This window comes from Phyllobates terribilis, unplaced genomic scaffold (genome assembly GCF_046119375.1).
Source record: "Phyllobates terribilis strain yellow unplaced genomic scaffold, ASM4611937v1 Scaffold_4__5_contigs__length_816908805, whole genome shotgun sequence".
NCBI lineage: Eukaryota > Metazoa > Chordata > Amphibia > Anura > Dendrobatidae > Phyllobates > Phyllobates terribilis.
Genome location: NW_027362764.1, coordinates 306,367,854 through 306,944,569, shown reverse-complemented (window position 1 = coordinate 306,944,569; position 576,716 = coordinate 306,367,854). Strand labels below are relative to the sequence as shown.

At 40.7% G+C, this 576,716-nt stretch overlaps 1 protein-coding gene across 1 annotated transcript in view; it reads left to right on the top strand.

Moving 5' to 3' along the window:
- Positions 1–559,190: 559,190 nt before the first annotated feature.
- LOC141264330 (maternal DNA replication licensing factor mcm6) overlaps positions 559,191–576,716 on the top strand; it is a 467,762-nt gene continuing 450,236 nt past the window's right edge. The window contains exon 1 of the mRNA XM_073676620.1: positions 559,191–559,297. Within this exon, the coding sequence (XP_073532721.1) occupies positions 559,191–559,297 (107 nt within the window). The remainder of the gene's footprint in view (positions 559,298–576,716) is intronic.

Here is a 576,716-nt window from a genome sequence, read left to right as displayed (position 1 = left end):
GTGTCTCCTGATTGTTCAGACACAAATATATCTGTTGAAAATAGTCTGGTGTAAGTCCGAGAAATACAATTGTGGTTTTGCAGTTCCACGGGTCAAATCTCTGTATTTTCCTGCTTTTCGCTATTTTTGGCCATAAAAAATAAGTAATAGTGTCTCCTGATTGTTCAGACACAAATATAACTGTTGAAAATAGTCTGGTGTAGGCCTGAGAAATACAAGTGTGGTTTTGCAGTTCCACGGGTCAAATCTCTGTATTATCCTGCTTTTCGCAATTTTTGGCCGTAAAAAATAAATAATAGTGTTTCCTGATTGTTCAGACACAAATATATCTGTTGAAAATAGTCTGGTATACACCATTACATTTTAACTGTGGTTTTGCTGTTCCACGGTAAAAAATCTCTATTATCCTGCTTTTGGCATTTTTTCCCGTAAAAAATAAATAATAGTGTCTCCTGATTGTTCAGACACAAATATATCTTTTGAAAATAGTCTGGTATACACCAGTAAATTATAACTGTGGTTTTGCTGTTCCACGGTAAAAAATCTCTATTATCCCGCTTTTGGCATTTTTTGCCGCAAAAAATAAATAATAGTGTCTCCTGATTGTTCAGGCACAAATATATCTGTTGAAAATAGTCTGGAATTCGCCAGTAAATTATAACTTTGGTTTTGCTGTTCCACGGTAAAAAAATCTCTATTATCCTGCTTTTGGCATTTTTTGACATAAAAAATAAATAATAGTATCTCCTGATTGTTCAGACACATATATATCTGTTGAAAATAGTCTGGTGTAGGCTCGAGAAATACATGTGTGGTTTTGCAGTTCCACGGGTCAAATCTCTGTATTATCCTGCTTTTTGCAATTTTTGGCAGTAAAAAATAAATAATAGTGTCTCCTGATTGTTCAGACACAAATATATCTTTTGAAAATAGTCTGGTATATACCAGTAAATTATGACTGTGGTTTTGCTGTTCCACGGTAAAAAATCTCTATTATCCTGCTTTTGGCATTTTTTGCCATAAAAAATAAATAATAGTGTCTCCTGATTGTTCAGACACAAATATATCTGTTGAAAATAGTCTGGTGTAAACCAGTAAATTATAACTGTGGTTTTGCTGTTCCACGGTAAAAAATCTATATTATCCTGCTTTTGGCATTTTTTGCCGTAAAAAAATAAATAATAGGGTCTCCTGATTGTGCAGACACAAATATATCTGTTGAAAATAGTCTGGTGTAGGCCTGAGAAATACAAGTGTGGTTTTGCAATTTCACGGGTCAAATCTCTGTATTATCCTGCTTTTCGCAATTTTTGGCCGTAAAAAATAAATAATATTGTCTCCTGATTGTTCAGACACAAATATAACTGTTGAAAATATTCTGGTATACACCAGTAAATTATAACTGTGGTTTTGCTGTTCCACGGTAAAAATACTCTGTTATCCTGCTTTTGGCATTTTTTGCTGTAAAAAAATAATAATAGTGTCTCCTGAATGTTCAGACACAAATATATCTGTTGAAAATAGTCTCGTGTAGGCCCGAGAAATACTAGTGTGGTTTTGGTGTTCCACGGGTCAAATCTCTGTATTATCTTGCTTTTCGCAATTTTTGACCGTAAAAAATAAATAATTATGTCTCCTGATTGTTCAGACACAAATATATCTGTTGAAAATAGTCTGGTATACACCAGTAAATTATAACTGGTTTTGCAGTTCCACGGTAAAAAATTATATTATCCTGCTTTGGCATTTTTTGCCGTAAAAAATAAATAATAGTGTGTCCTGATTGTTAAGGCACAAATATATCTGTTGAAAATAGTCTGGTGTAAGTCAGAGAAATACAAGTGTGGTTTTGCAGTTCCACTAATCAAATCTCTGTATTATCCTGCTTTTTGCAATTTTTGGCCATAAAAAATAAATGATAGTGTCTCCTGATTGTTCAGACACAAATATATCTGTTGAAAATAGTCTGGTGTAGGCCTGAGAAATACAAGTGTGGTTTTGCAGTTCCACGGGTCAAATCTCTGTATTATCCTGCTTTTTGCAATTTTTGGCCGTAAAAAACTAAATAATAGTGTCTCCTGATTGTTCAGACACCAATATATCTGTTGAAAATAGTCTGGCATACAACAGTAAATTTTAACTGTGGTTTTGCTGTTCCACGATAAAAAATCTCTTTTATCCTGCTTTTGGCATTTTTTGCCGTAAAAAATAAATAATAGTGTCTACTGATTTTTAAGACACAAATATATCTGTTGAAAATAGTCTGGTATACACCAGTAAATTATAACTGTGGTTTTGCAGTTCCACGGCAAAAATTATCTATTTTCCTGCTTTTGGCATTTTTTGCCATAGAAAAATTAGTAATAGTGTCTCCTTATTGTTCAGACACAAATATATCTTTTGAAAATAGTCTGGTGTAGGCCCGAGAAATACAAGAGTGGTTTTGCAGTTCCACTGGTCAAATCTCTGTATTATCCTGCTTTTCGCTATTTTTGGCCATAAAACATAAATAATAGTGTCTCCTGATTGTTCAGACACAAATATATCTGTTGAAAATAGTCTGGTGTAGGCCCGAGAAATACAAGTGTGGTTTCGCAGTTCCACTGGTCAAACCCTCAGTATTATCCTGCTTTTCGCAATTTTTGGCCGTAAAAAATAAATAATAGTGTCTCCTGATTGTTCACACACAAATATATCTGTTGAAAATAGTCTGGTATACACCAGCAAATTATAACTGTGGTTTTGCTGTTCCACGGTAAAAAATTCTATTATCCTGCTTTTGGCCTTTTTTGCCATAAAAAAACAAATAATAGTGTCTCCTGATTGTTCAGACACAAATATATCTGTTGAAAATAGTCTGGTGTAAGCCCGAGAAAAACAAGTGTGGTTTTGTAGTTCCACGGGTCAAATCTCTGTATTATCCTGATTTTCGCTATATTTTGCCATAAAAAATAAATAATAGTGTCTCCTGATTGTTCAGACACAAATATATCTGTTGAAAATAGTCTGGTATACACCAGTAAATTATAACTGTGGTTTTGCAGTTCCACGGCAAAAATTATCTATTAGCCTGCTTTTGGCTTTTTTTGCCATAAAAAAAGAAATAATAGTGTCTCCTGATTGTTCAGACACAAATATATCTGTTGAAAATTGTCTGGTGTAGGCCTGAGAAATACAAGAGTGGTTTCGCAGTTCCACGGGTCAAATCTCTGTATTAGCCTGCTTTTTGCTATTTTTGGCCTTAAAAAATAAATAATAGTGTCTCCTGATTGGTCAGACACAAATATATCTGTTGAAAATTGTCTGGTGTAGGCCCGAGAAATACAAGTTTGGTTTTGCAGTTCCACGGGTCAAATCTCTGTATTATCCTGCTTTTCGCAATTTTTGGCCGTAAAAAATAAATAATAGTGTCTCCTGATTGTTCAGACACAAATATATCTGTTGAAAATAGTCTGGTGTAGGTCCGAGAAATACAATTGTGGTTTTGCTGTTCCACGGGTCAAATCTCTGTATTATCCTGCTTTTCGCTATTTTTGGCCATAAAAAATAAATAATAGTGTCTCCTGATTATTCAGACACAAATATATCTATTGAAAATAGCCTGGTATACACGAGTAAATTATAACAATGATTTGGCTGTTCCACAGTAAAAAAATCTCTATTTTCCTGCTTTTGGCATTTTTTGCCATAAAAAAATAAGTAATAGTGTCTCCTTATTGTTCAGACACAAATAAATCTTTCGAAAATAGTCTGGTGTAGGCCCGAGAAATACAAGAGTGGTTTTGCAGTTCCACTGGTCAAATCTCTGTATTATCCTGCTTTTCTCTATTTTTGGACATAAAACATAAATAATAGTGTCTTCTGATTGTTCAGACACAAATATATCTGTTGAAAATAGTCTGGTGTAGGCCCGTGAAATACAAGTGTGGTTTTGCAGTTCCTCTGGTCAAACCCTCTGTATTATACTGCTTTTCGCAATTTTTGGCCGTAAAAAATAAATAATAGTGTCTCCTGATTGTTCAGACACAAATATATCTGTTGAAAATAGTCTGGTATACACCAGTAAATTATAACTGTGGTTTTGCTGTTCCACGGAAAAAATTCTATTACCCTGCTTTTGGCATTTTTTGCCGTAAAAAATAAATAATAGTGTCTGCTGATTGTTAAGACACAAATATATCTGTTGAAAATAGTCTGGTGTAAGTCTGAGAAATACAAGTGTGGTCTTGCAGTTCCATGGGTTAAATCTCTGTATTATCCTGCTTTTTGCTATTTTTGGCCATAAAAAATAAATAATTGTGTCTCCTGATTGTTCAGACCCAAATATGTCTTTTGAAAATAGTCTGGTGTAAGCCCGAGAAAAACAAGTGTGGTTTTATAGTTCCATGGGTCAAATCTCTGTATTATCCTGATTTTCGCTATATTTTGCCATAAAAAATAAATAATAGTGTCTCCTGATTGTTCAGACACAAATATATCTGTTGAAAATAGTCTGGTGTAGGCCCGAGAAATAGAAGTGTGGTTTTGCAGTTCCACGGGTCAAATCTGTGTATTATCCTGCTTTTCCCAATTTTTGGCAGTAAAAAATAAATAATAGTGTCTAATGATTGTTCAGACACAAATATATCTGTTGAAAATAGTCTTGTATACACCAGTAAATTTTAACTGTGGTTTTTCTGTTCCACGGTAAAAATACTCTGTTATCCTGCTTTTGGCATTTTTTGCTGTAAAAAAATAATAATAGTGTCTCCTGAATGTTCAGACACAAATATATCTGTTGAAAATAGTCTCGTGTAGGCCCGAGAAATACTAGTGTGGTTTTGGTGTTCCACGGGTCAAATCTCTGTATTATCTTGCTTTTCGCAATTTTTGACCGTAAAAAATAAATAATTATGTCTCCTGATTGTTCAGACACAAATATATCTGTTGAAAATAGTCTGGTATACACCAGTAAATTATAACTGGTTTTGCAGTTCCACGGTAAAAAATTATATTATCCTGCTTTGGCATTTTTTGCCGTAAAAAATAAATAATAGTGTGTCCTGATTGTTAAGGCACAAATATATCTGTTGAAAATAGTCTGGTGTAAGTCAGAGAAATACAAGTGTGGTTTTGCAGTTCCACTAATCAAATCTCTGTATTATCCTGCTTTTTGCAATTTTTGGCCATAAAAAATAAATGATAGTGTCTCCTGATTGTTCAGACACAAATATATCTGTTGAAAATAGTCTGGTGTAGGCCTGAGAAATACAAGTGTGGTTTTGCAGTTCCACGGGTCAAATCTCTGTATTATCCTGCTTTTTGCAATTTTTGGCCGTAAAAAACTAAATAATAGTGTCTCCTGATTGTTCAGACACCAATATATCTGTTGAAAATAGTCTGGCATACAACAGTAAATTTTAACTGTGGTTTTGCTGTTCCACGATAAAAAATCTCTTTTATCCTGCTTTTGGCATTTTTTGCCGTAAAAAATAAATAATAGTGTCTACTGATTGTTAAGACACAAATATATCTGTTGAAAATAGTCTGGTGTATGTCCGAGAAATACAAGTGTGGTCTTGCAGTTCCATGGGTCAAATCTCTGTATTATCCTGCTTTTCGCTATTTTTGGCCATAAAAAATAAATAATTGCGTCTCCTGATTGTTCAGACACAAATTTATCTGTTAAAAATAGTCTGGTGTAGGCCTGAGAAATACAAGTGTGGTTTTGCAGTTCCACGGGTCAAATCTCTGTATTATCCTGCTTTTCGCAATTTTGGGCCGAAAAAAAAATATTAGTGACTCCTGATTGTTCAGACACAAATATATCTAATGAAAATAGTCTGGAATACACCATTAAATTATAACTTTGGTTTTGCTGTTCCACTGTAAAAAAATCTCTATTATCCTGCTTTTGGCATTTTTTGACATAAAAAATAAATAATCGTGTCTCCTGATTGTTCAGACACAAATATATCTGTTAAAAATAGTCTGGTGCAGGCCCGAGAAATACAAGTGTGGTATTGCAATTCCACGTGTCAAATCTCTGTATTATCTTGCTTTTTGCAATTTTTGGCCGTAAAAAATAAATAATAGTGTATCCGGATTGTTCAGACACAAACATATCTGTTGAAAATAGTCAGGTATACACCAGTAAATTTTAACTGTGGTTTTGCTGTTCCACGATAAAAAATTCTATTATCCTGCTTTTGGCATTTTTTGCCGTAAAAAATAAATAATAGTGTCTACTGATTGTTAAGACACAAATATATCTGTTGAAAATAGTCTGGTGTAAGTCCGAGAAATGCAAGTGTGGTCTTGCAGTTCCATGTGTCAAATCTCTGTATTATCCTGCTTTTCGCTATTTTTGGCCATAAAAAAAAAATAATTGCGTCTCCTGATTGTTCAGACACAAATTTATCTGATGAAAATAGTCTGGTATACACCAGTAAATTTTAACTGTGGTTTTGCTGTTCCACGATAAAAAAATCTCTATTATCCTGCTTTTGGCATTTTTTGCCAGAAAAAATAAATAATAGTGTCTCCTAATTGTTAAGACACAAAAATATCTGTTGAAAATAGTATGGTGTATGTGCGAGAAATGCAAGTATGGTTTTGCAGTTCCAAGGGTCAAATCTCTGTATTATCCTGCTTTTCGCTATTTTTGGCCATAAAAAATAAATAATAGTGTCTCCTGATTGTTCAGACACAAATATATCCGTTGAATATAGTCTGGTGTAGGCCTGAGAAATACAAGTGTGGTTTTGCAGTTCCACGGGTCAAATCTCTGTATTATCCTGCTTTTCGCAAATTTTGGCCGTAAAAAATAAATAATAGTGTCTCCTGATTGTTCAAACACAAATATATCTGTTGAAAATAGTCTGGTATACACCAGTAAATTTTAACTGTGATTTTGCTGTTCCACAGTAAAAAAATCTCCATTATCCTGCTTTTGGCATTTTTTGCCATAAAAAAATTAGCAATAGTGTTTCCTGATTAATCAGACACAAATATATCCGTTGAAAATAGTCTGTTGTAGGCCCGAGAAATACAAGTGTGGTTTTGCAGTTCCACGGGTCAAATCTCTGTATTATCCTGTTTTTCGCAATTTTTGGCCGTAAAAAATAAATAATAGTTTCTCCTGATTGTTCAGACACAAATATATCTGTTGAAAATAGTCTGGTATACACCAGTAAATTTTAACTGTGGTTTTTCTGTTCCACTGTAAAAAATCTCTATTATACTGCTTTTAGCATTTTTTGGCGTAAAAGATAAATAATAGTGTCTCCTATTTGTTCAGACACAAATATATCTGTTGAAAATAGTCTGGTGTAGGCCCGAGAAATACAAGAGTGGTTTCACAGTTCCACGGGTCAAATCTCTGTATTATCCTGCTTTTCGCAATTTTGGGCCGAAAAAAAAAATATTAGTGTCTCCTGATTGTTCAGACACAAATATATCTGTTGAAAATAGTCTGGAATACACCAGTAAATTATAACTTTGGTTTCGCTGTTCTACGCTAAAAAAAATCTCTATTATCCTGCTTTTGGCATTTTTTGACATAAGAAATAAATAATAGTGTCTACTGATTGTTCAGACACAAATATATCTGTTGAAAATAGTCTGGTGTAAACCGGTAAATAAGTGTGGTTTTGCTGTTCCACGGTAAAAAATCTATAATATCCTGCTTTTGCCATTTTTTGCTGTAAAAAATAAATAATAGTATCTCCTGATTGTACAGACACAAATATATCTGTTAAAAATAGTTTGGTGTAGGCCTGAGAAATACAAGTGTGGTTTTGCAATTCCACGGGTCAAATCTCTGTATTATCCTGCTTTTCGCAAATTTTGGCCGTAAAAAAAAAATAATAGTGTCTCCTGATTGTTCAGACACAAATATATCTGTTGAAAATAGTCTGGTATACACCACAAAATTTTAACTGTGATTTTGCTGTTCCACAGTAAAAAAATCTCTATTATCCTGCTTTTGGCATTTTTTCCCGTAAAAAATAAATAATAGTGTCTCCTGATTGTTCAGACACAAATATATCTTTTGAAAATAGTCTGGTATACACCAGTAAATTATAACTGTGGTTTTGCTGTTCCACGGTAAAAAATCTCTATTATCCTGCTTTTGGCATTTTTTACTGTAAAAAATAAATAATAGTGTCTCCTGATTGTTCAGACACAAATATATCTGTTGAAAATAGTCTGGAATACACCAGTAAATTATAACTTTGGTTTTGCTGTTCCACGCTAAAAAAAATCTCTATTATCCTGCTTTTGGCATTTTTTGACATAAAAAATAAATAATAGTGTCTCCTGATTGCTCAGACACAAATATATCTGTTGAAAATAATCCGGTATACACCAGTAAATTTTAACTGTGGTTTGGCTGTTCCACGGTAAAAAATCTCTATTATCCTGCTTTTGGCATTTTTTGCCACAAAAAATAAATAAAATTGTCTCCTGATTGTTCAGACACAAATATATCTGTTGAAAATAGTCTGGTGTAAACCAGTAAATTATAAGTGTGGTTTTGCTGTTCCACGGTAAAAAATCAATATTATATTGCTTTTGCCATTTTTTGCAGTAAAAAATAAATAATAGTTTCTCCTGATTGTTCAGACACAAATATATCTGTTAAAAATAGTCCGGTGTAGGTCTGAGAAAAACAAGTGTGGTTTTGCAATTCCACGGGTCAAATCTCTGTATTATCCTGCTTTTCGCAAATTTTGGCCGTAAAAAATAAATAATAGTGTCTCCTGATTGTTCAGACACAAATATATCTGTTGAAAATAGTCTGGTATACACCAGTAAATTTTAACTGTGGTTTTGCTGTTCCACGGTAAAAAATCTCTATTATCCTGCTTTTGGCATTTTTTGCTGTAAAAAATAAATAATAGTGTCTCCTGATTGTTCAGACACAAATACATCTGTTGAAAATAGTGTGGTATACACCAGTAAATTTTAACTGTGATTTTGCTGTTCCACAGTAAAAAAAATCTCTATTATCCTGCTTTTGGCATTTTTTGCCTTAAAAAAATAAGCAATATTGTCTCCTTATTGTTCAGACACAAATATATCTGTTGAAAATAGTCTGGTGTAGGCCCGAAAAATACAAGGTTGGTTTTACAGTTCCACGGGTCAAATCTCTGTATTATCCTGCTTTTCGCAATTTTTGGCCGTAAAAAATAAATAATAGTGTCTCCTGATTGTTCAGACACAACTATATCTGTTGAAAATAGTCTGGTATACACCAGTAAATTTTAACTGTGGTTTTGCTGTTCCACGGTAAAAAATCTCTATTATCCTGCTTTTGGCATTTTTTGACGTAAAAAATAAATAATAGTGTCTCCTGATTGTTCAGAAACAAATATATCTGTTGAAAATAGTCTGGTGTAAGCCCGAGAAATACAAGAGTGGTTTCGCAGTTCCACGGGTCAAATCTCTGTATTATCCTGCTTTTCGCTATTTTTGGCCATAAAAAATAAATAATAGTGTCTCCTGATTGTTCAAACACAAATATATCTGTTGAAAATAGTCTGGTATACACCAGTAAATTTTAACTGTGATTTTGCTGTTCCACAGTAAAAAAAATCTCTATTATCCTGCTTTTGGCATTTTTTGCAATAAAAAAATAAGTAATAGTGTCTCCTTATTGTTCAAACACAAATATATCTGTTGAAAATAGTCTGGTGTAGGCCCGAGAAATACAAGAGTGGTTTTGCAGTTGCACGGGTCAAATCTCTGTATAATCCTGCTTTTCGCAATTTTTGGCCGTAAAAAATAAATAATAGTGTCTCCTGATTGTTCAGACACAAATATGTCTGTTGAAAATAGTCTGGTGTAAACCGGTAAATTATAAGTGTGGTTTTGCTGTTCCACGGTAAAAAATCTATATTATCCTGCTTTTGCCATTTTTTGCGGTAAAAAATAAATAATAGTGTCTTCTAGATTGTTCAGACACAAATATATATGTTAAAAATAGTCTGGTGTAGGCCTGAGAAATTCAAGTGTGGTTTTGCAATTCCACGGGTCAAATCTCTGTATCATCCTGTTTTTCGCAAATTTTGGCCGTAAAAAATAAATAATAGTGTCTCCTGATTGTTCAGACACAAATATATCTGTTGAAAATAGTCTGGTATACACCAGTAAATTTTAACTGTGATTTTGCTGTTCCACAGTAAAAAAATCTCTATTATCCTGCTTTTGGCATTTTTTGCAATAAAAAAATAAGTAATAGTGTCTCCTTATTGTTCAGACACAAATATATCTGTTGAAAATAGTCTGGTGTAGGCCCGAGAAATACAAGAGTGGTTTTGCAGTTCCACGGGTCAAATCTCTGTATTATCCTGCTTTTCGCAATTTTTGGCCATAAAACATAAATAATATTGTCTCCTGATTGTTCAGACACTAATATATCTGTTGAAAATAGTCTGGTGTAGGCCCGAGAAATACAAGTGTGATTTCACAGTTCCACGGGTCAAATCTCTGTATTATCCTGCTTTTCGCCATTTTTGGCCGTAAAAAATAAATAATAGTGTCTCCAGATTGTTCAGACACAAATATATCTGTTGAAAATTGTCTGGGGTAGGCCTGAGAAATACAAGTGTGGTTTTGCAATTCCACGGATCAAATCTCTGTATTATCCTACTTTTCGCAAATTTTGGCCGTAAAAAATAAATAATAGTGTCTCCTGATTGTTCAGACACAAATATATCTGTTGAAAATAGTCTGGGGCAGGCCTGAGAAATACAAGTGTGGTTTTGCAATTCCACGGATCAAATCTCTGTATTATCATACTTTTCGCAAATTTGGCCGTAAAAATTAAATAATAGTGTCTCCTGATTGTTCAGACACAAATATATCTGTTAAAAATAGTCTGGTAAACACCAGTAAATTATAACTGTGGTTTTGCTGTTCCACGGTAAAAAATCTCTATTATCCTGCTTTTGGCATTTTTTGCCATAAAAAATAAGCAATAGTGTCTCCTTATTGTTCAGACACAAATATATCTGTTGAAAACAGTCTGGTGTAGGCACGAGAAATACAAGGTTGGTTTTGCAGTTCCACGGGTCAAATCTCTGTATTATCCTGCTTTTCGCAATTTTTGGCCGTAAAAAATAAATAATAGTGTCTCCTGATTGTTCAGACACAAATATATCTGTTGAAAATAGTCTGGTGTAAACCGGTAAATTATAAGTGTGGTTTTGCTGTTCCACGGTAAAAAATCTATATTATCCTGCTTTTGCCATTTTTTGCTGTAAAAAATAAATAATAGTGTCTCCTAGATTGTTCAGACACAAATATATATGTTAAAAATAGTCTGGTGTAGGCCTGAGAAATTCAAGTGTGGTTTTGCAATTCCATGACACAAATCTCTGTATCATCCTGTTTTTCGCAAATTTTGGCCGTAAAAAATAAATAATAGTGTCTCTTGATTGTTCAGACACAAATATATCTGTTGAAAATAGTCTGGTGTAGGCCCGAGAAATACAAGAGTGGTTTTGCAGTTCCACTGGTCAAATCTCTGTATTATCCTGCTTTTCGCAATTTTTGGCCATAAAACATAAATAATATTGTCTCCTGATTGTTCAGACACAAATATATCTGTTGAAAATAGTCTGGTGTAGGCCCGAGAAATACAAGTGTGATTTCACAGTTCCACGGGTCAAATCTCTGTATTATCCTGCTTTTCGCCATTTTTGGCCGTAAAAAATAAATAATAGTGTCTCCAGATTGTTCAGACACAATTACATCTGTTGAAAATTGTCTGGGGTAGGCCTGAGAAATACAAGTGTGGTTTTGCAATTCCACGGATCAAATCTCTGTATTATCCTACTTTTCGCAAATTTTGGCCGTAAAAAATAAATAATAGTGTATCCTGATTGTTCAGACACAAATATATCTGTTGAAAATAGTCTGGGGTAGGCCTGAGAAATACAAGTGTGGTTTTGCAATTCCACGGATCAAATCTCTGTATTATCATACTTTTCGCAAATTTGGCTGTAAAAATTAAATAATAGTGTCTCCTGATTGTTCAGACACAAATATATCTGTTAAAAATAGTCTGGTAAACACCAGTAAATTATAGCTGTGGTTTTGCTGTTCCACGGTAAAAAATCTCTATTATCCTGCTTTTGGCATTTTTTGCCATAAAAAATAAGCAATAGTGTCTCCTTATTGTTCAGACACAAATATATCTGTTGAAAACAGTCTGGTGTAGGCCCGAGAAATACAAGGTTGGTTTTGCAGTTCCACGGGTCAAATCTCTGTATTATCCTGCTTTTCGCAATTTTTGGCCGCAAAAAATAAATAATAGTGTCTCCTGATTGTTAAGACACAACTATATCTGTTGAAAATAGTCTGGTATACACCAGTAAATTTTAACTGTGGTTTTGCTGTTCCACGGTAAAAAATCTCTATTATCCTGCTTTTGGCATTTTTTGGCATAAAAAATAAATAATAGTGTCTCCTGATTGTTCAGAAACAAATATATCTGTTGAAAATAGTCTGGTGTAGGCCCGAGAAACACAAGAGTGGTTTCGCAGTTCCACGGGTCAAATCTCTGTATTATCCTGCTTTTCGCTATTTTTGGCCCAAAAAAATAAATAATAGTGTCTCCTGATTGTTTAGACACAAATATATCTGTTGAAAGTAGTCTGGTATACACCAGTAAATTTTAACTGTGATTTTGCTGTTCCACAGTAAAAAAATCTCTATTATCCTGCTTTTGGCATTTTTTGCAATAAAAAAATAAGTAATAGTGTCTCCTGATTGTTCAGACACAAATATATCTGTTGAAAATAGTCTGGTGTAGGCCCGAGAAATACAAGAGTGGTTTTGCAGTTCCACGGGTCAAATCTCTGTATTATCCTGCTTTTCGCAATTTTTGGCCGTAAAAAATAAATAATAGTGTCTCCTGATTGTTCAGACACAAATATATCTGTTGAAAATAGGCTGGTGTAAACCGGTAAATTATAAGTGTGGTTTTGCTTTTCCACGGTAAAAAATCTATATTATCCTGCTTTTGCCATTTTTTGCTGTAAAAAATAAATAATAGTGTCTCCTGATTGTTCAGACACAAATATATCTGTTAAAAATAGTCTGGTGTAGGCCTGAGAAATTCAAGTGTGGTTTTGCAATTCCACGGGTCAAATCTCTGTATCATCCTGCTTTTCGCAAATTTTGGCCGTAAAAAATAAATAATAGTGTCTCCTGATTGTTCAGACACAAATATATCTGTTGAAAATAGTCTGGTATACACCAGTAAATTTTAACTGTGATTTTGCTGTTCCACAGTAAAAAAATCTCTATTATCCTGCTTTTGGCATTTTTTGCCGTAAAAAATAAATAATAGTGTCTCCTGATTGTTCAGACACAAATATATCTTTTGAAAAATAGTCTGGTATACACCAGTAATTTATAACTGTGGTTTTGCTGTTCCACGCTAAAAAAAATCTCTATTATCCTGCTTTTGGCATTTTTTACTGTAAAAAATAAATAATAGTGTCTCCTGATTGTTCAGACACAAATATATCTGTTGAAAATAGTCTGGAATACACCAGTAAATTATAACTTTGGTTTTGCTGTTCCACGCTAAAAAAAATCTCTATTATCCTGCTTTTGGCATTTTTTGATATAAAAAATAAATAATAGTGTTTCCTGATTGCTCAGACACAAATATATCTGTTGAAAATAGTCTGGTATACACCAGTAAATTTTAACTGTGGTTTGGCTGTTCCACGGTAAAAAATCTCTATTATCCTGCTTTTGGCATTTTTTGGCATAAAAAATAAATAATAGTGTCTCCTGATTGTTCAGAAACAAATATATCTGTTGAAAAAAGTCCGGTGTAGGCCCGAGAAATACAAGAGTGGTTTCGCAGTTCCACGGGTCAAATCTCTGTATTATCCTGCTTTTCGCTATTTTTGGCCAAAAAAAAATAAATAATAGTGTCTCCTGATTGTTTACACAAAAATATATCTGTTGAAAATAGTCTGGTATACACCAGTAAGTTTTAACTGTGATTTTGCTGTTCCACAGTAAAAAAATCTCTATTATCCTGCTTTTGGCATTTTTTGCAATAAAAAAATAAGTAATAGTGTCTCCTGATTGTTCAGACACAAATATATCTGTTGAAAATAGTCTGGTGTAGGCCCGAGAAATACAAGAGTGGTTTTGCAGTTCCACGGGTCAAATCTCTGTATTATCCTGCTTTTCGCAATTTTTTGGCCGTAAAAAATAAATAATAGTGTCTCCTGATTGTTCAGACACAAATATATCTGTTGAAAATAGTCTGGGGTAGGCCTGAGAAATACAAGTGTGGTTTTGCAATTCCACGGGTCAAATCTCTGTATTATCCTACTTTTCGCAAATTTTGGCCAAAAAAAATAAATAATAGTGTCTCCTGATCGTTCAGACACAAATATATCTGTTGAAAATAGTCTGGTAAACACCAGTAAATTATAACTGTGGTTTTGCTGTTCCACGGTAAAAAATCTCTATTATCCTGCTTTTGGCATTTTTTGCCATAAAAAATAAATAATAGTGTCTCCTGATTGTTCAGACACAAATATATCTGTTGAAAATAGTCTGGTGTAGGCCCGAGAAACACAAGAGTGGTTTCGCAGTTCCACGGGTCAAATCTCTGTATTATCCTGCTTTTCGCTATTTTTGGCCAAAAAAAATAAATAATAGTGTCTCCTGATTGTTTAGACACAAATATATCTGTTGAAAATAGTCTGGTATACACCAGTAAATTGTAACTGTGATTTTGCTGTTCCACAGTAAAAAAATCTCTATTATCCTGCTTTTGGCATTTTTTGCAATAAAAAAATAAGTAATAGTGTCTCCTGATTGTTCAGACACAAATATATCTGTTGAAAATAGTCTGGTGTAGGCCCGAGAAATGCAAGAGTGGTTTTGCAGTTCCACGGGTCAAATCTCTGTATTATCCTGCTTTTCGCAATTTTTGGCCGTAAAAAATAAATAATAGTGTCTCCTGATTGTTCAGACACAAATATATCTGTTGAAAATAGTCTGGTGTAAACCGGTAAATTATAAGTGTGGTTTTGCTGTTCCCCGGTAAAAAATCTATATTATCCTGCTTTTGCCATTTTTTGCTGTAAAAAATAAATAATAGTGTCTCCTGATTGTTCAGACACAAATATATCTGTTAAAAATAGTCTGGTGTAGGCCTGAGAAATTCAAGTGTGGTTTTGCAATTCCACGGGTCAAATCTCTGTATCATCCTGCTTTTCGCAAATTTTGGCATAAAAAATAAATAATAGTGTCTCCTGATTGTTCAGACACAAATATATCTGTTGAAAATAGTCTGGTATACACCAGTAAATTTTAACTGTGATTTTGCTGTTCCACAGTAAAAAAATCTCTAATATCCTGCTTTTGGCATTTTTTGCAATAAAAAAATAAGTAATAGTGTCTCCTTATTGTTCAGACACAAATATATCTGTTGAAAATAGTCGGGTGTAGGCCCCAGAAATACAAGAGTGGTTTTGCAGTTCCACGGGTCAAATCTCTGTATTATCCTGCTTTTCGCAATTTTTGGCCATAAAACATAAATAATATTGTCTCCTGATTATTCAGACACAAATATATCTGTTGAAAATAGTCTGGTGTAGGCCCGAGAAATACAAGTGTGATTTCACAGTTCCACGGGTCAAATCTCTGTATTATCCTGCTTTTCGCCATTTTTGGCCGTAAAAAATAAGCAATAGTGTCTCCAGATTGTTCAGACACAAATATATCTGTTGAAAATAGTCTGGGGTAGGCCTGAGAAATACAAGTGTGGTTTTGCAATTCCACGGATCAAATCTCTGTATTATCCTACTTTCCGCAAATTTTGGCCGTAAAAAATAAATAATAGTGTCTCCTGATTGTTCAGACACAAATATATCTGTTGAAAATAGTCTGGTATACACCAGTAAATTTTAAATGTGATTTTGCTGTTCCACAGTAAAAAAATCTCTATTATCCTGCTTTTGGCATTTTTTGCCATAAAAAAATAAGCAATAGTGTCTCCTTATTGTTCAGGCACAAATATATCTGTTGAAAATAGTCTGCTGTAGGCCCGATAAATACAAGTGTGGTTTTGCAGTTCCACGGGTCAATTCTCTGTATTATCCTGCTTTTCGCAATTTTTGGCCGTAAAAAATAAATAATAGTGTCTCCTGATTGTTCAGACACAAATATATCTGTTGAAAATAGTCTGGAATACACCAGTAAATTTTAACTGTGGTTTTTCTGTTCCACGGTAAAAAATCTCTATTATCCTGCTTTTGGCATTATTTCCCGTAAAAAATAAATAATAGTGTCTCCTGATTGTTCAGACACAAAGATATCTTTTGAAAATAGTCTGGTATACACCAGTAAATTATAACTGTGGTTTTGCTGTTCCACGCTAAAAAAAATCTCTATTATCCTGCTTTTGGCATTTTTTACTGTAAAAAATAAATAATAGTGTCTCCTGATTGTTCAGACACAAATATATCTGTTGAAAATAGTCTGGAATACACCAGTAAATTATAACTTTGGTTTTGCTGTTCCACGCTAAAAGAAATCTCTATTATCCTGCTTTTGGCATTTTTTGATATAAAAAATAAATAATAGTGTTTCCTGATTGCTCAGACACAAATATATCTGTTGAAAATAGTCTGGTATACACCTGTAAATTTTAACTGTGGTTTGGCTGTTCCACGGTAAAAAATCTCTATTATCCTGCTTTTGGCATCTTTTGGCATAAAAAATAAATAATAGTGTCTCCTGATTGTTCAGAAACAAATATATCTGTTGAAAATAGTCCGGTGTAGGCCCGAGAAATACAAGAGTGGTTTCGCAGTTCCACGGGTCAAATCTCTGTATTATCCTGCTTTTCGCTATTTTTGGCCAAAAAAAAATAAATTATAGTGTCTCCTGATTGTTTAGACAAAAATATATCTGTTGAAAATAGTCTGGTATACACCAGTAAATTTTAACTGTGATTTTGCTGTTCCACAGTAAAAAAATCTCTATTATCCTGCTTTTGGCATTTTTTGCAATAAAAAAATAAGTAATAGTGTCTCCTGATTGTTCAGACACAAATATATCTGTTGAAAATAGTCTGGTGTAGGCCCGAGAAATACAAGAGTGGTTTTGCAGTTCCACGGGTCAAATCTCTGTATTATCCTGCTTTTCGCAATTTTTGGCCGTAAAAAATAAATAATAGTGTCTCCTGATTGTTCAGACACAAATATATCTGTTGAAAATAGTCTGGGGTAGGCCTGAGAAATACAAGTGTGGTTTTGCAATTCCACGGGTCAAATCTCTGTATTATCCTACTTTTCGCAAATTTTGGCCGTAAAAAATAAATAATAGTGTCTCCTGATTGTTCAGACACAAATATATCTGTTGAAAATAGTCTGGTAAACACCAGTAAATTATAACTGTGGTTTTGCTGTTACACGGTAAAAAATCTCTATTATCCTGCTTTTGGCATTTTTTGCCATAAAAAATAAATAATAGTGTCTCCTGATTGTTCAGACACAAATATATCTGTTGAAAATAGTCTGGTGTAGGCCCGAGAAACACAAGAGTGGTTTCGCAGTTCCACGGGTCAAATCTCTGTATTATCCTGCTTTTCGCTATTTTTGGCCAAAAAAAATAAATAATAGTGTCTCCTGATTGTTTAGACACAAATATATCTGTTGAAAATAGTCTGGTATACACCAGTAAATTTTAACTGTGATTTTGCTGTTCCACAGTAAAAAAATCTCTATTATCCTGCTTTTGGCATTTTTTGCAATAAAAAAATAAGTAATAGTGTCTCCTGATTGTTCAGACACAAATATATCTGTTGAAAATAGTCTGGTGTAGGCCCGAGAAATGCAAGAGTGGTTTTGCAGTTCCACGGGTCAAATCTCTGTATTATCCTGCTTTTCGCAATTTTTGGCCGTAAAAAATAAATAATAGTGTCTCCTGATTGTTCAGACACAAATATATCTGTTGAAAATAGTCTGGTGTAAACCGGTAAATTATAAGTGTGGTTTTGCTGTTCCCCGGTAAAAAATCTATATTATCCTGCTTTTGCCATTTTTTGCTGTAAAAAATAAATAATAGTGTCTCCTGATTGTTCAGACACAAATATATCTGTTAAAAATAGTCTGGTGTAGGCCTGAGAAATTCAAGTGTGGTTTTGCAATTCCACGGGTCAAATCTCTGTATCATCCTGCTTTTCGCAAATTTTGGCATAAAAAATAAATAATAGTGTCTCCTGATTGTTCAGACACAAATATATCTGTTGAAAATAGTCTGGTATACACCAGTAAATTTTAACTGTGATTTTGCTGTTCCACAGTAAAAAAATCTCTAATATCCTGCTTTTGGCATTTTTTGCAATAAAAAAATAAGTAATAGTGTCTCCTTATTGTTCAGACACAAATATATCTGTTGAAAATAGTCGGGTGTAGGCCCCAGAAATACAAGAGTGGTTTTGCAGTTCCACGGGTCAAATCTCTGTATTATCCTGCTTTTCGCAATTTTTGGCCATAAAACATAAATAATATTGTCTCCTGATTATTCAGACACAAATATATCTGTTGAAAATAGTCTGGTGTAGGCCCGAGAAATACAAGTGTGATTTCACAGTTCCACGGGTCAAATCTCTGTATTATCCTGCTTTTCGCCATTTGTGGCCGTAAAAAATAAGCAATAGTGTCTCCAGATTGTTCAGACACAAATATATCTGTTGAAAATAGTCTGGGGTAGGCCTGAGAAATACAAGTGTGGTTTTGCAATTCCACGGATCAAATCTCTGTATTATCCTACTTTCCGCAAATTTTGGCCGTAAAAAATAAATAATAGTGTCTCCTGATTGTTCAGACACAAATATATCTGTTGAAAATAGTCTGGTATACACCAGTAAATTTTAAATGTGATTTTGCTGTTCCACAGTAAAAAAATCTCTATTATCCTGCTTTTGGCATTTTTTGCCATAAAAAAATAAGCAATAGTGTCTCCTTATTGTTCAGGCACAAATATATCTGTTGAAAATAGTCTGCTGTAGGCCCGATAAATACAAGTGTGGTTTTGCAGTTCCACGGGTCAATTCTCTGTATTATCCTGCTTTTCGCAATTTTTGGCCGTAAAAAATAAATAATAGTGTCTCCTGATTGTTCAGACACAAATATATCTGTTGAAAATAGTCTGGAATACACCAGTAAATTTTAACTGTGGTTTTTCTGTTCCACGGTAAAAAATCTCTATTATCCTGCTTTTGGCATTATTTCCCGTAAAAAATAAATAATAGTGTCTCCTGATTGTTCAGACACAAAGATATCTTTTGAAAATAGTCTGGTATACACCAGTAAATTATAACTGTGGTTTTGCTGTTCCACGCTAAAAAAAATCTCTATTATCCTGCTTTTGGCATTTTTTACTGTAAAAAATAAATAATAGTGTCTCCTGATTGTTCAGACACAAATATATCTGTTGAAAATAGTCTGGAATACACCAGTAAATTATAACTTTGGTTTTGCTGTTCCACGCTAAAAGAAATCTCTATTATCCTGCTTTTGGCATTTTTTGATATAAAAAATAAATAATAGTGTTTCCTGATTGCTCAGACACAAATATATCTGTTGAAAATAGTCTGGTATACACCTGTAAATTTTAACTGTGGTTTGGCTGTTCCACGGTAAAAAATCTCTATTATCCTGCTTTTGGCATCTTTTGGCATAAAAAATAAATAATAGTGTCTCCTGATTGTTCAGAAACAAATATATCTGTTGAAAATAGTCCGGTGTAGGCCCGAGAAATACAAGAGTGGTTTCGCAGTTCCACGGGTCAAATCTCTGTATTATCCTGCTTTTCGCTATTTTTGGCCAAAAAAAAATAAATTATAGTGTCTCCTGATTGTTTAGACAAAAATATATCTGTTGAAAATAGTCTGGTATACACCAGTAAATTTTAACTGTGATTTTGCTGTTCCACAGTAAAAAAATCTCTATTATCCTGCTTTTGGCATTTTTTGCAATAAAAAAATAAGTAATAGTGTCTCCTGATTGTTCAGACACAAATATATCTGTTGAAAATAGTCTGGTGTAGGCCCGAGAAATACAAGAGTGGTTTTGCAGTTCCACGGGTCAAATCTCTGTATTATCCTGCTTTTCGCAATTTTTGGCCGTAAAAAATAAATAATAGTGTCTCCTGATTGTTCAGACACAAATATATCTGTTGAAAATAGTCTGGGGTAGGCCTGAGAAATACAAGTGTGGTTTTGCAATTCCACGGGTCAAATCTCTGTATTATCCTACTTTTCGCAAATTTTGGCCGTAAAAAATAAATAATAGTGTCTCCTGATTGTTCAGACACAAATATATCTGTTGAAAATAGTCTGGTAAACACCAGTAAATTATAACTGTGGTTTTGCTGTTACACGGTAAAAAATCTCTATTATCCTGCTTTTGGCATTTTTTGCCATAAAATTAAATAACAGTGTCTCCTGATTGTTCAGACACAAATATATCTGTTGAAAATAGTCGGGTGTAAACCGGTAAATTATAAGTGTGGTTTTGCTGTTCCACGGTAAAAAATCTATATTATCCTGCTTTTGCCATTTTTTGCTGTAAAAAATAAATAATAGTGTCTCCTGATTGTTCAGACACAAATATATCTGTTAAAAATAGTCTGGTGTAGACCTTAGAAATTCAAGTGTGGTTTTGCAATTCCACGGGTCAAATCTCTGTATCATCCTGCTTTTCGCAAATTTTGGCCGTAAAAAATAAATAATACTGTCTCCTGATTGTTCAGACACAAATATATCTGTTGAAAATAGTCTGGTATACACCAGTAAATTTTAACTGTGATTTTGCTGTTCCACAGTAAAAAAATCTCTATTATCCTGCTTTTGGCATTTTTTGTAATAAAAAAAATAAGTAATAGTGTCTCCTTATTGTTCAGACACAAATATATCTGTTGAAAATAGTCTGGTGTAGGCCCGAGAAATACAAGAGTGGTTTTGCAGTTCCACGGGTCAAATCTCTGTATTATCCTGCTTTTCGCAATTTTTGGCCATAAAACATAAATAATATTGTCTCCTGATTGTTCAGACACAAATATATCTGTTAAAAATAGTCTGGTGTAGGCCCGAGAAATACAAGTGTGATTTTACAGTTCCACGGTCAAATCTCTGTATTATCCTGCTTTTTGCAATTTTTGGCCGTAAAAAATAAATAATAGTGTCTCCAGATTGTTCAGACACAAATATATCTGTTGAAAATATTCTGGGGTAGGCCTGAGAAATACAAGTGTGGTTTTGCAATTCCACGGATCAAATCTCTGTATTATCCTACTTTTCGCAAATTTTGGCCGTAAAAAATAAATAATAGTGTCTCCTGATATTTCAGACACAAATATATCTGTTGAAAATAGTCTGGTATACACCAGTAAATTTTAACTGTGATTTTGCTGTTCCACAGTAAAAAAATCTCTATTATCCTGCTTTTGGCATTTTTTGCCATAAAAAATAAGCAATAGTGTTTCCTTATTGTTCAGGCACAAATATATGTGTTGAAAATAGTCTGCTGTAGGCCCGATAAATATAAGTGTGGTTTTGCAGTTCAACATGTCAAATCTCTGTATTATCCTGCTTTTCGCAATTTTTGGCCTTAAAAAATAAATAATAGTGTCTCCTGATTGTTCAGACACAAATATATCTGTTGAAAATAGTCTGGTATACACAAGTAAATTTTAACTGTGGTTTTGCTGTTCCACGGTAAAAAATCTCTATTATCCTGCTTTTGGCATTTTTTCCCGTAAAAAATAAATAATACTGTCTCCTGATTGTTCAGACACAAATATATCTTTTGAAAATAATCTGGTATACACCAGTAAATTATAACTGTGGTTTTTGCTGTTCCACGGTAAAAAATCTCTATTAGCCTGCTTTTGGCATTTTTTACTGTAAAAAATAAATAATAGTGTCTCCTGATCGTTCAGACATAAATATATCTGTTGAAAATAGTCTGGAATACACCAGTAAATTATAACTTTGGTTTTGCTGTTCCACGCTAAAAAAAATCTGTATTATCCTGCTTTTGGCATTTTTTGACATAAAAAATAAATAATAGTGTTTCCTGATTGCTCAGACACAAATATATCTGTTGAAAATAGTCTGGTATACACCAGTAAATTTTAACCGTGGTTTGGCTGTTCCACGGTAAAAAATCTATATTATCCTGCTTTTGCCATTTTTTGCTGTAAAAAATAAATAACAGTGTCTCCTGATTGTTCAGACACAAATATATCTGTTAAAAATAGTCTGGTGTAGGTCTGAGAAATACAAGTGTGGTTTTGCAATTCCACGGTTCAAATCTCTGTATTATCCTGCTTTTCGCAAATTTTGGCCGTAAAAAATAAATAATAGTGTCTCCTGATTGTTCAGACACAAATATATCTGTTGAAAATAGTCTGGTATACACCAGTAAATTTTAACTGTGATTTTGCTGTTCCACAGTAAAAAAATCTCTATTATCCTGCTTTTGGCATTTTGTGCAATAAAAAAATAACTAATAGTGTCTCCTTATTGTTCAGACACAAATATATCTGTTGAAAATAGTCTGGTGTAGGCCCGAGAAATACAAGAGTGGTTTTGCAGTTCCACGGGTCAAATCTCTGTATTATCCTGCTTTTCGCAATTTTTGGCCATAAAACATAAATAATATTGTCTCCTGATTGTTCAGACACAAATATATCTGTTGAAAATAGTCTGGTGTAGGCTCGAGAAATACAAGTGTGATTTTACAGTTCCACGGGTCAAATCTCTGTATTATCCTGCTTTTCGCAATTTTTGGCTGTAAAAAATAAATAATAGTGTCTCCTGATTGTTCAGACACAAATATATCTGTTGAAAATAGTCTGGGGTAGGCCTGAGAAATACAAGTGTGGTTTTGCAATTCCACGGATCAAACCTCTGTATTATCCTACTTTTCGCAAATTTTGGCCTTAAAAAATAAATAATAGTGTCTCCTGATTGCTCAGACACAAATATATCTGTTGAAAATAGTCTGGTATACACAAGTAAATTTTAACTGTGGTTTTGCTGTTCCACGGTAAAAAATCTCTATTATCCTGCTTTTGGCATTTTTTCCCGTAAAAAATAAATAATACTGTCTCCTGATTGTTCAGACACAAATATATCTTTTGAAAATAATCTGGTATACACCAGTAAATTATAACTGTGGTTTTTGCTGTTCCACGGTAAAAAATCTCTATTAGCCTGCTTTTGGCATTTTTTACTGTAAAAAATAAATAATAGTGTCTCCTGATTGTTCAGACACAAATATATCTGTTGAAAATAGTCTGGAATACACCAGTAAATTATAACTTTGGTTTTGCTGTTCCACGCTAAAAAAAATCTGTATTATCCTGCTTTTGGCATTTTTTGACATAAAAAATAAATAATAGTGTTTCCTGATTGCTCAGACACAAATATATCTGTTGAAAATAGTCTGGTATACACCAGTAAATTTTAACCGTGGTTTGGCTGTTCCACGGTAAAAAATCTATATTATCCTGCTTTTGCCATTTTTTGCTGTAAAAAATAAATAACAGTGTCTCCTGATTGTTCAGACACAAATATATCTGTTAAAAATAGTCTGGTGTAGGTCTGAGAAATACAAGTGTGATTTTGCAATTCCACGGTTCAAATCTCTGTATTATCCTGCTTTTCGCAAATTTTGGCCGTAAAAAATAAATAATAGTGTCTCCTGATTGTTCAGACACAAATATATCTGTTGAAAATAGTCTGGTATACACCAGTAAATTTTAACTGTGATTTTGCTGTTCCACAGTAAAAAAATCTCTATTATCCTGCTTTTGGCATTTTGTGCAATAAAAAAATAACTAATAGTGTCTCCTTATTGTTCAGACACAAATATATCTGTTGAAAATAGTCTGGTGTAGGCCCGAGAAATACAAGAGTGGTTTTGCAGTTCCACGGGTCAAATCTCTGTATTATCCTGCTTTTCGCAATTTTTGGCCATAAAACATAAATAATATTGTCTCCTGATTGTTCAGACACAAATATATCTGTTGAAAATAGTCTGGTGTAGGCTCGAGAAATACAAGTGTGATTTTACAGTTCCACGGGTCAAATCTCTGTATTATCCTGCTTTTCGCAATTTTTGGCTGTAAAAAATAAATAATAGTGTCTCCTGATTGTTCAGACACAAATATATCTGTTGAAAATAGTCTGGTATACACCAGTAAATTTTAACTATGGTTTTTCTGTTCCACGGTAAAAAATCTCTATTATCCTGCTTTTGGCATTTTTTCCCGTAAAAAATAAATAATAGTGTCTCCTGATTGTTCAGACACAAATATATATTTTGAAAATAGTCTGGTATACACCAGTAAATTATAACTGTGGTTTTGCTGTTCCACGCTAAAAAGAATCTCTATTATCCTGCTTTTGGCATTTTTTAATGTAAAAAATAAATAATAGTGTCTCCTGATTGTTCAGACACAAATATATCTGTTGAAAATAGTCTGGAATACACCAGTAAATTATAACTTTGGTTTTGCTGTTCCACGCTAAAAAAAATCTCTATTATCCTGCTTTTGGCATTTTTTGATATAAAAAATAAATAATAGTGTTTCCTGATTGCTCAGACACAAATATGTCTGTTGAAAATAGTCTGGTATACACCAGTAAATTTTAACTGTGGTTTGGCTGTTCCACGGTAAAAAATCTATATTATCCTGCTTTTGCCATTTTTTGCTGTAAAAAATAAATAACAGTGTCTCCTTATTGTTCAGACACAAATATATCTGTTGAAAATAGTCTGGTGTAGGCCCGAGAAATACAAGAGTGGTTTTGCAGTTCCACGGGTCAAATCTCTGTATTATCCTGCTTCTCGCAATTTTTGGCCGTAAAAAATAAATAATAGTGTCTCCTGATTGTTCAGACACAAATATATCTGTTGAAAATAGTCTGGGGTAGGCCTGAGAAATACAAGTGTGGTTTTGCAATTCCACGGGTCAAATCTCTGTATTATCCTACTTTTCGCAAATTTTGGCCGTAAAAAATAAATAATAGTGTCTCCTGATTGTTCAGACACAAATATATCTGTTGAAAATAGTCTGGTAAACACCAGTCAATTATAACTGTGGTTTTGCTGTTACACGGTAAAAAATCTCTATGATCCTGCTTTTGGCATTTTTTGCCATAAAATTAAATAACAGTGTCTCCTGATTGTTCAGACACAAATATATCTGTTGAAAATAGTCGGGTGTAAACCGGTAAATTATAAGTGTGGTTTTGCTGTTCCACGGTAAAAAATCTATATTATCCTGCTTTTGCCATTTTTTGCTGTAAAAAATAAATAATAGTGTCTCCTGATTGTTCAGACACAAATATATCTGTTAAAAATAGTCTGGTGTAGACCTTAGAAATTCAAGTGTGGTTTTGCAATTCCACGGGTCAAATCTCTGTATCATCCTGCTTTTCGCAAATTTTGGCCGTAAAAAATAAATAATAGTGTCTCCTGATTGTTCAGACACAAATATATCTGTTGAAAATAGTCTGGTATACACCAGTAAATTTTAACTGTGATTTTGCTGTTCCACAGTAAAAAAATCTCTATTATCCTGCTTTTGGCATTTTTTGTAATAAAAAAAATAAGTAATAGTGTCTCCTTATTGTTCAGACACAAATATATCTGTTGAAAATAGTCTGGTGTAGGCCCGAGAAATACAAGAGTGGTTTTGCAGTTCCACGGGTCAAATCTCTATATTATCCTGCTTTTCGCAATTTTTGGCCATAAAACATAAATAATATTGTCTCCTGATTGTTCAGACACAAATATATCTGTTAAAAATAGTCTGGTGTAGGCCCGAGAAATACAAGTGTGATTTTACAGTTCCACGGGTCAAATCTCTGTATTATCCTGCTTTTCGCAATTTTTGGCCGTAAAAAATAAATAATAGTGTCTCCAGATTGTTCAGACACAAATATATCTGTTGAAAATAGTCTGGGGTAGGCCTGAGAAATACAAGTGTGGTTTTGCAATTCCACGGATCAAATCTCTGTATTATCCTACTTTTCGCAAATTTTGGCCGTAAAAAATAAATAATAGTGTCTCCTGATCTTTCAGACACAAATATATCTGTTGAAAATAGTCTGGTATACACCAGTAAATTTTAACTGTGATTTTGCTGTTCCACAGTAAAAAAATCTCTATTATCCTGCTTTTGGCATTTTTTGCCATAAAAAATAAGCAATAGTGTCTCCTTATTGTTCAGGCACAAATATATGTGTTGAAAATAGTCTGCTGTAGGCCCGATAAATATAAGTGTGGTTTTGCAGTTCAACAGGTCAAATCTCTGTATTATCCTGCTTTTCGCAATTTTTGGCCTTAAAAAATAAATAATAGTGTCTCCTGATTGTTCAGACACAAATATATCTGTTGAAAATAGTCTGGTATACACAAGTAAATTTTAACTGTGGTTTTGCTGTTCCACGGTAAAAATTTTCTATTATCCTGCTTTTGGCATTTTTTCCCGTAAAAAATAAATAATAGTGTCTCCTGATTGTTCAGACACAAATATATCTTTTGAAAATAATCTGGTATACACCAGTAAATTATAACTGTGGTTTTTGCTGTTCCACGGTAAAAAATCTCTATTAGCCTGCTTTTGGCATTTTTTACTGTAAAAAATAAATAATAGTGTCTCCTGATTGTTCAGATACAAATATATCTGTTGAAAATAGTCTGGAATACACCAGTAAATTATACCTTTGGTTTTGCTGTTCCAAGCTAAAAAAAATCTGTATTATCCTGCTTTTGGCATTTTTTGACATAAAAAATAAATAATAGTGTTTCCTGATTGCTCAGACACAAATATATCTGTTGAAAATAGTCTGGTATACACCAGTAAATTTAAACCGTGGTTTGGCTGTTCCACGGTAAAAAATCTATATTATCCTGCTTTTGCCATTTTTTGCTGTAAAAAATAAATAACAGTGTCTCCTGATTGTTCAGACACAAATATATCTGTTAAAAATAGTCTGGTGTAGGTCTGAGAAATACAAGTGTGGTTTTGCAATTCCACGGTTCAAATCTCTGTATTATCCTGCTTTTCGCAAATTTTGGCCGTAAAAAATAAATAATAGTGTCTCCTGATTGTTCAGACACAAATATATCTGTTGACAATAGTCTGGTATACACCAGTAAATTTTAACTGTGATTTTGCTGTTCCACAGTAAAAAAATCTCTATTATCCTGCTTTTGGCATTTTTTGCAATAAAAAAATAACTAATAGTGTCTCCTTATTGTTCAGACACAAATATATCTGTTGAAAATAGTCTGGTGTAGGCCCGAGAAATACAAGAGTGGTTTTGCAGTTCCACGGGTCAAATCTCTGTATTATCCTGCTTTTCGCAATTTTTGGCCATAAAACATAAATAATATTGTCTCCTGATTGTTCAGACACAAATATATCTGTTGAAAATAGTCTGGTGTAGGCCCGAGAAATACAAGTGTGATTTTACAGTTCCACGGGTCAAATCTCTGTATTATCCTGCTTTTCGCAATTTTTGGCTGTAAAAAATAAATAATAGTGTCTCCAGATTGTTCAGACACAAATATATCTGTTGAAAATAGTCTGGGGTAGGCCTGAGAAATACAAGTGTGGTTTTGCAATTCCACGGATCAAATCTCTGTATTATCCTACTTTTCGCAAATTTTGGTCGTAAAAGATAAATAATAGTGTCTCCTGATTGTTCAGACACAAATATATCTGTTGAAAATAGTCTGGTATACACCATTAAATTTTAACTGTGATTTTGCTGTTCCACAGTAAAAAAAATCTCTTTTATCCTGCTTTTGGCATCTTTTGCCATAAAAAAATAAGCAGTAATGTCTCCTTATTGTTCAGGCACAAATATATCTGTTGAAAATAGTCTGGGGTAGGCCTGCGAAATACAAGTGTGGTTTTACAGTTCCACTTGTCAAATCTCTGTATTATCCTGCTTTTCACAATTTTTTGCCGTAAAAAATAAATAATAGTGTCTCCTGATTGTTCAGACACAAATTTATCTGTTGAAAATAGTCTGGTATACACCATTAAATTTTAACTGTGATTTTGCTGTTCCACAGTAAAAAAATCTCTATTATCCTGCTTTTGGCATTTTTTGCCATAAAAAAATAAGCAATAGTGTCTCCTTATTGTTCAGGCACAAATATATCTGTTGAAAATAGTCTGCTGTAGGCCCGATAAATACAAGTGTGGTTTTGCAGTTCCACGGGTCAAATCTCTGTATTATCCTGCTTTTCGCAATTTTTGGCCATAAAAAATAAATAATAGTGTCTCCTGATTGTTCAGACACAAATATATCTGTTGAAAATAGTCTGCTATACACCAGTAAATTTTAACTGTGGTTTTTCTGTTCCACGGTAAAAAATCTCTATTATCCTGCTTTTTGCATTTTTTCCCGTAAAAAATAAATAATAGTGTCTCCTGATTGTTCAGACACAAATATATCTTTTGAAAATAGTCTGGTATACACCAGTAAATTATAACTGTGGTTTTGCTGTTCCACGCTAAAAAAAATCTCTATTATCCTGCTTTTGGCATTTTTTAATGTAAAAAATAAATAATAGTGTCTCCTGATTGTTCAGACACAAATATATCTGTTGAAAATAGTCTGGAATACACCAGTAAATTATAACCTTGGTTTTGCTGTTCCACGCTAAAAAAAATCTCTATTATCCTGCTTTTGGCATTTTTTGCCATAAAAAAATAAGCAATAGTGTCTCCTTATTGTTCAGACACAAATATATCTGTTGAAAATAGTCTGGTGTAGGCCCGAGAAATACAAGGTTGGTTTTGCAGTTCCACGGGTCAAATCTCTGTATTATCTTGCTTTTCGCAATTTTTGGCCGTAAAAAATAAATAATAGTGTCTCCTGATTGTTCAGACACAAATATATCTGTTTAAAATAGTCTGGTATACACCAGTAACTTTTAACTGTGGTTTTGCTGTTCCGCGGTAAAAAATCTCTATTATCCTGCTTTTGGCATTTTTTGGCGTAAAAAATAAATAATAGTGTCTCCTGATTGTTCAGACTCAAATATATCTGTTGAAAATAGTCTGGTGTAGGCCCGAGAAATACAAGAGTGGTTTCGCAGTTCCACGGGTCAAATCTCTGTATTCTCCTGCTTTTTGCTATTTTTGGCCATAAAAAATAAATAATAGTGTCTCCTGATTGTTCAGACACAAATATATCTGTTGAAAATAGTCTGGTATACACCCGTAAATTTTAACTGTAATTTTGCTGTTCCACAGTAAAAAAATCTCTATTATCCTGCTTTTGGCATTTTTTGCAATAAAAAAATAAGTAATAGTGTCTCCTTATTGTTCAGACACAAATATATCTGTTGAAAATAATCTGGTGTAGGCCCGAGAAATACAAGTGTGGTTTTACAGTTCCACGGGTCAAATCTCTGTATTATCGTGCTTTTCGCAATTTTTGGCCGTAAAAAATAAATAATAGTTCTCCTGATTGTTCAGACACAAATATATCTGTTGAAAATAGTCTGGGGTAGGCCTGCAAAATACAAGTGTGGTTTTACAGTTCCACTTGTCAAATCTCTGTATTATCCTGCTTTTCACAATTTTTGGCCGGAAAAAATAAATAATAGTGTCTCCTGATTGTTCAGACACAAATATATCTGTTGAAAATAGTCTGGTATACACCAGTAAATTTTAACTGTGGTTTTGCTGTTCCACGGTAAAAAATCTCTAGTATCCTGCTTTTGGCATTTTTTCCCGTAAAAAATAAATAGTAGTGTCTCCTGATTGTTGAGACACAAATATATCTTTTGAAAATAGTCTGGTATACACCAGTAAATTATAACTGTGGTTTTGCTGTTCCACGGTAAAAAATCTCTATTATCCTGCTTTTGGCATTTTTTGGCGTAAAAAATAAATAATAGTGTCTCCTGATTGTTCAGACTCAAATATATCTGTTGAAAATAGTCTGCTGTAGGCCCGAGAAATACAAGAGTGGTTTCGCAGTTCCACGGGTCAAATCTCTGTATTATCCTGCTTTTCGCTATTTTTGGCCATAAAAAATAAATAATAGTGTCTCCTGATTGTTCAGACACAAATATATCTGTTGAAAATAGTCTGGTGTAGGCCCGAGAAATACAAGGTTGGTTTTGCAGTTCAACGGGTCAAATCTCTGTATTATCCTGCTTTTCGCAATTTTTGGCCGTAAAAAATAAATAATAGTGTCTCCTGATTGTTCAGACACAAATATATCTGTTGAAAATAGTCTGGTATACACCAGTAAATTTTAACTGTGGTTTTGCTGTTCCACAGTAAAAAATCTCTATTATCCTGCTTTTGGCATTTTTTGCAATAAAAAAATAAGTAATAATGTCTCCTTATTGTTCAGACACAAATATAACTGTTGAAAATAGTCTGGTGCAGGCCCGAGAAATACAAGAGTGGTTTTGCAGTTCCACGGGTCAAATCTCTGTATTATCCTGCTTTTCGCAATTTTTGGCCATAAAACATAAATTATAGTGTCTCCTGATTGTTCAGACACAAATATATCTGTTGAAAACAGTCTGGTGTAGGCCCGAGAAAGAGAAGAGTGGTTTTACAGTTCCACTTGTCAAATCTCTGTATTATCCTGCTTTTCGCAACTTTTGGCCGTAAAAAATAAATAATAGTGTCTCCTGATTGTTCAGACACAAATATATCTTTTGAAAATAGTCTGGTATACATCAGTAAATTATAACTGTGGTTTTGCTGTTCCACGGTAAAAAATCTCTATTATCCTGCTTTTGGCATTTTTTGCTGTAAAAAATGAATAATAGTGTCTCCTGATTGTTCAGACACAAATATATCTGTTCAAAATAGTCTTTTGTAAACCAGTAAATTATAAGTGTGGTTTTGCTGTTCCACGGTAAAAATTCTATATTATCCTGCTTTTGCCATTTTTTGCTGTAAAAAATAAATAATAGCGTCTCCTGATTGTTCAGACACAAATATATCTGTTAAAAATAGTCTGGTGTAAGTCTGAGAAATACAAGTGTGGTTTTGCAATTCCACGGGTCAAATCTCTGTATTATCCTGCTTTTCGCTATTTTTGGCCATAAAAAATAAATAATAGTGTCTCCTGATTGTTCAGACACAAATATATCTGTTGAAAATAGTCTGGTATACACCAGTAAATTTTAACTGTGATTTTTCTGTTCCACAGTAAAAAAATCTCTATTATCCTGCTTTTGGCATTTTTTGCAATAAAAAAATAAGTAATAGTGTCTCCTTATTGTTCAGACACAAATATATCTGTTGAAAATAGTCTGGTGTAGGCCCGAGAAATACAAGTGTGGTTTTACAGTTCCATGGGTCAAATCTCTGTATTATCGTGCTTTTCGCAATTTTTGGCCGAAAAAATAAATAATAGTGTCTCCTGATTATTCAGACACAAATATATCTGTTGAAAATAGTCTGGGGTAGGCCTGCGAAATACAAGTGTGGTTTTACAGTTCCACTTGTCAAATCTCTGTATTATCCTGCTTTTCGCAATTTTTGGCCGGAAAAAATAAATATTAGTGTCTCCTGATTGTTCAGACACAAATATATCTGTTGAAAATAGTCTGGTATACACCAGTAAATTTTAACTGTGGTTTTGCTGTTCCACGGTAAAAAATCTCTAGTATCCTGCTTTTGGCATTTTTTGCCATAAAAAAATAAGCAATAGTGTTTCCTTACTGTTCAGACACAAATATATCTGTTGAAAATAGTCTGCTGTAGGCCCGAGAAATACAAGTGTGGTTTTGCAGTTTCACGGGTCAAATCTCTGTATTATCCTGCTTTTCGCAATTTTTGGCCGTAAAAAATAAATAATAGTGTCTCCTGATTGTTCAGACACAAATATATCTGTTGAAAATAGTCTGGTATACACCAGTAAATTTTAACTGTGGTTTTGCTGTTCCACGGTAAAAAATCTCTATTATCCTGCTTTTGGCATCTTTTGGTGTAAAAAATAAATAATAGTGTCTCCTGATTGTTCAGACACAAACATATCTGTTGAAAATAGTCTGGTATACACCCGTAAATTTTAACTGTAATTTTGCTGTTCCACAGTAAAAAAATCTCTATTATCCTGCTTTTGGCATTTTTTGCAATAAAAAAATAAGTAATAGTGTCTCCTTATTGTTCAGACACAAATATATCTGTTGAAAATAATCTGGTGTAGGCCCGAGAAATACAAGTGTGGTTTTACAGTTCCACGGGTCAAATCTCTGTATTATCGTGCTTTTCGCAATTTTTGGCCGTAAAAAATCAATAATAGTTCTCCTGATTGTTCAGACACAAATATATCTGTTGAAAATAGTCTGGGGTAGGCCTGCAAAATACAAGTGTGGTTTTACAGTTCCACTTGTCAAATCTCTGTATTATCCTGCTTTTCACAATTTTTGGCCGGAAAAAATAAATAATAGTGTCTCCTGATTGTTCAGACACAAATATATCTGTTGAAAATAGTCTGGTATACACCAGTAAATTTTAACTGTGGTTTTGCTGTTACACGGTAAAAAATCTCTAGTATCCTGCTTTTGGCATTTTTTCCCGTAAAAAATAAATAGTAGTGTCTCCTGATTGTTCAGACACAAATATATCTTTTGAAAATAGTCTGGTATAGACCAGTAAATTATAATTGTGGTTTTGCAGTTCCACGGTAAAAAATCTCTATTATCCTGCTTTTGGCATTTTTTGGCGTAAAAAATAAATAATAGTGTCTCCTGATTGTTCAGACTCAAATATATCTGTTGAAAATAGTCTGCTGTAGGCCCGAGAAATACAAGAGTGGTTTCGCAGTTCCACGGGTCAAATCTCTGTATTATCCTGCTTTTCGCTATTTTTGGCCATAAAAAATAAACAAATAGTGTCTACTGATTGTTCAGACACAAATATATCTGTTGAAAATAGTCTGGTATACACCAGTAAATTTTAACTGTGATTTTTCTGTTCCACAGTAAAAAAATCTCTATTATCCTGCTTTTGGCATTTTTTGCAATAAAAAAATAAGTAATAGTGTCTCCTTATTGTTCAGACACAAATACATCTGTTGAAAATAGTCTGGTGTAGGCCCGAGAAATACAAGTGTGGTTTTACAGTTCCATGGGTCAAATCTCTGTATTATCGTGCTTTTCGCAATTTTTGGCCGAAAAAAAAAATAATAGTGTCTCCTGATTGTTCAGACACAAATATATCTGTTGAAAATAGTCTGGGGTAGGCCTGCAAAATACAAGTGTGGTTTTACAGTTCCACTTGTCAAATCTCTGTATTATCCTGCTTTTCACAATTTTTGGCCGGAAAAAATAAATAATAGTGTCTCCTGATTGTTCAGACACAAATATATCTGTTGAAAATAGTCTGGTATACACCAGTAAATTTTAACTGTGGTTTTGCTGTTCCACGGTAAAAAATCTCTAGTATCCTGCTTTTGGCATTTTTTCCCGTAAAAAATAAATAGTAGTGTCTCCTGATTGTTCAGACACAAATATATCTTTTGAAAATAGTCTGGTATACACCAGTAAATTATAACTGTGGTTTTGCAGTTCCACGGTAAAAAATCTCTATTATCCTGCTTTTGGCATTTTTTGGCGTAAAAAATAAATAATAGTGTCTCCTGATTGTTCAGACTCAAATATATCTGTTGAAAATAGTCTGCTGTAGGCCCGAGAAATACAAGAGTGGTTTCGCAGTTCCACGGGTCAAATCTCTGTATTATCCTGCTTTTTGCTATTTTTGGCCATAAAAAATAAATAATAGTGTCTCCTGATTGTTCAGACACAAATATATCTGTTGAAAATAGTCTGGTATACACCAGTAAATTTTAACTGTGATTTTTCTGTTCCACAGTAAAAAAATCTCTATTATCCTGCTTTTGGCATTTTTTGCAATAAAAAAATAAGTAATAGTGTCTCCTTATTGTTCAGACACAAATATATCTGTTGAAAATAGTCTGGTGTAGGCCCGAGAAATACAAGTGTGGTTTTACAGTTCCATGGGTCAAATCTCTGTATTATCGTGCTTTTCGCAATTTTTGGCCGAAAAAATAAATAATAGTGTCTCCTGATTGTTCAGACACAAATATATCTGTTGAAAATAGTCTGGGGTAGGCCTGCGAAATACAAGTGTGGTTTTACAGTTCCACTTGTCAAATCTCTGTATTATCCTGCTTTTCGCAATTTTTGGCCGGAAAAAATAAATATTAGTGTCTCCTGATTGTTCAGACACAAATATATCTGTTGAAAATAGTCTGGTATACACCAGTAAATTTTAACTGTGGTTTTGCTGTTCCACGGTAAAAAATCTCTAGTATCCTGCTTTTGGCATTTTTTGCCATAAAAAAATAAGCAATAGTGTTTCCTTACTGTTCAGACACAAATATATCTGTTGAAAATAGTCTGCTCTAGGCCCGAGAAATACAAGTGTGGTTTTGCAGTTTCACGGGTCAAATCTCTGTATTATCCTGCTTTTCGCAATTTTTGGCCGTAAAAAATAAATAATAGTGTCTCCTGATTGTTCAGACACAAATATATCTGTTGAAAATAGTCTGGTATACACCAGTAAATTTTAACTGTGGTTTTGCTGTTCCACGGTAAAAAATCTCTATTATCCTGCTTTTGGCATCTTTTGGCGTAAAAAATAAATAGTGTCTCCTGATTGTTCAGACACAAATATATCTGTTGAAAATAGTCTGCTGTAGGCCCAAGAAATACAAGAGTGGTTTCGCAGTTCCACGGGTCAAATCTCTGTATTGTCCTGCTTTTTGCTATTTTTGGCCATAAAAAATAAATAATAGTGTCTCCTGATTGTTCAGACACAAATATATCTGTTGAAAATAGTCTGGTATACACCAGTAAATTTTAACTGTGATTTTTCTGTTCCACAGTAAAAAAATCTCTATTATCCTGCTTTTGGCATTTTTTGCAATAAAAAAATAAGTAATAGTGTCTCCTTATTGTTCAGACACAAATATATCTGTTGAAAATAGTCTGGTGTAGGCCCGAGAAATACAAGTGTGGTTTTACAGTTCCATGGGTCAAATCTCTGTATTATCGTGCTTTTCGCAATTTTTGGCCGAAAAAATAAATAATAGTGTCTCCTGATTGTTCAGACACAAATATATCTGTTGAAAATAGTCTGGGGTAGGCCTGCGAAATACAAGTGTGGTTTTACAGTTCCACTTGTCAAATCTCTGTATTATCCTGCTTTTCGCAATTTTTGGCCGGAAAAAATAAATATTAGTGTCTCCTGATTGTTCAGACACAAATATATCTGTTGAAAATAGTCTGGTATACACCAGTAAATTTTAACTGTGGTTTTGCTGTTCCACGGTAAAAAATCTCTAGTATCCTGCTTTTGGCATTTTTTGCCATAAAAAAATAAGCAATAGTGTTTCCTTACTGTTCAGACACAAATATATCTGTTGAAAATAGTCTGCTCTAGGCCCGAGAAATACAAGTGTGGTTTTGCAGTTTCACGGGTCAAATCTCTGTATTATCCTGCTTTTCGCAATTTTTGGCCGTAAAAAATAAATAATAGTGTCTCCTGATTGTTCAGACACAAATATATCTGTTGAAAATAGTCTGGTATACACCAGTAAATTTTAACTGTGGTTTTGCTGTTCCACGGTAAAAAATCTCTATTATCCTGCTTTTGGCATCTTTTGGCGTAAAAAATAAATAGTGTCTCCTGATTGTTCAGACACAAATATATCTGTTGAAAATAGTCTGCTGTAGGCCCAAGAAATACAAGAGTGGTTTCGCAGTTCCACGGGTCAAATCTCTGTATTGTCCTGCTTTTTGCTATTTTTGGCCATAAAAAATAAATAATAGTGTCTCCTGATTGTTCAGACACAAATATATCTGTTGAAAATAGTCTGGTATACACCAGTAAATTTTAACTGTGATTTTGCTGTTCCACAGTAAAAAAATCTCTATTATCCTGCTTTTGGCATTTTTTGCAATAAAAAAATAAGTAATAGTGTCTCCTTATTGTTCAGACACAAATATATCTGTTGAAAATAGTCTGGTGTAGGCCCGAGAAATACAAGAGTGGTTTTGCAGTTCCACGGGTCAAATCTCTGTATTATCCTGCTTTTCGCAATTTTTGGCCATAAAACATAAATAATAGTGTCTCCTGATTGTTCAGACACAAATATATCTGTTGAAAATAGTTTGGTGTAGGCCCGAGAAATACAATAGTGGTTTTGCTGTTCCACGGGTCAAATCTCTATATTATCCTGCTTTTCGCAATTTTTGGCCATAAAACATAAATAATAGTGTCTCCTGATTGTTCAGACACAAATATATCTGTTGAAAATAGTCTGGTGTAGGCCCGAGAAATACAATTGGGTTTTACAGTTCCACGGGTCAAATCTCTGTATTATCCTGCTTTTTGCAATTTTTGGCCGTAAAAAATAAATAATAGTGTCTCCTGATTGTTCAGACACAAATATATCTGTTGAAAATAGTCTGGAATACACCAGTAAATTATAACTTTGGTTTTGCTGTTCCACACTAAAAAAAAATCTCTATTATCCTGCTTTTGGCATTTTTTGACATAAAAAGTAAATAATAGTGTCTCCTTATTGCTCAGACTCAAATTTAGCTGTTGAAAATAGTCTGGTGAAGGCCCGAGAAATACAAGTGTGGTTTTCCAGTTCCACGGGTCAAATCTCTGTATTATCCTGCTTTTCACAATTTTTGGCCATAAAAAATAAATAATAGTGTCTCCTGATTGTTCAAACACAAATATATCTTTTAAAAATAGTCTGGTATACACCAGTAAAGTTTAACTGTGGTTTGGCTGTTCCACGGTAAAAAATCTCTATTATCCTGCTTTTGCCATATTTTCCTGTAAAAAATAAATAATAGTGTCTCCTGATTGTTCAGATACAAATATATCTGTTAAAAATAGTCTGGTGTAAGTCTGAGAAATACAAGTGTGGTTTTGCAATTCCTCGGGTCAAATCTCTGTATTATCCTGCTTTTCGTAAATTTTGGCCGTAAAAAATAAATAATAGTGTCTCCTGATTGTTCAGACACAAATATATCTGTTGAAAATAGTCTGGTATACACCAGTAAATTTTAACTGTGATTTTGCTGTTCCACAGTAAAAAAATCTTTATTATCTTGCTTTTTGCATTTTTTGCAATAAAAAAATAAGTAATAGTGTCTCCTTATTGTTCAGACACAAATATATCTGTTGAAAATAATCTGGTGTAGGCCCGAGAAATACAAGAGTGGTTTTGCAGTTCCACGGGTCAAATCTCTGTATTATCCTGCTTTTCGCAATTTTTGGCCATAAAAGATAAATAATAGTGTCTCCTGATTGTTCAGACACAAATATATCTGTTGAAAACAGTCTGGTGTAGGCCCGAGAAATACAAGAGTGGTTTTACAGTTCCACTTGTCAAATCTCTGTATTATCCTGCTTTTCGCAACTTTTGGCTGTAAAAAATAAATAATAGTGTCTCCTGATTGTTCAGACACAAATATATCTTTTGAAAATAGTCTGGTATACATCAGTAAATTATAACTGTGGTTTTGCTGTTCCACGGTAAAAAATATCTATCATCCTGCTTTTGGCATTTTTTGCTGTAAAAAATGAATAATAGTGTCTCCTGATTGTTCAGACACAAATATATCTGTTGAAAATAGTCTGGTATACACCAGTAAATTATAACTGTGATTTTGCTGTTCCACTGTAAAAAAATCTCTATTATCCTGCTTTTGGCATTTTTTGCCATAAAAAAATAAGCAATAGTGTCTCCTTATTGTTCAGACACAAATATATCTGTTGAAAATAGTCTGGTGTAGGCCCGAGAAATACAAGGTTGGTTTTGCAGTTCAACGGGTCAAATCTCTGTATTATCCTGCTTTTCGCAATTTTTGGCCGTAAAAAATAAATAATAGTGTCTCCTGATTGTTCAGACACAAATATATCTGTTGAAAATAGTCTGGTATACACCAGTCAATTTTAACTGTGGTTTTGCTGTTCCACAGTAAAAAATCTCTATTATCCTGCTTTTGGCATTTTTTGGCGTAAAAAATAAATAATAGTGTCTCCTGATTGTTCAGACACAAATATATCTGTTGAAAATAGTGTGGTGTAGGCCCAAGAAATACAAGAGTGGTTTCGCAGTTCCACGGGTCAAATCTCTGTATTATCCTGCTTTTCGCTATTTTTGGCCATAAAAAATAAATAATAGTGTCTCCTGATTGTTCAGACACAAATATATCTGTTGAAAATAGTCTGGTATACACCAGTAAATTTTAACTGTGATTTTGCTGTTCCACAGTAAAAAAATCTCTATTATCCTGCTTTTGGCATTTTTTGCAATAAAAAAATAAGTAATAGTGTCTCCTTATTGTTCAGACACAAATATAACTGTTGAAAATAGTCTGGTGCAGGCCCGAGAAATACAAGAGTGGTTTTGCAGTTCCACGGGTCAAATCTCTGTATTATCCTGCTTTTCGCAATTTTTGGCCATAAAACATAAATTATAGTGTCTCCTGATTGTTCAGACACAAATATATCTGTTGAAAACAGTCTGTTGTAGGCCCGAGAAATAGAAGAGTGGTTTTACAGTTCCACTTGTCAAATCTCTGTATTATCCTGCTTTTCGCAACTTTTGGCCGTAAAAAATAAATATTAGTGTCTCCTGATTGTTCAGACACAAATATATCTTTTGAAAATAGTCTGGTATACATCAGTAAATTATAACTGTGGTTTTGCTGTTCCACGGTAAAAAATCTCTATTATCCTGCTTTTGGCATTTTTTGCTGTAAAAAATGAATAATAGTGTCTCCTGATTGTTCAGACACAAATATATCTGTTGAAAATAGTCTTTTGTAAACCAGTAAATTATAAGTGTGGTTTTGCTGTTCCACGGTAAAAATTCTATATTATCCTGCTTTTGCCATTTTTTGCTGTAAAAAATAAATAATAGCGTCTCCTGATTGTTCAGACACAAATATATCTGTTAAAAATAGTCTGGTGTAAGTCTGAGAAATACAAGTGTGGTTTTGCAATTCCACGGGTCAAATCTCTGTATTATCCTGCTTTTCGCAAATTTTGGCCATAAAAAATAAATAATAGTGTCTCCTGATTGTTCAGACACAAATATATCTGTTGAAAATAGTCTGGTATACACCAGTAAATTTTAACTGTGATTTTGCTGTTCCACAGTTAAAAAATCTCTATTATCCTGCTTTTGGCATTTTTTGCAATAAAAAAATAAGTAATAGTGTCTCCTTATTGTTCAGACACAAATATATCTGTTGAAAATAATCTGGTGTAGGCCCGAGAAATACAAGAGTGGTTTTGCAGTTCCACGGGTCAAATCTCTGTATTATCCTGCTTTTCGCAATTTTTGGCCATAAAACATAAATAATAGCGTCTCCTGATTGTTCAGACACAAATATATCTGTTGAAAACAGTCTGGTGTAGGCCCGAGAAATACAAGAGTGGTTTTACCGTTCCACTTGTCAAATCTCTGTATTATCCTGCTTTTCGCAACTTTTGGCCGTAAAAAATAAATAATAGTGTCTCCTGATTGTTCAGACACAAATATACCTGTTGAAAATAGTGTGGTATACACCACTAAATTTTAACTGTGGTTTTGCTGTTCCACGGCAAAAAATCTCTATTATCCTGCTTTTGGCATTTTTTCCTGTAAAAAAAAAATAGTAGTGTCTCCTGACTGTTCAGACACAAACATATCTTTTGAAAATAGTCTGGTATACACCAGTAAATTATAACTGTGGTTTTGCTGTTCCACGGTAAAAAATCTCTATTATCCTGCTTTTGGCATTTTTTGCTGTAAAAAATAAATAATAGTGTCTCCTGATTGTTCAGACACAAATATATCTGTTGAAAATAGTCTGGTATACACCAGTAAATTATAACTGTGATTTTGGTGTTCCACTGTAAAAAAATCTCTGTTATCCTGCTTTTGGCATTTTTTGCCATAAAAAAATAAGCAATAGTGTCTCCTTATTGTTCAGACTCAAATATATCTGTTGAAAATAGTCTGCTGTAGGCCCGAGAAATACAAGGTTGGTTTTGCAGTTCCACGGGTCAAATCTCTGTATTATCCTGCTTTTCGCAATTTTTGGACGTAAAAAATAAATAATAGTGTCTCCTGATTGTTCAGACACAAATATATCTGTTGAAAATAGTCTGGTATACACCAGTAAATTTTAACTGTGGTTTTGCTGTTCCACAGTAAAAAATCTCTATTATCCTGCTTTTGGCATTTTTTGGCGTAAAAAATAAATAATAGTGTCTCCTGATTGTTCAGACACAAATATATCTGTTGAAAATAGTCTGGTGTAGGCCCGAGAAATACAAGAGTTTGATCGCAGTTCCACGGGTCAAATCTCTGTATTATCCTGCTTTTTGCTATTTTTGGCCATAAAAAATAAATAATAGTGTCTCCTGATTGTTCAGACACAAATATATCTGTTGAAAATAGTCTGGTATACACCAGTAAATTTTAACTGTGATTTTGCTGTTCCACAGTAAAAAAATCTCTATTATCCTGCTTTTGGCATTTTTTGCAATAAAAAAATAAGTAATAGTGTCTCCTTATTGTTCAGACACAAATATAACTGTTGAAAATAGTCTGGTGCAGGCCCGAGAAATACAAGAGTGGTTTTGCAGTTCCACGGGTCAAATCTCTGTATTATCCTGCTTTTCGCAATTTTTGGCCATAAAACATAAATAATAGTGTCTCCTGATTGTTCAGACACAAATATATCTGTTGAAAATAGTCTGGTGTAGGCCCGAGAAATACAAGTGTGGTTTTACAGTTCCACGGGTCAAATCTCTGTTCTATCCTGTTTTTCGCAATTTTTGGCCGTAAAAAATAAATAATAGTGTCTCCAGATTGTTCAGACACAAATATATCTGTTGAAAATAGTCTGGTGTAGGCCTGAGAAATACAAGTGTGGTTTTGCAATTCCACATGTCAAATCTCTGTATTTTCCTGCTTTTCGCAAATTTTGGCTGTAAAAAATAAATAATAGTGTCTCCTGATTGTTCAGACACAAATATATCTGTTAAAAATAGTCTGGTGTACGTCTGAGAAATACAAGTGTGGTTTTGCAATTCCACGGGTCAAATCTCTGTATTATCCTGCTTTTCGCAAATTTTAGATGTAAAAAATAAATAATAGTGTCTCCTGATTGTTCAGACACAAATATATCTGTTGAAAATAGTCTGGTATACACCAGTAAATTTTAATTGTGATTTTGCTCTTCCACAGTAAAAAAATCAATATTATCCTGCTTTTGGCATTTTTTGCAATAAAAAAATAAGTAATAGTGTCTCCTGATTGTTCAGACTCAAATATATCTGTTGAAAATAGTCTGGTGTAAACCAGTAAAATATAAGTGTGGTTTTGCTGATCCACGGTAAAAAATCTCTATTATCCTGCTTTTGGCATTTTTTGCTGTAAAAAATAAATAATAGTGTCTCCTGATTGTTCAGACACAAATATATCTGTTGAAAATAGTCTGGTATATACCAGTAAATTTTAACTGTGATTTTGCTGTTCCACAGTAAAAAAATCTCTATTATCCTGCTTTTGGCATTTTTTGCCATAAAAAAGTAAGCAATAGTGTCTCCTTATTGTTCAGACACAAATTTATCTGTTGAAAATAGTCTGGTGTAGGCCCGAGAAATACAAGGTTGGTTTTGCAGTTCCACGGGTCAAATCTCTGTATTATCCTGCTTTTCGCAATTTTTGGCCGTAAAAAATAAATAATAGTGTCTCCTCATTGTTCAGACACAAATATATCTGTTGAAAATAGTCTGGTATACACAAGTGAATTTTAACAGTTATTTTGCTGTTCCACAGTAAAAAAATCTCTATTATCCTGCTTTTGGCATTTTTTGCCATAAAAAAATAAGCAATAGTGTCTCCTTATTGTTCAGACACAAATATATCTGTTGAAAATAGTCTGGTGTAGTCCCAAGAAATACAAGGTTGGTTTTGCAGTTCCACGGGTCAAATCTCTGAATTATCCTGCTTTTCGCAATTTTTGGCCGTAAAAACTAAATAATAGTGTCTCCTGATTGTTCAGACACAAATATATCTGTTGAAAATAGTCTGGTATACACCAGTAAATTTTAACAGTTGTTTTGCTGTTCCACGGTAAAAAATCTCTATTATCCTGCTTTTGGCATTTTTTGGCGTAAAAAATAAATAATAGTGTCTCCTGATTGTTCAGACACAAATATATCTGTTGAAAATAGTCTGGTGTAGGCCCGAGAAATACAAGAGTGGTTTCGCAGTTCCACTGGTCAAATCTCTGTATTATCCTGATTTTCGCTATTTTTGGCCATAAAAAATAAATAATAGTGTCTCCTGATTGTTCAGACACAAATATATCTGTTGAAAATTGTCTGGTGTAGGCCCGAGAAATGCAAGTGTGGTTTTGCAGTTCCAAGGGTCAAATCTCTGTGTTATCCTGCTTTTCGCAATTTTTGGCCGTAAAAAATAAATAATAGTGTCTCCTGATTGTTCAGACAAAAATATATCTGTTGAAAATAGTCTGGAATACACCAGTAAATTTTAACTGTGATTTTGCTGTTCCACAGTAAAAAAAATCTCTATTATCCTGCTTTTGGCATTTTTTGCAATAAAAAAATAAATAATAGTGTCTCCTTATTGTTCAGACACAAATATAACTGTTGAAAATAGTCTGGTGCAGGCCCGAGAAATACAAGAGTGGTTTTGCAGTTCCACGGGTCAAATCTCTGTATTATCCTGCTTTTCGCAATTTTTGGCCATAAAACATAAATAATAGTGTCTCCTGATTGTTCAGACACAAATATATCTGTTGAAAATAGTCTGGTGTATGCCCGAGAAATACAACTGTGGTTTTACAGTTCCACGGGTCAAATCTCTGTTCTATCCTGTTTTTCGCAATTTTTGGCCGTAAAAAATAAATAATAGTGTCTCCAGATTGTTCAGACACAAATATATCTGTTGAAAATAGTCTGGTGTAGGCCTGAGAAATACAAGTGTTGGTTTGCAATTCCACATGTCAAATCTCTGTATTATCCTGCTTTTCGCAAATTTTGGCCGTAAAAAATAAATAATAGTGTCTCCTGATTGTTCAGACACAAATATATCTGTTGAAAATAGTCTGGTATACACCAGTAAATTTTAACTGTGATTTTGCTGTTTCACAGAAAAAAAAATCTCTATTATCCTGCTTTTGCCATTTTTTGCAATAAAAAAATAAGTAATAGTGTCTCCTTATTGTTCAGACACAAATATATCTGTTGAAAATTGTCTGGTGCAGGCCCGAGAAATACAAGAGTGGTTTTGCAGTTCCACGGGTCAAATCTCTGTATTATCCTGCTTTTTGCAATTTTTGGCCGTAAAAAATAAATAATAGTGTCTCCAGATTGTTCAGACACAAATATATCTGTTGAAAATAGTCTGGTGTAGGCCTGAGAAATACAAGTGTGGTTTTGCAATTCCACAGGTCAAATCTCTGTATTATCCTGCTTTTCGCAAATATTGGCTGTAAAAAATAAATAATAGTGTCTCCTGATTGTTCAGACACAAATATATCTGTTGAAAATAGTCTGGTATACACAAGTAAATTTTAACTGTGGTTTTGCTGTTCCACGGTAAAAAATCTCTATTATCCTGCTTTTGGCATTTTTTGCAATAAAAAATAAATAATAGTGTCTCCTGATTGTTCAGACACAAATATATCTGTTGAAAATAGTCTGGAATACACCAAAAAATTATAACTTTGGTTTTGCTGTTCCACGGTAAAAAAAATCTCTATTATCCTGCTTTTGGCATTTTTGGCTGTAAAAAATGAATAATAGTGTCTCCTGATTGTTCAGACACAAATATATCTGTTGAAAATAGTCTGGTATACACACGTACATTTTAACTGTGATTTTGCTGTTCCACAGTAAAAAAAACCTCTATTATCCTGCTTTTGGCATTTTTTGCTGTAAAAAATGAATAATAGTGTCTCCTGATTGTTCAGACCCAAACATATCTTTTGAAAATAGTCTGGTATACACCAGTAAATTATAACTGTGGTTTTGCTGTTCCACGGTAAAAAATCTCTATTATCCTGCTTTTGGCATTTTTTGCTGTAAAAAATGAATAATAGTGTCTCCTGATTGTTCAGACACAAATATATCTGTTGAAAATAGTCTGGTATACACCAGTAAATTATAACTGTGATTTTGGTGTTCCACTGTAAAAAAATCTCTATTATCCTGCTTTTGGCATTTTTTGCCATAAAAAAATAAGCAATAGTGTCTCCTTATTGTTCAGACACAAATATATCTGTTGAAAATAGTCTGGTGTAGGCCCGAGAAATACAAGGTTGGTTTTGCAGTTCCACGGGTCAAATAGCTGTATTATCCTGCTTTTCGCAATTTTTGGCCGTAAAAAATAAATAATAGTGTCTCCTGATTGTTCAGACACAAATATATCTGTTGAAAATAGTCTGGTATACACCAGTAAATTTTAACTGTGGTTTTGCTGTTCCACAGTAAAAAAATCTCTATTATCCTGCTTTTGGCATTTTTTGGCGTAAAAAATAAATAATAGTGTCTCCTAATTGTTCAGACACAAATATATCTGTTGAAAATAGTCTGGTGTAGGCCCGAGAAATACAAGAGTTTGTTCGCAGTTCCACGGGTCAAATCTCTGTATTATCCTGCTTTTTGCTATTTTTGGCCATAAAAAATAAATAATAGTGTCTCCTGATTGTTCAGACACAAATATATCTGTTGAAAATAGTCTGGTATACGCCAGTAAATTTTAACTGTGATTTTGCTGTTCCACAGTAAAAAAATCTCTATTATCCTGCTTTTGGCATTTTTTGCAATAAACAAATAAATAATAGTGTCTCCTTATTGTTCAGACACAAATATAACTGTTGAAAATAGTCTGGTGCAGGCCCGATAAATACAAGAGTGGTTTTGCAGTTCCACGGGTCAAATCTCTGTATTATCCTGCTTTTCGCAATTTTTGGCCATAAAACATAAATAATAGTGTCTCCTGATTGTTCAGACACAAATATATCTGTTGAAAACAGTCTGGTGTAGGCCCGAGAAATACAAGTGTGGATTTAGAGTTCCACTTGTCAAAACTCTGTATTATCCTGCTTTTCGCAATTTTTGGACGTAAAAAATAAATAATAGTGTCTACTTATGGTTCAGACACAAATATATCTGTTGAAAATAGTCTGGTATATACCAGTAAATTTTAACTGTGATTTTGCTGTTCCACAGTAAAAAAATCTCTATTATCCTGCTTTTGGCATTTTTTGCCATAAAAAAGTAAGCAAAATTGTCTCCTTATTGTTCAGGCACAAATATATCTGTTGAAAATAGTCTGGTGTAGGCCCGAGAAATACAAGGTTGGTTTTGCAGTTCCACGGGTCAAATCTCTGTATTATCCTGCTTTTTGCAATTTTTGGCCGTAAAAAATAAATAATAGTGTCTCCTGATTGTTCAGACACAAATATTTCTGTTGAAAATAGTCTGGTATACACCAGTAAATTTTAACTGTGGTTTTGCTGTTCCACGGTAAAAAATCTCTATTATCCTGCTTTTGGCATTTTTTGGCGTTAAAAATAAATAATAGTGTCTCCTTATTGTTCAGACACAGATATATCTGTTGAAAATAATCTGGTGTAGGCCCGAGAAATACAAGAGTGGTTTTGCAGTTCCACGGGTCAAATCTCTGTATTATCCTGCTTTTCGCAATTTTTGGCCATAAAACATAAATAATAGCGTCTCCTGATTGTTCAGACACAAATATATCTGTTGAAAACAGTCTGGTGTAGGCCCGAGAAATACAGGAGTGGTTTTACCGTTCCACTTGTCAAATCTCTGTATTATCCTGCTTTTCGCAACTTTTGGCCGTAAAAAATAAATAATAGTGTCTCCTGATTGTTCAGACACAAATATATCTGTTGAAAATAGTGTGGTATACACCACTAAATTTTAACTGTGGTTTTGCTGTTCCACGGTAAAAAATCTCTATTATCCTGCTTTTGGCATTTTTTCCTGTAAAAAAAAAATAGTAGTGTCTCCTGATTGTTCAGACACAAACATATCTTTTGAAAATAGTCTGGTATACACCAGTAAATTATAACTGTGGTTTTGCTGTTCCACGGTAAAAAATCTCTATTATCCTGCTTTTGGCATTTTTTGCTGTAAAAAATGAATAATAGTGTCTCCTGATTGTTCAGACACAAATATATCTGTTGAAAATAGTCTGGTATACACCAGTAAATTATAACTGTGATTTTGGTGTTCCACTGTAAAAAAATCTCTATTATCCTGCTTTTGGCATTTTTTGCCATAAAAAAATAAGCAATAGTGTCTCCTTATTGTTCAGACACAAATATATCTGTTGAAAATAGTCTGGTGTAGGCCCGAGAAATACAAGGTTGGTTTTGCAGTTCCACGGGTCAAATAGCTGTATTATCCTGCTTTTCGCAATTTTTGGCCGTAAAAAATAAATAATAGTGTCTCCTGATTGTTCAGACACAAATATATCTGTTGAAAATAGTCTGGTATACACCAGTAAATTTTAACTGTGGTTTTGCTGTTCCACAGTAAAAAATCTCTATTATCCTGCTTTTGGCATTTTTTGGCGTAAAAAATAAATAATAGTGTCTCCTGATTGTTCAGACTCAAATATATCTGTTGAAAATAGTCTGGTATACACCAGTAAATTTTAACTGTGATTTTGCTGTTCCACAGTAAAAAAATCTCTATTATCCTGTTTTCGGCATTTTTTGCAATAAAAAAATATGTAATAGTGTCTCCTTATTGTTCAGACACAAATATATCTGTTGAAAATAGTCTGGTGTAGGCCCGAGAAATACAAGAGTGGTTTTGCAGTTCCACGGGTCAAATCTCTGTATTATCCTGCTTTTTGCAATTTTTGGCCATAAAACATAAATAATAGTGTCTCCTGATTGTTCAGACACAAATATATCTGTTGAAAACAGTCTGGTGTAGGCCCGAGAAATACAAGTGTGGATTTACAGTTCCACTTGTAAAATCTCTGTATTATCCTGCTTTTCGCAATTTTTGGACGTAAAAAATAAATAATAGTGTCTCCTGATTGTTCAGACACAAATATATCTGTTGAAAATAGTCTGGTATACATCAGGAAATTTTAACTGTGGTTTTGCTGTTCCACAGTAAAAAATCTCTATTATCCTGCTTTTGGCATTTTTTGGCGTAAAAAATAAATAATAGTGTCTCCTGATTGTTCAGACACAAATATATCTGTTGAAAATAGTCTGGTGTAGGCCCGAGAAATACCAGAGTTTGTTCGCAGTTCCACGGGTCAAATCTCTGTATTATCCTGCTTTTTGCTATTTTTGGCCATAAAAAATAAATATTAGTGTCTCCTGATTGTTCAGACACAAATATATCTGTTGAAAATAGTCTGGTATACACCAGTAAATTTTAACTGTGATTTTGCTGTTCCACAGTAAAAAAATCTCTATTATCCTGCTTTTGGCATTTTTTGCAATAAAAAAATAAATAGTAGTGTCTCCTTATTGTTCAGACACAAATATAACTGTTGAAAATAGTCTGGTGCAGGCCCGAGAAATACAAGAGTGGTTTTGCAGTTCCACGGGTCAAATCTCTGTATTATCCTGCTTTTCGCAATTTTTGGCCATAAAACATAAATAATAGTGTCTCCTGATTGTTCAGACACAAATATATCTGTTGAAAATAGTCTGGTGTATGCCCGAGAAATACAACTGTGGTTTTACAGTTCCATGGGTCAAATCTCTGTTCTATCCTGTTTTTCGCAATTTTTGGCCGTAAAAAATAAATAATAGTGTCTCCAGATTGTTCAGACACAAATATATCTGTTGAAAATAGTCTGGTGTAGGCCTGAGAAATACAAGTGTTGGTTTGCAATTCCACATGTCAAATCTCTGTATTATCCTGCTTTTCGCAAATTTTGGCCGTAAAAAATAAATAATAGTGTCTCCTGATTGTTCAGACACAAATATATCTGTTGAAAATAGTCTGGTATACACCAGTAAATTTTAACTGTGATTTTGCTGTTCCACAGTAAAAAAATCTCTATTATCCTGCTTTTGGCATTTTTTGCCATAAAAAAATAAGCAATAGTGTCTCCTTATTGTTCAGACACAAATTTATCTGTTGAAAATTGTCTAGTGTATTCCCAAGAAATACAAGGTTGGTTTTGCAGTTCCAAGGGTCAAATCTCTGTATTATCCTGCTTTTCGCAATTTTTGGCTGTAAAAAATAAATAATAGTGTCTCCTGATTGATCAGTCACAAATATATCTGTTGAAAATAGTCTGGTGTAAACCAGTAAATTATAAGTGTGGTTTTGCTGTTCCACAGTAAAAAATCTATATTATCCTGCTTTTGCCATTTTTTGCTGTAAAAAATAAATAATAGTGTCTCCTGATTGTTCAGACACAAATATATCTGTTAAAAATAGTCTGGTGTACGTCTGAGAAATACAAGTGTGGTTTTGCAATTCCACGGGTCAAATCTCTGTATTATCCTGCTTTTCGCAAATTTTGGATGTAAAAAATAAATAATAGTGTCTCCTGATTGTTCAGACACAAATATATCTGTTGAAAATAGTCTGGTATACACCAGTAAATTTTAATTGTGATTTTGCTGTTCCACAGTAAAAAAATCTCTATTATCCTGCTTTTGGCATTTTTTGCAATAAAAAAATAAGTAATAGTGTCTCCTGATTGTCCAGACTCAAATATATCTGTTGAAAATAGTCTGGTGTAAACCAGTAAAATATAAGTGTGGTTTTGCTGATCCACGGTAAAAAATCTCTATTATCCTGCTTTTGGCATTTTTTGGTGTAAAAAATAAATAATAGTGTCTCCTGATTGTTCAGACACAAATATAACTGTTGAAAATAGTCTGGTATATACCAGTAAATTTTAACTGTGATTTTGCTGTTCCACAGTAAAAAAATCTCTATTATCCTGCTTTTGGCATTTTTTGCCATAAAAAAGTAAGCAATAGTGTCTCCTTATTGTTCAGACACAAATTTATCTGTTGAAAATAGTCTGGTGTAGGCCTGAGAAATACAAGGTTGGTTTTGCAGTTCCACGGGTCAAATCTCTGTATTATCCTGCTTTTCGCTATTTTTGGCCATAAAAAATAAATAATAGTGTCTCCTGATTGTTCAGACACAAATATATCTGTTGAAAATAGTCTGGTATACACCAGTAAATTTTAACTGTGATTTTGCTGTTCCATTGAAAAAAAAATCTCTATTATCCTGGTTTTGGCATTTTTTGCAATAAAAAAATAAGTAATAGTGTCTCCTTATTGTTCAGACACAAATATATCTGTTGAAAATAGTCTGGTGTAGGCCCGAGAAATACAAGAGTGGTTTCGCAGTTCCACTGGTCAAATCTCTGTATTATCCTGCTTTTCGCTCTTTTTGGCCATAAAACATAAATAATAGTGTCTCCTGATTCTTCAGACACAAATATATCTGTTGAAAATAGTCTGGTGTAAACCAGTAAATTATAAGTGTGGTTTTGCTGTTCCACGGTAAAAAATCTATATTATCCTGGTTTTGCCATTTTTTTGCTGTAAAAAATAAATAATAGTGTCTCCTGATTGTTCAGACACAAATATATCTGTTAAAAATAGTCTGGTGTAGGTCTGAGAAATACAAGTGTGGTTTTGCAATTCCACGGGTCAAATCTCTGTATTATCCTGCTTTTCGCAAATTTTGGCCGTAAAAAATAAATAATAGTGTCTCCTGATTGTTCAGACTCAAATATATCTGTTGAAAATAGTCTGGTATACACCAGTAAATTTTAACTGTGATTTTGCTGTTCCACAGTAAAAAAATCTCTATTATCCTGCTTTTGGCATTTTTTGCAATAAAAAAATATGTAATAGTGTCTCCTTATTGTTCAGACACAAATATATCTGTTGAAAATAGTCTGGTGTAGGCCCGAGAAATACAAGAGTGGTTTTGCAGTTCCACGGGTCAAATCTCTGTATTATCCTGCTTTTTGCAATTTTTGGCCATAAAACATAAATAATAGTGTCTCCTGATTGTTCAGACACAAATATATCTGTTGAAAACAGTCTGGTGTAGGCCCGAGAAATACAAGTGTGGATTTACAGTTCCACTTGTAAAATCTCTGTATTATCCTGCTTTTCGCAAATATTGGCCGTAAAAAATAAATAATAGTGTCTCCTGATTGTTCAGACACAAATATATCTTTTGAAAATAGTCTGGTATACACAGTAAATTATAACTGTGGTTTTGCTGTTCCACGGTAAAAAATCTCTATTATCCTGCTTTTGGCATTTTTTGCTGTAAAAAATAAATAATAGTGTCTCCTGATTGTTTAAACACAAATATATCTGTTGAAAATAGTCTGGTGTAGGCCCGAGAAATACAAGAGTGGTTTCGCAGTTCCACGGGTCAAATCTCTGTATTATCCTGCTTTTCGCTATTTTTGGCCATAAAAAATAAATAATAGTGTCTCCTGATTGTTCAGACACAAATATATCTGTTGAAAATAGTCTGGTATACACCAGTAAATTTTAACTGTGATTTTGCTGTTTCACAGAAAAAAAAATCTCTATTATCCTGCTTTTGCCATTTTTTGCAATAAAAAAATAAGTAATAGTGTCTCCTTATTGTTCAGACACAAATATATCTGTTGAAAATTGTCTGGTGCAGGCCCGAGAAATACAAGAGTGGTTTTGCAGTTCCACGGGTCAAATCTCTGTATTATCCTGCTTTTTGCAATTTTTGGCCGTAAAAAATAAATAATAGTGTCTCCAGATTGTTCAGACACAAATATATCTGTTGAAAATAGTCTGGTGTAGGCCTGAGAAATACAAGTGTGGTTTTGCAATTCCACAGGTCAAATCTCTGTATTATCCTGCTTTTCGCAAATATTGGCCGTAAAAAATAAATAATAGTGTCTCCTGATTGTTCAGACACAAATATATCTGTTGAAAATAGTCTGGTATACACAAGTAAATTTTAACTGTGGTTTTGCTGTTCCACGGTAAAAAATCTCTATTATCCTGCTTTTGGCATTTTTTGCAATAAAAAATAAATAATAGTGTCTCCTGATTATTCAGACACAAATATATCTGTTGAAAATAGTCTGGAATACACCAAAAAATTATAACTTTGGTTTTGCTGTTCCACGGTAAAAAAAATCTCTATTATCCTGCTTTTGGCATTTTTGGCTGTAAAAAATGAATAATAGTGTCTCCTGATTGTTCAGACACAAATATATCTGTTGAAAATAGTCTGGTATACACAAGTACATTTTAACTGTGATTTTGCTGTTCCACAGTAAAAAAAACCTCTATTATCCTGCTTTTGGCATTTTTTGCTGTAAAAAATGAATAATAGTGTCTCCTGATTGTTCAGACACAAATATATCTGTTGAAAATAGTCTGGTATACACCAGTAAATTATAACTGTGATTTTGGTGTTCCACTGTAAAAAAATCTCTATTATCCTGCTTTTGGCATTTTTTGCCATAAAAAAATAAGCAATAGTGTCTCCTTATTGTTCAGACACAAATATATCTGTTGAAAATAGTCTGGTGTAGGCCCGAGAAATACAAGGTTGGTTTTGCAGTTCCACGGGTCAAATAGCTGTATTATCCTGCTTTTCGCAATTTTTCACCGTAAAAAATAAATAATAGTGTCTCCTGATTGTTTAGACACAAATATATCTGTTGAAAATAGTCTGGTATACACCAGTAAATTTTAACTGTGGTTTTGCTGTTCCACAGTAAAAAATCTCTATTATCCTGCTTTTGGCATTTTTTGGCGTAAAAAATAAATAATAGTGTCTCCTGATTGTTCAGACACAAATATATCTGTTGAAAATAGTCTGGTGTAGGCCCGAGAAATACAAGAGTTTGTTCGCAGTTCCACGGGTCAAATCTCTGTATTATCCTGCTTTTTGCTATTTTTGGCCATAAAAAATAAATAATAGTGTCTCCTGATTGTTCAGACACAAATATATCTGTTGAAAATAGTCTGGTATACACCAGTAAATTTTAACTGTGATTTTGCTGTTCCACAGTAAAAAAATCTCTATTATCCTGCTTTTGGCATTTTTTGCAATAAAAAAATAAATAATAGTGTCTCCTTATTGTTCAGACACAAATATAACTGTTGAAAATAGTCTGGTGCAGGCCCGAGAAATACAAGAGTGGTTTTGCAGTTCCACGGGTCAAATCTCTGTATTATCCTGCTTTTCGCAATTTTTGGCCATAAAACATAAATAATAGTGTCTCCTGATTGTTCAGACACAAATATATCTGTTGAAAATAGTCTGGTGTATGCCCAAGAAATTCAAGTGTGGTTTTACAGTTCCACGGGTCAAATCTCTGTTCTATCCTGTTTTTCGCAATTTTTGGCCATAAAAAATAAATAATAGTGTCTCCAGATTGTTCAGACACAAATATATCTGTTGAAAATAGTCTGGTGTAGGCCTGAGAAATACAAGTGTTGGTTTGCAATTCCACATGTCAAATCTCTGTATTATCCTGCTTTTCGCAAATTTTGGCCGTAAAAAATAAATAATAGTGTCTCCTGATTGTTCAGACACAAATATATCTGTTGAAAATAGTCTGGTATACACCAGTAAATTTTAACTGTGATTTTGCTGTTCCACAGTAAAAAAATCTCTATTATCCTGCTTTTGGCATTTTTTGCCATAAAAAAATAAGCAATAGTGTCTCCTTATTGTTCAGACACAAATTTATCTGTTGAAAATTGTCTAGTGTATTCCCAAGAAATACAAGGTTGGTTTTGCAGTTCCAAGGGTCAAATCTCTGTATTATCCTGCTTTTCGCAATTTTTGGCTGTAAAAAATAAATAATAGTGTCTCCTGATTGTTCAGTCACAAATATATCTGTTGAAAATAGTCGGGTGTAAACCAGTAAATTATAAGTGTGGTTTTGCTGTTCCACGGTAAAAAATCTATATTATCCTGCTTTTGCCATTTTTTGCTGTAAAAAATAAATAATAGTGTCTCCTGATTGTTCAGACACAAATATATCTGTTAAAAATAGTCTGGTGTACGTCTGAGAAATACAAGTGTGGTTTTGCAATTCCACGGGTCAAATCTCTGTATTATCCTGCTTTTCGCAAATTTTGGATGTAAAAAATAAATAATAGTGTCTCCTGATTGTTCAGACACAAATATATCTGTTGAAAATAGTCTGGTATACACCAGTAAATTTTAATTGTGATTTTGCTGTTCCACAGTAAAAAAATCTCTATTATCCTGCTTTTGGCATTTTTTTCCATAAAAAAATAATGAATAGTGTCTCCTTATTGTTCAGACACAAATATATCTGTTGAAAATAGTCTGGTGTAGGCCCGAGATATACAAGGGTGGTTTTGCAGTTCCACTGGTCAAATCTCTGTATTATCCTGCTTTTCGCAATTTTTGGCCATAAAAATTAAATAATAGTGTCTCCTGATTGTTCAGACACAAATATATCTGTTGAAAATAGTATGGTATACACCAGTAAATTTTAACTGTGGTTTTGCTGTTCCACAGTAAAAAATCTCTATTATCCTGCTTTTTGCATTTTTTGGCATAAAAAATAAATAATAGTGTCTCCTGATTTTTCAGACACAAATATATCTGTTGAAAATAGTCTGGTGTAGGCCCGAGAAATACAAGAGTGGTTTCGCAGTTCCACGGGTCAAATCTCTGTATTATCCTGCTTTTCGCTATTTTTGGCCATAAAAAATAAATAATAGCGTCTCCTAATTGTTCAGACACAAATATATCTGTTGAAAATAGTCTGGTATACACCAGTACATTTTAACTGTGATTTTGCTGTTTCACAGTAAAAAAATCTCTATTATCCTGCTTTTGGCATTTTTTGCAATAAAAAAATAAGTAATAGTGTCTCTTTATTTTTCAGACACAAATATATCTGTTGAAAATAGTCTGGTGTAGGCCCGAGAAATACAAGAGTCGTTTCGCAGTTCCACGGGTCAAATCTCTGTATTATCCTGCTTTTCGCTATTTTTGGCCATAAAAAATAAATAATAGTGTCTCCTGATTGTTCAGACCCAAATATATCTGTTGAAAATAGTCTGGTGTAGACCCGAGAAATACAAGAGTGGTTTCGCAGTTCCACGGGTCAAATCTCTGTATTATCCTGCTTTTCGCTATTTTTGGCCATAAAAAGTAAATAATAGTGTCTCCTGATTGTTCAGACAGAAATATATCTGTTGAAAATAGTCTGGTTTACACCAGTAAATTTTAACTGTGATTTTGCTGTTTCACAGTAAAAAAATCTCTATTATCCTGCTTTTGGCATTTTTTGCAATAAAAAAATAAGTAATAGTGTCTCCTTATTGTTCAGACACAAATATATCTGTTGAAAATAGTCTGGTGTAGGCCCGTGAAATACAAGAGTGGTTTCGCAGTTCCACGGGTCAAATCTTTGTATTATCCTGCTTTTCGCTATTTTTGGCCATAAAAAATAAATAATAGTGTCTCCTGATTGTTCAGATACAAATATATCTGTTGAAAATAGTCTGGTATACACCAGTAAATTTTAACTGTGATTTTGCTGTTCCACAATAAAAAAATCTCTATTATCCTGCTTTTGGCATTTTTTGCCATAAAAAAATAAGCAATAGTGTCTCTTTATTGTTCAGACACAAATATATCTGTTGAAAATAGTCTGGTGTAGGCCCGAGAAATACAAGAGTGGTTTTGCAGTTCCACGGGTCAAATCTCTGTATTATCCTGCTTTTCGCAATTTTTGGCCATAAAACATAAATAATAGTGTCTCCTGATTGTTCAGACACAAATATATCTGTTGAAAACAGTCTGGTGTAGGCCCGAGAAATACAAGTGTGGTTTTACAGTTCCACTTGTCAAATCTCTGTATTATCCTGCTTTTCGAAATTTTTGGACGTAAAAAATAAATAATAGTGTCTCCTGATTGTTCAGACACAAATATATCTGTTGAAAATAGTCTAGTATACACCAGTAAATTTTAACTGTGATTTTGCTGTTCCACAGAAAAAAAAATCTCTATTATCCTGCTTTTGGCATTTTTTGCAATAAAAAAATAAGTAAAAGTGTCTCCTTATTGTTCAGACACAAATATGTCTGTTGAAAATAGTCTGGTGCAGGTCCGAGAAATACAAGAGTGGTTTTGCAGTTCCACGGGTCAAATCTCTGTATTATCCTGCTTTTCGCAATTTTCGGCCATAAAATATAATTAATAGTGTCTCCTGATTGTTCAGACACAAATATATCTGTTGAAAATAGTATGGTGTAGGCCCAAGAAATACAAGTGTGGTTTTACAGCTCCACGGGTCAAATCTCTGTATTATCCTGCTTTTCGCAATTTTTGGCCGTAAAACATAAATAATAGTGTCTCCTGATTGTTCAGACACAAATATATCTGTTGAAAATAGTCTGGTGTATGCTCGAGAAATACAAGTGTGGTTTTACAGTTCCACGGGTCAAATCTCTGTTCTATCCTGTTTTTCGCAATTTTTGGCCATAAAAAATAAATAATAGTGTCTCCAGATTGTTCAGACACAAATATATCTGTTGAAAATAGTCTGGTGTAGGCCTGAGAAATACAAGTGTTGGTTTGCAATTCCACATGTCAAATCTCTGTATTATCCTGCTTTTCGCAAATTTTGGCCGTAAAAAATAAATAATAGTGTCTCCTGATTGTTCAGACACAAATATATCTGTTGAAAATAGTCTGGTATACACCAGTAAATTTTAACTGTGATTTTGCTGTTCCACAGTAAAAAAATCTCTATTATCCTGCTTTTGGCATTTTTTGCCATAAAAAAATAAGCAATAGTGTCGCCTTATTGTTCAGACCCAAATTTATCTGTTGAAAATTGTCTAGTGTATTCCCAAGAAATACAAGGTTGGTTTTGCAGTTCCAAGGGTCAAATCTCTGTATTATCCTGCTTTTCGCAATTTTTGGCTGTAAAAAATAAATAATAGTGTCTCCTGATTGTTCAGTCACAAATATATCTGTTGAAAATAGTCTGGTGTAAACCAGTAAATTATAAGTGTGGTTTTGCTGTTCCACGGTAAAAAATCTATATTATCCTGCTTTTGCCATTTTTTGCTGTAAAAAATAAATAATAGTGTCTCCTGATTGTTCAGACACAAATATATCTGTTAAAAATAGTCTGGTGTACGTCTGAGAAATACAAGTGTGGTTTTGCAATTCCACGGGTCAAATCTCTGTATTATCCTGCTTTTCGCAAATTTTGGATGTAAAAAATAAATAATAGTGTCTCCTGATTGTTCAGACACAAATATATCTGTTGAAAATAGTCTGGTATACACCAGTAAATTTTAATTGTGATTTTGCTGTTCCACAGTAAAAAAATCTCTATTATCCTGCTTTTGGCATTTTTTGCAATAAAAAAATAAGTAATAGTGTCTCCTGATTGTCCAGACTCAAATATATCTGTTGAAAATAGTCTGGTGTAAACCAGTAAAATATAAGTGTGGTTTTGCTGATCCACGGTAAAAAATCTCTATTATCCTGCTTTTGGCATTTTTTGGTGTAAAAAATAAATAATAGTGTCTCCTGATTGTTCAGACACAAATATATCTGTTGAAAATAGTCTGGTATATACCAGTAAATTTTAACTGTGATTTTGCTGTTCCACAGTAAAAAAATCTCTATTATCCTGCTTTTGGCATTTTTTGCAATAAAAAAGTAAGCAATAGTGTCTCCTTATTATTCAGACACAAATTTATCTGTTGAAAATAGTCTGGTGTAGGCCTGAGAAATACAAGGTTGGTTTTGCAGTTCCACGGGTCAAATCTCTGTATTATCCTGCTTTTCGCTATTTTTGGCCATAAAAAATAAATAATAGTGTCTCCTGATTGTTCAGACACAAATATATCTGTTGAAAATAGTCTGGTATACACCAGTAAATTTTAACTGTGATTTTGCTGTTCCATTGAAAAAAAAATCTCTATTATCCTGGTTTTGGCATTTTTTGCAATAAAAAAATAAGTAATAGTGTCTCCTTATTGTTCAGACACAAATATATCTGTTGAAAATAGTCTGGTGTAGGCCCGAGAAATACAAGAGTGGTTTCACAGTTCCACTGGTCAAATCTCTGTATTAACCTGCTTTTCGCTCTTTTTGGCCATAAAAAATAAATAATAGTGTCTCCTGCTTGCTCAGACACAAATATATCTGTTGAAAATTGTCTGGTGTAGGCCCGAGAAATGCAAGTGTGGTTTTGCAGTTCCAAGGGTCAAATTTCTGTATTATCCTGCTTTTCGCAATTTTTGGCTGTAAAAAATAAATAATAGTGCCTCCTGATTGTTCAGACACAAATATATCTGTTGAAAATAGTCTGGTATACACCAGTAAATTTTAACTGTGGTTTTGCTGTTCCACGGTAAAAAATCTCTATTATCCTGCTTTTGGCATTTTTTGCCATAAAAAATAAATAATAGTGTCTCCTGATTGTTCAGACACAAATATATCTGTTGAAAATAGTCTGGAATACACCAGAAAATTATAACTTTGGTTTTGCTGTTCTACGGTAAAAAAAATCTCTATTATCCTGCTTTTGGCATTTTTTGACATAAAAAATAAACAATAGTGTCTCCTGATTTTTCAGACACAAATTTATCTGTTGAAAATAGTCTGGTATACACCAGTAAATTTTAACGGTGGTTTTGCTGTTCCACGGTAAAAAAATCTCTATTATCCTGCTTTTGGCATTTTTTGCCAGAAAAAATAAATAATAGTGTCTCCTTATTGTTCAGATACAAATATAACTGTTGAAAATAGTCTGGTGCTGGCCCGAGAAATACAAGAGTGATTTTGCAATTCCACGGTTCAAATCTCTGTATTATCCTGCTTTTTGCAATTTTTGGCCATAAAACATAAATAATAGTGTCTCCTGATTGTTCAGACACAAATATATCTGTTGAAAATAGTCTGGTGTAAACCAGTAAATTATAAGTGTGGTTTTGCTGTTCCACGGTAAAAAATCTATATTATCCTGCTTTTGCCATTTTTTTGCTGTAAAAAATAAATAATAGTGTCTCCTGATTGTTCAGACACAAATATATCTGTTAAAAATAGTCTGGTGTAGGTCTGAGAAATACAAGTGTGGTTTTGCAATTCCACGGGTCAAATCTCTGTATTATCCTGCTTTTCGCAAATTTTGGCCGTAAAAAATAAATAATAGTGTCTCCTGATTGTTCAGACTCAAATATATCTGTTGAAAATAGTCTGGTATACACCAGTAAATTTTAACTGTGATTTTGCTGTTCCACAGTAAAAAAATCTCTATTATCCTGCTTTTGGCATTTTTTGCAATAAAAAAATATGTAATAGTGTCTCCTTATTGTTCAGACACAAATATATCTGTTGAAAATAGTCTGGTGTAGGCCCGAGAAATACAAGAGTGGTTTTGCAGTTCCACGGGTCAAATCTCTGTATTATCCTGCTTTTTGAAATTTTTGGCCATAAAACATTAATAATAGTGTCTCCTGATTGTTCAGACACAAATATATCTGTTGAAAACAGTCTGGTGTAGGCCCGAGAAATACAAGTGTGGATTTACAGTTCCACTTGTAAAATCTCTGTATTATCCTGCTTTTCGCAATTTTTGGATGTAAAAAATAAATAATAGTGTCTCCTGATTGTTCAGACACAAATATTTCTGTTGAAAATAGTCTGGTATACACCAGTAAATTTTAACTGTGGTTTTGCTGTTCCACGGTAAAAAATCTCTATTATCCTGCTTTTGGCATTTTTTCCCATAAAAAATAAATAATAGTGTCTCCTGATTGTTCAGACACAAATATATCTTTTGAAAATAGTCTGGTATACACAGTAAATTATAACTGCGGTTTTGCTGTTCCATGGTAAAAAATCTCTATTATCCTGCTTTTGGCATTTTTTGCTGTAAAAAATAAATAATAGTGTCTCCTGATTGTTTAAACACAAATATATCTGTTGAAAATAGTCTGGTGTAGGCCCGAGAAATACAAGAGTGGTTTCGCAGTTCCACGGGTCAAATCTCTGTATTATCCTGCTTTTCGCTATTTTTGGCCATAAAAAATAAATAATAGTGTCTCCTGATTGTTCAGACACAAATATATCTGTTGAAAATAGTCTGGTATACACCAGTAAATTTTAACTGTGATTTTGCTGTTTCACAGAAAAAAAAATCTCTATTATCCTGCTTTTGGCATTTTTTGCAATAAAAAAATAAGTAATAGTGTCTCCTTATTGTTCAGACACAAATATATCTGTTGAAAATTGTCTGGTGCAGGCCCGAGAAATAAAAGAGTGGTTTTGCAGTTCCACGGGTCAAATCTCTGTATTATCCTGCTTTTTGCAATTTTTGGCCGTAAAAAATAAATAATAGTGTCTCCAGATTGTTCAGCCACAAATATATCTGTTGAAAATAGTCTGGTGTAGGCCTGAGAAATACAAGTGTGGTTTTGCAATTCCACAGGTCAAATCTCTGTATTATCCTGCTTTTCGCAAATATTGGCCGTAAAAAATAAATAATAGTGTCTCCTGATTGTTCAGACACAAATATATCTGTTGAAAATAGTCTGGTATACACAAGTAAATTTTAACTGTGGTTTTGCTGTTCCACGGTAAAAAATCTCTATTATCCTGCTTTTGGCATTTTTTGCAATAAAAAATAAATAATAGTGTCTCCTGATTGTTCAGACACAAATATATCTGTTGAAAATAGTCTGGAATACACCAAAAAATTATAACTTTGGTTTTGCTGTTCCACGGTAAAAAAAATCTCTATTATCCTGCTTTTTGCATTTTTGGCTGTAAAAAATAAATAATAGTGTATCCTGATTCTTCAGACACAAATATATCTGTTGAAAATAGTCTGGTATACACAAGTACATTTTAACTGTGATTTTGCTGTTCCACAGTAAAAAAAACCTCTATTATCCTGCTTTTGGCATTTTTTGCCATAAAAAAATAAGCAATAGTGTCTCCTTATTGTTCAGACACAAATATATCTGTTGAAAATAGTCTGGTGTATTCCCAAGAAATACAAGGTTGGTTTTGCAGTTCCACGGGTCAAATCTCTGTATTATCCTGCTTTTCGCAATTTTTTACCGTAAAAACTAAATAATAGTGTCTCCCGATTGTTGAGACACAAATATATCTGTTGAAAATAGTCTGGTATACACCAGTAAATTTTAACTGTTGTTTTGCTGTTCCACGGTAAAAAATCTCTATTATCCTGCTTTTGGCATTTTTTGGCGTAAAAAATAAATAATAGTGTCTCCTGATTGTTCAGACACAAATATATCTGTTGAAAATAGTCTGGAGTAGACCTGAGAAATACAAGAGTGGTTTCGCAGTTCCACTGGTCAAATCTCTGTATTATCCTGCTTTTCGCTATTTTTGGCCATAAAAAATAAATAATAGTGTCTCCTGATTGTTCAGACACAAATATATCTGTTGAAAATTGTCTGGTGTAGGCCCGAGAAATGCAAGTGTGGTTTTGCAGTTCCAAGGGTCAAATCTCTGCATTATCCTGTTTTTCACAATTTTTGGCCGTAAAAAATAAATAATAGTGTCTCCATATTGTTCAGACAAAAATATATCTGTTGAAAATAGTCTGGTATACCCCATTAAATTTTAACTGTGGTTTTGCTGTTCCACGGTAAAAAATCTCTATTATCCTGCTTTTGGCATTTTTTGCCATAAAAAATAAATAATAGTGTCTCCTGATTGTTCAGACACAAATATATCTGTTGAAAATAGTCTGGAATACACCAGAAAATTATAACTTTGGTTTTGCTGTTCCACGGTAAAAAAAATCCTTATTATCCTGCTTTTGGCATTTTTTGACATAAAAAATAAATAATAGTGTCTACTGATTTTTTAGACACAAATTTATCTGTTGAAAATAGTCTGGTATACACCAGTAAATTTTAACGGTGGTTTTGCTGTTCCACGGTAAAAAAATCTCTATTATCCTGCTTTTGGCATTTTTTGCCAGAAAAAATAAATAATAGTGTCTCCAGATTGTTCAGACACAAATATATCTGTTGAAAATAGTCTGGTGTAGGCCTGAGAAATACAAGTGTGGTTTTGCAATTCCACAGGTCAAATCTCTGTATTATCCTGCTTTTCGCAAATTTTGGCCGTAAAACATTAATAATAGTGTCTCCTGATTGTTCAGACACAAATATATCTGTTGAAAACAGTCTGGTGTAGGCCCGAGAAATACAAGTGTGGATTTACAGTTCCACTTGTAAAATCTCTGTATTATCCTGCTTTTCGCAATTTTTGGATGTAAAAAATAAATAATAGTGTCTCCTGATTGTTCAGACACAAATATTTCTGTTGAAAATAGTCTGGTATACACCAGTAAATTTTAACTGTGGTTTTGCTGTTCCACGGTAAAAAATCTCTATTATCCTGCTTTTGGCATTTTTTCCCATAAAAAATAAATAATAGTGTCTCCTGATTGTTCAGACACAAATATATCTTTTGAAAATAGTCTGGTATACACAGTAAATTATAACTGCGGTTTTGCTGTTCCATGGTAAAAAATCTCTATTATCCTGCTTTTGGCATTTTTTGCTGTAAAAAATAAATAATAGTGTCTCCTGATTGTTTAAACACAAATATATCTGTTGAAAATAGTCTGGTGTAGGCCCGAGAAATACAAGAGTGGTTTCGCAGTTCCACGGGTCAAATCTCTGTATTATCCTGCTTTTCGCTATTTTTGGCCATAAAAAATAAATAATAGTGTCTCCTGATTGTTCAGACACAAATATATCTGTTGAAAATAGTCTGGTATACACCAGTAAATTTTAACTGTGATTTTGCTGTTTCACAGAAAAAAAAATCTCTATTATCCTGCTTTTGGCATTTTTTGCAATAAAAAAATAAGTAATAGTGTCTCCTTATTGTTCAGACACAAATATATCTGTTGAAAATTGTCTGGTGCAGGCCCGAGAAATACAAGAGTGGTTTTGCAGTTCCCGGGTCAAATCTCTGTATTATCCTGCTTTTTGCAATTTTTGGCCGTAAAAAATAAATAATAGTGTCTCCAGATTGTTCAGCCACAAATATATCTGTTGAAAATAGTCTGGTGTAGGCCTGAGAAATACAAGTGTGGTTTTGCAATTCCACAGGTCAAATCTCTGTATTATCCTGCTTTTCGCAAATATTGGCCGTAAAAAATAAATAATAGTGTCTCCTGATTGTTCAGACACAAATATATCTGTTGAAAATAGTCTGGTATACACAAGTAAATTTTAACTGTGGTTTTGCTGTTCCACGGTAAAAAATCTCTATTATCCTGCTTTTTGCATTTTTTGCAATAAAAAATAAATAATAGTGTCTCCTGATTGTTCAGACACAAATATATCTGTTGAAAATAGTCTGGAATACACCAAAAAATTATAACTTTGGTTTTGCTGTTCCACGGTAAAAAAAATCTCTATTATCCTGCTTTTTGCATTTTTGGCTGTAAAAAATAAATAATAGTGTATCCTGATTCTTCAGACACAAATATATCTGTTGAAAATAGTCTGGTATACACAAGTACATTTTAACTGTGATTTTGCTGTTCCACAGTAAAAAAAACCTCTATTATCCTGCTTTTGGCATTTTTTGCCATAAAAAAATAAGCAATAGTGTCTCCTTATTGTTCAGACACAAATATATCTGTTGAAAATAGTCTGGTGTATTCCCAAGAAATACAAGGTTGGTTTTGCAGTTCCACGGGTCAAATCTCTGTATTATCCTGCTTTTCGCAATTTTTTACCGTAAAAACTAAATAATAGTGTCTCCCGATTGTTGAGACACAAATATATCTGTTGAAAATAGTCTGGTATACACCAGTAAATTTTAACTGTTGTTTTGCTGTTCCACGGTAAAAAATCTCTATTATCCTGCTTTTGGCATTTTTTGGCGTAAAAAATAAATAATAGTGTCTCCTGATTGTTCAGACACAAATATATCTGTTGAAAATAGTCTGGTGTAGACCTGAGAAATACAAGAGTGGTTTCGCAGTTCCACTGGTCAAATCTCTGTATTATCCTGCTTTTCGCTATTTTTGGCCATAAAAAATAAATAATAGTGTCTCCTGATTGTTCAGACACAAATATATCTGTTGAAAATTGTCTGGTGTAGGCCCGAGAAATGCAAGTGTGGTTTTGCAGTTCCAAGGGTCAAATCTCTGCATTATCCTGTTTTTCACAATTTTTGGCCGTAAAAAATAAATAATAGTGTCTCCATATTGTTCAGACAAAAATATATCTGTTGAAAATAGTCTGGTATACCCCATTAAATTTTAACTGTGGTTTTGCTGTTCCACGGTAAAAAATCTCTATTATCCTGCTTTTGGCATTTTTTGCCATAAAAAATAAATAATAGTGTCTCCTGATTGTTCAGACACAAATATATCTGTTGAAAATAGTCTGGAATACACAAGAAAATTATAACTTTGGTTTTGCTGTTCCACGGTAAAAAAAATCCTTATTATCCTGCTTTTGGCATTTTTTGACATAAAAAATAAATAATAGTGTCTACTGATTTTTTAGACACAAATTTATCTGTTGAAAATAGTCTGGTATACACCAGTAAATTTTAACGGTGGTTTTGCTGTTCCACGGTAAAAAAATCTCTATTATCCTGCTTTTGGCATTTTTTGCCAGAAAAAATAAATAATAGTGTCTCCAGATTGTTCAGACACAAATATATCTGTTGAAAATAGTCTGGTGTAGGCCTGAGAAATACAAGTGTGGTTTTGCAATTCCACAGGTCAAATCTCTGTATTATCCTGCTTTTCGCAAATTTTGGCCGTAAAACATTAATAATAGTGTCTCCTGATTGTTCAGACACAAATATATCTGTTGAAAACAGTCTGGTGTAGGCCCGAGAAATACAAGTGTGGATTTACAGTTCCACTTGTAAAATCTCTGTATTATCCTGCTTTTCGCAATTTTTGGACGTAAAAAATAAATAATAGTGTCTCCTGATTGTTCAGACACAAATATTTCTGTTGAAAATAGTCTGGTATACACCAGTAAATTTTAACTGTGGTTTTGCTGTTCCACGGTAAAAAATCTCTATTATCCTGATTTTGGCATTTTTTCCCATAAAAAATAAATAATAGTGTCTCCTGATTGTTCAGACACAAATATATCTTTTGAAAATAGTCTGGTATACACAGTAAATTATAACTGCGGTTTTGCTGTTCCATGGTAAAAAATCTCTATTATCCTGCTTTTGGCATTTTTTGCTGTAAAAAATAAATAATAGTGTCTCCTGATTGTTTAAACACAAATATATCTGTTGAAAATAGTCTGGTGTAGGCCCGAGAAATACAAGAGTGGTTTCGCAGTTCCACGGGTCAAATCTCTGTATTATCCTGCTTTTCGCTATTTTTGGCCATAAAAAATAAATAATAGTGTCTCCTGATTGTTCAGACACAAATATATCTCTTGAAAATAGTCTGGTATACACCAGTAAATTTTAACTGTGATTTTGCTGTTTCACAGAAAAAAAAATCTCTATTATCCTGCTTTTGGCATTTTTTGCAATAAAAAAATAAGTAATAGTGTCTCCTTATTGTTCAGACACAAATATATCTGTTGAAAATTGTCTGGTGCAGGCCCGAGAAATACAAGAGTGGTTTTGCAGTTCCACGGGTCAAATCTCTGTATTATCCTGCTTTTTGCAATTTTTGGCCGTAAAAAATAAATAATAGTGTCTCCAGATTGTTCAGCCACAAATATATCTGTTGAAAATAGTCTGGTGTAGGCCTGAGAAATACAAGTGTGGTTTTGCAATTCCACAGGTCAAATCTCTGTATTATCCTGCTTTTCGCAAATATTGGCCGTAAAAAATAAATAATAGTGTCTCCTGATTGTTCAGACACAAATATATCTGTTGAAAATAGTCTGGTATACACAAGTAAATTTTAACTGTGGTTTTGCTGTTCCACGGTAAAAAATCTCTATTATCCTGCTTTTGGCATTTTTTGCAATACAAAATAAATAATAGTGTCTCCTGATTGTTCAGACACAAATATATCTGTTGAAAATAGTCTGGAATACACCAAAAAATTATAACTTTGGTTCTGCTGTTCCACGGTAAAAAAAATCTCTATTATCCTGCTTTTTGCATTTTTGGCTGTAAAAAATAAATAATAGTGTATCCTGATTCTTCAGACACAAATATATCTGTTGAAAATAGTCTGGTATACACAAGTATATTTTAATTGTGATTTTGCTGTTCCACAGTAAAAAATAACCTCTATTATCCTGCTTTTGGCATTTTTTGCCATAAAAAAATAAGCAATAGTGTCTCCTTATTGTTCAGACACAAATATATCTGTTGAAAATAGTCTGGTGTATTCCCAAGAAATACAAGGTTGGTTTTGCAGTTCCACGGGTCAAATCTCTGTATTATCCTGCTTTTCGCAATTTTTTACCGTAAAAACTAAATAATAGTGTCTCCCGATTGTTGAGACACAAATATATCTGTTGAAAATAGTCTGGTATACACAAGTAAATTTTAACTGTTGTTTTGCTGTTCCACGGTAAAAAATCTCTATTATCCTGCTTTTGGCATTTTTTGGCGTAAAAAATAAATAATAGTGTCTCCTGATTGTTCAGACACAAATATATCTGTTGAAAATAGTCTGGTGTAGACCTGAGAAATACAAGAGTGGTTTCGCAGTTCCACTGGTCAAATCTCTGTATTATCCTGCTTTTCGCTATTTTTGGCCATAAAAAATAAATAATAGTGTCTCCTGATTGTTCAGACACAAATATATCTGTTGAAAATTGTCTGGTGTAGGCCCGAGAAATGCAAGTGTGGTTTTGCAGTTCCAAGGGTCAAATCTCAGCATTATCCTGTTTTTCGCAATTTTTGGCCGTAAAAAATAAATAATAGTGTCTCCATATTGTTCAGACAAAAATATATCTGTTGAAAATAGTCTGGTATACCCCATTAAATTTTAACTGTGGTTTTGCTGTTCCACGGTAAAAAATCTCTATTATCCTGCTTTTGGCATTTTTTGCCATAAAAAATAAATAATAGTGTCTCCTGATTGTTCAGACACAAATATATCTGTTGAAAATAGTCTGGAATACACCAGAAAATTATAACTTTGGTTTTGCTGTTCCACGGTAAAAAAAATCCTTATTATCCTGCTTTTGGCATTTTTTGACATAAAAAATAAATAATAGTGTCTACTGATTTTTTAGACACAAATTTATCTGTTGAAAATAGTCTGGTATACACCAGTAAATTTTAACGGTGGTTTTGCTGTTCCACGGTAAAAAAATCTCTATTATCCTGCTTTTGGCATTTTTTGCCAGAAAAAATAAATAATAGTGTCTCCAGATTGTTCAGACACAAATATATCTGTTGAAAATAGTCTGGTGTAGGCCTGAGAAATACAAGTGTGGTTTTGCAATTCCACAGGTCAAATCTCTGTATTATCCTGCTTTTCGCAAATTTTGGCCGTAAAAAATAAATAATAGTGTCCCCTGATTGTTCAGACACAAATATATCTGTTGAAAATAGTCTGGTATACACAAGTAAATTTTATCTGTGATTTTGCTGTTCCACAGTAAAAAAATCTCTATTATCCTGCTTTTGGCATTTTTTTCCATAAAAAAATAATGAATAGTGTCTCCTTATTGTTCAGACACAAATATATCTGTTGAAAATAGTCTGGTGTAGGCCCGAGATATACAAGGGTGGTTTTGCAGTTCCACTGGTCAAATCTCTGTATTATCCTGCTTTTCGCAATTTTTGGCCATAAAAATTAAATAATAGTGTCTCCTGATTTTTCAGACACAAATATATCTGTTGAAAATAGTATGGTATACACCAGTAAATTTTAACTGTGGTTTTGCTGTTCCACAGTAAAAAATCTCTATTATCCTGCTTTTTGCATTTTTTGGCATAAAAAATAAATAATAGTGTCTCCTGATTTTTCAGACACAAATATATCTGTTGAAAATAGTCTGGTGTAGGCCCGAGAAATACAAGAGTGGTTTCGCAGTTCCACGGGTCAAATCTCTGTATTATCCTGCTTTTCGCTATTTTTGGCCATAAAAAATAAATAATAGCGTCTCCTAATTGTTCAGACACAAATATATCTGTTGAAAATAGTCTGGTATACACCAGTACATTTTAACTGTGATTTTGCTGTTTCACAGTAAAAAAATCTCTATTATCCTGCTTTTGGCATTTTTTGCAATAAAAAAATAAGTAATAGTGTCTCTTTATTTTTCAGACACAAATATATCTGTTGAAAATAGTCTGGTGTAGGCCCGAGAAATACAAGAGTCGTTTCGCAGTTCCACGGGTCAAATCTCTGTATTATCCTGCTTTTCGCTATTTTTGGCCATAAAAAATAAATAATAGTGTCTCCTGATTGTTCAGACCCAAATATATCTGTTGAAAATAGTCTGGTGTAGACCCGAGAAATACAAGAGTGGTTTCGCAGTTCCACGGGTCAAATCTCTGTATTATCCTGCTTTTCGCTATTTTTGGCCATAAAAAGTAAATAATAGTGTCTCCTGATTGTTCAGACAGAAATATATCTGTTGAAAATAGTCTGGTTTACACCAGTAAATTTTAACTGTGATTTTGCTGTTTCACAGTAAAAAAATCTCTATTATCCTGCTTTTGGCATTTTTTGCAATAAAAAAATAAGTAATAGTGTCTCCTTATTGTTCAGACACAAATATATCTGTTGAAAATAGTCTGGTGTAGGCCCGTGAAATACAAGAGTGGTTTCGCAGTTCCACGGGTCAAATCTTTGTATTATCCTGCTTTTCGCTATTTTTGGCCATAAAAAATAAATAATAGTGTCTCCTGATTGTTCAGATACAAATATATCTGTTGAAAATAGTCTGGTATACACCAGTAAATTTTAACTGTGATTTTGCTGTTCCACAATAAAAAAATCTCTATTATCCTGCTTTTGGCATTTTTTGCCATAAAAAAATAAGCAATAGTGTCTCTTTATTGTTCAGACACAAATATATCTGTTGAAAATAGTCTGGTGTAGGCCCGAGAAATACAAGAGTGGTTTTGCAGTTCCATGGGTCAAATCTCTGTATTATCCTGCTTTTCGCAATTTTTGGCCATAAAACATAAATAATAGTGTCTCCTGATTGTTCAGACACAAATATATCTGTTGAAAACAGTCTGGTGTAGGCCCGAGAAATACAAGTGTGGTTTTACAGTTCCACTTGTCAAATCTCTGTATTATCCTGCTTTTCGAAATTTTTGGACGTAAAAAATAAATAATAGTCTCTCCTGATTGTTCAGACACAAATATATCTTTTGAAAATAGTCTGGTATACACCAGTAAATTTTAACTGTGGTTTTGGTGTTCCACGGTAAAAAATCTCTATTATCCTGCTTTTGGCATTTTTTGCTGTAAAAAATAAATAATAGTGTCTCCTGATTGTTCAGACACAAATATATCTGTTGAGAATAGTCTGGTGTAGGCCCGAGAAATACAAGAGTGGTTTCGCAGTTCCACGGGACAAATCTCTGTATTATCCTGCTTTTCGCTATTTTTGGCCATAAAAAATAAATAATAGTGTCTCCTGATTGTTCAGACACAAATATATCTGTTGAAAATAGTCTAGTATACACCAGTAAATTTTAACTGTGATTTTGCTGTTCCACAGAAAAAAAAATCTCTATTATCCTGCTTTTGGCATTTTTTGCAATAAAAAAATAAGTAAAAGTGTCTCCTTATTGTTCAGACACAAATATATCTGTTGAAAATAGTCTGGTGCAGGTCCGAGAAATACAAGAGTGGTTTTGCAGTTCCACGGGTCAAATCTCTGTATTATCCTGCTTTTCGCAATTTTCGGCCATAAAATATAATTAATAGTGTCTCCTGATTGTTCAGACACAAATATATCTGTTGAAAATAGTATGGTGTAGGCCCAAGAAATACAAGTGTGGTTTTACAGCTCCACGGGTCAAATCTCTGTATTATCCTGTTTTTCGCAATTTTTGGCCGTAAAAAATAAATAATAGTGTCTCCAGATTGTTCAGACACAAATATATCTGTTGAAAATAGTCTGGTGTAGGCCTGAGAAATACAAGTGTGGTTTTGCAATTCCACAGGTCAAATCTCTGTATTATCCTGCTTTTCGCAAATTTTGGCCGTAAAAAATAAATAATAGTGTCTCCTGATTGTTCAGACACAAATATATCTGTTGAAAATTGTCTGGTATACACAAGTAAATTTTAACTGTGATTTTGCTGTTCCACAGTAAAAAAATCTCTATTATCCTGCTTATGGCATTTTTTTCCAGAAAAAAATAAATAATAGTGTCTCCTTATTGTTCAGATACAAATATAACTGTTGAAAATAGTCTGGTGTAGGCCCGAGAAATACAAGTGTGGAATTGAAGTTCCACAGGTCAAATCTCTGTATTATCCTGCTTTTCGCAAATTTTGGCTGTAAAAAATAAATAATAGTGTCTCCTAATGGTTCAGACACAAATATATCTGTTGAAAATATTCTGGTACACACCAGTAAATTTTAACTGTGATTTTGCTGTTCCACAGTAAAAAAAAAATCTCTATTATCCTGCTTTTGGCATTTTTTGCCATAAAAAAATAGTCAATAGTGTCTCCGTATTGTTCAGACACAAATATATCTGGTGAAAATAGTCTGTTGTAGTCCCAAGAAATACAAGGTTGGTTTTGCAGTTCCACGGGTCAAATCTCTGTATTATCCTGCTTTTCGCTATTTTTGGCCATAAAAAATAAATAATAGTGTCTCCTGATTGTTCAGACACAAATATATCTGTTGAAAATTGTCTGGTGTAGGCCCAAGAAATGCAAGTGTGGTTTTGCAGTTCCACGGGTCAAATCTCTGTATTATCCTGCTTTTCGTAATTTTTGGACGTAAAAAATAAATAATAGTGTCTCCTGATTGTTCAGACACAAATATTTCTGTTGAAAATAGTCTGGAATACACCAGTAAATTTTAACTGTGGTTTTGCTGTTCCACGGTAAAAAATCTCTATTATCCTGCTTTTGGCATTTTTTCCCATAAAAAATAAATAATAGTGTCTCCTGATTGTTCAGACACAAATATATCTTTTGAAAATAGTCTGGTATACACCAGTAAATTATAACTGCGGTTTTGCTATTCCACGGTAAAAAATCTCTATTATCCTGCTTTTGGCATTTTTTGCTGTAAAAAATAAATAATAGTGTCTCCTGATTGTGCAGACACAAATATATCTGTTGAAAATAGTCTGGTGTAGGCCCGAGAAATACAAGAGTGGTTTCGCAGTTCCACGGGTCAAATCTCTGTATTATCCTGCTTTTCGCTATTTTTGGCCATAAAAAATAAATAATAGTGTCTCCTGATTGTTCAGACACAAATATATCTGTTGAAAATAGTCTGGTATACACCAGTAAATTTTAACTGTGATTTTGCTGTTTCACAGAAAAAAAAATCTCTATTATCCTGCTTTCGGCATTTTTTGCAATAAAAAAATAAGTAATAGTGTCTCCTTATTGTTCAGACACAAATATATCTGTTGAAAATAGTCTGGTATACACCAGTAAATTTTAACTGTGGTTTTGGTGTTCCACGGTAAAAAATCTCTATTATCCTGCTTTTGGAATTTTTTGCTGTAAAAAATAAATAATAGTGTCTCCTGATTGTTCAGACACAAATATATCTGTTGAGAATAGTCTGGTGTAGGCCCGAGAAATACAAGAGTGGTTTCGCAGTTCCACGGGAAAAATCTCTGTATTATCCTGCTTTTTGCTATTTTTGGCCATAAAAAATAAATAATAGTGTCTCCTGATTGTTCAGACACAAATATATCTGTTGAAAATAGTCTGGTATACACCAGTAAATTTTAACTGTGGTTTTGGTGTTCCACGGTAAAAAATCTCTATTATCCTGCTTTTGGCATTTTTTGCTGTAAAAAATAAATAATAGTGTCTACTGATTGTTCAGACACAAATATATCTGTTGAGAATAGTCTGGTGTAGGCCCGAGAAATACAAGAGTGGTTTCGCAGTTCCACGGGAGAAATCTCTGTATTATCCTGCTTTTTGCTATTTTTGGCCATAAAAAATAAATAATAGTGTCTCCTGATTGTTCAGACACAAATATATCTGTTGAAAATAGTCTAGTATACACCAGTAAATTTTAACTGTGATTTTGCTGTTCCACAGAAAAAAAAATCTCTATTATCCTGCTTTTGGCATTTTTTGCAATAAAAAAATAAGTAAAAGTGTCTCCTTATTGTTCAGACACAAATATATCTGTTGAAAATAGTCTGGTATACACCAGTAAATTTTAACTGTGGTTTTGGTGTTCCACGGTAAAAAATCTCTATTATCCTGCTTTTGGCATTTTTTGCTGTAGAAAATAAATAATAGTGTCTCCTGATTGTTCAGACACAAATATATCTGTTGAGAATAGTCTGGTGTAGGCCCGAGAAATACAAGAGTGGTTTCGCAGTTCCACGGGAGAAATCTCTGTATTATCCTGCTTTTTGCTATTTTTGGCCATAAAAAATAAATAATAGTGTCTCCTGATTGTTCAGACACAAATATATCTGTTGAAAATAGTCTAGTATACACCAGTAAATTTTAACTGTGATTTTGCTGTTCCACAGAAAAAAAAATCTCTATTATCCTGCTTTTGGCATTTTTTGCAATAAAAAAATAAGTAAAAGTGTCTCCTTATTGTTCAGACACAAATATATCTGTTGAAAATAGTCTGGTGCAGGTCCGGGAAATACAAGAGTGGTTTTGCAGTTCCACGGGTCAAATCTCTGTATTATCCTGCTTTTCGCAATTTTCGGCCATAAAATATAATTAATAGTGTCTCCTGATTGTTCAGACACAAATATATCTGTTGAAATTAGTATGGTGTAGGCCCAAGAAATACAAGTGTGGTTTTACAGCTCCACGGGTCAAATCTCTGTATTATCCTGTTTTTCGCAATTTTTGGCCGTAAAAAATAAATAATAGTGTCTCCAGATTGTTCAGACACAAATATATCTGTTGAAAATAGTCTGGTGTAGGCCTGAGAAATACAAGTGTGGTTTTGCAATTCCACAGGTCAAATCTGTGTATTATCCTGCTTTTCGCAAATTTTGGCCGTAAAAAATAAATAATAGTGTCTCCTGATTGTTCAGACACAAATATATCTGTTGAAAATTGTCTGGTATACACAAGTAAATTTTAACTGTGATTTTGCTGTTCCACAGTAAAAAAATCTCTATTATCCTGCTTATGGCATTTTTTTCCAGAAAAAAATAAATAATAGTGTCTCCTTATTGTTCAGATACAAATATAACTGTTGAAAATAGTCTGGTGTAGGCCCGAGAAATACAAGTGTGGAATTGAAGTTCCACAGGTCAAATCTCTGTATTATCCTGCTTTTCGCAAATTTTGGCTGTAAAAAATAAATAATAGTGTCTCCTGATTGTTCAGACACAAATATATCTGTTGAAAATATTCTGGTACACACCAGTAAATTTTAACTGTGATTTTGCTGTTCCACCTTAAAAAAAAATCTCTATTATCCTGCTTTTGGCATTTTTTGCCATAAAAAAATAGTCAATAGTGTCTCCGTATTGTTCAGACACAAATATATCTGTTGAAAATAGTCTGTTGTAGTCCCAAGAAATACAAGGTTGGTTTTGCAGTTCCACGGGTCAAATCTCTGTATTATCCTGCTTTTCGCTATTTTTGGCCATAAAAAATAAATAATAGTGTCTCCTGATTGTTCAGACACAAATATATCTGTTGAAAATTGTCTGGTGTAGGCCCAAGAAATGCAAGTGTGGTTTTGCAGTTCCACGGGTCAAATCTCTGTATTATCCTGCTTTTCGCAATTTTTGGACGTAAAAAATAAATAATAGAGTCTCTTGATTGTTCAGACACAAATATTTCTGTTGAAAATAGTCTGGTATACACCAGTAAATTTTAACTGTGGTTTTGCTGTTCCACGGTAAAAAATCTCTATTATCCTGCTTTTGGCATTTTTTCCCATAAAAAATAAATAATAGTGTCTCCTGATTGTTCAGACACAAATATATCTTTTGAAAATAGTCTGGTATACACCAGTAAATTATAACTGCGGTTTTGCTGTTCCACGGTAAAAAATCTCTATTATCCTGCTTTTGGCATTTTTTGCTGTAAAAAATAAATAATAGTGTCTCCTGATTGTGCAGACACAAATATATCTGTTGAAAATAGTCTGGTGTAGGCCCGAGAAATACAAGAGTGGTTTCGCAGTTCCACGGGTCAAATCTCTGTATTATCCTGCTTTTCGCTATTTTTGGCCATAAAAAATAAATAATAGTGTCTCCTGATTGTTCAGACACAAATATATCTGTTGAAAATAGTCTGGTATACACCAGTAAATTTTAACTGTGATTTTGCTGTTTCACAGAAAAAAAAATCTCTATTATCCTGCTTTTGGCATTTTTTGCAATAAAAAAATAAGTAATAGTGTCTCCTTATTGTTCAGACACAAATATATCTGTTGAAAATAGTCTGGTATACACCAGTAAATTTTAACTGTGGTTTTGGTGTTCCACGGTAAAAAATCTCTATTATCCTGCTTTTGGCATTTTTTGCTGTAAAAAATAAATAATAGTGTCTCCTGATTGTTCAGACACAAATATATCTGTTGAGAATAGTCTGGTGTAGGCCCGAGAAATACAAGAGTGGTTTCGCAGTTCCACGGGACAAATCTCTGTATTATCCTGCTTTTTGCTATTTTTGGCCATAAAAAATAAATAATAGTGTCTCCTGATTGTTCAGACACAAATATATCTGTTGAAAATAGTCTGGTATACACCAGTAAATTTTAACTGTGATTTTGCTGTTCCACAGAAAAAAAAATCTCTATTATCCTGCTTTTGGCATTTTTTGCAATAAAAAAATAAGTAAAAGTGTCTCCTTATTGTTCAGACACAAATATATCTGTTGAAAATAGTCTGGTGCAGGTCCGAGAAATAGAAGAGTGGTTTTGCAGTTCCACGGGTCAAATCTCTGTATTATCCTGCTTTTCGCAATTTTTGGCCATAAAATATAATTAATAGTGTCTCCTGATTGTTCAGACACAAATATATCTGTTGAAAATAGTATGGTGTAGGCCCAAGAAATACAAGTGTGGTTTTACAGCTCCACGGGTCAAATCTCTGTATTATCCTGTTTTTCGCAATTTTTGGCCGTAAAAAATAAATAATAGTGTCTCCAGATTGTTCAGACACAAATATATCTGTTGAAAATAGTCTGGTGTAGGCCTGAGAAATACAAGTGTGGTTTTGCAATTCCACAGGTCAAATCTCTGTATTATCCTGCTTTTCGCAAATTTTGGCTGTAAAAAATAAATAATAGTGTCTCCTGATTGTTCAGACACAAATATATCTGTTGAAAATTGTCTGGTATACACAAGTAAATTTTAACTGTGATTTTGCTGTTCCACAGTAAAAAAATCTCTATTATCCTGCTTATGGCATTTTTTTCCAGAAAAAAATAAATAATAGTGTCTCCTTATTGTTCAGATACAAATATAACTGTTGAAAATAGTCTGGTGTAGGCCCGAGAAATACAAGTGTGGAATTGAAGTTCCACAGGTCAAATCTCTGTATTATCCTGCTTTTCGCAAATTTTGGCTGTAAAAAATAAATAATAGTGTCTCCTGATTGTTCAGACACAAATATATCTGTTGAAAATATTCTGGTACACACCAGTAAATTTTAACTGTGATTTTGCTGTTCCACAGTAAAAAAAATCTCTATTATCCTGCTTTTGGAATTTTTTGCCATAAAAAAATAGTCAATAGTGTCTCCGTATTGTTCAGACACAAATATATCTGTTGAAAATAGTCTGTTGTAGTCCCAAGAAATACAAGGTTGGTTTTGCAGTTCCACGGGTCAAATCTCTGTATTATCCTGCTTTTCGCTATTTTTGGCCATAAAAAATAAATAATAGTGTCTCCTGATTGTTCAGACACAAATATATCTGTTGAGAATAGTCTGGTGTAGGCCCGAGAAATACAAGAGTGGTTTCGCAGTTCCACGGGACAAATCTCTGTATTATCCTGCTTTTTGCTATTTTTGGCCATAAAAAATAAATAATATTGTCTCCTGATTGTTCAGACACAAATATTTCTGTTGAAAATAGTCTGGTATACACCAGTAAATTTTAACTGTGATTTTGCTGTTTCACAGAAAAAAAAATCTCTATTATCCTGCTTTTGGCATTTTTTGCAATAAAAAAATAAGTAATAGTGTCTCCTTATTGTTCAGACACAAATATATCTGTTGAAAATAGTCTGGTGCAGGCCCGAGAAATAGAAGAGTGGTTTTGCAGTTCCACGGGTCAAATCTCTGTATTATCCTGCTTTTTGCAATTTTTGGCCGTAAAAAATAAATAATAGTGTCTCCAGATTGTTCAGACACAAATATATCTGTGGAAAATAGTCTGGTGTAGGCCTGAGAAATACAAGTGTGGTTTTGCAATTCCACAGGTCAAATCTCTGTATTATCCTGCTTTTCGCAAATATTGGCCGTAAAAAATAAATAATAGTGTCTCCTGATTGTTCAGACACAAATATATCTGTTGAAAATAGTCTGGTATACACAAGTAATTTTTAACTGTGGTTTTGCTGTTCCACGGTAAAAAATCTCTATTATCCTGCTTTTGGCATTTTTTGCAATAAAAAATAAATAATAGTGTCTCCTGATTGTTCAGACACAAATATATCTTTTGAAAATAGTCTGGAATACACCAGAAAATTATAACTTTGGTTTTGCTGTTCCACGGTAAAAAAAATCTCTATTATCCTGCTTTTGGCATTTTTGGCTGTAAAAAATAAATAATAGTGTCTCCTGATTCTTCAGACACAAATATATCTGTTGAAAATAGTCTGGTATACACAAGTAAATTTTAACTGTGATTTTGCTGTTCCATAGTAAAAAAAACCTCTATTATCCTGCTTTTGGCATTTTTTGCCATAAAAAAATAAGCAATAGTGTCTCCTTATTGTTCAGACACAAATATATCTGTTGAAAATAGTCTGGTGTAGTCCCAAGAAATACAAGGTTGGTTTTGCAGTTCCACGGGTCAAATCTCTGTATTATCCTGCTTTTCGCAATTTTTTGCCGTAAAAACTAAATAATAGTGTCTCACGATTGTTGAGACACAGATATATCTGTTGAAAATAGTCTGGTATACACCAGTAAATTTTAACTGTTGTTTTGCTGTTCCACGGTAAAAAATCTCTATTATCCTGCTTTTGGCATTTTTTGGCGTAAAAAATAAATAATAGTGTCTCCTGATTGTTCAGACACAAATATATCTGTTGAAAATAGTCTGGTGTAGACCCGAGTAATACAAGAGTGGTTTCGCAGTTCCACTGGTCAAATCTCTGTATTATCCTGCTTTTCGCTATTTTTGGCCATAAAAAATAAATAATAGTGTCTCCTGATTGTTCAGACACAAATATATCTGTTGAAAATTGTCTGGTGTAGGCCCGAGAAATGCAAGTGTGGTTTTGCAGTTCCAAGGGTCAAATCTCTGCATTATCCTGTTTTTCGCAATTTTTGGCCGTAAAAAATAAATAATAGTGTCTCCAGATTGTTCAGACAAAAATATATCTGTTGAAAATAGTCTGGTATACACCATTAAATTTTAACTGTGGTTTTGCTGTTCCACGGTAAAAAATCTCTATTATCCTGCTTTTGGCATTTTTTGCCAGAAAAAATAAATAATAGTGTCTCCTGATTGTTCAGACACAAATATATCTGTTGAAAATAGTCTGGTGTAGGCCCGAGAAATACAAGAGTCGTTTCGCAGTTCCACGGGTCAAATCTCTGTATAATCCTGCTTTTCGCTATTTTTGGCCATAAAAAATAAATAATAGTGTCTCCTGATTGTTCAGACACAAATATATCTGTTGAAAATAGTCTGGTATACACCAGTAAATTTTAACTGTGATTTTGCTGTTCCACAGTAAAAAAATCTCTATTATCCTGCTTTTGGCATTTTTTGCCATAAAAAAATAAGCAATAGTGTCTCTTTATTGTTCAGACACAAATATATCTGTTGAAAATAGTCTGGTGTAGGCCCGAGAAATACAAGAGTGGTTTTGCAGTTCCACGGGTCAAATCTCTGTATTATCCTGCTTTTCGCAATTTTTGGCCATAAAACATAAATAATAGTGTCTCCTGATTGTTCAGACACAAATATATCTGTTGAAAACAGTCTGGTGTAGGCCCGAGAAATACAAGTGTGGTTTTACAGTTCCACTTGTCAAATCTCTGTATTATCCTGCTTTTCAAAATTTTTGGACGTAAAAAATAAATAATAGTGTCTCCTGATTGTTCAGACACAAATATATCTGTTGAAAATAGTCTGGTATACACCAGTAAATTTTAACTGTGGTTTTGGTGTTCCACGGTAAAAAATCTCTATTATCCTGCTTTTGGCATTTTTTGCTGTAAAAAATAAATAATAGTGTCTCCTGATTGTTCAGACAGAAATATATCTGTTGAGAATAGTCTGGTGTAGGCCCGAGAAATACAAGAGTGGTTTTACAGTTCCACGGGACAAATCTCTGTATTATCCTGCTTTTCGCTCTTTTTGGCCATAAAAAATAAATAATAGTGTCTCCTGATTGTTCAGACACAAATATATCTGTTGAAAATAGTCTGGTGTAGGCCTGAGAAATACAAGTGTGGTTTTGCAATTCCACAGGTCAAATCTCTGTATTATCCTGCTTTTTGCAAATTTTGGCCGTAAAAAATAAATAATAGTGTCTCCTGATTGTTCAGACACAAATATATCTGTTGAAAATAGTCTGGTGTAGGCCCGAGAAATACAAGAGTCGTTTCGCAGTTCCACGGGTCAAATCTCTGTATTATCCTGCTTTTCGCTATTTTTGGCCATAAAAAGTAAATAATAGTGTGTCCTGATTGTTCAGACAGAAATATATCTGTTGAAAATAGTCTGGTTTACACCAGTAAATTTTAACTGTGATTTTGCTGTTTCACAGTAAAAAAATCTCTATTATCCTGCTTTTGGCATTTTTTGCAATAAAAAAATAAGTAATAGTGTCTCCTTATTGTTCAGACACAAATATATCTGTTGAAAATAGTCTGGTGTAGGCCCGTGAAATACAAGAGTGGTTTCGCAGTTCCACGGGTCAAATCTCTGTATTATCCTGCTTTTCGCTATTTTTGGCCATAAAAAATAAATAATAGTGTCTCCTGATTGTTCAGACACAAATATGTCTGTTGAAAATAGTCTGGTATACACCAGTAAATTTTAACTGTGATTTTGCTGTTCCACAGAAAAAAAATCTCTATTATCCTGCTTTTGGCATTTTTTGCAATAAAAAAAATAAGTAAAAGTGTCTCCTTATTGTTCAGACACAAATATATCTGTTGAAAATAGTCTGGTGCAGGTCCGAGAAATACAAGAGTGGTTTTGCAGTTCCACGGGTCAAATCTCTGTATTATCCTGCTTTTTGCAATTTTTGGCCATAAAATATAATTAATAGTGTCTCCTGATTGTTCAGACACAAATATATCTGTTGAAAATAGTATGGTGAAGACCCAAGAATTACAAGTGTGGTTTTACAGCTCCACGGGTCAAATCTCTGTATTATCCTGTTTTTCGCAATTTTTGGCCGTAAAAAATAAATAATAGTGTCTCCAGATTGTTCAGACACAAATATATCTGTTGAAAATAGTCTGGTGTAGGCCTGAGAAATACAAGTGTGGTGTTGCAATTCCACAGGTCAAATCTCTGTATTATCCTGCTTTTCGCAAATTTTGGCCGTAAAAAATAAATAATAGTGTCTCCTGATTGTTCAGACACAAATATATCTGTTGAAAATTGTCGGGTATACACAAGTAAATTTTAACTGTGATTTTGCTGTTCCACAGTAAAAAAATCTCTATTATTCTGCTTATGGCATTTTTTTCCAGAAAAAAATAAATAATAGTGTCTCCTTATTGTTCAGATACAAATATAACTGTTGAAAATAGTCTGGTGTAGGCCCGAGAAATACAAGTGTGGAATTGAAGTTCCACAGGTCAAATCTCTGTATTATCCTGCTTTTCGCAAATTTTGGCTGTAAAAAATAAATAATAGTGTCTCCTGATTGTTCAGACACAAATATATCTGGTGAAAATATTCTGGTACACACCAGTAAATTTTAACTGTGATTTTGCTGTTCCACAGTAAAAAAAATCTCTATTATCCTGCTTTTGGCATTTTTTGCCATAAAAAAATAGTCAATAGTGTCTCCGTATTGTTCAGACACAAATATATCTGTTGAAAATAGTCTGTTGTAGTCCCAAGAAATACAAGGTTGGTTTTGCAGTTCCACGGGTCAAATCTCTGTATTACCCTGCTTTTCGCTATTTTTGGCCATAAAAAATAAATAATAGTGTCTCCTGATTGTTCAGACACAAATATATCTGTTGAAAATTGTCTGGTGTAGGCCCAAGAAATGCAACTGTGGTTTTGCAGTTCCACGGGTCAAATCTCTGTATTTTCCTGCTTTTTGCAATTTTTGACTGTAAAAAATAAATAATAGTGTCTCCTGAGTGTTCAGACACAAATATATCTGTTGAAAATAGTCTGGTATACACCAGTAAATTTTAACTGTGGTTTTGCTCTTCCACAGTAAAAAATCTCTATTATCCTGCTTTTGGCATTTTTTGCCAGAAAAAATAAATAATAGTGTCTCCTGATTGTTCAGACACAAATATATCTGTTGAAAATAGTCTGGAATACACCAGAAAATTATAACTTTGGTTTTGCTGTTCCACGGTAAAAAAAATCCTTATTATCCTGCTTTTGGCATTTTTTGACATAAAAAATAAATAATAGTGTCTACTGATTTTTTAGACACAAATTTATCTGTTGAAAATAGTCTGGTATACACCAGTAAATTTTAACGGTGGTTTTGCTGTTCCACGGTAAAAAAATCTCTATTATCCTGCTTTTGGCATTTTTTGCCAGAAAAAATAAAGAATAGTGTCTCCAGATTGTTCAGACACAAATAAATCTGTTGAAAATAGTCTGGTGTAGGCCCGAGAAATACAAGAGTCGTTTCGCAGTTCCACGGGTCAAATCTCTGTATTATCCTGCTTTTCGCTATTTTTGGCCATAAAAAATAAATAATAGTGTCTCCTGATTGTTCAGACACAAATATATCTGTTGAAAATAGTCTGGTATACACCAGTAAATTTTAACTGTGATTTTGCTGTTCCACAGTAAAAAAATCTCTATTATCCTGCTTTTGGCATTTTTTGCCATAAAAAAATAAGCAATAGTGTCTCTTTATTGTTCAGACACAAATATATCTGTTGAAAATAGTCTGGTGTAGGCCCGAGAAATACAAGAGTGGTTTTGCAGTTCCACAGGTCAAATCTCTGTATTATCCTGCTTTTCGCAATTTTTGGCCATAAAACATAAATAATAGTGTCTCCTGATTGTTCAGACACAAATATATCTGTTGAAAACAGTCTGGTGTAGGCCCGAGAAATACAAGTGTGGTTTTACAGTTCCACTTGTCAAATCTCTGTATTATCCTGCTTTTCGAAATTTTTGGACGTAAAAAATAAATAATAGTGTCTCCTGATTGTTCAGACACAAATATATCTGTTGAAAATAGTCTGGTATACACCAGTAAATTTTAACTGTGGTTTTGGTGTTCCACGGTAAAAAATCTCTATTATCCTGCTTTTGGCATTTTTTGCTGTAAAAAATAAATAATAGTGTCTCCTGATTGTTCAGACAGAAATATATCTGTTGAGAATAGTCTGGTGTAGGCCCGAGAAATACAAGAGTGGTTTCACAGTTCCACGGGACAAATCTCTGTATTATCCTGCTTTTCGCTCTTTTTGGCCATAAAAAATAAATAATAGTGTCTCCTGATTGTTCAGACACAAATATATCTGTTGAAAATAGTCTGGTGTAGGCCTGAGAAATACAAGTGTGGTTTAGCAATTCCACAGGTCAAATCTCTGTATTATCCTGCTTTTTGCAAATTTTGGCCGTAAAAAATAAATAATAGTGTCTCCTGATTGTTCAGACACAAATATATCTGTTGAAAATAGTCTGGTGTAGGCCCGAGAAATACAAGAGTCGTTTCGCAGTTCCACGGGTCAAATCTCTGTATTATCCTGCTTTTCGCTATTTTTGGCCATAAAAAATAAATAATAGTGTCTCCTGATTGCTCAGACCCAAATATATCTGTTGAAAATAGTCTGGTGTAGACCCGAGAAATACAAGAGTGGTTTCGCAGTTCCACGGGTCAAATCTCTGTATTATCCTGCTTTTCGCTATTTTTGGCCATAAAAAGTAAATAATAGTGTGTCCTGATTGTTCAGACAGAAATATATCTGTTGAAAATAGTCTGGTTTACACCAGTAAATTTTAACTGTGATTTTGCTGTTTCACAGTAAAAAAATCTCTATTATCCTGCTTTTGGCATTTTTTGCAATAAAAAAATAAGTAATAGTGTCTCCTTATTGTTCAGACACAAATATATCTGTTGAAAATAGTCTGGTGTAGGCCCGTGAAATACAAGAGTGGTTTCGCAGTTCCACGGGTCAAATCTCTGTATTATCCTGCTTTTCGCTATTTTTGGCCATAAAAAATAAATAATAGTGTCTCCTGATTGTTCAGACACAAATATATCTGTTGAAAATAGTCTGGTATACACCAGTAAATTTTAACTGTGATTTTGCTGTTCCACAGAAAAAAAATCTCTATTATCCTGCTTTTGGCATTTTTTGCAATAAAAAAAATAAGTAAAAGTGTCTCCTTATTGTTCAGACACAAATATATCTGTTGAAAATAGTCTGGTGCAGGTCCGAGAAATACAAGAGTGGTTTTGAAGTTCCACAGGTCAAATCTCTGTATTATCCTGCTTTTTGCAATTTTTGGCCATAAAATATAATTAATAGTGTCTCCTGATTGTTCAGACACAAATATATCTGTTGAAAATAGTATGGTGAAGACCCAAGAATTACAAGTGTGGTTTTACAGCTCCACGGGTCAAATCTCTGTATTATCCTGTTTTTCGCAATTTTTGGCCGTAAAAAATAAATAATAGTGTCTCCAGATTGTTCAGACACAAATATATCTGTTGAAAATAGTCTGGTGTAGGCCTGAGAAATACAAGTGTGGTGTTGCAATTCCACAGGTCAAATCTCTGTATTATCCTGCTTTTCGCAAATTTTGGCCGTAAAAAATAAATAATAGTGTCTCCTGATTGTTCAGACACAAATATATCTGTTGAAAATTGTCGGGTATACACAAGTAAATTTTAACTGTGATTTTGCTGTTCCACAGTAAAAAAATCTCTATTATTCTGCTTATGGCATTTTTTTCCAGAAAAAAATAAATAATAGTGTCTCCTTATTGTTCAGATACAAATATAACTGTTGAAAATAGTCTGGTGTAGGCCCGAGAAATACAAGTGTGGAATTGAAGTTCCACAGGTCAAATCTCTGTATTATCCTGCTTTTCGCAAATTTTGGCTGTAAAAAATAAATAATAGTGTCTCCTGATTGTTCAGACACAAATATATCTGGTGAAAATATTCTGGTACACACCAGTAAATTTTAACTGTGATTTTGCTGTTCCACAGTAAAAAAAATCTCTATTATCCTGCTTTTGGCATTTTTTGCCATAAAAAAATAGTCAATAGTGTCTCCGTATTGTTCAGACACAAATATATCTGTTGAAAATAGTCTGTTGTAGTCCCAAGAAATACAAGGTTGGTTTTGCAGTTCCACGGGTCAAATCTCTGTATTATCCTGCTTTTCGCTATTTTTGGCCATAAAAAATAAATAATAGTGTCTCCTGATTGTTCAGACACAAATATATCTGTTGAAAATTGTCTGGTGTAGGCCCAAGAAATGCAACTGTGGTTTTGCAGTTCCACGGGTCAAATCTCTGTATTATCCTGCTTTTTGCAATTTTTGACTGTAAAAAATAAATAATAGTGTCTCCTGAGTGTTCAGACACAAATTTATCTGTTGAAAATAGTCTGGTATACACCAGTAAATTTTAACTGTGGTTTTGCTCTTCCACGGTAAAAAATCTCTATTATCCTGCTTTTTGCATTTTTTACAATAAAAAATAAATAATAGTGTCTCCTGATTGTTCAGACACAAATATATCTGTTGAAAATAGTCTGGAATACACCAGAAAATTATAACTTTGGTTTTGCTGTTCCACGGTAAAAAAAATCTCAATTATCCTGCTTTTGACATTTTTTGACATAAAAAATAAATAATAGTGTCTCCTGATTTTTCAGACACAAATATATCTGTTGAAATTAGTCTGGAATACACCAGAAAATTATAACTTTGGTTTTGCTGTTCCACGGTAAAAAAATCTCTATTATCCTGTTTTTGGCATTTTTTGCCAGAAAAAAAAAATAATAGTGTCTCCTTATTGTTCAGATACAAATATAACTGTTGAAAATAGTCTGGTGTAGGCCCGAGAAATACAAGTGTGGTTTTGCAGTTCCACGGGTCAAATCTCTGTATTATCCTGCTTTTCGCAATTTTTGGCCGTAAAAAATAAATAATAGTGTCTCCTGATTGTTCAGACACAAATATATCTGTTGAAAATAGACTGGTATACACCAGTAAATTTTAACTGTGGTTTTGCTGTTCCACGGTAAAAAATCTCTATTATCCTGCTTTTGGCATTTTTTGCCATAAAAAATAAATAATAGTGTCTCCTGATTGTTCAGACACAAATATATCTGTTGAAAATAGTCTGGAATACACCAGAAAATTATAACTTTGGTTTTGCTGTTCCACGGTAAAAAAAATCTCAATTATCCTGCTTTTGACATTTTTTGACATAAAAAATAAATAATAGTGTCTCCTGATTTTTCAGACACAAATATATCTGTTGAAATTAGTCTGGAATACACCAGAAAATTATAACTTTGGTTTTGCTGTTCCACGGTAAAAAAATCTCTATTATCCTGCTTTTGGCATTTTTTGCCAGAAAGAATAAATAATAGTGTCTCCTTATTGTTCAGATACAAATGTAACTGTTGAAAATAGTCTGGTGTAGGCACGAGAAATACAAGTGTGGTTTTGCAGTTCCACGGGTCAAATCTCTGTATTATCCTGCTTTTCGCAATTTTTGGCCGTAAAAAATAAATAATAGTGTCTCCTGATTGTTCAGACACAAATATATCTGTTGAAAATAGACTGGTATACACCAGTAAATTTTAACTGTGGTTTTGCTGTTCCACTTAAAAAATCTCTATTATCCTGGTTTTGGCATTTTTTGTCGTAAAACATAAATAATAGTCTGTCCAGATTGTTCAGACACAAATATATCGGTTGAAAATAGTCTGGTGTAGGCCCGAGAAATACAAGTGTGGTTTTGCAGTTCCACGGGTTAAAACTGTGTATTATCCTGCTTTTCGCAATTTTTGGCCGTAAAAAATAAATAATAGTGTCTCCTGATTGTTCAGACACAAATATATCTGTTGAAAATTGTCTGGTGTAGGCCCGAGAAATACAAGTGTGGTTTTGCAGTTCCACGGGTCAAATCTCTGAATTATCCTGTTTTTCGCAAATTTTGGCTGTAAAAAATAAATAATAGTGTCTCCTGATTGTTCAGACACAAATATATCTGTTGAAAATTATCTGGAATACACCAGTTAATTATAACTTTGGTTTTGCTGTTCCACGGTAAAAAAAATCTCTAATATCCTGCTTCTGGCATTTTTTGACATAAAAAATAAATAATAGTGTCTCCTGATTGTTCAGACACAAATATATCTGTTGAAAATATTCTGGTGTAGGCCCGAGAAATTCAAGTGTGGTTATGCAGTTCCACGGGTCAAATCTCTGTATTATCCTGCTTTTCGCAATTTTTGGCCATAAAAAATAAATAATAGTGTCTCCTGATTGTTCAGACACAAATATATCTGTTGAAAATAGTCTGGCATACACCAGTAAATTATAACTGTGGTTCTGCTGTTCCACGGTAAAAAATCTCTATTATCCTGCTTTTGGCATTTTTTGCCATAAAAAATAAATAATAGTGTCTCCTGATTGTTCAGACACAAATATATCTGTTGAAAACAGTATGGAATACAGCAGAAAATTATAACTTTGGTTTTGCTGTTCCACGGTAAAAAAATTCTCTATTATCCTGCTTTTGGCATTTTTTGACATAAAAAATAAATAATAGTGTCTCCTGATTGTTCAGACACAAATTTATCTGTTGAAAATAGTCTGGTATACACCAGTAAATTTTAACGGTGGATTTGCTGTTCCACGGTAAAAAAATCTCTAATATACTGCTTTTGGCATTTTTTGCCAGAAAAAATAAGCAATAGTGTCTCCTTATTGTTCAGACACAAATATATCTGTTGAAAATAGTCTGGTGTAGGCCCGAGAAATACAAGGTTGGTTTTGCAGTTCCACGGGTCAGATCTCTGTATTATCCTGCTTTTTGCAATTTTTGGCAGTAAAAAATAAATAACAGTGTCTCCTGATTGTTCAGACACAAATATATCTGTTGAAAATAGTCTGGTGTAGGCCCGAGAAATACAAGAGTGGTTTCGCAGTTCCACGGGTCAAATCTCTGTATTATCCTGCTTTTCGCTATTTTTGGCCATAAAAAATAAATAATAGTGTCTCCTGATTGTTCAGACACAAATTTATCTGTTGAAAATAGTCTGGTATACACCAGTAAATTTTAACGGTGGATTTGCTGTTCCACGGTAAAAAAATCTCTATTATCCTGCTTTTGGCATTTTTTGCCAGAAAAAATAAGCAATAGTGTCTCCTTATTGTTCAGACACAAATATATCTGTTGAAAATAGTCTGGTGTAGGCCCGAGAAATACAAGGTTGGTTTTGCAGTTCCACGGGTCAGATCTCTGTATTATCCTGCTTTTTGCAATTTTTGGCCGTAAAAAATAAATAACAGTGTCTCCTGATTGTTCAGACACAAATATATCTGTTGAAAATAGTCTGGTGTAGGCCCGAGAAATACAAGAGTGGTTTCGCAGTTCCACGGGTCAAATCTCTTTTTTATCCTGCTTTTCGCTATTTTTGGCCATAAAAAATAAATAATAGTGTCTCCTAATTGTTCAGACACAAATATATCTGTTGAAAATAGTCTGGTATACACCAGTAAATTTTAACTGTGATTTTGCTGTTTCACAGTAAAAAAATCTCTATTATCCTGCTTTTGGCATTTTTTGCGAAAAAAAAATAAGTAATAGTGTCTCCTTATTGTTGAGACACAAATATATCTGTTGAAAATAGTCTGGTGTAGGCTTGAGAAATACAAGAGTGGTTTCGCAGTTCCACGGGTCAAATCTCTGTATTATCCTGCTTATTGCTATTTTTGGCCATAAAAATTAAATAATAGTGTCTCCTGATTGTTCAGACACAAATATATCTGTTGAAAATAGTATGGTATACACCAGTAAATTTTAACTGTGATTTTGCTGTTCCACAGTAAAAAAATCTCTATTATCCTGCTTTTGGCATTTTTTGCCATAAAAAAATAAGCAATAGTGTCTCTTTATTGTTCAGACACAAATATATTTGTTGAAAATAATCTGGTATACACCAGTAAATTTTAACTGTTGTTTTGCTGTTCCACGGTAAAAAATCTCTATTATCCTGCTTTTGGCATTTTTGGCGTAAAAAATAAATAAGAGTGTCTCCTGATTGTTCAGACACAAATATATCTCTTGAAAATAGTCTGGTGTAGGCCCGAGAAATACAAGAGTGGTTTCGCAGTTCCACGGGTCAAATCTCTGTATTATCCTGTTTTTCGCAAATTTTGTCCGTAAAAAATAAATAATAGTGTCTCCTGATTGTTCAGACACAAATAAATCTGTTGAATATAGTCTGGTATACACCAGTAAATTTTAACTGTGATTTTGCTGTTCCACAGTAAAAAAATCTATATTATCCTGCTTTTGGCATTTTTTGCGATAAAAAAATAAGCAATAGTGTCTCCTTATTGTTCAGACACAAATATATCTGTAGAAAATAGTCTGGTGTAGGCCCGAGAAATACAAGTGTGGTTTTGCAGTTCCACGGGTCAAAACTGTGTATTATCCTGCTTTTCGCAATTTTTGGCCATAAAAAATAAATAATAGTGTCTCCTGATTGTTCAGACACAAATATATCTGTTGAAAATTGTCTGGTGTAGGCCCGAGAAATACAAGTGTGGTTTTGCAGTTCCACGGGTCAAATCTCTGAATTATCCTGCTTTTCGCAATTTTTGGCCGTAAAAAATAATTAATACTGTCTCCTGATTGTTCAGACACAAATATATCTGTTGAAAATACTCTGGTATACACCAGTAAATTTTAACTGTGGTTTTGCTGTTCCACTGTAAAAAATCTCTATTATCCTGCTTTTGGCATTTTTTGGCGTAAAAAATAAATAATAGTGTCTCCTGATTGTTCAGACACAAATATATCTGTTGAAAATAGTCTGGTGTAGGCCCGAGAAATACAAGAGTGGTTTCGCAGTTCCACTGGTCAAATCTCTGTATTATCCTGCTTTTCGCTATTTTTGGCCATAAAAAATATATAATAGTGTCTCCTGATTGTTCAGACACAAATATATTTGTTGAAAATTGTCTGGTGTAGGACCGAGAAATGCAAGTGTGGTTTTGCAGTTCGAAGGGTCAAATCTCTGTATTATCCTGGTTTTTGCAATTTTTGGCTGTAAAAAATAAATAATAGTGTCTCCTGATTGTTCAGACACAAATATGTCTGTTGAAAATAGTCTGGTGTAGGCCCGAGAAATACAAGTGTGGTTTTGCAGTTCCACGGGTCAAATCTCTGAATTATCCTGCTTTTCGCAAATTTTGGCTGTAAAAAATAAATAATAGTGTCCCTGATTGTTCAGACACAAATATATCTGTTGAAAATTATCTGGAATACACCAGTTAATTATAACTTTGGTTTTGCTGTTCCACGGTAAAAAAAATCTCTAATATCCTGCTTCTGGCATTTTTTGACATAAAAAATAAATAATAGTGTCTCCTGATTGTTCAGACACAAATATATCTGTTGAAAATAGTCTGGTGTAGGCCCGAGAAATACAAATGTGGTTTTGCAGTTCCACGGGTCAAATCTCTGTATTATCCTGCTTTTCGCAATTTTTGGCCGTAAAAAATAAATAATAGTGTCTCCTGTTTGTTCAGACACAAATATATCTGTTGAAAATTGTCTGGTGTAGGCCCGAGAAATACAAGTGTGGTTTTGCAGTTCCACGGGTCAAATCTCTGAATTATCCTGCTTTTCGCAAATTTTGGCTGTAAAAAATAAATAATAGTGTCCCTGATTGTTCAGACACAAATATATCTGTTGAAAATTATCTGGAATACACCAGTTAATTATAACTTTGGTTTTGCTGTTCCACGGTAAAAAAAATCTCTAATATCCTGCTTCTGGCATTTTTTGACATAAAAAATAAATAATAGTGTCTCCTGATTGTTCAGACACAAATATATCTGTTGAAAATAGTCTGGTGTAGGCCCGAGAAATACAAATGTGGTTTTGCAGTTCCACGGGTCAAATCTCTGTATTATCCTGCTTTTCGCAATTTTTGGCCGTAAAAAATAAATAATAGTGTCTCCTGATTGTTCATACACAAATATATCTGTTGAAAATAGTCTGGCATACACCAGTAAATTATAACTGTGGTTTTGCTGTTCCACGGTAAAAAATCTCTATTATCCTGCTTTTGGCATTTTTTGCCATAAAAAATAAATAATAGTGTCTCCTGATTGTTCAGACACAAATATATCTGTTGAAAACAGTATGGAATGCACCAGAAAATTATAACTTTGGTTTTGCTGTTCCACGGTAAAAAAATTCTCTATTATCCTGCTTTTGGCATTTTTTGACATAAAAAATAAATAATAGTGTCTCCTGATTGTTCAGACACAAATTTATCTGTTGAAAATAGTCTGGTATACACCAGTAAATTTTAACGGTGGATTTGCTGTTCCACAGTAAAAAAAATCTCTATTATCCTGCTTTTGGCATTTTTTGCCATAAAAAAATAAGCAATAGTGTCTCTTTATTGTTCAGACACAAATATATTTGTTGAAAATAATCTGGTATACACCAGTAAATTTTAACTGTTGTTTTGCTGTTCCACGGTAAAAAATCTCTATTATCCTGCTTTTGGCATTTTTGGCGTAAAAAATAAATAAGAGTGTCTCCTGATTGTTCAGACACAAATATATCTCTTGAAAATAGTCTGGTGTAGGCCCGAGAAATACAAGAGTGGTTTCGCAGTTCCACGGGTCAAATCTCTGTATTATCCTGTTTTTCGCAAATTTTGTCCGTAAAAAATAAATAATAGTGTCTCCTGATTGTTCAGACACAAATATATCTCTTGAAAATATTCTATTGTAGGCCTGAGAAATACAAGTGTGGTTTTGCAATTCCACGGGTCAAATCTCTGTATTATCCTTTTTTTCGCAAATTTTGGCCGCAAAAAATAAATAATAGTGTCTCCTGATTGTTCAGACACAAATAAATCTGTTGAATATAGTCTGGTATACACCAGTAAATTTTAACTGTGATTTTGCTGTTCCACAGTAAAAAAATCTATATTATCCTGCTTTTGGCATTTTTTGCGATAAAAAAATAAGCAATAGTGTCTCCTTATTGTTCAGACACAAATATATCTGTAGAAAATAGTCTGGTGTAGGCCCGAGAAATACAAGTGTGGTTTTGCAGTTCCACGGGTCAAAACTGTGTATTATCCTGCTTTTCGCAATTTTTGGCCATAAAAAATAAATAATAGTGTCTCCTGATTGTTCAGACACAAATATATCTGTTGAAAATTGTCTGGTGTAGGCCCGAGAAATACAAGTGTGGTTTTGCAGTTCCACGGGTCAAATCTCTGAATTATCCTGCTTTTCGCAATTTTTGGCCGTAAAAAATAATTAATACTGTCTCCTGATTGTTCAGACACAAATATATCTGTTGAAAATACTCTGGTATGCACCAGTAAATTTTAACTGTGGTTTTGCTGTTCCACTGTAAAAAATCTCTATTATCCTGCTTTTGGCATTTTTTGGCGTAAAAAATAAATAATAGTGTCTCCTGATTGTTCAGACACAAATATATCTGTTGAAAATAGTCTGGTGTAGGCCCGAGAAATACAAGAGTGGTTTCGCAGTTCCACTGGTCAAATCTCTGTATTATCCTGCTTTTCGCTATTTTTGGCCATAAAAAATATATAATAGTGTCTCCTGATTGTTCAGACACAAATATATTTGTTGAAAATTGTCTGGTGTAGGACCGAGAAATGCAAGTGTGGTTTTGCAGTTCGAAGGGTCAAATCTCTGTATTATCCTGGTTTTCGCAATTTTTGGCTGTAAAAAATAAATAATAGTGTCTCCTGATTGTTCAGACACAAATATGTCTGTTGAAAATAGTCTGGTGTAGGCCCGAGAAATACAAGTGTGGTTTTGCAGTTCCACGGGTCAAATCTCTGAATTATCCTGCTTTTCGCAAATTTTGGCTGTAAAAAATAAATAATAGTGTCCCTGATTGTTCAGACACAAATATATCTGTTGAAAATTATCTGGAATACACCAGTTAATTATAACTTTGGTTTTGCTGTTCCACGGTAAAAAAAATCTCTAATATCCTGCTTCTGGCATTTTTTGACATAAAAAATAAATAATAGTGTCTCCTGATTGTTCAGACACAAATATATCTGTTGAAAATAGTCTGGTGTAGGCCCGAGAAATACAAATGTGGTTTTGCAGTTCCACGGGTCAAATCTCTGTATTATCCTGCTTTTCGCAATTTTTGGCCGTAAAAAATAAATAATAGTGTCTCCTGTTTGTTCAGACACAAATATATCTGTTGAAAATTGTCTGGTGTAGGCCCGAGAAATACAAGTGTGGTTTTGCAGTTCCACGGGTCAAATCTCTGAATTATCCTGCTTTTCGCAAATTTTGGCTGTAAAAAATAAATAATAGTGTCCCTGATTGTTCAGACACAAATATATCTGTTGAAAATTATCTGGAATACACCAGTTAATTATAACTTTGGTTTTGCTGTTCCACGGTAAAAAAAATCTCTAATATCCTGCTTCTGGCATTTTTTGACATAAAAAATAAATAATAGTGTCTCCTGATTGTTCAGACACAAATATATCTGTTGAAAATAGTCTGGTGTAGGCCCGAGAAATACAAATGTGGTTTTGCAGTTCCACGGGTCAAATCTCTGTATTATCCTGCTTTTCGCAATTTTTGGCCGTAAAAAATAAATAATAGTGTCTCCTGATTGTTCATACACAAATATATCTGTTGAAAATAGTCTGGCATACACCAGTAAATTATAACTGTGGTTTTGCTGTTCCACGGTAAAAAATCTCTATTATCCTGCTTTTGGCATTTTTTGCCATAAAAAATAAATAATAGTGTCTCCTGATTGTTCAGACACAAATATATCTGTTGAAAACAGTATGGAATGCACCAGAAAATTATAACTTTGGTTTTGCTGTTCCACGGTAAAAAAATTCTCTATTATCCTGCTTTTGGCATTTTTTGACATAAAAAATAAATAATAGTGTCTCCTGATTGTTCAGACACAAATTTATCTGTTGAAAATAGTCTGGTATACACCAGTAAATTTTAACGGTGGATTTGCTGTTCCACAGTAAAAAAAATCTCTATTATCCTGCTTTTGGCATTTTTTGCCAGAAAAAATAAATAACAGTGTCTCCTGATTGTTCAGACACAAATATATCTGTTGAAAATAGTCTGGTGTAGGCCCGAGAAATACAAGAGTGGTTTCGCAGTTCCACAGGTCAAATCTCTGTATTATCCTGCTTTTCGCTATTTTTGGCCATAAAAAATAAATAATAGTGTCTCCTGATTGTTCAGACACAAATATATCTGTTGAAAATAGTCTGGTGTAGGCCCGAGAAATACAAGAGTGGTTTCGCAGTTCCACGGGTCAAATCTCTGTATTATCCTGCTTTTCGCTATTTTTGGCCATAAAAAATAAATAATATTGTCTCCTGATTGTTCAGACACAAATATATCTGTTGAAAATAGTCTGGTATACACCAGTAAATTTTAACTGTGATTTTGCTGTTTCACAGTAAAAAAATCTCTATTATCCTGCTTTTGGCATTTTTTGCAATAAAAAAATAAGTAATAGTGTCTTCTTATTGTTCAGACACAAATATATCTGTTGAAAATAGTCTGGTGTAGGCCCGAGAAATGCAAGAGTGTTTTCGCAGTTCCACGGGTCAAATCTCTGTATTATCGTGCTTTTCGCTATTTTTGGCCATAAAAAGTAAATAATAGTGTCTCCTGATTGTTCAGACACAAATATATCTGTTGAAAATATTTTGGTATACACCAGTAAATTTTAACTGTGATTTTGCTGTTTCACAGTAAAAAAAATCTCTGTTATCCTGCTTTTGGCATTTTTTGCAATAAAAAAATAAGGAATAGTGTCTCCTTATTGTTCAGACACAAATATATCTGTTGAAAATTGTCTGGTGTAGGCCCGAGAAATACAAGAGTGGTTTCGCAGTTCCACGGGTCAAATCTCTGTATTATCCTGCTTTTCGCTATTTTTGGCCATAAAAAATAAATAATAGTGTCTCCTGATGGTTCAGACATAAATATATCTGTTGAAAGTTGTCTGATGTAGGCCCGAGAAATGCAAGTGTGGTTTTGCAGTTCCACGGTTCAAATCTCTGTATTATCCTGCTTTTCGCAATTTTTGGCTGTAAAAAATAAATAATAGTGTCTCCTGATTGTTCAGACCCAAATATATCTGTTGAAAATAGTCTTGTGTAGACCCGAGAAATACAAGAGTGGTTTCGCAGTTCCACGGGTCAAATCTCTGTATTATCCTGCTTTTCGCTATTTTTGGCCATAAAAAGTAAATAATAGTGTCTCCTGATTGTTCAGACACAAATATATCTGTTGAAAATAGTCTGGTATACACCAGTAAATTTTAACTGTTGTTTTGCTGTTCCACGGTAAAAAATCTCTATTATCCTGCTTTTGGCATTTTTTGGCGTAAAAAAAAAATAATAGTGTCTCCAGATTGTTCAGACACAAATATATTTGTTAAAAATAGTCTGGTGTAGGCCCGAGAAATACAAGAGTGGTTTCGCAGTTCCACTGGTCAAATCTCTGTATTATCCTGCTTTTCGCAATTTTTGGCCATAAAAAATAAATAATAGTGTCTCCTGATTGTTCATACACAAATATATCTGTTGAAAATAGTCTGGCATACACGAGTAAATTATAACTGTGGTTTTGCTGTTCCACGGTAAAAAATCTCTATTATCCTGCTTTTGGCATTTTTTGCCATAAAAAATAAATAATAGTGTCTCCTGATTGTTCAGACACAAATATATCTGTTGAAAACAGTATGGAATACACCAGAAAATTATAACTTTGGTTTTGCTGTTCCACGGTAAAAAAATTCTCTATTATCCTGCTTTTGGCATTTTTTGACATAAAAAATAAATAATAGTGTCTCCTGATTGTTCAGACACAAATTTATCTGTTGAAAATAGTCTGGTATACACCAGTAAATTTTAACGGTGGATTTGCTGTTCCACAGTAAAAAAAATCTCTATTATCCTGCTTTTGGCATTTTTTGCCAGAAAAAATAAGCAATAGTGTCTCCTTATTGTTCAGACACAAATATATCTGTTGAAAATAGTCTGGTGTAGGCCCGAGAAATACAAGGTTGGTTTTGCAGTTCCACGGGTCAAATCTCTGTATTATCCTGCTTTTTGCAATTTTTGGCCGTAAAAAATAAATAACAGTGTCTCCTGATTGTTCAGACACAAATATATCTGTTGAAAATAGTCTGGTGTAGGCCCGAGAAATACAAGAGTGGTTTCGCAGTTCCACGGGTCAAATCTCTGTATTATCCTGCTTTTCGCTATTTTTGGCCATAAAAAATAAATAATAGTGTCTCCTGATTGTTCAGACACAAATATATCTGTTGAAAATAGTCTGGTGTAGGCCCGAGAAATACAAGAGTGGTTTCGCAGTTCCACGGGTCAAATCTCTGTATTATCCTGCTTTTCGCTATTTTTGGCCATAAAAAATAAATAATATTGTCTCCTGATTGTTCAGACACAAATATATCTGTTGAAAATAGTCTGGTATACACCAGTAAATTTTAACTGTGATTTTGCTGTTTCACAGTAAAAAAATCTCTATTATCCTGCTTTTGGCATTTTTTGCAATAAAAAAATAAGTAATAGTGTCTTCTTATTGTTCAGACACAAATATATCTGTTGAAAATAATCTGGTGTAGGCCCGAGAAATGCAAGAGTGGTTTCGCAGTTCCACGGGTCAAATCTCTGTATTATCCTGCTTTTCGCTATTTTTGGCCATAAAAAATAAATAATAGTGTCTCCTGATTGTTCAGACCCAAATATATCTGTTGAAAATTGTCTGGTGTAGACCCGAGAAATACAAGAGTGTTTTCGCAGTTCCACGGGTCAAATCTCTGTATTATCCTGCTTTTCGCTATTTTTGGCCATAAAAAGTAAATAATAGTGTCTCCTGATTGTTCAGACACAAATATATCTGTTGAAAATATTTTGGTATACACCAGTAAATTTTAACTGTGATTTTGCTGTTTCACAGTAAAAAAATCTCTGTTATCCTGCTTTTGGCATTTTTTGCAATAAAAAAATAAGGAATAGTGTCTCCTTATTGTTCAGACACAAATATATCTGTTGAAAATTGTCTGGTGTAGGCCCGAGAAATACAAGAGTGGTTTCGCAGTTCCACGGGTCAAATCTCTGTATTATCCTGCTTTTCGCTATTTTTGGCCATAAAAAATAAATAATAGTGTCTCCTGATTGTTCAGACATAAATATATCTGTTGAAAGTTGTCTGATGTAGGCCCGAGAAATGCAAGTGTGGTTTTGCAGTTCCACGGGTCAAATCTCTGTATTATCCTGCTTTTCACAATTTTTGGCTGTAAAAAATAAATAATAGTGTCTCCTGATTGTTCAGACCCAAATATATCTGTTGAAAATAGTCTTGTGTAGACCCGAGAAATACAAGAGTGGTTTCGCAGTTCCACGGGTCAAATCTCTGTATTATCCTGCTTTTCACTATTTTTGGCCATAAAAAGTAAATAATAGTGTCTCCTGATTGTTCAGACACAAATATATCTGTTGAAAATAGTCTGGTATACACCAGTAAATTTTAACTGTTGTTTTGCTGTTCCACGGTAAAAAATCTCTATTATCCTGCTTTTGGCATTTTTTGGCGTAAAAAAAAAATAATAGTGTCTCCTGATTGTTCAGACACAAATATATTTGTTAAAAATAGTCTGGTGTAGGCCCGAGAAATACAAGAGTGGTTTCGCAGTTCCACTGGTCAAATCTCTGTATTATCCTGCTTTTCGCAATTTTTGGCCATAAAAAATAAATAATAGTGTCTCCTGATTGTTCAGACATAAATATATCTGTTGAAAATTGTCTGATGTAGGCCCGAGAAATGAAAGTGTGGTTTTGCAGTTCCACGGGTCAAATTTTTGTATTATCCTGCTTTTCGCAATTTTTGGCCGTAAAAAATAAATAATAGTGTCTCCTGATTGTTCAGACACAAATATATCTCTTGAAAATAGTCTGGTATACACCAGTAAATACTAACTGTGGTTTTGCTGTTCCACGGTAAAAAATCTCTATTATCCTGCTTTTGGCATTTTTTGCCATAAAAAATAAATAATAGTGTCTCCTGATTGTTCAGACACAAATATATCTGTTGAAAATAGTCTGGTGTAGGCCCGAGAAATACAAGAGTGGTTTCGCAGTTCCACGGGTCAAATCTCTGTATTATCCTGCTTTTCGCTATTTTTGGCCATAAAAAATAAATAATATTGTCTCCTGATTGTTCAGACACAAATATATCTGTTGAAAATAGTCTGGTATACACCAGTAAATTTTAACTGTGATTTTGCTGTTTCACAGTAAAAAAATCTCTATTATCCTGCTTTTGGCATTTTTTGCAATAAAAAAATAAGTAATAGTGTCTTCTTATTGTTCAGACACAAATATATCTGTTGAAAATAGTCTGGTGTAGGCCCGAGAAATGCAAGAGTGTTTTCGCAGTTCCACGGGTCAAATCTCTGTATTATCGTGCTTTTCGCTATTTTTGGCCATAAAAAGTAAATAATAGTGTCTCCTGATTGTTCAGACACAAATATATCTGTTGAAAATATTTTGGTATACACCAGTGAATTTTAACTGTGATTTTGCTGTTTCACAGTAAAAAAAATCTCTGTTATCCTGCTTTTGGCATTTTTTGCAATAAAAAAATAAGGAATAGTGTCTCCTTATTGTTCAGACACAAATATATCTGTTGAAAATTGTCTGGTGTAGGCCCGAGAAATACAAGAGTGGTTTCGCAGTTCCACGGGTCAAATCTCTGTATTATCCTGCTTTTCGCTATTTTTGGCCATAAAAAATAAATAATAGTGTCTCCTGATTGTTCAGACATAAATATATCTGTTGAAAGTTGTCTGATGTAGGCCCGCGAAATGCAAGTGTGGTTTTGCAGTTCCACGGTTCAAATCTCTGTATTATCCTGCTTTTCGCAATTTTTGGTTGTAAAAAATAAATAATAGTGTCTCCTGATTGTTCAGACCCAAATATATCTGTTGAAAATAGTCTTGTGTAGACCCGAGAAATACAAGAGTGGTTTCGCAGTTCCACGGGTCAAATCTCTGTATTATCCTGCTTTTCGCTATTTTTGGCCATAAAAAGTAAATAATAGTGTCTCCTGATTGTTCAGACACAAATATATCTGTTGAAAATATTCTGGTATACACCAGTAAATTTTAACTGTTGTTTTGCTGTTCCACGGTAAAAAATCTCTATTATCCTGCTTTTGGCATTTTTTGGCGTAAAAAAAAATAATAGTGTCTCCTGATTGTTCAGACACAAATATATTTGTTAAAAATAGTCTGGTGTAGGCCCGAGAAATACAAGAGTGGTTTCGCAGTTCCACTGGTCAAATCTCTGTATTATCCTGCTTTTCGCAATTTTTGGCCATAAAAAATAAATAATAGTGTCTCCTGATTGTTCATACACAAATATATCTGTTGAAAATAGTCTGGCATACACGAGTAAATTATAACTGTGGTTTTGCTGTTCCACGGTAAAAAATCTCTATTATCCTGCTTTTGGCATTTTTTGCCATAAAAAATAAATAATAGTGTATCCTGATTGTTCAGACACAAATATATCTGTTGAAAACAGTATGGAATACACCAGAAAATTATAACTTTGGTTTTGCTGTTCCACGGTAAAAAAATTCTCTATTATCCTGCTTTTGGCATTTTTTGACATAAAAAATAAATAATAGTGTCTCCTGATTGTTCAGACACAAATTTATCTGTTGAAAATAGTCTGGTATACACCAGTAAATTTTAACGGTGGATTTGCTGTTCCACAGTAAAAAAAATCTCTATTATCCTGCTTTTGGCATTTTTTGCCAGAAAAAATAAGCAATAGTGTCTCCTTATTGTTCAGACACAAATATATCTGTTGAAAATAGTCTGGTGTAGGCCCGAGAAATACAAGGTTGGTTTTGCAGTTCCACGGGTCAAATCTCTGTATTATCCTGCTTTTTGCAATTTTTGGCCGTAAAAAATAAATAACAGTGTCTCCTGATTGTTCAGACACAAATATATCTGTTGAAAATAGTCTGGTGTAGGCCCGAGAAATACAAGAGTGGTTTCGCAGTTCCACGGGTCAAATCTCTGTATTATCCTGCTTTTCGCTATTTTTGGCCATAAAAAATAAATAATAGTGTCTCCTGATTGTTCAGACACAAATATATCTGTTGAAAATAGTCTGGTGTAGGCCCGAGAAATACAAGAGTGGTTTCGCAGTTCCACGGGTCAAATCTCTGTATTATCCTGCTTTTCGCTATTTTTGGCCATAAAAAATAAATAATATTGTCTCCTGATTGTTCAGACACAAATATATCTGTTGAAAATAGTCTGGTATACACCAGTAAATTTTAGCTGTGATTTTGCTGTTTCACAGTAAAAAAATCTCTATTATCCTGCTTTTGGCATTTTTTGCAATAAAAAAATAAGTAATAGTGTCTTCTTATTGTTCAGACACAAATATATCTGTTGAAAATAGTCTGGTGTAGGCCCGAGAAATGCAAGAGTGGTTTCGCAGTTCCACGGGTCAAATCTCTGTATTATCCTGCTTTTCGCTATTTTTGGCCATAAAAAATAAATAATAGTGTCTCCTGATTGTTCAGACCCAAATATATCTGTTGAAAATAGTCTGGTGTAGACCCGAGAAATACAAGAGTGTTTTCGCAGTTCCACGGGTCAAATCTCTGTATTATCCTGCTTTTCGCTATTTTTGGCCATAAAAAGTAAATAATAGTGTCTCCTGATTGTTCAGACACAAATATATCTGTTGAAAATATTTTGGTATACACCAGTAAATTTTAACTGTGATTTTGCTGTTTCACAGTAAAAAAATCTCTGTTATCCTGCTTTTGGCATTTTTTGCAATAAAAAAATAAGGAATAGTGTCTCCTTATTGTTCAGACACAAATATATCTGTTGAAAATTGTCTGGTGTAGGCCCGAGAAATACAAGAGTGGTTTCGCAGTTCCACTGGTCAAATCTCTGTATTATCCTGCTTTTCGCAATTTTTGGCCATAAAAAATAAATAATAGTGTCTCCTGATTGTTCAGACATAAATATATCTGTTGAAAATTGTCTGATGTAGGCCCGAGAAATGCAAGTGTGGTTTTGCAGTTCCACGGGTCAAATTTTTGTATTATCCTGCTTTTCGCAATTTTTGGCCGTAAAAAATAAATAATAGTGTCTCCTGATTGTTCAGACACAAATATATCTCTTGAAAATAGTCTGGTATACACCAGTAAATACTAACTGTGGTTTTGCTGTTCCACGGTAAAAAATCTCTATTATCCTGCTTTTGGCATTTTTTGCCATAAAAAATAAATAATAGTGTCTCCTGATTGTTCAGACACAAATATATCTCTTGAAAATAGTCTGGAATACACCAGAAAATTATAACTTTGGTTTTGCTGTTCCAAGGTAAAAAAATCTCTATTATCCTGCTTTTGGCATTTTTTGCCAGAAAAAATAAATAATAGTGTCTCCTTATTGTTCAGATGCAAATATAACTGTTAAAAATAGTCTGGGGTAGGCCCAAGAAATACAAGTGTGGTTTTGCAGTTAAACGGGTCAAATCTCTGTATTATCCTGCTTTTAGCAAATTTTGGTTGTAAAAAATAAATAATAGTGTCTCCTGATTGTTTAGACACAAATATATCTGTTGAAAATAGTCTGGTATACACCAGTAAATTTTAACTGTGATTTTGCTGTTCCACAGTAAAAAAATCTCTATTATCCTGTTTTGGCATTTTTTGCAATAAAAAATAAGTAATAGTGTCTCCTTATTGCTCAGACACAAATATATCTGTTGAAAATAGTCTGTTGTAGGCCCGAGAAATACAAGTGTGGTTTTGCAGTTCCACGGGTCAAATCTCTGTATTATCCTTCTTTTCGCAATTTTTGGCCGTAAAAAATAAATAATAGTGTCTCCTGATTGTTCAGACACAAATATATCTCTTGAAAATAGTCTGGTATACACCAGTAATTTTAACTGTGGTTTGGCTGTTCCACGATAAAAAATCTCTATTATCCTGGCTTTGGCATTTTTTTGCGTAAAACATAAATAATAGTCTGTCCAGATTGTTCAGACACAAATATATCTGTTGAAAATAGTCTGGTGTAGGCCTGAGAAATACAAGTGTGGTTTTGCAATTCCACGGTTCAAATCTCTGTATTATCCTGTTTTTCGCAAATTTTGGCCGTAAAAAATAAATAATAGTGTCTCCTGATTGTTCAGACACAAATAAATCTGTTGAATATAGTCTGGTATACACCAGTAAATTTTAACTGTGATTTTGCTTTTCCACAGTAAAAAAATCTATATTATCCTGCTTTTGGCATTTTTTGCGATAAAAAAATAAGCAATAGTGTCTCCTTATTGTTCAGACACAAATATATCTGTAGAAAATAGTCTGGTGTAGGCCCCAGAAATACAAGTGTGGTTTTGCAGTTCCACGGGTCAAAACTGTGTATTATCCTGCTTTTCGCAATTTTTGGCCGTAAAAAATAATTAATACTGTCTCCTGATTGTTCACACACAAATATATCTGTTGAAAATAGTCTGGTACACACCAGTAAATTTTAACTGTGGTTTTGCTGTTCCACAGTAAAAAAATCTCTATTATCCTGCTTTTGGCATTTTTTCCCGTAAAAAATAAATAATAGTGTCTCCTTATTGTTCAGACACAAATATATCTGTAGAAAATAGTCTGGTGTAGGCCCGAGAAATACAAGTGTGGTTTTGCAGTTCCACGGGTCAAAACTGTGTATTATCCTGCTTTTCGCCATTTTTGGCCATAAAAAATAAGCAATAGTGTCTCCTGATTGTTCAGACACAAATATATCTGTTGAAAATTGTCTGGTGTAGGCCCGAGAAATACAAGTGTGGTTTTGCAGTTCCACGGGTCAAATCTCTGAATTATCCTGCTTTTCGCAATTTTTGGCCGTAAAAAATAATTAATACTGTCTCCTGATTGTTCAGACACAAATATATCTGTTGAAAATACTCTGGTATACACCAGTAAATTTTAACTGTGGTTTTGCTGTTCCACTGTAAAAAATCTCTATTATCCTGCTTTTGGCATTTTTTGGCGTAAAAAATAAATAATAGTGTCTCCTGATTGTTCAGACACAAATATATCTGTTGAAAATAGTCTGGTGTAGGCCCGAGAAATACAAGAGTGGTTTCGCAGTTCCACTGGTCAAATCTCTGTATTATCCTGCTTTTCGCTATTTTTGACCATAAAAAATAAATAATAGTGTCTCCTGATTGTTCAGACACAAATATATTTGTTGAAAATTGTCTGGTGTAGGACCGAGAAATGCAAGTGTGGTTTTGCAGTTCCAAGGGTCAAATCTCTGTATTATCCTGGTTTTCGCAATTTTTGGCTGTAAAAAATAAATAATAGTGTCTCCTGATTGTTCAGACACAAATATGTCTGTTGAAAATAGTCTGGTATACACCAGTAAATTTTAACTGTGGTTTTGCTGTTCCACGATAAAAAATCTCTATTATCCTGGTTTTGGCATTTTTTGTCGTAAAACATAAATAATAGTCTGTCCAGATTGTTCAGACACAAATATATCGGTTGAAAATAGTATGGTGTAGGCCCGAGAAATACAAGTGTGGTTTTGCAGTTCCACGGGTTAAAACTGTGTATTATCCTGCTTTTCGCAATTTTTGGCCGTAAAATATAAATAATAGTGTCTCCTGTTTGTTCAGACACAAATATATCTGTTGAAAATTGTCTGGTGTAGGCCCGAGAAATACAAGTGTGGTTTTGCAGTTCCACGGGTCAAATCTCTGAATTATCCTGTTTTTCGCAAATTTTGGCTGTAAAAAATAAATAATAGTGTCCCTGATTGTTCAGACACAAATATATCTGTTGAAAATTATCTGGAATACACCAGTTAATTATAACTTTGGTTTTGCTGTTCCACGGTAAAAAAAATCTCTAATATCCTGCTTCTGGCATTTTTTGAAATAAAAAATAAATAATAGTGTCTCCTGATTGTTCAGACACAAATATATCTTTTGAAAATAGTCTGGTGTAGGCCCGAGAAATACAAATGTGGTTTTGCAGTTCCACGGGTCAAATCTCTGTATTATCCTGCTTTTCGCAATTTTTGGCCGTAAAAAATAAATAATAGTGTCTCCTGATTGTTCAGACACAAATATATCTGTTGAAAATAGTCTGGCATACACCAGCAAATTATAACTGTGGTTTTGCTGTTCCACGGTAAAAAATCTCTATTACCCTGCTTTTTGCATTTTTTGCCATAAAAAATAAATAATAGTGTCTCCTGATTGTTCAGACACAAATATATGTGTTGAAAACAGTATGGAATACACCAGAAAATTATAACTTTGGTTTTGCTGTTCCACGGTAAAAAAATTCTCTATTATCCTGCTTTTGGCATTTTTTGACATAAAAAATAAATAATAGTGTCTCCTGATTGTTCAGACACAAATTTATCTGTTGAAAATAGTCTGGTATACACCAGTAAATTTTAACGGTGGATTTGCTGTTCCACAGTAATAAAAATCTCTATTATCCTGCTTTTGGCATTTTTTGCCAGAAAAAATAAGCAATAGTGTCTCCTTATTGTTCAGACACAAATATATCTGTTGAAAATAGTCTGGTGTAGGCCCGAGAAATACAAGGTTGGTTTTGCAGTTCCACGGGTCAAATCTCTGTATTATCCTGCTTTTTGCAATTTTTGGCCGTAAAAAATAAATAACAGTGTCTCCTGATTGTTCAGACACAAATATATCTGTTGAAAATAGTCTGGTGTAGGCCCGAGAAATACAAGAGTGGTTTCGCAGTTCCACGGGTCAAATCTCTGTATTGTCCTGCTTTTCGCTATTTTTGGCCATAAAAAATAAATAATAGTGTCTCCTGATTGTTCAGACACAAATATATCTGTTGAAAATAGTCTGGTGTAGGCCCGAGAAATATAAGAGTGGTTTCGCAGTTCCACGGGTCAAATCTCTGTATTATCCTGCTTTTCGCTATTTTTTGGCCATAAAAAATAAATAATAGTGTCTCCTGATTGTTCAGACACAAATATATCTGTTGAAAATAGTCTGGTATACACCAGTAAATTTTAACTGTGATTTTGCTGTTTCACAGTAAAAAAATCTCTATTATCCTGCTTTTGGCATTTTTTGCAATAAAAAAATAAGTAATAGTGTCTTCTTATTGTTCAGACACAAATATATCTGTTGAAAATAGTCTGGTGTAGGCCCGAGAAATGCAAGAGTGGTTTCGCAGTTCCACGGGTCAAATCTCTGTATTATCCTGCTTTTCGCTATTTTTGGCCATAAAAAATAAATAATAGTGTCTCCTGATTGTTCAGACCCAAATATATCTGTTGAAAATAGTCTGGTGTAGACCCGAGAAATACAAGAGTGTTTTCGCAGTTCCACAGGTCAAATCTCTGTATTATCCTGCTTTTCGCTATTTTTGGCCATAAAAAGAAAATAATAGTGTCTCCTGATTGTTCAGACACAAATATATCTGTTGAAAATAGTCTGGAATACACCAGAAAATTATAACTTTGGTTTTGCTGTTCCACGGTAAAAAAATCTCTATTATACTGCTTTTGGCATTTTTTGCCAGAAAAAAATAAATAATAGTGTCTCCTTATTGTTCAGATACAAATATAACTGTTAAAAATAGTCTGGTGTAGGCCCGAGAAATACAAGTGTGGTTTTGCAGTTAAACGGGTCATATCTCTGTATTATCCTGCTTTTAGCAAATTTTGGTTGTAAAAAATAAATAATAGTGTCTCCTGATTGTTCAGACACAAATATATCTGTTGAAAATAGTCTGGTATACACCAGTAAATTTTAACTGTGATTTTGCTGTTCCACAGTAAAAAAATCTCTATTATCCTGTTTTGGCATTTTTTGCAATAAAAAATAAGTAATAGTGTCTCCTTATTGCTCAGACACAAATATATCTGTTGAAAATAGTCTGTTGTAGGCCCGAGAAATACAAATGTGGTTTTGCAGTTCCACGGGTCAAATCTCTGTATTATCCTTCTTTTCGCAATTTTTGGCCGTAAAAAATAAATAATAGTGTCTCCTGATTGTTCAGACACAAATATATCTCTTCAAAATAATCTGGTATACACCAGTAAATTTTAACTGTGGTTTGGCTGTTCCACGATAAAAAATCTCTATTATCCTGGTTTTGGCTTTTTTTGGCGTAAAACATAAATAATAGTCTGTCCAGATTGTTCAGACACAAATATATCTGTTGAAAATAGTCTGGTGTAGGCCTGAGAAATACAAGTGTGGTTTTGCAATTCCACGGGTCAAATCTCTGTATTATCCTGCTTTTCACTATTTTTGGCCATAAAAAATAAATAATAGTGTCTCCTGATTGTTCAGACCCAAATATATCTGTTGAAATTAGTCTGGTGTAGACCCGAGAAATAGAAGAGTGGTTTCGCAGTTCCACGGGTCAAATCTCTGTATTATCCTGCTTTTCGCTATTTTTGGCCATAAAAAGAAAATAATAGTGTCTCCTGATTGTTCAGACACAAATATATCTGTTGAAAATAGTCTGGTATACACCAATAAATTTTAACTGTGATTTTGCTGTTTCACAGTAAAAAAATCTCTATTATCCAGCTTTTGGCATTTTTTGCAAAAAAAAATAAGTAATAGTGTCTCCTTATTGTTCAGACACAAATATATCTCTTGAAAACAGTCTGGTGTAGGCTTGAGAAATACAAGAGTGGTTTCGCAGTTCCATGGGTCAAATCTCTGTATTATCCTGCTTTTCGCTATTTTTGGCCATAAAAATTAAATAATAGTGTCTCCTGATTGTTCAGACACAAATATATCTGTTGAAAATAGTCTAGTATACACCAGTAAATTTTAACTGTGATTTTGCTGTTCCACAGTAAAAAAATCTCTATTATCCTGCTTTTGGCATTTTTTGCCATAAAAAAATAAGCAATAGTGTCTCTTTATTGTTCAGACACAAATATATTTGTTGAAAATAGTCTGGTATACACCAGTAAATTTTAACTGTTGTTTTGCTGTTCCACGGTAAAAAATTTCTTTTATCCTGCTTTTGGCATTTTTGGCGTAAAAAATAAATAATAGTGTCTCCTGATTGTTCAGACACAAATATATCTCTTGAAAATAGTCTGGTGTAGGCCCGAGAAATACAAGAGTGGTTTTGCAGTTCCACCGGTCAAATCTCTGTATTATCCTGCTTTTCGCTATTTTTGGCCATAAAAAATAAATAATAGTGTCTCCTGATTGTTCAGACTCAAATATATCTGTTGAAAATAGTGTGGTATACACCAGTAAATTTTAACTGTGATTTTGCTGTTTCACAGTAAAAAAATCTCTATTATTCTGCTTTTGGCACTTTTTGCAATAAAAAAATAAGTAATAGTGTCTCCTTATTGTTCAGACACAAATATATCTGTTGAAATTAGTCTGGTGTAGGCCCGAGAAATACAAGAGTGGTTTCGCAGTTCCACGGGTCAAATCTCTGTATTATCCTGCTTTTCGCTATTTTTGGCCATAAAAAATAAATAATAGTGTCTCCTGGTTGTTCAGACCCAAATATATCTGTTGAAAATAGTCTTGTGTAGACCCGAGAAATACAAGAGTGGTTTCGCAGTTCCACGGGTCAAATCTCTGTATTTTTCTGCTTTTCGCTATTTTTGGCCATAAAAAGTAAATAATAGTGTCTCCTGATTGTTCAGACACAAATATATCTGTTGAAAATATTCTGGTATACACCAGTAAATTTTAACTGTGATTTTGCTGTTTCACAGTAAAAAAAATCTCTATTATCCTGCTTTTGGCATTTTTTGCAATAAAAAAATAAGGAATAGTGTCTCCTGATTGTTCAGATACAAATATATCTGTTGAAAATAGTCTGGTATACACCAGTAAATTTTAACTGTTGTTTTGTTGTTCCACAATAAAAAATCTCTATTATCCTGCTTTTGGCATTTTTTGGCGTAAAAAATAAATAATAGTGTCTCCTGATTGTTCAGACACAAATATATCTGTTAAAAATAGTCTGGTGTAGGCCCGAGAAATACAAGTGTGGTTTTGCAGTTCCACGGGTCAAAACTGTGTATTATCCTGCTTTTCGCAATTTTTGGCCGTAAAAAATAATTAAAACTGTCTCCTGATTGTTCAGACACAAATATATCTGTTGAAAATAGTCTGGTACACACCAGTAAATTTTAACTGTGGTTTTGCTGTTCCACTGTAAAAAATCTCTATTATCCTGCTTTTGGCATTTTTTCCCGTAAAAAATAAATAATATTGTCTCCTTATTGTTCAGACACAAATATATCTGTAGAAAATAGTCTGGTGTAGGCCCGAGAAATACAAGTGTGGTTTTGCAGTTCCACGGGTCAAAACTGTGTATTATCCTGCTTTTCGCAATTTTTGGCCGTAAAAAATAAATAATAGTGTCTCCTGATTGTTCAGACACAAATATATCTGTTGAAAATTGTCTGGTGTAGGCCCGAGAAATACAAGTGTGGTTTTGCAGTTCCACGGGTCAAATCTCTGAATTATCCTGCTTTTCGCAAATTTTGGTTGTAAAAAATAAATAATAGTGTCTCCTGATTGTTCAGACACAAATATATCTGTTGAAAATAGTCTGGTATACACCAGTAAATTTTAACTGTGATTTTGCTGTTCCACAGTAAAAAAATCTCTATTATCCTGTTTTGGCATTTTTTGCAATAAAAAATAAGTAATAGTGTCTCCTTATTGTTCAGACACAAATATATCTGTTGAAAATAGTCTGGTGTAGGCCCGAGAAATACAAGTGTGGTTTTGCAGTTCCACGGGTCAAATCTCTGTATTATCCTGCTTTTCGCAATTTTTGGCCATAAAAAATAAATAATAGTGTCTCCTGATTGTTCAGACACAAATATATCTGTTGAAAATAGTCTGGTATACACCAGTAAATTTTAACTGTGGTTTGGCTGTTCCACGATAAAAAAATCTCTATTATCCTGGTTTTGGCATTTTTTTGCGTAAAACATAAATAATAGTCTGTCCAGATCGTTCAGACACAAATATATCTGTTGAAAATAGTCTGGTGTAGGCCTGAGAAATACAAGTGTGGTTTTGCAATTCCACGGGTCAAATCTCTGTATTATCCTGTTTTTCGCAAATTTTGGCTGTAAAAAATAAATAATAGTGTCTCCTGATTGTTCAGACACAAATAAATCTGTTGAATATAGTCTGGTATACACCAGTAAATTTTAACTGTGGTTTTGCTGTTCCACAGTAAAAAAATCTCTATTATCCTGCTTTTGGCATTTTTTGCGATAAAAAAATAAGCAATAGTGTCTCCTTATTGTTCAGACACAAATATATCTGTAGAAAATAGTCTGGTGTAGGCCCAAGAAATACAAGTGTGGTTTTGCAGTTCCACGGGTCAAATCTGTGTATTATCCTGCTTTTCGCAATTTTTGGCCGTAAAAAATAAATAATAGTGTCTCCTGATTGTTCAGACACAAATGTATCTGTTGAAAATAGTCTGGTACACACCAGTAAATTTTAACTGTGGTTTTGCTGTTCCACTTTAAAAAATCTCTATTATTCTGCTTTTGGCATTTTTTGGCGTAAAAAATAAATAATAGTGTCTCCTGATTGTTCAGACAGAAATATATCTGTTGAAAATAGTCTGGTATACACCAGTAAATTTTAACTGTGATTTTGCTGTTTCACAGTAAAAAAATCTCTATTATCCTGCTTTTGGCATTTTTTGCAATAAAAAATAAGTAATAGTGTCTCCTTATTGTTCAGACACAAATATATCTGTTGAAAATAGTCTGGTGTAGGCCCGAGAAATACAACAGTGGTTTCGAAGTTCCACGGGTCAAATCTCTGTATTATCCTGCTTTTCGCTATTTTTGGCCATAAAAAATAAATAATAGTGTCTCCTGATTGTTCAGACACAAATATATCTGTTGAAAATAGTCTGGTATACACCAGTAAATTTTAACTGTGATTTTGCTGTTCCACAGTAAAAAAATCTCTATTATCCTGCTTTTGGCATTTTTTGCCATAAAAAAATAAGCAATAGTGTCTCTTTATTGTTCAGACACAAATATATCTGTTGAAAATAGTCTGGTATACACCAGTAAATTTTAACTGTTGTTTTGCTGTTCCACGGTAAAAAATCTCTATTATCCTGCTTTTGGCATTTTTTGGCGTAAAAAATAAATAATAGTGTCTCCTGATTGTTCAGACACAAATATATCTGTTAAAAATAGTCTGGTATACACCAGTATATTTTAACTGTGGTTTTGCTGTTCCACGGTAAAAAATCTCTATTATACTGCTTTTGGAATTTTTTGCCATAAAAAATAAATAATAGTGTCTCCTGATTGTTCAGACACAAATATATCTGTTGAAAATAATCTGGAATACACCAGAAAATTGTAACTTTGGTTTTGCTGTTCCACGGTAAAAAAAATCTCTGTTATCCTGCTTTTGGCATTTTTTGACATAAAAAATAAATAATAGTGTCTCCTGATTTTTCAGACACAAATTTATCTGTTGAAAATAGTCTGGTATACACCAGTAAATTTTAACGGTGGTTTTGCTGTTCCACGGTAAAAAAATCTCTATTATCCTGCTTTTGGCATTTTTTGCCAGAAAAACTAAATAATAGTGTCTCCTTATTGTTCAGATACAAATATAACTGTTGAAAATAGTCTGTTGTAGGCCTGAGAAATACAAGTGTGGTTTTGCAGTTCCACGGGTCAAATCTCTGTATTATCCTGCTTTTCACAAATTTTGGCTGTAAAAAATAAATAATAGTGTCTCCTGATTGTTCAGACACAAATATATCTGTTGAAAATATTTTGGTATACACCAGTAAATTTTAACTGTGATTTTGCTGTTCAACAGTAAAAAAATCTCTATTATCCTGCTTTTGGCATTTTTTGCCATAAAAAAATAAGCAATAGTGTCTCCTTATTGTTCAGACACAAATATATCTGTTGAAAATAGTCTGGTGTAGGCCCGAGAAATACAAGGTTGGTTTTGCAGTTCCACGGGTCAAATCTCTGTATTATCCTGCTTTTCTCAATTTTTGGCCATAAATAATATTGTCTCCTGATTGTTCAGGCACAAATATATCTGTTGAAAATAGTCTGGTATACACCATTAAATTTTAACTGTGGTTTTGCTGTTCCACGGTAAAAAATCGCTATTATCCTGCTTTTGGCATTTTTTGGCGTAAAAAATAAATAATAGTGTCTCCTGATTGTTCAGACACAAATATATCTGTTGAAAATAGTCTGGTGTAGGCCCGAGAAATACAAGAGTGGTTTCGCAGTTCCACCGGTCAAATCTCTGTATTATCCTGCTTTTCGCTATTTTTGGCCATAAAAAATAAATAATAGTGTCTCCTGATTGTTCAGACACAAATATATTTGTTGAAAATTGTCTGGTGTAGGCCCGAGAAATGCAAGTGTGGTTTTGCAGTTCCACGGGTCAAATCTCTGTATTATCCTGCTTTTCGCATTTTTTGGCGTAAAAAATAAATAATAGTGTCTCCTGATTGTTCAGACACAAATATATCTGTTGAAAATAGTCTGGTTATACACGAGTAAATTTTAACTGTGGTTTTGCTGTTCCAGGGTAAAAAATCTCTATTATACTGCTTTTGGCATTTTTTGACATAAAAAATAAATAATAGTGTCTCCTGATTGTTCAGACACAAATATATCTGTGGAAAATATTCTGGAATACACCAGAAAATTATAACTTTGGTTTTGCTGTTCCACGGTAAAAAAATCTCTATTATCCTGCTTTTGGCATTTTTTGCCAGAAAAAATAAATAATAGTGTCTCCTTATTGTTCAGATACAAATATAACTGTTGAAAATAGTCTGGTGTAGGCCCGAGAAATACAAGTGTGGTTTTGCAGTTCCACGGGTCAAATCTCTGTATTATCCTGCTTTTCACAAATTTTGGCTGTAAAAAATAAATAATAGTGTCTCCTGATTGTTCAGACACAAATATATCTGTTGAAAATAGTCTGGTATACACCAGTAAATTTTAACTGTGATTTTGCTGTTTCACAGTAAAAAAAATCTCTATTATCCTGCTTTTGGCATTTTTTGCAATAAAAAAATAAGTAATAGTGTCTCCTTATTGTTCAGACACAAATATAACTGTTGAAAATAGTCTGGTGTAGGCCCAAGAAATACAAGAGTGGTTTCGAAGTTCCACGGGTCAAATCTCTGTATTATCCTGCTTTTCGCTATTTTTGGCCATAAAAATTAAATAATAGTGTCTCCTGATTGTTCAGACACAAATATATCTGTTGAAAATAGTCTGGTGTAGACCCGAGAAATACAAGAGTGTTTTCGCAGTTCCACAGGTCAAATCTCTGTATTATCCTGCTTTTCGCTATTTTTGGCCATAAAAAGAAAATAATAGTGTCTCCTGATTGTTCAGACACAAATATATCTGTTGAAAATAGTCTGGAATACACCAGAAAATTATAACTTTGGTTTTGCTGTTCCACGGTAAAAAAATCTCTATTATACTGCTTTTGGCATTTTTTGCCAGAAAAAAATAAATAATAGTGTCTCCTTATTGTTCAGATACAAATATAACTGTTAAAAATAGTCTGGTGTAGGCCCGAGAAATACAAGTGTGGTTTTGCAGTTAAACGGGTCAAATCTCTGTATTATCCTGCTTTTAGCAAATTTTGGTTGTAAAAAATAAATAATAGTGTCTCCTGATTGTTCAGACACAAATATATCTGTTGAAAATAGTCTGGTATACACCAGTAAATTTTAACTGTGATTTTGCTGTTCCACAGTAAAAAAATCTCTATTATCCTGTTTTGGCATTTTTTGCAATAAAAAATAAGTAATAGTGTCTCCTTATTGCTCAGACACAAATATATCTGTTGAAAATAGTCTGTTGTAGGCCCGAGAAATACAAATGTGGTTTTGCAGTTCCACGGGTCAAATCTCTGTATTATCCTTCTTTTCACAATTTTTGGCCGTAAAAAATAAATAATAGTGTCTCCTGATTGTTCAGACACAAATATATCTCTTCAAAATAATCTGGTATACACCAGTAAATTTTAACTGTGGTTTGGCTGTTCCACGATAAAAAATCTCTATTATCCTGGTTTTGGCATTTTTTGGCGTAAAACATAAATAATAGTCTGTCCAGATTGTTCAGACACAAATATATCTGTTGAAAATAGTCTGGTGTAGGCCTGAGAAATACAAGTGTGGTTTTGCAATTCCACGGGTCAAATCTCTGTATTATCCTGCTTTTCACTATTTTTGGCCATAAAAAATAAATAATAGTGTCTCCTGATTGTTCAGACCCAAATATATCTGTTGAAATTAGTCTGGTGTAGACCCGAGAAATAGAAGAGTGGTTTCGCAGTTCCACGGGTCAAATCTCTGTATTATCCTGCTTTTCGCTATTTTTGGCCATAAAAAGAAAATAATAGTGTCTCCTGATTGTTCAGACACAAATATATCTGTTGAAAATAGTCTGGTATACACCAATAAATTTTAACTGTGATTTTGCTGTTTCACAGTAAAAAAATCTCTATTATCCAGCTTTTGGCATTTTTTGCAAAAAAAAAATAAGTAATAGTGTCTCCTTATTGTTCAGACACAAATATATCTCTTGAAAACAGTCTGGTGTAGGCTTGAGAAATACAAGAGTGGTTTCGCAGTTCCATGGGTCAAATCTCTGTATTATCCTGCTTTTCGCTATTTTTGGCCATAAAAATTAAATAATAGTGTCTCCTGATTGTTCAGACACAAATATATCTGTTGAAAATAGTCTAGTATACACCAGTAAATTTTAACTGTGATTTTGCTGTTCCACAGTAAAAAAATCTCTATTATCCTGCTTTTGGCATTTTTTGCCATAAAAAAATAAGCAATAGTGTCTCTTTATTGTTCAGACACAAATATATTTGTTGAAAATAGTCTGGTATACACCAGTAAATTTTAACTGTTGTTTTGCTGTTCCACGGTAAAAAATTTCTTTTATCCTGCTTTTGGCATTTTTGGCGTAAAAAATAAATAATAGTGTCTCCTGATTGTTCAGACACAAATATATCTCTTGAAAATAGTCTGGTGTAGGCCCGAGAAATACAAGAGTGGTTTTGCAGTTCCACCGGTCAAATCTCTGTATTATCCTGCTTTTCGCTATTTTTGGCCATAAAAAATAAATAATAGTGTCTCCTGGTTGTTCAGACCCAAATATATCTGTTGAAAATAGTCTTGTGTAGACCCGAGAAATACAAGAGTGGTTTCGCAGTTCCACGGGTCAAATCTCTGTATTTTCCTGCTTTTCGCTATTTTTGGCCATAAAAAGTAAATAATAGTGTCTCCTGATTGTTCAGACACAAATATATCTGTTGAAAATATTCTGGTATACACCAGTAAATTTTAACTGTGATTTTGCTGTTTCACAGTAAAAAAAATCTCTATTATCCTGCTTTTGGCATTTTTTGCAATAAAAAAATAAGGAATAGTGTCTCCTGATTGTTCAGATACAAATATATCTGTTGAAAATAGTCTGGTATACACCAGTAAATTTTAACTGTTGTTTTGTTGTTCCACAATAAAAAATCTCTATTATCCTGCTTTTGGCATTTTTTGGCGTAAAAAATAAATAATAGTGTCTCCTGATTGTTCAGACACAAATATATCTGTTAAAAATAGTCTGGTGTAGGCCCGAGAAATACAAGTGTGGTTTTGCAGTTCCACGGGTCAAAACTGTGTATTATCCTGCTTTTCGCAATTTTTGGCCGTAAAAAATAATTAAAACTGTCTCCTGATTGTTCAGACACAAATATATCTGTTGAAAATAGTCTGGTACACACCAGTAAATTTTAACTGTGGTTTTGCTGTTCCACTGTAAAAAATCTCTATTATCCTGCTTTTGGCATTTTTTCCCGTAAAAAATAAATAATAGTGTCTCCTTATTGTTCAGACACAAATATATCTGTAGAAAATAGTCTGGTGTAGGCCCGAGAAATACAAGTGTGGTTTTGCAGTTCCACGGGTCAAAACTGTGTATTATCCTGCTTTTCGCAATTTTTGGCCGTAAAAAATAAATAATAGTGTCTCCTGATTGTTCAGACACAAATATATCTGTTGAAAATTGTCTGGTGTAGGCCCGAGAAATACAAGTGTGGTTTTGCAGTTCCACGGGTCAAATCTCTGAATTATCCTGCTTTTCGCAAATTTTGGTTGTAAAAAATAAATAATAGTGTCTCCTGATTGTTCAGACACAAATATATCTGTTGAAAATAGTCTGGTATACACTAGTAAATTTTAACTGTGATTTTGCTGTTCCACAGTAAAAAAATCTCTATTATCCTGTTTTGGCATTTTTTGCAATAAAAAATAAGTAATAGTGTCTCCTTATTGTTCAGACACAAATATATCTGTTGAAAATAGTCTGGTGTAGGCCCGAGAAATACAAGTGTGGTTTTGCAGTTCCACGGGTCAAATCTCTGTATTATCCTGCTTTTCGCAATTTTTGGCCATAAAAAATAAATAATAGTGTCTCCTGATTGTTCAGACACAAATATATCTGTTGAAAATAGTCTGGTATACACCAGTAAATTTTAACTGTGGTTTGGCTGTTCCACGATAAAAAAATCTCTATTATCCTGGTTTTGGCATTTTTTTGCGTAAAACATAAATAATAGTCTGTCCAGATCGTTCAGACACAAATATATCTGTTGAAAATAGTCTGGTGTAGGCCCAAGAAATACAAGTGTGGTTTTGCAGTTCCACGGGTCAAATCTGTGTATTATCCTGCTTTTCGCAATTTTTGGCCGTAAAAAATAAATAATAGTGTCTCCTGATTGTTCAGACACAAATGTATCTGTTGAAAATAGTCTGGTACACACCAGTAAATTTTAACTGTGGTTTTGCTGTTCCACTTTAAAAAATCTCTATTATTCTGCTTTTGGCATTTTTTGGCGTAAAAAATAAATAATAGTGTCTCCTGATTGTTCAGACAGAAATATATCTGTTGAAAATAGTCTGGTATACACCAGTAAATTTTAACTGTGATTTTGCTGTTTCACAGTAAAAAAATCTCTATTATCCTGCTTTTGGCATTTTTTGCAATAAAAAATAAGTAATAGTGTCTCCTTATTGTTCAGACACAAATATATCTGTTGAAAATAGTCTGGTGTAGGCCCGAGAAATACAACAGTGGTTTCGAAGTTCCACGGGTCAAATCTCTGTATTATCCTGCTTTTCGCTATTTTTGGCCATAAAAAATAAATAATAGTGTCTACTGATTGTTCAGACACAAATATATCTGTTGAAAATAGTCTGGTATACACCAGTAAATTTTAACTGTGATTTTGCTGTTCCACAGTAAAAAAATCTCTATTATCCTGCTTTTGGCATTTTTTGCCATAAAAAAATAAGCAATAGTGTCTCTTTATTGTTCAGACACAAATATATCTGTTGAAAATAGTCTGGTATACACCAGTAAATTTTAACTGTTGTTTTGCTGTTCCACGGTAAAAAATCTCTATTATCCTGCTTTTGGCATTTTTTGGCGTAAAAAATAAATAATAGTGTCTCCTGATTGTTCAGACACAAATATATCTGTTAAAAATAGTCTGGTATACACCAGTATATTTTAACTGTGGTTTTGCTGTTCCACGGTAAAAAATCTCTATTATACTGCTTTTGGAATTTTTTGCCATAAAAAATAAATAATAGTGTCTCCTGATTGTTCAGACACAAATATATCTGTTGAAAATAATCTGGAATACACCAGAAAATTGTAACTTTGGTTTTGCTGTTCCACGGTAAAAAAAAATCTCTGTTTTCCTGCTTTTGGCATTTTTTGACATAAAAAATAAATAATAGTGTCTCCTGATTTTTCAGACACAAATTTATCTGTTGAAAATAGTCTGGTATACACCAGTAAATTTTAACGGTGGTTTTGCTGTTCCACGGTAAAAAAATCTCTATTATCCTGCTTTTGGCATTTTTTGCCAGAAAAACTAAATAATAGTGTCTCCTTATTGTTCAGATACAAATATAACTGTTGAAAATAGTCTGTTGTAGGCCTGAGAAATACAAGTGTGGTTTTGCAGTTCCACGGGTCAAATCTCTGTATTATCCTGCTTTTCACAAATTTTGGCTGTAAAAAATAAATAATAGTGTCTCCTGATTGTTCAGACACAAATATATCTGTTGAAAATATTTTGGTATACACCAGTAAATTTTAACTGTGATTTTGCTGTTCAACAGTAAAAAAATCTCTATTATCCTGCTTTTGGCATTTTTTGCCATAAAAAAATAAGCAATAGTGTCTCCTTATTGTTCAGACACAAATATATCTGTTGAAAATAGTCTGGTGTAGGCCCGAGAAATACAAGGTTGGTTTTGCAGTTCCACGGGTCAAATATCTGTATTATCCTGCTTTTCTCAATTTTTGGCCATAAATAATAGTGTCTCCTGATTGTTCAGGCACAAATATATCTGTTGAAAATAGTCTGGTATACACCAGTAAATTTTAACTGTGGTTTTGCTGTTCCACGGTAAAAAATCGCTATTATCCTGCTTTTGGCATTTTTTGGCGTAAAAAATAAATAATAGTGTCTCCTGATTGTTCAGACACAAATATATCTGTTGAAAATAGTCTGGTGTAGGCCCGAGAAATACAAGAGTGGTTTCGCAGTTCCACCGGTCAAATCTCTGTATTATCCTGCTTTTCGCTATTTTTGGCCATAAAAAATAAATAATAGTGTCTCCTGATTGTTCAGACACAAATATATTTGTTGAAAATTGTCTGGTGTAGGCCCGAGAAATGCAAGTGTGGTTTTGCAGTTCCACGGGTCAAATCTCTGTATTATCCTGCTTTTCGCATTTTTTGGCGTAAAAAATAAATAATAGTGTCTCCTGATTGTTCAGACACAAATATATCTGTTGAAAATAGTCTGGTTATACACCAGTAAATTTTAACTGTGGTTTTGCTGTTCCAGGGTAAAAAATCTCTATTATACTGCTTTTGGCATTTTTTGACATAAAAAATAAATAATAGTGTCTCCTGATTGTTCAGACACAAATATATCTGTTGAAAATATTCTGGAATACACCAGAAAATTATAACTTTGGTTTTGCTGTTCCACGGTAAAAAAATCTCTATTATCCTGCTTTTGGCATTTTTTGCCAGAAAAAATAAATAATAGTGTCTCCTTATTGTTCAGATACAAATATAACTGTTGAAAATAGTCTGGTGTAGGCCCGAGAAATACAAGTGTGGTTTTGCAGTTCCACGGGTCAAATCTCTGTATTATCCTGCTTTTCACAAATTTTGGCTGTAAAAAATAAATAATAGTGTCTCCTGATTGTTCAGACACAAATATATCTGTTGAAAATAGTCTGGTATACACCAGTAAATTTTAACTGTGATTTTGCTGTTTCACAGTAAAAAAATCTCTATTATCCTGCTTTTGGCATTTTTTGCAATAAAAAAATAAGTAATAGTGTCTCCTTATTGTTCAGACACAAATATAACTGTTGAAAATAGTCTGGTGTAGGCCCAAGAAACACAAGAGTGGTTTCGAAGTTCCACGGGTCAAATCTCTGTATTATCCTGCTTTTCGCTATTTTTGGCCATAAAAATTAAATAATAGTGTCTCCTGATTGTTCAGACACAAATATATCTGTTGAAAATAGTCTGGTATACACCAGTAAATTTTAACTGTGATTTTGCTGTTCCTCAGTAAAAAAACTCTATTATCCTGCTTTTGGCATTTTTTGCCATAAAAAAATAAGCAATAGTGTCTCTTTATTGTTCAGACACAAATATATCTGTTGAAAATAGTCTGGTATACACCAGTAAATTTTAACTGTTGTTTTGCTGTTCCACGGTAAAAAATCTCTATTATCCTGCTTTTGGCATTTTTTGGCGTAAAAAAAAAATAATAGTGTCTCCTGATTGTTCAGACACAAATATATCTGTTAAAAATAGTCTGGTGTAGGCCCGAGAAATACAAGAGTGGTTTCGCAGTTCCACTGGTCAAATCTCTGTATTATCCTGCTTTTTGCAATTTTTGGCGTTAAAAATAAATAATAGTGTCTCCTGATTGTTCAGACATAAATATATCTGTTGAAAATTGTCTGATGTAGGCCCGAGAAATGGAAGTGTGGTTTTGCAGTTCCACTTGTCAAATCTCTGTATTATCCTGCTTTTCACAATTTTTGGCTGTAAAAAATAAATAATAGTGTCTCCTGAATGTTCAGACACAAATATATCTGTTGAAAATAGTCTGGTATACACCAGTAAACATTAACTGTGGTTTTGCTGTTCCACGGTAAAAAATCTCTATTATCCTGCTTTTGGCATTTTTTGCCATAAAAAATAAATAATAGTGTCTCCTGATTGTTCAGACACAAATATATCTGTTGAAAATAGTCTGGACTACACCAGAAAATTATAACTTTGGTTTTGCTGTTCCACGGTAAAAAAATCTCTATTATCCTGCTTTTGGCAATTTTTGACATAAAAAATAAATAATAGTGTCTCCTGATTTTTCAGACACAAATATATCTGTTGAAAATAGTCTGGAATACACCAGAAAATTATAACTTTGGTTTTGCTGTTCCACGGTAAAAAAATCTCTATTATCCTGCTTTTGGCATTTTTTGCCCGAAAAAATAAATAATAGTGTCTCCTTATTGTTCAGATACAAATATAACTTTTAAAAATAGTCTGTGTAGGCCCGAGAAATACAAGTGTGGTTTTGCAGTTAAACGGGTCAAATCTCTGTATTATCCTGCTTTTCGCAAATTTTGGTTGTAAAAAATAAATAATAGTGTCTCCTGATTGTTCAGACACAAATATATCTGTTGAAAATTGTCTGGTATACACCAGTAAATTTTAACTGTGATTTTGCTGTTCCACAGTAAAAAAATCTCTATTATCCTGTTTTGGCATTTTTTGCAATAAAAAATAAGTAATAGTGTCTCCTTATTGTTCAGACACAAATATATCTGTTGAAAATAGTCTGGTGTAGGCCCGAGAAATACAAGTGTGGTTTTGCAGTTCCACGGGTCAAATCTCTGTATTATCCTGCTTTTCGCAATTTTTGGCCGTAAAAAATAAATAATAGTGTCTCCTGATTGTTCAGACACAAATATATCTGTTGAAAATAGTCTGGTATACACCAGTAAATTTTAACTGTTGTTTGGCTGTTCCACGATAAAAAAATCTCTATTATCCTGGTTTTGGCATTTTTTTGCGTAAAACATAAATAATAGTCTGTCCAGATCGTTCAGACACAAATATATCTGTTGAAAATAGTCTGGTGTAGGCCTGAGAAATACAAGTGTGGTTTTGCAATTCCACGGGTCAAATCTCTGTATTATCCTGTTTTTCGCAAATTTTGGCTGTAAAAAATAAATAATAGTGTCTCCTGATTGTTCAGACACAAATAAATCTGTTGAATATAGTCTGGTATACACCACTAAATTTTAACTGTGGTTTTGCTGTTCCACAGTAAAAAAATCTCTATTATCCTGCTTTTGGCATTTTTTGCGATAAAAAAATAAGCAATAGTGTCTCCTTATTGGTCAGACACAAATATATCTGTAGAAAATAGTCTGGTGTAGGCCCAAGAAATACAAGTGTGGTTTTGCAGTTCCACGGGTCAAATCTGTGTATTATCCTGCTTTTCGCAATTTTTGGCCGTAAAAAATAAATAATAGTGTCTCCTGATTGTTCAGACACAAATGTATCTGTTGAAAATAGTCTGGTACACACCAGTAAATTTTAACTGTGGTTTTGCTGTTCCACTTTAAAAAATCTCTATTATTCTGCTTTTGGCATTTTTTGGCGTAAAAAATAAATAATAGTGTCTCCTGATTGTTCAGACAGAAATATATCTGTTGAAAATAGTCTGGTATACACCAGTAAATTTTAACTGTGATTTTGCTGTTTCACAGTAAAAAAATCTCTATTATCCTGCTTTTGGCATTTTTTGCAATAAAAAATAAGTAATAGTGTCTCCTTATTGTTCAGACACAAATATATCTGTTGAAAATAGTCTGGTGTAGGCCCGAGAAATACAACAGTGGTTTCGAAGTTCCACGGGTCAAATCTCTGTATTATCCTGCTTTTCGCTATTTTTGGCCATAAAAAATAAATAATAGTGTCTCCTGATTGTTCAGACACAAATATATCTGTTGAAAATAGTCTGGTATACACCAGTAAATTTTAACTGTGATTTTGCTGTTCCACAGTAAAAAAATCTCTATTATCCTGCTTTTGGCATTTTTTGCCATAAAAAAATAAGCAATAGTGTCTCTTTATTGTTCAGACACAAATATATCTGTTGAAAATAGTCTGGTATACACCAGTAAATTTTAACTGTTGTTTTGCTGTTCCACGGTAAAAAATCTCTATTATCCTGCTTTTGGCATTTTTTGGCGTAAAAAATAAATAATAGTGTCTCCTGATTGTTCAGACACAAATATATCTGTTAAAAATAGTCTGGTATACACCAGTATATTTTAACTGTGGTTTTGCTGTTCCACGGTAAAAAATCTCTATTATACTGCTTTTGGAATTTTTTGCCATAAAAAATAAATAATAGTGTCTCCTGATTGTTCAGACACAAATATATCTGTTGAAAATAATCTGGAATACACCAGAAAATTGTAACTTTGGTTTTGCTGTTCCACGGTAAAAAAAAATCTCTGTTTTCCTGCTTTTGGCATTTTTTGACATAAAAAATAAATAATAGTGTCTCCTGATTTTTCAGACACAAATTTATCTGTTGAAAATAGTCTGGTATACACCAGTAAATTTTAACGGTGGTTTTGCTGTTCCACGGTAAAAAAATCTCTATTATCCTGCTTTTGGCATTTTTTGCCAGAAAAACTAAATAATAGTGTCTCCTTATTGTTCAGATACAAATATAACTGTTGAAAATAGTCTGTTGTAGGCCTGAGAAATACAAGTGTGGTTTTGCAGTTCCACGGGTCAAATCTCTGTATTATCCTGCTTTTCACAAATTTTGGCTGTAAAAAATAAATAATAGTGTCTCCTGATTGTTCAGACACAAATATATCTGTTGAAAATATTTTGGTATACACCAGTAAATTTTAACTGTGATTTTGCTGTTCAACAGTAAAAAAATCTCTATTATCCTGCTTTTGGCATTTTTTGCCATAAAAAAATAAGCAATAGTGTCTCCTTATTGTTCAGACACAAATATATCTGTTGAAAATAGTCTGGTGTAGGCCCGAGAAATACAAGGTTGGTTTTGCAGTTCCACGGGTCAAATATCTGTATTATCCTGCTTTTCTCAATTTTTGGCCATAAATAATAGTGTCTCCTGATTGTTCAGGCACAAATATATCTGTTGAAAATAGTCTGGTATACACCAGTAAATTTTAACTGTGGTTTTGCTGTTCCACGGTAAAAAATCGCTATTATCCTGCTTTTGGCATTTTTTGGCGTAAAAAATAAATAATAGTGTCTCCTGATTGTTCAGACACAAATATATCTGTTGAAAATAGTCTGGTGTAGGCCCGAGAAATACAAGAGTGGTTTCGCAGTTCCACCGGTCAAATCTCTGTATTATCCTGCTTTTCGCTATTTTTGGCCATAAAAAATAAATAATAGTGTCTCCTGATTGTTCAGACACAAATATATTTGTTGAAAATTGTCTGGTGTAGGCCCGAGAAATGCAAGTGTGGTTTTGCAGTTCCACGGGTCAAATCTCTGTATTATCCTGCTTTTCGCATTTTTTGGCGTAAAAAATAAATAATAGTGTCTCCTGATTGTTCAGACACAAATATATCTGTTGAAAATAGTCTGGTTATACACCAGTAAATTTTAACTGTGGTTTTGCTGTTCCAGGGTAAAAAATCTCTATTATACTGCTTTTGGCATTTTTTGACATAAAAAATAAATAATAGTGTCTCCTGATTGTTCAGACACAAATATATCTGTTGAAAATATTCTGGAATACACCAGAAAATTATAACTTTGGTTTTGCTGTTCCACGGTAAAAAAATCTCTATTATCCTGCTTTTGGCATTTTTTGCCAGAAAAAATAAATAATAGTGTCTCCTTATTGTTCAGATACAAATATAACTGTTGAAAATAGTCTGGTGTAGGCCCGAGAAATACAAGTGTGGTTTTGCAGTTCCACGGGTCAAATCTCTGTATTATCCTGCTTTTCACAAATTTTGGCTGTAAAAAATAAATAATAGTGTCTCCTGATTGTTCAGACACAAATATATCTGTTGAAAATAGTCTGGTATACACCAGTAAATTTTAACTGTGATTTTGCTGTTTCACAGTAAAAAAATCTCTATTATCCTGCTTTTGGCATTTTTTGCAATAAAAAAATAAGTAATAGTGTCTCCTTATTGTTCAGACACAAATATAACTGTTGAAAATAGTCTGGTGTAGGCCCAAGAAACACAAGAGTGGTTTCGAAGTTCCACGCGTCAAATCTCTGTATTATCCTGCTTTTCGCTATTTTTGGCCATAAAAATTAAATAATAGTGTCTCCTGATTGTTCAGACACAAATATATCTGTTGAAAATAGTCTGGTATACACCAGTAAATTTTAACTGTGATTTTGCTGTTCCTCAGTAAAAAAACTCTATTATCCTGCTTTTGGCATTTTTTGCCATAAAAAAATAAGCAATAGTGTCTCTTTATTGTTCAGACACAAATATATCTGTTGAAAATAGTCTGGTATACACCAGTAAATTTTAACTGTTGTTTTGCTGTTCCACGGTAAAAAATCTCTATTATCCTGCTTTTGGCATTTTTTGGCGTAAAAAAAAAATAATAGTGTCTCCTGATTGTTCAGACACAAATATATCTGTTAAAAATAGTCTGGTGTAGGCCCGAGAAATACAAGAGTGGTTTCGCAGTTCCACTGGTCAAATCTCTGTATTATCCTGCTTTTTGCAATTTTTGGCGTTAAAAATAAATAATAGTGTCTCCTGATTGTTCAGACATAAATATATCTGTTGAAAATTGTCTGATGTAGGCCCGAGAAATGGAAGTGTGGTTTTGCAGTTCCACTTGTCAAATCTCTGTATTATCCTGCTTTTCACAATTTTTGGCTGTAAAAAATAAATAATAGTGTCTCCTGAATGTTCAGACACAAATATATCTGTTGAAAATAGTCTGGTATACACCAGTAAACATTAACTGTGGTTTTGCTGTTCCACGGTAAAAAATCTCTATTATCCTGCTTTTGGCATTTTTTGCCATAAAAAATAAATAATAGTGTCTCCTGATTGTTCAGACACAAATATATCTGTTGAAAATAGTCTGGACTACACCAGAAAATTATAACTTTGGTTTTGCTGTTCCACGGTAAAAAAATCTCTATTATCCTGCTTTTGGCAATTTTTGACATAAAAAATAAATAATAGTGTCTCCTGATTTTTCAGACACAAATATATCTGTTGAAAATAGTCTGGAATACACCAGAAAATTATAACTTTGGTTTTGCTGTTCCACGGTAAAAAAATCTCTATTATCCTGCTTTTGGCATTTTTTGCCCGAAAAAATAAATAATAGTGTCTCCTTATTGTTCAGATACAAATATAACTTTTAAAAATAGTCTGTGTAGGCCCGAGAAATACAAGTGTGGTTTTGCAGTTAAACGGGTCAAATCTCTGTATTATCCTGCTTTTCGCAAATTTTGGTTGTAAAAAATAAATAATAGTGTCTCCTGATTGTTCAGACACAAATATATCTGTTGAAAATTGTCTGGTATACACCAGTAAATTTTAACTGTGATTTTGCTGTTCCACAGTAAAAAAATCTCTATTATCCTGTTTTGGCATTTTTTGCAATAAAAAATAAGTAATAGTGTCTCCTTATTGTTCAGACACAAATATATCTGTTGAAAATAGTCTGGTGTAGGCCCGAGAAATACAAGTGTGGTTTTGCAGTTCCACGGGTCAAATCTCTGTATTATCCTGCTTTTCGCAATTTTTGGCCGTAAAAAATAAATAATAGTGTCTCCTGATTGTTCAGACACAAATATATCTGTTGAAAATAGTCTGGTATACACCAGTAAATTTTAACTGTTGTTTGGCTGTTCCACGATAAAAAAATCTCTATTATCCTGGTTTTGGCATTTTTTTGCGTAAAACATAAATAATAGTCTGTCCAGATCGTTCAGACACAAATATATCTGTTGAAAATAGTCTGGTGTAGGCCTGAGAAATACAAGTGTGGTTTTGCAATTCCACGGGTCAAATCTCTGTATTATCCTGTTTTTCGCAAATTTTGGCTGTAAAAAATAAATAATAGTGTCTCCTGATTGTTCAGACACAAATAAATCTGTTGAATATAGTCTGGTATACACCACTAAATTTTAACTGTGGTTTTGCTGTTCCACAGTAAAAAAATCTCTATTATCCTGCTTTTGGCATTTTTTGCGATAAAAAAATAAGCAATAGTGTCTCCTTATTGGTCAGACACAAATATATCTGTAGAAAATAGTCTGGTGTAGGCCCAAGAAATACAAGTGTGGTTTTGCAGTTCCACGGGTCAAATCTGTGTATTATCCTGCTTTTCGCAATTTTTGGCCGTAAAAAATAAATAATAGTGTCTCCTGATTGTTCAGACACAAATGTATCTGTTGAAAATAGTCTGGTACACACCAGTAAATTTTAACTGTGGTTTTGCTGTTCCACTTTAAAAAATCTCTATTATTCTGCTTTTGGCATTTTTTGGTGTAAAAAATAAATAATAGTGTCTCCTGATTGTTCAGACACAAATATATCTGTTGAAAATAGTCTGGTATACACCAGTAAATTTTAACTGTGATTTTGCTGTTTCACAGTAAAAAAATCTCTATTATCCTGCTTTTGGCATTTTTTGCAATAAAAAATAAGTAATAGTGTCTCCTTATTGTTCAGACTCAAATATATCTGTTGAAAATAGTCTGGTGTAGGCCCGAGAAATACAAGAGTGGTTTCGAAGTTCCACGGGTCAAATCTCTGTATTATCCTGCTTTTCGCTATTTTTGGCCATAAAAAATAAATAATAGTGTCTCCTGATTGTTCAGACACAAATATATCTGTTGAAAATAGTCTGGTATACACCAGTAAATTTTAACTGTGATTTTGCTGTTCCACAGTAAAAAAATCTCTATTATCCTGCTTTTGGCATTTTTTTCCATAAAAAAATAAGCAATAGTGTCTCTTTATTGTTCAGACACAAATATATCTGTTGAAAATAGTCTGGTATACACCAGTAAATTTTAACTGTTGTTTTGCTGTTCCACGGTAAAAAATCTCTATTATCCTGCTTTTGGCATTTTTTGGCGTAAAAAATAAATAATAGTGTCTCCTGATTGTTCAGACACAAATATATCTGATAAAAATAGTCTGGTATACACCAGTATATTTTAACTGTGGTTTTGCTGTTCCACGGTAAAAAATCTCTATTATACTGATTTTGGAATTTTTTACCATAAAAAATAAATAATAGTGTCTCCTGATTGTTCAGACACAAATATATCTGTTGAAAATAATCTGGAATACACCAGAAAATTGTAACTTTGGTTTTGCTGTTCCATGGTAAAAAAAATCTCTGTTATCCTGCTTTTGGCATTTTTTGACATTAAAAATAAATAATAGTGTCTCCTGATTGTTCAGACACAAATTTATCTGTTGAAAATAGTCTGGTATACACCAGTAAATTTTAACGGAGGTGTTGCTGTTCCACGGTAAAAAAATCTCTATTATCCTGCTTTTGGCATTTTTTGCCAGAAAAACTAAATAATAGTGTCTCCTTATTGTTCAGATACAAATATAACTGTTGAAAATAGTCTGTTGTAGGCCTGAGAAATACAAGTGTGGTTTTGCAGTTCCACGGGTCAAATCTCTGTATTATCCTGCTTTTCACAAATTTTGGCTGTAAAAAATAAATAATAGTGTCTCCTGATTGTTCAGACACAAATATATCTGTTGAAAATATTTTGGTATACACCAGTAAATTTTAACTGTGATTTTGCTGTTCAACAGTAAAAAGATCTCTATTATCCTGCTTTTGGCATTTTTTGCCATAAAAAAATAAGCAATAGTGTCTCCTTATTGTTCAGACACAAATATATCTGTTGAAAATAGTCTGGTGTAGGCCCGAGAAATACAAGGTTGGTTTTGCAGTTCCACGGGTCAAATCTCTGTATTATCCTGCTTTTCTCAATTTTTGGCCATAAATAATAGTGTCTCCTGATTGCTCAGACACAAATATATCTTTTGAAAATAGTCTGGTATACACCAGTAAATTTTAACTGTGGTTTTGCTGTTCCACGGTAAAAAATCTCTATTATCCTGCTTTTGGCATTTTTTTGGGTAAAAAATAAATAATAGTGTCTCCTGATTGTTCAGACACAAATATATCTGTTGAAAATAGTCTGGTGTAGGCCCGAGAAATACAAGAGTGGTTTCGCAGTTCCACCGGTCAAATCTCTGTATTATCCTGCTTTTCGCTATTTTTGGCCACAAAAAATAAATAATAGTGTCTCCTGATTGTTCAGACACAAATATATTTGTTGAAAATTGTCTGGTGTAGGCCCGAGAAATGCAAGTGTGGTTTTGCAGTTCCACGGGTCAAATCTCTGTATTATCCTGCTTTTCGCATTTTTTGGCGTAAAAAATAAATAATAGTGTCTCCTGATTGTTCAGACACAAATATATCTGTTGAAAATAGTCTGGTTATACACCAGTAAATTTTAACTGTGGTTTTGCTGTTCCAGGGTAAAAAATCTCTATTATACTGCTTTTGGCATTTTTTGACATAAAAAATAAATAATAGTGTCTCCTGATTGTTCAGACACAAATATATCTGTTGAAAATAGTCTGGAATACACCAGAAAATTATAACTTTGGTTTTGCTGTTCCACGGTAAAAAAATCTCTATTATCCTGCTTTTGGCATTTTTTGCCAGAAAAAATAAATAATAGTGTCTCCTTATTGTTCAGATACAAATATAACTGTTGAAAATAGTCTGGTGTAGGCCCGAGAAATACAAGTGTGGTTTTGCAGTTCCATGGGTCAAATCTCTGTATTATCCTGCGTTTCACAAATTTTGGCTGTAAAAAATAAATAATAGTGTCTCCTGATTGTTCAGACACAAATATATCTGTTGAAAATAGTATGGTATACACCAGTAAATTTTAACTGTGATTTTGCTGTTCCACAGTAAAAAAATCTCTATTATCCTGTTTTGGAATTTTTTGCAATAAAAAATAAGTAATAGTGTCTCCTTATTGTTCAGACACAAATATATATGTTGAAAATAGTCTGGTGTAGGCCCGAGAAATGCAAGAGTGGTTTTGCAGTTCCACGGGTCAAATCTCTGTATTATCCTGCTTTTCGCAGTTTTTGGCCATAAAACATAAATAATAGTGTCTACAGATTGTTCAGACACAAAAATATCTGTTGAAAATAGTCTGGTATACACCAGTAATTTATAACTGTGGTTTTGCTGTTCCACGCTAAAAAATCTCTAGTATACTGCTTTTGGCATTTTTTGCCGTAAAAAATAAATAATAGTGTCTCCTGATTGTTCAGACACAAAAATATCTGTTGAAAATAGTCTGGTATACACCAGTAAATTATAACTGTGGTTTTGCTGTTCCACTGTAAAAAATCTCTATTATCCTGCTTTTGACATTTTTTCCCATAAAAAATAAATAATAGTGTCTCCTGATTGTTCAGACACAAATATATCTGTTGAAAATTATCTGGAATACACCAGTAAATTATAACTTTGGTTTTGCTGTTCCACGGTAAAAAAAATCTCTAATATCCTGCTTCTGGCATTTTTTGACATAAAAAATAAATAATAGTGTCTCCTGATTGTTCAGACACAAAAATATCTGTTGAAAATAGTCTGGTGTAGGCCCGAGAAATACAAGTGTGGTTTTCCAGTTCTACGGGTCAAATCTCTGTATTATCCTGCTTTTTGCAATTTTTGGCCGTAAAAAATAAATAATAGTGTCTCCTGATTTTTCAGACACAAATATATCTGTTGAAAATAGTCTGGTATACACCAGTAAATTTTAACTGTGGTTTTGATGTTCCACGGTAAAAAATCTCTATTATCCTGCTTTTGTCATTTTTTGCCATAAAAAATAAATAATAGTGTCTCCTGATTGTTCAGACACAAATATAACTGTTGAAAATAGTCTGTTGTAAACCAGTAAATTATAACTGTGGTTTTGCTGTTCCACGGTAAAAAATCTCTATTATCCTGCTTTTGGCATTTTTTAGCGTAAAATATAAATAATAGTCTGTCCAGATTGTTCAGACACAAATATATCTGTTGAAAATAGTCTGGTGTAGGCCCGAGAAATACAAGAGTGGTTTCGCAGTTCCACCGGTCAAATCTCTGTATTATCCTGCTTTTCGCTATTTTTGGCCATAAAAAATAAATAATAGTGTCTCCTGATTGTTCAGACACAAATATATTTGTTGAAAATTGTCTGGTGTAGGCCCGAGAAATGCAAGTGTGGTTTTGCAGTTCCACGGGTCAAATCTCTGTATTATCCTGATTTTCGCATTTTTTGGCGTAAAAAATAAATAATAGTGTCTCCTGATTGTTCAGACACAAATATATCTGTTGAAAATAGTCTGGTTATACACCAGTAAATTTTAACTGTGGTTTTGCTGTTCCAGGGTAAAAAATCTCTATTATACTGCTTTTGGCATTTTTTGACATAAAAAATAAATAATAGTGTCTCCTGATTGTTCAGACACAAATATATCTGTTGAAAATAGTCTGGAATACACCAGAAAATTGTAACTTTGGTTTTGCTGTTCCACGGTAAAAAAATCTCTATTATCCTGCTTTTGGCATTTTTTGCCAGAAAAAATAAGAATAATAGTGTCTCCTTATTGTTCAGATACAAATATAACTGTTGAAAATAGTCTGGTGTAGGCCCGAGAAATACAAGTGTGGTTTTGCAGTTCCACGGGTCAAATCTCTGTATTATCCTGCTTTTCACAAATTTTGGCTGTAAAAAATAAATAATAGTGTCTCCTGATTGTTCAGACACAAATATATCTGTTGAAAATAGTATGGTATACACCAGTAAATTTTAACTGTGATTTTGCTGTTCCACAGTAAAAAAATCTCTATTATCCTGTTTTGGAATTTTTTGCAATAAAAAATAAGTAATAGTGTCTCCTGATTGTTCAGACACAAATATATCTGTTGAAAATTATCTGGAATACACCAGTAAATTATAACTTTGGTTTTGCTGTTCCACGGTAAAAAAAATCTCTAATATCCTGCTTCTGGCATTTTTTGACATAAAAAATAAATAATAGTGTCTCCTGATTGTTCAGACACAATTATATCTGTTGAAAATAGTCTGGTGTAGGCCCGAGAAATACAAGTGTGGTTTTCCATTTCTACGGGTCAAATCTCTGTATTATCCTGCTTTTTGCAATTTTTGGCCGTAAAAAATAAATAATAGTGTCTCCTGATTTTTCAGACACAAATATATCTGTTGAAAATAGTCTGGTATACACCAGTAAATTTTAACTGTGGTTTCGATGTTCCACGGTAAAAAATCTCTATTATCCTGCTTTTGTCATTTTTTGCCATAAAAAATAAATAATAGTGTCTCCTGATTGTTCAGACACAAATATAACTGTTGAAAATAGTCTGTTGTAAACCAGTAAATTATAACTGTGGTTTTGCTGTTCCACGTTAAAAAATCTCTATTATCCTGCTTTTGGCATTTTTTGGCGTAAAATATAAATAATAGTCTGTCCAGATTGTTCAGACACAAATATATCTGTTGAAAATAGTCTGGTGTAGGCCCGAGAAATGCAACAGTTTTTTTGCAGTTCCACGGGTCAAATCTCTGTATTGTCCTGCTTTTCGCAATTTTTGGCCATAAAACATAAATAATGGTGTCTACAGATTGTTCAGACACAAAAATATCTGTTGAAAATAGTCTGGTATACACCAGTAAATTATAACTGTGGTTTTGCTGTTCCACTGTAAAAAATCTCTATTATCCTGCTTTTGACATTTTTTCCCATAAAAAATAAATAATAGTGTCTCCTGATTGTTCAGACACAAATATATCTGTTGAAAATTATCTGGAATACACCAGTAAATTATAACTTTGGTTTTGCTGTTCCACGGTAAAAAAAATCTCTAATATCCTGCTTCTGGCATTTTTTGACATAAAAAATAAATAATAGTGTCTCCTGATTGTTTAGACACAAATATATCTGTTGAAAATAGTCTGGTGTAGGCCCGAGAAATACAAGTGTGGTTTTCCAGTTCTACGGGTCAAATCTCTGTATTATCCTGCTTTTTGCAATTTTTGGCCGTAAAAAATAAATAATAGTGTCTCCTGATTTTTCAGACACAAATATATCTGTTGAAAATAGTCTGGTATACACCAGTAAATTTTAACTATGGTTTTGCTGTTCCACGGTAAAAAATCTCTATTATCCTGCTTTTGGCATTTTTTCCCGTAAAAAATAAATAATAGTGTCTCCTTATTGTTCAGACACAAATATATCTGTTGAAAATTATCTGGAATACACCAGCTAATTATAACTTTGGTTTTGCAGTTCCACGGTAAAAAAAAATCTCTAATATCCTGCTTTTGTCATTTTTTGACATAAAAAATAAATAATAGTGTCTCCTGATTGTTCAGACACAAATATATCTGTTGAAAATAGTCTGGTGTAGGCCCGAGAAATACAAGTGTGGTTCTGCAGTTCCACGGGTCAAATCTCTGTATTATCTTGCTTTTTGCAATTTTAGGCCATAAAAAATAAATAATAGTGTCTCCTGATTGTTCAGACTCAAAAATATCTGTTGAAAATAGTCTGGTATACACCAGTAAATTTTAACTGTGGTTTTGCTGTTCCACAGTAAAAAAATCTCTATTATCCTGCTTTTGGCATTTTTTTGCCATGAAAAATAAATAATAGTTTCTCCTGATTGTTCAGACACAAATATATCTGTTGAAAATAGTCTGGTGTAGGCCCGAGAAATACAAGTGTGGTTTGCAGTTCCACGGGTCAAATCTCTGTATTATCCTGCTTTTCGCAATTTTTGGCCGTAAAAAATAAATAATAGTGTCTCCTGATTGCTCAGACACAAATATATCTGTTGAAAATAGTCTGGCATACACCAGTAAATTATATTTTTGGTTTTGCTGTTCCACAGTAAAAAATCTCTATTATCCTGCTTTTGGCATTTTTTGCCATAAAAAATAAATAATAGTGTCTCCTGATTGTTCAGACACAAATATATCTGTTGAAAACAGTCTGGTGTAGGCCCGAGATATACAAGTGTGGTTTTGCAATTCCACGCGTCAAATCTCTGCATTATCTTGCTTTTCGCAATTTTTGGCCGTAAAAAATAAATAATAGTGTCTACAGATTGTTCAGACATAAAAATATCTGTTGAAAATAGTCTGGTATACACCAGTACATTATAACTGTGGTTTTGCTGTTCCACGGTAAAAAATCTCTATTATACTGCTTTTGGCATTTTTTGCCATAAAAAATAAATAACAGTGTCTCCTGATTGTTCAGACACAAATATATCTGTTGAAAATAGTCTGGTATACACCAGTAAATTATAACTTTGGTTTTGCTGTTCCACAGTAAAAAATCTCTATTATACTGCTTTTGGCATTTTTTGCCGTAAAAAATAAATAATAGTGTCTCCTGATTGTTCAGACACAAATATATCTGTTGAAAATAGTCTGGTATACACCAGTAAATTATAACTGTGGTCTTGCTGTTCCATGGTAAAAAATCTCTATTATATTGCTTTTGGCATTTTTTGCCGTAAAAAATAAATAATAGTGTCTCCTGATTGTTCAGACACAAATATATCTGTTGAAAATAGTCTGGCTTAGGCCTGAGAAATACAAGTGTGGTTTTGCAGTTCCACGGGTCAAATCTCTGTATTATCCCGCTTTTTGCAATTTTTGGCCGTAAAAAATAAATAATAGTGTCTCCTGATTGTTCAGACACAAATATATCTGTTGAAAATAGTCTGGTGTAGGCCCGAGAAATACAAGTGTGGTTTTCAGTTCCAAGGGTCAAATCTCTGTTTTATCCTGCTTTTCGCAATTTTTGGCCGTAAAAAATAAATAATTGTGTCTCCTGATTGTTCAAACACAAATATATCTGTTGAAAATAGTCTGGTATACACCAGTAAATTATATTTTTGGTTTTGCTGTTCCACAGTAAAAAATCTCTATTATCCTGCTTTTGGCATTTTTGCCATAAAAAATAAATAATAGTGTCTCCTTATTGTTCAGACACAAATATATCTGTTGAAAATAGTCTGGTGTAGGCCCGAGAAATAAAAGAGTTATTTTGCAGTTCCACGGGTCAAATCTCTGTATTATCCTGCTTTTCGCTATTTTTGGCCATAAAACATAAATAATAGTCTGTCCAGATTGTTCATACACAAATATATCTGTTGAAAATAGTCTGGTGTAGGCCCGAGAAATACAAGTGTGGTTTGCAGTTCCACGGGTCAAATCTCTGTATTATCCTGCTTTTCGCAATTTTTGGCCGTAAAAAATAAATAATAGTGTCTCCTGATTGCTCAGACACAAATAAATCTGTTAAAAATAGTCTGGCATACACCAGTAAATTATATTTTTGGTTTTGCTGTTCCACAGTAAAAAATCTCTATTATCCTGCTTTTGGCATTTTTTGCCATAAAAAATAAATAATAGTGTCTCCTGATTGTTCAGACACAAATATATCTGTTGAAAATAGTCTGGTGTAGGCCCGAGAAATGCAAGTGTGGTTTTGCAGTTCCATGGGTCAAATCTCTATTATCCTGCTTTTGCCATTTTTTGCCATAAAAAATAAATAATAGTGTCTCCTGATTGTTCAGACACAAATATATTTGTTGAAAATAGTCTGGTGTAGGCCCGAGAAATACAAGTGTGGTTTTGCATTTCCACGGGTCAAATCTCTGTATTATCCTGCTTTTTGCAATTTTAGGCCGTAAAAAATAAATAATAGTGTCTCCTGATTGTTCAGACTCAAAAATATCTGTTGAAAATAGTCTGGTATACACCAGTAAATTTTAACTGTGGTTTTGCTGTTCCACAGTAAAAAAATCTCAATTATCCTGCTTTTGGCATTTTTTTGCCATAAAAAATAAATAATAGTTTCTCCTGATTGTTCAGACACAAATATATCTGTTGAAAATAGTCTGGTGTAGGCCCGAGAAATACAAGTGTGGTTTGCAGTTCCACGGGTCAAATCTCTGTATTATCCTGATTTTTGCAATTTTTGGCCGTAAAAAATAAATAATAGTGTCTCCTGATTGCTCAGACACAAATATATCTGTTGAAAATAGTCTGGCATACACCAGTAAATTATATTTTTGGTTTTGCTGTTCCACAGTAAAAAATCTCTATTATCCTGCTTTTGGCATTTTTTGCCATAAAAAATAAATAATAATGTCTCCTGATTGTTCAGACACAAATATATCTGTTGAAAATAGTCTGGTGTAGGCCCGAGATATACAAGTGTGGTTTTGCAATTCCACGCGTCAAATCTCTGCATTATCCTGCTTTTCGCAATTTTTGGCCGTAAAAAATAAATAATAGTGTCTACAGATTGTTCAGACACAAAAATATCTGTTGAAAATAGTCTGGTATACACCAGTAAATTATAACTGTGGTTTTGCTGTTCCACGGTAAAAAATCTCTATTATACTGCTTTTGGCATTTTTTGCCATAAAAAATAAATAACAGTGTCTCCTGATTGTTCAGACACAAATATATCTGTTGAAAATAGTCTGGTATACACCAGTAAATTATAACTTTGGTTTTGCTGTTCCACAGTAAAAAATCTCTATTATACTGCTTTTGGCATTTTTTGCCGTAAAAAATAAATAATAGTGTCTCCTCATTGTTCAGACACAAAAATATCTGTTGAAAATAGTCTGGTATACACCAGGAAATTATAACTGTGGTTTTGCTGTTCCATGGTAAAAAATCTCTATTATATTGCTTTTGGCATTTTTTGCCGTAAAAAATAAATAATAGTGTCTCCGGATTGTTCAGACACAAATATATCTGTTGAAAATAGTCTGGCTTAGGCCTGAGAAATACAAGTGTGGTTTTGCAGTTCCACGGGTCAAATCTCTGTATTATCCCGCTTTTTGCAATTTTTGGCCGTAAAAAATAAATAATAGTGTCTCCTGATTGTTCAGACACAAGTATATCTGTTGAAAATAGTCTGGTGTAGGCCCGAGAAATACAAGAGTAGTTTTGCAGTTCCACGGGTCAAATCTCTGTATTATCCTGCATTTCGCAATTTTTGGCCGTAAAAAATAAATAATAGTGTCTCCTGACTGTTCAGACACAAATATATCTGTTGAAAATAGTCTGGTATACACCAGTAAATTTTAACTGTGGTTTTGCTGTTCCATGTTAAAAAATCTCTATTATCCTACTTTTGTCGTTTTTTGTCGTAAAAAATAAATAATAGTGTCTCCTGATTGTTCAGACACAAATATATCTGTTGAAAATAGTCTGGTGAAGGCCCGAGAAATACAAGTGTGCATTTGCAGTTCCACGGGTCAAATCTCTGTAATATCCTGATTTTCGCAATTTTTGGCCGTAAAAAATAAAAAATAGTGTCTCCTCATTGTTAAGAGACAAATATATCTGTTGAAAATAGTCTGGTATACACCAGTAAATTATAACTGTGGTTTTGCTGTTCCACGGTAAAAAATCTCTATTATCCTGGTTTTGGCATTTTTTGCCTTAAAAAGTAAATAATAGTGTCTCCTGATTGTTCAGACACAAATATATCTGTTGAAAATATCCTGGTATACACCATTACATTTTAACTGTGGTTTTGCTGTTCCACAGTAAAAAAAAATCTCTATTATCCTGCTTTTGGCATTTTTGCCATAAAAAAATAAATAATAGTGTCTCCTTATTGTTCAGACACAAATATATCTGTTGAAAATAGTCTGGTGTAGGCCCGAGAAATACAAGAGTGGTTTTGCAGTTCCACGGGTCAAATCTGTATATCATCCTGCTTTTCGATATTTTTGGCCTTAAAAAATAAATAATAGTGTCTCCTGATTGTTCAGACACAAATATATCTGTTGAAAATAGTCTGGTGTAGGCCCGAGAAATACAAGTATGGTTTTGCAGTTCCACGGGTCAAATCTCTGTATTATCCTGCTTTTCGCAATTTTTGGCCGTAAAAAATAAATATTAGTGTCTCCTGATTGTTCAGACACAAATATATCTGTTGAAAATAGTCTGGCTTAGGCCTGAGAAATACAAGTGTGGTTTTGCAGTTCCACGGGTCAAATCTATGTATTATCCTGCTTTATGCAATTTTTGGCAGTAAAAAATAAACAATAGTGTCTCCTGATTGTTCAGACACAAATATATCTGTTGAAAATAGTCTGGTATACACCAGTAAATTTTAACTGTGGTTTTGCAGTTCCACAGTAAAAAAATCTCTATTATCCTGCTTTTGGCATTTTTTTGCCATAAAAAATAAATAATAGTTTCTCCTGATTGTTCAGACACAAATATATCTGTTGAAAATAGTCTGGTATACACCAGTAAATTATAACTTTGGTTTTGCTGTTCCACAGTAAAAAATCTCTATTATACTGCTTTTGGCATTTTTTGCCGTAAAAAATAAATAATAGTGTCTCCTGATTGTTCAGACACAAAAATATCTGTTGAAAATAGTCTGGAATACACCACTAAATTATAACTGTGGTTTTGCTGTTCCATGGTAAAAAATCTCTATTATATTGCTTTTGGCATTTTTTGCCGTAAAAAATAAATAATAGTGTCTCCTGATTGTTCAGACACAAATATATCTGTTGAAAATAGTCTGGCTTAGGCCTGAGAAATACAAGTGTGGTTTTGCAGTTCCACGGGTCAAATCTCTGTATTATCCCGCTTTTTGCAATTTTTGGCCGTAAAAAATAAATAATAGTGTCTCCTGATTGTTCAGACACAAATATATCTGTTGAAAATAGTCTGGTGTAGGCCCGAGAAATACAAGTGTGGTTTTCAGTTCCAAGGGTCAAATCTCTGTTTTATCCTGCTTTTCGCAATTTTTGGCCGTAAAAAATAAATAATTGTGTCTCCTGATTGTTCAAACACAAATATATCTGTTGAAAATAGTCTGGTATACACCAGTAAATTATATTTTTGGTTTTGCTGTTCCACAGTAAAAAATCTCTATTATCCTGCTTTTGGCATTTTTGCCATAAAAAATAAATAATAGTGTCTCCTTATTGTTCAGACACAAATATATCTGTTGAAAATAGTCTGGTGTAGGCCCGAGAAATAAAAGAGTGATTTTGCAGTTCCACGGGTCAAATCTCTGTATTATCCTGCTTTTCGCTATTTTTGGCCATAAAACATAAATAATGGTCTGTCCAGATTGTTCATACACAAATATATCTGTTGAAAATAGTCTGGTGTAGGCCCGAGAAATACAAGAGTAGTTTTGCAGTTCCACGGGTCAAATCTCTGTATTATCCTGCATTTCGCAATTTTTGGCCGTAAAAAAAAAATGATAGTGTCTCCTGACTGTTCAGACACAAATATATCTGTTGAAAATAGTCTGGTATACACCAGTAAATTATAACTGTGGTTTTGCTGTTCCACGGTAAAAAATCTCTATTATCCTGGTTTTGGCATTTTTTGCCTTAAAAAATAAATAATAGTGTCTCCTGATTGTTCAGACACAAATATATCTGTTGAAAATAGTCTGGTGTAGGCCCGAGAAATGCAAGTGTGGTTTTGCAGTTCCATGGGTCAAATCTCTATTATCCTGCTTTTGCCATTTTTTGCCATAAAAAATAAATAATAGTGTCTCCTGATTGTTCAGACACAAATATATCTGTTGAAAATAGTCTGGTATACACCAGTAAATTATAACTTAGGTTTTGCTGGTCCACAGTAAAAAATCTCTATTATCCTGCTTTTGGCATTTTTTGCCATAAAAAATAAATAATAGTGTCTCCTGATTGTTCAGACACAAATATATCTGTTGAAAATAGTCTGGTGTAGGCCCGAGAAATACAAGTGTGGTTCTGCAGTTCCACGGGTCAAATCTCTGTATTATCTTGCTTTTTGCAATTTTAGGCCATAAAAAATAAATAATAGTGTCTCCTGATTGTTCAGACTCAAAAATATCTGTTGAAAATAGTCTGGTATACACCAGTAAATTTTAACTGTGGTTTTGCTGTTCCACAGTAAAAAAATCTCTATTATCCTGCTTTTGGCATTTTTTTGCCATGAAAAATAAATAATAGTTTCTCCTGATTGTTCAGACACAAATATATCTGTTGAAAATAGTCTGGTGTAGGCCCGAGAAATACAAGTGTGGTTTGCAGTTCCACGGGTCAAATCTCTGTATTATCCTGCTTTTCGCAATTTTTGGCCGTAAAAAATAAATAATAGTGTCTCCTGATTGCTCAGACACAAATATATCTGTTGAAAATAGTCTGGCATACACCAGTAAATTATATTTTTGGTTTTGCTGTTCCACAGTAAAAAATCTCTATTATCCTGCTTTTGGCATTTTTTGCCATAAAAAATAAATAATAGTGTCTCCTGATTGTTCAGACACAAATATATCTGTTGAAAACAGTCTGGTGTAGGCCCGAGATATACAAGTGTGGTTTTGCAATTCCACGCGTCAAATCTCTACATTATCTTGCTTTTCGCAATTTTTGGCCGTAAAAAATAAATAATAGTGTCTACAGATTGTTCAGACATAAAAATATCTGTTGAAAATAGTCTGGTATACACCAGTAAATTATAACTGTGGTTTTGCTGTTCCACGGTAAAAAATCTCTATTACACTGCTTTTGGCATTTTTTGCCATAAAAAATAAATAACAGTGTCTCCTGATTGTTCAGACACAAATATATCTGTTGAAAATAGTCTGGTATACACCAGTAAATTATAACTTTGGTTTTGCTGTTCCACAGTAAAAAATCTCTATTATACTGCTTTTGGCATTTTTTGCCGTAAAAAATAAATAATAGTGTCTCCTGATTGTTCAGACACAAAAATATCTGTTGAAAATAGTCTGGTATACACCAGTAAATTATAACTGTGGTTTTGCTGTTCCATGGTAAAAAATCTCTATTATATTGCTTTTGGCATTTTTTGCCGTAAAAAATAAATAATAGTGTCTCCTGATTGTTCAGACACAAATATATCTGTTGAAAATAGTCTGGCTTAGGCCTGAGAAATACAAGTGTGGTTTTGCAGTTCCACGGGTCAAATCTCTGTATTATCCCGCTTTTTGCAATTTTTGGCCGTAAAAAATAAATAATAGTGTCTCCTGATTGTTCAGACACAAATATATCTGTTGAAAATATTCTGGTGTAGGCCCGAGAAATACAAGTGTGGTTTTCAGTTCCAAGGGTCAAATCTCTGTTTTATCCTGCTTTTCGCAATTTTTGGCCGTAAAAAATAAATAATTGTGTCTCCTGATTGTTCAAACACAAATATATCTGTTGAAAATAGTCTGGTATACACCAGTAAATTATATTTTTGGTTTTGCTGTTCCATAGTAAAAAATCTCTATTATCCTGCTTTTGGCATTTTTGCCATAAAAAATAAATAATAGTGTCTCCTTATTGTTCAGACACAAATATATCTGTTGAAAATAGTCTGGTGTAGGCCCGAGAAATAAAAGAGTTATTTTGCAGTTCCACGGGTCAAATCTCTGTATTATCCTGCTTTTCGCTATTTTTGGCCATAAAACATAAATAATAGTCTGTCCAGATTGTTCATACACAAATATATCTGTTGAAAATAGTCTGGTGTAGGCCCGAGAAATACAAGTGTGGTTTGCAGTTCCACGGGTCAAATCTCTGTATTATCCTGATTTTTGCAATTTTTGGCCGTAAAAAATAAATAATAGTGTCTCCTGATTGCTCAGACACAAATATATCTGTTGAAAATAGTCTGGCATACACCAGTAAATTATATTTTTGGTTTTGCTGTTCCACAGTAAAAAATCTCTATTATCCTGCTTTTGGCATTTTTTGCCATAAAAAATAAATAATAATGTCTCCTGATTGTTCAGACACAAATATATCTGTTGAAAATAGTCTGGTGTAGGCCCGAGATATACAAGTGTGGTTTTGCAATTCCACGCGTCAAATCTCTGCATTATCCTGCTTTTCGCAATTTTTGGCCGTAAAAAATAAATAATAGTGTCTACAGATTGTTCAGACACAAAAATATCTGTTGAAAATAGTCTGGTATACACCAGTAAATTATAACTGTGGTTTTGCTGTTCCACGGTAAAAAATCTCTATTATACTGCTTTTGGCATTTTTTGCCATAAAAAATAAATAACAGTGTCTCCTGATTGTTCAGACACAAATATATCTGTTGAAAATAGTCTGGTATACACCAGTAAATTATAACTTTGGTTTTGCTGTTCCACAGTAAAAAATCTCTATTATACTGCTTTTGGCATTTTTTGCCGTAAAAAATAAATAATAGTGTCTCCTGATTGTTCAGACACAAAAATATCTGTTGAAAGTAGTCTGGTATACACCAGGAAATTATAACTGTGGTTTTGCTGTTCCATGGTAAAAAATCTCTATTATATTGCTTTTGGCATTTTTTGCCGTAAAAAATAAATAATAGTGTCTCCGGATTGTTCAGACACAAATATATCTGTTGAAAATAGTCTGGCTTAGGCCTGAGAAATACAAGTGTGGTTTTGCAGTTCCACGGGTCAAATCTCTGTATTATCCCGCTTTTTGCAATTTTTGGCCGTAAAAAATAAATAATAGTGTCTCCTGATTGTTCAGACACAAGTATATCTGTTGAAAATAGTCTGGCTTAGGCCTGAGAAATACAAGTGTGGTTTTGCAGTTCCACGGGTCAAATCTCTGTATTATCCCGCTTTTTGCAATTTTTGGCCGTAAAAAATAAATAATAGTGTCTCCTGATTGTTCAGACACAAGTATATCTGTTGAAAATAGTCTGGTGTAGGCCCGAGAAATACAAGAGTAGTTTTGCAGTTCCACGGGTCAAATCTCTGTATTATCCTGCATTTCGCAATTTTTGGCCGTAAAAAATAAATAATAGTGTCTCCTGACTGTTCAGACACAAATATATCTGTTGAAAATAGTCTGGTATACACCAGTAAATTTTAACTGTGGTTTTGCTGTTCCATGTTAAAAAATCTCTATTATCCTACTTTTGTCATTTTTTGTCGTAAAAAATAAATAATAGTGTCTCCTGATTGTTCAGACACAAATATATCTGTTGAAAATAGTCTGGTGAAGGCCCGAGAAATACAAGTGTGCATTTGCAGTTCCACGGGTCAAATCTCTGTAATATCCTGATTTTCGCAATTTTTGGCCGTAAAAAATAAAAAATAGTGTCTCCTCATTGTTCAGAGACAAATATATCTGTTGAAAATAGTCTGGTATACACCAGTAAATTATAACTGTGGTTTTGCTGTTCCACGGTGTGGTTTTCAGTTCCAAGGGTCAAATCTCTGTTTTATCCTGCTTTTCGCAATTTTTGGCCGTAAAAAATAAATAATTGTGTCTCCTGATTGTTCAAACACAAATATATCTGTTGAAAATAGTCTGGTATACACCAGTAAATTATATTTTTGGTTTTGCTGTTCCATAGTAAAAAATCTCTATTATCCTGCTTTTGGCATTTTTGCCATAAAAAATAAATAATAGTGTCTCCTTATTGTTCAGACACAAATATATCTGTTGAAAATAGTCTGGTGTAGGCCCGAGAAACAAAAGAGTTATTTTGCAGTTCCACGGGTCAAATCTCTGTATTATCCTGCTTTTCGCTATTTTTGGCCATAAAACATAAATAATAGTCTGTCCAGATTGTTCATACACAAATATATCTGTTGAAAATAGTCTGGTGTAGGCCCGAGAAATACAAGTGTGGTTTTGCAGTTCCACGGGTCAAATCTCTGTATTATCCTGCTTTTTGCAATTTTAGGCCGTAAAAAATAAATAATAGTGTCTCCTGATTGTTCAGACTCAAAAATATCTGTTGAAAATAGTCTGGTATACACCAGTAAATTTTAACAGTGGTTTTGCTGTTCCACAGTAAAAAAAATCTCAATTATCCTGCTTTTGGCATTTTTTTGCCATAAAAAATAAATAATAGTTTCTCCTGATTGTTCAGACACAAATATATCTGTTGAAAATAGTCTGGTGTAGGCCCGAGAAATACAAGTGTGGTTTGCAGTTCCACGGGTCAAATCTCTGTATTATCCTGATTTTTGCAATTTTTGGCCGTAAAAAATAAATAATAGTGTCTCCTGATTGCTCAGACACAAATATATCTGTTGAAAATAGTCTGGCATACACCAGTAAATTATATTTTTGGTTTTGCTGTTCCACAGTAAAAAATCTCTATTATCCTGCTTTTGGCATTTTTTGCCATAAAAAATAAATAATAATGTCTCCTGATTGTTCAGACACAAATATATCTGTTGAAAATAATGTGGTGTAGGCCCGAGATATACAAGTGTGGTTCTGCAATTCCACGCGTCAAATCTCTGCATTATCCTGCTTTTCGCAAGTTTTGGCCGTAAAAAATAAATAATAGTGTCTACAGATTGTTCAGACACAAAAATATCTGTTGAAAATAGTCTGGTATACACTAGTAAATTATAACTGTGGTTTTGCTGTTCCACGGTAAAAAATCTCTATTATACTGCTTTTGGCATTTTTTGCCATAAAAAATAAATAACAGTGTCTCCTGATTGTTCAGACACAAATATATCTGTTGAAAATAGTCTGGTATACACCAGTAAATTATAACTTTGGTTTTGCTGTTCCACAGTAAAAAATCTCTATTATACTGCTTTTGGCATTTTTTGCCGTAAAAAATAAATAATAGTGTCTCCTGATTGTTCAGACACAAAAATATCTGTTGAAAGTAGTCTGGTATACACCAGGAAATTATAACTGTGGTTTTGCTGTTCCATGGTAAAAAATCTCTATTATATTGCTTTTGGCATTTTTTGCCGTAAAAAATAAATAATAGTGTCTCCGGATTGTTCAGACACAAATATATCTGTTGAAAATAGTCTGGCTTAGGCCTGAGAAATACAAGTGTGGTTTTGCAGTTCCACGGGTCAAATCTCTGTATTATCCCGCTTTTTGCAATTTTTGGCCGTAAAAAATAAATAATAGTGTCTCCTGATTGTTCAGACACAAGTATATCTGTTGAAAATTGTCTGGTGTAGGCCCGAGAAATACAAGAGTAGTTTTGCAGTTCCACGGGTCAAATCTCTGTATTATCCTGCATTTCGCAATTTTTGGCCGTAAAAAATAAATAATAGTGTCTCCTGACTGTTCAGACACAAATATATCTGTTGAAAATAGTCTGGTATACACCAGTAAATTTTAACTGTGGTTTTGCTGTTCCATGTTAAAAAATCTCTATTATCCTACTTTTGTCATTTTTTGTCGTAAAAAATAAATAATAGTGTCTCCTGATTGTTCAGACACAAATATATCTGTTGAAAATAGTCTGGTGAAGGCCCGAGAAATACAAGTGTGCATTTGCAGTTCCACGGGTCAAATCTCTGTAATATCCTGATTTTCGCAATTTTTGGCCGTAAAAAATAAAAAATAGTGTCTCCTCATTGTTCAGAGACAAATATATCTGTTGAAAATAGTCTGGTATACACCAGTAAATTATAACTGTGGTTTTGCTGTTCCACGGTAAAAAATCTCTATTATCCTGGTTTTGGCATTTTTTGCCTTAAAAAGTAAATAATAGTGTCTCCTGATTGTTCAGACACAAATATATCTGTTGAAAATATCCTGGTATACACCAGTACATTTTAACTGTGGTTTTGCTGTTCCACAGTAAAAAAAAATCTCTATTATCCTGCTTTTGGCATTTTTGCCATAAAAAAATAAATAATAGTGTCTCCTTATTGTTCAGACACAAATATATCTGTTGAAAATAGTCTGGTGTAGGCCCGAGAAATACAAGAGTGGTTTTGCAGTTCCACGGGTCAAATCTGTATATCATCCTGCTTTTCGATATTTTTGGCCTTAAAAAATAAATAATAGTGTCTCCTGATTGTTCAGACACAAATATATCTGTTGAAAATAGTCTGGTGTAGGCCCGAGAAATACAAGTATGGTTTTGCAGTTCCACGGGTCAAATCTCTGTATTATCCTGCTTTTCGCAATTTTTGGCCGTAAAAAATAAATATTAGTGTCTCCTGATTGTTCAGACACAAATATATCTGTTGAAAATAGTCTGGCTTAGGCCTGAGAAATACAAGTGTGGTTTTGCAGTTCCACGGGTCAAATCTATGTATTATCCTGCTTTATGCAATTTTTGGCAGTAAAAAATAAATAATAGTGTCTCCTGATTGTTCAGACACAAATATATCTGTTGAAAATAGTCTGGTATACACCAGTAAATTTTAACTGTGGTTTTGCAGTTCCACAGTAAAAAAATCTCTATTATCCTGCTTTTGGCATTTTTTTGCCATAAAAAATAAATAATAGTTTCTCCTGATTGTTCAGACACAAATATATCTGTTGAAAATAGTCTGGTATACACCAGTAAATTATAACTTTGGTTTTGCTGTTCCACAGTAAAAAATCTCTATTATACTGCTTTTGGCATTTTTTGCCGTAAAAAATAAATAATAGTGTCTCCTGATTGTTCAGACACAAAAATATCTGTTGAAAATAGTCTGGTATACACCAGTAAATTATAACTGTGGTTTTGCTGTTCCATGGTAAAAAATCTCTATTATATTGCTTTTGGCATTTTTTGCCGTAAAAAATAAATAATAGTGTCTCCTGATTGTTCAGACACAAATATATCTGTTGAAAATAGTCTGGCTTAGGCCTGAGAAATACAAGTGTGGTTTTGCAGTTCCACGGGTCAAATCTCTGTATTATCCCGCTTTTTGCAATTTTTGGCCGTAAAAAATAAATAATAGTGTCTCCTGATTGTTCAGACACAAATATATCTGTTGAAAATAGTCTGGTGTAGGCCCGAGAAATACAAGTGTGGTTTTCAGTTCCAAGGGTCAAATCTCTGTTTTATCCTGCTTTTCGCAATTTTTGGCCGTAAAAAATAAATAATTGTGTCTCCTGATTGTTCAAACACAAATATATCTGTTGAAAATAGTCTGGTATACACCAGTAAATTATATTTTTGGTTTTGCTGTTCCACAGTAAAAAATCTCTATTATCCTGCTTTTGGCATTTTTGCCATAAAAAATAAATAATAGTGTCTCCTTATTGTTCAGACACAAATATATCTGTTGAAAATAGTCTGGTGTAGGCCCGAGAAATAAAAGAGTTATTTTGCAGTTCCACGGGTCAAATCTCTGTATTATCCTGCTTTTCGCTATTTTTGGCCATAAAACATAAATAATAGTCTGTCCAGATTGTTCATACACAAATATATCTGTTGAAAATAGTCTGGTGTAGGCCCGAGAAATACAAGTGTGGTTTGCAGTTCCACGGGTCAAATCTCTGTATTATCCTGCTTTTCGCAATTTTTGGCCGTAAAAAATAAATAATAGTGTCTCCTGATTGCTCAGACACAAATAAATCTGTTGAAAATAGTCTGGCATACACCAGTAAATTATATTTTTGGTTTTGCTGTTCCACAGTAAAAAATCTCTATTATCCTGCTTTTGGCATTTTTTGCCATAAAAAATAAATAATAGTGTCTCCTGATTGTTCAGACACAAATATATCTGTTGAAAATAGTCTGGTGTAGGCCCGAGAAATGCAAGTGTGGTTTTGCAGTTCCATGGGTCAAATCTCTATTATCCTGCTTTTGCCATTTTTTGCCATAAAAAATAAATAATAGTGTCTCCTGATTGTTCAGACACAAATATATCTGTTGAAAATAGTCTGGTATACACCAGTAAATTATAACTTAGGTTTTGCTGGTCCACAGTAAAAAATCTCTATTATCCTGCTTTTGACATTTTTTGCCATAAAAAATAAATAATAGTGTCTCCTGATTGTTCAGACACAAATATATCTGTTGAAAATAGTCTGGTGTAGGCCCGAGAAATACAAGTGTGGTTTTGCAGTTCCACGGGTCAAATCTCTGTATTATCCTGCTTTTTGCAATTTTAGGCCGTAAAAAATAAATAATAGTGTCTCCTGATTGTTCAGACTCAAAAATATCTGTTGAAAATAGTCTGGTATACACCAGTAAATTTTAACTGTGGTTTTGCTGTTCCACAGTAAAAAAATCTCAATTATCCTGCTTTTGGCATTTTTTTGCCATAAAAAATAAATAATAGTTTCTCCTGATTGTTCAGACACAAATATATCTGTTGAAAATAGTCTGGTGTAGGCCCGAGAAATACAAGTGTGGTTTGCAGTTCCAGGGGTCAAATCTCTGTATTATCCTGATTTTTGCAATTTTTGGCCGTAAAAAATAAATAATAGTGTCTCCTGATTGCTCAGACACAAATATATCTGTTGAAAATAGTCTGGCATACACCAGTAAATTATATTTTTGGTTTTGCTGTTCCACAGTAAAAAATCTCTATTATCCTGCTTTTGGCATTTTTTGCCATAAAAAATAAATAATAATGTCTCCTGATTGTTCAGACACAAATATATCTGTTGAAAATAGTCTGGTGTAGGCCCGAGATATACAAGTGTGGTTTTGCAATTCCACGCGTCAAATCTCTGCATTATCCTGCTTTTCGCAATTTTTGGCCGTAAAAAATAAATAATAGTGTCTACAGATTGTTCAGACACAAAAATATCTGTTGAAAATAGTCTGGTATACACCAGTAAATTATAACTGTGGTTTTGCTGTTCCACGGTAAAAAATCTCTATTATACTGCTTTTGGCATTTTTTGCCATAAAAAATAAATAACAGTGTCTCCTGATTGTTCAGACACAAATATATCTGTTGAAAATAGTCTGGTATACACCAGTAAATTATAACTTTGGTTTTGCTGTTCCACAGTAAAAAATCTCTATTATACTGCTTTTGGCATTTTTTGCCGTAAAAAATAAATAATAGTGTCTCCTGATTGTTCAGACACAAAAATATCTGTTGAAAATAGTCTGGTATACACCAGGAAATTATAACTGTGGTTTTGCTGTTCCATGGTAAAAAATCTCTATTATATTGCTTTTGGCATTTTTTGCCGTAAAAAATAAATAATAGTGTCTCCGGATTGTTCAGACACAAATATATCTGTTGAAAATAGTCTGGCTTAGGCCTGAGAAATACAAGTGTGGTTTTGCAGTTCCACGGGTCAAATCTCTGTATTATCCCGCTTTTTGCAATTTTTGGCCGTAAAAAATAAATAATAGTGTCTCCTGATTGTTCAGACACAAGTATATCTGTTGAAAATAGTCTGGTGTAGGCCCGAGAAATACAAGAGTAGTTTTGCAGTTCCACGGGTCAAATCTCTGTATTATCCTGCATTTCGCAATTTTTGGCCGTAAAAAATAAATAATAGTGTCTCCTGACTGTTCAGACACAAATATATCTGTTGAAAATAGTCTGGTATACACCAGTAAATTTTAACTGTGGTTTTGCTGTTCCATGTTAAAAAATCTCTATTATCCTACTTTTGTCATTTTTTGTCGTAAAAAATAAATAATAGTGTCTCCTGATTGTTCAGACACAAATATATCTGTTGAAAATAGTCTGGTGAAGGCCCGAGAAATACAAGTGTGCATTTGCAGTTCCACGGGTCAAATCTCTGTAATATCCTGATTTTCGCAATTTTTGGCCGTAAAAAATAAAAAATAGTGTCTCCTCATTGTTCAGAGACAAATATATCTGTTGAAAATAGTCTGGTATACACCAGTAAATTATAACTGTGGTTTTGCTGTTCCACGGTAAAAAATCTCTATTATCCTGGTTTTGGCATTTTTTGCCTTAAAAAGTAAATAATAGTGTCTCCTGATTGTTCAGACACAAATATATCTGTTGAAAATATCCTGGTATACACCAGTACATTTTAACTGTGGTTTTGCTGTTCCACAGTAAAAAAAAATCTCTATTATCCTGCTTTTGGCATTTTTGCCATAAAAAAATAAATAATAGTGTCTCCTTATTGTTCAGACACAAATATATCTGTTGAAAATAGCCTGGCATACACCAGTAAATTATATTTTTGGTTTTGCTGTTCCACAGTAAAAAATCTCTATTATCCTGCTTTTGGCATTTTTTGCCGTAAAAAATAAATAATAGTTTCATAGTTTATAAGGCCGAAAAAAGACAATCGTCCATCCAGTTCAGCCTATTTCTTGTGCACTGCAGCTATTCCGCAGCGTTGATCCAGGGGAAGGCAACAAAAAAACATGCGGTATAGGCCAATTTACATCATTGAGGAAAAATTCACTTCCCGACACCAATCTGGCAGTCAGATTAAATCCCTGGATTAATTAACTAAGCATAAGATGTAATTTTATTGTTCTCAAGAAAGGCGTCCAGGCCTCTCTTGAACTCGTTAAGTGAGTTGGACATCACCACTTCCTCTCCCAGAGAGTTCCAGAGTCTCACGGCTCTGACCGTAAAGAATCCCCTTCTATGCTGGTGCAGGAACCTCCTTTCCTCCAGACGCATAGTGTGCCCTCTCGTCTTTGTCACCATCCTTGGTATAAACAGGTCATGGGAGAGATCTCTGTACTGCCCCCTGAAGTATTTATACATGTTTATGAGGTCTCCCCTAAGCCTTCTCTTTTCCAACGTAAATAGGCCTAATTTTGACAACCTCTCTGGGTATTCTAGTCCCTCCATTCCCTTTATTACCTTAGTCGCCCTCCTTTGTACCCTCTCTAGCTCCAATATGTCTTTCCTGACCACCGGAGCCCAGAACTGTGCACAATATTCTAAGTGCGGCCTTACCAGCGCTTTATACAGAGGAAGAACAATGTTATCATCACATGCTCCTATTCCTCTTCTGATGCATGCCATGACTCTATTTGCCTTCGCAGCTGCTGCCTGACACTGGGCACTCCAATTTAATTTGCTATTAACCAAGACGCCCAGGTCATTCTCCATGTCAGATTTCCCCAACGGTTTCCCATTTAATATGTATGGGTGACTGCTGTTTTTCTTTCCCATGTGCATGACCTTACATTTATCGGCATTGAACCCCATTTGCCATTTTTTGGCCCAACTCCCCAATGTATCTAAATCCTCCTGTAGCTGTGCCCTATCCTCATCTGTATTAACTACTTTACAAAGTTTAGTATCAGCTGCAAATATTGCTATTTTACTATGCAACCCTTCCACTAGATCATTAATAAATATATTAAATAATATAGGGCCCAAGACAGACCCTTGAGGCACCCCGCTAGTAACCCTGACACACCCTGAGCTTACTCCATTAATAACCACCCTCTGCTTTCTATCACTCAGCCAGCTATTTACCCACTTGCACACATTATCCCCCAGACCAAGCATTCTCATTTTATATACCAACCTTTTGTGTGGCACGGTATCAAACGCTTTGGAGAAGTCAAGGTATACAACATCCACTGACTCTCCCCGGTCCAGCTGCGAGCTCACCTCCTCGTAGAAGGCGATCAGGTTTGTTTGGCAGGAGCAATCCCTCATGAATCCATGTTGATATGCAGTTAGACAGTTATTATCATTAGGATATTCTACAATAGCATCTCTAAGAAATCCTTCAAACAATTTACCCACAACAGACGTTAAGCTGACTGGTCTATAGTTCCCAAGGTCACATTTAGACCCCTTTTTGAATATTGGTACCACATTTGCTTGGCGCCAGTCTAGTGGGACAGACCCTGTCCATAAAGAGTGCTTGAATATAAGATACAGCGGTCTGTCTATTACATTACTTAATTCTTTTAGTACCCGGGGGTGTATGCCATCTGGGCCTGGTGACTTGTCTATTTTGATATTATTTAGGCGTTTCTGAACTTCCTCCTGGGTTAGGTGGGTGATATTTAGCGGAGGGTTTACTTTATCACTCTGCATTTCCTCCGATAAATTGTTTTCTTTTGTGAAAACAGTGGAGAAGAAGCTGTTGAGTAGGTTTGCTTTACCCTCATCGCCCTCTATGATTTTACCCAGGTTATTTTTCAATGGGCCAACTCCATCAGTTTTAATCCTTTTACTGTTTATACAGTTAGTGGAGAAGAAGCTGTTGAGTAGGTTTGCTTTACCTTCATCGCCCTCTATGATTTTACCCAGGTTATTTTTCAATGGGCCAACTCCATCAGTTTTAATAATTTTACTGTTTATACAGTTAAAGAACAGTTTGTGATTCGTTTTACTTTCTTTGGCAATTAGTCTCTCTGTCTCCTCTTTTGTTATTCTTATTTGTTTCTTACAGATTTTGTTTTTTTCCCTATAAGATATTAGCGCTTCCTCGCTGCCTTCTTGTTTAAGTTTACCGAAAGCCCTTTTTTTGTTTTCCATTGCCCTCTTGACTTCCTTATTTAGCCACATTGGCTTCCTCCTATTTCTAGCCCTTTTATTCCCATAAGGTATGTACCTTCTACAGTGACTATGTAGGACTGTTTTGAAAATTTCCCATTTTCTATCCGTGCTCCTATTACTAAAGATACTATCCCAGTCTATAAGGTGAAGGGCATCTCTTAGCTGATCAAACTTTGCCCTCCTGAAGTTCAGTGTTTTTGTGACTCCCTTGCTGGGTACCCTACTGAAGCACATGTGGAATTGTATAATGTTGTGGTCACTATTTCCCAGGTGCCCCCCGACCTGCACCTCAGTTATTCTGTCTCCTGATTGTTCAGACACAAATATATCTGTTGAAAATAGTCTGGTGTAGGCCCGAGATATACAAGTGTGGTTTTGCAATTCCATGGGTCAAATCTCTGCATTATCCTGCTTTTCGCAATTTTTGGCCGTAAAAAATAAATAATAGTGTCTACAGATTGTTCAGACACAAAAACATCTGTTGAAAATAGTCTGGTATACACCAGTAAATTATAACTGTGGTTTTGCTGTTCCACAGTAAAAAATCTCTATTATACTGCTTTTGGCATTTTTTGCCGTAAAAAATAAATAACAGTGTCTCTTGATTGTTCAGACACAAATATATCTGTTGAAAATAGCTCTGGTATACACCAGTAAATTATAACTTAGGTTTTGCTGGTCCACAGTAAAAAATCTCTATTATCCTGCTTTTGGCATTTTTTGCCATAAAAAATAAATAATAGTGTCTCCTGATTGTTCAGACACAAATATATCTGTTGAAAATAGTCTGGTATACACCAGGAAATTATAACTGTGGTTTTGCTGTTCCATGGTAAAAAATCTCTATTATATTTCTTTTGGCATTTTTTGCCGTAAAAAATAAATAATAGTGTCTCCGGATTGTTCAGACACAAATATATCTGTTGAAAATAGTCTGGCTTAGGCCTGAGAAATACAAGTGTGGTTTTGCAGTTCCACGGGTCAAATCTCTGTATTATCCCGCTTTTTGCAATTTTTGGCCGTAAAAAATAAATAATAGTGTCTCCTGATTGTTCAGACACAAGTATATCTGTTGAAAATAGTCTGGTGTAGGCCCGAGAAATACAAGAGTAGTTTTGCAGTTCCACGGGTCAAATCTCTGTATTATCCTGCATTTCGCAATTTTTGGCCGTAAAAAATAAATAATAGTGTCTCCTGACTGTTCAGACACAAATATATCTGTTGAAAATAGTCTGGTATACACCAGTAAATTTTAACTGTGGTTTTGCTGTTCCATGTTAAAAAATCTCTATTATCCTACTTTTGTCATTTTTTGTCGTAAAAAATAAATAATAGTGTCTCCTGATTGTTCAGACACAAATATATCTGTTGAAAATAGTCTGGTGAAGGCCCGAGAAATACAAGTGTGCATTTGCAGTTCCACGGGTCAAATCTCTGTAATATCCTGATTTTCGCAATTTTTGGCCGTAAAAAATAAAAAATAGTGTCTCCTCATTGTTCAGAGACAAATATATCTGTTGAAAATAGTCTGGTATACACCAGTAAATTATAACTGTGGTTTTGCTGTTCCACGGTAAAAAATCTCTATTATCCTGGTTTTGGCATTTTTTGCCTTAAAAAGTAAATAATAGTGTCTCCTGATTGTTCAGACACAAATATATCTGTTGAAAATATCCTGGTATACACCAGTACATTTTAACTGTGGTTTTGCTGTTCCACAGTAAAAAAAAATCTCTATTATCCTGCTTTTGGCATTTTTGCCATAAAAAAATAAATAATAGTGTCTCCTTATTGTTCAGACACAAATATATCTGTTGAAAATAGTCTGGTGTAGGCCCAAGAAATACAAGAGTGGTTTTGCAGTTCCACGGGTCAAATCTGTATATCATCCTGCTTTTCGATATTTTTGGCCTTAAAAAATAAATAATAGTGTCTCCTGATTGTTCAGACACAAATATATCTGTTGAAAATAGTCTGGTGTAGGCCCGAGAAATACAAGTATGGTTTTGCAGTTCCACGGGTCAAATCTCTGTATTATCCTGCTTTTCGCAATTTTTGGCCGTAAAAAATAAATATTAGTGTCTCCTGATTGTTCAGACACAAATATATCTGTTGAAAATAGTCTGGCTTAGGCCTGAGAAATACAAGTGTGGTTTTGCAGTTCCACGGGTCAAATCTATGTATTATCCTGCTTTATGCAATTTTTGGCAGTAAAAAATAAATAATAGTGTCTCCTGATTGTTCAGACAGAAATATATCTGTTGAAAATAGTCTGGTATACACCAGTAAATTTTAACTGTGGTTTTGCAGTTCCACAGTAAAAAAATCTCTATTATCCTGCTTTTGGCATTTTTTTGCCATAAAAAATAAATAATAGTTTCTCCTGATTGTTCAGACACAAATATATCTGTTGAAAATAGTCTGGTGTAGGCCCGAGAAATACAAGTGTGGTTTGCATTTCCACGGGTCAAATCTCTGTATTATCCTGCTTTTCGCAATTTTTGGCCGTAAAAAATAAATAATAGTGTCTCCTGATTGCTCAGACACAAATATATCTGTTGAAAATAGTCTGGCATACACCAGTAAATTATATTTTTGGTTTTGCTGTTCCACAGTAAAAAATCTCTATTATCCTGCTTTTGGCATTTTTTGCCGTAAAAAATAAATAATAGTTTCATAGTTTATAAGGCCGAAAAAAGACAATCGTCCATCCAGTTCAGCCTATTTCTTGTGCACTGCAGCTATTCCGCAGCGTTGATCCAGGGGAAGGCAACAAAAAAACATGCGGTATAGGCCAATTTACATCATTGAGGAAAAATTCACTTCCCGACACCAATCTGGCAGTCAGATTAAATCCCTGGATTAATTAACTAAGCATAAGATGTAATTTTATTGTTCTCAAGAAAGGCGTCCAGGCCTCTCTTGAACTCGTTAAGTGAGTTGGACATCACCACTTCCTCTCCCAGAGAGTTCCAGAGTCTCACGGCTCTGACCGTAAAGAATCCCCTTCTATGCTGGTGCAGGAACCTCCTTTCCTCCAGACGCATAGTGTGCCCTCTCGTCTTTGTCACCATCCTTGGTATAAACAGGTCATGGGAGAGATCTCTGTACTGCCCCCTGAAGTATTTATACATGTTTATGAGGTCTCCCCTAAGCCTTCTCTTTTCCAACGTAAATAGGCCTAATTTTGACAACCTCTCTGGGTATTCTAGTCCCTCCATTCCCTTTATTACCTTAGTCGCCCTCCTTTGTACCCTCTCTAGCTCCAATATGTCTTTCCTGACCACCGGAGCCCAGAACTGTGCACAATATTCTAAGTGCGGCCTTACCAGCGCTTTATACAGAGGAAGAACAATGTTATCATCACATGCTCCTATTCCTCTTCTGATGCATGCCATGACTCTATTTGCCTTCGCAGCTGCTGCCTGACACTGGGCACTCCAATTTAATTTGCTATTAACCAAGACGCCCAGGTCATTCTCCATGTCAGATTTCCCCAACGGTTTCCCATTTAATATGTATGGGTGACTGCTGTTTTTCTTTCCCATGTGCATGACCTTACATTTATCGGCATTGAACCCCATTTGCCATTTTTTGGCCCAACTCCCCAATGTATCTAAATCCTCCTGTAGCTGTGCCCTATCCTCATCTGTATTAACTACTTTACAAAGTTTAGTATCATCTGCAAATATTGCTATTTTACTATGCAACCCTTCCACTAGATCATTAATAAATATATTAAATAATATAGGGCCCAAGACAGACCCTTGAGGCACCCCGCTAGTAACCCTGACACACCCTGAGCTTACTCCATTAATAACCACCCTCTGCTTTCTATCACTCAGCCAGCTATTTACCCACTTGCACACATTATCCCCCAGACCAAGCATTCTCATTTTATATACCAACCTTTTGTGTGGCACGGTATCAAACGCTTTGGAGAAGTCAAGGTATACAACATCCACTGACTCTCCCCGGTCCAGCTGCGAGCTCACCTCCTCGTAGAAGGCGATCAGGTTTGTTTGGCAGGAGCAATCCCTCATGAATCCATGTTGATATGCAGTTAGACAGTTATTATCATTAAGATATTCTACAATAGCATCTCTAAGAAATCCTTCAAACAATTTACCCACAACAGACGTTAAGCTGACTGGTCTATAGTTCCCAAGGTCACATTTAGACCCCTTTTTGAATATTGGTACCACATTTGCTTGGCGCCAGTCTAGTGGGACAGACCCTGTCCATAAAGAGTGCTTGAATATAAGATACAGCGGTCTGTCTATTACATTACTTAATTCTTTTAGTACACGGGGGTGTATGCCATCTGGGCCTGGTGACTTGTCTATTTTGATATTATTTAGGCGTTTCTGAACTTCCTCCTGGGTTAGGTGGGTGATATTTAGCGGAGGGTTTACTTTATCACTCTGCATTTCCTCCGATAAATTGTTTTCTTTTGTGAAAACAGTGGAGAAGAAGCTGTTGAGTAGGTTTGCTTTACCCTCATCGCCCTCTATGATTTTACCCAGGTTATTTTTCAATGGGCCAACTCCATCAGTTTTAATCCTTTTACTGTTTATACAGTTAGTGGAGAAGAAGCTGTTGAGTAGGTTTGCTTTACCTTCATCGCCCTCTATGATTTTACCCAGGTTATTTTTCAATGGGCCAACTCCATCAGTTTTAATAATTTTACTGTTTATACAGTTAAAGAACAGTTTGTGATTCGTTTTACTTTCTTTGGCAATTAGTCTCTCTGTCTCCTCTTTTGTTATTCTTATTTGTTTCTTACAGATTTTGTTTTTTTCCCTATAAGATATTAGCGCTTCCTCGCTGCCTTCTTGTTTAAGTTTACCGAAAGCCCTTTTTTTGTTTTCCATTGCCCTCTTGACTTCCTTATTTAGCCACATTGGCTTCCTCCTATTTCTAGCCCTTTTATTCCCATAAGGTATGTACCTTCTACAGTGACTATGTAGGACTGTTTTGAAAATTTCCCATTTTCTATCCGTGCTCCTATTACTAAAGATACTATCCCAGTCTATAAGGTGAAGGGCATCTCTTAGCTGATCAAACTTTGCCCTCCTGAAGTTCAGTGTTTTTGTGACTCCCTTGCTGGGTACCCTACTGAAGCACATGTGGAATTGTATAATGTTGTGGTCACTATTTCCCAGGTGCCCCCCGACCTGCACCTCAGTTATTCTGTCTCCTGATTGTTCAGACACAAATATATCTGTTGAAAATAGTCTGGTGTAGGCCCGAGATATACAAGTGTGGTTTTGCAATTCCATGGGTCAAATCTCTGTATTATCCTGCTTTTCGCAATTTTTGGCCGTAAAAAATAAATAATAGTGTCTACAGATTGTTCAGACACAAAAACATCTGTTGAAAATAGTCTGGTATACACCAGTAAATTATAACTGTGGTTTTGCTGTTCCACGGTAAAAAATCTCTATTATACTGCTTTTGGCATTTTTTGCCGTAAAAAATAAATAAAAGTGTCTCTTGATTGTTCAGACACAAATATATCTGTTGAAAATAGCTCTGGTATACACCAGTAAATTATAACTTAGGTTTTGCTGGTCCACAGTAAAAAATCTCTATTATCCTGCTTTTGGCATTTTTTGCCATAAAAAATAAATAATAGTGTCTCCTGATTGTTCAGACACAAATATATCTGTTGAAAATAGTCTGGTGTAGGCCCGAGAAATACAAGTGTGGTTTTGCAGTTCCACGGGTCAAATCTCTGTATTATCCTGCTTTTTGCAATTTTAGGCCGTAAAAAATAAATAATAGTGTCTCCTGATTGTTCAGACACAAAAATATCTGTTGAAAATAGTCTGGTATACACCAGTAAATTATAACTGTGGTTTTGCTGCTCCACGGTAAAAAATCTCTATTATCCTGCCTTTGGCATTTTTTGGAGTAAAAAAATAAATAATAGTGTCTCCTGATTGTTCAGACACAAAAATATCTGTTGAAAATAGTCTGGTATACACCAGTAAATTATAACTGTGGTTTTGCTGTTCCACGGTAAAAAATCTCTATTATACTGCTTTTGGCATTTTTTGACGTAAAAAATAAATAATAGTGTCTCCTTATTGTTCAGACACAAACATATTTGTAGAAAATAGTCTGGTATACACCAGTAAATTATAACTTTGGTTTTGCAGTTCTACGGGAAAAAATATCTATTATCCTGCTTTTGGCATTTTTTGCTGTAAAAAATAAATAATAGTGTCTCCTGATTGCTCAGACACAAATGTATCTGTTGAAAATAGTCTGGTGCAGGCCCGAGAAATACAAGTGTGCATTTGCAGTTCCACGGGTCAAATCTCTGTAATATCCTGATTTTCGCAATTTTTGGCCATAAAAAATAAATAATAGTGTCTCCTGATTGTTCAGACACAAATATATCTGTTGAAAATAGTCTGGTATACACCAGTAAATTATAACTGTGGTTTTGCTGTTCCACGGTAAAAAATCTCTATTATCCTGGTTTTGGAATTTTTTGCCTTAAAAAATAAATAATAGTGTCTCCTGATTGTTCAGACTCAAATATATCTGTTGAAAATAGTATGGTATACACCAGTAAATTATAACTGTGGTTTTGCTGTTCCACGGTAAAAAATCTCTATTATACTGCTTTTGGCATTTTTTGCCGTAAAAAATAAATATTAGTGTCTCCTGATTGTTCAGACACAAATATATCTGTTGAAAATAGCCTGGTATACACCAGTAAATTTTAACTGTGGTTTTGTTGTTCCACAGTAAAAAAATCTCTATTATCCTGCTTTTGGCATTTTTGCCATAAAACAATAAATAATAGTGTCTCCTTATTGTTCAGACACAAATATATCTGTTGAAAATAGTCTGGTGTAGGCCCGAGAAATACAAGAGTGGTTTTACAGTTCCGCGGATCAAATCTGTATATCATCCTGCTTTCCGATATTTTTGGCCTTAAAAAATAAATAATAGTGTCTCCTGATTGTTCAGACACAAATATATCTGTTGAAAATAGTCAGGTGTAGGCCCGAGAAATACAAGTGTGGTTTTGCAGTTCCACGGGTCAAATCTCTGTATTATCCTGCTTTTCGCAATTTTTGGCCGTAAAAAATAAATATTAGTGTCTCCTGATTGTTCAGACACAAATATATCTGTTGAAAATAGTCTGGTATACACCAGTAAATTATAACTGTGGTTTTGCTGTTCCACGGTAAAAAATCTCTATTATCCTGCTTTTGGCATTTTTTGGACTAAAAAAATAAATAATAGTGTCTCCTGATTGTTCAGACACAAAAATATCTGTTGAAAATAGTCTGGTATACACCAGTAAATTATAACTGTGGTTTTGCTGTTCCACGGTAAAAAATCTCTATTATACTGCTTTTGGCATTTTTTGACGTAAAAAATAAATAATTGTGTCTCCTCATTGTTCAGACACAAACATATTTGTTGAACATAGTCTGGTATACACCAGTAAATTATAACTTTGGTTTTGCTGTTCTACGGTAAAAAATCTCTATTATCCTGCTTTTGGCATTTTTTGCTGTAAAAAATAAATAATAGTGTCTCCTGATTGTTCAGACACAAATATATCTGTTGAAAATAGTCTGGTGCAGGCCCGAGAAATACAAGTGTGCATTTGCAGTTCCACGGGTCAAATCTCTGTATTATCCTGATTTTCGCAATTTTTGGCCGTAAAAAATAAATAATAGTGTCTCCTGATTGTTCAGACACAAATATATCTGTTGAATATAGTCTGGTATACACAAGTAAATTATAACTGTGGTTTTGCTGTTCCACAGTAAAAAATATCTATTATACTGCTTTTTGCATTTTTTGCCGTAAAAAATAAATATGAGTGTCTCCTGATTGTTCAGACGCAAATATATCTGTTGAAAATAGTCTGGTATACACCAGTAAATTATAACTTTGGTTTTGCTGTTCCACGGTAAAAAAATCTCTATTATCCTGCTTTTGGCATTTTTTGCCATAAAAAATAAATAATAGTGTCTCCTGATTGATCAGACACAAATATATCTATTGAAAATAGTGTGGTGTAGGCCCGAGAAATACAACTGTGGTTCTGCAGTTCCACGGGTCAAATCTCTGTATTATCCTGCTTTTCGCAATTTTTTGCCGTAAAAAATAAATAACACTGTCTCCTGGTTCTTCAGACACAAATATATCTGTTGAAAATAGTCTGGTATACACAAGTAAATTATAACTGTGGTTTTGCTGTTCTAGGGTAAAAAATCTCTATTATCTTGCTTTTGGCATTTTTTGCCGTAAAAAATAAATAATAGTGTCTCCTGATTATTCAGACACAAATATATCTGTTGAAAATAATCTGGTGTAGGCCCGAGAAATACACGTGTGGTTTTGCAGTTCCACGGGTCAAATCTCTGTATTATCCTGATTTTCTCAATTTTTGGCTGTAAAAAATAAATAATAGTGTCTCCTGATTGTTCAGACACAAATATATCTGTTGAAAATAGTCTGGTATACACCAGTAAATTATAACTTTGGTTTTGCTGTTCCACAGTAAAAAATCTCTATTATCCTGCTTTTGGCATTTTTTGCGGTAAAAAATAAATAATAGTGTCTCCTGATTGTTCAGACACAAATATATCTGTTGAAAATAGTCTGGTGTAGGCCCGACAAACACAAGTGTGGTTTTGCAGTTCCACGGGTCAAATCTCTGTATTATCCTGCTTTTTGCAATTTTTGGCCGTAAAAGATAAATAATAGTGTCTCCTGATTGTTCAGACACAAAAATATCTGTTGAAAATAGTCTGGTATACACCAGTAAATTATAACTGTGGTTTTGCTGTTCCACGGTAAAAAATCTCTATTATACTGCTTTTGGCATTTTTTGCTGTAAGAAATAAATAATATTGTCTACTGATTGTTCAGACACAAATATATCGGTTGAAAATAATCTGGTTTAGGCCTGAGAAATACAAGTGTGGTTTTGAAGTTCCACAGGTCAAATGTCTGTATTATCCTGCTTTTTGCAATTTTTGGCCGTAAAAAATAAATAATAGTCTCCTGATTGTTCAGACACAAATATATCTGTTGAAAATAGTCTGGTATACACCAGTAAATTATAACTTTGGTTTTGCTGTTCCACGGTCAAAAAATCTCTATTATCCTGCTTTTGGCATTTTTTGCGGTAAAAAATAAATAATAGTGTCTCCTGATTGTTCAGACACAAATATATCTGTTGAAAATAGTCTGGTGTAGGCCCGAGAAATACAAGTGTAGTTTTGCAGCTCCACGGGTCAAATCTGTGTATTATCCTGCTTTTTGCACTTTTTGGCCGTAAAACATAAATAATAGTGTCTCCTGATTGTCCCGACACAAAAATATCTGTTGAAAATAGTCTGGAATATAGACCAGTAAATTTTAACGGTGGTTTTACTGTTCCACAGTAAAAAAATCTCTATTATCCTGCTTTTGGCATTTTTTGCCATAAAAAATAAATAATAGTGTCTCCTGATTGTTCAGACACAAATATATCTGTTGAAAATAGTCTGGTATACACCAGTAAATTATAACTGTGGTTTTGCTGTTCCCGGTAAAAAATCTCTATTATCCTGCTTTTGGCATTTTTTGACGTAAAAAATAAATAACAGTGTCTCCTGATTGTTCAGACACAAATATATCTGTTGAAAATATTCTGGTATACACCAGTAAATTATAACTTTGGTTTTGCTGTTCCACAGTAAAAAATCTCTATTATCCTGCTTTTGGCATTTTTTGCGGTAAAAAATAAATAATAGCGTCTCCTGATTATTCAGACACAAATATATCTGTTGAAAATAGTCTGGTGTAGGCCCGAGAAATACAAGTGTGGTTTTGCAGCTCCATGGGTCAAATCTCTGTAATATCCAGCTTTTTGCTGTTTTTGGCCACAAAACATAAATAATAGTCTGTCCAGATTGTTCAGACACAAATATATCTGTTGAAAATAGTCTGGTGTAGGCCCGAGAAACACAAGTGTGGTTTTGCAGTTCCACGGGTCAAATCTCTGTATTATCCTGCTTTTTGCAATTTTTGGCCGTAAAAGATAAATAATAGTGTCTCATGATTGTTCAGACACAAAAATATCTGTTGAAAATAGTCTGGTATACACCAGTAAATTATAAGTGTGGTTTTGCTGTTCCACGGTAAAAAATCTCTATTATACTGCTTTTGGCATTTTTTGCTGTAAGAAATAAATAATATTGTCTACTGATTGTTCAGACACAAATATATCGGTTGAAAATAGTCTGGTTTAGGCCTGAGAAATACAAGTGTGGTTTTGAAGTTCCACGGGTCAAATGTCTGTATTATCCTGCTTTTTGCAATTTTTGGCCATAAAAAATAAATAATAGTCTCCTGATTGTTTAGACACAAATATATCTGTTGCAAATAGTTTGGTAAATTATAACTTTGGTTTTGCTGTTACACGGTAAAAAAATCTCTATTATCCTGTTTTTGGCATTTTTTGCCATAAAAAATAAATAATAGTGTCTCCTGATTGTTCAGACACAAATATATCTGTTGAAAATAGTCTAGTGTAGGCCCGAGAAACACAAGTGTGGTTTTGTAGTTCCACGGGTCAAATCTCTGTATTATCCGGCTTTTTGCAATTTTTTGCCGTAAAAAATAAATAATAGTGTCTCCTGATTGTTCAGACACAAAAATATCTGTTGAAAATAGTCTGGTATACACCAGTAAATTTTAACTGTGGTTTTGCTGTTCCACATTAAAAAAATCTCTATTATCCTGCTTTTGGCATTTTTTGCCATAAAAAATAAATAATAGTGTCTCCTGATTGTTCAGACACAAATATATCTGTTGAAAATAGTCTGGTGTAGGCCTGAGAAATACAAGAGTGGATTTGCAGTTCCACGGGTCAAATCTCTGTATTATCCAGCTTTTCGCTGTTTTAGCCATAAAACATAAATAATAGTCTATCCAGATTGTTCAGACACAAATATATCTGTTGAAAATAATCTGGTATACACCAGTAAATTTTAATTGTGGTTTTGCTGTTCCACGGTAAAAAATCTCTATTATCCTGCTTTTGGCATTTTTTGCCATAAAAAATAAATAATAGTGTCTCCTGATTGTTCAGACACAAATATATCTGTTGAAAATAGTATGGTATACACCAGTAAATTATAACTGTGGTTTTGCTGTTCCACAGTAAATAAGCTCTATTATAGTGCTTTTGGCATTTTTTGCCATAAAAAATAAATATTAGTGTTTCCTGATTGTTCAGACACAAATATAACTGTTGAAAATAGTCTGGTATGCACCAGTGAATTATAACTTTGGTTTTGCGGTTCCACAGTAAAAAATCTCTATTATCCTGCTTTTGGCATTTTTTGCCGTAAAAAATAAACAATAGTGTCTCCTGATTGTTCAGACACAAATATATCTGTTGAAAATAATCTGATTTAGGCCCGAGAAATGCAAGTGTGGTTTTGCAGTTCTACGGGTCAAATCTCTGTATTATCCTGATTTTTGCAATTTTTTGCCGTAAAAAATAAATAATAGTGTCTCCTGATTGTTCAGACACAAATATATCTGTTGAAAATAGTCTGGTATACACCAGTAAATTATAACTGTGGTTTTGCTGTTCCACGGTAATAAATCTCTATTATCCTGCTTTTTGCATTTTTTGCCGTAAAAAATAAATAACAGTGTTTCCTGATTGTTCAGACACAAATATATCTGTTGAAAATATTCTGGTATACACCAGTAAATTATAACTTTGGTTTTGCTGTTCCACAGTAAAAAATCTCTATTATCCTGCTTTTGGCATTTTTTGCGGTAAAAAATAAATAATAGTGTCTCCTGATTGTTCAGACACAAATATATCGGTTGAAAATAGTCTCGTTTAGGCCTGAGAAATACAAGTGTGGTTTTGAAGTTCCACGGGTCAAATGTCTGTATTATCCTGCTTTTTGCAATTTTTGGCCGTAAAAAATAAATAATAGTCTCCTGATTGTTCAGACACAAATATATCTGTTAAAAATAGTCTGGTATACACCAGTAAGTTATAACTTTGGTTTTGCTGTTCCACGGTAAAAAAATCTCTATTATCCTGTTTTTGGCATTTTTTGCCATAAAAAATAAATAATAGTGTCTCCTGATTGTTCAGACACAAAAATATCTGTTGAAAATAGTCTGGTATACACCAGTAAATTATAAATTTGGTTTTGCTGTTCCACAGTAAAAAATCTCTATTATCCTGCTTTTGGCATTTTTTGCGGTAAAAAATAAATAATAGTGTCTCCTGATTGTTCAGACACAAATATATCTGTTGAAAATAGTCTGGTGTAGGCCCGAGAAATACAAGTTTGGATTTGCAGCTCCACGGGTCAAATCTCTGTATTATCCAGCTTTTCGCTGTTTTTGGCCTTAAAACATAAATAATTGCCTGTCCAGATTGTTCAGACACAAATATATCTGTTGAAAATAGTCTGGTATACACCAGTAAATTTTAATTGTGGTTTTGCTGCTCCACGATAAAAAATCTCTATTATCCTGGTTTTGGCATTTTTTGCCGTAAAAAATAAACAATAGTGTCTCCTGATTGTTCAGACACAAATATATCTGTTGAAAATAGTCTGGTGTAGGCCCGAGAAACACAAGTGTGGTTTTGCAGTTCCACGGGTCAAATCTCTGTATTATCCTACTTTTTGCAATTTTTGGCCGGAAAAGATAAATAATAGTGTCTACAGATTGTTCAGACACAAAAATATCTGTTGAAAATAGTCTGGTATACACCAATAAATTTTAACTGTGGTTTTGCTGTTCCCCAGTAAAAAAATCTCTATTATCCTGCTTTTGGCATTTTTTCCATAAAAAATAAATAATAGTGTCTCCTGATTGTTCAGACACAAATATATCTTTTGAAAATAGTCTGGTGTAGGCCTGAGAAATACAAGAGTGGTTTTGCAGTTCCACGGGTCAAATCTCTGTATTATCCAGCTTTTCGCTGTTTTTAGCCATAAAACATAAATAATAGTCTGTCCAGATTGTTCAGACACAAATATATCTGTTGAAAATAGTCTGGTATACACCAGTACATTTTAATTGTGGTTTTGCTGTTCCACTGTAAAAAATCTCTATTATCCTGCTTTTGGCATTTTTTGCCGTAAAATATAAATAATAGTGTCTCCTGATTGTTCAGACACAAATATATCTGTTGAAAATAGTATGGTATACACCAGTAAATTATAACTGTGGTTTTGCTTTTCCACGGTAAAAAAGCTCTATTATAGTGCTTTTGGCATTTTTAGCCGTAAAAATAAATAATAGTGTTTCCTGATTGTTCAGACACAAATATAACTGTTGAAAATAGTCTGGAATACACCAGTAAATTATAACTTTGGTTTTGCTGTTCTAGGGTAAAAAATCTCTATTATCCTGCTTTTGGCATTTTTTGCCGTAAAAAATAAATAATAGTGTCTCCTGATTATTCAGACACAAATATATCTGTTGCAAATAATCTGGTGTAGGCCGGAGAAATACAAGTGTGGTTTTGCAGTTCCACGGGTCAAATCTCTGTATTATCCTGATTTTCTCAATTTTTGGCCGTAAAAAATAAATAATAGTGTCTAATAATTGTTCAGACACAAATATATCTGTTGAAAATAGTCTGGTATACACCAGTAAATTATAACTGTGGTTTTGCTCTTCCACGGTAAAAAATCTCTATTATCCTGCTTTTGGCATTTTTTGCTGTAAAAAATAAATAACAGTGTCTCCTGATTGTTCAGACACAAATATATCTGTTGAAAATATTCTGGTATACACCAATAAATTATAACTTTGGTTTTGCTGTTCCACAGTAAAAAATCTCTATTATCCTGCTTTTGGCATTTTTTGCGGTAAAAAATAAATAATAGTGTCTCCTGATTGTTCAGATACAAATATATCTGTTGAAAATAGTCTGGTGCAGGCCCGAGAAATACAAGTGTGCATTTGCAGTTCCACGGGTCAAATCTCTGTATTATCCTGATTTTCGCAATTTTTGGCCGTAAAAAATAAATAATAGTGTCTCCTGATTGTTCAGACACAAATATATCTGTTGAATATAGTCTGGTATACACAAGTAAATTATAACTGTGGTTTTGCTGTTCCACAGTAAAAAATATCTATTATACTGCTTTTTGCATTTTTTGCCGTAAAAAATAAATATGAGTGTCTCCTGATTGTTCAGACGCAAATATATCTGTTGAAAATAGTCTGGTATACACCAGTAAATTATAACTTTGGTTTTGCTGTTCCACGGTAAAAAAATCTCTATTATCCTGCTTTTGGCATTTTTTGCCATAAAAAATAAATAATAGTGTCTCCTGATTGATCAGACACAAATATATCTATTGAAAATAGTGTGGTGTAGGCCCGAGAAATACAACTGTGGTTCTGCAGTTCCACGGGTCAAATCTCTGTATTATCCTGCTTTTCGCAATTTTTTGCCGTAAAAAATAAATAACACTGTCTCCTGGTTCTTCAGACACAAATATATCTGTTGAAAATAGTCTGGTATACACAAGTAAATTATAACTGTGGTTTTGCTGTTCTAGGGTAAAAAATCTCTATTATCTTGCTTTTGGCATTTTTTGCCGTAAAAAATAAATAATAGTGTCTCCTGATTATTCAGACACAAATATATCTGTTGAAAATAATCTGGTGTAGGCCCGAGAAATACACGTGTGGTTTTGCAGTTCCACGGGTCAAATCTCTGTATTATCCTGATTTTCTCAATTTTTGGCTGTAAAAAATAAATAATAGTGTCTCCTGATTGTTCAGACACAAATATATCTGTTGAAAATAGTCTGGTATACACCAGTAAATTATAACTTTGGTTTTGCTGTTCCACAGTAAAAAATCTCTATTATCCTGCTTTTGGCATTTTTTGCGGTAAAAAATAAATAATAGTGTCTCCTGATTGTTCAGACACAAATATATCTGTTGAAAATAGTCTGGTGTAGGCCCGACAAACACAAGTGTGGTTTTGCAGTTCCACGGGTCAAATCTCTGTATTATCCTGCTTTTTGCAATTTTTGGCCGTAAAAGATAAATAATAGTGTCTCCTGATTGTTCAGACACAAAAATATCTGTTGAAAATAGTCTGGTATACACCAGTAAATTATAACTGTGGTTTTGCTGTTCCACGGTAAAAAATCTCTATTATACTGCTTTTGGCATTTTTTGCTGTAAGAAATAAATAATATTGTCTACTGATTGTTCAGACACAAATATATCGGTTGAAAATAATCTGGTTTAGGCCTGAGAAATACAAGTGTGGTTTTGAAGTTCCACAGGTCAAATGTCTGTATTATCCTGCTTTTTGCAATTTTTGGCCGTAAAAAATAAATAATAGTCTCCTGATTGTTCAGACACAAATATATCTGTTGAAAATAGTCTGGTATACACCAGTAAATTATAACTTTGGTTTTGCTGTTCCACGGTCAAAAAATCTCTATTATCCTGCTTTTGGCATTTTTTGCGGTAAAAAATAAATAATAGTGTCTCCTGATTGTTCAGACACAAATATATCTGTTGAAAATAGTCTGGTGTAGGCCCGAGAAATACAAGTGTAGTTTTGCAGCTCCACGGGTCAAATCTGTGTATTATCCTGCTTTTTGCACTTTTTGGCCGTAAAACATAAATAATAGTGTCTCCTGATTGTCCCGACACAAAAATATCTGTTGAAAATAGTCTGGAATATAGACCAGTAAATTTTAACGGTGGTTTTACTGTTCCACAGTAAAAAAATCTCTATTATCCTGCTTTTGGCATTTTTTGCCATAAAAAATAAATAATAGTGTCTCCTGATTGTTCAGACACAAATATATCTGTTGAAAATAGTCTGGTATACACCAGTAAATTATAACTGTGGTTTTGCTGTTCCCGGTAAAAAATCTCTATTATCCTGCTTTTGGCATTTTTTGACGTAAAAAATAAATAACAGTGTCTCCTGATTGTTCAGACACAAATATATCTGTTGAAAATATTCTGGTATACACCAGTAAATTATAACTTTGGTTTTGCTGTTCCACAGTAAAAAATCTCTATTATCCTGCTTTTGGCATTTTTTGCGGTAAAAAATAAATAATAGCGTCTCCTGATTATTCAGACACAAATATATCTGTTGAAAATAGTCTGGTGTAGGCCCGAGAAATACAAGTGTGGTTTTGCAGCTCCATGGGTCAAATCTCTGTAATATCCAGCTTTTTGCTGTTTTTGGCCACAAAACATAAATAATAGTCTGTCCAGATTGTTCAGACACAAATATATCTGTTGAAAATAGTCTGGTGTAGGCCCGAGAAACACAAGTGTGGTTTTGCAGTTCCACGGGTCAAATCTCTGTATTATCCTGCTTTTTGCAATTTTTGGCCGTAAAAGATAAATAATAGTGTCTCATGATTGTTCAGACACAAAAATATCTGTTGAAAATAGTCTGGTATACACCAGTAAATTATAAGTGTGGTTTTGCTGTTCCACGGTAAAAAATCTCTATTATACTGCTTTTGGCATTTTTTGCTGTAAGAAATAAATAATATTGTCTACTGATTGTTCAGACACAAATATATCGGTTGAAAATAGTCTGGTTTAGGCCTGAGAAATACAAGTGTGGTTTTGAAGTTCCACGGGTCAAATGTCTGTATTATCCTGCTTTTTGCAATTTTTGGCCATAAAAAATAAATAATAGTCTCCTGATTGTTTAGACACAAATATATCTGTTGCAAATAGTTTGGTAAATTATAACTTTGGTTTTGCTGTTACACGGTAAAAAAATCTCTATTATCCTGTTTTTGGCATTTTTTGCCATAAAAAATAAATAATAGTGTCTCCTGATTGTTCAGACACAAATATATCTGTTGAAAATAGTCTAGTGTAGGCCCGAGAAACACAAGTGTGGTTTTGCAGTTCCACGGGTCAAATCTCTGTATTATCCGGCTTTTTGCAATTTTTTGCCGTAAAAAATAAATAATAGTGTCTCCTGATTGTTCAGACACAAAAATATCTGTTGAAAATAGTCTGGTATACACCAGTAAATTTTAACTGTGGTTTTGCTGTTCCACATTAAAAAAATCTCTATTATCCTGCTTTTGGCATTTTTTGCCATAAAAAATAAATAATAGTGTCTCCTGATTGTTCAGACACAAATATATCTGTTGAAAATAGTCTGGTGTAGGCCTGAGAAATACAAGAGTGGATTTGCAGTTCCACGGGTCAAATCTCTGTATTATCCAGCTTTTCGCTGTTTTAGCCATAAAACATAAATAATAGTCTATCCAGATTGTTCAGACACAAATATATCTGTTGAAAATAATCTGGTATACACCAGTAAATTTTAATTGTGGTTTTGCTGTTCCACGGTAAAAAATCTCTATTATCCTGCTTTTGGCATTTTTTGCCATAAAAAATAAATAATAGTGTCTCCTGATTGTTCAGACACAAATATATCTGTTGAAAATAGTATGGTATACACCAGTAAATTATAACTGTGGTTTTGCTGTTCCACAGTAAATAAGCTCTATTATAGTGCTTTTGGCATTTTTTGCCATAAAAAATAAATATTAGTGTTTCCTGATTGTTCAGACACAAATATAACTGTTGAAAATAGTCTGGTATGCACCAGTGAATTATAACTTTGGTTTTGCGGTTCCACAGTAAAAAATCTCTATTATCCTGCTTTTGGCATTTTTTGCCGTAAAAAATAAACAATAGTGTCTCCTGATTGTTCAGACACAAATATATCTGTTGAAAATAATCTGATTTAGGCCCGAGAAATGCAAGTGTGGTTTTGCAGTTCTACGGGTCAAATCTCTGTATTATCCTGATTTTTGCAATTTTTTGCCGTAAAAAATAAATAATAGTGTCTCCTGATTGTTCAGACACAAATATATCTGTTGAAAATAGTCTGGTATACACCAGTAAATTATAACTGTGGTTTTGCTGTTCCACGGTAATAAATCTCTATTATCCTGCTTTTTGCATTTTTTGCCGTAAAAAATAAATAACAGTGTTTCCTGATTGTTCAGACACAAATATATCTGTTGAAAATATTCTGGTATACACCAGTAAATTATAACTTTGGTTTTGCTGTTCCACAGTAAAAAATCTCTATTATCCTGCTTTTGGCATTTTTTGCGGTAAAAAATAAATAATAGTGTCTCCTGATTGTTCAGACACAAATATATCGGTTGAAAATAGTCTCGTTTAGGCCTGAGAAATACAAGTGTGGTTTTGAAGTTCCACGGGTCAAATGTCTGTATTATCCTGCTTTTTGCAATTTTTGGCCGTAAAAAATAAATAATAGTCTCCTGATTGTTCAGACACAAATATATCTGTTGAAAATAGTCTGGTATACACCAGTAAGTTATAACTTTGGTTTTGCTGTTCCACGGTAAAAAAATCTCTATTATCCTGTTTTTGGCATTTTTTGCCATAAAAAATAAATAATAGTGTCTCCTGATTGTTCAGACACAAAAATATCTGTTGAAAATAGTCTGGTATACACCAGTAAATTATAAATTTGGTTTTGCTGTTCCACAGTAAAAAATCTCTATTATCCTGCTTTTGGCATTTTTTGCGGTAAAAAATAAATAATAGTGTCTCCTGATTGTTCAGACACAAATATATCTGTTGAAAATAGTCTGGTGTAGGCCCGAGAAATACAAGTTTGGATTTGCAGCTCCACGGGTCAAATCTCTGTATTATCCAGCTTTTCGCTGTTTTTGGCCTTAAAACATAAATAATTGCCTGTCCAGATTGTTCAGACACAAATATATCTGTTGAAAATAGTCTGGTATACACCAGTAAATTTTAATTGTGGTTTTGCTGCTCCACGATAAAAAATCTCTATTATCCTGGTTTTGGCATTTTTTGCCGTAAAAAATAAACAATAGTGTCTCCTGATTGTTCAGACACAAATATATCTGTTGAAAATAGTCTGGTGTAGGCCCGAGAAACACAAGTGTGGTTTTGCAGTTCCACGGGTCAAATCTCTGTATTATCCTACTTTTTGCAATTTTTGGCCGGAAAAGATAAATAATAGTGTCTACAGATTGTTCAGACACAAAAATATCTGTTGAAAATAGTCTGGTAAACACCAATAAATTTTAACTGTGGTTTTGCTGTTCCCCAGTAAAAAAATCTCTATTATCCTGCTTTTGGCATTTTTTCCATAAAAAATAAATAATAGTGTCTCCTGATTGTTCAGACACAAATATATCTTTTGAAAATAGTCTGGTGTAGGCCTGAGAAATACAAGAGTGGTTTTGCAGTTCCACGGGTCAAATCTCTGTATTATCCAGCTTTTCGCTGTTTTTAGCCATAAAACATAAATAATAGTCTGTCCAGATTGTTCAGACACAAATATATCTGTTGAAAATAGTCTGGTATACACCAGTACATTTTAATTGTGGTTTTGCTGTTCCACTGTAAAAAATCTCTATTATCCTGCTTTTGGCATTTTTTGCCGTAAAATATAAATAATAGTGTCTCCTGATTGTTCAGACACAAATATATCTGTTGAAAATAGTATGGTATACACCAGTAAATTATAACTGTGGTTTTGCTTTTCCACGGTAAAAAAGCTCTATTATAGTGCTTTTGGCATTTTTAGCCGTAAAAATAAATAATAGTGTTTCCTGATTGTTCAGACACAAATATAACTGTTGAAAATAGTCTGGAATACACCAGTAAATTATAACTTTGGTTTTGCTGTTCTAGGGTAAAAAATCTCTATTATCCTGCTTTTGGCATTTTTTGCCGTAAAAAATAAATAATAGTGTCTCCTGATTATTCAGACACAAATATATCTGTTGCAAATAATCTGGTGTAGGCCGGAGAAATACAAGTGTGGTTTTGCAGTTCCACGGGTCAAATCTCTGTATTATCCTGATTTTCTCAATTTTTGGCCGTAAAAAATAAATAATAGTGTCTAATAATTGTTCAGACACAAATATATCTGTTGAAAATAGTCTGGTATACACCAGTAAATTATAACTGTGGTTTTGCTCTTCCACGGTAAAAAATCTCTATTATCCTGCTTTTGGCATTTTTTGCTGTAAAAAATAAATAACAGTGTCTCCTGATTGTTCAGACACAAATATATCTGTTGAAAATATTCTGGTATACACCAATAAATTATAACTTTGGTTTTGCTGTTCCACAGTAAAAAATCTCTATTATCCTGCTTTTGGCATTTTTTGCGGTAAAAAATAAATAATAGTGTCTCCTGATTGTTCAGATACAAATATATCTGTTGAAAATAGTCTGGTGTAGGCCCGAGAAATACAAGTGTGGTTTTGCAGCTCCACGGGTCAAATCTCTGTATTATCCTGCTTTTTGCAATTTTTGGCTGTAAAAAATAAATAATAGTGTCTCCTGATTGTTCAGACACAAAAATATCTGTTGAAAATAGTCTGGTATACACCAGTAAATTTTATCTGTGGTTTTGCTGTTCCACAGTAAAAAAATCTCTATTATCCTGCTTTTGGCATTTTTTACCAAAAAAAATAAATAATAGTGTCTCCTGATTGTTCAGACACAAATATATCTGTTGAAAATAATCTGGTGTAGGCCCGAGAAATACAAGTGTGGTTTTGCAGTTCCACGGGTCAAATCTCTGTATTATCCTGATTTTCGCAATTTTTGGCCGTAAAAAATAAATCATAGTGTCTCCTGATTGTTCAGACAGAAATATATGTTAAAAATAGTCTGGTATACACCAGTAACTTATAACTGTGGTTTTGCTGTTCCACGGTTAAAAAATCTCTATTATCCTGCTTTTGGCATTTTTGCCGTAAAAAATAAATAACAGTGTCTCCTGATTGTTCAGACACAAATATATCTGTTGAAAATATTCTGGCATACACCAGTAAATTATAACTTTGGTTTTGCTGTTCCACAGTAAAAAATCTCTATTATCCTGCTTTTGGCATTTTTTGCGGTAAAAAATAAATAATAGTGTCTCCTGATTGTTCAGACACAAATATATATGTTGAAAATAGTATGGTGTAGGCCCGAGAAATACAAGAGTGGTTTTGCAGTTCCACGGGTCAAATCTCTGTATTATCCAGCTTTTCGCTGTTTTTGGCCATAAAACATAAATAATAGCCTGTCCAGATTGTTCAGACACAAATATATCTGTTGAAAATAGTCTGGTATACACCAGTAAATTTTAATTGTGGTTTTGCTGTTCCTCGGTAAAAAATCTCTATTATCCTGCTTTTGGCATTTTTTGCCGTAAAAAATAAATAATAGTGTCTCCTGATTGTTCAGACACAAAAATATCTGTTGAAAATAGTATGGTATACACCAGTAAATTATAACTGTGGTTTTGCTGTTCCACGGTAAAAAAGCTCTATTATAATGCTTTTGGCATTTTTTGCCGTAAAAAATAAATAATAGTGTCTCCTGATTGTTCAGACACAAAAATATCTGTTGAAAATAGTCTGGTATACACCAGTAAATTATAACTTTGGTTTTGCTGTTCCACGGTAAAAAAATCTCTATTATCCTGTTTTTGGCTTTTTTTGCCATAAAAAATAAATAATAGTGTTTACTGATTGTTCAGACACAAATATATCTGTTGAAAATAGTCTGGTGTAGGCCCGAGAAATACAAGTGTGGTTTTGCAGTTCCACGGGTCAAATCTCTGTATTATCATGCTTTTCGCAATTTTTGGCCGTAAAAAATAAATAATAGTGTCTCCTGATTGTTCAGACACAAATATATCTGTTGAAAATAGTCTGGTGTAGGCCCGAGAAATACAAGTGTGGTTTTGCAGTTCCACAGGTCAAATCTCTGTATTATCCTGCTTTTTGCAATTTTTGGCCGTAAAAGATAAATAATAGTGTCTCCTGATTGTTCAGACACAAAAATATCTGTTGAAAATAGTATGGTATACACCAGTAAATTATAACTGTGGTTTTGGTGTTCCACGGTAAAAAATCTCTATTATACTGCTTTTGGCATTTTTTGCTGTAAAAAATAAATAATATTGTCTACTGATTGTTCAGACACAAATATATCGGTTGAAAATACTCTGGTTTAGGCCTGAGAAATACAAGTGTGGTTTTGAAGTTCCACGGGTCAAATGTCTGTATTATCCTGCTTTTTGCAATTTTTGGCCGTAAAAAATAAATAATAGTGTCTCCTGATTGTTCAGACACAAATATATCTGTTGAAAATAGTCTGGTATACACCAGTAAATTATAACTGTGGTTTTGCTGTTCCACGGTAAAAAATCTCTATTATCCTGCTTTTGGCATTTTTTGCCATAAAAAATAAATAATAGTGTCTCCTGATTGTTCAGACACAAATATATCTGTTGAAAATAGTTTGGTGTAGGCCCGAGAAATACAAGTGTGGTTTTGCAGTTCCACGGGTCAAATCTCTGCATTATCCTGCTTTTCGCAATTTTTGGCCGTAAAAAATAAATAATAGTGTCTCCTGATTGTTCATACACAAATATATCTGTTGAAAATAGTCTGGTATACACCAGTAAATTATAACTGTAGTTTTTCTGTTCCACGGTAAAAAAGCTCTATTATAGTGCTTTTGGCATTTTTTGCTGTAAAAAATATATAATAGTGTTTCCTGATTGTTCAGACACAAATATAACTGTTGAAAATAGTCTGGTATGCACCAGTGAATTATAACTTTGGTTTTGCGGTTCCACAGTAAAAAATCTCTATTATCCTGCTTTTGGCATTTTTTGCCGTAAAAAATAAACAATAGTGTCTCCTGATTGTTCAGACACAAATATATCTGTTGAAAATAATCTGATTTAGGCCCGAGAAATACAAGTGTGGTTTTGCAGTTCTACTGGTCAAATCTCTGTATTATCCTGATTTTCGCAATTTTTTGCCGTAAAAAATAAATAATAGTGTCTCCTGATTGTTCAGACACAAATATATCTGTTGAAAATAGTCTGGTATACACCAGTAAATTATAACTGTGGTTTTGCTGTTTCACGGTAATAAATCTCTATTATCCTGCTTTTTGCATTTTTTGCCGTAAAAAATAAATAACAGTGTTTCCTGATTGTTCAGACACAAATATATCTGTTGAAAATATTCTGGTATACACCAGTAAATTATAACTTTGGTTTTGCTGTTCCACAGTAAAAAATCTCTATTATCCTGCTTTTGGCATTTTTTGCGGTAAAAAATAAATAATAGTGTCTCCTGATTGTTCAGACACAAATATATCGGTTGAAAATAGTCTCGTTTAGGCCTGAGAAATACAAGTGTGGTTTTGAAGTTCCACGGGTCAAATGTCTGTATTATCCTGCTTTTTGCAATTTTTGGCCGTAAAAAATAAATAATAGTCTCCTGATTGTTCAGACACAAATATATCTGTTGAAAATAGTCTGGTATACACCAGTAAATTATAACTTTGGTTTTGCTGTTCCACGGTAAAAAAATCTCTATTATCCTGTTTTTGACATTTTTTGCCATAAAAAATAAATAATAGTGTCTCCTGATTGTTCAGACACAAAAATATCTGTTGAAAATAGTCTGGTATACACCAGTAAATTATAAATTTGGTTTTGCTGTTCCACAGTAAAAAATCTCTATTATCCTGCTTTTGGCATTTTTTGCGGTAAAAAATAAATAATAGTGTCTCCTGATTGTTCAGACACAAATATATCTGTTGAAAATAGTCTGGTGTAGGCCCGAGAAATACAAGTTTGGATTTGCAGCTCCACGGGTCAAATCTCTGTATTATCCAGCTTTTCGCTGTTTTTGGCCTTAAAACATAAATAATTGCCTGTCCAGATTGTTCAGACACAAATATATCTGTTGAAAATAGTCTGGTATACACCAGTAAATTTTAATTGTGTTTTGCTGCTCCACGGTAAAAATCTCTATTATCCTGGTTTTGGCATTTTTTGCCGTAAAAAATAAACAATAGTGTCTCCTGATTGTTCAGACACAAATATATCTGTTGAAAATAGTCTGGTATACACCAGTAAATTATAACTGTGGTTTTGCTGTTCCACGGTAAAAAAGCTCTATTATAGTGTTTTTGGCATTTTTAGCCGTAAAAATAAATAATAGTGTTTCCTGATTGTTCAGACACAAATATAACTGTTGAAAATAGTCTGGAATACACCAGTAAATTATAACTTTGGTTTTGCTGTTCTAGGGTAAAAAATCTCTATTATCCTGCTTTTGGCATTTTTTGCCGTAAAAAATAAATAATAGTGTCTCCTGATTATTCAGACACAAATATATCTGTTGAAAATAATCTGGTGTAGGCCCGAGAAATACAAGTGTGGTTTTGCAGTTCCACGGGTCAAATCTCTGTATTATCCTACTTTTTGCAATTTTTGGCCGTAAAAGATAAATAATAGTGTCTACAGATTGTTCAGACACAAAAATATCTGTTGAAAATAGTCTGGTATACACCAGTAGATTATAACTGTGGTTTTGCTGTTCCACGATAAAAAATCTCTATTATACTGCTTTTGGCATTTTTTGCTGTAAGAAATAAATAATAGTGTCTCCTGATTGTTCAGACACAAATATATCGGTTGAAAATAGTCTGGTTTAGGCCTGAGAAATACAAGTGTGGTTTTGAAGTTCCACGGGTCAAATCTCTGTATTATCCTGCTTTTTGCAATTTTTGGCGGTAAAAAATAAATAATAGTGTCTCCTGATTGTTCAGACACAAAAATATCTGTTGAAAATAGTCTGGTATACACCACTAAATTTTAACTGTGGTTTTGCTGTTCCCCAGTAAAAAAATCTCTATTATCCTGCTTTTGGCATTTTTTCCATAAAAAATAAATAATAGTGTCTCCTGATTGTTCAGACACAAATATATCTTTTGAAAATAGTCTGGTGTAGGCCTGAGAAATACAAGAGTGGTTTTCCAGTTCCACGGGTCAAATCTCTGTATTATCCAGCTTTTCGCTGTTTTTAGCCATAAAACATAAATAATAGTCTGTCCAGATTGTTCAGACACAAATATATCTGTTGAAAATAGTCTGGTATACACCAGTAAATTTTAATTGTGGTTTTGCTGTTCCACTGTAAAAAATCTCTATTATCCTGCTTTTGGCATTTTTTGCCGTAAAATATAAATAATAGTGTCTCCTGATTGTTCAGACACAAATATATCTGTTGAAAATAGTATGGTATACACCAGTAAATTATAACTGTGGTTTTGCTGTTCCACGGTAAAAAAGCTCTATTATAGTGCTTTTGGCATTTTTAGCCGTAAAAATAAATAATAGTGTTTCCTGATTGTTCAGACACAAATATAACTGTTGAAAATAGTCTGGAATACACCAGTAAATTATAACTTTGGTTTTGCTGTTCTAGGGTAAAAAATCTCTATTATCCTGCTTTTGGCATTTTTTGCCGTAAAAAATAAATAATAGTGTCTCCTGATTATTCAGACACAAATATATCTGTTGAAAATAATCTGGTGTAGGCCCGAGAAATACAAGTGTGGTTTTGCAGTTCCACGGGTCAAATCTCTGTATTATCCTGATTTTCTCAATTTTTGGCCGTAAAAAATAAATAATAGTGTCTAATAATTGTTCAGACACAAATATATCTGTTGAAAATAGTCTGGTATACACCAGTAAATTATAACTGTGGTTTTGCTCTTCCACGGTAAAAAATCTCTATTATCCTGCTTTTGGCATTTTTTGCTGTAAAAAATAAATAACAGTGTCTCCTGATTGTTCAGACACAAATATATCTGTTGAAAATATTCTGGTATACACCAATAAATTATAACTTTGGTTTTGCTGTTCCACAGTAAAAAATCTCTATTATCCTGCTTTTGGCATTTTTTGCGGTAAAAAATAAATAATAGTGTCTCCTGATTGTTCAGACACAAATATATCTGTTGAAAATAGTCTGGTGTAGGCCCGAGAAATACAAGTGTGGTTTTGCAGCTCCACGGGTCAAATCTCTGTATTATCCTGCTTTTTGCAATTTTTGGCTGTAAAAAATAAATAATAGTGTCTCCTGATTGTTCAGACACAAAAATATCTGTTGAAAATAGTCTGGTATACACCAGTAAATTTTAACTGTGGTTTTGCTGTTCCACAGTAAAAAAATCTCTATTATCCTGCTTTTGGCATTTTTTACCAAAAAAAATAAATAATAGTGTCTCCTGATTGTTCAGACACAAATATATCTGTTGAAAATAATCTGGTGTAGGCCCGAGAAATACAAGTGTGGTTTTGCAGTTCCACGGGTCAAATCTCTGTATTATCCAGCTTTTCGCTGTTTTTGGCCATAAAACATAAATAATAGCCTGTCCAGATTGTTCAGACACAAATATATCTGTTGAAAATAGTCTGGTATACACCAGTAAATTTTAATTGTGGTTTTGCTGTTCCTCGGTAAAAAATCTCTATTATCCTGCTTTTGGCATTTTTTGCCGTAAAAAATAAATAATAGTGTCTCCTGATTGTTCAGACACAAATATATCTGTTGAAAATATTCTGGTATACACCAATAAATTATAACTTTGGTTTTGCTGTTCCACAGTAAAAAATCTCTATTATCCTGCTTTTGGCATTTTTTGCGGTAAAAAATAAATAATAGTGTCTCCTGATTGTTCAGACACAAATATATCTGTTGAAAATAGTCTGGTGTAGGCCCGAGAAATACAAGTGTGGTTTTGCAGCTCCACGGGTCAAATCTCTGTATTATCCTGCTTTTTGCAATTTTTGGCTGTAAAAAATAAATAATAGTGTCTCCTGATTGTTCAGACACAAAAATATCTGTTGAAAATAGTCTGGTATACACCAGTAAATTTTAACTGTGGTTTTGCTGTTCCACAGTAAAAAAATCTCTATTATCCTGCTTTTGGCATTTTTTACCAAAAAAAATAAATAATAGTGTCTCCTGATTGTTCAGACACAAATATATCTGTTGAAAATAATCTGGTGTAGGCCCGAGAAATACAAGTGTGGTTTTGCAGTTCCACGGGTCAAATCTCTGTATTATCCAGCTTTTCGCTGTTTTTGGCCATAAAACATAAATAATAGCCTGTCCAGATTGTTCAGACACAAATATATCTGTTGAAAATAGTCTGGTATACACCAGTAAATTTTAATTGTGGTTTTGCTGTTCCTCGGTAAAAAATCTCTATTATCCTGCTTTTGGCATTTTTTGCCGTAAAAAATAAATAATAGTGTCTCCTGATTGTTCAGACACAAATATATCTGTTGAAAATAGTATGGTATACACCAGTAAATTATAACTGTGGTTTTGCTGTTCCACGGTAAAAAAGCTCTATTATAATGCTTTTGGCATTTTTTGCCGTAAAAAATAAATAATAGTGTCTCCTGATTGTTCAGACACAAAAATATCTGTTGAAAATAGTCTGGTATACACCAGTAAATTATAACTTTGGTTTTGCTGTTCCACGGTAAAAAAATCTCTATTATCCTGTTTTTGGCTTTTTTTGCCATAAAAAATAAATAATAGTGTTTACTGATTGTTCAGACACAAATATATCTGTTGAAAATAGTCTGGTGTAGGCCCGAGAAATACAAGTGTGGTTTTGCAGTTCCACGGGTCAAATCTCTGTATTATCATGCTTTTCGCAATTTTTGGCCATAAGAAATAAATAATAGTGTCTCCTGATTGTTCAGACACAAATATATCTGTTGAAAATAGTCTGGTATACACCAGTAAATTATAACTGTGGTTTTGCTGTTCCACGGTAAAAAATCTCTATTATCCTGCTTTTGGCATTTTTTGCCATAAAAAATAAATAATAGTGTCTCCTGATTGTTCAGACACAAATATATCTGTTGAAATTGTTTGGTGTAGGCCCGAGAAATACAAGTGTGGTTTTGCAGTTCCACGGGTCAAATCTCTGCAATATCCTGCTTTTCGCAATTTTTGGCCGTAAAAAATAAATACTAGTGTCTCCTGATTGTTCATACACAAATATATCTGTTGAAAATAGTCTGGTATACACCAGTAAATTATTACTGTAGGTTTTCTGTTCCACGGTAAAAAAGCTCTATTATAGTGCTTTTGGCATTTTTTGCTGTAAAAAATATATAATAGTGTTTCCTGATTGTTCAGACACAAATATAACTGTTGAAAATAGTCTGGTATGCACCAGTAAATTATAACTTTGGTTTTGCTGTTCAACAGGAAAAAATCTCTATTATTCTCCTTTTGGCATTTTTTGCCGTAAAAAATAAACAATAGTGTCTCCTGATTGTTCAGACACAAATATATCTGTTGAAAATAGTCTGGTGTAGGCCCGAGAAATACAAGTGTGGTTTTGCAGTTCCACAGGTCAAATCTCTGTATTATCCTGCTTTTTGCAATTTTTGGCCGTAAAAGATAAATAATAGTGTCTCCTGATTGTTCAGACACAAAAATATCTGTTGAAAATAGTATGGTATACACCAGTAAATTATAACTGTGGTTTTGCTGTTCCACGGTAAAAAATCTCTATTATACTGCTTTTGGCATTTTTTGCTGTAAAAAATAAATAATATTGTCTACTGATTGTTCAGACACAAATATATTGGTTGAAAATACTCTGGTTTAGGCCTGAGAAATACAAGTGTGGTTTTGAAGTTCCACGGGTCAAATGTCTGTATTATCCTGCTTTTTGCAATTTTTGGCTGTAAAAAATAAATAATAGTGTCTCCTGATTGTTCAGAAACAAAAATATCTGTTGAAAATAGTCTGGTATACACCAGTAAATTATAACTTTGGTTTTGCTGTTCCACGGTAAAAAAATCTCTATTATCCTGTTTTTGGCTTTTTTTGCCATAAAAAATAAATAATATTGTTTACTGATTGTTCAGACACAAATATATCTGTTGAAAATAGTTTGGTGTAGGCCCGAGAAATACAAGTGTGGTTTTGCAGTTCCACGGGTCAAATCTCTGCATTATCCTGCTTTTCGCAATTTTTGGCTGTAAAAAATAAATAATAGTGTCTCCTGATTGTTCAGACACAAAAATATCTGTTGAAAATAGTCTGGTATACACCAGTAAATTATAACTGTAGTTTTTCTGTTCCACAGTAAAAAAGCTCTATTATAGTGCTTTTGGCATTTTTTGCTGTAAAAAATATATAATAGTGTTTCCTGATTGTTCAGACACAAATATAACTGTTGAAAATAGTCTGGTATGCACCAGTAAATTATAACTTTGGTTTTGCTGTTCCACAGGAAAAAATCTCTATTATTCTGCTTTTGGCATTTTTTGCCATAAAAAATAAACAATAGTGTCTCCTGATTGTTCAGACACAAATATATCTGTTGAAAATAGTCTGGTGTAGGACCGAGAAATACAAGTGTGGTTTTGCAGTTCCACGGGTCAAATCTCTGTATTATCCTGCTTTTTGCAATTTTTGGCCGTAAAAGATAAATAATAGTGTCTCCTGATTGTTCAGACACAAAAATATCTGTTGAAAATAGTCTGGTATACACCAGTAAATTATAACTGTAGTTTTTCTGTTCCACAGTAAAAAAGCTCTATTATAGTGCTTTTGGCATTTTTTGCTGTAAAAAATATATAATAGTGTTTCCTGATTGTTCAGACACAAATATAACTGTTGAAAATAGTCTGGTATGCACCAGTAAATTATAACTTTGGTTTTGCTGTTCCACAGGAAAAAATCTCTATTATTCTGCTTTTGGCATTTTTTGCCATAAAAAATAAACAATAGTGTCTCCTGATTGTTCAGACACAAATATATCTGTTGAAAATAGTCTGGTGTAGGACCGAGAAATACAAGTGTGGTTTTGCAGTTCCACGGGTCAAATCTCTGTATTATCCTGCTTTTTGCAATTTTTGGCCGTAAAAGATAAATAATAGTGTCTCCTGATTGTTCAGACACAAAAATATCTGTTGAAAATAGAATGGTATACACCAGTAAATTATAACTTTGGTTTTGCTGTTCCACGGTAAAAAAATCTCTATTATCCTGTTTTTGGCATTTTTTGCCATGAAAAATAAATAATAGTGTCTCCTGATTGTTCAGACACAAATATATCTGTTGAAAATAGTTTGGTGTAGGCCCGAGAAATACAAGTGTGGTTTTGCAGTTCCACGGGTCAAATCTCTGCATTATCCTGCTTTTCGCAATTTTTGGCCGTAAAAAAAAAAAAAAGTGTCTCCTGATTGTTCAGACACAAATATATCTGTTGAAAATAGTCTGGTATACACCAGTAAATTATAACTGTGGTTTTGCTGTTCCACGGTAAAAAATCTCTATTATACTGCTTTTGGCATTTTTTGAGGTAAAAAAAAAATAATATTGTCTACTGATTGTTCAGACACAAATATATCGGTTGAAAATACTCTGGTTTAGGCCTGAGAAATACAAGTGTGGTTTTGAAGTTCCACGGGTCAAATGTCTGTATTATCCTGCTTTTTGCTATTTTTGGCCGTAAAAAATAAATAATAGTGTCTCCTGATTGTTCAGACACAAAAATATCTGTGGAAAACAGTCTGGTATACACCAGTAAATTACGACTTTGGTTTTGCTGTTCCACGGTAAAAAAATCTCTATTATCCTGTTTTTGGCTTTTTTTGCCATAAAAAATAAATAATATTGTTTACTGATTGTTCAGACACAAATATATCTGTTGAAAATAGTCTGGTGTAAGCCCGCGAAATACAAGTGTGGTTTTGCAGTTCCACGGGTCAAATCTCTGTATTATCATGCTTTTCGCAATTTTTGACTGTAAAAAATAAATAATAGTGTCTCCTGATTGTTCAGACACAAATATATCTGTTGAAAATAGTCTGGTATACACCAGTAAATTATAACTGTGGTTTTGCTGTTCCACGGTAAAAAATCTCTATTATCCTGCTTTTGGCATTTTTTGCCATAAAAAATAAACAATAGTGTCTCCTGATTGTTCAGACACAAATATATCTGTTGAAAATAGTTTGGTGTAGGCCCGAGAAATACAAGTGTGGTTTTGCAGTTCCACGGGTCAAATCTCTGCATTATCCTGCTTTTCGCAATTTTTGGCCGTAAAAAAAAAAAAAAGTGTCTCCTGATTGTTCAGACACAAATATATCTGCTGAAAATAGTCTGGTATACACCAGTAAATTTTAACTGTGGTTTTGCTGTTCCACAGTTAAAAAAATCTCTATTATCCTGCTTTTGGCATTTTTTGCCATAAAAAATAAATAATAGTGTCTCCTTATTGTTCAGACACAGATATATCTGTTGAAAATAGTCTGGTGTAGGCTCGAGAAATACAAGAGTGGTTTTGCAGTTCCATGTGTCAAATCTCTGTATTATCCTGCTTTTTGCTATTTTTAGCCATAAAACACAAATAATAGTCTGTCCAGATTGTTCAGACACAAATATATCTGTTGAAAATAGTCTGGTGTAGGCCAGAGAAATACAAGTGTTGTTTTGCAGTTTAACGGGTCAAATCTCTGTATTATCTTGTTTTTCGAAATTTTTGGCCGTAATAAATAAATAATAGTGTCTCCTAATTGTTCAGACACAAATATATCTGTTGAAAATAGTCTGGTAAACACCATTAAATTTTAATTGTGGTTTTGCTGTTCCACGGTAAAAAATCTCTCTTATCCTGCTTTTGGCATTTTTTGCTGTAAAAAATAAATAATAGTGTCTCCTTATTGTTCAGACACAAATATATCTGTTGAAAATAGTCTAATATACACCAGTAAATTATAACATTTGTTTTGGAGTTCAACGGTAAAAAATCTCTCTTATCCTGCTTTTGGCATTTTTTGCCGTAAAGAATAAATAATAGTGTCTCCTGATTGTTCAGACACAAATATATCTGTTGAAAATAGTCTGGTGTAGGCCTGAGAAATACAAGAGTGGTTTTGCAGTTCCAAGGGTCAAATCTCTGTATTACCCAGCTTTTCGCTGTTTTTAGCCATAAAACATAAATAATAGTCTGTCCAGATTGTTCAGACACAAATATATCTGTTGAAAATAGTCTGGTTTAGGCCTGAGAAATACAAGTGTGGTTTTGAAGTTCCACGGGTCAAATCTCTGTATTATCCTGCTTTTCGCAATTTTTGGCCGTAAAAAATAAATAATAGTGTCTCCTGATTATTCAGACACAAAAATATCTGTTGAAAATAGTCTGGTATACACCAGTAAATTATAACTTTGGTTTTGCTGTTCCACGGTAAAAAAATCTCTATTATCCTGTTTTTGGCTTTTTTTGCCATAAAAAAGAAATAATAGTGTTTACTGATTGTTCAGACACAAATATATCTGTTGAAAATAGTCTGGTGTAGGCCTGAGAAATACAAGTGTGGTTTTGCAGCTCCACGGGTCAAATCTCTGTATTATCCTGCTTTTCGCAATTTTTGGCCGCAAAAAATAAATAATAGTGTCTCCTGATTGTTCAGACACAAATATATCTGTTGAAAATAGTCTGGTATACACCAGTAAATTATAACTGTGGTTTTGCTGTTCCACGGTAAAAATCTCTATTATCCTGCTTTTGGCATTTTTTGCCATAAAAAATAAATAATAGTGTCTCCTGATTGTTCAGACACAAATATATCTGTTGAAAATAGTTTGGTGTAGGCCCGAGAAATACAAGTGTGGGTTTGCAGTTCCACGGGTCAAATCTTTGTATTATCCTGCTTTACACAATTTTTGGCCGTAAAAAATAAATAATAGTGTCTCCTTATTGTTTAGACACAAATATATCTGTGGAAAATAGTCTGGTTTAGGCCCGAGAAATACAAGAGTGGTTTTGCAGTTCCACGGGTCAAATCTCTGTATTATCCTGCTTTTCACTATTTTTGGCCATAAAACATAAATAACAGTCTGTCCAGATTGTTCAGACACAAATATATCTGTTGAAAATAGTCTGGTGTAAGTCCGAGAAATACAAGTGTGGTTTTGCAGTTCCACAGGTCAAATCTCTGTATTATCCTGCTTTTCGCAATTTTTGGCCGTAAAAAATAAATAATAGTGTCTCCTGACTGTTCAGACACAAATATATCGGTTGAAAATAGTCTGGTATACACCAGCAAATTTTAACTGTGGTTTTGCTGTTCCACGTTAAAAAATCTCTATTATCCTGCTTTTGGCATTTTTTGCTGTAAAAAATAAATAATAATGTCTCCTGATTGTTCAGACACAAATATATCTGTTGAAAATAGTCTAGTATGCACCAGTAAATTATAACATTTGTTTTGCTGTTCCACGGTAAAAAATCTCTCTTATCCTGCTTTTGGGATTTTTTGCCGTAAAAAATAAATAATAGTGTCTCCTGATTGTTCAGACACAAATATATCTGTTGAAAATAGTCTGGTGTAAGTCCGAGAAATACAACTGTGGTTTGCAGTTCCACGGGTCAAATCTCTGTAATTTCCTGCTTTTCGCTATTTTTGGCCATGAAAAATAAATAATAGTGTCTCCTGATAGTTCAGACACAAATATATCTGTTGAAAATAGTCTGGTGTAGGCCTGAGAAATACAAGCGTGGTTTTGCAGTACCATGGGTCAAATCTCTGTATTATCCTGCTTTTCGCAATTTTTGGCCATGAAAAATAAATATTAGTGTCTCCTGATTGCTCAGACAAAAATATATCTGTTGAAAATAGTCTAGAATACACCAGCAAATTTTAACGGTGGTTTTGCTGTTCCACGGTAAAAAAATCTCTATTATCCTGCTTTTGGCATTTTTTGCCAGAAAAAATAAATAATAGTGTCTCCTTATTGTTCAGATACAAATATAACTGTTGAAAATAGTCTGGCATAGGCCCGAGAAATGCAAGTGTGGTTTTGCAGTTCCACGGGTCAAATCTTTGTATTATCCTGATTTTCGCTATTTTTGGCGGTAAAAAATAAATAATAGTGTCTCCTGATTGTTCAGACACAAATATATCTGTTGAAAATAGTCTGGTATACACCAGTAAATTTTAACTGTGGTTTTGCTGTTCCACGGTAAAAAATCTCTATTTTCCTGCTTTTGGCATTTTTTGTCGTAAAAAATAAATAATAGTGTCTACTGATTGTTCAGACACAAATATATCTGTTGAAAATAGTCAGGTATACATCAGTAAATTATAACTCTGGTTTTGCTGTTCCACGGTAAAAAATTCATTATTCTGCTTTTGGCATTTTTTGGCGTAAAAAATAAATAATAGTGTCTCCTGATTTTACAGACACAAATATATCTGTTGAAAATAGTCTGGTTTAGGCCAAAAAATACAAGTGTTTTTGCAGTTCCACGGCTCAAATTTCTGTATCATCCTGCTTTTCGCAATTTTTGACCGTACAAAATAAATAATAGTGTCTACTGATTGTTCAGACACAAATATATCTGTTGAAAATAGTCTGGTATACACCAGTAAATTATAACTGTGGTTTTGCTGTTCCACGGTAAAAAATTCTATTATCCTGCTTTTGGCATTTTTTGCCGTAAAAAATAAATAATAGTGTCTCCTGATTGTTCAGACACAAATATATCTGTTGAAAATAGTCTGGTATACACCAGTAAATTTTAACTGTGGTTTTGCTGTTCCACGGTAAAAAATCTCTATTTTCCTGCTTTTGGCATTTTTTGGCGTAAAAAATAAATAATAGTGTCTCCTGATTTTACAGACACAAATATATCTGTTGAAAATAGTCTGGTTTAGGCCAAAAAATACAAGTGTTTTTGCAGTTCCACGGCTCAAATTTCTGTATCATCCTGCTTTTCGCAATTTTTGACCGTACAAAATAAATAATAGTGTCTACTGATTGTTCAGACACAAATATATCTGTTGAAAATAGTCTGGTATACACCAGTAAATTATAACTGTGGTTTTGCTGTTCCACGGTAAAAAATTCTATTACCTGCTTTTGGCATTTTTTGCCGTAAAAAATAAATAATAGTGTCTCCTGATTGTTCAGACACAAATATATCTGTTGAAAATAGTCTCGTGTTTGTCCGAGAAATACAAGTGTGGTTTTGCAGTTCCACGGCTCAAATTTCTGTATTATCCTGCTTTTCGCAATTTTTGACCGTACAAAATAAATAATAGTGTCTACTGATTGTTCAGACACAAATATATCTGTTGAAAATAGTCTGGTATACACCAGTAAATTATAACTGTGGTTTTGCTGTTCTACGGTAAAAAATTCTATTATCCTGCTTTTGGCATTTTTTGCCATAAAAAATAAATAATAGTGTCTCCTGATTGTTCAGACAAAAATATATCTGTTGAAAATAGTCTCGTGTAAGTTCCAGAAATACAAGTGTGGTTTTGCAGTTCCACGGGTCAAATCTCTGTATTTTCCTGCTTTTCGCTATTTTTGGCCGTAAAAAATAAATAATAGTGTCTCCTGATTGTTCAGACACAAATATATCTGTTGAAAATAGTCTGGTGTAGGCCCAAGAATTGCAAGTGTGGTTTTGCAGTTCCACGGGTCAAATCCCTGTATTATCCAGCTTTTCGCAATTTTTGACCGTAAAAAATAAATAATAGTGTCTCCTGATTGTTCAGACACAAATATATCTGTTGAAAATAGTCTGGTATACACAAGAAAATTTTAATTGTGGTTTTGCTGTTCCACGGTAAAAAATCTCTATTATCCTGCTTTTGGCATTTTTTGCCATAAAAAATAAATAATAGTGTCTCTTGATTGTTCAGACACAAATATATCTGTTGAAAATAGTCTGGTATACACTAGGAAATTATAACTGTGGTTTTGGTGTCCCACGGTAAAAAATCTCTATTATCCTGCTATTGACATTTTTGCTGTAAAAAATAAATAATAGTGTCTCCTGATTGTTCAGACACAAATATATCTGTTGAAAATAGTCTGGTGTAGGCCCGAGAAATACAAGTGTGGTTTTGCAGTTCCACAGGTCAAATCTCTGTATTATCCTGCTTTTCACAATTTTTGACCGTAAAAAATAAATATTAGTGTCTCCTGATTGTTCAGACACAAATGTATCTGTTGAAAATAGTCTGGTATACACCTGTAAATTTTAACGGTGGTTTTGCTGTTTCACGGTAAAAAAATCTCTATTATCCTGCTTTTGGCATTTTTTGCCATAAAAAATAAATAATATGTCTCCTTATTGTTCAGATACAAATATAACTGTTGAAAATAGTCTGGTGTAGGCCCGAGAAAGACAAGTGTGGTTTTGCAGTACCACGGGTCAAATCTCTGTATTATCCTGATTTTCGCTACTTTTGGCTGTAAAAAATAAATAATAGTGTCTCCTGATTGTTCAGACACAAATAAATCTGTTGAAAATAATCTGGTATACACCAGTAAATTTTAACTGTGGTTTTGCTGTTCCACGGTAAAAAATCTCTATTATCCTGCTTTTGGCATTTTTTGCCGTAAAAAATAAATAATAGTGTCTCCTGATTGTTCAGACACAAATATATCTGTTGAAAATAGTCTGGTGTAGGCCCGAGAAATACAAGTGTGGTTTTGCAGTTCCACGGGTCAAATCTCTGTATTATCCTGCTTTTCGCAATTTTTGGCCGTAAAAAATAAATAATAGGGTCCCCTGATTGTTCAGACACAAATATATCTGTTGAAAATTGTCTGGTATACACCAGTAAATTTTAACAGTGGTTTTGCTGTTCCACGGTAAAAAATCTCTATTTTCCTGCTTTTGGCATTTTTTGCCGTAAAAAATAAATAATAGTGTCTCCTGATTGTTCAGACACAAATATATCTGTTGAAAATAGTCTGGTGTAAGTCCGAGAAATACAAGTGTGGTTTTGCAGTTCCACGGGACAAATCTCTGTATTATCCTGCTTTTCGCTATATTTGGCCATGAAAAATAAATAATAGTTTCTCCTGATAGTTCAGACACAAATATAACTGTTGAAAATAGTCTGGTATAGGCCTGAGAAATACAAGTGTTGTTTACACCAGTAAATTTTAACGGTGGTTTTGCTGTTTCACGGTAAAAAAATCTCTATTATCCTGCTTTTGGCATTTTTTGCCAGAAAAAATAAATAATAGTGTCTCCTTATTGTTCAGATACAAAAATAACTGTTGAAAATAGTTTGGCGTAGGGCCCGAGAAATACAAGTGTGGTTTTGCAGTTCCACGGGTCAAATCTCTGTATTATCCTGATTTTCGCAATTTTTTATCGTAAAAAATAAATAATAGTGTCTCCTGATTGTTCTGACACAAATATATCTGTTGAAAATAGTCTGGTGTAGGCCCAAGAAATACAAGTGTGGTTTTGCAGTTCCACGGGTCAAATCTCTGTATTATCCTGCTTTTCGCAATTTTTTATCGTAAAAAATAAATAATAGTGTCTCCTGATTGTTCAGACACAAATATATCTGTTGAAAATAGTCTGGTATACACCAGTAAATTTTAAATCTGGTTTTGCTGTTCCACGGTAAAAAATCTCTATTATCCTGCTTTTGGCATTTTTTGCCGTAAAAAATAAATAATAGTGTCTCCTGATTGTTCAGACACAAATATATCTGTTGAAAATAGTCTGGCATACACAAGTAAATTTTAATTGTGGTTTTGCTGTACCACGGTAAAAAATCTCTATTATCCTGCTTTTGGCATTGTTGCCGTAAAAAATAAATAATAGTGTCTCCTGATTGTTCAGACACAAATATATCTGTTGAAAATAATCTGGTGTAGGCCCGAGAAATACAAGTGTGGTTTTGCAGTTCCACGGGTCAAATCTCTGTAATATCCTGCTTTTCGCAATTTTTGGCCATAAAAAACAAATAATAGGGTCCCCTGATTGTTCAGACACAAATATATCTGTTGAAAATAGTCTGGTATACACCAGTAAATTTTAACTGTGGTTTTGCTGTTCCACGGTAAAAAATCTCTATTTTCCTGCTTTTGTCATTTTTTGTCGTAAAAAATAAATAATTGTGTCACCTGATTATTCAGACAAAAATACATCTGTTGAAAATAGTCTGGTGTAAGTCCGAGAAATACAAGTGTGGTTTTGCAGTTCCATGGGTCAAATCTCTGTATTATCCTGCTTTTCGCTATTTTTGGCCATGAAAAATAAATAATAGTGTCTCCTGATAGTTCAGACACAAATATAAATGTTGAGAATAGTCTGGTGTAGGCCTGAGAAATACAAGTGTGGTTTTGCAGTTCCACGGTTCAAATCTCTGTATTATCCTGCTTTTCGCAATTTTTGGCCGTAAAAATAAATATTAGTGTCTCCTGATTGTTCAGACACAAATATATCTGTTTAAAATAGTCTGGTATACACCAGTAAATTTTAATGGTGGTTTTGCTGTTCCACGGTAAAAAAATCTCTATTACCCTGCTTTTGGCATTTTTTGCCAGAAAAAATAAATAATAGTGTCTCCTGATTGTTCAGACACAAATATATCTGTTGAAAATAGTCTGGTGTAGGCCCGAAAAATACAAGTGTGGTTTTGCAGTTCCTCGGGTCAAATTTCTGTATTATCCTGCTTTTCGCAATTTTTGACCGTAAAAAATAAATAATTGTGTCTCCTGATTGTTCAGACACAAATATATCTGTTGAAAATTGTCTGGCATACACCAGTAAATTATAACTGTGGTTTTGCTGTTCCACGGTAAAAAATTTTATTATCCTGCTTTTGGCATTTTTTGCCGTAAAAAATAAATAATAGTGTCTCCTGATTGTTCAGACACAAATATATCTGTTGAAAATAGTCTGGTGTAGGCCCAAGAATTACAAGTGTGATTTCGCAGTTCCACGGGTCAAATCTCTGTATTATCCTGCTTTTCGCAATTTTTGACCGTAAAAAATAAATAATAGTGTCTCCTGATTGTTCATACACAAATATATCTGTTGAAAATAGTCTGGTATACACCAGCAAATTTTAACTGTGGTTTTGCTGTTCCACGTTAAAAAAATCTCTATTATCCTGCTTTTGGCATTTTTTGCTGTAAAAAATAAATAATAATGTCTCCTGATTGTTCAGACACAAATATATCTGTTGAAAATAGTCTAGTATGCACCAGTAAATTATAACATTTGTTTTGCTGTTCCACGGTAAAAAATCTCTCTTATCCTGCTTTTGGGATTTTTTGCCGTAAAAAATAAATAATAGTGTCTCCTGATTGTTCAGACACAAATATATCTTTTGAAAATATTCTGGTGTAGGCCCGAGAAATACAAGTGTGGTTTTGCAGTTCTATGGGTCAAATCTCTGTATTATCCTGCTTTTCACAATTTTTGGCCGTAAAAAATAAATAATAGTGTCTCCTGATTGTTCAGACACAAATATATCTGTTGAAAATAGTCTGGTATACACCAGTAAATTATAACTGTGGTTTTGCTGTTCCACGGTAAAAGATCTCTATTATCCTGTTTTTGGCATTTTTTGCTGTAAAAAATAAATAATAATGTCTCCTGATAGTTCAGACACAAATATATCTGTTGAAAATAGTCTGGTGTAAGTCCGAGAAATACAACTGTGGTTTGCAGTTCCACGGGTCAAATCTCTGTAATTTCCTGCTTTTCGCTATTTTTGGCCATGAAAAATAAATAATAGTGTCTCCTGATAGTTCAGACACAAATATATCTGTTGAAAATAGTCTGGTGTAGGCCTGAGAAATACAAGCGTGGTTTTGCAGTACCATGGGTCAAATCTCTGTATTATCCTGCTTTTCGCAATTTTTGGCCATGAAAAATAAATATTAGTGTCTCCTGATTGCTCAGACAAAAATATATCTGTTGAAAATAGTCTAGAATACACCAGCAAATTTTAACGGTGGTTTTGCTGTTCCACGGTAAAAAAATCTCTATTATCCTGCTTTTGGCATTTTTTGCCAGAAAAAATAAATAATAGTGTCTCCTTATTGTTCAGATACAAATATAACTGTTGAAAATAGTCTGGCATAGGCCTGAGAAATGCAAGTGTGGTTTTGCAGTTCCACGGGTCAAATCTTTGTATTATCCTGATTTTAGCTATTTTTGGCGGTAAAAAATAAATAATAGTGTCTCCTGATTGTTCAGACACAAATATATCTGTTGAAAATAGTCTGGTATACACCAGTAAATTTTAACTGTGGTTTTGCTGTTCCACGGTAAAAAATCTCTATTTTCCTGCTTTTGGCATTTTTTGTCGTAAAAAATAAATAATAGTGTCTACTGATTGTTCAGACACAAATATATCTATTGAAAATAGTCAGGTATACATCAGTAAATTATAACTCTGGTTTTGCTGTTCCACGGTAAAAAATTCATTATTCTGCTTTTGGCATTTTTTGGCGTAAAAAATAAATAATAGTGTCTCCTGATTTTACAGACACAAATATATCTGTTGAAAATAGTCTGGTTTAGGCCAAAAAATACAAGTGTTTTTGCAGTTCCACGGCTCAAATTTCTGTATCATCCTGCTTTTCGCAATTTTTGACCGTACAAAATAAATAATAGTGTCTACTGATTGTTCAGACACAAATATATCTGTTGAAAATAGTCTGGTATACACCAGTAAATTATAACTGTGGTTTTGCTGTTCCACGGTAAAAAATTCTATTATCCTGCTTTTGGCATTTTTTGCCGTAAAAAATAAATAATAGTGTCTCCTGATTGTTCAGACACAAATATATCTGTTGAAAATAGTCTCGTGTTAGTCCGAGAAATACAAGTGTGGTTTTGCAGTTCCACGGCTCAAATTTCTGTATTATCCTGCTTTTCGCAATTTTTGACCGTACAAAATAAATAATAGTGTCTACTGATTGTTCAGACACAAATATATCTGTTGAAAATAGTCTGGTATACACCAGTAAATTATAACTGTGGTTTTGCTGTTCTACGGTAAAAAATTCTATTATCCTGCTTTTGGCATTTTTTGCCATAAAAAATAAATAATAGTGTCTCCTGATTGTTCAGACAAAAATATATCTGTTGAAAATAGTCTCGTGTAAGTTCCAGAAATACAAGTGTGGTTTTGCAGTTCCACGGGTCAAATCTCTGTATTTTCCTGCTTTTCGCTATTTTTGGCCGTAAAAAATAAATAATAGTGTCTCCTCATTGTTCAGACACAAATATATCTGTTGAAAATAGTCTGGTGTAGGCCCAAGAATTGCAAGTGTGGTTTTGCAGTTCCACGGGTCAAATCCCTGTATTATCCAGCTTTTCGCAATTTTTGACCGTAAAAAATAAATAATAGTGTCTCTTGATTGTTCAGACACAAATATATCTGTTGAAAATAGTCTGGTATACACTAGGAAATTATAACTGTGGTTTTGGTGTCCCACGGTAAAAAATCTCTATTATCCTGCTATTGACATTTTTGCTGTAAAAAATAAATAATAGTGTCTCCTGATTGTTCAGACACAAATATATCTGTTGAAAATAGTCTGGTGTAGGCCCGAGAAATACAAGTGTGGTTTTGCAGTTCCACAGGTCAAATCTCTGTATTATCCTGCTTTTCACAATTTTTGACCGTAAAAAATAAATATTAGTGTCTCCTGATTGTTCAGACACAAATGTATCTGTTGAAAATAGTCTGGTATACACCTGTAAATTTTAACGGTGGTTTTGCTGTTTCACGGTAAAAAAATCTCTATTATCCTGCTTTTGGCATTTTTTGCCATAAAAAATAAATAATATGTCTCCTTATTGTTCAGATACAAATATAACTGTTGAAAATAGTCTGGTGTAGGCCCGAGAAAGACAAGTGTGGTTTTGCAGTACCACGGGTCAAATCTCTGTATTATCCTGATTTTCGCTACTTTTGGCTGTAAAAAATAAATAATAGTGTCTCCTGATTGTTCAGACACAAATAAATCTGTTGAAAATAATCTGGTATACACCAGTAAATTTTAACTGTGGTTTTGCTGTTCCACGGTAAAAAATCTCTATTATCCTGCTTTTGGCATTTTTTGCCGTAAAAAATAAATAATAGTGTCTCCTGATTGTTCAGACACAAATATATCTGTTGAAAATAGTCTGGTGTAGGCCCGAGAAATACAAGTGTTGTTTTGCAGTTCCACGGGTCAAATCTCTGTATTATCCTGCTTTTCGCAATTTTTGGCCGTAAAAAATAAATAATAGGGTCCCCTGATTGTTCAGACACAAATATATCTGTTGAAAATTGTCTGGTATACACCAGTAAATTTTAACAGTGGTTTTGCTGTTCCACGGTAAAAAATCTCTATTTTCCTGCTTTTGGCATTTTTTGCCGTAAAAAATAAATAATAGTGTCTCCTGATTGTTCAGACACAAATATATCTGTTGAAAATAGTCTGGTGTAAGTCCGAGAAATACAAGTGTGGTTTTGCAGTTCCACGGGACAAATCTCTGTATTATCCTGCTTTTCGCTATATTTGGCCATGAAAAATAAATAATAGTTTCTCCTGATAGTTCAGACACAAATATAACTGTTGAAAATAGTCTGGTATAGGCCTGAGAAATACAAGTGTTGTTTACACCAGTAAATTTTAACGGTGGTTTTGCTGTTTCACGGTAAAAAAATCTCTATTATCCTGCTTTTGGCATTTTTTGCCAGAAAAAATAAATAATAGTGTCTCCTTATTGTTCAGATACAAAAATAACTGTTGAAAATAGTTTGGCGTAGGGCCCGAGAAATACAAGTGTGGTTTTGCAGTTCCACGGGTCAAATCTCTGTATTATCCTGATTTTCGCAATTTTTTATCGTAAAAAATAAATAATAGTGTCTCCTGATTGTTCTGACACAAATATATCTGTTGAAAATAGTCTGGTGTAGGCCCAAGAAATACAAGTGTGGTTTTGCAGTTCCACGGGTCAAATCTCTGTATTATCCTGCTTTTCGCAATTTTTTATCGTAAAAAATAAATAATAGTGTCTCCTGATTGTTCAGACACAAATATATCTGTTGAAAATAGTCTGGTATACACCAGTAAATTTTAAATCTGGTTTTGCTGTTCCACGGTAAAAAATCTCTATTATCCTGCTTTTGGCATTTTTTGCCGTAAAAAATAAATAATAGTGTCTCCTGATTGTTCAGACACAAATATATCTGTTGAAAATAGTCTGGCATACACAAGTAAATTTTAATTGTGGTTTTGCTGTACCACGGTAAAAAATCTCTATTATCCTGCTTTTGGCATTGTTGCCGTAAAAAATAAATAATAGTGTCTCCTGATTGTTCAGACACAAATATATCTGTTGAAAATAATCTGGTGTAGGCCCGAGAAATACAAGTGTGGTTTTGCAGTTCCACGGGTCAAATCTCTGTAATATCCTGCTTTTCGCAATTTTTGGCCATAAAAAACAAATAATAGGGTCCCCTGATTGTTCAGACACAAATATATCTGTTGAAAATAGTCTGGTATACACCAGTAAATTTTAACTGTGGTTTTGCTGTTCCACGGTAAAAAATCTCTATTTTCCTGCTTTTGTCATTTTTTGTCGTAAAAAATAAATAATTGTGTCACCTGATTATTCAGACAAAAATATATCTGTTGAAAATAGTCTGGTGTAAGTCCGAGAAATACAAGTGTGGTTTTGCAGTTCCACGGGTCAAATCTCTGTATTATCCTGCTTTTCGCTATTTTTGGCCATGAAAAATAAATAATAGTGTCTCCTGATAGTTCAGACACAAATATAACTGTTGAGAATAGTCTGGTGTAGGCCTGAGAAATACAAGTGTGGTTTTGCAGTTCCACGGTTCAAATCTCTGTATTATCCTGCTTTTCGCAATTTTTGGCCGTAAAAATAAATATTAGTGTCTCCTGATTGTTCAGACACAAATATATCTGTTTAAAATAGTCTGGTATACACCAGTAAATTTTAATGGTGGTTTTGCTGTTCCACGGTAAAAAAATCTCTATTACCCTGCTTTTGGCATTTTTTGCCAGAAAAAATAAATAATAGTGTCTCCTGATTGTTCAGACACAAATATATCTGTTGAAAATAGTCTGGTGTAGGCCCGAAAAATACAAGTGTGGTTTTGCAGTTCCTCGGGTCAAATTTCTGTATTATCCTGCTTTTCGCAATTTGTGACCGTAAAAAATAAATAATTGTGTCTCCTGATTGTTCAGACACAAATATATCTGTTGAAAATTGTCTGGCATACACCAGTAAATTATAACTGTGGTTTTGCTGTTCCACGGTAAAAAATTTTATTATCCTGCTTTTGGCATTTTTTGCCGTAAAAAATAAATAATAGTGTCTCCTGATTGTTCAGACACAAATATATCTGTTGAAAATAGTCTGGTGTAGGCCCAAGAAATACAAGTGTGATTTCGCAGTTCCACGGGTCAAATCTCTGTATTATCCTGCTTTTCGCAATTTTTGACCGTAAAAAATAAATAATAGTGTCTCCTGATTGTTCAGACACAAATATATCTGTTGAAATTAGTCTGGTATACACCAGTAAATTTTAATTGTGGTTTTGCTGTTCCACGGTAAAAAATCTCTATTATCCTGCTTTTGGCATTTTTTGCAGTAAAAAATAAATAATAGTGTCTCCTGATTGTTCAGACACAAATATATCTGTTGAAAATAGTCTGGTGTAGGCCCGAGAAATACAAGTGTGGTCTTGCAGTTCCACGGGTCAAATCTCTGTATTATCCTGCGTTTTGCAATTTTTGACCGTAAAAAAGAAATAGTAGGGTCCCCTGATTGTTCAGACACAAATATATCTGTTGAAAATAGTCTGGTGTAGGCCCGAGAAATAAAAGTGTGGTTTTGCAGTTCGACGGGTCAAATCTCTGTATTATCCTGCGTTTTGCAATTTTTGGCGGTAAAAAATAAATAATAGGGTCCTCTGATTGTTCAGACGCAAAATATATCTGTTTAAAATAGTCTGGTATACACCAGTAAATTTTAACTGTGGTTTTGCAGTTCCACGGGTCAAATCTCTGCATTATCCTGCTTTTCGCAATTTTGACCGTAAAAAATAAATAATAGTGTCTCCTGATTGTTCAGACACAAATATATCTGTTGAAAATTATCTGGTATACACAAGTGAATTATAACTGTGGTTTTGCTGTTCCACGGTAAAAATTCTATTATCCTGCTTTTGGCATTTTTTGCCGTAAAAAATAAATAATAGTGTCTCCTGATTGTTCAGACACAAATATATCTGTTGAAAATAGTCTGGTGTAAGTTCGAGAAATACAAGTGTGGTTTTGCAGTTCCACGGGTCAAGTCTCTGTATTATCCTGCTTTTCGCAATTTTTGACCGTGAAAAATAAATAATAGTGTCTCCTGATTGTTCAGACACAAATATATCTGTTGAAAATAGTCTGGTATACACCAGTAAATTTTAATTGTGGTTTTGCTGTTCCACGGTAAAAAATCTCTATTATCCTGCTTTTGGCATTTTTTGCCGTAAAAAATGAATAATAGTGTCTCCTGATTGTTCAGACACAAATATATCTGTTGAAAATAGTCTGGTGTTGGCCCGAGAAATACAAGTGTGGTTTTGCAGTTCCACGGGTCAAATCTCTGTATTATCCTGCTTTTCGCAATTTTTGACCGTAAAAAAATAAATAATAGTGTCTCCTGACTGTTCAGACACAAATATATCTGTTGAAAATAGTCTGGTATACACCAGTAAGTTTTAATTGTGGTTTAGCTGTTCCAAGTTAAAAAATCTCTATTATCCTGCTTTTGGCATTTTTTGCCATAAAAAATAAAGAATAGTGTCTCCTGATTGTTCAGACACAAATATATCTGTTGAAAATAGTCAGGTATACATCAGTAAATTATAACTGTGGTTTTGCTGTTCCACGGTAAAAAATTCTATTATCCTGCTTTTGGCATTTTTTGCCATAAAAAATAAATAATAGTGTCTCCTGATTGTTCAGACACAAATATATCTGTTGAAAATAGTCTGGTGTAGGCCCAAAAAATACAAGTGTGGTTTTGCAGTTCCTCGGGTCAAATTTCTGTATTATCCTGTTTTTCGCAATTTTTGACCGTAAAAAATAAATAATTGTGTCTCCTGATTGTTCAGACACAAATATATCTGTTGAAAATTGTCTGGCATACACAAGTAAATTATAACTGTGGCTTTGCTGTTCCACGGTAAAAAATTCTATTATCCTGCTTTTGGCATTTTTTGCCGTAAAAAATAAATAATAGTGTCTCAAGACTGTTCATACACAAATATATCTGTTGAAAATAGTCTGGTATACACCAGTAAATTTTAATTGTGGTTTTTCTCTTCCAAGTTAAAAAATCTCTATTATCCTGCTTTTGGCATTTTTTGACATAAAAAATAAATAATAGTGTCTCCTGATTGTTCAGACACAAATATATCTGTTGAAAATAGTCAGGTATACATCAGTAAATTATAACTGTGGTTTTGCTGTTGCAAGGTAAAAAATTCTATTATCCTGCTTTTGGCATTTTTTGCCGTAAAAAATAAATAATTGTGTCTCCTGATTGTTCAGAGACAAATATATCTGTTGAAAATAGTCTGGTGTAGGCCCGAAAAATACAATTGTGGTTTTGCAGTTCCTCGGGTCAAATTTCTGTATTATCCTGCTTTTTGCAATTTTTGACCGTAAAAAATAAATAATAGTGTCTCCTGATTGTTCAGACACAAATATATCTGTTGAAAATTGTCTGGCATACACCAGTAAATTATAACTGTGGTTTTACAGTTCCACGGTAAAAAATTCTATTATCCTGCTTTTGGCATTTTTTGCCGTAAAAAATAAATAATAGTGTCTCCTGATTGTTCAGACACAAATATATCTGTTGAAAATAGTCTGGTGTAAGTCCGAGAAATACAAGTGTGGTTTTGCAGTTCCACGGGTAAAATCTCTGTATTATCCTGCGTTTCGCAATTTTTGACAGTAAAATATAAATAATAGGGTCCCCTGATTGTTCAGATGGAAATATAACTGTTTAAAATAGTCTGGTATACACCAGTAAATTTTAACTGTTGTTTTGCTGTTCCACGGTAAAAAATCTCTATTTTCCTGCTTTTGGCATTTTTTGTCATAAAAAATACATAATAGTGTCACCTGATTGTTCAGACAAAAATATATCTGTTGAAAATAGTCTGGTGTAGGCCCGAGAAATACAAGTGTGGTTTTGCAGTTCCACGGGTCAAATCTCTGTATTATCCTGCTTTTTGCAATTTTTGACCGTAAAAAATAAATAATAGTGTCTCCTGACTGTTCAGACACAAATATATCTGTTGAAAATAGTCCGGTATACACCAGTAAATTATAACTGTGGTTTTGGTGTTCCACGGTAAAAAATCTCTATTATCCTGCTTTTGATATTTTTGCTGTAAAAAATAAATAATAGTGTCTCCTGATTGTTCAGACACAAATATATCTGTTGAAAATAGTCTGGTGTGGGCCCGAGAAATACAAGAGTGGTTTTGCAGTTCCACTGGTCAAATCTCTGTATTATCCTGCGTTTTGCAATTTTTGGCCGTAAAAAATAAATAATAGGGTCCCCTGATTGTTCAGACGCAAATATATCTGTTTAAAATAGTCAGGTATACATCAGTAAATTATAACTGTGGTTTTGCTGTTGCAAGGTAAAAAATTCTATTATCCTGCTTTTGGCATTTTTTGCCGTAAAAAATAAATAATAGTGTCTCCTGATTGTTCAGAGACAAATATATCTGTTGAAAATAGTCTGGTGTAGGCCCGAAAAATACAATTGTGGTTTTGCAGTTCCTCGGGTCAAATTTCTGTATTATCCTGCTTTTTGCAATTTTTGACCGTAAAAAATAAATAATAGTGTCTCCTGATTGCTCAGACACAAATATATCTGTTGAAAATTGTCTGGCATACACCAGTAAATTATAACTGTGGTTTTACAGTTCCACGGTAAAAAATTCTATTATCCTGCTTTTGGCATTTTTTGCCGTAAAAAATAAATAATAGTGTCTCCTGATTGTTCAGACACAAATATATCTGTTGAAAATAGTCTGGTGTAAGTCCGAGAAATACAAGTGTGGTTTTGCAGTTCCACGGGTAAAATCTCTGTATTATCCTGCGTTTCGCAATTTTTGACAGTAAAATATAAATAATAGGGTCCCCTGATTGTTCAGACGGAAATATAACTGTTTAAAATAGTCTGGTATACACCAGTAAATTTTAACTGTTGTTTTGCTGTTCCACGGTAAAAAATCTCTATTTTCCTGCTTTTGGCATTTTTTGTCATAAAAAATACATAGTAGTGTCACCTGATTGTTCAGACAAAAATATATCTGATGAAAATAGTCTGGTGTAGGCCCGAGAAATACAAGTGTGGTTTTGCAGTTCCACGGGTCAAATCTCTGTATTATCCTGCTTTTTGCAATTTTTGACCGTAAAAAATAAATAATAGTGTCTCCTGACTGTTCAGACACAAATATATCTGTTGAAAATAGTCCGGTATACACCAGTAAATTATAACTGTGGTTTTGGTGTTCTACGGTAAAAAATCTCTATTATCCTGCTTTTGATATTTTTGCTGTAAAAAATAAATAATAGTGTCTCCTGATTGTTCAGACACAAATATATCTGTTGAAAATTGTCTGGCATACACCAGTAAATTATAACTGTGGTTTTACAGTTCCACGGTAAAAAATTCTATTATCCTGCTTTTGGCATTTTTTGCCGTAAAAAATAAATAATAGTGTCTCCTGATTGTTCAGACACAAATATATCTGTTGAAAATAGTCTGGTGTAAGTCCGAGAAATACAAGTGTGGTTTTGCAGTTCCACGGGTAAAATCTCTGTATTATCCTGCGTTTCGCAATTTTTGACAGTAAAATATAAATAATAGGGTCCCCTGATTGTTCAGATGGAAATATAACTGTTTAAAATAGTCTGGTATACACCAGTAAATTTTAACTGTTGTTTTGCTGTTCCACGGTAAAAAATCTCTATTTTCCTGCTTTTGGCATTTTTTGTCATAAAAAATACATAATAGTGTCACCTGATTGTTCAGACAAAAATATATCTGTTGAAAATAGTCTGGTGTAGGCCCGAGAAATACAAGTGTGGTTTTGCAGTTCCACGGGTCAAATCTCTGTATTATCCTGCTTTTTGCAATTTTTGACCGTAAAAAATAAATAATAGTGTCTCCTGACTGTTCAGACACAAATATATCTGTTGAAAATAGTCCGGTATACACCAGTAAATTATAACTGTGGTTTTGGTGTTCCACGGTAAAAAATCTCTATTATCCTGCTTTTGATATTTTTGCTGTAAAAAATAAATAATAGTGTCTCCTGATTGTTCAGACACAAATATATCTGTTGAAAATAGTCTGGTGTGGGCCCGAGAAATACAAGAGTGGTTTTGCAGTTCCACTGGTCAAATCTCTGTATTATCCTGCGTTTTGCAATTTTTGGCCGTAAAAAATAAATAATAGGGTCCCCTGATTGTTCAGACGCAAATATATCTGTTTAAAATAGTCAGGTATACATCAGTAAATTATAACTGTGGTTTTGCTGTTGCAAGGTAAAAAATTCTATTATCCTGCTTTTGGCATTTTTTGCCGTAAAAAATAAATAATAGTGTCTCCTGATTGTTCAGAGACAAATATATCTGTTGAAAATAGTCTGGTGTAGGCCCGAAAAATACAATTGTGGTTTTGCAGTTCCTCGGGTCAAATTTCTGTATTATCCTGCTTTTTGCAATTTTTGACCGTAAAAAATAAATAATAGTGTCTCCTGATTGCTCAGACACAAATATATCTGTTGAAAATTGTCTGGCATACACCAGTAAATTATAACTGTGGTTTTACAGTTCCACGGTAAAAAATTCTATTATCCTGCTTTTGGCATTTTTTGCCGTAAAAAATAAATAATAGTGTCTCCTGATTGTTCAGACACAAATATATCTGTTGAAAATAGTCTGGTGTAAGTCCGAGAAATACAAGTGTGGTTTTGCAGTTCCACGGGTAAAATCTCTGTATTATCCTGCGTTTCGCAATTTTTGACAGTAAAATATAAATAATAGGGTCCCCTGATTGTTCAGACGGAAATATAACTGTTTAAAATAGTCTGGTATACACCAGTAAATTTTAACTGTTGTTTTGCTGTTCCACGGTAAAAAATCTCTATTTTCCTGCTTTTGGCATTTTTTGTCATAAAAAATACATAGTAGTGTCACCTGATTGTTCAGACAAAAATATATCTGTTGAAAATAGTCTGGTGTAGGCCCGAGAAATACAAGTGTGGTTTTGCAGTTCCACGGGTCAAATCTCTGTATTATCCTGCTTTTTGCAATTTTTGACCGTAAAAAATAAATAATAGTGTCTCCTGACTGTTCAGACACAAATATATCTGTTGAAAATAGTCCGGTATACACCAGTAAATTATAACTGTGGTTTTGGTGTTCTACGGTAAAAAATCTCTATTATCCTGCTTTTGATATTTTTGCTGTAAAAAATAAATAATAGTGTCTCCTGATTGTTCAGACACAAATATATCTGTTGAAAATAGTCTGGTGTGGGCCCGAGAAATACAAGAGTGGTTTTGCAGTTCCACTGGTCAAATCTCTGTATTATCCTGCGTTTTGCAATTTTTGGCCGTAAAAAATAAATAATAGGGTCCCCTGATTGTTCAGACGCAAATATATCTGTTTAAAATAGCCTGGTATACACCAGTAAATTTTAACTGTGGTTTTGCTGTTCCACGGTAAAAAATCTCTATTTTCCTGCTTTTGGCATTTTTTGTCGAAAAAAATAAATAATAGTGTCACCTGATTGTTCAGACAAAAACATATCTGTTGAAATTAGTCTAGTGTAGGCCCGAGAAATACAAGTGTGGTTTTGCAGTTCCACGTGTCAAATCTCTGTATTATCCTGCTTTTCGCAATTTTTGACCGTAAAAAATAAATAATAGTGTCTCCTGATTGTTCAGACACAAATATATCTGTTGAAAATAGTCTGGTGTAGGCCTGAGAAATACAAGTGTGGTTTTGCAGTTCCACGGGTCAAATCTCTGTATTATCCTGCTTTTCACAATTTTTGGCCATAAAAATAAATATTAGTGTCTCCTGATTGTTCAGACACAAATAAATCTGTTGAAAATAGTCTGGTATACATCAGTAAATTTTAACGGCGGTTTTGCTGTTCCACGGTAAAAAAATCTGTATTATCCTGCTTATGGCATTTTTTGCCGTAAAAAATAAATAATAGTGTCTCCTGATTGTTCAGACACAAATATATCTGTTGAAAATAGCCTGGTGTAAGCCCGAGAAATACAAGTGTGGTTTTGCAGTTCCACGGGTCAAATCTCTGTATTATCCTGCTTTTCGAAATTTTTGGCCGTAAAAAATAAATAATAGGGTCCCCTGATTGTTCAGAGACAAATATATCTGTTGAAAATAGTCTGGTATACACCAGTAAATTTTAACTGTGGTTTTGCTGTTCCACGGTAAAAAATCTCTATTTTCCTGCTTTTGGCATTTTTTGTCATAAAAAATAAATAATAGTGTCACCTGATTGTTCAGACAAAAATATATCTGTTGAAAATAGTCTGGTGTAGGCCCGAGAAATACAAGTGTGGTTTTGCAGTTCCACGGGTCAAATCTCTGTATTATCCTGCTTTTCGCAATTTTTGACCGTAAAAAATAAATAATAGTGTCTCCTGACTGTTCAGACACAAATATATCTGTTGAAAATAGTCTGGTATACACCAGTAAATTTTAATTGTGGTTTAGCTGTTCCAAGTTAAAAAATCTCTATTATCCTGCTTTTGGCATTTTTTGCCATAAAAAATAAATAATAGTGTCTCCTGATTGTTCAGACACAAATATATCTGTTGAAAATAGTCTGGTGTAGGTCCGAAAAATACAAGTGTGGTTTTGCAGTTCCTCGGGTCAAATTTCTGTATTATCCTGCTTTTCGCTATTTTTGACCGTAAAAAATAAATAATAGTGTCTCCTGATTGTTCAGACACAAATATATCTGTTGAAAATTGTCTGGCATACACCAGTAAATTATAACTGTGGTTTTGCTGTTCCACGGTAAAAAATTCTATTATCCTGCTTTTAGCATTTTTTGTCGTAAAAAATAAATAATAGTGTCTCCTGATTGTTCAGACACAAATATATCTGTTGAAAATAGTCTGGTGTAAGTCCGAGAAATACAACTGTGCTTTTGCAGTTCCACGGGTCAAATCTCTGTATTATCTGGCTTTTCGCTAATTTTGGCCATGAAGAATAAATAATAGTGTCTCCTGATAGTTCAGACACAAATATATCTGTTGAAAATAGTCTGGTGTAGGCCTGAGAAATACAAGTGTGGTTTTGCAGTTCCACGGGTCAAATCTCTGTATTATCCTGCTTTTCGCAATTTTTGGCCATAAAAATAAATATTAGTGTCTCCTGATTGTTCAGACACAAATAAATCTGTTGAAAATAGTCTGGTATACACCAGTAAATTTTAACAGCGGTTTTGCTGTTCCACGGTAAAAAAATCTGTATTATCCTGCTTTTGGCATTTTTTGCCGTAAAAAATAAATAATAGTGTCTCCTGATTGTTCAGACACAAATATATCTGTTGAAAATAGCCTGGTATACACAAGTAAATTATAACTGTGGTTTTGCTGTTCCACGGTAAAAATTCTATTATCCTTCTTTTAGCACTTTTTGCAGTAAAAAATAAATAATAGTGTCTCCTGAATGTTCAGACACAAATATATCTGTTGAAAATTGTCTGGCATACACCAATAAATTATAACTGTGGTTTTGCTGTTCCACGGTAAAAAATTCTATTATCCTTCTTTTGGCATTTTTTGTCATAAAAAATAAATAATAGTGTTTCCTGATTGTTCAGACACAAATATATCTGTTGAAAATAGTCTGGTGTAAGTCCGAGAAATACAAGTGTGGTTTTGCAGTTCCACGGGTCAAATCTCTGTATTATCCTGCTTTTCGCAATTTTTGACCATAAAAAATAAATAATAGTGTCTCCTGATTGTTCAGACACAAATATATCTGTTGAAAATAGACTGGTATACACAAGTAAATTATAACTGTGGTTTTGCTGTTCCACGGTAAAAATTCTATTATCCTGCTTTTGGCACTTTTTGCAGTAAAAAATAAATAATAGTGTCTCCTGATTGTTCAGACACAAATATATCTGTTGAAAATTGTCTGGCATACACCAATAAATTATAACTGTGGTTTTGCTGTTCCACGGTAAAAAATTCTATTATCCTGCTTTTGGCATTTTTTGTCATAAAAAATAAATAATAGTGTTTCCTGATTGTTCAGACACAAATATATCTGTTGAAAATAGTCTGGTGTAAGTCCGAGAAATACAAGTGTGGTTTTGCAGTTCCACGGGTCAAATCTCTGTATTATCCGGCTTTTCGCTAATTTTGGCCATGAAAAATAAATAATAGTGTCTCCTGATTGTTCAGACACAAATATATCTGTTGAAAATAGTCTGGTATACACCAGTAAATTTTAACGGCGGTTTTGCTGTTCCACGGTAAAAAAATCTGTATTATCCTGCTTTTTTTCATTTTTTGCCGTAAAAAATAAATAATAGTGTCTCCTGATTGTTCAGACACAAATATATCTGTTGAAAATAGTCTGGTGTAGGCCCGAGAAATACAAGTGTGGTTTTGCAGTTCCACGGGTCAAATCTCTGTATTATCCTGCTTTTTGCAATTTTTGGCCGTAAAAAATAAATAATAGGGTCCCCTGATTGTTCAGAGACAAATATATCTGTTGAAAATAGTCTGGTGTAGGCCTGAGAAATACAAGTGTGGTTTTGCAGTTCCACGGGTCAAATCTCTGTATTATCCTGCGTTTTGCAATTTTTGGCCGTAAAAAATAAATAATAGGGTCCCCTGATTGTTCAGACGCAAATATATCTGTTGAAAATAGTCTGGTATACATCAGTAAATTTTAACGGCGGTTTTGCTGTTCCACGGTAAAAAAATCTGTATTATCCTGCTTATGGCATTTTTTGCCGTAAAAAATAAATAATAGTGTCTCCTGATTGTTCAGACACAAATATATCTGTTGAAAATAGCCTGGTGTAGGCCCGAGAAATACAAGTGTGGTTTTGCAGTTCCACGGGTCAAATCTCTGTATTATCCTGCTTTTCGCAATTTTTGGCCGTAAAAAATAAATAATAGGGTCCACTGATTGTTCAGAGACAAATATATCTGTTGAAAATAGTCTGGTATACACCAGTAAATTTTAAATGTGGTTTTGCTGTTCCACGGTAAAAAATCTCTATTTTCCTGATTTTGGCATTTTTTGTCATAAAAAATAAATAATAGTGTCACCTGATTGTTCAGACAAAAATATATCTGTTGAAAATAGTCTGGTGTAGGCCCGAGAAATACAAGTGTGGTTTTGCAGTTCCACGGGTCAAATCTCTGTATTATCCTGCTTTTCGCAATTTTTGACCGTAAAAAATAAATAATAGTGTCTCCTGACTGTTCAGACACAAATATATCTGTTGAAAATAGTCTGGTATACACCAGTAAATTTTAATTGTGGTTTAGCTGTTCCAAGTTAAAAAATCTCTATTATCCTGCTTTTGGCATTTTTTGCCATAAAAAATAAATAATAGTGTCTCCTGATTGTTCAGACACAAATATATCTGTTGAAAATAGTCTGGTGTAGGTCCGAAAAATACAAGTGTGGTTTTGCAGTTCCTCGGGTCAAATTTCTGTATTATCCTGCTTTTCGCTATTTTTGACCGTAAAAAATAAATAATAGTGTCTCCTGATTGTTCAGACACAAATATATCTGTTGAAAATTGTCTGGCATACACCAGTAAATTATAACTGTGGTTTTGCTGTTCCACGGTAAAAAATTCTATTATCCTACTTTTAGTATTTTTTGGCGTAAAAAATAAATAATAGTGTCTCCTGATTGTTCAGACACAAATATATCTGTTGAAAATACTCTGGTGTAAGTCCGAGAAATACAAGTGTGGTTTTGCAGTTCCACGGGTCAAATCTCTGTATTATCCGGCTTTTCGCTAATTTTGGCCATGAAGAATAAATAATAGTGTTTCCTGATAGTTCAGACACAAATATATCTGTTGAAAATAGTCTGGTGTAGGCCTGAGAAATACAAGTGTGGTTTTGCAGTTCCACGGGTCAAATCTCTGTATTATCCTGCTTTTCGCAATTTTTGACCGTAAAAAATAAATAATAGTGTCTCAAGTCTGTTCAGACACAAATATATCTGTAGAAAATAGTCTGGTATACACCAGTAAATTTTAATTGTGGTTTTGCTCTTCCAAGTTAAAAAATCTCTATTATCCTGCTTTTGGCATTTTTTGACATAAAAAATAAATAATAGTGTCTCCTGATTGTTCAGACACAAATATATCTGTTTAAAATAGTCTGGTATACACCAGTAAATTTTAACTGTGGTTTTGCTGTTCCACGGTAAAAAATCTCTATTTTCCTGCTTTTGGCATTTTTTGTCGTAAAAAATAAATAATAGTGTCACCTGATTGTTCAGACAAAAATATATCTGTTGAAATTAGTCTGGTGTAGGCCCGAGAAATATAAGTGTGGTTTTGCAGTTCCACGGGTCAAATCTCTGTATTATCCTGCTTTTCGCAATTTTTGACCATAAAAAATAAATAATAGTGTCTCCTGATTGTTCAGACACAAATATATCTGTTGAAAATAGCCTGGTATACACAAGTAAATTATAACTGTGGTTTTGCTGTTCCACGGTAAAAATTCTATTATCCTTCTTTTGGCACTTTTTGCAGTAAAAAATAAATAATAGTGTCTCCTGAATGTTCAGACACAAATATATCTGTTGAAAATTGTCTGGCATACACCAATAAATTATAACTGTGGTTTTGCTGTTCCACGGTAAAAAATTCTATTATCCTGCTTTTGGCATTTTTTGTCATAAAAAATAAATAATAATGTTTCCTGATTGTTCAGACACAAATATATCTGTTGAAAATAGTCTGGTGTAAGTCCGAGAAATACAAGTGCGGTTTTGCAGTTCCACGGGTCAAATCTCTGTATTATCCTGCTTTTCGCAATTTTTGACCATAAAAAATAAATAATAGTGTCTCCTGATTGTTCAGACACAAATATATCTGTTGAAAATAGCCTGGTATACACAAGTAAATTATAACTGTGGTTTTGCTGTTCCACGGTAAAAATTCTATTATCCTGCTTTTGGCACTTTTTGCAGTAAAAAATAAATAATAGTGTCTTCTGATTGTTCAGACACAAATATATCTGTTGAAAATTGTCTGGCATACACCAATAAATTATAACTGTGGTTTTGCTGTTCCACGGTAAAAAATTCTATTATCCTGCTTTTGGCATTTTTTGTCATAAAAAATAAATAATAGTGTTTCCTGATTGTTCAGACACAAATATATCTGTTGAAAATAGTCTGGTGTAAGTCCGAGAAATACAAGTGTGGTTTTGCAGTTCCACGGGTCAAATCTCTGTATTATCCGGCTTTTCGCTAATTTTGGCCATGAAAAATAAATAATAGTGTCTCCTGATTGTTCAGACACAAATATATCTGTTGAAAATAGTCTGGTATACACCAGTAAATTTTAACGGCGGTTTTGCTGTTCCGCGGTAAAAAAATCTGTATTATCCTGCTTTTTTTCATTTTTTGCCGTAAAAAATAAATAATAGTGTCTCCTGATTGTTCAGACACAAATATATCTGTTGAAAATAGTCTGGTGTAGGCCCGAGAAATACAAGTGTGGTTTTGCAGTTCCACGGGTCAAATCTCTGTATTATCCTGCTTTTTGCAATTTTTGGCCGTAAAAAATAAATAATAGGGTCCCCTGATTGTTCAGAGACAAATATATCTGTTGAAAATAGTCTGGTATACACCAGTAAATTTTAACTGTGGTTTTGCTGTTCCACGGTAAAAAATTCTATTATCCTGCTTTTGGCATTTTTTGCCGTAAAAAATAAATAACAGTGTCACCTGATTGTTCAGACAAAAATATATCTGTTGAAAATAGTCTGGTGTAGGCCCGAGAAATACAAGTGTGGTTTTGCAGTTCCACGGGTCAAATCTCTGTATTATCCTGCTTTTTGCAATTTTTGGCCGTAAAAAATAAATAATAGTGTCTCCTGAATGTTCAGACACAAATATATCTGTTGAAAATTGTCTGGCATACACCAGTAAATTATAACTCTGGTTTTGCTGTTCCACGGTAAAAAATCTCTATTATTCTGCTTTTGGCATTTTTTGCCGTAAAAAATAAATAATAGTGTCTCCTGATTGTTCAGACACAAATATATCTGTTGAAAATTGTCTGGTGTAAGTCCGAGAAATACAAGTGTGGTTTTGCAGTTCCACGGGTCAAATCTCTGTATTATCCGGCTTTTCGCTAATTTTGGCCATGAAAAATAAATAATAGTGTCTCCTGATAGTTCAGACACAAATATATCTGTTGAAAATAGTCTGGTGTAGGCCTGAGAAATACAAGTGTGGTTTTGCAGTTCCACGGGTCAAATCTCTGTATTATCCTGCGTTTTGCAATTTTTGGCCGTAAAAAATAAATAATAGGGTCCCCTGATTGTTCAGACGCAAATATATCTGTTTAAAATAGTCTGGTATACACCAGTAAATTTTAACTGTGGTTTTGCTGTTCCACGGTAAAAAATCTCTATTTTACTGCTTTTGGCATTTTTTGTCGTAAAAAATAAATAATAGTGTCACCTGATTGTTCAGACAAAAATATATCTGTTGAAATTAGTCTGGTGTAGGCCCGAGAAATACAAGTGTGGTTTTGCAGTTCCACGGGTCAAATCTCTGTATTATCCGGCTTTTCGCAATTTTTGACCATAAAAAATAAATAATAGTATCTCCTTATTGTTCAGACACAAATATATCTGTTGAAAATAGTCTGGTATACACCAGTAAATTTTAATTGTGGTTTTGCTCTTCCAAGTTAAAAAATCTCTATTATCCTGCTTTTGGCATTTTTTGACATAAAAAATAAATAATAGGGTCTCCTGATTGTTCAGACACAAATATATCTGTTGAAAATAGTCAGGTATACATCAGTAAATTATAACTGTGGTTTTGGTGATCCACGGTAAAAAATCTCTACTATACTGCTTTTGATATTTTTGCTGTAAAAAATAAATAATAATGTCTCCTGATTGTTCAGACACATATATATCTGTTGAAAATAGTCTGGTGTGGGCCCGAGAAATACAAGTGTGGTTTTGCTGTTCCACGGGTCAAATCTCTGTATTATCCGGCTTTTCGCAATTTTTGACCATAAAAAATAAATAATAGTATCTCCTTATTGTTCAGACACAAATATATCTGTTGAAAATAGTCTGGTATACACAAGTAAATTATAACTGTGGTTTTGCTGTTCCACGGTAAAAATTCTATTATCCTGCTTTTGGCACTTTTTGCAGTAAAAAATAAATAATAGTGTCTCCTGATTGTTCAGACACAAATATATCTGTAGAAAATAGTCTGGTGTAAGTTCGTGAAATACAAGTGTTGTTTTGCAGTTCCACGGGTCAAGTCTCTGTATTATCCTGCTTTTTGCAATTTTTGACCGTAAAAAATAAATAATAGTGTCTCCTGATTGTTCAGACACAAATATATCTGTTGAAAATAGTCTGGTATACACCAGTAAATTTTAATTGTGGTTTTGCTGTTCCACGGTAAAAAATCTCTATTATCCTGCTTTTGGCATTTTTTGCCGTAAAAAATAAATAATAGTGTCACCTGAGTGTTCAGACAAAAATATATCTGTTGAAAATAGTCTGGTGTAGGCCCGAGAAATACAAGTGTGGTTTTGCAGTTCCACGGGTCAAATCTCTGTATTATCCTGCTTTTCGCAATTTTTGACCGTAAAAAATAAATAATAGTGTCTCAAGACTGCTCAGACACAAATATATCTGTTGAAAATAGTCTGGTATACACCAGTAAATTTTAATTGTGGTTTTGCTCTTCCAAGTTAAAAAATCTCTATTATCCTGCTTTTGGCATTTTTTGACATAAAAAATAAATAATAGGGTCTCCTGATTGTTCAGACACAAATATATCTGTTGAAAATAGTCAGGTATACATCAGTAAATTATAACTGTGGTTTTGGTGATCCACGGTAAAAAATCTCTACTATACTGCTTTTGATATTTTTGCTGTAAAAAATAAATAATAATGTCTCCTGATTGTTCAGACACAAATATATCTGTTGAAAATAGTCTGGTGTGGGCCCGAGAAATACAAGTGTGGTTTTGCTGTTCCACGGGTCAAATCTCTGTATTATCCTGCGTTTTGCAATTTTTGGCCGTAAAAAATAAATAATAGGGTCCCCTGATTGTTCAGTCGCAAATATATCTGTTTAAAATAGTCTGGTATACACCAGTAAATTTTAACTGTGGTTTTGCTGTTCCACGGTAAAAAATCTCTATTTTCCTGCTTTTGGCATTTTTTGTCGTAAAAAATAAATAATAGTGTCACCTGATTGTTCAGACAAAAATATATCTGTTGAAATTAGTCTGGTGTAGGCCCGAGAAATACAAGTGTGGTTTTGCAGTTCCACGGGTCAAATCTCTGTATTATCCGGCTTTTCGCAATTTTTGACCATAAAAAATAAATAATAGTGTCTCCTTATTGTTCAGACACAAATATATCTGTTGAAAATAGTCTGGTATACACAAGTAAATTATAACTGTGGTTTTGCTGTTCCACGGTAAAAATTCTATTATCCTGCTTTTGGCACTTTTTGCAGTAAAAAATAAATAATAGTGTCTCCTGATTGTTCAGACACAAATATATCTGTTGAAAATAGTCTGGTGTAAGTTCGTGAAATACAAGTGTTGTTTTGCAGTTCCACGGGTCAAGTCTCTGTATTATCCTGCTTTTTGCAATTTTTGACGGTAAAAAATAAATAATAGTGTCTCCTGATTGTTCAGACACAAATATATCTGTTGAAAATAGTCTGGTATACACCAGTAAATTTTAACTGTGGTTTTGCTGTTCCACGGTAAAAAATCTCTATTATCCTGCTTTTGGCATTTTTTGCCGTAAAAAATAAATAATAGTGTCACCTGAGTGTTCAGACAAAAATATATCTGTTGAAAATAGTCTGGTGTAGGCCCGAGAAATACAAGTGTGGTTTTGCAGTTCCACGGGTCAAATCTCTGTATTATCCTGCTTTTCGCAATTTTTGACCGTAAAAAATAAATAATAGTGTCTCAAGACTGTTCAGACACAAATATATCTGTTGAAAATAGTCTGGTATACACCAGTAAATTTTAATTGTGGTTTTGCTCTTCCAAGTTAAAAAATCTCTATTATCCTGCTTTTGGCATTTTTTGCCGTAAAAAATAAATAATAGTGTCACCTGAGTGTTCAGACAAAAATATATCTGTTGAAAATAGTCTGGTGTAGGCCCGAGAAATACAAGTGTGGTTTTGCAGTTCCACGGGTCAAATCTCTGTATTATCCGGCTTTTCGCAATTTTTGACCATAAAAAATAAATAATAGTGTCTCCTTATTGTTCAGACACAAATATATCTGTTGAAAATAGTCTGGTATACACAAGTAAATTATAACTGTGGTTTTGCTGTTCCACGGTAAAAATTCTATTATCCTGCTTTTGGCACTTTTTGCAGTAAAAAATAAATAATAGTGTCTCCTGATTGTTCAGACACAAATATATCTGTTGAAAATTGTCTGGCATACACCAATAAATTATAACTGTGGTTTTGCTGTTCCACGGTAAAAAATTCTATTATCCTGCTTTTGGCATTTTTTGTCATAAAAAATAAATAATAGTGTTTCCTGATTGTTCAGACACAAATATATCTGTTGAAAATAGTCTGGTGTAAGTCCGAGAAATACAAGTGTGGTTTTGCTGTTCCACGGGTCAAATCTCTGTATTATCCGGCTTTTCGCTAATTTTGGCCATGAAAAATAAATAATAATGTCTCCTGATTGTTCAGACACAAATATATCTGTTGAAAATAGTCTGGTATACACCAGTAAATTTTAACGGCGGTTTTGCTGTTCCACGGTAAAAAAATCTGTATTATCCTGCTTTTGGCATTTCTTGCCGTAAAAAATAAATAATAGTGTCTCCTGATTGTTCAGACACAAATATATCTGTTGAAAATAGTCTGGTGTAGGCCCGAGAAATACAAGTGTGGTTTTGCAGTTCCACGGGTCAAATCTCTGTATTATCCTGCTTTTTGCAATTTTTGGCCGTAAAAAATAAATAATAGGGTCCCCTGATTGTTCAGAGACAAATATATCTGTTGAAAATAGTCTGGTATACACCAGTAAATTTTAACTGTGGTTTTGCTGTTCCACGGTAAAAAATTCTATTATCCTGCTTTTGGCATTTTTTGCCGTAAAAAATAAAAAACAGTGTCACCTGATTGTTCAGACAAAAATATATCTGTTGAAAATAGTCTGGTGTAGGCCCGAGAAATACAAGTGTGGTTTTGCAGTTCCACGGGTCAAATCTCTGTATTATCCTGCTTTTCGCAATTTTTGACCGTAAAAAATAAATAATAGTGTCTCCTGAATGTTCAGACACAAATATATCTGTTGAAAATAGTCTGGTGTAGGCCTGAGAAATACAAGTGTGGTGTTGCAGTTCCACGGGTCAAATCTCTGTATTATCCTGCGTTTTGCAATTTTTGGCCGTAAAAATTAAATAATAGGGTCCCCTGATTGTTCAGACGCAAATATATCTGTTTAAAATAGTCTGGTATACACCAGTAAATTTTAACTGTGGTTTTGCTGTTCCACGGTAAAAAATCTCTATTTTACTGCTTTTAGCATTTTTTGTCGTAAAAAATAAATAATAGTGTCACCTGATTGTTCAGACAAAAATATATCTGTTGAAATTAGTCTGGTGTAGGCCCGAGAAATACAAGTGTGGTTTTGCAGTTCCACGGGTCAAATCTCTGTATTATCCAGCTTTTCGCAATTTTTGACCATAAAAAATAAATAATAGTGTCTCCTGATTGTTCAGACACAAATATATCTGTTGAAAATAGTCTGGTATACACAAGTAAATTATAACTGTGGTTTTGCTGTTCCACGGTAAAAATTCTATTATCCTGCTTTTGGCACTTTTTGCAGTAAAAAATAAATCATAGTGTCTCCTGATTGTTCAGACACAAATATATCTGTTGAAAATAGTCTGGTGTAAGTTCGTGAAATACAAGTGTTGTTTTGCAGTTCCACGGGTCAAGTCTCTGTATTATCCTGCTTTTCGCAATTTTTGACCATAAAAAATAAATAATAGTGTCTCCTGATTGTTCAGACACAAATATATCTGTTGAAAATAGTCTGGTATACACCAGTAAATTTTAATTGTGGTTTTGCTGTTCCACGGTAAAAAATCTCTATTATCCTGCTTTTGGCATTTTTTGCCGTAAAAAATAAATAATAGTGTCTCCTGATTGTTCAGACACAAATATATCTGTTGAAAATAGTCTGGTGTAGGCCCGAGAAATACAAATGTGGTTTTGCAGTTCCACGGGTCAAATCTCTGTATTATCCTGCTTTTCGCAATTTTTGACCGTAAAAAATAAATAATAGTGTCTCCTGACTGTTCAGCCACAAATATATCTGTTGAAAATAGTGTGGTATACACCAGTAAATTTTAATTGTGGTTTAGCTGTTCCAAGTTAAAAAATCACTATTATCCTGCTTTTGGCATTTTTTGCCATAAAAAATAAATCATAGTGTCTCCTGATTGTTCAGACACAAATATATCTGTTGAAAATAGTCAGGTATACATCAGTAAATTATAACTGTGGTTTTGCTGTTCCACGGTAAAAAATTCTATTATCCTGCTTTTGGCATTTTTTGCCATAAAAAATAAATAATAGTGTCTCCTGATTGTTCAGACACAAATATATCTGTTGAAAATAGTCTGGTGTAGGCCCGAAAAATACAAGTGTGGTTTTGCAGTTCCTCGGGTCAAATTTCTGTATTATCCTGCTTTTCGCAATTTTTGACCGTAAAAAATAAATAATAGTGTCTCCTGATTGTTCAGACACAAATATGTCTGTTCAAAATTGTCTGGCATACACCAGTAAATTATAACTGTTGTTTTGCTGTTCCACGGTAAAAAATTCTATTATCCTGCTTTTGGCATTTTTTGTCATAAAAAATAAATAATAGTGTCTCCTGATTGTTCAGACACAAATATATCTGTTGAAAATAGTCTGGTGTAAGTCCGAGAAATACAAGTGTGGTTTTGCAGTTCCACGGGTCAAATCTCTGTATTATCCGGCTTTTCGCTAATTTTGGCCATGAAAAATAAATAATAGTGTCTCCTGATTGTTCAGACACAAATATATCTGTTGAAAATAGTCTGGTATACACCAGTAAATTTTAACGGCGGTTTTGCTGTTCCACGGTAAAAAAATCTGTATTATCCTGCTTTTGGCATTTTTTGCCGTAAAAAATAAATAATAGTGTCTCCTGTTTGTTCAGACACAAATGTATCTGTTGAAAATAGTCTGGTGTAGGCCCGAGAAATACAAGTGTGGTTTTGCAGTTCCACGGGTCAAATCTCTGTATTATCCTGCTTTTCGCAATTTTTGGCCGTAAAAAATAAATAATAGTGTCTCCTTACTGTTCAGACAAAAATATATCTGTTGAAAATAGTGTGGTATACACCAGTAAATTTTAATTGTGGTTTAGCTGTTCCAAGTTAAAAAATCTCTATTATCCTGCTTTTGGCATTTTTTGCCATAAAAAATAAATCATAGTGTCTCCTGATTGTTCAGACACAAATATATCTGTTGAAAATAGTCAGGTATACATCAGTAAATTATAACTGTGGTTTTGCTGTTCCACGGTAAAAAATTCTATTATCCTGCTTTTGACATTTTTTGCCATAAAAAATAAATAATAGTGTCTCCTGATTGTTCAGACACAAATATATCTGTTGAAAATAGTCTGGTGTAGGCCCGAAAAATACAAGTGTGGTTTTGCAGTTCCTCGGGTCAAATTTCTGTATTATCCTGCTTTTCGCAATTTTTGACCGTAAAAAATAAATAATAGGGTCCCCTGATTGTTCAGAGACAAATATATCTGTTGAAAATAGTCTGGTATACACCAGTAAATTTTAACGGTGGTTTTGCTGTTCCACGGTAAAAAATCTCTATTTTCCTGCTTTTGGCATTTTTTGTCATAAAAAATAAATAATAGTGTCACCTGATTGTTCAGACACAAATATATCTGTTGAAAATAGTCTGGTGTAAGTTTGAGAAATACAAGTGTGGTTTTGCAGTTCCACAGGTCAAATCTCTGTATTATCCTGATTTTCGCTATTTTTGGCCGTAAAAAATAAATAATAGTGTCTCCTGATTGTTCAGACACAAATATATCTGTTGAAAATAGTCTAGTGTAGGCCCGAGAAATACAAGTGTGGTTTTGCAGTTCCACGGTTCAAATCTCTGTATTATCCTGCTTTTCGCAATTTTTGGCCGTAAAAAATAAATAATAGGGTCCCCTGATTGTTCAGACACAAATATATCTGTTGAAAATAGTCTGGTATACAGCAGTAAATTTTAACGGTGGTTTTGCAGTTCCGTGGTAAAAAAAATCTCTATTATCCTGCTTTTGGCACTTTTTGCCTGAAAAAATAAATAATAGTGTCTCCTTATTGTTCAGATACAAATGTAAATGTTGAAAATAGTCTTGTGTGGGCCCGAGAAAAACAAGTGTGGTTTTGCAGTTCCACGGGTCAAATCTCTGTATTATCCTGATTTTCGCTATTTTTGGCAATAAAAAATAAATAATAGTGTCTCCTGATTGTTCAGACACAAATATATCTGTTTAAAATAGTCTGATATAGGCCCGAGAAATACAAGTGTGGTTTTTCAGTTCCACGGGTCAAATCTCTGTATTATCCTGCTTTTCGCAATTTTTGACCGTAAAAAATAAATAATAGTGTCTCCTGATTGTTCAGACACAAATATATCTGTTGAAAATAGTCTGGTATACACCAGTAAATTATAACTTTGGTTTTGCTTTTCCACGGTAAAAAATTATATTATCCTGCATTTGGCATTTTTTGCCGTAAAAAATAAATAATAGTGTCTCCTGATTGTTCAGACACAAATATATCTGTTGAAAATAGTCTGGTGTAAGTTCGAGAAATACAAGTGTGGTTTTGCAGTTCCACGGGTCAAATCTCTGTTTTATCCTGATTTTCACTATTTTTTGCCGTAAAAAATAAATAATAGTGTCTCCTGATTGTTCAGACACAAATATATCTGTTGAAAATAGTCTGGTGTAGGCCCGAGAAATACAAGTGTGGTTTTGCAGTTCCACGGGTCAAATCTCTGTATTATCCTGCTTTTCGCAATTTTTGACCGTAAAAAGTAAATAATAGTGTCTCCTGATTGTTCAGACACAAATACATCTGTTGAAAATAGTCTGGTATACACCAGTAAATTTTAATTGTGGTTTTGCTGTTCCACGGTAAAAAATCTCTATTATCCTGCTTTTGTCATTTTTTACCGTAAGAAATAAATAATAGTGTCTCCTGATTGTTCAGACACAAATATATCTGTTGAAAATAGTCTGGTGTAGGCCCGAGAAATACAAGTGTGGTTTTGCAGTTCCACGGGTCAAATCTCTATATTATCCTGCTTTTCGCAATTTTTGGCCATAAAAAATAAATAATAGTGTCTCCTGATTGTTCAGACACAAATATATCTGTTGAAAATAGTCTGGTATACACCAGTAAATTATAACTGTGGTTTTGGTGTTCCACGGTAAAAAATCTCTATTATCCTGCTTTTGGCATTTTTTGCCGTAAAAAATAAATAATAGTGTCTCCTGATTTTTCAGACACAAGTATATCTGTTGAAAATAGTCTGGTGTAAGTCCGAGAAATACAAGTGTGGTTTTGCAGTTCCACGGGTCAAATCTCTGTATTATCCTGCTTTTCGCTATTTTTGGCCATGAAAAATAAATAATAGTGTCTCCTGATAGTTCAGACACAAATATATCTGTTGAAAATAGTCTGCTATACAACAGTAAATTTTAATTGTGGTTTTGCTGTTCCACGGTAAAAAATCTCTATTATCCTGCTTTTTGTATTTTTTGCCATAAAAATAAATAATAGGGTCTCCTGATTGTTCAGACACAAATATATCTGTTGAAAATAGTCTGGTATACACCAGTAAATTATGAGTGTGGTTTTGGTGTTCCATGGTAAAAAATCTCTATTATCCTGCTTTTGACATTTTTGCTGTAAAAATTAAATAATAGTGTCTCTTGATTGTTCAGACACAAATATATCTGTTGAAAATAGTCTGGTGTAGGCCCGAGAAATACAAGTGTGGTTTTGCAGTTCCACGGGTCAAATCTCTGTATTATCCTGCTTTTCGCAATTTTTGGCCGCAAAAAATAAATAATAGTGTCCCCTGATTGTTCAGACACAATTATATCTGTTGAAAATAGTCTGGTATACACCAGTAAATTATAACTGTGGTTTTGCTGTTCCACTGTAAAACATTCTATTATCCTGCTTTTGGCATTTTTTGCCATAAATAATAAATAATAGTGTCTCCTTATTGTTCAGATACAAATATAACTGTTGAAAATAGTCTGGTGTAGGCCCGAGAAATACAAGTGTGGTTTTGCAGTTCCACGGGTCAAATCTCTGTATTATCCTGATTTTCGCTATTTTTGGCCGTAAAAGATAAATAATAGTGTCTCCTGATTGTTCAGACACAAATATATCTGTTGAAAATAGCATTGTGTAGGCCCAAAAAATACAAGTGTGGTTTTGCAGTTCCACGGGTCAAATCTCTGTATTATCCTGCTTTTCGCAATTTTTTACCGAAAAAAATAAATAATAGTGTCTCCTGATTGTTCAGACACAAATATATCTCTTGAAAATAATCTGGTATACACCAGTAAATTTTAATTGTGGTTTTGCTGTTCCACGGTAAAAAATCTCTATTATCCTGCTTTTGTCATTTTTTGCCGTAAAAAATAAATAATAGTGTCTCCTGATTGCGCAGACACAACTATATCTGTTGAAAATAGTCTGGTGTAGGCCCAAGTAATACAAGTGTGGTTTTGCAGTTCCACCGGTCAAATCTCTGTATTATCCTGCATTTCGCAATTTTTGGCCGTAAAAAATAAATAATATGTTCCTCTGATTGTTCAGAAGCAAATATATCTGTTGAAAATAGTCTTTTATACACCAGTAAATTATAACTGTGGTTTTGCTGTTCCATGGTAAAAAATTCTATTATCCTGCTTTTGGCATTTTTTGCCGTAAAAAATAAATAATAGTGTCTCCTGATTGTTCAGACACAAATATATCTGTTGAAAATAGTCTGGTGTAAGTCTGAGAAATACAAGTGTGGTTTTGCAGTTCCACGGGTCAAATCTCTGTATTATCCTGCTTTTCGCTATTTTTGGCCATGAAAAATAAATAATAGTGTCTCCTGATAGTTCAGACACAAATATATCTGTTGAAAATAGTCTGCTATACAACAGTATATTTTAATTGTGGTTTTGCTGTTCCACGGTAAAAAATCTCTATTATCCTGCTTTTTGTATTTTTTGCCATAAAAATAAATAATAGGGTCTCCTGATTGTTCAGACACAAATATATCTGTTGAAAATTGTCTGGTATACACCAGTAAATTATAACTGTGGTTTTGGTGTTCCATGGTAAAAAATCTCTATTATCCTGCTTTTGACATTTTTGCTGTAAAAAATAAATAATAGTGTCTCTTGATTGTTCAGACACAAATATATCTGTTGAAAATAGTCTGGTGTAGGCCCGAGAAATACAAGTGTGGTTTTGCAGTTCCACGGGTCAAATCTCTGTATTATCCTGCTTTTCGCAATTTTTTGGCCGCAAAAAATAAATAATAGTGTCCCCTGATTGTTCAGACACAATTATATCTGTTGAAAATAGTCTGGTATACACCAGTAAATTATAACTGTGGTTTTGCTGTTCCACTGTAAAAAATTCTATTATCCTGCTTTTGGCATTTTTTGCCATAAATAATAAATAATAGTGTCTCCTGATTGTTCAGACACAAATATATCTGTTGAAAATAGTCTGGTGTAAGTCCGAGAAATACATGTGTGATTTTGCAGTTCCACGGGTCAAATCTCTGTATTATCCTGCTTTTCGCAATTTTTGGCCATGAAAAATAAATAATAGTGTCTCCTGATAGTTCAGACACAAATATAACTGTTGAAAATAGTCTGGTGTAGGCCTGAGAAATACAAGTGTGGTTTTGCAGTTCCACAGGTCAAATCTCTGTATTATCCTGCTTTTCGCAATTTTTGGCTATAAAAATAAATATTAGTGTCTCCTGATTGTTCAGACACTTATATATCTGTTGAAAATAGTCTGGCATACACCAGTAAATTTTAACTGTGGTTTTGATGTTCCACGGTAAAAAAATCTCTATTATCCTGCTTTTGGCATTTTTTGCCAGAAAAAATAAATAATAATGTCTCCTTATTGTTCAGATACAAATATAACTGTTGAAAATAGTCTGGTGTAGGCCCGAGAAATACAAGAGTGGTTTTGCAGTTCCACGGGTCAAATCTCTGTATTATCCTGCTTTTCGCAATTTTTGGCTGTAAAAATAAATATTAGTGTCTCCTGATTGTTCAGACACAAATATATCTGTTGAAAATAGTCTGGTATACACCAGTAAATTTTAACATTGGTTTTGCTGTTCCACGGTAAAAAAATCTATTATCCTGCTTTTGGCATTTTTACCAGAAAAAATAAATAATAGTGTCTCCTGATTGTTCAGATACAAATATAACTGTTGAAAATAGTCTGGTGTAGGCCCGAGAAATACAAGTGTGGTTTTGCAGTTCCACAGGTCAAATCTCTGTATTATCCTGATTTTCGCTATTTTTGGCCGTAAAAGATAAATAATAGTGTCTCCTGATTGTTCAGACACAAATATATCTGTTGAAAATAGTCTGGTGTAGGCCCAAGAAATACAAGTGTGGTTTTGCAGTTCCACGGGTCAAATCTCTGTATTATCCTGCTTTTCGCAATTTTTTACCGTAAAAAATAAATAATAGTGTCTCCTGATTGTTCAGACACAAATATATCTGTTGAAAATAATCTGTTATACACCAGTAAATTTTGATTGTGGTTTTGCTGTTCCACGGTAAAAAATCTCTATAATCCTGCTTTGGGCATTTTTTGCCGTAAAAAATAAATAATAGTGTCTCCTGATTGTTCAGACACAAATATATCTGTTGAAAATAGTCTGGTATAGACCAGTGAATTATAACTGTGGTTTTGTTGTTCCACGGTAAAAAATCTCTATTATCCTGCTTTTGACATTTTTGCTGTAAAAAATAAATAATAGTGTCTCCTGATTGTTCAGACACAAATATATCTGTTGAAACTAGTCTGGTGTAGGCCCAAGAAATACAAGTGTGGTTTTGCAGTTTCTCTGGTTAAATCTCTGTATTATCCTGCGTTTCGCAATTTTTGGCCGTAAAAAATAAATAATATGGTCCCCTGATTGTTCAGACGCAAATATATCTGTTTAAAATAGTCTGGTATACACCAGTAAATTTTAACTGTGGTTTTGCTGTTCCACGGTAAAAAATCTCTTTTTTCCTGCTTTTGGCATTTTTTGTCGTAAAAAATAAATAATAGTGTCTCCTGATTGTTCAGACACAAATATATCTGTTGAAAATAGTCTAGTGTAGGCCCGAGAAATACAAGTGTGGTTTTGCAGTTCCACGGTTCAAATCTCTGTATTATCCTGCTTTTCGCAATTTTTGGCCGTAAAAAATAAATAATAGGGTCCCCTGATTGTTCAGACACAAATATATCTGTTGAAAATAGTCTGGTATACAGCAGTAAATTTTAACGGTGGTTTTGCAGTTCCGTGGTAAAAAAAATCTCTATTATCCTGCTTTTGGCACTTTTTGCCTGAAAAAATAAATAATAGTGTCTCCTTATTGTTCAGATACAAATGTAAATGTTGAAAATAGTCTTGTGTGGGCCCGAGAAAAACAAGTGTGGTTTTGCAGTTCCACGGGTCAAATCTCTGTATTATCCTGATTTTCGCTATTTTTGGCAATAAAAAATAAATAATAGTGTCTCCTGATTGTTCAGACACAAATATATCTGTTTAAAATAGTCTGATATAGGCCCGAGAAATACAAGTGTGGCTTTTCAGTTCCACGGGTCAAATCTCTGTATTATCCTGCTTTTCGCAATTTTTGACCGTAAAAAATAAATAATAGTGTCTCCTGATTGTTCAGACACAAATATATCTGTTGAAAATAGTCTGGTATACACCAGTAAATTATAACTTTGGTTTTGCTTTTCCACGGTAAAAAAATTATATTATCCTGCATTTGGCATTTTTTGCCGTAAAAAATAAATAATAGTGTCTCCTGATTGTTCAGACACAAATATATCTGTTGAAAATAGTCTGGTGTAAGTCCGAGAAATACAAGTGTGGTTTTGCAGTTCCACGGGTCAAATCTCTGTATTATCCTGCTTTTCGCAATTTTTGGCTGTAAAAATAAATATTAGTGTCTCCTGATTGTTCAGACACAAATATATCTGTTGAAAATAGTCTGGTATACACCAGTAAATTTTAATTGTGGTTTTGCTGTTCCACGGGAAAAAATCTCTATTATCCTGCTTTTGGCATTTTTTGCCGTAAAAAATAAATAATAGTGTCTCCTTATTGTTCAGATACAAATGTAAATGTTGAAAATAGTCTTGTGTAGGCCCGAGAAATACAAGTGTGGTTTTGCAGTTCCACGGGTCAAATCTCTGTATTATACTGATTTTTGCTATTTTTGGCCGTAAAAAATAAATAATAGTGTCTCCTGATTGTTCAGACAAAAATATATCTGTTGAAAATAGTCTGATATAGGCCCGAGAAATACAAGTGTGGTTTTTCAGTTCCACGGGTCAAATCTCTGTATTATCCTGCTTTTCGCAATTTTTGACTGTAAAAAATAAATAATAGTGTCTCCTGATTGTTCAGACACAAATATATCTGTTGAAAATAGTCTGGTATACACCAGTAAATTATAACTGTGGTTTTGCTGTTCCACGGTAAAATATTCTATTATCCTGCTTTTGGCGTTTTTTGCCGTAAAAAATAAATAATAGTGTCTCCTGATTGTTCAGACACAAATATATCTGTTGAAAATAGTCTGGTGTAAGTCCGAGTAATACAAGTGTGGTTTTGCAGTTCCACGGGTCAAATCTCTGTATTATCCTGCTTTTCGCAATTTTTGACAGTAAAAAATAAATAATAGTGTCTCCTGATTGTTCAGACACAAATATATCTGTTAAAAATAGTCTGGTATACACCAGTAAATTATAACTGTTCTTTTGCTGTTCCACGGTAAAAAATTCTATGATCCTGCTTTTGGCATTTTTTGCCATAAAAAATAAATAATAGTGTCTCCTGATTGTTCAGACACAAATATATCTGTTGAAAATAGTCTGGTGTAAGTTCGAGAAATACAAGTGTGGTTTTGCAGTTCCACGGGTCAAATCTCTGTATTATCCTGATTTTCACTATTTTTTGCCGTAAAAAATAAATAATAATGTCTCCTGATTGTTCAGACACAAATATATCTGTTGAAAATAGTCTGGTGTAGGCCCGAGAAATACAAGTGTGGTTTTGCAGTTCCATGGGTCAAATCTCTGTATTATCCTGCTTTTCGCAATTTTTGACCGTAAAAAGTAAATAATAGTGTCTCCTGATTGTTCAGACACAAATACATCTGTTGAAAATAGTCTGGTATACACCAGTAAATTTTAATTGTGGTTTTGCTGTTCCACGGTAAAAAATCTCTATTATCCTGCTTTTGTCATTTTTTACCGTAAGAAATAAATAATAGTGTCTCCTGATTGTTCAGACACAAATATATCTGTTGAAAATAGTCTGGTGTAGGCCCGAGAAATACAAGTGTGGTTTTGCAGTTCCACGGGTCAAATCTCTATATTATCCTGCTTTTCGCAATTTTTGTCCATAAAAAATAAATAATAGTGTCTCCTGATTGTTCAGACACAAATATATCTGTTGAAAATAGTCTGGTATACACCAGTAAATTATAACTGTGGTTTTGGTGTTCCACGGTAAAAAATCTCTATTATCCTGCTTTTGGCATTTTTTGCCGTAAAAAATAAATAATAGTGTCTCCTGATTTTTCAGACACAAATATATCTGTTGAAAATAGTCTGGTGTAAGTCCGAGAAATACAAGTGTGGTTTTGCAGTTCCACGGGTCAAATCTCTGTATTATCCTGCTTTTCGCTATTTTTGGCCATGAAAAATAAATAATAGTGTCTCCTGATAGTTCAGACACAAATATATCTGTTGAAAATAGTCTGCTATACAACAGTAAATTTTAATTGTGGTTTGGCTGTTCCACGGTAAAAAATCTCTATTATCCTGCTTTTTGTATTTTTTGCCATAAAAATAAATAATAGGGTCTCCTGATTGTTCAGACACAAATATATCTGTTGAAAATAGTGTGGTATACACCAGTAAATTATGAGTGTGGTTTTGGTGTTCCATGGTAAAAAATCTCTATTATCCTGCTTTTGACATTTTTGCTGTAAAAAATAAATAATAGTGTCTCTTGATTGTTCAGACACAAATATATCTGTTGAAAATAGTCTGGTGTAGGCCCGAGAAATACAAGTGTGGTTTTGCAGTTCCACGGGTCAAATCTCTGTATTATCCTGCTTTTCGCAATTTTTGGCCGCAAAAAATAAATAATAGTGTCCCCTGATTGTTCAGACACAATTATATCTGTTGAAAATAGTCTGGTATACACCAGTAAATTATAACTGTGGTTTTGCTGTTCCACTGTAAAAAATTCTATTATCCTGCTTTTGGCATTTTTTGCCATAAATAATAAATAATAGTGTCTCCTTATTGTTCAGATACAAATATAACTGTTGAAAATAGTCTGGTGTAGGCCCGAGAAATACAAGTGTGGTTTTGCAGTTCCACGGGTCAAATCTCTGTATTATCCTGATTTTCGCTATTTTTGGCCATAAAAGATAAATAATAGTGTCTCCTGATTGTTCAGACACAAATATATCCGTTGAAAATAGCCTGGTGTAGGCCCAAAAAATACAAGTGTGGTTTTGCAGTTCCACGGGTCAAATCTCTGTATTATCCTGCTTTTCGCAATTTTTTACCGAAAAAAATAAATAATAGTGTCTCCTGATTGTTCAGACACAAATATATCTCTTGAAAATAATCGGGTATACACCAGTAAATTTTAATTGTGGTTTTGCTGTTCCACGGTAAAAAATCTCTATTATCCTGCTTTTGTCATTTTTTGCCGTAAAAAATAAATAATAGTGTCTCCTGATTGCTCAGACACAACTATATCTGTTGAAAATAGTCTGGTGTAGGCCCGAGTAATACAAGTGTGGTTTTGCAGTTCCACCGGTCAAATCTCTGTATTATCCTGCGTTTCGCAATTTTTGGCCGTAAAAAATAAATCATATGCTCCTCTGATTGTTCAGAAGCAAATATATCTGTTGAAAATAGTCTTTTATACACCAGTAAATTATAACTGTGGTTTTGCTGTTCCATGGTAAAAAATTCTATTATCCTGCTTTTGGCATTTTTTGCCGTAAAAAATAGATAATAGTGTCTCCTGATTGTTCAGACACAAATATATCTGTTGAAAATAGTCTGGTGTAAGTCTGAGAAATACAAGTGTGGTTTTGCAGTTCCACGGGTCAAATCTCTGTATTATCCTGCTTTTCGCTATTTTTGGCCATGAAAAATAAATAATAGTGTCTCCTGATAGTTCAGACACAAATATATCTGTTGAAAATAGTCTGCTATACAACAGTATATTTTAATTGTGGTTTTGCTGTTCCACGGTAAAAAATCTCTATTATCCTGCTTTTTGTATTTTTTGCCATAAAAATAAATAATAGGGTCTACTGATTGTTCAGACACAAATATATCTGTTGAAAATAGTCTGGTATACACCAGTAAATTATAACTGTGGTTTTGGTGTTCCATGGTAAAAAATCTCTATTATCCTGCTTTTGACATTTTTGCTGTAAAAAATAAATAATAGTGTCTCTTGATTGTTCAGACACAAATATATCTGTTGAAAATAGTCTGGTGTAGGCCCGAGAAATACAAGTGTGGTTTTGCAGTTCCACGGGTCAAATCTCTGTATTATCCTGCTTTTCGCAATTTTTTGGCCGCAAAAAATAAATAATAGTGTCCCCTGATTGTTCAGACACAATTATATCTGTTGAAAATAGTCTGGTATACACCAGTAAATTATAACTGTGGTTTTGCTGTTCCACTGTAAAAAATTCTATTATCCTGCTTTTGGCATTTTTTGCCATAAATAATAAATAATAGTGTCTCCTGATTGTTCAGACACAAATATATCTGTTGAAAATAGTCTGGTGTAAGTCCGAGAAATACATGTGTGATTTTGCAGTTCCACGGGTCAAATCTCTGTATTATCCTGCTTTTCGCTATTTTTGGCCATGAAAAATAAATAATAGTGTCTCCTGATAGTTCAGACACAAATATAACTGTTGAAAATAGTCTGGTGTAGGCCTGAGAAATACAAGTGTGGTTTTGCAGTTCCACAGGTCAAATCTCTGTATTATCCTGCTTTTCGCAATTTTTGGCTGTAAAAATAAATATTAGTGTCTCCTGATTGTTCAGACACATATATATCTGTTGAAAATAGTCTGGCATACACCAGTAAATTTTAACTGTGGTTTTGATGTTCCACGGTAAAAAAATCTCTATTATCCTGCTTTTGGCATTTTTTGCCAGAAAAAATAAATAATAGTGTCTCCTTATTGTTCAGATACAAATATAACTGTTGAAAATAGTCTGGTGTAGGCCCGAGAAATACAAGAGTGGTTTTGCAGTTCCACGGGTCAAATCTCTGTATTATCCTGCTTTTCGCAATTTTTGGCTGTAAAAATAAATATTAGTGTCTCCTGATTGTTCAGACACAAATATATCTGTTGAAAATAGTCTGGTATACACCAGTAAATTTTAACATTGGTTTTGCTGTTCCACGGTAAAAAAATCTATTATCCTGCTTTTGGCATTTTTTGCCAGAAAAAATAAATAATAGTGTCTCCTGATTGTTCAGATACAAATATAACTGTTGAAAATAGTCTGGTGTAGGCCCGCATAATACAAGTGTGGTTTTGCAGTTCCACAGGTCAAATCTCTGTATTATCCTGATTTTCGCTATTTTTGGCCGTAAAAGATAAATAATAGTGTCTCCTGATTGTTCAGACACAAATATATCTGTTGAAAATAGTCTGGTGTAGGCCCAAGAAATACAAGTGTGGTTTTGCAGTTCCACGGGTCAAATCTCTGTATTATCCTGCTTTTCGCAATTTTTTACCGTAAAAAATAAATAATAGTGTCTCCTGATTGTTCAGACACAAATATATCTGTTGAAAATAATCTGTTATACACCAGTAAATTTTGATTGTGGTTTTGCTGTTCCACGGTAAAAAATCTCTATTATCCTGCTTTGGGCATTTTTTGCCGTAAAAAATAAATAATAGTGTCTCCTGATTGTTCAGACACAAATATATCTGTTGAAAATAGTCTGGTATAGACCAGTGAATTATAACTGTGGTTTTGTTGTTCCACGGTAAAAAATCTCTTTTATCTTGCTTTTGACATTTTTGCTGTAAAAAATAAATAATAGTGTCTCCTGATTGTTCAGACACAAATATATCTGTTGAAACTAGTCTGGTGTAGGCCCGAGAAATACAAGTGTGGTTTTGCAGTTTCTCTGGTTAAATCTCTGTATTATCCTGCGTTTCGCAATTTTTGGCCGTAAAAAATAAATAATATGGTCCCCTGATTGTTCAGACGCAAATATATCTGTTTAAAATAGTCTGGTATACACCAGTAAATTTTAACTGTAGTTTTGCTGATCCACGGTAAAAAATCTCTTTTTTCCTGCTTTTGGCATTTTTTGTCGTAAAAAATAAATAATAGTGTCACCTGATTGTTCAGACAAAAATATATCTGTTGAAAATAGTCTGGTGTAGGCCCGAGAAATACAAGTGTGGTTTTGCAGTTCCACGGGTCAAATCTCTGTATTATCCTGCTTTTTGCAATTTTTGACCGTAAAAAATAAATAATAGTGTCTCCTGATTGTTCAGACACAAATATATCTGTTGAAAATAGTCTGGTGTAGGCCCGAGAAATACAAGTGTGGTTTTGCAGTTCCACGGGTCAAATCTCTATATTATCCTGCTTTTCGCAATTTTTGTCCATAAAAAATAAATAATAGTGTCTCCTGATTGTTCAGACACAAATATATCTGTTGAAAATAGTCTGGTATACACCAGTAAATTATAACTGTGGTTTTGGTGTTCCACGGTAAAAAATCTCTATTATCCTGCTTTTGGCATTTTTTGCCGTAAAAAATAAATAATAGTGTCTCCTGATTTTTCAGACACAAATATATCTGTTGAAAATAGTCTGGTGTAAGTCCGAGAAATACAAGTGTGGTTTTGCAGTTCCACGGGTCAAATCTCTGTATTATCCTGCTTTTCGCTATTTTTGGCCATGAAAAATAAATAATAGTGTCTCCTGATAGTTCAGACACAAATATATCTGTTGAAAATAGTCTGCTATACAACAGTAAATTTTAATTGTGGTTTGGCTGTTCCACGGTAAAAAATCTCTATTATCCTGCTTTTTGTATTTTTTGCCATAAAAATAAATAATAGGGTCTCCTGATTGTTCAGACACAAATATATCTGTTGAAAATAGTGTGGTATACACCAGTAAATTATGAGTGTGGTTTTGGTGTTCCATGGTAAAAAATCTCTATTATCCTGCTTTTGACATTTTTGCTGTAAAAAATAAATAATAGTGTCTCTTGATTGTTCAGACACAAATATATCTGTTGAAAATAGTCTGGTGTAGGCCCGAGAAATACAAGTGTGGTTTTGCAGTTCCACGGGTCAAATCTCTGTATTATCCTGCTTTTCGCAATTTTTGGCCGCAAAAAATAAATAATAGTGTCCCCTGATTGTTCAGACACAATTATATCTGTTGAAAATAGTCTGGTATACACCAGTAAATTATAACTGTGGTTTTGCTGTTCCACTGTAAAAAATTCTATTATCCTGCTTTTGGCATTTTTTGCCATAAATAATAAATAATAGTGTCTCCTTATTGTTCAGATACAAATATAACTGTTGAAAATAGTCTGGTGTAGGCCCGAGAAATACAAGTGTGGTTTTGCAGTTCCACGGGTCAAATCTCTGTATTATCCTGATTTTCGCTATTTTTGGCCATAAAAGATAAATAATAGTGTCTCCTGATTGTTCAGACACAAATATATCCGTTGAAAATAGCCTGGTGTAGGCCCAAAAAATACAAGTGTGGTTTTGCAGTTCCACGGGTCAAATCTCTGTATTATCCTGCTTTTCGCAATTTTTTACCGAAAAAAATAAATAATAGTGTCTCCTGATTGTTCAGACACAAATATATCTCTTGAAAATAATCGGGTATACACCAGTAAATTTTAATTGTGGTTTTGCTGTTCCACGGTAAAAAATCTCTATTATCCTGCTTTTGTCATTTTTTGCCGTAAAAAATAAATAATAGTGTCTCCTGATTGCTCAGACACAACTATATCTGTTGAAAATAGTCTGGTGTAGGCCCGAGTAATACAAGTGTGGTTTTGCAGTTCCACCGGTCAAATCTCTGTATTATCCTGCGTTTCGCAATTTTTGGCCGTAAAAAATAAATCATATGCTCCTCTGATTGTTCAGAAGCAAATATATCTGTTGAAAATAGTCTTTTATACACCAGTAAATTATAACTGTGGTTTTGCTGTTCCATGGTAAAAAATTCTATTATCCTGCTTTTGGCATTTTTTGCCGTAAAAAATAGATAATAGTGTCTCCTGATTGTTCAGACACAAATATATCTGTTGAAAATAGTCTGGTGTAAGTCTGAGAAATACAAGTGTGGTTTTGCAGTTCCACGGGTCAAATCTCTGTATTATCCTGCTTTTCGCTATTTTTGGCCATGAAAAATAAATAATAGTGTCTCCTGATAGTTCAGACACAAATATATCTGTTGAAAATAGTCTGCTATACAACAGTATATTTTAATTGTGGTTTTGCTGTTCCACGGTAAAAAATCTCTATTATCCTGCTTTTTGTATTTTTTGCCATAAAAATAAATAATAGGGTCTACTGATTGTTCAGACACAAATATATCTGTTGAAAATAGTCTGGTATACACCAGTAAATTATAACTGTGGTTTTGGTGTTCCATGGTAAAAAATCTCTATTATCCTGCTTTTGACATTTTTGCTGTAAAAAATAAATAATAGTGTCTCTTGATTGTTCAGACACAAATATATCTGTTGAAAATAGTCTGGTGTAGGCCCGAGAAATACAAGTGTGGTTTTGCAGTTCCACGGGTCAAATCTCTGTATTATCCTGCTTTTCGCAATTTTTTGGCCGCAAAAAATAAATAATAGTGTCCCCTGATTGTTCAGACACAATTATATCTGTTGAAAATAGTCTGGTATACACCAGTAAATTATAACTGTGGTTTTGCTGTTCCACTGTAAAAAATTCTATTATCCTGCTTTTGGCATTTTTTGCCATAAATAATAAATAATAGTGTCTCCTGATTGTTCAGACACAAATATATCTGTTGAAAATAGTCTGGTGTAAGTCCGAGAAATACATGTGTGATTTTGCAGTTCCACGGGTCAAATCTCTGTATTATCCTGCTTTTCGCTATTTTTGGCCATGAAAAATAAATAATAGTGTCTCCTGATAGTTCAGACACAAATATAACTGTTGAAAATAGTCTGGTGTAGGCCTGAGAAATACAAGTGTGGTTTTGCAGTTCCACAGGTCAAATCTCTGTATTATCCTGCTTTTCGCAATTTTTGGCTGTAAAAATAAATATTAGTGTCTCCTGATTGTTCAGACACATATATATCTGTTGAAAATAGTCTGGCATACACCAGTAAATTTTAACTGTGGTTTTGATGTTCCACGGTAAAAAAATCTCTATTATCCTGCTTTTGGCATTTTTTGCCAGAAAAAATAAATAATAGTGTCTCCTTATTGTTCAGATACAAATATAACTGTTGAAAATAGTCTGGTGTAGGCCCGAGAAATACAAGAGTGGTTTTGCAGTTCCACGGGTCAAATCTCTGTATTATCCTGCTTTTCGCAATTTTTGGCTGTAAAAATAAATATTAGTGTCTCCTGATTGTTCAGACACAAATATATCTGTTGAAAATAGTCTGGTATACACCAGTAAATTTTAACATTGGTTTTGCTGTTCCACGGTAAAAAAATCTATTATCCTGCTTTTGGCATTTTTTGCCAGAAAAAATAAATAATAGTGTCTCCTGATTGTTCAGATACAAATATAACTGTTGAAAATAGTCTGGTGTAGGCCCGCATAATACAAGTGTGGTTTTGCAGTTCCACAGGTCAAATCTCTGTATTATCCTGATTTTCGCTATTTTTGGCCGTAAAAGATAAATAATAGTGTCTCCTGATTGTTCAGACACAAACATATCTGTTGAAAATAGTCTGGTGTAGGCCCAAGAAATACAAGTGTGGTTTTGCAGTTCCACGGGTCAAATCTCTGTATTATCCTGCTTTTCGCAATTTTTTACCGTAAAAAATAAATAATAGTGTCTCCTGATTGTTCAGACACAAATATATCTGTTGAAAATAATCTGTTATACACCAGTAAATTTTGATTGTGGTTTTGCTGTTCCACGGTAAAAAATCTCTATTATCCTGCTTTGGGCATTTTTTGCCGTAAAAAATAAATAATAGTGTCTCCTGATTGTTCAGACACAAATATATCTGTTGAAAATAGTCTGGTATAGACCAGTGAATTATAACTGTGGTTTTGTTGTTCCACGGTAAAAAATCTCTTTTATCTTGCTTTTGACATTTTTGCTGTAAAAAATAAATAATAGTGTCTCCTGATTGTTCAGACACAAATATATCTGTTGAAACTAGTCTGGTGTAGGCCCGAGAAATACAAGTGTGGTTTTGCAGTTTCTCTGGTTAAATCTCTGTATTATCCTGCGTTTCGCAATTTTTGGCCGTAAAAAATAAATAATATGGTCCCCTGATTGTTCAGACGCAAATATATCTGTTTAAAATAGTCTGGTATACACCAGTAAATTTTAACTGTAGTTTTGCTGATCCACGGTAAAAAATCTCTTTTTTCCTGCTTTTGGCATTTTTTGTCGTAAAAAATAAATAATAGTGTCACCTGATTGTTCAGACAAAAATATATCTGTTGAAAATAGTCTGGTGTAGGCCCGAGAAATACAAGTGTGGTTTTGCAGTTCCACGGGTCAAATCTCTGTATTATCCTGCTTTTTGCAATTTTTGACCGTAAAAAATAAATAATAGTGTCTCCTGATTGTTCAGACACAAATATATCTGTTGAAAATAGTCTGGTATACACCAGTAAATTATAACTGTGGTTATGCTGTTCCATGATAAAAAATTCTATTATCCTGCTTTTGGCATTTTTTGCCGTAAAAAATAAATAATAGTGTCTCCTGATTTTTCAGACACAAATATATCTGTTGAAAATAGTCTGGTGTAAGTCCGAGAAATACAAGTGTGGTTTTGCAGTTCCACGTGTCAAATCTCTGTATTATCCTGCTTTTCGCAATTTTTGGCGGCATAAAATAAATAATATTGTCCCCTGATTGCTCAGACAAAAATATATCTGTTGAAAATAGTCTGGTATACACAGTAAATTATAATTGTGGTTTTGCTGTTTCATGGAAAAAAAATCTCTATTTTCCTGCTTTTGGCATTTTTTGACCTAAAAAATAAATAATAGTGTCACCTGACTGTTCAGACAAAAATATATCTGTTGAAAATAGTCTGGTGTAGACCAGTAAATTATAACTGTGGTTTTGCTGTTCCATGGTAAAAAATTCTATTATCCTGATTTTGGGATTTTTTGCCAGAAAAAATAAATAATACTGACTCCTGATTGTTCAGATACAAATATAACTGTTGAAAATAGTCTGGTGTAGGCCCGAGAAATACAAGTGTGGTTTGGCATTTCCACGGGTCAAATCTCTGTATTATCCTGATTTTCGCTATTTTTGGCCGTAAAAAATAAATAATAGTGCCTCCTGATTGTTCAGACACAAATATATCTGTTGAAAATAGTCTGGTATACACCAGTAAATTTTAACAGTGGTTTTGCTGTTTCACGGTAAAAAAATCTATTATCCTGCTTTTGGGATTTTTTGCCCGAAAAAATAAATAATAGTGTCTCCTGATTGTTCAGATACAAATATAACTGTTGAAAATAGTCTGGTGTAGGCCCGAGAAATACAAGTGTGATTTTGCAGTTTCACGGGTCAAATCTCTGTATTATCCTGATTTTCGCTATTTTTGGCCGTAAAAAATAAATAATAGTGTCTCCTGATTGTTCAGACACAAATATATCTGTTGAAAATAGTCTGGTGTAGGCCCGAGAAATACAAGTGTGGTTTTGCAGTTCCACGGGTCAAATCTCTGTATTATCCTGCTTTTCGCAATTTTTTATCGTAAAAAATAAATAATGGTGTCTCCTGATTGTTCAGACAGAAATATATCTGTTGAAAATAGTCTGTTATACACCAGTAAATTATAACTGTGGTTTTGCAGTTCCATGGTAAAAAATTCTATTATCCTGCTTTTGGCATTTTTTGCCGTAAAAAATAAATAATAGTGTCTCCTGATTGTTCAGACACAAATATATCTGTTGAAAATAGTCTGGTGTAAGTCCGAGAAATACAAGTGTGGTTTTGCAGTTCCACGGGTCAAATTTCTGTATTATCCTTCTTTTTGCAATTTTGGGCCTTAAAAATAAATATTAGTGTCTCCTGATTGTTCAGACACAAATATATCTGTTGAAAATAGACTGGTATACAGCAGTAAATTTTAACGGTGGTTTTGCTGTTCCACGGTAAAAAAATCTCTATTATCCTGCTTTTGGCATTTTTTGGCAGAAAAAATAAATAATAGTGTCTCTTTATTGTTCAGATACAAATATAACTGTTGAAAATAGTCTGGTGTACGCCCGAGAAATACAAGTGTGGTTTTGCAGTTCCACGGGTCAAATCTCTGTATTCTCCTTCGTTTCGCAATTTTTGGCCGTAAAAAATAAATAATATGGTCACCTGATTGTTCAGACGCAAATATATCTGTTTAAAATAGTCTGGTATACACCAGTAAATTTTAACTGTGGTTTTGCTGTTCCACGGTAAAAAATCTCTATTTTCCTGCATTTGGCATTTTTTGTCGTAAAAAAGAAATAATAGTGTCAACTGATTGTTCAGACAACAATATATCTGTTGAAAATAGTCTGGTGTAGGCCCGAGAAATACAAGTGTGGTTTTGCAGTTCCACGTTTGAAATCTCTGTATTATTGTGCTTTTCGCAATTTTTGACTGTAAAAAATAAATAATAGTGCCTCCTGATTGTTCAGACACAAATATATCTGTTGAAAATAGTCTGGTATACACCAGTAAATTTTAACTGTGGTTTTGCTGTTCCACGGTAAAAAATTCTATTACCTGCTTTTGGCATTTTTTGCCGTAAAAAATAAATAATAGTGTCTCCTGATTGTTCAGACACAAATATATCTGTTGAAAATAGTCGGGTGTAAGTCCGAGAAATACAAGTGTGGTTTTGCAGTTCCACGGGTCAAATCTCTGTATTATCCTGCTTTTCGCTATTTTTGGCCATGAAAAATAAATAATAGTGTCTCCTGATAGTTCAGACACAAATATATCTGATGAAAATAGTCTGGTGTAGGCCAGAGAAATACAAGTGTGGTTTTGCAGTTCCACGGGTCAAATCTCTGTATTATCCTGCTTTTTGCAATTTTTGACCGTAAAAAATAAATAATAGTGTCTCCTGATTGTTCAGACACAAATATATCTGTTGAAAATAGTCTGGTATACACCAGTAAATTATAACTGTGGTTATGCTGTTCCATGATAAAAAATTCTATTATCCTGCTTTTGGCATTTTTTGCCGTAAAAAATAAATAATAGTGTCTCCTGATTTTTCAGACACAAATATATCTGTTGAAAATAGTCTGGTGTAAGTCCGAGAAATACAAGTGTGGTTTTGCAGTTCCACGTGTCAAATCTCTGTATTATCCTGCTTTTCGCAATTTTTGGCGGCATAAAATAAATAATATTGTCCCCTGATTGCTCAGACAAAAATATATCTGTTGAAAATAGTCTGGTATACACAGTAAATTATAATTGTGGTTTTGCTGTTTCATGGAAAAAAAATCTCTATTTTCCTGCTTTTGGCATTTTTTGACCTAAAAAATAAATAATAGTGTCACCTGACTGTTCAGACAAAAATATATCTGTTGAAAATAGTCTGGTGTAGACCAGTAAATTATAACTGTGGTTTTGCTGTTCCATGGTAAAAAATTCTATTATCCTGATTTTGGGATTTTTTGCCAGAAAAAATAAATAATACTGTCTCCTGATTGTTCAGATACAAATATAACTGTTGAAAATAGTCTGGTGTAGGCCCGAGAAATACAAGTGTGGTTTGGCATTTCCACGGGTCAAATCTCTGTATTATCCTGATTTTCGCTATTTTTGGCCGTAAAAAATAAATAATAGTGTCTCCTGATTGTTCAGACACAAATATATCTGTTGAAAATAGTCTGGTATACACCAGTAAATTTTAACAGTGGTTTTGCTGTTTCACGGTAAAAAAATCTATTATCCTGCTTTTGGGATTTTTTGCCCGAAAAAATAAATAATAGTGTCTCCTGATTGTTCAGATACAAATATAACTGTTGAAAATAGTCTGGTGTAGGCCCGAGAAATACAAGTGTGATTTTGCAGTTTCACGGGTCAAATCTCTGTATTATCCTGATTTTCGCTATTTTTGGCCGTAAAAAATAAATAATAGTGTCTACTGATTGTTCAGACACAAATATATCTGTTGAAAATAGTCTGGTGTAGGCCCGAGAAATACAAGTGTGGTTTTGCAGTTCCACGGGTCAAATCTCTGTATTATCCTGCTTTTCGCAATTTTTTATCGTAAAAAATAAATAATGGTGTCTCCTGATTGTTCAGACAGAAATATATCTGTTGAAAATAGTCTGTTATACACCAGTAAATTATAACTGTGGTTTTGCAGTTCCATGGTAAAAAATTCTATTATCCTGCTTTTGGCATTTTTTGCCGTAAAAAATAAATAATAGTGTCTCCTGATTGTTCAGACACAAATATATCTGTTGAAAATAGTCTGGTGTAAGTCCGAGAAATACAAGTGTGGTTTTGCAGTTCCACGGGTCAAATTTCTGTATTATCCTTCTTTTTGCAATTTTGGGCCTTAAAAATAAATATTAGTGTCTCCTGATTGTTCAGACACAAATATATCTGTTGAAAATAGACTGGTATACAGCAGTAAATTTTAACGGTGGTTTTGCTGTTCCACGGTAAAAAAATCTCTATTATCCTGCTTTTGGCATTTTTTGGCAGAAAAAATAAATAATAGTGTCTCTTTATTGTTCAGATACAAATATAACTGTTGAAAATAGTCTGGTGTACGCCCGAGAAATACAAGTGTGGTTTTGCAGTTCCACGGGTCAAATCTCTGTATTCTCCTTCGTTTCGCAATTTTTGGCCGTAAAAAATAAATAATATGGTCACCTGATTGTTCAGACGCAAATATATCTGTTTAAAATAGTCTGGTATACACCAGTAAATTTTAACTGTGGTTTTGCTGTTCCACGGTAAAAAATCTCTATTTTCCTGCATTTGGCATTTTTTGTCGTAAAAAAGAAATAATAGCGTCAACTGATTGTTCAGACAACAATATATCTGTTGAAAATAGTCTGGTGTAGGCCCGAGAAATACAAGTGTGGTTTTGCAGTTCCACGTTTGAAATCTCTGTATTATTGTGCTTTTCGCAATTTTTGACTGTAAAAAATAAATAATAGTGCCTCCTGATTGTTCAGACACAAATATATCTGTTGAAAATAGTCTGGTATACACCAGTAAATTATAACTGTGGTTTTGCTGTTCCACGGTAAAAAATTCTATTACCTGCTTTTGGCATTTTTTGCCGTAAAAAATAAATAATAGTGTCTCCTGATTGTTCAGACACAAATATATCTGTTGAAAATAGTCGGGTGTAAGTCCGAGAAATACAAGTGTGGTTTTGCAGTTCCACGGGTCAAATCTCTGTATTATCCTGCTTTTCGCTATTTTTGGCCATGAAAAATAAATAATAGTGTCTCCTGATAGTTCAGACACAAATATATCTGATGAAAATAGTCTGGTATAGGCCAGAGAAATACAAGTGTGGTTTTGCAGTTCCACGGGTCAAATCTCTGTTTTATCCTGCTTTTCACAATTTTTGGCCTTAAAAATAAATATTAGTGTCTCCTGATTGTTCAGACACAAATATAACTGGTGAAAATAGTCCGGTATACACCAGTAAATTTTAACGGTGGTTTTGCTGTTCCACGGTAAAAAAATCTCTATTATCCTGCTTTTGGCATTTTTTGCCAGAAAAAATAAATAATAGTGTCTCCTTATTGTTCAGATAAAAATATAACTGTTGAAAATAGTCTGGTGTAGGCCCGAGAAATACAAGTGTGGTTTTGCAGTTCCACGGGTCAAATCTCTGTATTATCCTGATTTTCGCTATTTTTGACAGTAAAAAATAAATAATAGTGTCTCCTGATTGTTCAGACACAAATATATATGGTGAAAATAGTCGGGTGTACGCCCAAGAAATACAAGTGTGGTTTTGCAGTTCCACGGGTCAAATCTCTGTATTATCCTGCTTTTCGCAATTTTTGACCGTAAAAAATAAATAATAGTGTCTCCTGATTGTTCAGACACAAATATATCTGTTGAAAATAGTCTGGTACACACAAGTAAATTTTAATTGTGGTTTTGCTGTTCCACGGTAGAAAATCTCTATTATCCTGCTTTTGGCATTTTTTGCCGTAAAAATAAATAATAGGGTCTCCTGATTGTTCAGACACAAATATATCTGTTGAAAATAGTCTGGTATACACCAGTAAATTATAACTGAGGTTTTGGTGTTCCACGGTAAAAAATCTCTATTATCCTGCTTTTGACATTTTTGCTGTAAAAAATAAATAATAGTGTCTCTTGATTGTTCAGACACAAATATATCTGTTGAAAATAGTCTGGTGTAGGCCCGAGAAATGCAAGTGTGGTTTTGCAGTTCCACGGGTCAAATCTCTGTATTATCCTGCTTTTCGCAATTTTTGACCATAAAAAATAAATAATAGTGTCTCCTGATTGTTCAGACACAAATATATCTGTTGAAAATAGTCTGGTTTACACCAGTAAATTATAACTGTGGTTTTGCTGTTCCGTGGTAAAAAATTCTATTATCCTGCTTTTGGCATTTTTTGCCGTAAATAATAAATAATAGTGTCTCCTGATTGTTCAGACACAAATAAATCTGTTGAAAATAGTCTGGTGTAAGTCCGAGAAATACAAGTGTGGTTTTGCAGTTCCACGGGTCAAATCTCTGTATTATCCTGCTTTTCGCTATTTTTGGCCATGAAAAATAAATAATAGTGTCTCCTGATAGTTCAGACACAAATATAACTGTTGAAAATAGTCTGGTGTAGGTCTGAGAAATACAAGTGTGGTTTTGCAGTTCCACGGGTCAAATCTCTGTATTATCCTGCTTTTCGCAATTTTTGGCAGTAAAAATAAATATTAGTGTCTCCTGATTGTTCAGACACAAATATATCTGTTGAAAATAGTCTGTTATACACCAGTAAATTTTAACTGTGGTTTTGCTGTTCCACAGTAAAAATATCTCTATTATCCTGCTTTTGGCATTTTTTGCCAGAAAAAATAAATAATAGTGTCTCCTTATTGTTCAGATACAAATATAACTGTTGAAAATAGACTGGTGTAGGCCCGAGAAATACAAGAGTGGTTTTGCAGTTCCACGTTTGAAATCTCTGTATTATTGTGCTTTTCGCAATTTTTGACCGTAAAAAATAAATAATAGTGCCTCCTGATTGTTCAGACACAAATATATCTGTTGAAAATAGTCTGGTATACACCAGTAAATTATAACTGTGGTTTTGCTGTTCCACGGTAAAAAATTCTATTACCTGCTTTTGGCATTTTTTGCCGTAAAAAATAAATAATAGTGTCTCCTGATTGTTCAGACACAAATATATCTGTTGAAAATAGTCGGGTGTAAGTCCGAGAAATACAAGTGTGGTTTTGCAGTTCCACGGGTCAAATCTCTGTATTATCCTGCTTTTCGCTATTTTTGGCCATGAAAAATAAATAATAGTGTCTCCTGATAGTTCAGACACAAATATAACTGTTGAAAATAGTCTGGTGTAGGCCTGAGAAATACAAGTGTGGTTTTGCAGTTCCACGGGTCAAATCTCTGTATTATCCTGCTTTTCGCAATTTTTGGCAGTAAAAATAAATATTAGTGTCTCCTGATTGTTCAGACACAAATATATCTGTTGAAAATAGTCTGTTATACACCAGTAAATTTTAACTGTGGTTTTGCTGTTCCACAGTAAAAATATCTCTATTATCCTGCTTTTGGCAATTTTTGCCAGAAAAAATAAATAATAGTGTCTCCTTATTGTTCAGATACAAATATAACTGTTGAAAATAGACTGGTGTAGGCCCGAGAAATACAAGAGTGGTTTTGCAGTTCCACGTTTGAAATCTCTGTATTATTGTGCTTTTCGCAATTTTTGACCGTAAAAAATAAATAATAGTGCCTCCTGATTGTTCAGACACAAATATATCTGTTGAAAATAGTCTGGTATACACCAGTAAATTATAACTGTGGTTTTGCTGTTCCACGGTAAAAAATTCTATTACCTGCTTTTGGCATTTTTTGCCGTAAAAAATAAATAATAGTGTCTCCTGATTGTTCAGACACAAATATATCTGTTGAAAATAGTCGGGTGTAAGTCCGAGAAATACAAGTGTGGTTTTGCAGTTCCACGGGTCAAATCTCTGTATTATCCTGCTTTTCGCTATTTTTGGCCATGAAAAATAAATAATAGTGTCTCCTGATAGTTCAGACACAAATATATCTGATGAAAATAGTCTGGTGTAGGCCAGAGAAATACAAGTGTGGTTTTGCAGTTCCACGGGTCAAATCTCTGTTTTATCCTGCTTTTCACAATTTTTGGCCTTAAAAATAAATATTAGTGTCTCCTGATTGTTCAGACACAAATATATCTGGTGAAAATAGTCCGGTATACACCAGTAAATTTTAACGGTGGTTTTGCTGTTCCACGGTAAAAAAATCTCTATTATCCTGCTTTTGGCATTTTTTGCCAGAAAAAATAAATAATAGTGTCTCCTTATTGTTCAGATAAAAATATAACTGTTGAAAATAGTCTGGTGTAGGCCCGAGAAATACAAGTGTGATTTTGCAGTTCCACGGGTCAAATCTCTGTATTATCCTGATTTTCGCTATTTTTGGCCGTAAAAAATAAATAATAGTGTCTCCTGATTGTTCAGACACAAATATATCTGTTGAAAATAGTCTGGTGTAGGCCCGAGAAATACAAGTGTGGTTTTGCAGTTCCACGGGTCAAATCTCTGTATTATCCTGCTTTTCGCAATTTTTTATCGTAAAAAATAAATAATGGTGTCTCCTGATTGTTCAGACAGAAATATATCTGTTGAAAATAGTCTGTTATACACCAGTAAATTATAACTGTGGTTTTGCAGTTCCATGGTAAAAAATTCTATTATCCTGCTTTTGGCATTTTTTGCCGTAAAAAATAAATAATAGTGTCTCCTGATTGTTCAGACACAAATATATCTGTTGAAAATAGTCTGGTGTAAGTCCGAGAAATACAAGTGTGGTTTTGCAGTTCCACGGGTCAAATTTCTGTATTATCCTTCTTTTTGCAATTTTGGGCCTTAAAAATAAATATTAGTGTCTCCTGATTGTTCAGACACAAATATATCTGTTGAAAATAGACTGGTATACAGCAGTAAATTTTAACGGTGGTTTTGCTGTTCCACGGTAAAAAAATCTCTATTATCCTGCTTTTGGCATTTTTTGGCAGAAAAAATAAATAATAGTGTCTCTTTATTGTTCAGATACAAATATAACTGTTGAAAATAGTCTGGTGTACGCCCGAGAAATACAAGTGTGGTTTTGCAGTTCCACGGGTCAAATCTCTGTATTCTCCTTCGTTTCGCAATTTTTGGCCGTAAAAAATAAATAATATGGTCACCTGATTGTTCAGACGCAAATATATCTGTTTAAAATAGTCTGGTATACACCAGTAAATTTTAACTGTGGTTTTGCTGTTCCACGGTAAAAAATCTCTATTTTCCTGCATTTGGCATTTTTTGTCGTAAAAAAGAAATAATAGTGTCAACTGATTGTTCAGACAACAATATATCTGTTGAAAATAGTCTGGTGTAGGCCCGAGAAATACAAGTGTGGTTTTGCAGTTCCACGTTTGAAATCTCTGTATTATTGTGCTTTTCGCAATTTTTGACTGTAAAAAATAAATAATAGTGCCTCCTGATTGTTCAGACACAAATATATCTGTTGAAAATAGTCTGGTATACACCAGTAAATTATAACTGTGGTTTTGCTGTTCCACGGTAAAAAATTCTATTACCTGCTTTTGGCATTTTTTGCAGTAAAAAATAAGTAATAGTGTCTCCTGATTGTTCAGACACAAATATATCTGTTGAAAATAGTCGGGTGTAAGTCCGAGAAATACAAGTGTGGTTTTGCAGTTCCACGGGTCAAATCTCTGTATTATCCTGCTTTTCGCTATTTTTGGCCATGAAAAATAAATAATAGTGTCTCCTGATAGTTCAGACACAAATATATCTGATGAAAATAGTCTGGTGTAGGCCAGAGAAATACAAGTGTGGTTTTGCAGTTCCACGGGTCAAATCTCTGTTTAACCTGCTTTTCACAATTTTTGGCCTTAAAAATAAATATTAGTGTCTCCTGATTGTTCAGACACAAATATAACTGGTGAAAATAGTCCGGTATACACCAGTAAATTTTAACGGTGGTTTTGCTGTTCCACGGTAAAAAAATCTCTATTATCCTGCTTTTGGCATTTTTTGCCAGAAAAAATAAATAATAGTGTCTCCTTATTGTTCAGATAAAAATATAACTGTTGAAAATAGTCTGGTGTAGGCCCGAGAAATACAAGTGTGGTTTTGCAGTTCCACGGGTCAAATCTCTGTATTATCCTGATTTTCGCTATTTTTGACAGTAAAAAATAAATAATAGTGTCTCCTGATTGTTCAGACACAAATATATATGGTGAAAATAGTCGGGTGTACGCCCAAGAAATACAAGTGTGGTTTTGCAGTTCCACGGGTCAAATCTCTGTATTATCCTGCTTTTCGCAATTTTTGACCGTAAAAAATAAATAATAGTGTCTCCTGATTGTTCAGACACAAATATATCTGTTGAAAATAGTCTGGTACACACAAGTAAATTTTAATTGTGGTTTTGCTGTTCCACGGTAGAAAATCTCTATTATCCTGCTTTTGGCATTTTTTGCCGTAAAAATAAATAATAGGGTCTCCTGATTGTTCAGACACAAATATATCTGTTGAAAATAGTCTGGTATACACCAGTAAATTATAACTGAGGTTTTGGTGTTCCACGGTAAAAAATCTCTATTATCCTGCTTTTGACATTTTTGCTGTAAAAAATAAATAATAGTGTCTCTTGATTGTTCAGACACAAATATATCTGTTGAAAATAGTCTGGTGTAGGCCCGAGAAATGCAAGTGTGGTTTTGCAGTTCCACGGGTCAAATCTCTGTATTATCCTGCTTTTCGCAATTTTTGACCATAAAAAATAAATAATAGTGTCTCCTGATTGTTCAGACACAAATATATCTGTTGAAAATAGTCTGGTTTACACCAGTAAATTATAACTGTGATTTTGCTGTTCCGTGGTAAAAAATTCTATTATCCTGCTTTTGGCATTTTTTGCCGTAAATAATAAATAATAGTGTCTCCTGATTGTTCAGACACAAATAAATCTGTTGAAAATAGTCTGGTGTAAGTCCGAGAAATACAAGTGTGGTTTTGCAGTTCCACGGGTCAAATCTCTGTATTATCCTGCTTTTCGCTATTTTTGGCCATGAAAAATAAATAATAGTGTCTCCTGATAGTTCAGACACAAATATAACTGTTGAAAATAGTGTGGTGTAGGCCTGAGAAATACAAGTGTGGTTTTGCAGTTCCACGGGTCAAATCTCTGTATTATCCTGCTTTTCGCAATTTTTGGCAGTAAAAATAAATATTAGTGTCTCCTGATTGTTCAGACACAAATATATCTGTTGAAAATAGTCTGTTATACACCAGTAAATTTTAACTGTGGTTTTGCTGTTCCACAGTAAAAATATCTCTATTATCCTGCTTTTGGCATTTTTTGCCAGAAAAAATAAATAATAGTGTCTCCTTATTGTTCAGATACAAATATAACTGTTGAAAATAGACTGGTGTAGGCCCGAGAAATACAAGAGTGGTTTTGCAGTTCCACGTTTGAAATCTCTGTATTATTGTGCTTTTCGCAATTTTTGACCGTAAAAAATAAATAATAGTGCCTCCTGATTGTTCAGACACAAATATATCTGTTGAAAATAGTCTGGTATACACCAGTAAATTATAACTGTGGTTTTGCTGTTCCACGGTAAAAAATTCTATTACCTGCTTTTGGCATTTTTTGCCGTAAAAAATAAATAATAGTGTCTCCTGATTGTTCAGACACAAATATATCTGTTGAAAATAGTCGGGTGTAAGTCCGAGAAATACAAGTGTGGTTTTGCAGTTCCACGGGTCAAATCTCTGTATTATCCTGCTTTTCGCTATTTTTGGCCATGAAAAATAAATAATAGTGTCTCCTGATAGTTCAGACACAAATATAACTGTTGAAAATAGTCTGGTGTAGGCCTGAGAAATACAAGTGTGGTTTTGCAGTTCCACGGGTCAAATCTCTGTATTATCCTGCTTTTCGCAATTTTTGACAGTAAAAATAAATATTAGTGTCTCCTGATTGTTCAGACACAAATATATCTGTTGAAAATAGTCTGTTATACACCAGTAAATTTTAACTGTGGTTTTGCTGTTCCACAGTAAAAATATCTCTATTATCCTGCTTTTGGCAATTTTTGCCAGAAAAAATAAATAATAGTGTCTCCTTATTGTTCAGATACAAATATAACTGTTGAAAATAGACTGGTGTAGGCCCGAGAAATACAAGAGTGGTTTTGCAGTTCCACGTTTGAAATCTCTGTATTATTGTGCTTTTCGCAATTTTTGACCGTAAAAATTAAATAATAGTGCCTCCTGATTGTTCAGACACAAATATATCTGTTGAAAATAGTCTGGTATACACCAGTAAATTATAACTGTGGTTTTGCTGTTCCACGGTAAAAAATTCTATTACCTGCTTTTGGCATTTTTTGCCGTAAAAAATAAATAATAGTGTCTCCTGATTGTTCAGACACAAATATATCTGTTGAAAATAGTCGGGTGTAAGTCCGAGAAATACAAGTGTGGTTTTGCAGTTCCACGGGTCAAATCTCTGTATTATCCTGCTTTTCGCTATTTTTGGCCATGAAAAATAAATAATAGTGTCTCCTGATAGTTCAGACACAAATATATCTGATGAAAATAGTCTGGTGTAGGCCAGAGAAATACAAGTGTGGTTTTGCAGTTCCACGGGTCAAATCTCTGTTTTCTCCTGCTTTTCACAATTTTTGGCCTTAAAAATAAATATTAGTGTCTCCTGATTGTTCAGACACAAATATATCTGGTGAAAATAGTCCGGTATACACCAGTAAATTTTAACGGTGGTTTTGCTGTTCCACGGTAAAAAAATCTCTATTATCCTGCTTTTGGCATTTTTTGCCAGAAAAAATAAATAATAGTGTCTCCTTATTGTTCAGATAAAAATATAACTGTTGAAAATAGTCTGGTGTAGGCCCGAGAAATACAAGTGTGGTTTTGCAGTTCCACGGGTCAAATCTCTGTATTATCCTGATTTTCGCTATTTTTGACAGTAAAAAATAAATAATAGTGTCTCCTGATTGTTCAGACACAAATATATATGGTGAAAATAGTCGGGTGTACGCCCAAGAAATACAAGTGTGGTTTTGCAGTTCCACGGGTCAAATCTCTGTATTATCCTGCTTTTCGCAATTTTTGACCGTAAAAAATAAATAATAGTGTCTCCTGATTGTTCAGACACAAATATATCTGTTGAAAATAGTCTGGTACACACAAGTAAATTTTAATTGTGGTTTTGCTGTTCCACGGTAGAAAATCTCTATTATCCTGCTTTTGGCATTTTTTGCCGTAAAAATAAATAATAGGGTCTCCTGATTGTTCAGACACAAATATATCTGTTGAAAATAGTCTGGTATACACCAGTAAATTATAACTGAGGTTTTGGTGTTCCATGGTAAAAAATCTCTATTATCCTGCTTTTGACATTTTTGCTGTAAAAAATAAATAACAGTGTCTCTTGATTGTTCAGACACAAATATATCTGTTGAAAATAGTCTGGTGTAGGCCCGAGAAATGCAAGTGTGGTTTTGCAGTTCCACGGGTCAAATCTCTGTATTATCCTGCTTTTCGCAATTTTTGACCGTAAAAAATAAATAATAGTGTCTCCTGATTGTTCAGACACAAATATATCTGTTGAAAATAGTCTGGTTTACACCAGTAAATTATAACTGTGGTTTTGCTGTTCCGTGGTAAAAAATTCTATTATCCTGCTTTTGGCATTTTTTGCCGTAAATAATAAATAATAGTGTCTCCTGATTGTTCAGACACAAATAAATCTGTTGAAAATAGTCTGGTGTAAGTCCGAGAAATACAAGTGTGGTTTTTCAGTTCCACGGGTCAAATCTCTGTATTATCCTGCTTTTCGCTATTTTTGGCCATGAAAAATAAATAATAGTGTCTCCTGATAGTTCAGACACAAATATAACTGTTGAAAATAGTCTGGTGTAGGCCTGAGAAATACAAGTGTGGTTTTGCAGTTCCACGGGTCAAATCTCTGTATTATCCTGCTTTTCGCAATTTTTGGCAGTAAAAATAAATATTAGTGTCTCCTGATTGTTCCGACACAAATATATCTGTTGAAAATAGTCTGTTATACACCAGTAAATTTTAACTGTGGTTTTGCTGTTCCACAGTAAAAATATCTCTATTATCCTGCTTTTGGCATTTTTTGCCAGAAAAAATAAATAATAGTGTCTCCTTATTGTTCAGATACAAATATAACTGTTGAAAATAGACTGGTGTAGGCCCGAGAAATACAAGAGTGGTTTTGCAGTTCCACCTGTCACATCTCTGTATTATCCTGATTTTCGCTATTTTTGGCCGTAAAAAATAAATAATAGTGTCTCCTGATTGTTCAGACACTAAATATATCTGTTGAAAATAATCTGGTGTAGGCCCGAGAAATACAAGTGTGATTTTGCAGTTCCACGGGTCAAATCTCTGTATTATCCTGCTTTTTGCAATTTTTGGCCGTAAGAAATAAATAATAGTGTCTCCTGATTGTTCAGACACAAATATATCTGTTGAAAATAGTCTGGTGTACACCTGAAAATTATAGCTTTGGTTCTGCTGTTCCACGGTAAAAAATCTCTATTATCCTGCTTTTGGCATTTTTTGCCGTAAAAAATAAATAATAGTGTCTCCTGATTGTTCAGACACAAATATATCTGTTGAAAATAGTCTGGTGTAGGCCCGAGAAATACAAGTGTGGTTTTGCAGCTCCACGGGTCAAATCTCTGTATTATCCTGCTTTTCGCTATTTTTGGCCGTAAGAAATAAATAATACTGTCTCCTGATTGTTCAGACACAAATATATCTGTTGAAAATAGTCTGGTGTAAGTCCGAGAAATACAAATGTGGTTTTGCAGTTCCACGGGTCAAATCTCTGTATTATCCTGCTTTTCGCTATTTTTGGCCATGAAAAATAAATATTAGTGTCTCCTGATTGTTCAGACACAAATATATCTGTTGAAAATAGTCTGGTATACACCTGTAAATTTAAATTGTGGTTTTGCTGTTCCACGGTAAAAAATCTCTATTATCCTGCTTTTGGCATTTTTTGCCATAAAAATAAATTATAGGGTCTCCTGATTGTTCAGACAGAAATATATCTGTTGAAAATAGTCTGGTATACACCAGTAAATTATAACTGTGGTTTTGGTGTTCCACGGTAAAAAATCTCTATTATCCTGCTTTTGACATTTTTGCTGTAAAAAATAAATAATAGTGTCTCTTGATAGTTCAGACACAAATATATCTGTTGAAAATAGTCTGGTGTAGGCCCGAGAAATGCAAGTGTGGTTTTGCAGTTCCACGGGTCAAATCTCTGTATCATCCTGCTTTTCGCAATTTTTGCCTGTAAAAAATAAATAATAGGGTCCCCTGATTGTTCAGACACAAATATATCTGTTGAAAATAGTCTGGTATACACCAGAAAATTTTAACTGTGGTTTTGCTGTTTCATGGTAAAAAATCTCTATTTTCCTGCTTTTGGCATTTTTTGTCGTAAAAAATAAATAATAGTGTCACCTGATTGTTCAGACAAAAATATATCTGTTGAAAATAGTCTGGTGTAGGCCAGAGAAATGCAAGTGTGGTTTTGCAGTTCCACGGGTCAAATCTCTGTATTATCCTGCTTTTCGCAATTTTTGACCGTAAAAAATAAATAATAGTGTCTCCTGATTGTTCAGACACAATTACATCTGATGAAAATAGTCTGGTATACACCAGTAAATTATAACTGTGGTTTTGCTGTTCCACGGTAAAAAATTCTATTATCCTGCTTTTGGCATTTTTTGCAATAAATAATAAATAATAGTGTCTCCTGATTGTTCAGACTAAAATATATCTGTTGAAAATAGTCTTGTGTAAGTCCGAGAAATACAAGTGTGGTTTTGCAGTTCCACGGGTCAAATCTCTGTATAATCCTGATTTTCGCTATTTTTGGCCGTAAGAAATAAATAATAGTGTCTCCTGATTGTTCAGACACAAATATATCTGTTGAAAATAGTCTGGTATACACCTGTAAATTATAGCTGTGGTTTTGCTGTTCCACGGTAAAAAATCTCTATTATCCTGCTTTTGGCATTTTTTGCCGTAAAAAATAAATAATAGTGTCTCCTGATTGTTCAGACACAAATATATCTGTTGAAAATAGTCTGTTGTAGGCCCGAGAAATACAAGTGTGGTTTTGCAGTTCTGCGGGTCAAATCTCTGTATTATCCTGCTTTTCGCAATTTTTGGACGTAAGAAATAAATAATACTGTCTCCTGATTGTTCAGACACAAATATATCTGTTGAAAATAGTCTGGTTTACACCAGTAAATTATAACTGTGGTTTTGCAGTTCCACGATAAAAAATCTCTATTATCCTGCTTTTGGCATTTTTTGCCGTAAAAAATAAATAATAGTGTCTCCTGATTGTTCAGACACAAATATATCTGTTGAAAATAGTCTGGTGTAGGCCCGAGAAATACAAGTGTGGTTTTGCAGTTCCACGGTTCAAACCTCTGTATTATGCACTTTTGGGCCATTTGTATCTAAAAAAACAGTTTGAGTGTGTCGCTCACTGTTCAGCCACAAATATATATATATTTAAAAAAGTCTGGCATACATACGCCAGTAAATTATAACTGTGGTTTTGCTGTTCCACGGTAAAAAATCTCTCTTATTCAGCTTTGGTATTTTATCCGTAAAGAAAAACAGTAATATTTTCTCCCTGATTGTTCAGATTGTTTAAAAGAGTCGGGTGTAGGCCAGAGCTATAGAACTGTGGTTTTCCTCTTCCACGGTTCTAATCTACTTTTTATTACCCTTTTTCCATTGATAGTGCGAGTGTAAGCTATTTTACTTCCTTTACAATGGGCAAGGCGCGTGGCAAGGGACGTGGAAGTGGACTTTCTGCTGATGGTGCGTGCAGAGGACGGGGCCGAGGCCAAGGTGAAAATGTGCCACAACCAACAGCAACATCTTCTCGCTCCCACTTCTTGACCAAATTACTAGAGAAGCACAGAACAGCACCAGTATTACGAACTGATCAGTGTGAACAGGTTATTAATTGGATAGCAGATAATACTTCCAGTTACTTGGGCACCACCACCTCCGGCCTATTTTCCACACGGTCGACTCTTAGTAGCCGTGAGTCTTGACCGCATACTCCTCCTCACCCTGATGCTCCTTCCTCCCACCATGCCGAGTGTTGTCAGACAGCAACTGATCCCACACTTGGACACTCTGAAGAGCTGTTCACTGGTCCATTTCCAGATTTGTGCCCCTCGCCTGCTCTGCTTGAAGTGGTGGAAGAGGAGATCCCATGTAGCGATGCACAAATATTTGAACAGCCACGGCCACAGAAAGTCGATGCGGGCAATTTGTCACAAGAGGTGGACGATGACGAGACACAATTGCCAGGAAATGAGGAGGAGGATCGTGGTGCGCAAGTGGAAGAGGAGGAGGTGGTGGATGATCTAGTAACTGACCTAACGTGGTAGGAGGACATGCAGAGTGAGGCCAGCAGCACACAGCGGGAGGGAGGCAGAGTACCCCAACAGGCAGGAAGAAGCAGTGTGATGGCCGCAGACAGAAGGCGGGCAACCGTTCCCCGTAACACCAACACGAGGGACGTTGCCAGTACAAGCGGTAGTTCTTCCAGAGTCTGGAATTTTTTAAAGACTCTGCTGATAACCCCAAAAAGGACATTTGTACCACCTGCCATGCCAGCATCAGCAGGGGTGACAAAACTACCAGCCTGACTACCACCAGCATGATCAGGCACATGGCAGCAAAGCACCCGACTTTGTGGGGCGGACACCAGGGTCCGCGACCAGTGTCAGCGGGTGTCACTACTGCTTCTTCCGCTGTTCTGCGTGCAATAGAACCCACTGTTGTGTGTGCAAGGCAATCCCCTGTCCATACTGCATGTAAAGATGCCCCCTCCTCTCAGTCTTCACTTGTTATGGCAGTTTCTCAAGAAACAGCATCAACGTCCACGACCACGTCCCACCGCAGCGTTCAATTGTCCATATCCCAGACCTTAGAACGAAAGCAGAAATTCGCAGCTAACGCCCCACAGGCCACAGTCCTAAATTCGCACATTTGACGACTGCTTGCGTTGGAAATGCTGCCTTTTAGGCTGGTGGAGACGGAATCCTTCCGCAACCTTATGGCGGTGGCCGTCCCTCGGTACTCGGTCCCCAGCCGACACTATTTTGCCCGGTGTGCCATCCCCGCACTACACAAGCACGTGTCCCAAAACATCTGCCGTGTCCTCAACAATGCAGTTACTGGGAGAGTCCACATGACAACAGACATGTGGACAAGTGCTTGTGGCCAGGGACGGTACATCTCCCTGATGGCACACTGGGTAAACATAGTGGAAGCCTGGACCCAGTCGGACCTTTGGACAGAACACATCCTCCCCACACCGAGGATTGCGGGCCCTATGTCAGTCAGAGTTGCCCCCACAGTGTACAGCTCCTGCGCATCATCCTCCTCCTCCTCCTCATGTTCAGCGTCCATCTCAGATATCACCACATCAGTTACAAGCTGGAAGCACTGCAGTACTGCCTCCGCCAAGCGACAACAGGCTGTGCTGAAACTCATAAGCTTAGGTGATAAACCTCACACTGCTTGTGAGTTGTGGACAGCTGTGAAAGAGCAGGCAGATCTGTGACTGAGACCGCTGAACCTACATCCAGGCATGGTCGTGTGTGACAATGGCCGTAACCTGGTATTGGCTCTGAGGAAAGGCGAGATCACACAAGTACCATGCCTGGCTCATGTGCTTAACCTCGTGGTTCAGCGGTTTCTTAAATCGTACCCCGAGTTACCAGATCTGCTCGTGAAAGTACGCCGCTGTCAGCTCATTTTTGCAAGTCGGCTACAGCTTCCGCCGCCCTTGCTGTGTAGCAGCAGCGTTTGCAGCTTCCGGCACACCGACTAGTGTGTGATGTCCCCACACGTTGGAACTCTACCCTCCACATGTTGCAAAGGATTTGTGAGCAGAAGAGAGCAGTTGTGGAGTACCAGCTGCAACAAGGCCGTCGATATTCAGGTCAGACTCCACACATAAGACCTCAGGAGTGGACCTGGATGTCTGACATCTCTACCATCTTGACAAACTTTGAGGAGTCCACCCAGATGGTGAGTGGCGATGATGCCATCATTAGTGTCAGCATTCCACTTCTGTCTTTTGCAACGCTCTCTGCAGAGAATTAAAGAGGAGGCATTGCAGCCAGAGTATGATGAGATGGATCAAGAAGCCGTAGCGGTCGATTACACGCACCCCAGCCTCATCTCATCCCAACGTGCATTGGGGGACAATGAGGGAGAGGAGGAGGAGGAGCTTGTGTCATTCGCTGTAGACGGTAGTACCTGTACAACTGTCATACCGTCGGTTCAGCGTGGGTGGCCTGAGGATAGGGGGGAGGAGGAGGAGGAGGAGAGCATGGTCAGTCATAATCTTGGTGAGGACACGGAAGTCTTGCCCGTTACCAGTCTGGCACGCATGGCTGACTTTATGTTACGCTGCCTTAACCGTGACCCTCGCGTTGTCAAAATGTTGGGTGACAGTCATTACTGGTTGGTGACACTTTTAGACCCCCGCTACAAGGAGAAATTTCATTCTCTTATTTCTGAGGTGGAGAGGTCTACAAAAATGGGGCAGTACCAGAAGGTCCTTGCTGCAGAACTGTTAAAAAAGTTCCAATCTGAACACGCTAGCGGCAGAGGTCACAGTTCGTTGACCAACCAAGGCATACAAGCGAGAGAGACGCAACTCCAATCCAGCAGAGGCAGGGGAACACTGTCAATGTTCTGGAACAGTTTTCTGAGACCCTCCCAGCTTACAGGCCCTGATTCATGGGGTACTCTCACAAGGAGTGGAAAGTTTCAAAAGATGGTGTGGGAGTACCTTGCCGACCATACCAGTGTCCTCTGTGATTCCTCTGTGCCTTTTAGTTATTGGGTATCCAAGCTGGACACTTGGAATGAACTCACTCTGTACACCTTGGAGGTCCTGGCCTGCCCTGCCGCTAGCGTGTTATCGGAGCGTGTTTTTAGTGCCGCTGGGGGAATTATAACTGATAAGCGCACTCGCCTGTCAACTGACAATGCTGACAAGCTGACCCTTATCAAAATGAGCAAGGGCTGGATTGGGCCAGACTTCTCATCACCACCAAATGACAGCAGAGTAACATAAAGTCAAATCCACTGTGTTTTTTCGGAGGTGTATTTACATGCACCGCTTCACACCCACACATGGGTATACGCTTCCTCATTTTGGCTGTTTTATGTTCTTCTCCTTATCCTCCACCACCACTATGCCACCAGGGTGACCGTAGTCCATTTTGCCATTATTGAAAGTTCCTCCCTCCTTATTTTTGTCAGCTTTTGCTTGGAAGGCATAAGCAAAGACTGTGGGAGACCCACTCCCCAATAATGGGAATAATATTTTTAAGATGCTGTACTGTATGGCTCTTGCAAGGGGCATTGCAAGTTGTTCCATGCTTATCTTTGGCAGCTTTTGCTTGGAAGGCATAAGCAAATACTATGGGAGACCCACTCCCCAATCATGGGAATACTGTTTGTAATATGCTGTACTGCATGGCTCTTGTAAGGGGTATTGCAAGTTCCTCCATCCTAATTTTTGGCAGCTTTTGCTTGGAAGGCATAAGCAAATACTATGGGAGACCCACTCCCCAATCATGGGAATAATGTTTGTAATATGCTGTACTGCATGGCTCTTGTAAGGGGCATTGCAAGTTCCTCAGTCCTAATTTTGGGCAGCTTTTGCTTGGAAGGCATAAGCAAATACTATGGGAGACCCACTCCAAAATCATGGGAATAATGTTTGTAATATGCTGTACTGCATGGCTCTTGTAAGGGGCATTGCAAGTTCCTCAGTCCTAATTTTGGGCAGCTTTTGCTTGGAAGATATAAGCAAAGACTATGGGAGACCCACTCCCCAATAATGGGAATAATATTTTTAAGATGCTGTACAGTATGGCTCTTGTAAGGGGCATTGCAAGCTCCTCCATCCTTATTTTTGACAGCTTTTGCTTGGAAGGCATTATCAAATACTATGGGAGACCCACTCCCCAATCATGGGAATACTGTTTGTAATATTCTGTACTTCATGGCTCTTGTAACGGGTATTGCAAGTTCCTCCATCCTAATTTTGGGCAGCTTTTGCTTGGAAGGCATAAGCAAATACTATGGGAGACCCACTCCCCAATTATGGGGATAATGTTTGTAATATGCTGTACTGCATGGCTCTTATAAGGGGCATTGCAACTTCCTCAGTCCTAATTTTGGGCAGTTTTTGCTTGGAAGGCATAAGCAAAGACTAAGGGAGATCCACTCCCCAATAATGGGAATAATGTTTGTAATATGCTGTCCTGAATGGCTCTTGTAAGGGGCATTAAAAGCATCTTGTTAAGCTACTGCGACCTCCACCACTTTTCCGAGGGGCATTAAAAGCGTCTTGTTAAGCTACTGGGACCTCCACGTCTCTTCTGAGGGGCATTAAAAGCGTCTTGTTAAGCTACTGGGACCTCCACCACTTTTCCGAGGGGCAATAAAAGCGTCTTGTTAAGCTACTGGGACCTCCACGTCTCTTCTGAGGGGCATTAAAAGCTTGTTGTTATACCACCCTGACCTCCACCTCTCTTCCAAGGGGCATTAAAACCGTCTTGTTATACCACTCTGACATCCTCGTCTCTTCTGAGGGCCATTAAAAGCGTCTTGTTAAGCTACTGCGACCTCCACGTCTCTTCTGAGGGGCATTAAAAGCATCTTGTTATGCCACTCTGAACTCCACATCTCTTCCAAGGGGCATTAAAGCCGTCTTGTTATACCACTCTGACCTCCACGTCTCTTCTGAGGGGCATTAAAACCGTCTTGTTAAGCTACTGCGACCTCCAACACTTTTCCAAGTGGCATTAAAAGCATCTTGTTATGCTACTGGGACCTCCACGTCTCTTCCGAGGGGCATTAAAACCATTTTGTTAAGCTACTGCAACCTCCATGTCTCTTCCAAGAGGCATTAAAAGCGTCTTGTTAAGCTACTGTGACCTCCACCACTTTTTCAAGGGGCATTAAAACTGTCTTGTTAAGCTACTGTGAACTCCACGTCTCTTCCGAGGGGCATTGAAATGTTGTTTTTAATTATCTCTAACCTCCACAACTCTTTCAACGGGCATTGCATTTCCTCCTAATTTTAGTCAGCTTTTGCTTTTCAATGCAAAGGCGAAAACTAACGGAGACCCACTCCCCAATAATGGGTAGAAGGTTTTTAGTACGCTGTAATCCACGTCTGTTTCAAGGGGCATTGCATTTCCTCATAATTTTTGGAAAGCCTTCCATTCACTGCTTAGACCAACAGTGTACAGGAGACCCAGTTGCTATAAATGGAAAAAAAGGTTTAGTTAAGGCCCTCTGACCTCCATGTCACTTCCAAGGGGCATTGGAGTGCCTCGAAATGTTTGGTAGGTATTGCACTCACTGTATGCCCTATAACTGTGTAGCAGAACCGCTCCTTTTGTTACAGAAACATATCCTACAAGACATGTGTGGTTGACTGGCCTGATATTGATGTGAATGGTCCCTGTTCCTCCTGCTCTTTCTACTTTGCCACCACTTCATCCATCATTTATCACCTGAAGCTTTGTTTTAACAGGAGTCATAGAACTGGGATAGTAGCAGGAAAACATCCAGCAATCCTCGTAGGAGGTAGGATATGCACCAAAACGCTGACCACCTAAGGCCTAGCCGCTACTACATATATGTGCTTGCATTCCAAGAAAACAAGGCAGATGCTAACTTCTATCATCATCATGCTCCTCACCTTGGCACTCTCAACTCCCCTGATGGAGAAGTCAGGGCCCACCGGAGGAGTCTGGTTCTCTGGTGGGCTCGTCCAATGCTGCCCTAAAGCAGGCCAGTCTAAGAAAAGTGTGTGGGTCAGTAACATGAGAAATCGGGGCGGCTGGGGACCGTTTATGGACACCCGGCCTCCCCCATGCGGCTGCGGACCGTGTGTGGACACCCGGCCGCGGGGAGGCTGGGGACCGAGTTTGGACACCCAGCCGCCGGGCGGCTGGGGACGGAGTATGGATAAAAGGGCCGCCAATGCCGCCATGACATGGTGGCCGGCGTCTGCCTCCACATGCCTAAAAGGCCCAATTTCAAGTGCAAGCAAGATAGCAGTATGGTATTGCAGCCTGCGGGTGGGTGGGTGGTTGGCTGCATATTTGCGCTTGCATTGCAAGGAATGGGGGATGTACAATTGAACACTGCCCTGGGACAAGGACTTGCACGGGGATAGTTGCAAGTCAGCATCTTCTGATGCGGCAAGGATGACTTCTGATGGGCACACTTTTAGGCAGTGACCTGGGAGTCAGAGATGCTTCCAGGGGTCTTCCCCATGCTGTCCCCATGTCTTTTCAGCACTGTATGCATGTGTCACACAGCACATGGCCAGATAAGGTTGTAAAATGTTAAAATGACATTTCCCGGTGAATGCATTTGTCACAGTTGAAAGCAATACAAAAGTGCAAGAACGCATAAAAAATGCTACTTGTGAACATAGCCAAAGGTGTGGAGGAGTATTTTTGCTTTTGGTTATTTATTTTACCTTATACACAAGTCTTTACCCTGGAAAAGAAATTCCTTAACATATTTCACAGGAAAAAAGTTTCACTTTCGTTTTTGAACGTTTTATTATGAGCCTGTAAAAGTGGCTTAATACCTCTGACCACGTTGTTGACAACAGTGACCTGGGAGTCAGAAATGCTTCCTGGGGCGATCCCCATGCTGTCCCCATGTCATTTGAGCACTGTCACTATCGTTTTGGGCACTTGTTAGGCTTTTAAAAGACTGCCGGGGGTGCCGCCGCAAAAATGCTCGGGTCTCCCATAGACTGACATTGGACTCGTTGCTCGGGTCGAGCACCCGAGTATCACGGCGAGCTCGGCCCGAGCTTCGAGCACCCAAGCATTTTAGTGCTCGCTCAACACTACTATGTATAGAGGTGCATTTACTCCTGACTACCATACTTCAGATGTGTACTGAATGATCTGTAATAGATCTGAGCACATAAGTTACCATTTAACTCGGCAGCACGGGGCCTTTTTATACAGGACGATCGCTACCAAGAGTCTTGATCTTTTGTGCAGCAGAAGATATAATTTCACCAGATGACTGAGTCTTTTGCTCATTTGTCTAATAAGCCTGTATACACTGCATGGGTTATCATGATATAAGTGTTCCTAGGATAGCTTATTCACTGTAATTATGCAGTGTAAAGAGACTTTAACTCAGTTCTGCACAACGTACAGGCCGCAGGTTTCCTGTCCCGTGTTTCACAGCCATATAAACATATATGAGGCTCTTTAGCTTGGGTCAGGAGATGCCACAGTACACTGAAGCCACTGTCACACGTTCAGTAGTTGATCAGTATTTGTAAGCCAAAACCTGGAGTGGGTGAAAAATGGACAAGTGGTTCACGTGTTTCTATTATACTTTTCCTCTGATTGTTCTACTCCTGATTTTGGCTTACAAATACTTACAGATAACGTATGAACATGGCACGACTGTGATACACGGACGTCTGAATTCTGCTTAAGGCCACATTCACATGTTCATTATTTGGTCAGTATTTTACATCAGTTTTTGCAAAAATGAGGGTGGGACAATCAGAGGAAAAGTATAATAGAAACACGTGCACCACTTCTGCATTTTTCACCCACTGTTGGTTTTGACTTACAAATACTGATGTAAAATACTGACCGAATACTGAACATATGACCATGGTCTCAGTGTAAAGAACGTGATGCATGGACTTACCGTGCATCTCCTGACCTTCACTTAAGAGCCTCATATATGTTTATGACCGAATACTGAATGTGGCCCAAGACTGATTTTCTTATTATTTTTATTTTATTTTTTTAAAAGAAGGAATTCTGTCCCCTAAAAACAAATGAAAATGTACACTTAAACATAAATATTTGTGCCAATTGCCATTTAACCACTTTGTAGGTTAATGACAGGGCCTCATTTTTTAAACCTGACCATTGTCACTTTCTGACTAAATAACTCTTCAACGTATCCCACTGATTCCAAGACTGTTTTTTTTACATATTGTACTTCATGGTAGTGGTAAAAAAAACAATCGACACAACTTGTGTCTATTTGTGAAATTATCAGAAATTTGGCAAAAATGTTACAATTTTCAAAACTTTAATTCTTATGCCCATAAACCAGAGAGTTATGTCACAAAAAATAGTTAATATATAACATTTCCCACATGTCTAACTTAACAGTAGCACAAGTTTTGAAACATATTTTTTTTTTCGCTAGGTAGTTAGAAGGGTTAAAAGTTGACTAGCAATTTCTCATTTTTACAAAAAAATTTTCAAAACCATTTTTTGGTGCCTAAACAATAGAAATTCCCCCACAAGTGACCCCATTTTGAAAACTAGAGCCCTTAAGTAATGTATCTAGATATATGGTAAACACCTTCAACCCACAGATGTTTCTCCAAAGTTTAGAACGTAGAGCTGTGAAAATAACAAAATCCCTTTTTCCAACAAAAAAATTCTTTAGCCCCAATTTTTTTATTTTAACAATGGTAACACGAGAAAATGGACCCCAACCTTTGTCATGCAATTTCTCCTAAGTGCGCAAATATCCCATATGTGACCGAAAACTACTTTTGAAGCACAGTGCAAAGCTCAGGAGGGAAGAAGCATCATATTGGAGTTCAGATTTTGCTGGAATGGTTTAAGTGTGCCATGTCACATTGGCAAAGCCCTGATGTGCCAGAACAGCAGAAACATCCCATAAGTGATTGTCATTTTACCAACCACACCTCTCAATGAATTCATCACATGTGCCTCACAGAAATGTATACCATTGGGCGGTGAATAGTTACATTTTTACCAGTAAAATGTTTTTAGCCCCAAATTTTTAATTTTTTTAAGCGCTAATAGGAAAAAATTGACCTAACAGTTTGTTGTGCAATTTGTTCTGATTGCCCCAATACCATACATGTAATCGGGAGCTACTTTTGAGTCACAGTGCAAAGCTCAAAAGGGAAGGAGCTTCATATTATAGTGCAGATTTTATTGTTATGGTTTGCTGGCGCCATGACCCACTGGCTGATTCCCTGAGGTGCCAGAACAGCTGAACCCCCCTAAAAGTGGCCCCATTTTACAAACTACACCTTTCAATGAATTCATCTTAAGGGTGCAGTGATCATATTTACACCATGGGTGTGTCATGTAATTTTATACCATTGGGCAGTGAAGAAAAAATAATTACATTTTTACGTATATTTTTGTTTTAGCCCCAGATTTTACATTTTCACATGGGGAAATGGGTAAAGATGGCACCAAAGAAATGGCAGCACAATTTCTGCTGAACGTGGAAATACCACATATGTTGCTGTACAGTACTGCTTAGCCACACGACGAGACTCGAAGCAAAAAGAGCACTATTTGCCTCCTGGAGCGTAGATTTTCCTAGAATATGCAGAGCCCCTAAGCAGGACCGCCATCAGGACATTACCACTCTTACTGCTGTATGGGGCCCAGTGACCAGAAGCAAAAAGGGGGGCCTGGCCAGCCCGGGCCCCAAGCCCACTGCCCGGGACTCCCCCTCTCTTTGCTTCTGCTTAACGGGCCTCTTAGGGACAACAGTTCAGCTCATGATGCACCCGGTGGACGGAAATAAGCTCTGTACCTTTAATCCGTGGCAGGGAGCAATATGGTCCTGGCACTGGTCATGTGACATGCTGTGCACTCATCTTCAGTCCGGCGAAGTGCAGCAGCGTGCCACATGTATTGCGGGGATGGTGGCTGCGGGCAGTCAGGTAAGGAAGAGTGTGTGTTTGCTCTGCTGAGAGGATGCGGATGAGGGAGGGGATGCTGATGAGGGAGGGGAGGCTGATGAGGGGACACTGATGAGGGAGGGGAGCGTGCTGAGGGGGAGGCTGATGAGGGAGGGGACGCTGATGAGGGAGGGGGGTCTGCTGAGGGGACGCTGGTGAGGGAGGGGAGGCTGCTGACAGGTAGGGACGAATAGTTGCTAAATGGTGTGCCCCGCCACCCCTTTACTCTTGGCTACTTGATAATTTTTTTTATATTATCCCTTTTTTTATCATGTTTTGAAGTGTATTTGTGTATTATATTCTAGAATTTATAGGTTTTTAATAAAAAAGAATAAAGATATTTTTAGTAGTGTAAAATTGGTGAATACATATGCAATAACATACCCTGTTTACATTTATTAATTTGGTGATCGCAGACTGCAGCAGTGGTGGGCAAGCTGAGGTGACCACTAGATTCTTCTTTACTGGGCGGCGGGCATGGAGGCGCCACTGGCTGTGTGAGTAGCTAACTTAAGTATTAATGTGTCCACCATTTCAGTATGTGATTGTATGATGCAATCATTCCCTCCCTTCCCCCCTCCAACTCCGAGCCAAAATTTATAAGCTACTGGATGATCCTGAGAGATGATGCGTAGCCAAATGCCAAGTTACAACATCAGGCAGCAGCGATCAGGATTCTCCTGTAGCTTATAAATTATGGCTGTGAGAGGTGAGGGAATGATTGATCGAATCTGCAATCAAAAATACAGATTATAAAAAAAAATTATCACAACCTTGTTACGATTAGTTTAAAAAAATGTATGTGACACGTTCCTTTAAAGAAAAATAAATAACATATACCTAAAAAAAAGAGTGTTGTATATTTTTAAGAAATGTTTAATAGGTTAGAGTAGAGTAGGGCCTGACAAGAAGAATCTACCTTGTCCTGGTTGCGGCTTAAAAAAATATTTCGGCCAAAATAAAAGCTGTTAGCTATGTATATGATATGGTGTTCGATGGGAACTGTTAATGTGTGATTGGAGAGGACGTGGTGCAGAAGTGAAGTTTTTCCAAGAGTGGGCGATGGGACTGTGGAAGATTCAAGAGGTGGAGGCGGAGCTAGGGTGGAGCTTGGGCGGAGTCTCAAGGGGGCACGGAAATTTTGACAGTATGGGGTCCTGAAATTTCTAGTGGCAGCGCTGCCCCTAAGTGCTAGAAAAGCAGTGACCCCATTTTGGAAATTATACCCCAGCCAAACATGTGGACACTAAATTTGATTTAGGCACACTGTGGGGCTCAGAAGGGAGAGTGGCATTTGGATTTGGGAGCAGAATTTGTTGGATTTCATTTGGGGGGCGAGGAGCCATAGCACTTTTAAAGAGCCTTTGTACTACCAGTAACATGGAAGCCCCCTATATTCCATGGACAGATGACGGACCTGTGTGGGGGGCTTGCTTTTTTTGTGGATTGAGTAGAAGCTTTTATTGGGAACATTTTACATAACGTTTGGGATCACTTTTATCCGGCACGTTATGCTGAGCACTTATATTGCAGTTACCGGTAAATTGCGGTATTGCGGTAAATCACTGAGTGACGTGATTCAGATGAATCTCCAAAAGGATCCATTCACTGTAATGAGTCAGCAGAGTTACTCCGGACTCCGTCTAGCCATTGTCCTCTTCAGAAGTGCACAAAACTGTGGCGGACTGTGCTTTTATGGACGCCTAACAAGACGGACACTGCTGGATCACAGGCCAGATGGCATCAACATTGTCCCCATCTGCCTTATTATAGGGAATCTTCCACCTGGGTTTTATCTGAATCATGTATTTCAGAAATTTACATGGAAACCACACATGAGAGATGTGAGCAGAGCCTTACTGTGATCTTTGTGAGGCAAAATGAATCTTACGTACAATTGTGTATTTATTAGTATATATTTTTATTATTTTGTACTTTTTTAAAAATATATATTTTTTCAATTTTTTTTTACTTTTTTTTTAACTGTTTGTGTTACTTAGTGTTGGGACTTTCACTTTTTTCTACATTGATTGCAGGTATAATGCATTGCAATGTATTATATGTGTACAGAAAGCTTTCAGCATGGTCTAAGAATAGTGTTGAGCGAGTATATTCTGTCAGAGTATGCTCGGGCCGAGCTCCGAGTATTTATAGCTGCTCGGTGATATGGTTGAATCGCTCCGTGTGCATGATTTGCAACTGTTTGACAGTTTTATTACATGTGAGGAATGTGTAAGAAATAAAAATTCCTCACATGTAATAAAACTGTCAAACAGTCGCAAATCATGCACACGGAGCGATTCAACCATATCACCGAGCAGCTATAAATACTCGGAGCTCGGCCCGAGCATACTCGGCGAAAAGGTTAATAGAACATACTCGCTCAACACTATCTAAGAAGTTTTCCATAGCTTAGTGCTCGGGGGTTGTCAAGACGGCCCTTGGTCACCATAGCAATGGTCAGGCCCTCAATGATGCTGCCATTCCTCTGCCTGCCTCCTAAATGTTGCGATCTCAGCAAATGGGGAGTTAACAGCCAGGGGCGGTGCTGGCACCGCTCCAGGGTGTTAGTGCAGGAGCTCGACCACTAGCAGCGCTGAGCTTCTTCTCTGGCAGGAAGTGTTTATATTTCAGCACCTCCTGGGCGATCATGCTGACCCATCACAGCAATCTGAGTGCGGGGACCAACGGCATGGTTCCCGCACCTCTTCCCGTGCCCCTCAGCTGTCGGCACTGAACTGTCACTGCGTATTTGCACACAGTGACAGTTCAAAGTCATGACGGGCATAGCACATCATGGTGCGGGAACTGACACCCACTCATGATGTGTTATGTCCGTCAGTGGACGTAAAGGGGTTAAAGAGAACCCAACACTGGCTGTACGATCTAAGCCATGTATGTTTTTCTCTGAAACAACTCGGCATTTCAGGGACTCGCTGGAGTTCATAGGAGACCGTGATTTTTGCTATACAGTTAGCACTGCTGTGTATAGTACAAGCAATCGAATGATCGCAGTTTCACATCTCCTAAGAGGATTAACAAATACAGTATAAAGTAAAAAAAAAAGTTTTAAAAAATATGAAAAAAAATACAGTGGTGTGAAAGTGTTTGTCCCCTTCCTGATTTCTTATTCTTTTGCATGTTTGTCACACTTAAATGTTTCAGATCACAAAACAAATTTAAATATTAGACAAAGATAACACAAGTAAACAAAAAATGCAGTTTTTAAATGAAGGTCTTTATTATTAAAGGAAAAAGAAATCCAAACCTACAGGGTCCTGTGTTAAAAAGTGATTGCCCCTAAACCTAATAACTGGTTGGCCCACCCTTAGCAGCAACAACTGCAATCAAGCATTTGTGATAACTGGCAATGAGTCTTTTGCAACACTCTGGAGGAATTTTGACCCACTCATCTTTGCAAAATTGATGTAATTCAGCCACATTGAAGGGTTTCCGAGCATTAACCGCCTTTTTAAGGTCATGCCACAGCATCTCAATCGGATTAAGGTAAGGACTTTGACTAGACGACTCAAGTCTTAATTTTGTTTTTCTTAAGCCATTCAGAGGTGGACTTGCTGGTATGTTTTCTGCTCCATAACCCAAGTGTGTTCAGCTTGAGGTCACAAACATTCTCCTTCAGGATTTTTTGGTAGACAGCAGAATTCATGGTTCCAGGTCCTGATGCAGCAAAACAGCCCTGGCCATCACACTACTACCACCATATTTTACTGTGGGTATGATGTTCATGTCACGGGTTTACCGCAACAGAGAGGAGCCGGAAGACCGCAGCGTCTGATTCCTCCCACTCCGGCACTCATTAGAAGCCTTTTGCCTTCATATTAAACAGTGCAGGTTTATTTTAGCAGTGCAGGGGTTAATCTGCTCAGTTTTGAGCTCCTGGAAGCTTACCTGCATTAAGACTCTCAGCTGTCCAGTGTTAGCCACTCCCCGTTCCTATATGTACTGTGCTCAGGCTAGCAGTCATTGCCAGAGCTAGATTCTTGCTGCATTGTTCTTGGAGTGGGGTGGAGGCTTGTTGTTTGAGAAGGTGTTTGGAGGATATAAGCTAAGACTGTTATGTGGTTTAGGTTGTGTGTTAATCCTATTCTTCTCCTATTTTGGTTTGGTCCCCATCCTCCACTTTCCAGTGTTAACCTCTGTTGTTTTTGTGCATATATTTGTATGATTGTTATTTTCCTTTAGCCCTGTTTGTATTACCTTGTTAGTCTGGTTTGTGTACTGCCATACACTACTCCTCCCTGCTTCCCTGGGTGGATGAAGGGAACAGACTGAGGATGGATTGAGGAGCTCAGACAAGGTGCATGCCCCCAGCATCTTCACCTTCAGAAGTAATCCGGGGAACAGAGCCAGCTAGGGTGCCCCTAAGATTAGTGACAAGGTAGGAGCTCCTGGCCCCGGGATACTCGATAACAGAGTCGTGACAGTTTCTTTTCACCAGATGTGAGGGGACATACAGTATAGACCAAAAGTTTGGACACACCTTCTCATTTAAAGATTTTTCTGTATTTTCATGACTATAAATATTGTACATTCACACTAAGGGCATCAAAACTATGAATTAATACATGTGGAATTATATACTTAACAAAAAAGTGTGAAACAACTGAAAATATGTCTTATATTCTAGGTTCTTCAAAGTAGCCACCTTTTGCTTTGATGACTGCTTTGCACACTCTTGGCATTCTCTTGATGAGCTTCAAGAGGTTGTCACCGGAAATGGTTTTCACTTCACAGGTGTGCCCTATCAGGTTTAATAAGTGGGATTTCTTGCCTTATAAATGGGTTTGGGACTATCAGTTGTGTTGTGCAGAAGTCTGGTGGACACACAGCTGATAGTCCTACTGAATAGACTGTTAGAATTTGTATTATGGCAAGAAAAAAGCAGCTAAGTAAAAAAAAACGAGTGGCCATCATTACTTTAAGAAATTAAGGTCAGTCAGTGCGAAAAATTGGGAAAACTTTGAAAGTGTCCCCAGGTGCAGTTGCAAAAACCATCTTGCACTACAAAGAAACTGGCTCACATGAGGACCGCCCCAGGAAAGGAAAACCAAGAGTCACCTTTGCTTCTGAGGATAAGTTTATCCGAGTCACCAGCCTCAGAAATTGCAGGTTAACAGTAGAGATGAGCGTTGTTCTACTCGAACTGTTCGCCAATCTCAAATTCGAGCTGTTTTGGGCGGTGTTCGAGCCGTTCGGCGAACACGAACAATTTGAGAAAAATTCGGCTGTTCGAGGTTATGTTCGATAACTGTTCGTGCACCAAAATCATAACTAGATTTTTTCTCAGTAATGATGAAAATTAATGTTAATACGCAGTTTGAGTGTACAGCGGGGTGGGGGGAGGGGCAGGGGATGGATCTCTGCAGGAACAATGAAGATCTCCATTTTTTTTTCTCTTTCCCGCATTTGCAGTGGGGAGGTGCAATCTGTCAGCCTATCAGCAGCGCACACACGGAGCGAAGTGCTTTTTTTCACACAAGCAAGGGCATGTGTCATTGGCAGTGTATGTCACATGTCCTTGCCCTATAAGACCAAGCCATTTTCCCCGTCGCCACCATTTTCTCACTGCTGCAGCTGCGTGTTAGACGGCACCGCTATTGCTGTGTGCGCTATACCTTGTTAATTTCAAGCCAATTTTCGCACAAATATACAGATAGCTTGGGAGTAGGGAATAGTTGTGATTGCAGTCCTTTTAAGGACTAGGTTACAGCATTTCCTACTACTTTTATCAGGGAGGTCTGTGCTCTTAAATAGATAGGTTGTGGGAGTAAAGACTAATTGTAATTGGAGTCCTTTTCAGGACTAGGTTACATGAGTTCCTATCAGTTTTTGCCAGGCAGGTCTGTGCCAGTGCTGTGCAAGTTTTTTTCACAGCATTTGGCTGAATCTAGCAAAGCTAATCCTTTTTGGCCTATTGCAGAGTGTGTTAGTCAGTGGAGTAGCCTATCTGTGTTGCAAGATATAACACTTGTGTATAGAATACCAATTTTTTTACTGCACCTAGTGAAGTAAAATCTTTTGGGCATAGCATAATTCTATTAGTCCATCTATACTGACCTCCATCAGGTTGCAAACTGAATATAATTTTTTTCTGCATCTAGCTCTGAAAAAATATTTGGGCTTCTAGCAGTGTGTGGGACTTGGTCTATTAGTCCATATATACTGACCTCCATCAGGTTGCAAATTAAAAATAATTTTTTTCTTCATTTAGCTCTGAAAAAATATTTGGGCTTCTAGCAGTGTGTGGGACTTGTTCTATTAGTCCTTCTATACTGACCTCCAGCAGGTTGCAAATTGAATATAATTTTTTTCTGCATCTAGCTCTGAAAAAATAGTTGGGCTTCTAGCGGTGTGTGGGACTTGGTCTATTAGTCCATCTATACTGACCTCCATCAGGTTGCAAATTAAAAATAATTTTTTTCTGCATCTAGCTCTGAAAAAATATTTGGGCTTCTAGCAGTGTGTGGGACTTGGTCTATTAGTCCATCTATACTGACCTCCATCAGGTTGCAAATTAAAAATAATTTTTTTCTGCATCTAGCTCTGAAAAAATATTTGGGCTTCTAGCAGTGTGTGGGACTTGGTCTATTAGTCCATCTATACTGACCTCCATCAGGTTGCAAATTAAAAATAATTTTTTTCTTCATTTAGCTCTGAAAAAATATTTGGGCTTCTAGCAGTGTGTGGGACTTGTTCTATTAGTCCTTCTATACTGACCTCCAGCAGGTTGCAAATTGAATATAATTTTTTTCTGCATCTAGCTCTGAAAAAATAGTTGGGCTTCTAGCGGTGTGTGGGACTATTTGTATTAGTCCATCTATACTGACCTCCATCAGGTTGCAAATTCAAAATAATTTTTTTCTGCATCTAACCCAGCCAATAGTTTTGGCCTAATACCACAGTTTGGCCACTCAGCTCTGCTCGGTTACCATCCATTGTTTTTTTGTGCAAACAACTCCAGAGTTGTGAATTAGTTAACCACCAAAATGAGTGGAAAAAGGCCTGCTGCTGGTGGAAAGGGGAATAGGCGTGTTGGGAAGGGGAAAAAAAGGTTGTGTCTGTGGGGTAGGTGTTAAAGCAACAGTAACATCTGCAGAAGAAAGACCATCTTCCAGCCAAACTAAAATGTCTACTTCTTTTTGCGGACAATGTGATAAGATCCCTTTCTTACGGCCACGCCAATCGCTACAAATTCCAGATGAGGCACAAAAACAGCAGGTGCATCAACGGATATCAAGTGCTCCTTTAAGTGGGCTCTCCTCCACATCAACTTCAACATCACAAATACTCCAGTCCTCAAAGGTGTCACCCAAATCGCACTTGCTTCCTCACAGCTCCCAAATCTCCAGCTGCCCGTCTGAGTATGAGGTAGAACAGATGGTTGAGTCTGCAGAGCTGTTTACTCATACTATAGCCTGGGAATCAGAGGTCGACTCCAGAGCTTCTGTGAATCCAGACGAGGAAATGATCTGCACTGATGCCCAGAATCTTTATGAGTCGGATCCAGGACCAGACGCAGAAGGTTCTGACCATAATGTAGACCCTCATTCCCAAACTGTAACTCCTGTTGGTGGAGACAATGAGGAAGACGATGATAAGACTCAAATACCTGATTGGAGCGACAACTTTAGTTTTTTGTCAGGGCAGGAACAGGTTGGCTCTGAGGACAACGGGTGTGATAACGCACAGGGTGATGATGATGAGGTCGGAGATCCCACTTACTGTCAACCCACAGTCAGCCAAGAGATGAGGTCAGCAGAGGAGGAGGAGGAAGATGCTAGTGACGACGAGGTCAGGTTGCGCCTTCCTGGACAGAGACGTAGTACTGGAAGCACGTCAACAACTGCATCCTCAAACACAACTCTGCCTCTCACCACAAGTCGTGGTGGCTCTTCAGGTCGCATGGGTGCTAAGCCTTGCATAGCCTGGGCATTTTTTCAGATCGATAAAGATGACCCAACTCGTGTTATCTGTAACATTTGTCAGCAAAAGCTAAGTAGAGGCCAAAAAATACATAGTTTGAGTACTTCATGCATGAACCGGCACATGGACATGAAGCATAAGTTGCAGTGGGAAGCTCAGTGTGCTACAATGCGGCCTAGCCGGCCGGGCCAATCACCGTCTGCCATATCTTGTGCATCCGCGGCCTCTTCATCCTCTGTGACTGGGGGGACAGCAGTCACACCTGTTTTGGGGCGCAGACCTGCCACCTCTTTACCCGCAACAGCCAGCGTGATTGGCAGGTCATCATTTTCTTTGGAGGTGGTAACACCAGCTGGTGTTGAGCGCTGTCCGACATCGATAGCACCACCTTTGGATCAAGGCAACCTATCATGTCCGCCTGCATCTTCCTCACAGACCGGCAGTTTGCCGGGGACACCCTTATCAACCCCGTCTAAGCACAATAGCCAGCCCTCGGTCCCTCAGATGTGGACAAGTAAAAGACCATTTCCTCCTAGCCATGAGAAAGCTAAGAGGTTGAATTTCACCATCTGCAAGCTCTTGGCTACAGAAATGCTGCCTTTCCGCCTGGTGGACACAGAGGATTTTCGAGACCTTATGTCCGTCGCAGTGCCCCAGTACCAGATGCCCAGTCGGCACTACTTCTCAAAGAAAGGTGTGCCTGCGCTCCACCAGCATGTCGCACACAACATCACCGCTTCTTTGAGAAACTCTGTGTGTGACAGGGTGCATTTCACCACAGACACTTGGACGAGTAGGCATGGACAGGGGCGTTACATGTCGCTGACTGGGCACTGGGTAACTATGGTGACAGCAGGACAAGGGGCTGCTGTCCAAGTCTTGCCGTCCCCACGAGTTGTGTGTCAATCCTCTTTATGTCAAAGTTCCTCCACTGCTTCTGCCTCCTCAACCTCCTCTCGGTCTTCCACCTGCACCCAAAGCCTGTCTGGTCATGCCACAAGCTTTCTAACTGCGCAGAAGGGATCCTGCACACCTCCTTACAATGCTGGCAGTAGGGCTCAACGTCATCAGGCGGTTTTTACATTGAAATGTCTGGGAAATGTGAGTCACACAGCTGAGGAGTTGTGGTCAGCTCTGGAGAACCAATTTCATGAATGGTTGTCTCCACTGGACCTGAAACCAGGGAAGGCCGTGTGCGACAATGCTGCAAACCTGGGTGCGGCCCTTCGCCGGGGCAATGTCACACACGTGCCTTGTATGGCTCACGTGTTGAACCTGGTTGTCCAGCAATTTTTAGCCCACTATCCCAGACTAGATGGCCTTCTGCAGAGGGCACGGTCGCTGTGTGCTCACTTCCGCCGTTCGCATCCCGCAGCTCAGCGACTTACATCTCTACAGAAGTCGTTGGGCCTGCCACTTCACCGGCTAAAATGCGATGTGCCTACCCGGTGGAATTCAACTCTGCACATGTTGCAGCGACTGTGGCAGCACCGACAAGCCCTGGTGCAATACGTTCTGACGTATAGCCTGGGCCAACGAGATTCAGAGGTGGGGCAAATCACGCTGGAGGAGTGGTCTCAGATCAGGGACCTATGCACCCTTCTGCACAGTTTTGAAATGGTGACGAAGATGTTTAGTGCTGACGATGCCATTATCAGCATGACTATTCCGGTGATTTACATGCTGGAGCACATGTTAAACAGAATTCGGAGTCAGGTGGTGGCACAAGAGGAGGTGGAGGAAGTAGAGGAGGAGGAGTTGTATGCGGAAGGGCTAACATCTGCAAGGTCCAGACGGTCGGCAGCACCAAGGCGGCAGGCATGTGAGTGTGGGGGAGATGGTTTTACCAGGGCGCATGGTAGCAGCCAAACTAGTGAGGAAGGTGCAGGAGCCCAGGAAGAAGTGGAGGACGAACTGATGGAAGACTCATCAGATGAGGGAGACCTTGATCACATTTCTGTTGTGCGAGGTTGGGGGGAGAGGACAGAGGAAGGAAGCATGATTGTTACCTCGCCACCAACACAACAGGGACTTGGTGCTCCTGGATGCGCAACACACATGAGTGCCTTCTTGCTGCACTACCTGCAACATGACCCTCGAATTGTGAGAATTAGAAATAATCCTGACTACTGGGTTGCCACACTGTTAGATCCCCGGTACAAAAGTAAATTTGCAGAAATTATTCCTGCCATAGAAAGGGATGCACGCATGCAGGAGTATCAGCAGAGACTGTTGCAGAATCTTACATGTGCTTTTCCACAAAATACCAGTGGTGCACGTAGTGAATCTCACAGTTCCAACTTGCCAACCGTGGGACCGTCAAGTGTTCAGCACTGAAACCGTAACAGAACCACAGTATCTGCTGGTAACATCAATTTTGCGGAATCATTTCACCACTTTTTTAGCCCATCCTTTGCAAGGCCACAGGAGACAAGAAGTCTGACACATAGTCAACGCCTAGAGACGATGGTACAGGAGTATCTCCAAGTAAACATTGAAGCCACGACTGTGTCACTGGACCCTTGCTCTTTTTGGGCTTCCAATCTGGATAAATGGCCGGAGCTAGCCACTTACGCCTTGGAGATCTTGTCATGCCCCGCAGCCAGCGTTCTGTCTGAACGTGTGTTCAGCGCTGCTGGTGGTGTGCTGACAGATAAGCGCACGTGGCTCTCCACTGATAATGTAGATAGACTCACGTTCATAAAGATGAACAAATCATGGATCCGAAACGACTTTTCTACCCCTGTGTCATCCTGGGGAGAGTAAAAGCTTGATGATTGGTTAAAATCACCCTACCAACCGTTTTAAGCTTTCAAATTACTAATCACGTTTATCTGTATCTTGACTGGAAAATAATTTGGGCTTTGTAGCCCAAATTATACTAAAGCTTCACCAGATTTAAAATTAAAAATAATTTTTAGCTGCATCTAGCCCGGAAAATAATTTTGGGGCTCCGAGATGCGCAAGGCACATAAGTGCCTTCTTGCTGCACTACCTGCAGCATGACCCTCATATTGTCAGAATTCAAAGTAATCATGACTACTGGGTTGCCACACTCTTAGATCCCCCAAACTTTTCGATCAACCTTTTCATTTTAATAAAGACCAAAAAAATGGTCATTTTTGAAATTATAAGCATTAGCAGGTTGTTAGAAACTGAAATCAAACAGTTTTCAACTCAAAACTTTATTGTAGGTGATGTTACATTTTCACATAGGACCCCTTGTTCGAAATGAGCTTCTGAACTCTCTCGTCCATTGAATTTGTCAGGTTTTGGATGGTTTCTGCTTCAATTGTTTTGCATGAGGACAGAATACCCTCCCAGAGCTGTTGCTTAGATGTGAACTGCCTCCCGCCATCATAGACACTCCTTTTAATGATGCTCCAAAGGTTCTGAATGGGGTAGAGGTCAGGGGAGCATGGGGGTCACACCATAAGTTTGTCCCCTTTTATGCCCATATCAGCCAGAGATGCAGATGTTTTATGTGCAGCATGAGATGGTGCATTATCATGCAGAAAAATGATCTTGCTGTGAAATACACAGTTCTTCTTCTTGAACCATGGCAGGAAGTGCTGTTTGAGAAAATCCACATACATTATGGAGTTCATCTTTAGCGCCTTCAGGGATCCTAAAGGGGCCGACAATCTCTCTCCCCATGATTCCAGCCCAAAACATTACTCCACCTCCTCCTTGTTGGCGCTGTAGCCGTGTTTGCGTGGGGTGTCCATCAACCAGCCATCCTCCACTCCATCCATCTGGACCATCGAGCGCTGCACGGCACTCATCCGTGAACAAAACAGTTTTGAAATCAGTCTTCATGTAATGTTTGGCCCACTGGAGCCGTTTCTGCTTGTGTGAAGTGGATAGAGGAGGTCGACAGGATGGCGCATGCACAGCTGCAAACCTCTGAAGGACCCTGCATCTTGTTGTTCGGGGGACGTTGGAGGCACAAGCAGCTTCAAAAACTTGTCTGCTGCTATGACAAGGCTTTTTTGCCGCTGCTCTTTCAACCTGACGTAATTGCCTGTAGGAAAGAGTCCTCAATTTGCCCTTATCAGCACGCACACGTGTGTACTGTGAATCAGCTACATACTTCTTGATTGCCAAGACACTTCATCCTGATCATCGCACAATGTTGATTGTAGTCATGCCTTGACCTAAACACTCCACAATTTGTTGCTTCTCAGCAGCCGACACATCCTTTTTCTTTCCCATTTTGGCAGAAAATGTAGGCTGCTTAATAATGTGAGAGAGCCTTCTTAAGTAGTCTTGCCTTTCATTGGACACACCTGCCAAACTAATTAGCACAGGTGTCTGCAATTGCTTACAGTGATATAAAGAGCCCTGACACACATCACCATCAATGAGTTTAACTGACAAACAAACAAATTCTTCCCTTATCACTCCTAAACACTTTTTGTATAATAATTTGGAACGCAGTGTACATGTGCTTTTCCACAAAACACCCGTGGTTCACGTAGTGAATCTTACAGTTCTAACTTGCCAACCGTGGTCTGTATGGAGTTGTTCAATAAAGGGCCCAAAATTAAGATAACATAGATGGGAGAGGTCTCTATGAATAGGAATTCCTAAGTATTTGATACCCTGTGAGGGCCAGGCAAAGGGAAAGTTGGACTGGATGGAATCCTATATGGATTTGGGGAGGGAGACATCGAGGGCCTCAGACTTCGCTGCATTGATTTTAAAATTTTACCATGTAACAAAGTGATCTATTTCAGCCATAACAGCATGGATGGATATATGTGATTGAGTGATATATACTAGGACATCATCAGCAAATAGAGAGCACTTGTACTCGGTGCCTCCCACCTCAATCCACCTAATATTGGGGTTATGGCGAATTGATGAGAGCAGGTGCTCCGTCACTAGGATGTATAAGAGAGGGGACAGAGGACATCACTGCCTTGTCCCATTGGTGATTGTGAAAGGTGATGAAAATGTTCTGACGCACCCCCTGGGCCTTGGGACACCCGGAGCCGGACCCTTTTTGGTGGATGCTGGTGGTTGTAGTCTTCGTGGCGGCGACCTAGTTCCGTGGCTCAGGGCGGTCAAACCAGTGGGGAACTATTTATGTGGTTTTCATGTTTAAATGTCCGACTACGCCACCCGTGGATTGCGGTCAGAGTGAACCGCCGCTACAGGGCAGACCACTGAGGCTGGTGTTGTGGGTGCAGCAGAGCGTAGCATAACTCCCCACGGGAGGAGTATAGCCTCAGGGCAGTGTATGCGGAGGATGGGGGTGATGGTGCAGGGCAGCAGCAGTAACGACACGGAGTCAGTGATGCAGTTCAGGGCCTTTACTCACAGTTCTTATTATCCAGACCACGTCTGCAGGTAACGGCTGCCCACGTCGTACTGTGCTCACCAGGTGAGGGGCTCAGACAACTCCCAGATAACTTTGGAGCACTTCACAGGACCCCCTTTGTGTGTCCTTTGTCTGGCCTTTCTTACCAACACTTCTGTCCGGCTGCCTCGGGCCTCCTCTTGGTAAACTTGGCGCCAGTTTCCCTGACCCTATGTGGTGCCTTCCTAGCGGGTGTAGCGAGGGGCTGCGCCACATAAAATGTCAGAGCCTCCGGTTTCTAGCTGAGGGTCGTTTCCTGCCTCCACTAGTTCGGGGACCGGTCTCCCCCTTTGGCCTGACCCCTCCACGCAGGTGGATTCGGGCGTGCGGTGGCGACTCGCCCGTCCGCACCCCTGGGATCCCTTCATTCCTCGTTCCTGGAGCCTTCTCCGCTCCTCTTCCTTCCTTCTCCCTCTTCCAGGCCTGGGCCTCTGTTACTAGGCCCACCTCCGGAGCAGATCTCATGCAGAGCCCCTGCTCCCTGCCACTTCTGCTCAGACTTCTCTGCACTGAACTAAGATGGTGCCCACCTTTTATACTCCCTTCTCAATGCACCCAGGAACTGCTTCCTCCCTGCTCCTGCACTACAGGGTTCCCCTTCCTCAGTGTTCCCTCCCCCCACTCCAGCCAGGGACAGGGACTGTCGTGCCCATCTCAGGGGCATATTGGTCGCCCTGCCCCACGGCAATGTGGTGTAATGCATGCAGGTGTCGGGTCCTGATCCACACACCATCCTTACCTGAGAGTGAGATATCACACCTCTGGGTGAGGTGCAATACGTCTGTAGCAACCGAGCCCTCAGGGTGCTACAGTTCCATTTATCTTCAGCCTAGGTGACGTATTGCGATACAGGGCCGTGATTTTGGCTATAAAAGGGTCCCCTAGACCCCTACCCCAAGCTTTTTAAGAGAATCATATATGGCGTGCCAGGAGACTCTATGGAATGCTTTCTCAGCATCCAACGAGAGTATCTAATTACAAATTTTTAACTGCATCTAGCCCAGGAAATACTTTGTGCCTAGTAGCAGTGTCTGCTAGTGAGCGGATTATCCCGGCTGTTAAGCAAGCTGCACCACCTGTAGTATAGACACTTAATTTTTTCAAAGGAAATGCTTCGGGACCATGGGATACTTAGTGAAGAGCATCAGGAGGCACCCCAAGGCATCGGGGCTGGGACTGGCAGTAGGATGCCTTGCGGTGGACAGCCGAGCTCGATCCTTATAAAAGCTTTTTAACTGCAGCAGCTTTAGTGGACGCTACTGGAGCTGGAATTACCGCGGCTGCTGGCATGAGACTTGCCCTCCAATAGATCCTTGTAAATGGATTTAAAGTGTATTCATTCAAATTAGAGAGACAATTTAAATTAAAAAGCTTAGAGCTGCCTCCACCACAGGGGGGCTCGCTCGACCCACCAGCGGACAGGCACCAGTATTGGGAGAGGGGGGCTGGCCGTCAGGGTTCACCGCGGCTCTGGCACAAACCCGGCGACACGGAGGTGGCACGGGCAGGAGCGGACTGGCCGTCTCGGCTTCTCACTTTTTGGATTTTAGAAGGGCATGACATGCCTATATCTGTGTCTCCCCCTCCTTTTACTCCTCCACCTCTTTTATTTTCGCATGACTATATGTACTTGTCACTTTTCCATGTGTTAGTTATGTCTTCTGAGCAGTTTGTCAGCTTTTGGACACCTTTGAAGGTGTTTTCTATGTGTTTCTATGTGTTTTTGTTTGCCTGCCATTGGTTTTAACGGTGTTCGAAGGTGTTCGACGAACAGTTCGACGAACAGTTCGGCGAACACACGGGTGTTCGACGAACCGAACCGAACTCGAACACTACGGGGGTGGCTCAACACTAGTTAACAGCAGCTCAGATTAGAGACCAGGTCAATGCCACACAGAGTTCTAGCAGCAGACACATCTCTACAACAACTGTTAAGAGGATACTTTGTGCAGCAGGCCTTCATGGTAAAATAGATGCTAGGAAACCACTGCTAAGGACAGGCAACAAGCAGAAGAGACTTGTTTGGGCTAAAGAACCCAAGGAATGGACATTAGACCAGTGGAAATCTGTGCTTTGGTCTGATGAGTCCAAATTTGAGATATTTGGTTCCAACCACCGTGTCTTTGTGCGACGCAGAAAAGGTGAACGGATGGACTCTACATGCCTGGTTCCCACCGTGAAGCATGGAGGAGGTGTGATAGTGTGGGGGAGCTTTGCTGGTGACACTGTTGGGGATTTTTTTCAAAATTGAAGGCATACTGAACCAGCATGGCTACCACAGCATCTAGCAGCGGCATGCTATTACATCCAGTTTGCGTTTAGTTGCACCATCATTTATTTTTCAACAGGAAAATGACCCCAAACACACCTCCAAGCTGTGTAAGGGCTATTTGACCAAGAAGGAAAGTGATGGGGTGCTACCCCAGATGACCTGGCCTTCACAGTCACCAGACCTGGACCCAATCGAGATGGTTTGGGGTGAGCTGGACCGCAGAGTGAAGGCAAAAGGGCCAACAAGTGCTAAGCATCTCTGGGAACTCCTTCAAGATTGTTGGAAGACCATTTCCGGTGACTACCTCTTGAAGCTCATCAAGAGAATGCCAAGAGTGTGCAAAGCAGTCATCAAAGCAAAAGGTGGCTACTTTGAAGAACCTAGAATATAAGACATATTTTCAGTTGTTTAACACTTTTTGTTAAGTATATAATTCCACATGTGTTAATTCATAGTTTTGATGCCTTCAGTGTGAATGTACAATTTTCATAGTCATGAAAATACAGAAAAATATTTAAATGAGAAGGTGTGTCCAAACTTTTAGTCTGTACTGTACACCTTTCAGAAAGTTAAACTTTTGTCTCATCAATCTGACGATCATCAATATGTTTTCTGGCAAAACTAAGACAAGCCTTTATGTTCTTTTTGCTCAGCAGTGGTTTTTGTTTTGAAACTCTGCCATGCATGCCATTTTTGCCCTGTCTCTTTCTTATGGTGTAGTCATGAACAATGACCTTAACTGAGACAGTTATTTGGATGTTGTTGTGGGGTCTTTTGTGACCTCTTGGATGAGTCCTCGCTGTGCTCTTGGGGTAATTTTCGTCTGCCGGTCACTCCTGGGAAGGTTAACCACTGTTCCATGTTTTTGCCATATGTGGAAAATGGATTTCACTGTAGTTCGCTGGAGTCCCAAAGCTTTAGAAATGGCTCTATAATCTTTTCCAGACTGATAGGCTATGTGCGCACGATCAGGATTTGAAGCAGAAAATTCCTGAGCTTTTCTGCATCTCCTTGGCGGACACTGAAATGCGGCACGTCTTTCAGGACTGCAGCATGTCAAATTCACTTGCGGAGTTGCTAGTCTCTGTAACAGAAATTTGACCACTAGAATGTATAGAATGCGGTGAAAACGCATGGTTCAGTGAACACATGTGGATTTACCTGCCTTCAATAGAATGAAACATTTTGGACGCAGCAAAAAATATGCTGTGTCCAAAGCGCTGCTACTTCAGGATCTTGGGCACAGAGCCTGAAATTAAAAAAAATGGCTTGGGCTCCAGCGTCATTTTTATAACCAGCAGAGGGAAAGCCGACTGCTGGGGGCTGATATTAGTAGCCGGGGAAGGGGCCATTAGCCAAAAATGTTCCCTGGCTATTATTATCGGCCCACAGCTGTTTGTTTATCCTTTACAGGGGAGCTCCAGAAAAAAATTGATGTGGGGCCTCCCTATAAAATCTAACCAGCAAAGGCTAAACAGACAGTTGAGAGCTGATATTAATAGCCAGGGAAGGGGCCAGGGATACTAGCCCCTCCACGGCTATTAATATCACCCCTCTGCAGTCCCAGAAATGGCGCATCCATAAGATGTTTAGCCTTTGCTCTTCCCACTGCCCTGTAGCGGTGGCGAGTGGGGTAATGGGGTTGAGGTTCACATCAGCCTTGTATTGGCGGCTGACGTGAAGCCCAGGTTAGTAATGGAGGGCGTCTATAATATGCCCCAATTACTAACCGCATGGTAAAGTTGGCGATGCATTTTCAATAAAAAACACGACCAGAATAATGTATTTTAATGAAATAAAAAACAGACGGTTCTAAAAAAAAATTTTATTACCCTCTGAGTCCCCGAAGACTTTTATCTTCTGAAAGAAGCATGAAATAAAAATGAACCATATCCCCCACCTGTCCGCCGTCATGACGTAGTCCACATACCACCAACGATTGTCCCACGATGATCCGGGTCACTTGTACAAAGCGACATCAGAAATCCTGTATGTCACTGCTGTAGAAGACAGCAGTGTATACTGACAGGAGTGTAAAATTACTGCTATAACTGTACATGCTGCAGGAGGTCACTCAGCTTCATCAGCTGAAGATGAGCTGATGAGCCCCGGTGAGCTAACCACCATGGGAGCATTCTTCTGAATGTTCCCACGATGAGGCCACATGACTAATCGCCCACATCACCGCAGGTCCTGGCAGCTCGGTACACTGCTGGGAGCCCACTCCCGCAGTATATCTCCGGCCACCTGGAGCATCGGATCGCCGTCAGGGACCAGGAAGACAACGGGGCGTGCCGGACAGGTGAGTATAAGGTTTTTTGTTTTTTTTTAATTTTTACTTTTTTTTTTTTTCTTTTTTTTAACAGCGGGCACGCGGGCTGGGCAGAGCAGACTACTGCTCCTCCCAGACATGCCGCTCTCGCTGTTATCAGCAGGAGCTGTGGTTGGCTGAGAGGAGCAGTAGTCCTCCTCTCCCGACCCGGGTACCACCCGCAGCGCATTTCTGGCACGAATTCGCGCCCACTGGCATTAATTGAAATGAAGCAGATCCACAGGTATAGATATTATACCTGCGGGTTTGCTGCAGCTTAATTCAAGTCAGTGGGCGTGAATTTGGAGTGGAAATGCCCGAACAATGGCCATGCTATGCTTTTTTCCGCAATGGTAATCCTGAGCGGAAATTCCCGCATCATGTGCACAGCACATCAGGATTACCATTGCTACAGCTGGCAGACCTATTAACAAGCGTTTTCGCAGCATTTGCGCTGCGGTTAAAACGCAGTAAAATGCATCAAAAACGCTTTGTGTGCACATAGCCATAGATCTCAATTACTTTGTTTCAAATTTGTTCCTGAATTTCTTTGAACCCCAGCTTTTGAGAATCATTTCGTCTTTGGTCTTCATTAGGCAGGTCCTATTTAAGTGATTTCTTGATTGAGAACAGGTGTGGCAGTAATCAGGCCTGTGTGTGGCTAGGGAAATTGAACTCTGCATCATAAAAATGTGATAAACCACAATTAATTTATGTTTTAAGGGAGAAGAAATCACTTTTTCACACAGGACCCTGTAGGTTTGGATTTCTTTTTCTCTTAATAATAATAAATGCCTTCATTTAAAAACTGCATTTTGTGTTTATTTGTATTATCTTAGTCTAACATTTAAATTTATTTTGTGATCTGAAACATTTAAATGTGACAAAGATGCAAAAGAATAGGAAATCAGAAGGGGGCAACCTTTTTTTCACGCCACTGTATATAAAAATTCAAATCACCCATTTTTCCCCCAGTAAAAATTAAGATGTAAATAAAAAAAATACACATTTCGTATCGCTGCATTCATAAAAGTCCAATTTATCAAGATATAAAATAGATTAACCTGATCGGTAAACAGCTTAACAAGAAAAAAAAATCAAAACCCCAGAATTGCGTTTATTCGGCGCCACAACAATACACAAAAATGTAATAAGAATCAATCAAAACATTGTATCTATCACAAAATGATATAATTAAAAACATTGGCACAGGGCCAACACAGCTCCATATCCCAAAAATTTAAAACATTACATCTCCTGGAAAATTGTGTCACACAAGCAAATATTTTCTGAATTTTTGTTTAACCACTTAAATAAAACAAAACAACATGTATGGTGTCTTCATAATCGAACTGCCCTGCAGAATCATATTGCCATGTCATTTTTACCATAAAATGAACGCTGTGAATAAAAAAAAAAATATATATATAACCCTATATAAATAGGGTCCTTCAAAAGTACAAGTCACTTCACAAAAATCAAGCTCCTACACGACAGTGTTGAAATAAAAGTAAAAAGATTATAACTCTTTGAAGAAGGAGAGTGAAAAACTAAAATACAAAAAAAAAAATTGCTCAGTCCTTTAAGGGCTTATGGAGATTATACCAGAAATCTGGCATTCTAGTATTTATATATCTTCCCAATTATAATTATAGGAAAATACTATATACCTTATTCCCACATATACAAATTTCACACATTTCACCCCATGTACAATAACTGAATTACATATTTTTCATGCCCCTATCCAAAACATTATAAACCAAATATATGCATTGACACTTCATATACAAATTCTTTGAAAGCTGCAAAATTTATCGCGTATACAGTACCCACACAGTATCTATAGCACCCATATAGTATATACAATACAGTACCCACACAGTATCTATAGCACCCATATAGTATATACAATACCCACAGTGTGTGTACACACAGCGTATAGAGTACCCACACAATATATACAGTATATACACATGGTGTACATGCAGTATATAGACACTAGATACACAATTAACAGTATAAACAGTACACAGTGTATACACATGCAGGATATACAATATCCACAAACTATATGCAGCACACTGTGTGTGTGTGTGTATATATATATATATATATATATATATATATATATATGTATATATATATTTTGGCCCACTCCTCATGAGCAAACTGCTCCAGTTGTCTCGTGTTTGAAGGTTGCCTTTTCCAGACGGCATGTTTCCGCTCTTTCCAAAGAAGCTCAATAGGATTTAGGTCAGGGCTCATAGAAGGCCACTTCAGAATAGTCCAATGTGTTCCTCTTAGCCATTCTTGGGTGTTTTTAGCTGTGTGTTTTGGGTCATTATCCTGTTGCAAAACCCATGATCTGCAACTGAGACCAAGCTTTCTGACATTGGGCAGCACATTTGTCTCTAGAATCCCTTGATAGTCTTGAGATTTCATTGTACCCTGCACAGATTCAAGACAACATATGCCAGATGCAGCTAAGCAGCCCCAGAACATAACAGAGCTTTCTCCATGTTTCACAGTAGGTCTTTTCTTGATATGCTTCATTTTTCCATCTGTGAACATAGAGCTGATGTGCCTTGCTAAAAACTTCAATTTTTGTCTCATCTGTCCATAGGACATTCTCCCAGAAGCTTTGTGGCTTGTCAACATGTAGTTTGGCAAATTCCAATCTGCCTTTTTTATGATTTTTTTTTCAACAATGGTGTTCTCCTTGGTCGTCTCCCATGAAGTCCACTTTGGATCAAACAATGACGGATGGTGCAATCTGACACTGATGTTCCTTGAGCTTGAAGTTCACCTTAAATCTTTTTGAAGTTATCCTGGGCTCTTTTGTTACCATTCGTATTATCCGTCTCTTTGATTTGTCATCAATTTTGCTCCTGCGGCCACGTCCAGGGAGGTTGGCTACAGTCCCATGGATCTTAAATGTCTGAATAATATGTGGAACTGTAGTCACAGGAAATCAAGCTGCTTGGAGATGGTCTTATAACCTTTACCTTTAACATGCTTTCTTATCTCCTGAGACAACTCTTTCCTTTGATTCCTCTGGTCCATGTTGAGTGTGGTACACACCATGTCACCAAACAGCACAGTGAGTATCTGTAGCCCTATATACAGGCCCACTGACTGATTACAAGATTGTAGACACCTGTGATGCTAATTAGTGGACACAACTTGATTTAACATGTCCCTTTTGTCACATTATTTTCAGGGGTACCATCATTTCTGTCCAGGCCTATTTCATGAGTTTAATTTTTTTCAAAATTCAGTCGAAGCAGGGTTGAAAAGCAATGACTGATGTTCATTTGTTCAGTTTCATAGATTTTTAATTTATTATTACTTTTGTCAGATTCAAGTTATTTCTGTGACCATTGTGGGTTTTTCTTTCATTAAATGAGGTGTACCAACAATTTTGACCACGTGTGTATATATGTATGTGTGTATATGCATGTACAGTGGTGGCCAAAAGTATTGGCACCCCTGCAATTCTGTCAGATAATACTCAGTTTCTTCCTGAAAATGATTGCAATCACAAAGACTTTGGTATTATTATCTTCATTTATTTTGTCTTCAATGAAAACACACAAAAAGAATTGTCCTAAAGCCAAAATGGATACAATTCCACACCACACCTAAAAAAGGGGTGGACAAAAGTATTGGCACTGTTTGAAAAATCATGTGATGCTTCTCTAATTCGTGTAATTAACAGCACCTGTAACTTACCTGTGGCACCTAACAGGTGTTGGCAATAACTAAATCACACTTGCAGCCAGTTAACATGGATTAAAGTTGACTCAACCTCTGTCCTGTGTCCTTGTGTGTACCACATTGAGCATGGAGAAGAGAAAGAAGACCAAAGAACTGTCTGAGGACTTGAGAAACCAAATTGTGAGGAAGCATGAGCAATCTCAAGGCTACAAGTCCATCTCCAAAGACCTGAATGTTCCTGTGTCTTCCGTGCGCAGTGTCATCAAGAAGTTTAAAGCCCATGGCACTGTGGCTAACCTCCCTAGATGTGGACGGAAAAGAAAAATTGACGAGAGATTTCAATGCAAGATTGTGCGGATGGTGGATAAAGAACCTCGACTAACATCCAAACAAGTTCAAGCTGCCCTGCAGTCCGAGCGTACAACAGTGTCAACCCGTACGATCCATTGGCGTCTGAATGAAAAGGGACGGTATGGTAGGATACCCAGGAAGACCCCACTTCTTACCCCGAGACATAAAAAATCCAGGCTGGAGTTTGCTAAAACTTACCTGAGAAAGCCTAAAACGTTTTGGAAGAATGTTCTCTGGTCAGATGAGACAAAAGTAGAGCTTTTTGGCAAAAAGCATCAACATAGTGTGTACAGGAAAAAAAAAGAGGCATTCAAAGAAAAGAACACGGTCCCTACAGTCAAACATGGCGGAGGTTCCCTGATGTTTTGGGGTTGCTTTGCTGCCTCTGGCACTGGACTGCTTGACCGTGTGCATGGCATTATGAAGTCTGAAGACTACCAACAAATTTTGCAGCATAATGTAGGGCCCAGTGTGAGAAAGCTGGGTCTCCCTCAGAGGTCATGGGTCTTCCAGCAGGACAATGACCCAAAACACACTTCCAAAAGCACTATAAAATGGTTTGAGAGAAAGCACTGGAGACTTCTAAGGTGGCCAGCAATGAGTCCAGACCTGAATCCCATAGAACACCTGTGGAGAGATCTCAAAATGGCAGTTTGGAGAAGGCACCCTTCAAATATCAGGGACCTGGAGCAGTTTGCCAAAGAAGAATGGTGTACAATTCCAGCAGAGCATTGTAAGAAACTCATTGATGGTTACCGGAAGCGGTTGTTTTGGCTAAAGGTTGTGCAACCAAGTATTAGATCAATGATTTGATTTTTGCTTCATTCTCTTTTGTGTTTTTTCCTTGCAAGCAAATTAAATGAAGAAAATAATACCAAAGAATTTATGATTGCAATCATTTTCAGGAAGAAACTGAGTATTATCTGACAGAATTGCAGGGGTGCCAATACTTTTGGCCACCACTGTATATACAGTGGCGACCAAAAGTTTTGCATTTTTTTTTTAAAAGTGTGATTTCTTCTGTTTGAACGTTGTGATGCCATTTTCTTGATGATTTAAACCGAAAGCAAATGGTTTTCAGCTATATGGACGAAAATTGTGTTTGACATTGTTTTATCCCTTTATGTGTTAGTTTTCAACATTTGCTGGGCCAAATGTTTTGCAGATTTTGCCATGGGTTATCGAATTTTGCCTAAAAAATTTTTTGTGTGTTTTTAGGTTAAAACATGGCAAAGACCAAGCTAAATTTATCGCCAGATTTCAAGAAGCTTATTATTCTGAGAGTGAAGTCAGGCAAAAGCCAAAAAGAAGTAGCTATGGAATTCAACTGTTTTCAGAGTCAAGTGTCCGGGATATTAGTAGTGTAGCAGACCTATTTTATGTCAAACTCAATTTGACAGGTGCCACGCCCCTATCAAAGTGTATCAAAGGGTGTAGCCACACCCTTCCTCCCCCTCCCCTATCAGGCCATGTGTTGTATCTTTTTCAGCATTTTATATGAATTCTATATGAGTTTGATGTTGCTATCAGATTATTTACTCTTATTTGTTAGTATAATTCTCATTTTATACAGTATGAGTTTATATGAGTTTTATAGCATCAACATTTTATTCTCATTTTATATGGGCAAATTATCTATATGGCCAAGTTACAACTTCCAAGTATAAAGTGTGTGTTTTATGAGTTTGTAAAAAGCAGCACTGCTAATCACCAAGCACTGATGATTCAGAGCTGGAATTTAGACGTTGCTATCAGATTACGCTACCCCAAGTATAAACAAGACATTACAGAAATGGTCAGACACTTCACTGATGAATTGTGATTGATAGGTCATATATTTTATACGTTTGTAAAAAAGCATTCTACTCAGGAGAGAATAAAACGTGCTGTATGTATCCTGGAATTGAGAGTTTTGATATGCAGTATGTTACATTGTGAAAATATAACACACATTTACCCTGTACTACTAATTGCAAAGCAATGATCACATTTCACTGAGCAATTTCTGCCAAAGTGAAAGTTATCCTGTCAGGCGGTAATAAATCAACAGCTACTTGGGAAGATATCTAACAAGATTTTTTTCCGTTCGACCACATCATTACAATTCTTACAGAGTAAATAAAAAGTATCACAATCATATACAGCAAACTGTATTTAATAATATACAGTATTACAACTTGGAGACAATTCATGATATAGAACAATTCTGTAATATACAGATTGGTTTATATTAAATAACTTAGAGAGATACAATTATTTTACAATTATTACAGAATAATATACAAATAAAGTAGATAATAATATATACTATGACAGATACTTTTTATATTATGCTGTAATAAATGTAAAATATTACATGCACATAGAGCAAATTGCTTGAAGGTGACAAAACCCCCGGTGATAGATAGATTTAGACAGAGGTCTAAAGGGTAACATTTCTCCTTATGGAGAGTGACATACCAGCTCTGGCACGTCAAGGTAAGGAGGCTTATTCACTCTCCATAAGGAGAAACGTTACCCCTTAGACCTCAGTCCAGAGCCTCTCACCTAGCCAAATCAGTTCTCATACTTTGCACTGACGAGGGCCAACAGCCTGAAACACCATGTCTGCAAATTGAGATTCTGATTTGACTTTTATCCTAAGTCATATTGCATGACTCGTTAAAGGGTTGATTGTGACTTGTAGGATTGCTGGTTCCAATAGGTGGCGCTATAGAGTGCAAGTCCTCTTTTTCTCTGAAGTGGCAATTTGCATATTAAATTTCCCAGAGGAGCATTGCACGGCGAATAAGCCTCCTTACCTTGACGTGCCAGAGCTGGTGTGTCACTCTCCATAAGGAGAAACGTTACCCCTTAAACCTCAGTCCAGAGCCTCTCACCTAGCCAAATCAGTTCTCATACTTTGCACTGACGAGGGCCAACAGCCTGAAACACCGTGTCTGCATATTGAGATTCTGATTTGGCTTTTATCCTAAGTCATATTGCACGACTCGTTAAAGGGTTGATTGTGACTTGTAGGACTGCTGCTTCCAATAGGTGGCGCTATAGAGTACAAGTCCTCTTTTTCTCTGAAGAGGCAATTTGCATAACAGATTTAGACATACACTGACAAGCAAAAGGGTTACAATGTTTTGAACTTTTGCCTTTCAGGCTCCATATCTCACATCCACTACTGCTTCGAACATGAAACTACCATCATTTTATAAACAAACATCTTAGCTATCCCATTCATAAATTTTACTTGCAGTTATTTTGCATATGATCAATTATGTAGATTCTTGTCATGTCATTGCATTATTACTGTTTTGCTTCTAAAAATCTAAATGTTAATTTTTATTATTTTGTTAGTATTTTGTAAATCCACCTCTGCTTTTCAACATTGCCTCAAGCCTTTTGGGCATGCTATGGTTTATATTAAATAACCTAGAGAAATACAATTATTTTACAATTATTACTGATTAATATACAAATTAAGAAGTTAATAATATATACTATGACAGATATTTTACATTTATTACAGCATAATACAAAAAGTATTACATGCACATGCAGCAAATTGTGTTTAATGTTTTATCAATTACTACTAAACAGTTAGCATATACAGTTAAGTACATATATATTTGGACAAAGACAACATTTTTCTAATTTTGGTTCTAGACATTACCACAATGAATTTTAAACAAAACAATTCAGATGCAGTTGAAGTTCAGATTTTCAGCTTTCATTTGAGGGTATCCACATTAAAATTGGATAAACGGTTTAGGAGTTTCAGCTCCTTAACATGTGCCACCCTGTTTTTAAAGGAACCAAAAGTAATTGGACAGATTAAATAATTGTAAATAAAATGTTCATTTCTAGTACTTGGTTGAAAACCCTTTGTTGGCAATGACTGCCTGAAGTCTTGAACTCATGGACATCACCAGACACTGTGTTTCCTCCTTTTTGATGCTCTGAGAGGCCTTCACTGCGGTGATTTTCAGTTGCTCTTTGTTTGTGGGCATTTCTAACTGAAGTTTAGTCTTTAACATGTGAAATGTATGCTCAATTGGGTTGAGATCAGGTGACTGACTTGGCCATTCAAGAATATTCCACTTCTTTGCTTTAATAAACTCCTGGCTTGCTTTGGCTTTATGTTTTGGGTCATTGTCTATCTGTAGTATGAAACGACGACCAATCAGTTTGGCTGCATTTGGCTGGATCTAAACACACAGTATGGCTCTGAATACATCTGAATTCATTCGGCTGCTTCTGTCCTGTCACATCATCAATTAACACTAGTGACCCAGTGCCACTGGCAGCCATGCATGCCCAAGCCATCACATTGCCTCTGTCGTTTTTTACAGATTATGTGGTATGCTTTGGATCATGAGCTGTACCACACCTTCGCCATACTTTTCTCTTTCCATCATTCTGGTAGAGGTTGGTCTTGGTTTCATCTGTCCAAAGAATGTTCTTCCAGAACTGTGCTGGCTTTTTTAGATGTTTTTTAGCAAAGTCCAGTCAAGCCTTTTTATTCTTGATGCTTATGAGTGGCTTGCACCATGCAGTGAACCCTCTGTATTTACTTTCATGCAGTCTTCTCTTTATGGTAGATTTGGATATTGATACGCCTACCTCCTGGAGAGTGTTGTTCACTTGGTTGGCTGTTGTGAAGGGGTTTCTCGTCACCACGGAGATTATTCTGTGATCATCCACCACTGTTGTCTTCCATGGGCACCCAGGTCTTTTTGCATTGATGAGTTCACCAGTGCTTTCTTTCTTTCTCTGGATGTACCAAACTGTAGATTTTGCCACTCCTAATATTGTAGCAATTTATCGGATGGGTTTTTTCTGTTTTTGCAGCTTAAGGATGGCTTGTTTCACCTGCATGGAGAGCTCCTTAGACTGCATGTTTACTTCACAGCAAAACCTTCCAAATGGAAGCACCACACCTCAAATCAACTCCAGGCCTTTTATCTGCTTAATTGAGAATGACATAACGAAGGGATTGCCCACTAGTGTTGAGCCACCCCGTAGTGTTTGAGTTCGGTTCGGTTCGTCGAACACCCGTGTGTTCGCCGAACTGTTCGTCGAACTGTTCGTCGAACACCTTCGAACACCGTTAAAACCAATGGCAGGCAAACAAAAACACATAGAAACACATAGAAAACACCTTCAAAGGTGTCCAAAAGCTGACAAACTGCTCAGAAGACATAACTAACACATGGAAAAGTGACAAGTACATATAGTCATGCGAAAATAAAAGAGGTGGAGGAGTAAAAGGAGGGGGAGACACAGATATAGGCATGTCATGCCCTTCTAAAATCCAAAAAGTGAGAAGCCGACACGGCCAGTCCGCTCCTGCCCGTGCCACCTCCGTGTCGCCGGGTTTGTGCCAGAGCCGCGGTGAACCCTGACGGCCAGCCCCCCTCTCCCAATACTGGTGCCTGTCCGCTGGTGGGTCGAGCGAGCCCCCCTGTGGTGGAGGCAGCTCTAAGCTTTTTAATTTAAATTGTCTCTCTAATTTGAATGAATACACTTTAAATCCATTTACAAGGATCTATTGGAGGGCAAGTCTCATGCCAGCAGCCGCGGTAATTCCAGCTCCAGTAGCGTCCACTAAAGCTGCTGCAGTTAAAAAGCTTTTATAAGGATCGAGCTCGGCTGTCCACCGCAAGGCATCCTACTGCCAGTCCCAGCCCCTATGCCTTGGGGTGCCTCCTGATGCTCTTCACTAAGTATCCCATGGTCCCGAAGCATTTCCTTTGAAAAAATTAAGTGCCCACACTACAGGTGGTGTAGCTTGCTTAACAGCCGGGATAATCCGCTGACTAGCAAACACTGCTACTAGGCACAAAGTATTTCCTGGGCTAGATGCAGTTAAAAATTTGTAATTAGATACTCTCGTTGGATGCTGAGAAAGCATTCCATAGAGTCTCCTGGCACGCCATATATGATTCTCTTAAAAAGCTTGGGGTAGGGGTCTAGGGGACCCTTTTATAGCCAAAATCACGGCCCTGTATTGCAATACGTCACCTAGGCTGAAGATAAATGGAACTGTAGCACCCTGAGGGCTCGGTTGCTACAGACGTATTGCACCTCACCCAGAGGTGTGATATCTCACTCTCAGGTAAGGATGGAGTGTGGATCAGGACCCGACACCTGCATGCATTACACCACATTGCCGTGGGGCAGGGCGACCAATATGCCCCTGAGATGGGCACGACAGTCCCTGTCCCTGGCTGGAGTGGGGGGAGGGAACACTGAGGAAGGGGAACCCTGTAGTGCAGGAGCAGGGAGGAAGCAGTTCCTGGGTGCATTGAGAAGGGAGTATAAAAGGTGGGCACCATCTTAGTTCAGTGCAGAGAAGTCTGAGCAGAAGTGGCAGGGAGCAGGGGCTCTGCATGAGCTCTGCTCCGGAGGCGGGCCTAGTAACAGAGGCCCAGGCCTGGAAGAGGGAGAAGGAAGGAAGAGGAGCGGAGAAGGCTCCAGGAACGAGGAATGAAGGGATCCCAGGGGTGCGAACGGGCGAGTCGCCACCGCACGCCCGAATCCACCTGCGTGGAGGGGTCAGGCCAAAGGGGGAGACCGGTCCCCGAACTAGTGGAGGCAGGAAACGACCCTCAGCTAGAAACCGGAGGCTCTGACATTTTATGTGGCGCAGCCCCTCGCTACACCCGCTAGGAAGGCACCACATATGGTCAGGGAAACTGGCGCCAAGTTTACCAAGAGGAGGCCCGAGGCAGCCGGACAGAAGTGTTGGTAAGAAAGGCCAGACAAAGGACACACAAAGGGGGTCCTGTGAAGTGCTCCAAAGTTATCTGGGAGTTGTCTGAGCCCCTCACCTGGTGAGCACAGTACGACGTGGGCAGCCGTTACCTGCAGACGTGGTCTGGATAATAAGAACTGTGAGTAAAGGCCCTGGACTGCATCACTGACTCCGTGTCGTTACTGCTGCTGCCCTGCACCATCACCCCCATCCTCCGCATACACTGCCCTGAGGCTATACTCCTCCCGTGGGGAGTTATGCTACGCTCTGCTGCACCCACAACACCAGCCTCAGCGGTCTGCCCTGTAGCGGCGGTTCACTCTGACCGCAATCCACGGGTGGCGTAGTCGGACATTTAAACATCAAAACCACATAAATAGTTCCGCCACTGGTTTGACCGCCCTGAGCCACGGAACCGGGTCGCCGCCACGAAGACTACAACCACCAGCATCCACCAAAAAGGGTCCGGCTCCGGGTGTCCCAAGGCCCAGGGGGTGCGTCAGAACATTTTCATCACCTTTCACAATCACCAATGGGACAAGGCAGGGATGTCCTCTGTCCCCTCTCTTATACATCCTAGTGACGGAGCACCTGCTCTCATCAATTCGCCATAACCCCAATATTAGGTGGATTGAGGTGGGAGGCACCGAGTACAAGTGCTCTCTATTTGCTGATGATGTCCTAGTATATATCACTCAATCACATATATCCATCCCTGCTGTTATGGCTGAAATAGATCACTTTGTTACATGGTAAAATTTTAAAATCAATGCAGCGAAGTCTGAGGCCCTCGATGTCTCCCTCCCCAAATCCATATAGGATTCCATCCAGTCCAACTTTCCCTTTGCCTGGCCCTCACAGGGTATCAAATACTTAGGAATTCCTTTTCATAGAGACCTCTCCCATCTATGTTATCTTAATTTTGGGCCCTTTATTGAACAACTCCATACAGACCACGGTTGGCAAGTTAGAACTGTAAGATTCACTACGTGAACCGCTGGTGTTTTGTGGAAAAGCACATGTACACTGCGTTCCAAATTATTATGCAAAAAGTGTTTAGGAGTGATAAGGGAAGAATTTGTTTGTTTGTCAGTTAAACTCATTGATGGTGATGTGTGTCAGGGCTCTTTATATCACTGTAAGCAATTGCAGACACCTGTGCTAATTAGTTTGGCAGGTGTGTCCAATGAAAGGCAAGACTACTTAAGAAGGCTCTCTCACATTATTAAGCAGCCTACATTTTCTGCCAAAATGGGAAAGAAAAAGGATGTGTCGGCTGCTGAGAAGCAACAAATTGTGGAGTGTTTAGGTCAAGACATGACTACAATCAACATTGTGCGATGATCAGGATGAAGTGTCTTGGCAATCAAGAAGTATGTAGCTGATTCACAGTACACACGTGTGCGTGCTGATAAGGGCAAATTGAGGACTCTTTCCTACAGGCAATTACGTCAGGTTGAAAGAGCAGCGGCAAAAAAGCCTTGTCATAGCAGCAGACAAGTTTTTGAAGCTGCTTGTGCCTCCAACGTCCCCCGAACAACAAGATGCAGGGTCCTTCAGAGGTTTGCAGCTGTGCATACGCCATCCTGTCGACCTCCTCTATCCACTTCACACAAGCAGAAACGGCTCCAGTGGGCCAAACATTACATGAAGACTGATTTCAAAACAGTTTTGTTCACGGATGAGTGCCGTGCAGCGCTCGATGGTCCAGATGGATGGAGTGGAGGATGGCTGGTTGATGGACACCCCACGCAAACACGGCTACAGCGCCAACAAGGAGGAGGTGGAGTAATGTTTTGGGCTGGAATCATGGGGAGAGAGATTGTCGGCCCCTTTAGGATCCCTGAAGGCGCTAAAGATGAACTCCATAATGTATGTGGATTTTCTCAAACAGCACTTCCTGCCATGGTTCAAGAAGAAGAACCGTGTATTTCACAGCAAGATCATTTTTCTGCATGATAATGCACCATCTCATGCTGCACATAAAACATCTGCATCTCTGGCTGATATGGGCATAAAAGGGGACAAACTTATGGTGTGACCCCCATGCTCCCCTGACCTCTACCCCATTCAGAACCTTTGGAGCATCATTAAAAGGAGTGTCTATGATGGCGGGAGGCAGTTCACATCTAAGCAACAGCTCTGGGAGGGTATTCTGTCCTCATGCAAAACAATTGAAGCGGAAACCATCCAAAACCTGACAAATTCAATGGACGAGAGAGTTCAGAAGCTCCTTTCGAACAAGGGGTCCTATGTGAAAATGTAACATCACCTACAATAAAGTTTTGAGTTGAAAACTGTTTGATTTCAGTTTCTAACAACCTGCTAATGATTATAATTTCAAAAATGACCATTTTTTTGGTCTTTATTAAAATGAAAAGGTTGATCGAAAAGTTTGGGGGATCTAAGAGTGTGGCAACCCAGTAGTCATGATTACTTCGAATTCTGACAATATGAGGGTCATGCTGCAGGTAGTGCAGCAAGAAGGCACTTATGTGTCTTGCGCATCTCGGAGCCCCAAAATTATTTTCCGGGCTAGATGCAGCTAAAAATTATTTTTAATTTTAAATCTGGTGGAGCTTATTATAGATGGCCTAATAGGATCAGTGCTGCACACTGCTACAAAGCCCAAATTATTTTCCAGTCAAGATACAGATAAACATGATTAGTAATTTGAAAGCTTAAAACTCTCCCCAGGATGACACAGGGGTAGAAAAGTCGTTTCGGATCCATGATTTGTTCATCTTTATGAACGTGAGTCTGTCTACATTATCAGTGGAGAGCCGCGTGCGCTTATCTGTCAGCACACCACCAGCAGCGCTGAACACACGTTCAGACAGAACGCTGGCTGCGGGGCATGACAAGATCTCCAAGGCGTAAGTGGCTAGCTCCGGCCATTTATCCAGATTGGAAGCCCAAAAAGAGCAAGGGTCCAGTGACACAGTCGTGGCTTCAATGTTTACTTGGAGATACTCCTGTACCATCGTCTCTAGGCGTTGACTATGTGTCAGACTTCTTGTCTCCTGTGGCCTTGCAAAGGATGGGCTAAAAAAGTGGTGAAATGATTCCGCAAAATTGATGTTACCAGCAGATACTGTGGTTCTGTTACGGTTTGAGTGCTGAACACTTGACGGTCCCACGGTTGGCAAGTTGGAACTGTGAGATTCACTACGTGCACCACTGGTATTTTGTGGAAAAGCACATGTAAGATTCTGCAACAGTCTCTGCTGATACTCCTGCATGCGTGCATCCCTTTCTATGGCAGGAATAATTTCTGCAAATTTACTTTTGTACCGGGGATCTAACAGTGTGGCAACCCAGTAGTCAGGATTATTTCTAATTCTCACAATTCGAGGGTCATGTTGCAGGTAGTGCAGCAAGAAGGCACTCATGTGTGTTGAGCATCCAGGAGCACCAAGTCCCTGTTGTGTTGGTGGCGAGGCAACAATCATGCTTCCTTCCTCTGTCCTCTCCCCCCAACCTCGCACAACAGAAATGTGATCAAGGTCTCCCTCATCTGATGAGTCTTCCATCAGTTCGTCCTCCACTTCTTCCTGGGCTCCTGCACCTTCCTCACTAGTTTGGCTGCTACCATGCGCCCTGGTAAAACCATCTCCCCCACCCTCACATGCCTGCCGCCTTGGTGCTGCCGACCGTCTGGACCTTGCAGATGTTAGCCCTTCCCCATACAACTCCTCCTCCTCTACTTCCTCCACCTCCTCTTGTGCCACCACCTGACTCCAAATTCTGTTTAACATGTGCTCCAGCATGTAAATCACCGGAATAGTCATGCTGATAATGGCATCGTCAGCACTAAACATCTTCGTCGCCATTTCAAAACTGTGCAGAAGGGTGCATAGGTCCCTGATCTGAGACCACTCCTCCAGCGTGATTTGCCCCACCTCTGAATCTCGTTGGCCCAGGCTATACGTCAGAACGTATTGCACCAGGGCTTGTCGGTGCTGCCACAGTCGCTGCAACATGTGCAGAGTTGAATTCCACCGGGTAGGCACATCGCATTTTAGCCGGTGAAGTGGCAGGCCCAACGACTTCTGTAGAGATGTAAGTCGCTGAGCTGCGGGATGCGAACGGCGGAAGTGAGCACACAGCGACCGTGCCCTCTGCAGAAGGCCATCTAGTCTGGGATAGTGGGCTAAAAATTGCTGGACAACCAGGTTCAACACGTGAGCCATACAAGGCACGTGTGTGACATTGCCCCGGCGAAGGGCCGCACCCAGGTTTGCAGCATTGTCGCACACGGCCTTCCCTGGTTTCAGGTCCAGTGGAGACAACCATTCATGAAATTGGTTCTCCAGAGCTGACCACAACTCCTCAGCCGTGTGACTCACATTTCCCAGACATTTCAAAGTAAAAACCGCCTGATGACGTTGAGCCCTACTGCCAGCATAGTAAGGAGGTGTGCAGGATCCCTTCTGCGCAGTTAGAAAGCTTGTGGCATGACCAGACAGGCTTTGGGTGCAGGTGGAAGACCGAGAGGAGGTTGAGGAGGCAGAAGCAGTGGAGGAACTTTGACATAAAGAGGATTGACGCACAAATCGTGGGGACGGCAAGACTTGGACAGCAGCCCCTTGTCCTGCTGTCACCATAGTTACACAGTGCCCAGTCAGCGACATGTAACGCCCCTGTCCATGCCTACTCGTCCAAGTGTCTGTGGTGAAATGCACCCTGTCACACACAGAGTTTCTCAAAGAAGCGGTGATGTTGTGTGCGACATGCTGGTGGAGCGCAGGCACACCTTTCTTTGAGAAGTAGTGCCGACTGGGCATCTGGTACTAGGGCACTGCGACGGACATAAGGTCTCGAAAATCCTCTGTGTCCACCAGGCGGAAAGGCAGCATTTCTGTAGCCAAGAGCTTGCTGATGGTGAAATTCAACCTCTTAGCTTTCTCATGGCTAGGAGGAAATGGTCTTTTACTTGTCCACATCTGAGGGACCGAGGGCTGGCTATTGTGCTTAGACGGGGTTGATAAGGGTGTCCCTGGAAAATTGCCGGTCTGTGAGGAAGATGCAGGCGGACATGTTAGGTTGCCTTGATCCAAAGGTGGTGCTATCGATGTCGGACAGCGCTCAACACCAGCTGGTGTTACCACCTCCAAAGAAAATGATTACCTGCCAATCACGCTGGCTGTTGCGGGTAAAGAGGTGGCAGGTCTGCGCCCCAAAACAGGTGTGACTGCTGTCCCCCCAGTCACAGAGGATGAAGAGGCCGCGGATGCACAAGATATGGCAGACGGTGGTTGGCCCGGCCGGCTAGGCCGCATTGTAGCACACTGAGCTTCCCACTGGAACTTATGCTTCATGTCCATGTGCCGCTTCATGCATGAAGTACTCAAACTATGTATTTTTTGGCCTCTACTAAGCTTTTGCTGACAAATGTTACAGATAACACGAGTTGGGTCATCTTTATCGATCTGAAAAAATGCCCAGACTATGCAAGGCTTAGCACCCATGCGACCTGAAGAGCCACCACGACTTGTGGTGAGAGGCAGAGTTGTGTTTGAGGATGCAGTTGTTGACGTGCTTCCAGTACTACGTCTCTGTCCAGGAAGGCGCAACCTAACCTCGTCGTCAATAGCATCTGTGACGCCCCGCTGCGCTTGGTATCACAGATCCTAGAAGAGTGTATTGATGGAATCCTCCACAAGAGGCCCCCATAAACATTCACACATCTCCACCTTCCACCTCAGACCAGCAGAGGGAGCCCGTTGGGGATATAGATAGGGAAGGTGGAGCTAGGCAGTTCAGTTCCTCTGAAGAGTTTCTGCAGTAAAGAAGCCTAAGAGAGGTCAGTCTGCAGTGGAGCTCAGTCTAGTCTAGAGAACTCAGTTAATAGTTCAGCAGTGGAGCACAAGGCTCCTGCTAGCTAGATTCAGGGAGCCCAGATAGAGCTTAAGGTGTGCCGGCGCCATAAGATCGGTGAAGCGCGGCAAGCTGCCGTTAGTGTGTATAGCCTAGTGAGGGCCCGAGTAGGCCGAAGGCGAGTGGCGAGTTAGTACATAAGGGGCAGAGGAGCTTAACCAGCTGACCCCGAAGCATTTACCGGACACCGGATCCAAGCTTACCGGGATCTCTATGACCCAGTAAGGCATAACCAGAATCCCTGGAGAACTACAAGTCCCAGGATCGCTAAGGTGCTGATACGTAACAGAGCCAGGAGATGCTTAGGCCCCGCATACTGGAAGCGTGAGCTCCAAGAGAAGGCCCTATCACAAGGTCAGCCAGCGCAGGACAGAGACAAAGTTAGGCCTAGCTCCAGGCAGGTCAGAAACTTACTACGCAGAGGCAAGAAACAGGAGGCCCTACACCCGCTCATTGGGGAGGTTCCTGATATGCACCCTTCACCCTACAGTGCTCCGGGATGTGCCTGAATTTCCTCCAGTAAAAGGTACTGAAGTGACTACCGTGTCCGTTCCCGTTCTTGCTCTGACCCAGCTGGGTCTCGCCTGTCCTGCATTCCCCCTGCATACGCTGCCCTGAGACCTAGCTCCACCTGTGGGGAGCTATAGCATCGAGCTGCCTTATCACGGGCCTCAGTGGACTGCTGCAGCGCTGGTGCTTCTCACCAGATACCGCAGGTGGCGTCACGAACTCTTATAAAATTAACAATTATCCACCCTTTTAAAGAGTGACCCCAGGGTACGGGCCAGGGAGCCGACCACCGCGACATCCCCAAGGCCAGGCAAAGGCCCGGGTGACCTCATCGACTGGCTGACTGTGGGTTGACAGTAAGTGGGATCTCCAACCTTGTCATCATCACCCTGTGTGTTATCACACCCGCCGTCCTCAAAGCCAACCTCTTCCTGCGCTGACCGAAAAGTCAAGTTGTCGCTCCAATCAGGTATTTGAGTCTCATCATCGTCTTCATCATTGTCTCCACCAACAGGAGTTACAGTTGGGGAACGAGGGTCTACATTATGCTCAGAACCTTCTTCATCTGGTCCTGGATCCGACTTATAAAGATTCTGGGCATCAGTACAGACCATTTCCTCATCTGGATTAACAGAAGCTCTGGAGCAGACCTCCGTTTCCCAGGCTATAGTATGAGTAAACAGCTCTGCAGACTCAACCATCTGTGTTACCCCATACTCAGACGGGCAGCTGGAGACTTGGGAGCTGTGAGGAAGCAAGTGCGATTGGGGTGACACCTCTGAGGACTGGAGTATTTGTGATGTTGAAATTGAGGTGGAGGAGAGCCCACTTGAAGGAGCACTTGATATCCGCTGAAGCACCTGCTGTTTTTGTGCCTCATCTGGAATTTGTAGCGATGGACGTGTCCGTAACAAAGGGATCGCATCACATTGTCCACGAAAAGAAGTCGACATGTTAGTTTGGCTGGAAGATGGTCTTTCTTCTGCAGATGTTACTCCCCCCCCACCGTGGGGGGGCTCGACCCACCAGCGGACAGGCACCAGAATTGGGAGAGGGGGGCTGGCCGTCAGGGTCCACCCCGGCTCTGTCACAACCCCGGCGACACGGAGGTGGCACGGGCAGGAACGGACTGGCCGTGTCGGCTTCTCACTTTTTGGATTTTAGAAGGGCATGACATGCCTATATCTGTGTCTCCCCCTCCTTTTACTCCTCCACCTCTTTTCTTTTGGCATGACTATATGTACTTGTCACTTTTCCATGTGTTAGTTATGTCTTCTGAGCAGTTTGTCAGCTTTTGGACACCTTTGAAGGTGTTTTCTATGTGTTTCTATGTGTTTTTGTTTGCCTGCCATTGGTTCTATTTCTCTGACCTACACCAGAATCTTTTAAACAGATATATTTGTGTCTGAACAGTCAGCGAGACACTCAAACTGTTTTTTTTCATGGAAAAAAGGCAAAAAAAGTGGATAATACAGAGATTATCGTCCTAACGCAAACCCTGGTCGTCCTAGCGCTAACCCTAGTCATCCTAGTGCTAACCCTAGTCGTCCTAACGCTAACCTTAGTCGTCCTAACGCTAACACTAGTTGTCTCAACGCTAATCCTAGTCGTCCTACCGCTAACCCTAGTCGTCCTAAGGCTAACCCTAGTCATCCTAAAGGTAACCCTAGTCGTCTCAACGCTAACCCTAGTCGTCCTACCGCTAACCCTAGTCGCCCTAGCGCTAACCCTTATAGTCCTAGCGCTAACCCTAGTCGTCCTAGCGCTAACCCTAGTCATCCTAGCGCTAACCCTAGTCGTCCTAACGCTAATCCTAGTCGTCCTAACGCTAACCCTAGTTGCCCTAGCGCTAACCCTTATCGTCCTAGCGCTAACCCTAGTCGTCCTAATGCTAACCCTAGTCGTCCTAGCGCTAACCCCAGTCGTCCTAGCACTAACCCTAGTCGTCGTAGCGCTAGCCCTACTTGTCCCAGCACTAACCCTAGTCGTCTCAAAGCTAACCCTTGTCGTCCCAGCACTAACCCTAATCGTCCTAGCGCTAACCCTAGTCTTCCTATCACCAACCCAATTCGTCCTAGCGCTAACCCTAGTAGTCCTAACGCTAATCCTAGTCATCCTAACGCTAACCCTAGTCGCCCTAGCACTAGCCCTTATCGTCCTAGCGCTAACCCTAGTCGTCCTAATGCTAACCCCAGTCGTCCAAGCACTAACCCTAGTCGTCCTAGCGCTAGCCCTACTTGTCCCAGCGCTAACCCTAGTCGTCTCAAAGCTAACCCTTGTCGTCCCAGTGCTAACCCTAATCGTCCTAGCACTAACCCTAGTATTCCTAGAGAAGTGGAGGTCACAGTAGCTTAACAAGACAGTTTTAATGCCACTTGGAAGAGTGGTGGAGGTCACAGTGGAATAAAAAGACAATATCAATGACCCTTGGAAGAGTGGTGGAGGTCGCAGTGGAATAAAAAGACAATATCAATGCCCCTTGGAAGAGTGGTGGAGGTCGCAGTGGAATAAAAAGACAATATCAATGCCCCGTGGACGAGACGTGAAGGTCACAGTAGCTTTACAAGATGGTTTTAATGCCTCTTTGGAGAGTGGTGGAGGTCGCAGTGTAATAAAAAGACAATATCAATGACCCTTGGAAGAGTGCTGGAGGTCGCAGTGGAATAAAAAGACAATATCAATGCCCCTTGGAAGAGTGGTGGAGGTCGCAGTGGAATGAAAAGACAATATCAATGCCCCGTGGAAGAGACGTGGAGGTCACAGTAGCTTAACAAGACGGTTTTAATGCCCCTTGGAAGAGTGGTGGAGGTCGCAGTGGAATAAAAAGACAATATCAATGCCCCTTGGAACAGTGGTGGAGGTCGCAGTGGAATGAAAAGACAATATCAATGCCCCGTGGAAGAGACGTGGAGGTCACAGTATCTTAACAAGATGGTTTTAATGCCCCTTGGAAGAGTGGTGGAGGTCACAGTGGAATAAAAAGACAATATCAATGCCCCTTGGAACAGTGGTGGAGGTCACAATGGAATAAAAAGACAATATCAATGACCCGTGGAAGAGACGTGGAGGTCACAGTACCTTAACAAGACAATTTTAATGCCCCTTACAAGAGCCATGCAGTACAGCATATTAAAAACATTATTTCCATTATTTTGGATTGGGTCTCCCATAGCCTTTGCCTATGCCTTCCAATCAAAAGCTGCCAAAAATTAGGACGGAGGAACTTGCAATGCCCCGTACAATAGCCATGCAGTACAGCATATTAAAAACATTATTCCCATTATTGGGGAGTGGGTCTCCCATAGTCTTTGCCTATGCCTTCCAAGCAAAAGCTGCCAAAAATTAGGACATAGGAACTTGCAATGCTGGCAACAAGGACCACTGTCACCCTGGTGGTATAGTGGTGGTGGATAAGGAGAAGAGAAAAAAATAGCCGAAACGAGGAAGCGTATACCCATGTGTGGGTGTGAAGCGGTACATGGGAATACACCTCCCGAAACAACACAGTGGATTTGACTTTATGTTACTCTGCTGTCATTTGGTGGTGATGAGAAGTCTGGCCCAATCCAGCCCTTGTTCATTTTGATAAGGGTCAGCTTGTCAGCATTGTCAGTTGACAGGTGAGTGCGCTTATCAGTTATAATTCCCCCAGCGGCACTAAAAACACGCTCCGATAACACGCTAGCGGCAGGGCAGGACAGGACCTCCAAGGCGTACAGAGCGAGTTCATTCCAAGTGTCCAGCTTGGATACCCAATGATTAAAAGGCACAGAGGAATCACGGAGGATGCTGGTACGGTCAGGAAGGTACTCCCTCACCATGTTTTGAAACTTTCCACTCCTTTGAGAGTACACTGCGCCTCAGGGCCTGTAAGCTGGCCGGGTCTCAGAAAACTGACCCAGAACGTTGACAGTGTTCCCCTGCCTCTGCTGGATTGGAGTTGCGTCTCTCTCGCCTGTACGCCTTGGTTGGGAAACGAACTGTGACATCTGCCGCTAGCGTGTTCAGATGGGAATTTTTTTAACAGTTCTGCAGCAAGGGCCTTCTGGTACTGCCCCATTTTTGTAGACCTCTCCACCTCAGGAATAAGAGAGTGAAATTTCTCCTTGTAGCGGGGGTCTAAAAGTGTCACCAACCAGTAATGACTGTCACCCAACATTTTGACAAAGCGAGGGTCACGGTTAAGGCAGCGTAACATAAAGTCAGCCATGCGTGCCAGACTGGTAACGGGCAAGACTTCCGTGTACTGACCAAGATGACGACTGACCATGCTCTCCTCCTCCTCCTCCCCCCTGTCCTCCGGCCACCCACGCTGAACCGACGGTATGACATTTGTACTAGAGATGAGCGTTGTTCGACTCGAACTGTTCGCCAATCTCAAATTCGAGATGTTTTGGGCGGTGTTCGAGCCGTTCGGCGAACACGAACGATTTGAGAAAAATTCGGCTGTTCGAGGTTATGTTCGATAACTGTTCGTGCACCAAAATCATAACTGGATTTTTCTCAGTAATGATGAAAATTAATGTTAATACGCAGTTTGAGTGTACAGCGGGGTGGGGGAAGGGGCAGGGGATGGATCTCTGCAGGAATAATGAAGATCTCCATTTTTTTTTCTCTTTCCCGCATTTACAGTGGGGAGGTGCAATCTGTCAGCCTATCAGCAGCGCACACACGGAGCGAAGTGCTTTTTTTCACACAAGCAAGGGCATGTGTCATTGGCAGTGTATGTCACATGTCCTTGCCCTATAAGACCAAGCCATTTTCCCCGTCGCTACCATTTTCTCACTGCTGCAGCTGCGTGTTAGACGGCACCGCTGTTGCTGTGTGCGCTATACTTTGTTAATTTCAAGCCAATTTTCGCACAAATCTACAGATAGCTTGGGAGTAGGGAATAGTTGTGATTGCAGTCCTTTTAAGGACTAGGTTACAGCATTTCCTACGACTTTTATCAGGCAGGTCTGTGCTCTTAAATAGATAGATTGTGGGAGTAAAGACTAATTGTAATTGCAGTCCTTTTCAGGACTAGGTTACATCAGTTTCTATCAGTTTTTGCCAGGCAGGTCTGTGCCAGCGCTGTGCAAGTTTTTTTCACAGCATTTGGCTGAATCTAGCAAAGCTAATCCTTTTTGGCCTATTGCAGAGTGTGTTAGTCAGTGGAGTAGCCTATCTGTGTTGCAAGATATACCACCTGTGTATAGAATACCAATTTTTTTACTGCACCTAGTGAAGTAAAATCTTTTGGGCATAGCATCATTCTATTAGTCCATCTATACTGACCTCCATCAGGTTGCAAATTGAATATAATTTTTTTCTGCATCTAGCTCTGAAAAAATATTTGGGCTTCTAGCAGTGTGTGGGACTTGTTCTATTAGTCCATCTATACTGACCTCCATCAGGTTGCAAACTGAATATAATTTTTTCTGCATCTAGCTCTGAAAAAATATTTGGCCTTCTAGCAGTGTGTGGGACTTGTTCTATTAGTCCATCTATACTGACCTCCATCACGCTGCAAATTCAAAATAATTTTTTGTCTGCATCTAGCTCTGAAAAAATATTTGGCCTTCTAGCAGTGTGTGCGACTTTCTCTATTAGTCCATCTATACTGACCTCCATCAGGTTGCAAATTAAAAATAATTTTTATCTGCATCTACCTCTGAAAAAATATTTGGGCTTCTAGCTGTGTGGGACTTGTTCTATTAGTCCATCTATACTGACCTCCATCAGGTTGCAAACTGAATATAATTTTTTTCTGCATCTAGCTCTGAAAACATATTTGGCCTTCTAGCAGTGTGTGGGACTTTCTCTATTAGTCCATCTATACTGACCTCCATCAGGTTGCAAATTAAAAATAATTTTTATCTGCATCTAGCTCTGAAAAAATATTTGGCCTTCTAGCAGTGTGTGGGACTTTCTCTATTAGTCCATCTATACTGACCTCCATCAGGTTGCAAATTAAAAATAATTTATATCTGCATCTAGCTCTGAAAAAATATTTGGGCTTCTAGCTGTGTGGGACTTGTTCTATTAGTCCATCTATACTGACCTCCATCAGGTTGCAAACTGAATATAATTTTTTTCTGCATCTAGCTCTGAAAACATATTTGGCCTTCTAGCAGTGTGTGGGACTTTCTCTATTAGTCCATCTATACTGACCTCCATCAGGTTGCAAATTAAAAATAATTTTTATCTGCATCTAGCTCTGAAAAAATATTTGGCCTTCTAGCAGTGTGTGGGACTTTCTCTATTAGTCCATCTATACTGACCTCCATCAGGTTGCAAATTAAAAATAATTTATATCTGCATCTAGCTCTGAAAAAATATTTGGCCTTCTAGCAGTGTGTGGGACTTTCTCTATTAGTCCATCTATACTGACCTCCATCAGGTTGCAAATTAAAAATAATTTATATCTGCATCTAGCTCTGAAAAAATATTTGGCCTTCTAGCAGTGTGTGGGACTTTCTCTATTAGTCCATCTATACTGACCTCCATCAGGTTGCAAATTAAAAATAATTTTTTGTCTGCATCTAGCTCTGAAAAAATATTTGGCCTTCTAGCAGTGTGTGGGACTTTCTCTATTAGTCCATCTATACTGACCTCCATCAGGTTGCAAACTGAATATATATTTTTTTCTGCATCTACCTCTGAAAAAATATTGGGCTTCTAGCTGTGTGTGGGACTTGTTCTATTAATCCATCTATACAGACCTCCATCAGGTTGCAAACTGAATACAATTTTTTTCTGCATCTACCTCTGAAAAAATATTTGGGCTTCTAGCTGTGTGTGGGACTTGTTCTATTAGTCCATCTATACTGACCTCCATGAGGTTGCAAATTGAATATCATTTTTTTCTGCATCTAACCCAGCCAAAAGTTTTGGCCTAATACCACAGTTTGGCCACTCAGCTCTGCTCAGTTCCCATCCATTGTTTTTTTGTGCAAACAACTCCAGAGTTGTGAATTAGTTAACCACCAAAATGAGTGGAAAAAGGCCTGCTGCTGGTGGAAAGGGGAATAGGCGTGTTGGGAAGGGGAAAAAAGGTTGTGTCCGTGGGGTAGGTGTTAAAGCAACAGTAACATCTGCAGAAGAAAGACCATCTTCCAGCCAAACTAAAATGTCTACTTCTTTTAGCGGACAATGTGATAAGATCCCTTTCTTACGGCCATGCCAATCGCTACAAATTCCAGATGAGGCACAAAAACAGCAGGTGCTTCAACGGATATCAAGTGCTCCTTTAAGTAGGCTCTCCTCCACATCAACTTCAACATCACAAATACTCCAGTCCTCAAAGGTGTCACCCCAATCGCACTTGCTTCCTCACAGCTCCCAAATCTCCAGCTGCCCGTCTGAGTATGAGGTAGAACAGATGGTTGAGTCTGCAGAGCTGTTTACTCATACTATAGCCTGGGAATCAGAGGTCGACTCCAGCGCTTCTGTGAATCCAGACGAGGAAATGATCAGCACTGATGCCCAGAATCTTTATGAGTCGGATCCAGGACCAGACGCAGAAGGTTCTGACCATAATGTAGACCCTCATTCCCAAACTGTAACTCCTGTTGGTGGAGACAATGAGGAAGACGATGATGAGACTCAAATACCTGATTGGAGCGACAACTTTAGTTTTTTGTCAGGGCAGGAACAGGTTGGCTCTGAGGACGACGGGTGTGATAACGCACAGGGTGATGATGATGAGGTTGGAGATCCCACTTACTGTCAACCCACAGTCAGTCAAGAGATGAGGTCAGCAGAGGAGGTGGAGGAAGATGCTAGTGACGACGAGGTCAGGTTGCGCCATCCTGGACAGAGACGTAGTACTGAAAGCACGTCAACAACTGCATCCTCAAATACAACTCTGCCTCTCACCACAAGTCGTGGAGGCTCTTCAGGTCGCATGGGTGCTAAGCCTTGCATAGCCTGGGCATTTTTTCAGATCGATAAAGATGACCCAACTCGTGTTATCTGTAACATTTGTCAGCAAAAGCTAAGTAGAGGCCAAAAAATACATAGTTTGAGTACTTCATGCATGAACCGGCACATGGACATGAAGCATAAGTTGCAGTGGGAAGCTCAGTGTGCTACAATGCGGCCTAGCCGGCCGGGCCAACCACCGTCTGCCATATCTTGTGCATCCGCGGCCTCTTCATCCTCTGTGACTGGGGGGACAGCAGTCACACCTGTTTTGGGGCGCAGACCTGCCACCTCTTTACCCGCAACAGCCAGCGTGATTGGCAGGTCATCATTTTCTTTGGAGGTGGTAACAGCAGCTGGTGTTGAGCGCTGTCCGACATCGATAGCACCACCTTTGGATCAAGGCAACCTAACATGTCCGCCTGCATCTTCCTCACAGACCGGCAGTTTGCCGGGGACACCCTTATCAACCCCGTCTAAGCACAATAGCCAGCCCTCGGTCCCTCAGATGTGGACAAGTAAAAGACCATTTCCTCCTAGCCATGAGAAATCTAAGAGGTTGAATTTCACCATCTGCAAGCTCTTGGCTACAGAAATGCTGCCTTTCCGCCTGGTGGACACAGAGGATTTTCGAGACCTTATGTCCGTCGCAGTGCCCCAGTACCAGATGCCCAGTCGGCACTACTTCTCAAAGAAAGGTGTGCCTGCGCTCCACCAGCATGTCGCACACAACATCACCGCTTCTTTGAGAAACTCTGTGTGTGACAGGGTGCATTTCACCACAGACACTTGGACGAGTAGGCATGGACAGAGGCGTTACATGTCGCTGACTGGGCACTGGGTAACTATGGTGACAGCAGGACAAGGGGCTGCTGTCCAAGTCTTGCCGTCCCCACGAGTTGTGCGTCAATCCTCTTTATGTCAAAGTTCCTCCACTGCTTCTGCCTCCTCAACCTCCTATCGGTCTTCCACCTGCACCCAAAGCCTGTCTGGTCATGCCACAAGCTTTCTAACTGCGCAGAAGGGATCCTGCACACCTCCTTACTATGCTGGCAGTAGGGCTCAACGTCATCAGGCGGTTTTTACTTTGAAATGTCTGGGAAATGTGAGTCACACAGCTGAGGAGTTGTGGTCAGCTCTGGAGAACCAATTTCATGAATGGTTGTCTCCACTGGACCTGAAACCAGGGAAGGTCGTGTGCGACAATGCTGCAAACCTGGGTGCGGCCCTTCGCCGGGGCAATGTCACACACGTGCCTTGTATGGCTCACTTGTTGAACCTGGTTGTCCAGCAATTTTTAGCCCACTATCGCAGACTAGATGGCCTTCTGCAGAGGGCACGGTCGATGTGTGCTCACTTCCGCCGTTCGCATCTCGCAGCTCAGCGACTTACATCTCTACAGAAGTCGTTGGGCCTGCCACTTCACCGGCTAAAATACGATGTGCCTACCCGGTGGAATTCAACTCTGCACATGTTGCAGCGACTGTGGCAGCACCGACAAGCCCTGGTGCAATACGTTCTGACGTATAGCCTGGGCCAACAAGATCCAGAGGTGGGGCAAATCACGCTGGAGGAGTGGTCTCAGATCAGGGACCTATGCACCCTTCTGCACAGTTTTGAAATGGCGACGAAGATGTTTAGTGCTGACGATGCCATTATCATCATGACTATTCCGGTGATTTACATGCTGGAGCACATGTTAAACAGAATTCGGAGTCAGGTGGTGGCACAAGAGGAGGTGGAGGAAGTAGAGGAGGAGGAGTTGTATGCGGAAGGGCTAACATCTGCAAGGTCCAGACGGTTGGCAGCACCAAGGCGGCAGGCATGTGAGGGTGGGGGAGATGGTTTTACCAGGGCGCATGGTAGCAGCCAAACTAGTCAGGAAGGTGCAGGAGCCCAGGAAGAAGTGGAGGACGAACTGATGGAAGACTCATCAGATGAGGGAGACCTTGATCACATTTCTGTTGTGCGAGGTTGGGGGGAGAGGACAGAGGAAGGAAGCATGATTGTTACCTCGCCACCAACATAACAGGGACTTGGTACTCCTGGATGCGCAACACACATGAGTGCCTTCTTGCTGCACTACCTGCAACATGACCCTCGAATTGTGAGAATTAGAAATAATCCTGACTACTGGGTTGCCACACTGTTAGATCCCCGGTACAAAAGTAAATTTGCAGAAATTATTCCTGCCATAGAAAGGGATGCACGCATGCAGGAGTATCAGCAGAGACTGTTGCAGAATCTTACATGTGCTTTTCCACAAAACACCAGTGGTGCACATAGTGAATCTCACAGTTCCAACTTGCCAACCGTGGGACCGTCAAGTGTTCAGCACTGAAACCGTAACAGAACCACAGTATCTGCTGGTAACATCAATTTTGCGGAATCATTTCACCACTTTTTTAGCCCATCCTTTGCAAGGCCACAGGAGACAAGAAGTCTGACACATAGTCAACGCCTAGAGACGATGGTACAGGAGTATCTCCAAGTAAACATTGAAGCCATGACTGTGTCACTGGACCCTTGCTCTTTTTGGGCTTCCAATCTGAATAAATGGCCGGAGCTAGCCACTTACGCCTTGGAGATCTTGTCATGCCCCGCAGCCAGCGTTCTGTCTGAACGTGTGTTCAGCGCTGCTGGTGGTGTGCTGACAGATAAGCGCACGCGGCTCTCCACTGATAATGTAGACAGACTCACGTTCATAAAGATGAACAAATCATGGATCTGAAACGACTTTTCTACCCCTGTGTCATCCTGGGGAGAGTAAAAGCTTGATGATTGGTTAAAATCACCCTACCAACCGTTTTAAGCTTTCAAATTACTAATCATGTTTATCTGTATCTTGGCTGGAAAATAATTTGGGCTTTGTAGCAGTGTGCAGCACTGATCCTATTAGGCCATCTATACTAAGCTCCACCAGATTTAAAATTAATAATAATTTTTAGCTGCATCTAGCCCGGAAAATAATTTTGGGGCTCCGAGATGCGCAAGACACATAAGTGCCTTCTTGCTGCACTACCTGCAACATGACCCTCATATTGTCAGAATTCGAAGTAATCATGACTACTGGGTTGCCACACTCTTAGATCCCCCAAACTTTTCGATCAACCTTTTCATTTTAATAAAGACCAAAAAAATTGTCATTTTTGAAATTATAAGCATTAGCAGGTTATTAGAAACTGAAATCAAACAGTTTTCAACTCAAAACTTTATTCTAGGTGATGTTACATTTTCACATAGGACCCCTTGTTCGAAAGGAGCTTCTGAACTCTCTCGTCCATTGAATTTGTCAGGTTTTGGATGGTTTCTGCTTCAATTGTTTTGCATGAGGACAGAATACCCTCCCAGAGCTGTTGCTTAGATGTGAACTGCCTCCCGCCATCAAAGACACTCCTTTTGATGATGCTCCAGAGGTTCTGAATGGGGTAGAGGTCAGGGGAGCATGGGGGTCACACCATAAGTTTGTCCCCTTTTATGCCCATATCAGCCAGAGATGCAGATGTTTTATGTGCAGCATGAGATGGTGCATTATCATGCAAAAAAATGATCTTGCTGTGAAATACACGGCTCTTCTTCTTGAACCATGGCAGGAAGTGCTGTTTGAGAAAATCCACATACATTATGGAGTTCATCTTTAGCACCTTCAGGGATCCTAAAGGGGCCGACAATCTCTCTCCCCATGATTCCAGCCCAAAACATTACTCCACCTCCTCCTTGTTGGCGCTGTAGCCGTGTTTGCGTGGGGTGTCCATCAACCAGCCATCCTCCACTCCATCCATCTGGACCATCGAGCGCTGCACGGCACTCATCCGTGAACAAAACAGTTTTGAAATCAGTCTTCATGTAATGTTTGGCCCACTGGAGCCGTTTCTGCTTGTGTGAAGTGGATAGAGGAGGTCGACAGGATGGCGTATGCACAGCTGCAAACCTCTGAAGGACCCTGCATCTTGTTGTTCGGGGGACGTTGGAGGCACCAGCAGCTTCAAAAACTTGTCTGCTGCTATGACAAGGCTTTTTTGCCGCTGCTCTTTCAACCTGACGTAATTGCCTGTAGGAAAGAGTCCTCAATTTGCCCTTATCAGCACGCACACGTGTGTACTGTGAATCAGCTACATACTTCTTGATTGCCAAGACACTTCATCCTGATCATCGCACAATGTTGATTGTAGTCATGCCTTGACCTAAACACTCCACAATTTGTTGCTTCTCAGCAGCCGACACATCCTTTTTCTTTCCCATTTTGGCAGAAAATGTAGGCTGCTTAATAATGTGAGACAGCCTTCTTAAGTAGTCTTGCCTTTCATTGGACACACCTGCCAAACTAATTAGCACAGGTGTCTGCAATTGCTTACAGTGATATAAAGAGCCCTGACACACATCACCATCAATGAGTTTAACTGACAAACAAACAAATTCTTCCCTTATCACTCCTAAACACTTTTTGCATAATAATTTGGAACACAGTGTACATGTGCTTTTCCACAAAACACCAGTGGTTCACGTAGTGAATCTTACAGTTCTAACTTGCCAACCATGGTCTGTATGGAGTTGTTCAATAAAGGGCCCAAAATTAAGATAACATAGATGGGAGAGGTCTCTATGAATAGGAATTCCTAAGTATTTGATACCCTGTGAGGGCCAGGCAAAGGGAAAGTTGGACTGGATGGAATCCTATATGGATTTGGGGAGGGAGACATCGATGGCCTCAGATTTCGCTGCATTGATTTTAAAATTTGACCATGTAACAAAGTGATCTATTTCAGCCATAACAGCATGGATGGATATATGTGATTGAGTGATATATACTAGGACATCATCAGCAGATAGAGAGCACTTGTACTCGGTGCCTCCCACCTCAATCCACCTAATATTGGGGTTATGGCAAATTGATGAGAGCAGGTGCTCCGTCACTAGGATGTATAAGAGAGGGGACAGAGGACATCCCTGCCTTGTCCCATTGATGATTGTGAAAGGTGATGAAAATGTTCTGATGCACCCCCTGGGCCTTGGGACACCCGAAGCCGGACCCTTTTTGGTGGATGCTGGTGGTTGTAGTCTTCGTGGCGGCGACCCGGTTCCGTGGCTCAGGGTGGTCAAACCAGTGGCGGAACTATTTATGTGGTTTTGATGTTTAAATGTCCGACTACGCCACCCGTGGATTGCGGTCAGAGTGAACCGCCGCTGCAGGGAAGACCGCTGAGGCTGGTGTTGTGGGTGCAGCAGAGCGTAGCATAACTCCCCACGGGAGGAGTATAGCCTCAGGGCAGGGCCGGCGTCAGCACCCGGCGTACCCGGGCAAGTGCCGGGTCCCTGGAAAATCAGAGGGGCCCAGCCGCCCACTCACTGTCGGGGCCCGGGCCCACACACCCACCCGCCCACTCACTGTCGGGGCCGGGCCCACACACTGTCGGGGCCTTGCCCACACACCCACCCGCCCACTCACTGTCGGGGCCGGGCCCACACACCCACCCGCCCACTCACTGTCGGGGCCGGGCCCACACACCCACCCGCCCACTCCATGTCTGGGCCCTGGCCGCTTCCTCGGCACCTGTTCAAGGACGCAGGCGCTGCTTGATTGCCGGCACTTCCCCCAGACATGGCCGCGCGCTGTCCGGCTGTGTCTGCTAGTAATGACACGGCAGAGTCGACGGCACTGCACCTTTAATTGTGCTTGTGTGTCGCTCCTGCCGCGTCATTACTAGCAGACACAGCCGCACAGCGCGCGGCCATGTCTGGGGGAGTGCCGGCAATCAAACACCGTCGGAGCGGAGGTCCTGCACAGATGGGCGGGAGGGGCCCGGACCCGACCGCAAGTGGGCCCCTCTGATGTTCCAGGGCCATGAAGTCTGTGACACGCCGGGGGCCCTGCACTGCCCCATACCCGAGGAGCTGCTGGACAGGACACTGGACCGGGGACAGGTGAGTGAGGCTTCCCCAATCCCCATATTAAAAATATTAGTAATGGGTCTGTGTGAGTGCATGTATGTGAATGTCAGTGTATATGACTGTGTATATATATTTGTCTGTTTTATCTATGTGTATGTCTGTATGTGTACATATGTCTGCGTACCGTGTGTGCGCACGCATATGTCTGCGTACCGTGTGTGCGCACGCATATGTCTGCGTACCTTGTGTGCGCACGCATATGTCTGCGTACCGTGTGTGCGCGCGCATATGTCTGCGTATGTGAAGGATGAGGGGGCAGGCTGGGCCATGTGTAATAAATAAATAAATATATATATATATATATATATTTATATATTTATTTCTCCGCCGTATCTGTGCATCATGAATCGTGTATGTGTTAAAAGGGCCCACTGAGACTCTTTCGCCCGGGGCCCAGAAAAACCTGGAGCCGGCCCTGCCTCAGGGCAGTGTATGCGGAGGATGGGGGTGATGGTGCAGGGCAGCAGCAGTAACGACACGGAGTCAGTGATGCAGTCCAGGGCCTTTACTCACAGTTCTTATTATCCAGACCACGTCTGCAGGTAACGGCTGCCCACGTCGTACTGTGCTCACCAGGTGAGGGGCTCAGACAACTCCCAGATAACTTTGGAGCGCTTCACAGGACCCCCTTTGTGTGTCCTTTGTCTGGCCTTTCTTACCAACCCTTCTGTCCGGCTGCCTCGGGCCTCCTATTGGTAAACTTGGCGCCAGTTTCCCTGACCCTATGTGGTGCCTTCCTAGCGGGTGTAGCGAGGGGCTGCGCCACATAAAATGTCACAGCCTCCTGTTTCTAGCTGAGGGTCGTTTCCTGCCTCCACTAGTTTCGGGGACCGGTCTCCCCCTTTGGCCTGACCCCTCCACGCAGGTGGATTCGGGCGTGCGGTGGCGACTCGCCCGTCCGCACCCCTGGGATCCCTTCATTCCTCGTTCCTGGAGCCTTCTCCACTCCTCTTCCTTTCTTCTTCCTCTTGCAGGCCTGGGCCTCTGTTACTAGGCCCGCCTCCGGAGCAGAGCTCATGCAGAGCCCCTGCTCCCTGCCACTTCTGCTCAGACTTCTCTGCACTGAACTAAGATGGTGCCCACCTTTTATACTCCCTTCTCAATGCACCCAGGAACTGCTTCCTCCCTGCTCCTGCACTACAGGGTTCCCCTTCCTCAGTGTTCCCTCCCCCCACTCCAGCCAGGGACAGGGACTGTCGTGCCCATCTCAGAGGCATATTGGTCGCCCTGCCCCACGGCAATGTGGTGTAATGCATGCAGGTGTCGGGTCCTGATCCATACTCCATCCTTACCTGAGAGTGAGATATCACACCTCTGGGTGAGGTGCAATACCTCTGTAGCAACCGAGCCCTCAGGGTGCTACAGTTCCATTTATCTTCAGCCTAGGTGACGTATTGTGATACAGGGCCGTGATTTTGGCTATAAAAGGGTCCCCTAGACCCCTACCCCAAGATTTTTAAGAGAATCATATATGGCGTGCCAGGAGACTCTATGGAATGCTTTCTCAGCATCCAACGAGAGTATCTAATTACAAATTTTTAACTGCATCTAGCCCAGGAAATACTTTGTGCCTAGTAGCAGTGTCTGCTAGTCAGCGGATTATCCCGGCTGTTAAGCAAGCTACACCACCTTTAGTTTGGATACTTAATTTTTTCAAAGGAAATGCTTCGGGACCACGGGATACTCAGTGAAGAGCATCAGGAGGCACCCCAAGGCATAGGGGCTGGGACTGGCAGTAGGATGCCTTGCGGTGGACAGCCGAGCTCGATCCTTATAAAAGCTTTTTAACTGCAGCAGCTTTAGTGGACGCTACTGGAGCTGGAATTACGCGGCTGCTGGCATGAGACTTGCCCTCCAATAGATCCTTGTAAATGGATTTAAAGTGTATTCATTCAAATTAGAGAGACAATTTAAATTAAAAAGCTTAGAGCTGCCTCCACCACAGGGGGGCTCGCTCGACCCACCAGCGGACAGGCACCAGTATTGGGAGAGGGGGGCTGGCCGTCAGGGTTCACCGCGGCTCTGGCACAAACCCGGCGACACGGAGGTGGCACGGGCAGGAGCGGACTGAACGTGTCGGCTTCTCACTTTTTGGATTTTAGAAGGGCATGACATGCCTATATCTGTGTCTCCCCCTCCTTTTACTCCTCCACCTCTTTTCTTTTCGCATGACTATATGTACTTGTCACTTTTCCATGTGTTAGTTGTGTCTTCTGAGCAGTTTGTCTGCTTTTGGACACCTTTGAAGGTGTTTTCTATGTGTTTCTATGTGTTTTTGTTTGCCTGCCATTGGTTTTAACGGTGTTCGAAGGTGTTCGACGAACAGTTCGACGAACAGTTCGGCGAACACACGGGTGTTCGACGAACCGAACTCGAACACTACGGGGGTGGCTCAACACTAATTTGTACAGGTACTACCGTCTACAGCGCATGATACCAGCTCCTGTTCTTCCTCCTCTTCCTCCTCCTCTCCCTCATTGTCCCCAATGCACGTTGGGATGAGATGAGGCTGCGCTGTGTGTAATCGCCCGCTACGGCTTCTTGATCCATCTCATCATACTCTGGCTGCAATGCCTCCTCTTTAATTCTCTGCAGAGAGCGTTGCAAAAGACAGACAAGTGGGATGCTGACGCTAACGATGGCGTCATCGCCACTCACCATCTTGGTGGACTCCTCAAAGTTTGTCAGGATGGTACATATGTCAGACATCCAGGTCCACTCCTGACGTCTTATGTGTGGAGTCTTACCTGAATATCGACGGCCTTGTTGCCGTAGGTACTCCACAACTGCTCTCTTCTGCTCACAAATCCTTTGCAACATGTGAAGGGTAGAGTTCCAACGTGTGGGGACATCACACACCAGTCGGTGTGCCGGAAGCTGCAAACTCTGCTGCAACACAGCAAGGGCGGCGGTAACTGTAGCTGACTTCCGAAAATGATCTGACAGGCGGAGTACTTTGACGAGCAGATCTGGCAACTCGGGGTACGAATTAAGAAACCGCTGAACCACGAGGTTAAGCACATGAGCCAGGCATGGTACGTGTGTGATCTTGCCTCGCCTCAGAGCCGCCACCAGATTACAGCCATTGTCACACACGACCATGCCTGGATGTAGGTTCAGCGGTCTCAAACACAGATCTGCCTGCTCTTTCACAGCTGTCCACAACTCACGAGCAGTGTGAGGTTTATCACCTAAGCTTATGAGTTTCAGTACAGCCTGTTGCTGCTTGGCTGAGGCAGTAGTGCAGTGCTTCCAGCTTGTAACTGATGTGGTGATATATGAGATGGAGGCTGAACATGAGGAGGAGGAGGAGGATGATGCGCAGGAGCTGTACACTGTGGGGGCAACTCTGACTGACATAGGGCCCATAATCCTCGGTGTGGGGAAGATGTGTTCCGTCCAAAGGTCCGACTGGGTCCAGGCTTCCACTATGTTTACCCAGTGTGCTGTGAGGGAGATGTACCGTCCCTGGCCACAAGCACTTGTCCACGTGTCCTTTGTCAGGTGGACTTTCCCCGTAACTGTGTTGTTGAGGGCACGGCAGATGTTTTGGGACACGTGCTTGTGTAGTGCAGGGATGGCACACCGAGCAAAATAGGGACCGAGTACCAAGGGACGGCCACCGCCATAAGGTTGCAGAGGGATTCCGTCTCCACCAGCCTAAAAGGCAGCATTTCCAATGCAAGCAGTCGTGAAATGTGCGAATTTAGGACTGTGGTTGTGGTTGTGGCAATCTCTCGTTAGCAAATTTTCCTCCATTTGGGAGAGTACCCGATCCACACTCCTTCAGTCGTCCGAACGGATGAAAAGACACGCTGACAAAAAACGCCTGGATCCTCCACAATTTCGTCCTGGAGATAAAGTCTGGCTCTCATCTAAATATGTCCGACTCAAGATACCTTCTTACAAGTTAGGGCCTCGGTTCATCGGTCCTCTGGAGGTCATCAGTCAGATCAATCCGGTGGCCTATAAATTGAAACTCCCGGCCAACTTACGAATCCCTAACTCCTTCCATGTATCTCTTCTCAAACCTGTGGTACTTAACTCTTTTTCCAAGTCTACAGGTACGCCTCCTGCTCCGGTTTCTGCTGAGGACGAGTTTGAGGTAGAGAACATTCTTGCCACCAAAAGGGTAAGAGGAAAGACCTTTTTTCTAGTAGATTGGAAGGGGTTTGGTCCTGAGGAGAGAACGTGGGAGCCCCGGGAGAACATCCATGCCCCTCTCATCCTAGCTAAATTTCTGTCTGGCCTAAAAAAGGGGGGGCCTAAAGGGGGGGGTACTGTAGCGCCGGCGTCCCTGCCCTCTGCTAGGCAGGGACGCTGTTCCCCTCACCTCTCTGCTCCTAGCCCGGCGTCCTCCTCCCGCTCTGCTGGCAGCGCGCGCTCCTTCCCGGCCACTGTGCTCAGGGCGCGCGCGCGCTCCCCCCCTCTTAAAGGGGCCGCGCGCGCCGTCCTAAGGTGTCCCCGGCCAATGGCCGGAGGACTTCACCATATATAAGGCACCTCCTCCAAAATGGAGGTGCCCGAGCAATGTTGTTGCACTGTTCACTACTCTGCTTCAGCCCTCAGGTCCCGTTGCCAGTTACCTGCCAGATACCTGCCAGATTGCTGCCAGCTTGCTGTCTTATTCCTGCCTGATATTCTGCTACCTGCCTGCTAGCCTGAGGTCCGACGGTCTGCCTTACAACTCCTGTCAGTCTGTCTAAGGACCAGCTTGCCCGCTCACCTGGGAGCGCACATCAGCTACCTGCCTGCTTGCCTGAGGTCCGACGGTCTGCCTTCCAACTCCTGTCAGTCTGTCTATGGACCAGCTTGCCTGCTCACCTGGGAGCGCACATCTGCTACCTGCCTGCTAGCCTACCTGGAGGCTCCACCGTCACGTGCTGTGACCACCTGCCTGTCCAGTGACTTCTGCCCGCTCACCTGGGAGCGCTCATCTGCCGCCTGTCTGTTGGTCTTCCTGGAGGCTCCGCCGTCACATGCTGTGACCACCCGTTTATCCAGAGACTCTCGCCTGCTCACCTGGGAGCTCACGTCTACCATCAGCCGCCACAGGTCGTACCAACCCTTTACCCAGAGACTGCCCCGGTCACTTGCCGTGACCATCTGCCCGTTCATCCAGAGACTGCCCCGGTCACTTGCCGTGACCATCTGCCCGTTCATCCAGAGACTGCCCCGGTCACTTGCCGTGATCTCCTGCCCGTTCATCCAGAGACTGCCCCAGTCACTTGCCGTGACCTCTTGCCCGTTCATCCAGAGACTGCCCCGGTCACCTGCCGTGACCTCCAGCCCGTTCACTCAGAGACTGTCCCGGTCACCTGCTGTGACTGCCTGCCCGTCTTCCCTGGTCGCCACCCGCTCCCTTACAAGGACCGCCCCCTTGTATAGTAGCTCAGAGGTTCCGCCTCCCAGACCCGTTACAGTAAGACACTTTAAACCGTTACATTAGGAGTGAGGTCTCGAAAGCTTACATTCTACAAGGAAATGGGTGAACACAATAGGTGAAAAGTGCTTGTTATTTCAGGTCTGGCAATAATAATAAGTAGGGATTTTCATATAAAGCTGCATGATCTGGTCACCAGCCAGTATGCTTAAGTGCAATAATCAAGTATTGAGTGCAGTTATCGTGTGCACGGAGCGTGTGGAGATAAATGAATAGTAGGGTGCAGATTCTGAATAATATTTAGAAAGAGGAAACAGGGGAAAGTTAGTTTACTGAGTAGTTGAGGTGGTAGGCTTGTTTAAAGAGATGGGTTTTTAAAGCGCGCTTGAAGACTTAGGGACTAGGCATCAGTCGGATCATCTGAGGTAGAGCATTCCAGAGAACTGGTGCAGCACGAGAGAAGTCTTAGAGACGGAGGGCACATGTAGGGTGATACACAGAGATGAGAGAGGAGATATAAGGCAGTGCAGAACTGTGGAGAGCTTTGTGGGTGAGAGTAATGAGTCTATATTGGACCCTGTAGCGAATGGGCAACCAGTGTAAGATGGAGGCATCGGTGAAGCGGCTGGACAGAAATACGACTCTGGCTGCCGCATTCACGACGGATTGGAGAGGAGAAAGTTTGAGAAGAGGGAGACAGATAAGAAGAGAGTTGCAGTAGTCCAGACGACAGTGAATAACAGCGACAGTAAGAGTTTTAGCAGTTTCAAAGGTGAGGAAAGGTTGGATTCTGGAGATGTTTTTAAGGTGCAGGTGACAAGAGCTACCTATACTGGTTGGTTACCTTTCTCGGTCCATAGTACAAGGAGAAATTTCCTTCTCTCCTTTTGGAGTCACCAAAGAGTTTTACAATGGAATCGTTCAAGAGGGCCGTTGTAAATCAGTTGCTGAAAACATCACCCTCAGACAATGCTGGTGGCAGAGGTACCGGCTCTTTTCAACAGCAAGGGATAAAGGGGAGAGACACGAACACCAGTTCCAACAGAGGTGGGGAGAAAATGTGCACTAATTGGGCAATTTTCAATAAACCAGCACAACAGCAAGGGCTATCTGTGCCTGTAACAATGTCATGGAGGGATAAGTTGGAGAACATGGTCAAGTGGTACTTAAGTGACCATAAGTGCGTCCTTTCTGACGCTTCAGTTCTCTTTAATTATTGGGTGTCTAAGCTGAACACTTGGCCCAACCTCTCCTTATATGCCTTGGAGGTCCTGGCCTGCCTAGCTGCTAGTGTGATGTTAGAGCGTGTTTTCAGTTCCGCTGGGGCAATCATCACGCTTTTTTAAGTGGACTAATGTGGACAGAAGGCAGGCTGTCACCCCAAAAACAGTGAGGAAAATGGGCTGGTGCGTGCTTTGTAGCAGGCAGTGGGAAATGTTTGTACTATTGCTTTGTGTAGGGCACTAAACACTTTTTTAAGTGGATTAATGTGGACAGAAGGCAGGCTATCACCCCAAAAACAGCGGGAAAAAGGCCTGGTGTGTGCCTTGTAGGAGGCAGTGGGAAATGTTTGGACTATTGCTTTGTGTAGCACACTAAATGCTTTTTCAAGTGGACTAATGTGGACAGAAGGCAGGCTGCCACCCCAAAAACAGTGGAGAAAATGGGCTGGTGCGTGCTTTGTAGCAGGTAGTAGGAAATGTTTGGACTATTGCTTTGTGTAGGGCACTAAACGCCTTTTTAAGTGGACTAATGTGGACAGCAGAAGCCAGGCTCTGACCCCTAAAACAGCGGGGAAAATAGACTGGTGCTTTTTAAAAAAAAAAGGCAGCACAAAATGCTACTACTCTGTGTGCTGGAAAAATATTGCTTTGCCTGACAAGAGCTGTTTTAAGATGGAAACTGGAAGAACACTTTAACCTCTCCCTACCTAATACACAGTCTCTCCTTCCCTGTACTCTGACTTTGCTGTGTGTCTTCAGCTCTGAAAACAGCTATTTTTTGGTGATATTATGGAGCTAGTGAGCGGCTCCTTTAAACACTGAACTAGTATACACTGCAGGTAGCCCTTAAAGGGGCTTTTGTTTTATCAAGAGGCCTAAACACTCTCCCTAGCAGCTCAGCAATCTCTCTCTATGCTTATAGAATGCAGGCTCCAGACACAATGTGCACAAAATGGCGGCGGCAGGGCTTAAATAGACCCTATGACGCTGGGAGGCCAGCCAATCACAGTAATGCCACGACCAAGATGTCTGCGGCATTACTGTGATTGGTTAAGAATCCCAGCATGTTTAGTGGCTGCAAAGGAGGCTCCAAAACTGCAGGGCGGGACATCCGAATATAGCGAGGCGAGTACACAAATACTCACAATATAGCGAGTAACCCGAATACAGTACTATAGTGATGAGCGAGCACTAAAATGCTCGGGTGCTCGAAGCTCGGGTCGAGCACATTGGAATATTCGGGTGCTCGACCCGAGCAACGAGCCCAATGTAAGTCTATGGGAAACTCGAGCATTTTTCTGGCTGTCCCCCCCGGTGGTCTGCAGAAGGTCAAAAATTGCCCAAATCGATGGGAACAGTGCTCAATTAAACATCAGGCAGGCAGAATATGTAGGCAGACAGGCAGGCAGGGTATATAGGAGGGTGCATGAAAAACATAGCAGGGCACTTGGAACACACTAGTGCCCTCCGATTTTCATGCACCCGTCTCTTTCAAAAAGCCGGCCGGCAATTCACCAGCGGCATACATGAGTACCCGACAATTTAGAACAGAAAGAATAGAGCATCACACATAGATTAGATAGAAACATGTCAGTCACATATATAATAAGTACAGTGACAGTGTTGGTTACTGTTCTTGTCATTTAGTGTTAAAATAAAGTATTTATTAAAAAAAAAATAGGCGTGGGGTTCCCCGTAATTTTAGTCTCTAGCGGAGGTTAAGCAGACGGCTGAGGCAGATGTTTGAAGCCTGGGAAGGGGGTTATACCCACAGAGCTTCCCAGGTTACTAATATCAGCCCCTGGCTGAATACCTAGCCTTTACTAGCTATTAAAATGGGGGACCCCAAAAAAAAATGACGTGGGGTCAGCCCCTATTTTAATAGCTAGCAAAGGCTAGGCAGACAGCTGGGGGCTGATATTAATAGCCATGAATATTGGCCCCTTCCCAGGCTAGAAACACCAGCCGTCAGCCACCCCAGAAATGGCGCATCCATAGGATGCGCCAATTCTGGCACTTAGCCTTGCTCTTCCCACTGCCCTGTAGCGGTGGCAGTGGGGTAATAGGGCTGGGGTTGATGTCAGCTTATGATGCCAGCTGACATCAAGCCCAGGTTAGTAATGGAGAGGTGTCTATAAGATGACCCCATTACTAACTCCATAGTGAAAGTTAAAAAAACACAAACACCCAGAATAAAGTCCTTTAATTGAAATAAAGACACAATTCTTTAATGTTCTAAATTAAACTCTACTTACCGTCACGCCCATTCCAGCTGAAGCCAACGATCTCCTGCAATAAAAGTAAAATAACAAACTAACCTCATCCTTACCTTTCCATGGTTCCCAGGACAGCTTCAGCTCTGCTACATTGACATGACAGGCTGGATCGCAGCAGAAAGCTGCCATCCAGCTTGCCATGCCGCAGACACTGAGAAGCTCCTCAGTTGCGCTCCTCAGTGTCTGGCTGTGACGGCATCCAGATGAGCCGAGTTCATGTCCAATGAACTCAGCTCACCTCATGCACGTCACTGACAGCATGGGAGAACTCTCCTGCCGGCAAATGACGTCACCGCTTGAGCAGCAGAATTCTCCCACGCTGGGATGGTATTGAGATGGCAGGCTGGATGGTAGCAGAACGCTGCCATCCAGCATGCCATCCTTCAGAGACACTGCGGAGCGCAGGCAATGTCTCTGAAAGATGACAAGCTAGATGGCAGCGTTCTGCTACCATCCAGCCTGCCATCTCAATGCCATCCCAACGTGGGAGAATTCTCCTGCTCAGGCGGTGACTTCATTTGCCGGCACCGCATGCGCAGGAGAATTCTCCCACGCTGTCAGTGACGTGCATGAGGTGAGCTGAGTTCATTGGACATGAACTCGGCTCATCTGGATGCCGTCACAGCCAGACACTGAGGAGCGCAACTGAGGAGCTTCTCAGTGTCTGCGGCATGGCAAGCTGGATGGCAGCTTTCTGCTGCGATCCAGCCTGTCCTGTCAATGTAGCAGAGCTGAAGCCATCCTGGGAACCAGGACACTGGTTCTAGGTAATGTCTAGAACCAAAATTAGAAAAATGTTGTCTCTGTCCAAATATATATGGACCTAACTGTACGTCGATCGATATGCTGCATTTTGGTGCAGTGTTTGCTGTTAAGGTATAAAGTATTAAGCAATTGTAATAATTAATATAGTCAACAGAATGGACCAAAAAATACTGTTTTTTTTCAATATATTCATTAATGACCTTGCAAATGACATACAAAGTACAAATTCCAAACTAAATTAAGCTAAGTAAGTTAATTGACATAGAAAAGGATAATCGCATTTCCAGGATAATACATTTCTTTGAGGTTGAAGGGAAGATTGAAAACTCAGTTTAATATAGATAAATGCAAGGGTATGTATGGATATTTCATTAGGATGTGCCTTAGGGGCAGGTAGTACAGACAGCATGCTGATTGCATTGCTGCACATTTTCAAGGATTTGTTCGGCTATGGTAATGCTGGTTTCAAAGACACAAAATTCATAGACATAGTTTGCATAAATACGTAAAATAAATTATTTGAATGCACTATTACTAGCTCCACAGCCCATACAATAGTACTACCAATAAATAACCTGGCACTCGATAATTCTTTTTATGAATTATATTTAATAATTTTATAGTACAACAAACAGACATTTCGGTCACAAAGGACCTTCATCGGTGTACTACAGAAATGACAAATAAACAAAAATGAGTATCACGTGGATCATTGCATATACAAGATACATTAATGGTAAAATGAAATCAAAATTAAACCAAACAGTGGAACGCATCACATGTGTCACTTCCGGTCACATGACCAGCGATCTTCTCACAGGACCTGACGAACGTCACTATAACGCCACTTCCGGTGCGCAGGTCCTACGCCACGAGAACTATCGCACTCATTCATTCCATCGCCACCAGTGATTGGCCAACAGGTTAATACAACACCTACCCACCCCCTACTTAAACCTCCATCGCACCATCCTTTCTTAGAACACGGTGTCCACCGTTTGTTCAAGGTAGTCTATCACATTCACGGATATGTTTGGCCTCTACACCTTACAGGTACAGTATATATCTCCTATATCTTCAATCCTACTTTGTCCCTCTGGCACCTTCTATGAAGTTCACACTTCCATTTCTCCTACAGTTTACTGCACCAACCTGGCTTTCGCCTTATACATAACATCACCTATGCTCTGGTAGGTTTCATCTTTTCTTTTTTTATACTCCCATTACCAAACCCCTTTTCCTCCTTCCCATCCATTTCCCATGTTGTATATTCAATATTTGTTTTTCATGACGATTTGGTTAATTTTTTATTTCGTTTTACCAATATTGTATCTTACATATGCAATGATTTATGTGATACTCATTTTTGTGATACTCTGCTTGTTGTACTATAAAATTATTAAATATAATTCATAAAAAGAATTAACCTGGCACTCGATTGACTCGTTATTTATTGGTATTACTACGGGCTTGAAATCCTACCTGGGCACCTTCCTCACTCAAGGAGTGCGGTAGTTTTGCTTTCCATACGATAGTACTAGACATGGTGTATACTGTAACAGTTGCAGTATAAATCCCATTGTAGCACAAACAGTAAGTACATATGGGAGAATGGTACACCCATGTTAAACCCATGTTATAACGTTTTGAGTGTTTTTTCTTTGCTTGTTTTTTACTTTATTCAGAAGCTTATTGTTTACCATTCATTTGCTGCAAGTTTTTTTCATTGACTGACACACTACATTTCCTGACCTAATAGAATTAATTACAATTCAGACATGTCTTACTGTGGCCTGTTTTGCAGACAGAACTTGCCCATTCAAGTGAATAGGTCAATGGAAAAAATGGACAGCACATGGATGGCATCTTATTGCTTTGAGATTTTCACTGACTGCTTTGAGAAACGTGGAAAATCTCCCTCCATTATAACTTTGCATGTGAGAAAAACAGATGACACACAGATGGTAAAAGCAAAGATGAAAAATATTATGACTTTTAGAATGCATTGACAAAAGCTTAAACAATGTTATGTTTCTTATTACAAAATAAAACTAAAAAAACTCTCTTAATTTTAGGCGTCATAAAAGGACTCTGTGCCCTTTATGAGTACACTAAATTACACTGATTCATATTTTCCATTGGGACCCTGGAGTTTCATGTTACACCTTATATGGGTGTGTGTGTATTCTGCAAGTCTCCCTAGCTGGGGTTAGACACAGCCATAATTCTATCATTTTGATCTACAACAAGAAGTGGAAATTCAGATCTCTGAAAAAGAATAATTTAGCTCTAATCCCTTAAAAGGAGTTTCTGAGTGTTAGCTCTGGTCTATCAATAGATGATGGTCAGTGGCATACATAGAAATCATGAACAGAAGTAGTAATTGAGTGAAAACAGGCGGGTGTGCCTGGCACTGACATCAGCACCAAGCACCCTGTAGCGTCGGCGTCCCTGCCCCCTGCTAGGCAGGGACGCTGTTCCCCTCACCCCTCCGCTCCGAGCCCGGCGTCCTCCTCCCGCTCTGCTGGCAGCGCGCGCTCCTTCCCGACCACGGTGCTTAGGGCGCGCGCGCGCTCCCTCCCTCTTAAAGGGGCCGCACGCGCCGTCCTAAGGAGTCCCCGGCCAATGGCCGGAGGACTTCACCATGTATAAGGCACCTCCTCCAAAATGGAGGTGCCCGAGCAATGTTGTTGCACTGTTCACTACTCTGCTTCAGCCCTCAGGTCCCATTGCCTGTTACCTGCCAGTTACCTGCCAGTTGCATGCCAGTTTCCTGCCAGTTTGCTGCCTGATTCCTGCCTGTCATCCGCTTTCCTGCTTGCTAGCCTGAGGTCCGACGGTCTGTCTTCCGACACCTGTCAGTCTGTCTATGGACCAGCTTGCCCACTCACCTGGGAGCGCTCACCTGCTACCTGTCTGTTAGCCTACCTGGAGGCTCTGCCGTCACGTGCTGTGACCATCTGCCAGTCCAGAGACTCTTGCCTGCTCACCTGGGAGCGCTCATCTGCTACCTGCCAGTTAGCCTACCTGGAGGCTCCGCCGTCACAAGCTGTGACCACCTGCTTATCCAGAGACTCTCGCCTGCTCACCTGGGAGCACTCATCTGCATCCGCCTGTTAGCCTACCTGGAGGCTCCGCCGTCACATGCTGTGACCACCTGCTTATCCAGAGACTCTCGCCTGCTCACCTGGGAGCACACACCTGCCATCCGCCTGCTAGCCTACCTGGAGGCTCAGCCGTCACAGGTCGTACCAACCCTATACCCAGAGACTGTCCCGGTCACTTGCTGTGACCCCCTGCCCGTTCTCCCAGAGACTGCCCCGGTCATTTGCTGTGACCTCCTGCTCGTTTACCCAGAGACTGTCCCGGTCACTTGCCGTGACCTCCTGCCCGTTTACCCAGAGACTGTCCCGGTCACCTGCTGTGACTACCTGCCCGTCTTCCCTGGTCACCACCCGCTTCCTTACAAGGATCGCCCCCAGACCCGTTACAGTTTGCTCGGGCCATGGAACCCGGTGGTACCCAAGCTCCCTCGCTCTCGGACCTATGTCATGAACTGTCCCGTCAGAGGTCCCAACAGGAGTCCATCCTGGGTCACCTGCGGAATGTCAACTCTCGCCTGGACACTCTGACTGCTCCACCAGCAACCACCGCTAGTGTCATGACTCGCAACCCGGCAGCGCCGCTGCCCACCAATACCATAGTATCCTGTCCTGGACCCCGGCTTTCCGCACCTCCTCGCTACGGAGGTGACTCCGCTCAAGCTCGGGGCTTCATAAACCAGTGCACCCTGCACTTCGAACTCTTGTCCCACCAGTTTATCTCCGACCGGTCCAAAGTGGCCTTTATCATGTCCCACCTCACGGGAGAGGCTCTGGCTTGGCTGAATCCTCTATGGGAGAGAGGAGACCCTCTGGTGTCCGACTTGTCAGCCTTTCTCACGGCTTTCCGGAAAGTCTTCGATGAACCCGGACGGAAGATCTCATCCGCATCGTCTCTGCTATGCCTCCGTCAGGGAGATCTCACCGTGGGCCAATATGCCATACGGTTCCGTACCCTTGCCTCGGAGCTGGCCTGGGATAACGACGCTCTGGTGTCTGTCTTCTGGGAGGGTCTGTCCGGCCGTATTAAAGATGAACTCGCCGGTCGGGTCATTCCTACCACTCTCGACGACTTAATAACTCTTGCCACCCGGATTGACCTACGGTTCCAGGAGCGCGCCAAAGAGGTCTATCGTGAGAGAAGGTTTCCACGTCTAGCTCTCATCTTCCAGAAACCCGTTATTCCCTCCGTTTCTCCCCAGGCACATTCTCCTGAGCCTATGCAGGTCGACCAGACCAAGATGGTCAAAACCCGTCAAGACTTACACCGTGCCGAGGGGAGCTGCTTCTACTGTGGCAGTAAGGAGCACCGGATCCGTACCTGCCCGGAGAGGTCGGGAAACGCCTGTGTCTAGGATCGCTCAGAGAGGTCGTCCTAGACAAGAATAAATCCTCTCCATCTCTGCTGTTGTCAGTCTCAATCGTCTGCGGGGAGAACCGTTATTTCGAACTAGCCCAACTTGACTCTGGAGCAGCCGGGAATCTTATTTCACAGTCTCTGGTAGAGAAATACCGCATCCCCACCAAACCTCTGGCTGTATCCTTATCTGTCGCTGCCGTGGATGGGGGCCTCTTACCACGTCCCATCCAACTCATCATCGAATCCATTACTCTGCAGGTGGGAATGCTGCATTCTGAGAGTATCTCCTTTCATGTTCTGCCTGGACTCTCTCATGCCCTCTTGCTAGGCCTACCTTGGCTCCAGAAACATGCACCCGTGCTTGACTGGCAGACCGGAGAAGTCCTTCACTGGGGACAGGACTGCCATAAGACTTGTTTGGTTCCCGCCCATCCCGTCCGTCCTTCTCCTACCCCAGCTAATCTACCTGGACTTCCGATTCCTTATTGGTCATATGCTGATGTCTTTAATAAAAAGGAGGCAGAGACACTACCCCCTCATAGACCATACGACTGCCCTATCGACCTGTTACCCGGTACTACTCCTCCCCGTGGGCGTATTTACCCATTGTCCGCTGCTGAGACCCGGTCTATGTCCGAATATATTGAGGAGAACCTGGCTCGAGAATTTATCCGGAAATCTACCTCCCCGGCGGGAGCAGGCTTCTTCTTCGTTAAAAAGAAGGACGGCTCTCTCAGTCCCTGCATAGACTATAGAGGCCTTAACCAGATCACGGTGAAGAATAAGTACCCCCTTCCGCTCATTCCGGAATTATTTGATCGTCTGAGGGGGGCTAGAATCTTCACCAAACTGGACCTTCGTGGGGCGTACAACCTGGTCCGTATCCGTCAGGGGGATGAATGGAAGACGGCATTCAACACCCGGGACGGCCACTATGAATATCTGGTAATGCCCTTCGGTCTCTGTAAAGCTCCCGCCGTCTTTCAAGAGTTAGTCAATGACATCTTCCGGGATCTTCTCTACTCCTGCGTGGTGGTGTACCTGGACGACATCTTGGTCTTCTCTCCGGATCTCCAGACTCACCGGAGGGATGTTCGTCAGGTCCTGCTCAGGCTCAGGCAGAACCACCTCTTCGCTAAATATGAGAAGTGCCTTTTTGAGCAGACCTCGCTTCCGTTTTTGGGCTACATAATTTCTCAGACCGGCCTACGAATGGATCCTGAGAAACTGTCTGCCATCGAGAAGTGGCCTCGACCGGAGGGGTTGAAGGCCATTCAGCGGTTCCTGGGCTTCGCCAACTACTACCGCCTCTTCATACCGCACTTCTCTTCCCGGACTGCCCCAATTTCTGCGCTCATCCGTAAGGGCACTAATCCCAAAGAGTGGCCGCCCGAAGCAGAGGAGGCCTTTCTTTCCTTAAAACAGGCCTTCTCTTCCGCCCCGGTGCTGCATCGCCCAGATGGCAACAAGCAGTTCTTCCTGGAAGTTGACGCCTCCTCCTCTGGAGCCGGAGCGGTACTTACCCAAAAATCGTCTTCCGGGAGAATGGTAACTTGTGGCTTCTTCTCCAAACTCTTCTCCCCTTCGGAGCGCGACTATTCCATAGGAGATCGAGAGTTATTGGCCATCAAGCTGGCATTGGAGGAGTGGCGTTACCTGCTCGAAGGGGCTCTTCATCCGTTAATAATTTACACTGACCACAAGAACTTGGCTTGCCTCCAGCATGCCCAGAGACTTAACCCGCGCCAAGCCCGGTGGTCCTTGTTTTTTGCTCGCTTTGATTTTGTTCTTCATTTTCTCCCGGCTGACAAAAACATCAAGGCGGACGCCTTGTCCCGATCCTTTCTGGTGTCTGATCTCGAGGAGGAACCTAAACACATCATCGATCCCGCCAGAGTAATGCAGGTGGCTCCCGTGAGTCTAAATCGTCTCCCTCCCGGTAAGACGTTCGTATCAGTACCTGATTGGGAGAAGATCCTACACTGGGGTCACTCGTCTAAACTTGCTGGCCACGCCGGTCAGAAAAAGACCCTCCAGCTTATTACCCGGCACTACTGGTGGCCTACCCTGCACAAGGACATAATTGACTTTGTTTCTGCCTGTGTGTCCTGCGCCCGCAACAAGGTTCCGAGACATGTGCCAGCCGGTCGCCTCCTTCCGCTTCCTGTACCTGCTGCCCCCTGGCAGCATATAGCTATGGACTTCATAACTGATCTCCCCGTCTCTGCTGGTTGTACGGTCATTTGGGTGGTCGCTGACCGCTTTTCCAAGATGGCTCATTTCGTTCCCCTGCAAGGCCTCCCGTCTGCACCCGAGCTGGCTAAAGATTTTATCCGCCACATCTTTCGTCTTCATGGCCTGCCCCTCCACATCGTGTCGGATCGTGGGGTACAGTTCACCTCACGCTTCTGGAGAGCCACTTGTAAACTGCTAGACGTCACCCTGGACTTCTCCTCCACTTACCACCCACAGTCTAATGGTCAAGTGGAGCGGATCAATCAGAACCTGACCAGTTACCTCCGGCACTTCGTTAATGCCCACCATTCTGACTGGGTGGATCTCCTGCCATGGGCTGAATTCTCGTACAATAACCACGAGAGCGAATCTTCCTCCAAATCCCCGTTTTTTGTAGTCTTCGGTCAGCATCCTCGGATCCCATTTCCCGTCTCCACCTTGGTGGATAATCCGGCTGCGGAATCTCTCGTTAACAAATTTTCCTCCATTTGGGAGAGTACCCGATCCGCACTCTTTCAGTCGCCCGAGCGGATGAAAAGACACGCTGACAAAAAACGTCTGGATCCTCCACAATTCCGTCCTGGGGATAAAGTCTGGCTCTCGTCCAAGTATGTCCGGCTCAAGATTCCTTCCTATAAGTTAGGGCCTCGGTTCATCGGTCCTCTGGAGGTTATCAGTCAGATCAACCCGGTGGCCTATAAATTGAAACTCCCGGCCAACCTACGGATCCCTAACTCCTTCCATGTATCTCTTCTCAAACCCGTGGTACTTAACTCTTTTTCCAAGTCTACAGGTACGCCTCCTGCTCCGGTTTCTGCTGAAGACGAGTTTGAGGTAGAGAACATTCTGGCCACCAAAAGGGTAAGAGGAAAGACCTTTTTTCTGGTAGATTGGAAGGGGTTTGGTCCTGAGGAGAGAACGTGGGAGCCCCGGGAGAACATCCATGCCCCTCTCATCCTTGCTAAATTTCTGTCTGGCCTAAAAAAGGGGGGGCCTAAAGGGGGGGGGTACTGTAGCGTCGGCGTCCCTGCCCCCTGCTAGGCAGAGATGCTGTTCCCCTCACCCCTCCGCTCCGAGCCCGGCGTCCTCCTCCCGCTCTGCTGGCAGCGCGCGCTCCTTCCCGGTCACGGTGCTGTGGATTATCATCGCGGAAAAAAACGCAGCACTACCAATTATTTTGCAGAAGTGCTGCGTTTTCGACGCCATTGACTTGCATTGGACCGCATGGATTACGCATCACTGTATATGTAGATGCACAATCCACGCGTTCCAATGTGTGGATGGTACCCGGGTCTGGAGGAGAAGAGACTCTCCTCCGGACACGGGTACCAAAGAAACTGTGAAAAAAAGAATAAAATAAAAAATAAAGATTATACTTACCTTCTGGCGGCCCCCGTACTCGTCCTTTCATGCCGTCAGCTAGCGATGGACTGAAGGACCTGCGCTGTCGTCATAGTCATGTGACGGGTCATGCGACTATGCGCTGCCAGCAAGGGAGAATGAAGGGAAGCAAAACTTCGGGGGCCATCGAAAGGTAAGTATATATTTATTTTTTTAATTTTAAACATTCTTTATAGTCACACTATATAAATCCATGCCGGCTGCGTTGACAAGTGATGCTAAAATCTCTTGGAAAGCGCTTGTCAACCCGCATGCGGAAACGCAAGTGAAGAACGCTTCACTTCCGCTTGTCCCTGGCAGGAAAACGCATGTACAATCCGCATGTGTTTTTTTCTGCCAGGTAGATGCAGAAACGCTCAGGAAAAAATCCTGAGCATTTCTGCATCGTGGGCACATAGCCTTACAAGCAACCATCATGTTTTTTGTGGTATTTAAGAAGAGACCTGTGTTCCTTAAGGCGAAAAATACAGTTTCCCTTATCAATGGACCATTTGAGATAACCCCTTACAGAAAGCCGTGCCTCCAACCTACCACATTCCTTTTTATAATCACATTCATGTGAACAGGTGCGTTTTATGCAAGTGAACAGGCCCACTGAAATGTTAGTGGCCACATGTCGTGAATGACATGAGGTAGCCTGTGTCGAGGACGCCAACCTCTAGTGGGGTGGCATGTGAGAGTGTGAAATGTGATAACAGCAGGAGAGTACTAGGACCCTGTGACTTTTGCCTGGCTGGGCTCAGAGGAGGGGCAGTGTTAGAAACTGTGTGTATTCTAAGAGCGTCTGATGTGTGAGTCTAGACAGGAAGTCTGTGAGAAGGAGCTGCAAGAAGAAGCTGTCTTATTTACACTCTTCCCTGTGGAGTTTGTGTACCCCTTTCTCTGTTTAAGGACAAGTGCTGAACTGGGGAAGCTGTGTGGCTCTGTGGAGTTTTGTGGAAGTCCATGCTGAGTGGATTATAGACTTTGTGCTGAAGGAGTCACGTTTCGAGTGATGAAGGGACTGAGTAATCCATTTCTGTGACTGAGCACGCGGTTGGTGTACTGGATAACAGTGAGAGACTTCGGGAGGAAAGAAGGTTTCTGGTGCCATTTCCACTGAGAGGATATTGACGAGACTTTGTGAAGAGATCTTCCCAGACCTTAATCTGAGGCTACAGGACTAAAGTCCCCGGCGTGTGGGCTCGACATCGGCCAACAAGACAAGGAGTTTTTGCTGTTTTGTGAACTTTGTTTTTGTTTTGGCGCCAAAGTTTTCCGGGACTAGCTGCAGCCACCGTGATTCACAGGCCTGTGATAGACTGCATCTGAGGTTAACGGTACCATAACTTTAAGATATCCGGGTATCCTGATAATAAGGGTATAAGAGCAATTGATATATTTTCATGCATTATTATTGTTCATAGTGGTAGGATTGTATTCAGTGTGCCATCTCATGGGGTCCCCATATACCGCCCTCACTAGACTGACACAGTGTTTAGGTAAAATTGTTCCAGATCTCTAGAATAATTCACACAAGCTGGAAACCTTGAGATTGGCACATTGATTTCAGCTTTTGCTGATTGTGTGTATTTAGTAGAGACAGTGTCCCAGGCAGAACCTGAGACGGATTCATTCAATACTGAATTTTAGTCTGATCCCTGTTTTAGTAAAGAAAGTGTTGTTTATTTCTGTCTCTGTCTCAGTTTGTGACTCACTGGATCTCTCTCAGACCTCCGGTCATTACACCTGCAAGATGGTATTCCAAGCAGTAGGTTTAGAGTAAGGGGATACAACCACCATCTTATTCATTTTTTGGATCTTGGTTTAAAGGGTGATTCTATACATATCTGTTTAATGGCTCATATGAGCGAAAGATAAATTGAGACAATTAGAATTGAAGTGATCAACTAAGTCCGGAGCAGGTCATCAATGTAGCGGCCATATGAGATGATAAAGACATGCAATCCCATTCACTGCTGTGAAGATATCGAAATTCCCACCATTCCATGTATATATTTGTGATTGGAGGCAAGAATTTTGGCTCCTATAGTCGCACCTTTTTGTTTGTAAAAAAAACTTCAGAGTTAAAGAATAAAAAATTCTGAGTTAGAAAATAAAATATGGAATGCAAGAGAAGGAGAAGCGCGCTATGTGAAGAACCGAATGGGCAATTGGAGGGATAAAAACGGCCAAGAGGCCACTCACCTATTGGAGTTGTGCACCCCTGCACAACCCCGGTGACCGTCAATGATGGAGGGAAGGAGCAAGTCTCACCATGTGGTGCCGGTCGGTGGGCACTCCACGTGCCGTATGTGACTCGCCCCCAGGGCCGTGGGGTACTCGGCAGCCGGGCCTCCGGTAGCCGGGGGATATCACGGTGGCTGGCCCGGTCCGTGGCCCAGAGCGGTCACTCAAAAGGGGGAATATGTATAGGGGATTTGTCGTGATGCCACCTGTGGTGTCTGGTGAGGAACACCAGCGCTGCGACAGTCCTCTGAGGCAGATGTTAGGGCAACTTGAGATGGAACGGCTCCCCACAGGTGGAGCAGGCCTCAGGGCAGTGTAGAGAAATGGAGCAGGTGCGCTGGGCGTTGTAGTGCGGGGAGGGAAAAGGTACCAGTGAAATGAAGGAGCGGAGGCAGTTCAGTGCAGTCATCCGAGTTTACTCACAGTTCTGGTCAAGTTCCTCAGGTGCAAAGTACTGGTGCAAGCCTCCCGCGTCGCACTGCGTTCACCGGGCAGGGGTTCAGTCCTGACTCAGGCAGCTTGGGTGTACCTGGCAGACACAAATATATCTGTTGAAAATAGTCTGGTGTAAGTCCGAGAAATACAAGTGTGGTTTTGCAGTTCCACGGGTCAAATCTCTGTATTATCCGGCTTTTCGCTAATTTTGGCCATGAAAAATAAATAATAGTGTCTCCTGATTGTTCAGACACAAATATATCTGTTGAAAATAGTCTGGTATACACCAGTAAATTTTAACGGCGGTTTTGCTGTTCCACGGTAAAAAAATCTGTATTATCCTGCTTTTTTTCATTTTTTGCCGTAAAAAATAAATAATAGTGTCTCCTGATTGTTCAGACACAAATATATCTGTTGAAAATAGTCTGGTGTAGGCCCGAGAAATACAAGTGTGGTTTTGCAGTTCCACGGGTCAAATCTCTGTATTATCCTGCTTTTTGCAATTTTTGGCCGTAAAAAATAAATAATAGGGTCCCCTGATTGTTCAGAGACAAATATATCTGTTGAAAATAGTCTGGTATACACCAGTAAATTTTAACTGTGGTTTTGCTGTTCCACGGTAAAAAATTCTATTATCCTGCTTTTGGCATTTTTTGCCGTAAAAAATAAATAACAGTGTCACCTGATTGTTCAGACAAAAATATATCTGTTGAAAATAGTCTGGTGTAGGCCCGAGAAATACAAGTGTGGTTTTGCAGTTCCACGGGTCAAATCTCTGTATTATCCTGCTTTTCGCAATTTTTGACCGTAAAAAAATAAATAATAGTGTCTCCTGAATGTTCAGACACAAATATATCTGTTGAAAATTGTCTGGCATACACCAGTAAATTATAACTCTGGTTTTGCTGTTCCACGGTAAAAAATCTCTATTATCCTGATTTTGGCATTTTTTGCCGTAAAAAATAAATAATAGTGTCTCCTGATTGTTCAGACACAAATATATCTGTTGAAAATAGTCTGGTGTAAGTCCGAGAAATACAAGTGTGGTTTTGCAGTTCCACGGGTCAAATCTCTGTATTATCCGGCTTTTCGCTAATTTTGGCCATGAAAAATAAATAATAGTGTCTCCTGATAGTTCAGACACAAATATATCTGTTGAAAATAGTCTGGTGTAGGCCTGAGAAATACAAGTGTGGTTTTGCAGTTCCACGGGTCAAATCTCTGTATTATCCTGCGTTTTGCAATTTTTGGCCGTAAAAAATAAATAATAGGGTCCCCTGATTGTTCAGACGCAAATATATCTGTTGAAAATAGTCTGGTATACATCAGTAAATTTTAACGGCGGTTTTGCTGTTCCACGGTAAAAAAATCTGTATTATCCTGCTTATGGCATTTTTTGCCGTAAAAAATAAATAATAGTGTCTCCTGATTGTTCAGACACAAATATATCTGTTGAAAATAGCCTGGTGTAGGCCCGAGAAATACAAGTGTGGTTTTGCAGTTCCACGGGTCAAATCTCTGTATTATCCTGGTTTTCGCAATTTTTGGCCGTAAAAAATAAATAATAGGGTCCCCTGATTGTTCAGAGACAAATATATCTGTTGAAAATAGTCTGGTATACACCAGTAAATTTTAACTGTGGTTTTGCTGTTCCACGGTAAAAAATCTCTATTTTCCTGCTTTTGGCATTTTTTGTCATAAAAAATAAATAATAGTGTCACCTGATTGTTCAGACAAAAATATATCTGTTGAAAATAGTCTGGTGTAGGCCCGAGAAATACAAGTGTGGTTTTGCAGTTCCACGGGTCAAATCTCTGTATTATCCTGCTTTTCGCAATTTTTGACCGTAAAAAATAAATAATAGTGTCTCCTGACTGTTCAGACACAAATATATCTGTTGAAAATAGTCTGGTATACACCAGTAAATTTTAATTGTGGTTTAGCTGTTCCAAGTTAAAAAATCTCTATTATCCTGCTTTTGGCATTTTTTTGCCATAAAAAATAAATAATAGTGTCTCCTGATTGTTCAGACACAAATATATCTGTTGAAAATAGTCTGGTGTAGGTCCGAAAAATACAAGTGTGGTTTTGCAGTTCCTCGGTCAAATTTCTGTATTATCCTGCTTTTCGCTATTTTTGACCGTAAAAAATAAATAATAGTGTCTCCTGATTGTTCAGACACAAATATATCTGTTGAAAATTGTCTGGCATACACCAGTAAATTATAACTGTGGTTTTGCTGTTCCACGGTAAAAAATTCTATTATCCTGCTTTTAGCATTTTTTGGCGTAAAAAATAAATAATAGTGTCTCCTGATTGTTCAGACACAAATATATCTGTTGAAAATAGTCTGGTGTAAGTCCGAGAAATACAAGTGTGGTTTTGCAGTTCCACGGGTCAAATCTCTGTATTATCCGGCTTTTCGCTAATTTTGGCCATGAAGAATAAATAATAGTGTCTCCTGATAGTTCAGACACAAATATATCTGTTGAAAATAGTCTGGTGTAGGCCTGAGAAATACAAGTGTGGTTTTGCAGTTCCACGGGTCAAATCTCTGTATTATCCTGCTTTTCGCAATTTTTGACCGTAAAAAATAAATAATAGTGTCTCAAGTCTGTTCAGACACAAATATATCTGTAGAAAATAGTCTGGTATACACCAGTAAATTTTAATTGTGGTTTTGCTCTTCCAAGTTAAAAAATCTCTATTATCCTGCTTTTGGCATTTTTTGACATAAAAAATAAATAATAGTGTCTCCTGATTGTTCAGACACAAATATATCTGTTTAAAATAGTCTGGTATACACCAGTAAATTTTAACTGTGGTTTTGCTGTTCCACGGTAAAAAATCTCTATTTTCCTGCTTTTGGCATTTTTTGTCGTAAAAAATAAATAATAGTGTCACCTGATTGTTCAGACAAAAATATATCTGTTGAAATTAGTCTGGTGTAGGCCCGAGAAATATAAGTGTGATTTTGCAGTTCCACGGGTCAAATCTCTGTATTATCCTGCTTTTCGCAATTTTTGACCATAAAAAATAAATAATAGTGTCTCCTGATTGTTCAGACACAAATATATCTGTTGAAAATAGCCTGGTATACACAAGTAAATTATAACTGTGGTTTTGCTGTTCCACGGTAAAAATTCTATTATCCTTCTTTTGGCACTTTTTGCAGTAAAAAATAAATAATAGTGTCTCCTGAATGTTCAGACACAAATATATCTGTTGAAAATTGTCTGGCATACACCAATAAATTATAACTGTGGTTTTGCTGTTCCACGGTAAAAAATTCTATTATCCTGCTTTTGGCATTTTTTGTCATAAAAAATAAATAATAATGTTTCCTGATTGTTCAGACACAAATATATCTGTTGAAAATAGTCTGGTGTAAGTCCGAGAAATACAAGTGTGGTTTTGCAGTTCCACGGGTCAAATCTCTGTATTATCCTGCTTTTCGCAATTTTTGACCATAAAAAATAAATAATAGTGTCTCCTGATTGTTCAGACACAAATATATCTGTTGAAAATAGCCTGGTATACACAAGTAAATTATAACTGTGGTTTTGCTGTTCCACGGTAAAAATTCTATTATCCTGCTTTTGGCACTTTTTGCAGTAAAAAATAAATAATAGTGTCTCCTGATTGTTCAGACACAAATATATCTGTTGAAAATTGTCTGGCATACACCAATAAATTATAACTGTGGTTTTGCTGTTCCACGGTAAAAAATTCTATTATCCTGCTTTTGGCATTTTTTGTCATAAAAAATAAATAATAGTGTTTCCTGATTGTTCAGACACAAATATATCTGTTGAAAATAGTCTGGTGTAAGTCCAAGAAATACAAGTGTGGTTTTGCAGTTCCACGGGTCAAATCTCTGTATTATCCGGCTTTTCACTAATTTTGGCCATGAAAAATAAATAATAGTGTCTCCTGATTGTTCAGACACAAATATATCTGTTGAAAATAGTCTGGTATACACCAGTAAATTTTAACGGCGGTTTTGCTGTTCCGCGGTAAAAAAATCGGTATTATCCTGCTTTTTTTCATTTTTTGTCGTAAAAAATAAATAATAGTGTCTCCTGATTGTTCAGACACAAATATATCTGTTGAAAATAGTCTGGTGTAGGCCCGAGAAATACAAGTGTGGTTTTGCAGTTCCACGGGTCAAATCTCTGTATTATCCTGCTTTTTGCAATTTTTGGCCGTAAAAAATAAATAATAGGGTCCCCTGATTGTTCAGAGACAAATATATCTGTTGAAAATAGTCTGGTATACACCAGTAAATTTTAACTGTGGTTTTGCTGTTCCACGGTAAAAAATTCTATTATCCTGCTTTTGGCATTTTTTGCCGTAAAAAATAAATAACAGTGTCACCTGATTGTTCAGACAAAAATATATCTGTTGAAAATAGTCTGGTGTAGGCCCGAGAAATAAAAGTGTGGTTTTGCAGTTCCACGGGTCAAATCTCTGTATTATCCTGCTTTTCGCAATTTTTGACCGTAAAAAATAAATAATAGTGTCTCCTGAATGTTCAGACACAAATATATCTGTTGAAAATTGTCTGGCATACACCAGTAAATTATAACTCTGGTTTTGCTGTTCCACGGTAAAAAATCTCTATTATCCTGCTTTTGGCATTTTTTGGCGTAAAAAATAAATAATAGTGTCTCCTGATTGTTCAGACACAAATATATCTGTTGAAAATTGTCTGGTGTAAGTCCGAGAAATACAAGTGTGGTTTTGCAGTTCCACGGGTCAAATCTCTGTATTATCCGGCTTTTCGCTAATTTTGGCCATGAAAAATAAATAATAGTGTCTCCTGATAGTTCAGACACAAATATATCTGTTGAAAATAGTCTGGTGTAGGCCTGAGAAATACAAGTGTGGTTTTGCAGTTCCACGGGTCAAATCTCTGTATTATCCTGCGTTTTGCAATTTTTGGCCGTAAAAAATAAATAATAGGGTCCCCTGATTGTTCAGATGCAAATATATCTGTTGAAAATAGTCTGGTATACATCAGTAAATTTTAACGGCGGTTTTGCTGTTCCACGGTAAAAAAATCTGTATTATCCTGCTTATGGCATTTTTTGCCGTAAAAAATAAATAATAGTGTCTCCTGATTGTTCAGACACAAATATATCTGTTGAAAATAGCCTGGTGTAGGCCCGAGAAATACAAGTGTGGTTTTGCAGTTCCACGGGTCAAATCTCTGTATTATCCTGGTTTTCGCAATTTTTGGCCGTAAAAAATAAATAATAGGGTCCCCTGATTGTTCAGAGACAAATATATCTGTTGAAAATAGTCTGGTATACACCAGTAAATTTTAACTGTGGTTTTGCTGTTCCACGGTAAAAAATCTCTATTTTCCTGCTTTTGGCATTTTTTGTCATAAAAAATAAATAATAGTGTCACCTGATTGTTCAGACAAAAATATATCTGTTGAAAATAGTCTGGTGTAGGCCCGAGAAATACAAGTGTGGTTTTGCAGTTCCACGGGTCAAATCTCTGTATTATCCTGCTTTTCGCAATTTTTGACCGTAAAAAATAAATAATAGTGTCTCCTGACTGTTCAGACACAAATATATCTGTTGAAAATAGTCTGGTATACACCAGTAAATTTTAATTGTGGTTTAGCTGTTCCAAGTTAAAAAATCTCTATTATCCTGCTTTTGGCATTTTTTTGCCATAAAAAATAAATAATAGTGTCTCCTGATTGTTCAGACACAAATATATCTGTTGAAAATAGTCTGGTGTAGGTCCGAAAAATACAAGTGTGGTTTTGCAGTTCCTCGGTCAAATTTCTGTATTATCCTGCTTTTCGCTATTTTTGACCGTAAAAAATAAATAATAGTGTCTCCTGATTGTTCAGACACAAATATATCTGTTGAAAATTGTCTGGCATACACCAGTAAATTATAACTGTGGTTTTGCTGTTCCACGGTAAAAAATTCTATTATCCTGCTTTTAGCATTTTTTGGCGTAAAAAATAAATAATAGTGTCTCCTGATTGTTCAGACACAAATATATCTGTTGAAAATAGTCTGGTGTAAGTCCGAGAAATACAAGTGTGGTTTTGCAGTTCCACGGGTCAAATCTCTGTATTATCCGGCTTTTCGCTAATTTTGGCCATGAAGAATAAATAATAGTGTCTCCTGATAGTTCAGACACAAATATATCTGTTGAAAATAGTCTGGTGTAGGCCTGAGAAATACAAGTGTGGTTTTGCAGTTCCACGGGTCAAATCTCTGTATTATCCTGCTTTTCGCAATTTTTGACCGTAAAAAATAAATAATAGTGTCTCAAGTCTGTTCAGACACAAATATATCTGTAGAAAATAGTCTGGTATACACCAGTAAATTTTAATTGTGGTTTTGCTCTTCCAAGTTAAAAAATCTCTATTATCCTGCTTTTGGCATTTTTTGACATAAAAAATAAATAATAGTGTCTCCTGATTGTTCAGACACAAATATATCTGTTTAAAATAGTCTGGTATACACCAGTAAATTTTAACTGTGGTTTTGCTGTTCCACGGTAAAAAATCTCTATTTTCCTGCTTTTGGCATTTTTTGTCGTAAAAAATAAATAATAGTGTCACCTGATTGTTCAGACAAAAATATATCTGTTGAAATTAGTCTGGTGTAGGCCCGAGAAATATAAGTGTGATTTTGCAGTTCCACGGGTCAAATCTCTGTATTATCCTGCTTTTCGCAATTTTTGACCATAAAAAATAAATAATAGTGTCTCCTGATTGTTCAGACACAAATATATCTGTTGAAAATAGCCTGGTATACACAAGTAAATTATAACTGTGGTTTTGCTGTTCCACGGTAAAAATTCTATTATCCTTCTTTTGGCACTTTTTGCAGTAAAAAATAAATAATAGTGTCTCCTGAATGTTCAGACACAAATATATCTGTTGAAAATTGTCTGGCATACACCAATAAATTATAACTGTGGTTTTGCTGTTCCACGGTAAAAAATTCTATTATCCTGCTTTTGGCATTTTTTGTCATAAAAAATAAATAATAATGTTTCCTGATTGTTCAGACACAAATATATCTGTTGAAAATAGTCTGGTGTAAGTCCGAGAAATACAAGTGTGGTTTTGCAGTTCCACGGGTCAAATCTCTGTATTATCCTGCTTTTCGCAATTTTTGACCATAAAAAATAAATAATAGTGTCTCCTGATTGTTCAGACACAAATATATCTGTTGAAAATAGCCTGGTATACACAAGTAAATTATAACTGTGGTTTTGCTGTTCCACGGTAAAAATTCTATTATCCTGCTTTTGGCACTTTTTGCAGTAAAAAATAAATAATAGTGTCTCCTGATTGTTCAGACACAAATATATCTGTTGAAAATTGTCTGGCATACACCAATAAATTATAACTGTGGTTTTGCTGTTCCACGGTAAAAAATTCTATTATCCTGCTTTTGGCATTTTTTGTCATAAAAAATAAATAATAGTGTTTCCTGATTGTTCAGACACAAATATATCTGTTGAAAATAGTCTGGTGTAAGTCCAAGAAATACAAGTGTGGTTTTGCAGTTCCACGGGTCAAATCTCTGTATTATCCGGCTTTTCGCTAATTTTGGCCATGAAAAATAAATAATAGTGTCTCCTGATTGTTCAGACACAAATATATCTGTTGAAAATAGTCTGGTATACACCAGTAAATTTTAACGGCGGTTTTGCTGTTCCGCGGTAAAAAAATCGGTATTATCCTGCTTTTTTTCATTTTTTGTCGTAAAAAATAAATAATAGTGTCTCCTGATTGTTCAGACACAAATATATCTGTTGAAAATAGTCTGGTGTAGGCCCGAGAAATACAAGTGTGGTTTTGCAGTTCCACGGGTCAAATCTCTGTATTATCCTGCTTTTTGCAATTTTTGGCCGTAAAAAATAAATAATAGGGTCCCCTGATTGTTCAGAGACAAATATATCTGTTGAAAATAGTCTGGTATACACCAGTAAATTTTAACTGTGGTTTTGCTGTTCCACGGTAAAAAATTCTATTATCCTGCTTTTGGCATTTTTTGCCGTAAAAAATAAATAACAGTGTCACCTGATTGTTCAGACAAAAATATATCTGTTGAAAATAGTCTGGTGTAGGCCCGAGAAATAAAAGTGTGGTTTTGCAGTTCCACGGGTCAAATCTCTGTATTATCCTGCTTTTCGCAATTTTTGACCGTAAAAAATAAATAATAGTGTCTCCTGAATGTTCAGACACAAATATATCTGTTGAAAATTGTCTGGCATACACCAGTAAATTATAACTCTGGTTTTGCTGTTCCACGGTAAAAAATCTCTATTATCCTGCTTTTGGCATTTTTTGCCGTAAAAAATAAATAATAGTGTCTCCTGATTGTTCAGACACAAATATATCTGTTGAAAATTGTCTGGTGTAAGTCCGAGAAATACAAGTGTGGTTTTGCAGTTCCACGGGTCAAATCTCTGTATTATCCGGCTTTTCGCTAATTTTGGCCATGAAAAATAAATAATAGTGTCTCCTGATAGTTCAGACACAAATATATCTGTTGAAAATAGTCTGGTGTAGGCCTGAGAAATACAAGTGTGGTTTTGCAGTTCCACGGGTCAAATCTCTGTATTATCCTGCGTTTTGCAATTTTTGGCCGTAAAAAATAAATAATAGGGTCCCCTGATTGTTCAGACGCAAATATATCTGTTTAAAATAGTCTGGTATACACCAGTAAATTTTAACTGTGGTTTTGCTGTTCCACGGTAAAAAATCTCTATTTTACTGCTTTTGGCATTTTTTGTCGTAAAAAATAAATAATAGTGTCACCTGATTGTTCAGACAAAAATATATCTGTTGAAATTAGTCTGGTGTAGGCCCGAGAAATACAAGTGTGGTTTTGCAGTTCCACGGGTCAAATCTCTGTATTATCCGGCTTTTCGCAATTTTTGACCATAAAAAATAAATAATAGTGTCTCCTTATTGTTCAGACACAAATATATCTGTTGAAAATAGTCTGGTATACACAAGTAAATTATAACTGTGGTTTTGCTGTTCCACGGTAAAAATTCTATTATCCTGCTTTTGGCACTTTTTGCAGTAAAAAATAAATAATAGTGTCTCCTGATTGTTCAGACACAAATATATCTGTTGAAAATAGTCTGGTATACACCAGTAAATTTTAACGGCGGTTTTGCTGTTCCGCGGTAAAAAAATCGGTATTATCCTGCTTTTTTTCATTTTTTGCCGTAAAAAATAAATAATAGTGTCTCCTGATTGTTCAGACACAAATATATCTGTTGAAAATAGTCTGGTGTAGGCCCGAGAAATACAAGTGTGGTTTTGCAGTTCCACGGGTCAAATCTCTGTATTATCCTGCTTTTTGCAATTTTTGGCTGTAAAAAATAAATAATAGGGTCCCCTGATTGTTCAGAGACAAATATATCTGTTGAAAATAGTCTGGTATACACCAGTAAATTTTAACTGTGGTTTTGCTGTTCCACGGTAAAAAATTCTATTATCCTGCTTTTGGCATTTTTTGCCGTAAAAAATAAATAACAGTGTCACCTGATTGTTCAGACAAAAATATATCTGTTGAAAATAGTCTGGTGTAGGCCCGAGAAATACAAGTGTGGTTTTGCAGTTCCACGGGTCAAATCTCTGTATTATCCTGCTTTTCGCAATTTTTGACCGTAAAAAATAAATAATAGTGTCTCCTGAATGTTCAGACACAAATATATCTGTTGAAAATTGTCTGGCATACACCAGTAAATTATAACTCTGGTTTTGCTGTTCCACGATAAAAAATCTCTATTATCCTGCTTTTGGCATTTTTTGCCGTAAAAAATAAATAATAGTGTCTCCTGATTGTTCAGACACAAATATATCTGTTGAAAATTGTCTGGTGTAAGTCCGAGAAATACAAGTGTGGTTTTGCAGTTCCACGGGTCAAATCTCTGTATTATCCGGCTTTTCGCTAATTTTGGCCATGAAAAATAAATAATAGTGTCTCCTGATAGTTCAGACACAAATATATCTGTTGAAAATAGTCTGGTGTAGGCCTGAGAAATACAAGTGTGGTTTTGCAGTTCCACGGGTCAAATCTCTGTATTATCCTGCGTTTTGCAATTTTTGGCCGTAAAAAATAAATAATAGGGTCCCCTGATTGTTCAGACGCAAATATATCTGTTTAAAATAGTCTGGTATACACCAGTAAATTTTAACTGTGGTTTTGCTGTTCCACGGTAAAAAATCTCTATTTTACTGCTTTTGGCATTTTTTGTCGTAAAAAATAAATAATAGTGTCACCTGATTGTTCAGACAAAAATATATCTGTTGAAATTAGTCTGGTGTAGGCCCGAGAAATACAAGTGTGGTTTTGCAGTTCCACGGGTCAAATCTCTGTATTATCCGGCTTTTCGCAATTTTTGACCATAAAAAATAAATAATAGTGTCTCCTTATTGTTCAGACACAAATATATCTGTTGAAAATAGTCTGGTATACACAAGTAAATTATAACTGTGGTTTTGCTGTTCCACGGTAAAAATTCTATTATCCTGCTTTTGGCACTTTTTGCAGTAAAAAATAAATAATAGTGTCTCCTGATTGTTCAGACACAAATATATCTGTTGAAAATAGTCTGGTATACACCAGTAAATTTTAACGGCGGTTTTGCTGTTCCGCGGTAAAAAAATCGGTATTATCCTGCTTTTTTTCATTTTTTGCCGTAAAAAATAAATAATAGTGTCTCCTGATTGTTCAGACACAAATATATCTGTTGAAAATAGTCTGGTGTAGGCCCGAGAAATACAAGTGTTGTTTTGCAGTTCCACGGGTCAAGTCTCTGTATTATCCTGCTTTTTGCAATTTTTGACCGTAAAAAATAAATAATAGTGTCTCCTGATTGTTCAGACACAAATATATCTGTTGAAAATAGTCTGGTATACACCAGTAAATTTTAATTGTGGTTTTGCTGTTCCACGGTAAAAAATCTCTATTATCCTGCTTTTGGCATTTTTTGCCGTAAAAAATAAATAATAGTGTCACCTGAGTGTTCAGACAAAAATATATCTGTTGAAAATAGTCTGGTGTAGGCCCGAGAAATACAAGTGTGGTTTTGCAGTTCCACGGGTCAAATCTCTGTATTATCCTGCTTTTCGCAATTTTTGACCGTAAAAAATAAATAATAGTGTCTCAAGACTGCTCAGACACAAATATATCTGTTGAAAATAGTCTGGTATACACCAGTAAATTTTAATTGTGGTTTTGCTCTTCCAAGTTAAAAAATCTCTATTATCCTGCTTTTGGCATTTTTTGACATAAAAAATAAATAATAGGGTCTCCTGATTGTTCAGACACAAATATATCTGTTGAAAATAGTCAGGTATACATCAGTAAATTATAACTGTGGTTTTGGTGATCCACGGTAAAAAATCTCTACTATACTGCTTTTGATATTTTTGCTGTAAAAAATAAATAATAATGTCTCCTGATTGTTCAGACACAAATATATCTGTTGAAAATAGTCTGGTGTGGGCCCGAGAAATACAAGTGTGGTTTTGCTGTTCCACGGGTCAAATCTCTGTATTATCCTGCGTTTTGCAATTTTTGGCCGTAAAAAATAAATAATAGGGTCCCCTGATTGTTCAGTCGCAAATATATCTGTTTAAAATAGTCTGGTATACACCAGTAAATTTTAACTGTGGTTTTGCTGTTCCACGGTAAAAAATCTCTATTTTCCTGCTTTTGGCATTTTTTGTCGTAAAAAATAAATAATAGTGTCACCTGATTGTTCAGACAAAAATATATCTGTTGAAATTAGTCTGGTGTAGGCCCGAGAAATACAAGTGTGGTTTTGCAGTTCCACGGGTCAAATCTCTGTATTATCCGGCTTTTCGCAATTTTTGACCATAAAAAATAAATAATAGTGTCTCCTTATTGTTCAGACACAAATATATCTGTTGAAAATAGTCTGGTATACACAAGTAAATTATAACTGTGGTTTTGCTGTTCCACGGTAAAAATTCTATTATCCTGCTTTTGGCACTTTTTGCAGTAAAAAATAAATAATAGTGTCTCCTGATTGTTCAGACACAAATATATCTGTTGAAAATAGTCTGGTGTAAGTTCGTGAAATACAAGTGTTGTTTTGCAGTTCCACGGGTCAAGTCTCTGTATTATCCTGCTTTTTGCAATTTTTGACCGTAAAAAATAAATAATAGTGTCTCCTGATTGTTCAGACACAAATATATCTGTTGAAAATAGTCTGGTATACACCAGTAAATTTTAACTGTGGTTTTGCTGTTCCACGGTAAAAAATCTCTATTATCCTGCTTTTGGCATTTTTTGCCGTAAAAAATAAATAATAGTGTCACCTGAGTGTTCAGACAAAAATATATCTGTTGAAAATAGTCTGGTGTAGGCCCGAGAAATACAAGTGTGGTTTTGCAGTTCCACGGGTCAAATCTCTGTATTATCCTGCTTTTCGCAATTTTTGACCGTAAAAAATAAATAATAGTGTCTCAAGACTGTTCAGACACAAATATATCTGTTGAAAATAGTCTGGTATACACCAGTAAATTTTAATTGTGGTTTTGCTCTTCCAAGTTAAAAAATCTCTATTATCCTGCTTTTGGCATTTTTTGACATAAAAAATAAATAATAGGGTCTCCTGATTGTTCAGACACAAATATATCTGTTGAAAATAGTCAGGTATACATCAGTAAATTATAACTGTGGTTTTGGTGATCCACGGTAAAAAATCTCTACTATCCTGCTTTTGATATTTTTGCTGTAAAAAATAAATAATAATGTCTCCTGATTGTTCAGACACAAATATATCTGTTGAAAATAGTCTGGTGTGGGCCCGAGAAATACAAGTGTAGTTTTGCTGTTCCACGGGTCAAATCTCTGTATTATCCTGCGTTTTGCAATTTTTGGCCGTAAAAAATAAATAATAGGGTCCCCTGATTGTTCAGTCACAAATATATCTGTTTAAAATAGTCTGGTATACACCAGTAAATTTTAACTGTGGTTTTGCTGTTCCACGGTAAAAAATCTCTATTTTCCTGCTTTTGGCATTTTTTGTCGTAAAAAATAAATAATAGTGTCACCTGATTGTTCAGACAAAAATATATCTGTTGAAATTAGTCTGGTGTAGGCCCGAGAAATACAAGTGTGGTTTTACAGTTCCACGGGTCAAATCTCTGTATTATCCTGCTTTTCGCAATTTTTGACCATAAAAAATAAATAATAGTGTCTCCTGATTGTTCAGACACAAATATATCTGTTGAAAATAGCCTGGTATACACAAGTAAATTATAACTGTGGTTTTGCTGTTCCACGGTAAAAATTCTATTATCCTGCTTTTGGCACTTTTTGCAGTAAAAAATAAATAATAGTGTCTCCTGATTGTTCAGACACAAATATATCTGTTGAAAATTGTCTGGCATACACCAATAAATTATAACTGTGGTTTTGCTGTTCCACGGTAAAAAATTCTATTATCCTGCTTTTGGCATTTTTTGTCATAAAAAATAAATAATAGTGTTTCCTGATTGTTCAGACACAAATATATCTGTTGAAAATAGTCTGGTGTAAGTCCGAGAAATACAAGTGTGGTTTTGCTGTTCCACGGGTCAAATCTCTGTATTATCCGGCTTTTCGCTAATTTTGGCCATGAAAAATAAATAATAATGTCTCCTGATTGTTCAGACACAAATATATCTGTTGAAAATAGTCTGGTATACACCAGTAAATTTTAACGGCGGTTTTGCTGTTCCACGGTAAAAAAATCTGTATTATCCTGCTTTTGGCATTTCTTGCCGTAAAAAATAAATAATAGTGTCTCCTGATTGTTCAGACACAAATATATCTGTTGAAAATAGTCTGGTGTAGGCCCGAGAAATACAAGTGTGGTTTTGCAGTTCCACGGGTCAAATCTCTGTATTATCCTGCTTTTTGCAATTTTTGGCCGTAAAAAATAAATAATAGGGTCCCCTGATTGTTCAGAGACAAATATATCTGTTGAAAATAGTCTGGTATACACCAGTAAATTTTAACTGTGGTTTTGCTGTTCCACGGTAAAAAATTCTATTATCCTGCTTTTGGCATTTTTTGCCGTAAAAAATAAATAATAGTGTCTCCTGATTGTTCAGACACAAATATATCTGTTGAAAATAGTCTGGTGTAAGTCCGAGGAATACAAGTGTGGTTTTGCAGTTCCACGGGTCAAATCTCTGTATTATCCGGCTTTTCGCTAATTTTGGCCATAAAAAATAAATAATAGTGTCTCCTGATAGTTCAGACACAAATATATCTGTTGAAAATAGTCTGGTGTAGGCCTGAGAAATACAAGTGTGGTTTTGCAGTTCCACGAGTCAAATCTCTGTATTATCCTGCGTTTTGCAATTTTTGGCCGTAAAAATTAAATAATAGGGTCCCCTGATTGTTCAGACGCAAATATATCTGTTTAAAATAGTCTGGTATACACCAGTAAATTTTAACTGTGGTTTTGCTGTTCCACGGTAAAAAATCTCTATTTTACCGCTTTTAGCATTTTTTGTCGTAAAAAATAAATAATAGTGTCACCTGATTGTTCAGACAAAAATATATCTGTTGAAATTAGTCTGGTGTAGGCCCGAGAAATACAAGTGTGGTTTTGCAGTTCCACGGGTCAAATCTCTGTATTATCCGGCTTTTCGCAATTTTTGACCATAAAAAATAAATAATAGTGTCTCCTGATTGTTCAGACACAAATATATCTGTTGAAAATAGTCTGGTATACACAAGTAAATTATAACTGTGGTTTTGCTGTTCCACGGTAAAAATTCTATTATCCTGCTTTTGGCACTTTTTGCAGTAAAAAATAAATCATAGTGTCTCCTGATTGTTCAGACACAAATATATCTGTTGAAAATAGTCTGGTGTAAGTTCGTGAAATACAAGTGTTGTTTTGCAGTTCCACGGGTCAAGTCTCTGTATTATCCTGCTTTTCGCAATTTTTGACCATAAAAAATAAATAATAGTGTCTCCTGATTGTTCAGACACAAATATATCTGTTGAAAATAGTCTGGTATACACCAGTAAATTTTAATTGTGGTTTTGCTGTTCCACGGTAAAAAATCTCTATTATCCTGCTTTTGGCATTTTTTGCCGTAAAAAATAAATAATAGTGTCTCCTGATTGTTCAGACACAAATATATCTGTTGAAAATAGTCTGGTGTAGGCCCGAGAAATACAAGTGTGGTTTTGCAGTTCCACGGGTCAAATCTCTGTATTATCCTGCTTTTCGCAATTTTTGACCGTAAAAAATAAATAATAGTGTCTCAAGACTGTTCAGACACAAATATATCTGTTGAAAATAGTCTGGTATACACCAGTAAATTTTAATTGTGGTTTTGCTCTTCCAAGTTAAAAAATCTCTATTATCCTGCTTTTGGCATTTTTTGATATAAAAAATAAATAATAGTGTCTCCTGATTGTTCAGACACAAATATATCTGTTGAAAATAGTCAGGTATACATCAGTAAATTATAACTGTGGTTTTGCTGTTCCATGGTAAAAAATTCTATTATCCTGCTTTTGGCATTTTTTGCCGTAAAAAATAAATAATAGTGTCTCCTGATTGTTCAGACACAAATATATCTGTTGAAAATAGTCTGGTGTAGGCCCGAAAAATACAATTGTGGTTTTGCAGTTCCTCGGCTCAAATTTCTGTATTATCCTGCTTTTCGCAAGTTTTGACCGTAAAAAATAAATAATAGTGTCTCCTGATTGTTCAGACACAAATATATCTGTTGAAAATTGTCTGGCATACACCAGTAAATTATAACTAAAAAATTCTATTATCCTGCTTTTGGCATTTTTTGAAGTAAAAAATAAATTATAGTGTCTCCTGATTGTTCAGACACAAATATATCTGTTGAAAATAGTCTGGTTTAAGTCCGAGAAATAGAAGTATGGTTTTGCAGTTCCACGGGTCAAATCTCTGTATTATCCGGCTTTTCGCTAATTTTGGCCATGAAAAATAAATAATAGTGTCTCCTGATAGTTCAGACACAAATATATCTGTTGAAAATATTCTGGTGTAGGCCTGAGAAATACAAGTGTGGTTTTGCAGTTCCACGGGTCAAATCTCTGTATTATCCTGCTTTTCGCAATTTTTGGCCGTAAAAATAAATATTAGTGTCTCCTGATTGTTCAGACACAAATATATCTGTTGAAAATAGTCTGGTACACACCAGTAAATTTTAACGGCGGTTTTGCTGTTCCACGGTAAAAAAATCTCTATTATCCTGCTTTTGGCATTTTTTGCCAGAAAAAATATATATTAGTGTCTCCTGATTGTTCAGACACAAATATATCTGTTGAAAATAGTCTGGTACACACCAGTAAATTTTAACAGCGGTTTTGCTGTTCCACGGTAAAAAAATCTCTATTATCCTGCTTTTGGCATTTTTTGCCAGAAAAAATAAATAATAGTGTCTCTTTATTGTTCAGACACAAATATATCTGCTGAAAATAGTCTGGTATACACCATTAAATTTTAACTGTGGTTTTGCTGTTCCACGGTAAAAAATTCTATTACCTGCTTTTGGCATTTTTTGCCATAAAAAATAAATAATAGTGTCTCCTGATTGTTCAGACACAAATATATCTGTTGAAAATAGTCTGGCGTAAGACCGAGAAATACAAGTGTGGTTTTGCAGTTCCACGGGTCAAATCTCTGTATTATCCTGCTTTTTGCTATTTTTGGCCATGAAAAATAAATAATAGTGTCTCCTGATAGTTCAGACACAAATATAACTGTTGAAAATAGTCTGGTGTAGGCCTGAGAAATACAAGTGTGGTTTTGTAGTTCCACGGGTCAAATCTCTGTACTATCCTTCTTTTTGCAATTTTTGGCAGTAAAAATAAATATTAGTGTCTCCTGATTGTTCAGACACAAATATATCTGTTGAAAATAGTCTGGTATACACCAGTAAATTCTAACGGTGGTTTTGCTGTTCCACGGTAAAAAATCTCTATTATCCTGCTTTTGGCATTTTTTGCCAGAAAAAATAAATAATAGTGTCTCCTTATTGTTCAGATACAAATATAACTGTTGAAAATAGTCTGGTGTAGGCCCGAGAAATACAAGTGTGGTTTTGCAGTTCCACGGGACAAATCTCTGTATTATCCTGATTTTCGCTATTTTTGGCCGTAAAAATAAATAATAGTGTCTCCTGATTGTTCAGACACAAATATATCTGTTGAAAATAGTCTGGTGTAGGTTCGAGAAATACAAGTGTGTTTTGCAGTTCCTCGGGTTAAATCTCTGTATTATCCTGCTTTTCGCAACTTTTGGCCGTAAAAAATAAATAATAGGGTCCCCTGATTGTTCAGACACAAATATATCTGTTGAAAATAGTCAGGTATACATCAGTAAATTATACCTGTGGTTTTGCTGTTCCACGGTAAAAAATTATATTATCCTGCTTTTGGCATTTTTTGCCATAAAAAATAAATAATAGTGTCTCCTGATGGTTCAGACAAAAATATATCTGTTGAAAATAGTCTGGTGTAGGCCCAAGAAATACAAGTGTGGTTTTGAAGTTCCACGGGTCAAATCTCTGTATTATCCTGCTTTTCGCAATTTTTGACCGTAAGAAGTAAATAATAGTGTGTCCTGATTGTTCAGACACAAATATATCTGTTGAAAATAGTCTGGTATACACTAGTAAATTTTAATTGTGGTTTTGCTGTTCCACGGTAAAAAATCTCTATTATCCTGCTTTTGTCATTTTTTGCTGTAAAAAATAAATAATAGTGTCTCCTGATTGTTCAGACACAAATATATCTGTTGAAAATAGTCTGGTGTAGGCCCGAGAAATACAAGTGTGGTTTTGCAGTTCCACGGGTCAAATCTCTATATTATCCTGCTTTTTGCAATTTTTGGCCATAAAAAATAAATAATAGTGTCTCCTGATTGTTCAGACACAAATATATCTGTTGAAAATAGTCTGGTATACACCAGTAAATTATAACTGTGGTTTTGCTGTTCCACGGTAAAAAAATTCTATTTTCCTGCTTTTTGGCATTTTTTGCCGTAAAAAATAAATAATAGTGTCTCCTGATTGTTCAGACACAAATATATCTGTTGAAAATAGTCTGGTGTAAGTTTGAGAAATACAAGTGTGGTTTTGCAGTTCCACAGGTCAAATCTCTGTATTATTCTGATTTTCGCTATTTTTGGCCGTAAAAAATAAATAATAGTGTCTCCTGATTGTTCAGACACAAATATATCTGTTGAAAATAGTCTAGTGTAGGCCCGAGAAATACAAGTGTGGTTTTGCAGTTCCACGGTTCAAATCTCTGTATTATCCTGCTTTTCGCAATTTTTGACCGTAAAAAGTAAATAATAGTGTCTCCTGATTGTTCAGACACAAATACATCTGTTGAAAATAGTCTGGTATACACCAGTAAATTTTGATTGTGGTTTTGCTGTTCCACGGTAAAAAATCTCTATTATCCTGCTTTGGGCATTTTTTGCCGTAAAAAATAAATAATAGTGTCTCCTGATTGTTCAGACACAAATATATCTGTTGAAAATAGTCTGGTATAGACCAGTGAATTATAACTGTGGTTTTGTTGTTCCACGGTAAAAAATCTCTATTATCCTGCTTTTGACATTTTTGCTGTAAAAAATAAATAATAGTGTCTCCTGATTGTTCAGACACAAATATATCTGTTGAAACTAGTCTGGTGTAGGCCCGAGAAATACAAGTGTGGTTTTGCAGTTTCTCTGGTTAAATCTCTGTATTATCCTGCGTTTCGCAATTTTTGGCCGTAAAAAATAAATAATATGGTCCCCTGATTGTTCAGACGCAAATATATCTGTTTAAAATAGTCTGGTATACACCAGTAAATTTTAACTGTGGTTTTGCTGTTCCACGGTAAAAAATCTCTTTTTTCCTGCTTTTGGCATTTTTTGTCGTAAAAAATAAATAATAGTGTCTCCTGATTGTTCAGACACAAATATATCTGTTGAAAATAGTCTAGTGTAGGCCCGAGAAATACAAGTGTGGTTTTGCAGTTCCACGGTTCAAATCTCTGTATTATCCTGCTTTTCGCAATTTTTGGCCGTAAAAAATAAATAATAGGGTCCCCTGATTGTTCAGACACAAATATATCTGTTGAAAATAGTCTGGTATACAGCAGTAAATTTTAACGGTGGTTTTGCAGTTCCGTGGTAAAAAAAATCTCTATTATCCTGCTTTTGGCACTTTTTGCCTGAAAAAATAAATAATAGTGTCTCCTTATTGTTCAGATACAAATGTAAATGTTGAAAATAGTCTTGTGTGGGCCCGAGAAAAACAAGTGTGGTTTTGCAGTTCCACGGGTCAAATCTCTGTATTATCCTGATTTTCGCTATTTTTGGCAATAAAAAATAAATAATAGTGTCTCCTGATTGTTCAGACACAAATATATCTGTTTAAAATAGTCTGATATAGGCCCGAGAAATACAAGTGTGGCTTTTCAGTTCCACGGGTCAAATCTCTGTATTATCCTGCTTTTCGCAATTTTTGACCGTAAAAAATAAATAATAGTGTCTCCTGATTGTTCAGACACAAATATATCTGTTGAAAATAGTCTGGTATACACCAGTAAATTATAACTTTGGTTTTGCTTTTCCACGGTAAAAAAATTATATTATCCTGCATTTGGCATTTTTTGCCGTAAAAAATAAATAATAGTGTCTCCTGATTGTTCAGACACAAATATATCTGTTGAAAATAGTCTGGTGTAAGTCCGAGAAATACAAGTGTGGTTTTGCAGTTCCACGGGTCAAATCTCTGTATTATCCTGCTTTTCGCAATTTTTGGCTGTAAAAATAAATATTAGTGTCTCCTGATTGTTCAGACACAAATATATCTGTTGAAAATAGTCTGGTATACACCAGTAAATTTTAATTGTGGTTTTGCTGTTCCACGGGAAAAAATCTCTATTATCCTGCTTTTGGCATTTTTTGCCGTAAAAAATAAATAATAGTGTCTCCTTATTGTTCAGATACAAATGTAAATGTTGAAAATAGTCTTGTGTAGGCCCGAGAAATACAAGTGTGGTTTTGCAGTTCCACGGGTCAAATCTCTGTATTATACTGATTTTTGCTATTTTTGGCCGTAAAAAATAAATAATAGTGTCTCCTGATTGTTCAGACAAAAATATATCTGTTGAAAATAGTCTGATATAGGCCCGAGAAATACAAGTGTGGTTTTTCAGTTCCACGGGTCAAATCTCTGTATTATCCTGCTTTTCGCAATTTTTGACTGTAAAAAATAAATAATAGTGTCTCCTGATTGTTCAGACACAAATATATCTGTTGAAAATAGTCTGGTATACACCAGTAAATTATAACTGTGGTTTTGCTGTTCCACGGTAAAATATTCTATTATCCTGCTTTTGGCGTTTTTTGCCGTAAAAAATAAATAATAGTGTCTCCTGATTGTTCAGACACAAATATATCTGTTGAAAATAGTCTGGTGTAAGTCCGAGTAATACAAGTGTGGTTTTGCAGTTCCACAGGTCAAATCTCTGTATTATCCTGCTTTTCGCAATTTTTGACAGTAAAAAATAAATAATAGTGTCTCCTGATTGTTCAGACACAAATATATCTGTTAAAAATAGTCTGGTATACACCAGTAAATTATAACTGTTCTTTTGCTGTTCCACGGTAAAAAATTCTATGATCCTGCTTTTGGCATTTTTTGCCATAAAAAATAAATAATAGTGTCTCCTGATTGTTCAGACACAAATATATCTGTTGAAAATAGTCTGGTGTAGGCCCGAGAAATACAAGTGTGGTTTTGCAGTTCCATGGGTCAAATCTCTGTATTATCCTGCTTTTCGCAATTTTTGACCGTAAAAAGTAAATAATAGTGTCTCCTGATTGTTCAGACACAAATACATCTGTTGAAAATAGTCTGGTATACACCAGTAAATTTTAATTGTGGTTTTGCTGTTCCACGGTAAAAAATCTCTATTATCCTGCTTTTGTCATTTTTTACCGTAAGAAATAAATAATAGTGTCTCCTGATTGTTCAGACACAAATATATCTGTTGAAAATAGTCTGGTGTAGGCCCGAGAAATACAAGTGTGGTTTTGCAGTTCCACGGGTCAAATCTCTATATTATCCTGCTTTTCGCAATTTTTGGCCATAAAAAATAAATAATAGTGTCTCCTGATTGTTCAGACACAAACATATCTGTTGAAAATAGTCTGGTATACACCAGTAAATTATAACTGTGGTTTTGGTGTTCCACGGTAAAAAAATCTCTATTATCCTGCTTTTGGCATTTTTTGCCGTAAAAAATAAATAATAGTGTCTCCTGATTTTTCAGACACAAATATATCTGTTGAAAATAGTCTGGTGTAAGTCCGAGAAATACAAGTGTGGTTTTGCAGTTCCACGGGTCAAATCTCTGTATTATCCTGCTTTTCGCTATTTTTGGCCATGAAAAATAAATAATAGTGTCTCCTGATAGTTCAGACACAAATATATCTGTTGAAAATAGTCTGCTATACAACAGTAAATTTTAATTGTGGTTTTGCTGTTCCACGGTAAAAAATCTCTATTATCCTGCTTTTTGTATTTTTTGCCATAAAAATAAATAATAGGGTCTCCTTATTGTTCAGACACAAATATATCTGTTGAAAATAGTCTGGTATACACCAGTAAATTATGAGTGTGGTTTTGGTGTTCCATGGTAAAAAATCTCTATTATCCTGCTTTTGACATTTTTGCTGTAAAAAATAAATAATAGTGTCTCTTGATTGTTCAGACACAAATATATCTGTTGAAAATAGTCTGGTATACACCAGTAAATTATAACTGTGGTTTTGCTGTTCCACGGTAAAATATTCTATTATCCTGCTTTTGGCGTTTTTTGCCGTAAAAAATAAATAATAGTGTCTCCTGATTGTTCAGACACAAATATATCTGTTGAAAATAGTCTGGTGTAAGTCCGAGTAATACAAGTGTGGTTTTGCAGTTAAACGGGTCAAATCTCTGTATTATCCTGCTTTTCGCAATTTTTGACAGTAAAAAATAAATAATAGTGTCTCCTGATTGTTCAGACACAAATATATCTGTTAAAAATAGTCTGGTATACACCAGTAAATTATAACTGTTCTTTTGCTGTTCCACGGTAAAAAATTCTATGATCCTGCTTTTGGCATTTTTTGCCATAAAAAATAAATAATAGTGTCTCCTGATTGTTCAGACACAAATATATCTGTTGAAAATAGTCTGGTGTAAGTTCGAGAAATACAAGTGTGGTTTTGCAGTTCCACGGGTCAAATCTCTGTATTATCCTGATTTTCACTATTTTTTGCCGTAAAAAATAAATAATAGTGTCTCCTGATTGTTCAGACACAAATATATCTGTTGAAAATAGTCTGGTGTAGGCCCGAGAAATACAAGTGTGGTTTTGCAGTTCCATGGGTCAAATCTCTGTATTATCCTGCTTTTCGCAATTTTTGACCGTAAAAAGTAAATAATAGTGTCTCCTGATTGTTCAGACACAAATACATCTGTTGAAAATAGTCTGGTATACACCAGTAAATTTTAATTGTGGTTTTGCTGTTCCACGGTAAAAAATCTCTATTATCCTGCTTTTGTCATTTTTTACCGTAAGAAATAAATAATAGTGTCTCCTGATTGTTCAGACACAAATATATCTGTTGAAAATAGTCTGGTGTAGGCCCGAGAAATACAAGTGTGGTTTTGCAGTTCCACGGGTCAAATCTCTATATTATCCTGCTTTTCGCAATTTTTGGCCATAAAAAATAAATAATAGTGTCTCCTGATTGTTCAGACACAAATATATCTGTTGAAAATAGTCTGGTATACACCAGTAAATTATAACTGTGGTTTTGGTGTTCCACGGTAAAAAATCTCTATTATCCTGCTTTTGGCATTTTTTGCCGTAAAAAATAAATAATAGTGTCTCCTGATTTTTCAGACACAAATATATCTGTTGAAAATAGTCTGGTGTAAGTCCGAGAAATACAAGTGTGGTTTTGCAGTTCCACGGGTCAAATCTCTGTATTATCCTGCTTTTCGCTATTTTTGGCCATGAAAAATAAATAATAGTGTCTCCTGATAGTTCAGACACAAATATATCTGTTGAAAATAGTCTGCTATACAACAGTAAATTTTAATTGTGGTTTTGCTGTTCCACGGTAAAAAATCTCTATTATCCTGCTTTTTGTATTTTTTGCCATAAAAATAAATAATAGGGTCTCCTTATTGTTCAGACACAAATATATCTGTTGAAAATAGTCTGGTATACACCAGTAAATTATGAGTGTGGTTTTGGTGTTCCATGGTAAAAAATCTCTATTATCCTGCTTTTGACATTTTTGCTGTAAAAAATAAATAATAGTGTCTCTTGATTGTTCAGACACAAATATATCTGTTGAAAATAGTCTGGTGTAGGCCCGAGAAATACAAGTGTGGTTTTGCAGTTCCACGGGTCAAATCTCTGTATTATCCTGCTTTTCGCAATTTTTGGCCGCAAAAAATAAATAATAGTGTCCCCTGATTGTTCAGACACAATTATATCTGTTGAAAATAGTCTGGTATACACCAGTAAATTATAACTGTGGTTTTGCTGTTCCACTGTAAAAAATTCTATTATCCTGCTTTTGGCATTTTTTGCCATAAATAATAAATAATAGTGTCTCCTTATTGTTCAGATACAAATATAACTGTTGAAAATAGTCTGGTGTAGGCCCGAGAAATACAAGTGTGGTTTTGCAGTTCCACGGGTCAAATCTCTGTATTATCCTGATTTTCGCTATTTTTGGCCATAAAAGATAAATAATAGTGTCTCCTGATTGTTCAGACACAAATATATCTGTTGAAAATAGCCTTGTGTAGGCCCAAAAAATACAAGTGTGGTTTTGCAGTTCCACGGGTCAAATCTCTGTATTATCCTGCTTTTCGCAATTTTTTACCGAAAAAAATAAATAATAGTGTCTCCTGATTGTTCAGACACAAATATATCTCTTGAAAATAATCCGGTATACACCAGTAAATTTTAATTGTGGTTTTGCTGTTCCACGGTAAAAAATCTCTATTATCCTGCTTTTGTCATTTTTTGCCGTAAAAAATAAATAATAGTGTCTCCTGATTGCTCAGTCACAACTATATCTGTTGAAAATAGTCTGGTGTAGGCCCGAGTAATACAAGTGTGGTTTTGCAGTTCCACCGGTCAAATCTCTGTATTATCCTGCGTTTCGCAATTTTTGGCCGTAAAAAATAAATAATATGCTCCTCTGATTGTTCAGAAGCAAATATATCTGTTGAAAATAGTCTTTTATACACCAGTAAATTATAACTGTGGTTTTGCTGTTCCATGGTAAAAAATTCTATTATCCTGCTTTTGGCATTTTTTGCCGTAAAAAATAAATAACAGTGTCTCCTGATTGTTCAGACACAAATATATCTGTTGAAAATAGTCTGGTGTAAGTCTGAGAAATACAAGTGTGGTTTTGCAGTTCCACGGGTCAAATCTCTGTATTATCCTGCTTTTCGCTATTTTTGGCCATGAAAAATAAATAATAGTGTCTCCTGATAGTTCAGACACAAATATATCTGTTGAAAATAGTCTGCTATACAACAGTATATTTTAATTGTGGTTTTGCTGTTCCACGGTAAAAAATCTCTATTATCCTGCTTTTTGTATTTTTTGCCATAAAAATAAATAATAGGGTCTCCTGATTGTTCAGACACAAATATATCTGTTGAAAATAGTCTGGTATACACCAGTAAATTATAACTGTGGTTTTGGTGTTCCATGGTAAAAAATCTCTATTATCCTGCTTTTGACATTTTTGCTGTAAAAAATAAATAATAGTGTCTCTTGATTGTTCAGACACAAATATATCTGTTGAAAATAGTCTGGTGTAGGCCCGAGAAATACAAGTGTGGTTTTGCAGTTCCACGGGTCAAATCTCTGTATTATCCTGCTTTTCGCAATTTTTTGGCCGCAAAAAATAAATAATAGTGTCCCCTGATTGTTCAGACACAATTATATCTGTTGAAAATAGTCTGGTATACACCAGTAAATTATAACTGTGGTTTTGCTGTTCCACTGTAAAAAATTCTATTATCCTGCTTTTGGCATTTTTTGCCATAAATAATAAATAATAGTGTCTCCTGATTGTTCAGACACAAATATATCTGTTGAAAATAGTCTGGTGTAAGTCCGAGAAATACATGTGTGATTTTGCAGTTCCACGGGTCAAATTTCTGTATTATCCTGCTTTTCGCTATTTTTGGCCATGAAAAATAAATAATAGTGTCTCCTGATAGTTCAGACACAAATATAACTGTTGAAAATAGTCTGGTGTAGGCCTGAGAAATACAAGTGTGGTTTTGCAGTTCCACAGGTCAAATCTCTGTATTATACTGCTTTTCGCAATTTTTGGCTGTAAAAATAAATATTAGTGTCTCCTGATTGTTCAGACACATATATATCTGTTGAAAATAGTCTGGCATACACCAGTAAATTTTAACTGTGGTTTTGATGTTCCACGGTAAAAAAATCTCTATTATCCTGCTTTTGGCATTTTTTGCCAGAAAAAATAAATAATAGTGTCTCCTTATTGTTCAGATACAAATATAACTGTTGAAAATAGTCTGGTGTAGGCCCGAGAAATACAAGAGTGGTTTTGCAGTTCCACGGGTCAAATCTCTGTATTATCCTGCTTTTCGCAATTTTTGGCTGTAAAAATAAATATTAGTGTCTCCTGATTGTTCAGACACAAATATATCTGTTGAAAATAGTCTGGTATACACCAGTAAATTTTAACATTGGTTTTGCTGTTCCACGGTAAAAAAATCTATTATCCTGCTTTTGGCATTTTTTGCCAGAAAAAATAAATAATAGTGTCTCCTGATTGTTCAGATACAAATATAACTGTTGAAAATAGTCTGGTGTAGGCCCGAGAAATACAAGTGTGGTTTTGCAGTTCCACAGGTCAATGTTATGTTCTGCTACCAAAGCTAAGGAAAGAGAGGAGATCTGTCCCTACTATAAGACTCAGCTGAATCCCTACGATGTAACAGGGAACCTGATCCTGCGATCAGACCTGCTAAAGTCCTAATCTAGTCTGTACGAAGACCTATAGATGTGGGGAGGGAATCCCTACAAGTACTAAGGACTGGAAGGAATATGGGACACCTCCTAACAGAAATAGTAGCAGACAGACGAACAAACAAAATAGATAGAACATAGAGGTCCGTAGACCAAGCAAACTAACAGAGTAAGATACAGAGCACAGGCTAGCTAGAAAGTAGATATACAATGAAGTCCAGCAAAGCCAGAAGGGCGGAGCAGGATTAAATAGGCCAACAAAGTCATGTGACCAGCAAAGGAAAAAAAACCTAACAGCAAGGTTCTAACAGTACCCCCCCTTCTAAGAGGATCCTCCGGATCCCCTAGGACCAGGCTTATCAGGAAATCTCCTGTGAAACGCTCTGATAAGTCTGGACGCGGAAACATCACCTGACCTCACCCAAGAGTTATCCTCGGGTCCGAAACCTTTCCAGGCCACAAGATACTGCAAACTACCTCTATACCGTCTAGAGTCAAGGATGCGAGAAATTTCATATTCCCCGTCCTCCACCACCGGAGGAACAGAGGCAGAGGCGTCACCATCCGACACAACAGCTTTTTTTAACAGAGAGACATGAAAGACCGGATTAATTCTCCAGGAGGTAGGAACCTCCAACCTAACAGCAGATTGGTTGACAACCTGAAGCACCTTAAAGGGCCCTACAAACTTGGGACCCAATTTCTTAGAAGGAATCCTCAACCGCAGATTCCTAGAGGACAACCAAACCATGTCACCAACAGCGAACAAAACCTCCTGTCGTTTCCTATCAAAGTAGTCTTTAGATTTTCTGTTGGCCTCCTGAAGATTACCACGCACATCCGTCCAAACTCTTTCCAAATCACCGGAAAAATTCTCCTCCTCAGGCACGGCAGATCCCAACTTGGAGAACGACCCAAACGACGGATGTCTCCCAGAACAACAAAAAAAAGGCGAACAACCAGCAGAAGAAGATGTATGATTGTTCAGAGCAAATTCGGCAAGTGGCAGAAACTCAGACCACCCCTCTTGATTGTCTGCCACAAAACAACGCAAGAACTGCTCAACATCCTGGTTTTTCCTTTCTGTCTGGCCATTAGATTCAGGATGATATCCGGACGAAAACGACAAATGAATTCCCAACCTGTCACAAAAGGCACGCCAAAAACGAGCCACGAACTGAGGACCCCTATCAGAAACAATGTCAGTAGGAACGCCATGAAGTCTGACAATTTCCTTGACAAAGGCCTTAGCGAGAGTTTTAGCGCAGGGCAGTTTGACGAAGGGAATCAAGTGACACATCTTGCTAAAACGGTCCACGACCACCCAGATGACAGTAAAACCCTCAGAGGGGGGAAGGTCAGTTATAAAGTCCATAGCCAAATGTGTCCAAGGAGCACTGGGGACCTCCAAAGGACAAAGCAACCCCGCAGCAGGAGTATGTGAGGACTTAGATCTAGCACATATAGTACATTGGCGCACCCACTTAATGACTTCCTTCTGCCATCCAGGCCACCAAAAACTGCGACCCACCAGTCTCTTGGTCTCAGAGATTCCGGGATGACCTGCCAACCGAGATTCGTGACACTCAACAAACAAATCTCTCCTAAAGGTCCCAGGCACAAACAACCTCCCATGAGGAGTGTTAGATGGGGCATTCTCCTGAGCTTTAAGAATCTCATCTTCCAAAACGGAGTCTAAAGCAGCTATCACAACACCTTCTTGTAAAATGTTTTCCTCTTTCTCAGCACCAACTATGGGAGAAAAACTGCGAGATAAGGCATCCGCCTTAACATTCTTAGTACCAGGGATGTAAGTAACGGAGAAATTAAACTGCGAGAAAAACAGTGCCCACCTAGCCTGACGGGCATTCAGGCGCTTGGCAGCATCAAGATATATCAGATTTTTATGATCCGTAAGAACCTGAACGGGAAATTCCGCACCTTCCAAGAAGTGGCGCCAGTGTTCAAATGCGAGTTTAATAGCCAATAATTCCCGATTACCAATATCGTAATTCAGTTCAGTCTCCGAAAAATTTTTTGAAAAAAAGGCACAGGGATGTAATCCATCCCCGTTATCCTGAGACAATACTGCGCCAACCCCCACAGAGGAAGCATCAACCTCAACCAAAAACGGCCTAGTAACATCAGGCTGCATAAGGATGGGAGCAGAGGTGAACCTCTCCTTGAGATACACAAAAGCTTCAATGGCCTCAGAAGACCACTGAACCGCATCAGCACCTTTCCTGGTGAGATCAGTCAGAGGTTTGACAATACTAGAAAAAATTTTTATGAATTTTCTGTAGTAATTGGCGAAACCCAAAAACCTCTGTATCGATTTCAAACCAATAGGCCTAGGCCATTCCTGCACAGCCTGAACCTTAACCGGATCCATCTCAAAACCTTTGCTGGAGATAATGTAGCCCAAAAAACTAATTCTCTGTACAGCGAACTCACATTTCTCCAGCTTAGCAAAAAGCGAATTGTCCATTAATAACTGTAATACCTCACGCACGCTCCGCCAATGAGACTCCAGATCTGGCGAATAAATCAAAATGTCATCCAAATACACAACCACATTTTTACCGATCAAAGGTCTAAGGATGTCATTAATCAGATTCTGAAAAAATGCAGGAGCATTAGTAAGACCAAAAGGCATAACCAGATTCTCAAAATGACCCACAGGAGTGTTAAAAGCAGTCTTCCATTCATCACCCTCCTTCATGCGCAACAGATTGTATGCCCCCTTAAGGTCAATTTTAGAGAACCACTTGGCCCCCAATAACTGGTTAAACAGATCAGGAATCAATGGCAGTGGGTAAGGATTGCGTACCGTAATTTTGTTAATCTCACGAAAATCCAGACAAGGACGTAAACCGCCGTCCTTTTTTTTTTACAAAAAAAAATCCAACCGCCACAGGAGACTTAGAGGGCCTAATGTGACCGGCGGCCAAACTTGTCTGTATGTATTCCTCCAAAGCCTTCCTCTCAGGAATAGTAAGGTTAAATAAACGACTTTTAGGAAGAGTCGCTCCAGGGACAAATTCAATAGAACAATCATAGTCTCTATGGGGAGGCAAAACCTGCGATTCCTTCTCAGAAAAAACTCTCCAAAAATCCTGAATAGGAACAGGCAATTCTCCCCTATCCAAAGCTGCAATACGCCCATTACAACACTTGTCATAACATTTATGGCTCCAGGATTTAATTTCACTGGTAGACCAATCCAGTACAGGATTGTGAAATTTTAACCAGGGCAAACCCAATATTACTGGAGAAGGCAAGTTATTCAACACTACCAAATCCAATTTCTCATGGTGAACACCATTAATAGTGAGAGGAAATTCACTGACCTTGAGAGTAATATTCTTCAAAGGGGAGCCATCCACAGAAACCACAGCAATGGGGGATGATAAAGGTTCAGGTTTTAAATTGAGTTTTTCCACGAATCCCCCATCAATTACATTCAGTGTAGACCCGCAATCAACAAACACCCGAAATTCCATTAATTTTTTCTGAGCAATCGTGGAAGCAGCTAAAAATATACCCTTGGAATTTAAACAGGCAATACGGGCGTGACTGACCATTTTTTTTTCTTTCTTCATCCGAAGCTCACAGCCTTTAATCAAATGACCAGATTTTCCACAATAGAAGCACAAGCCTTCCGAAAAACGACGGTCTTTTTCTTGAGAGCGAGGTGCCACCGATCCAATCTCCATCGGTTCACCACTGTTAGTACACACATTATCATAACCAGAAACTGACATAGCAGAGGATTTGCTCTCATTAACCCTAGCACGCAGTCTTCTATCCACCCGTATAGCTAATTGCATAGCCTGTTGCAAATCCTCAGGTGTAGGATAAGCAATTAGCAGGTCTTTAACCCTTTCACTGAGCCCAGCAAGAAATAGACTTTTCAGAGCAGAATCGTTCCACCCTGTTTGAGTGGACCAACGACGAAAATGTGTACAATATTTTTCCACATTACCCGATCCTTGTTTTAGACGTCTCAACTCAGTCTCAGCTGATGCGACACGGTCAGGATCATCATATAATAGTCCCAAAGCAGAAAAAAAACTATCCACTGATCTGAAGCATGAATCACTAGGTTGCAAAGAAAAGGCCCACTCCTGAGGCTCTTTGCGCAAAAGTGACATTATGAACCCTACGCGCTGGGATTCATCCCCAGAGGACTTAGGTCTCAAACGAAAATACAATAAGCAAGCATTTTTAAATGAAAAAAATTCTCGGTGTTCACCAAAAAATAAATCCGGCAAACATACCTTAGGCTCCAAGAAATGTGCTCCAGGACAGTTACTCACGTGCTGACGGAGTTCGGCCACCTCCAGAGAGAGTCCCTGCAGGCGATGAGCCAAATCCTGAACCGACACCATGATGGAACAGAAAAATCTTTCCTTAGAGAATTTGCAGGCTGGACTTACTGTTATGTTCTGCTACCAAAGCTAAGGAAAGAGAGGAGATCTGTCCCTACTATAAGACTCAGCTGAATCCCTACGATGTAACAGGGAACCTGATCCTGCGATCAGACCTGCTAAAGTCCTAATCTAGTCTGTACGAAGACCTATAGATGTGGGGAGGGAATCCCTACAAGTACTAAGGACTGGAAGGAATATGGGACACCTCCTAACAGAAATAGTAGCAGACAGACGAACAAACAAAATAGATAGAACATAGAGGTCCGTAGACCAAGCAAACTAACAGAGTAAGATACAGAGCACAGGCTAGCTAGAAAGTAGATATACAATGAAGTCCAGCAAAGCCAGAAGGGCGGAGCAGGATTAAATAGGCCAACAAAGTCATGTGACCAGCAAAGGAAAAAAAACCTAACAGCAAGGTTCTAACAGTCAAATCTCTGTATTATCCTGATTTTCGCTATTTTTGGCCGTAAAAGATAAATAATAGTGTCTCCTGATTGTTCAGACACAAATATATCTGTTGAAAATAGTCTGGTGTAGGCCCAAGAAATACAAGTGTGGTTTTGCAGTTCCACGGGTCAAATCTCTGTATTATCCTGCTTTTCGCAATTTTTTACCGTAAAAAATAAATAATAGTGTCTCCTGATTGTTCAGACACAAATATATCTGTTGAAAATAATCTGTTATACACCAGTAAATTTTGATTGTGGTTTTGCTGTTCCACGGTAAAAAATCTCTATTATCCTGCTTTGGGCATTTTTTGCCGTAAAAAATAAATAATAGTGTCTCCTGATTGTTCAGACACAAATATATCTGTTGAAAATAGTCTGGTATAGACCAGTGAATTATAACTGTGGTTTTGTTGTTCCACGGTAAAAAATCTCTATTATCTTGCTTTTGACATTTTTGCTGTAAAAAATAAATAATAGTGTCTCCTGATTGTTCAGACACAAATATATCTGTTGAAACTAGTCTGGTGTAGGCCCGAGAAATACAAGTGTGGTTTTGCAGTTTCTCTGGTTAAATCTCTGTATTATCCTGCGTTTCGCAATTTTTGGCCGTAAAAAATAAATAATATGGTCCCCTGATTGTTCAGACGCAAATATATCTGTTTAAAATAGTCTGGTATACACCAGTAAATTTTAACTGTGGTTTTGCTGTTCCACGGTAAAAAATCTCTTTTTTCCTGCTTTTGGCATTTTTTGTCGTAAAAAATAAATAATAGTGTCACCTGATTGTTCAGACAAAAATATATCTGTTGAAAATAGTCTGGTGTAGGCCCGAGAAATACAAGTGTGGTTTTGCAGTTCCACGGGTCAAATCTCTGTATTATCCTGCTTTTCGCAATTTTTGACCGTAAAAAATAAATAATAGTGTCTCCTGATTGTTCAGACACAAATATATCTGTTGAAAATAGTCTGGTATACACCAGTAAATTATAACTGTGGTTTTGCTGTTCCATGATAAAAAATTCTATTATCCTGCTTTTGGCATTTTTTGCCGTAAAAAATAAATAATAGTGTCTCCTGATTTTTCAGACACAAATATATCTGTTGAAAATAGTCTGGTGTAAGTCCGAGAAATACAAGTGTGGTTTTGCAGTTCCACGTGTCAAATCTCTGTATTATCCTGCTTTTCGCAATTTTTGGCGGCATAAAATAAATAATATTGTCCCCTGATTGCTCAGACAAAAATATATCTGTTGAAAATAGTCTGGTATACACCAGTAAATTATAACTGTGGTTTTGCTGTTTCATGGTAAAAAAATCTCTATTTTCCTGCTTTTGGCATTTTTTGACCTAAAAAATAAATAATAGTGTCACCTGACTGTTCAGACAAAAATACATCTGTTGAAAATAGTCTGGTGTAGACCAGTAAATTATAACTGTGGTTTTGCTGTTCCATGGTAAAAAATTCTATTATCCTGATTTTGGGATTTTTTGCCAGAAAAAATAAATAATAGTGTCTCCTGATTGTTCAGATACAAACATAACTGTTGAAAATAGTCTGGTGTAGGCCCGAGAAATACAAGTGTGGTTTTGCAGTTCCACGGGTCAAATCTCTGTATTATCCTGATTTTCGCTATTTTTGGCCGTAAAAAATAAATAATAGTGTCTCCTGATTGTTCAGACACAAATATATCTGTTGAAAATAGTCTGGTATACACCAGTAAATTTTAACAGTGGTTTTGCTGTTTCACGGTAAAAAAATCTATTATCCTGCTTTTGGGATTTTTTGCCCGAAAAAATAAATAATAGTGTCTCCTGATTGTTCAGATACAAATATAACTGTTGAAAATAGTCTGGTGTAGGCCCGAGAAATACAAGTGTGATTTTGCAGTTCCACGGGTCAAATCTCTGTATTATCCTGATTTTCGCTATTTTTGGCCGTAAAAAATAAATAATAGTGTCTCCTGATTGTTCAGACACAAATATATCTGTTGAAAATAGTCTGGTGTAGGCCCGAGAAATACAAGTGTGGTTTTGCAGTTCCACGGGTCAAATCTCTGTATTATCCTGCTTTTCGCAATTTTTTACCGTAAAAAATAAATAATGGTGTCTCCTGATTGTTCAGACAGAAATATATCTGTTGAAAATAGTCTGTTATACACCAGTAAATTATAACTGTGGTTTTGCAGTTCCATGGTAAAAAATTCTATTATCCTGCTTTTGGCATTTTTTGCCGTAAAAAATAAATAATAGTGTCTCCTGATTGTTCAGACACAAATATATCTGTTGAAAATAGTCTGGTGTAAGTCCGAGAAATACAAGTGTGGTTTTGCAGTTCCACGCGTCAAATTTCTGTATTATCCTTCTTTTTGCAATTTTGGGCCTTAAAAATAAATATTAGTGTCTCCTGATTGTTCAGACACAAATATATCTGTTGAAAATAGACTGGTATACAGCAGTAAATTTTAACGGTGGTTTTGCTGTTCCACGGTAAAAAAATCTCTATTATCCTGCTTTTGGCATTTTTTGGCAGAAAAAATAAATAATAGTGTCTCTTTATTGTTCAGATACAAATATAACTGTTGAAAATAGTCTGGTGTAGGCCCGAGAAATACAAGTGTGGTTTTGCAGTTCCACGGGTCAAATCTCTGTATTCTCCTTCGTTTCGCAATTTTTGGCCGTAAAAAATAAATAATATGGTCACCTGATTGTTCAGACGCAAATATATCTGTTTAAAATAGTCTGGTATACACCAGTAAATTTTAACTGTGGTTTTGCTGTTCCACGGTAAAAAATCTCTATTTTCCTGCATTTGGCATTTTTTGTCGTAAAAAAGAAATAATAGTGTCAACTGATTGTTCAGACAACAATATATCTGTTGAAAATAGTCTGGTGTAGGCCCGAGAAATACAAGTGTGGTTTTGCAGTTCCACGTTTGAAATCTCTGTATTATTGTGCTTTTCGCAATTTTTGACCGTAAAAAATAAATAATAGTGCCTCCTGATTGTTCAGACACAAATATATCTGTTGAAAATAGTCTGGTATACACCAGTAAATTATAACTGTGGTTTTGCTGTTCCACGGTAAAAAATTCTATTACCTGCTTTTGGCATTTTTTGCCGTAAAAAATAAATAATAGTGTCTCCTGATTGTTCAGACACAAATATATCTGTTGAAAATAGTCGGGTGTAAGTCCGAGAAATACAAGTGTGGTTTTGCAGTTCCACGGGTCAAATCTCTGTATTATCCTGATTTTCGCTATTTTTGGCCATGAAAAATAAATAATAGTGTCTCCTGATAGTTCAGACACAAATATATCTGATGAAAATAGTCTGGTGTAGGCCAGAGAAATACAAGTGTGGTTTTGCAGTTCCAGGGGTCAAATCTCTGTTTTATCCTGCTTTTCACAATTTTTGGCCTTAAAAATAAATATTAGTGTCTCCTGATTGTTCAGACACAAATATAACTGGTGAAAATAGTCCGGTATACACCAGTAAATTTTAACGGTGGTTTTGCTGTTCCACGGTAAAAAAATCTCTATTATCCTGCTTTTGGCATTTTTTGCCAGAAAAAATAAATAATAGTGTCTCCTTATTGTTCAGATAAAAATATAACTGTTGAAAATAGTCTGGTGTAGGCCCGAGAAATACAAGTGTGGTTTTGCAGTTCCACGGGTCAAATCTCTGTATTATCCTGATTTTCGCTATTTTTGACAGTAAAAAATAAATAATAGTGTCTCCTGATTGTTCAGACACAAATATATATGGTGAAAATAGTCGGGTGTACGCCCAAGAAATACAAGTGTGGTTTTGCAGTTCCACGGGTCAAATCTCTGTATTATCCTGCTTTTCGCAATTTTTGACCGTAAAAAATAAATAATAGTGTCTCCTGATTGTTCAGACACAAATATATCTGTTGAAAATAGTCTGGTACACACAAGTAAATTTTAATTGTGGTTTTGCTGTTCCACGGTAGAAAATCTCTATTATCCTGCTTTTGGCATTTTTTGCCGTAAAAATAAATAATAGGGTCTCCTGATTGTTCAGACACAAATATATCTGTTGAAAATAGTCTGGTATACACCAGTAAATTATAACTGAGGTTTTGGTGTTCCACGGTAAAAAATCTCTATTATCCTGCTTTTGACATTTTTGCTGTAAAAAATAAATAATAGTGTCTCTTGATTGTTCAGACACAAATATATCTGTTGAAAATAGTCTGGTGTAGGCCCGAGAAATGCAAGTGTGGTTTTGCAGTTCCACGGGTCAAATCTCTGTATTATCCTGCTTTTCGCAATTTTTGACCGTAAAAAATAAATAATAGTGTCTCCTGATTGTTCAGACACAAATATATCTGTTGAAAATAGTCTGGTTTACACCAGTAAATTATAACTGTGGTTTTGCTGTTCCGTGGTAAAAAATTCTATTATCCTGCTTTTGGCATTTTTTGCCGTAAATAATAAATAATAGTGTCTCCTGATTGTTCAGACACAAATAAATCTGTTGAAAATAGTCTGGTGTAAGTCCGAGAAATACAAGTGTGGTTTTGCAGTTCCACGGGTCAAATCTCTGTATTATCCTGCTTTTCGCTATTTTTGGCCATGAAAAATAAATAATAGTGTCTCCTGATAGTTCAGACACAAATATAACTGTTGAAAATAGTCTGGTGTAGGCCTGAGAAATACAAGTGTGGTTTTGCAGTTCCACGGGTCAAATCTCTGTATTATCCTGCTTTTCGCAATTTTTGGCAGTAAAAATAAATATTAGTGTCTCCTGATTGTTCAGACACAAATATATCTGTTGAAAATAGTCTGTTATACACCAGTAAATTTTAACTGTGGTTTTGCTGTTCCACGGTAAAAATATCTCTATTATCCTGCTTTTGGCATTTTTTGCCAGAAAAAATAAATAATAGTGTCTCCTTATTGTTCAGATACAAATATAACTGTTGAAAATAGACTGGTGTAGGCCCGAGAAATACAAGAGTGGTTTTGCAGTTCCACGTTTGAAATCTCTGTATTATTGTGCTTTTCGCAATTTTTGACCGTAAAAAATAAATAATAGTGCCTCCTGATTGTTCAGACACAAATATATCTGTTGAAAATTGTCTGGTATACACCAGTAAATTATAACTGTGGTTTTGCTGTTCCACGGTAAAAAATTCTATTACCTGCTTTTGGCATTTTTTGCCGTAAAAAATAAATAATAGTGTCTCCTGATTGTTCAGACACAAATATATCTGTTGAAAATAGTCGGGTGTAAGTCCGAGAAATACAAGTGTGGTTTTGCAGTTCCACGGGTCAAATCTCTGTATTATCCTGCTTTTCGCTATTTTTGGCCATGAAAAATAAATAATAGTGTCTCCTGATAGTTCAGACACAAATATAACTGTTGAAAATAGTCTGGTGTAGGCCTGAGAAATACAAGTGTGGTTTTGCAGTTCCACGGGTCAAATCTCTGTATTATCCTGCTTTTCGCAATTTTTGGCAGTAAAAATAAATATTAGTGTCTCCTGATTGTTCAGACACAAATATATCTGTTGAAAATAGTCTGTTATACACCAGTAAATTTTAACTGTGGTTTTGCTGTTCCACAGTAAAAATATCTCTATTATCCTGCTTTTGGCATTTTTTGCCAGAAAAAATAAATAATAGTGTCTCCTTATTGTTCAGATACAAATATAACTGTTGAAAATAGACTGGTGTAGGCCCGAGAAATACAAGAGTGGTTTTGCAGTTCCACGTTTGAAATCTCTGTATTATTGTGCTTTTCGCAATTTTTGACCGTAAAAAATAAATAATAGTGCCTCCTGATTGTTCAGACACAAATATATCTGTTGAAAATAGTCTGGTATACACCAGTAAATTATAACTGTGGTTTTGCTGTTCCACGGTAAAAAATTCTATTACCTGCTTTTGGCATTTTTTGCCGTAAAAAATAAATAATAGTGTCTCCTGATTGTTCAGACACAAATATATCTGTTGAAAATAGTCGGGTGTAAGTCCGAGAAATGCAAGTGTGGTTTTGCAGTTCCACGGGTCAAATCTCTGTATTATCCTGCTTTTCGCAATTTTTGGCCATGAAAAATAAATAATAGTGTCTCCTGATAGTTCAGACACAAATATATCTGATGAAAATAGTCTGGTGTAGGCCAGAGAAATACAAGTGTGGTTTTGCAGTTCCACGGGTCAAATCTCTGTTTTATCCTGCTTTTCACAATTTTTGGCCTTAAAAATAAATATTAGTGTCTCCTGATTGTTCAGACACAAATATATCTGGTGAAAATAGTCCGGTATACACCAGTAAATTTTAACGGTGGTTTTGCTGTTCCACGGTAAAAAAATCTCTATTATCCTGCTTTTGGCATTTTTTGTCAGAAAAAATAAATAATAGTGTCTCCTTATTGTTCAGATAAAAATATAACTGTTGAAAATAGTCTGGTGTAGGCCCGAGAAATACAAGTGTGGTTTTGCAGTTCCACGGGTCAAATCTCTGTATTATCCTGATTTTCGCTATTTTTGACAGTAAAAAATAAATAATAGTGTCTCCTGATTGTTCAGACACAAATATATATGGTGAAAATAGTCGGGTGTACGCCCAAGAAATACAAGTGTGGTTTTGCAGTTCCACGGGTCAAATCTCTGTATTATCCTGCTTTTCGCAATTTTTGACCGTAAAAAATAAATAATAGTGTCTCCTGATTGTTCAGACACAAATATATCTGTTGAAAATAGTCTGGTACACACAAGTAAATTTTAATTGTGGTTTTGCTGTTCCACGGTAGAAAATCTCTATTATCCTGCTTTTGGCATTTTTTGCCGTAAAAATAAATAATAGGGTCTCCTGATTGTTCAGACACAAATATATCTGTTGAAAATAGTCTGGTATACACCAGTAAATTATAACTGAGGTTTTGGTGTTCCACGGTAAAAAATCTCTATTATCCTGCTTTTGGCATTTTTTGGCAGAAAAAATAAATAATAGTGTCTCTTTATTGTTCAGATACAAATATAACTGTTGAAAATAGTCTGGTGTAGGCCCGAGAAATACAAGTGTGGTTTTGCAGTTCCACGGGTCAAATCTCTGTATTCTCCTTCGTTTCGCAATTTTTGGCCGTAAAAAATAAATAATATGGTCACCTGATTGTTCAGACGCAAATATATCTGTTTAAAATAGTCTGGTATACACCAGTAAATTTTAACTGTGGTTTTGCTGTTCCACGGTAAAAAATCTCTATTTTCCTGCATTTGGCATTTTTTGTCGTAAAAAAGAAATAATAGTGTCAACTGATTGTTCAGACAACAATATATCTGTTGAAAATAGTCTGGTGTAGGCCCGAGAAATACAAGTGTGGTTTTGCAGTTCCACGTTTGAAATCTCTGTATTATTGTGCTTTTCGCAATTTTTGACCGTAAAAAATAAATAATAGTGCCTCCTGATTGTTCAGACACAAATATATCTGTTGAAAATAGTCTGGTATACACCAGTAAATTATAACTGTGGTTTTGCTGTTCCACGGTAAAAAATTCTATTACCTGCTTTTGGCATTTTTTGCCGTAAAAAATAAATAATAGTGTCTCCTGATTGTTCAGACACAAATATATCTGTTGAAAATAGTCGGGTGTAAGTCCGAGAAATACAAGTGTGGTTTTGCAGTTCCACGGGTCAAATCTCTGTATTATCCTGCTTTTCGCTATTTTTGGCCATGAAAAATAAATAATAGTGTCTCCTGATAGTTCAGACACAAATATATCTGATGAAAATAGTCTGGTGTAGGCCAGAGAAATACAAGTGTGGTTTTGCAGTTCCACGGGTCAAATCTCTGTTTTATCCTGCTTTTTACAATTTTTGGCCTTAAAAATAAATATTAGTGTCTCCTGATTGTTCAGACACAAATATATCTGGTGAAAATAGTCCGGTATACACCAGTAAATTTTAACGGTGGTTTTGCTGTTCCACGGTAAAAAAATCTCTATTATCCTGCTTTTGGCATTTTTTGCCAGAAAAAATAAATAATAGTGTCTCCTTATTGTTCAGATAAAAATATAACTGTTGAAAATAGTCTGGTGTAGGCCCGAGAAATACAAGTGTGGTTTTGCAGTTCCACGGGTCAAATCTCTGTATTATCCTGATTTTCGCTATTTTTGACAGTAAAAAATAAATAATAGTGTCTCCTGATTGTTCAGACACAAATATATATGGTGAAAATAGTCGGGTGTACGCCCAAGAAATACAAGTGTGGTTTTGCAGTTCCACGGGTCAAATCTCTGTATTATCCTGCTTTTCGCAATTTTTGACCATAAAAAATAAATAATAGTGTCTCCTGATTGTTCAGACACAAATATATCTGTTGAAAATAGTCTGGTACACACAGGTAAATTTTAATTGTGGTTTTGCTGTTCCACGGTAGAAAATCTCTATTATCCTGCTTTTGGCATTTTTTGCCGTAAAAATAAATAATAGGGTCTCCTGATTGTTCAGACACAAATATATCTGTTGAAAATAGTCTGGTATACACCAGTAAATTATAACTGAGGTTTTGGTGTTCCACGGTAAAAAATCTCTATTATCCTGCTTTTGACATTTTTGCTGTAAAAAATAAATAATAGTGTCTCTTGATTGTTCAGACACAAATATATCTGTTGAAAATAGTCTGGTGTAGGCCCGAGAAATGCAAGTGTGGTTTTGCAGTTCCACGGGTCAAATCTCTGTATTATCCTGCTTTTCGCAATTTTTGACCGTAAAAAATAAATAATAGTGTCTCCTGATTGTTCAGACACAAATATATCTGTTGAAAATAGTCTGGTTTACACCAGTAAATTATAACTGTGGTTTTGCTGTTCCGTGGTAAAAAATTCTATTATCCTGCTTTTGGCATTTTTTGCCGTAAATAATAAATAATAGTGTCTCCTGATTGTTCAGACACAAATAAATCTGTTGAAAATAGTCTGGTGTAAGTCCGAGAAATACAAGTGTGGTTTTACAGTTCCACGGGTCAAATCTCTGTATTATCCTGCTTTTCGCTATTTTTGGCCATGAAAAATAAATAATAGTGTCTCCTGATAGTTCAGACACAAATATAACTGTTGAAAATAGTCTGGTGTAGGCCTGAGAAATACAAGTGTGGTTTTGCAGTTCCACGGGTCAAATCTCTGTATTATCCTGCTTTTCGCAATTTTTGGCAGTAAAAATAAATATTAGTGTCTCCTGATTATTCAGACACAAATATATCTGTTGAAAATAGTCTGTTATACACCAGTAAATTTTAACTGTGGTTTTGCTGTTCCACAGTAAAAATATCTCTTTTATCCTGCTTTTGGCATTTTTTGCCAGAAAAAATAAATAATAGTGTCTCCTTATTGTTCAGATACAAATATAACTGTTGAAAATAGACTGGTGTAGGCCCGAGAAATACAAGAGTGGTTTTGCAGTTCCACCTGTCAAATCTCTGTATTATCCTGATTTTCGCTATTTTTGGCCGTAAAAAATAAATAATAGTGTCTCCTGATTGTTCAGACACTAAATATATCTGTTGAAAATAATCTGGTGTAGGCCCGAGAAATACAAGTGTGATTTTGCAGTTCCACGGGTCAAATCTCTGTATTATCCTGCTTTTCGCAATGTTTGGCCGTAAGAAATAAATAATAGTGTCTCCTGATTGTTCAGACACAAATATATCTGTTGAAAATAGTCTGGTGTACACCTGAAAATTATAGCTTTGGTTCTGCTGTTCCACGGTAGAAAATCTCTATTATCCTGCTTTTGGCATTTTTTGCCGTAAAAAATAAATAATAGTGTCTCCTGATTGTTCAGACACAAATATATCTGTTGAAAATAGTCTGGTGTAGGCCCAAGAAATACAAGTGTGGTTTTGCAGCTCCACGGGTCAAATCTCTGTATTATCCTGCTTTTCGCTATTTTTGGCCGTAAGAAATAAATAATACTGTCTCCTGATTGTTCAGACACAAATATATCTGTTGAAAATAGTCTGGTGTAAGTCCGAGAAATACAAATGTGGTTTTGCAGTTCCACGGGTCAAATCTCTGTATTATCCTGCTTTTCGCTATTTTTGGCCATGAAAAATAAATATTAGTGTCTCCTGATTGTTCAGACACAAATATATCTGTTGAAAATAGTCTGGTATACACCTGTAAATTTTAATTGTGGTTTTGCTGTTCCACGGTAAAAAATCTCTATTATCCTGCTTTTGGCATTTTTTGCCGTAAAAATAAATTATAGGGTCTCCTGATTGTTCAGACAGAAATATATCTGTTGAAAATAGTCTGGTATACACCAGTAAATTATAACTGTGGTTTTGGTGTTCCACGGTAAAAAATCTCTATTATCCTGCTTTTGGCATTTTTTGCCGTAAAAAATAAATAATAGTGTCTCCTGATTGTTCAGACACAAATATATCTGTTGAAAATAGTCTGGTGTAGGCCCGAGAAATGCAAGTGTGGTTTTGCAGTTCCACGGGTCAAATCTCTGTATCATCCTGCTTTTTGCAATTTTTGCCTGTAAAAAATAAATAATAGGGTCCCCTGATTGTTCAGACACAAATATATCTGTTGAAAATAGTCTGGTATACACCAGAAAATTTTAACTGTGGTTTTGCTGTTTCATGGTAAAAAATCTCTATTTTCCCGATTTTGGCATTTTTTGTCGTAAAAAATAAATAATAGTGTCACCTGATTGTTCAGACAAAAATATATCTGTTGAAAATAGTCTGGTGTAGGCCAGAGAAATGCAAGTGTGGTTTTGCAGTTCCACGGGTCAAATCTCTGTATTATCCTGCTTTTCGCAATTTTTGACCGTAAAAAATAAATAATAGTGTCTCCTGATTGTTCAGACACAATTACATCTGATGAAAATAGTCTGGTATACACCAGTAAATTATAACTGTGGTTTTGCTGTTCCACGGTAAAAAATTCTATTATCCTGCTTTTGGCATTTTTTGCAATAAATAATAAATAATAGTGTCTCCTGATTGTTCAGACTAAAATATATCTGTTGAAAATAGTCTTGTGTAAGTCCGAGAAATACAAGTGTGGTTTTGCAGTTCCACGGGTCAAATCTCTGTATAATCCTGATTTTCGCTATTTTTGGCCGTAAGAAATAAATAATAGTGTCTCCTGATTGTTCAGACACAAATATATCTGTTGAAAATAGTCTAGTATACACCTGTAAATTATAGCTGTGGTTTTGCTGTTCCACGGTAAAAAATCTCTATTATCCTGCTTTTGGCATTTTTTGCCGTAAAAAATAAATAATAGTGTCTCCTGATTGTTCAGACACAAATATATCTGTTGAAAATAGTCTGTTGTAGGCCCGAGAAATACAAGTGTGGTTTTGCAGTTCTGCGGGTCAAATCTCTGTATTATCCTGCTTTTCGCAATTTTTGGACGTAAGAAATAAATAATACTGTCTCCTGATTGTTCAGACACAAATATATCTGTTGAAAATAGTCTGGTATACACCAGTAAATTATAACTGTGGTTTTGCAGTTCCACGATAAAAAATCTCTATTATCCTGCTTTTGGCATTTTTTGCCGTAAAAAATAAATAATAGTGTCTCCTGATTGTTCAGACACAAATATATCTGTTGAAAATAGTCTGGTGTAGGCCCGAGAAATACAAGTGTGGTTTTGCAGTTCCACGGTTCAAACCTCTGTATTATGCACTTTTGGGCCATTTGTATCTAAAAAAAACAGTTTGAGTGTGTCGCTCACTGTTCAGCCACAAATATATATATATTTAAAAAAGTCTGGCATACATACGCCTGTAAATTATAACTGTGGTTTTGCTGTTCCACGGTAAAAAATCTCTCTTATTCAGCTTTGGTATTTTATCCGTAAAGAAAAACAGTAATATTTTCTCCCTGATTGTTCAGATTGTTTAAAAGAGTCGGGTGTAGGCCAGAGCTATAGAACTGTGGTTTTCCTCTTCCACGGTTCTAATCTACTTTTTATTACCCTTTTTCCATTGATAGTGCGAGTGTAAGCTATTTTACTTCCTTTACAATGGGCAAGGCGCGTGGCAAGGGACGTGGAAGTGGACTTTCTGCTGATGGTGCGTGCAGAGGACGGGGCCGAGGCCAAGGTGAAAATGTGCCACAACCAACAGCAACATCTTCTCGCTCCCACTTCTTGACCAAATTACTAGAGAAGCACAGAACAGCACCAGTATTACGAACTGATCAGTGTGAACAGGTTATTAATTGGATAGCAGATAATACTTCCAGTTACTTGGGCACCACCACCTCCGGCCTATTTTCCACACGGTCGACTCTTAGTAGCCGTGAGTCTTGACCGCATACTCCTCCTCACCCTGATGCTCCTTCCTCCCACCATGCCGAGTGTTGTCAGACAGCAACTGATCCCACACTTGGACACTCTGAAGAGCTGTTCACTGGTCCATTTCCAGATTTGTGCCCCTCGCCTGCTCTGCTTGAAGTGGTGGAAGAGGAGATCCCATGTAGCGATGCACAAATATTTGAACAGCCACGGCCACAGAAAGTCGATGCGGGCAATTTGTCACAAGAGGTGGACGATGACGAGACACAATTGCCAGGAAATGAGGAGGAGGATCGTGGTGCGCAAGTGGAAGAGGAGGAGGTGGTGGATGATCTAGTAACTGACCTAACGTGGCAGGAGGACATGCAGAGTGAGGCCAGCAGCACACAGCGGGAGGGAGGCAGAGTACCCCAACAGGCAGGAAGAAGCAGTGTGATGGCCGCAGACAGAAGGCGGGCAACCGTTCCCCGTAACACCAACACGAGGGACGTTGCCAGTACAAGCGGTAGTTCTTCCAGAGTCTGGAATTTTTTAAAGACTCTGCTGATAACCCCAAAAAGGACATTTGTACCACCTGCCATGCCAGCATCAGCAGGGGTGACAAAACTACCAGCCTGACTACCACCAGCATGATCAGGCACATGGCAGCAAAGCACCCGACTTTGTGGGGCGGACACCAGGGTCCGCGACCAGTGTCAGCGGGTGTCACTACTGCTTCTTCCGCTGTTCTGCGTGCAATAGAACCCACTGTTGTGTGTGCAAGGCAATCCCCTGTCCATACTGCATGTAAAGATGCCCCCTCCTCTCAGTCTTCACTTGTTATGGCAGTTTCTCAAGAAACAGCATCAACGTCCACGACCACGTCCCACCGCAGCGTTCAATTGTCCATATCCCAGACCTTAGAACGAAAGCAGAAATTCGCAGCTAACGCCCCACAGGCCACAGTCCTAAATTCGCACATTTGACGACTGCTTGCGTTGGAAATGCTGCCTTTTAGGCTGGTGGAGACGGAATCCTTCCGCAACCTTATGGCGGTGGCCGTCCCTCGGTACTCGGTCCCCAGCCGACACTATTTTGCCCGGTGTGCCATCCCCGCACTACACAAGCACATGTCCCAAAACATCTGCCGTGTCCTCAACAATGCAGTTACTGGGAGAGTCCACATGACAACGGACATGTGGACAAGTGCTTGTGGCCAGGGACGGTACATCTCCCTGATGGCACACTGGGTAAACATAGTGGAAGCCTGGACCCAGTCGGACCTTTGGACAGAACACATCCTCCCCACACCGAGGATTGCGGGCCCTATGTCAGTCAGAGTTGCCCCCACAGTGTACAGCTCCTGCGCATCATCCTCCTCCTCCTCCTCATGTTCAGCGTCCATCTCAGATATCACCACATCAGTTACAAGCTGGAAGCACTGCAGTACTGCCTCCGCCAAGCGACAACAGGCTGTGCTGAAACTCATAAGCTTAGGTGATAAACCTCACACTGCTTGTGAGTTGTGGACAGCTGTGAAAGAGCAGGCAGATCTGTGACTGAGACCGCTGAACCTACATCCAGGCATGGTCGTGTGTGACAATGGCCGTAACCTGGTATTGGCTCTGAGGAAAGGCGAGATCACACAAGTACCATGCCTGGCTCATGTGCTTAACCTCGTGGTTCAGCGGTTTCTTAAATCGTACCCCAAGTTACCAGATCTGCTCGTGAAAGTACGCCGCTGTCAGCTCATTTTTGCAAGTCGGCTACAGCTTCCGCCGCCCTTGCTGTGTAGCAGCAGCGTTTGCAGCTTCCGGCACACCGACTAGTGTGTGATGTCCCCACACGTTGGAACTCTACCCTCCACATGTTGCAAAGGATTTGTGAGCAGAAGAGAGCAGTTGTGGAGTACCAGCTGCAACAAGGCCGTCGATATTCAGGTCAGACTCCACACATAAGACCTCAGGAGTGGACCTGGATGTCTGACATCTCTACCATCTTGACAAACTTTGAGGAGTCCACCCAGATGGTGAGTGGCGATGATGCCATCATTAGTGTCAGCATTCCACTTCTGTCTTTTGCAACGCTCTCTGCAGAGAATTAAAGAGGAGGCATTGCAGCCAGAGTATGATGAGATGGATCAAGAAGCCGTAGCGGTCGATTACACGCACCCCAGCCTCATCTCATCCCAACGTGCATTGGGGGACAATGAGGGAGAGGAGGAGGAGGAGCTTGTGTCATTCGCTGTAGACGGTAGTACCTGTACAACTGTCATACCGTCGGTTCAGCGTGGGTGGCCTGAGGATAGGGGGGAGGAGGAGGAGGAGGAGAGCATGGTCAGTCATAATCTTGGTGAGGACACGGAAGTCTTGCCCGTTACCAGTCTGGCACGCATGGCTGACTTTATGTTACGCTGCCTTAACCGTGACCCTCGCGTTGTCAAAATGTTGGGTGACAGTCATTACTGGTTGGTGACACTTTTAGACCCCCGCTACAAGGAGAAATTTCATTCTCTTATTTCTGAGGTGGAGAGGTCTACAAAAATGGGGCAGTACCAGAAGGTCCTTGCTGCAGAACTGTTAAAAAAGTTCCAATCTGAACACGCTAGCGGCAGAGGTCACAGTTCGTTGACCAACCAAGGCATACAAGCGAGAGAGACGCAACTCCAATCCAGCAGAGGCAGGGGAACACTGTCAATGTTCTGGAACAGTTTTCTGAGACCCTCCCAGCTTACAGGCCCTGATTCATGGGGTACTCTCACAAGGAGTGGAAAGTTTCAAAAGATGGTGTGGGAGTACCTTGCCGACCATACCAGTGTCCTCTGTGATTCCTCTGTGCCTTTTAGTTATTGGGTATCCAAGCTGGACACTTGGAATGAACTCACTCTGTACACCTTGGAGGTCCTGGCCTGCCCTGCCGCTAGCGTGTTATCGGAGCGTGTTTTTAGTGCCGCTGGGGGAATTATAACTGATAAGCGCACTCGCCTGTCAACTGACAATGCTGACAAGCTGACCCTTATCAAAATGAGCAAGGGCTGGATTGGGCCAGACTTCTCATCACCACCAAATGACAGCAGAGTAACATAAAGTCAAATCCACTGTGTTTTTTCGGAGGTGTATTTACATGCACCGCTTCACACCCACACATGGGTATACGCTTCCTCATTTTGGCTGTTTTATGTTCTTCTCCTTATCCTCCACCACCACTATGCCACCAGGGTGACCATAGTCCATTTTGCCATTATTGAAAGTTCCTCCCTCCTTATTTTTGTCAGCTTTTGCTTGGAAGGCATAAGCAAAGAGTGTGGGAGACCCACTCCCCAATAATGGGAATAATATTTTTAAGATGCTGTACTGTATGGCTCTTGCAAGGGGCATTGCAAGTTCCTCCATGCTTATCTTTGGCAGCTTTTGCTTGGAAGGCATAAGCAAATACTATGGGAGACCCACTCCCCAATCATGGGAATACTGTTTGTAATATGCTGTACTGCATGGCTCTTGTAAGGGGTATTGCAAGTTCCTCCATCCTAATTTTTGGCAGCTTTTGCTTGGAAGGCATAAGCAAATACTATGGGAGACCCACTCCCCAATCATGGGAATAATGTTTGTAATATGATGTACTGCATGGCTCTTGTAAGGGGCATTGCAAGTTCCTCTATCCTAATTTTGGGCAGCTTTTGCTTTGGAAGGCATAAGCAAATACTATGGGAGACCCACTCCCCAATCATGGGAATAATGTTTGTAATATGCTGTACTGCATGGCTCTTGTAAGGGGCATTGCAAGTTCCTCAGTCCTAATTTTGGGCAGCTTTTGCTTGGAAGGCATAAGCAAATACTATGGGAGACCCACTCCAAAATCATGGGAATAATGTTTGTAATATGCTGTACTGCATGGCTCTTGTAAGGGGCATTGCAAGTTCCTCAGTCCTAATTTTGGGCAGCTTTTGCTTGGAAGATATAAGCAAAGACTATGGGAGACCCACTCCCCAATAATGGGAATAATATTTTTAAGATGCTGTACAGTATGGCTCTTGTAAGGGGCATTGCAAGCTCCTCCATCCTTATTTTTGACAGCTTTTGCTTGGAAGGCATTATCAAATACTATGGGAGACCCACTCCCCAATCATGGGAATACTGTTTGTAATATTCTGTACTTCATGGCTCTTGTAACGGGTATTGCAAGTTCCTCCATCCTAATTTTGGGCAGCTTTTGCTTGGAAGGCATAAGCAAATACTATGGGAGACCCACTCCCCAATTATGGGGATAATGTTTGTAATATGCTGTACTGCATGGCTCTTATAAGGGGCATTGCAACTTCCTCAGTCCTAATTTTGGGCAGTTTTTGCTTGGAAGGCATAAGCAAAGACTAAGGGAGATCCACTCCCCAATAATGGGAATAATGTTTGTAATATGCTGTCCTGAATGGCTCTTGTAAGGGGCATTAAAAGCATCTTGTTAAGCTACTGCGACCTCCACCACTTTTCCGAGGGGCAATAAAAGCGTCTTGTTAAGCTACTGGGACCTCCACGTCTCTTCTGAGGGGCATTAAAAGCTTGTTGTTATACCACCCTGACCTCCACCTCTCTTCCAAGGGGCATTAAAACCGTCTTGTTATACCACTCTGACATCCTCGTCTCTTCTGAGGGCCATTAAAAGCGTCTTGTTAAGCTACTGCGACCTCCACGTCTCTTCTGAGGGGCATTAAAAGCATCTTGTTATGCCACTCTGAACTCCACATCTCTTCCAAGGGGCATTAAAGCCGTCTTGTTATACCACTCTGACCTCCACGTCTCTTCTGAGGGGCATTAAAACCGTCTTGTTAAGCTACTGCGACCTCCAACACTTTTCCAAGTGGCATTAAAAGCATCTTGTTATGCTACTGGGACCTCCACGTCTCTTCCGAGGGGCATTAAAACCATTTTGTTAAGCTACTGCAACCTCCATGTCTCTTCCAAGAGGCATTAAAAGCGTCTTGTTAAGCTACTGTGACCTCCACCACTTTTTCAAGGGGCATTAAAACTGTCTTGTTAAGCTACTGTGAACTCCACGTCTCTTCCGAGGGGCATTGAAATGTTGTTTTTAATTATCTCTAACCTCCACAACTCTTTCAACGGGCATTGCATTTCCTCCTAATTTTAGTCAGCTTTTGCTTTTCAATGCAAAGGCGAAAACTAACGGAGACCCACTCCCCAATAATGGGTAGAAGGTTTTTAGTACGCTGTAATCCACGTCTGTTTCAAGGGGCATTGCATTTCCTCATAATTTTTGGAAAGCCTTCCATTCACTGCTTAGACCAACAGTGTACAGGAGACCCAGTTGCTATAAATGGAAAAAAAGGTTTAGTTAAGGCCCTCTGACCTCCATGTCACTTCCAAGGGGCATTGGAGTGCCTCGAAATGTTTGGTAGGTATTGCACTCACTGTATGCCCTATAACTGTGTAGCAGAACCGCTCCTTTTGTTACAGAAACATATCCTACAAGACATGTGTGGTTGACTGGCCTGATATTGATGTGAATGGTCCCTGTTCCTCCTGCTCTTTCTACTTTGCCACCACTTCATCCATCATTTATCACCTGAAGCTTTGTTTTAACAGGAGTCATAGAACTGGGATAGTAGCAGGAAAACATCCAGCAATCCTCGTAGGAGGTAGGATATGCGCCAAAACGCTGACCACCTAAGGCCTAGCCGCTACTACATATATGTGCTTGCATTCCAAGAAAACAAGGCAGATGCTAACTTCTATCATCATCATGCTCCTCACCTTGGCAATCTCAACTCCCCTGATGGAGAAGTCAGGGCCCACCGGAGGAGTCTGGTTCTCTGGTGGGCTCGTCCAATGCTGCCCTAAAGCAGGCCAGTCTAAGAAAAGTGTGTGGGTCAGTAACATGAGAAATCGGGGCGGCTGGGGACCGTTTATGGACACCCGGCCTCCCCCATGCGGCTGCGGACCGTGTGTGGACACCCGGCCGCGGGGAGGCTGGGGACCGAGTTTGGACACCCAGCCGCCGGGCGGCTGGGGACGGAGTATGGATAAAAGGGCCGCCAATGCCGCCATGACATGGTGGCCGGCGTCTGCCTCCACATGCCTAAAAGGCCCAATTTCAAGTGCAAGCAAGATAGCAGTATGGTATTGCAGCCTGCGGGTGGGTGGGTGGTTGGCTGCATATTTGCGCTTGCATTGCAAGGAATGGGGGATGTACAATTGAACACTGCCCTGGGACAAGGACTTGCACGGGGATAGTTGCAAGTCAGCATCTTCTGATGCGGCAAGGATGACTTCTGATGGGCACACTTTTAGGCAGTGACCTGGGAGTCAGAGATGCTTCCAGGGGTCTTCCCCATGCTGTCCCCATGTCTTTTCAGCACTGTATGCATGTGTCACACAGCACATGGCCAGATAAGGTTGTAAAATGTTAAAATGACATTTCCCGGTGAATGCATTTGTCACAGTTGAAAGCAATACAAAAGTGCAAGAACGCATAAAAAATGCTACTTGTGAACATAGCCAAAGGTGTGGAGGAGTATTTTTGCTTTTGGTTATTTATTTTACCTTATACACAAGTCTTTACCCTGGAAAAGAAATTCCTTAACATATTTCACAGGAAAAAAGTTTCACTTTCGTTTTTGAACGTTTTATTATGAGCCTGTAAAAGTGGCTTAATACCTCTGACCACGTTGTTGACAACAGTGACCTGGGAGTCAGAAATGCTTCCTGGGGCGATCCCCATGCTGTCCCCATGTCATTTGAGCACTGTCACTATCGTTTTGGGCACTTGTTAGGCTTTTAAAAGACTGCCGGGGGTGCCGCCGCAAAAATGCTCGGGTCTCCCATAGACTGACATTGGACTCGTTGCTCGGGTCGAGCACCCGAGTATCACGGCGAGCTCGGCCCGAGCTTCGAGCACCCAAGCATTTTAGTGCTCGCTCAACACTACTATGTATAGAGGTGCATTTACTCCTGACTACCATACTTCAGATGTGTACTGAATGATCTGTAATAGATCTGAGCACATAAGTTACCATTTAACTCGGCAGCACGGGGCCTTTTTATACAGGACGATCGCTACCAAGAGTCTTGATCTTTTGTGCAGCAGAAGATATAATTTCACCAGATGACTGAGTCTTTTGCTCATTTGTCTAATAAGCCTGTATACACTGCATGGGTTATCATGATATAAGTGTTCCTAGGATAGCTTATTCACTGTAATTATGCAGTGTAAAGAGACTTTAACTCAGTTCTGCACAACGTACAGGCCGCAGGTTTCCTGTCCCGTGTTTCACAGCCATATAAACATATATGAGGCTCTTTAGCTTGGGTCAGGAGATGCCACAGTACACTGAAGCCACTGTCACACGTTCAGTAGTTAATCAGTATTTGTAAGCCAAAACCTGGAGTGGGTGAAAAATGGACAAGTGGTTCACGTGTTTCTATTATACTTTTCCTCTGATTGTTCCACTCCTGATTTTGGCTTACAAATACTTACAGATAACGTATGAACATGGCACGACTGTGATACACGGACGTCTGAATTCTGCTTAAGGCCACATTCACATGTTCATTATTTGGTCAGTATTTTACATCAGTTTTTGCAAAAATGAGGGTGGGACAATCAGAGGAAAAGTATAATAGAAACACGTGCACCACTTCTGCATTTTTCACCCACTGTTGGTTTTGACTTACAAATACTGATGTAAAATACTGACCGAATACTGAACATATGACCATGGTCTCAGTGTAAAGAACGTGATGCATGGACTTACCGTGCATCTCCTGACCTTCACTTAAGAGCCTCATATATGTTTATGACCGAATACTGAATGTGGCCCAAGACTGATTTTCTTATTATTTTTATTTTATTTTTTTAAAAGAAGGAATTCTGTCCCCTAAAAACAAATGAAAATGTACACTTAAACATAAATATTTGTGCCAATTGCCATTTAACCACTTTGTAGGTTAATGACAGGGCCTCATTTTTTAAACCTGACCATTGTCACTTTCTGACTAAATAACTCTTCAACGTATCCCACTGATTCCAAGACTGTTTTTTTTACATATTGTACTTCATGGTAGTGGTAAAAAAACAATCGACACAACTTGTGTCTATTTGTGAAATTATCAGAAATTTGGCAAAAATGTTACAATTTTCAAAACTTTAATTCTTATGCCCATAAACCAGAGAGTTATGTCACAAAAAATAGTTAATATATAACATTTCCCACATGTCTAACTTAACAGTAGCACAAGTTTTGAAACATATTTTTTTTTTCGCTAGGTAGTTAGAAGGGTTAAAAGTTGACTAGCAATTTCTCATTTTTACAAAAAAATTTTCAAAACCATTTTTTTGGTGCCTAAACAATAGAAATTCCCCCACAAGTGACCCCATTTTGAAAACTAGAGCCCTTAAGTAATGTATCTAGATATATGGTAAACACCTTCAACCCACAGATGTTTCTCCAAAGTTTAGAACGTAGAGCTGTGAAAATAACAAAATCCCTTTTTCCCACAAAAAAATTCTTTAGCCCCAATTTTTTTATTTTAACAATGGTAACACGAGAAAATGGACCCCAACCTTTGTCATGCAATTTCTCCTAAGTGCGCAAATATCCCATATGTGACCGAAAACTACTTTTGAAGCACAGTGCAAAGCTCAGGAGGGAAGAAGCATCATATTGGAGTTCAGATTTTGCTGGAATGGTTTAAGTGTGCCATGTCACATTGGCAAAGCCCTGATGTGCCAGAACAGCAGAAACATCCCATAAGTGATTGTCATTTTACCAACCACACCTCTCAATGAATTCATCACATGTGCCTCACAGAAATGTATACCATTGGGCGGTGAATAGTTACATTTTTACCAGTAAAATGTTTTTAGCCCCAAATTTTTAATTTTTTTAAGCGCTAATAGGAAAAAATTGACCTAACAGTTTGTTGTGCAATTTGTTCTGATTGCCCCAATACCATACATGTAATCGGGAGCTACTTTTGAGTCACAGTGCAAAGCTCAAAAGGGAAGGAGCTTCATATTATAGTGCAGATTTTATTGTTATGGTTTGCTGGCGCCATGACCCACTGGCTGATTCCCTGAGGTGCCAGAACAGCTGAACCCCCCTAAAAGTGGCCCCATTTTACAAACTACACCTTTCAATGAATTCATCTTAAGGGTGCAGTGATCATATTTACACCATGGGTGTGTCATGTAATTTTATACCATTGGGCAGTGAAGAAAAAATAATTACATTTTTACGTATATTTTTGTTTTAGCCCCAGATTTTACATTTTCACATGGGGAAATGGGTAAAGATGGCACCAAAGAAATGGCAGCACAATTTCTGCTGAACGTGGAAATACCACATATGTTGCTGTACAGTACTGCTTAGCCACACGACGAGACTCGAAGCAAAAAGAGCACTATTTGCCTCCTGGAGCGTAGATTTTCCTAGAATATGCAGAGCCCCTAAGCAGGACCGCCATCAGGACATTACCACTCTTACTGCTGTATGGGGCCCAGTGACCAGAAGCAAAAAGGGGGGCCTGGCCAGCCCGGGCCCCAAGCCCACTGCCCGGGACTCCCCCTCTCTTTGCTTCTGCTTAACGGGCCTCTTAGGGACAACAGTTCAGCTCATGATGCACCCGGTGGACGGAAATAAGCTCTGTACCTTTAATCCGTGGCAGGGAGCAATATGGTCCTGGCACTGGTCATGTGACATGCTGTGCACTCATCTTCAGTCCGGCGAAGTGCAGCAGCGTGCCACATGTATTGCGGGGATGGTGGCTGCGGGCAGTCAGGTAAGGAAGAGTGTGTGTTTGCTCTGCTGAGAGGATGTGGATGAGGGAGGGGATGCTGATGAGGGAGGGGAGGCTGATGAGGGGACACTGATGAGGGAGGGGAGCGTGCTGAGGGGGAGGCTGATGAGGGAGGGGACGCTGATGAGGGAGGGGGGTCTGCTGAGGGGACGCTGGTGAGGGAGGGGAGGCTGCTGACAGGTAGGGACGAATAGTTGCTAAATGGTGTGCCCCGCCACCCCTTTACTCTTGGCTACTTGATAATTTTTTTTATATTATCCCTTTTTTTATCATGTTTTGAAGTGTATTTGTGTATTATATTCTAGAATTTATAGGTTTTTAATAAAAAAGAATAAAGATATTTTTAGTAGTGTAAAATTGGTGAATACATATGCAATAACATACCCTGTTTACATTTATTAATTTGGTGATCGCAGACTGCAGCAGTGGTGGGCAAGCTGAGGTGACCACTAGATTCTTCTTTACTGGGCGGCGGGCATGGAGGCGCCACTGGCTGTGTGAGTAGCTAACTTAAGTATTAATGTGTCCACCATTTCAGTATGTGATTGTATGATGCAATCATTCCCTCCCTTCCCCCCTCCAACTCCGAGCCAAAATTTATAAGCTACTGGATGATCCTGAGAGATGATGCGTAGCCAAATGCCAAGTTACAACATCAGGCAGCAGCGATCAGGATTCTCCTGTAGCTTATAAATTATGGCTGTGAGAGGTGAGGGAATGATTGATCGAATCTGCAATCAAAAATACAGATTATAAAAAAAAATTATCACAACCTTGTTACGATTAGTTTAAAAAAATGTATGTGACACGTTCCTTTAAAGAAAAATAAATAACATATACCTAAAAAAAAGAGTGTTGTATATTTTTAAGAAATGTTTAATAGGTTAGAGTAGAGTAGGGCCTGACAAGAAGAATCTACCTTGTCCTGGTTGCGGCTTAAAAAAATATTTCGGCCAAAATAAAAGCTGTTAGCTATGTATATGATATGGTGTTCGATGGGAACTGTTAATGTGTGATTGGAGAGGACGTGGTGCAGAAGTGAAGTTTTTCCAAGAGTGGGCGATGGGACTGTGGAAGATTCAAGAGGTGGAGGCGGAGCTAGGGTGGAGCTTGGGCGGAGTCTCAAGGGGGCACGGAAATTTTGACAGTATGGGGTCCTGAAATTTCTAGTGGCAGCGCTGCCCCTAAGTGCTAGAAAAGCAGTGACCCCATTTTGGAAATTATACCCCAGCCAAACATGTGGACACTAAATTTGATTTAGGCACACTGTGGGGCTCAGAAGGGAGAGTGGCATTTGGATTTGGGAGCAGAATTTGTTGGATTTCATTTGGGGGGCGAGGAGCCATAGCACTTTTCCAGAGCCTTTGTACTACCAGTAACATGGAAGCCCCCTATATTCCATGGACAGATGACGGACCTGTGTGGGGGGCTTGCTTTTTTTGTGGATTGAGTAGAAGCTTTTATTGGGAACATTTTACATAACGTTTGGGATCACTTTTATCCGGCACGTTATGCTGAGCACTTATATTGCAGTTACCGGTAAATTGCGGTATTGCGGTAAATCACTGAGTGACGTGATTCAGATGAATCTCCAAAAGGATCCATTCACTGTAATGAGTCAGCAGAGTTACTCCGGACTCCGTCTAGCCATTGTCCTCTTCAGAAGTGCACAAAACTGTGGCGGACTGTGCTTTTATGGACGCCTAACAAGACGGACACTGCTGGATCACAGGCCAGATGGCATCAACATTGTCCCCATCTGCCTTATTATAGGGAATCTTCCACCTGGGTTTTATCTGAATCATGTATTTCAGAAATTTACATGGAAACCACACATGAGAGATGTGAGCAGAGCCTTACTGTGATCTTTGTGAGGCAAAATGAATCTTACGTACAATTGTGTATTTATTAGTATATATTTTTATTATTTTGTACTTTTTTAAAAATATATATTTTTTCAATTTTTTTTTACTTTTTTTTTAACTGTTTGTGTTACTTAGTGTTGGGACTTTCACTTTTTTCTACATTGATTGCAGGTATAATGCATTGCAATGTATTATATGTGTACAGAAAGCTTTCAGCATGGTCTAAGAATAGTGTTGAGCGAGTATATTCTGTCAGAGTATGCTCGGGCCGAGCTCCGAGTATTTATAGCTGCTCGGTGATAAGGTTAAATTGCTCCCGTGTGCATGATTTGCAACTGTTTGACAGTTTTATTACATGTGAGGAATGTGTAAGAAATAAAAATTCCTCACATGTAATAAAACTGTCAAACAGTCGCAAATCATGCACACGGAGCGATTCAACCATATCACCGAGCAGCTATAAATACTCGGAGCTCGGCCCGAGCATACTCGGCGAAAAGGTTAATAGAACATACTCGCTCAACACTATCTAAGAAGTTTTCCATAGCTTAGTGCTCGGGGGTTGTCAAGACGGCCCTTGGTCACCATAGCAATGGTCAGGCCCTCAATGATGCTGCCATTCCTCTGCCTGCCTCCTAAATGTTGCGATCTCAGCAAATGGGGAGTTAACAGCCAGGGGCGGTGCTGGCACCGCTCCAGGGTGTTAGTGCAGGAGCTCGACCACTAGCAGCGCTGAGCTTCTTCTCTGGCAGGAAGTGTTTATATTTCAGCACCTCCTGGGCGATCATGCTGACCCATCACAGCAATCTGAGTGCGGGGACCAACGGCATGGTTCCCGCACCTCTTCCCGTGCCCCTCAGCTGTCGGCACTGAACTGTCACTGCGTATTTGCACACAGTGACAGTTCAAAGTCATGACGGGCATAGCACATCATGGTGCGGGAACTGACACCCACTCATGATGTGTTATGTCCGTCAGTGGACGTAAAGGGGTTAAAGAGAACCCAACACTGGCTGTACGATCTAAGCCATGTATGTTTTTCTCTGAAACAACTCGGCATTTCAGGGACTCGCTGGAGTTCATAGGAGACCGTGATTTTTGCTATACAGTTAGCACTGCTGTGTATAGTACAAGCAATCGAATGATCGCAGTTTCACATCTCCTAAGAGGATTAACAAATACAGTATAAAGTAAAAAAAAAAGTTTTAAAAAATATGAAAAAAAATACAGTGGTGTGAAAGTGTTTGTCCCCTTCCTGATTTCTTATTCTTTTGCATGTTTGTCACACTTAAATGTTTCAGATCACAAAACAAATTTAAATATTAGACAAAGATAACACAAGTAAACAAAAAATGCAGTTTTTAAATGAAGGTCTTTATTATTAAAGGAAAAAGAAATCCAAACCTACAGGGTCCTGTGTTAAAAAGTGATTGCCCCTAAACCTAATAACTGGTTGGCCCACCCTTAGCAGCAACAACTGCAATCAAGCATTTGTGATAACTGGCAATGAGTCTTTTGCAACACTCTGGAGGAATTTTGACCCACTCATCTTTGCAAAATTGATGTAATTCAGCCACATTGAAGGGTTTCCGAGCATTAACCGCCTTTTTAAGGTCATGCCACAGCATCTCAATCGGATTAAGGTAAGGACTTTGACTAGACGACTCAAGTCTTAATTTTGTTTTTCTTAAGCCATTCAGAGGTGGACTTGCTGGTATGTTTTCTGCTCCATAACCCAAGTGTGTTCAGCTTGAGGTCACAAACATTCTCCTTCAGGATTTTTTGGTAGACAGCAGAATTCATGGTTCCAGGTCCTGATGCAGCAAAACAGCCCTGGCCATCACACTACTACCACCATATTTTACTGTGGGTATGATGTTCATGTCACGGGTTTACCGCAACAGAGAGGAGCCGGAAGACCGCAGCGTCTGATTCCTCCCACTCCGGCACTCATTAGAAGCCTTTTGCCTTCATATTAAACAGTGCAGGTTTATTTTAGCAGTGCAGGGGTTAATCTGCTCAGTTTTGAGCTCCTGGAAGCTTACCTGCATTAAGACTCTCAGCTGTCCAGTGTTAGCCACTCCCCGTTCCTATATGTACTGTGCTCAGGCTAGCAGTCATTGCCAGAGCTAGATTCTTGCTGCATTGTTCTTGGAGTGGGGTGGAGGCTTGTTGTTTGAGAAGGTGTTTGGAGGATATAAGCTAAGACTGTTATGTGGTTTAGGTTGTGTGTTAATCCTATTCTTCTCCTATTTTGGATTGGTCCCCATCCTCCACTTTCCAGTGTTAACCTCTGTTGTTTTTGTGCATATATTTGTATGATTGTTATTTTCCTTTAGCCCTGTTTGTATTACCTTGTTAGTCTGGTTTGTGTACTGCCATACACTACTCCTCCCTGCTTCCCTGGGTGGATGAAGGGAACAGACTGAGGATGGATTGAGGAGCTCAGACAAGGTGCATGCCCCCAGCATCTTCACCTTCAGAAGTAATCCGGGGAACAGAGCCAGCTAGGGTGCCCCTAAGATTAGTGACAAGGTAGGAGCTCCTGGCCCCGGGATACTCGATAACAGAGTCGTGACAGTTTCTTTTCACCAGATGTGAGGGGACATACAGTATAGACCAAAAGTTTGGACACACCTTCTCATTTAAAGATTTTTCTGTATTTTCATGACTATAAATATTGTACATTCACACTAAGGGCATCAAAACTATGAATTAATACATGTGGAATTATATACTTAACAAAAAAGTGTGAAACAACTGAAAATATGTCTTATATTCTAGGTTCTTCAAAGTAGCCACCTTTTGCTTTGATGACTGCTTTGCACACTCTTGGCATTCTCTTGATGAGCTTCAAGAGGTTGTCACCGGAAATGGTTTTCACTTCACAGGTGTGCCCTATCAGGTTTAATAAGTGGGATTTCTTGCCTTATAAATGGGTTTGGGACTATCAGTTGTGTTGTGCAGAAGTCTGGTGGACACACAGCTGATAGTCCTACTGAATAGACTGTTAGAATTTGTATTATGGCAAGAAAAAAGAAGCTAAGTAAAGAAAAACGAGTGGCCATCATTACTTTAAGAAATTAAGGTCAGTCAGTGCGAAAAATTGGGAAAACTTTGAAAGTGTCCCCAGGTGCAGTTGCAAAAACCATCTTGCACTACAAAGAAACTGGCTCACATGAGGACCGCCCCAGGAAAGGAAAACCAAGAGTCACCTTTGCTTCTGAGGATAAGTTTATCCGAGTCACCAGCCTCAGAAATTGCAGGTTAACAGTAGAGATGAGCGTTGTTCTACTCGAACTGTTCGCCAATCTCAAATTCGAGCTGTTTTGGGCGGTGTTCGAGCCGTTCGGCGAACACGAACAATTTGAGAAAAATTCGGCTGTTCGAGGTTATGTTCGATAACTGTTCGTGCACCAAAATCATAACTGGATTTTTTCTCAGTAATGATGAAAATTAATGTTAATACGCAGTTTGAGTGTACAGCGGGGTGGGGGGAGGGGCAGGGGATGGATCTCTGCAGGAACAATGAAGATCTCCATTTTTTTTTCTCTTTCCCGCATTTGTAGTGGGGAGGTGCAATCTGTCAGCCTATCAGCAGCGCACACACGGAGCGAAGTGCTTTTTTTCACACAAGCAAGGGCATGTGTCATTGGCAGTGTATGTCACATGTCCTTGCCCTATAAGACCAAGCCATTTTCCCCGTCGCCACCATTTTCTCACTGCTGCAGCTGCGTGTTAGACGGCACCGCTATTGCTGTGTGCGCTATACCTTGTTAATTTCAAGCCAATTTTCGCACAAATATACAGATAGCTTGGGAGTAGGGAATAGTTGTGATTGCAGTCCTTTTAAGGACTAGGTTACAGCATTTCCTACTACTTTTATCAGGGAGGTCTGTGCTCTTAAATAGATAGGTTGTGGGAGTAAAGACTAATTGTAATTGGAGTCCTTTTCAGGACTAGGTTACATGAGTTCCTATCAGTTTTTGCCAGGCAGGTCTGTGCCAGTGCTGTGCAAGTTTTTTTCACAGCATTTGGCTGAATCTAGCAAAGCTAATCCTTTTTGGCCTATTGCAGAGTGTGTTAGTCAGTGGAGTAGCCTATCTGTGTTGCAAGATATAACACTTGTGTATAGAATACCAATTTTTTTACTGCACCTAGTGAAGTAAAATCTTTTGGGCATAGCATAATTCTATTAGTCCATCTATACTGACCTCCATCAGGTTGCAAACTGAATATAATTTTTTTCTGCATCTAGCTCTGAAAAAATATTTGGGCTTCTAGCAGTGTGTGGGACTTGGTCTATTAGTCCATCTATACTGACCTCCATCAGGTTGCAAATTAAAAATAATTTTTTTCTTCATTTAGCTCTGAAAAAATATTTGGGCTTCTAGCAGTGTGTGGGACTTGTTCTATTAGTCCTTCTATACTGACCTCCAGCAGGTTGCAAATTGAATATAATTTTTTTCTGCATCTAGCTCTGAAAAAATAGTTGGGCTTCTAGCGGTGTGTGGGACTTGGTCTATTAGTCCATCTATACTGACCTCCATCAGGTTGCAAATTAAAAATAATTTTTTTCTGCATCTAGCTCTGAAAAAATATTTGGGCTTCTAGCAGTGTGTGGGACTTGGTCTATTAGTCCATCTATACTGACCTCCATCAGGTTGCAAATTAAAAATAATTTTTTTCTGCATCTAGCTCTGAAAAAATATTTGGGCTTCTAGCAGTGTGTGGGACTTGGTCTATTAGTCCATCTATACTGACCTCCATCAGGTTGCAAATTAAAAATAATGTTTTTCTTCATTTAGCTCTGAAAAAATATTTGGGCTTCTAGCAGTGTGTGGGACTTGTTCTATTAGTCCTTCTATACTGACCTCCAGCAGGTTGCAAATTGAATATAATTTTTTTCTGCATCTAGCTCTGAAAAAATAGTTGGGCTTCTAGCGGTGTGTGGGACTATTTGTATTAGTCCATCTATACTGACCTCCATCAGGTTGCAAATTCAAAATAATTTTTTTCTGCATCTAACCCAGCCAATAGTTTTGGCCTAATACCACAGTTTGGCCACTCAGCTCTGCTCGGTTACCATCCATTGTTTTTGTGCAAACAACTCCAGAGTTGTGAATTAGTTAACCACCAAAATGAGTGGAAAAAGGCCTGCTGCTGGTGGAAAGGGGAATAGGCGTGTTGGGAAGGGGAAAAAAGGTTGTGTCTGTGGGGTAGGTGTTAAAGCAACAGTAACATCTGCAGAAGAAAGACCATCTTCCAGCCAAACTAAAATGTCTACTTCTTTTAGCGGACAATGTGATAAGATCCCTTTCTTACGGCCACGCCAATCGCTACAAATTCCAGATGAGGCACAAAAACAGCAGGTGCTTCAACGGATATCAAGTGCTCCTTTAAGTGGGCTCTCCTCCACATCAACTTCAACATCACAAATACTCCAGTCCTCAAAGGTGTCACCCAAATCGCACTTGCTTCCTCACAGCTCCCAAATCTCCAGCTGCCCGTCTGAGTATGAGGTAGAACAGATGGTTGAGTCTGCAGAGCTGTTTACTCATACTATAGCCTGGGAATCAGAGGTCGACTCCAGAGCTTCTGTGAATCCAGACGAGGAAATGATCTGCACTGATGCCCAGAATCTTTATGAGTCGGATCCAGGACCAGACGCAGAAGGTTCTGACCATAATGTAGACCCTCATTCCCAAACTGTAACTCCTGTTGGTGGAGACAATGAGGAAGACGATGATAAGACTCAAATACCTGATTGGAGCGACAACTTTAGTTTTTTGTCAGGGCAGGAACAGGTTGGCTCTGAGGACAACGGGTGTGATAACGCACAGGGTGATGATGATGAGGTCGGAGATCCCACTTACTGTCAACCCACAGTCAGCCAAGAGATGAGGTCAGCAGAGGAGGTGGAGGAAGATGCTAGTGACGACGAGGTCAGGTTGCGCCTTCCTGGACAGAGACGTAGTACTGGAAGCACGTCAACAACTGCATCCTCAAACACAACTCTGCCTCTCACCACAAGTCGTGGTGGCTCTTCAGGTCGCATGGGTGCTAAGCCTTGCATAGCCTGGGCATTTTTTCAGATCGATAAAGATGACCCAACTCGTGTTATCTGTAACATTTGTCAGCAAAAGCTAAGTAGAGGCCAAAAAATACATAGTTTGAGTACTTCATGCATGAACCGGCACATGGACATGAAGCATAAGTTGCAGTGGGAAGCTCAGTGTGCTACAATGCGGCCTAGCCGGCCGGGCCAATCACCGTCTGCCATATCTTGTGCATCCGCGGCCTCTTCATCCTCTGTGACTGGGGGGACAGCAGTCACACCTGTTTTGGGGCGCAGACCTGCCACCTCTTTACCCGCAACAGCCAGCGTGATTGGCAGGTCATCATTTTCTTTGGAGGTGGTAACACCAGCTGGTGTTGAGCGCTGTCCGACATCGATAGCACCACCTTTGGATCAAGGCAACCTATCATGTCCGCCTGCATCTTCCTCACAGACCGGCAGTTTGCCGGGGACACCCTTATCAACCCCGTCTAAGCACAATAGCCAGCCCTCGGTCCCTCAGATGTGGACAAGTAAAAGACCATTTCCTCCTAGCCATGAGAAAGCTAAGAGGTTGAATTTCACCATCTGCAAGCTCTTGGCTACAGAAATGCTGCCTTTCCGCCTGGTGGACACAGAGGATTTTCGAGACCTTATGTCCGTCGCAGTGCCCCAGTACCAGATGCCCAGTCGGCACTACTTCTCAAAGAAAGGTGTGCCTGCGCTCCACCAGCATGTCGCACACAACATCACCGCTTCTTTGAGAAACTCTGTGTGTGACAGGGTGCATTTCACCACAGACACTTGGACGAGTAGGCATGGACAGGGGCGTTACATGTCGCTGACTGGGCACTGGGTAACTATGGTGACAGCAGGACAAGGGGCTGCTGTCCAAGTCTTGCCGTCCCCACGAGTTGAGCGTCAATCCTCTTTATGTCAAAGTTCCTCCACTGCTTCTGCCTCCTCAACCTCCTCTCGGTCTTCCACCTGCACCCAAAGCCTGTCTGGTCATGCCACAAGCTTTCTAACTGCGCAGAAGGGATCCTGCACACCTCCTTACAATGCTGGCAGTAGGGCTCAACGTCATCAGGCGGTTTTTACATTGAAATGTCTGGGAAATGTGAGTCACACAGCTGAGGAGTTGTAGTCAGCTCTGGAGAACCAATTTCATGAATGGTTGTCTCCACTGGACCTGAAACCAGGGAAGGCCGTGTGCGACAATGCTGCAAACCTGGGTGCGGCCCTTCGCCGGGGCAATGTCACACACGTGCCTTGTATGGCTCACGTGTTGAACCTGGTTGTCCAGCAATTTTTAGCCCACTATCCCAGACTAGATGGCCTTCTGCAGAGGGCACGGTCGCTGTGTGCTCACTTCCGCCGTTCGCATCCCGCAGCTCAGCGACTTACATCTCTACAGAAGTCGTTGAGCCTGCCACTTCACCGGCTAAAATGCGATGTGCCTACCCGGTGGAATTCAACTCTGCACATGTTGCAGCGACTGTGGCAGCACCGACAAGCCCTGGTGCAATACGTTCTGACGTATAGCCTGGGCCAACGAGATTCAGAGGTGGGGCAAATCACGCTGGAGGAGTGGTCTCAGATCAGGGACCTATGCACCCTTCTGCACAGTTTTGAAATGGCGACGAAGATGTTTAGTGCTGACGATGCCATTATCAGCATGACTATTCCGGTGATTTACATGCTGGAGCACATGTTAAACAGAATTCGGAGTCAGGTGGTGGCACAAGAGGAGGTGGAGGAAGTAGAGGAGGAGGAGTTGTATGCGGAAGGGCTAACATCTGCAAGGTCCAGACGGTCGGCAGCACCAAGGCGGCAGGCATGTGAGGGTGGGGGAGATGGTTTTACCAGGGCGCATGGTAGCAGCCAAACTAGTGAGGAAGGTGCAGGAGCCCAGGAAGAAGTGGAGGACGAACTGATGGAAGACTCATCAGATGAGGGAGACCTTGATCACATTTCTGTTGTGCGAGGTTGGGGGGAGAGGACAGAGGAAGGAAGCATGATTGTTACCTCGCCACCAACACAACAGGGACTTGGTGCTCCTGGATGCGCAACACACATGAGTGCCTTCTTGCTGCACTACCTGCAACATGACCCTCGAATTGTGAGAATTAGAAATAATCCTGACTACTGGGTTGCCACACTGTTAGATCCCCGGTACAAAAGTAAATTTGCAGAAATTATTCCTGCCATAGAAAGGGATGCACGCATGCAGGAGTATCAGCAGAGACTGTTGCAGAATCTTACATGTGCTTTTCCACAAAATACCAGTGGTGCACGTAGTGAATCTCACAGTTCCAACTTGCCAACCGTGGGACCGTCAAGTGTTCAGCACTCAAACCGTAACAGAACCACAGTATCTGCTGGTAACATCAATTTTGCGGAATCATTTCACCACTTTTTTAGCCCATCCTTTGCAAGGCCACAGGAGACAAGAAGTCTGACACATAGTCAACGCCTAGAGACGATGGTACAGGAGTATCTCCAAGTAAACATTGAAGCCACGACTGTGTCACTGGACCCTTGCTCTTTTTGGGCTTCCAATCAGGATAAATGGCCGGAGCTAGCCACTTACGCCTTGGAGATCTTGTCATGCCCCGCAGCCAGCGTTCTGTCTGAACGTGTGTTCAGCGCTGCTGGTGGTGTGCTGACAGATAAGCGCACGTGGCTCTCCACTGATAATGTAGATAGACTCACGTTCATAAAGATGAACAAATCATGGATCCGAAACGACTTTTCTACCCCTGTGTCATCCTGGGGAGAGTAAAAGCTTGATGATTGGTTAAAATCACCCTACCAACCGTTTTAAGCTTTCAAATTACTAATCACGTTTATCTGTATCTTGACTGGAAAATAATTTGGGCTTTGTAGCCCAAATTATACTAAAGCTTCACCAGATTTAAAATTAAAAATAATTTTTAGCTGCATCTAGCCCGGAAAATAATTTTGGGGCTCCGAGATGCGCAAGGCACATAAGTGCCTTCTTGCTGCACTACCTGCAGCATGACCCTCATATTGTCAGAATTCGAAGTAATCATGACTACTGGGTTGCCACACTCTTAGATCCCCCAAACTTTTCGATCAACCTTTTCATTTTAATAAAGACCAAAAAAATGGTCATTTTTGAAATTATAAGCATTAGCAGGTTGTTAGAAACTGAAATCAAACAGTTTTCAACTCAAAACTTTATTGTAGGTGATGTTACATTTTCACATAGGACCCCTTGTTCGAAAGGAGCTTCTGAACTCTCTCGTCCATTGAATTTGTCAGGTTTTGGATGGTTTCTGCTTCAATTGTTTTGCATGAGGACAGAATACCCTCCCAGAGCTGTTGCTTAGATGTGAACTGCCTCCCGCCATCATAGACACTCCTTTTAATGATGCTCCAAAGGTTCTGAATGGGGTAGAGGTCAGGGGAGCATGGGGGTCACACCATAAGTTTGTCCCCTTTTATGCCCATATCAGCCAGAGATGCAGATGTTTTATGTGCAGCATGAGATGGTGCATTATCATGCAGAAAAATGATCTTGCTGTGAAATACACGGTTCTTCTTCTTGAACCATGGCAGGAAGTGCTGTTTGAGAAAATCCACATACATTATGGAGTTCATCTTTAGCGCCTTCAGTGATCCTAAAGGGGCCGACAATCTCTCTCCCCATGATTCCAGCCCAAAACATTACTCCACCTCCTCCTTGTTGGCGCTGTAGCCGTGTTTGCGTGGGGTGTCCATCAACCAGCCATCCTCCACTCCATCCATCTGGACCATCGAGCGCTGCACGGCACTCATCCGTGAACAAAACAGTTTTGAAATCAGTCTTCATGTAATGTTTGGCCCACTGGAGCCGTTTCTGCTTGTGTGAAGTGGATAGAGGAGGTCGACAGGATGGCGCATGCACAGCTGCAAACCTCTGAAGGACCCTGCATCTTGTTGTTCGGGGGACGTTGGAGGCACAAGCAGCTTCAAAAACTTGTCTGCTGCTATGACAAGGCTTTTTTGCCGCTGCTCTTTCAACCTGACGTAATTGCCTGTAGGAAAGAGTCCTCAATTTGCCCTTATCAGCACGCACACGTGTGTACTGTGAATCAGCTACATACTTCTTGATTGCCAAGACACTTCATCCTGATCATCGCACAATGTTGATTGTAGTCATGCCTTGACCTAAACACTCCACAATTTGTTGCTTCTCAGCAGCCGACACATCCTTTTTCTTTCCCATTTTGGCAGAAAATGTAGGCTGCTTAATAATGTGAGAGAGCCTTCTTAAGTAGTCTTGCCTTTCATTGGACACACCTGCCAAACTAATTAGCACAGGTGTCTGCAATTGCTTACAGTGATATAAAGAGCCCTGACACACATCACCATCAATGAGTTTAACTGACAAACAAACAAATTCTTCCCTTATCACTCCTAAACACTTTTTGTATAATAATTTGGAACGCAGTGTACATGTGCTTTTCCACAAAACACCCGTGGTTCACGTAGTGAATCTTACAGTTCTAACTTGCCAACCGTGGTCTGTATGGAGTTGTTCAATAAAGGGCCCAAAATTAAGATAACATAGATGGGAGAGGTCTCTATGAATAGGAATTCCTAAGTATTTGATACCCTTTGAGGGCCAGGCAAAGGGAAAGTTGGACTGGATGGAATCCTATATGGATTTGGGGAGGGAGACATCGAGGGCCTCAGACTTCGCTGCATTGATTTTAAAATTTTACCATGTAACAAAGTGATCTATTTCAGCCATAACAGCATGGATGGATATATGTGATTGAGTGATATATACTAGGACATCATCAGCAAATAGAGAGCACTTGTACTCAGTGCCTCCCACCTCAATCCACCTAATATTGGGGTTATGGCGAATTGATGAGAGCAGGTGCTCCGTCACTAGGATGTATAAGAGAGGGGACAGAGGACATCACTGCCTTGTCCCATTGGTGATTGTGAAAGGTGATGAAAATGTTCTGACGCACCCCCTGGGCCTTGGGACACCCGGAGCCGGACCCTTTTTGGTGGATGCTGGTGGTTGTAGTCTTCGTGGCGGCGACCTAGTTCCGTGGCTCAGGGCGGTCAAAGCAGTGGGGAACTATTTATGTGGTTTTCATGTTTAAATGTCCGACTACGCCACCCGTGGATTGCGGTCAGAGTGAACCGCCGCTACAGGGCAGACCACTGAGGCTGGTGTTGTGGGTGCAGCAGAGCGTAGCATAACTCCCCACGGGAGGAGTATAGCCTCAGGGCAGTGTATGCGGAGGATGGGGGTGATGGTGCAGGGCAGCAGCAGTAACGACACGGAGTCAGTGATGCAGTTCAGGGCCTTTACTCACAGTTCTTATTATCCAGACCACGTCTGCAGGTAACGGCTGCCCACGTCGTACTGTGCTCACCAGGTGAGGGGCTCAGACAACTCCCAGATAACTTTGGAGCACTTCACAGGACCCCCTTTGTGTGTCCTTTGTCTGGCCTTTCTTACCAACACTTCTGTCCGGCTGCCTCGGGCCTCCTCTTGGTAAACTTGGCGCCAGTTTCCCTGACCCTATGTGGTGCCTTCCTAGCGGGTGTAGCGAGGGGCTGCGCCACATAAAATGTCAGAGCCTCCGGTTTCTAGCTGAGGGTCGTTTCCTGCCTCCACTAGTTCGGGGACCGGTCTCCCCCTTTGGCCTGACCCCTCCACGCAGGTGGATTCGGGCGTGCGGTGGCGACTCGCCCGTCCGCACCCCTGGGATCCCTTCATTCCTCGTTCCTGGAGCCTTCTCCGCTCCTCTTCCTTCCTTCTCCCTCTTCCAGGCCTGGGCCTCTGTTACTAGGCCCGCCTCCGGAGCAGATCTCATGCAGAGCCCCTGCTCCCTGCCACTTCTGCTCAGACTTCTCTGCACTGAACTAAGATGGTGCCCACCTTTTATACTCCCTTCTCAATGCACCCAGGAACTGCTTCCTCCCTGCTCCTGCACTACAGGGTTCCCCTTCCTCAGTGTTCCCTCCCCCCACTCCAGCCAGGGACAGGGACTGTCGTGCCCATCTCAGGGGCATATTGGTCGCCCTGCCCCACGGCAATGTGGTGTAATGCATGCAGGTGTCGGGTCCTGATCCACACTCCATCCTTACCTGAGAGTGAGATATCACACCTCTGGGTGAGGTGCAATACGTCTGTAGCAACCGAGCCCTCAGGGTGCTACAGTTCCATTTATCTTCAGCCTAGGTGACGTATTGCGATACAGGGCCGTGATTTTGGCTATAAAAGGGTCCCCTAGACCCCTACCCCAAGCTTTTTAAGAGAATCATATATGGCGTGCCAGGAGACTCTATGGAATGCTTTCTCAGCATCCAACGAGAGTATCTAATTACAAATTTTTAACTGCATCTAGCCCAGGAAATACTTTGTGCCTAGTAGCAGTGTCTGCTAGTGAGCGGATTATCCCGGCTGTTAAGCAAGCTGCACCACCTGTAGTATAGACACTTAATTTTTTCAAAGGAAATGCTTCGGGACCATGGGATACTTAGTGAAGAGCATCAGGAGGCACCCCAAGGCATAGGGGCTGGGACTGGCAGTAGGATGCCTTGCGGTGGACAGCCGAGCTCGATCCTTATAAAAGCTTTTTAACTGCAGCAGCTTTAGTGGACGCTACTGGAGCTGGAATTACCGCGGCTGCTGGCATGAGACTTGCCCTCCAATAGATCCTTGTAAATGGATTTAAAGTGTATTCATTCAAATTAGAGAGACAATTTAAATTAAAAAGCTTAGAGCTGCCTCCACCACAGGGGGGCTCGCTCGACCCACCAGCGGACAGGCACCAGTATTGGGAGAGGGGGGCTGGCCGTCAGGGTTCACCGCGGCTCTGGCACAAACCCGGCGACACGGAGGTGGCACGGGCAGGAGCGGACTGGCCGTCTCGGCTTCTCACTTTTTGGATTTTAGAAGGGCATGACATGCCTATATCTGTGTCTCCCCCTCCTTTTACTCCTCCACCTCTTTTATTTTCGCATGACTATATGTACTTGTCACTTTTCCATGTGTTAGTTATGTCTTCTGAGCAGTTTGTCAGCTTTTGGACACCTTTGAAGGTGTTTTCTATGTGTTTCTATGTGTTTTTGTTTGCCTGCCATTGGTTTTAACGGTGTTCGAAGGTGTTCGACGAACAGTTCGACGAACAGTTCGGCGAACACACGGGTGTTCGACGAACCGAACCGAACTCGAACACTGCGGGGGTGGCTCAACACTAGTTAACAGCAGCTCAGATTAGAGACCAGGTCAATGCCACACAGAGTTCTAGCAGCAGACACATCTCTACAACAACTGTTAAGAGGATACTTTGTGCAGCAGGCCTTCATGGTAAAATAGATGCTAGGAAACCACTGCTAAGGACAGGCAACAAGCAGAAGAGACTTGTTTGGGCTAAAGAACCCAAGGAATGGACATTAGACCAGTGGAAATCTGTGCTTTGGTCTGATGAGTCCAAATTTGAGATATTTGGTTCCAACCACCGTGTCTTTGTGCGACGCAGAAAAGGTGAACGGATGGACTCTACATGCCTGGTTCCCACCGTGAAGCATGGAGGAGGTGTGATAGTGTGGGGGAGCTTTGCTGGTGACACTGTTGGGGATTTTTTTCAAAATTGAAGGCATACTGAACCAGCATGGCTACCACAGCATCTAGCAGCGGCATGCTATTACATCCAGTTTGCGTTTAGTTGCACCATCATTTATTTTTCAACAGGAAAATGACCCCAAACACACCTCCAAGCTGTGTAAGGGCTATTTGACCAAGAAGGAAAGTGATGGGGTGCTACCCCAGATGACCTGGCCTTCACAGTCACCAGACCTGGACCCAATCGAGATGGTTTGGGGTGAGCTGGACCGCAGAGTGAAGGCAAAAGGGCCAACAAGTGCTAAGCATCTCTGGGAACTCCTTCAAGATTGTTGGAAGACCATTTCCGGTGACTACCTCTTGAAGCTCATCAAGAGAATGCCAAGAGTGTGCAAAGCAGTCATCAAAGCAAAAGGTGGCTACTTTGAAGAACCTAGAATATAAGACATATTTTCAGTTGTTTAACACTTTTTGTTAAGTATATAATTCCACATGTGTTAATTCATAGTTTTGATGCCTTCAGTGTGAATGTACAATTTTCATAGTCATGAAAATACAGAAAAATATTTAAATGAGAAGGTGTGTCCAAACTTTTAGTCTGTACTGTACACCTTTCAGAAAGTTAAACTTTTGTCTCATCAATCTGACGATCATCAATATGTTTTCTGGCAAAACTAAGACAAGCCTTTATGTTCTTTTTGCTCAGCAGTGGTTTTTGTCTTGAAACTCTGCCATGCATGCCATTTTTGCCCTGTCTCTTTCTTATGGTGTAGTCATGAACAATGACCTTAACTGAGACAGTTATTTGGATGTTGTTGTGGGGTCTTTTGTGACCTCTTGGATGAGTCCTCGCTGTGCTCTTGGGGTAATTTTCGTCTGCCGGTCACTCCTGGGAAGGTTAACCACTGTTCCATGTTTTTGCCATATGTGGAAAATGGATTTCACTGTAGTTCGCTGGAGTCCCAAAGCTTTAGAAATGGCTCTATAATCTTTTCCAGACTGATAGGCTATGTGCGCACGATCAGGATTTGAAGCAGAAAATTCCTGAGCTTTTCTGCATCTCCTTGGCGGACACTGAAATGCGGCAGTCTTTCAGGACTGCAGCATGTCAAATTCACTTGCGGAGTTGCTAGTCTCTGTAACAGAAATTTGACCACTAGAATGTATAGAATGCGGTGAAAACGCATGGTTCAGTGAACACATGTGGATTTACCTGCCTTCAATAGAATGAAACATTTTGGACGCAGCAAAAAATATGCTGTGTCCAAAGCGCTGCTACTTCAGGATCTTGGGCACAGAGCCTGAAATTAAAAAAAATGGCTTGGGCTCCAGCGTCATTTTTATAACCAGCAGAGGGAAAGCCGACTGCTGGGGGCTGATATTAGTAGCCGGGGAAGGGGCCATTAGCCAAAAATGTTCCCTGGCTATTATTATCGGCCCACAGCTGTTTGTTTATCCTTTACAGGGGAGCTCCAGAAAAAAATTGATGTGGGGCCTCCCTATAAAATCTAACCAGCAAAGGCTAAACAGACAGTTGAGAGCTGATATTAATAGCCAGGGAAGGGGCCAGGGATACTAGCCCCTCCACGGCTATTAATATCACCCCTCTGCAGTCCCAGAAATGGCGCATCCATAAGATGTTTAGCCTTTGCTCTTCCCACTGCCCTGTAGCGGTGGCGAGTGGGGTAATGGGGTTGAGGTTCACATCAGCCTTGTATTGGCGGCTGACGTGAAGCCCAGGTTAGTAATGGAGGGCGTCTATAATATGCCCCAATTACTAACCGCATGGTAAAGTTGGCGATGTATTTTCAATAAAAAACACGACCAGAATAATGTATTTTAATGAAATAAAAAACAGACGGTTCTAAAAAAAAATTTTATTACCCTCTGAGTCCCCGAAGACTTTTATCTTCTGAAAGAAGCATGAAATAAAAATGAACCATATCCCCCACCTGTCCGCCGTCATGACGTAGTCCACATACCACCAACGATTGTCCCACGATGATCCGGGTCACTTGTACAAAGCGACATCAGAAATCCTGTATGTCACTGCTGTAGAAGACAGCAGTGTATACTGACAGGAGTGTAAAATTACTGCTATAACTGTACATGCTGCAGGAGGTCACTCAGCTTCATCAGCTGAAGATGAGCTGATGAGCCCCGGTGAGCTAACCACCATGGGAGCATTCTTCTGAATGTTCCCACGATGAGGCCACATGACTAATCGCCCACATCACCGCAGGTCCTGGCAGCTCGGTACACTGCTGGGAGCCCACTCCCGCAGTATACCTCCGGCCACCTGGAGCATCGGATCGCCGTCAGGGACCAGGAAGACAACGGGGCGTGCCGGACAGGTGAGTATAAGGTTTTTTGTTTTTTTTTAATTTTTACTTTTTTTTTCTTTTCTTTTTTTTAACAGCGGGCACGCGGGCTGGGCAGAGCAGACTACTGCTCCTCCCAGACATGCCGCTCTCGCTGTTATCAGCAGGAGCTGTGGTTGGCTGAGAGGAGCAGTAGTCCTCCTCTCCCGACCCGGGTACCACCCGCAGCGCATTTCTGGCACGAATTCGCGCCCACTGGCATTAATTGAAATGAAGCAGATCCACAGGTATAGATATTATACCTGCGGGTTTGCTGCAGCTTAATTCAAGTCAGTGGGCGTGAATTTGGAGTGGAAATGCCCGAACAATGGCCATGCTATGCTTTTTTCCGCAATGGTAATCCTGAGCGGAAATTCCCGCATCATGTGCACAGCACATCAGGATTACCATTGCTACAGCTGGCAGACCTATTAACAAGCGTTTTCGCAGCATTTACGCTGCGGTTAAAACGCAGTAAAATGCATCAAAAACGCTTTGTGTGCACATAGCCATAGATCTCAATTACTTTGTTTCAAATTTGTTCCTGAATTTCTTTGAACCCCAGCTTTTGAGAATCATTTCGTCTTTGGTCTTCATTAGGCAGGTCCTATTTAAGTGATTTCTTGATTGAGAACAGGTGTGGCAGTAATCAGGCCTGTGTGTGGCTAGGGAAATTGAACTCTGCATCATAAAAATGTGATAAACCACAATTAATTTATGTTTTAAGGGAGAAGAAATCACTTTTTCACACAGGACCCTGTAGGTTTGGATTTCTTTTTCTCTTAATAATAATAAATGCCTTCATTTAAAAACTGCATTTTGTGTTTATTTGTATTATCTTAGTCTAACATTTAAATTTGTTTTGTGATCTGAAACATTTAAATGTGACAAAGATGCAAAAGAATAGGAAATCAGAAGGGGGCAACCTTTTTTTCACGCCACTGTATATAAAAATTCAAATCACCCATTTTTCCCCCAGTAAAAATTAAGATGTAAATAAAAAAAATACACATTTCGTATCGCTGCATTCATAAAAGTCCAATTTATCAAGATATAAAATAGATTAACCTGATCGGTAAACAGCTTAACAAGAAAAAAAAATCAAAACCCCAGAATTGCGTTTATTCGGCGCCACAACAATACACAAAAATGTAATAAGAATCAATCAAAACATTGTATCTATCACAAAATGATATAATTAAAAACATTGGCACAGGGCCAACACAGCTCCATATCCCAAAAATTTAAAACATTACATCTCCTGGAAAATTGTGTCACACAAGCAAATATTTTCTGAATTTTTGTTTAACCACTTAAATAAAACAAAACAACATGTATGGTGTCTTCATAATCGAACTGCCCTGCAGAATCATATTGCCATGTCATTTTTACCATAAAATGAACGCTGTGAATAAAAAAAAAAATATATATATAACCCTATATAAATAGGGTCCTTCAAAAGTACAAGTCACTTCACAAAAATCAAGCTCCTACACGACAGTGTTGAAATAAAAGTAAAAAGATTATAACTCTTTGAAGAAGGAGAGTGAAAAACTAAAATACAAAAAAAAAATTGCTCAGTCCTTTAAGGGCTTATGGAGATTATACCAGAAATCTGGCATTCTAGTATTTATATATCTTCCCAATTATAATTATAGGAAAATACTATATACCTTATTCCCACATATACAAATTTCACACATTTCACCCCATGTACAATAACTGAATTACATATTTTTCATGCCCCTATCCAAAACATTATAAACCAAATATATGCATTGACACTTCATATACAAATTCTTTGAAAGCTGCAAAATTTATCGCGTATACAGTACCCACACAGTATCTATAGCACCCATATAGTATATACAATACAGTACCCACACAGTATCTATAGCACCCATATAGTATATACAATACCCACAGTGTGTGTACACACAGCGTATAGAGTACCCACACAATATATACAGTATATACACATGGTGTACATGCAGTATATAGACACTAGATACACAATTAACAGTATAAACAGTACACAGTGTATACACATGCAGGATATACAATATCCACAAACTATATGCAGCACACTGTGTGTGTGTGTGTATATATATATATATATATATATATATATATATGTATATATATATTTTGGCCCACTCCTCATGAGCAAACTGCTCCAGTTGTCTCGTGTTTGAAGGTTGCCTTTTCCAGACGGCATGTTTCCGCTCTTTCCAAAGAAGCTCAATAGGATTTAGGTCAGGGCTCATAGAAGGCCACTTCAGAATAGTCCAATGTGTTCCTCTTAGCCATTCTTGGGTGTTTTTAGCTGTGTGTTTTGGGTCATTATCCTGTTGCAAAACCCATGATCTGCAACTGAGACCAAGCTTTCTGACATTGGGCAGCACATTTGTCTCTAGAATCCCTTGATAGTCTTGAGATTTCATTGTACCCTGCACAGATTCAAGACAACATATGCCAGATGCAGCTAAGCAGCCCCAGAACATAACAGAGCTTTCTCCATGTTTCACAGTAGGGACAGTGGTCTTTTCTTGATATGCTTCATTTTTCCATCTGTGAACATAGAGCTGATGTGCCTTGCTAAAAACTTCAATTTTTGTCTCATCTGTCCATAGGACATTCTCCCAGAAGCTTTGTGGCTTGTCAACATGTAGTTTGGCAAATTCCAATCTGCCTTTTTTATGATTTTTTTTTTCAACAATGGTGTTCTCCTTGGTCGTCTCCCATGAAGTCCACTTTGGATCAAACAATGACGGATGGTGCAATCTGACACTGATGTTCCTTGAGCTTGAAGTTCACCTTAAATCTTTTTGAAGTTATCCTGGGCTCTTTTGTTACCATTCGTATTATCCGTCTCTTTGATTTGTCATCAATTTTGCTCCTGCGGCCACGTCCAGGGAGGTTGGCTACAGTCCCATGGATCTTAAATGTCTGAATAATATGTGGAACTGTAGTCACAGGAAATCAAGCTGCTTGGAGATGGTCTTATAACCTTTACCTTTAACATGCTTTCTTATCTCCTGAGACAACTCTTTCCTTTGATTCCTCTGGTCCATGTTGAGTGTGGTACACACCATGTCACCAAACAGCACAGTGAGTATCTGTAGCCCTATATACAGGCCCACTGACTGATTACAAGATTGTAGACACCTGTGATGCTAATTAGTGGACACAACTTGATTTAACATGTCCCTTTTGTCACATTATTTTCAGGGGTACCATCATTTCTGTCCAGGCCTATTTCATGAGTTTAATTTTTTTCAAAATTCAGTCGAAGCAGGGTTGAAAAGCAATGACTGATGTTCATTTGTTCAGTTTCATAGATTTTTAATTTATTATTACTTTTGTCAGATTCAAGTTATTTCTGTGACCATTGTGGGTTTTTCTTTCATTAAATGAGGTGTACCAACAATTTTGACCACGTGTGTATATATGTATGTGTGTATATGCATGTACAGTGGTGGCCAAAAGTATTGGCACCCCTGCAATTCTGTCAGATAATACTCAGTTTCTTCCTGAAAATGATTGCAATCACAAAGACTTTGGTATTATTATCTTCATTTATTTTGTCTTCAATGAAAACACACAAAAAGAATTGTCCTAAAGCCAAAATGGATACAATTCCACACCACACCTAAAAAAGGGGTGGACAAAAGTATTGGCACTGTTTGAAAAATCATGTGATGCTTCTCTAATTCGTGTAATTAACAGCACCTGTAACTTACCTGTGGCACCTAACAGGTGTTGGCAATAACTAAATCACACTTGCAGCCAGTTAACATGGATTAAAGTTGACTCAACCTCTGTCCTGTGTCCTTGTGTGTACCACATTGAGCATGGAGAAGAGAAAGAAGACCAAAGAACTGTCTGAGGACTTGAGAAACCAAATTGTGAGGAAGCATGAGCAATCTCAAGGCTACAAGTCCATCTCCAAAGACCTGAATGTTCCTGTGTCTTCCGTGCGCAGTGTCATCAAGAAGTTTAAAGCCCATGGCACTGTGGCCAACCTCCCTAGATGTGGACGGAAAAGAAAAATTGACGAGAGATTTCAATGCAAGATTGTGCGGATGGTGGATAAAGAACCTCGACTAACATCCAAACAAGTTCAAGCTGCCCTGCAGTCCGAGCGTACAACAGTGTCAACCCGTACGATCCATTGGCGTCTGAATGAAAAGGGACGGTATGGTAGGATACCCAGGAAGACCCCACTTCTTACCCCGAGACATAAAAAATCCAGGCTGGAGTTTGCTAAAACTTACCTGAGAAAGCCTAAAACGTTTTGGAAGAATGTTCTCTGGTCAGATGAGACAAAAGTAGAGCTTTTTGGCAAAAAGCATCAACATAGTGTGTACAGGAAAAAAAAAGAGGCATTCAAAGAAAAGAACACGGTCCCTACAGTCAAACATGGCGGAGGTTCCCTGATGTTTTGGGGTTGCTTTGCTGCCTCTGGCACTGGACTGCTTGACCGTGTGCATGGCATTATGAAGTCTGAAGACTACCAACAAATTTTGCAGCATAATGTAGGGCCCAGTGTGAGAAAGCTGGGTCTCCCTCAGAGGTCATGGGTCTTCCAGCAGGACAATGACCCAAAACACACTTCCAAAAGCACTATAAAATGGTTTGAGAGAAAGCACTGGAGACTTCTAAGGTGGCCAGCAATGAGTCCAGACCTGAATCCCATAGAACACCTGTGGAGAGATCTCAAAATGGCAGTTTGGAGAAGGCACCCTTCAAATATCAGGGACCTGGAGCAGTTTGCCAAAGAAGAATGGTGTACAATTCCAGCAGAGCATTGTAAGAAACTCATTGATGGTTACCGGAAGCGGTTGTTTTGGCTAAAGGTTGTGCAACCAAGTATTAGATCAATGATTTGATTTTTGCTTCATTCTCTTTTGTGTTTTTTCCTTGCAAGCAAATTAAATGAAGAAAATAATACCAAAGAATTTATGATTGCAATCATTTTCAGGAAGAAACTGAGTATTATCTGACAGAATTGCAGGGGTGCCAATACTTTTGGCCACCACTGTATATACAGTGGCGACCAAAAGTTTTGCATTTTTTTTTTAAAAGTGTGATTTCTTCTGTTTGAACGTTGTGATGCCATTTTCTTGATGATTTAAACCGAAAGCAAATGGTTTTCAGCTATATGGACGAAAATTGTGTTTGACATTGTTTTATCCCTTTATGTGTTAGTTTTCAACATTTGCTGGGCCAAATGTTTTGCAGATTTTGCCATGGGTTATCGAATTTTGCCTAAAAATTTTTTTGTGTGTTTTTAGGTTAAAACATGGCAAAGACCAAGCTAAATTTATCGCCAGATTTCAAGAAGCTTATTATTCTGAGAGTGAAGTCAGGCAAAAGCCAAAAAGAAGTAGCTATGGAATTCAACTGTTTTCAGAGTCAAGTGTCCGGGATATTAGTAGTGTAGCAGACCTATTTTATGTCAAACTCAATTTGACAGGTGCCACGCCCCTATCAAAGTGTATCAAAGGGTGTAGCCACACCCTTCCTCCCCCTCCCCTATCAGGCCATGTGTTGTATCTTTTTCAGCATTTTATATGAATTCTATATGAGTTTGATGTTGCTATCAGATTATTTACTCTTATTTGTTAGTATAATTCTCATTTTATACAGTATGAGTTTATATGAGTTTTATAGCATCAACATTTTATTCTCATTTTATATGGGCAAATTATCTATATGGCCAAGTTACAACTTCCAAGTATAAAGTGTGTGTTTTATGAGTTTGTAAAAAGCAGCACTGCTAATCACCAAGCACTGATGATTCAGAGCTGGAATTTAGACGTTGCTATCAGATTACGCTACCCCAAGTATAAACAAGACATTACAGAAATGGTCAGACACTTCACTGATGAATTGTGATTGATAGGTCATATATTTTATACGTTTGTAAAAAAGCATTCTACTCAGGAGAGAATAAAACGTGCTGTATGTATCCTGGAATTGAGAGTTTTGATATGCAGTATGTTACATTGTGAAAATATAACACACATTTACCCTGTACTACTAATTGCAAAGCAATGATCACATTTCACTGAGCAATTTCTGCCAAAGTGAAAGTTATCCTGTCAGGCGGTAATAAATCAACAGCTACTTGGGAAGATATCTAACAAGATTTTTTTCCGTTCGACCACATCATTACAATTCTTACAGAGTAAATAAAAAGTATTACAATCATATACAGCAAACTGTATTTAATAATATACAGTATTACAACTTGGAGACAATTCATGATATAGAACAATTCTGTAATATACAGATTGGTTTATATTAAATAACTTAGAGAGATACAATTATTTTACAATTATTACAGAATAATATACAAATAAAGTAGTTAATAATATATACTATGACAGATACTTTTTATATTATGCTGTAATAAATGTAAAATATTACATGCACATAGAGCAAATTGCTTGAAGGTGACAAAACCCCCGGTGATAGATAGATTTAGACAGAGGTCTAAAGGGTAACATTTCTCCTTATGGAGAGTGACATACCAGCTCTGGCACGTCAAGGTAAGGAGGCTTATTCACTCTCCATAAGGAGAAACGTTACCCCTTAGACCTCAGTCCAGAGCCTCTCACCTAGCCAAATCAGTTCTCATACTTTGCACTGACGAGGGCCAACAGCCTGAAACACCATGTCTGCAAATTGAGATTCTGATTTGACTTTTATCCTAAGTCATATTACACGACTCGTTAAAGGGTTGATTGTGACTTGTAGGATTGCTGGTTCCAATAGGTGGCGCTATAGAGTGCAAGTCCTCTTTTTCTCTGAAGCGGCAATTTGCATATTAAATTTCCCAGAGGAGCATTGCATGGCGAATAAGCCTCCTTACCTTGACGTGCCAGAGCTGGTGTGTCACTCTCCATAAGGAGAAACGTTACCCCTTAAACCTCAGTCCAGAGCCTCTCACCTAGCCAAATCAGTTCTCATACTTTGCACTGACGAGGGCCAACAGCCTGAAACACCGTGTCTGCATATTGAGATTCTGATTTGGCTTTTATCCTAAGTCATATTGCACGACTCGTTAAAGGGTTGATTGTGACTTGTAGGACTGCTGCTTCCAATAGGTGGCGCTATAGAGTACAAGTCCTCTTTTTCTCTGAAGAGGCAATTTGCATAACAGATTTAGACATACACTGACAAGCAAAAGGGTTACAATGTTTTGAACTTTTGCCTTTCAGGCTCCATATCTCACATCCACTACTGCTTCGAACATGAAACTACCATCATTTTATAAACAAACATCTTAGCTATCCCATTCATAAATTTTACTTGCAGTTATTTTGCATATGATCAATTATGTAGATTCTTGTCATGTCATTGCATTATTACTGTTTTGCTTCTAAAAATCTAAATGTTAATTTTTATTATTTTGTTAGTATTTTGTAAATCCACCTCTGCTTTTCAACATTGCCTCAAGCCTTTTGGGCATGCTATGGTTTATATTAAATAACCTAGAGAAATACAATTATTTTACAATTATTACTGATTAATATACAAATAAAGTAGTTAATAATATATACTATGACAGATATTTTACATTTATTACAGCATAATACAAAAAGTATTACATGCACATGCAGCAAATTGTGTTTAATGTTTTATCAATTACTACTAAACAGTTAGCATAAACAGTTAAGTACATATATATTTGGACAAAGACAACATTTTTCTAATTTTGGTTCTAGACATTACCACAATGAATTTTAAACAAAACAATTCAGATGCAGTTGAAGTTCAGATTTTCAGCTTTCATTTGAGGGTATCCACATTAAAATTGGATAAACGGTTTAGGAGTTTCAGCTCCTTAACATGTGCCACCCTGTTTTTAAAGGAACCAAAAGTAATTGGACAGATTAAATAATTGTAAATAAAATGTTCATTTCTAGTACTTGGTTGAAAACCCTTTGTTGGCAATGACTGCCTGAAGTCTTGAACTCATGGACATCACCAGACACTGTGTTTCCTCCTTTTTGATGCTCTGAGAGGCCTTCACTGCGGTGATTTTCAGTTGCTCTTTGTTTGTGGGCATTTCTAACTGAAGTTTAGTCTTTAACATGTGAAATGCATGCTCAATTGGGTTGAGATCAGGTGACTGACTTGGCCATTCAAGAATATTCCACTTCTTTGCTTTAATAAACTCCTGGCTTGCTTTGGCTTTATGTTTTGGGTCATTGTCTATCTGTAGTATGAAACGACGACCAATCAGTTTGGCTGCATTTGGCTGGATCTAAACACACAGTATGGCTCTGAATACATCTGAATTCATTCGGCTGCTTCTGTCCTGTGTCATATCATCAATAAACACTAGTGACCCAGTGCCACTGGCAGCCATGCATGCCCAAGCCATCACATTGCCTCTGTCGTTTTTTACAGATTATGTGGTATGCTTTGGATCATGAGCTGTACCACACCTTCGCCATACTTTTCTCTTTCCATCATTCTGGTAGAGGTTGATCTTGGTTTCATCTGTCCAAAGAATGTTCTTCCAGAACTGTGCTGGCTTTTTTAGATGTTTTTTAGCAAAGTCCAGTCAAGCCTTTTTATTCTTGATGCTTATGAGTGGCTTGCACCATGCAGTGAACCCTCTGTATTTACTTTCATGCAGTCTTCTCTTTATGGTAGATTTGGATATTGATACGCCTACCTCCTGGAGAGTGTTGTTCACTTGGTTGGCTGTTGTGAAGGGGTTTCTCGTCACCACGGAGATTATTCTGTGATCATCCACCACTGTTGTCTTCCATGGGCACCCAGGTCTTTTTGCATTGATGAGTTCACCAGTGCTTTCTTTCTTTCTCTGGATGTACCAAACTGTAGATTTTGCCACTCCTAATATTGTAGCAATTTATCGGATGGGTTTTTTCTGTTTTTGCAGCTTAAGGATGGCTTGTTTCACCTGCATGGAGAGCTCCTTAGACTGCATGTTTACTTCACAGCAAAACCTTCCAAATGGAAGCACCACACCTCAAATCAACTCCAGGCCTTTTATCTGCTTAATTGAGAATGACATAACGAAGGGATTGCCCACTAGTGTTGAGCCACCCCGTAGTGTTTGAGTTCGGTTCGGTTCGTCGAACACCCGTGTGTTCGCCGAACTGTTCGTCGAACTGTTCGTCGAACACCTTCGAACACCGTTAAAACCAATGGCAGGCAAACAAAAACACATAGAAACACATAGAAAACACCTTCAAAGGTGTCCAAAAGCTGACAAACTGCTCAGAAGACATAACTAACACATGGAAAAGTGACAAGTACATATAGTCATGCGAAAATAAAAGAGGTGGAGGAGTAAAAGGAGGGGGAGACACAGATATAGGCATGTCATGCCCTTCTAAAATCCAAAAAGTGAGAAGCCGACACGGCCAGTCCGCTCCTGCCCGTGCCACCTCCGTGTCGCCGGGTTTGTGCCAGAGCCGCGGTGAACCCTGACGGCCAGCCCCCCTCTCCCAATACTGGTGCCTGTCCGCTGGTGGGTCGAGCGAGCCCCCCTGTGGTGGAGGCAGCTCTAAGCTTTTTAATTTAAATTGTCTCTCTAATTTTAATGAATACACTTTAAATCCATTTACAAGGATCTATTGGAGGGCAAGTCTCATGCCAGCAGCCGCGGTAATTCCAGCTCCAGTAGCGTCCACTAAAGCTGCTGCAGTTAAAAAGCTTTTATAAGGATCGAGCTCGGCTGTCCACCGCAAGGCATCCTACTGCCAGTCCCAGCCCCTATGCCTTGGGGTGCCTCCTGATGCTCTTCACTAAGTATCCCATGGTCCCGAAGCATTTCCTTTGAAAAAATTAAGTGTCCAAACTACAGGTGGTGTAGCTTGCTTAACAGCCGGGATAATCCGCTGACTAGCAGACACTGCTACTAGGCACAAAGTATTTCCTGGGCTAGATGCAGTTAAAAATTTGTAATTAGATACTCTCGTTGGATGCTGAGAAAGCATTCCATAGAGTCTCCTGGCACGCCATATATGATTCTCTTAAAAAGCTTGGGGTAGGGGTCTAGGGGACCCTTTTATAGCCAAAATCACGGCCCTGTATCGCAATACGTCACCTAGGCTGAAGATAAATGGAACTGTAGCACCCTGAGGGCTCGGTTGCTACAGACGTATTGCACCTCACCCAGAGGTGTGATATCTCACTCTCAGGTAAGGATGGAGTGTGGATCAGGACCCGACACCTGCATGCATTACACCACATTGCCGTGGGGCAGGGCGACCAATATGCCCCTGAGATGGGCACGACAGTCCCTGTCCCTGGCTGGAGTGGGGGGAGGGAACACTGAGGAAGGGGAACCCTGTAGTGCAGGAGCAGGGAGGAAGCAGTTCCTGTGTGCATTGAGAAGGGAGTATAAAAGGTGGGCACCATCTTAGTTCAGTGCAGAGAAGTCTGAGCAGAAGTGGCAGGGAGCAGGGGCTCTGCATGAGCTCTGCTCCGGAGGCGGGCCTAGTAACAGAGGCCCAGGCCTGGAAGAGGGAGAAGGAAGGAAGAGGAGCGGAGAAGGCTCCAGGAACGAGGAATGAAGGGATCCCAGGGGTGCGAACGGGCGAGTCGCCACCGCACGCCCGAATCCACCTGCGTGGAGGGGTCAGGCCAAAGGGGGAGACCGGTCCCCAAACTAGTGGAGGCAGGAAACGACCCTCAGCTAGAAGCCGGAGGCTCTGACATTTTATGTGGCGCAGCCCCTCGCTACACCCGCTAGGAAGGCACCACATATGGTCAGGGAAACTGGCGCCAAGTTTACCAAGAGGAGGCCCGAGGCAGCCGGACAGAAGTGTTGGTAAGAAAGGCCAGACAAAGGACACACAAAGGGGGTCCTGTGAAGTGCTCCAAAGTTATCTGGGAGTTGTCTGAGCCCCTCACCTGGTGAGCACAGTACGACGTGGGCAGCCGTTACCTGCAGACGTGGTCTGGATAATAAGAACTGTGAGTAAAGGCCCTGGACTGCATCACTGACTCCGTGTCGTTACTGCTGCTGCCCTGCACCATCACCCCCATCCTCCGCATACACTGCCCTGAGGCTATACTCCTCCCGTGGGGAGTTATGCTACGCTCTGCTGCACCCACAACACCAGCCTCAGCGGTCTGCCCTGTAGCGGCGGTTCACTCTGACCGCAATCCACGGGTGGCGTAGTCGGACATTTAAACATCAAAACCACATAAATAGTACCGCCACTGGTTTGACCGCCCTGAGCCACGGAACCGGGTCGCCGCCACGAAGACTACAACCACCAGCATCCACCAAAAAGGGTCCGGCTCCGGGTGTCCCAAGGCCCAGGGGGTGCGTCAGAACATTTTCATCACCTTTCACAATCACCAATGGGACAAGGCAGGGATGTCCTCTGTCCCCTCTCTTATACATCCTAGTGACGGAGCACCTGCCCTCATCAATTCGCCATAACCCCAATATTAGGTGGATTGAGGTGGGAGGCACCGAGTACAAGTGCTCTCTATTTGCTGATGATGTCCTAGTATATATCACTCAATCACATATATCCATCCCTGCTGTTATGGCTGAAATAGATCACTTTGTTACATGGTAAAATTTTAAAATCAATGCAGCGAAGTCTGAGGCCCTCGATGTCTCCCTCCCCAAATCCATATAGGATTCCATCCAGTCCAACTTTCCCTTTGCCTGGCCCTCACAGGGTATCAAATACTTAGGAATTCCTTTTCATAGAGACCTCTCCCATCTATGTTATCTTAATTTTGGGCCCTTTATTGAACAACTCCATACAGACCACGGTTGGCAAGTTAGAACTGTAAGATTCACTACGTGAACCGCTGGTGTTTTGTGGAAAAGCACATGTACACTGCGTTCCAAATTATTATGCAGAAAGTGTTTAGGAGTGATAAGGGAAGAGTTTGTTTGTTTGTCAGTTAAACTCATTGATGGTGATGTGTGTCAGGGCTCTTTATATCACTGTAAGCAATTGCAGACACCTGTGCTAATTAGTTTGGCAGGCGTGTCCAATGAAAGGCAAGACTACTTAAGAAGGCTCTCTCACATTATTAAGCAGCCTACATTTTCTGCCAAAATGGGAAAGAAAAAGGATGTGTCGGCTGCTGAGAAGCAACAAATTGTGGAGTGTTTAGGTCAAGGCATGACTACAATCAACATTGTGCGATGATCAGGATGAAGTGTCTTGGCAATCAAGAAGTATGTAGCTGATTCACAGTACACACGTGTGCGTGCTGATAAGGGCAAATTGAGGACTCTTTCCTACAGGCAATTACGTCAGGTTGAAAGAGCAGCGGCAAAAAAGCCTGGTCATAGCAGCAGACAAGTTTTTGAAGCTGCTTGTGCCTCCAACGTCCCCCGAACAACAAGATGCAGGGTCCTTCAGAGGTTTGCAGCTGTGCATACGCCATCCTGTCGACCTCCTCTATCCACTTCACACAAGCAGAAACGGCTCCAGTGGGCCAAACATTACATGAAGACTGATTTCAAAACAGTTTTGTTCACGGATGAGTGCCGTGCAGCGCTCGATGGTCCAGATGGATGGAGTGGAGGATGGCTGGTTGATGGACACCCCACGCAAACACGGCTACAGCGCCAACAAGGAGGAGGTGGAGTAATGTTTTGGGCTGGAATCATGGGGAGAGAGATTGTCGGCCCCTTTAGGATCCCTGAAGGCGCTAAAGATGAACTCCATAATGTATGTGGATTTTCTCAAACAGCACTTCCTGCCATGGTTCAAGAAGAAGAGCCGTGTATTTCACAGCAAGATCATTTTTCTGCATGATAATGCACCATCTCATGCTGCACATAAAACATCTGCATCTCTGGCTGATATGGGCATAAAAGGGGACAAACTTATGGTGTGACCCCCATGCTCCCCTGACCTCTACCCCATTCAGAACCTTTGGAGCATCATTAAAAGGAGTGTCTATGATGGCGGGAGGCAGTTCACATCTAAGCAACAGCTCTGGGAGGGTATTCTGTCCTCATGCAAAACAATTGAAGCAAAAACCTGACAAATTCAATGGACGAGAGAGTTCAGAAGCTCCTTTCGAACAAGGGGTCCTATGTGAAAATGTACCATCACCTACAATAAAGTTTTGAGTTGAAAACTGTTTGATTTCAGTTTCTAACAACCTGCTAATGCTTATAATTTCAAAAATGACCATTTTTTTGGTCTTTATTAAAATGAAAAGGTTGATCGAAAAGTTTGGGGGATCTAAGAGTGTGGCAACCCAGTAGTCATGATTACTTCGAATTCTGACAATATGAGGGTCATGCTGCAGGTAGTGCAGCAAGAAGGCACGTATGTGTCTTGCGCATCTCGGAGCCCCAAAATTATTTTCCGGGCTAGATGCAGCTAAAAATTATTTTTAATTTTAAATCTGGTGGAGCTTATTATAGATGGCCTAATAGGATCAGTGCTGCACACTGCTACAAAGCCCAAATTATTTTCCAGTCAAGATACAGATAAACATGATTAGTAATTTGAAAGCTTAAAACTCTCCCCAGGATGACACAGGGGTAGAAATTTCGTTTCGGATCCATGATTTGTTCATCTTTATGAACGTGAGTCTGTCTACATTATCAGTGGAGAGCCGCGTGCGCTTATCTGTCAGCACACCACCAGCAGCGCTGAACACACGTTCAGACAGAACGCTGGCTGCGGGGCATGACAAGATCTCCAAGGCGTAAGTGGCTAGCTCCGGCCATTTATCCAGATTGGAAGCCCAAAAAGAGCAAGGGTCCAGTGACACAGTCGTGGCTTCAATGTTTACTTGGAGATACTCCTGTACCATCGTCTCTAGGCGTTGACTATGTGTCAGACTTCTTGTCTCCTGTGGCCTTGCAAAGGATGGGCTAAAAAAGTGGTGAAATGATTCCGCAAAATTGATGTTACCAGCAGATACTGTGGTTCTGTTACGGTTTGAGTGCTGAACACTTGACGGTCCCACGGTTGGCAAGTTGGAACTGTGAGATTCACTACGTGCACCACTGGTATTTTGTGGAAAAGCACATGTAAGATTCTGCAACAGTCTCTGCTGATACTCCTGCATGCGTGCATCCCTTTCTATGGCAGGAATAATTTCTGCAAATTTACTTTTGTACCGGGGATCTAACAGTTTGGCAACCCAGTAGTCAGGATTATTTCTAATTCTCACAATTCGAGGGTCATGTTGCAGGTAGTGCAGCAAGAAGGCACTCATGTGTGTTGCGCATCCAGGAGCACCAAGTCCCTGTTGTGTTGGTGGCGAGGTAACAATCATGCTTCCTTCCTCTGTCATCTCCCCCCAACCTCGCACAACAGAAATGTGATCAAGGTCTCCCTCATCTGATGAGTCTTCCATCAGTTCGTCCTCCACTTCTTCCTGGGCTCCTGCACCTTCCTCACTAGATTGGCTGCTACCATGCGCCCTGGTAAAATCATCTCCCCCACCCTCACATGCCTGCCACCCTGGTGCTGCCGACCGTCTGGACCTTGCAGATGTTAGCCCTTCCGCATACAACTCCTCCTCCTCTACTTCCTCCACCTCCTCTTGTGCCACCACCTGACTCCGAATTCTGTTTAACATGTGCTCCAGCATGTAAATCACCGGAATAGTCATGCTGATAATGGCATCGTCAGCACTAAACATCTTCGTCGCCATTTCAAAACTGTGCAGAAGGGTGCATAGGTCTCTGATCTGAGACCACTCCTCCAGCGTGATTTGCCCCACCTCTGAATCTCGTTGGCCCAGGCTATACGTCAGAACGTATTGCACCAGGGCTTGTCGGTGCTGCCACAGTCGCTGCAACATGTGCAGAGTTGAATTCCACCGGGTAGGCACATCGCATTTTAGCCGGTGAAGTGGCAGGCCCAACGACTTCTGTAGAGATGTAAGTCGCTGAGCTGCGGGATGCGAACGGCGGAAGTGAGCACACAGCGACCGTGCCCTCTGCAGAAGGCCATCTAGTCTGGGATAGTGGGCTAAAAATTGCTGGACAACCAGGTTCAACACGTGAGCCATACAAGGCACGTGTGTGACATTGCCCCGGCGAAGGGCCGCACCCAGGTTTGCAGCATTGTCGCACACGGCCTTCCCTGGTTTCAGGTCCAGTGGAGACAACCATTCATGAAATTGGTTCTCCAGAGCTGACCACAACTCCTCAGCTGTGTGACTCACATTTCCCAGACATTTCAATGTAAAAACCGCCTGATGACGTTGAGCCCTACTGCCAGCATAGTAAGGAGGTGTGCAGGATCCCTTCTGCGCAGTTAGAAAGCTTGTGGCATGACCAGACAGGCTTTGGGTGCAGGTGGAAGACCGAGAGGAGGTTGAGGAGGCAGAAGCAGTGGAGGAAAAATGACATAAAGAGGATTGACGCACAACTCGTGGGGACGGCAAGACTTGGACAGCAGCCCCTTGTCCTGCTGTCACCATAGTTACCCAGTGCCCAGTCAGCGACATGTAACGCCCCTGTCCATGCCTACTCGTCCAAGTGTCTGTGGTGAAATGCACCCTGTCACACACAGAGTTTCTCAAAGAAGCGGTGATGTTGTGTGCGACATGCTGGTGGAGCGCAGGCACACCTTTCTTTGAGAAGTAGTGCCGACTGGGCATCTGGTACTGGGGCACTGCGACGGACATAAGGTCTCGAAAATCCTCTGTGTCCACCAGGCGGAAAGGCAGCATTTCTGTAGCCAAGAGCTTGCAGATGGTGAAATTCAACCTCTTAGCTTTCTCATGGCTAGGAGGAAATGGTCTTTTACTTGTCCACATCTGAGGGACCGAGGGCTGGCTATTGTGCTTAGACGGGGTTGATAAGGGTGTCCCCGGCAAACTGCCGGTCTGTGAGGAAGATGCAGGCGGACATGTTAGGTTGCCTTGATCCAAAGGTGGTGCTATCGATGTCGGACAGCGCTCAAGACCAGCTGGTGTTACCACCTCCAAAGAAAATGATGACCTGCCAATCACGCTGGCTGTTGCGGGTAAAGAGGTGGCAGGTCTGCGCCCCAAAACAGGTGTGACTGCTGTCCCCCCAGTCACAGAGGATGAAGAGGCCGCGGATGCACAAGATATGGCAGACGGTGGTTGGCCCGGCCGGCTAGACCGCATTGTAGCACACTGAGCTTCCCACTGCAACTTATGCTTCATGTCCATGTGCCGGTTCATGCATGAAGTACTCAAACTATGTATTTTTTGGCCTCTACTTAGCTTTTGCTGACAAATGTTACAGATAACACGAGTTGGGTCATCTTTATCGATCTGAAAAAATGCCCAGGCTATGCAAGGCTTAGCACCCATGCGACCTGAAGAGCCACCACGACTTGTGGTGAGAGGCAGAGTTGTGTTTGAGGATGCAGTTGTTGACGTGCTTCCAGTACTACGTCTCTGTCCAGGAAGGCGCAACCTGACCTCGTCGTCACTAGCATCTTCCTCCACCTCCTCTGCTGACCTCATCTCTTGGCTGACTGTGGGTTGACAGTAAGTGGGATCTCCGACCACATCATCATCACCCTGTGCGTTATCACACCCGTCGTCCTCAGAGCCAACCTGTTCCTGCCCTGACAAGAAACTAAAGTTGTCGCTCCAATCAGGTATTTGAGTCTTATCATCGTCTTCCTCATTGTCTCCACCAACAGGAGTTACAGTTTGGGAATGAGGGTCTACATTATGGTCAGAACCTTCTGCGTCTGGTCCTGGATCCGACTCATAAAGATTCTGGGCATCAGTGCAGATCATTTCCTCGTCTGGATTCACAGAAGCGCTGGAGTCGACCTCTGATTCCCAGGCTATAGTATGAGTAAACAGCTCTGCAGACTCAACCATCTGTTCTACCTCATACTCAGACGGGCAGCTGGAGATTTGGGAGCTGTGAGGAAGCAAGTGCGATTTGGGTGACACCTTTGAGGACTGGAGTATTTGTGATGTTGAAGTTGATGTGGAGGAGAGCCCACTTAAAGGAGCACTTGATATCCATTGAAGCACCTGCTGTTTTTGTGCCTCATCTGGAATTTGTAGCGATTGGCGTGGCCGTAAGAAAGGGATCTTATCACATTGTCCGCTAAAAGAAGTATACATTTTAGTTTGGCTGGAAGATGGTCTTTCTTCTGCACCTACCCCACGGACACAACCTTTTTTCCCCTTCCCAACACGCCTATTCCCCTTTCCACCAGCAGCAGGCCTTTTTCCACTCATTTTGGTGGTTAACTAATTCACAACTCTGGAGTTGTTTGCACAAAAAAACAATGGATGGTAACCGAGCAGAGCTGAGTGGCCAAACTGTGGTATTAGGCCAAAACTATTGGCTGGGTTAGATGCAGAAAAAAAATATTTTTAATTTGCAACCTGATGGAGGTCAGTATAGATGGACTAATAGACCAAGTCCCACACACCGCTAGAAGCCCAAATATTTTTTCAGAGCTAGATGCAGAAATTTTTTTTATTCAATTTGCAACCTGATGGAGGTCAGTATAGATGGACTAATAGACCAAGTCCCACACACTGCTAGAAGCCCAAATATTTTTTCAGAGCTAGATGCAGAAAAAATTTATTTTTAATTTGCAACCTGATGGAGGTCAGTATAGATGGACTAATAGACCAAGTCCCACACACTGCTAGAAGCCCAAATATTTTTTCAGAGCTAGATGCAGAAAAAAATTATTTTTAATTTGCAACCTGATGGAGGTCAGTATAGATGGACTAATAGAACAAGTCCCACACGCTGCTAGAAGCCCAAATATTTTTTCAGAGATAAATGAAGAAAAAAATTATTTTTAATTTGCAACCTGATGGAGGTCAGTATAGATGGACTAATAGACCAAGTCCCACACACTGCTAGAAGCCCAAATATTTTTTCAGAGCTAGATGCAGAAAAAAATTATTTTTAATTTGCAACCTGATGGAGGTCAGTATAGATGGACTAATAGACCAAGTCCCACACACCGCTAGAAGCCCAAATATTTTTTCAGAGCTAGATGCAGAAAAAAATTATATTCAATTTGCAACCTGCTGGAGGTCAGTATAGAAGGACTAATAGAACAAGTCCCACACACTGCTAGAAGCCCAAATATTTTTTCAGAGCTAAATGAAGAAAAAAATTATTTTTAATTTGCAACCTGATGGAGGTCAGTATAGATGGACTAATAGACCAAGTCCCACACACTGCTAGAAGCCCAAATATTTTTTCAGAGCTAGATGCAGAAAAAAATTATATTCAGTTTGCAACCTGATGGAGGTCAGTATAGATGGACTAATAGAATGATGCTATGCCCAAAAGATTTTACTTCACTAGGTGCAGTAAAAAAATTGGTATTCTATACACAGGTGGTATATCTTGCAACACAGATAGGCTACTCCACTGACTAACACACTCTGCAATAGGCCAAAAAGGATTAGCTTTGCTAGATTCAGCCAAATGCTGTGAAAAAAACTTGCACAGCACTGGCACAGACCTGCCTGGCAAAAACTGATAGGAACTGATGTAACCTAGTCCTGAAAAGGACTCCAATTACAATTAGTCTTTACTCCCACAATCTATCTATTTAAGAGCACAGACCTGCCTGATAAAAGTCGTAGGAAATGCTGTAACCTAGTCCTTAAAAGGATTGCAATCACAACTATTCCCTACTCCCAAGCTATCTGTATATTTGTGCGAAAATTGGCTTGAAATTAACAAGGTATAGCGCACACAGCAACAGCGGTGCCGTCTAACACGCAGCTGCAGCAGTGAGAAAATGGTGGCGACGGGGAAAATGGCTTGGTCTTATAGGGCAAGGACATGTGACATACACTGCCAATCACACATGCCCTTGCTTGTGTGAAAAAAAGCACTTCGCTCCGTGTGTGCGCTGCTGATAGGCTGACAGATTGCACCTCCCCACTGCAAATGCGGGAAAGAGAAAAAAAAATGGAGATCTTCATTGTTCCTGCAGAGATCCATCCCCTGCCCCTCCCCCCGCCCCGCTGTACACTCAAACTGCGTATTAACATTAATTTTCATCATTACTGAGAAAAAATCCAGTTATGATTTTGGTGCACGAACAGTTATCGAACATAACCTCGAACAGCCGAATTTTTCTCAAATTGTTCGTGTTCGCCGACCGGCTCGAACACCGCCCAAAACAGCTCGAATTTGAGATTGGCGAACAGTTCGAGTAGAACAACGCTCATCTCTAATCATCGCCACTCACCATCTTGGTGGACTCCTCAAAGTTTGTTAGGATGGTACATATGTCAGACATCCAGGTCCACTTCTGAGGTCTTATGTGTGGAGTCTGACCTGAATATCGACGGCCTTGTTGCAGCTGGTACTCCACAACTGCTCTCTTCTGCTCACAAATCCTTTGCAACATGTGGAGGGTAGAGTTCCAACGTGTGGGGACATCACACACCAGTCGGTGTGCCGGAAGCTGCAAACGCTGCTGCAACACAGCAAGGGCGGCTGAAGCTGTAGCCGACTTCTGAAAATGAGCTGACAGGCGGAGTACTTTGACGAGCAGATCTGGCAACTCGGGGTACGATTTAATAAACCGCTGAACCACGAGGTTAAGCACATGAGCCAGGCATGGTACGTGTGTGATCTCACCTCGCCTCAGAGCCGCCACCAGGTTACAGCCATTGTCACACACGACCATGCCTGGATGTAGGTTCAGCGGTCTCAACCACAGATCTGCCTGCTCTTTCACAGCTGTCCACAACTCACGAGCAGTGTGAGGTTTATCACCTAAGCTTATGAGTTTCAGCACAACATGTTGCCGCTTGGCTGAGGCAGTACTGCAGTGCTTCCAGCTTGTAACTGATGTGGTGATATCTGAGATGGAGGCTGAACATGAGGAGGAGGAGGAGGATGATGCGCAGGAGCTGTACACTGTGGGGGCAACTCTGACTGACATAGGGCCCGCAATTCCCAGTCTGGGGAGGATGTGTTCCGTCCCAAGGTCCGACTGGGTCCCGGCTTCCACTACGTTTACCCAGTGTGCCATCAGGGAGATGTACCGTCTCTGGCCGCAAGCACTTGTCCACGTGTCCGTTGTCATGTAGACTCTCCCCGTAACTACGTTGTTGAGGGCACGGCAGATGTTTTGGGACACGTGCTTGTGTAGTGTGGGGATGGCACACCGGGCAAAATAGTGTCGGCTGGGGACCAAGTACCGAGGGACGGCCACCCCCATAAGGTTGTGGAAGGATTCCGTCTCCACCAACCTAAAAGGCAGCATTTCCGAAGCAAGGAGTCATGAAATGTACGAATTTAGGACTGTGGCCTGTGGGGCATTGGCTGCGAATTTGAGCTTTCGTTCGAAGGTCTGGGATATGGACAATTGAATTCTGCGGTGGGACGTGAACGTGGGCGTTGATGCTGTTTCTTGAGAAATTGCCATAACAATTGAAGACTGAGAGCAGGGGTCATCTTTGCATGCAGTATGTACAGGGGATTGCCTTGCACGCACAACAGGGGGTTCTCTTACAAGCACAACAGCGGAATAAGCAGTGGTGACACCCGCTGACACTGGTCGTGGACCCTGGGGTTCGCCCCACAAAGTCGGGTGCTTTGCTGACATGTGCCTGATCATGCTGGTGGTGGTCAGGCCGGTAGCTTTGTCACCCCTGCTGATGCTGGCCTGGCAGGTGGTACAAATGGCCTTTTTGGGGTTATCAGCAGAGTCTTTAAAAAAATTCCAGACTCTGGAAGACCTACCGGTTGTACTGGCAACGTCCCTCGTGTTGGTGTCACGGGGAACGGTTGCCCGCCTTCTGTCTGCGGCCACCACACTGATTCTTCCTGCCTGTTTGGGTACTCTGCCTCCCTCCCCCTGTGTGCTGCTGGCCTTGCTCTGCATGTTCTCCTGCCACGTTGGGTCAGTTACTAGATCATCCACCACCTCCTCCTCTTCCACTTCTGCACCATGGTCCTCCTCCTCACTTCGTGGCAATTGTGTCTCGTCAACGTCCACGTCTTGTGACAAATTGCCAGCGTCGCTTTCCTGTGGCCGTGGCTGTTCAAATATTTGTCCATCGCTACATGGGATCTCCTCTTCCACCACTTCAAGCGGAGCAGGCGAGGGGCACAAATATGAAAATGGACCAGTGAACAGCTCGTCAAAGTGTCCAACTGTGGGATCAGTTGCTGTCTGATGACACTCGGCATGGTGGGAGGAAGGAGCATCAGGGTGAGGAGGAGTATGCGGTCGAGACTCACGGCTACTAAGACTTGACCGTGTGGAAGACAGACCTGAGGTGGTGGTGCCCAGGTGACTGGAAGTATTATCTGCTATCCAATTAATAACCTGTTCACACTGATCAGTTCGCAATAGTGGTGTTGTTGTGTGCTTCCCTAGTAATTCGGTCAAGAACTGGGAGCGAGAAGATGTGGCTGTTGGTTGTGGCACATTTTCACCTTGGCCACGGCCCCGTCCTCTGCACGCACCATCACAAGAACGTCCAGTTCCACGTCCCTTGCCACACGCCTTGCCCATTGTAAATGAAGTAAAATAGCTTACACTCTCACTATCAATGGCAAAAGGGTAATAAAAAGGAGATTAGAACCGTGGAAGAGGAAAACCACAGTTCTATTTCTCTGGCCTACACCAGAATCTTTTAACAAGATATATTTGTGTCTGAACAGTCAGCGAGACACTCAAACTGTTTTTTTTTATGTAAAAAAGGCAAAAAGGTGGATTACACCCAGATTTGAACCGTGGAGGAGGAAAACCACAGTTCTATTTCTCTGGCCTACACCAGAATCTTTTAAACAAATATATGTGTGTCTGAACAGTCAGCGAGACACTCAAACTGTTTTTTTTTTATGTAAAAAATAGAGATGAGCGTTGTTCGACTCGAACTGTTCGCCAATCTCAAATTCTAGCTGTTTTGGGCAGTGATCGAGCCGTTCGGCGAACACGAACGATTTGAAAAAAATTCTGCTGTTCGAGGTTATGTTCGATAACTGTTCGTGCACCAAAATCATAACTGGATTTTTTTCTCAGTAATGATGAAAATTAATGTTAATACGCAGTTTGAGTGTACAGCGGGGCAGGGGGAGGGGCAGGGGATGGATCTCTGCAGGAATAATGAAGATCTCCATTTTTTTTTTCTCTTTCCCGCATTTAAAGTGGGGAGGTGCAATCTGTCAGCCTATCAGCAGCGCACACACGGAGCGAAGTGCTTTTTTTCACACAAGCAAGGGCATGTGTCATTGGCAGTGTATGTCACATGTCCTTGCCCTATAAGACCCAGCCATTTTCCCCATCGCCACCATTTTCTCACTGCTGCAGCTGCATGTTAGACGGCACCGCTGTTGCTGTGTGCGCTATACCTTGTTAATTTCAAGCCAATTTTTGCACAAATCTACAGATAGCTTGGGAGTAGGGAATAGTTGTGATTGCAGTCCTTTTAAAGACTAGGTTACAACATTTCCTACGACTTTTATCAGGCAGGTCTGTGCTCTTAAATAGATAGGTTGTGGGAGTAAAGACTAATTGTAATTGCAGTCCTTTTCAGGACTAAGTTACATCAGTTCCTATCAGTTTTTGCCAGGCAGGTCTGTGCCAGTGCTGTGCAAGTTTTTTTCACAGCATTTGGTTAAATCTAGCTAATCCTTTTTGGCCTACTGCAGAGTGTGTTAGTCAGTGGAGTAGCCTATCTGTGTTGCAAGCTACACCACCTGTGTATAGAATACCAATTTTTTTACTGCACCTAGTGAAGTAAAACATTTTGGGCATAGCATCATTCTATTAGTCCATCTATACTGACCTCCATAAGGTTGAAATTGAATATAATTTTTTTATGCATCTAGCTTTGAAAAAATATTTGGCCTTCTAGCTGTGTGTGGGACTTGTTCTATTAGTCCATCTATACTGACCTCCATCAGGTTGCAAACTGAATATAATTTTTTTCTGCATCTACCTCTGAAAAAATATTTGGGCTTCTAGCAGTGTGTGGGACTTGTTCTATTAGTCCATCTATACTCACCTCCATCAGGTTGCAAATTAAAAATAATTTTTATCTGCATCAAGCTCTGAAAAAATATTTGGCCTTCTAGCAGTGTGTGGGACTTGTTCTATTAGTCCATCTATACTGACCTCCATCAGGTTGCAAATTGAATATAATATTTTTCTGCATCTAGCTCTGAAAAAATATTTGGCCTTCTAGCAGTGTGTGGGACTTGTTCTATTAGTCCATATATACTGACCTCCATAAGGTTGCAAACTGAATATAATTTTTTTCTGCATCTACCTCTGAAAAAATATTTGGGCTTCTAGCTGTGTGTGGGACTTGTTCTATTAGTCCATCTATACTGACCTCCATCAGGTTGCAAATTGAATATAATTTTTTTCTGCATCTAGCTCTGAAAAAATATTTGGCCTTCTAGCAGTGTGTGGGACTTGTTATATTAGTCCATCTATACTGATCTCCATCAGGTTGCAAATTCAAAATAATTTTTTGTCTGCATCTAGCTCTGAAAAAATTTTTGGCCTTCTAGCAGTGTGTGGGACTTGTTATATTAGTCCATCTATACTGACCTCCATCAGGTTGCAAAGTAAAAATAATTTTTATCTGCATCTAGCTCTGAAAAAATATTTGGCCTTCTAGCAGTGTGTGGGACTTGTTCTATTAGTCCATCTATACTGACCTCCATCTGGTTGCAAATTAAAAATAATTTTTATCTGCATCTAGCTCTGAAAAAATATTTGGCCTTCTAGCAGTGTGTGGGACTTGTTCTATTAGTCCATATATACTGACCTCCATCAGGTTGCAAATTCAAAATAATTTTTATCTGCATCTAGCTCTGAAAAAATATTTGGCCTTCTAGCAGTGTGTGGGACTTGTTCTATTAGTCCATCTATACTGACCTCCATCAGGTTGCAAACTGAATATAATTTTTTTCTGCATGTATCTCTGAAAAAATATTTGGGCTTCTAGCAGTGTGTGGGACTTGTTCTATTGGTCCATCTATACTGACCTCCATCAGGTTGCAAACTGAATATAATTTTTTTCTGCATCTACCTCTGAAAAAATATTTGGCCTTCTAGCAGTGTGTGGGACTCATTGTATTAGGCCATCTATACCAACCTCCACCAGCTTTTAAATTAATAATAATTTTTAGCTGCATCTAGCCCTGAAAATAATTTTTCTTCCCAATAGTGGTAGCAATAGAAATATGGGGCGCGCTCCTGGCTTACAAAAATATACGCTTCATAACAAAAAACACCAGCCTAGCGCACTGCATTAATAAGATGGCATCATCGTCTCTCCCAGTGCTAGGCCTACTACACAGGCTAGCATTCCTGTGCCTAAAACACAATGTATGGGTCCGCGCTAGCCACTATGCTGAGGGGTCTAAAGCTGCTGCTAACGCTTTATAACAATTCAATTGGCAGATTTTCACAGAGCTCTTCCACAACGCCCACCCATCGGGCAACAGTTGCCCACCTTCCCTATGGGATCTAGTGGCGAATAGTTGATGCCATTAATCAGAGCGTCAGTTGCCCCGTCGACGTGGCAAGCATACGGTAAGGCATGGGAAGAGTGGACACGACTAGTAGCAGACAGACGGGTTGACCAATGTGAAGAAGCCAGATCACAAGTCACCATAGAATTTCTCCACCAGCTAATGATGAGGGGCATATCAGGGGCATCAGCGCAGCGGTGTCTGACCGGAGTAGCATTTCACTTCCAACTACTGAATTGGGGAGATGTGACAAAGATTCATCATCAGACAATCCATAAAAGGGTGGAAAAGGGGTCAGCCAAGTCAGGAGTGTAGACGTCCCGTCCCGTGTCACAAAAACTGATTTCTCACATCATATCCCTAACACCATTAACATGACACTCATAATTTGAAGCAACACTACTGTCTACTGCATTTGTGATCGCCTTCTTCGGGGCGCTATGCATAAGCGAATTAGTCCCTCAATCCAAAATTACCACCAGTGGAGGCTTATTACACCAGGACATAGTCATAGCCAATAATGCAATACGTCTACGCATACACAAATCGAAAACGGTTCCAGCGGGCAGGGGCACTTGGGTACTTCTACAACCCACAAACGGTACACTGAGTCGGGTAACAATAGTAAAAACATATCTAACCATCAGATCACAAAGTAATTTCTTCCTATCACACATTGATGGAACGCCATTATCAAGATACCAGTTCCAAGCTATATTTAATAAATGCATAACATCGGCAGGGAACCACCCCAAAGATTACGGGACACACTCATTCCGCATAGGCACGGCCACGGAAGCAGCAAGAGCAGGACTGTCAGAAACGGAAGTTCAGAGCATAGGGAGATGGCGATCCACGTGTTTGGCAAGATACATAAGACTGGACTTGTTATCCTAACGTGGTTTGTTTCTTTTACAGGTGACGCTAAGCCAACAGTGTGGGTGATAGGCCACTCGTATATATATTGGGCAGAAAAAAGGGCGAAAGTCCACCCAGGCGGGAGGAAATTAGAGTTTCATAACACATATTTCAACTGGAGAGGTATTAGAGGCCTGCTATGGCCACAGGTACTAATGGAGGTAATCAAGGTAGGGAGAGAGGCAAGATGTCCGGTCATGTTAGTTATACAGGCCGGGGGAAACAACCTAGGTCATCACAAGAGTGCATAACTAATGGCAATAATGAAACTAGACACTGAGCGCTTCAGAGAATTTTTCACAAAGCTAGCTATAGTATGGTCAGAGATTGTGCCGATAGCGGTATGGCAAGGTCCGCGAGACATCACGGCCATCGAACGGACAAGGCGGGTAATAAATATTCGGATGGCAAAATTTAGAAGAGACAGAGGCGGTGTCGTGGTACGACACCGACAACTGGAAGGAGATAAAGCAGGCCTCATACGGCCAGACAGTGTTCACTTAATGGATATTGGACTGGACATATTCCTGTCAGGACTCCAGGACGGAGTGGAACAAGCGTTAAGAGTGATGGGTGGGGGCCAGAGTCCTGCATACGAGTACGCAGGATCCTCCGTGGCCTGGAAATAGAAAGGACATGTTGGAGAGTTACACTTGTTGACCAAGTTACCGGAGTGGAGACTCAGGGCATGCTGCAACAAGCTGAATTATTTTAGAAATAAAATACCTTTGTAATGGAATGAGTATAAAGAGTTAATAAAGCCGTGACCAATCCTCACCCATCCAGTTGTAAGAGTTACATTATTGTATTGTCAAGGAAAGGGGGGCGGTAGGGGGGCTGAGCGTCTGGGTTTGGTTGGGGGTTCCCACAGTGTGCCTAGGCTAGATGCATTTAAAAATTCTTATTAGATACACAGGCGGTGCAGCTTGCTTCGCAGCTGGGCTACTACGCCCAAAGTATTGCCTAGGCTAGATGCAGTTAAAAATTCTACGCTGACTAGCAGACACTGAAGCTTTGGAGCAGACCTCTGAGTAAACAGCTCTTCAGACTCAACCATCTGTGTTACCCCAAGCCATAGTGTATGTAGTTTCTTACAGTTAAAAGGGGGGGGGAGCGACCCAACCCACCTGGAATTGACGATGCCAATGTCACGTAAGACACAGCAAGGGGACTCCAAAAAGAGTCTCCATTTTTTCCCAAAATTGTGGCACAGACACCACTTAACCCTAGAACGCATACCTGGGGCCTCGCAGTCCCGCCCTGTTAATTGTTTTCTATTTTCTGCAAGATTACTTTAGTTAGAATTTTGAAACTCTAGGTATTCTTCATGTGTATAGTTGTTTGTCATTTGAGTTTGAGTTATTCCATGATATTTGCACACGGCCCACGTATATGAAAGTGTAGATTTTTATGGTCATGAGTAGAGATGAGCGTTGTTCTACTCGAACTGTTCGCCAATCTCAAATTCGAGCTGTTTTCGGCGGTGTTTGAGCCGTTCGGCGAACACGAACAATTTGAGAAAAATTCGGCTGTTCGAGGTTATGTTCGATAACTGTTCGTGCACCAAAATCATAACTGGATTTTTTCTCAGTAAAGATGAAAATTAATGTTAATACGCAGTTTGAGTGTACAGCGGGGTGGGGGGAGGGGCAGGGGATGGATCTCTGCAGGAACAATGAAGATCTCCATTTTTTTTTTCTCTTTCCCGCATTTACAGTGGGGAGGTGCAATCTGTCAGCCTATCAGCAGCGCACACACGGAGCGAAGTGCTTTTTTTCACACAAACAAGGGCATGTGTCATTGGCAGTGTATGTCACATGTCCTTGCCCTATAAGACCAAGAAATTTTCCCCGTCGCCACCATTTTCTCACTGCTGCAGCTGCGTGTTAGACGGCACCGCTGTTGCTGTGTGCGCTATACCTTGTTAATTTCAAGCCAATTTTCGCACAAATCTACAGATAGCTTGGGAGTAGGGAATAGTTGTGATTGCAGTCCTTTTAAGGACTAGGTTACAGCATTTCCTACGACTTTTATCAGGCAGGTCTGTGCTCTTAAATAGATAGATTGTGGGAGTAAAGACTAATTCTAATTGGAGTCCTTTTCAGGACTAGGTTACATCAGTTCCTATCAGTTTTTGCCAGGCAGGTCTGTGCCAGTGCTGTGCAAGTTTTTTTCACAGCATTTGGCTGAATCTAGCAAAGCTAATCCTTTTTGGCCTATTGCAGAGTGTGTTAGTCAGTGGAGTAGCCTATCTGTGTTGCAAGATATACCACCTGTGTATAGAATACCAATTTTTTTACTGCACCTAGTGAAGTAAAATCTTTTGGGCATAGCATCATTCTATTAGTCCATCTATACTGACCTCCATCAGGTTGCAAATTGAATATAATTTTTTTCTGCATCTAGCTCTGAAAAAATATTGGGCTTCTAGCTGTGTGTGGGACTTGTTGTATTAGTCCATCTATACTGACCTCCATCAGGTTGCAAACTGAATATATTTTTTTCTGCATCTACCTCTGAAAAAATATTGGGCTTCTAGCTGTGTGTGGGACTTGTTCTATTAATCCATCTATACAGACCTCCATCAGGTTGCAAACTGAATATATTTTTTTCTGCATCTACCTCTGAAAAAATATTGGGCTTCTAGCTGTGTGTGGGACTTGTTGTATTAGTCCATCTATACTGACCTCCATCAGGTTGCAAACTGAATATATTTTTTTCTGCATCTACCTCTGAAAAAATATTGGGCTTCTAGCTGTGTGTGGGACTTGTTCTATTAATCCATCTATACAGACCTCCATCAGGTTGCAAACTGAATATATTTTTTTCTGCATCTACCTCTGAAAAAATATTGGGCTTCTAGCTGTGTGTGGGACTTGTTGTATTAGTCCATCTATACTGATCTCCATCAGGTTGCAAACTGAATATATTTTTTTCTGCATCTACCTCTGAAAAAATATTGGGATTCTAGCTGTGTGTGGGACTTGTTCTATTAACCCATCTATACAGACCTCCATCAGGTTGCAAACTGAATATATTTTTTTCTGCATCTACCTCTGAAAAAATATGTGGCCTTCTAGCAGTGTGTGGGACGTTCTCTATTAGTCCATCTATACTGACCTCCATCAGGTTGCAAACTGAATATAATTTTTTTCTGCATCTAGCTCTGAAAAATATTTGGCCTTCTAGCAGTGTGTGGGACTTTCTCTATTAGTCCATCTATACTGACCTCCATCAGGTTGCAAATTAAAAATAATTTTTATCTGCATTTACAGTACCTCTGAAAAAATATTTGGGCTTCTAGCTGTGTGTGGGACTTGTTCTATTAGTCCATCTATACTGACCTCCATCAGGTTGCAAATTGAATATAATTTTTATCTGCATCTAGCTCTGAAAAAATATTTGGCCTTCTAGCAGTGTGTGGGACTTTCTCTATTAGTCCATCTATACTGACCTCCATCAGGTTGCAAATTGAATATAATTTTTATCTGCATCTAGCTCTGAAAAAATATTTGGCCTTCTAGCAGTGTGTGGGACTTTCTCTATTAGTCCATCTATACTGACCTCCATCAGGTTGCAAATTAAAAATAATTTTTATCTGCATCTACCTCTGAAAAAATATTTGGGCTTCTAGCTGTGTGTGGGACTTGTTCTATTAGTCCATCTATACTGACCTCCATCAGGTTGCAAATTGAACATAATTTTTATCTGCATCTAGCTCTGAAAAAATATTTGGCCTTCTAGCAGTGTGTGGGACTTTCTCTATTAGTCCATCTATACTGACCTCCATCAGGTTGCAAATTAAAAATAATTTTTATCTGCATTTACAGTACCTCTGAAAAAATATTTGGGCTTCTAGCTGTGTGTGGGACTTGTTCTATTAGTCCATCTATACTGACCTCCATCAGGTTGCAAATTGAATATAATTTTTATCTGCATCTAGCTCTGAAAAAATATTTGGCCTTCTAGCAGTGTGTGGGACTTTCTCTATTAGTCCATCTATACTGACCTCCATCAGGTTGCAAATTGAATATAATTTTTATCTGCATCTAGCTCTGAAAAAATATTTGGCCTTCTAGCAGTGTGTGGGACTTTCTCTATTAGTCCATCTATACTGACCTCCATCAGGTTGCAAATTAAAAATAATTTTTATCTGCATCTACCTCTGAAAAAATATTTGGGCTTCTAGCTGTGTGTAGGACTTGTTCTATTAGTCCATCTATACTGACCTCCATCAGGTTGCAAATTGAACATAATTTTTATCTGCATCTAGCTCTGAAAAAATATTTGGCCTTCTAGCAGTGTGTGGGACTTTCTCTATTAGTCCATCTATACTGACCTCCATCAGGTTGCAAATTAAAAATAATTTTTATCTGCATCTAGCTCTGAAAAAATATTTGGCCTTCTAGCAGTGTGTGGGACTTTCTCTATTAGTCCATCTATACTGACCTCCATCAGGTTGCAAATTAAAAATAATTTTTATCTGCATCTACCTCTGAAAAAATATTTGGGCTTCTAGCTGTGTGTGGGACTTTTTCTATTAATCCATCTATACAGACCTCCATCAGGTTGCAAACTGAATATAATTTTTTTCTGCATCTAGCTCTGAAAAAATATTTGGCCTTCTAGCAGTGTGTGGGACTTGTTCTATTAGTCCACCTATACTGACCTCCATCAGGTTGCAAATTCAAAATAATTTTTTGTCTGCATCTAGCTCTGAAAAAATATTTGGCCTTCTAGCAGTGTGTGGGACTTTCTCTATTAGTCCATCTATACTGACCTCCATCAGGTTGCAAACTGAATATATTTTTTTTCTGCATCTACCTCTGAAAAAATATTGGGCTTGTAGCTGTGTGTGGGACTTGTTCTATTAATCCATCTATACAGACCTCCATCAGGTTGCAAACTGAATAAAAAATTTTTCTGCATCTACCTCTGAAAAAATATTTGGGCTTCTAGCTGTGTGTGGGACTTGTTCTAATAGTCCATCTATACTGACCTCCATCAGGTTGCAAATTGAATATAATTTTTTTCTGCATCTAACCCAGCCAATAGTTTTGGCCTAATACCACAGTTTGGCCACTCAGCTTTGCTCGGTTCCCATCCATTATTTTTTTGTGCAAACAACTCCAGAGTTGTGAATTAGTTAACCACCAAAATGAGTGGAAAAAGGCCTGCTGCTGGTGGAAAGGGGAATAGGCGTGTTGGGAAGGGGAAAAAAGGTTGTGTCCGTGGGGTAGGTGTTAAAGCAACAGTAACATCTGCAGAAGAAAGACCATCTTCCAGCCAAACTAAAATGTCTACTTCTTTTAGCTGACAATGTGATAAGATCCCTTTCTTACGGCCACGCCAATCGCTACAAATTCCAGATGAGGCACAAAAACAGCAGGTGCTTCAACGGATATCATGTGCTCCTTTAAGTGGGCTCTCCTCCACATCAACTTCAACATCACAAATACTCCAGTCCTCAAAGGTGTCACCCCAATCGCACTTGCTTCCTCACAGCTCCCAAATCTCCAGCTGCCCGTCTGAGTATGAGGTAGAACAGATGGTTGAGTCTGCAGAGCTGTTTACTCATACTATAGCCTGGGAATCAGAGGTCGACTCCAGCGCTTCTGTGAATCCAGACGAGGAAATGATCTGCACTGATGCCCAGAATCTTTATGAGTCGGATCCAGGACCAGACGCAGAAGGTTCTGACCATAATGTAGACCCTCATTCCAAAACTGTAACTCCTGTTGGTGGAGACAATGAGGAAGACGATGATAAGACTCAAATACCTGATTGGAGCGACAACTTTAGTTTTTTGTCAGGGCAGGAACAGGTTGGCTCTGAGGACGACGGGTGTGATAACGCACAGGGTGATGATGATGAGGTTGGAGATCCCACTTACTGTCAACCCACAGTCAGCCAAGAGATGAGGTCAGCAGAGGAGGTGGAGGAAGATGCTAGTGACGATGAGGTCAGGTTGCGCCTTCCTGGACAGAGACGTAGTACTGGAAGCACGTCAACAACTGCATCCTCAAACACAACTCTGCCTCTCACCACAAGTCGTGGTGGCTCTTCAGGTCGCATGGGAGCTAAGCCTTGCATAGCCTGGGCATTTTTTCAGATCGATAAAGATGACCCAACTCGTGTTATCTGTAATATTTGTCAGCAAAAGCTAAGTAGAGGCCAAAAAATACATAGTTTGAGTACTTCATGCATGAACCGGCACATGGACATGAAGCATAAGTTGCAGTGGGAAGCTCAGTGTGCTACAATGCGGCCTAGCCGGCCGGGCCAACGACCGTCTGCCATATCTTGTGCATCCGCGGCCTCTTCATCCTCTGTGACTGGGGGGACAGCAGTCACACCTGTTTTGGGGCGCAGACCTGCCACCTCTTTACCCGCAACAGCCAGCGTGATTGGCAGGTCATCATTTTCTTTGGAGGTGGTAACACCAGCTGGTGTTGAGCGCTGTCCGACATCGATAGCACCACCTTTGGATCAAGGCAACCAAACATGTCCGGCCTGCATCTTCCTCACAGACCGGCAGTTTGCCGGGGACACCCTTATCAACCCCGTCTAAGCACAATAGCCAGCCGTCGGTCCCTCAGATGTGGACAAGTAAAAGACCATTTCCTCCTAGCCATGAGAAAGCTAAGAGGTTGAATTTCACCATCTGCAAGCTCTTGGCTACAGAAATGCTGCCTTTCCGCCTGGTGGACACAGAGGATTTTCGAGACCTTATGTCCGTCGCAGTGCCCCAGTACCAGATGCCCAGTCGGCACTACTTCTCAAAGAAAGGTGTGCCTGCGCTCCACCAGCATGTCGCACACAACATCACCGCTTCTTTGAGAAACTCTGTGTGTGACAGGGTGCATTTCACCACAGACACTTGGACGAGTAGGCATGGACAGGGGCGTTACATGTCGCTGACTGGGCACTGGGTAACTATGGTGACAGCAGGACAAGGGGCTGCTGTCCAAGTCTTGCCGTCCCCACGAGTTGTGCGTCAATCCTCTTTATGTCAAAGTTCCTCCACTGCTTCTGCTTCCTCAACCTCCTCTCGGTCTTCCACACCTCCTTACTATGCTGGCAGTAGGGCTCAACGTCATCAGGCGGTTTTTACATTGAAATGTCTGGGAAATGTGAGTCACACAGCTGAGGAGTTGTGGTCAGCTCTGGAGAACCAATTTCATGAATGGTTGTCTCCACTGGACCTGAAACCAGGGAAGGCCGTGTGCGACAATGCTGCAAACCTGGGTGCGGCCCTTCGCCGGGGCAATGTCACACACGTGCCTTGTATGGCTCACGTGTTGAACCTGGTTGTCCAGCAATTTTTAGCCCACTATCCCAGACAAGATGGCCTTCTGCAGAGGGCACGGTCGCTGTGTGCTCACTTCCGCCGTTCGCATCCCGCAGCTCAGCGACTTACATCTCTACAGAAGTCGTTGGGCCTGCCAATTCACCGGCTAAAATGCGATGTGCCTACCCGGTGGAATTCAACTCTGCACATGTTGCAGCGACTGTGGCAGCACCGACAAGCCCTGGTGCAATACGTTCTGACTAGTGTTGAGCCACCCCCATAGTGTTCGAGTTCGGTTCGGTTCGTCGAACACCCGTGTGTTCGCCGAACTGTTCGTCCAACTGTTCGTCGAACACCTTCAAACACCATTAAAACCAATGGCAGGCAAACAAAAACACATAGAAACACATAGAAAACACCTTCAAAGGTGTCCAAAAGCTGACAAACTGCTCAGAAGACATAACTAACACATGGAAAAGTGACAAGTACATATAGTCATGCGAAAATAAAAGAGGTGGAGGAGTAAAAGGAGGGGGAGACACAGATATAGGCATGTCATGCCCTTCTAAAATCCAAAAAGTGAGAAGCCCACACGGCCAGTCCGCTCCTGCCCGTGCCACCTCCGTGTCGCCGGGTTTGTGACAGAGCCGCTGTGAACCCTGATGGCCAGCTCCCCTCTCCCAATACTGGTGCCTGTCCGCTGGTGGGTCGAGCGAGCCCCCCTGTGGTGGAGGCAGCTCTAAGCTTTTTAATTTAAATTGTCTCTCTAATTTGAATGAATACACTTTAAATCCATTTACAAGGATCTATTGGAGGGCAAGTCTCATGCCAGCAGCCGCGTAATTCCAGCTCCAGTAGCGTCCACTAAAGCTGCTGCAGTTAAAAAGCTTTTATAAGGATCGAGCTTGGCTGTCCACCGCAAGGCATCCTACTGCCAGTCCCAGCCCCTATGCCTTGGGGTGCCTCCTGATGCTCTTCACTGAGTATCCCATGGTCCCGAAGCATTTCCTTTGAAAAAATTAAGTGTCTAAACTACAGGTGGTGTAGCTTGCTTAACAGCCGGGATAATCCGCTGACTAGCAGACACTGCTACTAGGCACAAAGTATTTCCTGGGCTAGATGCAGTTAAAAATTTGTAATTAGATACTCTCGTTGGATGCTGAGAAAGCATTCCATAGAGTCTCCTGGCACGCCATATATGATTCTCTTAAAAAGCTTGGGGTAGGGGTCTAGGGGACCCTTTTATAGCCAAAATCACGGCCCTGTATCACAATACGTCACCTAGGCTGAAGATAAATGGAACTGTAGCACCCTGAGGGCTCGGTTGCTACAGAGGTATTGCACCTCACCCAGAGGTGTGATATCTAACTCTCAGGTAAGGATGGAGTGTGGATCAGGACCCGACACCTGCATGCATTACACCACATTGCCGTGGGGCAGGGCGACCAATATGCCTCTGAGATGGGCACGACAGTCCCTGTCCCTGGCTGGAGTGGGGGGAGGGAACACTGAGGAAGGGGAACCCTGTAGTGCAGGAGCAGGGAGGAAGCAGTTCCTGGGTGCATTGAGAAGGGAGTATAAAAGGTGGGCACCATCTTAGTTCAGTGCAGAGAAGTCTGAGCAGAAGTGGCAGGGAGCAGGGGCTCTGCATGAGCTCTGCTCCGGAGGCGGGCCTAGTAACAGAGGCCCAGAACTGGAAGAGGGAGAAGGAAGGAAGAGGAGCGGAGAAGGCTCCAGGAACGAGGAATGAAGGGATCCCAGGGGTGCGGACGGGCGAGTCGCCACCGCACGCCCGAATCCACCTGCGTGGAGGGGTCAGGCCAAAGGGGGAGACCGGTCCCCGAAACTAGTGGAGGCAGGAAACGACCCTCAGCTAGAAACCGGAGGCTGTGACATTTTATGTGGCGCAGCCCCTCGCTACACACGCTAGGAAGGCACCACATAGGGTCAGGGAAACTGGCGCCATGTTTACCAAGAGGAGGCCCGAGGCAACCGGACAGAAGGGTTGGTAAGAAAGGCCAGACAAAGGACACACAAAGGGGGTCCTGTGAAGCGCTCCAAAGTTATCTGGGAGTTGTCTGAGCCCCTCACCTGGTGAGCACAGTACGATGTGGGCAGCCGTTACCTGCAGACGTGGTCTGGATAATAAGAACTGTGAGTAAAGGCCCTGGACTGCATTACTGACTCCGTGTCGTTACTGCTGCTGCCCTGCACCATCACCCCCATCCTCCGCATACACTGCCCTGAGGCTATACTCCTCCCGTGGGGAGTTATGCTACGCTCTGCTGCACCCACAACACCAGCCTCAGCGGTCTGCCCTGCAGCGGCGGCTCACTCTGACCGCAATCCAAGGGTGGCGTAGTCGGACATTTAAACATCAAAACCACATAAATAGTTCCGCCACTGGTTTGACCACCCTGAGCCACGGAACCGGGTCGCCGCCACGAAGACTACAACCACCAGCATCCACCAAAAAGGGTCCGGCTCCGGGTGTCCCAAGGCCCAGGGGGTGCATCAGAACATTTTCATCACCTTTCACAATCACCAATGGGACAAGGCAGGGATGTCCTCTGTCCCCTCTTTGATACATCCTAGTGACGGAGCACCTGCTCTCATCAATTCGCCATAACCCCAATATTAGGTGGATTGAGGTGGGAGGCACCGAGTACAAGTGCTCTCTATTTGCTGATGATGTCCTAGTATATATCACTCAATCACATATATCCATCCATGCTGTTATGGCTGAAATAGATCACTTTGTTACATGGTCAAATTTTAAAATCAATGCAGCGAAGTCTGAGGCCCTCGATGTCTCCCTCCCCAAATCCATATAGGATTCCATCCAGTCCAACTTTCCCTTTGCCTGGCCCTCACAGGGTATCAAATACTTAGGAATTCCTATTCATAGAGACCTCTCCCATCTATGTTATCTTAATTTTGGGCCCTTTATTGAACAACTCCATACAGACCACGGTTGGCAAGTTAGAACTGCAAGATTCACTACGTGAACCCCTGGTGTTTTGTGGAAAAGCACATGTACACTGCGTTCCAAATTATTATGCAAAAAGTGTTTAGGAGTGATAAGGGAAGAATTTGTTTGTTTGTCAGTTAAACTCATTGATGGTGATGTGTGTCAGGGCTCTTTATATCACTGTAAGCAATTGCAGACACCTGTGCTAATTAGTTTGGCAGGTGTGTCCAATGAAAGCCAAGACTACTTAAGAAGGTTGTCTCACATTATTAAGCAGCCTACATTTTCTGCCAAAATGGGAAAGAAAAAGGATGTGTCGGCTACTGAGAAGCAACAAATTGTGGAGTGTTTAGGTCAAGGCATGACTACAATCAACATTGTGCGATGATCAGGATGAAGTGTCTTGGCAATCAAGAAGTATGTAGCTGATTCACAGTACACACGTGTGCGTGCTGATAAGGGCAAATTGAGGACTTTTTCCTACAGGCAATTACGTCAGGTTGAAAGAGCAGAGGCAAAAAAGCCTTGTCATAGCAGCAGACAAGTTTTTGAAGCTGCTTGTGCCTCCAACGTCCCCCGAACAACAAGATGCAGGGTCCTTCAGAGGTTTGCAGCTGTGCATATGCCATCCTGTCGACCTCCTTTATCCACTTCACACAAGCAGAAACGGCTCCAGTGGGCCAAACATTACATGAAGACTGATTTCAAAACTGTTTTGTTCACAGATGAGTGCCGTGCAGCGCTCGATGGTCCAGATGGATGGAGTGGAGGATGGCTGGTTGATGGACAACCCACGCAAACACGGCTACAGCGCCAACAAGGAGGAGGTGGAGTAATGTTTTGGGCTGGAATCATGGGGAGAGAGATTGTCGGCCCCTTTAGGATCCCTGAAGGCGCTAAAGATGAACTCCATAAGGTATGTGGATTTTCTCAAACAGCACTTCCTGCCATGGTTCAAGAAGAAGAACCATGTATTTCACAGCAAGATCATTTTTCTGCATGATAATGCACCATCTCATGCTGCACATAAAACATCTGCATCTCTGGCTGATATGGGCATAAAAGGGGACAAACTTATGGTGTGACCCCCATGCTCCCCTGACCTGTACCCCATTCAGAACCTTTGGAGCATCATTAAAAGGAGTGTCTATGATGGCGGGAGGCAGTTCACATCTAAGCAACAGCTCTGGGAGGGTATTCTGTCCTCATGCAAAACAATTGAAGCAGAAACCATCCAAAACCTGACAAATTCAATGGACGAGAGAGTTCAGAAACTCCTTTCGAACAAGGGGTCCTATGTGAAAATGTAACATCACCTAGAATAAAGTTTTGAGTTGAAAACTGTTTGATTTCAGTTTCTAACAACCTGCTAATGCTTATAATTTCAAAAATGACCATTTTTTTGGTCTTTATTAAAATGAAAAGGTTGATCGAAAAGTTTGGGGGATCTAAGAGTGTGGCAACCCAGTAGTCATGATTACTTCGAATTCTGACAATATGAGGGTCATGCTGCAGGTAGTGCAACAAGAAGGCACTTATGTGTCTTGCGCATCTCAGAGCCCCAAAATTATTTTCCGGGCTAGATGCAGCTAAAAATTATTATTAATTTTAAATCTGGTGAAGCTTTAGTATAGATGGCCTAATAGGATCAGTGCTGCACACTGCTACAAAGCCCAAATTATTTTCCAGTCAAGATACAGATAAACATGATTAGTAATTTTAAATCTGGTGGAGCTTATTATAGATGGCCTAATAGAATCAGTGCTGCACACTGCTACAAAGCCCAAATTATTTTCCAGCCAAGATACAGATAAACATGATTAGTAATTTGAAAGCTTAAAACGGTTGGTAGGGTGATTTTAACCAATCATCAAGCTTTTACTCTCCCCAGGATGACACAGGGGTAGAAAAGTCGTTTCGGATCCATGATTTGTTCATCTTTATGAACGTGAGTCTGTCTACATTATCAGTGGAGAGCCGCGTGCGCTTATCTGTCAGCACACCACCAGCAGCGCTGAACACACGTTCAGACAGAACGCTGGCTGCGGGGCATGACAAGATCTCCAAGGCGTAAGTGGCTAGCTCCGGCCATTTATCCAGATTGGAATCCCAAAAAGAGCAAGGGTCCAGTGACACAGTCATGGCTTCAATGTTTACTTGGAGATACTCCTGTACCATCGTCTCTAGGCGTTGACTATGTGTCAGACTTCTTGTCTCCTGTGGCCTTGCAAAGGATGGGCTAAAAAAGTGGTGAAAATTGATGTTACCAGCAGATACTGTGGTTCTGTTACGGTTTGAGTGCTGAACACTTGACGGTCCCACGGTTGGCAAGTTGGAACTGTGAGATTCACTACGTGCACCACTGGTATTTTGTGGAAAAGCACATGTAAGATTCTGCAACAGTCTCTGCTGATACTCCTGCATGCGTGCATCCCTTTCTATGGCAGGAATAATTTCTGCAAATTTACTTTTGTACCGGGGATCTAACAGTGTGGCAACCCAGTAGTCAGGATTATTTCTAATTCTCACAATTCGAGGGTCATGTTGCAGGTAGTGCAGCAAGAAGGCACTCATGTGTCTTGCGCATCCAGGAGCACCAAGTCCCTGTTGTGTTGGTGGCGAGGTAACAATCATGCTTCCTTCCTCTGTCCTCTCCCCCCAACCTCGCACAACAGAAATGTGATCAAGGTCTCCCTCATCTGATGAGTCTTCCATCAGTTCGTCCTCCACTTCTTCCTGGGCTCCTGCACCTTCCTCACTAGTTTGGCTGCTACCATGCGCCCTGGTAAAACCATCTACCCCACCCTCACATGCCTGCCGCCTTGGTGCTGCCGACCGTCTGGACCTTGCAGATGTTAGCCCTTCCGCATACAACTCCTCCTCCTCTGCTTCCTCCACCTCCTCTTGTGCCACCACCTGACTCCGAATTCTGTTTAACATGTGCTCCAGCATGTAAATCACCGGAATAGTCATGCTGATATTGGCATCGTCAGCACTAAACATCTTCGTCGCCATTTCAAAACTGTGCAGAAGGGTGCATAGGTCCCTGATCTGAGACCACTCCTCCAGCGTGATTTGCCCCACCTCTGAATCTCGTTGGCCCAGGCTATACGTCAGAACGTATTGCACCAGGGCTTGTCGGTGCTGCCACAGTCGCTGCAACATGTGCAGAGTTGAATTCCACCGGGTAGGCACATCGCATTTTAGCCGGTGAAGTGGTAGGCCCAACGACTTCTGTAGAGATGTAAGTCGCTGAGCTGCGGGATGCGAACGGCGGAAGTGAGCACACAGCGACCGTGCCCTCTGCAGAAGGCCATCTAGTCTGGGATAGTGGGCTAAAAATTGCTGGACAACCAGGTTCAACACGTGAGCCATACAAGGCACGTGTGTGACATTGCCCCGGCGAAGGGCCGCACCCAGGTTTGCAGCATTGTCGCACACGGCCTTCCCTGGTTTCAGGTCCAGTGGAGACAACCATTCATGAAATTGGTTCTCCAGAGCTGACCACAACTCCTCAGCTGTGTGACTCACATTTCCCAGACATTTCAATGTAAAAACCGCCTGATGACGTTGAGCCCTACTGCCAGCATAGTAAGGAGGTGTGCAGGATCCCTTCTGCGCAGTTAGAAAGCTTGTGGCATGACCAGACAGGCTTTGGGTGCAGGTGGAAGACCGAGAGGAGGTTGAGGAGGCAGAAGCAGTGGAGGAACTTTGACATAAAGAGGATTGACGCACAAATCGTGGGGACGGCAAGACTTGGACAGCAGCCCCTTGTCCTGCTGTCACCATAGTTACCCAGTGCCCAGTCAGCGACATGTATCGCCCCTGTCCATGCCTACTCGTCCAAGTGTCTGTGGTGAAATGCACCCTGTCACACACAGAGTTTCTCAAAGAAGCGGTGATGTTGTGTGCGACATGCTGGTGGAGCGCAGGCACACCTTTCTTTGAGAAGTAGTGCCGACTGGGCATCTGGTACTAGGGCACTGCGACGGACATAAGGTCTCGAAAATCCTCTGTGTCCACCAGGCGGAAAGGCAGCATTTCTGTAGCCAAGAGCTTGCTGATGGTGAAATTCAACCTCTTAGCTTTCTCATGGCTAGGAGGAAATGGTCTTTTACTTGTCCACATCTGAGGGACCGAGGGCTGGCTATTGTGCTTAGACGGGGTTGATAAGGGTGTCCCCGGAAAACTGCCGGTCTGTGAGGAAGATGCAGGCGGACATGTTAGGTTGCCTTGATCCAAAGGTGGTGCTATCGATGTCGGACAGCGCTCAACACCAGCTGGTGTTACCACCTCCAAAGAAAATGATGACCTGCCAATCACGCTGGCTGTTGCGGGTAAAGAGGTGGCAGGTCTGCGCCCCAAAACAGGTGTGACTGCTGTCCCCCCAGTCACAGAGGATGAAGAGGCCGCGGATGCACAAGATATGGCAGACGGTGGTTGGCCCGGCCGGCTAGGCCACATTGTAGCACACTGAGCTTCCCACTGGAACTTATGCTTCATGTCCATGTGCCGCTTCATGCATGAAGTACTCAAACTATGTATTTTTTGGCCTCTACTTAGCTTTTGCTGACAAATGTTACAGATAACATGAGTTGGGTCATCTTTATCGATCTGAAAAAATGCCCAGGCTATGCAAGGATTAGCACCCATGCGACCTGAAGAGCCACCACGACTTGTGGTGAGAGGCAGAGTTGTGTTTGAGGATGCAGTTGTTGACGTGCTTCCAGTACTACGTCTCTGTCCAGGAAGGCGCAACCTAACCTCGTCGTCAATAGCATCTGTGACGCCCCGCTGCGCTTGGTATCACAGATCCTAGAAGAGTGTATTGATGGAATCCTCCACAAGAGGCCCCCATAAACATTCACACATCTCCACCTTCCACCTCAGACCAGCAGAGGGAGCCCGTTGGGGATATAGATAGGGAAGGTGGAGCTAGGCAGTTCAGTTCCTCTGAAGAGTTTCTGCAGTAGAGAAGCCTAAGAGAGGTCAGTCTGCAGTGGAGCTCAGTCTAGTCTAGAGAACTCAGTTAATAGTTCAGCAGTGGAGCACAAGGCTCCTGCTAGCTAGATTCAGGGAGCCCAGATAGAGCTTAAGGTGTGCCGGCGCCATAAGATCGGTGAAGCGCGGCAAGCTGCCGTTAGTGTGTATAGCCTAGTGAGGGCCCGAGTAGGCCGAAGGCGAGTGGCGAGTTAGTACATAAGGGGCAGAGGAGCTTAACCAGCTCACCCCGAAGCATTTACCGGACACCGGATCCAAGCTTACCGGGATCTCTATGACCCAGTAAGGCATAACCAGAATCCCTGGAGAACTACAAGTCCCAGGATCGCTAAGGTGCTGATACGTAACAGAGCCAGGAGATGCTTAGGCCCCGCATACTGGAAGCGTGAACTCCAAGAGAAGGCCCTACCACAAGGTCAGCCAGCGCAGGACAGAGACAAAGTTAGGCCTAGCTCCAGGCAGGTCAGAAACTTACTACGCAGAGGCAAGAAACAGGAGGCCCTACACCCGCTCATTGGGGAGGTTCCTGATATGCACCCTTCACCCTACAGTGCTCCGGGATGTGCCTGAATTTCCTCCAGTAAAAGGTACTGAAGTGACTACCGTGTCCGTTCCCGTTGTTGCTCTGACCCAGCTGGGTCTCGCCTGTCCTGCATTCCCCCTGCATACGCTGCCCTGAGACCTAGCTCCACCTGTGGGGAGCTATAGCATCGAGCTGCCTTATCACGGGCCTCAGTGGACTGCTGCAGCGCTGGTGCTTCTCACCAGATACCGCAGGTGGCGTCACGAACTCTTATAAAATTAACAATTATCCACCCTTTTAAAGAGTGACCCCAGGGTACGGGCCAGGGAGCCGACCACCGCGACATCCCCAAGGCCAGGCAAAGGCCCGGGTGACCTCATCGACTGGCTGACTGTGGGTTGACAGTAAGTGGGATCTCCAACCTTGTCATCATCACCCTGTGTGTTATCACACCCGCCGTCCTCAAAGCCAACCTCTTCCTGCGCTGACCGAAAAGTCAAGTTGTCGCTCCAATCAGGTATTTGAGTCTCATCATCGTCTTCATCATTGTCTCCACCAACAGGAGTTACAGTTGGGGAACGAGGGTCTACATTATGCTCAGAACCTTCTTCATCTGGTCCTGGATCCGACTTATAAAGATTCTGTGCATCAGTACAGACCATTTCCTCATCTGGATTAACAGAAGCTCTGGAGCAGACCTCCGTTTCCCAGGCTATAGTATGAGTAAACAGCTCTGCAGACTCAACCATCTGTGTTACCCCATACTCAGACGGGCAGCTGGAGACTTGGGAGCTGTGAGGAAGCAAGTGCGATTGGGGTGACACCTCTGAGGACTGGAGTATTTGTGATGTTGAAATTGAGGTGGAGGAGAGCCCACTTGAAGGAGCACTTGATATCCGCTGAAGCACCTGCTGTTTTTGTGCCTCATCTGGAATTTGTAGCGATGGGCGTGTCCGTAACAAAGGGATCGCATCACATTGTCCACGAAAAGAAGTCGACATGTTAGTTTGGCTGGAAGATGGCCTTTCTTCTGCAGATGTTACTCCCCCCCCACCGTGGGGGGGCTCGACCCACCAGCGGACAGGCACCAGAATTGGGAGAGGGGGGCTGGCCGTCAGGGTCCACCCCGGCTCTGTCACAACCCCGGCGACACGGAGGTGGCACGGGCAGGAACGGACTGGCCGTGTCGGCTTCTCACTTTTTGGATTTTAGAAGGGCATGACATGCCTATATCTGTGTCTCCCCCTCCTTTTACTCCTCCACCTCTTTTCTTTTGGCATGACTATATGTACTTGTCACTTTTCCATGTGTTAGTTATGTCTTCTGAGCAGTTTGTCAGCTTTTGGACACCTTTGAAGGTGTTTTCTATGTGTTTCTATGTGTTTTTGTTTGCCTGCCATTGGTTCTATTTCTCTGGCCTACACCAGAATCTTTTAAACAGATATATTTGTGTCTGAACAGTCAGCGAGACACTCAAACTGTTTTTTTTCATGGAAAAAAGGCAAAAAAAGTGGATAATACAGAGATTATCGTCCTAACGCAAACCCTGGTCGTCCTAGCGCTAACCCTAGTCATCCTAGTGCTAACCCTAGTCGTCCTAACGCTAACCTTAGTCGTCCTAACGCTAACACTAGTTGTCTCAACGCTAACCCTAGTCGTCCTACCGCTAACCCTAGTCGTCCTAAGGCTAACCCTAGTCATCCTAAAGGTAACCCTAGTCGTCTCAACGCTAACCCTAGTCGTCCTACCGCTAACCCTAGTCGCCCTAGCGCTAACCCTTATAGTCCTAGCGCTAACCCTAGTCGTCCTAGCGCTAACCCTAGTCATCCTAGCGCTAACCCTAGTCGTCCTAACGCTAATCCTAGTCGTCCTAACGCTAACCCTAGTCGCCCTAGCGCTAACCCTTATCGTCCTAGCGCTAACCTTAGTCGTCCTAATGCTAACCCTAGTCGTCCTAGCGCTAACCCCAGTCGTCCTAGCACTAACCCTAGTCGTCCTAGCGCTAGCCCTACTTGTCCCAGCACTAACCCTAGTCGTCTCAAAGCTAACCCTTGTCGTCCCAGCACTAACCCTAATCGTCCTAGCGCTAACCCTAGTCTTCCTATCACCAACCCAATTCGTCCTAGCGCTAACCCTAGTAGTCCTAACGCTAATCCTAGTCGTCCTAACGCTAACCCTAGTCGCCCTAGCGCTAGCCCTTATCGTCCTAGCGCTAACCCTAGTCGTCCTAATGCTAGCCCCAGTCGTCCAAGCACTAACCCTAGTCGTCCTAGCGCTAGCCCTACTTGTCCCAGCGCTAACCCTAGTCGTCTCAAAGCTAACCCTTGTCGTCCCAGTGCTAACCCTAATCGTCCTAGCACTAACCCTAGTATTCCTAGAGAAGTGGAGGTCACAGTAGCTTAACAAGACAGTTTTAATGCCACTTGGAAGAGTGGTGGAGGTCACAGTGGAATAAAAAGACAATATCAATGACCCTTGGAAGAGTGGTGGAGGTCGCAGTGGAATAAAAAGACAATATCAATGCCCCTTGGAAGAGTGGTGGAGGTCGCAGTGGAATAAAAAGACAATATCAATGCCCCGTGGACGAGACGTGAAGGTCACAGTAGCTTTACAAGATGGTTTTAATGCCTCTTTGGAGAGTGGTGGAGGTCGCAGTGTAATAAAAAGACAATATCAATGACCCTTGGAAGAGTGGTGGAGGTCGCAGTGGAATAAAAAGACAATATCAATGCCCCTTGGAAGAGTGGTGGAGGTCGCAGTGGAATGAAAAGACAATATCAATGCCCCGTGGAAGAGACGTGGAGGTCACAGTAGCTTAACAAGATGGTTTTAATGCCCCTTGGAAGAGTGGTGGAGGTCGCAGTGGAATAAAAAGACAATATCAATGCCCCTTGGAACAGTGGTGGAGGTCGCAGTGGAATGAAAAGACAATATCAATGCCCTGTGGAAGAGACGTGGAGGTCACAGTATCTTAACAAGATGGTTTTAATGCCCCTTGGAAGAGTGGTGGAGGTCACAGTGGAATAAAAAGACAATATCAATGCCCCTTGGAACAGTGGTGGAGGTCGCAATGGAATAAAAAGACAATATCAATGACACGTGGAAGAGACGTGGAGGTCACAGTACCTTAACAAGACAATTTTAATGCCCCTTACAAGAGCCATGCAGTACAGCATATTAAAAACATTATTTCCATTATTTTGGATTGGGTCTCCCATAGCCTTTGCCTATGCCTTCCAATCAAAAGCTGCCAAAAATTAGGACGGAGGAACTTGCAATGCCCCGTACAATAGCCATGCAGTACAGCATATTAAAAACATTATTCCCATTATTGGGGAGTGGGTCTCCCATAGTCTTTGCCTATGCCTTCCAAGCAAAAGCTACCAAAAATTAGGACATAGGAACTTGCAATGCTGGCAACAAGGACCACTGTCACCCTGGTGGTATAGTGGTGGTGGATAAGGAGAAGAGAAAAAAATAGCCGAAACGAGGAAGCGTATACCCATGTGTGGGTGTGAAGCGGTACATGGGAATACACCTCCCGAAACAACACAGTGGATTTTACTTTATGTTATTCTGCTGTCATTTGGTGGTGATGAGAAGTCTGGCCCAATCCAGCCCTTGTTCATTTTGATAAGGGTCAGCTTGTCAGCATTGTCAGTTGACAGGTGAGTGCGCTTATCAGTTATAATTCCCCCAGCGGCACTAAAAACACGCTCCGATAACACGCTAGCGGCAGGGCAGGACAGGACCTCCAAGGCGTACAGAGCGAGTTCATTCCAAGTGTCCAGCTTGGATACCCAATAATTAAAAGGCACAGAGGAATCACGGAGGATGCTGGTACGGTCAGGAAGGTACTCCCTCACCATGTTTTGAAACTTTCCACTCCTTTGAGAGTACACTGCGCCTCAGGGCCTGTAAGCTGGCCGGGTCTCAGAAAACTGACCCAGAACGTTGACAGTGTTCCCCTGCCTCTGCTGGATTGGAGTTGCGTCTCTCTCGCCTGTACGCCTTGGTTGGGAAACGAACTGTGACATCTGCCGCTAGCGTGTTCAGATGGGAATTTTTTTAACAGTTCTGCAGCAAGGGCCTTCTGGTACTGCCCCATTTTTGTAGACCTCTCCACCTCAGGAATAAGAGAGTGAAATTTCTCCTTGTAGCGGGGGTCTAAAAGTGTCACCAACCAGTAATGACTGTCACCCAACATTTTGACAAAGCGAGGGTCACGGTTAAGGCAGCGTAACATAAAGTCAGCCATGCGTGCCAGACTGGTAACGGGCAAGACTTCCGTGTACTCACCAAGATGACGACTGACCATGTTCTCCTCCTCCTCCTCCCCCCTGTCCTCAGGCCACCCACGCTGAACCGACGGTATGACATTTGTACTAGAGATGAGCGTTGTTCGACTCGAACTGCTCGCCAATCTCAAATTCGAGATGTTTTGGGCGGTGTTCGAGCCGTTCGGCGAACACGAACGATTTGAGAAAAATTCGGCTGTTCGAGGTTATGTTCGATAACTGTTCGTGCACCAAAATCATAACTGGAAATTAATGTTAATACGCAGTTTGAGTGTACAGCGGGGTGGGGGGAGGGGCAGGGGATGGATCTCTGCAGGAATAATGAAGATCTCCATTTTTTTTTCTCTTTCCCGCATTTACAGTGGGGAGGTGCAATCTGTCAGCCTATCAGCAGCGCACACACGGAGCGAAGTGCTTTTTTTCACATAAGCAAGGGCATGTGTCATTGGCAGTGTATGTCACATGTCCTTGCCCTATAAGACCAAGCCATTTTCCCCGTCGCTACCATTTTCTCACTGCTGCAGCTGCGTGTTAGACGGCACCGCTGTTGCTGTGTGCGCTATACTTTGTTAATTTCAAGCCAATTTTCGCACAAATCTACAGATAGCTTGGGAGTAGGGAATAGTTGTGATTGCAGTCCTTTTAAGGACTAGGTTACAGCATTTCCTACGACTTTTATCAGGCAGGTCTGTGCTCTTAAATAGATAGATTGTGGGAGTAAAGACTAATTGTAATTGCAGTCCTTTTCAGGACTAGGTTACATCAGTTTCTATCAGTTTTTGCCAGGCAGGTCTGTGCCAGCGCTGTGCAAGTTTTTTTCACAGCATTTGGCTGAATCTAGCAAAGCTAATCCTTTTTGGCCTATTGCAGAGTGTGTTAGTCAGTGGAGTAGCCTATCTGTGTTGCAAGATATACCACCTGTGTATAGAATACCAATTTTTTTACTGCACCTAGTGAAGTAAAATCTTTTGGGCATAGCATCATTCTATTAGTCCATCTATACTGACCTCCATCAGGTTGCAAATTGAATATAATTTTTTCTGCATCTAGCTCTGAAAAAATATTTGGGCTTCTAGCAGTGTGTGGGACTTGTTCTATTAGTCCATCTATACTGACCTCCATCAGGTTGCAAACTGAATATAATTTTTTCTGCATCTAGATCTGAAAAAATATTTGGCCTTCTAGCAGTGTATGCGACTTTCTCTATTAGTCCATCTATACTGACCTCCATCAGGTTGCAAATTAAAAATAATTTTTATCTGCATCTACCTCTGAAAAAATATTTGGGCTTCTAGCTGTGTGGGACTTGTTCTATTAGTCCATCTATACTGACCTCCATCAGGTTGCAAACTGAATATAATTTTTTTCTGCATCTAGCTCTGAAAACATATTTGGCCTTCTAGCAGTGTGTGGGACTTTCTCTATTAGTCCATCTATACTGACCTCCATCAGGTTGCAAATTAAAAATAATTTTTATCTGCATCTAGCTCTGAAAAAATATTTGGCCTTCTAGCAGTGTGTGGGACTTTCTCTATTAGTCCATCTATACTGACCTCCATCAGGTTGCAAATTAAAAATAATTTATATCTGCATCTAGCTCTGAAAAAATATTTGGCCTTCTAGCAGTGTGTGGGACTTTCTCTATTAGTCCATCTATACTGACCTCCATCAGGTTGCAAATTAAAAATAATTTATATCTGCATCTAGCTCTGAAAAAATATTTGGCCTTCTAGCAGTGTGTGGGACTTTCTCTATTAGTCCATCTATACTGACCTCCATCAGGTTGCAAATTAAAAATAATTTTTTGTCTGCATCTAGCTCTGAAAAAATATTTGGCCTTCTAGCAGTGTGTGGGACTTTCTCTATTAGTCCATCTATACTGACCTCCATCAGGTTGCAAACTGAATATATATTTTTTTCTGCATCTACCTCTGAAAAAATATTGGGCTTCTAGCTGTGTGTGGGACTTGTTCTATTAATCCATCTATACAGACCTCCATCAGGTTGCAAACTGAATACAATTTTTTTCTGCATCTACCTCTGAAAAAATATTTGGGCTTCTAGCTGTGTGTGGGACTTGTTCTATTAGTTCATCTATACTGACCTCCATGAGGTTGCAAATTGAATATAATTTTTTTCTGCATCTAACCCAGCCAATAGTTTTGGCCTAATACCACAGTTTGGCCACTCAGCTCTGCTCGGTTCCCATGCATTGTTTTTTTGTGCAAACAACTCCAGAGTTGTGAATTAGTTAACCACCAAAATGAGTGGAAAAAGGCCTGCTGCTGGTGGAAAGGGGAATAGGCGTGTTGGGAAGGGGAAAAAAGGTTGTGTCCGTGGGGTAGGTGTTAAAGCAACAGTAACATCTGCAGAAGAAAGACCATCTTCCAGCCAAACTAAAATGTCTACTTCTTTTAGCGGACAATGTGATAAGATCCCTTTCTTACGGCCATGCCAATCGCTACAAATTCCAGATGAGGCACAAAAACAGCAGGTGCTTCAACGGATATCAAGTGCTCCTTTAAGTGGGCTCTCCTCCACATCAACTTCAACATCACAAATACTCCAGTCCTCAAAGGTGTCACCCCAATCGCACTTGCTTCCTCACAGCTCCCAAATCTCCAGCTGCCCGTCTGAGTATGAGGTAGAACAGATGGTTGAGTCTGCAGAGCTGTTTACTCATACTATAGCCTGGGAATCAGAGGTCGACTCCAGCGCTTCTGTGAATCCAGACGAGGAAATGATCAGCACTGATGCCCAGAATCTTTATGAGTCGGATCCAGGACCAGACGCAGAAGGTTCTGACCATAATGTAGACCCTCATTCCCAAACTGTAACTCCTGTTGGTGGAGACAATGAGGAAGACGATGATGAGACTCAAATACCTGATTGGAGCGACAACTTTAGTTTTTTGTCAGGGCAGGAACAGGTTGGCTCTGAGGACGACGGGTGTGATAACGCACAGGGTGATGATGATGAGGTTGGAGATCCCACTTACTGTCAACCCACAGTCAGTCAAGAGATGAGGTCAGCAGAGGAGGTGGAGGAAGATGCTAGTGACGACGAGGTCAGGTTGCGCCATCCTGGACAGAGACGTAGTACTGGAAGCACGTCAACAACTGCATCCTCAAACACAACTCTGCCTCTCACCACAAGTCGTGGAGGCTCTTCAGGTCGCATGGGTGCTAAGCCTTGCATAGCCTGGGCATTTTTTCAGATCGATAAAGATGACCCAACTCGTGTTATCTGTAACATTTGTCAGCAAAAGCTAAGTAGAGGCCAAAAAATACATAGTTTGAGTACTTCATGCATGAACCGGCACATGGACATGAAGCATAAGTTGCAGTGGGAAGCTCAGTGTGCTACAATGCGGCCTAGCCGGCCGGGCCAACCACCGTCTGCCATATCTTGTGCATCCGCGGCCTCTTCATCCTCTGTGACTGGGGGGACAGCAGTCACACCTGTTTTGGGGCGCAGACCTGCCACCTCTTTACCCGCAACAGCCAGCGTGATTGGCAGGTCATCATTTTCTTTGGAGGTGGTAACACCAGCTGGTGTTGAGCGCTGTCCGACATCGATAGCACCACCTTTGGATCAAGGCAACCTAACATGTCCGCCTGCATCTTCCTCACAGACCGGCAGTTTGCCGGGGACACCCTTATCAACCTCGTCTAAGCACAATAGCCAGCCCTCGGTCCCTCAGATGTGGACAAGTAAAAGACCATTTCCTCCTAGCCATGAGAAAGCTAAGAGGTTGAATTTCACCATCTGCAAGCTCTTGGCTACAGAAATGCTGCCTTTCCGCCTGGTGGACACAGAGGATTTTCGAGACCTTATGTCCGTCGCAGTGCCCCAGTACCAGATGCCCAGTCGGCACTACTTCTCAAAGAAAGGTGTGCCTGCGCTCCACCAGCATGTCGCACACAACATCACCGCTTCTTTGAGAAACTCTGTGTGTGACAGGGTGCATTTCACCACAGACACTTGGACAAGTAGGCATGGACAGAGGCGTTACATGTCGCTGACTGGGCACTGGGTAACTATGGTGACAGCAGGACAAGGGGCTGCTGTCCAAGTCTTGCCGTCCCCACGAGTTGTGCGTCAATCCTCTTTATGTCAAAGTTCCTCCACTGCTTCTGCCTCCTCAACCTCCTATCGGTCTTCCACCTGCACCCAAAGCCTGTCTGGTCATGCCACAAGCTTTCTAACTGCGCAGAAGGGATCCTGCACACCTCCTTACTATGCTGGCAGTAGGGCTCAACGTCATCAGGCGGTTTTTACTTTGAAATGTCTGGGAAATGTGAGTCACACAGCTGAGGAGTTGTGGTCAGCTCTGGAGAACCAATTTCATGAATGGTTGTCTCCACTGGACCTGAAACCAGGGAAGGCCGTGTGCGACAATGCTGCAAACCTGGGTGCGGCCCTTCGCCGGGGCAATGTCACACACGTGCCTTGTATGGCTCACTTGTTGAACCTGGTTGTCCAGCAATTTTTAGCCCACTATCGCAGACTAGATGGCCTTCTGCAGAGGGCACGGTCGATGTGTGCTCACTTCCGCCGTTCGCATCCCGCAGCTCAGCGACTTACATCTCTACAGAAGTCGTTGGGCCTGCCACTTCACCGGCTAAAATACGATGTGCCTACCCGGTGGAATTCAACTCTGCACATGTTGCAGCGACTGTGGCAGCACCGACAAGCCATGGTGCAATACGTTCTGACGTATAGCCTGGGCCAACAAGATCCAGAGGTGGGGCAAATCACGCTGGAGGAGTGGTCTCAGATCAGGGACCTATGCACCCTTCTGCACAGTTTTGAAATGGCGACGAAGATGTTTAGTGCTGACGATGCCATTATCATCATGACTATTCCGGTGATTTACATGCTGGAGCACATGTTAAACAGAATTCGGAGTCAGGTGGTGGCACAAGAGGAGGTGGAGGAAGTAGAGGAGGAGGAGTTGTATGCGGAAAGGCTAACATCTGCAAGGTCCAGACGGGCGGCAGGCATGTGAGAGTGGGGGAGATGGTTTTACCAGGGCGCATGGTAGCAGCCAAACTAGTGAGGAAGGTGCAGGAGCCCAGGAAGAAGTGGAGGACGAACTGATGGAAGACTCATCAGATGAGGGAGACCTTGATCACATTTCTGTTGTGCGAGGTTGGGGGGAGAGGACAGAGGAAGGAAGCATGATTGTTACCTCGCCACCAACACAACAGGGACTTGGTACTCCTGGATGCGCAACACACATGAGTGCCTTCTTGCTGCACTACCTGCAACATGACCCTCGAATTGTGAGAATTAGAAATAATCCTGACTACTGGGTTGCCACACTGTTAGATCCCCGGTACAAAAGTAAATTTGCAGAAATTATTCCTGCCATAGGAAGGGATGCACGCATGCAGGAGTATCAGCAGAGACTGTTGCAGAATCTTACATGTGCTTTTCCACAAAACACCAGTGGTGCACATAGTGAATCTCACAGTTCCAACTTGCCAACCGTGGGACCGTCAAGTGTTCAGCACTGAAACCGTAACAGAACCACAGTATCTGCTGGTAACATCAATTTTGCGGAATCATTTCACCACTTTTTTAGCCCATCCTTTGCAAGGCCACAGGAGACAAGAAGTCTGACACATAGTCAACGCCTAGAGACGATGGTACAGGAGTATCTCCAAGTAAACATTGAAGCCATGACTGTGTCACTGGACCCTTGCTCTTTTTGGGCTTCCAATCTGAATAAATGGCCGGAGCTAGCCACTTACGCCTTGGAGATCTTGTCATGCCCCGCAGCCAGCGTTCTGTCTGAACGTGTGTTCAGCGCTGCTGGTGGTGTGCTGACAGATAAGCGCACGCGGCTCTCCACTGATAATGTAGACAGACTCACGTTCATAAAGATGAACAAATCATGGATCCGAAATGACTTTTCTACCCCTGTGTCATCCTGGGGAGAGTAAAAGCTTGATGATTGGTTAAAATCACCCTACCAACCGTTTTAAGCTTTCAAATTACTAATCATGTTTATCTGTATCTTGGCTGGAAAATAATTTGGGCTTTGTAGCAGTGTGCAGCACTGATTCTATTAGGCCATCTATAATAAGCTCCACCAGATTTAAAATTACTAATCATGTTTATCTGTATCTTGACTGGAAAATAATTTGGGCTTTGTAGCAGTGTGCAGCACTAATCCTATTAGGCCATCTATACTAAGCTCCACCAGATTTAAAATTAATAAGAATTTTTAGCTTCATCTAGCCCGGAAAATAATTTTGGGGCTCCGAGATGCGCAAGACACATAAGTGCCTTCTTGCTGCACTACCTGCAACATGACCCTCATATTGTCAGAATTCGAAGTAATCATGACTACTGGGTTGCCACACTCTTAGATCCCCCAAACTTTTCGATCAACCTTTTCATTTTAATAAAGACCAAAAAAATTGTCATTTTTGAAATTATAAGCATGAGCAGGTTATTAGAAACTGAAATCAAACAGTTTTCAACTCAAAACTTTATTCTAGGTGATGTTACATTTTCACATAGGACCCCTTGTTCGAAAGGAGCTTCTGAACTCTCTCGTCCATTGAATTTGTCAGGTTTTGTATGGTTTCTGCTTCAATTGTTTTGCATGAGGACAGAATACCCTCCCAGAGCTGTTGCTTAGATGTGAACTGCCTCCCGCCATCAAAGACACTCCTTTTGATGATGCTCCAGAGGTTCTGAATGGGGTAGAGGTCAGGGGAGCATGGGGGTCACACCATAAGTTTGTCCCCTTTTATGCCCATATCAGCCAGAGATGCAGATGTTTTATGTGCAGCATGAGATGGTGCATTATCATGCAAAAAAATGATCTTGCTGTGAAATACACGGCTCTTCTTCTTGAACCATGGCAGGAAGTGCTGTTTGAGAAAATCCACATACATTATGGAGTTCATCTTTAGCACCTTCAGGGATCCTAAAGGGGCCGACAATCTCTCTCCCCATGATTCCAGCCCAAAACATTACTCCACCTCCTCCTTGTTGGCGCTGTAGCCGTGTTTGCGTAGGGTGTCCATCAACCAGCCATCCTCCACTCCATCCATCTGGACCATCGAGCGCTGCACGGCACTCATCCGTGAACAAAACTGTTTTGAAATCAGTCTTCATGTAATGTTTGGCCCACTGGAGCCGTTTCTGCTTGTGTGAAGTGGATAGAGGAGGTCGACAGTATGGCGTATGCACAGCTGCAAACCTCTGAAGGACCCTGCATCTTGTTGTTCGGGGGACGTTGGAGGCACCAGCAGCTTCAAAAACTTGTCTGCTGCTATGACAAGGCTTTTTTGCCGCTGCTCTTTCAACCTGACGTAATTGCCTGTAGGAAAGAGTCCTCAATTTGCCCTTATCAGCACGCACACGTGTGTACTGTGAATCAGCTACATACTTCTTGATTGCCAAGACACTTCATCCTGATCATCGCACAATGTTGATTGTAGTCATGCCTTGACCTAAACACTCCACAATTTGTTGCTTCTCAGCAGGCGACACATCCTTTTTCTTTCCCATTTTGGCAGAAAATGTAGGCTGCTTAATAATGTGAGACAGCCTTCTTAAGTAGTCTTGCCTTTCATTGGACACACCTGCCAAACTAATTAGCACAGGTGTCTGCAATTGCTTACAGTGATATAAAGAGCCCGGACACACATCACCATCAATGAGTTTAACTGACAAACAAACAAATTCTTCCCTTATCACTCCTAAACACTTTTTGCATAATAATTTGGAACACAGTGTACATGTGCTTTTCCACAAAACACCAGTGGTTCACGTAGTGAATCTTACAGTTCTAACTTGCCAACCATGGTCTGTATGGAGTTGTTCAATAAAGGGCCCAAAATTAAGATAACATAGATGGGAGAGGTCTCTATGAATAGGAATTCCTAAGTATTTGATACCCTGTGAGGGCCAGGCAAAGGGAAAGTTGGACTGGATGGAATCCTATATGGATTTGGGGAGGGAGACATCGAGGGCCTCAGATTTCGCTGCATTGATTTTAAAATTTGACCATGTAACAAAGTGATCTATTTCAGCCATAACAGCATGGATGGATATATGTGATTGAGTGATATATACTAGGACATCATCAGCAGATAGAGAGCACTTGTACTCGGTGCCTCCCACCTCAATCCACCTAATATTGGGGTTATGGCAAATTGATGAGAGCAGGTGCTCCGTCACTAGGATGTATAAGAGAGGGGACAGAGGACATCCCTGCCTTGTCCCATTGATGATTGTGAAAGGTGATGAAAATGTTCTGATGCACCCCCTGGGCCTTGGGACACCCGAAGCCGGACCCTTTTTGGTGGATGCTGGTGGTTGTAGTCTTCGTGGCGGCGACCCGGTTCCGTGGCTCAGGGTGGTCAAACCAGTGGCGGAACTATTTATGTGGTTTTGATGTTTAAATGTCCGACTACGCCACCCGTGGATTGCGGTCAGAGTGAACCGCCGCTGCAGGGAAGACCGCTGAGGCTGGTGTTGTGGGTGCAGCAGAGCGTAGCATAACTCCCCACGGGAGGAGTATAGCCTCAGGGCAGGGCCGGCGTCAGCACCCGGCGTACCCGGGCAAGTGCCGGGTCCCTGGAAAATCAGAGGGGCCCAGCCGCCCACTCACTGTCGGGGCCCGGGCCCACACACCCACCCGCCCACTCACTGTCGGGGCCGGGCCCACACACTGTCGGGGCCTTGCCCACACACCCACCCGCCCACTCACTGTCGGGGCCGGGCCCACACACCCACCCGCCCACTCACTGTCGGGGCCGGGCCCACACACCCACCCGCCCACTCCATGTCGGGGCCCTGGCCGCTTCCTCGGCACCTATTCAAGGACGCAGGCGCTGCTTGATTGCCGGCACTTCCCCCAGACATGGCCGCGCGCTGTCCGGCTGTGTCTGCTAGTAATGACACGGCAGGGTCGACGGCACTGCACCTTTAATTGTGCTTGTGTGTCGCTCCTGCCGCGTCATTACTATCAGACACAGCCGCACAGCGCGCGGCCATGTCTGGGGGAGTGCCGGCAATCAAACACCGTCGGAGCGGAGGTCCTGCACAGATGGGCGGGAGGGGCCCGGACCCGACCGCAAGTGGGCCCCTCTGATGTTCCAGGGCCATGAAGTCTGTGACACGCCGGGGGCCCTGCACTGCCCCATACCCGAGGAGCTGCTGGACAGGACACTGGACCGGGGACAGGTGAGTGAGGCTTCCCCAATCCCCATATTAAAAATATTAGTAATGGGTCTGTGTGAGTGCATGTATGTGAATGTCAGTGTATATGACTGTGTATATATATTTGTCTGTTTTATCTATGTGTATGTCTGTATGTGTACATATGTCTGCGTACCGTGTGTGTGCACGCATATGTCTGTGTACCGTGTGTGCGCACGCATATGTCTGCGTACCGTGTGTGCGCACGCATATGTCTGCGTACCGTGTGTGCGCGCGCATATGTCTGCGTATGTGAAGGATGAGGGGGCAGGCTGGGCCATGTGTAATAAATAAATAAATATATATATATATATTTATATATTTATTTCTCCGCCGTATCTGTGCATCATGAATCGTGTATGTGTTAAAAGGGCCCACTGAGACTCTTTCGCCCGGGGCCCAGAAAAACCTGGAGCCGGCCCTGCCTCAGGGCAGTGTATGCGGAGGATGGGGGTGATGGTGCAGGGCAGCAGCAGTAACGACACAGAGTCAGTGATGCAGTCCAGGGCCTTTACTCACAGTTCTTATTATCCAGACCACGTCTGCAGGTAACGGCTGCCCACGTCGTACTGTGCTCACCAGGTGAGGGGCTCAGACAACTCCCAGATAACTTTGGAGCGCTTCACAGGACCCCCTTTGTGTGTCCTTTGTCTGGCCTTTCTTACCAACCCTTCTGTCCGGCTGCCTCGGGCCTCCTCTTGGTAAACTTGGCGCCAGTTTCCCTGACCCTATGTGGTGCCTTCCTAGCGGGTGTAGCGAGGGGCTGCGCCACATAAAATGTCACAGCCTCCTGTTTCTAGCTGAGGGTCGTTTCCTGCCTCCACTAGTTTCGGGGACCGGTCTCCCCCTTTGGCCTGACCCCTCCACGCAGGTGGATTCGGGCGTGCGGTGGCGACTCGCCCGTCCGCACCCCTGGGATCCCTTCATTCCTCGTTCCTGGAGCCTTCTCCACTCCTCTTCCTTTCTTCTCCCTCTTGCAGGCCTGGGCCTCTGTTACTAGGCCCGCCTCCGGAGCAGAGCTCATGCAGAGCCCCTGCTCCCTGCCACTTCTGCTCAGACTTCTCTGCACTGAACTAAGATGGTGCCCACCTTTTATACTCCCTTCTCAATGCACCCAGGAACTGCTTCCTCCCTGCTCCTGCACTACAGGGTTCCCCTTCCTCAGTGTTCCCTCCCCCCACTCCAGCCAGGGACAGGGACTGTCGTGCCCATCTCAGAGGCATATTGGTCGCCCTGCCCCACGGCAATGTGGTGTAATGCATGCAGGTGTCGGGTCCTGATCCATACTCCATCCTTACCTGAGAGTGAGATATCACACCTCTGGGTGAGGTGCAAAACCTCTGTAGCAACCGAGCCCTCAGGGTGCTACAGTTCCATTTATCTTCAGCCTAGGTGACGTATTGTGATACAGGGCCGTGATTTTGGCTATAAAAGGGTCCCCTAGACCCCTACCCCAAGCTTTTTAAGAGAATCATATATGGCGTGCCAGGAGACTCTATGGAATGCTTTCTCAGCATCCAACGAGAGTATCTAATTACAAATTTTTAACTGCATCTAGCCCAGGAAATACTTTGTGCCTAGTAGCAGTGTCTGCTAGTCAGCGGATTATCCCGGCTGTTAAGCAAGCTACACCACCTGTAGTTTGGATACTTAATTTTTTCAAAGGAAATGCTTCGGGACCACGGGATACTCAGTGAAGAGCATCAGGAGGCACCCCAAGGCATAGGGGCTGGGACTGGCAGTAGGATGCCTTGCGGTGGACAGCCGAGCTCGATCCTTATAAAAGCTTTTTAACTGCAGCAGCGTTAGTGGACGCTACTGGAGCTGGAATTACGCGGCTGCTGGCATGAGACTTGCCCTCCAATAGATCCTTGTAAATGGATTTAAAGTGTATTCATTCAAATTAGAGAGACAATTTAAATTAAAAAGCTTAGAGCTGCCTCCACCACAGGGGGGCTCGCTCGACCCACCAGCGGACAGGCACCAGTATTGGGAGAGGGGGGCTGGCCGTCAGGGTTCACCGCGGCTCTGGCACAAACCCGGCGACACGGAGGTGGCACGGGCAGGAGCGGACTGAACGTGTCGGCTTCTCACTTTTTGGATTTTAGAAGGGCATGACATGCCTATATCTGTGTCTCCCCCTCCTTTTACTCCTCCACCTCTTTTCTTTTCGCATGACTATATGTACTTGTCACTTTTCCATGTGTTAGTTGTGTCTTCTGAGCAGTTTGTCAGCTTTTGGACACCTTTGAAGGTGTTTTCTATGTGTTTCTATGTGTTTTTGTTTGCCTACCATTGGTTTTAACGGTGTTCGAAGGTGTTCGACGAACCAAACCGAACTCGAACACTACGGGGGTGGCTCAACACTAATTTGTACAGGTACTACCGTCTACAGCGCATGATACCAGCTCCTGTTCTTCCTCCTCTTCCTCCTCCTCTCCCTCATTGTCCCCAATGCACGTTGGGATGAGATGAGGCTGCGCTGTGTGTAATCGCCCGCTACGGCTTCTTGATCCATCTCATCATACTCTGGCTGCAATGCCTCCTCTTTAATTCTCTGCAGAGAGCGTTGCAAAAGACAGACAAGTGGGATGCTGACGCTAACGATGGCGTCATCGCCACTCACCATCTTGGTGGACTCCTCAAAGTTTGTCAGGATGGTACATATGTCAGACATCCAGGTCCACTCCTGACGTCTTATGTGTGGAGTCTGACCTGAATATCGACGGCCTTGTTGCCGTAGGTACTCCACAACTGCTCTCTTCTGCTCACAAATCCTTTGCAACATGTGAAGGGTAGAGTTCCAACGCGTGGGGACATCACACACCAGTCGGTGTGCCGGAAGCTGCAAACGCTGCTGCAACACAGCAAGGGCGGCGGTAACTGTAGCCGACTTCCGAAAATGATCTGACAGGCGGAGTACTTTGACGAGCAGATCTGGCAACTCGGGGTACGAATTAAGAAACCGCTGAACCACGAGGTTAAGCACATGAGCCAGGCATGGTACGTGTGTGATCTTGCCTCGCCTCAGAGCCGCCACCAGATTACAGCCATTGTCACACACGACCATGCCTGGATGTAGGTTCAGCGGTCTCAACCACAGATCTGCCTGCTCTTTCACAGCTGTCCACAACTCACGAGCAGTGTGAGGTTTATCACCTAAGCTTATGAGTTTCAGTACAGCCTGTTGCTGCTTGGCTGAGGCAGTAGTGCAGTGCTTCCAGCTTGTAACTGATGTGGTGATATATGAGATGGAGGCTGAACATGAGGAGGAGGAGGAGGATGATGCGCAGGAGCTGTACACTGTGGGGGCAACTCTGACTGACATAGGGCCCATAATCCTCGGTGTGGGGAAGATGTGTTCCGTCCAAAGGTCCGACTGGGTCCAGGCTTCCACTATGTTTACCCAGTGTGCTGTGAGGGAGATGTACCGTCCCTGGCCACAAGCACTTGTCCACGTGTCCTTTGTCAGGTGGACTTTCCCCGTAACTGTGTTGTTGAGGGCACGGCAGATGTTTTGGGACACGTGCTTGTGTAGTGCATGGATGGCACACCGAGCAAAATAGGGACCGAGTACCAAGGGACGGCCACCGCTATAAGGTTGCAGAGGGATTCCGTCTCCACCAGCCTAAAAGGCAGCATTTCCAATGCAAGCAGTCGTGAAATGTGCGAATTTAGGACTGTGGTTGTGGTTGTGGCAATCTCTCGTTAGCAAATTTTCCTCCATTTGGGAGAGTACCCGATCCACACTCCTTCAGTCGTCCGAACGGATGAAAAGACACGCTGACAAAAAACGCCTGGATCCTCCACAATTTCGTCCTGGAGATAAAGTCTGGCTCTCATCTAAATATGTCCGACTCAAGATACCTTCTTACAAGTTAGGGCCTCGGTTCATCGGTCCTCTGGAGGTCATCAGTCAGATCAACCCGGTGGCCTATAAATTGAAACTCCCGGCCAACTTACGAATCCCTAACTCCTTCCATGTATCTCTTCTCAAACCTGTGGTACTTAACTCTTTTTCCAAGTCTACAGGTACGCCTCCTGCTCCGGTTTCTGCTGAGGACGAGTTTGAGGTAGAGAACATTCTTGCCACCAAAAGGGTAAGAGGAAAGACCTTTTTTCTAGTAGATTGGAAGGGGTTTGGTCCTGAGGAGAGAACGTGGGAGCCCCGGGAGAACATCCATGCCCCTCTCATCCTAGCTAAATTTCTGTCTGGCCTAAAAAAGGGGGGGCCTAAAGGGGGGGTACTGTAGCGCCGGCGTCCCTGCCCTCTGCTAGGCAGGGACGCTGTTCCCCTCACCTCTCTGCTCCTAGCCCAGCGTCCTCCTCCCGCTCTGCTGGCAGCGCGCGCTCCTTCCCGGCCACTGTGCTTAGGGCGCGCGCGCGCGCGCTCCCCCCCTCTTAAAGGGGCCGCGCGCGCCGTCCTAAGGAGTCCCCGGCCAATGGCCGGAGGACTTCACCATATATAAGGCACCTCCTCCAAAATGGAGGTGCCCGAGCAATGTTGTTGCACTGTTCACTACTCTGCTTCAGCCCTCAGGTCCCGTTGCCAGTTACCTGCCAGATACCTGCCAGATTCCTGCCAGCTTGCTGTCTTATTCCTGCCTGATATTCTGCTACCTGCCTGCTAGCCTGAGGTCCGACGGTCTGCCTTACAACTCCTGTCAGTCTGTCTAAGGACCAGCTTGCCCGCTCACCTGGGAGCGCACATCAGCTACCTGCCTGCTTGCCTGAGGTCCGACGGTCTGCCTTCCAACTCCTGTCAGTCTGTCTATGGACCAGCTTGCCCGCTCACCTGGGAGCGCACATCTGCTACCTGCCTGCTAGCCTACCTGGAGGCTCCGCCGTCACGTGCTGTGACCACCTGCCTGTCCAGTGACTTCTGCCCGCTCACCTGGGAGCGCTCATCTGCCGCCTGTCTGTTGGTCTTCCTGGAGGCTCCGCCATCACATGCTGTGACCACCCGTTTATCCAGAGACTCTCGCCTGCTCACCTGGGAGCTCACGTCTACCATCAGCCGCCACAGGTCGTACCAACCCTTTACCCAGAGACTGCCCCGGTCACTTGCCGTGACCATCTGCCCGTTCATCCAGAGACTGCCCCGGTCACTTGCCGTGACCATCTGCCCGTTCATCCAGAGACTGCCCCGGTCACTTGCCGTGATCTCCTGCCCGTTCATCCAGAGACTGCCCCAGTCACTTGCCGTGACCTCCTGCCCGTTCATCCAGAGACTGCCCCGGTCACCTGCCGTGACCTCCAGCCCGTTCACTCAGAGACTGTCCCGGTCACCTGCTGTGACTGCCTGCCCGTCTTCCCTGGTCGCCACCCGCTCCCTTACAAGGACCGCCCCCTTGTATAGTAGCTCAGAGGTTCCGCCTCCCAGACCCGTTACAGTAAGACACTTTAAACCGTTACATTAGGAGTGAGGTCTCGAAAGCTTACATTCTACAAGGAAATGGGTGAACACAATAGGTGAAAAGTGCTTGTTATTTCAGGTCTGGCAATAATAATAAGTAGGGATTTTCATATAAAGCTGCATGATCTGGTCACCAGCCAGTATGCTTAAGTGCAATAATCAAGTATTGAGTGCAGTTATCGTGTGCACGGAGCGTGTGGAGATAAATGAATAGTAGGGTGCAGATTCTGAATAATATTTAGAAAGAGGAAACAGGGGAAAGTTAGTTTACTGAGTAGTTGAGGTGGTAGGCTTGTTTAAAGAGATGGGTTTTTAAAGCGCGCTTGAAGACTTAGGGACTAGGCATCAGTCGGATCATCTGAGGTAGAGCATTCCAGAGAACTGGTGCAGCACGAGAGAAGTCTTAGAGACGGAGGGCACATGTAGGGTGATACACAGAGATGAGAGAGGAGATATAAGGCAGTGCAGAACTGTGGAGAGCTTTGTGGGTGAGAGTAATGAGTCTATATTGGACCCTGTAGCGAATGGGCAACCAGTGTAAGATGGAGGCATCGGTGAAGCGGCTGGACAGAAATACGACTCTGGCTGCCGCATTCACGACGGATTGGAGAGGAGAAAGTTTGAGAAGAGGGAGACAGATAAGAAGAGAGTTGCAGTAGTCCAGATGACAGTGAATAACAGCGACAGTAAGAGTTTTAGCAGTTTCAAAGGTGAGGAAAGGTTGGATTCTGGAGATGTTTTTAAGGTGCAGGTGACAAGAGCTACCCATACTGGTTGGTTACCTTTCTCGGTCCATAGTACAAGGAGAAATTTCCTTCTCTCCTTTTGGAGTCACCAAAGAGTTTTACAATGGAATCGTTCAAGAGGGCCGTTGTAAATCAGTTGCTGAAAACATCACCCTCAGACAATGCTGGTGGCAGAGGTACCGGCTCTTTTCAACAGCAAGGGATAAAGGGGAGAGACACGAACACCAGTTCCAACAGAGGTGGGGAGAAAATGTGCACTAATTGGGCAATTTTCAATAAACCAGCACAACAGCAAGGGCTATCTGTGCCTGTAACAATGTCATGGAGGGATAAGTTGGAGAACATGGTCAAGTGGTACTTAAGTGACCATAAGTGCGTCCTTTCTGACGCTTTAGTTCTCTTTAATTATTGGGTGTCTAAGCTGAACACTTGGCCCAACCTCTCCTTATATGCCTTGGAGGTCCTGGCCTGCCCAGCTGCTAGTGTGATGTTAGAGCGTGTTTTCAGTTCCGCTGGGGCAATCATCACGCTTTTTTAAGTGGACTAATGTGGACAGAAGGCAGGCTGTCACCCCAAAAACAGTGAGGAAAATGGGCTGGTGCGTGCTTTGTAGCAGGCAGTAGGAAATGTTTGTACTATTGCTTTGTGTAGGGCACTAAACACTTTTTTAAGTGGATTAATGTGGACAGAAGGCAGGCTATCACCCCAAAAACAGCGGGAAAAAGGCCTGGTGTGTGCCTGGTAGGAGGCAGTAGGAAATGTTTGGACTATTGCTTTGTGTAGCACACTAAATGCTTTTTCAAGTGGACTAATGTGGACAGAAGGCAGGCTGCCACCCCAAAAACAGTGGAGAAAATGGGCTGGTGCGTGCTTTGTAGCAGGTAGTAGGAAATGTTTGGACTATTGCTTTGTGTAGGGCACTAAACGCCTTTTTAAGTGGACTAATGTGGACAGCAGAAGCCAGGCTCTGACCCCTAAAACAGCGGGGAAAATAGACTGGTGCTTTTTAAAAAAAAAAGGCAGCACAAAATGCTACTACTCTGTGTGCTGGAAAAATATTGCTTTGCCTGACAAGAGCTGTTTTAAGATGGAAACTGGAAGAACACTTTAACCTCTCCCTACCTAATACACAGTCTCTCCTTCCCTGTACTCTGACTTTGCTGTGTGTCTTCAGCTCTGAAAACAGCTATTTTTTGGTGATATTATGGAGCTAGTGAGCGGCTCCTTTAAACACTGAACTAGTATACACTGCAGGTAGCCCTTAAAGGGGCTTTTGTTTTATCAAGAGGCCTAAACACTCTCCCTAGCAGCTCAGCAATCTCTCTCTATGCTTATAGTATGCAGGCTCCAGACACAATGTGCACAAAATGGCGGCGGCAGGGCTTAAATAGACCCTATGACGCTGGGAGGCCAGCCAATCACAGTAATGCCACGACCAAGATGTCTGCGGCATTACTGTGATTGGTTAAGAATCCCAGCATGTTTAGTGGCTGCAAAGGAGGCTCCAAAACTGCAGGGCGGGACATCCGAATATAGCGAGGCGAGTACACAAATACTCACAATATAGCGAGTAACCCGAATACAGTACTATAGTGATGAGCGAGCACTAAAATGCTCGGGTGCTCGAAGCTCGGGTCGAGCACATTGGAATATTCGGGTGCTCGACCCGAGCAACGAGCCCAATGTAAGTCTATGGGAAACTCGAGCATTTTTCTGGCTGTCCCCCCCGGTGGTCTGCAGAAGGTCAAAAATTGCCCAAATCGATGGGAACAGTGCTCAATTAAACATCAGGCAGGCAGAATATGTAGGCAGGCAGGCAGGGTATATAGGAGGGTGCATGAAAAACATAGCAGGGCACTTGGAACACACTAGTGCCCTCCGATTTTCATGCACCCGTCTCTTTCAAAAAGCCGGCCGGCAATTCACCAGCGGCATACATGAGTACCCGACAATTTAGAACAGAAAGAATAGAGCATCACACATAGATTAGATAGAAACATGTCAGTCACATATATAATAAGTACAGTGACAGTGTTGGTTACTGTTCTTGTCATTTAGTGTTAAAATAAAGTATTTATTAAAAAAAAAATAGGCGTGGGGTTCCCCGTAATTTTAGTCTCTAGCGGAGGTTAAGCAGACGGCTGAGGCAGATGTTTGAAGCCTGGGAAGGGGGTTATACCCACAGAGCTTCCCAGGTTACTAATATCAGCCCCCAGCTGAATACCTAGCCTTTACTAGCTATTAAAATGGGGGACCCCAAAAAAAAATGACGTGGGGTCCGCCCCTATTTTAATAGCTAGCAAAGGCTAGGCAGACAGCTGGGGGCTGATATTAATAGCCATGAATATTGGCCCCTTCCCAGGCTAGAAACACCAGCCGTCAGCCACCCCAGAAATGGCGCATCCATAGGATGCGCCAATTCTGGCACTTAGCCTTGCTCTTCCCACTGCCCTGTAGCGGTGGCAGTGGGGTAATAGGGCTGGGGTTGATGTCAGCTTATGATGCCAGCTGACATCAAGCCCAGGTTAGTAATGGAGAGGTGTCTATAAGATGACCCCATTACTAACTCCATAGTGAAAGTTAAAAAAACACAAACACCCAGAATAAAGTCCTTTAATTGAAATAAAGACACAATTCTTTAATGTTCTAAATTAAACTCTACTTACCGTCACGCCCATTCCAGCTGAAGCCAACGATCTCCTGCAATAAAAGTAAAATAACAAACTAACCTCATCCTTACCTTTCCATGGTTCCCAGGACAGCTTCAGCTCTGCTACATTGACATGACAGGCTGGATCGCAGCAGAAAGCTGCCATCCAGCTTGCCATGCCGCAGACACTGAGAAGCTCCTCAGTTGCGCTCCTCAGTGTCTGGCTGTGACGGCATCCAGATGAGCCGAGTTCATGTCCAATGAACTCAGCTCACCTCATGCACGTCACTGACAGCATGGGAGAACTCTCCTGCCGGCAAATGACGTCACCGCTTGAGCAGCAGAATTCTCCCACGCTGGGATGGTATTGAGATGGCAGGCTGGATGGTAGCAGAACGCTGCCATCCAGCATGCCATCCTTCAGAGACACTGCGGAGCGCAGGCAATGTCTCTGAAAGATGACAAGCTAGATGGCAGCGTTCTGCTACCATCCAGCCTGCCATCTCAATGCCATCCCAACGTGGGAGAATTCTCCTGCTCAGGCGGTGACTTCATTTGCCGGCACCGCATGCGCAGGAGAATTCTCCCACGCTGTCAGTGACGTGCATGAGGTGAGCTGAGTTCATTGGACATGAACTCGGCTCATCTGGATGCCGTCACAGCCAGACACTGAGGACCGCAACTGAGGAGCTTCTCAGTGTCTGCGGCATGGCAAGCTGGATGGCAGCTTTCTGCTGCGATCCAGCCTGTCCTGTCAATGTAGCAGAGCTGAAGCCGTCCTGGGAACCAGGACACTGGTTCTAGGTAATGTCTAGAACCAAAATTAGAAAAATGTTGTCTCTGTCCAAATATATATGGACCTAACTGTACGTCGATCGATATGCTGCATTTTGGTGCAGTGTTTGCTGTTAAGGTATAAAGTATTAAGCAATTGTAATAATTAATATAGTCAACAGAATGGACCAAAAAATACTGTTTTTTTTCAATATATTCATTAATGACCTTGCAAATGACATACAAAGTACAAATTCCAAACTAAATTAAGCTAAGTAAGTTAATTGACATAGAAAAGGATAATCGCATTTCCAGGATAATACATTTCTTTGAGGTTGAAGGGAAGATTGAAAACTCAGTTTAATATGGATAAATGCAAGGGTATGTATGGATATTTCATTAGGATGTGCCTTAGGGGCAGGTAGTACAGACAGCATGCTGATTGCATTGCTGCACATTTTCAAGGATTTGTTCGGCTATGGTAATGCTGGTTTCAAAGACACAAAATTCATAGACATAGTTTGCATAAATACGTAAAATAAATTATTTGAATGCACTATTACTAGCTCCACAGCCCATACAATAGTACTACCAATAAATAACCTGGCACTCGATAATTCTTTTTATGAATTATATTTAATAATTTTATAGTACAACAAACAGACATTTCGGTCACAAAGGACCTTCATCGGTGTACTACAGAAATGAAAAATAAACAAAAATGAGTATCACGTGGATCATTGCATATACAAGATACATTAATGGTAAAATGAAATCAAAATTAAACCAAACAGTGGAACGCATCACATGTGTCACTTCCGGTCACATGACCAGCGATCTTCTCACAGGACCTGACGAACGTCACTATAACGCCACTTCCGGTGCGCAGGTCCTACGCCACGAGAACTATCGCACTCATTCATTCCACTGCCACCAGTGATTGGCCAACAGGTTAATACAACACCTACCCACCCCCTACTTAAACCTCCATCGCACCATCCTTTCTTAGAACACGGTGTCCACCGTTTGTTCAAGGTAGTCTATCACATTCACGGATATGTTTGGCCTCTACACCTTACAGGTACAGTATATATCTCCTATATCTTCAATCCTACGTTGTCCCTCTGGCACCTTCTATGAAGTTCACACTTCCATTTCTCCTACAGTTTACTGCACCAACCTGGCTTTCGCCTTATACATAACATCACCTATGCTCTGGTAGGTTTCATCTTTTCTTTTTTTATACTCCCATTACCAAACCCCTTTTCCTCCTTCCCATCCATTTTCCATGTTGTATATTCAATATTTGTTTTTCATGACGATTTGGTTAAGTTTTTATTTCGTTTTACCAATATTGTATCTTACATATGCAATGATTTATGTGATACTCATTTTTGTGATACTCTGCTTGTTGTACTATAAAATTATTAAATATAATTCATAAAAAGAATTAACCTGGCACTCGATTGACTCGTTATTTATTGGTATTACTACGGGCTTGAAATCCTACCTGGGCACCTTCCTCACTCCAGGAGTGCGGTAGTTTTGCTTTCCATACGATAGTACTAGACATGGTGTATACTGTAACAGTTGCAGTATAAATCCCATTGTAGCACAAACAGTAAGTACATATGGGAGAATGGTACACCCATGTTAAACCCATGTTATAACGTTTTGAGTGTTTTTTCTTTGCTTGTTTTTTACTTTATTCAGAAGCTTATTGTTTACCATTCATTTGCTGCAAGTTTTTTTCATTGACTGACACACTACATTTCCTGACCTAATAGAATTAATTACAATTCAGACATGTCTTACTGTGGCCTGTTTTGCAGACAGAACTTGCCCATTCAAGTGAATAGGTCAATGGAAAAAATGGACAGCACATGGATGGCATCTTATTGCTTTGAGATTTTCACTGACTGCTTTGAGAAACGTGGAAAATCTCCCTCCATTATAACTTTGCATGTGAGAAAAACAGATGACACACAGATGGTAAAAGCAAAGATGAAAAATATTATGACTTTTAGAATGCATTGACAAAAGCTTAAACAATGTTATGTTTCTTATTACAAAATAAAACTAAAAAAACTCTCTTAATTTTAGGCGTCATAAAAGGACTCTGTGCCCTTTATGAGTACACTAAATTACACTGATTCATATTTTCCATTGGGACCCTGGAGTTTCATGTTACACCTTATATGGGTGTGTGTGTATTCTGCAAGTCTCCCTAGCTGGGGTTAGACACAGCCATAATTCTATAATTTTGATCTACAACAAGAAGTGGAAATTCAGATCTCTGAAAAAGAATAATTTAGCTCTAATCCCTTAAAAGGAGTTTCTGAGTGTTAGCTCTGGTCTATCAATAGATGATGGTCAGTGGCATACATAGAAATCATGAACAGAAGTAGTAATTGAGTGAAAACAGGCGGGTGTGCCTGGCACTGACATCAGCACCAAGCACCCTGTAGCGTCGGCGTCCCTGCCCCCTGCTAGGCAGGGACGCTGTTCCCCTCACCCCTCCGCTCCGAGCCCGGCGTCCTCCTCCCGCTCTGCTGGCAGCGCGCGCTCCTTCCCGACCACGGTGCTTAGGGCGCGCGCGCGCTCCCTCCCTCTTAAAGGGGCCGCACGCGCCGTCCTAAGGAGTCCCCGGCCAATGGCCGGAGGACTTCACCATGTATAAGGCACCTCCTCCAAAATGGAGGTGCCCGAGCAATGTTGTTGCACTGTTCACTACTCTGCTTCAGCCCTCAGGTCCCATTGCCTGTTACCTGCCAGTTACCTGCCAGTTGCATGCCAGTTTCCTGCCAGTTTGCTGCCTGATTCCTGCCTGTCATCCGCTTTCCTGCTTGCTAGCCTGAGGTCCGACGGTCTGCCTTCCGACACCTGTCAGTCTGTCTATGGACCAGCTTGCCCACTCACCTGGGAGCGCTCACCTGCTACCTGTCTGTTAGCCTACCTGGAGGCTCCGCCGTCACGTGCTGTCACCATATGCCAGTCCAGAGACTCTTGCCTGCTCACCTGGGAGCGCTCATCTGCTACCTGCCAGTTAGCCTACCTGGAGGCTCCGCCGTCACAAGCTGTGACCACCTGCTTATCCAGAGACTCTCGCCTGCTCACTTGGGAGCACTCATCTGCATCCGCCTGTTAGCCTACCTGGAGGCTCCGCCGTCACATGCTGTGACCACCTGCTTATCCAGAGACTCTCGCCTGCTCACCTGGGAGCACACACCTGCCATCCGCCTGCTAGCCTACCTGGAGGCTCAGCCGTCACAGGTCGTACCAACCGTATACCCAGAGACTGTCCCGGTCACTTGCTGTGACCCCCTGCTCGTTCTCCCAGAGACTGCCCCGGTCATTTGCTGTGACCTCCTGCTCGTTTACCCAGAGACTGTCCCGGTCACTTGCCGTGACCTCCTGCCCGTTTACCCAGAGACTGTCCCGGTCACCTGCTGTGACTACCTGCCCGTCTTCCCTGGTCACCACCCGCTTCCTTACAAGGATCGCCCCCTTGTATAGTTGCTCAGAGGTTCTGCCTCCCAGACCCGTTACAGTTTGCTCGGGCCATGGAACCCGGTGGTACCCAAGCTCCCTCGCTCTCGGACCTATGTCATGAACTGTCCCGTCAGAGGTCCCAACAGGAGTCCATCCTGGGTCACCTGCGGAATGTCAACTCTCGCCTGGACACTCTGACTGCTCCACCAGCAACCACCGCTAATGTCATGACTCGCAACCCGGTAGCGCCGCTGCCCACCAATACCATGGTATCCTGTCCTGGACCCCGGCTTTCCGCACCTCCTCGCTACGGAGGTGACTCCGCTCAAGCTCGGGGCTTCATAAACCAGTGCACCCTGCACTTCGAACTCTTGTCCCACCAGTTTATCTCCGACCGGTCCAAAGTGGCCTTTATCATGTCCCACCTCACGGGGGAGGCTCTGGCTTGGCTGAATCCTCTATGGGAGAGAGGAGACCCTCTGGTGTCCGACTTGTCAGCCTTTCTCACGGCTTTCCGGAAAGTCTTCGATGAACCCGGACGGAAGATCTCATCCGCATCGTCTCTGCTATGCCTCCGTCAGGGAGATCTCACCGTGGGCCAATATGCCATACGGTTCCGTACCCTTGCCTCGGAGCTGGCCTGGGATAACGACGCTCTGGTGTCTGTCTTCTGGGAGGGTCTGTCCGGCCGTATTAAAGATGAACTCGCCGGTCGGGTCATTCCTACCACTCTCGACGACTTAATAACTCTTGCCACCCGGATTGACCTACGGTTCCAGGAGCGCGCCAAAGAGGTCTCTCGTGAGAGAAGGTTTCCACGTCTAGCTCTCATCTTCCAGAAACCCGTTATTCCCTCCGTTTCTCCCCAGGCACATTCTCCTGAGCCTATGCAGGTCGACCAGACCAAGATGGTCAAAACCCGTCAAGACTTACACCGTGCCGAGGGGAGCTGCTTCTACTGTGGCAGTAAGGAGCACCGGATCCGTACCTGCCCGGAGAGGTCGGGAAACGCCTGTGTCTAGGATCGCTCAGAGAGGTCGTCCTAGACAAGAATAAATCCTCTCCATCTCTGCTGTTGTCAGTCTCAATCGTCTGCGGGGAGAACCGTTATTTCGAACTAGCCCAACTTGACTCTGGAGCAGCCGGGAATCTTATTTCACAGTCTCTGGTAGAGAAATACCGCATCCCCACCAAACCTCTGGCTGTACCCTTATCTGTCGCTGCCGTGGATGGGGGCCTCTTACCACGTCCCATCCAACTCATCACCGAATCCATTACTCTGCAGGTGGGAATGCTGCATTCTGAGAGTATCTCCTTTCATGTTCTGCCTGGACTCTCTCATGCCCTCTTGCTAGGCCTACCTTGGCTCCAGAAACATGCACCCGTGCTTGACTGGCAGACCGGAGAAGTCCTTCGCTGGGGACAGGACTGCCATAAGACTTGTTTGGTTCCCGCCCATCCCGTCCGTCCTTCTCCTACCCCAGCTAATCTACCTGGACTTCCGATTCCTTATTGGTCATATGCTGATGTCTTTAATAAAAAGGAGGCAGAGACACTACCCCCTCATAGACCATACAACTGCCCTATTGACCTGTTACCCGGTACTACTCCTCCCCGTGGGCGTATTTACCCATTGTCCGCTGCTGAGACCCGGTCTATGTCCGAATATATTGAGGAGAACCTGGCTCGAGAATTTATCCGGAAATCTACCTCCCCGGCGGGAGCAGGCTTCTTCTTCGTTAAAAAGAAGGACGGCTCTCTCCGTCCCTGCATAGACTATAGAGGCCTAAACCAGATCACGGTGAAGAATAAGTACCCCCTTCCGCTCATTCCGGAATTATTTGATCGTCTGAGGGGGGCTAGAATCTTCACCAAACTGGACCTTCGTGGGGCGTACAACCTGGTCCGTATCCGTCAGGGGGATGAATGGAAGACGGCATTCAACACCCGGGACGGCCACTATGAATATCTGGTAATGCCCTTCGGTCTCTGTAAAGCTCCCGCCATCTTTCAAGAGTTGGTCAATGACATCTTCAGGGTCTTCTCTACTCCTGCGTGGTGGTGTACCTGGACGACATCTTGGTCTTCTCTCCGGATCTCCAGACTCACCGGAGGGATGTTCGTCAGGTCCTGCTCAGGCTCAGGCAGAACCACCTCTTCGCTAAATATGAGAAGTGCCTTTTTGAGCAGACCTCGCTTCCGTTTTTGGGCTACATAATTTCTCAGACCGGCCTACGAATGGATCCTGAGAAACTGTCTGCCATCGAGAAGTGGCCTCGACCGGAGGGGTTGAAGGCCATTCAGCGGTTCCTGGGCTTCGCCAACTACTACCGCCTCTTCATACCGCACTTCTCTTCCCGGACTGCCCCAATTTCTGCGCTCACCCGTAAGGGCACTAATCCCAAAGAGTGGCCGCCCGAAGCAGAGGAGGCCTTTCTTTCCTTAAAACAGGCCTTCTCTTCCGCCCCGGTGCTGCATCGCCCAGATGGCAACAAGCAGTTCTTCCTGGAAGTTGACGCCTCCTCCTCTGGAGCCGGAGCGGTACTTACCCAAAAATCGTCTTCCGGGAGAATGGTAACTTGTGGCTTCTTCTCCAAACTCTTCTCCCCTTCGGAGCGCAACTATTCCATAGGAGATCGAGAGTTATTGGCCATCAAGCTGGCATTGGAGGAGTGGCGTTACCTGCTCGAAGGGGCTCTTCATCTGTTAATAATTTACACTGACCACAAGAACTTGGCTTGCCTCCAGCATGCCCAGAGACTTAACCCGCGCCAAGCCCGGTGGTCCTTGTTTTTTGCTCGCTTTGATTTTGTTCTTCATTTTCGCCCGGCTGACAAAAACATCAAGGCGGACGCCTTGTCCCGATCCTTTCTGGTGTCTGATCTCGAGGAGGAACCTAAACACATCATCGATCCCGCCAGAGTAATGCAGGTGGCTCCCGTGAGTCTAAATCGTCTCCCTCCCGGTAAGACGTTCGTATCAGTACCTGATTGGGAGAAGATCCTACACTGGGGTCACTCGTCTAAACTAGCTGGCCACGCCGGTCAGAAAAAGACCCTCCAGCTTATTACCCGGCACTACTGGTGGCCTACCCTGCACAAGGACATAATTGACTTTGTTTCTGCCTGTGTGTCCTGCGCCCGCAACAAGGATCCGAGACATCTGCCAGCCGGTCGCCTCCTTCCGCTTCCTGTACCTGCTGCCCCCTGGCAGCATATAGCTATGGACTTCATAACTGATCTCCCCGTCTCTGCTGGTTGTACGGTCATTTGGGTGGTCGCTGACCGCTTTTCCAAGATGGCTCATTTCGTTCCCCTGCAAGGCCTCCCGTCTGCACCCGAGCTGGCTAAAGATTTTATCCGCCACATCTTTCGTCTTCATGGCCTGCCCCTCCACATCGTGTCGGATCGTGGGGTACAGTTCACCTCACGCTTCTGGAGAGCCACTTGTAAACTGCTAGACGTCACCCTGGACTTCTCCTCCACTTACCACCCACAGTCTAATGGTCAAGTGGAGCGGATCAATCAGAACCTGACCAGTTACCTCCGGCACTTCGTTAATGCCCACCATTCTGACTGGGTGGATCTCCTGCCATGGGCTGAATTCTCGTACAATAACCACGAGAGCGAATCTTCCTCCAAATCCCCGTTTTTTGTAGTCTTCGGTCAGCATCCTCGGATCCCATTTCCCGTCTCCACCTCGGTGGATAATCCGGCTGCGGAATCTCTCGTTAACAAATTTTCCTCCATTTGGGAGAGTACCCGATCCGCACTCCTTCAGTAGCCCGAGCGGATGAAAAGACACGCTGACAAAAAACGTCTGGATCCTCCACAATTCCGTCCTGGGGATAAAGTCTGGCTCTCGTCCAAGTATGTCCGGCTCAAGATTCCTTCCTATAAGTTAGGGCCTCGGTTCATCGGTCCTCTGGAGGTTATCAGTCAGATCAACCCGGTGGCCTATAAATTGAAACTCCCGGCCAACCTACGGATCCCTAACTCCTTCCATGTATCTCTCCTCAAACCCGTGGTACTTAACTCTTTTTCCAAGTCTACAGGTACGCCTCCTGCTCCGGTTTCTGCTGAAGACGAGTTTGAGGTAGAGAACATTCTGGCCACCAAAAGGGCAAGAGGAAAGACCTTTTTTCTAGTAGATTGGAAGGGGTTTGGTCCTGAGGAGAGAACGTGGGAGCCCCGGGAGAACATCCATGCCCCTCTCATCCTTGCTAAATTTCTGTCTGGCCTAAAAAAGGGGGGGCCTAAAGGGGGGGGTACTGTAGCGTCGGCGTCCCTGCCCCCTGCTAGGCAGGGATGCTGTTCCCCTCACCCCTCCGCTCCGAGCCCGGCGTCCTCCTCCCGCTCTGCTGGCAGCGCGCGCTCCTTCCCGGTCACGGTGCTTAGGGCGCGCGCGCGCGCGCTCCCTCCCTCTTAAAGGGGCCGCCCGCGCCATCCTATGGAGTCCCCGGCCAATAGCCGGAGGACTTCACCATATATAAGGCACCTCCTCCAAAATGGAGGTGCCCGAGCAATGTTGTTGCACTGTTCACTACTCTGCTTCAGCCCTCAGGTCCCATTGCCTGTTACCTGCCAGTTACCTGCCAGTTGCCTGCCAGTTTCCTGCCAGTTTGCTGCCTGATTCCTGCCTGTCATCCGCTTTCCTGCTTGCTAGCCTGAGGTCCGACGGTCTGCCTTCCGACACCTGTCAGTCTGTCTATGGGCCAGCTTGCCCGCTCACCTGGGAGCGCTCACCTGCTACCTGTCTGTTAGCCTACCTGGAGGCTCCGCCGTCACGTGCTGTCACCATCTGCCAGTCCAGAGACTCTTGCCTGCTCACCTGGGAGCGCTCATCTGCTACCTGCCAGTTAGCCTACCTGGAGGCTCCGCCGTCACAAGCTGTGACCACCTGCTTATCCAGAGACTCTCGCCTGCTCACCTGGGAGCACTCATCTGCATCCGCCTGTTAGCCTACCTGGAGGCTCCGCCGTCACATGCTGTGACCACCTGCTTATCCAGAGACTCTCGCCTGCTCACCTGGGAGCACACACCTGCCATCCACCTGCTAGCCTACCTGGAGGCTCAACCGTCACAGGTCGTACCAACCCTATACCCAGAGACTGTCCCGGTCACTTGCTGTGACCCCCTGCCCGTTCTCCCAGAGACTGCCCCGGTCACTTGCTGTGACCTCCTGCTCGTTTACCCAGAGACTGTCCCGGTCACTTGCCGTGACCTCCTGCCCGTTTACCCAGAGACTGTCCCGGTCACCTGCTGTGACTACCTGCCCGTCTTCCCTGGTCACCACCCGCTTCCTTACAAGGATCGCCCCCTTGTCTAGTTGCTCAGAGGTTCCGCCTCCCAGACCCGTTACACACCCCCTCCTCCAACTCACAGGTTCCATAGCAGCAGCAAATGAAGAAAATGATTTAATAGTCTGCATTACTGAACAGCAAGTACAAATCTTGTGTCCACATTTATAGGAGCCTTTTTGCGGCATCCATATTGCATTTCCCAAATATTTTTTCCAAAAATAAACTGGGTGACAGCAAATTACCTATTGTTCTGCCTTTCCATGAGACACATTTGATTCCTGGTTCTAGAATCCTCATGAATGTTGAATTCTGATATAATACAGGTAAAAATCTTTTGCTGATATTCCAAGAAGAAGATAAGTCATTGCTATATGAAGTTGAAAAAACTATCTGTTAGGCTGTGTGCCCACGATGAGTTTTTTAAGCGTTTCCGCAGCGGCAAAAACGCCACAGAAACGCTTAAAAAATGCATGGTAGATGGCCTGCCATGTTTCCCAATGATAATCCACATGTGCTGTGGATTATCATCGTGGAAAAAAACGCAGCACTACCAATTATTTTGCAGAAGTGCTGCGTTTTCGACGCCATTGACTTGCATTGGACCGCATGGATTACGCATCACTGTATATGTAGATGCACAATCCACGCGTTCCAATGTGTGGATGGTACCCGGGTCTGGAGGAGAGGAGACTCTCCTCCGGACACGGGTACCAAAGAAACTGTGAAAAAAAGAATAAAATAAAAAATAAAGATTATACTTACCTTCTGGCGGCCCCCGTACTCGTCCTTTCATGCCGTCAGCTAGCGATGGACTGAAGGACCTGCGCTGTCGTCATAGTCATGTGACGGGTCATGCGACTATGCGCTGCCAGCAAGGGAGAATGAAGGGAAGCAAAACTTCGGGGGCCATCGAAAGGTAAGTATATATTTATTTTTTTAATTTTAAACATTCTTTATAGTCACACTATATAAATCCATGCCGGCTGCGTTGACAAGTGATGCTAAAATCTCTTGGAAAGCGCTTGTCAACCCGCATGCGGAAACGCAAGTGAAGAACGCTTCACTTCCGCTTGTCCCTGGCAGGAAAACGCATGTACAATCCGCATGTGTTTTTTTCTGCCAGGTAGATGCAGAAACGCTCAGGAAAAAATCCTGAGCATTTCTGCATCGTGGGCACATAGCCTTACAAGCAACCATCATGTTTTTTGTGGTATTTAAGAAGAGACCTGTGTTCCTTAAGGCGAAAAATACAGTTTCCCTTATCAATGGACCATTTGAGATAACCCCTTACAGAAAGCCGTGCCTCCAACCTAGCACATTCCTTTTTATAATCACATTCATGTGAACAGGTGCGTTTTATGCAAGTGAACAGGCCCACTGAAATGTTAGTGGCCACATGTCGTGAATGACATGAGGTAGCCTGTGTCGAGGACGCCAACCTCTAGTGGGGTGGCATGTGAGAGTGTGAAATGTGATAACAGCAGGAGAGTACTAGGACCCTGTGACTTTTGCCTGGCTGGGCTCAGAGGAGGGGCAGTGTTAGAAACTGTGTGTATTCTAAGAGCGTCTGATGTGTGAGTCTAGACAGGAAGTCTGTGAGAAGGAGCTGCAAGAAGAAGCTGTCTTATTTACACTCTTCCCTGTGGAGTTTGTGTACCCCTTTCTCTGTTTAAGGACAAGTGCTGAACTGGGGAAGCTGTGTGGCTCTGTGGAGTTTTGTGGAAGTCCATGCTGAGTGGATTATAGACTTTGTGCTGAAGGAGTCACGTTTCGAGTGATGAAGGGACTGAGTAATCCATTTCTGTGACTGAGCACGCGGTTGGTGTACTGGATAACAGTGAGAGACTTCGGGAGGAAAGAAGGTTTTTGGTGCCATTTCCACTGAGAGGATATTGACGAGACTTTGTGAAGAGATCTTCCCAGACCTTAATCTGAGGCTACAGGACTAAAGTCCCCGGCGTGTGGGCTCGGCATCGGCCAACAAGACAAGGAGTTTTTGCTGTTTTGTGAACTTTGTTTTTGTTTTGGCGCCAAAGTTTTCCGGGACTAGCTGCAGCCACCGTGATTCACAGGCCTGTGATAGACTGCATCTGAGGTTAACGGTACCATAACTTTAAGATATCCGGGTATCCTGATAATAAGGGTATAAGAGCAATTGATATATTTTCATGCATTATTATTGTTCATAGTGGTAGGATTGTATTCAGTGTGCCATCTCATGGGGTCCCCATATACCGCCCTCACTAGACTGACACAGTGTTTAGGTAAAATTGTTCCAGATCTCTAGAATAATTCACACAAGCTGGAAACCTTGAGATTGGCACATTGATTTCAGCTTTTGCTGATTGTGTGTATTTAGTAGAGACAGTGTCCCAGGCAGAACCTGAGACGGATTCATTCAATACTGAATTTTAGTCTGATCCCTGTTTTAGTAAAGAAAGTGTTGTTTATTTCTGTCTCTGTCTCAGTTTGTGACTCACTGGATCTCTCTCAGACCTCCGGTCATTACACCTGCAAGATGGTATTCCAAGCAGTAGGTTTAGAGTAAGGGGATACAACCACCATCTTATTCATTTTTTGGATCTTGGTTTAAAGGGTGATTCTATACATATCTGTTTAATGGCTCATATGAGCGAAAGATAAATTGAGACAATTAGAATTGAAGTGATCAACTAAGTCCGGAGCAGGTCATCAATGTAGCGGCCATATGAGATGATAAAGACATGCAATCCCATTCACTGCTGTGAAGATATCGAAATTCCCACCATTCCATGTATATATTTGTGATTGGAGGCGAGAATTTTGGCTCCTATAGTCGCACCTTTTTGTTTGTAAAAAAAACTTCAGAGTTAAAGAATAAAAAATTCTGAGTTAGAAAATAAAATATGGAATGGAAGAGAAGGAGAAGCGCACTATGTGAAGAACCGAATGGGCAATTGGAGGGATAAAAACGGCCAAGAGGCCACTCACTTATTGGAGTTGTGCACCCCTGCACAACCCCGGTGACCGTCAATGATGGAGGGAAGGAGCAAGTCTCACCGTGTGGTGCCGGTCGGTGGGCACTCCACGTGCCGTATGTGACTCGCCCCCAGGGCCATGGGGTACTTGGCAGCCGGGCCTCCGGTAGCCGGGGGATATCACGGTAGCTGGCCCGGTCCGTGGCCCAGAGCGGTCACTCAAAAAGGGGAATATGTATAGGGGATTTGTCGTGATGCCACCTGTGGTGTCTGGTGAGGAACACCAGCGCTGCGACAGTCCTCTGAGGCAGATGTTAGGGCAACTTGAGATGGAACGGCTCCCCACAGGTGGAGCAGGCCTCAGGGCAGTGTAGAGAAATGGAGCAGGTGCGCTGGGCGTTGTAGTGCGGGGAGGGAAAAGGTACCAGTGAAATGAAGGAGCGGAGGCAGTTCAGTGCAGTCATCCGAGTTTACTCACAGTTCTGGTCAAGTTCCTCAGGTGCAAAGTACTGGTGCAAGCCTCCCGCGTCGCACTGCGTTCACTGGGCAGGGGTTCAGTCCTTCCTCAGGCAGCTTGGGTGTACCTGGCAGAACCCCACTTTCAAATGTACCTTCCTAGACCGACTTCACGCTGGGTCTTTACTCCCTCCTGCCCTGCGCTTCTCACTGTGAATCCTATTCGGGTGCCGCGGGGTCCCCCCTGTCCGTCGGAGTTGCACAGACCTGCTTGACCTTACTTGGATTGAAGTGAGAGTTTGGCTTCTGCTATAGAAGTCAGAAGCCTCCGGTTTTTCCAGTCAAGGCTTGAAGCTGCACAACTGGGCAAGGGTCCGGTCCCCTTCTTGCGGCCTAGATCCTCCTGACACCTGGCAGGTTTGGGGTCCCTTCAGTAGATCGGAGCCTACTCCCTGCTCCCCTCCTGGGCCTCAGTCCTGGGCCCTTGAAATGGAGCAGAGCTCCTAGAGAGACTCTGCTCCCAAACTGTTCTCCAACTACTAGACTGCCACCCTAAGATGGCTTCCCTATTTTATATCTTTACTGTATGAGTGCTCCCATGAACTTCTTCCTCCACCCACACCCACTACTGGTTCCTCCTAACTTTGGGTTCCTCCCACCCCAGCCAGGGTCAGGGCTCAGCAGAAAACTACATTGCGTCTTGCCCCTCCTGCTGGCCTGGGGTAGTGTAGTGTTGGATGCAGGTGTTGGGGTTCCGTGCAGCACTCCCTCCTTACCTGAGAGAAGGGAGACACCACACCTCTGGGTGAGGTGCAGTACCTCTGTGGCGACCGAAACCTCTGGGGCGCCACATATGCTGCGGACCGCTGGTTGTGCTCACCGCTTCTGGGTTCCTGGTTGTGGACCACGTGATCGGCCGCAGACCACGTGTCTCGGGAAGAGAGGCGCGTCTCCGCAGGTCCGCTTCCGGATTCCAGGTCGCGGACCACGTGTCTCGGGAAGAGAGGCGCGTCTCCGCAGGTCCTGTGGTTTAGGATGGAAGCGGCCGCAGGTCCTCAAAAAATGTTAAAGGGAGGAGGGGAAAGGTGTGCACAGGGAGGATATTGGTATTAGGTACAAAGCTGCTCCTGCCGCTGACCCTCAAAAGAGGGACTTGAAAATGTAAATAAAAGGCAAGGCGGTCTGTGGAGCGCTGAAAGGGAATACTAAGAGGGACAAATTTAGGGCTAAAAACAATTTAAACTGATTAAATTGTTTTTAGCCCTAAATCTGTCCCTCTTAGTATTCCCTTTCAGCGCTCCACAGACCGCCTAGCCTTTTATTTACAGAAAATAAAATATGACAGATATAAGATATTTTTGTAGATCTGAAATAATGGTACTGTACATATTTAGGAACCATCTCAATTCCAACACATCCAAATTATAAGGTATAGCGGTGTACAAAGACGTTACATCAGCAGTGATCCAATAAAAATCACTAAACGCCAAAAGTAGTATCTTTCATATGGTCTGGAATTTTGCCAATCAAAGGTTTCAATAAACTGTCCACCCACTCACATAAATTTTCGTTCAAACATCCAATACCTGCAACAATTGGATGAAATTTAGGTGGAAAATCGTCTTTATGGATTTTTGACAAGTAATAGAATATTGCCATATTAAGGTGTTCATTAGTGAGATATTCTGTCTCTTTCTGATTGAAAATTCCCATAGACAAACCTTCATGAACTAGTTTAGATAAATCCTTTTTAAAAATGGAGATGGGATCAGATTTCAGTTTAATAAAAGTATTCGGCTATGTGCCCACAATGCAGAATTGAAGCAGAAAATTTCCGCAGCGTTTCTGCATGTTCTTGGCAGTAAAAACGCTTGCAGATTTTACAAGCATTTTTGCAGCGTTTTTATATGCGGAAAACGCACAAATAATGGACAAGCTGCGGATTTTTCCTCAAGGAAAATCCGCTGCGGAAAATTCCACAGCATGTGCACAGAACATGCGGATTTTCATTGGGGATCATGGGGCACGGATTACCAAGCGTTTTTTAAGCGTTTTCGCTGCGGAAATTCTGCATCAAAAACGCATAGTGGGCACGCAGCTTCATTGTCTTTCAGTATGTTAATGTTCTGGTGTTTATAAACATCTTAATATAGGATAGGTTGCACCACATTTATCCGCCTAGCAGATAACAATTTGCATCTCCTTTAATTCTTGCAAAGCTGCAGTCTCACTTACAGTAAAATTCCGTTCAACACCTATATGAAATTTCTGGTTATTTTGTTGAAGAACTACAAATTTTTCTTCCACTAATTGTTGTAATTGATCTAAAAAGGGTGGATGAGAATTCCCAGGGTAAAACTGGGGATTTTTAGGGACAAAAGAAGATGAACGATTAACACCCCCTTCATCACGTGTGATGGCATAGTTATTTTGCATATAAGGGCCTGTTCTGGGAAAGAAAAATTTTCTTGATCTGAATTAATATGGTTAACAGTATCCGATACCACATTATTATCAGTATAAAAATGTTTTTAACCATTAATGTTCGGGTAAATTTGTTAATATCATGAATAGTCCAGTAGAAATCAAACCTGCAAGAGGGAGACAAAGATAACCCTTTAAATAATACAGTTATTTGAGATTGAGTATTTTGGGTGACAAATTGTGTACACTTGAAAAATATTAGTCCGTTTCGGATAACGGTGTGTGCTTTTGGCGTTTTCTTCCGGCATGTCTGATGTGATTTTTCTCTCCTGGATAGATCTAAAAATTAGCTTCAGAAACATCACTGCAAAATGATGTAGAGGTGTCAGTATCAGAAGAGTCCATGTCCGTGGAACTAAAACTCACCCGAGGTGAATTTTGTTTTTGTTGCCTGTGATTTTTTTTCAAAATAGATTTAGGTTTGTGGTTCGTGGGTGTAGGCCAAGTACACACCAAATTCGTCTTGTAGTCCTGTAAGTCCCGCATGAATTTGGACTGTTTTACCAATGTAATAGATTATTCAATTTTTTTCAGGTTATTACAAATTTTAATATCCAAATCTTTAAAAACATCACTGGATTCTGATGGTATAATGGAGGTTTGAATGTCTTTGATTTTGGTTTGTAACTCTACTAGTTTAATTTCCTCATGTACAATAATTACATCAATGAGTTTTGGCGAACATTCAGAAAGGTTCTTTTCCCATTTAATTTTAAACTCATCTGAGTATACAATAGAGGGAAATTTCTGAATCCTTAAACCTTCTGGAAACATGTAACGTTCCTTATACTTAATCAGTGTTGCTAGATCCCACCAAGTTTCGAGTTCACAAATACTTAATCTCTCAAGGTCAGACATGGTCATTTTGACATTTAAAACATCATGTGTTTACAGTGTCCATTTTAGGACATGATCAGATATCAAAATCAAACATCAGAATGATGTCAGGTTGAGGCTAAATACCCTGTCTGAGAACTGATTTTGATAAGTGATTCTGACAAGTGATTTTAACGAGTGATTTTGATAAGTGATTCTGACGAGTGATTCTGACGAGTGATTTCGATAAGCGATCCTGACGAGTGACTTTTACATTTGTAATAATAAAAAAATACTTTTCTTTTCTTTAACTGTTTGCTGATGGGACTTGAACCCAGAACTCTGCATCCCAAAGCCAGTGTACTAACCACTAAGCTATAAACTCAGTTGTGAAAACCTAGGAGCTCTATTTGGTTATATGATTTACAGTGTAAACTTGTCTAAAACTCATTGGGACTTATGCACAGACTGCGAGCAAGCCAAATTCAAATGATGTTTGATTTTGATGTGTTAGTCTGATGTGTGACTTTCTTCAAACATCAGAATCAGATTCACAATGACTTTTAGTCACCCTGAGTATGTTCATGGTTGATCTCATAAGACAAGAAAAGCTAGCAGTTAACATAACTTGTTTGGATAGCTTAATAGTGAGGCATCAGCCTCTGAAACTAAGTTGTTAAGAGTTCAAATCCTGATAGGAATAAGATTTATATTTATTTTTATTATATCTATTTAGCACACAAACTACAGGGGTGTTTTACTTTTAATATCTGACACTCTGATTGTCATCCTGATGTGTTAAGAGTTTCAGACACGCTGTCTATTTGCATGGTAAATTACATAGCAAAAGTAAATTGGGAGTTTGCTGCCAATACTTGGGTGGATGGAAATATAAATTTACAATAAAGACATTTTATCATTAGACCCCTTTAAGAAATTATGCAAATATAAAGTCACTGGGAAATAGATATGTAGTAAATTATTGCCTCTCAATTTACTTTGGCTATGTAATTTACCATGCAAATAGACAGCGTGTCTGAAACTCTTAACACATCAGGATGACAATCAGAGTGTCAGATATTAAAAGTAAAACGCCCCTGTAGTTTGTGTGCAAAATAGTCAGAATTTAAAAAAAAATCTTATTCCTCACAGTATTTAAACTCTTAACACTGTAGTTTCAGAGACTGATGCCTTACCATTAAGCTATTCAATCAAGTGACACTAACTGATAGCTTTTCTTGTCTAATGAGATCAACCATGAAAACACTCAGGGTGAATAAAAGTCATTGTGATTCCGATTCTGATGTTTGAAGAAAGTCACACATCAGACTCACACATCAAAATCAAACATTATTTGAATTTGGCTTGCTTGCAGTCAGTGCGTACGTCCCAATGAGTTTTACACAAGTTTGCACTGAAAATCATATAACCAAATAGAGCTCCTAGGTTTTTACAACTGAGTTTATAGCTTAGTGGTAAGTGTACTGGTTTTGGGACACAGAACTTTGGGTTCAAGTCCCATCAGCGGGCAGTTGCTTTATTTTTTTTTTATTATTATTATTACAGTTGTAAAAGTCACTTGTCAGAATCACTTGTCAAAATCACTTGTCAGAATCACTAGTCAAAATCACTAGTCAAAATCACTCGTCAGAATCACTCGTCAAAATCACTCGTCAGAAACATTTGTCAGAATCACTCATCAGAATCACTTATCAAAATCAGTTCTCAAACAGGGTATTTAGCCTCATCATTCTGATGTTTGATTTTGATATCTGATCATGTCCTAAAATGGACACAGTATGTGTTACATCTGATCCATCATCAAATATTGAAGCCGCTCGTGAGAGACCTTCTTTGTAATCAAATGAGATATAATATGAGGTGGATCAGGATCTTGTTCCATAGTGCAAGGAGTAGAAATACCTGATTGAGTGTCTTTAGTTTTCGCCATTACTAGTAGAATCCTAAGAGTAAGGCAGCCAAAGACAGGGAACAAAACCGGTGTACAGCCAGCTCATCTAGGGAACAGGCGCACAGAGAAAATGAGGCATTGTTGGCAGTGAGAAAAAACAGGAGAAATCCAGCACTCTTGCAAATTCAGTAAATGAATAAAATCACTTATTTATTTTCAAAGAAAATGATGATGCAACATTAAAGACAATCAAGACATAGTGAACCAGGTCGGGAATTTGACTCCCAGTAATCCCAGCATCAAATTAAATAAAAATATTTTCTGTCAGCAATCATAGAATAAAAAAGGTGGAGATTTTAAATCCTTGTAGTACACAACAGATTGAATAAAAGCATCATTCTCCTGGTTCTGACCCGGCTACCTGTCATGCAAGGTGTGGGAAAGACTAAGTGCAACACAAAGGGAAGAGGGGAACGGAATCCAGACTCTAGGGAAAGGGGGGAGTGGAGACCTCCTAGGCTGAACTGATATCACCCTGTCTCCTCTACCGTCCCTATATTGGTTCTTCATCAATTGCCACACAGGAATCTATCCCTGTATTTCCATAGTGCTTGGCCCTAGATAAGCAAGGGGGGATGAGCACTAGTCAATCCCACTAACAACTAAAGACAACATGGTAGACAGACACAGGGGAAAGATAACTTAGCTTGAGCCGACTTCAGAGATATAACACACACGTCCTCTTAGCACCAGAGAGGAAGTAAACAGTCTGCACTCACTCCAAGCTTTCTCCACAAGAGGCCCTCACACATTCACACACCTCCACCCTACCACCTGACACCACCAAAGGGAGCCCATTAGGGATATATATAGGGAGGGTGGAGCCAGGCAGCTGAGTTTAGTTTAGTCTGTGAATGGAGAGTGTGCTGACTCTGAGAGCAGCGAAGACGCAGCTCGTCTGCTGCTGCCGTAGTGAGGGCCCTGAGTGTGGCCGACGGCAAAGAGGAGAGGAGAGAGGAGTTGAGGGGGCAGAGGAGCGTACCAGGCTCACCCCGAGATATACACCGGACACGGAGTCCGCGCCTACCAGGCCCCTTTATACCCAGTAGGGACCACCAGACACCTGGAGGACTACAAGTCCCAGGTCGACCAACGCTGACTACAGTACCAGGGCTAGGAGTCACGGAGGCCCCAGTGTCCAGGGAGAGTGATCTCCAAGAGAAGGCCCTATCACCAGGTCAGCAGGTGCAAGAGAGAGAGACAGCAATTAAGTCAAGCCTAGCTCAAGGCAGGTCAGAAGCTTAACAAGTGGAAGCAACGGATCAGGAGGCCCTATACCCGCTCACTGGGGAGAGTCCAGAAGTGCACCCTGCCTACCGAGTACCCTGGACCATACGTGCAACTACATCAGTAAAGGTACCAAAGCGTACCCCCATGTGAGTGTCCGTCATTTCTCCCTGACCCGTCCTGGCTGCCTCTCCCCTGCACCACCATCCATTACCCCCCACGCTGCCCTGAGGCCCGCTCCACCTGTGGGGAGCCGTTCCATCACAAGCTGCCCTAACATCTGCCTCAGAGGACTGCTCCGCAGCGGCGGCTCCCTTTAGCCGCATTCCACAGGTGGCGTCACGAACACTTTACAAATCCCCTATAAATAACCCCCTTTTTGGTGACCGCCCTGGGCCACGGACTGGGCCAGCCACCGTGATATCCCCCACCGGCATCCAGAGGCTCGGCTGCCAAGTACCCCACGGCCCTGGGGGCGAGTCAGGTTCTTCATCAATTGCCACACAGGAATCTATCCCTGTATTCCCATAGTGCTTGGCCCTAGATAAGTAAGGGGGGATGAGCACTAGTCAATCCCACTAACAACTAAAGACAACATGGTAGACAGACACAGGAGAAGAATAACTTAGCTTTAGCCGACATCAGAGATATAACACACACGTCCTCTTAGCACCAGAGAGGAAGTAAACAAACTGCACTCACTCCAAGCTTTCACAAGGAAACATGTGAATATCACCGGCACTGCCCTGTAGCAAAGTGAAACTATTTAAACAACCAGGCAAGGTGTGTCAACTAGAGCAGGAAGGAGGTAGCTGCTAGGTCCTAAAGTGAAACAGCTAAGAAGGTGTCTGTAAAGCCAAACGAAGAGATCTTCTGCAACCAACTGCATGGCGACTGTCTGTCACATCTGACACACCCTTGACACTACCAGACCATTATCTTGCTTCTGGTTTGCTCCTCTGGATAGCAGCTCTTTTGTGAAAGCAAACCAGCAGCCCCCTTTGTAAGACCAGATCCCTGTACAGGGGTTAAAAGGTAAAGGTCAAAGAGTGGAATAAAGCGTGATCAAAAAGACCAATGTAAATAAAAATGGTATCTATGAAAACGTCATCCTGTCCGAAAAAATAAAGCCGCAACACAGCTCCATCAGTGAAAAAATAAAAAAGTTCTAGTTCTCAGAATATTGCAATTCAAAAATAAATATTTTTTCTAACATGTAAACGCTCCAAAACATAAAAAAATATATAAATGTGGTATCCTTGTAATCGTACTGACCCAAACAATAAAGCTGGCTTATCAATTTTACCACAAGTGGAATAACCCTTCTGAACCCCAGTGTGCCTTGCTACGGATCCGGGTGGTGGAACCTCTGTGCCGCGGTGCAAGGAGGGACCCAGAGGGGCGTGACTAAGTATCAATTCAGACCGACCCTGGTCGTACGGCGGATAATGACTCCGTGACCAGGGAGGGACCGAGCAGAGGGACCAGGTGCTACTCTGGGGACGACCTTGTAAGAGAGCAGGTGGCTCCCACGGGTCAGCAGACTGGGACTGACCGGTATAGCGGATGGACACAACAGGCAGGCAGAAGTCTCTGGATAGTTGACGGATGGTCACAGCACGTGACGGCAGAGCAGGTTGAAGTCTCTAGGTATCAGACAGGTGGTCACGGCAAGCGACAGCAGGAGCCTCCAGGTAGGCTACGGCAAGTGACGGCCAAGCAGGCCGAAGTCTCTAGGTTAGCAGGCGGGTGGTCACGGCAAGTGACCGCAGGAGCCTCCAGGTAGGCTATCAGGTAACAGGCAGGTAACAGGCGAGTGCTCCCAGGTGAGCGGGCTAGCAGGCACGGCAGGTAGCAGGCAGGTAACGGGCAGAAACAGGCAGGTAACAGGCGAGTGCTCCCTGGTGAGCGGGCTAGCAGGCACGGCAGGTAGCTGGCAGGTAACTGGCAGGTGCTTCCTGGTAAGCAGGCGGACTTGCCCATAGACAGACTGGCAAGTAGAACGGAAGGCAGACTGTCGGGCTGGAGAGTAGTCAGACTGGCGGACTGGAACAGTAGTCAAGCTGGCAACTGGACCTGAGGGCTGAAGTAGAGGTAAGTATACTGTGCATCAACTTTTGCTCGGACACCTCCATTTTGGAGGAGGTGCCTTATATTTGGGAGGACCCTCGGCTATTGGCCGGGGACTCCTTAGGATGGCGCGCGCGGCCCCTTTAAGATAGAGGGAGCGCGCTCGTGCGCGCCCTAAGCACAGTGCCCGGGAAGCTGCTCGCGCCGGCAGCAGCAGGAAGAGGAGTGCAGGAGGACACCGCGGGGGGAGCAGGGAGGTGAGAAGGACGGCGTCTCTGCCTGGTAGGGGGCAGAGACGCCGATGCTACAGTACCCCCCCCACTTTACGCCCCCTCTTTTTTAGGCCAGAAAGAAATTTTTCAAGGAGAAGCGGGGCATGGATGTTCTCCCTGGGTTCCCAAGTTCTCTCCTCTGGGCCAAACCCCTTCCAATCCACCAGAAAAAAGGTTTTTCCTCTTACCCTCTTGGTGGCCAGAATATTCTTTACCTCAAACACGTCCTCAGCAGAAACCGGAGCAGGGGAAGAACCTGGATTGTTGGAAAAAGAGTTAAAGACAACTGGTTTGAGGAGAGATACGTGGAAGGAGTTGGGAATCCGTAAGGTGGCTGGGAGTTTTAACTTTCAGGCCACTGGATTGATTTGCTTAAGGACTTCAAATGGACCGATGAACCGAGGACCCAACTAATAGGAGAGTATTTTGAGCCGAACATGTTTGAAGGAGAGCCAAACCTTGTCTCCCGGATGGAATTGAGGCGGATCCAGACGTCTCTTGTCAGCATGTCTCTTCATCCGCTCGGAGGACTGAAGAAGTGCGGACCTAGTACTCTCCCAAATGGTGGAAAATTCGTTGACCAGAGACTCCGCGGCAGGGTTGTCCACAGAAGTGGAGACGGGAAACGGAATCCGGGAATGTTTACCATAGACTATAAAGAACGGAGACTTGGAAGATGATTCACTCTCATGGTTGTTGTAGGAGAATTCGGCCCATGGCAGGAGATCCACCCAATCAGTATGGTGAGTGTTAACAAAGTGCTGGAGGTAGCTGGTAAGGATCTGGTTGATTCGCTCCATTTGACCATTGGACTGTGAATGATAAGCGGAGGAGAAATCCAGGGTGACATCCAGCAGCTTACACATAGCTCGCCAGAAACGAGAGGTGAACTGAACCCCTCAATCCGACACGATGTGGATGGGTAGGCAATGGAGACGGAAGATGTGGAGGAAGAAGTCCTTAGCTAGCACTGATGCAGACCAAAGACCAGGCAGGGGGATGAAGTGAGCCATTTTAGAAAAGCGGTCGGCGACCACCCAAATGACTGTACAACCGGCAGAGACAGGGAGATCTGTGATAAAGTCCATAGCAATGTGTTGCCACGGAGCATCAGGTACGGGAAGAGGCAGGAGATGACCGGCTGGCAGATGTCTGGGAACTTTGTTGCGGGCACAGGACCAACAGGCTGAGACGAAGTCTACCACATCCTTGCGCAGGGTAGGCCACCAGTAATGCCGCGCAATGAGCAGGAAGGTCTTATTTTGGCCAGCATGGCCGGCTAGTTTAGATGAATGACCCCAGCGAAGAACCTTCACACGATCTGGTACTGCTACAAACGTCTTACCGGGTGGAAGATGTGTCAGATCCAAGGGGGCCACATTCATCACTTTGGAGGGGTCGATGATGTGCATAGACTCCTCCTCTTGATCAAAGGACAGGAAGGATCGGGACAAGGCGTCGGCTTTGACATTCTTTTCCGTTGGGCGTAAGTGTAGGACAAAGTCGAAGCGGGCGAAGAACAAAGACCACAGGGCCTGGCGTGGGTTGAGTCTTTGGGCATTCTGGAGATATGCCAGGTTTTTGTGATCCGTATAGATGATCACCGGGAATAGAGCCCCTTCAAGCAGGTAACGCCACTCCTCCAGCGCCAATTGAGCGGCTAACAGTTCTCGGTCTCCTATGGAGTAGTTGCGCTCCGAAGAAGAGAAGAGTTTGGAGAAGAAGCCGCAGTTTACCATTCTCCCGGAAGAAGACTTTTGGGTGAGCACCGCTCCGGCTCCGGAGGAGGAAGCATCAACCTCCAGGTAGAACTGTTTGTTGCAATCCGGATGGTGCAGCACTGGGGCCAAGAAGAAGGCTTGCTTTAAGGAAAGGAAGGCCTCCTCAGCTTCGGGTGACCATTCCTTGGGATTTGCTCCCTTACAGGTGAGTGCAGATATGGGAGCAGTCCGAGAAGAGAAGTGCGGGATGAAGAGACGATAGTAGTTGGCGAAGCCCAGGAATCGCTGAATCGCCTTCAACCCCTCCGGACGGGGCCACTTTAGGACAACAGAGAGCTTCTCAGGATCCATTCGTAGGCCTGTCTGGGAGATAACATAGCCCAGGAATGGAAGAGAGGTCTGCTCGAAGAGGCACTTCTCGTATTTTGCATAGAGGTGGTTCTGCCTGAGCCTAAGCAGGACCTGACGAACATCCCACCGGTATGTGGGAAGATCTGGAGAGAAGACCAAGATATTGTCCAGGTATACCACCACGCAGGAGTAAAGAAGATCACGGAAGATGTCGTTGACCAATTCTTGGAAGACAGCGGGAGCATTGCAGAGACCGAAGGGCATCACACGGTACTGATAGTGACCGTCCCGGGTATTTAATGCCATCTTCCACTCATCTCCTTGACGGATTCGGACCAGGTTATACGCTCCACGTAGATCCAGCATGGAAAAGATCCTGGCGCCCTTAAGGCAATCAAACAACTCGGAGATGAGCGGCAGGGGATATTTGTTTTTTACCGAGATCTGATTGAGTCCTCTATAATCAATACAGGGGTGTAGCGAACCATCCTTCTTTTTGACAAAGAAGAATCCGGCTCCAGCCGGGGAGGTAGATCTCCGGATGAATCCCCTAGCCAGATTCTCCTCAATGTACTCAGACATGGCTCGGGTTTCGGCCGCCGACAACGGGTAAATACGCCCACGGGGTGGAGTGGTGCCAGGTACCAGGTCGATCGGGCAATCATATGGCCGATGAGGTAGCAGTGTCTCTGCTTCCTTTTTATCGAAGACATCCGCGTAGGGCCAGTAAGGAGCCGGTAGACCGGGTAAATTAGCTGGGGTAGGTGGAGGACGGGTCAGGCGAACCGGAATCAGGCAGGTCCTATGGCAGTCCTGCCCCCACCGGAGTACTTCTCCGGATTGCCAGTTCAGCACGGGTTCATGTGTCTGGAGCCAGGGTCTCTGTATATGGAGTCTGCAAACTCTGCAAAATCTGCGCTCCAGGAGGCGAATAGCGCTCCATCCATCCCGAGTCTCACTGTGTGGCGAAGCAGTACTGTACAACCACATATGGGGTATTTCTACATGAAGAAGAAATTGTATGACAAATGTTGGTGCCATTTTTACCCATTACCCAATGTAAAAATGTAAAATCTGGGACTAGAACAAAATTTTGGTGGTAAAAATGTAATTATTTTTTTCTTCTCTGTCCAATGGTATAAAATTATATGACCCATCTGTGGTGTCAATATGATCACTGCACCCCTAGATGAATTCATTTAGAGGTGTAGTTTGTAAAATGGGGTATCTTATGGAGGGATCCTGCTGTTCTGGCACTTCAGGGGCTCTGCCAAGACATGACACCTTTAAACCACTATAGCAAAATCTGAAATCCAATATAGTTCTCCTTCTCTTCTGAGCTTTGCACTGTGCCTCAAAAATAGTTTTCAACCATATATGGGGTATCGGCGTACTCAGGAGAAATTGCACAACAAATTTTTCCTGTTACCCTTAGGAAAATGCTAAATTTGAGGCTAAAACACATTTTTGTGGGAAAAATTAGATTTTTTAATTTTCTCGGCTCAAAGTTACAAAATTTCTCTGAAGCAACTGGGGATTAAAGGTGTTAACTTGTGGGGGGTTTGCACTGATTAATCACATCAGAGGTTTTTCAAACATGACATGGTGTCCACTAATTATTCCAGAAAATTTTACATTAAAATAGTCAAATGGCGCTCCTTCCCTTCTGAGCCCAGACGTGCAATCAAACAGTAGTTTTCCCGTCATATGGGGTATCGGTGTACTCAGAAGAAATTGCACAACAAATTGTATGGTGCAGTTTTTCTTGGTACCCTTGTGAAATTGCAAAATTTTGGGCTAAAAATTTTTTGGGGAGAAGAATGTGATTTTTTTTATTTTCGCAGCTCAACTGTCATGCTAGGTATGGGAAGCACCCACTGCACGACAATGGGAAAAGGGGGGAATTCCAACAACTAGGGAAAGGGAGAGTGGAGATGACTAGGCAGATCTAACAAAACCCTGACTCTCCTATCGTCCCTAAATAGGTTCCGCACCAATCGCCGACTGAACCTAGAGCTAGGCTCTAGGTAGGGAGGGGAAGGGGTGAGAACTAGTCAGACCCACTGCAACTAAAGAGAAACAAGGCAAACAGACAAGGGGATACACTTAGCTTTGAGAAGACACCAGAGAGATCACAACAAAAATCCACCAAGGAACTCCAAGAAGAAACTAGCCGACTGCTAGAACTCCAGGCCTGAACAGAGGAAAATACTTCTATCACCAGCGACTCTCAGGAGACACTGAGGGTTTCGTAATATCAAGCAAGGGTGTGTTAATTAGTAGCAGAAGGTGGAGGTCACTGTTGGGTCCTAGTGAGTGAAGGATGATGTAAAGATCAAGAAGGTGTCTGCAAAGCCAAGTGCAGCGACCCTCTACAGCCGGATCCAGAATGACTGTTTGTCAAACCTGATACACCCGTGACATCAACATTATAATCTTCTGTGTAGTACCTGGGGGTTCAAGGTGCTAACCATACATCTAGATAAGTTCCCTGAGGGGTCTAGTTTCCAAAATCATGTCACTTGTAGGGGGTTTCCACTGTTTAGGGACTTAAGGGGCTCTGCAAACGTGACATGGCGTCCACTAATTATTACAGCAAATTTTGCATTTAAAAAGTCAAATGGAGCTCCTTGCATTCTGAGACCTGCTGTACGCTCAAACAGTAGTTTTTCTTCACATATTGGGTATCAGAGTACTCAGGAGTAGAGATGAGCGTTGTTCGACTCGAACTGTTCACCAGTCTCAAATTCGAGCTGTTGTGGGCGGTGTTCGAGCCGTTCGGCGAACACGAACAATTTGAAAAAAATTCGGCTGTTCGAGGTTATGTTCGATAATGGTTCGTGCACCAAAATCATAACTGGATTTTTTCTCAGTAATGCTGAAAATTAATGTTAATACGCAGTTTGAGTGTTCAGCGGGGCGGGGGGAGGGGCAGGGGATGGATCTCTGCAGGAATAATGAAGATCTCCATTTTTTTTTCTCTTTCCCACATTTACAGTGGGGAGGTGCAATCTGTCAGCCTATCAGCAGAGCACACACGGAGCGAACTGCTTTTTTTCACACAAGCAAGGGCATGTGTCATTGGCAGTGTATGTCACATGTCCTTGCCCTATAAGACCCAGCCATTTTCCCCGTCGCCACCATTTTCTCACTGCTGCAGCTGCGTGTTAGACGGCACCGCTGTTGCTGTGTGCGCTATATCTAGATAATTTCAAGCCAATTTTCGCACCAATCTACAGATAGCTTGGGAGTAGGGAAGAGTTGTGATTGCAGTCCTTTTAAGGACTAGGTTACAGCATTTCCTACGACTTTTATCAGGCAAGTCTGTGCTCTTAAATAGATAGGTTGGGAGTAAAGACTAATTGTAATTGTAGTCCTTTTCAGGACTAAGTTACATAAGTTCCTATCAGTTTTTGTCAGGCAGGTCTGTGCCAGTGCTGTGCAAGTTTTTTTCACAGCATTTGGCTAAATCTAGCAAAGCTAATCCTTTTTGGCCTATTGCAGAGTGTGTTAGTCAGTGGAGTAGCCTATCTGTGTTGCAAGCTACACCACCTGTGTATAGAATACCAATTTTTTTACTGCACCTAGTGAAGTAAAACCTTTTGGGCATAGCATCATTCTATTAGTCCATCTATACTGACCTCCATAAGGTTGCAAATTGAATATAATTTTTTTCCGCATCTAGCTCTGAAAAAATATTTGGGCTTCTAACAGTGTGTGGGACTTGTTCTATTAGTCCATCTATACTGACCTCCATCAGGTTGCAAATTAAAAATAATTTTTATCTGCATCTAGCTCTGAAAAAATATTTGGGCTTCTAGCAGTATGTGGGACTTGTTCTATTAGTCCATCTATACTGACCTCCATCAGGTTGCAAATTGAATATAATTTTTTTCTGCATCTAGCTCTGAAAAAATATTTGGGCTTCTAGCAGTGTGTGGGACTTGGTCTATTAGTCCATCTATACTGACCTCCATCAGTTTGCAAATTGAATATATTTTTTTTCTGCATCTAGCACTTAAAAAATGTTTGGGCTTCTAGCAGTGTGGGGGACTTGTTCTATTAGTCCATCTATACTGACCTCCATCAGGTTGCAAATTGAATATAATTTTTTTCTGCATCTAGCTCTGAAAAAATATTTGGGCTTCTAGCAATGTGTGGGACTTGTTCTATTAGTCCATCTATACTGACCTCCATCAGGTTGCAAATTCAATATAATTTTTTTCTGCATCTAGCTCTGAAAAAATATTTGGGCTTCTAGCAGTGTGTGGGACTTGTTCTATTAGTCCATCTATACTGACCTCCATCAGGTTACAAATTGAATATAATTTTTTTCTACATCTAGCTCTGAAAAAATATTTGGGCTTCTAGCAGTGTGTGGGACTTGTTCTATTAGTCCATTTATACTGACCTCCATCAGGTTGCAAATTAAAAATATTTTTTTTCTGCATCTAGCTCTGAAAAAATATTTGGGCTTCTAGTAGTGTGTGGGACTTGGTCTATTAGTCCATCTATACTGACCTCCATCAGGTTGCAAATTCAATATAATTTTTTTCTGCATCTAGCTCTGAAAAAATATTTGGGCTTCTAGCAGTGTGTGGGACTTGTTCTATTAGTCCATCTATACTGACCTCCATCAGGTTGCAAATTGAATATATTTTTTTTCTGCATCTAGCACTTAAAAAATGTTTGGGCTTCTAGCAGTGTGTGGGACTTGTTCTATTAGTCCATCTATACTGACCTCCATCAGGTTGCAAATTGAATATAATTTTTTTCTGCATCTAGCTCTGAAAAAATATTTGGGCTTCTAGCAGTGTGTGGGACTTGGTCTATTAGTCCATTTATACTGACCTCCATCAGGTTGCAAATTAAAAATAATTTTTTTCTGCATCTAGCTCTGAAAAAATATTTGGGCTTCTAGTAGTGTGTGGGACTTGGTCTATTAGTCCATCTATACTGACCTCCATCAGGTTGCAAATTCAATATAATTTTTTTCTGCATCTAGCTCTGAAAAAATATTTGGGCTTCTAGCAGTGTGTGGGACTTGTTCTATTAGTCCATCTATACTGACCTCCATCAGGTTGCAAATTGAATATATTTTTTTTCTGCATCTAGCACTTAAAAAATGTTTGGGCTTCTAGCAGTGTGTGGGACTTGTTCTATTAGTCCATCTATACTGACCTCCATCAGGTTGCAAATTGAATATAATTTTTTTCTGCATCTAGCTCTGAAAAAATTTTTGGGCTTCTAGCAGTGTGTGGGACTTGGTCTATTAGTCCATCTATACTGACCTCCATCAGGTTGCAAATTGATTATAATTTTTTTCTGCATCTAGCTCTGAAAAAATATTTGGGCTTCTAGCAGTGTGTGGGACTTGTTCTATTAGTCCATCTATACTGACCTCCATCAGGTTGCAAATTCAATATAATTTTTTTCTGCATCTAGCTCTGAAAAAATATTTGGGCTTCTAGCAGTGTGTGGGACTTGGTCTATTAGTCCATCTATACTGACCTCCATCAGGTTGCAAATTGAATATATATTTTTTCTGCATCTAGCACTTAAAAAATGTTTGGGCTTCTAGCAGTGTGGGGGACTTGTTCTATTAGTCCATCTATACTGACCTCCATCAGGTTGCAAATTCAATATAATTTTTTTCTGCATCTAGCTCTGAAAAAATATTTGGGCTTCTAGCAGTGTGTGGGACTTGTTCTATTAGTCCATCTATACTGACCTCCATCAGGTTGCAAATTCAATATAATTTTTTTCTGCATCTAGCTCTGAAAAAATATTTGGGCTTCTAGCAGTGTGTGGGACTTGTTCTATTAGTCCATCTATACTGGCCTCCATCAGGTTGCAAATTGAATATAATTTTTTTCTACATCTAGCTCTGAAAAAATATTTGGGCTTCTAGCAGTGTGTGGGACTTGTTCTATTAGTCCATTTATACTGACCTCCATCAGGTTGCAAATTAAAAATAATTTTTTTCTGCATCTAGCTCTGAAAAAATATTTGGGCTTCTAGTAGTGTGTGGGACTTGGTCTATTAGTCCATCTATACTGACCTCCATCAGGTTGCAAATTCAATATAATTTTTTTCTGCATCTAGCTCTGAAAAATAATTTGGGCTTCTAGCAGTGTGTGGGACTTGTTCTATTAGTCCATCTATACTGACCTCCATCAGGTTGCAAATTGAATATATTTTTTTTCTGCATCTAGCACTTAAAAAATGTTTGGGCTTCTAGCAGTGTGTGGGACTTGTTCTATTAGTCCATCTATACTGACCTCCATCAGGTTGCAAATTGAATATAATTTTTTTCTGCATCTAGCTCTGAAAAAATATTTGGGCTTCTAGCAGTGTGTGGGACTTGGTCTATTAGTCCATTTATACTGACCTCCATCAGGTTGCAAATTAAAAATAATTTTTTTCTGCATCTAGCTCTGAAAAAATATTTGGGCTTCTAGTAGTGTGTGGGACTTGGTCTATTAGTCCATCTATACTGACCTCCATCAGGTTGCAAATTCAATATAATTTTTTTCTGCATCTAGCTCTGAAAAAATATTTGGGCTTCTAGCAGTGTGTGGGACTTGTTCTATTAGTCCATCTATACTGACCTCCATCAGGTTGCAAATTGAATATATTTTTTTTCTGCATCTAGCACTTAAAAAATGTTTGGGCTTCTAGCAGTGTGTGGGACTTGTTCTATTAGTCCATCTATACTGACCTCCATCAGGTTGCAAATTGAATATAATTTTTTTCTGCATCTAGCTCTGAAAAAATATTTGGGCTTCTAGCAGTGTGTGGGACTTGGTCTATTAGTCCATCTATACTGACCTCCATCAGGTTGCAAATTGAATATAATTTTTTTCTGCATCTAACCCAGCCAATAGTTTTGACCTAATACCACAGTTTGGCCACTCAGCTCTGCTCGGTTCCCATCCATTGTTTTTTTGTGCAAACAACTCCAGAGTTGTGAATTAGTTAACCACCAAAATGAGTGGAAAAAGGCCTGCTGCTGGTGGAAAGGGGAATAGGCGTGTTGGGAAGGGGAAAAATGTTTGTGTCCATGGGGTAGGTGTTAAAGCAACAGTAACATCTGCAGAAGAAAGACCATCTTCCAGCCAAACTAAAATGTCTACTTCTTTTAGCGGACAATGTGATAAGATCCCTTTCTTAAGGCCACGCCAATCGCTACAAATTCCAGATGAGGCACAAAAACAGCAGGTGCTTCAACGGATATCAAGTGCTCCTTTAAGTGGGCTCTCCTCCACATCAACTTCAACATCACAAATTCTTCAGTCCTCAAAGGTGTCACCCCAATCGCACTTGCTTCCTCACAGCTCCCAAATCTCCAGCTGCCCGTCTGAGTATGAGGTAGAACAGATGGTTGAGTCTGCAGAGCTGTTTACTCATACTATAGCCTGGGAATCAGAGGTCGGCTCCAGCGCTTCTGTGAATCCAGACGAGGAAATGATCTGCACTGACGCCCAGAATCTTTATGAGTCGGATCCAGGACCAGACGCTGAAGGTTCTGACCATAATGTAGACCCTCATTCCCAAACTGTAACTCCTCTTGGTGGAGACAATAAGGAAGACGATGATAAGACTCAAATACCTGATTGGAGCGACAACTTTAGTTTTTTGTCAGGGCAGGAACAGGTTGGCTCTGAGGATGACAGGTGTGATAACGCACAGGGTGATGATGATGAGGTTGGAGATCCCACTTACTGTCAACCCACAGTCAGCCAAGAGATGAGGTCAGCAGAGGAGGTGGAGGAGAATGCTAGTGACGACGAGGTCAGGTTGCGCCTTCCTGGACAGAGACGTAGTACTGTAAGCACGTCAACAACTTCATCCTCAAACACAACTCTGCCTCTCACCACAAGTCGTGGTGGCTCTTCAGGTCGCATGGGTGCTAAGCCTTGCATAGCCTGGGCATTTTTTCAGATCAATAAAGATGACCCAACTCGAGTTATCTGTAACATTTGTCAGCAAAAGCTAAGTAGAGGCCAAAAAATACATAGTTTGAGTACTTCATGCATGAACCGGCACATGGACATGAAGCATAAGTTGCAGTGGGAAGCTCACTGTGCTACAATGCGGCCTAGCCAGCCGGGCCAACCACCGTCTGCCATATCTTGTGCATCCGCGGCCTCTTCATCCTCTGTGACTGGGGGGACAGCAGTCACACCTGTTTTGGGACGCAGACTTGCCACCTCTTTACCCGCAACAGCCAGCGTGATTGGCAGGTCATCATTTTCTTTGGAGGTGGTAACACCAGCTGGTGTTGAGCGCTGTCTGACATCAATAGCACCACCTTTGGATCAAGGCAACCTAAAATGTCCGCCTGCATCTTCCTCACAGACCGGCAGTTTGCCGGGGACACCCTTATCAACCCAGTCTAAGCACAATAGCCAGCCCTCGGTCCCTCAGATGTGGACAAGTAAAAGACCATTTCCTCCTAGCCATGAGAAAGCTAAGAGGTTGAATTTCACCATCTGCAAGCTCTTGGCTACAGAAATGCTGCCTTTCCGCCTGGTGGACACAGAGGATTTTCGAGACCTTATGTCCGTCGCAGTGCCCCAGTACCAGATGACCAGTCGGCACTACTTCTCAAAGAAAGGTGTGCCTGCGCTCCACCAGCATGTCGCACACAACATCACCGCTTCTTTGAGAAACTGTGTGTGTGACAGGGTGCATTTCACCACAGACACTTGGACGAGTAGGCATGGACAGGGGTGTTACATGTCGCTGACTGGGCACTGGGTAACTATGGTGACAGCAGGACAAGGGGCTACTGTCCAAGTCTTGCCGTCCCCACGAGTTGTGTGTCAATCCTCTTTATCTCAAAGTTCCTCCACTGCTTCTGCCTCCTCAACCTCCTCTCGGTCCTCCACCTGCACCCAAAGCCTGTCTGGTCATGCCACAAGCTTTCTAACTGCGCAGAAGGGATCCTGCACACCTCCTTACTATGCTGGCAGTAGGGCTCAACGTCATCAGGCGGTTTTTACTTTGAAATGTCTGGGAAATGTGAGTCACACAGCTGAGGAGTTGTGGTCAGCTCTGGAGAACCAATTTCTTGAATGGTTGTCTCCACTGGACCTGAAACCAGGGAAGGCCGTGTGCGACAATGCTGCAAACCTGGGTGGGGCCCTTCACCGGGGCAATGTCACACACGTGCCTTGTATGGCTCACGTGTTGTCCAGCAATTTTTAGCCCACTATCCCGGACTAGATGGCCTTCTACACAGGGCACGGTCGCTGTGTGCTCACTTCCGCCGTTCGCATCCCGCAGCTCAGCGACTTACATCTCTACAGAAGTCGTTGGGCCTGCCACTTCACCGGCTAAAATGCGATGTGCCTACCCGGTGGAATTCAACTCTGCACATGTTGCAGCGACTGTGGCAGCACCGACAAGCCCTGGTGCAATACGTTCTGATGTATAGCCTGGGCCAATGAGATCCAGAGGTGGGGCAAATCACGCTGGAGGAGTGGTCTCAGATCAGGGACCTATGCACCCTTCTGCACAGTTTTGAAATGGCGACGTAGATGTTTAGTGCTGACGATGCCATTATCAGCATGACTATTCCGGTGATTTACATGCTGGAGCACATATTAAACAGAATTCGGAGTCAGGTGGTGGCACAAGAGGAGGTGGAGGAAGTAGAGGAGGAGTAGTTGTATGCGGAAGGGCTAACATCTGCAAGGTCCAGACGGTCGGCAGCACCAAGGCGGCAGGCATGTGAGGGTGGGGGAGATGGTTTTAACAGGGCGCATGGTAGCAGCCAAACTAGTGAGGAAGGTGCAGGAGCCAAGGAAGAAGGGGAGGACGAACTGATGGAAGACTCATCAGATGAGGGAGACCTTGATCACATTTCTGTTGTGCGAGGTTGGGGGGAGAGGACAGAGGAAGGAAGCACGATTGTTACCTCGCCACAAACACAACAAGGACTTGGTGCTCCTGGATGCGCAAGACACATGAGTGCCTTCTTGCTGCACTACCTGCAACATGACCCTCGAATTGTGAGAATTAGAAATATTCCTGACTACTGGGTTGCCACACTGTTATATCCCCGGTACAAAAGTAAATTTGCAGAAATTATTCCTGCCATAGAAAGGGATGCATGCATGCAAGAGTATCAGCAGAGACTGTTGCAGAATCTTACATGTGCTTTTCCACAAAACACCAGTGGTGCACGTAGTGAATCTCACAGTTCCAACTTGCCAACCGTGGGACCGTCGAGTGTTCAGCACTCAAACCGTAACAGAAACACAGTATCTGCTGGTAACATCAATTTTGCAGAATCATTTCACCACTTTTTTAGCCCATCCATTGCAAGGCCACAGGAGACAAGAAGTTTGACACATAGTCAACGCCTATAGACGACGGTACAGGAGTATCTCCAAGTAAACATTGAAGCCATGACTGTGTCACTGGACCCTTGCTCTTTTTGGGCTTCCAATCTGGATAAATCGCCGGAGCTAGCCACTTACGCCTTGGAGATCTTGTCATGCCCCGCAGCCAGGGTTCTGTCTGAACGTGTGTTCAGCGCTGCTGGTGGTGTGCTGACAGATAAGCACGCGCGGCTCTCCACTGATAATGTAGACAGACTCACGTTCATAAAGATGAACAAATCATGGATCCGAAACGACTTTTCTACCCCTGTGTCATCTTGGGGAGAGTAAAAGCTTGATGATTGGTTAAAATCACCTCACCAACCGTTTTAAGCTTTCAAATTACTAATCATGTTTATCTGTATCTGTGTCTTGGCTGGAAAATAATTTGGGCTTTGTAGCAGTGTGCAGCACTGATTCTAATAGGCCATCTATACTAAGCTCCACCATATTTAAAATTACTAATCATGTTTATCTGTATCTTGGCTGCAAAATAATTTGGGCTTTGTAGCAGTGTGCAGTACTGATTCTATTAGGCCATCTATACTAAGCTCCACCAGATTTAAAATTAATAATAATTTTTAGCTGCATCTAGCCCGGAAAATAATTTTGGGATGTGCAAGACACATAAGTGCCTTCTTGCTGCACTACCTGCAACATGACCCTCAGATTGTCAGAATTGGAAGTAATCCTGACTACTGGGTTGCCACACTCTTAGATACCCCACACTCTTCGATCAACCTTTTCATTTTAATAAAGACCAAAAAAAATGGTCATTTTTGAAATTATAAGCGTTAGCAGGTTTTTTGAAACTGAAATCAGACAGTTTTCAACTCAAAACTTTATTCTAGGTGATGTTACATTTGCACATAGGACCCCTTGTTCGAAAGGAGCTTCTGAACTCTCTCGTCCATTGAATTTGTCAGGTTTTGGTTGCTTTCTGCTTCAATTGTTTTGCATGAGGACAGAATACCCTCCCGGAGCTGTTGCTTAGATGCGAACTGCTTCCCGCCATCATAGACACTCCTTTTGATGATGCTCCAGAGGTTCTGAATGGGGTAGAGGTCAGGGGAGCATGAGAGTCACAGCATAAGTTTGTCCCCTTTTGTGTCCATATCAGCCAGAGATGCAGATGTGTTATGTGCAGCATGAGACGGTGCATTATCATGCATAAAGATGATCTTGCTGTGGAATACATGGTTCTTCTTCTTGAACCATGACAGGAAGTGCTGTTTGAGAAACTCCACATACATTATGGAGTTCATCTTTACCCCTTCAGGGATCCTAAAGGGGCCGACAATCTCTCTCCCCATGATTCCAGCCCAAACCATTACTCCACCTCCTCCATGTTTGCATGGGGTGTCCATCAACCAGCCATCCTCCACTCCATCCATCTGGACCATCGAGCGTTGCACGGCACTCATCCGTGAACAAAACAGTTTCGAAATCAGTCTTCATGTAATGTTTGGCCCACTGGAGCATTTTCTGCTTGTGTGAAGTGGATAGAGGAGGTCGACAGGATGGTGTACGCACAGCTGCAAACCTCTGAAGGACCCTGCATCTTGTTGTTCGGGGGACGTTGGAGGCACCAGCAGCTTCAAAAACTTGTCTGCTGCTATGACAAGGCTTTTTTGCCGCTGCTCTTTTAACCTGACGTAATTGCCTGTAGGAAAGAGTCCTCAATTTGCCCTTATCAGCACGCACACGTGTGTACTGTGAATCAGCTACATACTTCTTGATTGCCAAGACACTTCATCCTGATCATCGCACAATGTTGATTGTAGTCATGCCTTGACCTAAACACTCCACAATTTGTTGCTTCTCAGCAGCCGACACATCCTTTTTCTTTCCCATTTTGGCAGAAAATGTAGGCTGCTTAAAAATGTGGGACAGCCTTCTTAAGTAGTCTTGCCTTTCATTGGACACACCTGCCAAACTAATTAGCACAGGTGTCTGCAATTGCTTACAGTGATATAAAGAGCCCTGACACACATCAGCATCTATGAGTTTAACTGACAAACAAACAAATTCTTCCCTTATCACTCCTAAACACTTTTTGCATAATAATTTGGAACACAGTGTACATGTGCTTTTCCACAAAACACCAGTGGTTCACGTAGTGAATCTTACAGTTCCAACTTGCCAACCTTGGTCTGTATGGAGTTGTTCAATAAAGAGCCCAAAATTAAGATAACATAGACGGGAGAGGTCTCTATGAATAGGAATTCCTAAGTATTTGATACCCTGTGAGGGCCAGGCAAAGGGAAAGTTGGACTGGATGGAATCCTGTATGGATTTTGGGAGGGAGACATCGAGGGCCTCAGACTTCGCTTCATTGATTTTAAAATTTGACCATGTAACAAAGTGATCTCTTTCAGCCATAACAGCAGGGATGGATATATGTGATTGAGTGATATATACTAGGACATCATCAGCAAATGCAGAGCACTTGTACTCGGTGCCTCCCACCTCAATCCACCTAATATTGGGGTTAAGGCGAATTGATGAGAGCAGGTGCTCCATCACTAGGATGTATAAGAGAGGGGACAGAGGACATCCCTGCCTTGTCCCATTGGTGATTATGAAAGGTGATGAAAATGTTCTGATGCGCCCCCTGGGCCTTGGGACACCCGGAGCCGGACCCTTTTTGGTGGATGCTGGTGGTTGTAGTCTCCGTGGCGGCGACCCGGTTCCGTGGCTCAGGGCAGTCAAACCAGTGGCGGAACTATTTATGTGGTTTTGATGTTTAAATGTCCGACTACGCCACCCGTGGATTGCGGTCAGAGTGAACCGCCGCTGCAGGGCAGACCGCTGAGGCTGGTGTTGTGGGTGCAGCAGAGCGTAGCATAACTCCCCGCGGGAGGAGTATAGCCTCAGGGCAATGTATGCGGGGGATGGGGGTGATGGTGCAGGGCAGCAGCAGTAACGACACGGAGTCAGTGATGCAGTCCAGGGCCTTTACTCACAGTTCTTATTATCCAGACCACTTCTGCAGGTAACAGCTGCCCACGTCATACTGTGCTTACCAGGTGAGGGGCTCAGACAACTCCCAGATAACTTTGGAGCGCTTCACAGGACCCCTTTTGTGTGTCCTTTGTCTGGCCTTTCTTACCAACGCTTCTGTCCGACTGACTCGGGCCTCCTCTTGGTAAACTTGGCGCCAGTTTCCCTGACCCTATGTGGTGCCTTCCTAGCGGGTGTAGCGAGGGGCTGCGCCACATAAAATGTCACAGCCTCCGGTTTCTAGCTGAGGGTAGTTTCCCGCCTCCACTAGTTTCAGGGACCGGTCTCCCCCTTTGGCCTGACCCCTCCACGCAGGTGGATTCGGGCGTGCGGTGGCGACTCGCCCGTCCGCACCCCTGGGATCCCTTCATTCCTCGTTCCTGGAGCCTTCTCCACTCCTCTTCCTTCCTTCTCCCTCTTCCAGGCCTGGGCCTCTGTTACTAGGCCCGCCTCCGGAGCAGAGCTCATGCAGAGCCCCTGCTCCCTGTCACTTCTGCTCAGACTTCTCTGCACTGAACTAAGATGGTGCCCACCTTTTATACTTCCTTCTCAATGCACCCAGGAACTGCTTCCTCCCTGCTCCTGCACTACAGGGTTCCCCTTCCTCATTGTTCCCTCCCCCCAATCCAGCCAGGGACAGGGATTGTCATGCCCATCTCAGAGGCATATTGGTCGCCCTGCCCCACGGCAATGTGGTGTAATGCATGCAGGTGTCGGGGTCCTGATCCACACTCCATCCTTACCTGAGAGTGAGATATCACACCTCTGGGTGAGGTGCAATACCTCTGTAGCAACCGAGCCCTCGGGGTGCTACAGTTCCATTTATCTTCAGCCTAGGTGACATATTGAGATACAGGGCCTTGATTTTGGCTATAAAAGGGTCCCCTAGACCCCTACTCCAAGCATTTTAAGAGAATAATATATGGCGTGCCAGGAGACTCTAAGGAATGCTTTCTCAGCATTCAATGAGAGGATCTAATTACAAATTTTTAACTGCATCTAGCCCAGGAAATACTTTGTGCCTAGTAGCAGTGTCTGCTAGTCAGCAGATTATCCCAGCTGTTAAGCAAGCTACACCACCTGTAGTTTGGACACTTAATTTTTTCAAAGGAAATGCTTCGGAACCCCGGGATACTCAGTGAAGAGCATCAGGAGACACCCCAAGGCATAGGGGCTGGGATTGGCGGTAGGATGCCTTGTGGTGGACCGCCGAGCTCGATCCTTATAAAAGCTTTTTAACTGCAGCAGCTTTAGTGGACGCTACTGGAGCTGGAATTATGCGGCTGCTGGCATGAGACTTGCCCTCCAATAGATCCTTGTAAAAGGATTTAAAGTGTATTCATTCAAATTAGAGAGACAATTTAAATTAAAAAGCTTAGACCTGCCTCCACCACAGGGGGCTCGCTCGACCCACCAGCGGACAGGCACCAGTATTGGGAGAGGGGGGCTGGCCGTCAGGGTCCACCGCGGCTCTGGCACAAACCCGGCGACACGGAGGTGGCACGGGCAGGAACGGACTGGCCGTGTGGGCTTCTCACTTTTTGGATTTTAGAAGGGCATGACATGCCTATATCTGTGTCTCCCCCTCCTTTTACTCCTCCACCTCTTTTCTTTTCGCATGACTATATGTACTTGTCACTTTTCCATGTGTTAGTTATGTCTTCTGAGCAGTTTGTCAGCTTTTGGACACCTTTGAAGGTGTTTTCTATGTGTTTCTATGTGTTTTTGTTTGCCTGCCATTGGTTTTAACGGTGTTCGAAGGTGTTCGACGAACAGTTCGACGAACAGTTCGGCGAACACAAGGGTGTTCGACGAACCGAACCGAACTCGAACACTACGGGGGTGGCTCAACACTACTCAGGAGAAATCGCACAACAAATTGTATGGTGAAATTTTTCCTGTTACCCTTATGAAAATGTAAAAGTTGGGCTAAAAAAATTTTTTGTGGGAGAAATGTGATTCTTTTATTTTCATGGCTCAAGGTTATAAATCTCTGTGAAGCACCTGGGGGTTCAAGGTGCTCACCACACATCTAGATAAATTCCCTGTGGGGTCTAGTTTCCAAAATTGTGTTACTTGTGGGGGATTTCCACTGTTTAGGCACATCAGGGGCTGTTCAAACGCGACATGGCGTCCGCTAATTATTCGAGCAAATTTTACACTCAAAAAGTCAAATGGCACTCCTTCTCTTCCAAGCCCTGCTGTGCACCCAAACAGTAGCTTTTCTCTTCGTACTGGGTATCAGCGTACTTAGAAGAAATTGCACAAAAAATTGTACAGTGCAATTTTTCCTGTTACCCTTAAGAAAATTCAAAATTTGGGGCTAAAAACCTTTTTGTGTGAAAAATTAGATTTTTCTATTTTCTCAGCTCAACATTACAAAACTTCTTTGAAGCACCTAGGGGTTCAAGGTGCTCACAACACATCTAGATAAGATCCTGGTGGGGTTTAGTTTCCGGAATGGTGTAACTTGTGGGGGGTTTCTACTGTTTAATCACATCAGGGGCTCTTCAAACAAGACATGGCATCCGCTAATTATTCCAGCAAATTTTATATTCAAAAAGTTAAATGGCGCTCCTTCCCTTCCAAGCCCATACGTGCACCCAAACAGTAGTTTTTCCCCACATATGGAGTATCGGCGTACTCAAGAGAAATTTCACAACAAATTGGATGGTGCAGTTTTTCTTTGTACCCTTGTGAAATTGCAAAATTTTGGGCTAAAAAATATTTTTTGAGAAAAATGTGATTTTTATTTTCACGGCTCAACTGTCATGCTAGGTATGGGAAGGACCCAGTGTACAACAATGGGAAAAGGGGGGAAGCCTAACAACTAGGGAAAGGGAGAGTGGAGATGGCTAGGTAGATCTAGCAACACCCTGACTCTCCTATTGTCCCTAAATAGGCTCTGCACCTATCACCGACTGACCGTAGAGCTAGGCCCTACATAGGAAGGGGAAGGGGTGAGCACTAGTCAAACCCACTGCAACTAAAGAGAAACAGGGCAAACAGACAAGGGGATACACTTAGCTTTGAGAAGTCACCAGAGAGATCATGACAACAATCCACCAAGGAACTCCAAGAAGAAACTAGCTGATTGCTAGAACTCCAGGCCTGAACAGAGGAAAATACTTCTATCACCAGCGACCCTCAGGAGATACTGAGGGTTTTTTAATATCAAGCAAGGGTGTGTTAATTAGCTGCAGAAGGTGGAGGTCACTGTTGAGTCCTAGTGAGAGAAGGATGATGCAAAGATCAAGAATGTGTCTGCAAAGCCAAGTGCAGTGACCTTCTACAGCCGAATCCAGAACGACTGTCTGTCAAACCTGATACACCCGTGACATCAACATTATAAACTTTTGTGAAGTACCTGGGGGTTCAAGGTGCTCACCACACATCTAGATAAGTTCTCTGAGGGGTCTAGTTTTCAAAATCATGTCACTTGTAGGGGGTTTCCACTGTTTAGGGACATAAGGGGCTCTACAAACGTGACATGGCATCCACTAATTATTCCAGCAAAGTTTGCATTTAAAAAGTCAAATGGCGCTCCTTGCGTTCTGATTCCTGCTGTACGCTCAAACAGTAGTTTTTCTTCACAAATTGGGCATCAGAGTACTCAGGAGTAGTCTTGAGAGAGCAGTAAAATTCTCGGGTGCTCGAAGCTCGGGCCGAGCTCACCGTGATACTCGGGTGCTCGACCCGAGCAACGAGCCCAATGTTAGTCTATGGGAGACCAAAGTATTTTTGCAGCGGCACCCCCGGCAGTCTGTAGAAAGCATAAAAAGTGCCCAAAACTATAGTGACAGTGCTCAAATGACATGGGGACAGCATGGGGATCACCCCAGGAAGCATTTCTGACCCCCAGGTCACTGCTGTCAACAACGTGGTCAGAGGTTGTAAGCCACTTTTACAGGCTCGCAATAAAACGTTCAAAAACGAAACTGAAACAGTTTTCCTGTGAAATATGTTAAGGAACATCCTTTCCAGGGTAAAGACTTGTGTATAAGGTAAAATAAATAACCAAAAACAAAAATACTCCTCCACACCTTGGGCTATGCTCACAAGTAGCATTTTTTATGCGTTTTTGCACTTTTGTATTGCTTTCAACCATGACAAATGCATTCACCAGGAAATGTCATTTTAACATTTTACAACCTTATCTGGCCATGTGCTGTGTGACACATGCATACAGTGCTGAAAAGACATGGGAACAGCATGGGGAAGAACCCTGGAAGCATCTCTGACACCCAGGTCACTGCCTAAAAGTGTGCCCATCAGAAGTGATCCTTGCCGCATCAGAAGATGCAGACTTGCAGCTGGAGATGAGCGGTGTTCGACTCGAACTGTTCGCCAATCTCAAATTTGAGCTGTTTTGGGCAGTGTTCGAGCCGTTCAGCGAACACGAACGATTTGAAAAAAATTCGGCTGTTCGAGGTTATGTTCGATAACTGTTCGTGCACCAAAATCATAACTGGATTTTTTCTCAGTAATGCTGAAATTAATGTTAATACGCAGTTTGAGTGTACAGCGGGGCAGGGGGAGGGGCAGGGGATGGATCTCTGCATAAATAATGAAGATCTCCATTTTTTTTTCTTTTTCCCGCATTTACAGTGGGGAGGTGCAATCTGTCATCCTATCAGCAGCGCACACATGGAGCGAACTGCTTTTTTTCACACAAGCAAGGGCATGTGTCATTGGCAGTGTATGTCACATGTCCTTGCCCTATAAGTCCCAGCCATTTTCCACGTAGCCACCATTTTCTCACTGCTGCAGCTGCGTGTTAGACGGCACCGCTGTTGCTGTGTGCGCTATACTTTGAGTGTTAATTTCAAGCCAATTTTCGCACAAATCTACAGATAGCTTGGGAGTAGGGAATAGTTGTAAATGCAGTCCTTTTGAGGACTAGGTTACATCATTTCCTACGACTTTTATCAGGCAGGTCTGTGCTCTTAAATAGATAGGTTGGGAGTAGGGACTAATTGTAATTGCAGTCCTTTTGAGGGCTAGGTTACATCAGTTCCTATCACTTTTTGCCAGGCAGGTCTGTGCCAGTGCTGTCCAAGTTTTTTTCACAGCATTTGGCTAAATCTAGCTAAGCAAATCCTTTTTCGCCTCTTGCAGTGTGTGTTAGTCAGTGGAGTAGCCTATCTGTGTTGCAAGCTACACCACCTGTGTATAGAATACAAATTTTTTTACTGCACCTAGCCAAGTAAAACCTTTTGGGCATAGCATCATTCTATTAGTCCATCTATACTAACCTCCACCAGGTTGCAAATTAAAAATATTTTTTATCTGCATCTAGCTCTGAAAAAATATTTGGGCTTGTAGCAGTGTGTGGGACTTGTTCTATTAGTCAATCTATACTAATCTCCACCAGGTTGCAAATTAAAAATAATTTTTATCTGCATCTAGCTCTGAAAAAATATTTGGGCTTGTAGCAGTGTGTGGGACTTGTTCTAATAGTCCATCTATACTAACCTCCACCAGGTTGCAAATTAAAAATAATTTTTATCTGCATCTAGCTCTGAAAAAATATTTGGGCTTGTAGTGACGCGCCCCCTGGGACATATTCCTTTTTGAGGGGAATACCCGGCACCGGATCAGATGGGGGGGGTTTGTAGTCTCCGAGCGGCTGTGACCCGGCCCGTGCCCAGGGCGTCAAGCTCAGTGTTATGTGGCAGTCCTACAGATGTTATTAAGAGTTCTTTTGTGTCGACTACGCCACCCGTTGTGATGCGGTCACTGTGGCCGCCGCTGCAGCAGGGTCCGCTGAGGCTGATGGTGGGTGCGCAGCTTGGTGGGATAACCCCCAACGGGAGGGGTATAGCCTCAGAGGGGACAGGCGCAGAGGATGGGGGTTGTGGTGGTGTAGTGCAGACGGCAGTGAAGACAGAGTCGGGTTGTGCAGTTAAGGGTGTTTACTTACTGCAGATGTTGTACTGGTCACTCCAGCTGCTAGTGACCACCCGAGCCGTGCTGCGTCCACCAGGTCCTGGATCCAGCCAACCCCCAAACAAGTCCGGAGCGTGGCCCTGAGCTCTCTTTCTGTCCCGTTCTCTGGCCGTCCCCACCAGTAATCCACCTAGGTCCAGCTCCCTCGGGCCTTCTGTTGGGACACCCTTGGCCCTGGGTTCCCTGACCCTTCATGTGGTGTGCCTTCGGGGTGGATGTGATGGGTGACCGTGGCAGACGCTGCCCACGGTCTCCGGTCTCTGGCTGGGGAATGTTTTTACCCCCACCAGCTTGGGTTCCGGTACCCTGATGCCGACTCTTCACCCGGTGCTTTGAGTTGGGATCTCAGAGTCCTTCTCTTCTGTGCTCTGGGTCTCTCTCTTTTCTCCTCTCTCACTCTGGGTCTTTGTCTTTCTTCTCTCCTCTGCTCCTGACTTGTTCTCTGCAGCTGACTGACTCTCTGCATCTGATCCTCTGCATCTGACCCTGATCTTAGTTGGTGCCCACCTTATATACACCCTCTATGTGTGAGCTCAGGTGACCAGCACCCAATGAGCTCCTATCTTTACCCAGGCTGCTCCCCCTATCTGCCCCTACACTACATGGGATGTACCACCCCCCTCCCACTCCAGCCAGGAACAGACTCGGTCGTACCTGCACATTTCTAAGTGGGAGTACCGTCGGTCTGCTCCTCGGAAATGGGATGTGTGTAGTGCATGCAGCCTACCGAGCTCAGTTCCACACTCCATCCTTACCCGGGAGTGGAATATCACACCTCTGGGTTGAGGTGCAATACTCCTGTAGCAGCCGAATCCTCAGGGTGCTACAGTAGCAGTGTGTGGGACTTCTTCTATTAGTCCATCTATACTAACCTCCACCAGATTGCAAATTAAAAATAATTTTTATCTGCATCTAGCTCTGAAAAAATATTTGGGCTTGTAGCAGTGTGTGGGACTTGTTCTATTAGTCCATCTATACTAACCTCCACCAGGTTGCAAATTAAAAATAATTTTTATCTGCATCTAGCTCTGAAAAAATATTTGGGCTTGTAGCAGTGTGTGGGACTTGTTCTATTAGTCCATCTATACTAACCTCCACCAGGTTGCAAATTAAAAATAATTTTTATCTGCATCTAGCTCTGAAAAAATATTTGGGCTTGTAGCAGTGTGTGGGACTTTTTCTATTAGTCCATCTATACTAACCTCCACCACCTGTGTATGTAATAAAATTGTTTTACTGCATCTAACCCAGCCAATACTTTTGGGCTAATACCACAGTTTGGCCACTCAGCTCTGCTCGGTTCCCATCCATTGTTTTTAGTGCAAACAACTCCAGAGTTGTCAGTTAACCACCAAAGTGAGTGGAAAAAGGCCTGCTGCTGGTGGAAAGGGGAATAGGCGTGTTGGGAAGGGAAAAAAAGGATGTGTCCTTGGGGTAGGTGTTAAAGCAACAGTAACATCTGCAGAAGAAAGACCATCTTCAAGCCAAAACTAAGATGTCTACTTCTTTTAGCAGACAATGTGATAAGATCCCTTTCTTACGGCCACGCCAATCGCTACAAATTCCAGATGAGGCACAAAAACAGCAGGTGCTTCAACGGATATCAAGTGCTCCTTTAAGTGGGCTCTCCTCCACCTCAACTTCAACATCACAAATACTCCAGTCCTCAGAGGTGTCACCCCAATCGCACTTGCTTCCTCACAGCTCCCAAGTCTCCAGCTGCCCGTCTGAGTATGGGGTAGAACAGATGGTTGAGTCTACAGAGCTGTTTACTCATACTATAGCCTGGGAATCAGAGGTCGGCTCCAGAGCTTCTGTGAATCCAGACGAGGAAATGATCTGCACCGATGCACAGAATCTTTATGAGTCGAATCCAGGAACAGACGCAGAAGGTTCTGACCATAATGTAGACCCTCGTTCCCAAACTGTAACTCCTGTTGGTGGAGACAATGAGGAAGACGATGATGAGACTCAAATACCTGATTGGAGCGACAACTTGAGTTTTTAGTCAGGGCAGGAAGAGGTTGGCTCTGAGGACGACGGGTGTGATAACACACAGGGTGATGATGACGAGGTTGGAGATCCCACTTACTGTCAACCCACAGTCAGCCAAGAGATGAGGTCAGCAGAGGAGGTGGAGGAGGATCTTAATGATGACGAGGTCAGGTTGCGCCTTACTGGACTGAGACGTAGTACTGGAAGCACGTCAACAACTGCATCCTCAAACACAACTCTGCCTCTGACCACAAGTCGTGGTGGCTCTTCAGGTCGCATGGGTGCTAAACCTTGCATAGCCTGGGCATTTTTTCAGATCGATAAGGATGACCCAACTCGTGTTATCTGTAACATTTGTCAGCAAAAACTAAGTAGAGGCCAAAATATACATAGTTTGAGTACTTCATGCATGAACCGACACATGCATATGAAGCATAAGTTGCAGTGGGAAGCTCACTGTGCTACAATGCGGCCTAGAGGGCCGGGCCAACCACCGTCTGCCACATATTGTGCATCCGCGGCCTCTTCATCCTCTGTGACTGGGGGGACAGCAGTCACACCTGTTTTGGGAGGCAGACCTGCCACCTCTTTACCCACAACAGCCAGCGTGATTGGCAGGTCATCATATTCTTTGGAGGTGGAAACACCAGCTGGTGTTCAGCGCTGTCCGACATCGATAGCACCACCTTTGAATCAAGGCAACCTAACATGTCCACCTGCATCTTCCTCACAGACCGGCAGTTTGCCGGGGACACCCTTCTCCACCTCGTCTAAGCACAAGAGCCAGCCCTCGGTCCCTCAGATGTGGACAAGTAAAAGACCATTTCCTCCTAGCCATGAGAAAGCTAAGAGGTTGAATTTCACCATCTGCAAGCTCTTGGCTACAGAAATGCTGCCTTTCCGCCTGGTGGACACAGAGGATTTTCGAGACCTTATGTCCGTCGCAGTGCCCCAGTACCAGATGCCCAGTCGGCACTACTTCTCAAAGAAATGTGTGCCTGCGCTCCACCAGCATGTCGCACACAGCATCACCGCTTCTTTGAGAAACTCTGTGTGTGACAGGGTGCATTTCACCACAGACACTTGGACGAGTAGGCATGGACAGGGGCGTTACATGTCGCTGACTGGGCACTGGGTAGCTATGGTGACAGCAGGACAAGGGGCTGCTGTCCAAGTCTTGCCGTCCCCACGAGTTGTGCGTCAATCCTCTTTATTTCGAAGTTCCTCCACTGCTTCTGCCTCCTCAACCTCCTCTCGGTCCTCCACCTGCACCCAAAGCCTGTCTGGTCATGCCACAAGCTTTCTAACTGCGCAGAAGGGATCCTGCACACCTCCTTACTATGCTGGCAGCAGGGCTCAACGTCATCAGGCGGTTTTTACTTTGAAATGTCTGGGAAATGTGAGTCACACAGCTGAGGAGTTGTGGTCAGTTCTGGAGAACCAGTTTCATGAATTGTTGTCTCTACTGGACCTGAAACTAGGGAAGGCCGTGTGCGACAATGCTTCAAACCTCGGTGCGGCCCTTCGCCGGGGCAATGTCAGACGCGTGCCTTGTTTGGCTCACGTGTTGAACCTGGTTGTCCAGCAATTTTTAGCTCACTATCCCGGACTAGATGGCCTTCTGCACAGGGCACGGTCACTGTGTGCTCACTTACGCCATTCGCATCCCGCAGCTCAGCGACTTACATCTCTACAGAAGTCGTTGGGCCTGCCACTTCACCGGCTGAAATGCGATGTGCCTACCCGGTGGAATTCAACTCTGCACATGTTGCAGCGACTGTGGCAGCACCGACAAGCCCTGGTGCAATATGTTCTGATGTATAGCCTGGGCCAACAAGATCCAGAGGTGGGGCAAATCATGCTGGAGGAGTGGTCTCAGATCAGGGACCTATGCACCCTTCTGCACAGTTTTGAAATGGCGACGAAGATGTTTAGTGCTGACGATGCCATTATCAGCATGACTATTCCAGTGATTTACATGCTGGAGCACATGTTAAACAGAATTCGGAGTCAGGTGGTGGCACATGAGTAGGTGGAGGAAGTAGAGGAGGAGTAGTTGTATGCGGAAGGGCTAACATCTGCAAGCTACAGACGGTCGGCAGCACCAAGGCGGCAGGCATGTGAGGGTGGGGGAGATGGTTTTACCAGGGTGCATGGTAGCAGCCAAACTAGTGAGGAAGGTGCAGGAGCCCAGGAAGAAGTGGAGGACGAACTGATGGAAGACTCATCAGATGAGGGAGACCTTGATCACATTTCTGTTGTGCGAGGTTGGGGGGAGAGGGCAGAGGAAGGAAGCATGATTTTTACCTCGCCACCAACACAACAGGGACTTGGTGCTCCTGGATGCGCAAGACACATGAGTGCCTTCTTGCTGCACTACCTGCAACATGACCCTCGAATTGAGAGAATTAGAAATAATCATGACTACTGGGTTGCCACACTGTTAGATCCCCAGTACAAAATTAAATTTGCAGAAATTATTCCTGCCATAGAAAGGGATGCACGCATGCAGGAGTATCAGCAGAGGCTGTTGCAGAATCTTACATGTGCATTTCCACAAAACACCAGTGGTGCACGTAGTGAATCTCACAGTTCCAACTTGCCAACCGTGGGACCGTCGAGTGTTCAGCACTCAAAACGTAACAGAAACACAGTATCTGCTGGTAACATCAATTTTGCGGAATAGTTTCACCACTTTTTTAGCCCATCCTTTGCAAGGCCACAGGAGACAAGAAATCTGACACATAGTCACCGCCTAGAGACGATGGTACAGGAGTATCTCCAAGTAAACATTGAAGCCATGACTGTGTCACTGGACCCTTGCTCTTTTTGGGCTTCCAATCTGGATAAATGGCCGGAGCTCGCCACTTACGCCTTGGAAATCTTGTCATACCCCGCAACCAGCGTTCTGTCTGAATGTGTGTTCAGCGCTGCTGGTGGTGTGCTGACAGATAAGCGCACGCGGCTCTCCACTGATAATGTAGACAGACTCACGTTCATTTTCTACCCCTGTGTCATCCTGGGGAGAGTAAAAGCTTGATGATTTGTTAAAATCACCTCACCAACCGTTTTAAGCTTTCAAATTACTAATTATGTTTATCTGTATCTTGGCTGGAAACTAATTTGGGCCTTGTAGCAGTGTGCAGTACTGATTCTATTAGGCCATCTATACTAAACTCCACCAGATTTAAAATTACTAATCATGTTTATCTGTATCTTGGCTGGAAAATAATTTGGGCCTTGTAGCAGTTTGCAATACTGATTCTATTAGGCCATCTATACTAAACTCCACCAGATTTAAAATGACTAATAATGTTTTTCTGTATCTTGGCTGGAAAATAATTTGGGCCTTGTAGCAGTGTGCAGTACTGATTCTATTAGGCCATCTATACTAAACTCCACCAGATTTAAAATGACTAATCATGTTTATCTGTATCTTGGCTGGAAAATAATTTGGGCCTTGTAGCAGTTTGCAGTACTGATTCTTTAAGGCCATCTATACTTAACTCGACCAGATTTAAAATTACTAATCATGTTTATCTGTATCTTGGCTGGAAAATAATTTGGGCCTTGTAGCAGTTTGCAGTACTGATTCTATTAGGCCATCTATACTAAACTCCACCAGATTTCAAATGACTAATAATGTTTTTCTGTATCTTGGCTGGAAAATAATTTGGGCCTTGTAGCAGTGTGCAGTACTGATTCTATTAGGCCTTCTATACTAAACTCCACCAGATTTAAAATGACTAATCATGTTTATCTGTATCTTGGCTGGAAAATAATTTAGTCCTTGTAGCAGTTTGCAGTATTGATTCTATTAGGCCATCTATATTAAACTCCACCAGATGTAAAATTTCTAATCATGTTTATCTGTATTTTGGCTGGAAAATAATTTGGGCCTTGTAGCAGTTTGCAGTACTGATTCTTTAAGGCCATCTATACTTAATTCCACCAGATTTAAAATTACTAATCATGTTTATCTGTATCTTGGCTTGAAAATAATTTGGGCCTTGTAGCAGTTTGCAGTACTGATTCTATTAGGCCATCTATACTAAACTCCACCAGATTTAAAATTACTAATCATGTTTATCTGTATCTTGGCTGGAAAATAATTTGGGCCTTGTAGCAGTCTGCAGTACTGATTATATTAGGCCATCTATACTAAGCGCCACCAGCTTTCAAATTAATATTAATTTTTAGCTGCATCTAGCCCGGAAAATAATTTTGGGGCTCCTAGATGCGCAAGACACATGAGTGCCTTCTTGCTGCACTACCTGCAACATGACCCTCAGATAGTCAGAAATCGAAATAATCCTGACTACTGGGTTGCCACACTCTTAGATCACCCACACTCTTCGATCAACCTTTTCATTTTAATAAAGAACAAAAAAATGGTCATTTTTGAAATTCTAAGCATTAGCAGGTTATTAGAAACTGAAATCAAACAGTTTTCAACTCAAAACTTTATTCTAGGTGATGTTACATTTGCACATAGGACCCCTTGTTCGAAAGGAGCTTCTGAACTCTCTCGTCCATTGAATTTGTCAGGTTTTGGATGGTTTCTGCTTCAATTGTTTTGCATGAGGACAGAATACCCTCCCAGAGCTGTTGCTTAGAAGTGAACTGCCTACTGCCATCATAGACACTCCTTTTGATGATGCTCCAGAGGTTCTCAATGGGGTTGAGGTCAGGGGAGCATGGGGGTCACACCATAAGTTTGTCCCCTTTTATGCCGATATCAGCCAGAGATGCAGATGTGTTATGTGCAGCCTGAGATGGTGCATTATCATGCATGAAAATGATCTTGCTGCGGAATACACGGTTCTTCTTCTTGAACCAAAGCAGGAAGTGCTGTTTGAGAAACTCCACATACATTATGGAGTTCATCTTTACCCCTTCAGGGATCCTAAAGGGGCCGACAATCTCTCTCCCCATGATTCCAGCCCAAAACATTACTCCACTTCCTCCTTGTTGGTGCCGTAGCCGTGTTTCCATGGGGTGTCCATCAACCAGCCATCCTCCACTCCATCCATCTGGACCATCGAGCGTTGCACGTCACTCATCGGTGAACAAAACAGTTTTGAAGTCAGTCTTCATGTATTGTTTGGCCCACTGGAGCCGTTTCGTGTACAGTGGATAGAGGAGGTCGACAGGATGGCTTACGCACAGTGGAAGACCTCGGAAGGACCCTGCATCTTGTTGTTCGGGGGACGTTGGAGGCACCAGCAGCTTCAAAAACTTGTCTGCTGCTATGAGAAGACTTTTTTGCCACTGCTCTTTTAACCTGACGTAATTGCCTGTAGGAAAGAGTCCTCAATATTCCCTTATCAGCACGCACACTGTGTACTGTGAATCAGCTACATACTTCTTGATTGTGCGATGATCAGGATGAAGTGTCTTGGCAATGTTGATCGTAGTCATGCCTTGACCTAAACACTCCACAATTTGTTGCTTCTCAGCAGCCGACAAATCCTTTTTTTTTTCCATTTTGGCAGAAAATGTAGGCTGCTTAATAATGTGGGACAGCCTTCTTAAGTAGTTTTGCCTTTCATTGGACACACCTGCCAAACTAATTAGCACAGGTGTCTGCAATTGCTTACAGTGATATAAAGAGCCCTGACACACATCACCATCAATGCGTTTAACTGACAGACAAAAAAATTCTTACATTATCACTCCTAAACACTTTTTGCATAATAATTTGGAACACAGTGTACATGTGCTTTTCCACAAAACATCAGTGGTTCACGTAGTGAATCTTACAGTTCTAACTTGCCAACCGTGGTCTGTATGGAGTTGTTCAATAAAGGGCCGAAAATTAAGATAACATAGACGGGAGAGGTCTCTATGAATAGGAATTCCTAAGTATTTGATACCCTGTGAGGGCCAGGCAAAGGGAAAGTTGGACTAGATGGAATCCTGTATGGATTTGGGGAGGGAGACATGGAGGGCCCAGACTTTTCTGCATTGATTTTAAAATTTGACCATGTAACAAAGTGATCTATTTCAGCCATAACAGCAGGGATGGATATATGTGATTGAGTGATACATACTAGGACATCATCAGCAAATGCAGAGCACTTGTACTCGGTGCCTCCCACCTCAATCCACCTAATATTGGGGTTATGGCGAATTGATGAGGGCAGGTGCTCCGTCACTAGGTTGTATAAGAGAGGGGACAGAGGACATCCCTGCCTTGTCCCATTGGTGATTATGAAAGGTGTTGAAAATGTTCCATTTATCTTCAGCCTAGGTGACGTATTGCGATACAGGGCCGTGATTTTGCCTATAAAAGGGTCCCCTAGACCCCTACCCCAAGCTTTTTAAGAGAATAATATATGGCGTGCCAGGAGACTCAATGGAATGCTTTCTCAGCATCCAACGAGAGTATCTAATTGCAAATTTTTAACAGCATCTAGCCCAGGAAATACTTTGTGCCTAGTAGCAGTGTCTGCTAGTCAGCGGATTATCCCAGCTGAAGTTTGGACACTTAATATTTTCAAAGGAAATGCTTCGGGCCCCCGGGACACTCAGTGAAGAGCATTGGGAGGCACCCCAAGGCACAGGGGCTGGGACTGGCGGTAGGACGCCTTGCGGTGGACCGTCAAGCTTGATCCTTATAAAAGCTTTTTAACTGCAGCAGCTTTAGTGGACGCTACTGGAGTTGGAATTCCCGCAGCTGCTGGCATCAGACTTGCCCTCCAATAGATCCTTGTAAAAGGATTTAAAGTGTACTCATTCAAATTAGAGAGACAATTTAATTTAAAAAGCTTAGACCTGCCTCCACCGCAGGGGGGCTCGCTCGACCCACCAGCGGACAGGCACCAGTATTGGGAGAGGGGGGCTGGCCGTCAGGGTCCACTGCAGCTCTGGCACAAACCCGGCGACACGGAGGTCGCATGGGCAGGAACGGACTGGACGTGTCGGCTTCGCACTTTTTAGGTTTTAGAAGGGCATGACATGCCTATATCTGTGTCTCCCCCTCCTTTTACTCCTCCACCTCTTTTCTTTTCGCATGACTATATGTACTTGTCACTTTTCCATGTGGTAGTTGTGTCTTCTGAGCAGTTTGTCAGCTTTTGGACACCTTTGAAGTGTTTTCTATGTGTTTTCTATGTGTTCCTATGTGTTTTTGTTTGCCTGCCATTGGTTTTAACGATGTTCGAAGGTGTTTGACGAACAGTTCGACGAACAGTTCGGCGAACATACGGGTGTTTGACGAACCGAACTCGAACACTACGGGGGTGGCTCAACACTACTTGCAACTATCCCCGTGCAAGTCCTTGTCCCAGGTGTAATGCAGCGGCTTGCTTGGCATTACTGTAACAGTCCAGGATGTGTTTTTGGGCAGACCATGTACCTCCCCCTCAGGTGACTGGTCACATGACTGTGACATAATGCAGGTCCTGTATGCACAGAATGTCGGATCACATGACTGTGACATCAGCACATGTCCTGCGGGTGTGTACTACAGGATATATAAACCCTGTAGACTTGACACAGTGTGTGTGTAAGGCGAGAGGCCTGTTTCCGTGTGGGACACCATTATAGAGTGAGGCCTAGTGAGGCCTGGTGATGCCTGGCATAGCCTGAAAGGTCGAGGCTGGATCTTGTGTAGATGCCAGTGGCCTTGGAGGGAAAACCGGCTTGGAAGGCAAGAGTCCTGGAAGGCAAAGGCTGGATGTTGTAGGTGAGAAAACATACCAGTAGCCTTGGACGGGACGACGGCTAGAGACCCCCATCTGGGAATCCGCAAAGCCACAGTGGTGGCAAACCAAATGGACTGAAGCAGCTGTAACCCGTCAAAGGTAAAGACACTGCTTATTGTGGAAATTTATGTTAGTACCTTGCTGAAGGCTGTAACTGGAGCCAAGTGGGCCTGTCTGCCACTTGAGGCTCGTGGATATTATATGTGCATGCCGGCGAGCCACTGAGTTGGACTCGATGATAAGCAGTAGTGAAGAATAATAAACTGCTGCATTGTGAAATAACGGAAAGACATTGCATGTGTCCCCCAGTATGATGACTAGCACTGCCTTACATGTGGTTGGAGAATGCGGGCAATTGCAGCCCGGTTGCTAGGGGCAGCTGCAGCCCGGTTGCTAGGGGCAACGGCAGCCTTGTTGCAAGAGGTAACGGCATTGAATGACGAGTGTGGATGCAAGCATCTTGCTGTGGCTCGGCGGGGTTACGAAGATTAAAGCATCTGGCTGCAACTCGGTGGGGTTGCGAAGATTGTCGTCGCACTCAAACCCGGTTTTGCTGTGGCTCGGCGGGGTCACGAAGATTAACGCATCTTGCTGTAACTCGGCAGGGGTTACGAAAATTGTCCTCGCACTCAAACCTGGTTTGCTGTGGCTCGGCAGGGCCAAGAAAATTTTTCCGGGGAAAGCGGTGAAGTGTCTAGTGTGAATAGTGTACCGCGATGGCTGTGAACGGAGCAGCAAAAGTGAATGAAGCTATTGAGCGATTAAGGTGCCGGTTGGGACCGGAGCAGGTATTTGGAAAACTTCTACTGGACATGGTGCAGGAACCACAGGAGCGGTGGACACCATATAGAATGGCGGCAGTGGACCATTCTGTGAACTCTCCGGGGGCGCCATTGTTGTCCCAGAGCGCCCGGGGATGTGGTAAGAGCTGTTGTGAACTGAATCCTAAGACTATTGTTGATTTTTTCTTGTAAAAATTCCCCTACCGGTGTGGTTGTTAAAAAGGGGGTGGAGTCTAAAAAAGGGGCGGTTGTTCAAAACAGCGTGGAGTATAGAAAATCAAAAAAAATTTCTGGTGGTGGGCTGGTACCGCCTAAAAATGTCAATGTGACCGTTGATAATGGAGTAGCTCCAGTAGAAGGGGGTGACGTCAAGGTGGGAGGTGACTTGTTGGTCCACGACACCATAGGGAGTGACGCAGACCCCACAACTGACGGTGACACTACAAAAGTAGAAAGAGAGTTCAGTCAGGAGGGGCTAGACGAGGGGAGAGAGTCCCCCTCTCGTCGTCGACGGCGCAAGGGCCCCAAAAAGGTTACTCCTGTAGTCTTTGCTGCAAGTGAAAATAAAGAAAATGTAGTTCTGTGTGCCTTTGTTTCAAGTGTGGATCCTCCTTTAGAAGCAGAAGAGGAGATGACCTTGCCAATAGCAACCTCCGGTACAGTACTGAGTCAGAAGGATCTGACAGCCCTGAAAGAGGAGGTGGCCAGTCCTGACCAAGAGCTGGAGCCTAACAGGCAGCAGTATCAGAGTGACGTGCAGCAACTAAGGGAAAACCTGGGGAACGTGTCCTCAGACCAGCTGAACCTGGAGTCTGAACAGCAGAAAATGTACCAGGTTGTGAGGAACTAGCAGCAAGACCTGGAGGGAAGCGACGAGGAGGTTAACCAATGGAAGGAAGCGTTCTACGAAATAGAGGAGGACCGCCACAAAATCAAGGAGGAGGTTTTTCAATTAGAGATTGACAAAGCGGAGTGTGAAGATGAGTTGTGCGAGGTGAAAGGCCGCTTCTCTCGGGTACAGTTAGAGCTGTCTGCCCTCAAGGAGGCGCTGCAGGATGAAGTTTCTGGGTGTGAACAAAACCTAGAACGACTGCGTGAACAGTTCAACCGGGAGCTGTGTGAATCCAAGAAGGAATATAGTGAACGCAGTGGGGAACTGCAACAAATTAAAGATACTATGAGGATCTCCTCAGGGTTAAAGAAAATCTAGAGGATGATAAGGTGGGTGCAGAACACATGCGCCAAGTGGTTGAGACCACTCTGCAGGACACCCATGATGAAAATGGTGATCTCCGCAGAGAGACCATAGGTCTGGAAGCTCAGGTGAAGGAGCTGCAGACGTTCTGTGATAATCTCCAGGGGGCAGAGACGTGCCTTAAGGAAAGAATCAGCAAGATGGAAGCTGATAAGAAAAAAATGGAGGAGTCTATCGGAGAAGCCACAGACCAGGGCCAGGAGTTGGCCACTGGAGATGGGAGATATAAAACAGATACCTCCTTGAATAATACGAGCTCGGATGATTCGGTGGATGTAGGAGCCGAGATCAAGGAGCTCAAGGAGTCGCTACAAGCCCATATGATGCAAGAGAAGCTTGAGAGACTGGCTGTTGAGAGCAGAGTGGGCGCATTGGAGACAGAGAGGTCTGAGAGAACTCTACTGTTAAAGGAGCAGCTGAAGCAGGAAGAGCTTCAGAGATGGGCTGCTGAGAGGCGAGTAGCTGAGCTAGAGGAAGAAGTTTCCGAGCTCAAAGGTCGCCTAGCAAAGTATCATTCAGTGAACGAGGCCTCCTTGGAGAAGGAAAAGAAAAACAAGTTGCACTCACTCCCTTATACCATGAGAAGGTGGACCTGAGGAGAGCTAAGAGAGTGTTAACCGAAGATAAATATGAAATGGAAGTGGTCAAGATGGAAATTCTTGAGTTTGTAGCTGTGAGTCAGCTCAGGGGAAGCATACAGGGTGAAGAAGCTGAAAGTCAGTTGCCCCTGAAACCTGAGCTAGATGATCTTTTGGGGACAACTGGTGAGACAGAAACGTCCCGGTACAAATGCCTCATAGATGTACCCGTGGATTTGAGGGAAGAATGCACCAGTGAGTCCGTGATTGAAGAATTTAAGAAGGCCGTGGGAGCCTGTAAGGTGTATTTGACCTCAGGAGCTAAACAGCTGGTGGTCCTGTCCACAACCGAAGTCACAGTGAAGAGGGTGGCGATCCTAAGTGACATGCACTGGCGATGTATTCGCACGAAGCGGTTTCTCCGGTTGAAGACGGGACAAGCCGTTAGACAACTGGAGCTTATGAGAAAAGCTCACAGTCTGCGGAAGAGGTCATCCGGGTGCCGCATGTTCTGGTGAGAAAGCTCATTGGGAGAAATGGCCGAGCCATGCAGATGATGGTAAAGAAGTCTGGGGTGGTGAAACTAAGCAGTCCACGTGATCGTCAGGACTGGATACCAGATGAAGACGGCATGGTGTCATTCTCTGCTGTAGGAGCGGAAGAAAGCCTGGAATATATGCGCATGCTGATAGAGTACTGAGTGACCTACCTGCGAGAGGTAGAACAGTTGAATCTCGCAAGACTACAAATGGAAAGGCAGCATCGCCTGAGCAGCAGAAAGTGGCAGCCTTCTAGAAATTGTGAGACCAGACAGAGAAAGGGCCCCTTAAGTAACAGAACAGCTACAGCTGAAGTTATGGACCTTTCAAGATGTCCTGAGAGTAGTGGGTGTGGGTTTAGAGGTAGTGAGACCTCCAGTAACTCAGGTTTGAGTGGCCCATACAAACGACCCAATAGAGGACGGGACAGTACGGAGTCAAACCGGACCTTAGATACCAGGGCATGTGAGTCACACTGCTGTATTGACCGCTGGGAGCGGGGGAGGTCTGACAAGGTTACGACTGACCGATGGGAGCCGGGGAGGTCTGACAGGGTTACGACTGACCGCTGGGAGCGGGGGAGGTTTGACAAAGTTAAGACCCAGAAAAGTGACTTGACGAGGTCAGTGACAATGACGAATGGTAGGTCCCTAAGGAATGGGCTAATGTCGATGACTAATGTTCCAGGCGCTGAACAGCGCAATTGTCAAGTGCATGGTCTCGGTGTGAACTGTGGGTTATGAGGTAATAGTGTATACTATGTGTTCAACCCCACAAGTTTGAACAGAGGGAGGGGATATGTAATGCAGCGCCTTGCTTGGCATTACTGTAATGGTCCAGGATGTGTTTTTGGGCTGACCATGTACCTCCCCCTCAGGTGACTGGTCACATGACTGTGACATAGTGCAGGTCCTGTATGCACAGAATGTTGGATCACATGACTGTGACATCAGCACAGGTCCTGCGGGTGTGTACTACAGGATATATAAACCCTGGTAGACTTGACACATTGTGTGTGTAAGGTGTGAGGCCTGTTCCCGTGTGGGACACCGCTATAGAGTGAGGCCTAGTGAGGCCTGGTGATGCCTGGCATAGCCTGAAAGGTCGAGGCTGGATCTTGTGTAGATGCCAGTGGCCTTGGAGGGAAAACCGGCTTGGAAGGCAAGAGTCCTGGAAGGCAAAGGCTGGATGTTGTAGGTGAGAAAACATACCAGTAGCTTTGGACGGGACGACGGCTAGAGACCCCCATCTGGGAATCCGCAAAGCCACAGTGGTGGCAAACCAAATGGACTGAAGCAGCTGTAACCCGTCAAAGGTAAAGACACTGCTTATTGTGGAAATTTATGTTAGTACCTTGCTGAAGGCTGTAACTGGAGCCAAGTGGGCCTGTCTGCCACTTGAGGCTCGTGGATATTATATGTGCATGCCAGCGAGCCACTGAGTTGGACTCAATGATACGCAATAGCGAAGAATAATAAACTGCTGCATTGTGAAATAATGGAAAGACATTGCATGTGTGCTTTAATTGACCCGGAGAGGCGAGTGTCCCCCAGTATGATGGCTAGCGCTGCCTTACATGGGGCAGTGTTCATTTGTACCTCCCCCATTCCTTGCAATGCAAGCTCAAATATGCAGCCAACCACCCATCCGCAGGCTGCAATACTATACTGCTAGCTTGCTCTTGAAATGGGGCCTTTTAGTCTGGAGGAGGCCGAAGCTGGCCACTACCTCATGGCTGCTTCGGCAGTGAGGTCTCCATACTCAGTCCCCAGCTGCCACTATTTGTCCCGGTAACCTTCCCCACACTTTTCTTAGCCTGGCCTGCTTTAGGGCAGCATTGGACGAGCCCACCAGACAACCAGACGCCTCCGGTGGGCCGGGTGTCCATACTCGGTCCCCACCCGCCCCTATTTGCCCCAGTACGCCTTATACACAAGCGCGCATACCAAAACATCACCTGCGCCCTCCCCAGTGCATTAAGTGGGAAGGACAGCCTAACCACAAACACGTGGACAAGTGAATGTGGCCAGGGATGGTCCATCTCACTGACGCCTTCACACTGGGTTAATATTGTGGAAGCCGGGACACAGTTGGACACTGGGATGCAACACGTCCTCCAGACATAGAGGATTGTGGGTCCAGGGTCAATCATGCTTCAACACAAGTTCAGATGGTAGACAGCAGCAGTGGTCGGCCTCCTACACAACGAGTAAATTATTCATGATCATGAGGCCATCCATCTCCTTAGCTTTCTGTTCCTTGGAATGCAAGTGCATGTATGTAGTAGCGGCTAGGCCTGAGGTGGTCAGTGTTTTGGCGCATATCCTACCTCCTCCGAGGATTGCTGGATGTTTTCCTGCTACTATCCCAGTTCTATGACTCCCGTTAAAACAAAGCTTCAGGTGATGAAAGATGGATGAGGTGGTGGCAAAGGAAAAAGAGCAGGAGGAACAGGGACCATTCACATCAATATCAGGCCAGTCAACCACACATGTCTTGTAGGATATGTTTCTGTACCAAAAGGAGCGGTTCTGCTACACAGTTATAGGGCATACAGTGAGTGCAATGCCTACCAAAAATTTCGAGGCACTCCAATGCCCCTTGGAAGTGACATAAAGGTCAGAGGGCCTTAACTAAACCGTTCTTTTAATTTATAGCAACTGGGTCTCCTGTATACTGTTGGCCTAAGCAGTGAATGGAAGGTTTTCCAAAAATTATGAGGAAATGCAATGCCCCTTGAAACAGACGTGGATTACAGTGTACTAAAAACCTTCTATCCATTATTGGGGAGTGGGTCTCCCTTAGTGTTCACCTATGCATTGAAAATCAAAAGCTGACTAAAATTAGGAGGAAATGCAATGCCCGTTGGAAGAGTCGTGGAGGTTAGAGATAATTAAAAACAACATTTGAATGCCCCTAGGAAGTGCTGTGGAATTCAGAGTGGTTTAAGAAGACGGTTTTAATGCCCCTTAGAAGAGACGTGGAGGTCAGAGAGGTTTAACAAGACGTTTTTAATGCCCCTTGGAAGAGACGTGGAGGTCACAGTAGCTTAACAAGACGGTTTTAATGCCCCTTGGAAGAGACGTGGAGGTCAGAGAGGTTTAACAAGATGGTTTTTGAAGCGTCGGCGTCCCTGCCTCCTGCTAGGCAGGGACGCTGTTCCCCTCACCTCTCCACTCCGTGCCCGGCGTCCTCCTCCCGCTCTGCTGGCAGCGCGCGCTGCTTCCCGGCCACTGTGCTTAGGGCGCGCGCGCGCTCCCCCTCTCTTAAAGGGGCCGCGCGCGCCGTCCTAAGGAGTCCCCGGCCAATGGCCGGAGGACCTCACCATATATAAGGCACCTCCTCCAAAATGGAGGTGCCCGAGCAATGTTGTTGCAAAGCCTTCACTCTGCTTCAGCCCTCAGGTCCCGTTACCAGTTACCTGCCAGTCACCTGCCAGATTCCTGCTTGATACCTGCCTGATATCCTCTTACCTGCTTGCAAGCCTGCGGTCCAACGGTCTACCTTCCGACACCTGTCAGTCTGTCTATGGACCAGCCTGCCCGCTCACCTGGGAGCGCTCACCTGCTACCTGCCTGCTAGCCTACCTGGAGGCTCTGCCGTCACTTGCCGTGACCACCTGCCAGTCCAGAGACTCTTGCCCGCTCACCTGGGAGGGCTCACCTGCTACCTGCCTGCTAGCCTACCTGGAGGCTCTGCCGTCACTTGCCGTGACCACCTGCCAGTCCAGAGACTCTTGCCCGCTCACCTGGGAGCGCTCACCTGCTACCTGCCTACTAGCCTACCTGGAGGCTCTGCCGTCACTTGCCGTGACCACCTGCCAGTCCAGAGACTCTTGCCCGCTCACCTGGGAGCGCTCACCTGCTACCTGCCTGCTAGCCTACCTGGAGGCTCTGCCGTCACTTGACGTGACCACCTGCCTGTCCAGAGACTCTTGCCCGCTCACCTGGGAGCGCTCACCTGCTACCTGCCTGCTAGCCTACCTGGAGGCTCTGCCGTCACTTGCTGTGACCACCTGCCCGTCCAGAGACTCTTGCCCGCTCACCTGGGAGCGTCCACCTGCTACCTGTCTGCTAGTCTACCCAGAGACTGTCCCTGTCACTTGCTGTGACTACCTGCCCTTCTACCCAGAGACTGTCCCTGTCACTTGCTGTGACTACCTGCCCTTCTACCCAGAGACTGTCCCTGTCACTTGCCGTGACTACCTGCCCTTCTACCCAGAGTCTGTCCCTGTCGCTTGCCGTGACTACCTGCCCGTCTTCCCTGGGAGCCACTCGCTTCCTTACAAGGACCGCCCCCTTGTATAGTTGCTCAGAGGTTCCGCCTCCCAGACCCGTTACAGTTTGCTCGGGCCATGGAACCCGGTGGCACCCAAGCTCCCTCGCTCTCGGACCTATGTCATGCTCTGTCCCGTCAGAGGTCCCAACAGGAGTCCATCCTGAGTCATCTGCGGAATGTCAACTCTCACCTGGACACTCTGACTGCTCCACCAGCAACCAGCGCTAGAGTCATGACTCGCAGCCCGGCAGCGCCGCTGCCCACCAATACCATGGCATCCTGCCCCGGACCCCGGCTTTCTGCACCTCCACGCTTCGGAGGCGACCCCGCTCAAGCTCGGGGCTTCATAAACCAGTGAACCCTGCACTTTGAACTCCTGTCCCACCAGTTTATCTCCAACCGGGCCAAAGTAGCCTTCATCATGTCCCATCTCACGGGGGAGGCACTGGCTTGGCTAAATCCTCTATGGGAGAGAGGAGACCCCCTGGTGTCCAACCTGCCAGCCTTTCTCACGGCTTTCCTTAAAGTCTTCGACGAACCCGGATGGAAGACCTCATCCGCATCATCTCTGCTACGCCTCCATCAAGGAAATCTCACCGTGGGCTAATATGCCATACGGTTCCGTACCCTTGCTTCGGAGCTGGCCTGGGATAACGACGCCCTGGTGTCTGTCTTTTGGGAGGGTCTGTCCGGCCGTATTAAAGATGAACTCGCCGGTCGGGACATACCTACTGTAACGGGTCTGGGAGGCGGAACCTCTGAGCAACTATACAAGGGGGCGATCCTTGTAAGGAAGCGGGTGGTGACCAGGGAAGACGGGCAGGTAGTCACAGCAGGTGACCGGGACAGTCTCTGGGTAAACGGGCAGGAGGTCACGGCAAGTGACCGGGACAGTCTCTGGGTAAACGGGCAGGAGGTCACAGCAAGTGACCGGGGCAGTCTCTGGGTGAACGGGCAGGAGGTCACAGCAAGTGACCGGGACAGTCTCTGGGTATAGGGTTGGTACGACCTGTGACGGCTGAGCCTCCAGGTAGGCTAGCAGGCGGATGGCAGGTGTGTGCTCCCAATTGAGCAGGCGAGAGTCTCTGGATAAGCAGGTGGTCACAGCATGTGATGGCGGAGCCTCCAGGTAGGCTAACAGGCGGATGGCAGGTGTGTGCTCCCAGGTGAGCAGGCGAGAGTCTCTGGATAAGCAGGTGGTCACAGCATGTGACGGCGGAGCCTCCAGCTAGGCTAACAGGCGGATGCAGATGAGTGCTCCCAGGTGAGCAGGCGAGAGTCTCTGGATAAGCAGGTGGTCACAGCATGTGACGGCGGAGCCTCCAGGCAGGCTAACTGGCAGGTAGCAGATGAGCGCTCCCAGGTGAGCAGGCAAGAGTCTCTGGACTGGCAGATGGTCACAGCACGTGACGGCGGAGCCTCCAGGTAGGCTAACAGACAGGTAGCAGGTGAGCGCTCCCAGGTGAGCGGGCAAGCTGGTCCATAGACAGACTGACAGGTGTCAGAAGGCAGACCGTCGGACCTCAGGCTAGCAAGCAGGAAAGCGGATGACAGGCAGGAATCAGGCAGCAAACTGGCAGGAAACTGGCAAGTAACTGGCAGGTAACTGGCAGGTAACAGGCAACGGGACCTGAGGGCTGAAGCAGAGTAGTGAACAGTGCACCAACATTGCTCGGGCACCTCCATTTTGGAGGAGGTGCCTTATATATGGTGAAGTCCTCCGGCCATTGGCCGGGGACTCCTTAGGACGGCGCGCGCAGCCCCTTTAAGAGGGGGGGAGCACGCGCGCGCCCTAAGCACCGTGGCTGGGAAGGAGCGCGCGCTGCCAGCAGAGCGGGAGGAGGACGCCGGGCTCGGAGCGGAGAGGTGAGGGGAACAGCGTCCCTGCCTAGCAGGGGGCAGGGACGCCGACGGTAAAGTACCCCCCCCTTTAGGCCCCCCCTTTTTTAGGCCAGACAGAAATTTAGCAAGGATGAGAGGGTCATGGATGTTCTCCCGGGGCTCCCACGTTCTCTCCTCAGGACCAAACCCCTTCCAATCTACTAGAAAAAAGTTCTTTCCTCTTACCCTTTTGGTGGCCAGAATGTTCTCTACCTCAAACTCGTCTTCAGCAGAAACCGGAGCAGGAGGCGTACCTGTAGACTTGGAAAAAGAGTTAAGTACCACGGGTTTGAGGAGAGATACATGGAAGGAGTTAGGGATCCGTAGGTTGGCCGGGAGTTTCAATTTATAGGCCACCGGGTTGATCTGACTGATAACCTCCAGAGGACCAATGAACCGAGGCCCTAACTTATAGGAAGGAATCTTGAGCCGGACATACTTGAACGAGAGCCAGACTTTATCCCCAGGACGGAATTGTGGAGGATCCAGACGTTTTTTGTCAGCGTGTCTTTTCATCCGCTCGGACGACTGAAGGAGTGCGGATCGGGTACTCTCCCAAATGGAGGAAAATTTGTTAACGAGAGATTCCGCAGCCGGATTATCCACCGAGGTGGAGACGGGAAATGGGATCCGAGGATGCTGACCGAAGACTACAAAAAACGGGGATTTGGAGGAAGATTCGCTCTCGTGGTTATTGTACGAGAATTCAGCCCATGGCAGGAGATCCACCCAATCTGAATGGTGGACATTAACGAAGTGCCAGAGGTAACTGGTCAGGTTCTGATTGATCCGCTCCACTTGACCATTAGACTGTGGGTGGTAAGCGGAGGAGAAGTTCAGGGTGATGTCTAGCAGTTTACAAGTGGCTCTCCAGAAGCGTGAGGTGAACTGTACCCCACGATCCGACACGATGTGGAGGGGCAGGCCATGAAGACGAAAGATGTGGCGGATAAAATCTTTAGCCAGCTCGGGTGCAGACGGGAGGCCTGGCAGGGGAACGAAATGAGCCATCTTGGAAAAGCGGTCAGCGACCACCCAAATGACCGTACAACCAGCAGAGACGGGGAGATCAGTTCTGAAGTCCATAGCTATATGCTGCCAGGGGGCAGCAGGTACAGGAAGCGGAAGGAGGCGACTGGCTGGCAGATGTCTCGGAACCTTGTTGCGGGCGCAGGACACACAGGCAGAAACAAAGTCAATTACGTCCTTGTGCAGGGTAGGCCACCAGTAGTGCCGGGTAATAAGCTGGAGGGTCTTTTTCTGACCGGCGTGGCCAGCTAGTTTAGACGAGTGACCCCAGTGTAGGATCTTCTCCCGGTCAGGTACTGATACGAACGTCTTACCGGGAGGGAGACGATTTAGACTCACGGGAGCCACCTGCATTACTCTGGCGGGATCGATGATGTGTTTAGGTTCCTCCTCGAGATCAGACACCAGAAAGGATCGGGACAAGGCGTCCGCCTTGATGTTTTTGTCAGACGGGCGAAAATGAAGAACAAAATCAAAGCGAGCAAAAAACAAGGACCACCGGGCTTGGCGCGGGTTAAGTCTCTGGGCATGCTGGAGGTAAGCCAAGTTCTTGTGGTCAGTGTAAATTATTACCGGGTGAAGAGCCCCTTCGAGCAGGTAATGCCACTCCTCCAATGCCAGCTTGATGGCCAATAACTCTCGATCTCCTATGGAATAGTTGCGCTCCGAAGGGGAGAAGAGTTTGGAGAAGAAGCCACAAGTTACCATTCTCCCGGAAGACGATTTTTGGGTAAGTACCGCTCCGGCTCCAGAGGAGGAGGCGTCAACTTTCAGGAAGAATTGCTTGTTGCCATCTGGGCGATGCAGCACCGGGGCGGAAGAGAAGGCCTGTTTTAAGGAAAGAAAGGCCTCCTCTGCCTCGGGCGGCCACTCTTTGGGATTAGTGTCCTTACGGGTGAGCGCAGAAATTGGGGCAGTCCGGGAAGAGAAGTGCGGTATGAAGAGGCGGTAGTAGTTGGCGAAGCCCAGGATCCGCTGAATGGCCTTCAACCCCTCTGGTCGAGGCCACTTCTCGATGGCAGACAGTTTCTCAGGATCCATTCGTAGGCTGGTCTGAGAAATTATGTAGCCCAAAAACGGAAGCGAGGTCTGCTCAAAAAGGCACTTCTCATATTTAGCGAAGAGGTGGTTCTGCCTGAGCCTGAGCAGGACCTGACGAACATCCCTCCGGTGAGTCTGGAGATCCGGAGAGAAGACCAAGATGTCGTCCAGGTACACCACCACGCAGGAGTAGAGAAGGTCCCGGAAGATGTCATTGACCAACTCTTGAAAGACGGCGGGAGCATTACAGAGACCGAAGGGCATTACCAGATATTCATAGTGGCCGTCCCGGGTGTTGAATGCCGTCTTCCATTCATCCCCCTGACGGATACGGACCAGGTTGTACGCCCCACGAAGGTCCAGTTTGGTGAAGATTCTAGCCCCCCTCAGACGATCAAATAATTCCGGAATGAGCGGAAGGAGGTACTTATTCTTCACCGTGATCTGGTTTAGGCCTCTATTGTCAATGCAGGGACGGAGAGAGCCGTCCTTCTTTTTAGCGAAGAAGAAGCCTGCTCCCGCCGGGGAGGTAGATTTCCGGATAAATCCCCGGGCCAGGTTCTCCTCAATATATTCGGACATAGACCGGGTCTCAGCAGCGGACAATGGGTAAATACGCCCACGGGGAGGAGTAGTACCGGGTAACAGGTCGATAGGGCAGTCGTATGGTCTATGAGGGGGTAGTGTCTCTGCCTCCTTTTTATTAAAGACATCAGCATATGACCAATAAGGAATCGGAAGTCCAGGTAGATTAGCTGGGGTAGGAGAAGGACGGACGGGATGGACAGGAACCAAACAAGTCTTATGGCAGTCCTGTCCCCAGCGAAGGACTTCTCCGGTCTGCCAGTCAAGCACGGGTGCATGTCTCTGGAGCCAAGGTAGGCCTAGCAAGAGTGCATGAGAGAGTCCAGGCAGAACATGAAAGGAGATACTCTCAGAATGCAGCATTCCCACCTGCAGAGTAATGGATTCGGTGATGAGTTGGATGGGACGTGGTAAGAGGCCCCCATCCACGGCAGCGACAGATAAGGGTACAGCCAGAGGTTTGGTGGTGATGCGGTATTTCTCTACCAGGGACTGTGAAATAAGATTCCCGGCTGCTCCAGAGTCAAGTTGGGCTAGTTCGAAATAACGGTTCTCCCCGCAGACGATTGAGACTGACAACAGCAGAGATGGAGAGGATTTATTCTTGTCTAGGACGACCTCTCTGAGCGATCCTAGACACAGGCGTTTCCCGACCTCTCCGGGCAGGTACGGATCCGGTGCTCCTTACTGCCACAGTAGAAGCAGCTCCCCTCGGCAAGGCGTAAGTCTTGACGGGTTTTGACCATCTTGGTCTGGTCGACCTGCATAGGCTCAGGAGAGTGTGCCTGGGGAGAAACGGAGGGAATAACGGGTTTCTGGAAGATGGGAGCTAGACGTGGAAACCTTCTCTCACGAGAGACCTCTTTGGCGCGCTCCTGGAACCGTAGGTCAATCCGGGTGGCAAGAGTTATTAAGTCGTCGAGAGTGGTAGGAATGTCCCGACCGGCGAGTTCATCTTTAATACGGCCGGACAGACCCTCCCAGAAGACAGACATCAGAGCGTCGTTATCCCAGGCCAGCTCCGAGGCAAGGGTACGGAACCGTATGGCATATTGGCCCACGGTGAGATCTCCCTGACGGAGGCGTAGCAGAGACGATGCGGATGAGGTCTTCCGTCAGGGTTCATCTAAGACTTTCCGGAAAGCCGTGAGAAAGCCTGACAAGTCGGACACCAGAGGGTCTCCTCTCTCCCATAGAGGATTCAGCCAAGCTAGAGCCTCCCCCGTGAGGTGGGACATGATAAAGGCCACTTTGGACCGGTCGGAGATAAACTGGTGGGACAAGAGTTCGAAGTGCAGGGTGCACTGGTTTATGAAGCCCCGAGCTTGAGCGGGGTCGCCTCCGTAGCGAGGAGGTGCGGAAAGCCGGGGTCCAGGACAGGATACCATGGTATTGGTGGTTGCTGGTGGAGCAGTTAGAGTGTCCAGGCGAGAGGTGACATTCCGCAGGTGACCCAGGTTGGACTCCTGTTGGGACCTCTGACGGGACAGTTCATGACATAGGTCCGAGAGCGAGGGAGCTTGGGTACCCCCGGGTTCCAGGCCCCGAGCAAACTGTAACGGGTCTGGGAGGTGGAACCTCTGAGCAATTATACAAGGGGGCAATCCTTGTAAGGAAGCGGGTGGTGACCAGGGAAGACGGGCAGGTAGTCACAGCAGGTGACCGGGACAGTCTCTGGGTAAACGGGCAGGAGGTCACGGCAAGTGACCGGGACAGTCTCTGGGTAAACGGGCAGGAGGTCATAGCAAGTGACCGGGGCAGTCTCTGGGTGAACGGGCAGGAGGTCACAGCAAGTGACCGGGACAGTCTCTGGGTATAGGGTTGGTACGACCTGTGAAGGCTGAGCCTCCAGGTAGGCTAGCAGGCGGATGGCAGGTGTGTGCTCCCAGGTGAGCAAGCGAGAGTCTCTGGATAAGCAGGTGGTCACAGCATGTGACGGCGGAGCCTCCAGGTAGGCTAACAGGCGGATGGCAGGTGTATGCTCCCAGGTGAGCAGGCGAGACTCTTTGGATAAGCAGGTGGTCACAGCATGTGACGGCGGAGCCTTCAGGTAGGCTAAAAGGCGGATGCAGATGAGTGCTCCCAGGTGAGCAGGCGAGAGTCTCTGGATAAGCAGGTGGTCACAGCATGTGACGGCGGAGCCTCCAGGCAGGCTAACTGGCAGGTAGCAGATGAGCGCTCCCAGATGAGCAGGCAAGAGTCTCTGGACTGGCAGATGGTCACAGCACGTGACGGCGGAGCCTCCAGGTAGGCTAACAGACAGGTAGCAGGTGAGCGCTCCCAGGTGAGCGGGCAAGCTGGTCCATAGACAGACTGACAGGTGTCGGAAGGCAGACCGTCGGACCTCAGGCTAGCAAGCAGGAAAGCGGATGACAGGCAGGAATCAGGCAGCAAACTGGCAGGAAACTGGCAGGTAACTGGCAGGTAACTGGCAGGTAACTGGCAGGTAACAGGCAACGGGACCTGAGGGCTGAAGCAGAGTAGTGAACAGTGCAACAACATTGCTCGGGCACCTCCATTTTGGAGGAGGTGCCTTATATATGGTGAAGTCCTCCGGCCATTGGCCGGGGACTCCTTAGGACGGCGCGCAGCCCCTTTAAGAGGGGGGGGGCGCGCGCTCGCACGCCCTAAGCACCGTGGCCGGGAAGGAGCGCGCGCTGCCAGCAGAGCAGGAGGAGGAAGCCGGGCTCGGAGCGGAGAGGTGAGGGGAACAGCGTCCCTGCCTAGCAGGGGGCAGGGAAGCCGACGCTACACCTACCACTCGCGACGACTTAATAACTCTTGCCACCCGGATTGACATCCGGTTCCAGGAACGCGCCAAGGAGGTCACCCGTGAGAGGAGGTTTCCACGTCTAGCCTCTACCTTTCAGAAACCTGTCACTTCTCCCGCTACTCCCCAGGCGCACTCACCCGAGCCTGTGCAGGTCGACCAGACCAAGATGGTCAAGACCCGTCAAGAGTTAAGCCGAGCCAAGGGGAGCTGCTTCTACTGTGGCAGTAAGGAGCACCGGATCCGTTCCTGCCCAGAGAGGTCGGGAAACGCCTGTGTCTAGGATCGCTCAGAGAGGTCGTCCTAGACAAGAGTAAACCCTCTCCATCTCTGTTGCTGTCGGTCTCTATCATCTGCGGGGAGAACCGTTATTTTGAACTAGCCCAACTTGACTCTGGAGCTGCCGGAAATCTCATTTCTCAGTTTCTGGTAGAGGAATACTGCATTCCCACCAAACCTCTAGCTGTACCCTTATCTGTCGCTGCCGTGGATGGGGGCCTCTTACCACATCCCATCCAACTCATCACCGAATCCATAACCCTGCAGGTAGGAATGCTGCACTCTGAGAGCATCTTCTTTCATGTTCTGCCTGGACTTTCTCACGCCCTCTTACTAGGCCTACCTTGGCTTCAGAGACATGCACCCGTGCTTGATTGGCAGACCCGAGAAGTCCTTCGCTGGGGACAGGACTGCCATAAGACTTGTTTAGTTCCCGTCCATCCTGTCCGTCCTTCTCCTACTCCAGCCAATCTACCTGGTCTTCCAGCTCCTTACTGGTCGTATGCAGACGTCTTTAATAAAAAGGAGGCAGAGACATTACCCCCTCATAGACCATACGACTGCCCAATCGACCTGATGCCCAGCGCTACTCCTCCCCGTGGGCGCATTTACCCTTTGTCCGCTGCTGAGACCCGATCCATGTCAGAATATATTGAGGAGAATCTGGCCCGGGGATTCATCCGGAAATCGACTTCCCCGGCGGGAGCAGGCTTCTTCTTCGTCAAAAAGAAGGATGGCTCACTCCGTCCCTGTATAGACTATAGAAGCCTTAACCAGATCACGGTGAAGAATAAATACCCCCTTCCGCTCATTCCGGAATTATTTGACCGTCTGAGGGTGGCTAGAATCTTCACCAAGCTGGACCTCCGTGGGGCGTATAACCTGATCCGTATCCGTCAGGGGGATGAATGGAAGACGGCATTCAACACCCGGGACGGCCACTATGAATACCTGGTAATGCCCTTCGGTCTCTGTAACGCTCCCGCCGTCTTTCAAGAGTTGGTCAATGACATCTTCCGGGACCTTCTCTACTCCTGTGTAGTGGTGTACTTGGACGACATCTTGGTCTTCTCTCCGGATCTCCCCACACACCGGAGGGATGTTCGTCAGGTTCTGCTCAGGCTCAGGCAGAACCACCTCTACGCTAAATATGAGAAGTGCCTTTTTGAGCAGACCTCGCTTCCGTTTTTGGCCTACATAATTTCTCAGACCGGCCTACGAATGGATCCTGAGAAACTGTCTGCCATCGAGAAGTGGCCTCGACCAGAGGGGTTGAAGGCTATTCAGCGGTTCCTGGGCTTCGACAACTACTACCGCCTCTTCATACCGCACTTCTCTTCCCGGACTGCCCCAATCTCTGCGCTCACCCGTAAGGGCACTAATCCCAGAGAATGGCCGCCCGAAGCTGAGGAAGCCTTTCTTTCCTTAAAACAGGCTTTCTCTTCCGCCCCGGTGCTGCATCACCCGGACGGCAACAAGCAATTCTTCCTGGAAGTTTACGCCTCCTCCTCTGGAGCCGGAGCGGTACTTACCCAAAAATCGTCTTCCGGGAGAATGGTAACTTGCGGCTTCTTCTCCAAACTCTTCTCCTCTTCCGAGCGCAACTATTCTATAGGAGACCGAGAGTTATTGGCCATTAAGCTGGCATTGGAGGAGTGGCGTTACCTGCTCAAGGGGGCTCTTCACCCGGTAATAATTTACACGGACCACAAGAACTTGGCTTACCTCCAGAGTGCCCAGAGACTTAACCCGCGCCAAGCCCGGTGGTCCTTGTTTTTTGCTTGCTTTGATTTTGCTCTTCATTTTCGCCCGGCTGAAAAAAACATCAAAGCTGACGCCTTGTCCCGATCCTTCCTGGTGTCTGATCTTGAGGAGGAACCTAAACACATCATCGATCCTGCCAGAGTAATGCAGGTGGCCCCCGTGAGTCTAAACCGTCTCCCTCTCGGTAAGACGTTCGTAACGGTACCTGATCGGGAGAAGATCCAACACTGGGGTCACTCGTCTAAGCTTGCTGGCCATGCCGGTCAGAAAAAGACCCTCCAGCTTATCACTCGGCACTACTGGTGGCCTACCCTGCACAAGGACGTATTAGACTTTGTTTCTGCCTGTGTGTCCTGCGCACGCAACAAGGTTCCGAGACACCTCCCAGCCCGTCGCCTCCTTCCTCTTCCAGTACCTGCTGCCCCCTGGCAGCATATAGCTATGGACTTCATAATAGAACTCCCTGTCTCTGCCGGTTGTACGGTCATTCGGGTGGTCGCTGACCGCTTTTCCAAAATGGCTCATTTCATTCCCCTGCCAGGCCTCCCGTCTGCACCCGAGCTGGCTAAAGACTTTATCCGCCACATCTTCCGTCTCCATGGCCTGCCCCTCCACATCGTGTCGGATCGTGGGGTTCAGTTCACCTCACGCTTCTGGAGAGCCACATGTAAGCTGCTAGACGTCACCCTGGACTTCTCCTCCGCATACCACCCACAGTCCAATGGTCAAGTGGAGTGGATCAATCAGATCCTGACCAGTTACCTCCGGCACTTCGTTAATGCCCACCATTCAGATTGGGTGGATTTCCTGCCATGGGCCGAATTCTCTTACAATAATCACGAGAGCGAATCTTCCTCCAAATCCCCGTTTTTTGTAGTCTTCGGTCAGCATCCTCGGATCCCATTTCCCGTCTCCACCTCGGTGGACAATCCGGCTGCGGAATCTCTCGTTAGCAAATTTTCCTCCATTTGGGAGAGTACCCGATCCTCACTCCTTCAGTCGTCCGAGCAGATGAAAAAACACGCTGACAAAAATCGCCTGGATCCTCCACAATTCCGTCCTGGAGATAAAGTCTGGCTCTCGTCCAAGTATGTCCGGCTCAAGATTCCTTCCTACAAGTTAGGGCCTCGGTTCATCGGCCCACTAGAAGTTATCAAACAAATCAACCCAGTGGCCTATAAATTGAAACTCCCGGCCAACTTGCGGATCCCTAACTCCTTCCATGTATCTCTCCTCAAACCCGTGGTACTTAACTCTTTTTCCAAGTCTACAGGTACGCCTCCTGCTCCGGTTTCCGCTGAAAACGAGTTTGAGGTAGAGAACATTCTGGCCACCAAAAGGGTAAGAGGAAAAACCTGTTTTCTGGTAGATTGGAAGGGGTTTGGTCCTGAGGAGAGAACGTGGGAGCCCCGGGAGAACATCCATGCCCCTCTCATCCTTGATAAATTTCTGTCTGGCCTAAAAAAGGGGGGCCTAAATGGGGGGTACTGTAGCGTCGGCGTCCCTGCCTCCTGCTAGGCAGGGACGCTGTTCCCCTCACCTCTCCACTCCGTGCCCGGCGTCCTCCTCCCGCTCTGCTGGCAGCGCGTGCTGCTTCCCGGCCACTGTGCTTATGGCGCGCGCGCGTGCACTCCCCCTCTCTTAAAGGGGCCGCGCGCGCCGTCCCAGGAGTCCCTGGCCAATGGCCGGAGGACCTCACCATATATAAGGCACCTCCTCCAAAATGGAGGTGCCCGAGCAATGTTGTTGCAAAGCCTTCACTCAGCTTCAGCCCTCAGGTCCCGTTACCAGTTACCTGCCAGTCACCTGCCAGATTCCTGCTTGATACCTGCCTGATATCCGCTTACCTGCTTGCAAGCCTGCGGTCCGACGGTCTGCCTTCCGACACCTGTCAGTCTGTCTATGGACCAGCCTGCCCGCTCACCTGGGAGCGCTCACCTGCTACCTGCCTGCTAGCCTACCTGGAGGCTCTGCTGTCACTTGCCGTGACCACCTGCCAGTCCAGAGACTCTTGCCCGCTCACCTGGGAGCGCTCACCTGCTACCTGCCTGCTAGCCTACCTGGAGGCTCTGCCGTCACTTGCCGTGACCACCTGCCAGTCCAGAGATTCTTGCCCGCTCACCTAGGAGCGCTCACCTGCTACCTGCCTGCTAGCCTACCTGGAGGCTCTGCCATCACTTGCCGTGACCACCTGCCAGTCTAGAGACTCTTGCCCGCTCACCTGGGAACGCTCACCTGCTACCTGCCTGCTAGCCTACCTGGAGGCTCTGCCGTCACTTGTCGTGACCACCTGCCTGTCCAGAGACTATTGCCCGCTCACCTGGGAGAGCTCACCTGCTACCTGCCTGCTAGCCTACCTGGAGGCTCTGCCGTCACTTGCTGTGACCACCTGCCCGTCCAGAGACTCTTGCCCGCTCACCTGGTTGCGTCCACCTGCTACCTGTCTGCTAGTCTACCCAGAGACTGTCCCTGTCACTTGCTGTAACTACCTGCCCTTCTACCCAGAGACTGTCCCTGTCACTTGCTGTGACTACCTGCCCTTCTACCCAGAGACTGTCCCTGTCACTTGCCGTGACTACCTGCCCTTCTACCCAGAGACTGTCCCTGTCGCTTGCCGTGACTACCTGCCCGTCTTCCCTGGGAGCCACCCGCTTCCTTACAAGGACCGCCCCCTTGTATTGTTGCTCAGAGGTTCCGCCTCTCAGACCCGTTACAGTTTGCTTGGGCCATGGAACCCGGTGGCACCCAAGCTCCCTCGCTCTCGGACCTATGTCATGAACTGTCCCGTCAGAGGTCCCAACAGGAGTCCATCCTGAGTCATCTGCGGAATGTCAACTCTCGCCTGGACACTCTGACTGCCCCACCAGCAACCAGCGCTAGAGTCATGACTCGCAGCCCGGCAGCGTCGCTGCCCACCAATACCATGGCATCCTGCCCCGGACCCCGGCTTTCTGCACCTCCACGCTTCGGAGGCGACCCCGCTCAAGCTCGGGGCTTCATAAACCAGTGCACCCTGCACTTTGAACTCCTGTCCCACCAATTTATCTCCGACCGGGCCAAAGTAGCCTTCATCATGTCCCATCTCACGGGGGAGGCACTGGCTTGGCTAAATCCTCTATGGGAGAGAAGAGACCCCCTGGTGTCCAACCTGCCAGCCTTTCTCACGGCTTTCCAGAAAGTCTTCGACGAACCCGGACGGAAGACCTCATCCGCATCATCTCTACTACGCCTCCATCAAGGAAATCTCACCGTGGGCCAATATGCCATACGGTTCCGTACCCTTGCTTCGGAGCTGGCCTGGGATAACGACGCCCTGGTGTCTGTCTTTTGGGAGGGTCTATCTGGCCGTATTAAAGATGAACTCGCCGGTCGGGACATACCTACTACTCTCGACGACTTAATAACTCTTGCCACCCGGATTGACATCCGGTTCCAGGAACGTGCCAAAGAGGTCACCCGTGAGAGGAGGTTTCCACGTCTAGCCTCTACCTTTCAGAAACCTGTCACTTCTCCCGCTACTCCCCAGGCGCACTCACCCGAGCCTATGCAGGTCGACCAGACCAAGATGGTCAAGACCCGTCAAGAGTTAAGCCGAGCCGAGGGGAGCTGCTTCTACTGTGGCAGTAAGGAGCACCGGATCCGTTCCTGCCCGGAGAGGTCGGGAAACGCCTGTGTCTAGGATCGCTCAGAGAGGTCGTCCTAGACAAGAGTAAACGCTCTCCATCTCTGTTGCTGTCGGTCTCTATCATCTGCGGGGAGAACCGTTATTTTGAACTAGACCAACTTGACTCTGGAGCTGCCGGAAATCTCATTTCTCAGTCTCTGGTAGAGAAATACCGCATTCCCACCAAACCTCTAGCTGTACCCTTATCTGTCGCTGCCGTGGATGGGGGCCTCTTAACACATCCCATCCAACTCATCACCGAATCCATAACCCTGCAGGTGGGAATGCTGCACTCTGAGAGCATCTTCTTTCATGTTCTGCCTGGACTCTCTCACGCCCTCTTACTAGGCCTACCTTGGCTTCAGAGACATGCACCCGTGCTTGATTGGCAGACCGGAGAAGTCCTTCGCTGGGGACAGGACTGCCATAATACTTGTTTAGTTCCCGTCCTTCCTGTTCGTCCTTCTCCTACTCCAGCCAATCTACCTGGTCTTCCAGCTCCTTATTGGTCGTATGCGGACGTCTTTAATAAAAAGGAGGCAGAGACATTACCCCCTCATAGACCATACGACTGCCCAATCGACCTGATGCCCGGCGCTACTCCTCCCCGTGGGCGCATTTACCCTTTGTCCGCTGCTGAGACCCGATCCATGTCAGAATATATTGAGGAGAATCTGGCCCGGGGATTCATCCGGAAATCTACTTCCCCGGCGGGAGCAGGCTTCTTCTTCGTTAAAAAGAAGGATGGCTCACTCCGTCCCTATATAGACTATAGAGGCCTTAACCAGATCACGGTGAAGAATAAATACCCCCTTCCGCTCATTCCGGAATTATTTGACCGTCTGAGGGGGGCTAGAATCTTCACCAAGCTGGACCTCCGTGGGGCGTATAACCTGATCCGTATCTGTCAGGGGGATGAATGGAAGACGGCATTCAACACCCGGGACGGCCACTATGAATACCTGGTAATGCCCTTCGGTCTCTGTAACGCTCCCGTCGTCTTTCAAGAGTTGGTCAATGACATCTTCCGGCACCTTCTCTACTCCTGCGTAGTGGTGTACCTGGACGACATCTTGGTCTTCTCTCCGGATCTCCCCACACACCGGAGGGATGTTCGTCAGATTCTGCTCAGGCTCAGGCAGAACCACCTCTACGCTAAATATGAGAAGTGCCTCTCTGAGCAGACCTCGCTTCCGTTTTTGGGCTACATAATTTCTCAGACCGGCCTACGAATGGATCCTGAGAAACTGTCTGCCATCGAGAAGTGGCCTCGACCAGAGGGGTTGAAGGCTATTCAGCGGTTCCTGGGCTTCGCCAAATACTACCGCCTCTTCATACCGCACTTCTCTTCCCGGACTGCCCCAATCTCTGCGCTCACCCGTAAGGGCACTAATCCCAGAGAATGGCCGCCCGAAGCTGAGGAAGCCTTTCTTTCCTTAAAACAGGCTATCTCTTCCGCCCCGGTGCTGCATCGCCCGGACGGCAACAAGCAATTCTTCCTGGAAGTTGACGCCTCCTCTTCTGGAGCCGGAGCGGTACTTATCCAAAAATCGTCTTCCGGGAGAATGGTAACTTGCGGCTTCTTCTCCAAGCTCTTCTCCTCTTCCGAGCACAACTATTCTATAGGAGACCGAGAATTATTGGCCATTAAGCTGGCATTGGAGGAGTGGCGTTACCTGCTCGAGGGGGCTCTTCACCCGGTAATAATTTACACGGACCACAAGAACTTGGCTTACCTCCAGAGTGCCCAGAGACTTAACCCGCGCCAAGCCCGGTGGTCCTTGTTTTTTGCTCGCTTTGATTTTGTTCTTCATTTTCGCCCGGCTGACAAAAACATCAAAGCTGACGCCTTGTCCCGATCCTTCCTGGTGTCTGATCTTGAGGAGGAACCTAAACACATCATCGATCCTGCCAGAGTAATGCAGGTGGCCCCCGTGAGTCTAAATCGTCTCCCTCCCGGTAAGACGTTCGTAACGGTACCTGATCGGGAGAAGATCCAACACTGGGGTCACTCGTCTAAGCTTGCTGGCCATGCCGGTCAGAAAAAGACCCTCCAGCTTATCACTCGGCACTACTGGTGGCTTACCCTGCACAAGGACGTAATAGACTTTGTTTCTGCCTGTGTGTCCTGCGCCTGCAACAAGGTTCCGAGACACCTGCCAGCCGGTCGCCTCCTTCCTCTTCCAGTACCTGCTGCCCCCTGGCAGCATATAGCTATGGACTTCATAACAGATCTCCCTGTCTCTGCCGGTTGTACGGTCATTCGGGTGGTCGCTGACCGCTTTTCCAAATGGCTCATTTCATTCCCCTGCCAGGCCTCCCGTCTGCACCCGAGCTGGCTAAAGACTTTATCCGCCACATCTTCCGTCTCCATGGCCTGGCCCTCCACATCGTGTCGGATCGTGGGGTTCAGTTCACCTCACGCTTCTGGAAAGCCACATGTAAGCTGCTAGACGTCACCCTGGACTTCTCCTCCGCATACCACCCACAGTCCAATGGTCAAGTGGAGTGGATCAATCAGATCCTGACCAGTTACCTGCGGCACTTCGTTAATGCCCACCATTCAGATTGGGTGGATCTCCTGCCATGGGCCGAATTCTCTTACAATAATCACGAGAGCGAATCTTCCTCCAAATCCCCGTTTTTTGTAGTCTTTGGTCAGCATCCTCGGATCCCATTTCCCGTCTCCACCTCGGTGGACAATCCGGCTGCGGAATCTCTCGTTAGCAAATTTTCCTCCATTTGGGAGAGCACCCGATCCGCACTCCTTCAGTCGTCCGAGCGGATAAAAAAACACGGTGACAAAAAACGCCTGGATCCTCCACAATTCCGTCCTGGAGATAAAGTCTGGCTCTCGTCCAAGTATGTCCGGCTCAAGATTCCTTCCTACAAGTTAGGGCCTCGGTTCATCGGCCCACTAGAAGTTATCAAACAAATCAACCCAGTGGCCTATAAATTGAAACTCCCGGCCAACTTGCGGATCCCTAACTCCTTCCATGTATCTCTCCTCAAACCCGTGGTACTTAACTCTTTTTCCAAGTCTACAGGTACGCCTCCTGCTCCGGTTTCCGCTGAAAACGAGTTTGAGGTAGAGAACATTCTGGCCACCAAAAGGGTAAGAGGAAAAACCTGTTTTCTGGTAGATTGGAAGGGGTTTGGTCCTGAGGAGAGAACGTGGGAGCCCCGGGAGAACATCCATGCCCCTCTCATCCTTGATAAATTTCTGTCTGGCCTAAAAAAGGGGGGCCTAAAGGGGGGGGTACTGTAGCGTCGGCGTCCCTGCCTCCTGCTAGGCAGGGACGCTGTTCCCCTCACCTCTCCACTCCGTGCCCGGAGTCCTCCTCCTGCTCTGCTGGCAGCGCGCGCAGCTTCCCAGCCACTGTGCTTAGGGCGTGCGCGCGCTCCCCCTCTCTTAAAGGGGCCGCGCGCGCCGTCCTAAGGAGTCCCCGGCCAATGCCCGGAGGACCTCACCATATATAAGGCACCTCCTCCAAAATGGAGGTGCCCAAGCAATGCTGCTGCAAAGCTTTCACTCTGCTTCAGCCCTCAGGTCCCGTTACCAGTTACCTGACAGTCACCTGCCAGATTCCGGCTTGATACCTGCCTGATATCCGCTTACCTGCTTGCAAGCCTGCGGTCCGACGGTCTGCCTTCCGACACCTGTCAGTCTGTCTATGGACCAGCCTGCCCGCTCACCTGGGAGCGCTCACCTGCTACCTGCCTGCTAGCCTACCTGGAGGCTCTGCCATCACTTGCCGTGACCACCTGCCAGTCCAGAGACTCTTGCCCGCTCACCTGGGAGCGCTCACCTGCTACCTGCCTGCTAGCCTACCTGGAGGCTCTGCCGTCACTTGCCGTGACCACCTGCCAGTCCAGAGACTCTTGCCCGCTCACCTGGGAGCGCTCACCTGCTACCTGCCTGCTAGCCTACCTGGAGGCTCTGCCGTCACTTGCCGTGACCACCTGCCAGTCCAGAGACTCTTGCCCGCTCACCTGGGAGCGCTCACCTGCTACCTGCCTGCTAGCCTACCTGGAGGCTCTGCCGTCACTTGCCGTGACCACCTGCCTGTCCAGAGACTCTTGCCCGCTCACCTTGGAGAGCTCACCTGCTACCTGCCTGCTAGCCTACCTGGAGGCTCTGCCGTCACTTGCTGTGACCACCTGCCCGTCCAGAGACTCTTGCCCGCTCACCTGGGAGCGTCCACCTGCTACCTGTCTGCTAGTCTACCCAGAGACTGTCCCTGTCACTTGCTGTGACTACCTGCCCTTCTACCCAGAGACTGTCCCTGTCACTTGCTGTGACTACCTGCCCTTCTACCCAGAGACTGTCCCTGTCACTTGCCGTGACTACCTGCCCTTCTACCCAGAGACTGTCCCTGTCGCTTGCCGTGACTACTTGCCCGTCTTCCCTGGGAGCAACTCGCTTCCTTACAAGGACTGCCCCCTTGTTTAGTTGCTCAGAGGTTCCGCCTCCCAGACCCGTTACAGTTTGCTCGGGCCATGGAACCCGGTGGCACCCAAGCTCCCTCGCTCTCGGACCTATGTCATGAACTGTCCCGTCAGAGGTCCCAACAGGAGTCCATCCTGAGTCATTTGCGGAATGTCAACTCTCGCCTGGACACTCTGACTGCTCCACCAGCAACCAGCGCTAGAGTCATGACTCGCAGCCCGGCAGCGCCGCTGCCCACCAATACCATGGCATCCTGCCCCGGACAACGGCTTTCTGCACCTCCACGCTTCGGAGGCGACCCCGCTCAAGCTCGGGGCTTCATAAACCAGTGCACCCTGCACTTTGAACTCCTGTCCCACCAGTTTATCTCCGACCGGGCCAAAGTAGCCTTCATCATGTCCCATCTCACGGGGGAGGCACTGGCTTGGCTAAATCCTCTATGGGAGAGAGGAGACCCCCTGGTGTCCAACCTGCCAGCCTTTCTCACGGCTTTCCAGAAAATCTTCGACGAACCCGGACGGAAGACCTCATCCGCATCATCTCTGCTACGCCTCCATCAAGGAAATCTCACCGTGGGCCAATATGCCATACGGTTCCGTACCCTTGCTTCGGAGCTGGCCTGGGATAACGACGCCCTGGTGTCTGTCTTTTGGGAGGGTCTGTCCGGCCGTATTAAAGATGAACTCACCGGTCGGGACATACCTACCACTCTCGACGACTTAATAACTCTTGCCACCCGGATTGACATCCGGTTCCAGGAACGTGCCAAAGAGGTCACCCGTGAGAGGAGGTTTCCACGTCTAGCCTCTACCTTTCAGAAACCTGTCACTTCTCCCGCTACTCCCCAGGCGCACTCACCCGAGCCTATGCAGGTCGACCAGACCAAGATGGTCAAGACCCGTCAAGAGTTAAGCCGAGCCGAGGGGAGCTGCTTCTACTGTGGCAGTAAGGAGCACCGGATCCGTTCCTGCCCGGAGAGGTCAGGAAACGCCTGTGTCTAGGATCGCTCAGAGAGGTCGTCCTAGACAAGAGTAAACGCTCTCCATCTCTGTTGCTGTCGGTCTCTATCATCTGCGGGTTGAACCGTTATTTTGAACTAGACCAACTTGACTCTGGAGCTGCCGGAAATCTCATTTCTCAGTCTCTGGTAGAGAAATACCGCATTCCCACCAAACCTCTAGCTGTACCCTTATCTGTCGCTGCCGTGGATGGGGGCCTCGTAACACATCCCATCCAACTCATCACCGAATCCATAACCCTGCAGGTGGGAATGCTGCACTCTGAGAGCATCTTCTTTCATGTTCTGCCTGGACTCTCTCACGCCCTCTTACTAGGCCTACCTTGGCTTCAGAGACATGCACCCGTGCTTGATTGGCAGACCGGAGAAGTCCTTCGCTGGGGACAGGACTGCCATAATACTTGTTTAGTTCCCGTCCTTCCTGTTCGTCCTTCTCCTACTCCAGCCAATCTACCTGGTCTTCCAGCTCCTTATTGGTCGTATGCGGACGTCTTTAATAAAAAGGAGGCAGAGACATTAGCCCCTCATAGACCATACGAAGGCCCAATCGACCTGATGCCCGGCGCTGCTCCTCCCCGTGGGCGCATTTACCCTTTGTCCGCTGCTGAGACCCGATCCATGTCAGAATATATTGAGGAGAATCTGGCCCGGGGATTCATCCGGAAATCTACTTCCCCGGCGGGAGCAGGCTTCTTCTTCGTCAAAAAGAAGGATGGCTCACTCCGTCCCTATATAGACTATAGAGGCCTTAACCAGATCACGGTGAAGAATAAATACCCCCTTCCGCTCATTCCGGAATTATTTGACCGTATGAGGGGGGCTAGAATCTTCACCAAGCTGGACCTCCGTGGGGCGTATAACCTGATCCGTATCTGTCAGGCGGATGAATGGAAGACGGCATTCAACACCCGGGACGGCCACTATGAATACCTGGTAATGCCCTTCGGTCTCTGTAACGCTCCCGCCGTCTTTCAAGAGTTGGTCAATGACATCTCCCGGGACCTTCTCTACTCCTGCGTAGTGGTGTACCTGGACGACATCTTGGTCTTCTCTCCGGATCTCCCCACACACCGGAGGGATGTTCTGTTCGTCAGGTTCTGCTCAGGCTCAGGCAGAACCACCTCTACGCTAAATATGAGAAGTGCCTCTTTGAGCAGACCTCGCTTCCGTTTTTGGGCTACATAATTTCTCAGACCGGCCTACGAATGGATCCTGAGAAACTGTCTGCCATCAAGAAGTGGCCTCGACCAGAGGGGTTGAAGGCTATTCAGCGGTTCCTGGGCTTCGCCAACTAGTACCGCCTCTTCATACCGCACTTCTCTTCCCGGACTGCCCCAATCTCTGCGCTCACCCGTAAGGGCACTAATCCCAGAGAATGGCCGCCCGAAGCTGAGGAAGCCTTTCTTTCCTTAAAACAGGCTATCTCTTCCGCCCCGGTGCTGCATCGCCCGGACGGCAACAAGCAATTCTTCCTGGAAGTTGACGCCTCCTCATCTGGAGCCGGAGCGGTACTTATCCAAAAATCGTCTTCCGGGAGAATGGTAACTTGCGGCTTCTTCTCCAAACTCTTCTCCTCTTCCGAGCGCAACTATTCTATAGGAGACCGAGAGTTATTGGCCATTAAGCTGGCATTGGAGGAGTGGCGTTACCTGCTCGAGGGGGCTCTTCACCCGGTAATAATTTACACGGACCACAAGAACTTGGCTTACCTCCAGAGTGCCCAGAGACTTAACCCGCGCCAAGCCCGGTGGTCCTTGTTTTTTGCTCGCTTTGATTTTGTTCTTCATTTTCGCCCGGCTGACAAAAACATCAAAGCTGACGCCTTGTCCCGATCCTTCCTGGTGTCTGATCTTGAGGAGGAACCTAAACACATCATCGATCCTGCCAGAGTAATGCAGGTGGCCCCCGTGAGTCTAAATCGTCTCCCTCCCGGTAAGACGTTCGTAACGGTACCTGATCGGGAGAAGATCCAACACTGGGGTCACTCGTCTAAGCTTGCTGGCCATGCCGGTCAGAAAAAGACCCTCCAGCTTATCACTCGGCACTACTGGTGGCTTACCCTGCACAAGGACGTAATAGACTTTGTTTCTGCCTGTGTGTCCTGCGCCCGCAACAAGGTTCCGAGACACCTGCCAGCCGGTCGCCTCCTTCCTCTTCCAGTACCTGCTGCCCCCTGGCAGCATATAGCTATGGACTTCATAACAGATCTCCCTGTCTCTGCCGGTTGTACGGTCATTCGGGTGGTCGCTGACCGCTTTTCCACAATGGCTCATTTCATTCCCCTGCCAGGCCTCCCGTCTGCACCCGAGCTGGCTAAAGACTTTATCCGCCACATCTTCCGTCTCCATGGCCTGCCTCTCCACATCGTGTCGGATCGTGGGGTTTAGTTCACCTTACGCTTCTGGAGAGCCACATGTAAGCTGCTAGACGTCACCCTGGACTTCTCCTCCGCATACCACCCACAGTCCAATGGTCAAGTGGAGTGGATCAATCAGATCCTGACCAGTTTCCTCCGGCACTTCGTTAATGCCCACCATTCAGATTGGGTGGATCTCCTGCCATGGGCCGAATTCTCTTACAATAATCACGAGAGCGAATCTTCCTCCAAATCCCCATTTTTTGTAGTCTTTGGTCAGCATCCTCGGATCCCATTTCCCGTCTCCACCTCGGTGGACAATCCGGCTGCGGAATCTCTCATTAGCAAATTTTCCTCCATTTGGGAGAGTACCCGATCCGCACTCCTTCAGTCGTCCGAGCGGATGAAAAAACACGCTGACAAAAAACGCCTGGATCCTCCACAATTCCGTCCTGGAGATAAAGTCTGGCTCTCGTCCAAGTATGTCCGGCTCAAGATTCCTTCCTACAAGTTAGGGCCTCGGTTCATCGGCCCACTAGAAGTTATCAAACAAATCAACCCAGTGGCCTATAAATTGAAACTCCCGGCCAACTTGCGGATCCCTAACTCCTTCCATGTATCTCTCCTCAAACCCGTGGTACTTAACTCTTTTTCCAAGTCTACAGGTACGCCTCCTGCTCCGGTTTCCGCTGAAAACGAGTTTGAGGTAGAGAACATTCTGTCCACCAAAAGGGTAAGAGGAAAAACCTTTTTTCTGGTAGATTGGAAGGGGTTTGGTCCTGAGGAGAGAACGTGGGAGCCCCGGGAGAACATCCATGCCCCTCTCATCCTTGATAAATTTCTGTCTGGCCTAAAAAAGGGGGGCCTAAAGGGGGGGGTACTGTAGCGTCGGTGTCCCTGCCTCCTGCTAGGCAGGGACGCTGTTCCCCTCACCTCTCCACTCCGTGCCCGGCATCCTCCTCCCGCTCTGCTGGCAGCGCGCGCAGCATCCCAGCCACTGTGCTTAGGGTGCGCGCGCGCTCCCCCTCTCTTAAAGGGGCCGCGCGCGCCGTCCTAAGGAGTCCCCGGCCAATGCCCGGAGGACCTCACCATATATAAGGCACCTCCTCCAAAATGGAGGTGCCCAAGCAATGCTGCTGCAAAGCCTTCACTCTGCTTCAGCCCTCAGGTCCCGTTACCAGTTACCTGACAGTCACCTGCCAGATTCCTGCTTGATACCTGCCTGATATCCGCTTACCTGCTTGCAAGCCTGCGGTCCGACGGTCTGCCTTCCGACACCTGTCAGTCTGTCTATGGACCAGACTGCCCGCTCACCTGGGAGCGCTCACCTGCTACCTGCCTGCTAGCCTACCTGGAGGCTCTGCCGTCACTTGCCGTGACCACCTGCCAGTCCAGAGACTCTTGCCCGCTCACCTGGGAGCGCTCACCTGCTACCTGCCTGCTAGCCTACCTGGAGGCTCTGCCATCACTTGCCGTGACCACCTGCCTGTCCAGAGACTCTTGCCCGCTCACCTTGGAGAGCTCACCTGCTACCTGCCTGCTAGCCTACCTGGAGGCTCTGCCGTCACTTGCTGTGACCACCTGCCCGTCCAGAGACTCTTGCCCGCTCACCTGGTAGCGTCCACCTGCTACCTGTCTGCTAGTCTACCCAGAGACTGTCCCTGTCACTTGCTGTGACTACCTGCCCTTCTACCCAGAGACTGTCCCTGTCACTTGCTGTGACTACCTGCCCTTCTACCCAGAGACTGTCCCTGTCACTTGCCGTGACTACCTGCCCTTCTACCCAGAGACTGTCCCTGTCGCTTGCCGTGACTACCTGCCCGTCTTCCCTGGGAGCAACTCGCTTCCTTACAAGGACTGCCCCCTTGTATAGTTGCTCAGAGGTTCCGCCTCCCAGGCCCGTTACAGTTTGCTCAGGCCATGGAACCCGGTGGCACCCAAGCTCCCTCGCTCTCGGACCTATGTCATGAACTGTCCCGTCAGAGGTCCCAACAGGAGTCCATCCTGAGTCATTTGCGGAATGTCAACTCTCGCCTGGACACTCTGACTGCTCCACCAGCAACCAGCGCTAGAGTCATGACTCGCAGCCCGGCAGCGCCGCTGCCCACCAATACCATGGCATCCTGCCCCGGACCCCGGCTTTCTGCACCTCCACGCTTCGGAGGCGACCCCGCTCAAGCTCGGGGCTTCATAAACCAGTGCACCCTGCACTTTGAACTCCTGTCCCACCAGTTTATCTCCGACCGGGCCAAAGTAGCCTTCATCATGTCCCATCTCACGGGGGAGGCACTGGCTTGGCTAAATCCTCTATGGGAGAGAGGAGACCCCCTGGTGTCCAACCTGCCAGCCTTTCTCACGGCTTTCCAGAAAATCTTCGACGAACCCGGACGGAAGACCTCATCCGCATCATCTCTGCTACGCCTCCATCAAGGAAATCTCACCGTGGGCCAATATGCCATACGGTTCCGTACCCTTGCTTCGGAGCTGGCCTGGGATAATGACGCCCTGGTGTCTGTCTTTTGGGAGGGTCTGTCCGGCCGTATTAAAGATGAACTCGCCGGTCGGGACATACCTACCACTCTCGACGACTTAATAACTCTTGCCACCCGGATTGACATCCGGTTCCAGGAACGTGCCAAAGAGGTCACCCGTGAGAGGAGGTTTCCACGTCTAGCCTCTACCTTTCAGAAACCTGTGACTTCTCCCGCTACTCCCCAGGCGCACTCACCCGAGCCTATGCAGGTCGACCAGACCAAGATGGTCAAGACCCGTCAAGAGTTAAGCCGAGCCGAGGGGAGCTGCTTCTACTGTGGCAGTAAGGAGCACCGGATCCGTTCCTGCCCGGAGAGGTCGGGAAACGCCTGTGTCTAGGATCGCTCAGAGAGGTCGTCCTAGACAAGACTAAACCCTCTCCATCTCTGTTGCTGTCGGTCTCTATCATCTGCGGGGAGAACCGTTATTTTGAACTAGCCCAACTTGACTCTGGAGCTGCCGGAAATCTCATTTCTCAGTCTCTGGTAGAGAAATACCGCATTCCCACCAAACCTCTAGCTGTACCCTTATCTGTCGCTGCCGTGGATGGGGGCCTCTTACCACATCCCATCCAACTCATCACCGAATCCATAATCCTGCAGGTGGGAATGCTGCACTCTGAGAGCATCTTCTTTCATGTTCTGCCTGGACTCTCTCACGCCCTCTTACTAGGCCTACCTTGGCTTCAGAGACATGCACCCGTGCTTGATTGGCAGACCGGAGAAGTCCTTCGATGGGGACAAGACTGCCATAAGACTTGTTTAGTTCCCGTCCATCCTGTCCGTCCTTCTCCTACTCCAGCCAATCTACCTGGTCTTCCAGCTCCTTATTGGTCGTATGCGGACGTCTTTAATAAAAAGGAGGCAGAGACATTACCCCCTCATAGACCATACGACTGCCCAATCGACCTGATGCCCGGCGCTACTCCTCCCCGTGGGCGCATTTACCCTTTGTCCGCTGCTGAGACCCGATCCATGTCAGAATATATTGAGGAGAATCTGGCCCGGGGATTCATCCGGAAATCTACTTCCCCGGCGGGAGCAGGCTTCTTCTTCGTCAAAAAGAAGGATGGCTCACTCCGTCCCTGTATAGACTATAGAGGCCTTAACCAGATCACGGTGAAGAATAAATACCCCCTTCCGCTCATTCCGGAATTATTTGACCGTCTGAGGGGGGCTAGAATCTTCACCAAGCTGGACCTCCGTGGGGCGTATAACCTGATCCGTATCCGTCAGGGGGATGAATGGTAGACGGCATTCAACACCCGGGACGGCCACTATGAATACCTGGTAATGCCCTTCGGTCTCTGTAACGCTCCCGCCGTCTTTCAAGAGTTGGTCAATGACATCTTCAGGGACCTTCTCTACTCCTGCGTAGTGGTGTACCTGGACGACATCTTGGTCTTCTCTCCGGATCTCCCCACACACCGGAGGAATGTTCGTCAGGTTCTGCTCAGGCTCAGGCAGAACCACCTCTACGCTAAATATGAGAAGTGCCTCTTTGAGCAGACCTCGCTTCCGTTTTTGGGCTGCATAATTTCTCAGACCGGCCTACGAATGGATCCTGAGAAACTGTCTGCCATCGAGAAGTGGCCTCGACCAGAGGGGTTGAAGGCCATTCAGCGGTTCCTGGGCTTCGCCAACTACTACCGCCTCTTCATACCGCACTTCTCTTCCAGGACTGCCCCAATCTCTGCGCTCACCCATAAGGGCACTAATCCCAGAGAATGGCTGCCCGAAGCTGAGGAAGCCTTTCTTTCCTTAAAACAGGCTTTCTCTTCCGCCCCGGTGCTGCATCGCCCAGACGGCAACAAGCAATTCTTCCTGGAAGTTGACGCCTCCTCCTCTGGAGCCGGAGCAGTACTTACCCAAAAATCGTCTTCCGGGAGAATGATAACTTGCGGCTTCTTCTCCAAACTCTTCTCCTCTTCCGAGCGCAACTATTCTATAGGAGACCGAGAGTTATTGGCCATTAAGCTGGCATTGGAGGAGTGGCGTTACCTGCTCGAGGGGGCTCTTCACCCGGTAATAATTTACATGGACCACAAGAACTTGGCTTACCTCCAGAGTGCCCAGAGACTTAACCCGCGCCAAGCCCGGTGGTCCTTGTTTTTTACTCGCTTTGATTTTGTTCTTCATTTTCGCCCGGCTGACAAAAACATCAAAGCTGACGCCTTGTCCCGATCCTTCCTGGTGTCTGATCTTGAGGAGGAACCTAAACACATCATCGATCCTGCCAGAGTAATGCAGGTGGCCCCCGTGAGTCTAAATCGTCTCCCTCCCGGTAAGACGTTCGTAACGGTACCTGATCGGGAGAAGATCCAACACTGGGGTCACTCGTCTAAGCTTGCTGGCCATGCCGGTCAGAAAAAGACCCTCCAGCTTATCACTCGGCACTACTGGTGGCCTACCCTGCACAAGGACGTAATAGACTTTGTTTTTGCCTGTGTGTCCTGCGCCCGCAACAAGGTTCCGAGACAACTGTCAGCCAGTCGCCTCCTTCCTCTTCCAGTACCTGCTGCCCCCTGGCAGCATATAGCTATGGACTTCATAACAGATCTTTCTGCCGGTTGTACGGTCATTCGGGTGGTCGCTGACCGCTTTTCCAAAATGGCTCATTTCATTCCCCTGCCAAGCCTCCTGTCTGCACCCGAGCTGGCTAAAGACTTTATCCGCCACATCTTCCGTCTCCATGGCCTGCCCCTCCACATCGTGTCGGATCGTGGGGTTCAGTTCACCTCACGCTTCTGGAGAGCCACATGTAAGCTGCTAGACGTCACCCTGGACTTCTCCTCCGCATACCACCCACAGTCCAATGGTCAAGTGGAGTGGATCAATCAGATTCTGACCAGTTACCTCCGGCACTTCGTTAATGCCCACCATTCAGATTGGGTGGATCTCCTGCCATGGGCCGAATTCTCTTACAATAATCACGAGAGCGAATCTTCCTCCAAATCCCCGTTTTTTGTAGTCTTCGGTCAGCATCCTCGGATCCCATTTCCCGTCTCCACCTCGGTGGACAATCCGGCTGCGGAATCTCTCGTTAGCAAATTTTCCTCCATTTGGGAGAGTACCCGATCCGCACTCCTTCAGTCGTCCGAGCGGATGAAAAAACACGCTGACAAAAAACGCCTGGATCCTCCACAATTCCGTCCTGGAGATAAAGCCTGGCTCTCGTCCAAGTATGTCCGGCTCAAGATTCCTTCCTACAAGTTAGGGCCTCGGTTCATCGGCCCACTAGAAGTTATCAAACAAATCAACCCAGTGGCCTATAAATTGAAACTCCCGGCCAACTTGCGGATCCCTAACTCCTTCCATGTATCTCTCCTCAAACCCGTGGTACTTAACTCTTTTTCCAAGTCTACAGGTACGCCTCCTGCTCCGGTTTCCGCTGAAAACGAGTTTGAGGTAGAGAACATTCTGGCCACCAAAAGGGTAAGAGGAAAAACCTTTTTTCTGGTAGATTGGAAGGGATTTGGTCCTGAGGAGAGAACGTGGGAGCCCCAGGAGAACATCCATGCCCCTCTCATCCTTGATAAATTTCTGTCTGGCCTAAAAAAGGGGGGCCTAAAGGGGGGGGGTACTGTAGCGTCGGCGTCCCTGCCTCCTGCTAGGCAGGGACGCTGTTCCCCTCACCTCTCCACTCCGTGCCCGGCGTCCTCCTCCCACTCTGCTGGCAGCGCGCGCTGCTTCCCGGCCACTGTGCTTAGGGCGCGCGCTCCCCCTCTCTTAAAGGGGCCGCGCGCGCCGTCCTAAGGAGTCCCCGGCCAATGGCCGGAGGACCTCACCATATATAAGGCACCTCCTCCAAAATGGAGGTGCCTGAGCAATGTTGTTGCAAAGCCTTCACTCTGCTTCAGCCCTCAGGTCCCGTTACCAGTTACCTGCCAGTCACCTGCCAGATTCCTGCTTGATACCTGCCTGATATCCGCCTACCTGCTTGCAAGCCTGCGGTCCGACGGTCTGCCTTCCGACACCTGTCAGTCTGTCTATGGACCAGCCTGCCCGCTCACCTGGGAGCGCTCACCTGCTACCTGCCTGCTAGCCTACCTGGAGGCTCTGCCGTCACTTGCCGTGACCACCTGCCAGTCCAGAGACTCTTGCCCGCTCACCTGGGAGCGCTCACCTGTTACCTGCCTGCTAGCCTACCTGGAGGCTCTGCCGTCACTTGCCGTGACCACCTGCCAGTCCAAAGACTCTTGCCCGCTCACCTGGGAGCGCTCACCTGCTACCTGCCTGCTAGCCTACTTGGAGGCTCTGCCGTCACTTGCGTGACCACCTGCCTGTCCAGAGACTCTTGCCCGCTCACCTGGGAGCGCTCACCTGCTACCTGCCTGCTAGCCTACCTGGAGGCTCTGCCGTCACTTGCTGTGACCACCTGCCCATCCAGAGACTCTTGCCCGCTCACCTGGGAGCGTCCACCTGCTACCTGTCTGCTAGTCTACCCAGAGACTGTCCCTGTCACTTGCTGTGACTACCTGCCCTTCTACCCAGAGACTGTCCCTGTCACTTGCCGTGACTACCTGCCCTTCTACCCAGAGACTGTCCCTGTCGCTTGCCGTGACTACCTGCCCGTCTTCCCTGGGAGCCACCCGCTTCCTTACAAGGACCGCCCCCTTGTATAGTTGCTCAGAAGTTCCGCCTCCCAGACCCGTAACAGTTTTAATGCCCCTTCGAAGAGACGTGGAGGACACAGTAGCTTAACAAGATGGTTTTAATGCCCTTTGGAAGAAACGTGGAGGTCAGAGTGGTTTAGCAAGGTGGTTTTAATGCCCCTTGGAAGAGACGTGGAGGTCACAGTAGCTTAAAAAGACGGTTTTAATGCCCCTTGGAAGAGACGTGCAGGTCAGAGTGGTTTAACAAGACGGTTTTAATGCCCCTTGGAAGAGACGTGGAGGTCACAGTAGCTTAACAAGACGGTTTTAATGCCCCTTGGAAGAGACGTGGAGGTCAGAGTGGTTTAACAAGTTGGTTTTAATACCCCTTGGAAGAGACGTGGAGGTCACTGTAGCTTAACAAGATGATTTTAATGCCCCTTAGAAGAAACGTGGAGGTCAGAGTCGTTTAACAAGACGGTTTTAATGCCCCTTGGAAGAGACGTGGAGGTCACAGTAGCTTAACAAGACGGTTTTAGTGCCCCTTGGAAGAGACGTGGAGGTCAGATTGGTTTAACAAGACGGTTTTAATGGCCCTTGGAAGAGACGTGGAGGTCACAGTAGCTTAGCAAGACAGTTTTAATGCCCCTTGGAAGAGACGTGGAGTTCAGAGTGGTTTAACAAGATGGTTTTAATGCCCCTTGGAAGAGACGTGGTTTTCAGAGTGGTTTAACAAGATGGTTTTAATGCCACTTGGAAGAGATGTGGAGGTCACAGTAGCTTAACAAGACAGTTTTAATGCCCCTTGGAAGAGACGTGGAGGTCAGAGTGGTTTAACAAGACGGTTTTAATGCCCCTTGGAAGAGACGTGGAGGTCACAGTAGCTTAACAGGACCGGTTTTAATGCCCCTTGGAAGAGACGTGGAGGTCAAAGTGGTTTAACAAGACGGTTTTAATGCCCCTTCGAAGAGACGTGGAGGTCACAGTAGCTTAACAAGACGGGAGTGGGTCTCCCATAGTCTTTGCCTATGCCTTCCAAGCAAAAGCTGCCAAAAATTAGGACGGAGGAACTTACAATGCTGGCAACACGGACCGCGGTCACCCTGGTGGTATAGTGGTGGTGGAGGCTGAGGATAAGTAGAAGAGCAAAAAACAGCCGAAATGAGGAAGTGTATACCCATGTGTGGGTGTGAAGCGTTGCATGGGAATACACCGTCCGAAATAACACAGTGGATTTGACTTTATGTTACTTTGCTGTCATTTGGTGGTTATGAGAAGTCTGGCTCAATCCAGCCCTTGTTCATTTCGATAAGGGTCAGCTTGTCAGCATTGTCAGTTGACAGGTGAGTGCGCTTATCAATTATAGTTCCCCCAGCGGCACTAAAAACACGCTCCGATAACATGCTAGCGGCAGGGCATGCCTGGACCTCCAAGGCGTACAGAGCAAGTTCATTCCTAGTGTCCAGCTTGGATACCCAATAATTAAATGGCGCAGAGGAATCACGGAGGATGCTGATATGGTCGGCAAGGTACTCCCTCACTGTAGCGCCGGCGTCCCTGCCCTCTGCTAGGCAGGGACGCTGTTCCCCTCACCCCTCTGCTCCGAGCCCGGCGTCCTCCTCCCGCTCTGCTGGCAGCGCGCCGTCCTAAGGAGTCCCCAGCCAATGGCCGGAGGACTTCACCATATATAAGGCACCTCCTCCAAAATGGAGGTGCCCGAGCAATGTTGTTGCACTGTTCACTACTCTGCTTCAGCCCTCAGGTCCCGTTGCCGGTTACCTGCCAGATTCCTGCCAGTTTGCTGTCTGATTCCTGCCTGATATTCTGCTTACCTGCCTGCTAGCCTGAGGTCCGACGGTCTGCCTACCGACTCCTGTCAGTCTGTCTAAGGACCAGCTTGCCCGCTCACCTGGGAGCGCTCCTCTGCTACCTGCCTGCTAGCCTGAGGTCCGACGGTCTGCCCTCAAACTCCTGTCAGTCTGTCTATGGACCAGCTTGCCCGCTGACCTGGGAGCGCACATCTGCTACCTGCCTGCTAGCCTACCTGGAGGCTCCGCCGTCACGTGCTGTGACCACCTGCCATTCCAGAGACTCCTGCCCGCTCACCTGGGAGCGCACACCTGTTACCTGCCTGCTAGCCTACCTGGAGGCTCCGCCGTCACGTGCTGTGACCACCTGCCATTCCAGAGACTCCTGCCCGCTCACCTGGGAGCGCACACCTGTTACCTGCCTGCTAGCCTACCTGGAGGCTCCGCCGTCACGTGCTGTGACCACCTGCCATTCCAGAGACTCTCGCTTGCTCACCTGGGTGCACACATCAACCATCTGCCTGCTAGCCTACCTGGAGGCTCTGCCATCACAGGTCGTACCTACCCTTTACCCAGAGACTGCCCCGGTCACTTGCCGTGACCTCCTGCCCGTTCATCCAGAGACTGCCCCGGTCACTTGCCGTGACCTCCTGCCCGTTCATCCAGAGACTGCCCCGGTCACTTGCCGTGACCTCCTGCTCGTTCATCCAGAGACTGCCCCGGTCACTTGCCGTGACCTCCAGCCCGTTCACTCAGAGACTGTCCCGGTCACCTGCTGTGACTGCCTGCCCGTCTTCCCTGGTCGCCACCCGCTCCTTTACAAGGACCGCCCCCTTGTATAGTAGCTCAGAGGTTCCGCCTCCCAGACCCGTTACACTCACTATCTTTTGAAACTTTCCACTCCTTTGAGAGTACCCTGCGCCTCAGTGCCTGTAAGCTGGCCGGGTCTCAGAAAACTATCCCAGAACGTTGACAGTGTTCCCCTGCCTCTGCTGGATTGGAGTTGCATCTCTCTCGCCTGTACGCCTTGGTTGGGAAACGAACTGTGACATCTGCCGCTAGCGTGTTCAGATGGGAATTTTTTTAACAGCTCTGCAGCAAGGGCCTTCTGGTACTGCCCCATTTTTGTAGACCTCTCCACCTCAGGAATAAGAGAGTGAAAGTTCTCCTTGTAGCGGGGGTCTAAAAGTGTCACCAACCAGTAATGACTGTCACCCAACATTTTGACAAAGCGAGGGTCACGGTTAAGGCAGCGTAAGATAAAGTCAGCCATGCGTGCCAGACTGGTAACGGGCAAGACTTCCGTGTCTTCACCAAGATGATGACTCACCATGCTCTCCTCCTCCTCCTCTTCCTCCTCCTCCTCCCCCCTGTCCTCAGGTCACCCACGCTGAACTGACGGTATGACAGTTGTACAGGTACTACCATCTGCAGCGCATGATACCAGCTCCAGTTCTTCCTCCTTCTCCTCCTCCTCTCCCTCATTGTCCCCCAATGCACGTTGAGATGAGATGAGGCTGGGCTGTGTGAAATCGCCCGCTACGGCTTCTTGATCCATCTCATCATACTCTGGCTGCAATGCCTCCTCTTTAATTCTCTGTAGAGAGCGTTGCAAAAGACAGACAAGTGGGATGCTGACGCTAATGATGGCGTCATCGCCACTCACCATCTTGGTGGACTCCTCAAAGTTTGTCAGGATGGTACATATGTCAGACATCCAGGTCCACTCCTGAGGTCTTATGTGTGGAGTCTGACCTGAATATCGACGGCCTTGTTGCAGCTGGTACTCCACAACTGCTCTCTTCTGCTCACAAATCCTTTGCAACATGTGGAGGGTAGAGTTACAACGTGTGGGGACATCACACACCAGTCGGTGTGCCGGAAGCTGCAAACGCTGCTGCAACACAGCAAGGGTGGCGGAAGCTGTAGCCGAGTTCCGAAAATGAGCTGACAGGCGGCGTACTTTGACAAGCAGATCTGGCAACTCGGGATACGATTTAAGATACCGCTGAACCACGAGGTTAAGCACATGAGCCAGGCATAGTACGTGTGTGATCTCGCCTCGCCTCAGAGCCGCCACCAGGTTACGGCCATTGTCACACACGACCATGCCTGGATGTAGGTTCAGTGGTCTCAGCCACAGATCTGCCTGCTCTTTCACAACTGTCCACAACTCACAAGCAGTGTGAGGTTTATCACCTAAGCTTTTGAGTTTCATCACAGCCTGTTGCCGCTTGGCTGAGGCAGTACTGCAGTGCTTCCAGCTTGAAACTGATGTGGTGATATCTGAGATGGAGGCTGAACATGAGGAGGAGTAGGATGATGATGCGCAGGAGCTGTACACTGTGGGGGCAACTCTGACTGACATAGGGCCCGCAATCCTCGGTGTGGGGAGGATGTGGTCCGACTGGGTCCCGGCTTCCACTATGTTTACCCAGTGTGCCGTCAGGGAGATGTACCATCCCTGGCTGCAAGCACTTGTCCACGTGTCCGTTGTCAGGTGGACTCTCACAGTAACTGCGTTGTTGAGGGCACGGCAGATGTTTTGGGACACGTGCTTGTGTAGTGTGGGGATGGAACAACGGGCAAAATAGTGTCGGCTGGGGACCGAGTACCGAGGGACGGCCACCGCCATAAGGTTGCAGAAGGATTCCGTCTCCACCAGCCTAAAAGGCAGCATTTCCAACGCAAGCAGTCGTGAAATGTGCGAACTTATGACTGTTCCCTGTGGGGCGTTGGCTGCGAATTTGCACTTTCGTTCAAAGGTCTGGGATATGGACAATTGAACGCTGCATTGGGATGTGAACGTTGATGCTGTTTCTGGAGAAACTGCCATAACAAGTGAAGGCTGAGAGGAGGGGGCATCTTTGCTTGCAGTATGGACAGGGGATTGCCTTGCACGCACAACAGGGTGTTCTTTTACATGCACAACAGCGGAAGAAGCAGTGGTGACACCCGCTGACACTGGTCGTGGACCCTGGGGTTCGCCCCACAAAGTCGGGTGCTTTGCTAACATGTGCCTGATCATGCTGGTGGTGGTCAGGCTGGTAGTTTTGTCACCCCTGCTGATGCTGGCCTGGCAAGTGGTACAATGGCCTTTTTGGGGTTATCAGCAGAGTCTTTAAAAAAATTCCAGACTCTGTAAGACCTACCGGTTGTACTGGCAATGTCCCTCGTGTTGGTGTTACGGGGAACGGTTGCCCGCCTCCTGTCTGCGGCCACCACACTGCTTCTTCCTGCCTGTTGGGGTATTCTGCCTCCCTCACCCTGTGTGCTGCTGGCCTCGCTCTGCGTGTCCTTCTGCCACGTTGGGTCAGTTACTAGATCATCCATGACCTCCTCCTCTTCCACTTCCGCACCACGGTCCTCCTCCTCACTTTGTGGCAATTGTGTCTCGTCATCGTCCACCTCTTGTGACAAATTGCCAGCGTCGCCTTCCTGTGGCCGTGGCTGTTTAAATATTTGGCCATCGCTACATGGGATCTCCTCTTCCACCACTTCAAGCGGAGCAGGCGAGGGGCCCAAATATGGAAATGGACCAGTGAACAGCTCTTCAGAGTGTCCAACTGTGGGATCAGTTGCTGTCTGACGACACTCGGCATGGTGGGAGGAAGGAGCATCAGGGTGAGGAGAAGTATGCAGTCTAGACTCACGGCTACTAACACTTGACCATGTGGAAGACAGACCGGAGGTGGTGGTGCCCAGGTGACTGGAAGTATTATCTGCTATCCAATTAATAACCTGTTCACACTGATCAGTTTGCAATAGTGGTGCTGTTGTGTGCTTCCCTAGTAATTCGGTCAAGAACTGGGAGCGAGAAAATGTGGCTGTTGGTTGTGGCACATTTTCACCTTAGCCACGGCCCCGTCCTCTGCACGCACCATCACCAGAACGTCCAGTTCCACGTCCCTTGTCCATTGTAAATGAAGTAAAATAGCTTACAATCGCACTATCATTGGCAAAAGGATAATAGAAAGGAGATCTGAACCGTGGAAGAGGAAAACCACAGTTCTAGTTATCTGGCCTGCACCAGAATCTTTTAAACAGATACAGTTATATGACAAAGTTTGGGCACCCCTATTAATCTTAAGCTTAATGTTTTCTTAAAATTGGTGTTTTTGCAACAGCTATTTCAATCTGATATATGTAATAACTGTTGGACACAGTAATGTTTCTGCCTTGAAATGAGGTTTATTGTACTAACAGAAAATGTGCAATCTGCATTCAAACAAAATTTGACAGGTGCATAAGTATGGGCACCTCACCAGAAAAGTGACATTAATATTTAGCAGATCCTCCTTTTGCAAAAATAACAGCCTCTAGTCGCTTCCTGTAGCTTTTAATGAGTTCCTGGATCCTGGATGAAGGTATTTTTGACCATTCCTCTTTACAAAACATTTCCAGTTCAGTTAAGTTTGATGGTCGCCGAGCATGGACAGCCCTCTTCAAATGATCCCACAGATGTTCAATGATATTCAGGTCTGGGGACTGGGATGGCCATTCCAGAACATTGTAATTGTTCCTCTGCATGAATGCCTGAGTGGATTTGGAGCGGTGTTTAGGATCATTGTCTTGCTGAAAGATCCATCCCCTGCGTAACTTCAACTTTATCACTGATTCTTGAACATTATTGTCAAGAATCTGCTGATACTGAGTGGAATCCATGCGTCCCTCAACTTTAACAAGATTCCCGGTGCCGGCATTGGCCACACAGCCCCAAAGCAAGATGGAACCTCCACCAAATTTTACTGTGGGTAGCAAGTGTTTTTCTTGGAATGCTGTGTTTTTTTGCCGCCATGCATAACGCCTTTTTGTATGACCAAACAACTCAATCTTGGTTTCATCAGTCCACAAGACCTTCTTCCAAAAAGAAATTGGCTTATCCAAATGTGCTTTTGCATACCTCAGCTGACTCTGTTTGTGGCGTGCTTGCAGAAACGGCTTCTTTCGCATCACTCTCCCATACAGCTTCTCCTTGTGCAAAGTGCGTTGTATAGTTGACCGATGCATAGTGTCACCATCTGCAGCAAGTTGATGCTGCAGCTCTCTGGAGGTGGTCTGAGGATTGTCCTTGACTGATCTCACCATTCTTCTTCTCTGCCTTTCTGGCCTGCCACTTCTGGCCTTAACAAGAACTGTCCCTGTGTTCTTCCATTTCCTTACTATGTTCCTCACAGTGGAAACTGACAGGTTAAATCTCTGAGACAGCTTTTTGTATCCTTCCCCTGAACAACTATGTTGAATAATCTTTGTTTTCAGATCATTTGACAGTGGTTTTGAGGAGCCCATGATGCCACTCTTCAGAGGAGATTCAAACAGGAGAACAACTTGCAAGTGGCCACTTTAAGTAGCTTTTCTCATGATTGCATACACCTGGCTATGAAGTTCAAAGCTCAATGAGGTTACAAAACCAAAAAAAGTGCTTTAGTAAGTCAGTAAAAAGTAGGTAGGAGTATTTAAAACAAGAAAATGATAAGGGTGCCCATACTTATGCACCTGTCAAATTTTGTTTGAATGCAGATTGCACATTTTCTGTTGGTACAATAAACCTCATTTCAAGGCAGAAACATTACTGTGTCCAACAGTTATTACATATATCAAACTGAAATAGCTGTTGCAAAAACACCAATTTTAAGAAAACATTAAGCTTAAGATTAATAGGGGTGCCCAAACTTTTTCATATAACTGTATATTTGTTTCTGAACAGTCAGCGAGACACTCAAAATGTTTTTTTTTATTGAAAAAAGGCAAAAAAGTGGATAATGCAGAGATTTGAACCGTGGAAGAGGAAAACCACAGTTCTAGTTATCTGGCCTACACCAGAATCTTTTAAACAGATATATTTGTGTCTGAACAGTCAGCGAGACACTCAAAATGTTTTTTTTTATGCAAAAAGGTGGATTACACCCAGATTTGAACCGTGGAAGAGGAAAACCACAGTTCTAGTTATCTGTCCTACACCAGAATATTTTAAACAGATATATTTGTGTCTGAACAGTCAGCGAGACACTCAAAATGTTTTTTTTTATTGAAAAAAGGCAAAAAAGTGGATAATACAGAGATTTGAATAGTGGAAGAGGAAAACCACAGTTCTAGTTATCTGGCCTACACCAGACTCTTTTAAACAGATATATTTGTGTCTCAACAGTCAGCGAGACACTCAAAATGTTTTTTTTATGCAAAAAGGTGGATTGCACCCAGATTTGAACCGTGGAAGAGGAAAACCACAGTTCTAGTTATCTGGCCTACACCAGAATCTTTTAAATAGATATATTTGTGTCTGAACAGTCAGCTAGACACTCAAAATGTTTTTTTTTTATTGAAAAAGGCAAAAAAGTGGATAATACAGAGATTTGAACCGTGGAAGAGGAAAACCACAGTTCTAGTTATCTGGCCTACACCAGACTCTTTTAAACAGATATATTTTGTGTCTGAACAGTCAGTGAGACACTCAAAATGTTTTTTTTTATGCAAAAAGGTGGATTACACCCATATTTGAACTGTGGAAGAGGAAAATCACAGTTCTAGTTATCTGGCCTACACCAGAATCTTTTAAACAGATATATTTGTGTCTGAACAGTCAGCGAGACACTCAAAATGTTTTTTTTTATTGAAAAAAGGCAAAAAAGTGGATAATACAGAGATTTGAACCGTGGAAGAGGAAAACCACAGTTCTAGTTATCTGGCCGAAACCAGACTCTTTTAAACAGATATATTTGTGTCTGAACAGTCAGCGAGACACTCAAAATGCTTTTTTTTTATGCAAAAAAAGGCAAAAAAAGTGGATAAAACAGAGATTTGAACCGTGGAACTGCAAAACCACAGTTCTAGTTATCTGGCCGAAACCAGACTCTTTTAAACAGATATATTTGTGTCTGAACACTCACAGACACACTCAATTTTTTTTTGGGGGGGGAGGAAATACCAAAGGGTTAATAAGACGGGTATTTGTACAGTCTGACTGAGGAAAAAATAAAAAAAAGAGGATTTAGATGAAAAAAAAAAGGATTTTTCCTGGCCCCTGAGACCTGGGGCTGAGTCTAGCAATTTGAAAAGCAGCACACAGGACTGTAATGCAGTGTTTGTTGGTATAACCACTGCGTCTCCTATACAGCCTGCCTGCCTGCCTGATATCTGGGATGGATATTAGTCCTGAGGGAGGACTGTTTGCTTGATTTTGCAGGCTTTAGAGACCCTACACTACCTATTTCACAGTATAAATCTCTCCCTAACTCAGCAGAACTCTCCCTACACCGTCTGATCCGGAGCGACAGTGTCTAAGAGGGCGGCGCCAGGTTTTAAATACTCGAGGTGACGCTGTGCGACCAGCCAATCACTGTAATGCTCACAACCAACATGGCTGCGGCATTACAGTGACTGGCTGGCAATCCCTGCATGTTCATTGGCTCTGTAAAGAGCGCCAAACATGCAGGGCGGAGACCCGAGCTCCCGCCTGAGTAACCCGGAAATGCTCGGTGCTCGCCGAACATCCCGAGTAGTGAGATGCTCGGGCGAGTACCGAGCAGTGTCGAGCATGCTCGCTCAACACTAATTATAAATGGACACAGATGCGGCTTGCATAGGACACCAGTCACACAGATACCTGTGATACACAGTGTCTGCCTTACAGCCTATTATGACACCCATAATTTTAAATCAAGCGGGCTGCCCAGCACTATATACGTGCACCCCACAAGACAGACACCCCAATTGACACAATTAATACTAAAGGGCCTGGCTACATCCTGCAAAAAAATGGAAAATGTGCAATAAAAAGATGAAAAATAATGTATAAGATAAATACATTTCATGATGTATTGGTCGATATTTTGGCCAAAATATGCAACCCACATCAAGAGTTCTCATACATGCGAGTCCCTACTCTAAATTTAAAAACGACTCACAGAAAAGGGCATGAATTCAAAAAACATCACAGAAAAGAAACCAGCCTTACCAACACCAGGTCAAATTACCAATGCAGGATGCAGCAGATCCCTATGATAAAGGTGGGGGCAGCACAGGAGCAAAATACTGGTGCGACAGCCACCCCCTCCATGAATTAGCAGATATGTGAGTGGCCGTGTAGTATTATAAATGCACACAGATGCGGCTTGCATAGGACGCCAGTCACACAGATAAGTGTGATGCACAGTGTCTGACTTACAGCCTATTAGGGTATGCAGAAATGAAGCAGAAAATTTCTGCAGCTTTTATGCATGTAAAAACGCTTGCGGATTTTACATGCGTTTTTGCAGCATTTTTACATGCGGATTTGACTTGTGTTTTTCAAATGCATTGGGACCTCAAATCTGCATGCAGAAACGCACAAATAATAGACATGCTGCGGATTTCTCCGCAAGGAAAATCCGCTGTGGAAAATTCAGCAGCATGGGCACAGAACATGCAGATTTTCATTGGGGATCATGGGGCACGTATTACCAAGCGTTTTGCAAGCGTTTACGCTGCGGAAAATCCGCATCAAAAACGCTTAAAAAACGCATAGTGGGCACACAGCCTAAATGACGCCCATAATTTTAAATCAAGCGGGCTACCCAGCACTATATACGTACACACCACAAGACAGATGCCCCAATTCACCCAGTCAACACTAAAGGGCCCGGCTGCATCCTGCAAAAAATGGAAACTGTGCAATAAAAAGATGAAAAATAATGTATAAGATAAATACGTGTGATAGTGATGCGGCACACAGACGGCACACGGTTGCCACACATATCATATACACGGACACAGATATCTCCAGTACTGTTTTTTTCCAGTACCAGAAATAGCTGGATATGTGAAAGAGCCCTTAGATGTAGCAGCCAGAACTTTCTTATTTTTAGGCCACGTTCACACGTTCAGTATTTGGTCAGTATTTTACCTCAGTATTTGTAAGCCAAAATCAGGAGTAGAACAATCAGAGGAAAAGTATAATAGAAACACGTGTCCATTTTTCACACACTCCTGGTTTTGGCTTACAAATACTGATGTAAAATACTGACCAAATACTGAGCGTGTGAACGTGACCTTATATTAACTTCACTATATGAGGTCTTGCATTTTTGTGTCTGTAAGGCCGTGATCACATGTTGTGTAAGTACTGTGGTTTTTGTTTTCTGCAAGTATCTGTATCAAACTACACAATAACAATTTTCTTTGGTTATTGCATTTTTCCTACATTGTTTTATGCATTTTCTCCCTTATTTGATAATTTTTGGTACAGATGTGAAGCCACAGATTTAATGTGGTTTTTAGGCTACATTCCCATGATGAGATCTTTGCTGAATTTCTGCACTATGTCTGCATTTATTAATTAAATTAGGTTACTTGCGGTCTTTCATTGCGTTTTTGTATGCAGTTTTTTAACATGCATTTTTATCGCGTTTTTGACGCTGCGTTTTTCGTCTCGGTTTATTGTGTCATATTTTAAATAAAGCTGCTTTGTTTTTGATACTTCCTGCTATTTGCCTTTGACAAAACGTTATTGATATACTTTGGTGGGGATTACATGCATTTCTGCCACACATGCATGTGTGTTTTTTTTTTTCCTGCGGATAGTCCGCATCCAATGCAAGTCTATGGGGAAAATCCGCACAGAAAACTCAACATACCCCCAAGAGCAATTGACATGCTGTGCATTAGAATTATCTGCAGAGGTGAATGTGTGCCTTCTTTTTTAAAATACACTGGTAGTCAGGAATATCTGCAGCAAGATGTGCACAATTTCCTGACAACACTGAATACTTGAGGATTTGCTGCAGCAAATCCTCAATCTGTGCAATTACCCTTATTTTAATTTCATACAATCACAGATTGATATTGGGAAGAACCTTAGGGCGGAGCAAAAACTACAAAGGAGCAAGCACAGCCTTGAGACATAAGGTGTGCCCGATTACTGCTTTTGTCTTGTGGTTATGGAATTAGGTGACCCAGCAGTAGGAGCAGCTGAAACTGCAGGGCAGCAAGTGAAAGATGAACTGTCTGATAAGTGTCAAAAACTGTTCCTGGAGTTCTTGGAGGAGTAAGTCCTGCCTTTCTTGTTAACAATAGTAGATTAGTGAAAGAAGGATTTCCTAATTTACAGTATATGATCTGAGTTGTTTTGTTGTAATGTATTTTGTTTGTGGTGCAGGTGATGAGTAACTGCATACATAGTGCTGGATTAAATCAGGTTTATTGCCACTTTAAAGATTTTTTTTCATGATACTGCACCAAACTCCATTCACATATAGCAGGTAAATCCTGCAAAGAACAAGTGTGGTGTGTCTGTGTGGTTTGTCTGTATTATAGCAGCTCACAATGTAACTTGTATTGCATTAAGGGTATGTGCACACCGGCAGGAATGGTAGCGCTTTGAACGAAGCATACTTGATGCTGCGTCCAAAGCGCTGAGCGCAGGTGAAGCTGCATGTGTCCGATGAACACATGCGGCTTCACCGCACCCTATACATTGCACTGGTAGAATTTCTCTTGAAATGCTGCGGTCTAGAAAGACGCGCTGCGTGTCCTTCTCCGCGGGTAAGCCCAGGAGCACGGGAACGCAGAGTGGGCATAGGATTTGTACAAAATCCCATCCACTATGCTGCAACATCTGGCCGCTGCGGATTGCACGCAGCGCACGTTTGCTGCGTCTAATCTGCAGCATTTACTGATAGTCTGAACATATCCTAAGGCCTCATGCAGATGTCCATGGGTCACGTTCATGTTCTACCCATGTCTTTAAAGGATAGAACACTTAACTATTATAGTCTATGGGGTTGTTCACTTGTTTTTTTTCTTTGTGTTATTTTGATCAGATTATAAAAACAAAACAACAAAAAAAAACACCTATAGGTCAGGTGCCCAACTTGTGCTTCCGTAGTCAAATGTGACTGATGGGCCTATGATGTGTGGCTCTTGGCCTGTCTGCTAGCTTGGTGCATTAGCACCAGGTCTAGCAACCAGATAAGAAGAGAAGGTATCCAGATGGTGATTTTTAGGCCACAGCCCCACTATCAGTATTTGGTCAGTATTCAGTCAGTAATTTTTCTCAGCAGTGGGAGCCAAAACCAGGTGAGGAGCAATCAGAGAAAATGTATAATAGAAACAAGTCACCAATTCTGCATTTATCACCCACTTCTGGTTTTGTCTCACTCCTGAGAAAAAATACTGTAAAAATAGTGTTGTGCGAATTTGTTCGGCGAATGTTCGAAAGTTTCAAATTCGGCACGAATATGGCACATTCGGATTCGTGTTCGCGAAAGTGATCAAATTTTCGTAAAATCAGAAAGTTCGATGAATTTGCACGGGACCACTTATACAGGGCAACCACGGCGTTTTGAACAGTTGTTAGCATAGTGCAAATGTATGATGAGCAGTGACATGTGCCAGGTGAGTGTGGGAGCTGTGGAGAGTTTACAACAGGTCAGATCAGCGGCGCACTGTTTTTTTTTGTTTTTCTTATTCCTGTGGGCTGTAACTTTAACTGAGGAAAGCGCGGCCAGCCAATAATAGCGCAGGAAGCATCTGCACTGCCCAGACATAAGGGCTTCTGCATTTGGCTGCAGAAATCACATGTTTTCTCAATATAAAAAGTGGCCATGTTCACTCAGCGCCATTATATCCATGTCACTGCTGGAGACAGACGCAGCTCAGTGTTCTCCTGTGTAATCAGAGATATTAGCTAGATAGATGGGCGCTTGTGTAGTAGTCAGAGAGTGTAGATAATTTCTGGCCTGTGTACCTCTGCAACCACTGGTTCAGCACATTTTTGGTGTTCTTGTGCAAGTACTGAGATTCTAACAGAAACAGAGGGCCCATGCCATACAACAGTGCTGTGCACCGCTAGTATAGAGCTCCATGTCTCAGTATACCTTGAATCTTTTTTTGCACTTGCTGATGTGATCAAGCAAGCGCAGTGCACCTTTTCATTTAGTGGGGCTGAAATTGTGCTCTGCAGAGCTTCTTATTGCAGAACACAAAATCAGTTTTTTTCTGTTGCTATTGTGATATTGAAAGCTGTGTGTACTAACTTTTTTTTTTTTTTTTTTTTTTAGTGGTGTTGAACTTCAGGTGGTTTCAAAGTAAAAAAAAATAAACAAATAAATAAAAAATTTTCTCTTGCTACACCCAGTCCAAAAAATAATTTTTCTTGTGCCAATAGTCATACAGTGCTATAAGCCAGCTACTACATCAGTGGCGGTCAAAGTCAGCTGTACGCAGAGCTTAAGCAGAGTAACCCAAAAATATTTTTTGCTCGGAGTAAAGTGATACAGCTGGTTAGATCGGAGTTTGAAATATTTTGGAGCATATATTCTATGTCATACTGGCCTCATCCACATAAAAAAAAAAAAAAGTGTTCTGTTCCTAAAGTAATACAGCAGGGGACATCTCAGTTTGAAATTGTTTGGAGAATATCTCGTAGGTTTTATTGGCCTCATGCACACTAACAAATTTCTTTTGTCTGTTAGTAACGTTATACGGCATGCCATATCTTACCTTGTCATTTAGTGTCGCTGAAATTCAGGTGTGTGCTGAGCTATTGCATAGGAAAAAAACATATTTTTCTTTAGTTTATTGTGTGCTCCTACCACTGTATCTGACCAACATGAGTGAGGAAAAAGAGAGGGTGTGGTGGAAGGGGGAATAGGCTTGGGGTACGTGGTAATGTTAGTGAAAGCACTCGTGAACCAACACAAACAGGTCCTATCCAAAGACAACTGACAACTTATGTTAGTGGACGGCCTACTGCACTCCCTTCCTTTGGCAGCCGCACAGCGATTCGCCTTGTTGATAAGGCCCAGAAAGAGCAGGTGCTCCAGTGGATGGTTAGCACACGAACCACAGCTGGGCGAGTCTGTAGAACTCTCCACCCATTCTACACCATGGGCATCAGAAGTGTACTCCAAACAGTCAGTTAAGGGGAGGAAAGCATCTGCACTGATGCCCAAATTTTATTCGGTCTCCCATGACAGCACCACGTGAGAGAGAGGATCCGCCCATCAAGGACAGGAAACTTACAGGTTAAAAAGGGCGGCCCTTTCTTCCGGCCTCAGTTTAGGTTTCCTGTCCATGATGGGAGACCTCGCAGGCTTACCTGCAGAAGATGGACTCCTGTCCCAGAGAGGGCCACAGCAGGTGGTTGGAGCCGGTCCGTCCCGGTCCTCTGGAGACGCCACGGTAGGGCTCAGTGGGGCGCCTCCGTGAGCGTTGCGGCGGGCGTGACATCGCCTCACGGGGAGGTAGATGTCCGCCAGGTGTGGGGCCGCTAGCGGGCTTCCTCCCCCCGCTACAATTTGCAGGAGATCCAGGTCGCGCCGGCGGGGCACGTGACAGGCACGACCTACTGACGTGACTTCTGGTGCGCCGGGCAGGAAGTTCCTGTGATGTCACCGGTAGTGTTGAGCCACCCCCGTAGTGTTCGGGTTCGGTTCGTCGAACACCGGGATGTTCGAGGAACTGTTCGTCGAACACCTTAGAACACCGTCGAACACCGTTAAAACCAATGGCAGGCAAACAAAAACACATAGGAACACATAGAAAACACCTTCAAAGGTGTCCAAAAGCTGACAAACTGCTCAGAAGACGCTTTCTTTAAAAAAGCCGACCGGCAATTCAGCAGCGGCATACACCGGTACCCGACAATTTAGACATGAAGGAATAGAGCATCACACATAGATTAGATAGATAGAAACATGTCAGTCACATATATATGAAGTACAGTGACAGTGTTGCTTACTGTACTTGTCATTTAGTGTAAAGGATTTATTAAAAAATATAATAGTGTTTTCGTGCACCGTCTCTTTAAAAAAGCCGGCCGGCAATTCAGCAGCGGTACGCGACAATTTATAACAGACAGAATAGAGCTTCACACATAGATTAGATAGATAGAAACATGTCAGTCACATATATATGAAGTAATGTGACAGTGTTGGTTACTGTACTTGTCATTTAGTATTAAAATAAAGGATTTATTATTAAAAAAAATTGGCGTGGGGTTCCCCGTAATTTTAGTCTCTAGCGGAGGTTAAGCAGACAGCTGGGGCAGATGTTTGAAGCCTGGGAAGGGGGTAATACCCACGGAGCTTCCCAGGCTACTAATATCAGCCCCCAGCTGAATACCTAGCCTTTACTAGCTATTAAAATGGAGGACCCCCCCAAAAAAATGACGTGGGGTCCCCCCTAATTTAATAGCTAGCAAAGGCTAGGCAGACAGCTGGGGGCTGATATTAATAGCCCAGGAAGGGAGCCATGAATATTGGCCCCCTCCCAGGCTAGAAACACCAGCCCTCAGCCGCCCCAGAAATGGCGCATCCATAGGATGCGCCAATTCTGGCACTTAGCCTCGCTCTTCCACGCTGCCCTGGTGCGGTGGCAGGGGGTAATAGGGTTGGGGTTGATGTCAGCTTATAATGCCAGCTGACATCAAGCCCAGGTTAGTAATGGAGAGGCGTCTATAAGACACCCCCATTACTAACCCCATAGTCAAAGTTAAAAAAAAAAACACAAACACCCAGAATAAAGTCCTTTAATTGAAATAAAGACACAATTCTTTATTGTTCTAAATTAAACCATACTTACCATCACGCCCATTCCAGCTGAAGCCAATGATCTCCTGCAATAAAAGAAAAATAATAAAGCAACCTCATCCTTACCTTTCCATGGTTCCCAGGACAGCTCCAGCTCTGCTACATCGAGATGACAGGCTGGACCGCAGCAGAACGCTGCCATCCAGCTTGCCATGCCGCACACACTGAGAAGCGCAGGCATGCTTGCGCTCCTCAGTGTCTGACTGTGACGGCATCCAGATGAGCCGACAATGAACTCGGCTCACCTCATGTACGTCACTGACAGCGTGGGAAAATTCTCCTGCACTCAGCGCTTCAGCGTGAGAATTTTCCCACGCTGTCAGTGACGTGCATGAGGTGAGCAGAGTTCATTGGACATGACCTCGGCTCATCTGGATGCCGTCACAGCCAGACACTGAGTAGCGCAAGCATGCCTGCGCTTCTCAGTGTCTGCGGGATGACAGGCTGGATGGCAGCGTTCTGCTGCGGTCCAGCCTGTCATCTCGATGTAGCAGAGCTGAAGCTGTCGTGGGAGCCATGGAAAGGTAAGGATGATGTTGCTTTATTATTTTACTTTTATTGCAGGAGATCATTGGCTTCAGCTGGAATGGGCGTGGCGGTAAGTATGGTTTAATTTAGAACAATAAAGAATTGTGTGTTTATTTCAATTAAAGGACTTTTTTCTGGGTGTTTGTGTTTTTTTTAAATACTTTACTAGAAATTCATGGTGGTCATGTCTAATATTGGCGTGACCCCATGAATTTCGGGCTTAGGGCCAGCTGATAATGCCAAGCTGGCCTTAACCCCTTTATTACCCAGTGAGCCACCGCACCAGGGCCCTGGATGAGTTGGGTACAGCGCCAGAAGATGGCGCTTCTATGAACGCGCCATTTTCCGGGGCGGCTGCGGACTGCAATTTGCAGCGGGTGGGGCCCAGAAAGCTTGGGCCTCCCTGCGCTGCAGATTCCAGCCCCCAGCTGCCTAGTTGTACCTGGCTGGACACAAAAATAGGGTGAAGCTCCACGTATTTTTTTTTTAAATTCATGGAATAATTAAGAAAAAAAGGGCTTCCCTATATTGTTGTGTCCGGCTAGGTACAAATAGGCAGCTGGTGGTTGGGAGCAGTCCGTTCCTGCCTGCTGTACCTGACTGGACACAAATATAGGGCGAAGCCCCACATCAATTTTTTTTTCATTATTTCATGAATTTCATGAAATAATTTTTAAAAAAAATGCGTGGGGCTTCGCCCTATTTTTGTGCCCAGCCAGGTACAACTAGGCAGCTGGGGGCTGGAATCTGCAGCGCAGGGAGGCCCAAGCTTTCTGGACCCCACCCGCTGCATATTGCAGTCCGCAGCCGCCCCGGAAAATGGCGCGTTCATAGGAGCGCCATCTTCTGGCGCTGTACCCAACTCATCCAGGGCCCTGGTGCGGTGGCTCACTGGGTAATAAAGGGGTTAAGGCCAGCTTGGCATTATCAGCTGGCCCTAAGCCCGAAATTCATGGGGTCACGCCAATATTAGACATGACCACCATGAATTTCTAGTAAAGTATTTAAAAAAACACAACACCCAGAATAAAGTCCTTTAATTGAAATAAACACACAATTCTTTATTGTTCTAAATTAAACCATACTTACCGTCACGCCCATTCCAGCTGAAGCCAATGTCTTCTGCAATAAAAGTAAAATAATAAAGCAACCTCATCCTTACCTTTCCATGGTTCCCACGACAGCTTCAGCTCTGCTACATCGAGATGACAGGCTGGACCGCAGCAGAACGCTGCCATCCAGCCTGTCATCCCGCGGACACTCAGAAGCGCAGGCATGCTTGCGCTCCTCAGTGTCTCGCTGTGACGGCATAAAGATGAGACAAGCTCATGTCCAATGAACTCGGCGCACCTCATGCACGTCACTGACAGCGTGGGAGAATTCTCCTGCACTCAGCACTTCAGCGTGAAAATTCTCCCACGCTGTCAGTGACGTACATGAGGTCAGCTGAGTTTATTGGACATGAATGAGCTCACCTCATGCACGTCACTGACAGCGTGGGAAAATTCTCACGCTGAAGTGCTGAGTGCAGGAGAATTCTCCCACGCTGTCAGTGACGTGCATGAGGTGCGCCGAGTTCATTGGACATGAGCTTGTCTCATCTTTATGCCGTCACAGCGAGACACTGAGGAGCGCAAGCATGCCTGCGCTTCTGAGTGTCCGCGGGATGACAGGCTGGATGGCAGCGTTCTGCTGCGGTCCAGCCTGTCATCTCGATGTAGCAGAGCTGAAGCTGTCGTGGGAACCATGGAAAGGTAAGGATGAGGTTGCTTTATTATTTTACTTTTATTGCAGGAGATCGTTGGCTTCAGCTGGAATGGGCATGACGGTAAGTATGGTTTAATTTAGAACAATAAAGGAATGTGTCTTTATTTCAATTAAAGGACTTTATTCTGGGTGTTTGTGTTTTTTTTAACTTTGACTATGGGGTTAGTAATGGGGGTGTCTTATAGACGCCTCTCCATTACTAACCTGGGCTTGATGTCAGCTGGCATTATAAGCTGACATCAACCCCAACCCTATTACCCCCTGCCACCGCACCAGGGCAGCGTGGAAGAGCGAGGCTAAGTGCCAGAATTGGCGCATCCTATGGATGCGCCATTTCTGGGGCGGCTGACGGCTGGTGTTTCTAGCCTGGGAGGGGGCCAATATTCATGGTTCCCTTCCTGGGCTATTAATATCAGCCCCCAGCTGTCTGCCTAGCCTTTGCTAGCTATTAAATTAGGGGGGACCCCACGTCATTTTTTTGGGGGGTCCTCCATTTTAATAGCTAGTAAAGGCTAGGTATTCAGCTGGGGGCTGATATTAGTAGTCTGGGAAGCTCCGTGGGTATTACCCCCTTCCCAGGCTTCAAACATCTGCCCCAGTTGTCTGCTTAACCTCCGCTAGAGACTAAAATTACGGGGAACCCCACGCCAATTTTTTTTAATAATAAATCCTTTATTTTAATACTAAATGACAAGTACAATAACCAACACTATCACTGTACTTCATATATATGTGACTGACATGTTTCTATCTATCTAATCTATGTGTGAAGCTCTATTCCTTCTATTCTAAATTGTCGGGTACAGATGCTGAATTGCCGGCCGGCTTTTTTAAAGAGACGGTGCATGAAAACACTATTATTTTTTTTGATAAATCCTTTACACTAAATGACAAGTACAGTAAGCAACACTGTCACTGTGCTTCTTATATGTGTGACTGACATGTTTCTATCTATCTAATCTATGTGTGATTCTCTATTCTTTCTGTTCTAAATTGTCGGGTACCGGTGTATGCCGCTGCTGAATTGCCGGCTTTTCATGTTTCACTGTGAGCACTGTTCCCATCGATTTGGGCAATCACTGTAATGCCACAACCACCATGGCTGTGGCATTACAGTGAGTGGCAGACAATCCCTGCATGATTGGTGCTCTAAATAGCGCCAGACATGCAGGACACGCTTTTGGTGCACGAACAGTTATCGAACATAACCTCGAACAGCCGAATTTTTTGCAAATCGTTCGGGTTCGTCGAACAACTCGAACACCGCCCAAAACAGCTCGAATTTGAGATTGGCGAACAGTTCTAGTCGAACACCGCTCATCTCTAGTCACCGGAAGGGGCAGAGCTCATTTGAATTTTGCGCGCGAGCAGCTGAAAGCTGGGGGATTAAGGTCCTGGCGGCGAGGAGCCCACCTGGCTTCCTGGGGAGGAAGACCAAGGAGCAGGTAACGCCCTTCTGGGTAAAAAAAAAAAAAAAACACACCCGCACATGGTACCGGTATGGCCCGTATATAAAGGGTCTGGTAACATACAGAGGTGCTTCCCAGCCCATTCTTACACTGTAAGTTATGGAAGTTTCACAAGAGCTGTCACCTAGGCAACAACATCTGCTGCAGGAGCAGCCCTCTGGGGAGCCCTCACAATTAGTGGCGCAGCGCCATTCCCGGCTAGGGTCTGGTCGTTCAGCTAGAAGAGCTGTCACTAAGAGCAGGAAGGACGGTCCGGTGCGGCGTGATTCCTCGCCATGCATGTTGGATTCCTCTGCTTCTATGGTACCGAAGGCTGTGTGGGGTGAGTGGAATCTTTGTGAAAGTTCTACTAATGTTTCCTCCTTCTTTCTATCTATAACTTTCTTTTAGAGCAAGAAATGTTCCTCGAAATCCAAGCACAGAGAATGTGCCTTATGCAGCTGTCCACTCCCTGATTCATATAACAAGAGGTTATGCCAGCTTTGTATCAGCAAAATGATGTCGGAGGAAACCCCAGATTTTTCCCTAGGCCTAAGAACTTTAATAAGGGAAGAAATGGGCAAAGCATTGCAGGGTTCAGAGTCTGGGCATATTCCTCAAGAAACCCAGCCGGGTTCAGACTCTGAACTATCGGTCTCTTCCTCCGACAGTGAGCCAGATACAGTGCTTTCCCCTGAAGGAGGTCGATGCCCTAGTAAAAGCCGTTCGGTCTACAATGGGGATAGTGGACACGAGGGCAGAGAAATCAGCTGAGGATGTTATGTTTGGTGGTCTGGGGCTAAAGAAAAGAAGGGTCTTTCCGGTAAATTTAAAGGTGAAAGACCTAATTGATAAGGAGTGGAGGAAACCTGACAAGAAGGGTAGTGTTCCTCCATCCTTTAAAAGGAAATATAGCATCCTCAAATGGATGTGTTCCTCCTGGTTAAAAGCACCCAAGCTGGATGTTGCTGTTACCAAAGCAGCGAAAAGAACTTCCCTCCCGTTCGATGATATGGTTGCATTGAGAGACCCCCTAGACAGACGGGCTGATACTTTCTTGAAAGGGGCATGGGAGACAGCTGCGGGAGCACTGAGACCAACAGTAGCAGCTACCTGCACGTCCAGAGCCCTGATGGTGTGGCTTGAACAGCTAGACAGTCAGTTGAAGGATGGGACTTCTAGGAAAGATATTATTTCTTCCCTTCCACTGGTTCAGGGGGTGGCAGCTTTTCTTGCGGATGCATCTGTGGACTCAGTAAGGTTGGCAGCAAAATCAGCAGCACTGTCAAATGCGGCTTGGCGGGCCTTGTGGATTAAATGCTGGCCAGGGGATTTACAGATTAAATCCAGACTGTGCACAATCCCTTGCGAAGGAGAATACCTCTTTGGTCAGACCATGGATGACTTATTGGAGAAAGCTGGGGACCCTAAGAGGGGGTTTCCATCAGTACCTCTACCCTCCTTTAAGAGATCGTTCCGGAAGAGATATTTCAGGGAGCAAGACAAGTCTGACGAAAGGGGTCGAAAAGGTAGAGGTCTACTCTTTGGTCCGTCTCCAAAAATTGAGCAGAAGCCAGGGGATACACAATCAGCCCAGGTGGGAGGGAGATTGTCATTATTTGTGCCAGCTTGGGAACAGATTTCTCATAGTAATTGGATTTTAAGCCTGATTAAGTATGGTCTTAAATTTCAATTTAAAGCATTGCCTCACAAAAGATTCATGGTTGTTCCCTCCAGTTCTTCCCAAGAACGCCAGGCTGCCCTCGTTTCGGAAGTACAAACCCTAATAAGAAAGCGCGTCCTGATTGAGGTTCCGGAGGCTGAAAAGGGTCTTGGTTTCTACTCCCCGCTCTTCTTGGTTCCGAAACCGGATGGAAGTTTCAGGACAATCATAAATCTGAAATTCCTGAATAATTTCCTTAAAATACACACCTTTAAAATGGAGTCTTTAAAATCCGTAATAAAGTTACTTTTTCCCCACTGCTATATGGTAGTGCTCGATCTCAAAGATGCGTATTACCATATCCCAATTCATAGTGACTATCAGAAATACTAGAGGCTGGCCATTGAAATTGACGGGGTGGTTAAACCCTTTCAATACACTGCACTCCCCTTCGGTTTAGCTATAGCCCCGCGAGTTTTTACTAAAGTAATGGCAGAAGTTATGGCACATGTAAGAGAAAGGGACATTCTAATTATCCCTTACCTGGATGATCTCCTGATAGTGGGGAACTCGTTTGTTCAGTGCGGGAGACCATATCGGTCTTAAAGAGCTTGGGGTGGTTTCTAAATTTAGAAAAGTCTAGACTATCTCCACTCAAGGTACAACAATATCTGGGGGTCATATTAGATTCCAGGAAACAGCTATGTTGTGTTCCAGAAGAAAAAATTGATAGAATCCCGGGGTTGGTAGCACAATGTATACGTAAACCTTCTATGTCACTCCGTAAGGCCATGTCACTATTAGGAACCTTCACCTCCACTTTTCCTGCGGTTCGTTGGTCACAATTACATTCAAGAGCTTTTCAGTGGGATGTGTTGTACAATAACACAGCTTTAGAGGGGCATCTAGACCGTGAGTGTACGCTAGGTCCTCGTGCCATAAGGTTCCTTCGTTGGTGGTTGCGACAAGACAATCTTGCTAAAGGGGTTCCCTGGGAATGTAGTCCAACTGCAGTCTTGTCCACTGATGCAAGTGCTACAGGTTGGGGAGCTCACTTTGAAGGGAGATTAGTGCAGGGAACCTGGTCAAGCAGTGAGCGACAGTTGTCATCAAATGTTAAGGAGCTTCTGGCGGTGCAGCATGCGTTCAACGAGTTCCTTGTATATTTACAGGGCCAGTATGTCCGTATACTCTCGGACAATCAAGTCACGGTAGCTTACATAAACCACCAAGGGGGAACCCGCTCAAGAAACTTGAGGGTAGCGAACGCACTTCTGCTGAAAGCCGAAGATCATTGTCCCTCTCTTTCGGCTACTCATCTAAAAGGGAAAGAAAACATCACAGCGGATTTCCTCAGCCGTACTTCCGTAAAAGAGGGAGAGTGGTCCCTAAATACGCGAATATTCTCCAGAATCGTAGAAATGTGGGGCCTTCAGACTGTGGACTTATTTGCAACAAGAGCCAATTGGAAAGTGGAAAATTTTTGTTCCTTTGACCCCAGAGAAGAACCCCTGGCAGTGGACGCCTTCATAGTTCCCTGGAGATTTCCTCTGGCATATGCCTTCCCTCCCATGATCCTGCTCCCAGCAGTGATTAGAAAGATCAGGGCAGACCAGGCCAGAGTGATACTCATATGCCCCTTTTGGCCCAAAAGACCGTGGTTCCCTTGTCTCCGGAAGATGTCCATATCAGATCCCTGGGTTCTTCCGGCGATTCCGGACCTCCTCATTCAGGGGCAACTTTCCCATCCTCCAACCCCGAGTCTACATTTGACGGCGTGGAATTTGAGAGGGTGTTATTGACCAACAAAGGATTCCCCGCAAATGTAGTGAATACTCTCCTGGCTAGCAGAAAACCTGTTACCACCCGTATTTATGCCAGGACCTGTCCTTTGCAGAAGTTAAGGTGGAGGAGGGGTCCCCTATTGGGAAAATTCTGGAATTTCTGCAGCGGGGCTTAGAATTGGGTCTCTCTACCAGTACCTTGAAAGTACAGGTGTCGGCGTTGGGGGGGCTTTATTTTCTTCCAATATTGCAGATAACTATTGGATAGCCCATTTTATAAAAGCTTCCTTTAGGTGTAGACCCATTACCAAAGTAAAGATGTCTCCCTGGGATTTGAATTTTGTATTAGATGCCTTGACCAGTCCTCCTTTTGAGCCACTAGATTGTCTCCCCCAAAATTATTTTCCTAAAGACGGTCCTGTTAGTAGCCCTAACTTCAGCCAGGAGAGTCAGTGACATACAGGCCCTTTCAGTATGCCCTCCATTTACGCAAATTCTGGATGATAGGATTATATTAAAACCTGATCCGGCCTTTCTTCCTAAAGTGGCCATTCGATTCCATAGAACCCAGGAGATGGTTCTCCCGACTTTTTGCTTCCCGCCCAAAAAATCAAAGAGGAGAGGCTTCACACTTTAGACGTTAGGAGGTGCGTACTAAAGTACTTAGAAGTATTACGTGGATTTAGAAAGGATAAGTCCCTATTTATTTGCTATCAGGGGGCTAGAAAGGGTTGTAAGGCCTCAAAGGCTACAATCGCTAGCTGATCAAGGAGGCCATTTCCCTCGCATACTCCTCAGGGGATAGAGATACCGGAGGGATTGAGGGCGCATTCTACCAGAGCGGTATCAACCTCCTGGGCGGAGAAGACAGGGCTTTCCATTGAGGAAATTTGTAAGGCTGCCACTTGGTCTTCTCCCTCTACTTTCTATAGGCACTATAGATTGGATCTGGGTGGCTCTGCAGATCTCCCTTTCGGGAGAAGGGTGCTTCAAGCTGTGGTCCCTCCCTAATTTCCATCGTCTCTGTAATTCTCTCACATGGTGCTGTCATGGGAGACCGAATAAAGCCTTAGTTACTTACTGGTAACGGGATTTTTCAGAGCCCATGACAGCACCTTTTATATTCCCTCCCTTCACTGGTGTTGTGCACTCCCGTAGAGTTGATTTCTTTTTGTGCACCCTTGCGGGAAATTGATGAAAAGTAATGTACTTAATGTGATTATGTTTTGTTATAACTAACCTTGGCGGTACACTCATGCTCTGTTAACTAAACTGAGGCGGGAAGAGAGGGCTGCTCTTTTTAACCTGTAGGTTTCCTGTCCTTGAAGGGCGGATCCTCTCTCTCACGTGGTGCTGTCATGGGCTCCGAAAAATCCCATTACCGGTAAGTAACTAAGGCTTTTTTTTAGCTTGGATTTGAAGCAGGATGAAGTAGGGTCCAAGCAGGTTCCTGATCCTCATCCCCAGACGTTAACCGTAGGGGAGAGAGGTGATCCAGATGAGACTCGGATACCTGAGGCTCATGCGGACTGTAGTGTGCTGTCAGGGCAACAAGAGGAGAGGGGTCACTCTTAGGGCGAGGAATAGGATAACGCATTGGATGATGAGGTTGAAGATCCTACTTGGTGTGAACCCACAGTCACGCAACAGAGTAGCTCATCTGAGGAGGTGGAGGAGGAAGACGAGGAGGTTACATTTTGCCCTACGGCGCAGACTGCAAGTGATGCAAGCACGAGGAACACTGCATCCTTAGCCACAACGGCTGTGGCCAGCAGCGGTCATGAGTCTGCAGCTTGCAGGGGAAGCAAGGGTTGCCTAGCATGGGTTTTGTCACTGCAAAGGATGAGCCAACTCACGTTATCTGTAAACTTTGCAATAAAAAACTCAGTAGAGGGAAAAACTGCAATAATTTGACTACTACATGCATGAATGTTCACATGCTCAAACATTCTTTACGCTGGGAATCTTACCGTGCTGAAATGCGGACCAGCTCACCTCAACAACCATCAGCTGCCCCATCAAATGCATCCGCTGCTTCTTCCTCCTCCTCTGTTACCATGCCAAGTATTGTCACGCAGGTCTCCCATCGCAGAAACTCCAGTTCTTTACCCGCTCCAATCAGGCTGAGTGACAGCCTGTCAGCTGTAACAGAAGCGGACACGCCTGCTGTGTTTGTTTCACCGAGCACACCGCATGTTTCTCAGTCCACTGTAACATCTGCACTTCACTCGTGCTCCACCAGTTTTTCTGGTTCACCATACTCCGCCCTCTTTCAGCACATTAGCCAGCCCTCACGGTCCCGCAGTTGTGATCACGTAAAAGATCTTCATCCTACGCATGACAAAGCTAAGAGGTTGAACTCCACCATCTCCAATCTGTTGGCCACAGAAATGCTGACTTTCCGCCTGGTAGATGCAGACTGTTTCCGAAAACTGATGGCCGTCACAGTCCCCCAGTACTAGTTGCCCAGTCGCCATTACTTCTCTAAGAAAGCTGTGCCTGCGCTACACCAGCATGTTGCAGACAACATCACCCGTTCCTTGTCTAAATCTACGTGTACCAGGGTGCATTTCACCACAGATATCTGGATGAGTAAGCATGGCCAAGGGCGTTGCATCTCGCTGACTGGGCACTGGGTGACTCTAGTGGCTGTGGGGGCATTCGGGGAAGGGGCTGCTCCACAAATCTTGAAATCCCCAAGGCTTACAGGACAAACCTCTGTATTTCCCAGTTCCTCAGCTGCTTCTGCATCCTCCACCTGCGCACTCAACCTCTACCTTAACGAGACACGCATTCCAAGGGTACTGAGCGAATACACACCACCTCTGTACTGCACAGTCAGGGCTCACCTCAATCAGGCAGTCTTCAAATTAATATGCCTTGGAGATCGCAGTCATACAGGTGAAGAGTTGTGGGCTGCTCTCCAGGCTGAGTTTGAGCAATGGCTGTTTCCACTGAACCTAGAGCCAGGGAAGGCCGTGTGCGATAACGGTGCAAACCTGTTGGCGGCTGTAGGCCGAGGGAAGCTCGCACACGTGCCTTACATGGCTCACATCCTCAACCTGGTGGTACAGCGATTTCTCCGCCACTGTCCTGGCATGGATGAGCTGCTTCACAAAGTACGGAAGCTGTGTGCTCACTTCCACCATTCGCACCCCTACCGGTCATCGACTTGCATTGATATAGAGGACTTTGTCCATGCCAGTTAACAGGTTGATCTGTGATGTGCCGACGTGGTGGAATTCAACTCTGCACATGTTGCAGTGACTGTGCCAGCAGCAATGAGCTCTGACGCAGTATGTCATGACGTATAGCTTGGGGCATATCACGTATGCATAGTGGGAACAGATTAAGGACCTCTGCACCCTTCTGAACAGTTTTGAAATGGCTACTAAACTGGTTAGCGCTGACAATGCCATAATCAGCATCACTTTTCTGGTCATATACATGCTGGAGCAAACTTTGAATAACCTGCGGCAGGAGGTGGTGGCCCCAGAAGAAGAGGATGCGGAAGGGATACTAATGTCTCAAATTTCTAGACTGTTGTCACACAGGGGGATGCCATGTGACAGTGGATTACAGCGATTGAGGGGGTTTGGTGATACCAGGCAAACTGTTAGTGAAGGTGCAAGAGCCGAAGAACTAATGGAGGAGGAAGAGGTATTGGGCAAGCAGCTGTCAGAGGATGAAGAGGATAATCATCCCCTCTTGTTTGAACGTGGTTGGCAGGAGGGGACAGAGGAAACAAGAATCAGTGTTACGCAGCCCACAATACAGCCTGGCTTTGGACCTCCTGGAAGAGCCTGACAGTGCAGCAAGAAGGCGCTCAATCTGCAACATGATCCCCGTATAGTTAGGATTCGAAATAATGCTGGCTACTGGGTTGCCACTCTTGGATCCATGTTATAAGAGTCAATTTTGCCAGATGCTTCCCGCCCTGGAAAGGGACCCGTTATGTTGGCGTATTGAAACAAGCTTTTAAGCAAACTTAATAGAGGGTTTTCCCAAGATAACAGTGAGGCACACGGTGTGCGTCGCAGCTGTAGTCTTTCAACTTCTGGCACGTCAGTTCGTCAACGCCAAAACATTAGCAGCAGCAGAGTAAGTGGAAGAAGCAATTTCTGTGAGTCCTTTTCACACGTTTTTTGCACCAGCACAACAGAATACAAGTTTGACACGTGGTAAACGACTGGAGAGGATGGTGCAGGAGTATCTAGAGTTCAATATCCATACCATCAGGGAGGGTTTGGACCCTTTTACATTTTGGTCTTCTTCAAAAATGGATGAATGGCCTGAGCTCGCCTCTCACGCCTTGGAGGTCTTATCATGCCCGGCAGCCAGCGTTCTCTCTGAACGTGTCTTCAGCGCTGCTGGTAGTGCCTTGATGGATAAGCGCACCTGGCTGTCTCCTGAAAGTGTAGACTGCCTAACTTTCATCAAGATGAACAAGTCATGGATCTCCAAGGACTTTTGCAGACTCTACAGAGTAGGCGATGTCGGTTTGAGTGTGCTGAATTGATCTCTTGAAATTGCAGTCTGTGATATGGCTTCTGTGCCTGCTCTGGCTGCTGCAGGTTTTAGGCCTTAATTTTGAGAAATGTGGAGAATTCTGATTGTGTCTTCATCCATTGACATTGATGCCACTTCAGTGGTGTTAGGCCCTCATTTAGGGCAATGTGAACACTCCTGGTTAGGTCTTCATCTCCTGGGTTGGCTGTACTGGAAGAGGTGTGGGTCCTATTTACACTATTTCTACAGTAATGAAATTGATGCCACTTTGCTGGCGCCTGCCACAAATTTTGTTTAAATGTGGGGAATCCTGATTGGGTCTTCATCTATTGGGTTGGCTGTAGTGGAACCTTGCTGTTCTGCTGCACTACAGACTATCCTACTGGGTCCAGCTGCCGCGCGTCCGTTGGTCTGTCCTGGAGTAGTACCTGGCGTTCATCGGGAGCCAAGTCTAACCTCACAATCAGAGGTTCTAGTTAACAGTTCGGTGCTCGCTTAGTCATGCCCCTCCAGGCTCTCCGGGGTCCGTGGCACAGTGGTTCCACAAACCACGTCAGGGACAGTGCACCCTCGCAGGCAGGGTCCTCTCTCCTGTTGTAACAGTCAGTGACCCCTTTTGACCTGTAAAGCGCAACTGAATAAATGTCGCTGTCACAGTAATAATAATTATAGTACTTGTACTCTGGGTCAATTGATGGCACTTCCCTGATGTCTACACCTAATTTGTGTTTTGGCAGCTTTTGGTCCCGTTTCTATTGGTTGTCTATGAATGTTTTCGGTCTCCCCTATTGACTCCTATGGGATTCAGAAATGTTAAAACATTCTGCGAATATCAATTTGTTCGGCGAACTTAACCGAACATTGACATGTTCACTCATGCCTAATCTGGATGTACTTGTACTGGCCTTTAGGATGGAGAGCTAAATATAGTAAGCTGGAGAAAGGGTGATACTGATAGTCAAACCAGATGCTTTAAGCTGGATGCAATAGTGAATTTACAGTGCATGATACAGGAATACTGAATGGGCTTAAAGTGGGAACTCTTGGATATAAGTATACTGCCAATATGGGACGGGGCAAAATGTCTGTTTGGTTTCTGTGAGAAGTCTTTGACTACGTTCAAATTGTCACTACTTTGGGGGTGAGAGGATACTTGGTGTTTTAATACCATCTT